General features: G+C 36.8%; 5 protein-coding genes and 1 long non-coding RNA gene across 14 annotated transcripts in view; 2 read left to right on the forward strand and 4 right to left on the reverse strand.

Annotated features, from left to right (window-relative positions):
• The window catches only part of LOC149771049 (glutamate receptor ionotropic, kainate glr-3-like), a 13,499-nt gene extending 4,815 nt beyond the window's left edge, over window positions 1-8,684 (reverse strand). The window contains exons 1-6 of the mRNA XM_089948892.1: window positions 8,654-8,684; window positions 8,092-8,234; window positions 5,486-5,726; window positions 4,648-4,835; window positions 4,045-4,224; window positions 2,132-2,236 (exon numbers count right to left, since the gene is read on the reverse strand). Coding sequence (XP_089805018.1) covers window positions 2,132-2,236; window positions 4,045-4,224; window positions 4,648-4,835; window positions 5,486-5,726; window positions 8,092-8,234; window positions 8,654-8,684 — 888 coding nt within the window. The remainder of the gene's footprint in view (window positions 1-2,131; window positions 2,237-4,044; window positions 4,225-4,647; window positions 4,836-5,485; window positions 5,727-8,091; window positions 8,235-8,653) is intronic.
• Window positions 8,685-39,457: 30,773 nt separating this feature from the next.
• LOC149771050 (voltage-gated potassium channel subunit beta-2-like) lies at window positions 39,458-290,642 on the reverse strand. 2 transcript variants are annotated; one of them, XM_089948905.1, is made up of 19 exons: window positions 290,423-290,642; window positions 284,961-285,111; window positions 189,816-189,859; window positions 175,743-175,780; window positions 165,593-165,672; window positions 150,094-150,123; window positions 118,659-118,703; window positions 112,492-112,536; window positions 105,227-105,270; window positions 103,790-103,876; window positions 93,985-94,070; window positions 88,285-88,405; window positions 87,309-87,403; window positions 85,286-85,406; window positions 81,157-81,245; window positions 77,671-77,759; window positions 47,249-47,293; window positions 45,210-45,251; window positions 39,458-40,967 (listed from the first exon to the last, which is right to left on the reverse strand). In XM_089948905.1, coding segments are annotated over exons 2-19 (1,125 nt in total). In that variant the 5' UTR covers window positions 284,984-285,111; window positions 290,423-290,642; the 3' UTR covers window positions 39,458-40,966. The 2 variants fall into 2 exon arrangements, with proteins under 2 accessions (XP_089805031.1, XP_089805032.1); XM_089948906.1 differs by lacking the exons at window positions 284,961-285,111; window positions 290,423-290,642 and adding an exon at window positions 193,437-193,741.
• On the reverse strand, window positions 128,601-130,823 carry LOC149771051 (uncharacterized). The gene is made up of 2 exons (XR_016418411.1): window positions 129,889-130,823; window positions 128,601-129,072 (listed from the first exon to the last, which is right to left on the reverse strand). It is a non-coding gene; the product is annotated as an uncharacterized LOC149771051 (long non-coding RNA).
• Window positions 290,643-294,874: 4,232 nt separating the features above from the next.
• Window positions 294,875-319,863, forward strand: LOC149771052 (uncharacterized). Of its 4 annotated transcripts, XM_089948896.1 has the most exons (6): window positions 294,879-294,954; window positions 296,726-296,774; window positions 297,221-297,265; window positions 303,251-303,363; window positions 305,649-305,692; window positions 319,610-319,815. In XM_089948896.1, coding segments are annotated over exons 3-6 (270 nt in total). In that variant the 5' UTR covers window positions 294,879-294,954; window positions 296,726-296,774; window positions 297,221-297,263; the 3' UTR covers window positions 319,721-319,815. The 4 variants fall into 4 exon arrangements, with proteins under 4 accessions (XP_089805020.1, XP_089805022.1, XP_089805021.1 ...); XM_089948894.1 differs by lacking the exon at window positions 296,726-296,774 and having other exon boundaries at window positions 294,875-294,954; window positions 319,610-319,769; XM_089948898.1 differs by lacking the exon at window positions 294,879-294,954 and having other exon boundaries at window positions 296,755-296,828; window positions 319,610-319,831.
• Window positions 319,864-428,716: 108,853 nt separating this feature from the next.
• Window positions 428,717-484,746, forward strand: LOC149771053 (cardioacceleratory peptide receptor-like). 3 transcript variants are annotated; one of them, XM_089948900.1, is made up of 8 exons: window positions 428,717-429,128; window positions 438,957-439,082; window positions 453,480-453,624; window positions 458,137-458,337; window positions 458,999-459,144; window positions 460,143-460,257; window positions 478,689-478,814; window positions 479,483-484,746. In XM_089948900.1, exons 1-8 carry the CDS (start codon window positions 429,117-429,119, stop codon window positions 479,740-479,742), a joined length of 1,131 nt encoding a protein of 376 aa, XP_089805026.1. In that variant the 5' UTR covers window positions 428,717-429,116; the 3' UTR covers window positions 479,743-484,746. The 3 variants fall into 3 exon arrangements, with proteins under 3 accessions (XP_089805026.1, XP_089805025.1, XP_089805027.1); XM_089948899.1 differs by lacking the exon at window positions 428,717-429,128 and adding an exon at window positions 433,567-433,654; XM_089948901.1 differs by lacking the exon at window positions 428,717-429,128 and adding an exon at window positions 433,567-433,654 and having other exon boundaries at window positions 478,689-478,791; window positions 479,483-479,681.
• A 48,164-nt stretch (window positions 484,747-532,910) lies between these two features.
• LOC149771054 (uncharacterized) overlaps window positions 532,911-576,716 on the reverse strand; it is a 57,304-nt gene continuing 13,498 nt past the window's right edge. For 2 of the 3 annotated variants that reach the window (XM_089948885.1, XM_089948884.1), the window contains 11 exons: window positions 557,157-557,314; window positions 556,101-556,344; window positions 554,716-554,880; window positions 545,759-545,952; window positions 544,060-544,228; window positions 540,272-540,383; window positions 539,326-539,488; window positions 538,929-539,067; window positions 537,797-537,968; window positions 536,958-537,151; window positions 532,911-533,078 (listed from right to left, as the gene is read on the reverse strand). In XM_089948885.1, the coding sequence (XP_089805011.1) occupies window positions 533,044-533,078; window positions 536,958-537,151; window positions 537,797-537,968; window positions 538,929-539,067; window positions 539,326-539,488; window positions 540,272-540,383; window positions 544,060-544,228; window positions 545,759-545,952; window positions 554,716-554,880; window positions 556,101-556,344; window positions 557,157-557,314 (1,745 nt within the window). In that variant the 3' untranslated portion in view covers window positions 532,911-533,043. Of the gene's footprint in view, window positions 533,079-536,957; window positions 537,152-537,796; window positions 537,969-538,928; window positions 539,068-539,325; window positions 539,489-540,271; window positions 540,384-544,059; window positions 544,229-545,758; window positions 545,953-554,715; window positions 554,881-556,100; window positions 556,345-557,156; window positions 557,315-571,377; window positions 571,536-576,716 lie in introns of those variants that run through there. The other variant, XM_089948887.1, reaches the window with a different exon arrangement.

Here is a 576,716-nt window from a genome sequence, read left to right on the forward strand (position 1 = left end):
ACATTTCAGAATATTCAAGGATATTAGCATATCAGCATATTAGAGACCTGGAATTCATTCAGAGCACTCTATTCTTTTAGACTTGTGATAACTTGATACAATTAGTTTGTATTTAAATTCAAATACTGTAAGTTCATATTAAATGTTCGTTTTATAATTAAGATAATTGAATAAATGTTTGTTACCGTTAGATACTTGTTGGTTTTGATTAGTTACTTAGTTTAAGACCATATAGTCATAAAATAAATTATTTCTAAATCTATTTCAGAGAAATTCAATATATTCCTAAGCCTAAATTTATTTTGCTTTGGTATTTCCTTAGTCCCTGGTATTTAAATGTTACATAATAGAGACATCTTTAGCCAAGCCAGCAAAATTTCACTTTGTCATCTAAAGCGGAACAATTTCTTTCTAATCTGACCCAAGAATGACAAGAGTCTTTAAAGAAATATGAGTTGATGGAGCTTGTCAGACATTATTTTATTTCAGAAGTAAAAGCATCTTTGGTAAAACAAGAAATAAGGAGCAATATAATTGTTCGGTCAAGCAAAATGGAAACCAAATGAGGCCTCGCTGGTGACGAGTGGTCAGTGAGCTATCAAAGTGTTGTTCTTAGTCATGCAGAGAGGAAATGCTTAATTTAGCCGTTGACACTCCCTTGGCTGGTTAAGGACTCAGTTAAACTTATCGGAAGATCTTGCATCATTTTTATTGGACGAAAATTAAGTGTTGTTTCTAAAAACATCTAGATCTTTTCACATTATTTGCAAACAGTAGAAAACTAAATGAGACGATATCTAAGACTCATCTGCAACATATTCCTGAATCTGACGAACGATTTGGAAAACTAATGGTATACTGTATGGGTCCTTTACCAAAACTAAGTCAGGCAACCAATACGTGTTGATCACTATGTGTGCATCCGCAAGATTTCCAGAGGTAATTTCTTTTATGCATGGTTAGACCAAAACCATAGTAACAGTTTAGACCACTTTCCTTTTCAAAAACTATTTAGTTTCCGAAATATGTCCAATCTGATCAAGGGTCGACTTTTATGTTGGAAATTTTCCAACAAGTTATGCACGAGTTAAGTAATCAACAATTTAAATGTGCCTATAACCCTGACTGTCAATGCGCTTTAAAAGACTACATCAGACTTTAAGGAAATTGATTCGATCATGTTCCTTGAAACAGATCTTATTGGGATGAGAGTGTTAAATTGCTGTTATTTGTTGTTATAAGATCAGTTCAAGAATCATTCGGTTTTAGTCCTTTTGAACTAGGTTCCATACGTACTGTTTATAGTTCATTAAAGTTATTAAAATCGAAACTTCTTTGAACCAAAGATTTGGAGGTTAACAGTCTTGTTTATGTCTCTCATTTCAAGCAAACGTTGCCAAAGGCTTGTGAAGTAGAAAGAACTAATATTCAATCTAATCAAACATGATGTTAAGGAATGATAGAACTACAAGCGAAAGGAGCTTTAAAGCTGGTGACTAAGTTTTTGCTCACTTTCCCATACCTCGAAGTCCTCTTCAGGTTAAGTAGTATGGTCCTTGTACAGTTAAGAGGAAATTATGTAACTTAAATTATACAATTAACCATCCTTGGAGGCAAGAATAGAAACGACTTTGCCAAATACATTTGTTAAAGGGTAATCTTAATAGAGATAGCACTCTTAATCGGTCAGTTATGTTTTGTACCTAACCCACATCGTGAGGATTTAATTCACAATATTGTACATTCTTCTAAAAATTTCCTTTTATAACTGAGGGAAAAAAATTAATTCTTATGTTTTAGACATCGTATTATTGTTGCTCTATATGTTACCTTGTTTCAGACAATAGATAAATTGGGGGCTTGTCCTGGGTTTGAATGGCGAAAAAATATGTTATACAACCCTTCAATTTATTACTGCATCATGAAATGTTTAAGATAAAAGGCCCTTCAAAAACCCTATTCCAAATTTTACACCGACTTTGTGACATACCGTCTATACACACGTACAAGTCAGATTCAATTGCAAACTGGGTCTATCCTGTTTCTGAAGAGCATTTGCGACTATATATCAATGTTTATTTTTGGGGGTTCAACGTATAAGTGAGTATGGGTGGTAATTATAAACACAAACCGCTTTCAGATAGTCTACAGCTTGCAATGTAAGACTGTTTCCATTAATGGCACCACCTGGTTTCTGCAAATCGTTCAGCATTTGAAACATTGCCTCCCTTATGTCCTGAAATATTATTATTAAATCTTGTTATCAAATACTCTTTTTAACCTGTATTGTTTTCGAAGCTTTTACATTTTTTGTCCTATTTACTGAGAATATATTTGCAGTCTATTTTCTTCTGGTAATATTTTCAGCCTGCTATCTTAGGGGATGAAAACAGTCTTGCAGAATTGAAAACTACGAACACAATGAGACATTTATTATCTGCCATTTAATAATGTACCAAGATTAGGTATATTAACTCAGGCCATATCAATGTTTTTTTCTTCTGCGACTAATGAGTTAATTTAGATTGTTATACTAAACATAAGGTTTGTACCTGTAACACATAATACCAGCACCACTTTGTTTCGCAGTTGATGTCATGTGGTGTCATTATGAGTGTTACAGGTAGAAAATGTAAGTCGTAGACTGTATACCAAGCTGTGTTTTACATATTCTTGCTTTCGAGTAGTTTAAATGGTCTCCAAAAAGATTTTCAAGAACAAATTTTTCCAAATCAAAGTAATGAAATCTAAGATTGTCTCGGATAACACAATTTAAACAGATAGACGCAACACTGACAGGCTAGAAACTGTGTGATCGTATTGCTATCTAAGGATAACATTTTAATAATAATAAGTGATTTTGTCTAGCTATGTATAATTGCATGCATGACCGTATGTATTGTAGTCCTGCCCACAATGTTTTGAAATAAGATGAGAAATCATTATTACAACATATGTGCTGCCCCTATGTCGCCAATCATTTAGTTTGCTGAATCGCCGACATTGCAAAATCTAAATATATGTCGTATATGATGGTGCAACTGAAGAACAAATTTCAAAAATACTCTCTTACAACAAATTAAATGTCATATAATTGTGTCCGAAACACAATAAGGTACTGCATGTGAAGAGTTGTTGTTTTTAATTCTGGAGTTCATGGATCAAAAGATTTTAAATTAAGTCTCAGTAACAATACGTTTTCTGCTTTACGAAAAATCTTTGACAATGTTATTGTCAACCACGTTAAAAGTACCTAAAAATACTTTGTTAACACTTCTTTATCAGTGAGTGTGGGTGGGTGGTGATTGTTTATTAACTGGAGTTTTACCATAACCACGTTAAAAGTACCTTCCCTAAAAAATACTTTTTTCACACTCATGGGTGTGGGTTAATGGTAATTGTTTATTAGCTGGCTTTTTACCATAACCCTTTAAATTAAATTGGTTTTCTTCCATTAAATATTTGATTGTAATTTGCATATTGCGGCGTAAATACCATAGGCATAAGAATATATTTATAAATCATTTCATTGCAGTTTTGTGCGGTTTTGACAAATGGATTCAGCATGTATCGCCATGTGATAAACTCTTGCTGAATCTAACAATTGTAATCATTGGAAACAAAATGCATATAAATCTTGAAATAATTTAGATATTATGTACACCACAATTCGCAAAAGAAATAAATTATTCAACACGTTTCAAAGATATCATTATGAATGATCACTTATGTTTGATCATCTGTCGACATAATATTAGTTGGGAACAAACACATTGCTTATTCGATCATATTTAGTTTTTACCTTATGAAAATAGGAATGGAATTTATGTAAAATAAAATACTTGAAATTGTCTCATATCTATAAAGGGATATTAGTTCCTCTTTACTTTATTTTAGTGTTAAATGGTGATATCATCCATATGCTAATAATTCAAAACATCACCATGTACATATCATTTTAAAGATGAAATATTATAACAGATAGAGTAAATAGAAACATAATGAATAAAGTGAATTTAAATTGTTGAAACTATTTTTAAGAACCTTGTCATGTTTCTCATGTAGTTCTGGAAAGGAAAATACGGCAACATTATTCAGATCTTCTGCGCAATGTTTCAGTCCTCTGGAAGCGTCCGTTGATATTCCATACGTCGCAATCAGCCACATAGAAATTTCCTTCAATACCGTGTTCTTTGCTTTGTTTTTCACATCATACTCTGCAGCCTTAAGAATTGATATAACAATGTATTTTAATTTTGAAAATACACAAATTGCTCACATTGCTGAATTCATATATTTTTTTCTCAAGACACGTATGAACTTTTAATCTCTTTGAAAACACAGTCCCGTAATTATATAATGACAACAACTTTATTTTCATAATATTAGTTAGCAGAAAGGCTTGATATTTTAGCTTACGTACACAAGACAAGGAGAAAAGAATTTAGAAATAAGAAATACTTTATTAAAATGTTATATGCACGTAATTAATCAATAATAATACCGCTGGTAAAGTGGTAGTTACATAATAGTGATTAGTTTTAACCTTTATTATATTACATATCTAAAGATTTGATACGAAATCCTATTTCTAAATCTTTTATGGAAGAAAGGTATCAAAATATAGACAAAAGTCTTATTACGTACCTGTCTCAATGTTCTCCTTGCACAACTAAGTCTGCAAAATACCAAAAAATTGAGGCGGTCTCCAGTGGTCAATGAAAGTACATATGCTTGCTGTAACCGTTCTTTGAGTTCCTCCATATCGATATTGTACATTATAACTAGTATTCCATTTGCTGACAATACGTCAGTCAGCATATCTGTCTCCTTCTCTGAAGGAAAAAAGTACCAGGCGATCATGCACAGTTTGCTAGATAGAATGGCATGGCTGTTTTAATTATGTAGAATGCATAAAATATGTAATTGTACACCTTGTTTGACTTCACGTTTTTCAGTTTATGCATTAGCATCATGTCCCACCCAATCACATTTTCGTGATACCAGTCCTAACATTAACCTCTGAATACTGAGCTCCAAGCGAGACATGCTAGAACCATTCTATACATTTGAACTGCCACCTCCTGTATCTGAGGTTCTAACCGCTTAGTCCAGCATTAAAGTTTAACACAGGGCTATATTCAATGCATTAAACACATGTGAGGTGTCAGATCTTTACATACGAACCTATTAATTATAGAGACAAGCAGGATGTGGATATTGTATTCTGTATATTCAGTTTATATTCGGTACGTAATTTTTGTACATATTTGTAGGATGGAAACCATTTTGATTTAGACGACATAACCTATTAACCCGCAAGGTGCATTGTTCATTGATGCATTTGTCCATCCCAATGTATCAGTAAATGACATCCAAACAGGTAGTGTATGTAAGCTAATGGTGTAGGTGTTGACGTTGCCGGTCCTGAAAGTTGCACTGACATTCAGATGCAGTAAAATATATAGTTAGGAAAGTCAGTTACCTGTGAAGTTTTCGTAGATGATGATGACATTTGTCCATCCCAATGTATCAATAAGTGACATCAGAACAGGTGGTGTATGTAAGCTAATGGTGTAGGTGTTGACGTTGCTGGTCCTAAAAGTTGCACTGACATTCAGATCTATAAAACAGAACGGATCATCTGCCACAAAGGTGGTGATATTGTCCTCGTTTTTGCAAACTTCCTCTTCCTCTAGTGGCCTCTGACAGCTAACGTTTACATTCTATTAGAAGTAGAAATGACTAGAATATCCAAAACATAAATAAATGACATCAGCAATGTTGGAGTAGAACTATCTACGTATTAGTCGGTAGAAGTTCACGCATCAACAAACCCCTTTCCTCAGCCCAAACAAGATCGCACAGCACCCCAGGCACAGATAAATCATGTAGAGTAAGAAGAAATCTTCCGATTTTACCTTACGGAACTTCACTGTTATTTGTGTGCTCAATACAGTGATGTGACAGTACAAGTTACATCATATTTTTGTGTATTATCGCCACTAATCAACATGTCTTCTATAGCAATGCTAGCACTTCCTGTTGTGGCATTAGAAGAAAACAATTTTCATGCAGCATACAGTGATATTCTGTAATTTCAAAGTAGAATTTTGGTACAACCATAATTAACATAAAGAACACGAACTGGCTGCATACTATTGAGCTTATTTTTAATGAATATTTGTTTATAAATCTGACCTCAGAGATTCATATTTTGAGTTACAACATCAAATTGAAAAGTTGCGCATATAACTTGGTGTCATCTTTTTGCACAAATTACAAGCCGATATAGCTACAAACGATAATGATACTGAATATTTCATCTTACAGCATTTGCAACTGACGCTTGATGTCAAACCTGGCTGCAAGAAGCAGATTGACATATAACGAACATACATAATTGGACAGCGTTATTTGCGGAACATACAGAAGATGAACTTTTACCTACTTAACAATTATGAAAAGATTTTGCTTTTTAATCTGATTTGTATATCTTGTCAGTGGTCAGGTATACACATGTGAAAAAATAATAGTATGTGTTCAATAGCTATCTTTCGTTTATAAATTACATTTGTTGCTCATATAACTTGGACACCAAATCCCAACTACGATGGCAAATGATCCATAAATATTCAAACAAATTTTAAAAGAACATTATATGCGATGTTGGAAAATCAGTAACTTCGTAAAAATGTGAGAAAAAAAAGTGAAAAGGCGCAAATATGTAGTTATGTCAAACGGTTCTGCATTTAACTAGAGATAACAGAGTGATAATTAATTTTCATGTCTTAGTTATGAGCGATATAGAAAACGATAGTCCAGAAGATATGGTTAAAACAGTATAGTATTTCCTGCATATGGACAACGTTTGCTGCAATAAGAACAAGTACAAAAGCCATTATTAAATCCTAACTTAAATACAGCTCTTATAAGGCAAACACAGTATGTTGATTAAGAAATGTTACCTGCCTTGTAATCACTATTTTCACAGATTCAATCAAGCCTACATAAATTTACAGTGAAAGAACACCCCTTCTTCAGAAACACCAATTCCAACATTAAAATTACTAAACCAATGAGCTAATTTATCTATGTTATCTTTGATTTAGACGAAATATCTGCTACCTGAATATACCGGATATAACAACTTCGGAATTCAGTGGACACGAACACTGTGCAAGTGCTTGTAATCAAATGGGAATATGTGCGTATGTTCTAATGATGTAACGCAGTTTCATGAGCTTCAGTCATGATGTTTAGAGAACTATTTGAGCGCCACCATAAAAGGTCCCCATACGCACATATGGATTTCGCATATATCGTTGCGGACACGAAATTCATTATATGGAAATTAAGACTCTAAGTTTCAAAATATGTACCTTTATTACGGACTGTATCTGTATAATAAAAAGGTTTGTGCATTTTTTATTATCTGTGGGCTATCATTTTCTTTATGGTATCTTTGTGTAATTATACAGGACAATAAATAGTACACGGTTTGGTGGAAACGACGAGTTATGTGCGTTACTAATATTTCTGGGTCTTAAAGTTGGTAAACTTTAAGAGCTATATTTGTCTGGCCTTTGCTTATATGTTATTTAGTCTTTAATAATTTCATAATTCTGCATTTTGTTGATATTAACGTTATTAAAATTACATAGAGCTACTTCAAGGAAGGAGATGATGATGTAAACAAATTGGCGGTATAAGATTAGCCTCAATTTTCGAATTATTTTGTTTTCATCAACGATTGCGAAAATTATCATAGTTGATCACGCATGCTGGATGTATTTACAATTACTACTGCATTTATATATCTACATTTGGCTGCTCTAAGATAAACTTTTATAATAAGTATTTCACTATAAAATCACTCAGTAGCAGAAGTACCCATGATCTCGGCCAATCTCATTAGGTTTCAGCCAATCACAACTGCTCTAAGTTCGACATGCAACATGTCTGGTTTAATTTGTATTATGGAATACTAATATAGTAACCACTGCTGGGAATTAGTAAATATCAGACACCATACATGGAAAGGGAAGAGGTGGGAATTAGTAACAATTTAATATACTTAGAAAATAGTACCAGCCTATTTCCTGGTGGTATGTCACTCCATCGGATGACCGATTTCTTCGTACTGGCTGTAATTTGTCCAATGACAGAGTTTGTGTTGTCATAATTGAGTAGTAGCATGGCATCAATGTCAGACTGGGTATCAAACTGTCGAACTGGTATTAAAATAAAAATAAAATGAAACAAAATAAAATTAACCTACCTACCTACCTAGTTACATACATACATACATACATACATACATACATACATACATACATACATACATACATACATACATACATGCATGCATGCATGCATGCATGCATGCATGCATACATACATACATACATACATACATACATACATACATACATACATGTATGCATACATATATTCACAACGGGTCTATATTATACCATTCCAGAGTGTATGCGTTCCATAATCTGAAGCGAAATTCGTTCCTATCACATTATCCTTTCCACACTTTTCTCCTTCACACTAGGCAAAAGCCCTTTATTCTACTTTAAAACTGTGCTCTCTGTTTCAGGAATGTGTTCTGGGATAAGATAAAAGCTTGCTAAAATTATCCTACCTGCTTTGAGAATTTCATAAGGTTCTTTCATGTCAACATAACGCCAGGTTATTTTTGTACTATATATATTGAATGAAAATGTTTCATTGGTGTTCTCCTGTCTTGGGTCACCGTTGGTTATCGCACCTGTACGAAAGATAGATGTTTTTGTAATTTGTTCTATATATACAGAGGTATTAGTAATGCTAATTATCTAATTAATAATTAAGAACATTGGTGTACAGAACAATATGATTCAGAACCTTTTTTTAAAAATTCCCTCAAATTTCAGAAGCACAGCCAGTAAGAAATGAAATTGGAATAATGCAGGAACAGTGAGAAGATATAATTAATAGTAATGAAAGAAAAGTCATGAAATCTGAAGGGTATACAATCGATAAATATGCAGATATGCATGCATTTTCTCTTTTAGATATAGTGAATCGTCTTTCAAGCCGGTATTGAAAAATCACGATTTCGATTAAACAAGATACATTTATTATTGCATGCTATTAATTTGATGTCCATTTCTGTATACGAGTTATGGATACTCAGTATTGTGACTGAAGTGTTCCGATGAAATAACTAAACCAGGTAAAAATTTTAGATTGAGGTCATTATTTTCTTCTTAAAATGAGAATTTAATATCATTCGAAAGATCGCTCTTGCCTTCGTTTACCAGCTTGTGCCTATTTCGATTGCTAGCCAGTTTAGGCATGAAAGACACAGTATTGTATGTGGTGTGACTGTACCATTTAGATTACAGAATTAGTATTTAAAAACCGTTATTAAATTATCATAAAATTTATTTTCACACAAGTTATGTTAAGCTTTCTTGATATGTGTTTCATTATTTTAGGAAAATATATTCTTGCTTCCTTTTTATTTTATTTTAAAGTTTACTATTCATGGCCAAATATAGTATGCATATATTGATACCAAGATGTAAGGGAACGGATATATTGGAATTAATTCTTAACACGTCGTATATCAATTTTTCTCACCCATGAGACGGACAAATTTAGCTTTTTTGCTAACCTTACTTTTCTTATCTCAGTTTGGTCGGCTCAGTCTGGTCATCTCAGTCATGGTGCCCACGTACTAGGAACTACTTTTAAAAAGAAGTCACCCGTAGTGTCTTCTCCTGTGCATGACTGAATTGTTATAAAATAAAACAACAACAAGAACAAGAGATGTGTAGTAAAAGGACATTCACTCATAAAGCAACTTAAGGTCTCTCCAACTTTGATAACACACCATGCAAAACATTTAGAGGGCCAGACACTCTCGAAGTTAAGCTATTTGATATAATGCTAACAACTACATACATCATGGTGAATTTTATCCTATCTGTAACTTCATAGACTTTCAGGTCAGCGTCATTAAATATTACGAAAGGTATCTAATTAGTTACAAATACTTCGTGTGGAACGAATTATGTACTTTTTGCTAGATTCATTGACACTGACCTGAAAATTGACAGAGCTTCAGATAGGATAAAATTTGCTATGCTGTGTGGTGCAAACCATAACCGAAAACCATGTTCTAGACAAACAGGCAATAAACCTTATTACCTACAAAACTCCTAAGGCTCTCAAGAGCATCTGCAAATCCAGCAACAGCCAGAAAAGAAGAATTTCAAGAAATATAGTGAATCAGAAATCTCCTCACCGTCGTTTCACATTTGATTACAACAATATACTTTATCGTACCGTTGCATACCATACGACTTTTTCCAAATTAGAACTGATGAAAGTTAAAAGTTATCCGTATATAGGATACTAATTACTTTTTCTTATTTTCATATGATAGCCGTCGATTAAATGTGACATTGTAGTAATAACAACATATGATTTTATGTTTCTATTTTCTTATGCGTAGAAATTGTGTACATAGAGTCGACTGGGTATGCCATTGACATCATTAACACAATCATATTAATGCTCCCTTAAAAAAAGCACGTGGCTCGAGAAGCTCAAGATTCAATACTTGCAACACGTATCAATTATAACTTTTTCTTGATTTTTTGTTTCTTTTCTATGAGAGGCATATATGGCAGGATTCTATTTAGATAATTAATCAGGTTTTCATAAAAGAGTACACAACCTGATGACCTTTATTTTGAAATTAAATATTGCAAATGCATCGTTTCATATCATGGTCATTGACAGTAAGGTGCGCAAAGTTAGAAAATTCAAGAAACCACGACATTTGTGCAACATAATTTTATACAAGTAAGTCAGATACTTGTAATGAAGTATGCCTTCAATTTACATAATCATGGAGATATTGTCCGTATGTGCCTATGGAAGTCCCACTTTTGGCAGTCTGTCATACGTATATAATCGTTGGTACCCTTATCTGCGTTTATGAAAATGAACTAGCATGCATGATGATGTACGGAGTGAAGAGCAGTAAAAGTATCCCTCATTTAACGGGCTATACAATTAATTCAAAATTGGCTAGGTCACAAAATTCCGAGATGAATGAACACCATAATGTATAATGACATACAAGACTGAAGGGCAACATTGCGGGTGGGCAAAGGAACCATTACCTTCGTCATCAGCATCAACATCATCAGTGACATGGGAAAAGGAAGAGTAAATTTAAATACTAGGTCAGGCAGATAGTGCATGCTAGTTTAATGTTCCTCGAGCACGAATGACATAAGAGAGTTAAATAATCAAAGAAGCACTGTAATACAAAATTAAAAACAAATTCTGTCAACTTTGCCAGGAGCAAACTTGATCAAAATTCTAAAATGTCTGAAGCAGTGGCCTCTAAAAATCTCGCTAAATATTTTCTCCATCGATCAATCAATTTGGATAACTAATTTGCCACTGTGCTAGTTAGATAGCTAGATTAAATTGATTATAATATATGAATTGGTGCTGGAGCTGTACAGAAAGATACCGTATCAGCATCCAATTCAGTCTATGCACAATTTGGAAGTGACCTGTAATGATACCATAATGTATAGTTTCAACTCGTATCATCGGCTGTACATCAAAAGGAGAGATCATAATGTATAATGACATCGTGTTCACAGACAAGCATTTAGCATACCCGATAAAGAAGACATATAGATTATGTTATGGTCCACTTACCGAGTGAGATTACGCGTTGTGTCGTTTCGTTTTGCAAAGACACAGCATGCTTCCAGAACAAAATCAAAGGTACTATCCACATCTTCTTTTTACTGGCATACAGTTTAGGTCTGCAAATGCAAATTCAACAGTGTACTGTAAAAAAAAGAAAAGAAAAGGCGCATCTTCAAATTATGCTAAATTATTCAAATGGTTTATTTCTTAATATTATTTATTCCTTTACATCTTTGAATTTTTCCATTTAGCTTGATTTTTCTCCATTGTTGCTTTCTACTTCTGTTGTGAAAATTATGTTATGATCTTCTAGTTTTTATAGAACCTGTCAATAAACCCATAGCCGATCACAGAAATAAACCCATAGCCGATCATAGAAATAAAGCATTTAAAAGTTTCCGAGCTGCACATGCAATATTCTGAAGACTTGCAAATATATACCTTTAACTGAACTTAGGTACATGACAGTATTTACAATTGTCAAAACCATTTTGTTAACTGAGCAAAGAGCATACTATAACAGCCAAACACTCTTACGTAACTCTCTGAAGGATATCAAAGATGAAGATCCGGTACTTATACTATTTTATAATTGTTTTACAGCTAAGCTAAGTTTTGACATTTTAATTGTATTATCTAACTTAGCAAAATTCGGATCGCTTAAGTACTCAGTTCTACCTATGTCTTGTAGGTTTATACCATGCTCTAACAGAACAGTATGTACTTTGGATAAAATGTTAATAAAAATAACAACAATTATTGGATAAATCTTGGAATTATGGCCCTCTGGGTCTATTTTATACCAATTTACATGCATAACTGAATTTTTTGTATTTGTCTTCTTCAGTATGCAATTATCTCTATTCATATCAGATTTGAAAGAAGTGTTACCAATCAAATCAAATTCATATACTTTCCATTTTTCTGTACATTCACCATCAAGTGAAGGACCAGTATCTTTAACACAAACGATACATTTTCTGCAAATGCCCCTTTTTTCTTTTCAAAAGTATTTGCCTTTATTGGAATAAACAACGTCAGTGACAGCCAAATCATTCTTGCATTTATGAGCGGCTTTCTCCACTCTCCACATCTGTTTTTCATTTCAGATTTCATAAGTTTGATATTAGCGATACGGTATTATTAGCTTATCTGCATAAGAGCAATGATCAAAAGTATTTCATCAGTATTCTCCGTGAATTTAGGTTTTTCATGCTTCCAAATTTCATGCATGTGCATCAAAGGGCCATGGAAACGAGGTCTTCAGACTAGATTAATAATCGATAAACTCTGTCGAAGGGCAATACATTAGCGAATTTTGTTTACTGGACTTTAATTCCAAGAAAATAAACGAATATCATTGTCAGGCACATGGACCATTCTGCTACAACATTAAACCAAAACAGACTCGAATGAATATCTTGTAAACGAGAATTTACTAACTTTTTCTATGTCCGTGATGAAAGTGCTTGAAATCCTTGGTAATGACTTTTATGCAAACATGTAAATGGAAATATGGCAAAATAGGCATATGTAACTCTGACGGAAAACTGTAACGATCCCACAGCAAAATGTCTAACATTTTAGTTTCAACTTGTATTGTCTGATGTAGCATTTCTTTGCTTTGGTGGAAGACGAATAATTTAAACAAAGGGAAAACTGAAGATGTGTCTAAGGTATATATATAAGATTGGATAATGCAAAAATCAAAAGCGTTGTAAATAAATTTGACGACACATACATTTGACTTATTGAAGATTTAATAAACGTTTTACTAGGTATTGATTTTCCTGATTGAAAGATTGTTGATAAAAATGATGCTATGGATTCTTGTTCTATTTAGAGTAGCGACAGACGGAAGTTTTTATTTTTGAGAAAAATCAATTCAAGTTAGAGACACCCAATTATATTGGTTTGGTAAAGACGATTAACCACTTAGTACGAAAATGATAGTCAGGAACTAAAGTATAGCAAGAAAAACATGTGTTACTAATAACCAACATATCAATAAAATTAGGGAAAAACTAAGAACATAAATTAGATATTAGAAAAATACTCTACTGACATTTTTATCCAGACATCAACGTTGATCTATCACGTCTGCTTGTAAAGCTTTGTTCACATGGATTATAAACAAAGATATACTGTAAAAAGCGTAGGGAACTATCCTTTAAAAGAATCATTTTCTTATTCAAGACTGAAGCAAACAATGAATATATCTCCTTTGAATTTGTGGACATTTTAAAACATACCACACAATGAACAAAAATATAAAGGGCATGAGATGCTAATTTTGGTGTTTCTATTCAACGCAATTATTAAAATATAACTGCATCATTTTTTCGCAAGGACTTAATTTGATCCTAGTGGCATTTTGATTTCGAATGAAAATAGATCCGCACATAAACTAAAGCAAAATAAACTCATTTAGGAAAACTGTTTCTTCCAGATAGAAAATATCAATAATATAATATTACCTTTCGAAACATTGATTCCGTACAAGATTCTTACTACAAAGTCTTTCTTGGTTTGCATGATTTACATAGCAAACATTATTTAAAATTATTGCTAGTATATAAAATACAGGGGACATTCACTTAAAATTGATTTGCTTAGAGATACGTGATTAAACGTTACAAAACACAATTACTTCACCTATGTTTAAAGCTAACTTCAATCATATTTGCCACGGCTTTTCTTAATAAAGTACTCTTACCATCAATAGTTTAAATTATTTGTATTACATTTATATTGGAAAATATGTTTGAAGTACTTAGAAACATATGTTGGGATAATAATACATAATCGCTGTGTGACATTCATTATACATAATCATTTCTAATGACCAATATCTAATGCAATTCACTGCAGTTTTCTTCAGCTCTTTTCCTCTAATGTTCCCATCTAATGCCGCGTCAATATTTGCTCATCGTTACACGTTATATAGTATAGAATATCTACTGTACTAATTGGTTAATTTAAAATATGGATATGCACATCTACTTTTGACATAACCGATAACATAACATTGTACCAGATTCACATGTCATCCTTCATTTTTACTAACCGATTTTAACAGGGTGGTTCAAGCTGGTTTCTCTACCGCACTGTCCGTGTTGGAAATACGCTAACGAACAGTTTGGAAAAGTGTCCACTGTAATATCATCATCTGAAAGGTGTAAAATGGTTTGTAAAGAAGTGTGTGGTAAAAACAAAGACTAGCATAAATGTATCAGTTTGTATTTTATCACTTACCTTTTGATTTAATAAAATTAATTCCCTTCAACTGGTATAGTTTTATGTATACATGTAAGAATAATTTCACCTACGTTATTTGCAGCGCTTGTATTCCAGCTACCTATCCATAACAGCTATCAAATCTGAAAGTGATGAGATAATGATTGTAAAGGGCATGAAGATGCTCAATCCCCGGATAATGAAATACAAATTATGTTTATACTCCATTGTCAGTAATTGATTTGGTTCTTCACCGCACGACAGCTGCAGGGGGAACTTATAAAGCAATTATGATTCATTTTAGTTTTCACTTCATTGTTCATTGATGTGTTTCTGAGGAAAAGCATAAACTTACCCATCATTATCATCAAAGGCTGATCCATTATTAATACCTAATGCTGACCCATTACTATTACCAAAAGCCGACTGATCATTATTACTAAAACCTAAAAGCTGACCCATCATTATTACTAAAACCTAAAAGCTGTCCCATCAGTATTACCAAAGAATGACCCATCGTTTACTCTATACATAGAACTATTATTAATTATCCAGCTAATGTTTTCAATAACAAGACTAGGTGGTCACGATTTCGTTTAAAATATTTTAAAATGATTTTATAAATCCATAGGATCATACAAATTTATTTCATGTTTGTCACTCATTACCATGAATCTATAAAATAACACATAAAAGCATTTAATGTTCTTTATGCAATATGGTTAGAGTGTCCGCCTCGGATGCGGGAGGGCGTGGCTTCGATTCTCGTTTGAATATTACCAGAGACTTACAAAAAACGGTACTAACAGCTGCCTCGCTTGGCGCTCAGCATTAAGAGATTAGTGTTAGAACTGGTCGGCCTGGTGTCAGGATAATGATACTTGGTGGGACATCATGCTACATGTCTGCAGCATGATGCCCCAGTGCTAGACAACACTATAAACTGTCACACTGCAGACATCGTAGCGATATGACTGAAATTATTTTAAAGCCACGTTAAAAATCCAAATCTTACACACACACACACACACACACACACACACACACGAATCTGTAGGCTGCCACACAAATCGGGTCGTTCATATTTGTATATAATGCTTCTTGTACAATATTTAGATTCTGAAACATTTTTGTCCCTAGGTTCGCTTGCTTAGATATTTACGTTAAATGAGTGTGCTGCTCCATTCTATATTTTGATTAGTTGTATGTGTTTAGAATTGTCTATAGATTACAAATGGTTTTGAAACACGTCCGACATATCACAACTTCAGCATAAAAATGATATATGTATTACAATGTTTCTAACTGTGACAGACAAGGTTTATATCACATGTACATTGCAATGACTTGGTCCAAAATGAAACTATTAAACATCAATTGTATCAAGTCTAAGATAAGAAATGACTTGTGTAGTAATCGAGTATGAATTAAAAAAAATATCTGTTGCGATAGACTCAAATGTATTGGTGCACAAAAAAGTAGTGGAATAACTGCATGTTTGTCTATGTTTGCAATTTGCGACTCTGAAATCCAAAAAGAATTTCAGTGCCGGAAGTTCAAGTACTCATAAATGACCGTTCTCTTTATCTTCCCACTGACGTGTCGTGAAACCCCATAAACCCCAATACATACATGCATACATACATACATACATACATACATACATGCATACATACATACTGCATCTTGGGAATACATGTACAAACATACAAATTGATAATGTCACAAATTCAATACGGTTTCGGACTAAGCAAGCTCTTAGTCAAGGGAGACAAATAAAATATACCAAACAAACATTTAACACAGAACCTAAGAAAAATGCTGGACTTTTACATGTTAGAATCACTAGGCGCTATTTACAACAAGAGATATAACAACAAAAAGTTGTGTATGAATGATAGATGAACGTATTATTGTGTCTATCACGTAAAGAACCAGGCAGTTTGCTCCGACCTTAGTTACGAACAAAGGACGGAGACAAGGAATGGTGAGAGATCAACAACAGAAATTATGGCCCGGTGGAGTTATGCATTGATTTTATGAGGGATAGATGATAAATAATAGCGTTTGGGGGTAATTGGGAATAATAATAATAATAATAATAATAAAGACAATCAAATCATAAAATATAATTACTTGGGTAGACATTTCCGCAAAGTTTGCGTCCGGTGCAAAATTAATGACTGGCTACTGGCTATAATTTTGACAAGGCTGCAAAGTGAAGCTTAAATATTTTCATTTAGGTCAAATTCACCATCATTGTTTTAATTGTAGTATCCAGTATCGTAACTTACGTGTGCGTTCTGCGTCTGTCTACCTTAGGTAGATTCAGTCGGTCACATCTCGAGCGACTCGACTGAATGCCCGTTCGTGTTGTTGTGGTGAGAGACTTTCACGTTGATTTTGTTGTGAATATAGCTTCTGGGATTATTCATTCGCTTTCCGAAATCAATGGTTTCGCCACCATACTGAATGACGAAGATCTTGCATGTAAGAAGATACATTGTATTACTGGCATCCTAACTTCTGATAGAACATGCAGTCAACTCCTATTGTCGAACTTCTGAACGATTTTATCTCAAGCATATTTTTGCAAATTATGCAACGCTTCTCTTTGCAATGGCATGTGCCTGGATCTGTGATCTCGTTTGAAGTTACCCTGGCACGTACCAGATGGTCCTTGAGATTTTAAACCAAGGTACGAAAGCATTGGAACCTCTTGAAATATATCATTGAGACCTTCTCACGATTCAATATAAGCCATGATATGAAAGGTCTCTTCAGCGTTTTAACTGTTTTATTTTCCATCATGTTTTCAGACATTAATAATTTCATTAAGTTCGAAAAGTATGTTAGTTTCAACTAAAACTCTGGTTTATGCACATAATGTTTATATGGTGTAAGCATTAAATCGGTTTCTCATCTACTTCATGTATAACAAACAAGTGAACATGCCAGCAGTGGACAAGCCGTGTACGTTGGGAGCTAGGCGTTCGAGAGGACTGGATCTGGAATGTTGGAGGTGGGGTAGGATATATTATTTAAAAAATTAAATTTGGCTGTCAGATAAAAACGACAAGTCGAAAAACGTCTCATTGTGGAGTGGTTTCATTGCGGTCGAGGTGAAGGTTTTACTATATTTCGTCTGTGTTATATACTTACTTGCTAAACTAGACCGAAACCAGATTTTAATGAAGTACTCAACGTAATATGTAATAAGAGCTTATTTCTGACTAAAGGATTTGAGTTTTAAAAGTCAAAGCATTATTATTACCGCACACTGAACAATATTACCACGTTTTGACTTAGAAACACTCAAATAAATGCATTTTCATGTATACAAATATGTACCCACTGACTATGTGTAGCATATTGACTTTTATATGACCACATTTTACCGTGAATATAACTATACGTTCTGAAAACATATCATCAAACCTTAATTCAAGCAATTGCATATTTACAGATTTATCCACATGCCGTTCATAATAAATATCGTTCATGAAACAGGTGATGAAACGTATTAGTTTTTGCAAGTGGAGCAAATAATATCATTCCATAATCATCTGCATGCACTAAAGTGTTTATCAGTCGTGCGCTTATTTTGAAACTGGATAATATATTGATTTTAACACAGTTATTATTGGTGCCAAAGTACGCAGCGAAACACAATACACTTCACAGCTGATGGCAAACGCGAGTGTGCGTGCCATGAAACACTGAAGCTAATAAGGTTTGTCACAATGGACTGTCACGGAAACATCCTAATTGTAATAGAGTAGTGTCCGATGGGACAATCGTGGAACTATTATAAAACTCCCTGATTGAAAGAAAATCGGGAAATGTTATATGGAACTGTCATGCAAATACCCTTATTGAAAGTACCTTGCCTCTTCCTGTTAGGGACGGAGTTGTCTTTTCCTGACATTCTTTCTTACAAGAAGCCGATATCAATGTTATGTGTCTAACTGCCTTACGTCCAAAGGAGACAAATATAGAACGTTATTAGTATTTAACATTTTATCGTTCTTTGTTGCCATCGTTTCTCAAATATACACTTATGGGTACTTAAGCACTTCATTTACACGAGCGTAATGTTAAAGGAACTAAACGTGACAAGGCGTACCTTCACAGATTGAAACTAAATTCCTCTAAATCAAATCATATGATTATATGAATCATAAAGGCACAACACATAACAAGTTTGTTATAGCTTTTTTACGATTAAAGTTAGATAATAATAAATCTAGACCAATAAAAAATAAAACAAGTTGCATTAGGAAATTTTGAGCTGGCCATCGTTTATAAATTTGTACAGCTCTGTTTTACGACCGTTATGTTTAACACTGTTCTGGTAGAAAGTTTGCTGTTGTAAAAACGTTTTGTTTTGATTTGATTTATACTCAGTGAAGTTTGTATAACTGTGGGCTTTTTTAAAAATAGAATGGTGAGGTCGGTGTCTGAGCATGGTCGAAAAACTTGTTCGAGGTATCAACCGAGTATATGTTTCGTCCTCTGAGCGATTTGCTCTGACCAACAGCGATTGTGACTGCAGGTTCTACATGTAAAAATGCCTCACAGGACTGGTGGTAGATATCAGCTCTGACCAATAGCGTTTATGACTGCAAGTTCTATATGTAAAAATGCTTCACAGGACTGGTGGTAGATATCAGCTCTGACCAATAGCGTTTATACAAGGACTGGTGGTAGATATTAGCTTTGTTCTATATATAAAAATACCTCAAACTACTGATGGAAAATATTAGATCTGAAAGACTTTTGTTTCCTGAATTTGTAGGTTTAATGGCACTTTAATACAATATTTGCCATATAATGTCGAATAAATGGAAGCAAAGTGTCTTTTTAAAGGACTCACAGTGGTGCCGACCCATGCTGAAAAGGTAGAAATAGAACATGTTGAAGTGTAAACTAATGACAAGTCATTTCAAAATCAATACTAAATCTGTTCTCTCTGCTGATTGTCGCTATACATGCCTTGAGTTTCACTGTTGATGTGACATTGTATGACGTACATACAGATTCCAATTAATATCCACAAGAAAATGGTACGAACTTTTACCTGCTTGTCAACATTGTATCGTCCACTGTAAAAATCGAACGCAAGGTAATTCGATAATCAGATGAGACATTTTGTCGAGGCCTCCAATTTACCCTCGGGTTATTCGATCGACAATGCCGCGGAATTAAAGCAAACAATTCAATTCGTGAAAGGAATCCGCGTACCTCAATCCACACAGGTGTATTTTATGCAATTAACGAGACGTTTTGTCAAACACAAGCATATTAGAAACGCTGTACGTTACCTAAACGTATTTAAATGCTGAAATAAAGGACGCAAATTGTAGCGATTTAACATTAAGGAATTTGCATTACTACCAAAGACGAGGAGTCGCTGTGGCTCAGGGGCCTATAATGTAGGATACGTTACTAAAAGGGCGTGGGTAGATTCAAACTATTGGATAAGCTCGCATCGTCTACCCCAATGTGTGGTTGAGCAAGGCATCATACCTAATTGCAGTTTTGCACAATATCACTTTCACAGTTTTGATCTGCCATAAATACCAATCCAACCTTAGAAAAAATGAGTAAGGCTTGTTGAAGATATGTTCACTACCGCCTTAGCCGTCATCGTGTCTAAAACACTGCTCATTACTGGACATACGCTTTTCTGTGTCTCAGTTATCATGATTGTATATACGAATGTTTATACATGTGATGATCTGAGATTAGTCGACACTTTTTTGTATACTGGATAAAGTAGGGAAAAATGAATGAAACTGAATTATTGCGCTATATATATAACTTCTAATGCACGCAAAATAGGTTTGCATTCTGCGCATATATTTTTAATGCTGAGATCAATAGCAATAATTATATTAAATAGTAGATCATTTACCTCAAAAAAGATATAATGATATATCATAGGCGAGGGACAGGGGGTATAGTTTTTTTCTGCACTTACATTTTTGAAGAAATGTAATTCTATCAAATTTGAAATTTTGAAAATATCAAATATGTCCTATAACTCTTAAGATTACAGACACTAAAATTAGAAGCCATGGTATGAGATGACTATATTTAAAACCATATGACATCAATATATAACGAAATTTTACAAATGTACAGCCTCTTTGTACTTATAAAAGACGATAGTGGTATTCGCAGATTGTACCACGATGAGAATCAGTTAAATAATGTGTTCTTCTTTTGTAAGAATAAATCGTGAAAATTATCCGAGATGATCTTTGTAAGAGGTTGGTAGATTGCAAATCGTTGGCTGATATGGATACTGCCTATGTCGTTTATCCCATTTATTTACAATTTTCAACTAAAAATAAGAAAATCTGGAACTCAGGAACATAATGGCACAGTTATACCTTGCTACAGCTACCGAGGAAATACAAAACACTATTCTTCATTGGTTGCTGTAATGTGAGGGTAATTTACTTTGGCATTAAACACAGACATACAGTTGTGACGTATTGGAGTGAAATTTAATACAGTCGTTAGTAGTGAAGGGGGCACTAAAAGGAAAACGGGACTTAGTGTCCACGATACAGTCCATAAAACTTTTGTCTTACTCGTACTGTTGTGTTGTTGTTGCTGTTGCTAATACTGCTTTATCTGCTGTTTCTGAATTCTGTACTTCTCGGTCCATTCTTCTTGCTCCTATTTTATTTCTTCTTTGAAGACCTCGTCTATCAGGTCTTGTGCCACTTTCAGCATCCTGACTTTTTCAATCTCTTCAGGCTTTAGCATCAGGTTTTGCCTGACACGATGCAAATGGAAGTGTGCTTCGTTCACCTTAACTAGTTTGGAAGATATCTTCACAGGTTGACGCATTAACAATAGATGGTCACACTGGATACCGCGCCGATTTAAGTCTCAAGAGCGGACGCGATAGAAAACATCTCTACGGTGTTTTGGTAGGAACAATATAGCTTATCTCATGGTGAAGGATAGAGAGTCAAAGAGCATATATAGTGATAAGCGGATTTAAAACAAACCACAATCAATATTGTTTGATAATAATTTTATTCAGCCAACAATTAACCAACAAATAATATAACATGAACACATATTTTCAAATAACACAATTTTGACAAAGTTGACAACGTTGTGAAGTCAAGTTAGATTTTCTCTGATGGAGGTCATTGGATCATTGATGTGCATTACGTTTCCTAGATAAAGACAAGAGATTTCCATAATGGTCACAAAACCATCTATCTATAAGTCACTAAATGTTCTAAGGGATATCCTAGACTGCGTTGATGAAGACAATACACATAATGTTGTCCACACACCATGGAATCTGTGCCTTGTAATTTCACATTTCTTCTCATTAAGTTGATGATGTCGTCTTCAAAATACACCACACAGGCATCGTGGGGAAAGTAGACGACTACCCAGTGGCTTCCTGGGAGATGACTGTCTTTCGTGTTGATGACATAAGTTTGATGGTCTTTATGTTTGCGATGAGGAAGTTCATCTTTAGCGCACACGACATGATTCCAAGAAGCGTTGTACGACCTGGTTTTCAAAAGGTAATAAAGTTCTCAGGTATCCAGTTTTTTTTTCTTGTTTCACAGGTAATGATAAATTATCAATTCAATCCTGACCTTTTGCTTGAAAATATCTGTCAGGTAAACGTCTCATCGCTTCGTCTCCGTTCTCTATCCCAATAGAGATTCGATGTGATGGATCTCTAGAGCAGTCAATGGATGAGAGGAATGATCACGCAAGTCTTTATACCACTGATGCAACACTGCTTTTTCCAAGATGAGACACCAAGCATCATCCAAATACTTCTCCAATTTTTATTTTTGACTCTTCATCAGATATTTATCATGTTGAATTTGACTGGGATGATCATTTTGACATTCATAGCAATCTTTCTTGGTCAACCGTGTAATTATTTCCGCCAGCTGTTTGGCAAAGCAGGAGACTAAATATTGTTTTTGTTCTGGACATTGCCATCACCTCTTAGTTTTAGTCTTTTTCGAGGGTGGATCTGCTTCCACGATTTCCTCCCATTCCATTTCCAAAGATACTCCACCGTCCAAAGAGGGATAAGAGTCTTTCATAACTTATAATAGTCTAGAATGACTTCTCTCAAACTGTTGATTTTTAGGGTGTTGTCGATTTCGGCATACAAGATGACGTTCACCTTCTCGGTTAGAGCTCCTGCAAACTGAAGGTCCATACACAGATGACCGGAGTTTAAAGGGTTGAAATGTCCTCGTCGCTACCTTGGTTTGGGGTAAAATCAAAGACCCACAAAGCGTAGCCTCCTGCATAATCGTCGTAGGAAATGCCGTACCTGCTGTTGATCCCTAACTAGCTCGTGGCGTCGTACAAGGACAAGTACGATCTCAAGTAATTCTTCTGGCAAACTTAGGTTCAAAGGGTCTGGTACGCAAGGGTTTGCTATAGCGACTGACTTTGATCTTGTACACTCTGTAGTGTTTAAACTCGAAAAGATTGGCAGTGACGGCTTCCTTGAGCGCTTTGCTGCTGACGACACCACCGATTAAACTTTTTGGTACCTGTTCTTGGAACATATGATCTTCGATCTTGGATCGGAGTCTAGCGGCAATGGTGAAGGTTTTCACTTCCACGCGTCGTATCGGATACTTGGCGGTCATTCTGCTCAAATTGTGACTGATGTAACTTGCCACTTTAGGTAACACGTTCAAAAATCGCACGTAGAGTCTGACTTCTTGGATGATGGTTTTGTAATCGTTGGCATAGGCCATCAAACGGGAAATGGTGCTCCAGCGATTCGGTCTCAGGCGGATATCCACTTCGTTCAGCAAATACTTTTCTTGCAACCACATGCCCAAATGTAAACGATCCATCAGTTCTAAACATTGTCCTTAAGGAATTTTCTTTCGACGGTCGTTAAAGCACACATTGTGAGGATCGTCAGCTGTTTTCAGGACTGTGTCGATAACCTTGTCCTCGCCTGTTGTGTCAGGTTTCAATACGACGCAAGCATCCAGATGCCAAGAAATTTTTCAGGTACGCTTGGTAAGGGTAAGTAACCATGCTGCTTCTGATTAATTTGTTATTCAAGTACAAACCCACTTCGTTGAACAAGGAATGCATGAAATTGTTGATGCAACCTACTCTATCCTCGGCTCTCTGAAAGGTGTCATCCGTTTCGATCACTTTGACTTTCAGGTACAAATAACTGCTATTCAGATCGATGTAATCTTAGGGATGACCTTTGATTTCAAATTCGATGGGGGCCCGGTATGTCAAAGAGAAGATTGGGTGAAATTCTACCCATTTTGATTCTTGCATCCTCACCATAATGGGTGGCTAGGCAATCAGATCCATTTCCGACTTGGAACATTTACAAGAATCTCGGTGCATCAACTTTCTGTTTAATAATCAAAAACATCTAATTCTCGGACAGTTATTCTTTTCTTGGTCTTGTGTGAAGTTCTCTGCAGGGGTGTCTTCGTCTTTTCGTTCTGCCTTGTCCTTGCTGTGGTGTCAGGGAAGCAGGAACGCATGACAATGTAGCGTCCAGGGCATTTATAATCGTTTCTCGTCGGCTCAAACTGTCTTTCCCAGTTTGAAGCAAGACATTTATGCCTCCTCTCAAGAAAGCTTCTTTTGTATTTCATTTGTCGATGATGACATTTTGAAGAAATTTTTTGCCTTGCGTCAAAGCCTCATCTTTTATGGCGTGCAATCCTTGTGTCACCTTCGGTTTCAAAATGGGGGCCACTGATTTCAACATATCTCTTAAACTATGTCCTTGCTGTCGAGCGACTCAACGGTACACATGATGCATGACTTACGAGTCGTTAGAGAATCATTTTCGAAAATGGAGTTTCGCTGTGACTTTCCCGTTGTGTAATGGCATATTTTGTCCCAGACCTCGTTTTTAATACAATTTCTGACAATTTCGAAATACGACTTACTGACGAGCAAATAGTGAAGATATACAAATTCGCGGTGAACGTGATAGGTGTTTCCAAATTCCTCATTATTGGTTGTCGCAGAATCCGCTTTGAAAGCAATTACTTGCAGTAACGGTGCGGATGTGTGTCCCACCACGCTGTACTCTACCACATCAGAGTACACAAAGATCAAATTTAATCCTTGGTTCAGTTCTACAGGGTAATAAAAAATCATCGCAAGATTCCAGTTGTTGGTGATGGGTGGTATAAATGGACCCTTGATCATCTAATGGTATCGACCCAAAATGTCAAACACTTCATGACAAAGTGTAATGGACAATGTTTTGGCATCCGAAAATTTCATCAGTGGACGACGAGACAATTTATGGTACTCGATGGAGACACGTCATTTCGTTTTGTCCTAGGCTTTGCCAAACAGCGCATTCAATTTGGAATCGTGTCCACCAGATGTTGACCGCTAAAATAACAGCCATCAGGAATTTTCAACATATAGATGTTCCGTGGAGTATCAGAGGTCACTGGTCGTTTCATAGAGGCATCAAAAGGTTCGTTTTCATTCGAGATATTGTTGCAGTTGGTCGTTCAGAACTTCGACCTCAAAAGTGGCTTGATTTTCAGTGATGTTTTTGATTTGTGGAGGGTGAATCATTTCGACCAAAGCCACGTCCCAATGGACATCTTGATCCAATTGGTAATTTGTCCTTGAAACAGCACAATGGTTTACGGGGAAACACTTCCATGCAATTGTCACTGATAAACGTTAAGAAAAATTGGTTATTCGTAATTCCACACTTCAGCTGTTCGAGGGGTCACTGGAGGTCAGAAGAGTGTCAAAAAGAAGACTGTTGTTGTTGTGACTGTTGGGAGGGTGGCTGATGTTGCACGCAACACTCCAGTTATTACCGTTACAATATTTCAGGGAAGGATTTGTGAGCAGGTAACCGATGCAACTGCTGGGTACAATTGTAAATTCAGATTGGCATTGGCAGCATCAATGACACAATAAACAACGAAGATTTGGCAGAAAAAGACGATTTGTGTTTTAGGCACACGTTCTGCACACCACACCCACAAGGGGTGCTTTTGTAGATGCTTTTGTAAGCAGTGGTCACTGTGGTAGTTGAGGCTTTGTTGAAGTGCATGATGGTCACTTCTTTTTATAGCCAATGACTTGTGAAGCGTCGATCCAAGAATCAATAATGGGATACTATCCTTTCCAACGTATTTTGACTTCTTTGACACGTCGTTTGCCCACATTTTGGCCTTGATCGATAATGCTTTCGATGTCGTAGACTTCATCTTCATTTTTTGTCACGCGTTGTAACTCGAGCAAGAAAAAAGTTCCTAAAGACACTTCCCCGTTCATGTCTTCCAGCTTATAGACGGCATGATGATGGCCACGCACTCGTCCAGTGACACGAAACAATTCGATGGTCCATTTTGGTAAGTAACCTTTGTCGAAAGTGCGTTTGGTTTTGACAACGAGCACCCAATCTCCCGTCGTCAGTACTTCACCATTCTTGGTGACAGCCATAGTCGGGAATGTACCAAACAGGCTCTCAAATACGGTCATTTCGTTGTCGGGAGTCACCTCTTGGGGACACATCCGATAAGTTTAGTTGCACGCTCGACTAGGTGCGGTAAGACGTGGATTTACTTGAAAGTGAGTTGATGTGCAAAATATTTCCACATGCATTCTGTCAAGGTACGTTGAAAACGTTTCACGATGCAGACTTTGGTTTCTGGATTCATGGTGGTGAAACAAATGAATATCTCTTTTCTTTAATTCTTTTTGAAAAACTTGGTTCAAAATTTCGGTGCCTTTGTCGGTTTGCTATCATAACGTGTGACGACCACTTTGTTTCTACTCCAGTTTTAAGGATCACATTAACTAAGAGCTCGATTTGGAAGTCAATGGCACAACTCAGGCAGTTTGGAAAAGATGTCGATGACACAAAACGAATAGTTGTTGCCACGATTGTAGGTGGCCAAATGAGAGACATATGGTAAATCAGCTTGCCATTGATGATCAATGCCCTCCACTCGAGTGCGATTTTTGGCAACATTTCGTCGAATGGGTTTGTGTAATGTGTACGTAGCTTGTTCTTGTAACCATCGTTGCACTTGAGTTAAAGGGACACTTCTGAGTCGGGTTTTATCAGCACGATACAATTTCGGAATTCCTCCGTATCCCGCACTATGGGATTGATGGTAGTAAATACTGGCTAACAAATTCTCCATCAGAACTCTCTCTCTCTCTTTAATAAAGTTACCCACTCTTCACTGTTGTTACTTTGGATGGGTGCGGTGTGGTGGTTAGGAAGCGGCTTCACGTGACCGACGTGCCACGAGAGTAGACGTCAAGGCTAGTGATGGTAGTTGCGGTAATCGGATGGATTTTTTCTTTCTTTCTTTTTTCACTTCTGGTTTGCATTCTTTGTTTTTCACTTCTGTCGAAAGAGAAGTGGACATCATCTTTTTAACCCAAGCTTTGAAATCTTCTGGTTAGGGTGTGGGAGAAGGGGTCAACAAGGATGCTGCTATCTTAAAAGGAATGGGAGCTGATGCCGGTGTTTGAAAGACTTCTCGTGCCTTTTCTTCCTCAGGCATCCGTGGGGATGAATCTGTCGTGGTCACTGGGGAGGTAGTGGTGGTAGTGGTAATGGACTTTTCATCAGGGTCTTAAAATCTTTTAGAGTCGGTCGAACTGTTTCGTCTAAAGCTTTCTGGTGAAAGAGTTGAAGACGACTTGTCCGTACAGTTGCGATCTTTCCTTTTTCTGACAAATCGCTGAGATCCATCAACCGATACAAATCGTCGTGTAACTGGGACATTTAGGACAAATGAGGATTAGGAGGTAAATTTGATGTCTGTTGCTTTTGTCAACGATATAATTCCATCAATCGTGGGGCCCCGAGTGGCCGAGTGGTCTAAAGAGCTCTCCGTTACGGATCACTGCCATCTCACCTCTGTCTGCGTGGGTTCGAGTCTCGGATTTAGCCGATGTGGGTATGTGAGAAAGCTTGCCAGAAGCTTCTCGTGGGTCGGTGGTTCTTTCTGTGGTTTTCCCGGGTTCTTCCTCCACCATTAATACTGGCCGCCATGTATAGCCTATCGTGTGCTGAAAAATAGCGTTAAACCCTACAACAACAACAACAACCATCCATCGTTTGTAAAGGACTAAAGTCAGTTTTCGTCCTTCCATCAGATTCCAAAGGTCACGTCTGAGATTTTTTTGACCACAGAGGTCCCTTTTATCTTCTTTATCTTTTTTATCTTTGACCTATTCCTTGTAAAGCAGCTCCCGTCATGAGTCATGTAATCATTGTTTCCAATAGTCCTTTCACCAAGGGTGCTAACAACAAGTGCAAAAATCCTCAGCGTTCCACCACCATCATTTGTTACGGTTGGGTATTTTCGTTTGGACCATTTGGCGAAGAACGTGTTGATCGTTAACTAAGCATTCTTTATGGTGTTGAGAAAAAAGTATCGTTCCTTTCAAGACATTCAGACAACATTCGCAGACGGTATCGACAACGTCTTTGTATGCGGTTGCAATCGGTTGTTTTCGCATGGGTGGACGGGCTTTCTACAGGACGGACAACACGTCCCAACGTTTGGCTCAACGAGGAGGAAGTCCTTTCCTTTTATTTCCTTTGGTGGTAGAAGAGGGATGGATCATGTGGGATGACAACTTTGTTTGTTCTGGAGCACACACAAAATGTAGACCTGACGTCGATGACTTGGCACACTCCCTTTCATCTTATTTTTGGGTCAATTAATTTTGAAGTAGGTCAAAGGGGTTTGTAACCAGTCTTTTTGACGAACTCTCTGACTATTGCTTCGTCAAAAATGTGACTTCTTTTTTCTATATAGTCAATACTCCCCTTTGGTTGTTTATCATTTTCTTTGGACGATGCGGGTCTTTTTGGGAGTTTACATAGATGCTTGGCTAAGGTTTTTTTTAGGATGCGGTGTAAAACGACGAGACTGTCCTTTTCTTTTTCCTTTTCCTTTTTGGACAGTAGAACGACAATAGTGGTGGTGTGCACTTCTGGTGGGTGACATATTTGTTTGTTTTTCGGAGCACACACTAGATGCACTGACGTTGATGACTTGGCACACATCCTTTCATCTTATTTATTTTTGAAGTAGTATTTTTGGAGGAGTTGGTTGGATGTGTGACCAGTCTGTTTGACTACCTCTCTGGTTATCGCATTATCACCAAAAAAATATCTTCTTCTTTGGCTGCTCCTCTTTTTCTTTGGACGATGGGGTCTTTTCATGGGTAGATTTCGATGATTGGCTATTCGATGATTGGCTAAGCGTTTCTTCGGATGCGGGGTCAAACGACGAAACTGTCCTATTGTGTTTACTTTTCCTAATTGGACAGGAGATCGACGATAGTGGTGATGTGCACGTATGGTAGGTGACATCTGTTTTCATTCAGGAGCACAAAACTACTGATACCATCGTTTACCCCATGTATTTTTTTATATTTCAATGCGTCGCCATTGATTGAGGTCCGTCGTATCATTTTCATGGCATGCATTACACGATGTTGAGGGGTTCGCAACGGACTAAATGGGGACAATTCTTGCTTGGAAAAATCCGGTAAATTCTGTAACATACCCGATCTCTCTTGGATTCGATTTTTGGGGCAGGTACTTTGTTAGCAGTTGACGCAACAGCTAAATAGGTGGAAGGTGTCACCGCTGTAGGAGAAGTTCCTGAAGACACGGGTTTCCATTTTTTCATCATATTAGGAAAGACGCGTATCAAATTGGGTTTGGCTGTCATACCAATCAACAGAGAAGTGGAAAAACCTGAGGCTACTGGAGACGCGATCACCGTCGCTGCAGGTCGTGGTTTGGGGATGTAAGGTTGTATCCTGACTGCAATGCCTCTCTTCCGGGTAGTAGTTACTTTCTGGGGTCTTTTCTTGGGGCTTTTCTTTTGCTGGGGATTTTTTTCCTGGGGCTGTGACTTGGTCTTGACACCACTGCACTTTTTCTTCTGGGTACGTATGGGTCGTGGAGTGGCTTTTTTCTTGGGGATGACCTTTAGGTCATTGGGATCCCATTCTAAGAGGGAACGAATTATGGCACGTCTTAGAGAACCGAAAACACCTATTTTAAAATGATTTGCCTGTCGATGTGGAGATCTCCCAGTTGCGTCAAGGCTACTTTGTTTCTCAGCAAAAAACATTTGGTTTGATGCGGACTTCACTTTATCGCAAGAGACTGTATGCCGATTTCCAGTATTCGCACAACCACACGATACGTTGAAGTGGGCTATCGATCAAATGATTTTTATGTTTAATCAAACGTTTGACTATTTCGGTTTTGCCTGAACCGCTAGGTCCGGCAAATAACATATTAAAGGGATGACTAAGATACATTGCCCCCCAACTGGTATATCTAACTTTTCGAAGATGACTTTCAAAGTGGATGAAGAGGGAGCAGAAACAACAGAGGTTGCCATAGTGACGGGAATGTCACTTTTAGAACGAGCACAGACAAAACAAGACTTTTTGTACTTTTGTAGGACGTTGTTTATTTCAAAACCAATTTTAAACTTGAACACAAAAGACAAAAATACATAAAGGCCAAATGGTTAAGAACATCAATAATATACACACCAAAACGATCAAAATGGAATATAAACAAGTCACTGTACAACATTTGTTGTGACTCAAGTGTGGTATCTAAGGGACAGTGGGTAATGTTCTTAGAGTCTCTACACTTGGCGCAGTCACAGGACCTCTTCCTCCCGGGATGGCTTTTCCGGGGTGTCCATGTCAATAACAGTCCTGTCCTGAATGGGGTGATTTTCCTCGGTGTCTGGTTCGTCTTCCGACACTGTGGCTAACAGTTCTGAAAGTTACCTTCTTCACTGAACGTTTGAATTTATGATCACAAATCTTTGGCATACTTTTCCGCTTCTTTTCTCCAAGCCACGAAAGTTAAACCTTTCCAGTCACTTTCATCTTGCCAGTGAGGTTGTAAGTCGCAAGCTACACACACATCGTCGTAAACATCTACAGTAGAGGTAGAAAAGTATCGAAATGAAAGTGCAAGGCTTTTAACAGAGTGAGTCTCTTGTTTACATTTAAAGGTATCACCCTCATGTTTTTGGTGGTAGTGTGAGGTACGTAAGGAGCCCACAAGGAATCTACTGGTAAACGAAATACCAGAAAGGAAGCCACTATGATACAGACCACACGACGGCCCAAATTCAGTGGATACAGTTCTCGTAAAAAGCGATGGTAATCCACCACAGTCTGAATACTGTCATTGATTTCTTTTTAGGGCAAGGTTTGTATCACGAATAATAAAGTAAGTGGCATGGATTCAAGTTTTTACATACTATTTGTCGGAGGTAATAATTGTACCTTTTGCACAGAACTGATCGTACTCCGTCTGCTTATCTAAAGAGTTTAGTCACTAGCTCACACACTACTCAACACACGAAATTTTCCTCTACAGATAAAAATTTGATAGCGTAAAAAAGAGCTATGTAAGTAGATTCTGTATCAACCAAAGTCTTCTGGACCTTGGTCAGTTGATCAATATCTGACCATTGGAACGCTTTCAAATGAATCAGTCCTCTTATAGCATTCGCGTACCAGTGGTTAAATTATTGGTGATGTAACGGATGCAATAGTTCTTTGCGTTTGACTTGTGATTTGACAAACTCTCGGTAAATGGGTTCTGTCAACTCCACAGCAAACCACGAATAGATTAATGAGGTCGTCCCACTAAAGGTAGGTAGTGACAGTGCAGAGATTACGAGCATGTTCTAGGTAAGCTGATTCTTTCTGCTTCCACTGGTGAACTGACACAACGCAACTGAAGCACCTTCGCTCAGGTAGATAAATCTGGTTTTGGCTAATTTTTCGGGGGTAGGTCCTCCCAGATATTTAGGTCACTTTCCTTGGAAGGTTTGGAAACGACTTTCAAAGTCCCATTATTCAGACAAAAACACATGGGACGAATATTCTTCTTTCACATTTCGATGAGGTTACGGTGGAACCAGAAGTAGTTTGCTCAGGCATGGATGACATCCGTAGGGTGGTATCCGCATGGTTTCATGTTGAGGATGACATTGACAATGAACACCAGTAAAGAGTCCACGATAGCGAGTGGGATCGCTTTCGCATCCGTCAGGTTTGCAACGCACAGCATTACTTTCCATGGTAGTACTGTATAAGTCATAGCAATGTACACATGATGTTGTGCTGAATCGCTGGGGTCCCAGCGTACGTCATCCCTGCAATCGCAAGGCACAGTATCATACTCATCTTCAGAATCACCGAACATGAATTGTTTCCGTTTGACACTTTTCTTTTTATATGCTGACCAATATCGACGTATATGTAAGGTAAAGAGAAGTGGTTGGGAAACCTAACTCGCTTTCTGGTACACGATTTGATACAGTTTTTCAAAAGGTCGACTGACAATATGGTGTGTGGCTAAACTTGCAATTTGTCAGGCTCGTAGGTGGTCACTTTAAAACGTTGATCCTATCCAGACTGCATGCTTCTTTGAATACTCAAAGTCCACCACTTGATTGGTGCGATAATTGAGAGCCAATCCTTTCACTTTACACATGGTATTCAATTCTCCTTGTTGGTTACGGTATTCGTAGCCGTAAAACTTAGGACCGCCACTAGCAAAACTTAGTCTCGTCGCTGGTGTGCTCGTCCGTCCAGGCTCATAAACGATCTCCTTCGATGTCAGGATACCGATGAAGCAGATGAAACTGTCCTTGTCAAAGTACATCACTGGTGTAACGCTTCGTACAATTTTAAGCAAGCATGGGCTCTCACGTAGGCCACAATAATACAATTTCCAAATTCGTCGACATGTACAAACTCCAGTTCTTCTTCGTCATTGACCAAGATCAAGTCTTCACGAACGTAGTCCACGTGTTTCATGTATTTGGCTTTGTAGTGAATCATCTGGAAGTAGCAGGACGATTCTGGCAAATATTCCATCTTAGGTAAACATGGACGTTGTGTCATTTTGCCCCACAAACAATTTAACCTCACTTTGGCAAACAATCGCCTTCCTTCATTTTTCTCTATGTAATCTAAAGTGATGACTTCTTGCTCCAAGTATTTCTCTTTGCATTTCTTTTGGTATTTGGGAGTGATTGACGCTGGCTTCTTGTTTCAGTTTAAAAAAGGCATCAATGTAGTCTGCGCAAATGCCTTTCTGCGTCTTGTAGCCCTTGTTGTACTATTCTGTCTTGGGAAAGTGGTAAATTTCGTACACTTCTAACATTTGGTATCCCAGGTTCAGAGCTTTAAACAATTCTACGCTGACCCACGTTCTTGTCATGGCGTGTTTTTCATGGGTGTGATGGCATGGATGGTCTTGGTTGCACGTTCCGACACAAGAACGGCACAAGGTAAACGTCAGTTTTCCTTGGCGATAATGATATAAAACGGGATGGCACTAGTCCGTGGGAAGCAAGACTTTACATTTAATCAATCCTTCGTATTGTCAAATGTTGTCCACGTCGATGTGTTCCGTCAGCAATTATGGGTGCCCTGCGGAAAGGTGACAATATTTGCACACAGAATAATACAGCAAACACACGTCCAAATATTTGATTTATTCTCCTTTCTGCTCGTGGAGAACAGGTGGCATTCGTCTGTCCTCCATACAAACTGTCTCTCGGGTTCAGATGGTCGACCAGCTTGTAACTTTTTACGATTCGTTTAAACTCGGAATCGGTTTTCAAACGGTGATCATTCTCGTGTTCCCACATTTCCCCGACTTGGTATCCTTGCTGTTGTAACTTTAAGCGTCGCTGACAAGTGGCCTCGTACAAGTCTTGCATGGTATGTTGTAAAATCTGATTTTTAGTATACCGCTGAGAGTTGCAGATCGGACATCCGTGAAATAAGCAACCGTTAAACTCGTATACGATCTTAGAGTTTTTTAAGTCCCAACCATCCAACGAATACGTTACAACGGTCTTTTCACCTCCTCCGTTTTGGACGTGTTTGATCTATTTGTCCTCCTTGTCGCACAAGTAATGTTCCCAGCGTATAGCTTTGACCGAATATTGACGTTTAACAAAGTTCGTCTTTTGAAGGCGAATGACAGTCATGGTCTTCTCAGGCATGAATCGTTTGCGGTACACTAAGGAACACGCTTTGGTTATGATGCAGGATATTTTCAAAGGATCGATCCATCCGTACTCCATCAACACAATTACGAAATTTTCATCAACATCGCTGTAAAAGGTCCACGTCCGGTCGACAAAGCTTCAACATTTCTTCCTGAAAGTCGAAGGGTTTCGAGGCGTGAGTGTGGTACTAAGCGTATAAATCTTCCCGTTGTTCGGTGCGCATGTTGTCGGGGTCGTTGTAGTTAGCATCAGGTAAATGGGGTAGAATGGCGTGTTGATTGGATTCTGTATTAAAAAAGTGCGGAAAAATAACCTTAGCCATGTGTGTCATTCCAAATGTTTTAGGCATTCGACTCAAAAGCATGGACACGTAACCCATCGGATCTTTAAACTGCACTTGTCCCACTTGCATGGACATGAGCTTGGCTCCGTTCAAAATGACTTTAGGACGTTCGGTACTTTGTTCCGTATAGTATTTCAGAAGAAATTGTCAATCGCTTTCCGAAGAATTGTGAGCAATCAACGAGGCATAACAATGTCAATATCCGTGTCCCCTTGACTCCACGTCTTGTAGACAGGGTCTAAGATCCATTAGGCAAAATAGGTCAGTGTGTTCGGTCCCCGAAAGATTTTTTCACGTCCTCCAGGAATCTTGCTACAGTGGGGGCAATGGCTAAAGATAGGTTCTTGAATGCACTTCTCGCATGCTGGATGAGCCACACATCAGTTAGGAATGTGAATGCCGGTCTCTTGCATGCATTCAAAATAGAGAAAGATGAAATTCCCTTTCTTCTAGTGATCATCTTCCTCCTCCTGTTTGGGCTGGTATTTGTTAATGTAGCATTCGTGCTCCAAGTCTACAATTTGGTGACCAATGTGACATCGTTTCATTCCTGGACAAATGTGTGCCTTGGCATTATTTCTAAGTATAACTTGTCCAAAGTAGGACGCAATCTCAGGAGTTGACAAACACGTTTCTGCTGTGAACCTTGTGTCTTCAGATATTGTTGGTAACAAGATGAGCTGACAGATGTTCGTTGAGAGGTTGAGCAATTCACTCGTTTTTGTCCTTCGTCAAGACAGGGTTTAGAGGCAAAATACCCCTAACATTGTGATCCACAATGTTTGTCTTGTTCTCAATTTGTATACCCATCGTCACATTTCTCACAATAATGATTGTATCCGGGGAATCCAGTGATTCTGGTAAAGACATCGAAATTTTTATCATCATATTAAACGTGGATGCAGTTTCCGTCTTTGAAATCTTTACCTCGAAACAACAGAAGTCCGCGCACTTCTTGAGGTTGTACGTTCAAGGTGTATCGTGGAGCTAAGACGTCTTGCAAATTTTGCATTTCAGGAATGTCGCAGGGTGTATCTTTGAACAGGCCGGCTTGCTATAATAGGAATTCTGCTTCTCTTCGTTGTTTGGCTCGGTTCGAGTTTTGAATAGTTTTCCAGCTTCTTTACCATTCTGCCATGTCATTCTTTACGGCATAGGTTCGTCCCACCACGATGGCACGGCTAATTACATATGGTCTTGAGGGTTATTAGTTTGGACGAGACTCGTTTTGGTGCTACGAAAGTCGTCCACCAATAACAGTTTTGCGTCCGGTCTCTTTGTGAAGACAGACGTGGGCCATGTACAGTGTTGTTTTTCCATCGGTTAAACTTGTAAATGGACTGCTGAACTTATTAAATCTTGTCGATGACTCTGGAACGTGTCAATTATAATGGCCTGCTAAACTCGATCCAAACGGCGGACAGCAGACTGTCGTGATAATGAAAAGTGTTAAGCGATCGTCTTCGTTGGATCTATATTGCCGTTTCAGTGTAGTTAACAAAGAATCCCACAACACGGTGATGAACCCCTTTGTTTTCTCAAGCAGTACGTTTGACTTGAAATCTTTAAATTTCAATGTGTACGTGTATGCCGTGGTTCTTGATTTTCTAGAGGAGCTGACGATGATTCGGTAGAAATATCTGGTGTTGTAATCTCTGGTGTAGTGGGCATGTGGACGGGATTGGTGTGTTTGGCTCGGGAAGGTCTTTTTCTCTTGGGTCCCTAACTCTGTCAAAATATCTAAGAGTACCGACACTGTTTGAATTTCGCTGTCCTACTTCCCTCCTAGGCCTTGTTTCTTCTCTTCTTTTTCTTCCTTTTCGTTTTCTTCTTGCCTCTTCTTCATGCTGTTGCTTTTCAATGAGAATGACTTGTTCTACTTCTTTCTGCAATCGCAAAAATTTATCCAATTCTTATTTCTGACTCTGTTTAAAATCCTCGGCGTACGGTATGAAAGTAGAAAGCGGACAAGGTACTGGTACCAGAACAAGTTCTTGTGAAGAGAGAAAATTCGCTAAATCCCAATTAAAAACGTTTTATTCTGGAAGTAGAACTATGTTTTTTTAGCTCCCGCTACTATGTCATCATCGTCTTCACGGCCGGTCCACCGTAATTCATTGTCTTCGTAGTTTCCATCATGTTCAAACTCTGTCGCATTGATTCACTGCACACAGACGCTAGCGCACCTATATTGGGAATGTGATGTCACAGGTAGCTGTCTTCGGATTGGAAGACAAACTCCGCACTGTGACTGAATGTTAGGATTGGTGAAAGAACTCGATCCGTTTCGATCCGCTCTTCCACCATGAATAACCGCGGTTCACTTCGTTATATTCACCTGTTCTCGTCACAAAATATGGAATAACGTAGAATCATCTACTCTCATAACTTCGATGCTGTTCAATACGGACTATCCCGTGTATGTCAAATCATCATGGGCTATCACCAAGATCACCGATTCGGCCCTTTGGAAACGACGGATCAATGTGTAGATATATGGCTGTTTGAAGAGAGTCTTAATCTATGGTCGGGAGGGCAGACGAAGTATGAGGAAGATAAGAAAACCTGTGAGATGCACTATATGTTAACAGAATGGTGTTAACAAAAGAAAGAAAAATGACCAGAAAAAACAAAGGTCCTTTTCAGTAGGGGTGAGTATTTCCAGGAAAAATGTATTGCAATATATTGCAATATGGCATGTCTGTATTACGATACGTATCAATACGTATTGGTCATTGATATCATTTATGACTTGAATGTTGATTTGGCATATTTTATACTGAAATAATGAACAATTTCCTTGCATTTAATAAAATATGAAGAAGAAAATGAAACCATCTTCTGATCCAGCCAAGAAGTCTGCTAACATCATTGATTTTCAGGCCTTCCTGGACAGCTAAATTTAACGTGTGTGCATTGCAACCAATATGTGGGTTACATCCTGCTTCTGATGCTGCTACAGCCATGTTTGAAGCATTGTCAGTTACCGTTAGAGGATTGGATGGAATTCCCCATTCATTAACAGCTGACAACAGAGTTTCAGCAATATTTGTACCTGTGTGACTCTCAGGTAGAACCCAGGTTTGTAGCACATAACTCCAGTCAAGAGAAATAAAATATACAGTTACTGTAACATATGATTCCGTTGCTTTGGAAGTCCAAATGTCAGTTGTTAATGCAACTTAAGATGCTAAATGCAAGCGTGAGTTTACGTCTTCCTTGACATGTAAATACATATCTGGTATAATTTTCGCAGAGAGGACCTTGTCTTGATGGCACAACATATCGTGGATCAAGCACCGATGTCATGTTTAAAAAGCCTTTACTTGATACAACACTGTACGGCTGCAAATCGTGAACGATGGAACTAGCAATGGCACGAGTGATAGCTGTGGACCTTGATGCTGAAGATCTGTATTTAGTCTGTGCACCTAGCATATCCGCAATATTTGGTTGTCGATCCGAAACAGTGCGTCCACTTTTAATGGAACCTTTGGCTGTTGCGTTAGAGACTGTGTCACTCTGTAGCACATTACTTATGGAAAGTACTGATGGATGGTGACGCCGTATGTAAGTCGAGAGGTTTGTCGTACCGCCTGCGTGCTTGATTTAAGTTTTTAATATACTACACACAGCGACAGTTTTGTCAATTGTATTAGTGCTAAACTACCTTTTTAGTGAAAAATTATTCCAAACAGGACTCTTTGCTCTTGGGTTCTTTACTAGTTCATACAAAGAAGCCGTCGTTTTGGTAACAACATTAATCCTAATAAAAGACATTGGTGTGCTCAAAGCTAGTTCCGGATGGGCTAATGTTGGTGAAGAAAGAAAAAAAAAACGGTATACCGGTATTACTATTCTCGTATCGCAATATACCGTTTCGGGCATTTTGTATCGCAATTTACCGGTAAATCGGTATATCGTTACACCATTACTTTTCAGGGTCCCTCACATGTCTCGAAAACATGCTTATTCTCTCTTGCCTAAAAATTGTTGTAGTTGGTTGTATTGTTATTTGTGTGATAGATTTATGTCTATAAATCTATGTATGTCTATGTCTCTAACCCTGTCTCTAACTACGTCTCTATGTCTATGTCTCTATTGTGCTTGTCCCTTGTCCTTATAGTAGCGCGTATTCAAGTCAGCCATGTGCAACAATGTTCCTCACTGTTCTTCACGATAGAGGTCAGCCACTTACAACATTGTTGCCATTGTTTCTCCAGTGTCCAGTACCCTGAAGTCACCCATGTTAAATTCATATTGTCCGTAGTCAGGCCCAATACCTTGTCACTCTACATTCCCCATGTTAAACTCGTCTCGTCCGTAGACAGGTCTAATAAAGTGTCGCTATACATTCCTTATGTTAAATTTCGCATGATAAATTTCCCTTGTCCGTAGAATGCCAGGACCCTCTTTTAACATAGAAGTCCCATTGCTCGTTGAGTTCCTCTTCACTACTGTCGTTCGGAAAGCATGTAAGCTTCACGAAACTTGTCTCAGATGCATAACTGATATAGAGTATCTCAACAGCTGTGCAGAAATCATCGGCTGTCCTTCAGTGGAGATAATTGGATGACTTCATATTACGCATACTGCCATCAAGTACAAACTGAACTACACGTAGCTGATGGTAGAAACTTTCTCCTCTCTCTCTCTCTCTCTCTCTCTCTCTCATAGTTTTCTATCAGGATGCACCATGATTATAAGTTATCAAAACATTTACAATTGGCTGAGGCTTTGCCTCAGCGCTGTATGATAAGTTACCTGAACGTTTGATAAAGTATATCATTGTATTCAAAATCATATATCTATCCCTCATTGATGTGTTAATACGCGCGTGTGTGTGTGTGTGTGTGTGTGTGTGTGTAATAGCGATAGAGAGCGAAAAAAGAAGCAGAAGGTTCAGTTTTAACGAATAATCATAAATGAAGTTAATAACTGAAAATAAACATTAGTTTCTTCTTCAAAACAATTTATTATCAAAATTCCAAAACATATCACGATGATTGACACGATTGTGTGCAGGTACAACTTACAAAATATCGATAAGCGGAGAGATATAATAGATAAACAGACGTAGTATAAAACGTCATAGACATTTGTGATTACTTCTCTTGTGTAGCACAGCCTGACGCCTTTTGCACCATCCATATATAACAAATATATGGAATTTGATGACAATTCAGAGACAGTGTCTACCTATTTTTAAGGTTTTCATTTCATTTTTGGCGGCGATCCTTGGCTTAAATGTAAGCATTCTTGGTATTGATTTCACGTTTTTATTTTATCTTTCTCTTGAATATAATGTGATTCATTGTGTATATTTTGGCTGCGGTGCACTGAGAGTAATCAGTTACCGACCCAAAGTAAAAACTGTGACCTACAGCTCATTGTTACAGTTTGACTTATCCTAAAAACGTCAGATAACTTACATTCCTCTAACAATGGCAACACTGTAAGTTTGTATCGGAAGATACTTTTGATTATTTGGATTGGAATCTACTTTAAACTTCAGAATGAAAAACAAATTTAGAAAGTATAATTGTGCACTTTGTCCGTACGAGATAAATTGACTCCATCAAATAGAATACCAAAGACCCGACATGTTTTCGGGAAATAATGTTATTTTGGTAAGTGTTTATGTAACTTAGACAACATCAGAAAGAACTATCACTGTCAAACATAATGATACAAAATTTTGATAAAACATAGGCTGATACCTGTTTCTGGGGAAAATAAATCTGACTGGATTTGAGGCCAAACCATACTTCCGATCTTTTCCCTAATCTACCTATTGCAATTAACAAATTCTGTCGGCGGCATTTATTTATATTTCTTGCATGTTATCAGCTGAAATTATCATATATTGTAATCCTTACAATAGACCATTTCCAAATATGTCGACGTTTATCTTGTAGGGTATATCTTCCAGCTGTGCAATTTATTTTCACATATTTCGAACTTTACCTTCAGTTGGACCAAAAAGCAACTAAGGTGACGAGGTGCCGCAAAACTCTACAAACATACATACATTGCATATTTCCTCATTCTTACTGCAGTTAATTCTTATCATAGACTTTCATTAATCACGAGGGAAAATACAAAAAATTTAAAATAATTATCATTCTCTGCAATTTCATTAAAAGTCTAAACTGATAACCTTTACATGTGCATCACACTTAAAGTAAGTTATATGTGTATTACTTGATATTGTTGATCAGAAAGTCACACGCGCACTGAATTGTAAAATAAGAGAACCATTCACTGAATTGTATATTCTATAAAAATTAAAGAGAACAAAACCATTTCTATCATGACTGAATATTGATATCAAACAGAACAGATTTTATCAGACTGTACAACTAAAATATATTGCATCATCATAACTTGATTGTTCATACATGCAGTGTTATCTTCAAAGTATTTTTAATAAACATGATGCACCGTTCAATAAAATGTTTCTGTGGTGCCTTTTCCTAGCCATTCCACGCTAGATTTACCACATGCTGGAATCCCGTTGTTTTGCCAGTTGTCTCTTCCGAATTGAGGACCTGAATATAAAATATTGAAACTATCAAAATATTTGAATGCAACTCAGAAAGTCAGAAAACACTCTAGAGTGTTAAGTACGACGAGTTTTATCATTCACAGCCGAGCCTTCAATTAAGTATTCAAACAAGGCTTCTAATTTATGCAAGTAATGCTTATAACCAATTTATTATTGTTTGACGGTGGGGGGGGGTGCGTTTCCAAATATGTGTGAAATTCCATGCAGGAAATAGCAGTAACCTGGTTTGTGTAATCAATTTACTAGCATTAACCAGCATTATTATATTAAATCGAGGAAAAGAACAACATTAAAAACGAAAATTAAGGAACATAGTTTACTCATTGAAGCAGGCTGCAATCAACGACTCATTCAAGCAGGCTGCACTCAACGACTCATTCAAGCAGGCTGTACTCAACGACTCATTCAAGCAGGCTGCAATCAACGACTCATTGAAGCTTGCAATCAACGACTCACTGAACCAGGCTGCAATCAACGACTCATTGAAGCAGGCTGCAATCAAAGACACATTGAAGCAGGCTGCAATCAACGACTCGTTGAAGCAGGCTGCAATCAAAGACACATTGAAGCAGGCTGCAATCAATGACTCATTGAAGCAGGCTGCAATCAAAGACTCGTTCAAGCCGGCTGCAATCAACGACTGATTCAAGCAGGTTGCAATCAACGACTCATTCAAGCAGGCTGCACTCAACGACTAGACAGATCGCCTCTGCAAGGCTTTAAGTGGTCTCCAGCATCCTCGGTAAAGGTTAATTATCAGGAGGAAAACAAATTAAAAAAATATGATTTTGACGTAAGAAATGTTTGTTCCTGCGGAATGTCGCATAAAGCGATTAAAAAAAGATTTGTTTCCTATGACATCAAAGTAGAGGTACTATACTGGGTTGATAAAATACATATTCTGTTTTCGCTAATCATTGTCGGTAAAAGTTACTATCATTAATCATATCATATATGCCAGATATTACTGGGTGAACGTCACATGTTTTGAGTAATTTCTGTCACTTCAACTGACGTCTCACGCGAGATAGGTCCACTAATTGAATTCATGCTCATTCGTGTGTACAATACACAACTGACATTTTGATAGTATCCTAGTCATTGCTATAGAAAGTTTACAATTGAACAAATAATAAACGTATTCATAATTTCAACTGCACTGGTCAAAGGGACATTCTTTGAAGGTTAGGATGTATACAGCATTGAAGAATCTGTTACTATGAGCTAAGCACAAATACCTAACCTATATTAGTATGATTTAAAGTGTAAGTCACAACGACCTTCTTTGTTTGTAGGGTGTACTAACATAGATGCATCTAATTATCAAGTTTCATTGCTCTAACATGAACAGCATTCAAGAAATGAATATTTGACGTAAACATTAAACAAAGTCATAGGAACATTAAACATAAATGGCAGAGACCTATTTTTGTAAAAGGGTTTCATTATTTGTCAAGATACATCCCCTCACTAATTGTCATGATTTTATAACGTATAGAAGGTATATATCATGTAAGACACACATATGTTCATGGTCAAAATTCAAACACGTACCAGTAAACGATGAAATAGGTCACGGTGAGCATCTTTTGTTGCCAAGATTAACACTAACAGAGATGCATATAATCATCAATGCCATGATTATAGCACAATATTTAACCCAAGCTAGTGATGGTAAACTATAGTCCGTAGTAACCTATTTTTTTTAATGATGGCATTGTGCTCATCGAGATCAAGAAGTCAGGTGATTCTAGATTGGATAGAACGTACACAGCATGCAAAAACGTGCGTGATCATGAACTAAATAATTAAATTTTACAATGTAGGACTTGCATTACTTTGCTACAACAATGGCACTGGATAGCCTTTCAGTTTTTTTTTTATTACTTGAGTTCACATTAAACAAAGTTAAACTCAGAAAGCATTGTCACAAGCAATGAACTTTTCTGAGACCAGAGTTGTCTGTAATGTTCGGTAGGCTACACAATTTCTAGACAGTGTAAAGCTAAAGCGAAGAAATAGACTAAACTTCATTTCACAAGCATTGAGTTACGCGTTAGGGGTTTATGCAAGGCGTACTGTTAACACACAGCGTATTAATTATATTCTAAATATCGTGACTATCTAGGTTACATTTTAAAATAAAAACGTCATGAATTTTAGCTGACACTTGGAACAGGCTAGCAGTATTGTTAATAGCAATTATATTTGTTGAAAAAAAAGTCCATTTCGATCCTAATTAGTTATGTTGATGGTGTACCATTCTTATGATTTTCATTGCTTTTAAGTAACTTGATGTATTCAAACAAATGCCTAAAAAAGCGAGTGGCTATGTGAAGAAGATAAACACTGTAGACAGACAAGCACACGATGAGATTTGTAAACAGTAAATATTGTTATCAACAGACCTTAACAACACGCTCAGTTTCGGGATCATGGGTAGTGTACAAGTTGCACGTGTACTTTCTGAGGTAGAACTATGCACACCTTAAAGCACGGTATAACTGTTTTACATTCCAAAATAAACTCTCAGATCTGTTTATTTAAAACATTTTTGCGTTTGGATGTTTAACTATAAAAATGCAAACATTATAATTTCATAACTGTAGTAGTCAGTCCCAATCTTATTTTGTGCCACATTCAAACGAAACAGTCGATCGTTCAAATGTATTATGAGCGTTCCTTACTGTATTGCTTGTTTAAATGTCTCTTTCTCTATTTAATTTTTTGTTTTTGGGGGGGAGGTGGTCAGATTTTGCGTATTCATCACATCTACCCATCACTCACTTTGCATGTGTAGCCATGTGCTTTGATAGCCGAAATGCTGAGAACAACTTTTCCAAAAAAAGAAAAAGCAAATAAATACATTTTACGATCTTCTGAGCGTTTTTAAAAGAATGTTCACGCGTACCTTTCTTCCAAAAAGGTATTTTTTTTTTAAAATCATTAGAAATGTATAACTTTTGATCCGTGACTGAATGATCAAATGAAAATTCCCTTTTCAGGTGCCATAATCTGCAGTTTGCGAATCTTTAATGTTGTAACTGTAAGAAGTTTACATTGTTGAAGCAAACCGAATTATAGATGTATATCAAGTCTTTGTTGTAAACAGCACCACTGCACATATATTACAGTAGCCCCAGCCATAAAGTCGTTATATAAACGGCACCACTGCTATAATGACTACAGTAGCCCCAGCCATAAAGCCAATGTGTAAACGGCACCACTGCTATAATAATAACAGTAGCCCCAGCCCTAAAGTCATTGTATAAACGGCACCACTGCTATAATGATAACAGTAGCACCAGCCATAAAGTCATTGCGTAAACGGCACCACTGCTATAATGATAACAGTAATCCAAGCCGTAAAGTCATTGTGTAAACGGCACTTTTGCAATAGCTATTACAGTAGTCCAAGTTACAAAGTCATTGTTGTGAACGGCGTAAATCCTGAACATAATCAGATGTACAACATAACCGTCTTATCTTTAACTAACCAAACCACCAAAAATAGAGTTTACGTATTCAAAATTCAATGTCCAGGTGCAAGATGACCATAAGAAACGAAGCATTTAAAGGGAATGGATACTTATAAAAATCAATGAAATAGCAGCACAAGGCATTAATTTTCAAACATACTTAAGGGTAATAACTACAAATCAAATGATCATGGGGACCCTACTTTCTTAAACAAATATTTAAAACATATAATTAAATGATTTAATATTTCTTTTAAATTTCCAAATTACCTTTCAAGCTTGAAATATATAACTAACACTACAAACGTCTACAAAAATTATATGGTATGCCTTGCTTAATAAGGCAAAAGTTGTTTGACCATATTTTTTCCAGTCATTTCTCAATAACAATGTATTTGGCTTTTTGTGCTTTAAAGAAATACATTGATTTTGGAAAATTAGAAAAGGAAAGATTGAAGCAAGAAAACTGTATGAGTGTTAAAACTTTTTCGATTCAAGACTAATCAATGGGTGATACATTCAACTTAACATTTCGACAACGTCTGGGAAAATGTTAGGCAATCTTGCTCTCTGCATTACTTTGTAACACTAGTGTCTTACTTACTGTCTATCTGTAAGAATACACATTCTATTGTTTATCTTTATACATTATAATTTTGAGAGTTTGAGAACAATTTTCCAGCATATATGCATGTCCATAGATTACTACGCATACAAGTACACATATTCATATATAAAATACATACTACATTTTTTCTTCTAGGCTGTCATCCACTTTTTCCCTGCATCTGAAAGAATCTCAGTGAATAAAAGAGACAAATAAAGAATATTAATAAATAAAGGCCACACACATATTTAGAAAATCAGAAACGATAGCAATTCAAAAAAGCCCATGAATTATATACATTCATCATTGAGTCTAAAATTTCAAGCAATAACTCATTACAGTTTTAAATTCATTACAAATTCCCAGTAAGAAATCTGCACAATAAAAGAATTTGCAAGGGTTCTGTTTAAAATTATATGACCTAGAAAATTTCATTTATTCTGGTGTGTAGCTTATTTATCGATAAATATATTCAAATCTTGTGCTTACTTTTTTGAAACGATCAATATGTTACGAATAATGTATTGAATTCAGTTATGGTCCGTTGCTTCCATTACTTTCCAACTGTACATTTCTGACCAAGTATTGTAATGACGTGAGTAAATCCTTTCAGGAAATGCCCAAATTGTGAAAGTTTAAGATTTCTATATTTTTTTTTCATTTGCAAATTTTGGTATTTTAAATAAAAATACGATACGAATAAAAATGAAATAATTTTTGATGATTTTATATTATTTTTTTAATAATTATTTTTTTTAATTTTTACCTGTATCTTTTTATAAGCACTATATATAACTTTAACATCTGTACCTTTCTTTTATTTTATCTTGTAGTACTTCATTTATTGCAAGGGGTTAAATTCTTAATGATTTGCGCACTTCTATATATTTGCATTGTTTCATTTAATTAATTTTTTTCCTTTAAAAAAGGCTATACATACATCGAAGAATAATTTAGTATGCACCTTATACACAATTTGGATATATATATATGTATATCAAATCAATTATACAAATTAAAATTGTTTAAAGAATCATTCGAAAGAATAATAATTTGCATATTTTCGCTTATACAATACAATCAAAACTGTGATTTTAAAAGAAACAAGGTAATGATCTTCACTATCTTGCGCCTGAGTATAACTCTCAATTATTGCCTCTGTGTACTTAATAATTCTACTCTGATCAATCGCAGTAAGATTCCCAGAACAAGACTTTACACTTACGTATAGTTAAGAATCTTATTTGTTGGGTATAAACACGCCAATTTATTACTATTAGCTCATTCGATGAGTGATTTACCCTGTCCATAATTCCATATACAGGAGAGAACTGCAAATATCGAATCCTATTATATATATATATATATATATATATATATATATATATATATATATATATATATATATATATATATATATATGGTGGCAGTAAATAGTATGACATATTAAACGGTTGCAAAGATTGGAAATGTGGAAATGACATAATATTACAGATTATAATAATTGACAGTGTCTGTATTAGTTTTAAAAGCACCATATCAGTGCTGAGACTGTATGATCGAAAATATTATTATTCCTTGATTGAAATTTTAGATCAATATGTGAACTAAATAATTGACATGGCTCAGTGCATAAATTAATGTGCCTGTTCTTTAAAATGAAAATTTGCAGAAGTGGATATAGTTACATGTATTCAAATTACGTGAGAGAAATTATGAAGGGCGACTCAGATCATTGAAGTCACTGAAGCTTAAATATTTAAATTAACTCGCTGATTAAAATAAGATTTGTGGCGAGAAGCAGTGCCTTGGTGCATTTGTATCCACTAAAGATGAAGAAGTTGATTTCCCTCTCTGAAAGAAAATAAGTAAATATTCTTCAAAAAATATAAAACACGTTTTAGTTTATTTGTTTGTTGTTGCTTTTTATGTTCTTAGGATGGGTTAGAAAAATATTATCCAGGTGGTTGGTTGTTCAAGAGCATACCGGTTTTAATTTAAATATGTATATCCATTATTTGTTGTAAGAGCACATAATCATGACCAAGAAAACATTCCTTTTCGAAACAAAGGCAAAATGTACATTAGTGCTTGGACTTTGTGAAGCAGAAGAATAGGCGTGAAAACATACCAAGCATTAAGCGATCACTAATTAAAGTTGTGTGATGAACGATCTACCTTTTATCCTTGGTGTTCATCTGTTTAGGAGTTTGACTGACTGTTCTGGAGAGAAAAAAACATGTTTCGAAAATTATTCAATGAAACCCAAGATGAAACGTAAACGGAAATCAGTTTTCGCTTTGCGTACTAGCAACACTATTACATTGATTGCTTAATATTTTTTCCTTGTATCTTCCACGTGCAGTCTTAAAACATTTCCGCTGTCTTAAATCTTTGATAAGATTGAAGAGAAAATTAAAACAATAATCATGATTACTTGTATCATATATGTTTAACATCCATTTCTTCAGGGTCGTGTACGTCTGCTAATCCAGTTTTATGAGGAAGAAAAAATACTTCAACAAATTAAAATAATAACTGGTGACTGACAACGTTTGGGGTTTGCTATTTGAAAGAAAAACAGATAAAGCAGTGTCAATCTTAACTGAAAGTGTGATTTACAGCAGAGTTCTACTACTACATTGCCATGACATATATCAACACTGTTTTACTGCTTGATGCTTTAGACCTATATCAATGATATGCGCTTGACCACTAAAATCCTAGACCTATTTTATTGATATGCGTTTGACCACTACATTCCTAGACCTATATCAATGATGTGCGTTTGACAATTACACCACCTAGACCAGCAGCAATGATATGCGTTTGACAACTTCGTACCCTAGACCAAAAGCAATGATATGCGTTTGACTACTACATACCCTAGATCAATAGCAATGATATGCATTTGACTAATGCATACCCTAGACCAATAACAATGATATGCGTTTGACTACTGCATACCCTAGACCAATAGCAATGATATGCGTTTGACAACTAAATACCCATGCCTTATAGCAATAATATGCGTTTGACTACTACATACCCTAGACCAATAGCAATTATATGCGTTTGACTACTGCATACCCTAGACCAACAGCAACGATATGCTTTTGACAACTAAATACCCTAGACTGTTAGCAATGATAGGCGTTTTACTGCTACATCCCCATGACCTATAGCAATGTATTGCGTTTAACTGTTATACTACATAGGCCTATAGCAACGATATGCGTTTGACTATTACATACCCTAGACCTACAGCAAAGATATGCGTTTGACTATAACACCCCCAGACCTATAGTAATGATACGTGTTTGACTACTACCCCCACCAGACTTATAGCAATGATATGCCTTCTACTACTACACTCCCTAGACCAATGGCAATGATATGCGTTAGACTATTACACCCCCTAGACCAGAGGTGCAGAACCCCCGGCCCGCGAATGTGTTCTGTCCGGCCCTCAGGGTAAATTAAAACAACACAGAAATCTGGTCAGTGAACGGTAATTATATTAAAGAAATTAGTGTTTGCTGCCCTCGAGTGGTCTTAGAAAATGCAATTTGGCCCTAGGCCTAAAAAGGTTGTGCACCCCTGCCCTAGTCCTGTAGCAATGATATACGTTTGACTACTACATCGTCTGCTATAAACTATACTTCCAACTGAAACCAACATTTCAGCCTTCTAAATATGCATGGACTCTCGTGTTGTCAACGTACAGAGTTATTATTTCTAATTTGGCGAAATATATGTTCTCTTCAGAAACTGGTCGGTTACACTTACTAAACCGTGTAAAAGCAGGCTTGTACCTCTACTGAAAGATGAAATATATGATACTGATTTTCAGATCGAAAAATCAAAGAACCTTCACCCCAAGATTACAAACATATATAATTTAAACCAAAACTTGTCTCAAATAATGAGATGATTGCAAATTTTTTAAAAAATTTTTTTTTACAAGAAATTGAAATTTTGCACCCGAGAACTCTCCATGTGTGGGTTTAGTGGAGTGAAGTGGACATGTTATGCGTTATGCAAGCGTTATCCTCTCAAATTCTAAATTTTACTGACCTCCAACGTAAAACTACCTTGAAGCTATGCCGTCTAAATTGTACAATGATTTGTTCTCTTAACATACGCCAGTATCATTCAGAGTGAGCATGCAAAGTTAAGATTTGGTAACTATTAAAATGTATATATTCTTCGTAAGTGCTACTTCTAAGTAAAACTTTTTAATTCTTTTAAGGTTTGTGTCGATTTGAATTCATTTTCTTGCGATACATCACATATTTCCTTTAAAAAATGCACTACTTCAAAACTTTCCTCAAATGTAAGCCGAGAAACATTTACTAACATTTAAGATAAACCGAAGCTATTTAAACAGTGTAGGAGATTTATAAGACAAAATGTAAAGACACCATTATCAATATCTAAGGGTACAAATTGACGATAATCACTTTTAAAGCTAGCTTTCCAAAGTCAGAGGTATAGGTCTTCAATGCTATTAATTAAATGAGTCTTCCAAGCAAGTCATAGGTCAAAGTTTTCTGTGCGTTCAATGGGTCTTCCAAGCAGGTCATAGGTCAAAGTTTTCTATGCGTTCAATGGGTTTTCCGAACAAGTAATAGGTAAACGTTTTCTATGCCATGTACTCATTTTCCATGCACCTGAATCAAACTTAGTGATATGTGAATATTCAAACACAGAAATAGTTATATTTAGTCAGTTGATAGTTAAATTTAGTAAGTAAATATTTATATTTAGTGAGTAACGCTTGTCCTGTGATAGTTAAAAAGCCTATGTACACTTGAATACACAGTTGTTAAATCTTCAGCTTTACAAATCTCAACCTGATAAATCATCTAGGCAGGTCGATTATATAATTTCGATGCAATTGGAGCAAAGTACATTACCCAAAGTAAACCAAAATATCCCCACACATTGCAGAAGTTCAGTGATACTAATAATTTATTTCGTTACTTTTGGCATGGGCATCATCATCATAAGATGATGATGATGATGATGATGATGATGATGATGATGACGACGATGATAGTAAAAGTAAATAAATATAATTATTTAAAATGATCCACGTTACATACTTGTTACTACCTCACACTCTGTCTATGTCTGAATGTCAAAAGAGATGTAAATAGTCTAAACGGCCTTAACATTGCTCATCTTGCTTACATTTAACTAATCATACGTATGTACGGTTGTAAGAACATGTCCCAACCTTAATATTATGTCATATTGACCTATTCTACTATATTATGATAAATATATTTCCAGAGAAAGGGCGTACTTAACATGCGAAGTCATCCAAGATCTTAAAACATAATTTCACACACGAGACATTAAGATGGATTATACAGCTCAAGCTTGTTTCATGACCATGGATGTCTTTCCTAAATTTGGAAGTAATTCAGAATTTCAGTCTGTTTCCATTTTTTTCCTTTTTTGTTTGAGTGGATCTCGCTCACATTAAATCTACATACGAATCTATATTCCAAATCTGATCAGAACTGATCAGAAATATGACCTCCATAATGGCGCAAGACTAGCATATTGATATGTATGTTCTCTTGTCCGATATATTGATGATGCATGAACACATATTCTACTTTTTATTAAAAAACGGATCAGAAACGAGACCCTTCTCCTAACGGGAATATGCCATCGGCACAGAATTGAGGCTACCCCTACTTGTCTTGGAATGCGAGTCTTGCATTACCAAAGAAAGCCAACTCCAGCAATGCTAAAAACCACATCAGAGCCATACGATATGTAGTGTCCTAAACATGTCATGACGACAGTCTGGGCAGCAGCCATAGGCCCAATAAATGTCGCCTTCTGATTTTGCACATTAAAATCAAGTAAGTAGAATCCTTTAAAAGTCACAATCTCTCGAATCGAAACTACAGGGCCTCAATAGTTCAAAATTGGCCAGTAAGCAGTTTATTCTTCTGACCGATTTATTGTCTTAATTAGTGCCTGGACTTGTGAGAAAATATAAAGCGATGGCCTCTGATGGGAACTAGTTTTTCTCCTTGAACAGCCAATGGAAGAAGTTAACTAATTAAGGAATAGCCGCCAGAAGTGTATTTGCGTCCTTGTTCCGGAAACAATCAACAAAATCAAATCACTTTCCCTCGTATGCTTTTGAAGAGACGGGCCTTCTAGCTGTCGCAATTTCCTCACGATTGAAAGATGACCTCTTTCCAGCAAAAGGCACACCTTACAAAAGCTAGTCGTAAAGAAATAGTTTGACATGTTCAAACACGTGAGGAAAACTGGCAATCTCGGTTGCTTCCTGGGAACATTTGCGACATTATGTTGACATAATAAATGTGCCACGGGAGACATGCGATCAGAACCACTTTGCAATTCTGATTCCCACCCAGCTGATTAACAGGACATTTAAGGCCAAGACCTCTGGGTCTGGAAAGGAGAGACCAAAGGGAGTAGGCTGTGGTTCTCAAACAGTCTTTAATCGATAGGTTGTAGTTCGTAAACAGTCTTTAATCGATCGGTCCCATAGATGACAAATTGTGTTTAGAAGTTATCCTCTCCTTGACAACAGATAGGAGAAGATATACAGTCTTTTCCGGCGTGACTGACCTGCCTTAATCTCCAAAATCTTGACGAGAATACCGTCCTCTAGAGCCCAGTTATCGCTAGCTGTTGTGAATCGGGAGGTAAATGTCCACCTCTATCTCTATAATCTCTATAAATACGTTGACGCAGTCACACTTGACTATTAAGCAACGGGTGGTACGTGGTCAAAGATAAAGTAAAGATGGAAGTGATAGGACAGTCAGAAGAGTAATGATAGGAAAGGCAGAAGTAAGTAAAAGTGTCTCAGTGTACGTTTTCTTCCCTTCATACTCAGACCAATCCGGCTACCGTAGCGGCAATGAGATATGGAACCTCAACCGGCATAGCCCTGAGAATCACTAGGTCTTACTTGTAGCTGACTAGTTCATTAGAATGTGATTTTTGAACGCTCCTGCTTGTGAGATACCAAGTCAGGAGCTTCTACAATTATTGATGGTAATTTGTTCCAAGTCCCTATTGTACATGGGAAGAAGCTGAACTTGAAACAATTTGTCGATGCTGACTTTAATTGGAACTTTTTCCTGTGGTTTGCCCTAGTTTGGCTATATGCCAGGGTCAGGTATTTGTCTGCTGGTATGTCCACTAGGTTGTTCGCAATCTTGTACGTCATGGTTAGCTGAGCCTTGGTCCGCCTGGATTCGAGTGATTCCCACTGGAGATGGTTGAGCATTGCACTGACACTGTTAGTGTTACGATATTCATTTGTGGCAAACCTAGCCGCTCTCATCTGAACCACCTCCTCCACAACGTAACGAACTCGCGCCGCTGCAGGCCTTTAACATAGCTTAGAGAGTTTTCGAAGGATTCCCACACCCGCTAAACCACTTCCTGCCCTTCAACTGGTGTAGATAGAAGCGGATATCAGTTGAGATCATAATCCCTTAATTGTTAGCTACCAGGGCCGGGTAGCAAGTGGACCAGGAGGGTCATCAGAAGGATGCACGTGAAAATATGGCTGGGACAGAGCAAATCCGCTGACGCATTGAGAAGACTAAGGAGGTGAAGGTACTCAAGCGCCGAGACAGATGTTATGGCGAAGACTGGCTCTGAAATTTCGATAAGCCGAGCAATGCACTTGAGTGGATGCGAGTCTAACAGGGCTGAGATGACTCAGGACTTCCATACTAAGATAATGACACGGTGGTTCATGTCCAAAACCAAATCAAAACTTACCATGTTCTAGCAGGACATCTTTTAGATACGGGAAGACGTCCTAAAGAAGGCGATGGCGGAGTCTTGGGAGAAAAGAATGAAAGGCCGATGTTTAGCTGGAACGGAAAACCATTAATCTGATACACCGACACCTGGCAATCAAAAAGAAGATAGTTGCAAGATACAGGATGAAATGTGATTTGAAAGTACACGCACGTCAAGACAATGTTGATCGCATGCTTGTCCCATTTTGTGGAAAGCAATAACGACTGTGCCGCCTCCTTTTTGAACTTTGGTGCTGCAGTTGTATGGCTAAGCCGGCTAGAGTATTGTACGTAAGCATTCAGTACTAAAAGATACTGGAGCAAAAGCCTGGAAAACATCGGTTTGCCAACAATCTATCGCCTGCTCGGAGAGAAACCCAGTCTCTTATAATAAAACATTTATCCTCCTGTGATCGTCCTGGACGTCCGTCATGCAATATAAAGACGAAGGAGCGGGGAATGAAAAAGAATGAGAACTGTAGCCTCTCAGAAATTACTAGGAGCATACATTGTTGGGGGAAAAGCCAATCACTGTCACCGAAACCAAAAGAGTACAGCGCACAACCAGGCTTCCTCTACCTTCTTCCCTCTCCCCAATTGTTTGCAAAACATAGAGGATTACGGTCGCCCTAAGTTTGCATAGGTACGAAAATAAAGCTGGGGCATGATTGCCTTGTACAATCGACAACTTCTCAAAAACTACAGCTAACATGGATGAAAGGTGGAAGTAGCGGACATCGAAAACCGAAGGCTTTAGCTCCTCTGCCACCTGCTTTCTGGTGTCCTAAATGTGTCCAAGGAACATAAGGAGCGATACGAAATTTGAGGAGCTCATCGCCTCTCTGTGATGCGGTTTTAAAAAGGGCGCCTCGTCTCACAATGTCTACATTGCATAAGGTCGTCAGAGCAGTGAGCTCATCATACGATCTGCAGCTCTGTTAGCGGCCTTGGCTATGCGGATATCCGATTCCCACACATGGCCAGTGCTGTTGTTTTCCTCCATGTGGAGATAGAAGAACTGAAAGCAAACATGTGAAGTGACGAAGTTGTAACAATGTTACGGCTTAACTTCGAAGTGGTGTTGAAAACCTACCGACTGATTTTGTTGAAAAGAGGGGCACACATATTCAACTATATTTGTCCTTTTCTAAGGTCAGAACATTGACTTTATACGAATCAGAGTTGGATAGATACAAGTACGATGTAAGAGGACAAGTGATTTCTGCGATTTTCAGAGACTGGTTGAGATACCTGAAAGATGATGTTCATTTTTCTGATCAGCATCAATCAAAGCATTGTGACTCATTTCACTGTAGGGGGTGGAGGTAATAGGGGCTGAAATACCTATTCAGTCGCTGCCTTAAAACTGAACTCAGCTAGTTCCATCATCAATCAATTATCTTCCTTAGCTGGAAGGGTTATACTAATCATTAATGTCGTCCATATTAAAGTAGAGCATCCCTAAAGACCAGGAAGATGAGTAGCCTCCACATTCATGACACTGCCCACTGGATAAACCCTAAAAGTGATACCCGTTGAATGCGGTGGAGAATGAGGTTCAGACAAGGAAGAATGTACCAGAGTGGCCAATCTGTGCATCAGCAATGAAGAGCCGGAACGAGAGATGTGTAACGGATATTACTGTTGCAGTCCCATAATTGGTCACAATAGATGTAGTTGTCAATTGATTTGTGGTTTGACACATCAAAATCATGTATCTTTGGTAATTAAAAACCCCTTCAGTAGGGTTAGTAGGATTGCTGGATAGGCAGATCGGCAGCCAGAATGAAGAGTCAATTGCTGCAGGTCTGGCATTACACAGAGGCCAGAGAAAACGGAGCTTAACTCCATTTGCCCAGTCTTACAGCCAATAAGGTCATGTGCCTGCACGTGGAGGAAATTTACGCCCAAATCACTGCCAAAAAATGGGAATATTTTTGCTCTTATTCTCAAAATCCATTGTTGAGAGGCACTGCGACAGCTCAGAAACAAATTTTCCATATGCCAACACCCAACAATTTTATTTGTTGATCAATCTTCACATCTACGATTTTAGCAATGTGTACAACGGATTCAGCATAATTGCATCTGCAATTCTAGCAATGTGTGCATGAGATTCAGCATCACTGCATGTGCAATTCTAGCAATGTGTGCATGAGATTCACCATCATTGCATCTGCAATTCCAGCAATGTGTGCATGGGATTCAGCATCACTACATGTGTCATTCTATCAATGTGTGCATGGGATTCAGCATAATTGCATCTGCAATTCTAGCAATCTGTGCATGACATTCAGCATAATTGCATCTGCAATTCTAGCAATGTGTGCATGAGATTCACCATCATTGCATCTGCAATTCTAACAATGTGTGCATGGGATTCAGTATCAATGTATCTGCAATGCTAGCAATGTGTGCATGAGATTCACCATCATTGCATCTGCAATTCCAGCAATGTGTGCATGGGATTCAGCATCACTACATGTGTCATTCTATCAATGTGTGCATGGGATTCAGCATAATTGCATCTGCAATTCTAGCAATGTGTGCATGAGATTCACCATCATTGCATCTGCAATTCTAGCAATGTGTGCATGAGATTAACCATCATTGCATTTGCAATTCTATCAATGTGTGCATGGGATTCAGCATCATTGCATCTGCAATTCTAGCAATGTGAGCATGAGATTCACCATCATTGCATGTGCAATTCTAACAATGTGTGCATGGGATTCAGTATCAATGTATCTGCAATGCTAGCAATGTGTGCATGAGATTCACCATCATTGCATCTGCAATTCTAGCAATGTGTGGATGGGATTCAGCATCACTACATGTGTCATTCTATCAATGTGTGCATGGGATTCAGCATAATTGCATCTGCAATTCTAGCAATGTGTGCATGAGATTCACCATCATTGCATTTGCAATTCTATCAATGTGTGCATGGGATTCAGCATCATTGCATCTGCAATTCTAGCAATGTGAGCATGAGATTCACCATCATTGCATGTGCAATTCTAACAATGTGTGCATGGGATTCAGTATCAATGTATCTGCAATGCTAGCAATGTGTGCATGAGATTCACCATCATTGCATCTGCAATTCTAGCAATGTGTGGATGGGATTCAGCATCACTACATGTGTCATTCTATCAATGTGTGCATGGGATTCAGCATAATTGCATCTGCAATTCTAGCAATGTGTGCATGAGATTCACCATCATGGCATCTGCAATTCTAGCAATGTGTGCATGAGATTAACCATCATTGCATTTGCAATTCTATCAATGTGTGCATGGGATTCAGCATCATTGCATCTGCAATTCTAGCAATGTGAGCATGAGATTCACCATCATTGCATGTGCAATTCTAACAATGTGTGCATGGGATTCAGTATCAATGTATCTGCAATGCTAGCAATGTGTGCATGAGATTCACCATCATTGCATCTGCAATTCTAGCAATGTGTGGATGGGATTCAGCATCACTGCATGTGTGATTCTATCAATGTGTGCATGGGATTCAGCATAATTGCATCTGCAATTCTAGCAATGTGTACATGAGATTCACCATCACTGCATCTGCAATTCCAGCAATGTGTGCATGGGATTCAGCATCACTACATGTGTCCTTCTATCAATGTGTGCATGGGATTCAGCATAATTGCATCTGCAATTCTAGCAATGTGTGCATGGGATTCAGCATCATTGCATCTGGAATGCTAGCAATGTCTGCATGGGATTCAGCATCATTGCTACTGCAATTCTAGCAATGTGTGCATGAGATTCACCATCATTGCATCTGCAATTCTAACAATGTGTGCATGAGATTCACCATCATTGCATCTGCAATTCTAGCAATGTGTTCATGGGATTCAGCATCACTGCATGTGTGATTCTATCAATGTGTTCATGGGATTCAGCATCATTGCTACTGCAATTCTAGCAATGTGTGCATGGGATTCAGCATCATTGCTACTGCAATTCTAGCAATGTGTGCATGAGATTCACCATCAATGCATCTGCAATTCTAGCAATGTGTGCATGGGATTCAGCATCATTGCTACTGCAATTCTAGCAATGTGTGCATGAGATTCACCATCATGGCATCTGCAATTCTAGCAATGTGTGCATGAGATTCACCATCATTGCATCTGCAATTCTAGCAATGTGTTCATGGGATTCAGCATCACTGCATGTGTGATTCTATCAATGTGTGCATGAGATTCACCATCAATGCATCTGCAATTCTAGCAATGTGTGCATGGGATTCAGCATCATTGCTACTGCAATTCTAGCAATGTGTGCATGAGATTCACCATCATGGCATCTGCAATTCTAACAATGTGTGCATGAGATTCACCATCATTGCATCTGCAATTCTAGCAATGTGTTCATGGGATTCAGCATCACTGCATGTGTGATTCTATCAATGTGTTCATGGGATTCAGCATCATTGCTACTGCAATTCTAGCAATGTGTGCATGGGATTCAGCATCATTGCTACTGCAATTCTAGCAATGTGTGCATGAGATTCACCATCAATGCATCTGCAATTCTAGCAATGTGTGCATGGGATTCAGCATCATTGCTACTGCAATTCTAGCAATGTGTGCATGAGATTCACCATCATGGCATCTGCAATTCTAGCAATGTGTGCATGAGATTCACCATCATTGCATGTGTGATTCTATCAATGTGTGCATGGGATTCAGCATCATTGCATCTGCAATTCTAGTAATGTGTGCATGGGATTCAGCATCATTGCAGTGCAACTCTAGCAATGTGAGCATGAGATTCACCATCACTGCATCTGCAATTCTTGCAATGTGTGCATGGAATTCACCATCATTGCATCTGCAATTCTAGCAATGTGTGCTTGAGATTCACCATCACTGCATCTGCAATTCAAGCAATGTGTGCATGGGATTCAGCATCAATGCATCTGCAATTCTAGCAATGTGTGCATGGGATTCAGCATCATTGCATGTGCAATTCTAGCAATGTGTGCATGGGATTCAGCATCATTGCATGTGCAATTCTAGCAATGTCTGCATGGGATTCAGCATCAATGCATCTGCAATCCTAGCAATGTGTGCATTAGATTCACCATCACTGCATCTGCAATTCTTGCAATGTGTGCATGGGATTCAGCATCACTGCATCTGCAACTCTAGCAATATGTTCATGGGATTCAGCATCATTGCATGTGCAATTCTAGCAATGTGTGCATTAGATTCACCATCATTGCATCTGCAATTCTAGCAATGTATGCATGGGATTCAGGATAATTGCATCTGCAATTCTAGCAATGTGTGCATGGGATTCACCATTATTGCATGTGCAATTCTAGCAATGTGTGCATGGGATTCAGCATAATTGCATCTGCAATGTTAGCAATATGTGCATGGGATTCAACATCATTGCATGTGCAATTCTAGCAATGTGTGCATTAGATTCACCATCATTGCATCTGCAATTCTAGCAATGTATGCATGGGATTCACCATCATTGCATCTGCAATTCTAGCAATGTGTGCATGGGATTCAGCATAATTGCATCTGCAATTCTAGCAATGTGTGCATGGGATTCAGCATAATTGCATCTGCAATGTTAGCAATATGTGCATGGGATTCAACATCATTGCATCTGCAATTCTAGCAATGTGTGCATGGGATTCAGCATAATTGCATCTGCAATTCTAGCAATGTGTGCATGGGATTCACCATCATTGCATCTGCAATTCTAGCAATGTGTGCATGGGATTCAGCATAATTGCATCTGCAATTCTAGCAATGTGTGCATGGGATTCAGCATAATTGCATCTGCAATGTTAGCAATATGTGCATGGGATTCAACATCATTGCATGTGCAATTCTAGCAATGTGTGCATGAGATTCACCATCATTGCATGTGCAATTCTAGCAATGTGTGCATGGAATTCACCATCATTGCATCTGCAATTCTAGCAATGTGTGCTTGAGATTCACCATCACTGCATGTGCAATTCAAGCAATGTGTGCATGGGATTCAGCATCATGGCATCTGCAATTCTAGCAATGTGTGCATGAGATTCACCATCATTGCATCTGCAATTCTAGCAATGTGTGCATGGGATTCAGCATAATTGCATCTGCAATTCTAGCAATGTGTGCATGGGATTCAGCATAATTGCATCTGCAATTCTAGCAATGTGTGCATGGGATTCACCATCATTGCATCTGCAATTCTAGCAATGTGTGCATGGGATTCAGCATAATTGCATCTGCAATTCTAGCAATGTGTGCATGGGATTCAGCATAATTGCATCTGCAATGTTAGCAATATGTGCATGGGATTCAACATCATTGCATGTGCAATTCTAGCAATGTGTGCATGAGATTCACCATCATTGCATCTGCAATTCTAACAATGTGTGCATGGAATTCACCATCATTGCATCTGCAATTCTAGCAATGTGTGCTTGAGATTCACCATCACTGCATGTGCAATTCAAGCAATGTGTGCATGGGATTCAGCATCATGGCATCTGCAATTCTAGCAATGTGTGCATGAGATTCACCATCATTGCATCTGCAATTCTAGCAATGTGTGCATGGGATTCAGCAACAATGCATCTGTAATTCTAACAATGTGTGCATGGGATTCAGCATCATTGCATGTGTAATTCTAGCAATGTCTGCATGGGATTCAGCATCAATGCATCTGCAATCCTAGCAATGTGTGCATTAGATTCACCATCACTGCATCTGCAATTCTTGCAATGTGTGCATGGGATTCAGCATCACTGCATCTGCAACTCTAGCAATATGTTCATGGGATTCAGCATCATTGCATGTGCAATTCTAGCAATGTGTGCATTAGATTCACCATCATTGCATCTGCAATTCTAGCAATGTATGCATGGGATTCAGGATAATTGCATCTGCAATTCTAGCAATGTGTGCATGGGATTCACCATTATTGCATGTGCAATTCTAGCAATGTGTGCATGGGATTCAGCATAATTGCATCTGCAATGTTAGCAATATGTGCATGGGATTCAACATCATTGCATGTGCAATTCCAGCAATGTGTGCATGAGATTCACCATCATTGCATCTGCAATTCTAACAATGTGTGCATGGGATTCAGCATAATTGCATGTGCAATTCTAGCAATGTGTGCATGAGATTCACCATCATTGCATCTGCAATTCTAGCAATGTATGCATGGGATTCAGCATCATTGCATCTGCAATTCTAGTAATGTGTGCATGGGATTCAGCATCATTGCAGTGCAATTCTAGCAATGTGTGCATGAGATTCACCATCACTGCATCTGCAATTCTAGGAATAAGTGCATGGGATTCAGCATCATTGCATGTGCAATTATTCTAGCAATGTGTGCATGAAATTCAGCATCACTGCATCTGCAATTCTAGCAATGTGTGCATGGGATTCAGCAACATTGCATCTGCAATGCTAGCAATGTGTGCATGGGATTCAGCAACAATGCATCTGTGTTGTTCAAAAGAATGATCATAGTCAGCGTAGTCAAGAGTTGTAAGGAAAGTCCAGAAACAAAGTCTCCATACACCAACATCCAGCAATTTGTTTTGTTGATTAATCATTGCACCTGCAATTCTAGTAATCTGTGTATGGGATCTGGCATCATTGTATCAGCAATGTTCAATGCGTTGGTCACAGTCAGTACAGCACAGAGAATCTAAACTACAGGTGTGTCTGCCACTGTGGAATCTTCCAGAACTCTAGCCATGGTATGTGGATTCATGATGTCTGCTAGACACATTTCACCTTGTCCCTCAACTATTTCCAAAGAATACTGGATCATATCTGTTGGTGCTCACATAGTGGTGTCCTAGGGAACTTTAATAGTATCCTGGAATATCAAGTTTTATAGATATGGGGAAATAAGATTTTTTTTCTGGTCTTTCTGAGATTGTTGGATTTGTTAGGGGACATTATTTCCCAAAATTAACTTCATTAGATAATGTATTTTAATGGGGAAACAAGGACCAATCCTGACACAACATGTTCCACATGTTGTTACCTTTACTTTTGGCATGAAGCTTAAATACTGTCCAGTTCATTGTTTGATCTTTAGCATATGGCTTTAAGCTTTAAGGTTTCCAGATGGAAACTGCTATATAATTTAATTCTTCAGTGGAAACAGGGTAGCATTGACCACTACTTTAACAACCAGAGGAAGGTACATCTACCTTATGGAAGATGTGTTGCCTGAATTGTAAGGCCGATTATGTGTGATGGAAATTATCGATGCCCCTAATTGAAGACTGAAGGCATCATCGCATCTACCGACTTCTTATAAACCATATAAAATGTTTTTAATAAACAAGGTCAATGTGTAAGATGGATATAAAAAAATCTGAAAATATACAAAGTTTTAGGAGGCGATGTTATATGATGTTACAGCAAATGCTTTTGTAAAACTGTGTGCCATTAATTCATTCTGGAAAACGGTGATCCTAGCTTGGTCACCATTGAGAATCAATAGTCTTACAGCAATTAGCGACATCCTAGGATAAAATTATTTGATACTATCCAATAGTTAGGCTGATGAATGTTTTTGTGGGGGGTTTTAAAACCTGGTATAAAAATCACTATTAATGCATATATAAAAATGTGACCAAATATGTCATTATGTCTTGTAGTGTAACTTGGGCAATTCCAAAACTGTAGAAAAATATACTTGCAAGATGACAAGACAGGATATTGACAAAAATGTTGAGCTAAAATCTGAGAGCAATGCTAAATTATTATGCGAAGTTCTAAGTAGTAATGATGCAAGCAGCAAAGAACCCACAACCTTCACCTTTTCATTAATTGTTCTGTTATTTTCGCATCAACTAAACTGGTCACAGTTCTCAGCATGTTTAAGAAGAATCTTATTCATGAAGGGTTATGCAATATTTTGATTAGAGCTTTATCAACAATGGATTGTACTACCTTTTTCACTACATTTGTGTTACTTCTGTTGCTGTCTTTGCAAAGTTTCTAACATTTTACTACATCTGTATTACTTTTGTTCCTATCTTTGCTATGTGTGTATTGCACATTTCCTGATACAACATGCAACATGCTGTTCCACACCTCTTGTATGCAGTGACTGGAATATTTTGGAATACACTTGAAGCTATGTGCTTTCCTTCTCTTCAGTAATTTCTGTGATAAATTATTTTAAGAAAAACTACCTATGTGCTCTGGTGATGTGCACAAAATCATAAAAAGGAATAAAAAGTGCAAAACAGTAAGTGTGAAAGTAACTATTTATTTTCAACATTATGCTCAAGTTGTACATTATTTATCCACTGACACAGAGACATTCCAAATGGCCCACAACATGTGTCAAAAGACATAAATAAACTTCATTTTAAAATAAGTTCCCATATATATACGAAACCTTATCCCAACTAGTGTTAGTAAAATCTAAACATTCATGAAGTTTGTTAGTTACCAGTAAGCATCATTCTTTGGTTTCAGTTTACAAGTTTTAACCGTGTGTTACATTATTCAAACATGTACATGTATAGTTCACTACACATACATGACATTGTATAGTCCGCTACACACACACACACACACACACACACACACACACACACACACACATATTTAGTCTACAAATACATGTTTACTCCACTACACATACATACATGAATGGTCACTATACACCAACACAAACATCAAATACTGAAAATCTGAACTACACTTATTTCTAAAATAACTGTCACATACAAATATCACAGGCATTAATGGGTTTTGTAAAAATAATGGGTCTCTTATATAAACATACATATGACTGAACAAGATGGCTTCTCGATACAATCAAGGCAAACAAGGCAGCAAAGAAATCTGTAGATACGATTCCTAACAGTGCTTAGAGTCATCCAATGCACACCTCCTCCAGGAGAAATAAGATTATAATCAAAGTTCTAAATAAAAGTCTACACTACTATCAGACTCTAAAGATCATGACTAATTACAAAAATCCAGACTTTACTGCTAAGTGTTCCAAATGAGTATTACCAAATTGAGGTGTATGATGCAACAACTAAACACATGAAAATTTGAGACCTATAAAAACATACAAGAAAATTTGGGCTTTTTTCACTTATACCCAATATTTGATTGTAGACAGCAAATGTATTACTTCTACCATCTTCTCAGTTAAATTTATGTTTTTTTTTATGTCCATTGAAAAAAGTACATTCTATATTCCCAATATCCATTTCCTTGTAAAGTCTGTTCTTTTTTCTTAATAAAGTATGCTCCAATGCTTATATATATATATATATATATATATATATATATATATATATATATATATATATATATTTCATTCAGTGGCAGTAAAAGTATATTTATCATGTACTTCATTATAAGGTGATCTCACTATAAGGAATGGCTCTGTCTTATATGGACAGTGTAACAATCACTACAAGGTATGGCTCTATGTCTCACATGGACAGTGTAACAATCACTAAAACTTGAGGTATGGCTGTATGGCTAACATGGACAGTGTAACAATCACTATAAGGTATGGCTCTATGTCTCACATGGGCAGTGTAACAATCACTATAATGTATGGCTCTATGTTTCACATGGACAGCATAACAATAACTATAATGTATGACTATGTTTCACATGGACAGTGTAAACATCACTATAAGATATGGCTCTATGTCTCACATAGTGTAACCATCACTATAAGGTATGGCTTTATATCACACATGGACAGTGTAACAATCACTAATAGGTATGGCTCTATGTCTCACACACACAGTGTAACCATCACTAAAAGGCATGGCCTTATGTGTCACATGGACAGTGTAACAATCACTAACAGGTATAGCTCTATGTCTCACATGGACAGTGTAACAATCACTATCAGGTATGGCTCTGTCTCCCATGGACAGTGTAACCATCACCATACGGTATGGCTTTATGACTCACATGGACAGTGTAACCATCACTACAAGGCATGGCTTTATGTGTCACATGGACAGTGTAACAATCACAAATAGGTATGGCTCTATGTCTCACATGGACAGTGTAACAATCACTATAAGGTATGACTTTATGTCTCACACATATGGTGTAATAACTTTCTTCTTCACTAAATACTAAGAAAATTCTGTCATACACATATGCCAATTCTGCTTGCAACATATTTTCAACTTCCACAAAGAAACATACAAAGTCATGCCTGATTTACCATTATTCAACCACAAACACTTGACAGATGAATAAAACGAATACAACATGCAATATTACCTCTTTTTTACATAACTCCAATCAAAGACAGAATTATTTACAAATACTTTTGCAATATAAAACATTTAGAACCATTAAGAAATAATAAATTTGCTTATTTTACCAAGTATTACTGTCCTGATGTCAATACTAGGTTTATTTCTCTTTGAAATCTGACAAAATCCACTCCTAACAGAACAAAACCAACTTACAACAGATAAACCCCCCTCCCAAAAGAGTAGCAAGTCCAAAACTAAATGTAACCAATGAATTACTATTCCATTTTAAGTCTTTCCTTTACTGACTGATCATGATTTTATCATCATTTATTACCACGTGGCCCTGTGTGATGAAAGGCTTTCCTTTCAATTAATGAAATAATAATTCTTTTTTGCCAAGTTCAGTTATCCATGGAATTAACATTAGTTGACCTGTGGCCACTTTTGTCTCATTGTATCCCACTGTACTGACTCACCTATTCAAAGGTGAACTGTATGCATAGGTTCAAGTCTCAGATTCAGCCAATGTGGGTATGTGAGAAAGCTTGCCAGTAGCTTCTCGTGGGTCGGTGGTTCTTTCCGGGGTTTTCCCGGGTTCTTCCTCCAAAATTAATATTGGCCGCCATGTATAGCCTATCGTGTGCTGAAAAATGGCATTAAACCCTACAACAACAACAACAAAGGTGAACTGTCATGTCCCAGAACTATTTATTCATTTAATTGTTTTGCATACTGTATATACTCACTTATAAGACAAGTCCAACTGCAAACTGCACAGCAACAGATCTGATATCACACAATGCACTGGCAGATCTGGGTCTCTGAAGTTTGTTAGTAGTAATGAGTAGAACAAAAAACAAAGACCCTGATCTGCAGTTGCATGATGCTATTGCAGATCAGGATATTTTTTTCAGTTGGACATGACTTAAAATTGAGTATAAATGGTAATTCCCCTCATAAGCCCTTTTATTCCATTCATGTCAAATTGCCAAATAAAGTGATTTTTCCCAATTTTACAAAAGTACCAGCTAAGAATTTTAGAAGTCCAACAAAGTATTGATATCAGAGTTTAAGCAAGGGCAGGTGAGTAGCAGATATCTTGAATTTGCATTGTTTCAAAGGTTTTCAGGCTTTACATAAATTACATCCATAGAATCAAGCCCTTTAGCAAATATGTTACTTTAACAGTTAAAAATATATTACAATATAACTAATTATAAGGATGGGATCAATTATTCATTAATGCATAAATATATCAAATGCATAAATATATCTTTTACTCGATGATTTCAAGTCTAAGCAATCTTTTTCTTTTTATTGAATTTACAGCAGTTAAACATGCCAGCAGATTTCTGGATGTGTACCATGAAGAGAAAGCCCTTTAAAATGAGGCTCAGGAATACATCTCAAATCTAAGTTAGTAACTTCCTCCTAGTGCTGAACATAGCTTGTAAGGGTACTGGATAGCAGTATCACTAACAGGAAAACTTAAATTGGAACTTCTTTGCATGCTTAGCAGGGTTGTCCTTTCATTACAGTTCTACTGCTGATACAGAGAGGACAATCTTCTTTCTTAGCAAGACACAAAGTGACTCAAGGGGAAATCTGAACCAGACAGCTATTGAAAATATGTTAAGTGTGTGGCATAATGCTCACAATGAAGCTCATAAGTGATCACTAGACAGTGATCTTGTAAAGAAAACTGAAAACGCTCACAATGAAGCTCATAAGTGATCACTAGACAGTGATCTTGTAAAGAAAACTGAAAATGCTCACAATGAAGCTCATAAGTGGTCAATAGACAATGATCATGTAAAGGAAACTGAAAATGCTATTTAATATTTACCACAAAAATCTTTGCAGTGAACTACAAGATAAACAACTCTTTCTTTTTCATTAATTGACAGTATTATATGACTCACATTATATAGTTATTTTGTAACATTTTCCATTAGAATCCAAATCTGATTCGTTTTCAAATCTTGCAGTTTTATGAAGAGAAAATACATATTATGTTGAAGCAAAGCACCTTTATTTGTTTTCAATCCCTTTGAAATGTATAATTTATCCTGATAAAATATCTACCTGTTCGGTAGTCAATTTACTGATCCAAATTTGTAAATCTACTGGTTTGAAATCTTAATTCTGTCACACGAATGCATGTTGCAGTGAATACAGTAATTTGTTCAGCACAACATAAGCCCTCTGTTACCTGTGACCTTGAAAACTCAAACGACCCTAAACCTAAAATAAAACTTCAAGCCTACACTATGATGACTGTTTCAAGTTCTATTCCATGTGACATATTATCAGTCCTTAGCAACTACACACATGGTATATCCCAAAATATTTGAAATGTAATTAAATTTATTGGTATCATAAATTAAACAGTGGCTTAGTGTCAAACGGTTTTTAAAGCCATAAATTAGAGAGTAATAAAGGAACAGATTTACTGCATACATAAATCCCAATCGACCAGCTGAAAGGAATTTCCAGAAATCTGAAACATTATAATTTCTTCTTTATAACTGCTTAGAATGAAACCATCATTGTTATTCTTGTGTGATAACAAGATTTTGAAACTAACTTATCTAGTGGCCATTTTGGCTGTAAGATTTGTATCATTTCGATTATGACATCATTACCAATATTCTGGTTAAAACTTCTTGTCAATAAGACAGCGTTTCAGATGTAGTTGCGACAACAAGATTTTCAAGATGGTCAACATGGCAGCCATACTGGATGCAAGATTGGCACAATTTTTACCATCTAGATATCATAAGAAGTCATCTGGTGGAAACCTCATGTCAGTATGTCTATTCTTTCAGGAGGAGTAGCCATAACAAGATTCTCAAGATGGCTGTCATGGTGCCCATATTGGACGTTACACTGACTTCCAATCAAAGACATGCCCCTGAAACCAATGTCAATATGACCATCCCATTTAGGACTAGCAATAACATGATTTTCAAGATGGTGACTATGGTGGCCATTCTGGACGTCAGATTGGCACTATTTTCATTTAGGTCCAACTAAACCAAACTTTACAAGTTCTGGTGTTTTTCAAAACCAATCACTTCTATTTAGATGCTGTGAGACTGTGGACTACAAGCAGGGTTAAAACAACCTATGAAACTGAAGAACTTGACAATATGCAAATCTACGCACATCCAAAACAATATTTGACACTTGATGTGTATTAATAAACATAAGCTAATTTACATTTTGCAAAAAAAACATGTTAGCACATTTGTTATGAAGAATTTTCCTTACTTTAACCCATAATCAAGACATGTATTATGTTAACTTTAACAAGTGATGAAAATAAACATTGAGCAAGGGCCAAATGTTAGGAACGAATTTGATACTCTTAATATACATATGTGTCAGCATGGAGATAGCTTCTGAAACTGGACTGTAAATAGTCAGATAGCAGTGGCGTTTACTCAGCAGAGATGGTTCAGAGTGCTAGGAGACATCATCATAATTTTCACAGTGAAAAGCTATATGTCTATATGACTTGTCACTCGAGAAGAATAGCAATATGATGGTTTCAATACGGCTGCTGTGGTGGCCATACTGGGTGTCAGATTTTCATGCTGGACAAATAAATCATAATAGGTCTTTGACTGAAACACCCATGTTGATATGACGACCTATTCAGGAGAAACAGCCATAAGGTTTTCACTACTGCAGCTGTAACAGTGATATTGGATGTGCAAGTGGTAATAAGTTAGGACCAGTATAGCTAATAATATGAGACAAGTGTCATCACATGATGGGACCTGTAATAACCTGAAAACTGACACATACTGGTAATAGAAGATAAGACACTGGATTAAGTACTTTAACCCTTTACCTCATAGAGCTTAGTGACAAAGTGCAGCACGCTATAAATAGAACACCTGTTACCTAGCAGACCGCATCCGCATAGGCATGCCTGTGAATTGTTAAGCAATGTAGTGGTGTTACGTTTAACAGCAGTTTTAACCATTTTACGTTTTAAGCAGACATTTATTATATGTGGAAAAATTGAAGAGTAAAGTCCGATTGTTATAGCTGTGTAATTATTTTTCACAGAAGAATATTTTATGTGCTATAAAATCGAGAGAGAACTCGTTCACCGTCATGTCAGTGAGGCCGCGTGACCGACCGTAGCTGCCATTTCCCATACTCGAAATTTACACGTTTTTCGTCTGCGTCTACATCACTAAGTCATCGGAATTTGATAATCAATAAAAAACTAATTGCTGCTTGCATAAATATCATAGCCTTTACCAAGGTTATTGAATCTTTCGTGTTTGTGATTCTACTCGTGAAAACTTCGTAAGTACTGAATGAAATCCTGCCTGTGAACTGTTAAGCAATTTAGTGTATGTTACATTTAACAACAATTTTAACCATTTTACATTTTTGGTACACATATATGTGGAAAAATTTAAGAGTAATGTCTGATTGTTATAGCTGTGTAATTATTTTCCACAGAAGAATTTTTTTATGTGCTTCAAAATCTTGAGAGAACTCGTTCACCGTCATGTCCGTGAGGCCGCGTGACCAACCGTAGCTGCTATTTCCGATACTCAAAATTTACAAGGTTTTCGTGTGCGTCTATATCACTAAGTCATCTGAATTTGATAATTTATAAAAACTAATTGCTGCCTACATCAATATCAGAGACTTTACCTTATTTATTGAATCTTTCGTGGTTGTTATTCTAATCGTGAAAACTTCGTACGTACTGAATGAAATCCGCGGCTGCCAGTTTGGAGAGTGGAGATTACAACCCAGTTACTTTAAATAGCAGATATCGACCAGTGCATGAATAGCGACCACGTGATGTGACGTAATTGTCATTCGCAGAAATGAATGTAGTATGTAATAGGGGGGTTTTCCCCGAAGGTGGCGCTATGAAAACTAGCTCAAAATGGCTGATGTTTACCGCAGGCGTCAAAAGGCGCTTCTATGCGAATCTTGCAGAGGCGTCAAAAGGCGCTTCTATGCGAATGGAGTAGAGGCGTCCAAAGACGCTTGTATGGGGTAAAGGGTTAAAGTATCAACTGAGTCATACTTCAGTATATCAACCCCTACACATACAGGAATATTAGTTTTCCTCCCATTGGCAGATACGAGGTCTACAGTGGTAAGGAGCAACCTTTGATGAATATTTCTACAATCTTAAAATCAATATTTTTTTTGGAGACGTAAGGAGACACTATTATTAAGTTATTATAACATGGTTCTAATATAAGGTAGGTAAGGTAATGAATCCCATTTCATTATATAGAATTATACAGATCATCACAAAGTGAAATAAAATGATAAATCAGGCAAGAAAAAATATAAAAAATTAAAACAAAATAACACTTGCATCCTATCCAAAAATGTCAAACAAAAAGATTTCAATGATCCAGGATACCCTGAAATATAGGTAACCATGCATCTTTAATCAGTACTTATACTTTTATATAGCTTGCAAAACATGCAATTGTAAGAAAACAAGCTATATATAGTTCACTGGAGTTTCATCAGCAAATGTTTGCAAAGACCACAGGCTATTGTTAAAAATTAAATTTAACCCAAGAGCGTTCATCTTTGATTAGCCTCAGTCAGCTATTTCTGGTCAAGGGAGGCAACTTGCTGCAGCAAAGATACAGCAAACATATGCATTCTTAATAAAATAGGACCTCAATTAACCAATGTCACCGGTTCAATTTTATCTGAACCAAACTCCACATTCTAAAAACATTTCTAACATACTATGAAAGGTCTATTTATCATGGAGAGACAATGTAAATTTCATGGTTGATACAAATAAATTTAATGACCCAACAAACTGTAGTTATTCTTCTGCAGAAACAAAACAATCCATTCCCAAATCTGCAAGCCTAAGTCCCAAAGAAACTGTAATGTTTCTTAAATACAGACTCAATGGCAATGAATTCACTATTTTTCATTTGGTACACATTTTTCTCAAGTATGTTGTTGCTACAAACCACACTCTAAATAGCCACCATTGTGACATATATGAAGTGCACTATAAACATTGCCAATACCTGGAGCAACATATCAATAATATCCATATTGATTTAAAAATATTTTGCCATCAGTGTCAAGGAAACATACAAAATGAATGAAGACCTAAATAAACACAAGAGAATACCACTGACAATCTGATGGAGGCATCCATATATGGATCCCAAGGTCAAGTTGTCGGAAACTATGAAGTGTATTTTTTGTTTGTTTAAATGAATAGAGTTAATCCACTTCCACTTCCTCTGATTGTGTCTGATACTTCATATTAGGAATCAAGCAATCTATATATTTTAGTCATGGAATTTCATTTGAAAATATATAAAGTCTAACAATGAATTGGAACTCAATACTAACCGAGTTGAATTCGGCAGATTCAGCAAGATTCACCCCTGAGTAGTTCTGGGAAACAGACACCCATTCATCTGTTGATAACTTACAATCCCACCAAGAATTGTTTTGTATCAATAATACGATACACCAGCAACAAAGAACGTAATATAATACCAAGTCAGTTTTATACTTTCCATTTAAAACATTACCTATTTTTGCTTGCACAAAATTTGATAATAATTCTTATTAATTATTAAATAAACTGTCTGATAGAGATGCCTACCCACTTCTTTTATCCTCCATTTCTAAATAAAGTTACATAAAGGTAAGTTTGCTTTGATGTTTTACTGCACAGCAAAGTAAGTTATTTAGTACCTCTACAACTTGAGTCAAGTGCCTTGTCCAAGGACAGATTATGATAAAAGATCTGGTCTGATCTGAACCTGCAACTTTCAATTGAGAGACACACATACTAACCACTGAATCTAAATGGCTCCTGCAACTATTATTGGCCTCATATTTCATGTCTGCATAGGGGAGGGGTGGTGGTGGAGTATAAAAGAAGTGTGCATTGTTGCATTAATTGTGCTTGATTATGTGAAATGATGTTGCAAAATGTACATCATGTTACAATACTGCAAAATGTACCACATCATGTTACAATACTGCAAAATGTACCACATCATGTTACAATACTGCAAAATGTACCACATCATGTTACAATACTGCCAGAGCAGTAATATCCATGTCTACTTATTAGCATTGCTCACATATAAAATCAAAGTATTGTTTTAGTTTGAAGACTGCCCTAAACTAAATCAATTTTGTTTGTGTTCCCAAATAAAATTGTTATGAAAAATGGTTGAAAAATGTTGACATTTTATGACTTTGAATCTGTACATCATTTATAGTTGTAGTCAGGCCAACAAGATTATAGTGAGAAAGTAATTACAACCTAACACCTCTGCTAGAAATGGTCTTGGTTGGAAGTCTATACTTATCATGTTGGTCTATTGAAAACTATAAAACATACTGCATTTACAATAGTCTGTCATACACTACATACAGATCAAAATTTTAAACAGCAACAGGTTTGTTAAAAAAAATTAAGGAGCATAGAGATTTCTGAATATGGAAGATTATGCCCATAATACATACCAGATGTTTTCCATCAAACACTGTAGAACTAGCTGCATGCACAGATTCTGTAATACACTGCCTTCTGACAAAAAGGGCAATAGCTCTAAAAGAACTGTTGGAGAGGAATTTAGCACATCTTCAACTAATGACAAATACATGTACAAAGTTTCATACCCATCCACCAAAAACTGTCAAAAAGGGCAATAACTCTAACATGTCAAGTAAAAAAGGGCAATAACTCTAACATGAATTGCAGCAGCACAGTGATTTGGCAATATGATCATCTTCAGATGTTGACCATAATAATACCCAAGTTTGATGGTGATCCATTCAAATCCATAAAACAAGATATATCACCCTGCTATGACACTAACACATAATACAATAATATCAAATCTGAAGAAAAAAAACATCAACATACAGCAAATCTGACACTAGAATAACTCCAAGACTGTTACAAGAAAACTAACTAACAGACTTCCAGAGTTTCCACTGATCTTGAAACAAAGCATCATCTTGACATTATTTCTGAAGAAGCATTTTTCTTTTTCAAAACTACACAGAACTAGAAGTATTCATGGCTAATAGAACTATCTGTTGCAAACAAATATAAATTTAAATCATGCAAAATACCCACTGGTTTTATAAAAAATATCTGATATCACAGAAAATAACTTTCAAAATGAAATTCTTTGTGTATTATGGACTTAAACGTATTGTAATAACTATTGTAAAAAGAAAATGTACAGTTGTAAACATGAACATTTAAAAAATCAAAGCTTCAGTAATTAAGGAAAAAACTAATGTTAATTTAGTCAACATCCTTTTAATGATGTGCAGCTACATTAAGTAACCAATGAGAAATGTAATTTTTCAGTAAAAATTGGCTAATTCAAAAATACTGAAAGGGAAACTCTTTGCACAAAAAATATAGACATGAAATAAATTACAATTAAGAATAGTTTCATCCCTTACAATTACAAACCAATGAAAACATGATAAATATTTTGTGCAACTGATAAGTGATGTTCCAAACTATAATGAACAAAGATGTCATAAAGCAATATGTTTAGTGACATAAAATCAAATACTGTTATTCTGTCTCTTTAAACTCCACAACAAACTCAAAAATGAGCCCTTGAAAAGACTGACACTCTACTGTGTGAAACCAATTTCATGTAGTTCAAAACAAAATCATTTCTTCTTTTTAACTGCTGCTTACTGAAACTAAGATATTTTTGAATAATAGGAATTTTTTTCAAATCAGCAGCTGTAACAGCCATATTGGATATAAAACCACCACAAATCAGACATTATTACATGTTTTTTGTTGAAAAGCCCGTGCCAATATGTTCATCCATTTGGAAGAATTGCCGACAGGATTTTCAATATGTTCACTGTGGATGACATATTGGATACATAATTTTCATTAAGGACCAGCTAGATAAGTCTTTTGGTGAGAACCCTAAGTCAATGTGACCATCATTTCTGAAGGAGTAGCCAAATAAAATTTTCAGGAAGGATGCTATGGTGGTCAAATTTTGGGTCAGATTGACACCGATATCATTCAAGAGCAACTTGATATCATAACAGATCTTCTGGTGAAAACTCCAAGTCAAAAGGAATTTCCATTCTGGAGGTGTAGCATTAACAAAATTTTGAAGGTAACTGCCATGGTTGCTGTACTGGAATTCACATGGGCACAATTTTCATTCAATAAAAACTAGACATAAGAAGTCTTCTAGTGAAAACCCAATCTTTATATTTTTTCCATTGGCAAGTAGCAGCAACAAAATTTTCCAAGATGGCCACTCTGGTCACCATATTAGGTATCATATAAGCACCATTTTTATTCAAAACCAGCAAGACAAAAGAAATTAGTGAAAACCCTTTTGAAGTTGGATGTACTGTGGTGGCCATATTTGAAATCTGCGCTTCATCATTTTCATTTACAAACAACAAAACATCACACAAATTCTTCTGGCATACATATGGCAGATATAGGATATCAGATCTGTAGATGTCACAACTTTATCACACGACTCTCTTCATATTATCATTAGAGAACAGCAAGTTTGAGCACGAATCAAACTGTAACAGCAATGTTACGGTAATAATTCATTAATCTGGATCAAAAAATTTTCAATTAAATGAAAGAGAGTTGTATATCTGAGAGTTCACTGCAATGATATTTATTAATAAAATCCACAAGTATTTGCAATTTCCTTCACAATTTACAGCATGGTGTCCACAGATGGCATTCACTGTGATTATTAAGTTTTACACTTGACTGGTTCTCAATAATTTTCTGGTCCAGATTTCCCCTATTGAATGATGCCTGCAAATGTATCATATCATATACTGTCTTAATATCCACTTTGCATGAAACGCACAATGCAAACTTAGTATCTTTACTATTCGAATGTACCAACTCAAACTCAAAATTCCATGTCTGCTGAACTTATAGCATTTGTTAGCTATAAAATGGGAGAATGCATATATTTCTGTATTTTTACATGAACTGAACCAAACACATGAGAGCTTCCCATAAATATTCCTCTTAAAACTTTTTAAAAAACACCATAATAATTAAACAAGACAAAAATTCAAATCCTTATGCAAATGTTTCTGCCAAAATCATTGTTTCAGCCACTCTACCCTTTTTTTCTTACCGATTCCAAAGGTCTGCTGAATTTTAATTAAAAGACTCACAAGCCATGATTGATGGAGCACCTTTTGTCACTTTATTACACATAACACCTCAATAAATATTCCTCTTTTTGGCTTTAAACTGTTCAAATTACAACAATAATATAATTAATTTACAGCTTGTCTTGTATATATCATCTGTCATGAAACAATTCTTAACTGGATTAGCGATGCCTCAGCATGCATCACTACATTAGTTGTTGCACTGGCAGAACAATTCTGATCCCCATTAGACTGCTTATGAATGCGTGAATTTGCCATTTTTGTCTGATTTTTGTTTCTTTTTAAAAAATATCATTCACATTTCAAAGATGATAAATTTCAACAATTGAACAGCATGTGGAGTAGATGGCCTTTAAAACCGTAGTTTTATCTTACTGTAGGTAGATTAAGAAATATCTCTCTGGTGAAAATGCCATGTCAATATGACCTGAGTATAAGAGATAACAAGATTTTCAAAATGACTTCTGCAGCAGCCATACTATATGTCAAATTGGCACCATTTTCACTTAAAACCACTAGACATAAAAGGAAATTGCATGCTAATGTTACCATTAAGTAGCAATAACAAGTCTTTCAAGATGACTGCCATGGTTGCTACCACCATTTTCACTTAGAACCAACTGGACCATGGGATGAATGCATGTGTCAAGTTCCTGAGTAATCCTCTAAGTGCATTAGGAGGAGCGGTGATGAGAAACTTGTGCTAATGGATGAACAAATGATGGCTGATAGACAGCAGGCCCTTCTAGTCTATGACGAACAGCACAAAACAAAAAAATACCAGCTCAGAATTAAAATTTTGGGATAGTATGAAAGAATTGCAATCTAAAAGCTGTTTTATCATAACAAATGATCACAAAGGTAATTTTTGAAACAAATGAATAAATTTTATTTGGCACCTTCTTATCTCTTTAGACATAATCTATATCCAGCCCACAAGCTTTGGTCTGGCATTAATGATTGCACAGTAGTATATATTGCTGGTACACATATGTGGGAGAAAACCTGGCAAGGTCCTACAAAGTAGACTAAAATATAGAAAATACATACTAATTTCTAAACGTTTTACATATCACTTGATTTAGCTCAATTATAAAGTCAGCTTATTGTTGTCATAAACAATTAGTCTGCAACATTTTGTAATATTTGTGCTATCAGTAATGATATTTCTATCAATTATAAATCAACATGATTTTCTCTACATTAATTACCTAAAATAACATTTAAAATGCATAACTAACATAATTTCTGAAAATTGAAAATTATAAATATAAATAACATTTTCCCCAATGAAATGTACATAAAACTCAATTGGAAAGCATGGATAAAAATAATTCTGTTCATGAAAGTAATAACAGAAAAAAAATCTAAGATTCAAGGAAACAAAATTCATAAATCAAATGCCCATCAGAAAAAAAATATTGGGACTAATATTGTAAAAGTATGCACTAGACAGTCATATGTTTATGAGATATCCAACTGTAATGAAAGATATGTTATGAGAAGCCAGCAGGTAAAAAGAAAAGGGGATATAAACATGCCTGTGGTTTGGGTCCAACTGTAAACAGCATAGACCCAGATCTTCCACTGCATTTTGCGCTGACACAACCTGGTCTATATCGATTGTTCCACTGATTACTCCTAAAATCTATATAGACCCAGATCTGATGGTGCATTGTGTGGTGGCAGATCTGGGTCCATGCAGTTTGTAGCTAAACAAGTACAGTAGTTGATCACTAACATCATTTAGACCTCATATGTAACACAACCACAGATATTTCTCAATGATTATGAGAGTTTCTCTCCTGTAACAAAAATGCACAGGAAACAACAGCATGGTATTACATCAATAACACGTGTTCTTATTGGACATGGTCATCCAACTATTTATAAACAATTTCTTCTTCTAGTTAGGTCTGTGGATGTGAATTTATATCTCTGTGCATACATTTGATCATTCTATCAAAAACACATAATGGTATCCCAGGAAATTGTAAACATTTATATTACATCAGCTTTTCTTATACGTGCTACCTGACATATCTCTCTCTTTAGTTTCATCATGCTAATATTTTAAAAGATAAATGTTTATTGTTTTGTCTTCAAACATCTGATAGTTCATAAGATTTGATATTTTAAAACCAAAACTTCTTTTTTCATTCAAACAGCTGGAATCTTTGCATTCATATCGAATAATGCAAATTATACATATATTTCTAAATTTTGAGAGATATTTGACAATTTCAAGTATAAGGGAATATTATAAAGAAGATACTATCATGATAAGCCCAATACAAAAGGTCTAGATTGGAGTTTTATGAGAAACCAATTCATTTTGAATATTTAGTGCCAAAGCATTTTGAGTAATGTGGACTTGCTCAAGGACATACCATGGTAACTGAACCAGCTCAATCGGATGGCAGAATTCAATCCAATAATCTTCTGGTTTTGACTCTGGCATGCTGGTAAAAAGTACATCTATTTAAATTTTCTCCTGCCATTATACCTTTCGTTATTATCAGTTGGACATAAAATGCAGCAGAATTCTGCATTAACTTGAACAACACTGAATTTCAGATGACATATTCAAAATGCATCCTACAAAATATGAGAAAATGATTAAAAGAGACACGTGTTTGATGATGGATAAAAAGCAGGTGCTGATATAAAATTGTATGTGAACAAACCATGAAGCAAGTGTAGTGACAATAAAAGAAGACAATAAATATATGCAAATTTAGTTGTGTAACAGCAGTATTGTTTACTGAACCTCTGATGTGCACTGCATACGATCAAGTACACAAGATCAATCATGCTGCAAGTGAAACATGTTACAGTGTTTGCAACATGCACTAATTATGACATGTAAATTGGCTAGGTACAACTGACAAAACACTTGATGAACAGGTCTGGACCACCACATTTCACTTAATATATTGATGACTGCAACATATCTTCAAAATATAACAATATATAAAATGCTAATTTCACATGACTAATTTTGCAATTGTTGGAAATTTTCACCTATATCCTGATTTTTCTATAGTTTATATTGTGTATGCTTTTGATAATTGTATGCAGTGTCTATTCTTTACTAAGCATTCAAATCAACAAAATATTCTTTTGAGAAAATATTGTTGAACTGGTCAAGTGTACTAGCCAGTTTACTGTATGGTGCATGTTGTGTTGTAGTCTTGGTTGGAGCCAGCTTTCCGCTGCTGGTGGGGACTAGGATCTGTGTGAGAGGTGCTGGGGCGAGGCTCATGGGTCTGCTGGGCCACTAGTCACCTGTTTATTGTGTCTCGCCGTGCCAGTGGCTTGTTGCCCAACATCTTGTCCAGCTCAGTCATTATGGCAGGAGTTAATTTGGATACATACTGAATGGAGAAACAAAAGGTCACAGGCATGCAAATAAATGAATTCACATAAGAAATAAAATCATCTGCATTTTAAGCATATATGAACTACATGGTAACTCTTGTATCAGATTTCTCTAATCATCATCCCCTTTAAATATATTCAACCAAACTGGATGCCTAAGTAGTTAAAGCGTTGGATGCGGGAAGTCATGGGTTCGAATCCTGGCACGATAATACTGAATACTTATAAAAATGCTACATACAACTGCCTCACTAGGAGCTCATCATTAAGAGGTTAGTGTTAGGACTGGTTGACATGGTATCAGGATAATGTGACTGGGTGGGACATGATGCTAATTGTCTTCAGCATGATGCCCCCATGATAGTTATAACTGCTATAAGCTACATTACAGACATCATAGCGATATGACTGGAAAATTGTTAAAGCTATATTACAAATTCAAATCACGCACACACACACACACACACAAATATATTCAAAGTTTATGAAATACACATATGTACCCAAATATATATTGAAAACAACAACCAAAAATTGCCAATTGGCTATTTATTTCAAGGTAGATATATATAGTTACTAAATCACCTTAATAGAAAATTGAAAGATAACGTACAATTATTCTTTATAATTTATAGTGGCCAAGATAATGGACAATTATTCTTTATAATTTATAGTAGTCAAGATAATGTCCAATTATCTGTTATAATTTATAATGGTCAAACATACAAACATTCATTATAATTTACAGTGCTCAAGATAACATAGAATTATTCTTTATAATTTATTGTGGTCAAGATAATATACAATGATTCTTTATAATGTATAGTGGTCAAAATAACGTACAATTATTCTTTATAATTTATATGGTCAACTTGCTGCAATCTGAACGTTTGAATTTGAATTCAGATGAGATACAAGCTGGGATAAAACAACCTTTTCTAAAATTTTTGATGAATGGGAAATTAGAAACTGCGCGGTAGTTCTTTAAATCGTTATGGTCTAGTGTTGGTTTCTTCAGCAGAGGCTTTACAATGGCAGTTTTGAAAAATGATGGGAATTCCCTGGATGAGAGAGAGGTATTAATAACATCAGTTAATTAAGCCAATACTGGATCTAAGCACTCAAGCAGCAGTGATGTTGGAATTGGATCAAGTTCACATGACTTTGGTGCACTCTTCATCACGATTGTACGTACAAAATCCATAGAGACAGGTTCAAATGCTGCTAATGGTTGCCGCTCAAATTCTGTATCCCAACTGTATGGTGACGAGTCAATTGAAATTGTGGTGTCAAGGTTATCTCCAATGGTTTGTACTTTGTCATGGAAGAAATCTGCAAACATGTCTGGAAGTTCGACTGGAGAGAAGGTAGTTGGAAGTGGTGTAGATTTGTTCCTTGACATTAGCTTGTTAGTAATTTCGAAGAGCTCCTTGCAGCTGGAACTTTCCATGACCTTAGTAGTGTAGTGGGCTAATTTCACTGCATGGACTATATTTGTGACATTCTTCTTAGCGGCTTCATAGATTTGCTTATGAATAGTGAGTCTGGTGGAAAGCCAAAGCCTCTCAGCTTTACTGCGGTCACTTTTGGTAGTGCTAAGCTGGTCTCTAACACTGCTATACCATGGAGAACACTTTTGAATTGATACTCTGCACTTGGTAGACGGTGCATGCTTGTCAAGCAATGAATGCAGGTAGTTATCGAGTTGTTCTGCGGTAGGAGGTAAGCAAGTTGTTAGGTTAGCTTGGATGTCATACATTAGTTTGGTTCTATTTATCATACGGAGGTTTCTCTTAGTAGCAGATAAAGGTGGAGGGTTAGGGACTGATACGTCAAGATGGCATATAATGCAGAGGTGATCTGATGCAAGGTCATGGGATACCAGGGAGGACCGTAGAATGTTATCATCAGGTCTATGAAGAATCCAGTCGAAAATGTGACCATGTTTATGGGTGGGTTGGTTAACTGACTGTTTGAGGTTGAAAACATTAATGGAATCTACGAGTTTTGATGTATTTGAGTTTCCGGGACACTCAAAGTGAAAGTTGAAATCTCCAAGAATAATCAGGTTGCCACCTATTGAATTTCCATAGTAAACGAGATTCGGAAACTGCTCCAAAAAGAGAGAGTCAGCCAGCTTTTTTTTTTCTACTAGGAGGTGGGCCGTGAAGACAGAAAAAATGGACTGACCTTTGCTCCAGTGTGAGTGTGTTTTGGACTAGTTCCAACGATGTGTTGTCGAAAATGAATGTTGTGGTGTGGTTAAGATATTTTATCATAGAGTTCTTTGTGATGACAGCAATTCCACCTCCGCAAGAATTAATGGGGGAATGACTTGATGGAGTAACCAGTGGGTGTTGGATCCACACACTTGGGCTCATCGCCTGACTTTTTTAGCCATGTTTCTGTCAGGAAAAAGATGCCAATATTCTGGTCGTTGATAAAATTAACTATTTCTGTGCACTTTTCCGGTGGTTCTACTGACTGGGCATTGAACAATGCAATATGCAGAGGTATCTCCTGGATAGTTGACACAAAGGTTGGCGAATTAATAGGGATTTGAATTAGGTTATCTAAATTAGTGGTCGATTTTTTTTTTAATTGTTGAGCCAAAATAAGGGAGATAACTGGAATCATTCTTCCTGCTCTACGGCGGCCAGCTTTTAAACATTTCTTTTTTCACTACTGTTTACATTTAGGTAATGATGAATGTAGTCCCAGTTCGTTTAGTCTAGAGCACAATGTAGTGTGGAGAGCCAAGGAGTGATCATTTAAAGTAATTAATGAAGGTCCATCGTAGCATAAACGGGTTGACTGGCGAGTATCACGTGATTGCAGTTTGTTCAAAAACAGTGGAGCAAGACAGCTGAGAAAAAGTCTAATAGTTCTCATTTCCAAAACAAGGAGAAGAAGAAACATATGAATTTAACAGCCAATACATAATGAACACAATAACGTAGATGAAAACAGGCAACATGCACAAATATCATGAAAACGGCAATAAAAAATGGAACACCTGCTTCAAGCCGGTTAAGCGATAGCGGCCATCTTGTTTCTTAGTAACGACATCAACCAAAATACAAAACTTGACAAGGAGGCCTCAATTTCTTGTAATTTTCTCGTCCCTTCAAAGTACTCTTGTGTAAAAATTTAGCTCTTTAATGTCCAATGGTAATTGTGTAAAAATATGAAAATACAAATCAAGACTTATTGTATAATTTTCAATGGAATGAGTATTCTCAGAGATCTCACTGCTACTTAATACTGATTTTTGATTCTCCGGCTGGTTTAATTTTTTTTCTTCAGATTATGTAATCTTTTATTTTATGAATGTTTGACCATTCTGAATCAGTACAATTACTTCTGAGTACAAATATTCTTAGTACAATTTACCTGTATTGCTTGAATATTTTCATATAGTTGATCAACAGTTGATGCTCCAAGAAGGACTGAATGGACATTTTCATTCTTTAAACACCAAGCTAAAAAAAAAAAATAATTTCCCAATAGTGTGTGGAGTGGAATATGAATGATAAAAAGATTCCATAACAATCATCAGTATATTTCAAATTAATCTCTGAACAGCAAACTCCACTGGAAAACTGACAATGCTGATTGACCAAGACATTAATGTCATAAAGTGATATAGCTTCAGACATCTCACTGAAGTTTCAAAACTGTACATATAATTATATAAAGCAATGCCCCTTGTGCTACAGCAACATATTCACTAGTGTACCCTTCATTACAACACATTTCCTTTTATAAAGTTGTGTCCCATTCAGGGTCCACAAGTTCAAAAGGGTCCGCTGCAGTTGTCAGTGTGCTGTTGTCACGCAAAAGTAATGCTAGCCCTGGCAACCATGTGTCATACACATCAGGTAAGCTGCAAGATCTGCTGGGTTTAGGTCAGTAGGAACATAGCACCATTGCTCTGACTGTGTTAACGTCCTGATATGTACCAATCTGTTGCTAACATAAACAGAACAAATATACTTTAGACTCCGATGGATATAATGAGTGCTGTATAAGCTATACAAAATGGAACAAAACGGAAATTTGATTAAGTTTATTACAATTGTGGATAAGTAATATTAAAATACAAGCTTGTGACAAATAACAAAAATAATTCATCTAGTATATTTGTGTGAAAAGACAAACAATCCCAGAAATGAGCTGTCCTACCAATGGTAAGCTGAAATTAGAAACCATCCCAGAAGTGATTCATCCTACCTATGGCAAGCTGAAAATATAAACAATCCCAGAAATGAGTAATCCTACCTATGGCAAGCTGAAAGTAGAAACCATTAAATAAATGAGTAATCCTACCTATGGCAAGTTGAAAATAGAAACAATCCCAGAAATGAGTCATCCTACCAATGTCACATTGAAAATAGAAACCATCCCAGAAATAAGTCATCCACCTATGGCATGTTGAACATAGAATCAATAATAGAAATGAGTCATTCTACCTACCATATTTACCGCATATGTTGGGACACGATAAAATAATTATTTTTTTCCCTGTCCCAGAACTTATGGTGAAACATTTTTTTTACTTTGGTCATATGTCCCAAGACTTAAGAAACGAAATAAATTTGTATTGCATTTGTGCTTGCCCCCCCCCCAGCACGCTGCAATAAAATAGATAAATAAAACGCTTATTTGACAATAAAAACAAAGAAATTAACCTTGTGTTGTTATCATTTATTCCTTTTTTCAACATGAGCATTAAAGAATAAAATATTTCCACGAAATCCGTATAAGTGGCATAGGCTTCCATACTTTAGCGTGTATCAATTACGTCCGATACCACACACCACGTTGTTCATTGACATGAATATTGAAAAACAATTATGTGTGGTTGTGCTCAAAGGTTTGAACATGTTATCCGACTGAAAACGAGCCAACAAAATCACGAACAAAAGGAATTTAGTAAACTGATATCTTTAAGATGCCATACACGCATGACATGGTGTTGGGTGGAAAATAATCAAGACTGAATTATATCCAGGTCTACTGTATGACAGTATGTCGCAAATAAAAATCGTCATTTGAAAACACATTCACTTGAGTGCAAGTGATAATCTTTTCACCAGCTTGGGTTACAAAATTATCCTTACTATTTACCGGCAGACATCAATGCTCCTTTGTATTAATTGTAACCACATATGCGAAGCACAAAGAAGCTCTGGTGGTGAATAAACACAACTGGCAGCAAGTAGTTAACTGCTTCTTTGAACCTACCAACAGGACATCAAAGACAAAAGGTTATTTTTATTACAAAGCAAGCCGATCTCAGAAGCCGACTTTGGTTACTTTTTTTTTTGTAAAGGATATCAATACAAAGGTTATTTTATTGCAAAACAAGCCGACATCGGAAGCTGACTATGGATTCTGTGAAGTGAGCCAATTTTTTATTTTTTTTTTGAATATACAAAGATGGCCGAGATATGGAAGTAAACTTGTGTTCATTTTCAACTGTATTCATGGGAATTTTGAAAATTAATTGAAAATAATGGAGCAAATTTTAAAGTGACACAATATAGTGCTTTGTGCACAGATGTCTATGACCCAGAAATATTTGAAGAAAATAAAATCATGTGATGAATTCGTGAAGGCCAGAAGAGAAGCAAACGATTTTGCAAATGAGAGGGAAATAATCAACCAATATATTGAAGGCAACTGCCATTCATGCATGGCACGGTGTTAGGTGCAAAATAGCCAAGATTAATTTATATCCAGGTGTACTGTATGACAGTATCTGGCAAATAAAAATTGTTATTTGAAAACACATTCACTTGAGTGCAAGTGACAATCTTTTCGCCGGATCGGATTACAAAAGTACCACTACTATTTACCCACAGACACCAGTGCACCTTTGTATTAATTATTACTACAGATGCCAAGCATATATAAGCCCTGGTGGTAAATAAACACAACTGGCAGCCAGCAGTAAACTTCTTCTTTGAACTTACCGACAGAACATCAAAGACAAAGGTTATTTTTATTACAAAGCAAGCCGACGTCAGAAGCCGAATTTGGACTCGGAAGCCAATTTCTTTTTAAAGGATATCAATACAAAGGTTATTTTATTGCAAAGCAAGCTGACCTCGGAAGCCAACTATGGATTCTTTTAAGTGTGCCGATTTTGTTATTTTTTAGCTCTGAATATACAAAGACGGCCGAGACATGGAAGCTAACTTTGGTTCCTTTTCAGCACTATTCACGAAAATTTTGAAAATAAAGTGAAACAATGGAACAGTTTTTAAAGTTACACAATAGAGTGCTTCGTGTGCGAACATCGATGAGCCTGCATCATCCAAAAGATGTGGAGAAAATAAAATCACGTGATGAATTCGTGAAGGCTAGAAGAGAACCAGATCATTTCGCTGACAATATGATCATTAACATGGATGAAACTCTAGAATACTTTGATCGCATTCTTGGATGGACTGACAATAAGATGGGCATCAAAAGTGTGAGAATTAGCAAGACTAGTGCAGATTTGAAAAAAATCGGACTTTTGTCCTTGTAGTTTCCGCTTCATGTGGTGTCTGCCTCTAACAATTTTTCACAGTATGAGAAAGCTAAAAAATATATTCATGTACCAAAAGAATAGATCGTACGTGTGCAGGAGAAGGGTTGTGTTGATGAGATTATGCTGCAGTGGATTAAAGAGTTTTATCTCGAGTACACAGTTTTATATTTTTTAAAATAAAATTTCAGCTGGAGTGCAATTTCCGACATTCAATTTTCGAATGATTTAAAAGATGTCCCACAACTTACGACTCGAAAAAAACGATGTGTCCCAGAACATACGGTGGACAAAAAAATTACTTTTAAAATTAATTTATGGTGTCCCAACAAATACGGTGTCCCAACATATACGGTAAATACGGTATGTCAAGTTGAAAATAAAAACCATCCCAGAAAATGGCTCATCCTACCAATGGCAAGTTGAAAATATATACAATCACATAAATGAGCCATCCAACCTATGGCAAGTTGAAAATATGGTACTCCAAGAAATGAGTCATCCTACCTATGGCAAGCTGAAAATAGAAACCATCCCAGAAATGAGTAATCCTACCTATGACAAGTTGAAAATAGAAACCATCCCAGAATGGAGTCATCCTACCAATGTTAAGTTGAAAAAAAGTACTCCCAGAAATGAGTCGTCCTACCTATCACAAGTTGAAATTAGAAACAATCCCAGAAATGAGTAATACCTACCTATGGCAAGCTGAAAATAGAAACCATCCCAGAAATGAGTCATTCTACCTATCACAAGTTGAAAATAGAAACCATCCTAGAAATGAGTCATTCTACCTATGGTAAACAGAAAATATGGTACTCCCAGAAATGAGTCATCCTACCTATGGCAAGTTGAAAATAGAAACCATCCCAGAAATGACTTGTCCTACCTATGGCAAGTTGAAAATTAAAAACATCCCAAAAATGAGTTGTCCTACCTATGGCAAGTTGAAAACAAAGTACTCCCAGAAATGATTTGTCCTACCTATGGCAAGTTGAGCTATGGAGCAGCCTATCCTGTCAGCTATTACAGCCACTTCCCTGAGTTTAGCTTGTTGCCGTCTGCCTTCTTCACCAAGGATTTTGTCCTTCAACCAGTTGTAACCCTGTAAAACAGAATGCTTTTAAAGGCTGATTCCAAGTCCAATTTAACAAAAGGATGAATTTCCATAGATGGGATGATAAATAAGTGGGACGGAAATCCAGTAGGAAATCACTTCTCTTTCACTGGCCATATAACAACTTCCTGGAATTCAAGATATGACTATTTCTTCTTTTCAACACATATCAGACTTAAAACCATCTCTGATATCTTTCAGTAATAACAAGATTTTCAAACTGACTGCTGTTGTGGACATAATGGATTGAAGATAGGCACAGTTAAGACCAACTGGATATCATCAGAAATATTAGCAGACCCAATATCAAAATGACCTTGCACTTCTGTAGATTTGCGGTAACAAGAGATTCACATTGACATCATGGCTGCTGCATCAGTACCATTTTCAGCTAGGACCAAATAAGTTATGAGAAGTCTTCTAAAGTAACCCCATGATCATATTACATTCAGTTTAGAAAGAGTAGCTACAGTACAAAATCATAAAGATGGCTGCCATGATTGTTATATTGGATGTCAGATTAGCACTATTTTCATTGAAGAACAGCTTTACATCATACGAAGTATTTTGGTGAAAATCATGTTAATATGACATCCATTCAAGAAGAGCTGTGATAACATGATTTTCAAGATAGCCAATGTGGTGGCCATACTGAATACTGGAACAGCACCATTATCATTTAGACCCAACTAGACCTTGGGATGAATGTGTGTACAAGTATCAAGGTAATCCTTGTAGTTTACGAGTATTGATAGCAAACTTGTGTTAACAAACAGACAGACAGACAGACAAACATATGACCATCTTATAAGCTCTTCTGGTACAGCTAGAAAACTGAATGACTCTGGTGTGATGTTCTAGAAAAAGTATGATGGATGAATGAATGAACATGTCAAATAGAAACATTACAAATATTGATACTGGAAAATTGTGAATGGCAAAACACACATCAATCCACCAATGTGCTCAAATTTATAGTAATAGGCACATCCAGTTTTATATGTGCACCAAGTGTCAGACAGATATCTTTAATAGTCTTGGAGTATTTCTCTGGAATTAAAAGTGCTATGACAGATGATGGAAACTAGAGCAGACAGCTCAAAATGTTATAAATACTAAAACAGAGAATTACAGATAACAAAGCACAGATCTACACCATTTATCTTATCTATGTACCAAACTTCACTGAGACATTTTCTATAGTTTTGGAGTTTTGATCTGGAAACAAGTGTAGGTAATGGATGGGCAGATGAACAGAAAAACATACTAAAACTTAATTAGTGAAAATTATAAATATCAAAGTGCAATCCGATCAAAAAGTTTTGTAAGTTTGGCAAATGTAGATGGACAACCATTGAAGTTAAAGTGTGAACATGAAACTGGTAACATGACGAATATGCAGACAGGTTGACTGATGGATGGCATTTTAACATCAAAACTTTCTACTTTACAGTGGGTGTTCAAAGGAAAGTGCACATGAAAACATTTAATATATGTACAGTAATTATGGACACAAATCTATTATGGTCTGTATCTCTTTTAAACCACTGGGATTTCTAACTTAAAATGCACAATCAATACTTTCAAAGTAATATCAATGCTCAGGTAAGCTTTTAAAACAAATTAAAAAATAATGACTATAAGAATTTCCGTTAGATTTCTAGCAATGTATGTTTTATTATTTTCAACTGTGATAAAGTTTTATGACTGATCAGTACATATATATATATATATATATATATATATATAATAAGCATATATAGTCAATAAAAGTTGTACAAATTAATATACCCATACTTCAAATATCACATTATTTATGCACTTATCTACTTTTTTTATTGATCGATAAGTTCCTTCCTTCCTTCCTTTCTTTCTTTCTTTCTTTCTTACCTTGAGTGCAGCCCTGGAGTGTATGGGTACACCATCATCATACTTCCCTGTCAGGATACCACTTGCTAGTGGTGACCATATAATTGTGCCAATACCTGATTTAAAAAAATATGTCTACAAAATACAATATGACCTCAACATGACATCACCTGTAACACGATCATGGGGGTCAAGAAAAATTGTGAGACATTCTAACTTCAAATGCACAATCATGTTCCTTTCTTAAACCATAAGCAAATACCAATATTGTCCTAAATACTTGCAATGTGAAATCATTTCTAAGTCTTTTCTTCTCTTCATCTCTTAAACAAATTGGTTTAAAAATCATAAACTTTATCTGAGAAACTACTGAAATAATTAACTTTTATGAGTCATTGCAAACTGACATGATGCATTGGCTGGCTGAGATACTACATAGATTTACTATATAAAGGGGAGTAACCACTCTTAGTATAATATTTCTCTGGTAGGTTTAGAATGAGTTTTGATGTTTGCATTGACTTTTAAAGAAAAATGGCTTTGATTAGAAACACAGTCTATTCTTGGTACAGAAGAGTGGACATCATACCATGTCTATGACAAATCCCTCCAGGGCAAAAGCTACAAATAGATCCTAGTGATTCATTCTGAAAATAAAGATTTCAGCTCATTTTGCTGCATCTTCCGATGTTTTACAGCTATACCAATCATGGTACAAGAGAAATCAAATGTAACACAAATATTTACAAAGGCTACCATAGCAAAAAATGTAGGTCACACTGAATATTTAAGGGGTAACTGACTGGTATACATCCACTGATCCAGCCTTTTGCAATGTGGCATGCCTGGGGGCAGTTAGGCTATATTTATATGAAACAATCTAAGTCTCTTGATCACAGCAGAAACAGTAGAGGTACATTTTGTTCAAGTTTTGAATACAAGTTGGAGGGATTGCTTTTTAAAATGTGATACTTGAAGAAAAGAGAATCACATTTACCTATTTTGTGGTACAATTCTGGCATCTGGAGTTCAACTTTCTCTCGTTGGAACAAATGGTATTCTGTTTGTTCTGCTACTGGCGGGATAAGATTAAACTGTCTGGCAACAGAGTAGGCTTCCTGTTAATCAAAGCATTAACAATATACATGACTGGGAATTCAAGTAAAACTGCATTAAACGGACTCTAAATTTGGGATGAAAATAACTTACAAGATATTAAAAGTCATGTTCCTCTGTTTATTAAAACAAATGCAAATATACCTTTAATTGCATGTTATCTATATTACAAATGCTAAGTTTTTTCTACTCTTTAACTCTTAACAATAGATTGATTAATACATCGGAAAAGTATTTAAGCTATTACTTTTGATAATCATTTTTTATGTACATTTTCTATAAAATGACTATTGTCTGAAGTACTCCAGAGATACAAGGGAGGTAACCACTCTAATTACTTCTTTCAGGTTACGCTAGTTTTCATAAAATTCCATCTCTTCACAGGTGTGTTGTCTGCATATTTGTAGCCAGATCAATAATGTGATCTTTTTGACCTCTTACAATCCAAATAAAATTCGCTGTCTAGCTTATCCTTTGAAGTTTAAAAAGATATTTAGGTAAATACTGTTTATGAAGCTGTTCAATAGCTCTACACCTGCAAACAAAGTGGTATTCCATTTCAATGTCACTTTAGCAAAACAGACTTTCATGGTATGGAGAGTGATTGTATCTACCCAAACTGACCCTAACATTCCGATAACTGCCTCTAAGCTTGCAAAAGAATCTAAGATAAAATGCTGCATTTCAAATGGTGTTTCAGCAAGAATAAATAAATAACAGCATATAACAAAACAAACAGTATTATTATGTCAATATGTACTTTGAAAGACATATCAAAATAATGAAGAGTAATGGTAACAGAAAGGAACCATAACATACATCAAAATAACAGCTGCAGGCATCTGTTTGTCCTTTTATGGTCCTAACACAAGCCTTCATATCTATTTATACTGCTTTAATTTACTGCTCATTTTAAATTTTTGACATTTATGCCATACAACTTATCTATTTAATCTAACAAATGTCTTCTCAAAATATATGAATGTACAATAGAATCCACCATTGCATTTTCAAAGATATTTCCATATGAGTGCATGTTAAAAAAATATCTTATCTATAGTACTATATTCTTCTCTGAAAAACATAGATCACCATGTGCATATTTTGGTTCAGATAATTCTATAATCCTCTTAATTAAGATCAAAAGTGAAAACCTTATTTAGTACAGGTAGCACACTAATCCTTCTATAATTATTTAGGATACATTTGTCTCTACATCTATGCAGAGGTATAAGAGATTGATGTAGAGACCTGTGTCATCTGGACCCCACTGGTCCCTGACAGTGTCAAAGTCTAGTTGCAGACTGGTTGCTCAACCAGGTGTTGGTGTTTGTACACATGGACACATGTGTGTGGCTATTCAAGAGATATTCCATTTGTTGCATCACTGGTCCAGGAATGATACTAACTTTTAACACTTTTCTTGTAATTGAATGGCATGCAAGTGGGATGTCCTTGAGACAGCAAGGTCATCTGCAACAGGCACATATAGAGGCAGACTAGTGGGGTAAGATCCACCACTGTTGCAGGAACCAACTGAAGAGTTGCAGGAACTCCATGATTGTGATCCATTTTGTGTTGGAAATGGATTCTGTGAAGATGATGATTCAGACTGGATGATGGTGGAAAATACATACCAGGGTGAGGTGAGTGAGAAAATTAAATAATAAGACCCTCTAAGACAATATGGATCATCCAGACGAGTCATATTACCAGAGTGTCTTCATGCATAGGATTGGGACTGGGATCACAGCTAGCTTCTGAAATGAGCAGCAAATAATCTTGTTTATTCTTGTCTCCAATCATCACGTCAATGAGGATGAATAGGAGATGACGAATAAGGTGATGCTTGCTGCAAAGAGAGATAAAGGGGCAGTTCTTGGGTTGCCTGCCTTGACAAGTGCTATAACTTGCCAACAAACAGCAGTGGCAATCCAAAGAGAGGTTTGCAGGATCGGGGCAGGATGTGCATTGACTGTCTTGTTAGCAAGCCTGAAAAATCGCCAGATACACCTAGTCTATCAATGAAGACAGGGCAACTGTATTGCAAACGAGCATTGAGGTGGTGTTCAGAATATATCTACCCACTGTATAGAAACAGGCAAAGTAAGACTTACTGCAGTAGTTCTTGTCTAATGCTGGGGGATCTGAGATGAAGGTGTCAGTATGAGTCTCATACCAGTCAGACTGTAATGATCACTGGAAGCTGACTCTCAAAATAAAAAAATGCATTGAAATTGCCACGGTCACTGGTCTTGGCAGACTCTCAGCAAATTCCTAGATTTTTCCCATTTGTGGGAAAGAGAGGAGATGGGGAAAATTTCATCTTTGTCAAAAAACAACCAAGGTCGTAACCCTTTTATGTTGGTGTAGAAGTGGGTGGTGGAAAACAGCAACACACCATAATTTAACTGCCACCTTAAAATTATACTCAGTCTGCCCAATTGTGGGATCAGAGCCTGAACACCAGATTTGTCCCCACATTCACTGTGTGGGTATTCTTCGATGGGATCAAAATTGATAGCCATATAATATATTCCCAGAGGCATTGGCAAAGCATGGTTGACATCTCTAATACTGTATCATCCATGAGGGTAGGACATGATGGCAAGCTGTATCCACAGGATGTAGTCATCAAATCAGTACTGACAACTTGTCAAAAACAAAAACAGCTAGTATGAGGGTTGGGCATATGGATGGCAGTGTAGACGGCTGAACTGCCAGAGAAATGGTAATGTTAGAAAGATGGAAGGATCTATCAATAAAATCCCTGTTAATGTTAACATTCCATGGCTCAACTTGATGAAGCATAGAATATGTAAAGGAAACCATATCATCACTGAACAGTATGGATCAAGAGCCAGACAGCTGGACTGTACAGATGGCAGTCAAGACTGTGGTGCAGCTGAACAGTATGAATCGAGTCAGATGGCGGGATTGTACAGTTGGTAACCAAGAGGCATCTGATCTGAGATGTGGCCGGACAGTATGGATCAAGCACTGGACAGCTGGATGGTACGGTTGGCAGCCAAGTCAGCATCAATACTGAGATGCAGCTAGACAGAATGGCTCATTCAAGTCATTTAAAAGTCCTATATGCCTGGACATACAGGTCCAACAACCATGCTTGGATATGTGGGTAGATTTATGCCACCTGAGCTGCCTAGAATTGGACAGAAACTTCCACAAAGTATCCAAATTTTCCAGAAATAACAGTGTCCCAGAAAAACTGGCCAAAAAACATCAGTACTCTTGGTCCTTTGATTTCTCACTTCATTCTGCTTCTTGCAGTTTTCCTTTGAACTAACAACCATGTTTTCTCCAACCGACTGACACACCTACTGCACACTGCCAATGACGTAAACTTCTGTATATGAGAAACTTGAGGAATGAGAAACCTTGCATTTAGCATACATTTTCATCATTGTTAATTCTGAAAGGACAAAGTAAGAAACAGAAAAAAGTAATGCATAGTTAACTGTGTTACAAATGTCAGAGAGACATGCTATACCAGTGGTGATAAATAAATAGTGTGCACATTAACATAAACTTTAATAAGTTCAAATACAATGTAGCCATGTCATCACAGAAAACAGAAAATAAGTCAAAATAGGTGTACAAAAATCACGTAATTATGGTCAAAATTAAATTTAAAAACAAAAAACAAAAAATGAACAAAATCTTCCATGTATGGAATGAAAAAAGCAGAAATACCCACTTGGTTTTGGGAGTTTTTTTCATTTTACAAACAAAAGCTTAAACTAGCACAACCTTTGGACAGCAAGAGCAGGTAATGGGCAAGAGTTATTGCCCTTGTTCTATATTTTAGGGACAGAAAAGGTGACTTTTGGTTTGGGGGATAGGGATTTGGAAGTAGTAGGGCTTATAATCTTCATATTAATGTGATTTTGGAATGCAATCGAAGGCAACATTAAAGTCTGAACTTCTCTGCATGCTGAGTTTGGTTGTTTCTATCTGTGCCAAATTCTAATGTTGATATAGGGTCCACCTGCCACTAAATATACTAGCCACCATGTATAGCCTATCGTGTACTGAAAAATGGCATTAAACCCATACCAACCATCAGACAGCACAGGATTGTAGTGTTCAATGTTGAGATTCATTGTTCATCAGAAACTGACTCCTATGCAAATAAAAAACTACTAGAATCTTAATTAAGTTACATTCCTTTTCAAATTTTGACTGTCCTTTCAAGGTAAAAAGACATCATGAGCTAAATATATAAATTTTCTTATTATTTGAAGAGGAATAAACGAATATGCTTAGTAACAGACAAAAACCTTATGCCATAGGCTTTGAGGTACTAAAGTTCTCCAAACCAAAATTAATAAGCGGTGAATATTTTTATATTAAACATGGAACGACTATCCTTTTCAATCTGTGTTAAAAATCAATTAAAATTTTAAAAATATACTTTTATAACTCTTTACAAACAGATGATCAGTCATTTAAAACAATGAAATTAACAAATGATGTTTCATTTATTCCAAAGAAAGCTATACAAACTTAAGTTGCAACAGGTTTCAAAAACAAATTCTCCAAAATAAAGCGCAATTGCACAGCCTTTAAAAAACAAGTCACTGAAATATACTGATCAAAGCAGAATGTTATATGTATATGAATGCAGGAGTCACAAAACAGTACAAAGTGGAGATGGGTGCTAAGAAAGACTAGATTATTTGAAACAATCACTTTAAAATATTTCTTTTAATGTTTTGAATGCAATCTACTTTGAATACTACAAGATTTGGGAAGGATAAAGGAACATAAATTGCAATTAGATTAACCTGGTTGGAAATTCTCAGGCAACTCATATTTAGCCCCACCTTCTGTGTGCTGAATTCATTTTGTTGACTTAGCATGTAACTTGGGTCAATTGTTCAATAAGATGGTAGCTGAAAACAAATACTTGGCAGAGATGTTGGAGGCAACTGTGTTGTGTAGAAAAGATGCTGTTCCTTCATTTTATCTAGATCTTCTTTCAATATAATAATTGATATATCATAAAACCGGTTCAGTCAGTATAGATATAAGGTTGTTTTAGTATCTTGAAAACATCTTCAGGATGACCACATCATGTCTGTCAAACATTCACAAGCAGGGAAGTGGAGGGGGAGGAAGTAGATGGGATGACAGTTTTCAATGACCACTTATGTGTAAAATTCACAATTTATCTTTTAAACATTAATTATAATTAATTTTGATATGACAAATATATGAATGTAAGTATTGGTGGAAATAATTTTTAAAAATTGAAACAACATCTAAATGTGCTTCTGAACAATTGTGTTTGGTTGTTGTTGTTGTAGGGTTTAACACCATTTTTCAGCACACAACTATAGACTATATATGGTGGCTAGTATTAATGGTGCAGGAAAAAATTGGGAAAACCCCTGAAAGAACCACCGACCCACACAATTATGTTTGGTGCAAAATACATGATCAGATGCAAGTTTTACTACAAAGCAAAAGTAATAAGAATTCTGTGTTTGGGAAAAAGTTGTCAAAGTGTGGTCAGACTTATTGGTCCCATCCAGTAAAATCAATCTCCAAGATTTACCATGATTTCTGCAGGATTCCATCTGGAGGTTCCCCAATACAATGCCCAACCTTGGTTTATCACATGAGTAAAGGCACGCACGGTCTCTGAAAAGGGTGAAAAATAAATTAAAAGGACTGTTCAGTGTTTTTAAATGTTTGACATAGAAAGTTTAGTGATAAACCCAATTTCATGACATAGGTTGCTAATGAAGAAAATGAAGAATCAACTCACTCAAACCAAAGAAGTTACCTATATTAATCTCAAATGATGGATAACTGAATGTTGATGTACATTTATTAGCTCCGGAAGCATTTTGGAAGGAAGTAAACAAGATCAACATCCAGTATTTGTAGCCTTGACATAAACTAGCATTTACTCTGTACACTGCATATGATCTATATCCTATCTTCATTATTAATATGACACAGTGGTTATGTTTCACACAATATCCATTGAAATTGCTATTTCTCAGGTAATAAAATCTACTTGTAAGTTTGTGATCACAGTTGTAGAATCTAATTTATTTTCTAGGATACAAGTACTGATTTCTTAATTTCCTCACATGGTGCAACCACACATGCAAAAGTAGGCTGTACTTCACTATAGTGTACTTTACAAAATAGTAATTAACCAAAATTACAATAATTTTCTACGATGTATGTAAATATAGGTAAATTTAGGAAAATATAGGTCATCACCTAACTAGAATTCTATGTAAACAATCAATAAAATACATATTCAGTTCATTTAATTAATCATGGTATTTTCCAGCAATTAGTCAAATCTGCACAGTTCAAAATACTCTTATAGCAACCACCTGTTTGTATGTACATTGGGAGTTTGAGAATATATCACCTTCACTATGTATCATCAATACACTCGGCATGACACTGGCAAAACAACATAGATTTGTAATACTGTATGGATTTAAGTATCACCACAATGCACATAAATGCATTCCAATTTACTGCAATAGAAAGCACTAATATAGAGTAGCATGTTTACTATAATCAGCTGTACCCTCAGCATTAGTACACTGTACATTTCAATTGACAAATATATTTGTTAGACATAACAGCAACAGCCTAAAGCCAATAATCAATGTAAAAAAACAACAAACAACTGAATTTCCACAAGCTCTAAACTTGGCCTTGGCACTTACCCAGGCATTTGTCTCCAGTAAGCTTTGTTGAGAAAGATAACAATCACTGTTACCTGTATATTACTGTTATTATTGTGCCAAAATCATACAAAAAAAGGCCATATTGAGAAACAACTTTTTGTTCATGATAACATCACTAGCAGACACTTCCTTACTGAGGAATCCTTTTCATAAACAACAATTAATAAAGTGGTATGACTCTATGGTCGAAAACTAAGTAACAGAAAAAAGAGAAAACTACCAAGTTTTGTAAAATCAAACAAATAATTTATTTCCCAATAATACAAAGTTAAATTTGTTAAAAGTACTTACAGTATTGTGAAATGTGACTGAAATAGTCCTAAAAGTTTTATCACAAGTTGAAAAGTATTGAGTATTCTCAATGATTTTCAGTGGTATTCTGAATGAATTCCAATCTTGAATCTGCTGATGTACCAACAATCTAGAATAGTGTTGATGTGCAAAGGGTCTTTGTCACAGAATAAGGCAAGAAATAACTTGGTTTTGCCTCAGAACGATTTAATAATGCTCATTCTCCTGTAGATTTAAGGCATGTTTCTTCTCTAATTGACACACTTATCTTCTGAATCATATGTATATTTGATTTAATTTAATTGTTTGTAAGTTTTAAAATCTTTTTATATTTAATTTCATTATACGTCAAAGTAATGTAATTTTGTTTACTAGGAATTTGATATTTTCCAGAATTTAGTTTGATCTGATTGTTATTTATAAACACCAAACTTTGTATCTTATGCTGACCTAGTTCCTGGCCTTGACTGAGAATCAAGTAAACAACTTCTTTTTTTTAAAATCATTTTTAATGTGCGAATGATAATAGTGAAATCCAGACTGTACTGGACCACATGCCATTAGACTTGTATACCTTCTAAACCATTCTAGAATGTAATCACGTGACCCTTATCCTGGAATCTGTTTTGCGTGTCAAGTTACTGTAAAACCTTTGTTTATAGAGAAATTAGGCAGTAGGGCTTTTACACTGGAAAGTGTGTGTTTGTGACCAGTTGGAGTTATATTTTAATTTTTATTCAGATTATTTGGATTCTAAAAGATAATTCTTTTTCCTGGAAATATTTGAATGTTCATAAAGAAATCTTGGATAAAAGACATTTATTTAAATTTTATTCAGAAATTCAAACACGATAATATTATTGTTTGTGAATCAGCAAAGAACTGTAGTCACTATAACACCATACTGACTAAAGTATACATCATCAACTTCCATTTTGGATTTTTTGTTGGGACTCGAACTTGAATTAATTAGAATATTTCATTACTAGGACTTCTAAAATTTAATTCATGTATTACTGTTGGATTATTTTTGGATTTGATTCTTAAAACCATATGTTCTTCTTTTTTCATATTTTTACAGAGTTTTCCAGGGAAATAAATTATTTGCTAAATTTTTCAAAGCTTGTTGTTTTCACTCTTTCTTTTGTTACTGTTTATTAGAGCCTAAACACATAAGAATCTTGTCAAGGAGTGTACATTCTCCATCTTTGTTCAGTAGCCATCGGGGTACGTGTTGCATTTTTATTTTATTTGATATGCAAAGCATATTCAGTTTTTAATGTCACAGTGTGAAATGCTGCCTTTACCACTACGTGGATTTGAAATATTGTGAACTTTTGAATTGATACAAGCTGCTATTAAGAGTTTAATTTAGTAGCATGTATCTATGGATTTTAACTCCGTACCGGTTATTATGACCAGTTTCGTTTTATTGTAGCTGTCTGTGCATACATGTGTGCGGGTATATATCATCCTGTCAGTCTGGCCATCTGTATGTCTATATGGGGATGGAAGTAGGTGTGACCATCAAGGCCATACAAGGATGGAACTGCTGATTTGTAAACTTGTGTTCATGCCTACCTGTTTGGGAGAGATTTCGTTCTCGCATTGGACCATCAACCATTGTTGTATCTAAACAAAGCTAAGGTTGCTAATGCTCGGCTGATTGCATTGGGTGCTAACACTTCAACCCTATCGTTTTCGAGTTGAGGTGATCAGATGGGTCGAAAACATAGGAGCAGATTATTTGGGTAGGATGTAAATAGAAAATCCAGACTATGAGTTTAGAAATTGTAAAGCAACATCAGTAGCTATTTTCTTATATTCTGTGAAAGTTAAAAAAATGTGTACAATTTTCTCTTGGGTGGAGGTATTGTCATAGAATAAGGCAAGAAATATCTTAGTTTTGCTTATTTTTGTCGTACATGCATATAATGTTACCTGTGGTGGATAATTGTTTTTCTAGTTAAGCAACTGAGCTAGCATGTATCTCATTGTAGATCGCTTTCGGCAAGAGACACAAACAGAACGGTATGCATGGGTATTTTACCCTTACTATACTCATTATCCTGTAGATTTAAGGCAAGTTTCTTCTCTAATTGACACACTGGTCTTTTGGATCTTGTGAAGTGTTCAACAGCCATAGGGGTAAGTGTTATATATTTTTAAATTTGATATGTGAAGCATAATCAGTTTTTAACGTCATAGCATGAAACTTTGCCTTTACTACTATGCAGATTTTAACTTTTGAACTGTTACAAGTTGCTATTAAGAGTTTAATTTAGCACCATGTAGCTATAGATTTTAATTCCGCACCTGTTATTATGAACAATTTGGTTTTATTGTAGCTGTCTGTCCATATGTGTGTGTGCGGGTGTATCAGGCTGTCGGTTTGTTGTTTCAGTTTAGTACAACTGAGATACTTTCATTACATGAGATTATTTTACCCCTACTTTCATGACATTATTTGAATCTTACCTTCATTTCATGAGATTATTTAAATCTTACCATCATTTTTGAATTTATGAATCCCATTTTAGTTTTCCCATTTGTGAATGTTTGTGTAAAGTAACTGAAAGAGTCATATGTTTAGAGCATGAAAGAATCACTGTATTTGTAGAGTATATACATATTTTATCAATTCATTTCATAAACTTCCATTTTCAGCACACTGTGTTGTGTTGTCATTTAATCAAAGCATCCATTTAGGTCAATCCTCTGATTTTTCTGACAAACATTCCACAGCTTAAAAGGAATGATAATGATAAAATCAATACAGTACTAAATTAAAGAAATTTAACTACATGTATGTTGGAAATAAACTGAAAAACTGTTAAACATTTAATTCTTTTTTGTGTGATTTTCTAATAACCCTCAGCTGACTCAGGTCCCAGAAACTTTTGTTATAGGGCTCAGAGTTAATCGTTCATTTCCAACAAGCTGCTGGCTGCATTTTCTAGTTCATCGTTGTTTTTCTCAATAGCATGCATGTTTCTGGACAATCTATTAGAGTTTACTGAATTTTGAAACAATTTCAAAACCAACTCCTTTGCTATGAGCTACTGGGTGACATAGCAAGCTAATAGCCATCAGTGTTTGTGTGAGAAACAATAGCGGATTGCTGGAGATTTTTGCAACACATTAAACAAGATTCCTATCAAAGGGATCTACATTAGGCTCGATTAAACAGTAACACAACTAAGAGTGAAAACAACAAGCTCTAAAAAATATAAGAAAATAATTTATTTCCACATAAAAATATTGTTAAAATGAAAAAATAAGAACGTACAGTTTTAAGAATCAAATCCAAAAATAATCCAAGAATAATCGACGAATAAAATTTTGGAAGTCCTAATACTGAAATGTTCTGATGAATTCAAGTTCAAGTTCTGATGAAGAATCCAAGATGGAAGACAATGACGTATGCTGTATCCTGTATATATAGTGTGGTTGTCTACAGTTCCTTGTAGAAACACAAGAAATAACACTCCGTCTTTGGAAATCTGAAAAATTCTTTTAAAGAAATGTCTTTGTTCGGGAATTCTGTATGAGCACTCAAAATATTTCCAGAGAAATGAATTAATCTTTTCGAATCGAAATAATCTGAATAAACATTAAAATGTAATTTCCAAAATGACACAACAAAAGAAACACCTTTACATCTCAGTGTTTAGAAGTCCGATTGAGATTATTTCTCTAAACAATGGTTTAAAACTTGAATATCACGCAAAACAGATGCCCAGATAAGGGTCACGTGATCATGTTTACATCATGTACTCTCAGCATGGCCCTGACAGAACCAATCATTTTACTCAAAGAATAAAAAGTTGTTTACTTCAATAAAACTAATTACAAGCCTAGGGTAATGTATTCAGTACAGTCTTGATCTCACTCTTATTATTCCCACAATTAAAAATTAAAAAAAAAACTTGTTGACATGACTTTTACTAATTTTTGAATTATTTGCTTACAAAAATGAACAGTCAAGGTCAAAATATTTTCTGGAAAAAGTATAGAGTTCCTAGTAAACAAAACTACATTATTTTGACATATAATGAAATTAAAAATAAAATGATTTTAGAACTTACAAACAATTAAATCAGATATAAATTGAGTGTGAAACCATCTCTAATATTTTTAAGTGATAAAAATATTTTCAAATTGGTTGTTATGATAGCCATATTGGATCTATGATTGGCTCCATTTTCATTTCAGGTCAAAAGGAAATCATTAGAAGTCATCTGGAAAACCCATGTCAATGTGATAATCCACAGAGAAGGAGTAGTGATAAAAAAATTTTTAAGGTGGCTGTCATGGCAACCATACTGGATGTAAGCTTAGAACCATTATCATTTAGGACTAACCAGAGATCATAACATTTCTTCTGGTAAAATCCCCATGTTGACAAGATTATTCATCAAGGTGGAGTAACAATTGTTATCCATATGCATATTTTGTGTAATTTTTGTTCATAACTTAAATTGTAGTGATTAACTATAAAGATGATATTACATAGCTACTTTTTGTACACAGTTATGCATCTTATTTTATGATATTAATAGTATCTGTAGACTGCATAGGAAGTAGAAACTGGTGTTTATGTTGGTGTTTACAATAGTTAATAATAATATAAAAATAAACTTGTTTACAAGTTTTTTATTTTTCCCAAGATTTTCTATAACTGTTTTAAGTTTGTCATAAATTTTCATTTGTTAAAATCTGATAATGAGATCATTTGTTGACTTTTACAAAACTTGTTGGTTTAGCTTTTTCTGTTGCTTAGTTTACCCCCATAGAGTCATAACGCAATAACAAAATTTTCTTCGTGAATGTGCCATTGGATTGCAGATCAGCAACATATTCCTTTAGGACTAACATGAGATCACAACAAGTCTTCTGGTAAAATTCCCATGTCAAGCAGGAGTAACAATATAAAGATTTCCAAGACGGCTGCCACACTGGATTTGAAATCTGCACCTACTTGATTTATGACCACTATACATATTTTGGTTTATTGATATTGCTATCCATTCAGGAGGAGCAGCTATAAGATTTTCAAGATGGCTACCATGATCGGTATACTGGATGCCAGAATTTTATAATCTATGACCAGCCAGCAGCTTGTAATGAAAATCCCGTATTGATAAGATTTTTCGTTCTGAAGGCATAGCAATAACCATGTTTTCAAAACACTAAAGACTGTAAAGACTATAGTGGATTCCCATTATCATTTAAAACCAACTAGACCACGGGATGAGATGTGTGTATAAAGTTGCATGGCAATCAGCCCAGTAGATTAGGAGAAGTAGAGATAAAAAAGTTGTGTTAAGGTGACAGAAGAATAATGGACAACAGGCCATCCTAAACATTTGTCTGGTCTATGACAGAAGAGCTAACCAAAAGCCCAAATGCCAGTTTGGTAAACTTGTCATAGAATACCCAATGCCAGACTCATTACAGATAGGGTGCAGGGTTTGAATCCTACCATCAGACCAGACTGGGTCAGCTACCATGGTGTGTTACTGGGCAAGGCACATGACTCCAATTGCCTTGGCACTAATAACCTACTTGTGTTGCAGTGCCGTAAAGCACCAAAACACAAATACACTAAGCTGAGCTAAAAATTCTTTTAAAAAAACAGACGTCTATATAACCATGTTAAGATGGAGTGGCTGTAACTTGATTTTCAAAATAACTACCAATGTGGCCATACTGAATGATTACCTGGCACCATTTCCATTAAGGCCCACCTATATATCATAAGATGTAATTTAGTGAAACCACAATGATGCTTTAAATGTACAAAATGAAAATGTTAACTTTTACTATGCTTAATGTTGGTATGACAAATATTTGCCAAATTTTTTAATAGTTTTGACAACCTTGCTAAAGTTACATATCTTTGTATAAAAAGGATTCTTATTTTTCAACCCCACTTATATTTGGTCATTGACAATGGATTTTTAGACAATTCACTGCAAAGGTGAGATGAGTTATGAGTGGTATAAAAGGTTACTATTAATCAGTTTTAACTGTGTTCCTGGTGTAAATTACCAAATGATAAGATTTAACACAATGCATTTTCTTTATCTTTTCATATCAAAAGAAAGATAAGCTTTATATTTTTCTTTTAAAACTTTCACAAAGAACTCTCTCACATGCTGGCACAATCTGAAATTTGACTGGTCTTCATACCTTCATTGCAAAAATAATACTGATATGGAGCTGAATATGGAGTAACCAGTCTGAGCACTAGGATTGAACATACTGTACATATAAAAATTGATGAAGGATGCATGTTTTTGTGGTCGCTGCTAAAGAACAACTTTTGGGGATCAAACAAATGCACATGTTATTCTGGCAGCAACATAAATAACTGTAGAACACTGACTGAGACTGATATTATTAAAGTATTTATAGTGAATGACAAGTGCTTCAAAGGTAATCAGTTTTCTTAGCTATCGTTTGGCTGATTCTAGCCGTTCTTGTTCCTGCCTTGCTATGTTGGTTGATTGTAGCATGACTATTTGAGTGTATCACAGCACAGAGTGCTCTGGCCAGATGTAAGCATAAGCGGATTATGATAAAAACAATGATCTGTTAAGATGGTTTGTCAATATGAAGAAAGGATTTATTTATGTAACAATACATATATTCCAGTACATTTTATATCCAAGTTTGTGGCTTCTGTTCAAGGTGCCTTTGAATTTCTCCACTCCAAACTCAAGACTGTATAGACAAGTTTAAACAGCCAAAAATGTTATCACAAAACAAAATTACCTGATGAATATATTTTGCCACCAATAAGGAAATAAACTGCCATTTGTGACATTGGTGAAGCCCAGTGTAATCACTGAATAAACTTTTTATGTTACTTTTTTCATACCCTCAAGAAGTACCAGAAAAATAAATGCGTATGAAATTTCAGGAGCAATGCCATCATCTTGTGTTAGAATTCATACACAATCTCTTCCTCCAAATAAAGGTAAATTTTTTACAGACCATATTTTGTAATTTTAAAAAGACATTTTTGTTTATGTATGAGAAAATTACTTATTCATCACATTTTGGAAGCCACTCCACAATCGTGTTATATCTGAATTCGCATTATAATGGAGTGTGCAATAGCAGGGTCAAACTGTATTTTCAAGATGGCAATGAGAGCAGGGGCCACCATTTTTATATCAGATGCCCAAGGGATACCATTTTCATTTAGGACCAACTAAACTTTGGAAATAATGTTTTTGGTAACATTTTCATGGCAATCCTCCAGCTAGTTTATTAAGAATAAAGATAACATACTTGTACTGACATACAGATATCTGATTACAGACCATCACATAAATTCTTCTTGGTCGTGACCCAAACATCTAACAGACTGATGTATTCAGGGGCCATTTTTATTATTATTTTTAAATTCAGATTCCTGAATTGTCAGGTGTGTGTGTGTGTGTGTGTGTGTGATTTCAAAAGTCTCACTGTACAGCACTGGGCCTGGGCACTAACATGTATCACTGCACAGGAAAGGGTCTGATGCAGAAAATTACTATTACACAATAAAAGGTTTGACACTGAAAAATATCATTGCACAGTAAAGGTATGACACTTTAAGGTATCATTACACAGTTAAGGGCCTGGTGTAAAAAAAATGCAACATTGTGCAGTCAGTGACCTGGCACTGAAAAGAGTAAGGGATGTGGCATTAAGAAGGCATCATTGTGCAGTATAGGGTCTGACATCCCTACCATTGTTAGGCAATATTGTACCATAAAAGGGCCTCGCTTAAAAAAGTATCACTGCACAGTAAAGGATTAAGAAAGCTCTGTGTCTGTCTGTGTCTGTGATTTGGATTTTTAACATAGCTTTAACAATTTTTCAGTCATATCGTTACGATGTCTGCAGTGTGGCAGTTTATAGTGATGTCTAGCTCTGGGGCATCATGCCACAGACATGTAGCATGATGTCCCACCCAGTCACATTATCCTGACACCAGGCTGACCAGTCCTAACAGTAACCTCTTAATGCTGAGCGCCAAGTGAGGCAGCTGTTAGTACCATTTCTGTAAGTCTTTGGTATGACTCGGCCGGTGATTGAACCCACGACCTCCCGCATCCGTAAGAAAGCTCTACTTAATTATGAACCAGAATATGCTTACAAATAAACAAGTATTTCTGCTCATGGGAAAATGAATTTATGTACACCTAACTTCTCAATGACTTGTCTCTCTGTATAATAATGGCCACTGAAAGGACAAAAGGACATATATAAGATGCTACATGTTGCTTATTCAAAACTATAATAATACCTGAACATTCTAAGTGGCAACCCAAAATATTCTTTAGTATGTACCTTCCATTGGTGTATGAGAATCAGCTTTGTTGGCAAATACAATATCCACATAATCCAACTGCAGTCTCTCCAGTGACCCCTTTAGTCCTGAAAATAATACATTTAATATGGAGAGCATAACATGAGAAAAATACTGAGTATAACATGAGAAATGCAATTTCCAATGGGTGTCATTTCAAAGGGCTCTGTTCATTAAGGTGTAGTCACAAAGGCCCAAATAAACACGTGTCAAAACAAGAGTGGCTGTGTTAGGGTGAACAATCAGGGGGTACAACTTCTACTAAAGCTGATGTAGCATGCTGATAAAGAAGCCCATTAGAACATGTCAATATTCAACTTCAAATAAAATTTCTTTCATATCCAATTGTAAACAAAAAGAACTAATGTACGGAAATAACTCTGTGGGTGTGTGTGTGTGTGTTAGACGAGGGGCCATAACTCTGCTAAATGGTCACAAATTGGAATGGTGCCACAAAACTCATACAAACTTTCATCAATATAAAGCTGCTTAGTAAATCCAGTTAAAAGTTAAAAAAATTCAGTTGAAATTTCTGGTAAAAGAGAGACAAACAGGGGCAACAACTTGACAAAATATAGAACTTTACAAAATATAGACTAATGCTGAGAAATCTAACTCATAACAAATTTAACTAATAGTAAAGCTGCACACTCAGTTTAGTTCTCATTCAATAATACCATATAAAGTTATGGTTCAGTAAATCAAAGCGTGAAAAGACTGGCAATAAGGGGCCATAACTCTGACATCTCAATTCATCCAATATGTGACTGATGCATATCTGTATTTTTCACTTAATTATTTCATCATTATTCTACAAACAAATGAGTTCTTGAGACAAAACATTTTTATATACAAAGTTAAAAATGCACTTGAAATCATTGTTTAATGAAAAATTATACACTAACCATTTAGTGCAAATTTAATCTTTTTAAAAAATTTCTGTTACGTATTCATCATTATGGTAATTTAAAATTTCTGTATTCATATTCATTGGTTAAATCTTCATCATATGTGACCATGAAGCAAAAAGTTAGGAATTAAATCAATATAAGATTTCCCCTAAAATCAAATGGTATATGTCCTTGCAGCTTCTTTATAAATACAGAGTGAAATGAATAAAGCATAAAGGCTAAGGCTGAATGCAGCCATTGGTAAGCTGCATAATATGAAACTGAAAAATAACTCTTTCCTTGAAATTAAATTAGATGTCTTGTTTGATGAAGTTTTTCTGCAACACAAACTTAAACAGCTGTCTTATTTCTGCCCCTCTCCTATTTATTGCTTTATTTTTAGATGCAAATTATTGTCATTGTGAGGAGAAAATATGTATTTAAACATCATTATACTAAACAATTACCAAGATTAGTATTTATTCTGAAAAAAATTACATTCATCATACAAGACCTAGTCTGAAATACCTTCAATGATATGCTTTCTTGACAGACCTTTCTCTGTTTCTGCCCTGGAAAAAAAAAAGGATTCAAAGGAGCAACGTTAATAAACATTCTCCTTTTGAAGGATACTGCTTACATTTCCTACTATAAATAAGACACTAAGGAACTAGAAAATTACTGAATATCAGGCAGTGCCCTCTGTATATTTCTAAATAATGAATTGCGATGAACTTGACCTTTGCAAAAATATGTGGCTTTGAATGAAATTTATTGTTTAGATATCCAAATAGTTATAATCAGACTTACCATGGCCATGATCTTTAGACAACAAAATCAATTGGCTTCTTTCTTGCCATAAGTGTAAGTCATCCATGAGAATGTAATCCAGAACAAAAGTTACCAATGAGTCATAATGATTTCACATTCTGACTCAAAATTAATGGGTGTCCTCTTTATCTTTGGAGCAAACCTTCCATAAACTATGGTCAAAGTTTGTAATCTAGAACTAAAGTATGTAAAGACCTTTTTTCTTCTTTTAGTAACAGTGAGTGACCTTGAGCCCCAACTCCCAAATCAATAGGCTTCTTTGTTATCAAAAGACCCAAACCATCCCTATGTTTTTGTGAACAAACATAGTTGAGAACTGATAACTAAGTTTTAACGAATGTACACATAGTTCTGAACTGAGGTGGAAACCTTTTTCATCTATCGGCCATAGTGAGCTTAATCTCTGACCTTTTGCCACATTACAGTTATCATGACCTTTTCATTTAGACCCCATAATCAACAGGTCCTCTCATGATGTGCAAGCCCCCCACAAACTTTGGTAAAAATATATGGTCAAGAACTAAAGTGTGCAAAAGCCATTTTTCATCTTTCAATAATGGTGACCTTGACTTTTGACCTCAAAATCAATAAGCATCTTTCTTATCCAATGAGTAAACCATCAATAAAATTTTGGTCAATGTGAATGGTTCAGAACTTAAGTTTTGTACAGAAACCAGGTTTTGTTTTCAATTTTAATCCAATGAACTTGACCTTTGATCCATTACAGTTACCATGACCTTGTACAATTTTGATCCCCAAATCAATCTGTCTCCTCCTTACCTTAAGTACTTTCCATAAAATGTAGTCAAGATATGTGGTCTACCACAAAAGGATGGGATATTCGTACGTGGTCTAGAACCAAAGGATGGGATATCCATTTTATTCTTTCGTTCAGTGACACTGACCCCGAAATCATCAATAACTATGGTTATGGTACAGTGAGACCCCACCATAACACGCCCCATGATAACGCGAATTCAGATATAATGCAGCCGTGGCGTGGCTCCCAAACTTTTATATATTCATTCACACATAAAAAAATAGTTTTGGTTCAAAGTATGTGAAATAGTGTATAATAAATTTATTATTATTTTGGGGAAGATATCACATATAAATCTGAATATAATATGATCACGGCATGGTCCCTGAAATTATAAATAAATGTACATGTATTTTTCATGTACTGAAAAAAAATATTTTTTTAATGTGTCAGAAATAGTGTGTAAAACATTTATTAGCATTATGGGGAAGAGTTCGTTTATGAATTTAAATATAATATGATCGTGGCCTAGCTTCTGAAATTTAACAATTTCACCAGGTTCTTGAAGTGTTATGCCAAAATAAATATTATTGGAAATGTTACTTATTACTGATCCATGAGTAAAGCCAGTAAGTCATCTCTGTGATTGTCTTCAATTAATTCTGTAAAGAATCATTGCTGAAACAATAGCTGACATGAGTTTCTCCTTTAAATGCATACACAACCAAGTAGCATACAATGTGATGGTTGATAAAAAGATTCTCACAATTTAATAAACATTAAAAAACTAAAGATGCCGACATGTTTGCTTGGCTTGGTGGTGTTATTAGATGCAATCAGTTGACCAGTAAATAATGTCTGCTCAATTAGCTGAAAATTCAAAATGTATGATATTGTTAATGCATTAAGCTTAAATTTTTGTTATAAAAGTAACTCGTGACCATCGCAGCCCTACTGCACTTAGTTCTTGGGTTTTACATGTGTATGGTGTTTGCTTATGAACTTGTTATTAATTTCCTATTCTTTATAAAAATATTTTACTGTTATGGAAAAGCAAGATCACAAATATATGTCGTTCTCTGCACTTTGCGCAATGATTAGAATAGTAGTCTTCACACGTTTCTTTCAATATTCCCAAAATCTGAAGTAAAGTTATATGCACCACTGAAAGCATGTGTTGATTGTTGATTATTCTTGCTGTAGTTGTTCAAACATATAGGTGTACAAGCGTAAATTATTGGAAATTTATATTGGATAAATGCACATGGAAATGCATATGAGAAAATTTTAGCAGTATGAAATTTATACAGACACCCATTCATAAAGACTAGAACAAAATAAACCATACACATGCTTCGTCTTTCTTAACCTAATTTTGCCGTTTATTTTTTTAATTGAATTCAGACACATAATGATCTGTGACAAAATTATTGAATACTTTAAATATGTATGCAATTGTAGCAATGGAATTACATGTATTATAGATTAATTGCAAGCCCTGATGGTACGATATCAGACAGCAAGTAAATGGTGTTAATACTCTGTTCATGCTATATATTAGATGCTGAATTCAGACACAATGATCTGGCACAAAATTATTGAATATTGTAAATCTGTGTTCAATTTTTCAGTGGAATTAGATGCATTATGGATGAACTGCATGCCATGATGGCACAGTAGTAAACGGTGTTGATACCCTATTCATCATATGCATTAGACATGAACACACGTATATGTTCCAGTGAGTTGTTCTCTGAAAAAAGTAAAATACTGTAAAACCCCACATTAATGCGACCCCGCTATTAATGTGATCCAATTTTTGGGACCCCAATTATCATGTTATAGCGGGCTTCCACTGTACTGGTTGATCTTTGACTTTTTGACCCATTGCAGTTACCATGACCTTTGACCTCTAAATCAATAGGTTTATGCTTTACTTAAAGTGTAAGACATCAGAAACTGGTGAAATTATAAGGTAGAGAAGTGAAGATGTTTGGTCTTTGATCTGATCCCATAATTAATTGTACTCCACCTTACTTAAGTGTAAGCCATCCACAAAGTTAAATTCAGGTCTTTTCTGTAGAAATAAAGTTTTTATGTTGTGATCATTTTTTTTCCTTTGGTCACATTAACCTTAATCTTTGACATCTTCTTGTCCAAATCAAAAGGCTCTTTCCTTACAACTAATGCATTGGCCATCCACAATATTTAGTCCAGGTAATGATTTTTGTGCATAAACCATTTTCCTCCATCTGTCACAGTGACCATGCCCACATATCTTTAATCCCCAAAATCAATGGGCTTCTTCTTTCCTCAAGAGTGAGCCATCCACAAAGTTTGGCAAAGACAGATGGTGTAAAACCCAGAAATGGAAATGGTAACAGACAGGCAGGCAAATGGATAACTTTGTCACACTATGAAACTCTGACTTTAAATGGGTAGGCAAAGAGGAAAGGACCACAACACTATAAAATACTGTAAAAATCTAGATAAAAAGTGCATACACTCAGTATCTAATTCATTATATTTTAGCCAAAATATGACTATGTATATATCATGTTCTGGAATGAAAGACCATAGCAGCTACTACAAAGCAAAGATCTTTGCTCTTTTTTGTAATGGATTTCAAATATTTTACACCAATCAAAATGAATTATGAAAGTGAAAAACTCACAAGGTATATTGTGCAGTCCTATTAAGTTCCTCTGTTGATAACCACATACTGAAACTAAACAGAGGATAGCACGGCAGTGCGCCAATGAATACTGGCTCCAGCTCTATCAGAGCATCCAGTCAGCAACAGATATCGGAAACATCAGAGGCATGTACAGTGGTATAAAGAAAGCAATGGGTCCCACAAAGAAAGTGAGAAGCATCACTGAAGTCTGCCGCAGATGGAGCGTTGGGTAGAGTACTACACTGGACTGTACTCCAGAGAGAACGTGACCAACGATGTCCTCAACGCCATTGAAAACCTCCCTATCATGGCTAAACTGGACAAGAAACCTACTGTGGCCGAACTAAAGAAGGCCTTAGAGAAACTGTCCTTAGGTAAAGCCACAGGGAAGGATGGCATCCAAGCAGAAGTTATCCAGTGTGGATTCAGCGTGTTGCTCATACACCTGCATGACCTCCTCTGCCAGTGCTGGAATGAAGGTGCAGTGCCTCAGAACATGAGAGACACCAACATTGTAACCCTGTAAAAAACAAGGGTGACAGAAATGACTGCAACAACTACAGGGGCATATCCCTTCTCAGCATCGTGGTTCAAGTCTTCACATGCATTATTGTAAACAGACTGCAGATGCTTGCTGACAGGGTATCGAGAGTCGCAGAGAGGTCCACAATGGATGTGATCTACTCCATCAGGAAACTGCAGGAGAAATGCAGGGAACAATACATACCCTTCTAATAGACCTCACCAAGGAGTTCGGTCTGGTCAGCAGAGATGGACTCTTCACAATCCTGGCGAAGATTGGATGACATCCAAAGCTGCTAAGCATGACCCAGTCCTTCAACGATGACATGAAAGGCACAGTGCAGTGCGATGGCTCAATGTCCGACCCCATCAACATCCACGGCGGATGAAACAGGGCTGCATCCTTGCCCCCATGTTCATCATCTTCTTCACTGTCCTGCTCAAGCATGCCTTTGGGACATCTACAGAAGAGATCTACCTGCACATGCAATCAGATTGCAGACTGTTCAACCTGGCATGACTAAAGGCAAAGAGCAAAATGCAAAACCATCAGGGACATGCTATAGTCATTCACACAGAAGCTGGGCTACAGTGCCTGATGGACTGCTTTGCTAAAGCATGTGATGAGTTTGGGTTGATCATAAACCTAAAGAAAACAAACGTGATGGCTCAGGATGCAGACCCCCTAGGCATCATCAACAACTAGGAACTTGAGGTAGTCAGTCATTTCATGTACCTCAGCTCTACCATCACCAACAACCTCCTGCTCGATGCTGAGCTCAACAAGCAGATTAGAAAGGCATCAACAACTCCCTCCAGGCTGTCAAAGAGTGTGGAAAAACAGCATGCTGACCCTGAACACTAAGATCTCCATGTACCGTTCCTGCGTGCCAAGCATTCTCCTGTATGCCAGTGAAACCTGGACCGTGTAGGCCTCACAAGAGAAAAGACTGAGCTCCTTTCACATGCGACATCTCCAACCTATACTCAAGATCAGCTGGAACAATCGATAAACAAACAATGAAGTGTTTGAACGTACCAAGATTCCCAGCATGGTGACACTCCTCTGCCAATGTCCCATTAGATGGCTGGGCCATGTACATCGGATAGATGACGGATGGCTAGCCAAAGACCTTTCTTCTTTGAAACTTGCCTCTGGCAAAAGGTCAATCAGACGGCCACATCTCTAATTCAAGGATGCCTGCAAGCGTAACATGAAAGTCCTTGACATCGATGTCAACACCTGGGAAGAGCTTGCTCTAGACAGGTCCAGCTGGCAACATGCTCTGATCACTGGTCTGAAAGCTGGCCAGGACAAGTTACGCTTGCTAGCTGATGCAAAGCAATCTCAGAGGAAGAAGAAGCAGCAAGGACTGCCACTCCTGTTTTGGGCTCCATAGCCACAGCAGACGCTGCACAACAACCAACCGGGACATATCTCATGGGTGCACTTCCATCGTCTCTCGAGACTAATGGATGACAACCACCACTGAAACTAAAAATGTCTGTATAGGTCACTGATGCCCCACCACTGTGCCCGAAAACTGACCGTAACACAATGCTTATTATTAGATATCCAGTTAGGTGGACAATGGCTGCACTACATGACATGGATGGGCAGAAACAAAAGACATGTATTAATTTAAAAAATAAGTGCCTATGCTTAATATCCAGATTTTAATGCAATAAATAATGGGTAAAAAATTATTTATCATCAACTAAAAAACTTAAACGCTTGCTACAAATATGAAACAACATGGCTATTATTTTGTATACCAAATGTTATTCCAATCACTCCAGTTTTTTCCGATGTTAATGAGCAGAAAGATGATACAGTCATTAATGGCATAAGTCTTATGTTGAAAAGGGGTTACATACATAATTCTGTCAAATAATCAGTTTAATAAATATAAATACTAAGATGAAACAAATATATCAAGATTCAAAGTACATTTAATCCAGATTAAAATGTAGTTTTTCTTTCCATAACTCATCATGAATTTTTAAAGTTAATGAGCATATAAAAATACTGAGACATGCCATATTTTGATGTTTATATGAACTGGATGAAGTAACAACAAAATGTTACCCACATAGTAATACATATGTGTATAGACCGGCAAGTTTAACAATGAATATTACCCACCCACTCCTTCCATATAATACATAATTGTATATGGACAGGGAAGGGGAACAATGAATGTTACCCCCATATCAGATGTGTGTATGGCATTTTACTACCAAAATAATAGATGCATTGACAGTCAATGGCAACAATGAAATGCTATCCTATCAGATGTGTGTTTGAACAGGCAAGAGTAACAATGACAATAAATGTTACTCCCAGACAAACAGACATTTGAATGGACAGATTACAGTAATGATCAAAATCCCCCCACCAGGTAACAGATGTTTGTATGGACAGGTAAGAATAACAATCAATGTAGCCTCCCCTCCCCCAAGCATCAAGTAACAGAAATTTCTATGGACAGGCATAGATAACAATGAATGCTATTTCCATAGTAACTGATGTGTGTTGGGACAGGCAATGGTAAGGATAGCTAAGGGTAATAACCAACATCACCTCCTCCCACAGAGTAACTTATGACTGGACAGCACAGGTAAGGGGTAACAATGTGTGTCCCTATACCCAATTAATAAATGTGTGCATACCCAATTAATAGATATGTGTAATGACAGGCAAGCTGGTAAATAACAATGTATATCCCCATACCCAATTAACATATGTGTGTATGGACTGGCAAGGGATAACAATACCTCATACCCGATTAATAGGTGTGTGTATGGATAGGCAAGGGATAACAATGTATGTCTCCATACCTTATTAATAGATGTGTGTACGGATAGGCAATGGTTTACATGCTAGAGTATCAAATAGACTGTAAATCTTACATTTACATGCTCCACTACAATTACTTCTACTTAAAACAATCTGGAAAAAAAGAGAGAATTCAAGACAAAATAACACAAAATAACACTCACTTTCCACCCCAATATATTTTGGTTGACACAATGTAGCTTGACCTCCTGAAATAAAAAAGAACTATATGCAAGTAATCATTTTTCTTTAAACATAATAAACCTTACCGTGCTTCATTATTCTGCTGTGATGGGATTAAATTAGACTGAGTATAATTTTAGCAAAGTTTGAAGTATGGTTATTTAGCTGAATTTGTCAGTAAGCAGGGTTGGCTGATGCTCCCATTAAAATCATACAGAAACAGAGAAAATGGAAAACACTCACCATTGGTGGAGATGTCCATTTTACAGAAAGTTGGTATTTCTCAGGGCTACATGCCTGCACTTTGTTATGAGAATGAGCAGAGGTAAAAGGCGGAAAAGGAGGAATGAGAATGCCAAAATGCTGCCTTCATGATGTCCTCCAAGGAGGAGGGATCCCTGGTGTTGTGACAGAAGATTCCTCCCGAGAGGAGGAGACCTGGGTCAAACGATCAAAACTACATTTTAATAGCAGCAATACATTACCCATTGCTATTACACATCTGAATTTGCCGGTTAGGTGGGCAGGTTAATGTTTTAATTGAGTAAAAACCAGAAAACTGTAAAATAATCACCATTTGAGGGAGAGATCCACTTTATAGTTTGTTGGTGTCTCTGGGGAACAAGTTGTGCCACAACTTTGGGTGGCAGAGATAAAGTTCCCATGCTTGTTGTGCTAACATGCTGAGGTAGAAGGAGGAGAAGGTAGCATCCAATCACAAAATGCTGCCTTCATGACATCCTCCAATGAAGAATGATTGTGATAGGTCTATGAGACATCAACAGTTTAAAACCTCATAGCTGAATGACAATCATTCAGGGGCTACATTGGGTAATGAGAATGATCTGAGCGGCGGAAAGTTCTGACTCTTGCAGAGCTTGAGGTAGAAGATGGAATGGCGTAAAGTGTATGCAAAATAGTTGATCCCCCTGAAGGCAGCAGCTATCTACTGCCCAAACTCCCTGACCTGGGAAAGGAGATACATACAACGGAAACATGTTGTTGAGCCTCATCACAAACAGGTCTACCAGAAGTGAAAATGGACTATGTTATGGAGTGGTGAAGACACCATTCCATTAAGATGGCTCTATCATTATTGGAAAGGTTTTAGCTATTATGTTCTTCTTCAGGAAGAATGAGGAAAAAGCAAGAGATCTGGTCAGTGGTTGCACCATGCAGAGTTTTATTTTCCAAAATGGAAAGGCTCTTCTTCAACTGTGTGCAAGTCTGTTCAGATAAAAGTCTGGGGTTATGAGGCAGAAGACTATTTATGCCCTGTCAATGGACAAGACCTCAATTTCATCTATACTGCCTGTCATCTTTCATCTATACCTGTCAACTTTGCAAATGTAAAGTAGTGCGACTCAATTAAAAAAAATAGGGACCTAAAATTGGGAAGTTTTTCATGCATTTTTAAAGCATAATGTTCACTAAATTTCGATCGATCTTCTGGCTCCAATACACGTGAAATTCTCTTATTTTGGTCAGCTGTAGCCAAACTGAACAATAGCTAAAGGTTAGTCTTAAGTAAACAAGCAAGAAAGCCAGTGTGACTAATTATCATTGTAATTATCTTCTAAAAAGGACTGGCCCTCCAACACAATTCAAATAAACCATGTTCTCCAGTGTGTCTAAAACACCAGCAACTGATTGGCAAATTTTGTCGTAACTAGTGATGCCGAAATATGCAGTCTCAAGCTAATGTACATGTGGCAACCATTTTTCCTGTGTTTTTTATCCCAACTTATTTTCTTATTCTCAATATGAAAGACATTTAACATCGTTTACTAAATAACATACTTATTCTGAATTAGTTTTGTGAGGGCACACAAGCTGTGTGGTATGTTTCTTCATTCCTTCTTTAATTTAATGATGGTAATTAATGTTTGTATCCATGGCACATTAATGCCAGGTCTTCACTTGTGAAAGTTTCTCTGGTGGGAATGCAGATGCTACAGCATTCACAGTGATCATTCTTGGGATTGAAACTGATCGCTGACAATTTTACTGTTGTGGTTTATTTTGTGCTGTGGGTTATTTTCAGATGTTATCATTCTATTTACTGAACAAAAGAAATTGTTTGTAGTGTGACAATAATTATTTTGACATAACAGTATTGCTGAGTAATACAATAGAACATGGCTTCTGTGGACTGCATAAGATGTATCTATTTAGGATTTTTTAAACTAAAAACGAAAATTGATTGACAAAATGTATTAGGAGTTCACTACAAAAATTGGGAGATATGAACTAATAGGAGGTAGGTACAGTGGAACAACCCCAAAATTCTGGATTTTTTTCTCCTGGCATAAGAGTTGACAGGTATCTTCATCATTCAGCTGAGAGGAAGGCTTAAGTCTGGTAGAAAGTGTCAATGGCACTGACTCTACCTTGAAATAGGAATCAACTAGGATTGAGCGAATGTTATCATTGACTAGCATACTTTCAATCGAGATTGGTTGGGCATGAGAGAGGACATTAGTGTACTCTGTTCCATGTTCTGTAATTCAGAGAGGTTAGTAGTTGGAAGACAGGATTGTCCATCTGCTCTGGATGATGCAAAAACTCTAGCTTTCCAATTTTATGTGACCTGGTGGGGAGATGATGGCAGGACACAAGCTGCATGATCACCTCAACAGACTGTGGGTTGGATCCAGTACAACACACAAGGCATACTGGATCAATGGCCCAGAGGTGGAGCTCCTCCACACACCCCATAAAGATTTGATGGGATAATAGGAAAGAGTAGATATTGATCCATTCTGCTTCCCTAGTCTTAGCTAGGTGGGCAGACTGCCAATCTTTTACAGGTTAGGATAGCAGAAGTAGGGCACACAGTCTGTAACCTACTCCTATTACTGTGAGGCCACTAAATGATAGTCAGAGAATTTATCTTCAGCTGATTCATCACTCAGAAAGTACATTGTTGGTCATGTTGCCATCTGAAGTAAGTTTAACAGTTGAGAGTTGTACACCATCTCTTATGTGGGAAGGGGCAACAAGCTTCGCTGAACATGAGCTGTCCTGAGCGTATCCCTCCATAAAATAGAAGGGAGCAACAAATGTGTGTGGCACTCCAACTCCCTAAATGAAAGGAACCAACATCTCAGTGCTCCACCTCCTTATCTGGAGAGAGCAGCATGTTTATGCAGTGCTCCACCTCCTTATCTGGGGGGAGCAACATGTTGTTTCCCCCCCTGCTTTACCTTACATTGACATTTTAAACATTTGAGTAAGAGTCTGGGTGAGTGCTCAGGGGCCCTCTTGAGGCCACACCTCCCAAGACTGTCCTGACATTGTCCTTCTTCTGAAATAAGTTTTATCTGAAAGAGAACAACAATTTCACTGTATTATTTGATCCACATGAAACTCACCCAACTGAATGTATGTGTGATATATACCCCAGTGTATTTGCAGGTGAAATATTGTTTTCAGTAAAATTCAAAGAAACCAATAATAATACTAAAATAATAATAATGTATTATTATCATCAAATGTGAAACTCACCAATTCATAGTCACCACATGCTCCAAGGTGATGTACCTTACCTGTCTGTATGGTGCTACATATACACCTGTACGCATAATGGTAAACTAAGAATTAATCTGGAATTTACTGTCTTCTAACTCTTCTAACTTTTAATAAGAAAGACATTTGCTTGTTTAACCATTATTATACTCAAGGACAATGAGGAAACATGCAATAACAATGTGATGTGTCAAGTATGGATTACAATAGATCATGTAATAGACCAAAAACCAAAAATGATGTCTGACTTATGTTGGACTGTTGTTGGACTTGTAAGACTAACCTGTAAACCAACTGTATTATTGTGACAAATAAGAATAGTGTACCCTGACACCTAAATGATGAGATACAATGTGATAATCCAAACCCCCATTCCAGAATTAGTTACTGAAAAATGCCAGGGGTAATGCCTACATAAGAACAGAAAACGAGAAGGATGAACGTAACACTAGATGAAATATAGCTGAAAGGAGAACCAAACATGGTAAAACTTGCAACACACAATTTTTCGTTGGTCACAATTTTAAACAACAGAACATCAGCATGGTGTCCCTGGAAAAAAATTACTGTTTCTGCCCAGGTGCAGCAGACATAATAGTGTACTGGTGTTGAAGGACGATTCTCCACTCTAGGAGGATGTATTCATATCAAATCGATGAGAGTTTTTGAAGAAGAAAAAGGGTATGTAAGAGAGATAGGTAGCATATTGCTGCTGTGAAAATTCAAAAACCAGACCGAATAAATATTTGGACATAGATATAATGCTTATATTACATGATTGAATCCAATGTTAATGATTATACATTTTCAAAATTTCACAGAGTCAAGATAACCTGTATCTTCCAATCTTGATAATCCACATATTCCAAAGAGTTCAAATGTTCCATGTTTCTGAGAGATTAAATAATCTGTCTTCCAGATAGTCTAGATAATCCATGTTTTCCAAAGGTCTAGATAATCCATTAGTCCCCAAATCAAGATAATCCATATTTCTTGGACTCTAATTCATGTTTCTCTGAGTTTAGATAATCCATGACTAACAGAGAAATCTTAATCACTGTTTTCACATTTTCATAACCAATTCAAAATGAAAGATATCCCATAGTTTCTTAACAAGAAAAGGGGCTTTTAAAGCCCCCAGGTTGAATGTATTGGACCCTTCTCATTTCTGGTGGTTTTAACAGTGTCTTATCATTGAATTAATTTATTACTTGCTAACTATATCATCATCAATTAAATATTTGCATTTTATTCCTTTTACATTACTTCAATAATCTCAATAATTTTTGCTGAAACTAACTTGTGGCTAAATATTTCACATGTCATGATAATAGTCAATAGATGCATAAATATTTATTTATAGAACAGGGTCAAGTGTGGCTGAGTGGTCTATTGGTACATGCCTTTACAGATCATTCACACATTGCATCTCTGTGAGGTTTTGTCTTGGTCTGACAAATATATATATATATATATATATATATATATATATATATATATATATATATATATATATATATATGTGTGTGTGTGTGTATATATATATATGAAATAATAAGCACTTCAAGTACTGAGCAAAACTGACTCAGATGCACAAAATAAATACCCTGAATTTTATTGGGGGAAAATTGATAGTTTTGGCAACAAAAGACAGGGACAGTCGGCTGACTGGAAAGACACTTAGGAGGGGGGGAGGGCTAAGAAAGCATGCCATTAGCATGCTGTGGGTCAGTTGTTGTTGTTGTTGTGGGGTTTAACGCCATTTTTCAGCACGATAGGCTATACATGGCGGCCAGTATTAATGGTGGAGGAAGAACCCGGAAAACCCCGGAAAGAACCACCGACCCACGAGAAGCTACTGGCAAGCTTTCTCACATGCCCACATTGGCTGAATCTTAGACTCAAACCGCCGCAGAGAGAGGTGAGATGGCAGTGATCCATAACGAAGAGCACTTTAGACCACTCCTGTGGGTCAGTGGAGCAGCTCTTGAATATACTGGCCACCATATTTGGCATGATATAACCAGTGATGTGTTAAAAGCATCATTAAAACCAATAACAACATTTCTTTTCAACTGCTTAAGATTTATAAAAAAATGAAATCTTATATTTCCATTCAGTCATTTTCATTTAGAATCATTAGTACCAGCAGTATGAATATTTTAAATGGCCATTCATTACACCTGACTGGCCATTCATTGCACCTGACTGGCCATTCATTACACTTGATTGGCCATTCATTACACTTTCTTGGCAGAACTGTCACTCCTTGTTATGGTATCTGATGCTGAAGCAATAGCCTCATTGTCATTGTTATTGGTTTTCATTTAATCATTTTCTAGGTCCTCTAATGCATACTATTTGCATTTGTCTTGGACCATCAGTCATTATCATCTTCATTATCTTGTGAATTCAGCCTGAAAATGTCAAACACTTACCTGCAGACCCTTGATGTTAACATTGTCACATACTCTAAACATAAGCATATCATACGCTCAATTGGCTACTCAGTTATGTCGATTAACATTAGTATGTAATTGGAGTAAGACTGTTATAAATAACCATAGTCTGTACATTTTGTATGTTAAAATTCAAAGCAGGGATTAGAAAAAAGACTCACCGCCATGATTTCTTCATTAAGATTTTTCCAAGCACGATTTCTGCCCTGTAAAATACAGATCAGATATATATTATAAAATCATATTAAAACTGAACATTTTGAAGTATAGAATTCAAAATCTTTAAAAACAGGGCTTAACTGTTAATCAAATAATGATTGAAAATTTCTTGTCTTAAATATTGGAATTTAGTGTGAATAATTTGGCCTTTTCTTTTTCTCTTAATTTCTCTGAGAAGGGCGATTTAGTCCATTTTTAAAAAGGAGTTTGTAAATCATTAAAATCATCAGTAAATTTAACTATTCCAATAAGTTAAAATAAACGATATGAACACATCCACTAAGTTTTATCTCTGGCATTCAAAAAAGACCATTTCATAATGGAATAAAATTCTTTCAACACATTTAAGCAAACCCATCTAATATTGAAATCCTTTGACTCCAAACATGTCTAACTGAATAACTAGATAACAAATTGAATTGAGGAAAGATTTGTAATCAGATTGGGGCTCCATAAGTTATAGTTATTAACTCCAAGCACTAAAATGTTTGCTACGTTTTACCATGTTATAAGCCAAGTCGATACTGGAAAGCTTAGATTGTAACCATTTGAAAATTAAGAGATGAGAAAATATCCATTATTAAAAGGAACCCAGATGGTAATTTCATACAGCCTAAATCTATAAAAATCATTTAGTGCAAGTCATTTTGATTCTACGACATCGGATTTAATAGCTATTTTATATCAATCATTACAATCAAAACATCTAATATCAAACTTGCTTTATCTGAAAACAATCTACCTTAAACAATAATAAATAATGAAGTTAATACCTTCAGGCTGTGTCCATGGTAAAATACAAATCAATGGTAGATATAATAATCTTTAAATGAAAGATCCCAAATACTGTAATTTAAAGAAGATATATAAAACTTCTAAAATGTGCAATTTTGGGACTACTGCTACCTCTAAGCCCTACATTGTTTTTTTTAAATTAAATTCCACATAGAAATGTCCACTTCTATTTTCATCAATTTTCATTTCTAGAATAGATTGATAAAAATTATAATAAAGTATATACTTGCTTATAAGTTGAGGCACTCTACAAACAACAAAGACCCTGATCTGCCATAGCATAATGTGTCTGTAGATCAGGGTCTGTGATTTTTATTTAGCTAATTACTCCTTACAAACTGCAGAGACTTAGATCTGCCTGCACATTATGTGATGGCACTGATCTGGGTCTGTGCAGTTTGCAGTTATTCTTGTCTTATAACGGAGCAAACAAGTTAACCTCATTCCACAAACTCTAACATCAAAGAGAAAAATATCTTGGTGCAAGCACAAAATCGACAACTTGAGCAAGAATAGCAAATTACAAAGGCCAATCTGAAGAACACTGCTAAACACTTCTATTTTGTGGCAGTGATGAAGTGCTTTGCATACCCACTTTTAAGTCCATCTGCAAACAATACAGCATAAATGTGCTTGCAGATTAGGGCCCGTGTTGTTTGTTCTACTGAGCACTCCAAACAAAATGCACAGTCTGATCTGCCCACACAGAATGCAACAGCCAATCTAGGTATGTGCAGTTTGCACTTGGACTTGACTTGTACCCAAATGTAAGTGTATGGATTTTCTAACAGCCTTCCAAATTTCATTGGCAAAGCACCAATCTTGCCTTGTACTTCATATATTAAATCACAGCAGCTTAAATGTCAAAGGTATACATTACAAGGCTTTCTCAGCCACAGTTAAAAGCTTTTGCTTACAAGGAAAGCAAACAATTATTCATACAATTACATGTATATTCATTATGGAAAGTATGTCTGGCCCTCAGGATAAATATTTATATTTAGTTTCCCATAATTATGAAAAAAGCCATTATTATTATTTATAAGATTTGTTAGTGAGACAATGGTATGCGATGAGACAAAACAAGTAGGAAAGTTGCTGTATTAAGCACCTGCACCAAGCATTGGGCGCAAGTTTTATATTTACTCAATATCATTCTATAAAGTGACATTAACAAACTGTGCACAAAATTTACGTTATCAATGTCCTTCATTACCTCTTTGTAGATTACTTCTATCAAATGTACGTAGAATGTTGGGCAAAAAACATGAACAACTCTAAGGCAAAATGATGTTATCACCAACAATAAAATAATACGTGTAACAGAGTGAACTTTGCAGATGTCATTGTAACATTGCAATTTTAAGTTGTTGTGTGTAATTTTGCACTGGGCTAAAACTGTGGCATGCTAACCAATGCTAGCTCTTTAGTACATCTGGTTGAAACATTATTACTAATGAGGTTCTATTTCATAACTACTTGTATGCCAGGCAAAACTGGACATGGGAGAAGAACAGGTTTTATTTATCAAACTGCTAAAGGTTGAAATGTTGCTGAAATATTTGCCCTAAGTTGAAACTTTGCAGAGATCAGGGAATCATAATTTTTTTAAATAATTCTCCAACCCTGAAGGGGCGTCTGTTAATAATGGCAGTTAGATAAACATGAATTCTGATAGGGTAGGTTAATAGCTTGAGGTGTGTTTCCTTAGGTGAAGTTTTGTGTTTGAAAAATATCTTGCAATGCAAAATCAGGCAGTCTTAGTTTTGCATGAGGTAAATGGAAGACCAAATCCTCAGAAAGTTTGTCCAAGGGACGTGTAGCTGAGAGTCTATGAGAGACATGTAACCAAGGAAACGATTATGTTAAGGGAAAAAGAGCAACCTCAATTTCAATTTTAATTTCATACATATTATTTCTTGATATGAGTCTTAAGATATGTGTATGAATTTAGTAGTGTTAAATGGTATACGAAAAATGTATGCTAAGAATTGATTATTATTAGGTCTGTGTAAAGCTTTATGCCGATGAATTGTTAGTTAGGATTAGTGTAGTAAAACAAATTAAACCAAGAAGTGATTTTTTATATATCTATTTGTTAAACTATGATGTGAATTCCTTTAAACCAGAAATTGGGTTAAATGTGAGCAATGCTGTGGGCTATATGGTAATTATGGATCAGCTGTATGTGTGCATTTGTCTGATATTTAGTTCAAGACAGTGCTTAACAGTTCACACTGCAGGGGTTAAGAGGAGCAGATTAGGACATTGATCAAATAGTAAAGGTAACTAGTTCTATTGGAAAATTACATTAATTTTGCCTGCACTACATGTGTGTTAATTGTCTTTGAAAAGAGAGAAGTTTAGTCTGTGTATGTAGACAAATATGACATTGTTGGCACTGGATGCAAAGTTATGACCTGAAGCCAATTAGCAGTTATGTTTCTCTTGTGAAGTGTGATAGGATAATCAGAATGTAGTAGAGTGGAATGTCAGTTCATTTCAGGAAATTAGTAACAAGAAAGTATAAGGCTGCATTTATTTATCAGGAAAATAGCTTCCACACCTAATACTTTGGATTCCACACCTAATAAAAGGGAATCTATGATTGATATAAATGCGAATGATGGAAAATAAGTGTGTGTGTGTGTGTGTGTGATTTGGACTTTTAACATATCTTTAACAATTTTTCAGTCATATCTCTACAACGTTTGCAGTGTGGCAGTTTATAGTGATGTCTAGCACTGGGGCATCATTATCTGCAGACATGTAGCATGATGTCCCACCCAGTCACATTATCCTGAAACCAGGCCAACCATTCCTAACACTAACCTCATAATGCTGAGTGCCAAGTGAGGCAGCTGTTACAACCATTTTTGTAAGTCATTGGTATGACTCGGCGGGGGATCTAACCCACGACCTCCCACATCCGAGGTGGATGCTCTTACCACTAGACCACCAGAGCGGTGATGGAAAATAAGAGTGAACAACCAAGATAATAAACAAGATGCTGAGAGATCACTAAAAGCAGTGTTGCAAGAGTAGGCCAGAGGGAACAAAAATATTCCTGTGCAAATCAACCCCAACCAACAAACTATGTGGATTTTGGAGAGTCAACAGCATCAAGTTAAGAGGCTATATAGAAATGCATGAAAAATTAAAGTTTGAAATGCTCGTTCAATTTTGTGGTGAAATTTGCTGTCTCTATGTAAAATGGAACCGCTAATTATCTATGTAAAATGGAACCGCTAATTATCTATGTAAAATGGAATCGCATTTTAGAACTTTATGTTAGTTTATTTTCTGGTAGTTGTGCATCCTACAATTGGTCTTGAACAATTTTTGTTTTGTTTATCTGATTAATTAAATTGGTATATTCCATTCATGTTGTTCTATTTTATGTATGTATGTGTGTGTATATGCATGCATGGAAGCACACACATGGAAGTGCAAATGTATGTATGTATGTATGTATGTATGTATGTATGTTTGGCTAGACTTATAAGCAAGAACATATGGTACATTTAAGTTTATGTGTAAATAAATCTTCATATTTTTCAGCAAACATTAGTCAATCACAATATACTGGTGGGGCCCCGAGTGGCTGATTGGTCTAAAGCGCTCTCCGTTACGGATCACTGCCATCTCACCTCTGTCTGCATGGGTTCGAGTCTCGGATTCAGCCAATGTGGGTATGTGAGAAAGCTTGCCAGTAGCTTCTCGTGGGTCAGTGGTTCTTTCTGGGATTTTCCTGGTTCTTCCTCCACCATTAATACTGGCCGCCATGTATAGCCTATCGTGTGCTGAAAAATGGCGTTAAACACTACAACAACAACAACAACAATATACTGGCTGTAGCTATTATTAGACAAAACATCAGATTATCCATGCTGCCAAGGGGCAGCAGTACTGTTTAATACAGTATCACTGCAGAATTCTGTATCCAAGACAATTTTATCAGTGGTGTTATATTTTATGCAAGACATAACACAAAGTGCAGAAATGTCACTGAATGATTGGCGATCACAGATTGAATAACTGTAATGAACTGTTGCTATATTTCAGTGACAAATGTAAGATGTGATGTACTGATTTAGGGTTTTGAGATGTGAAAAAGTGTCTTTGATAAATGTCTGTGTGACTTGAGAGAGAGAAAGTGATAGAGATAATGTAATCATGAGAATACATCTGTGTACGTGCATGTAGGAGTGCATGAACTAAGAAAGCTGTTGGTGGTTTTGTTTTACATTTAATTAAAACATAGCTGAACAATGTATGTTACTTCCAAAAATCACATCTGGTCACATGAATAAATACAGTTTTTCTGCACATGAATACAGTGCTTGTCTCAATAAACATTTAAGAAACTAAATGTATATACTTTTATAACTTTACTGTAAGTCCATTACAATTACAAATCCACAGTTTGTTTAAGTATTCTGTATAATTCACAACGTTCCTTTGTCAAATTCTTCTCCTGCAAGTCCTATTAACATAGGCTGTGGCACAGATTCATACCCTCTAAACAGAGTAATTTTATACTGTAAGGATAGTTCAATCCCATGGCACTAATAGTTGGTTGTTCTCACATCTTGAGATGCAAATGAAGCATACCATATGTGGTGAGGGATTTTTGAGACTCAAAAACTGTATTTTGAGCTTTTGGAGTGGGTGGGGATGGGTGGTCAGTGCATGTAACCAAAAAAAGGTGAGATCTGTGAGTTGAGAATTAGCTATCTTTTTCATAAACGCCTTTAGAAAATAAGTGGAAATTTAAATGTGAATGAAAGAAAATAACTTGCCTGTGTTCTTCAAAATATTTAATACACTTACAATGAGAAAAAAATAGTTGGTAGACTTGATAATGTCAAATATCATTAATACACATACATGTGTGCCAATACTCACAATCAATCAGCAGTTAGAAAATAGTTACATCAAAACATGTAAAAGTAAACTGGACAGAAAATGGATGTGAGTTCTAACTTAAAGAATGAACATCAAGCAAGAAAGAAGTCTAAAGACAGAGATTTCAATTGAAGCAAGTGGCCAGCAAAATTTCACATTATATTTGTGGAAGAATCAATGCCACAGTCTTAATATCTTGTTAAAAAGTTTTTGTAAAAACCATATTCAATCAGAATTCATCCAGTTAAGATTGACATATTCTTCCATTCCATACTGAGCAGTCTATTAAGCCCTGAACATGCTTGCCTTTTCTAATTCAGTATCATTGTTTAATTTGGCAGTTTTTCTTTTAGTATCAAGGCAATTGGAGGAAAGTCCTCTGACAAGGACACACCATGGCAATTGACCAGACTGACCATCCGTCCGTTGGATTCAAACCCACACTCATTCAATCACAAGTCTGGCACATTAACCACTTGCCAAATGATTAGGATCAGTAAACATTTTCAAGTCATTCATAAGGAAGGTATACACTTAACTTTTGGCTATTTCTAATTTGGCATCATAAAACACTTGCCTCACATGGAATGCAATATTGTTCTGTTATGCAAATTTGATTTAATTTAATTGTTAGTTTAAACTTTTTTATATTCCATTACATTTTATTGTAATGTAATTTTGTTTACTGGATTTGACAAATTTAATTCAATTATAAACAAGTAATAATTGAAACACTATTTCTAGTTTCTGATGTTGATTCAGAACCATTAAAGGTTCTGGTAAACAACTTTTTAAAAAAAATTGATTTTATTCATTCCTAGAGTAAGAACCATCGATTTCAGTCAGGGTCATATCTGGCCTTCATGTCAAATAACATATAGCAATTGTTACAAACTCTGGTTTTTTAAAGAGGAATGACCAACATCCAGGCATCTGTTTTGTGTTGTACACCTCTCCCTCAATAACTCACAAACATAGACTGCACTATAAGCAAGGCATGAGTTGCCAAGGGACCTCCAAAAATCAGAGAAAAATTGCTTTGACGTCGAGAAAACCGTGGGGGAGTGGGAGTGGCACTAGGGAACCGGGCTGTTTATTGACTGAATCCTCATTTTACAATCACGTTCATATTAATTTTTAATAATGCACTTTTTCTAATGAAGTTGTTCATTATTCTGTTTAAATAATATTTATTTTCAAAATGTCCAATGTATGAAAGATTGTTCTAACCAGTTTCAAGAACCATCGCGTGTATGCAAAAAAATCTGTGTATTACATTACTGTTTTTGTTTTTGGGATAAGTCTGGTTCCTGTAGTGGCGTTTAATATCCTGCCAAATTGGGAGTCAACAGAGCAAGGAATTACACTAACTGTTGATACACCAGCAAACAAAATTCCTTTTTTCAAAAACATGTGACATTTATTTTGTGAGACAATCGTCTACGTCAAAACTAAATTTTTGTATTGTTCAATTAGTACAATATTGATGTCGTGATTTCATTGGAAGTAAAAATGAAACTTCTTATCATAAGTGAGGATATCTCTAAGTGCCAGTTCAAGAATTCTCTGAAACTCACTTGCCTACAATGGTCTGTATCTTTGAAATCAAGCTCTTTATTTTATGAAGTATTCATTTCACTTGGCTGCCTTGTTATCTTTGATCACAGTTATGAAAGAGTTGGTTAATTTAAGTTAGCTTTTGTTACATAAACAATAATATTTATAAGTGTTTGATTGATCAAATGAAGTGAGTCCACCCGACATACGACTGGGGCCGCTAGATTTTAAGGTGGTTGGATTTTCGTCCCATTTAACTTTTCTTTTATTCCACCTCCTTTATTTGATTCAAAAGACATAATTAACGTGATAATACAAAGGAGGCCAGCTTTTAATTCAGTGCAACAATACAACAAATATTTCAGGAAGTCAGTTTATAATCAAAACACGGTTGGAACCTAATTAGGTTTTCAGAGAAATGCTTACAGGCATAGCTGTTAGGGTAGGTTGATGCATTTTACGTTTAATTTCAAGAGACCACATTGCATTTATGATGATTACACTTAAAAGGAACTAAAACATAGAACTAGAATTAAAAAAATTTAAATTGATACAAAAATTATATAATTTGTATTTATTTATTAAAGTACTGACTTGTTACTCTGCGTGACATTTTCATTGATCGAAATTTCCTTACATATCATTTGGAAAGAAAATGTAAAATTTGTATGACCTATTATTAAATTTGATTTTTCATAGTGTTGATTAAAATTTCCATTTTCTATCTACCGTTTTTGATGATAAAACAAGCGATACATCAAAGTTTCCGTTACCAATTTTAATTGTGATTTTCTTCAAGTTCAACAAATAGGGATCCACGCCTGACTGTGTTATAAGCGGGTTCATGAGTTATCAGGGTGCAAGTTATCGAAGGAATGGTGTAGTTAGATTTATTATTAATGTTTTGAAAAAGAATAGTCATTCTTGCCTTTACACTTGAGAGGTTAAAGTGTATTATGTTGTGACCAGTTTTGGGCTAATTATTTTGTTTTCTTCAATTTATTTGGATTTCAAGTTTGTTTTCCCTGGAAATACTAGCGCTCTAAATTAATTATTAGACAAAGACATTTATCAAAATTTATACAGAATTAGAAAAAACTGAAATATTATTTTCTGTGATTTAACAAGGAACTGTTGACAAATCAAACGATGCTGACCACAGCTTATGTTATTGCATGTATGTGTGTGTGTGTACGTGATTTGGATTTACAGTTTTAATAATTTTTCAGTCATATCACTTTGATGTCTGCAGTGTGGCAGATTATAGTGATGTCTACCAGCATGGCAGCATCATGCCGCAGACATTTAGCATCATGTCCCACCCTAAGTTACATTATCCTGACACCAGGCTGACCAGTCCTAAACACTAACCTCTTAGTGCTGAGCTCCTAGCGAGGCAGCTGTTAATACCAGTTTTATAAGTCTTTGGTATGACTCAGTCGGGGTGTGAACCCACAATCTACCACATCCAAGGTGGACACTAACCAAAGGGACTGCCCCAAACCAAAATTGCAAGCTTGTTTTAAAGCTTGCAGCAAGCTTGCCACAAGCTTATTTATAAAGCTTGCGGCAAGCTTGTATTTGGAACATTGCAGCAAGCTTGCGCAAGCTTATTTATAAAGCTTGCGGCAAGCTTGTATTTGGAACACTGCAGCAAGCTTGCGGCAAGCTTGTATTTGGAACATTGCAGCAAGCTTGCGCAAGCTTATTTATAAAGCTTGCGGCAAGCTTGTATTTGGAACATTGCAGCAAGCTTGTATTTGGAACATTGCAGCAAGCTTGCGCAAGCTTAAGCTTGCACAAGCATGCGCAAGCTTGTTATTTATTTACCTAGTACAATAAGTATACACAAGCTCGTGCAAGCTTGTTACTAGCTTGCGCAAGCTTGTTACTAGCTTGTTGCAAGCTTGCAGAGATTTCTTGCTACAAGCATCTGGGCTTTCAAAAATCAGACATGATTGTGTTTTTCCCCCTTCCAAAAAACCCCCTGAAAATGTGAAAGGGGGGGGGGGTCTGGGAGTCCGAAGGCCCCTGTCCAAAAATGCATTTTAGACTCAACTGCTCCTGGTGGACCAAATTATCATAATATATTGCAAAGTTTTACTTCATTCCAATGAAGTAATCTGCATATTTAATGATTAAATAATGCAATCTTATAGTTGCAATGCAGTGGAAAACAAATCTGTTCTGCCAAAACATTAAGTTTAATTCCATTGTTCAAGTTTATTCATTTACTGCAAGCTTACCCAAGGCTGCAGAAGCTTTATGTGTTCCCCTAGCTGCAAGTGTCACGCCCCTATGAAATGATTATGAATAATGAATGAACTGTTCATGAACTTGGTTCAAGAACCATTCATGAAAGTTCATCAAAAGGTTCATGAATTATTCTAGAATGTGCATGAATTGAAAACAGTCCACAAATTGGATCATCATCATTCATGAACAAGTGCATGAACATATTCATGAACTATGATGAACAAAGTTTCTCAATGATTCATGACTTCACGAACAGTGCCTATAAAACAAAATATGATAACCTGACAAGTCACAAATACCTATTCATCGTGAATCATACAATAACCTTAGATGGGGGATGGGGTTAATACAGTATAAAATGCAACATATTATCTTAAAAACTGTATTTGATTTCAGATAAATTTAAACTGACAAGTGATATTCTTTTTTTTTTACCCTTAGCAACACTTTTTGTATGTTCTGTAATTTTTCTTTGAAAAATGTTCAAGAGATATTGGGGCAGTTGCCTGCAATCAACTGTTGAAGCATATTTCATCGTCATGGGGCTGTCTTTCAGCTGGGGTTTCTCCTGACCAATCTTCTTCCAGAGACTGACCTGTCTGATAACTCTTTTGTGAAGATGTTCAGGGTCTATAATTTAATCAAATCCTGTCCATTGTCACTACTGAATGTCTCCTTCTGCAACTTAAGCTGTTCCATCTGATTACTGTTTGGATCTTTAACATTGTTGCAGCAGTCACAATTTAATGTCTCTTCCATCTTGAATCCTCCAGTTTTCAAATTTTCATCCTTAACCTACAAACTTCATCCTCTAACAATTTTACTTTTCTGCTGTCTGGTCTGAAAAAAAGGTAAAGTTAGTTAATTACAGATAATCTCTGATCAACATTGTTTTTAGCTTTTAGCACATTATCATTGTACCCCACTTTACTTACTGGAATAATATGATCCAACTCAAAAATGATCTAATCCCTTACACATAATACTGAGCATTTATATTATTGCAGAATTTTGTCACTGTTTTATATTAACTGAATCTGTCTAGCCATAGGTATAGTCACAGGAGACGGATGTTTTATATGTTTTATTCAGTAAAATATGACATTTTTTTTGACAACACCGTTACACTAAATAACCGTATATATTAAAGATAACGGTTATTTCATGCTTTCAAATATTTTCGCCATTTTTTATTAATAAAACGCCAGACTTGTGTGGTATAGGCCCTTAGTATGTCACTAATGCAACCACTCCGACTCCGCATGTTGCGTATAGCTGCTTCCGGTTTCATTACGTTGTTATTTGCACTTTTATTGTGAACAGTTTCACGCATTAACTATTTTCTTAAGGTTTTTTTTTTAAATTACGAAATTACATCAGATTATAGAAATAGTGATGTCATGTAAAAGAAAACGATCTCGAACATCTCAACTCCTATCGATATCGAACCACGTCTGGTATCGAGAACTGGGGGGGTGGGTGGGGGTGATAATGTTTAGTGATTTTCAAAACTTCGATGAGCAAGTTTAAATTAGGTCTGAACAAAATCGTGTCATTAGCTTGGTTATAAATAATATGATGACATATATAAACCAATAAAATATCCATATAACTTCTACTGAAATAATCACGAATGACCAAGAAAAAGATACTCACCGTAATTCTGGTCATCCGGGCTTGGTACGCTTTTCCGCCTAATTTTGCTCTCACCAAATCATTTCCTTCACATTCTTCAAAGTCGCTTCTCTGCACTTCTACTTACTTTAAAAAAATGACATTGAAAATATTCTCATCTGTCCATTCCATGGAGTCCACGGTTTTTGTTCGAGGTTTTTGCCTAACGGTCTGCATGATCTTTGGTTTCTGAGGAAGCTTAACTGTTGAAATCGCGCGCGTATATTAACCAATCATATCACGTCTTTTTTCAAAGTCATCCAATCAGAATAATCGTTGTTAATATATTTCGGTTTTTACTGCAAATTGGCAACCAGTGGCTAAGTCAATAGAATATGCAGTTTATAACAGTAATGGAGAGAAGAAAAAAAACGTTAGGACAAAGTCATTGAAAGCTTTTTAAAGCAAATACATTTTGTTGATGCTGGCCAGAAAATATTTTCCCATATTAATCCAGAAATACTCAGGTTAAGTAAACAAGTATTGAATTAAAGATCTGTATGAACATTTATACAGTATATCATTTTAAAAAAAGAAGAAAAAATTCACCTTTATTTAAATTTCACTAATATTGTGAGAAGTTTGTATGATAAATTTTCATGAACATTTTATGAATATAATGATATAGATATTTAATATACATTTTTTTAAGAAATACCATGGTATTGCATCAAAGTACTTGAATTGTTCATGAACCATTAGTTCATGACATTTCAGGAACTTCAAAGATATTATAATAGTTCATAAAAATTCATCAGTGTGTTCATGAACTTCAAGTACATGATTCATCAAAATTCTTGAAGTTCATGAACTTACTTGAGGAACTTTCATGAACACTTCATGATTGTTCATCAAGTCATGACTTTGTTTTCGTAGGGGCGTGACAGTGATGGTGTCTGCTACTTGGATACATGGTCTCAAACTTTCACAAGCAATGGATATATATATATATATATATATATATATATATATATATATATATATATATATGAAGAAACTTGTTGCAAGCTAGTTTAAATTTACTTTCTGAAACATACAAGAAAGCTTGCGCAAGCTAGTTTTACTTTCTGAAGAAAACAAGCTTGCGCAAGCTAATTTTACTTTCTGAAGAAAACAAGTAAGCTTGCGCAAGCTAGTTTTACTTTATGAAACAAACAAGAAAGCTTGTGCAAGCTAGTTTTAATTTCTGAAGCAAACAAGAAAGCTTGTACAAGCTTGCGCAAGCTTGTGCAAGCTTGCGGTTATATCCAGCTATCTTGCCTAAGCCTGCACTTGCTTGTACAAGCTTGCGCAAGCATCCATGTTAGCTTATAAACATCAAACTAGCTTATCGCAAGCTTACCGCAAGCTTGCCACAAGCTTTCAGCAAGGATGCATTTTGGTTTGGGTCGAGTCAACTGTGTGAAAAGAATTTCAAGGAATTAAAGGTAATATCATTTCCATCCTGTTAACTGTTGAAACCATCACTGATATTCTGCAGCAATAACAGGATTTTCCAATTAACTGCTGTGGTACACATACTGGCCTTCAGCTTAGCAAAGTTTTTCATTCAGACAAAATGGACATCATTAGAAGTCTTTTGGTGAAAGCCCCATGACATAATGATCATCCATGGTAGTAATTGACAAAATTATTAAGACAGTCATTATGGCATTCATATTTGACAGCATCATTTTTACGCAGAAACCACCAAGTATCATAAGTAGTCTAGTGGTGAAAACCCCATGCTGATAAAACCATCCATTTGCAGAGACCGAGAAGAGATATTTTCAAAATATGATCTTCCACTACCAATAACAAGATCTTGAAGAGGGCTGCACCAACAATACGTAAGTTTTTAAGTGAAAACCTGATGCTATGATGACGATCCATTAGGGACAAGTAACAATAAAAAAAATTTATAGATGGCTGCCATGGTGGTTATAGTGATGTCAAATTGGCACCATTTTCATTTAGGACCAACTAAAGGTTATAAAAAGTCTTTTAGTGAAATCCCATGTTGATATGACCATCCATTCAGAAGAAGCAGCAATAAAAAGAATTTCAAAATGGCTGTCATGGTCAACATATTGGAAGTCAGATCAGAACCGTATTCATTTAGGACCAACAGGACATCATTAGATTTCTTTTAGTGAAAACCCTATATTGATGTGACATCCTTTGAGGAGAAGTAGTGATAACAAGATTTTCATCTTGGATTTCCAACTGATATTATTTTCATTTAGGGGCAACAAAACCATGTGTAAAGTTTAGAAGGATTGGCAATACCAAACTTGTGCTAATGAATAGACATTGGATGATGGACAATGGACAACAGACCATCTTAGTCTATGACCAATAGCACTAAAAATTATTTGTAGCTTGTTTTTGTTGTTGTTATTATAGGGTTTATTGCCATTTTTCAGCACAAGATAGACTAAACTTGGTGGCCAGTTTAGATGGTGGAGGAAGAACCCTGGAAAACCCCGGAAAGAACCACCGACCCACGAGAAGCTAATGGCACACTTTCTCACATAACCACCTTGGCCAAGCCTGAGACTCTAACCCATTTGTGGTTTGTAATAAATTGTCACAGATTTGCTTATATTATGCAGTAACAGAGGACAGCATGAAACTGATACAACATATACAATTAGGTAGTGGATGCTTATGTTAACAATACTTGAGTTTTATATGTCATATTGTTCTTAACAATACTTGAGTTTTATGTCATATTGTTCTTAACAATACTTGAGTTTTATATGTCATATTGTTCTTAACAATACTTGAGTTTTATGTCACATAATGTTCTTAACAAACTTGAGTTTTATGTCATATTTTTTTTAACAATACTTGAATTTTATGTCATATTCTTCCTAACAATACTTTAGTTTTATATGTCATTGTTCTTAACAATACTTGAGTTTTATATGTCATATTGTTCTTAACAATACTTGAGTTTATGTCATATTGTTCTTAATACTCAAATTTTATGTCATATTGTTCTTAACAAACTTGAGTTTTATATGTCATATTGTCCTTAACAAACTAGAGTTTTATATGTCATATTGTTCTTAACAATACTTGAGTTTATGTCATATTGTTCTTAATACTGGAGTTCTGTCATATTGTCCTTAACAAACTTGAGTTTTATGTGTCATATTGTCCTTAACAAACTTGAGTTTTATATGTCATATTGTTCTTAACAATACTTGAGTTTTATGTCATAGTGTTCTTACAGTCAACTCTAAATACAACACAAAAAGCACATGATGAACACACATACTGTAAAAATATTAAACATTTGTTATGTGAGTCTAATTCTTTTAAAAACAAATATGTAATTTATTTTTAATTTATTTATTTTTAATTTGTAGCAATACAGTATATTAAAGCATGTATGGCTTATTGAAAGATCTCTGAAGCTGATGAATTTTATTGTTGTTTTTTTTTTTGTGTTATATCTCTAATGGAGGTGGCCATCACCCCCTATGCCATGAGTCATAACTCACAGTGACATGATTTAATGTCCATTAAACATAACTTATTTTCCTGCTTTTTCCAAGAATCTTATGATTACTTTTTCACTTATGTTATGTATATTAATTTATTTATTTTGTGTATCTAACTTTTGTCCATTATTGAGGGTAGACTAAGTTATTGCATACCTGACTTTTCATCTTTTTCTTAAAAGTTATTTATTGATATCTGAGCTGAAGGTCTTGCTTTTTTTTTTTTTACAAACTTAGAATGTTCTGGAAGCAAATATTTGACAAACATCCTGGTCATTTTATTATATCGTAGGATTTCATATAATTTGAGATAAAATAAATTATTTCATTCCTCCTTTGAGTTCAGTCTGTGGAAATATCTACTGTTGTGTTCAGATATAATCTGAGAGGAATCATATATTTGAAAATTATTCATTGGAATTACAAAATGCTAATTGACATTCTGAACAAAAAACATTATTTTTTATTACTGTGAATTCATTCAAAAGACATAATTCTGGTTTAAATCACTATTCAAGTCAACTGGTACATCAGTACATTCAAGACTGTTAGAATTCATTCCTAAATTCTAAGCTTTTGAACATCAAACAAAAACTTAAGATTATTTGGGATTTAATCCACAATACTGAAAATTCCTCTTAAATTTTCACTTAAATTAACTTAGAGAAATATGTTTATTTCTTGATTTTACTTTAAATTTCTTGGTTTTGCTTCTTTCTGTTATATATTTTATGACCACTGAGTCATAACACGATGCAAACTGTCTGAGCCTTTTAAAGAATGATTTTCCCTAACATGAATTTTTTTTGTTGGATATTTGTAGATAATGCTAAAAGCAACAGTTTGATATTGCAGGTGCTTTATATGAAAAACAACAGTATCTGAGGAACATCTCTAAAAATAATTTGTTTCCTGACCTTAGTGAATTCCACTGAATCTAAATTATATGAAATCTTGGATCTTGACTAGACACAGGCAAACCAATGTGTGGATTTGACTACAAGCATTCTATTTTCATTTTATTTGCTACTACATGTACATGTATTCCATAAGGCCATACTTAAGGGTCATTTCAATATGACTTAAGGTAAAATTGTAAGGGTTGGCAGGTCAGATAAGATTATTATAATGTAGTCCTACAGAGTCTAAGTCCCTGGGCATTGCCCACACCACAATACATCTTAAGCTGATTATCTGTACTAGTCATTTTAGTTTGTAGGTTACAAAAAAACATCATGTTTGCTAATTATCCTTTTTATTCAATCACCTCCTTTCTAAAACACTTTTTTAAAAAAACAGCTAAATTATCCAATCATTTTTTGAGAATTATTCATTTCATTCAAAGAACAATAAACTATAGTGGTTCAATATCAACATCAGTGAAATCAAAGATTCTGCATGATGATTTTCCTTTGTATTAACAGGATGGACCCACATGATCATCGGGAAAGAAATATCCCACAGGTATGAATTAGCAATATGTATTTCATAAAAAATTATAAAATACACAATTCACCTTTTAAAAAATAATTTCACACATTGATAAGTTTTGTCCCTAGTCCCCCTACTGCTACTCTATTGCATACTAATATCTGTTATGGTAACCTATGTTAAGACACTAATGCTAAACTTGTTAAAATCATCTATAGTCACCATGGGAACAGCTCAGTTAGTGGAGCACAGGATTTTTAATCCAATGGGGTCCCTGGGTCCAGGCTACCTTGGTGTGTTCTTTAGAGTCTCAAAATAAAAATGGGAAATACCTAGCAACATATTATCCAGCATCACCTAATAGTGTATATTTCCAGTGTTTAATTCTTTTAACATTCCATGCAATGGGAACAAAAATGTTTTAAAAAACTGGCAGATGGACCCAGATTACAAGCAACAACAGTTAGCGTGGAAAAAAAACAACAGCAATAATTACATTTCTGCTATCTGTAACCTTTGGCCTTGTCGGTATTCCAGGCATGTGTCTTGAGTGTACTTTGTAAAGAAATAGCATTTTACATTGTACACTTTGATAGGCTTTTGGCTTGAGTGTACTTTGTAAAGAAATAGTATTTTACATTGCACACATTGCTAGACTTTTGTCTTCTTGAGTGTACTTTATATAGGAATGACCGCTCCGGTGGCCTAGTGGTTAGAGTGTCCGCCTCAGATGAGGAATGTCATGGGTTCGACCCATGGCCAAGTTATACCAAAGACTTATAAAAATGGTACTAACAGCTGCCTCACTTGGTGCTCAGCATTAAGATGCTAGTGTTAGGACTGGTCAGCCTGGTGTTAGGATAATGGGACTGGGTGGGACATCATGCTACATGTCTGCAGCATGATGCCCCCAGTGCTAGACATCACTATAAACTGCCACACTGCAGACATCATAGCGATATGACTGAAAAATTGTTAAAGCTACATTAAAAATCCAAATCACATCACACATTATAAAGAAATAGTATTCTACTACTGTATACTTTTGCCAATTGCCAGGCATTTGTCTTGAGTGTACTTTGTAAGGAAATAATATTTTACATTGTACAATGCATTTGTCTTTAGTGTACCTGCTAAAGAAATGGTAATATAGTACTGTACACTTTGCCAACCATATGTCTCGAGAGTACTTAGTAGAGAAATAGTATTATACTACTGTATACTTTGCCAGGCATTTGTCGTGAGTGTACTTTGTAAGGAAATAGTAATCTACATTGCAAACTTTGCCAGGCATGTCTTGAGTGTACTTTGTAAATAACTAATGCTATACTACAGTACACTTTCTAGGCCTTTGTCTTGAGTGTACTATGTAAAGATATAGTATTATGTACCATACAGGATTCATTTACTAAGGTATAATTGAAATCACAATGGTCTAGTCTGAAATAAAAAACAGCAATTTATGTCTTTACTTCTAATGTACCAAATTATGTTTTGCTTTAATTATGCTTTTTTCATTGCAAGGGAATATAATTGTTAATGTAGTTCAATACTCTAGCCTGTTGACTTTTGCCTGTTTGCAAAATTCTAATAATGAAGCCTTAATTTATTGCAGGTTCAGCCCTAGGATGTGTGGGTCCCAAGGCAGCATGCGATGAGTGAGTCCCCAAGTGAATAAATTGCATTGTGGAGTTGATTTCCTGAAAGTATGGGGTCAAGGTGGTTGCCTCGTTTGCCTTGCCCTAGGGTCAGGCCTGATTCATTGTATGTTTCATGAATTTTCAGATGTGCTAACTGGCTGCAGATCCTCAGTCTCGTATTAATGATTTTGCTTCCAAAAGATATTTTACAGAACAAGTACTACTACTTCTAGAACAGAATAGGCAACTTCTCTACATTACAAACATAAAATAAACAACTAAATTTGGTTTACACTCTACATGAACAAATAAAATATCCATTTTTTAATCTGTTATAAAGTATTAGACTCTATGGTTTTAAACCAGGTAAAAGAAAAGAATGAAAATTGTCGCATAATGTGTATGATACAATAAACAATTTCCTTTCCTAGAATACAAAGTGAAACTTTTAACAAATATACAATATTATGAATTAAATCCCAAATAGTCTAAAACATTCTATCACCAGTGCTAATGAATAAAGTTATAATTAAATTCCAGTGGTGTTCAAAATAAGATCCAGCACTGAAGGAGTTGATGTGCCTGTAGTCTTGAATGTACCAATGTACAAGAAGCCTAAAGTGTGATGATGTACTAAGTCTTCCAATTAACCACAAAAATATAATCCAAGATGTCTGAATTCACTACAATTCCAAGTATATATTTCTGTCCAAGAATATTATTTAAGAGCACTTATTGTTTCCAGTGAAATAATCTGAACATATAATTTCACAAAAATCAAAATCTGAACACAACAATAAGATTAATTCTGCTTAAAAATGTTAAAGCAAGAATGAGAAATTATAATAACAAATGTGGTAAACAGGAGGTACAATAGGTTATTCCACATAGACAACCACTGTCCATGACTCGGACCCAAATAAATATGTCAACTTTTGTTGATAATGATCCTAATATGTGACACACACTCAAAGGAAAATATTAACTATGTTTTATTTAAATACCAAAAGAAAAGTTACTGGTTAGGTAGACAATGAACTTGATTTTCAACAAGGTCAAATCCAAAATGCAATTATGCATACCATACAACCACGGATAGAAAAATCTAACAAACAATACAAACTAAATATTCATAACAAAAGGGACATCTGAAAACATTTGCGACAAAAGTTGCACAAGGGATAAGTGGTTAGACTCCAGAAGCCTAGTGTTACAAAAAATTCCCCCAAATATTCATTTCACACTAAAAATTACCAATTCTAAGGGCTAGAGGCCCCAAAATGTTATTGTTCAAGTTATCCTTAATCTGTCTCTCTATCTACCCTCTCCATTCCTAACTATATATTAACCTAACTGACCATCTAATTAACAGTGTGATGCATAAATGAAATATCATTTTGTATCAGGATAAAATAGGTATTATGATTGGAAAAACTACCATTGGTTCAACTTGAACTATGAGCCTCAGATATTTATGTCTGCATGTACAATTAAGTCATGGCATAAATCCAGTAAAAATGCCCTGGCTTCATATTTATCCCACATCAAAATGATTATGAAATGTTTGCAGAGCTTCACCGATTTCTCATTGCAGAAACTGAAAAAAATGGAAGGAACTCTGAACAAAATGGACTTGTTGTTGTTGTTGTTCTAGGGTTTAATGCCATTTTTCAGCACAAGATAGGCTATACATGGCAGCCAGTATAACTGGTGGAGGAAGAACCCTGGAAAACAGAGGGAAGAACCACCGACTCATGAGAAGCTACTGGCAGGCTTTTCCACATACCCATGCTAGCTGAGCCTTGCACTCGAACCCATTCAGACAGAAGTGAGATGGCAGTGATTCGGGGCCCCAAAAACATGGACTGGCAAACTCACAGAACAAACACTAAAATGCATTAATGATGCAACAATAGATTGAATATACTGTCAAATGCAATGAAAAGTACCTGATACAGTATCTTGCAACACAAGTATAGTAATATTGGTATACCAGGTTTTTTCATAACTACATTCAAGTATCCTGAACTGATATGTCTTCCATGAAGCTCAACATTATATCCAACATGGTGGTTTACTAAATATGAACCAATGATAAACTTGAACAGAATTTAGCTCAATCTGGAATATATTTTTAATTTAAAAAAAAGAAATTAGGACCAATGAAACTAACAAAACTGTCTTCATTGGTAACCTTTGTATAATCAAATTCAAGTAAGTAGTATAACACGTTTGGAAACACATTTATGGCATTGCTATCCATTATCCTACCATCAACAGTACCTTGCAAAGAAGTGACAGTACCCCCAGCCCCGACACCAACAACTGCAGAAAAAAAAATGTATAAAGTTCCCAGAGATTGTCAAACATTTAAAGTTGGCAATCTATGATCACAGGTGTGCCAGGTACACAGTTGATACAAACTGTATTACCAAAGGCCATGTATCAATCATGCCACTGACAGTTTCAATGCCAAAGGCCCAATATTAGTTATAGTTTCATTCCCAAAAGCCCCATATCAGTCATGCGATAGACAGCCCTGTATTAATCATGCCACAGACAGTTTAATTACCAAAGGCCCCATATCAATCATGCGATAGACCTGTATTAATCATGCCACAGACAGTTTAATTACCAAAGGCCCCATATCAATCATGTCAAAGACAGTTCAGTGCCAAAGACCATATATCAATCATGTCAAAGACAGTTTCATTACCAAAGGCCCCATATCAATCATGCTATAAATAGTTAATTGCCACAGGCTCCATATGAATCATGTCATAGACTTCATTGCCAAAGGCCCGATATCAATCACGTCATAGTTTCATTGCCAAAGGCCCCATATCAATCATGCCATAAATAGTTCATTGCCAAAGCCCCATATCAATCATGTCATAGACAATTTATTGCCAAATGCCCCATATCAATCATGTCATAGAAAGTTCACTGCCAAAAGCCAGATATCAATCATGCCCAAAGTTTCATTATTCATGACTTAGTAATTAGAGAACTGTGTACAGTATGAGCTTCTTAAACCTGGTGTCTTTGCTCAACCCATGATACAGTGTAACACTGAGATATTCTATCAGAGACTCACTGCTGATGTCTACTTGAAAGTCAAAGTGGATCTAAAACCCTGCTTGTCCTTTTCCTTGTTTTTGAATTCATAGGATGACATTTGTCAGCATGATACATTTGTTATTTGGTTTTTTGGGCTCCTTTTCATGGTAAAATCACTTAATAATTTTATTTTGCAGAATCTGAATCATTTAATTTTTGTGTGTGCAGAATCTGAATCATTTAAGAATTGTATTATGTATAATCTGAATCATTTAATAATTGTATTATGTATAATCTGAATCATATAATAATTTTGTTATGTATAATCTCATCATCATCATCATCATCTTTATTTCCTTCCATGGAAGATTACATGATATAAGAATAAATCATCTGAATACAATCAATAAATATAAAAAAAAAAAAAAAAAAAAAAAATATTCTATATTGGAATACAAATTCTTACACAATATCAATCAACAAAGTGTTCGTCAACTCATAAGTTGCAAGTTTCAGTACCTTATTTACGGAAGATAGCTGCACACTGCATGACAAAGTATGCTGCATACAGGACGAATAGCTTGGAGTTTTCTTTGTCGATTACTCCTGATGGTAACCTTTTACCTAAAAGATATTGTAGTTGCAGCTCATCTTCTGCATTAAATAACGTAATGTGCAGGCTCAGGGGAAATTTATCAGTAAGGAAATCCCAGAAAGAATTTCGAAAGTTCGACATATAAGGACAACTAACACAACAATGAAGTATCAAGTCTGTATAAACATTCCCACATCTAATACACATATCAAGCTGTGTTTGTGGAACAGTAGCCCATAGTTTAGCTACATATGTAAATACCTTAGTGTGTTGTCTAGTTTTAGCCGACTGCCACACTGAGGCAGGTTGTAAGTATTCGTGTATCGAAGAGAATCTATCAAAATCTGCTTGATTAGACATACGAACTCTCCAGAGGCTATTTTCAAGACCAACAATTTTTGACCTTACAATTTCTTTCCAATTATGTTTATCTGGAATTTCAGAATGATGTAAATAATCAGTTAGATACCCGAGCAAGTCAAACTTCTTTGAGGTATAATATAAATTTGAAATTAACCCGCAGCTTGACATGCATCCGCTCAGAATGAAGTGAAATAACGCAACGTTAAACACACGTTTAGTATGTACATTGTTAGGCATCAAACACAATCTGTGTAAAAACATCAATTTTCTTCTATCAATTTCGGACTGCGCTGGTACAATCACTTAATAATTTTATTTTGCAGAATCTGAATCATTTAATTTTTGTGTGTGCAGAATCTGAATCATTAAAGAATTGTATATTGTATAATCTGAATCATTCAATAATTTTATTATGTATAATCTGAATCATTTAAGAATTGTATTATGTATAATCTGAATCATTTAAAAATTGTATTATGTATAATCTGAATCACATAATTTTATTATGTATAATCTGAATCATTTAAGAATTGTATTATGTATAATCTGAATCATTTAAAAATTGTATTATGTATAATCTGAATCATTAAAGAATTGTATTATGTATAATCTGAATCATTCAATAATTTTATTATGTATAATCTGAATCATTTAAGAATTGTATTATGTATAATCTGAATCATTTAAAAATTGTATTATGTATAATCTGAATCATTTAAAAATTGTATTATGTATAATCTGAATCACATAATTTTATTATGTATAATCTGAATCATTTAAGAATTGTATTATGTATAATCTGAATCATATAATAATTTTATTATGTATAATCTGAATCATTTAATAATTGTATTATGTATAATCTGAATCATATAATAATTTTATTATGTATAATCTGAATCATATAATAATTGTATTATGTATAATCTGAATCATTCAATAATTTTATTATGTATAATCTGAATCATATAATAATTGTATTATGTATAATCTGAATCATTTAAGAATTGTATTATGTATAATCTGAATCATTTAATAATTTTATTATGTATAATCTGAATCATTTAATAATTGTATTATGTATAATCTGAATCATATAATAATTTTATTATGTATAATCTGAATCATTTAAGAATTGTATTATGTATAATCTGAATCATATAATAATTGTATTATGTATAATCTGAATCATATAATAATTTTATTATGTATAATCTGAATCATTCAATAATTTTATTATGTATAATCTGAATCATATAATAATTGTATTATGTATAATCTGAATCATTCAATAATTTTATTATGTATAATCTGAATCATATAATAATTGTATTATGTATAATCTGAATCATTTAAGAATTGTATTATGTATAATCTGAATCATATAATAATTGTATTATGTATAATCTGAATCATATAATAATTGTATTATGTATAATCTGAATCATATAATAATTGTATTATGTATAATCTGAATCATTTAAGAATTGTATTATGTATAATCTGAATCATTCAATAATTTTATTATGTATAATCTGAATCATATAATAATTGTATTATGTATAATCTGAATCATTTAAGAATTGTATTATGTATAATCTGAATCATTTAATAATTTTATTTTGCAGAATCTGAATAATTTAATACATTTTTATTGCAGACCAAAATCTTTTATTATCAGGTAAAATAATATTGTTATTCTTTTCTAAGTTTTTACTTTTTTCCTTGCTGAAATGTTTCCCATTTGTATCAATGTTAAATTAAAAATGAGGTATTATATGAATAAGTCTAATTTTGTCATACAAACAGCAAGATGTTTATATTCTGGTTAAGTTTTTATTACCGTTAAAGAAATTTCCCAATTTGATTTCAGTATATAAAATGCAAAATTACATTTAAAAACTGGATGATGTAAGTGACCAATATGGATTGATACATACTGCAATACAGATATGCACACATTAATGTAGAGCTATGTGTTTCTTTCTGGCTATGTTCACCCCTAAAACACAAATTCACAGTCAGATGGTTTACTGATGGTCACCCCTAAAAACACATCAACTCTGCCAGCTCATTTATAGACACTCAGCCCTAAAACACACATCAACACTGTCAGATGGTTTATAGATGGTCACCCCTAAAACACACATCAACACTGTCAGATGGTTTATAGATGGTCACCCCTAAAACACACATCAACACTGTCAGATGGTTTATAGATGGTCACCCCTAAAACACACATCAACACTGTCAGATGGTTTATAGATGGTCACCCCTAAAACACACATCAACACTGTCAGATGGTTTACAGATGCTCAGCCCTAAAACACACATCAACACTGTCAGATGGTTTATAGATGGTCACCCCTAAAACACACATCAACACTGTCAGATGGTTTATAGATGGTCACCCCTAAAACACACATCAACACTGTCAGATGGTTTATAGATGCTCACCCCTAAAACACACATCAACACTGTCAGATGGTTTATAGATGCTCACCCCTAAAACACACATCAACACTGTCAGATGGTTTACAGATGCTCAGCCCTAAAACACACATCAACACTGTCAGATGGTTTATAGATGCTCACCCCTAAAACACACATCAACACTGTCAGATGGTTTACAGATTCTCAGCCCTAAAACACACATCAACACTGTCAGATGGTTTATAGATGCTCACCCCTAAAACACACATCAACACTGTCAGATGGTTTACAGATGCTCAGCCCTAAAACACACATCAACACTGTCAGATGGTTTATAGATGCTCACCCCTAAAACACACATCAACACTGTCAGATGGTTTATAGATGCTCACCCCTAAAACACACATCAACACTGTCAGATGGTTTATAGATGCTCACCCCTAAAACACACATCAACACTGTCAGATGGTTTATAGATGGTCACCCCTAAAACACACATCAATTGCCTGTTGGGTTTATAGATGGTCACCTCTAAAACACTGTCAGCTGGTTTACAGATGCTCACCCCTAAAACACATCAATTCTGTCAACTGGTTTACACACACTCACCCCTAAAACAATATACCAACTCTGTCAGCTGGTTTACACACACTCACCCCTAAAACAATATACCAACTCTGTCAGCTGGTTTACACACACTCACCCCTAAAACAATATACCAACTCTGTCAGCTGGTTTACATACACTCACCCCTAAAACACATACCAACTCTGTCAGCTGGTTTACAGACCCTCACCCCATAAACACATCAACTGTCTGATGGTTTACTGATGGTCACCCCTAAAAACACATCAACTCTGCCAGCTCATTTATAGACACTCAGCCCTAAAACACATCAACTCTGTCAGCTGGTGTACAGAAGCTCACCCCTAACAACAAATCAACTTTGTCAGCTGGTTCAGAAGCACTCACCCATAAAACACACATCAGCTCAATCAGCTGTTTCACTGACACTCACCCCTAAAACACTCATCAACTCTGTCAGCTGTTTACAGATTCTCACCCATAAAACACACATTAACTCTGTCAGCTGTTTACAGATGCTCACCCCTAAAACACACATCAACTCTGTCAGCTGGTTTAAAGACACTCAATCCAAAGAAAAAACCTGTCAGCTGTTTCACTGATGCTCAAACCCTAAAACACACATCAACTCTGTCAGCTGCTTAATAGATGCTCACCCCCAAAACACAACTTTGTCAGCTGTTTCACAGATGCTCACCCCAAAACAAACCTCTGTCAACTGTTTCACAGATGCTCACCCCCCAAACACAACTCTGTCAGTCGTTTCACAGATACTCACCCCCAAACACAACTTTGTCAGCTGTTTCACAGATGCTCACCCCAAAACACACCTCTGTCAACTGTTTCACAGATGCTCACCCCCAAAACACAACTCTGTTAGCTGTTTCACAGATGCTCACCCCTCAAACACAACACTGTCAGCCGGTTTACAGACAATGCAGTCTAATAAGGAGTTAAATGATTCCTCAGGCATGACAGTTACAAGCTACTACCAGTATGCAAATTTCAAATTTATAAATGAAAGGGCCATAACTCCCAATTAATATTTTCCACACAATAACAATTAAACATGCCTCTGTCAAAGGGAATGACACTCATTTAACTGAAACAAATTTCCATGGATCAATATAAGAACATGTAGGCATATCTGTCCATCTCTCTCTCTCTCCCCCTCTCTCTCTCTCTCACTCTTCAAGCAATATCATGTGTCTATTTTTACCTTTCATAGATGAACAATTTATATTTTTGTTAAAAAAAAAATCAGGGTCAGAGCAAAGAAATAATCTTGAAGGAAAAAATTTATATCTATTATGCTCTTTAAAAAAGGAAAAATCTGATTGAAACTAAATTATATTTTGTTTTCTATTCTGGTTTCTGCAATTCACTAGCAAATTAGAAAAGTAAAATAAAAATGTGAAACTGAGATAGAAATAGAAAGGAGTTAGAGGGACTTAGAAGTTACATTTGTCTACTCTCAAATCATGTTTCCATGTAACAGTAATTCCTAATTTGGGCAGTCTCAACTTGTCTGCTAAATATGAAAACATAATGGCTACCCTCTCTGTATGTACTTTAACATGTGTATTTAACTGTCAGCAGCAACCTTTTCAGTTAAAATTAAAATCTGTTTTTTTTTCTTCAAACTAACTGACCTTGGATTAAATGCAAGGTCAGTCAGTTTTTAAAAAAAATATTTTGGTTTCAACTGAAAAGGTTGCTTCCTAGCTCTGGATAATTCATGGTAATTTAAGATATTTATGCTCTGAGTATGGGAAATTACAAATGATCCTGAAGTTGGTTTAATTTGGTACTTTATGGCACTGAAACAAAAGCAGATTGTTTAGTGTAGAGACAGCTTATTATAAGTACAATTCCATGCAAATTGCTTTTGATATTAGCTGTAACTTAATATTTGATCCAATTAATAGTAAACCAGTTGTCTCCATTAGTTGCCTCAGGTGACATGCATGAGGACACATATACTAGGCTTATTTTACTGGTCTGAATCCACGGGGGTACTTGCTATGTGTATATACAAACTGGGTGCAACCACACAAACCACCGAGTAAAAATGAAGTATAGAAATTACTAGTCAACATGCACTGAATTTACGTTTCAGCCGATATGAAATGGTTGACACCAAATTTTACTTCACATTTTTCAAAATGAATACTTCATAGATTCCAACTGAATAACATAAAGACAAAATTTCCCAAGAAAAATTTTCAATATTTAGCTGTAAAGATATAGATACATGTACAATTTATGCACTATACAATTATCTCAGCCCATAGGAAGGAACTGAACAGTATCTACTCCAAGTGCATTGCAAGAAAGCTTTTCATTTTCAATTCATTTTTTCATGCAGAACTATATATGGTTTAATACCAAGCTTTCTCTCTGAATTAGATTTTAAGTATTTCTCACAAAATTCATGCAAACTGACCCATGCAGTTTAAAAAGTTTATGATGCATATGTTTGAAATGTGAGACCAAAACTACATACCAAGGATTAAAGTACGACAGTATCTTGGTTATAAATATTTGGCTTAAAAATTATGAACCTAATATATATTTCATAATTTTTTCTGTTAAATCATATTTTTAGGCATGAGAAAACATATTTCTTGATAATCATGAACCTAAGTTTACAAGAATGCTTTCTCAGTGAAGTTTGTTATATTAAAGTGTAAGAAATATGGTTTCACAAAACAATTGTCCCTCGAAGAGACAATTGGCTCTTCTTGCTGAAAATAATTAATGGGAATCCATGATAAGACTGTTTCTTCTTTTATTATTTCTAACTGCTGAGTACTACAGAAATTTCTGATACTCTTTATGAATTCCAACATAACATATATGTTCGCTTATAAATCAAGTCCAACTGCAAACTGTACAGACCCAGATCTACTAGTGCATATTGCATTGGCAGATCTGGGTCTGTATAGTTTGTTATGAGTAATCAGTAGAACAAACAGCACAGACACTGATCTGCAGGTGCATTATGCTATTGTAGATCAGGATCTTTGTTTGTTTGCTGTTTGCCTCAACTAATAAGAATGTACAACTGCACCGAATCTGGCCAACTTGCAAGATACTTTGAACCAGAGATCATGGGCAGAAAATCACTGAATTTTTCATGGACAATGTCAATATATATACAAAAGTTGAGCTTGGTTAAATCTTCAACTATGTTGTTATAGCTGGAAAATTTATTTAAGTGGGATTATTCAAAGTCTTCTAGTACTATATTCATAAACTGGGTTTCATCAAAATACGTTCATATTTGTGTTATCATACTCACAAACTGGTACTGCAAAATATCTGAGCCAAGACCTTGACCTTAAAATCAATGCCTGAGTGCCAATCATCCACTTCTTCACTGGTATGCAACAAGGAAATATGAAATCTGATCAAAATTCACTTGTATTTGTGCATGTCCATATGTTCATAAAACCAATAAAGTACAAAAATGCAAGCAATTACTTGACTTGATCCCATGGTCAATTGGGTCTCATTTTCAAAACTATTTCACCAAGAAAAAGTGGGGAAATGTTGGTGGTCAGATTGTTAAGATTGTGTCATTTTACAGGCACCATTTTCATATTCAGGATAATTAATTTTAACATGCCTTGTTAATTCTGGGAGACACAATGACATCATTTTCATTCAGAACCAAACACATTTAGTGAGAAGTACTTTAGAAAATATATGTACAGTATATATAGAGAGATGTAATTTAGAAAATATATCTAGAGGGATGTAATTTAGAAAATATATATAGAGGGATGTAATTTAGAAAATATATATAGAGGGATGCAATTTAGAAAATATATATATTTTTTTCTTTCTTAATGGACCCATCATTTTCATATGGAGACCGCAATTTATTCCAAATGCCCACCTTATCCTAGTTTTTGCAAAGGTTCACCTGTCTGTGTGCAGTTAAGACCGGTATGCCTTAGATCTGACGCCAAAAGGTCTTAAATCCGGACACAAAATCGCATTCTGATCTCGGGCAAAATTTGGATGAAAATAAACCGGGTCCAAAAAATGAGGTTTTTCCCTCTGTATTTTGTAGTGCAACTAAAACTTCCAGATTATTCGGTATCATTTTAGAGCTATATCTGTCTGCTTTTTTTTAATACCACTCATGTTGGTGTATCTTAAATGACCTTGATGCTGCAGAGCACGGAAGTAGGGTACAGCCTCATCACGCCTATAGACTGGATTGGGGCCAAATCGGTTAATCAAGTTTATGGAAATTTCTCAGAAATTGTCAAAGAATGTCTCTTTTTGTAACTTATGTGCAATACTGATGAACAAACGATGAAATAAATAAGTAATATTCAGATTTGGTGATGTCACCAAAATTCTCCCATGTAATGAGATGTAATTTAGAAAATATATAGAGAGTGATGTAATTTTTTGAAAATATATATAGAGGGTTGTAATTTAGAAAATATATATAATGGGATGTAATTTAGAAGAAAACAATTGTCAATATAATTATCTTTAAGTTAAGCATAATGATAAGATTTTCAAAAGGCAACTATTGACTGGCTTTATTTTTAGTCAAGGTCTAAATGCACCATTTTTTATTAAGGACCAACGTGACATATAAAAAGTCTTTAAGTGAAAACTTTTTGTTAGTACCAGTAATTTCCATCCATTCAGGAGGAGAATTGTCAACAATTTTCATGATTGCTGCCATAGTCATTCTGAATGTCAGATCAGCTCCATTTTCATTTAGCCCAATCTTGACAGAATAAGAAGACTTGAAAAGAAAACAAAATGACAATATAACCATACATTTGAGGAGATATGATTACGAGATTCTCATGACGTTCACTGCACGATTCATAGAGGATGTCCAGGAACAACCTCTTTTAATTAGGACCAAATAAACATTGTAGGAAGGTTTCAAATGAAAACAAGAAAACATGTTGATACAACTACCTGCTCTGGAGTGGTGATCATCTTTTCAAGATGGCTGTCTTGATGGCCGTATTAGATGCCTGATTGGCACCATATTCAATTAGTACCAACTTAACATCATGAAAAGTCTTTTCATGAAAACCCTATCCAAACATGCCCATGAAATGTAGCTGTAACAAGATTTTTCTGATGGCGATCAATTGTCAGTTATAATGGATATCTGATCAGCAATGTTTTTATTTAGGACCAATCAAGACATCATAAGAAATCTTTTAGTGAAAAGCCCATGTCAGTACAACCATGCCCTCACAAGAAGTAGTGCCTGCAAGAGTATTTCTAGTATGTCATACAATGTATGCAAGCTGATGTAGTAACAAATTGAAGGAATCAATGAAACCGTCTTTTTTTCTTCATTATGTCCAAATTCATTATTGGAATACAACCGGCCAATAAACTTGAAATGATAAGTAACTGAAACAGGGAAATATGACTATATTCAATGGAAAACAGAACAAATAAAGTCACTTGCCTATTGTTTCTCTCAGTTTGTAAACAATACATGAATTTGGACAAAGACAACTTCTTTTGTTTAATGACAGACAAACATGTCCTAAAGAAAAGTTCAGATAAACAATGAACCAAAATCTATATAGATTCACTTCAATGTATCTTCTTGAAAATTGATACCCATAAAATTTAATGAATTTACACTATTGTGGACTTGAATTTGAAGACAGTGGAAACCCCATGTTGATATGATCATCTACTCCAGAGAAGCAGCAATAAAATGATGACAATACTGGATGTAAGATGAACAACCTTTTCATTTAAGATCAACTTGACATCATGGGAAGTCATTTTCTGAAAACCTCATGTCACTCGAACCATTCATTCAGAAGCAGTAGCAACAAGAAGACTAATAAAGGCCATAATGCTTAATGTATAATGGATGTCATATTAGCACAATGGTTGTTGAGGACCATATTATGCCTTTTGGTGACAAGCCCATGTCACTACAACAATTCATGCAGGAGGAGCAGAAATAAGATTTTTAAAATGGCCATCAAAGCAGCCATATTTAATGTCAGATCAGCACTATTTTCAATGATGAAAGACTGAAAATAGTGACAACTCTTTTCATGAATATCCCATGTCAATAGCACCATCATTTTAGGAGTAGTAATGATAAGAGTTTCAAAATGGATGGCATGGACGACCATTTTCATTAAAGTCCAATTAGACCATAGGATGAATAAGTCCATAATGTTTATGGTAATCCTCCCTGTAGTTTAGGAGGAATAATGATAATAAACATGCACCGTTGTTTTGTTTGTTTGTGGTTTAACATCATTTCCCAGTACAACTTGGCCACCTAAAAGAGCATCACCTAAAGCTCTTCAGATGTATGACCAGTAAAAATATAATTAAATGCTATTCTTCATTCTCCTCCATTACATATCTATTTATTTATTTGTTTACTTGACCTATCTTTTTATTTCTGTAATGATCGCCATCACTAAATTATTGAAACTTGGCATACGTAGTCGGGTCTGTTAAAGTTAACTGAGGTGAGCAGGTCATTAATAGTAATGGTACATGTAGCTGTCTAGCATGCAATAAGTACTTACTCTATCATGCCAAATCAACCTACCTTGCTGCAATCTGGTCATCAAAAATAAACCTGTTTAAAATAATTTGAATACATTTTTTATATGTGTCTTTTTATAATGGTTTGTACATATACATAACAAGTAGATTTAGTGTATTTTCTTGACAACTGGCTTTTATTACTGTAGCTAGAATTAGTTGTATTAATCAGAACTGTGTTTTCTGTTTGCAACATCTGGCATCTTCATATCATTTACATATAACCTAAACTTGACTTCTTGTGTTGAGAGTGACCTGAACTTTCCCTTTGGAGCTCATGGTGCCAATTCAGTTCCCATGAGAAACCTATGCAAACATATGATGGTATTAAAAATGTAATACCTTTAAATTTCTGACTGCTCATGATCAAACCTTTATTTATTCGTATCAATGCATCCTTGATGACAACTTCTGTGCAGACAAAACAAGGTAGAGTTATGTGCTTTCAATTCTGCACAAAAGAGTCAGGTGCTATTATTTCAGTAATGAGTGTTCCAAACACAGGTCTGTTAAAGAACTGAAATTCTATCCAAAAAAAAACCGTCTCTACTTTTTTCAGTTGCAACAAGGATAAGTTCTCAAAAAATTGCTTTTACTAAAATCTAACTTGCATTATCAACCAATTCTCGCCCATTAAACCCTGGAATATACTCTATTTTATCTTCACCAATTTACAGACTGGTTCCCATTTTTCAATACCATTTGTACAGTAAGTTCTTTAGCTGAATGGCTTCAAGACCAAGAATGCACTCTATAGGGGAAAGTATCTTCATCATTTGGGGTCAGTCTAAACTTACCCTTCCATATGATGCTTTAAAGCTAGAGATGGATGGAAGAAACTTTACCATTGAGGGTCAGTATCTTTATCAATTAGGGTCAGTATCTTTATCATTGAGGATCAGTATCTTTATCAACTAGTGTCAGTATCTTTATCAATTAGGGTCAGCATCTTTATCATTGAGGGTCAGTATCTTTATCAATTAGGGTAAAAATCTTTATCAATTTGGGTCAATATCTTTATCAATTAGGGTCAGTATCTTTATCAATTAGGGTCAGCATCTTTATCATTGAGGGTCAGTATCTTTGTATCTTTATCAATTAGGGTCAGTATCTTCATCAATTTGGGTCAATATCTGTATCAATTAGGGTCAATATCTTTATCAACTAGTGTCAGTGTCTTTATGATAAGGGTCAGTATCTTTATCATTTAGGGTCAGTATCTTTATCAACTAGTGTCAGTATCTTTGTCATTTTGGGTCAGTCACTTTATCAACTAGTGTCAGTGTCTTTATCATAAGGGTCAGCCTCAACTTAATCTTTAGCTGAAGATGGCATCTGTCAAGAACTTACACATAAAAGAAGTTCCAAAGAACAGTTAACCAATTTGATCATCATCTGAACTGTTACATAATAGGACAAACATACACAATTCATGTCTTTATAACTTCACCATTTTTCTTCCACTTTTCATGAAATTTCACAAATATCTACAAGTTTTCATTAAATCACAGGGTAAAAAGTTTAAAACAAAGAATGCCAATTTTAAATAAACATATCTGCAAATTCAATTAGGCTGAACACTCTCCAGTTTTCCTTGAGGTCAATTTAGGCACCTTCAAGAAATTTGCACCCTGTTCTGATCTAATTGGTTTGATGGCCTATGTATTGACCTGACACAGTGATCGACAGGTGAAACTTTGCACTGGAATGCAGAATAATAATGCTTGACTAACTGCTGGTTGTGGGTAGCTGGAATCTGGGTGATTTACAAATCATGGAGAAAAAGATTAATTTTGGTAATTTGCTAGTTAAAATGCTTAAAATCACCAAATTTGATGAGATATAGAAAGATGAAATAGGCAGCATATTTATTCAAATTATGATGAAGAAAATACAGGGGTCATACATGCAAAAACTGTGACCACCATCCAAGACAAATCACAAAAATGCCTTACAGAATATCAAGAGATCCTCAAGTGATGGACAGAATACTGCACAGAATTGCACAATAATAAGACCCAAATCGGTCCAGCAGTAGTAAATTACCCTCAGGCATAAGAAATTGATGATAATCTCATTCTTTGGGAAGAAGTAGAAATTGCAGTTAGGTCACTAAATAAAGTCAGCTGACGTTGACAACATACCAGTAGAGCTCATTCAAGCAAGAGAAAAGGTAGTCACAGTCCTGACAACAATCTGCAACAAGATATGGCAGACTGGAGAATGGCCCACCACATGGACTCAATCCTTGGTCATCGTGCTCCCCAAGAAAGGAAACCTACAGCTATCCCAAAACTACAGAACCATCAGTCAGATCAGTCACCCGAGCAAAGTCATGCTGAAGATAATTCTCAATAGACTAAAGCCTCAAGTAGAGAAAATTATTGCTGATGAGCAGGCAGGCTTCTGAGCAGGAAGGAGCACCACAGAACAAAGCTTCAACCCCAGACTCCTTTGCGAGAAATACCCTCAGCATCAGCAGAATCTATACCACATCTGTATAGATTTCAAAAAGGCCTTTGATTGGGTACAGCATGCAGCCTTGTGGGCAACTATGAAGAACAACATCAGCTCAAACTTGGTGCAAGTTAATGAGCACCTCTATAACAAAGCCACCAGTGTTGTACTCATCAATGGCAGCAGAGGTCAGACTGGTTTTGAACAACAGTTGGAGTCAGACAGGGATGTATACTGTCACCTACACTCTTCACCATTTTCCTGTAAAAGGCTCATGAAGGATACCTTACATGACCACAAGGGCACTGTCAGCATCAGAGGAAGAACAATCACAAACCTTTGCTTCGCACATGATATTGATGGTTTAGCAGGAGAGGAAAAAGAACTGGCTGACTTGGTTGAGTGCACTGACACAACCTCCACAGCATATGATTGAGATTAGTGCTAAAAAAAAAAAAACTGATAACAAACAACACCAATGGCATCAGTGCAGAAATAAAGGTCAGTGAACAGAAGTTGGACAGAGTCACAAGCTTCAAGTACTTGGGATGAGTTATAATAATAATAATAATAATAATAATCACAATAATAATGACTTTACTTAAAGAGGGTAACACAATTAGCTAAGGACCGATCTACCTTGAGGCCCTCATACAAAGGAATTTATTTATTTTAGCTGCATCTCTGAAGCCACTGGATATACTGGATTTGGAAGAAGGAAATAGAATGGACATTTCTAATCTCAACTGGAATACTATTCCAGATCAAAGTTCCAGAGTATTGGAAACCTTTTAAAAATGATTCCTTATTTGGTTTGGGAATTTTATACTGTTTGGTAGTCATGGATCGCAGGTGGTGAGTATTGCTAGGTAGCCTATACTGGAATAGTAATTGTAAATATTCAGGAGCACTATTATTGGATATCCTGTACATTAATTTGGTTTTTCTCAAATGGATTCGGTCTTTAACCGACCCCAATCCTGTCTGTAGGTGTGATGAGGCTGTACCCTACTTCCGAGCTCTGCAGCATCAAGGTCATTTAAGATACACCAACATGGGTGGTATTAAAAAAAAGCAAACAGATATAGCTCTAAAATTATACCAAATAATCTGGAAGTTCTAGTTGCACTACAAAATACAGAGGGGAAAACCTCATTTTTTGGACCCGGTTTATTTTCACCCAAAATTCGGCCAAGATCGGAATGCGATTTTGTGTCCGGATTTTAGACCTTTTGGCCTCAAATCTAAGGCATACCGGTCTTAACTGCACACAGGTGAACCTTTGCAAAAACTAGGATAAGGTGGGCATTTGGAATAAATTGCGGTCTCCATACGAAAATGATGGGTCCATTAAGAAAAGAAAAACAAAACAAAAAACAATCCAACTTTTTCTCTTCATCTCATGCGCAATCAAAATAACCAATAGAAAATGATGTTATAATACAACTAGGCATTAGTCTCATGGAAAATCTGTTGAAAGCCAATGTATTACGATGCATTCAGAAATAGCCCCCCAAATGTATTTCCTACACATATTTCAGGCAAAAATGACAAAAACCTCTGGGGCCGAATGAGTTAATAGGTAATACTTTAACTTACTAGCTTGATTTTAATTGCTTAATTTCTGGATTGATACTAGCTCAGATGCTCTTTTTTGAAGATTTGCCAGCTTTGCTGTTTTTATCATTAGTAACTGTTATAAAATAGTTTTCTGTGCCTTTGGGGGAGAAAATGTCTTATCCTACTGAGAAGCCATAAACTTAAATTGACTTTTTTAAAACTGATATGCTTGATATGTTCTGTCCATGATCGGTTCTTATCTACCAAAACACCAAGTAGTCCATGATGACAGACCATTTGCAAATTTGTATCCTTCCATGTCAGACATAGTTCATCACTATCAAGATTTGTCCTTTTTTGTCATGTTGATATAAGTAATATTTTAGTTTTACTAGTATTTACCACCATGCCATTGCATGTGCACCAGTTTTTCAGTTTGTTTACAGCATTCTGTAAAGAAATTTCGAGTTCATGCTTTTTGTTTTGGATGTCTGACAATGTTGTGTCATCTGCATAGAGATCTGTAGATGATATTGAGTCCCTTAGTAAAAGTGGAAGGCTATTAATAAATAAAATAAATAGCAATGGACCTAGAATTGAGGCTTGTGGTATTCTATATCTACCTGTTCCACATTCAGACAGAACATTATTTACATAAACAAGTTGTGTTCTCTCACTTAAGTATGAAGTAAACCATCTAACTGCTTTCACCACACTGGTACATTTTCAGTTTCTTCAAAAGGATTTCATGAACCTTGTCAAAAGCTTTTCTGAAATCTACAAATACAGATCCTATTCTTCTATCTTGGTCAGATGCTTGAAGCCATTTATCAGTTAGGAAGATAAAGGCAGTCTCACATGAATGTTTCTGTCTAAACCTTGATTAGGGGTGTAACAGCAAGCGTTTGGTTAAATATGACATAAATGAGTCATGGACATGTTTTTGAATCAATTTTGACATGTTTGGTAGCATTGAGATTGGTCGGTAGTTATCAGCATCATCCTTAGAACAGATTTGTGAATAGGAGTTACTTTTGCAGTTTTCCATATTTTGGGGACAGATGAGGTTGCAATACTTAAACTGATTATGAATGTTATGCTATCTAAAATAGCAGAGGCAGAAGATTTAATAAGTTGTGGACCAATCTGATTCAGTCCTGTAGCTTTTTTGGATTAAGTTTACTGAGACATTTTTTAGCCAAGTTTTTTGATACTGGTGGAATAGAGAAACATACCTCCTTAGATATTTTAGTTGTTACATGTAGTTGTTTTCTATCACTGGTTCTTTTAATTTTGTGGTAATGTTGGTGATAAAATCATTGAAAAACATTTGCAATGTCAGTATCATCAGTGACTATGGTGTCATTTACCAGAAGTGAGTGAATTTTATTTGTCTGATCTTTGTGTGTTATTCCAGTGAGATCATTGAAGACTTTCCAAATGGGGTTTGTATTGCTCTTTTTGTTTTCAAGCAATGATTGATAATACGGTTTTCTTAAGCATTTTTAATCATACTTGTTATTTTATTTCTCCATACTTTATATTGTTCTCCATACTTTATATTGTGTGTGGTTTCCCATAGCCTTGAATTAGTCTCATGTTTTCATAGCATCTCTCAGTAGTAAGCCAATTAGGTTGGATTTCATTCTTTACTGGATGTACTTTCAGTGGTGCAAGTTTAGAGACTACAGCCATAAATAAGTCAGTCCACACCCTCTGAGCTTCATCTATGTCAATCCACTTTATATAGGTCATTAAAAAATTGCTCTTCTTTAAATTTTTTGAATGATCTGTAAGTGATCCTTTTGTGTGTATTTTTCTTATTTCTCTTGCATTTAACCTTTCTTGTCAAAAAAGTAGGATAGTGGTCACTAAGACCAACATTCATTACATTAACACAAGTCACAGATGTTGGCATGTGAGGGCTCCAAACCAGAATTACTTTGCAGGATTGCCCAGACGAGAGCAGCAATAACAATGTTGAGACCAAAATGTAAAGATACCGAAATTGCTTTTGGTTCCCATATCAGGCTGATGCCCTTGATTGTCATATCCATCGTTCTGTATGCTTGTGAAACATGGATGCTACCGCAAGATCTTGGGCATCTCAGAGATTGACCATGTAACCAACGAAGAAGTCCACAACAGGATCCAATGAGCCATTGGATCCTATAAAGATCACTGTAAAAAAGCATAAACTGAAATGGTACGGTCATGTCTCAAGATCATCTGGACTGGCAAAAACAATCTTGTAAGGCACAGTGCGAGGGTGCAGAAGAAAAGGCTGACAGAAAAAGAGGTGGGAAGACAACATTAAGGAGTGGACAGGTATGGGATTTGGAGATTCCCAATGGGCAGTAGAGAACTGAAGTAAAGATGGAGAAAACTGGTTGTAAAGTCAACTGTGGTGCCCCAACGACCTCTTGGGTTAAGGGTTTGATGATGATGATGATGATGATTATAACAACTGTAAACTGTCTATTATTAATTGCATTGATAGACAGTTTTAACAACTGTAAACCTTCCACTACTTAACTGCACCAAAATGATAATAATAACGAATGTAAACTTTCCACTATTAACTGCAATGAAATGATTATAACAACTGTAAACCATCTATTACTAACTGAAATGAAATGATTATAACAACTGTAAACCTTCCACTACTAACTGCACTAAAATGATAATAACAACTGTAAACCATCTATTACTAACTGCATTGAAATGATTATAACAACTGTAAACCACTATTACTCACTGCTTTGAAGTTATTATAACAATGGTAAACCATCTGTTTACTAACTGGGTTGAAATTGATATAACAACTATAAATCATCTATTACTAACTAGGCTGAAATGATTAAGATGAATGTAAACCATCTACTGTATTACTAATCGGGTTTAAATAATGAATTTAACAACAGTAAACTATCCATTACTATACTGTAGAGCCTATTCTGCTGTAACTGCACTCTTAGGAAATTAGACAAGTGAAAGGGTTCATCTATAACATAATTCATTCAAAATGAAGCCTTATAGTTCTACAAGCTGCCTGTCTGTCTGGATAACTGTCTGACTGCACTATGATTGATTGTAGCTTATCACCTAACCTAGCTGACCTCATAGAATCATTCCCTGAAGACCTTTCTTGTCTAATGCTGAGCTATCTGTTGGCCTAACTGTAATAACTGTGGACATTTACCTACCTCTAGCACACAAAACAGAATTCACAAAAACTAAATTCTATAACCTAATTATTGCTATATATACTCTATCTCCATTCACACTCCTTACCAAGATTTACCAGAAATTCCAAAATGTATATATTAAGTGGAAAATTACTGGTAAAATATTTCCTTATGAGCTAATTAATTCCAAATGACACTATAACTACCTGACTCTAATGTAGGTACTTTAAACTTAAGGAGCTATAATAATTGCAATGCATGATCACAGGGGTACCCATAGAATTACTGTTGGAAAGAGGGCTGGGGGTGGGGCAAGGCAAACATGTAGTGGTCAGCTACTTAATTTTATGGATGTAGGCCAATACATGTTTAGAGTTTAAATCGGGCACCCATGCACAGTGATAAATCTAAATGTTTGGCTATAAAGGGAAACTTGCCATCAGTGATTTATTTTAAGTCTACAAACAAACCATTTCCCAACAATGAAAGGTTACTTTGTCTCAATTGCTTTCCAGCCTGAACTGCTGGATGTAATATCACTTCAATGGGCTACATGTAGTAAACACCATATTTTAACCGGGATTGTTGCTAAAAACAATTACCCCTCTATTTTAAGCAAACAACAATTAATTTTGTCAAGACAACTATATACAATATATAACATCAATACTACCTGAAATAATTAAATCTATATTAATAACAAACTAGGTTATAAAGATTATAACAATAGTAAACCATCTACAACTAACTAGGTTCAAATGATTACTAACTGCACTAAATTGTGCATTTTGTTAATGTTTAGGATTTATTTTGGTAATACTTTTAACAGTTCCATGTAACATGAAGCATGTGTCATTTTCTCAGTGTCTGCTGACTATGCAAATGCGCTAGCTACAAATGGAGTATTCCCCAAACATGTGACCTAATTACAAATGGAATATTCTCCAAACATGTGACCTAATTACAAATGGAGTATTCCCCAAACATGTCACCTAATTACAAATGGAGTATTCCCCAAATATGTGACCTAATTATTATGACTATAGGCATAAACTAAATTACAGAAAAAAGCAAAAACTGACAAGTTTTGTAAAATTCAACAAATAAGTTAGGTGGCACTGTATAGTTTTGCAATTTGCATAGGGTTAGATTTGTAAAGAAAAAGAATTTCCCAGTTTTCCTCACTGGTTATAATGGTTATTTAAAAAAGACCATGTATATCTTACGTGCAGTTAAAAGAACTTACAATTCATATTATTTTAGTGTATGACTGATAGGTGTAGAATGGGTTATATTGTATACAGCCTGGCCTTACTTCAGATGTGCACCTATATAAAAAAAAAAACAATAGCTCCACTTGGTCATTTACACCTCATGGACTTTACAGGCAAATTTTTATTAAAAAAACAGCTGGTAACATTTTTTACATTGTATATATTTGGTCATCATTCATTGCACTTTCAGAGGCTGGTATTGTCTAGTCTGGTTTTAATGGCTATTTAAAAAAAGGTGTATCTTAAATACTGTTAAAAGAACTTATAATTCCCATTATTTTAGTGTATGACTGATAGCTGTAATATGGGGTTGTCACATTTACCCCGACCCAGAGTAGCCCCAGTTTGAAACATGTATAATCAAGGTAATTCTGACAAGCCATTGTCTGATGTCAAACATTGCCGAAGGCTAGCACTAATCCATTATGTAAGATTGCCGTGGCTAGAAGTGGAGAGCCAGACCTAGGAGCTGCAAAGACGCCAGATAGCCAACTATCACCTAGATGTGGAAACATTTGTCCAGATCAAAAGAAGTTGCACAAAGGAGTGGGAGTGTCTTAACTTTTTTCCCTGCAGACAGACAGCCAGGTTGAACTGGCCGCTAAGACGATTGGACAGGGTCACAGTGCCACCCAATCAGAATCATGATAGGGGAGAGACCTTGATTTGGATAGAATGATATCCCCGCGTCTTCTGGCAAGAATTAGTTCGCTAGAAAGTTTGCCCTGAGGAGAGCAGCATAACTCCAAATAGCATTCGTTATTGGCGGGAATATCTTAGAACGGGAAATTCTAAGTACATACAGCTTCAAATAAGGTCAGTGAGCTAATTGTTCAGTCTTTGCAGAATGCGACTGCATTTTTAATTGTAGATCGTATGTATACTTTATTATTACTAGAATCGTAGTACGAAGAATTACTTTGTGGTGTTAATATGTTTGCATATTTTGAAGGGATGAGTTGATATTTGTAAAGAATTATATAGCTTGCTAGCCGTCGTAAGAGTTAATATTGTAATTCGCTATGTGGGTATTTTATAGTAGGCTAACACATGTGTTCATGTGATTATAGATTTTGCCATTGTTGAATATTTGTGTAATGTACAGACATACGTCTGATTGTTGTCAGATTGTAGTACAGTGAGATTAAATATATGTGTATACACTGACGTGACGCAATGTATTGATGTCTGTATGACAATTCGCTGATACCGTGTTATTACGCCATTGTTTACCCTGCATGGAGTGTGTGGGAATTTCAATGTGTACGCATGCGTGACAGAAACCGTGATAGCCTTATCTGATGATTAATTGTTGATCTAGTGTGAGGTGAGATTCGATAAAGCATATGTTAACGCCTTGTGGTTTTTCACAGGAAGCTTTGAGGGACAGACCAGTTACAGTTTGGTCCCGTAGCCTCAGATAGAGAGACGGAGGAGAGGAGAAGAAAGGAGAGAAGTCAGGAGAAGTTGAAGTCTAGGAGGAAAGGGGAGAGAAGGGAGGAAGAGGAAATTGGGAGCGGAATTGGAGGAGGAGATAGTCGAGAGGGAAACGGAGTCGAAGGAGGTGTTGGAGGAACAGAAGGAAGGAAGGAATTAGCGGGAAAGAAAGAGATGAGTAGACGCAAGGACAGGGGGAAAATCGAACTCACACTGTAAATCACAGGATGAATTAGGCTGCCACTTGGTCGAGGGAAAGATGGGTGATTGAGAGTTCATCGTTTTAAATTATCAAATTTATTAAATTGTTATTAATTGAATTCATCTTCATGTTCTCTATAATTTAACCGTCGGCATTCCTGACTGGGGGCTCAGAGCTATAAATCTACCTCGTCACTAATTTAACTTTCTAACCTCATGAGCCAGGGTGGAACTTCCATCATAATTTAATTAATATATTGGGAGAACCCCACCCCAATGCGTGCAAACGTCACAGGGGTATAGGGTATCCAGCCTGGTCTTACTTCATATGTGCACCTAAAAAATGATAGCTCAGAGTCTGGTATTGTCTAGTTTGACAAATTCATTTTCCCGATCTTAATAACTGCCTGTATACTTTACACCAATGCAGGTTGACTTTTTGAGCACATGGGAGAAGTCATTTTAGTTAGCAGTGTGTGCTTATTTACAATTTCCACAAGTACAATATCCAAAGAAATTTCAGCCAAAGTACCTGAAAGTAGCATAGAGGCATGCCAACATTCTCTCCACTGTGCATGTTGCAAATGAAAACATCTTCATCTTACACCTGTCATTCTTTAAAAATGAAAATTGAAGTGGAACTTACAGTTTTATGAATTAAATTCAAAATAATCCTAAAACAGTTCTAAACACATCCAAAAGAACTGAATGTTAATTAATTCCAAATCTTTGAATGCAATGGTCTGCCAACAGTCCTGAATTATCACAGCAGCATTGTCCATAAGTCCTTTGAATAAATACTAATAGTGCCAGAATATTTTAATCCAATTAACACTTTGTAATTCCAATGAATAATACAGACCAATGTTTCTTCTCAGATAATGTTTAAACACAACATTAAAGACATTTGCAAACTTCATATTACAAGGACAGAGGAAATAAGAATGAAATAACTGTCCAGTTCCATGTACTTATATACAAGTATAAGGGGTGAAAACACATTTTGTTCCTACCTGTTACTAAACATTTTCCAAATATCCCACATTGTAAAAGAACCCACCTGGCCTGACCTATATCGTGGGAAATAACTTAATTCTTCTAAGAACCCACTTGACCAACCAATCCAATGGGAAATAACCACAAACTTGTAAACTGGTATTATTGTTAGAAACTTGACATCTCTTCATAGAGCTTACACAATCTACTGGCACTCCTACTATATTAAAATATAATCTTGGCACTCCTAATATATTAAAATATAATCTACAACCGTGTACAAAATTAGCTATATAATATCTTCTTTATAGATAATTACTACAATTTACAGTTAATGAGTGACAAATACAAAAGATATTGATATACATATCATAAATATATTTCATTTTGAGTCGTTGATCTAGCCCATTTAACACAACAAATACTCAGGTCTCCTCAAAGTCCATTACTTGTAATAATACTTTTCTTTTAATGAATGCATGCCTTGAATATATAATATTATATATCATGATTACTCATTTCATCATATTTTATCCAGAATATATAAAAACTAATCTGTAAATTACAACTTTCAAAAGCAGATCAAACTTGCTAAGATAATCTTTATTTTACTTGTATCAGGAGGGGATGAAATTTAAGACAAAAAAAGCCCCACCAGAATGTTAAAAGTTTGATCACATCAAAATAATCATGTCCTGTAGCATTTAATATATATATATATATATATATATATATATATATATATATATATATATATATATATATATATATATTATTGAGAATCTAGTTATTGCAATTCAAACAATAATTGTGTAATGAAGACTACTGTATTCAAGTCATCTGCACAGTGTTTATTGGCCATATAAAAGTTACATATATAGGAGGTGATTAATGCTATCATATAAATGTTATAAATATAATAAATGTTTCTAAAGTGCATCAATACAGTATATCTGCTGAAGGTAATTAAGATTTTGGGAAAAAAAACAGAGTCTAAAATACTAAAAACCCAGAGCACTATTTTTCCTCATGTACATCACAGCCAAAGGAGCTTGTTACCCAGCATAATTAATAAGAAGAGTCCCTCAATGGGCCTGAAACTGGACTGGGTGAAACGAATTTCTAGGAATGCAAAATCGTATTTTACTTTCAAAAGCTGAGAATTGAAACTATGTCTGCTATACTTCATTGATGACACTGTTTTGAACAGTTCATAAATTTGACCATCCATTGTGGAAAAAAAGTACCATTTTCAAGACCTCCATCATGGCACCATTTGTGGCAACCATGACATCCATTTGAAATGTACATGTTAATATGATGTTTCATCAGGAGGTGTAATGATATCAACAATAACAAGGATATATATTGAAGCAATCATGATTATATCGACGAAAATACTAGCCATGACAATAATAATAATCCATCAGGACACAGTGATCACATTCAAGAGGGCTCTCAAAACTCACTTATTTCGACTGCAAGAACAAACTTAAAATCCTAATGTTTCCTACCTGAAATATTCTCAGCATGGTTTTTTTAATAATGTTTTCTAATTTAATGGTGTTTATTTTTGTAATCATATCATGATATGTTTTTTATCTTATAGGTGTTGTCTAATGTTGTAAAGCGCTTAAAGCTTCTAAAGATTAGGTGCTATGCAAAGTCATTATTATTAATATATATATATATATATATATATATATATATATATATATATATATATATATATATATATATCCTACCTGAAATATTCTCAGCATGGTTTTCTAATATTTTTTAACGTTTTTCTAATATCATGGTGTTTGTTTTTTGTAATAATATCATTATATGTTTTTTATCTTATAGGTGTTGTCTAATGTTGTAAAGCACTTAAAGCTTCTAAAGATTAGGCGCTATACAAAGTCCTCACTATTATTATTATTTATTATTCATCTACCATGGCTTTACCCAGTCAGGATGCCAAAGATGACCAAGCTGATAGAAAAAATAAGAATTTGATTTTTGTTGTTGTATGGTTTAACGCCATTTTTCAGCACACGATAGACTATACATGGCGGCCAGTATTAATGGTGGAGGAAGAACCCGCAAAAACCCCGGAAAGAACCACCAACCCACGAGAAGCTACTGGCAAGCTTTCTCACATACCCACATTGGCTGAATCTGAGACTCGAACCCACGCAGACAGAGGTGAGATGGCAGTGATCCATAATGGAGAGCGCCGTAGACCACTCGGCCACTCGAAATAAGATGTTGAGAGGAAAACTTTAATGACAACATTCATTTATGAAGCTGACATAAGACATGGTAGTAACAGAATTTAAATGAAAAAACTGAAAATGTTAAATTAATATAGGTCTTGTATGAAACGTTTTCCTTTAGGTACGATATGTGAATATGCATATATTCATATTAAATGATTGATTGTGATATTAAACCTGCACTGTGTAGCTAAATAGTACCACAAGAATAGGCTATATCCAATATGATTTTTGCATGAAAAGTGGTTCACAATCAACAAGCAATAAAAAATATGAAAAATTTTTTTTGGGGGGGTAATTCTGATCCAAGACTAACATAATTTCCTAAAAGTACAGACATGCCACAGGTTCACTTAATACTGCAATACATAATTTAGCAATACAATCAGGACTAATTTCTTTGTTAAAAGTTCTTAATGAAATAAAAGCTATACTGCCATTATTTCACAGATGATACTAACTGTGATGTGAACACCAGTTTCAAATCTCTTTTCTAAATTAAGACTCCAGAGGGAAGGAAATTTGATAACATCTGCAACTTGACTCAACACGTTTTTTTCTTCATACCATGATACATAATTCAGTAATGCAATCAGGCCCATTTTGTTTGTTACAAGTTCTTATTGGAATATAAGCTATACTTCCATTATTTCACAGCTGATGCTAACAGTGATTTCAACTCCAGCTGTTCTAAGTTGTTTTCTAAATTAAGACTCGAGAGGTGAGGCAATATGATATAATCTGCAACTTGCCTCAACAAGTGTTTATCTTCTTAAAGTAAACTCTATGCTGCCTAAATAAAACTATCCTCAAAGGTTAGCTGCACACAATTTTAAACTCAAGGTGCAACAAATCCACTGCAAATTTTATGTCAACATATTATTCTTCAGTCTCTAAGGCAAGACAAAATGAACATTTCCCAGACTTACAGCTGAAAGCAATGAAAGACTACCAGCAGTTTGAACAGTCATCACGTGATGTAAAAAATGTCAGCTTTATGTGTTTGTGTGACAAACCAAACATAACTGAATTTGCCATTAACTTTATAACTGAATAAAATCCACTGTTACATGAAAATTGTGTAATAATCGAATACACAAACAATCACAATCACATACACATATACAGTAAAACCCCTCAAAACCAAATGCCCTTGGGATAAAATTTATGTTTTTGTTCCAAGAGGTATTCAGTTTACTGAGGTTTCACAGTTGTGAATTAATGTCTTGTTATAAGTACTTATGTGACCTGAGAGAGAGATAGAGAATATAATTATGAGAGAACATCTGTGTATGTATGTGTATAAGTGAAAAAGATTAAGAAAAATGTGTAGTCTGGTTAACAAAGCCAAGGTATCCAATTAAAAAACAAATGTTCTATTGATCAAAATGTATACCAATGAATAGTATCAATCACACACACAAATAGTTAATAAGCAGATAAATGGATAAAACAAGCATTTAGTTATTAATTAATAATCAACCTTACAACCTGGCTGTTTTTATCATACAAGGGCATCAAGATTAACCTAGTGTCAGCCCTAATCTGTACAGAGCATGTGTCAAGTATTGTTTTAACTTCACATGCCCTAAGGACATATTTGCACATTTAAGCCTATTACAGTGTTTGCTAACCATACAAATCTGCTCAAGAATGTTGTCAGGACATTAGCAGCTAAAACAAATTGTTAAGTTTGAATTGAATTTTGTGAGCTTTGGTTTTATGGCACTTAATTTTAATTTAAGAGTGAAATTTAGGATAAAAAATTAATCTGGATTCTGAATTTCAGAGGTTTGGGTTTATTGGAGAAATGATGATATTGAAGATCGAGAAATTTTGGATCAAAACAAACAAATTTTCATATGGAGAGGATTTCAGTAAAAAGAGGGTCTGGCTTCAAGGGGTTTCACTGTACATACATACATACATACACAGACAGACAGACAGACAGATAGATAAATGGACATAAAATAGATAGACCCAGGTTCAAAACATCTGTAGAGATTCCTTTCAAATGTCTCTAAAATTTATGATAATAGTCTTTTTCAATATATATATATATATATATATATATATATATATATATATATATATATATATATATATATATAATATATACACACACTTACTTTCCAGCAGAATACACTTCAGCCGTGTCAAAGAAATTGATTCCACTTTCATATGCCAATGTCAGAATCTCCTCAGCGATCTGAAATCAAAATATTGAAATAATTGATGCTTTGGTGGGTTAAAGTGGTCCCAATTTACCTTAAACAAGATGGAACAATGTAACTCAGTGATTCTTCTATATCATCATAAACAGAGACACTGCTAATCATGCTGTTTTACCATCACTAACAAAGACACTGCTTGTCATGCTGTTTTACCATCATTAACAAAGACACTGCTTATCATGCTGTTTTACCATCATAAAATGAGACTGCTTATCATGCTGTTTTACCATCATAAAATGAGACTGCTTATCATGTTGTTTTACCATCATAAAAAGACACTGCAAAGCATGCTGTTTTACCATCATAAAAAGAGATGGCTTATCATGCTGTTTCACCATCATAAAAAGACACTGCCATCATAAAAAGAGATTGCTTATCATGCTGTTTTACCATCATTAACAAAGACACTGCTTATCATGCTGTTTTACCATCATTAACAAAGACACTGCATATCATGATGTTTTACCATCATAAAAAGAGATTGTTTATCATGATGTTTTACCATCATAAAAAGAGATGGCTTATCATGCTGTTTCACCATCATAAAAAGACACTGCCATCATAAAAAGAGATTGCTTATCATGCTGTTTTACCATCATTAAAAAAGACACTGCCATCATAAAAAGAGATTGCTTATCATGCTGTTTTACCATCATTAACAAAGACACTGCTTATCATGCTGTTTTACCATCATTAACAAAGACACTGCATATCATGATGTTTTACCATCATAAAAAGAGATTGCTTATCATGATGTTTTACCATCATAAAAAGAGACTGCTAATCATGGTGTTTTATACCATTAAGAACAGAGATAATGCTAATTATGTTGCTTTACCATCATAAACAGAGATACTGTTATTCATCCTGTTTTACCATCATAAATAGAGATACTGCTAATAATGCTCTATTTTACTACTATAAAATACTAACTGCTGTAAAAACATTTATATTAACATTATTCTGAATTTTCATTTGTTTGTATGTTAATACAGAATATATATTAACATCTAGATCATAACTGTTAGAAACCTTTTCCAACTATCACTTAGAGAATTACCAAATATCCAAAGGAGGTAACTAGTGTAATTATTTGCCTTAATCTGTGCTGCCTCCCTTTGCAAATAACAACTGATATGAAAGGTCAGTAGGATCAATAAACTGTTACTAATTTTAGGCATACTTAACCATTTGTTAGCATATTAGTAATACAAATTTTACTTGGTAGAATAGCATGGGTATTATGCCAAAGGCATGGGGGGGGGGCAGCATTTCTGGGTTTCCAACATAGATTTGTGGTTCAAAGCAGGACATCTGGCTTTTCAACATAGATTTGTAGTTCAAAGCAGGACACCTGGGTTTTCCAACATAGATTTGTAGTTAAATGCAGGACATCTGGGTTTCCAACATATATTTATAGTTCAAAGCAGGACACCTGGGTTTCCAACATAGATTTGTAGCTCAATGCAGGACATCTTGGTTTCCAACATAAATGATTTGTATTTCAATGCAGGATATATGTAGTTGAATGCAAGACATCTGGTTTTCCAACACAGATTTGTGGTTCAAAGCAGGACATTTGGGTTTCCACATATCTGATTTTGTAGTTCAATGCAGGACATCTCGGTTTCCAACATATATTTGTAGTTCAAAGCAGGACACCTGGGTTTCCAACATAGATTTGTAGCTCAATGCAGGACATCTTGGTTTCCAACATAAATGATTTGTAGTTCAATTCAGGATATCTTTAGCTGAATGCAAAACATCTGGTTTTCCAACACAGATTTGTGGTTCCATGCAGGACATCTGGGTTTCATATATAGATTTGTAGTTCAATGCAGGAGATCTGTAGTTCAATGCAGGACATTTTCGAACATAGATTTATATTTCAATGCAGGAGATTTGCTTTTGACTGACATATCCCTAAAGCATCAAGTGTTTAACTCTCCTGTGTGTGGGTTTACATCATGTGTAGAACTCTCCTATGTGTGGGTCTACATCAAGTGTATAATTCTCCCATGGGTGTGGGTCTACATCAAGTGTAGAACTTTACTGTGTGTGGGTCTACATCAAGAACTCTCATGTGTGGGTCTACATCAAGTGAAGAAATCTTCAGGGTGTGGGTCTACATAAAGTGTATGACTCCAGGGTGTGGATATACATCATGCGTAGATCTCTCCAGGGTGTGGGTCTACATCAAGTGTATAACTCTGCTGGGTTTGGGTCTATATCAAGTGTAAAACTCCTGTGCGTGGGTCTACATCAAGTGTAGAACTCTCCAGGGTTTGGGTCTGTATCAAGCATATAACTCTTCCGTTTGGCTCTACATTAAGTGTATAACTCTCCCATGTGTGGGTCAATATCAAGTGTAAAACTCTCCTGCGTGTGGGTCTATATCAAGTGTATAACTCCAGGGTGTGGGTCTATATCAAGTGTAGAACGTGCCTATGTGTTGGTCTATATCAAGTGTTGAACTCTTCTGTCTGTGTCTACATCAAGTGTATAACTCTCAGGGTTTGGGTCTACATCAAGTGTAGAACTCTCCCATGTGTGGGTCTACATCAAGTGTATAACGCTCCTATGTGTGGGTCAATATCAAGTGTAAAACTCTCCTGTGTGTGGGTCTATATCAAGTGTATAACTCTTCTGTGTGTGGGTCTATATCAAGTGTAGAACTCTTAAGGGTGTGGATCTATATCAAGTGTAGAACTCTTCTGTGTGTTGCTCTACACCAAGTGTAGAACTCTTAAGGGTGTGGATCTATATCAAGTGTATAACTCTTCTGTGTGTGGGTCTACATCAATTGTAGAACTCCAGGGTGTGGGTCTGTATCAGGTGTAGAACTCACCAATGTGAGGGTCTATATCAAGTGTAGAACTCTTCTGTGTATGGTCTACATAAAGTGTATAACTCTCCAGGGTTTGGGTCTACATCAAGTGCAGAACTCTCCTATGTGTGGGTGTACATCGAGTGTAGAACTCTCCCATGTGTGAGTCTATATCAAGTGTATAACTCTCCTGTGTGTGGGTCTATATCAAGTGTAGAACACTCCTATGTGTGGGCCTACATAAGTTTAGAACTCTCCTGTGTGTGGGTCTACATCAAGTGTAGAACGCGACTATGAGTGGGTCTACATCAGGTGTATAACTCTCCAGGGTTTGGGTCTATATCAAGCATAGAACTCTCCTCTGTGTGGCTCTAAATCAAGTGTTTATCTCTCCCACGTGTGGGTCTATATCAAGTGTAAAACTCTCCTGTGTGTGGATCTACATCATGTGTATAACTCTCCTGTCTGGGGGTCTACATCATGTGTATAAATCTCCTGTCTGGGGGTCTACATAAAGTGTAAAACTCTCCTGTGTGTGGGTCTATATCAAGTGTAAAACTCTCCTGTGTGTGGGTCTACATCAAGCATATACCTCCAGGTTGTGGGTCTACATCAAGTGTAGAACTCTACTCTGTGTGGCTCTACATCAAGTGTATAACTCTCCCATGTGTGGGTCTAAATCAAGTGTAGAACTCTCCTCTGTGTGGCTTTAAATCAAGTGTAGAACTCTTCTGTGTGTGGGTCTACATCAAGTGTAGAACTCTCTAGGTTGTGGGTCTATATCAAGTGTAGAACTCCGCTGTGTGTGGGTCTACATTAAGTGTAGAACTCTTATGTGTGTGGGTCTAGATCAGGTGTAAAACTCTCCAGGGTGTGGGTCTATATCAAGTGTATAATTCTCCCATGTGTGGGTCTGCATCAAGTGTAGAACTCTCCTGTGTGTGAGTCTACATCAAGTAAAGAAATCTCCAGGGTGTGGGTCTACATCAAGTGTATAACTTTCCATGTGTGGGTCAATATCAAGTGTAAAACTCTCCTATGTGTGGATCTATATCAAGTGTAGAACTCTCCTATGTGTGGGTATACATCAAGTGTATATCTCTCCTATGTGTGGATCTATATTAAGTGTAAAATTCTCCTGTGTGTGGGTATACATCAAGTGTATATCTCTCCAGGGTGTGAGTCTATATCAAGTTTAGAACTCTCCTGTGTGTGGGTCTATATCAAGTGTTTAACTCCCCTACTTTTGGATCTATATCAAGTGTAAAATTCTCCTGTGTGTGGGTCTATATCAAGTGTACAACTCTCCTATGTGTGGGTATACATCAAGTGAAGAAATCTCCAGGGTGTGGGTCTACATCAAGTGTATAACTTTCCTATGTGTGGGTCAATATCAAGTGTAAAACTCTCCTATGTGTGGATCTATATCAAGTGTAGAACTCTCCTATGTGTGGGTATACGTTGAGTGTAGAACTCTCCTATGTGTGGATCTATATCAAGTGTAAAATTCTCCTGTGGGTGGGTCTATATCAAGTGTAAAACTCTCCTATGTATGGGTCTACATCACGTGTATAATTCTTTTGTCTGGGGGTCTACATCAAGTGTATAACTCTCCAGGTTGTGGGTCTATAATCAAGTGTATAACTCCAGGGTGTGGGTCTATATCAAGTGTAGAACGCGCCTATGTGTTGGTCTATATCAAGTGTTGAACTCTTCTGTCTGGGTCTACATCAAGTGTATAACTCTCAGGGTTTGGGTCTACATCGAGTGTAGAACTCTCCCATGTGTGGGTCTACATCAAGTGTATAACGCTCCTATGTGTGGGTCTATATCAAGTGTAGAACTCTTCTGTGTGTGGGTCTATATCAAGTGTAGAACTCTTAAGGGTGTGGATCTATATCAAGTGTAGAACTCTTCTGTGTGTTGCTCTACACCAAGTGTAGAACTCTTAAGGGTGTGGGTCTATATCAAGTGTAGAACTCTTCTGTGTGTTGCTCTACACCAAGTGTAGAACTCTTAAGGGTGTGGATCTATATCAAGTGTAGAACTCTTCTGTGTGTTGCTCTACACCAAGTGTAGAACTCTTAAGGGTGTGGATCTATATCAAGTGTAGAACTCTTCTGTGTGTTGCTCTACACCAAGTGTAGAACTCTTCTGTGTGTTGCTCTACACCAAGTGTAGAACTCTTAAGGGTGTGGGTCTATATCAAGTGTAGAACTCTTCTGTGTGTGGGTCTACATCAAGTGTATAACTCTCCTGTGTGTGGATCTACATCAAGTGTAGAACTCTTCTGTGTGTTGCTCTACAACAAGTGTAGAACTCTTAAGGGTGTGGATCTATATCAAGTGTATAACTCTCCTGTGTGTGGGTCTACATCAAGTGCAGAACTCTCCTGTGTGTGGGTCTACATCAAGTGTATAACTCTTCTGTGTGTGGGTCTATATCAAGTGTAGAACTCTTCTGTGTGTTGCTCTACACCAAGTGTAGAACTCTTAAGGGTGTGGATCTATATCAAGTGTATAATTCTCCTGTGTGTGGGTCTATATCAAGTGTAGAACTCTTCTGTGTGTTGCTCTACACCAAGTGTATAACTCTCTAGGGTTTGGATCTAAGTGTATAAGTTTCCAGTGTGAGGGTCCTTGTCAAATATACAACTCTGCTGTTGGTGGATCTATATCAACTTTATAATTCTCATGTTTGTGGTTGTACATCAAGTTTCCTACCTTAAATATTCTCAGCATGTTTTTTTATTATTTTATGTTTTCTAATTTCATGGTGTTTGTTTTTGTAATCATATCATTATATGTTTTCGAATCTTATAGCTGTTGTCTAATGTTGTAAAGTGCTTATAGCTTCTAAAGATTAGGTGCTATACAAAGTCCTCATTATTATTATTATTATAATGTCAAGTACATGACTCCCCTGTGTGTGAGTCCACATCAAGTGTATTACTATCCTGTGTGTGGGTTTACATCAAGTGTATAGCTGTGCTGTGTATGGATCGATGTCACGTATATACACTCCCCAGTGTGGAACTAGGTCTAGTGAAAACTCTCTTGTGTTTTAATCTATGGCTAGTGTATAACACTCCTGTGTAGGGGCTTATGCTAGGCATATAACTCTCATATGTGTGGGTCTACATCAAGTGTATTACTCTCTGCTGTGTAGATTTATGTCAAGTGTATTAACTCCCTTGTGTGTGGATCTATTTGAAGCATACAACTCTCGTGTGTGGGTCTGTGTCAAGTGTATAACTCTCCATTGTGTGGGTATACTTTGGAACTCTCCAGTGTGTGTGTGTCCATGTTAAGGGTACAACTCTGCTGTGTGTGAGTCTTTGTCGATTGTATAACCCGCCTTTGTATGGATCTATGTCAAGTGCACTGCTCTCCTGTGTGTGGGTCTATGTAAAGTGTGTAACTCCTGTGTTGATGTCTATGTCAAGTGTATAAATCTCCTTTGTTTGAGTCTGTCAAAAGGATAAATTTCCTGTGTGCAGATTTATGTCAGGTATTTAACTCTTGCATGTGGATATATGTGAAATCTATAACTCGCCTGTGTGTGGGTCTATGCCAAGTGTAGAACTCTCCTGCATGTGGGTCAGTGTCAAGTATAGAATTCTCCTGCATTTGGGTCTATGCAATTATAAGACAAAAGTATATGGAAGTTTTTGCAATATTTGATCCATTGTTTGGTTTGGAAAGAGAATAGCTGCAAAAACAAATATGACTAAGTTGGTCATATAATCAGTTTAAACTCACAAATATTAATGTTAAACATGCAGTCAGAAACTTTAAGTTTGTAAAAAAAAAAAATTCATTGTTGAGTGGAAAAAGATTCAAGGGCCACATAAATCCCTACATTGTGAAATATAAGTACATGTACATGGATTAAATATCACTTCAAAACGAAACATTTGCAAAGTACATGAAGTGTTAATGTGATCACATACATGACCTTTATACAGGAAGCAACTGATGCAATGTGGTTCCCATTAGCCCTCAAAATATGGTTGATACAAAATACATGTAGTACCTACTGGGTTTTCATAAGAATGCAAATAAGCCTGCAGTGATGCTAAATGCATTCAAACTTGTGCATATTGCTTTACTGTGGTACTAGCATCAAACAGGCTATCAAAATAACAGACATGCATTTTACAAGTCAGGTGTACAACAGCAATTCTAGTAACATGCTTGCATGTGTTTTTAACAACAGACCATTCCAGAGACTACAACTTCATTAAATACTGCCTAATATATGTTTTTCTCTTTGCCATTTTGTGTACCTATGAAAAGTGTACAAACTGAGAAATGGGACAAATTTACCACAATTTGCTAATATGAAGTTTATTTTGAATTGGCATCATGACAGATTGTATTCAGACAGTGGTGTGTGGCCTGTAATTGGTTATGATTGTGCTATGGCAAGTTGTGTTTCCTCACTTAAACACACATCACTAGTGACTTGTCATCACAGTTATTATCAAATTCCTTTATACAGATCCTATGTGTTTAACTGAATTAAGCATCATTATACAAAGGACCTTTTAAAATTTCTAAATGGAATAAAGATCAATATTGCTTGATCTTTCTGCATTAAGCATAAAGAGGTACAAAGGACGATTGAAAACTTATAAATGGAATGTAGACTAACTTTGCTGGTCTTTCAAGAATGTCTGCCAGCAAATAAACACTGTTGGAGCATGCAAAAACAGACACGTAATAAGTTGATTCTGTCTATGACTGGCACATTCTTAGACAACATAATGCTGTATTACACCAACACAAGACAATAATTTAGTTCTGCTCTGATATATCAGTGCTTGAATTCTTCAAATCATGTGACATTTCTTACATGGATTTCAGGTTCACTGTTTTCTAACTGACTCAAATAACTTCTAAAATTACAATTCGCTGTGTCTTGGAGCTGAGCAAATTATATTCGTCATTTTACGAACCTAGGAATCTCAGGCACTGTAAGTGTTTCTGTTTGCAAAGCTCTAGTTTTGCCGCAAGCTGTACTGAAACAATTTCCAGACTGTGAAATTATTTCCTCTAGCACTTGTGATATTCAGCTTTAATAATGTGAAGTCTTTGAAATGGCTTTGGACTTGCCATTGTGTGTTGCCAAAAAAGTAAATGACCCACATATATCAACGTATTTCTTAATGGGTAGACAATGATAGAAAGCATGTATTTTGGTTTGACAGAAGATTCATCACTGCACAAATAAATGCATAATAGAAAATTTCACAAGATGATATTATGTGTAGGCAAGATTCTGTCAAAATGATCTGACACTTTACTGGCCGAAAAGAATTTCAAGAATCCAAGATATGATTGTTTCTTCTATTAATCTATATACATGTATTCTCAAGCACTAACAAGATTTTCAAGATGGTTCACTGCTTGAGTTAGAATCAGAACTAATTTCATTTGGGCGGCATATTGCCCCAGTGCTAGACATCACTATAAACTGCCACACTGCAGACATCGTAGCGACATGACTCAAAAATTGTTAAAGCTACGTTAATAATCAAAATCACATCACATCACATCACAATTTCATTTGGGAACAACTAGACATCATAAAGTCTTTAATTTGATGAAGACCTCATTTTGATAAGACCATCCATTTCAGGAGGATTAACAACAAGATTTTCAACATGGCCACAATGGTTGCTATATTGGAAGTTAGATTGACTTCATTTTCAAATCTCATCAAGATGACTTTCACAATAGAAGTAGGAAAATGATTTTCAAAATGGCTGTCATGGTGGCCATAATGAATGTCAAATCAGCATCATTCTCATTAAGGCCAATTAAATATAATAAGAAGTCTCTTAGTGAAAGACCCATATTTAGATGTCAAAATGGTACCATTTCCATAATTAGGACCAACTAAACATTATATGAAGTCTTCTGGTGTCAACATAACCATCCCCTCAGAAAGAGATGCAATAACAAGAATTTTAAGACAGCTACTCTGGTTCCCTATTGGACCAACTAGACCATGGGATGAAAAGTGTGTAATGGTCTCATGGCAATCCTCCAAATAGTTCAGGAGAAGTAGTGATGCCAAACGTTTGCCAGCTGGCAAATGGATCATAATGTATAACAGGCCACCCCATAAACTTCCAGTCAGTAACCAGAAGAGCTAAAAATAAAGGAGTGTAATATTTACACATATAAATAGCTTAGTTTAGTTTACTGCCACAAATTGTTTAGAGATTCATCAACCATGTACATCTGGTGTTAACCAAAGTGCATGTCAAGTCAGTATGCCCAGTTATATGATCATTTTGTAATTTTGGACTTATGTGAATCAGTATGAAATAGTATCATGACAAATCCAAGAGCTGTCTTCCCTAAATTGGTGAATATTTTGAACAAAGATATCAGACAAACTGAATCCTGACTTAATAAGAGGTAAAACATACAACAAATGAAACTATTACAAGTTGATAAAGATATATTAGGTTCACTGACAGCGACTTAGATTTAACGAACTGTCAGCTGTAAGCCGAACATGCAGATTGGTGAAAGTTTGAGTTTCTAATTGGTTCAATTAGTTAAACTGCATAGTTTTGGTTACTATATACCATGTACACATTTAGAAATTTTGACTGCAACATTATAAAAATGGCAGATTTGAATGACTGGGCAGGGACCTGGCAGTTTTACCAAGAGACTCCCAGGAAATCTAGTACGTGTCACGTGTATGGATGAAATGTTGTAGTAACTAAAATATTATGTAAGTTAGAGAGTTGTTGTTGTTGTAGGGTTAAAAGCCATTTTTCAGCACACAATAGGCTATACATGGTGGCCAGTATTAATGGTGGAGGAAGAACCCGGAAAACCCCCGGAAAGAACCACTGACACACGAGAAGCTACTGGCAAGCTTTCTCACATGTCCACATTAGCCGAATCCGAGACTCAAACCCACGCAGACAGAGGTGAGATGGCAGTGATCTGTAACAGAGAGCACTTTAGACCACTCAGCCACTCGGGGTCCCGCAAGTTAGACAGTACATAAAACATCAAGAAAATGACAGTATATAGTGTTAATATAAAAAAATTAATATTTCTGCAAATAAACTTTCGTCTTGTATTCACACGTTATAAAATGTTTAAGTATTGTGAAATTTATTTCCACACTTGTATCACCATATTTAAAAAAAAATAAAAATAAAAGCAAAGAAAAGAACATTATTACCTCATCTGAAACCTGGCCTCCAAATGTTACCCATGTTCCTGCAAAAAAGAGCAAATATTAAATTATTATCATAGTTTCCCCTTATTATAACAGCACTAAATCTAATGACAACTGTTCAGGCGAAAGACGCAGTTACAAACTTCCTTATTGTGCAACATTAATTTCAGTAAATGTTTCTCAGGCAATAAAGAAAACATTCCAATACAAATGAACTTTGGAGCAAATTACACCTGAAAAAGTACCCTCTGAACATTTCCCATGATTCAAGCCTACTGAAATTCTGACACTCATCATATAAAAATAGTCATGATGTCATTTGTTCAGTAACACAGTATCTAAACCTGTGTGTCTGTTGGTTTTTTTTTTTGTATTTGGGGGTGGAGGGTGGGGAGGAGGGGTTTGTTGCTGAACTTTGTGGGCCTACGTGTAATCTTTGTGGCTGAGTTTATAGTATTTTGTTACACTGTGCTATGAATTAAATTTATTTCTATTCATTATGTGACCTTTGCTGTTTCCTTTGCTATAGATTGTCATTGATACTGGAAAAATGTCACACAAATATACCAGAAACAAGAGAATCCAAGTCATACTGGTTATAGTACTGTAAGATGGCTTTGAGAAGAGTGCTACTGCTGTTATGGCAGTCTTTGATTGGTTGAACATGTTCCCAAGTCTAAGACAGCTAGAAGTATTGAATATAATATAAAACCTGGAATTACGAGAATTCTGCAACCTTTCCATGAGATACAATCAAATGTACACTAAAGTCTTCTTTCATCATAATGAAATTGACTGCAGTCATTTTGATGTATCCACCTGGAAGAACAAAGTGTTGAACCATATAACAACAGTATATACTGTATTATAGGTAATAAGGTTTAGTAATACTTGTAATGTTCTAGTCCTAATTTATTGAATATTATCTTTCAATAAGATTTATGTGACATTCTGTAAAATAAACAAAACAAACAAAACAGTCAGTTCAAACTTTCTGTCCAAATATAAGATGTGCAGCCTTATATGCAAATTTTGAATTGAATGCTTAACTTTCTTGCATGATTTTCATTACAAAAGCCTTCTTGAGTTCAGTATCAGGGGTCATTGTTAATGCAACGAATGATTTTCATTTACATTAATTTTGTGCATGGCCAAGCATAGTAAGGGAAGATAGCTCATACATTTGCTAAATCGTCCCTAAAGGACCGCTCCAGTGGCCTAGTGGTTAGAGCATCCGCCCTGGATAGGTGAGGTCATGGGTTCGATCCCCGACCGAGTCATACCAAAGACTTCTAAAATGGTAGTAACAGCTGCCTCACTTGGCGCTCAGCATTAAGAGGTAGGTTAGTGTTATGAATGGCTGGCCTGGTGTCAGGATAATGTGACTGGGTGGGACATCATGCTACATGTCTGTGGCATGATGCCCCAGTGCTAGACATCACTATAAACTGCCACACTGCAGACATTGTAGCGATATGACTGAAAAATTGTTAAAGCTACATTAAAAATCCAAATCGCGCACACACACACACAAAACAAACAGCTGCCTCACTAGGCGCTCAGTGTTAGGACTGGTTGGCCTGGTGTCAGGATAACGTGACTGGGTGGGACATCATGCTACATGTCTGCGGCATGGTGCCCCAGTGCTAGACATCACTTTAAACTGCCACACTGCAGACATCATAGCGATATGACTGAAAAATTAAAGCTATGTTAAAAATCAAAATCACACACACACCGTAAAGGAAATTGTATAATATATACTCGCTTATAAGTAGAATCCCATTTTAAACAACGTAGACCCCAATCTGCCATTGCATAATGCACCGGCAAAGGATCTATTTGGTTTCTTCTACTGGTTACTCTTAACAAACTGTATAGACCAAGATCTGCCAGTTCATTATGCAATGGCAAATCTGGGTCTGTGTAGTTTTCAGTTGGTTTTGATTTAGAAGTACATGGATTAGGGAACCAGAATTTTAATGTAAACTCCAGGGCACAAATATAAATCAAGTTTTACAGCACACATGCAAAATCAGGTGTTGCAAAACACATGCAAAATCAGGTGTTGCAACCCACATGCAAAATAAGGAGTTGCAACCCACTGTTTTCATATATACTTGCTTTTCAAGTCAAGTCTAACTGCAAACTACACAAACTCAGATCTTCCATCACTCATTGCACCAGCAGATCTAGATCTATACAGTTTGTTATAAGTAATAGGTAGAATATAGACCCTGATCTGCTGGTGCATTATGCGATGGCAGATCAGGGTTATATTCTTTGAATCTGAAATTCACTTCTAATTTATAATTGAGAAGATATGGTTCATAAATATATGTTTTGAAATAGACTTAATTCTTGTAACAGAAATTTATTAAAGACATTGTTGGTACATCATTTTTTAAATAAATTGGATTCTTGTAGCAGAAATTTCTTGAAGGCATTGTTAAGTGATAAATAAGTTTTGAAACAGGCTAGATTTCTAAGAGAAAGGTCTTAAAGGAATTGTTAATAATTATAGTGCATCTACTAAATTTTTGTCTGAAAATACAAAACAGCACAAGAAGATGTAAGTACTGCTTAAGAGCTTCTGCCTGAACAATTTTACCAGTTATCTGCAACACCAACTGGAAGGCAAGAAGCAGATGGCTATAACCAAACACCAGGGTAATCGACAGTGATAGTTATATCTGTTTTGGCAAACATTCAGAATTTTTATCTTTTTATTAGCTTACTTTGTGGGAAAAGAAACTGAATATTTTTTGCACATTCGGAATGAAGCTATTATTTGTATCAGTGCCTATATTATTTATACACATAGGATTTCTATACGAATTTTCAGCAAAACAATTTTTACATACAAAAAAACAACACCTTTCCTTGCAATGAATACATTTTTCTCATCAAAAAATTAAATATATCATTATTTACACAATATGTTGCTTGAAATTGTGCTTTTTCTGTCTTAAGTTTAACAAAATATAAAAATATAACTTTTGGAAAATATCGGTACCAAATATAGTACACTACGTGAAATGTAGCTTGAAATAACAGCGTTTAATATTAAATGGGTCATGCGAGAAAGGAGAGAAGTGTCCTCCCTTGTAGTTATTATATAGTACATTATGACAGGTAAATTGTAAGCAATGATACAAGCCCCCATGAACATCGGTACCAAATTTATGATGCTACGCAAAATGTAGCTTGAAATAACAGCATTTATTCTTAAAATGGGTCGCGCGAGAAAGGAGAGAAGTGTTCTCCCTTGTAGTTATTATATAGTAAATGTACACAAGGTCAATTGTAAGCAGCAATATGAGCCCCTGTGATTTGACATTGAGAAAACCATAGGGGTGGGGGGGCATTAAGGAACTGGGCTGTTCCATGACTGAATCCTTATTTTACAATCCTGTCAATAATAATTTTTAATAATGTGCTTTTTCTAATGAAGTTGTTCATTATTCTGTTTAAATAACATTTATTTTCAAAATGTCCAACATGCGAAAGATCGTTCCAACTTGTTTCAACAATCATCACGTGTACATGAAAAAACCTATTCACTGCTTTTTGTTTACTTGATTAGTCTGGTTCCTGTATTGATGTTTAATAGTATCCTGGCAAATCAGGAGTCAACCGAGCAGTGAACTAGACTAACGGTTGATATGCCACCAAACAAGATTCCTTTTTCAAAAACACACAACATTTATTACGTGAGACAATCGTCTATGTAAAAATCTCAAATTTTGTATTGTTCAATTAGTAAAATATTGATGTTGTGATTTCATTGGAAGTAATAATGAAATCCCTTGAGGATATCTCTAAGTGCCAGTTCAAGAATTCTCTGAAACTCACTTGCCCACATTGGTCCGTATCTGTGAAATCAAGCTCTATATTTAACCAAGTATTCATTTCGCTTGGCTGCCTTGTTATCTTTGATCATAGTTATGAAAGAGTCGGTTAATTTAAGGTAGTTTATGTTACATACACGATAACTTTTGTAAGTGTTCGATTGATCAAAATGAAGTGATTTCACCCAACATACGACTAGGGCAGCTAGATTATAAGTTTGTAGGATTTTGGTGCCTTTTAACTTTTATTTTATTCCACCTCCTTTATTTGATTCAAAGAACACAATTAACAAGACAAAAAAGGACAGATTTTAAATCATTGCATTAATACAACAAACACTTCCGGAAGTCAGTTATCAAAACACGATCGGCACTTAATTAGGTTCTCAGAGAACTGCTCGCGAACATAGCAGTTGCGGTAGATTGACGCACTTTACGTTTAATTACAACAGGACACATTGCATTTATGACGACTGCACTGAAAAGGAAACAAAAGATAGAACTAGAACACAAATTTCGATTGATAACTTTTTAAATTTAATTTATATTTATTTATTAAAGTACTGCCTCCACTCGGCGTAAGTGACATTTTCATTAACTGAAAGTTCCTTACATATCGTTAATTGCAGCATACTAGTAATGTTGATTGGAAAGAAAATGTACAACAAATTGTATGACCTATTTTTAAATTTGCTATTTCAAAGTGTTGATTAAAATCCCCAAGTCATATATACCATTTTCGATGATAAAATGAGTGATACATCAAAGTTTCCGTTACCAATTTTGATCGCGATTTTCTTCAAGTTAAAAAATAACGATCAATTTTGGGGGTATTTTCTGGTATCCACACCTGACCCCATATTACAGGTGGCTTTATGTTATCAGGGCACAAGTTATCAAGGGAGTGGTGTAACCTACCTACCTACCTACCTACCTACCCCTACCTACCTACCTACCTACCTTACCTACTTTACCTACCCTACCTACCTACCTACCTACACCCCGAGTGGCCGATTGGTCTAAAGCGCTCACCTTTCTGGATCACTGCCATCTCACCTCTGTATGCATGGGTTCGAGTCAAAGGCTCAGCTAGTGTGGGTACATGGGAAAGCCTGCCAGTAGCCTCTCATGGGTCTGTGGTTCTTCCCTGGGTTTTCCAGGGTTCTTCCTCCACCAGTTATACTGGCCGCCATGTATAGCCTATCTTGTGCTGAAAAATGGTGTTAAACCCTAGAACAATAACATCCATCCATAAATCCATCCATCCATCCATCCACCCACCCACCCACCCATCCATCCATCCATCCATCCATTCATAGTCATGCATACACAAGTTAAATGAAGATGAAGAAATCGATTTAACTGATTTGGAAACAGAACAAATTTATTAAGAGACAGAAGGCAAAGGCTCAATTCCCCAACATCAACTGATTCATTTGACAAAAAATGGACAGAACTTACACTGAAAAGAGAGACATGACCTTCAACAGTGGTACTTTCAGGTAGAAATCTTGACCATGACTATATAATTACACATTCACAAAACAAAAAACATGATCTGTGTTATGTAGATTTGATTTAAGTTTTAAAATCTTTTTATTTTTAATTTCAACATGTCAAAATAATGTAGTTTTGTTTACCTAGGAGCTCAATATTTTTTTCAGAAAATAGTTTCACCTTGACTCTTCAGTTGTAAACACCTAAAACTGACCTAGTTCCCGACCTTGATTTAGAAATCAGTTAGAGAAGTAAACAACTTTATATTTTTTTTATTCTCAGAGTAAATTGATTGGTTTTTATCAAGGTCATACTGGTGCTACGTTATTTTTTATCTGTAAACAGCCACCATTTCGCAATACTAGGAATTCTGAAAATGCACATTAGTGTTAATAGTGATGCTAAGAGAAAGATCTCTCAGTTGGGCTTCTAAACACTGGAACATAAAGGTGTTTCTTTTGTTGTGTCATTTTGGGAATTACATTTTAATGTTTATTCTAATTATTTGGATTCTAAAGGATAATTCTTTTTCCTGGAAATTTTTTAGTGTTTCCATCTTGGATTCTTCGTCTGGACTCAAGCTTGAATTCATTAGAACATTTCATTATTAGGAGTTCTAAAATTAAATTAGTGGATTATTCTTGGATTATTTTCAGATTTGATTCTTAAAACCATAAGTTTTTATTTTTTCATTTTTACAGTCTTTTCCCAGGGAAATAAATTATTTGTTAAATTTTTCAAAGTTTGTTGTTTTCACTCTTTCTTGTGTTACTGTCTATCGGGGCTTAAATATGTAACATCTGCTATGCCCCAGGCATTAGAAGTATGGAACTGATCATGTAATGGGAGAGGGCCTGGGAATTTTTCTCAACCAGGATATAATTTTTTCTTTTATCTCAAGATAATTTTTTTCAATTTACATTTTTATTTAATCTCAAGATAATTGTTTTCAATTTACATTTTCTTTAATCTCAAGATAAATGTTTTCAATTTACATTTTCCTTTACTCTCAAGATAACTGTTATCAACTTACATGTTTGTTTAATCTCAGGATAATTGTTTTCAATTTACATTTTTCTTTAATCTCAAGATAAGTGTTTTCAATTTACATTATCCTTTAATATCATGATAATTGTTTTCAAGTTACATTTTTCTTTAATCTCAAGATAATTGTTTTCAAGCAATGTCATTAAGATAATTGTAATTTGTTTATCACAACATAACTGTTTTCAACCAATCTCATGGATAGAATTGGCATTTTTCTTATACAGATCAGAACAAGAGTATTTTTTCTCGAAGCTATGTGGGTGGGCAACAAGTTTTGGTCAAAATAACTCCCCACCCCACCCCAACTCTTCTGAAAAGTAAATGTTTGGTTCAGTGTGCAGCAGACCCCACAATTTTGGAGGGTGGATGGGTAGCCAGGAGATTTAAAATCCTCATAAAACACCATCATTTAATTGGGAGATGGCACATAATAAAGGAAGGGAGGGCAGAATTTCTTGCTATACCATTGGGCTGGTCCCCTGTAACTCCTGAGACAAATGATGCACTTAATACACTAAAGTGAACACTTATGATATTTCATTATGCCATTATCAGAGTTATGCTAGGTTTTTATAACAGTTAAAGAAGCATTGTATACCTCTGATCAATACATGCTAAATGTAGATCTTAAAAAAACGTAACCATATTCAATTCCTTCTTTTTTTTGTGTTTCATCTGAGTTCATAACAATCTGCAGTGGATCTGCACTGCTTCCTCTGAGATAGTTGTTAAAATGGATTACATAAAAGTCAGATAGTCCTTATATCTGCTTTTGCACAGCAGTCATTCATTGCATAGTTCAAATACATATCTTGGCTAAAAACAATCAGTCACTTATCTTGTCTAGCAGGTGGTCACTAAAGTATTAGTCTGCTATGTAAAATATTAGAGCATACTTTGTACAGTATTACAGTCTGCTATGTATAGTATCAGAGCATGCTTTGTACAGTATTACAGTCTGCTATGTATAGTATTACAGCATACTTTGTACACTATTAGAGTCTGATACGAATAGTATTAGAGCATGCTTTGTACAGTATTACAGTTTGCTATGTATAGTATTACAGAGTGCTATGTATAGTATACTACAGCATACTTTGTACAGTATTAGAGTCTGATATGTATAGTATTTGAGCATGCTTTGAACAGTATTAGTCTGCTAAGAATAGTATTAGAGGATGCTTTGTACAGTATTACAGTCTGCTATGTACAGTATTACAGTCTGATATGTATAGCATTAGAGCATGCTTTGTACAGTAGTACAGTTTGCTATGTATAGTATTACAGAGTGCTACGTATAGTATACTACAGCATACTTTGTACAGTATTAGAGTCTGCTATGTATAGTATTAGAGCATGCTTTGTACAGTATTAGTCTGATATGTATAGTATTAGAGCATGCTTTGTACAGTATTAGACTGCTATGTATAGTATTAGAGGATGCTATGTACAGTATTACAGTCTGCTATGTATAGTATTACAGCATGCTTTGTACAGTATTACAGTCTGCTATGTATAGTATTAGAGCATGCTTTGTACAGTATTACAGTCTGCTATGTATAGTATTTATAGGTTACTGCATTTGTATGGGAAAATATAAACAAGTTTTTGGATGGAATACTGCACAACCTAATGGGAGTGCGGTATATCCTTCCTATAAAACGAGTTCATATTTTCCCATACAAATGCAGTAACCTTTTTATTATATGCTCATTTTTCTATTCTACCTAAGGCTTAATTATATAAACAAAATACACTACAAAAACAATGTAAATGAATGTTTGCCGCATTCCAAACTAAATACACAAATCAACATTATTACTGCACACATAACTCCACCCAGATAAATTTGACCTTAGTCACGTGCTCGACATAATTTTCGAAAGAAAATGGCATGTTTAGTTAAAATTGAAATTTGGAGTCATATTGTGAATGAATATGCATTGCAACAACTTTTCCATTTGATCTGGAATGAATAGATTTTGGTATTTTTCTCAATTCTAAGGAAATTTCGTGATTATGGACTGGATTTGTATGTGACAATTCCACATGAAATACATGAGATTGAAGAAGCTAGGGAAAAGCGTGTTTACACATCTGCAAATGTGTTTCTGTTTCTGTCATTGAATGTTTTAAATCATAATGTGGGAAAAATATGAAGTCCTTCAATTGCAATTATCAAAAAGATGCTATGGAATTTAATGCTTATTTCATTTTGAGTGCAGTAAGGAGGATGCAATTGCACATATCATTGAAATTACAGTACATTTTCAAAATGTGTAATCCAGATTGAGAACCTATGACATGGCTCATGTAATTTGGATTTGCATAATTAAGAAAATACATTTTGAGGAAATTCAGGATGTAAAACTGTAAGTATATTTTATTTTGCCATTATTATCACCAGCTAAAGAAGAGAGTATATGACTTGTCACTTGTATGTTATTTGTAAGGACCTTATCTTGCGTCTGTTATATACTGTAGCTAGCCTAAATCCGAAACATTGTATCAATGCAGAATGTGCCAAAGCAGCTGGTATGTGGCAGTCCATGAAACATCTGTTTTAGTTCATTCAGAAACAAATTTAAACAACCACAGCGTAAAGAGTCTCTTACGCGAGTGTACATGATTTGTGTACAAATCAAAAGTGCTGATGTCTGCGTCCATTGTTTGTTTACAATAGAAAGTAGTTTCTTTATGCATGTGAATGCTATATGTTTATTGGTGCCTGGGTTCAGTATCAGGTAATATTGCCCGATTCTGACAACGTAAAGTTAACAGTGAAAAAAATGAGCATATAATAATATGGCATACTTTGTACAGACTATTAGTCTGCTATGTACAGTATTACAGCATACTTTGTACAGTATTACAGTCTACTATGTATAGTATTACAGCACACTTTGCACGTGAATGCTATATGTGTATTGGCTCGTGGGTTCAGTATCGGGTAATACTGAATGATTCTGAAAATGTAAAGTTAACGGGGGAAAATGATAAGCATATAATAGTACAGTAGTATTACACTACACCATGAATTTATTTACTTTTGTGAATTAAATCTTTGCCATTTTGCAAAACCTAATCAAGTGACCTCTTATATAAAAGTTTGTTCTCTGGGCCTTTAAATTTGCAGCATGCAGCAAATAAGAAACAAAGCAAAAAATTACCCCACACAAAATAGTTCACAGTATTTGATACTATGAGAATAAAACTTGTCTTGTCATTATCACTGTTTCAGTAGATCACCAGCCATTAAAACTTGGTGATACCATGAACCTAAAGCTATATGACAATACTGCCACTTATGTTTTACAGTACTACTGCAATAATATCGTGATGTTGGGAGACATTAGACTACTCTGAGTGCCAAATTTGTGCACTCATTAAATGGCAGGGAGGAATTCTAGTGAAATTTTAAGCCTGGACTGCAAACAAATGCTTACTGAGGTAACTTATCTTTGCCCGAAGTTGTCTCATTTTCCTAACTAGGTGTTGTAAGATCAATGCATTATTATGTACACTTAATTCATTAGAAATGGAATCTTCCATGTATAGCTGAATTATTAACATATCGTAACTTAGCGTATAGCGAATTATTAACCTGCAAGATTGACATATGTAGATTGTTGGTCTGTGTAATTTACAAGGTTGCATTGTAATGCATAACTGAATTTATTAGTGAATTGTGTTAGAACTTGTAGTTGCCTTTAACATGTAGATTGTGAATTATGCAGATTAAGTCATTGTTGGACTTGTGCACATATAATTAGGTATTTGTATATTTGTATGTATCTTTTGTAATTCGTAGGGTAGGAAATTCAAGCATACAATTGTTGTTAATGATGATAGTTTACTTTATCGAGAAGTTAACAATTAGGGATATATATGCATCTATCACAAATCATGAAATAACATTGTTAGTGTTACAGCACAATTATTATAGAACGAAGCATGTATGGTATATTTAGATGGGAATGCATGAGTTGACCTGATAATTTATTCACCCTTATGATGACGAAAGATCTGTGAGAGTGTGATTAATTCTCCTGAGAGACATGATTATACATCCCTTCTAATTCCACAGGAAGCTTTCCGGATGGATGTGACAGGCGACATAAGATGATTGGAGAGAGGGAAGACACGTGAAGAGCAATGGGGAGGTCTATTGTGATGTATGTAAGCAGTTTGTTGTTGTTGTTGTTGTTGTTGTAGGGTTTAACGCCATTTTTCAGCATACAATAGACTATACATGGCGGCCAGTATTAATGGTGGAGGAAGAACCCGGGCAAACCCCGGAAAGAACCACCGACCCTCGAGAATCTACTGGCAAGCTTTCTCACATACCCACATTTGCAGAATCCTAGACTTGAACCCACGCAGACAGAGGTGAGATGGCAGTGATCTGTAACGGAAAGCGCTTTAGACCACTCAGCCACTCGGGGCCCCTAAGCAGTTTGGTGGAGGCACAGTGCTGAAAGGAACATGTGGAAGACTACCAGAAGTGTCAGAAGGAAGGATCCAGATGTGCCAGGCGAGCACGTAGTCAAGGGAACCAGAAGTACCAAAAGAGAAACAAGACGCTGACAGATGAGTAACAGACTCAACACCGAAGGGAAATATTAACACTTAGGACTTTAATTTCATATGATGATAGTTACTGGCAACTGTGAATAGGTCATTGTTTGTATTTGTTCGAAAGATACTGCAATTGAGAAATCTGTAAATGAAATAGTTGAATACATTTCATATATTTTATTAAATTGTTATACCTTTCACCTTGAGATTTTTATACACCAAGACATTTGGCACTGCTGACTGGGGGCTCATGCAGAGCTATTCAAATTTTAATTGTCCACCTTCTCCGGTGTTAGAAATAGTACTGTATGAGGCAAGTGACAGCTGCAGAAACAGCTGAATAACTGCAACAAGCATGCTACTCTGTATTATAGCTCTGAATTGCAGTGAATAGAAAATTTATTTACGAAGGAAGGGGGAGTGATTATCTAAACTGTACATCACTAACCTTTGGGATATGTGATAAAATCACAGTTTAAGACCATATTTTCTAATGCACAAGACTGATTAGTTATATAACATGAGCTCAAATGCAAGACTATCTGGCGTGAAGGATCACTTATCTTATGGAAGATAGTGATATATCAAGAAGTTCTTCACCATAGCATACTGTAGCAAACACAAAACTTTACACTCCGTACTCCCCAATGTACTGATTCATCAATAATTTTGCCATTTCACAAATCAATACTAAAGGTATAATATCAATTCAAAATGAAAATTAAATTTAAAAAGATATTCTAATTTTCACGGTCATGAATTATTCTTTATGCACTTATCTTTTGCTGTATGCTGCAGTACATATCAATATATGGCACAGGTTTACTGTTTCACCCCAAATTACTTTGTGATCTATAACTGCAAATATGATCTACCTTAAAAATTCTGTAATTTTAATTGTATGCATTGTATATGAAATGTCTGTAGCTTTGTAACTGTAACAAATTTCAGAAAGAATAAAAAGTATATTTTTTCTAATTGTTTCGCCCCAAAAACTTTCTTGATGATGAAATCTTGCAAACAATATATACATAACAAAATAATTCCTTGAATATTTTATAACTTTTCTCACTGTAGAAAAATGCACAAAGTATAAAATTTTGAATACTTTGTACTTGTATGTATATATTTGACACATGACAATGCCTGTTGCTTAGAAAGAGTTTCTTGTTGATAGCACCTGCATCCTTAATAATCCACATTTGTCTTGACAATTAATACCATATATACTTGCTTATGAGTCTGGTTTTAACTTTTAACTGCAAACAACACAGACTCTGATCAGCTCTATCATAATGCACTGGCAGATCGAATTCTACATTGCCGTTTTAATGATTAGTTTAAGACTGTATGCACATAAATATCTCAAACTAATTGTACAGCATTTACAGGTATTAACAGTATTAATATTTCATTCAAGTTCAAGCCAATGGCTGATAAACCAAGTAATATACCGTATATACTCACTTATAAGTCAGATCCAGCAGCAAAGTGCAAGGAACCAGATGAGCTTTCGTGAATTCCCAGATTCTGGTCTATGCAGTTTGTTAGGAGCAATATGTATATATGTTGTTTGTATTTTAACTAGACATATAAGTGAGTGTACAATGTAAACAATTAAAAAATGATATATTAAGGGCAATTTACATCCCAGGCACTCCAACCCAACTATAAATAGCACATTATTCTATATCTGATCACATTACACCTAGAACTAATTTACTGAATTATCCTAACAGTGCAAACTTAACACTGGTTTAAAATATTGCCTGAACACACACACATATATATATCCAGTTACCTCAGGCTAGACATAGCAAAGCGAGATACTATATCTAGAGTCATAACATAATACTATATATGAAGTCATAACATAAAACTATATCTGGAGTCATAACATAAAACTATATCTGGAGTCATAACATAATACTATATCGCAAGTCATAATATAATACTATATCTGGAGTCATAATACTATACCTGGAGTCATTAGCAATGCTGTAAGTTCCTTACAAATGTTCACTCTGTACTCTTGGGAAATAAATTACCTGTTGAATTTTACTTAACTTAAATGATTTTGCTTTTGGTTTTGCCTTTTCCTGTTACTTTGTTTAAGACCAAAGAGTCATAACATATCTGATACATATCATACCCAGGTGTTCACATACCAGTGTTTGAACCAGCCTATTATATCTATAGAGTAACTTCTTAATTATAACTTCATTAACGTGCTGTAATTGTGTGTTTTTTATATTTTTAATGTAGCTTTAACAATTTGAATCATAGTGCTATGATGTCTGCAATTTGGCAATTTTTAGTCTAGCACCAGGGACATCATGCCACATACATAAAGCATTATGTCCCACCCAGTCACATTATCCTGACACCAGGCTAGACCAGTCCTAACACTAACCTCTTAATGCTGAGTGTCAAGTGAGGCGGCTGCTAGTAACAATTTTATAAGCTTTTGATTTGACTCGACCGGGGTTCAAACCCATAACCTCCTGCATCTTAGGTGGATGCTCTAACCACTTAGGCCAATGGAGCAGTGATGGCTTCATTAACAACACTTCTCATTTTTATAAATATTTTCTCTAATTTAGGCACAATGTCTTACATAGGATCAGGTATAGTGAAAGCTTTTAGATTACAGCTTACACAACAATTTTCGGGGCCCCGAGTGACCGAGTGGTCTAAAGCGCTCTCCGTTACGGATCACTGCCATCTCACCTCTGTCTGTGTGGGTTCGAGTCTTGGATTCGGTCAATGTGGGTATGTGAGAAAGCTTGCCAGTAGCTTCTCGTGGGTCGGTGGTTCTTTCCGGTGTTTTCCCAGGTTCTTCCTCCACCATTAATACTGGCCGCCATGTATAGCCTATCGTGTGCTGAAAAATGGTGTTAAACCCTACAACAACAACTGCTACAACACAACAATTAACATAAACATAGCAAATTCATCGACTATAAGGTTTCAAATTTTTAATACAAATGTATCTACATAGTTTCAAATTTAAAATAAAAATATATCATTACCACAGTTTCAAACTAGTAATACCATCAAAATTTAAAAGGAAAAAAAAATGATATCAAAACAGCACACTTACCTAGTCCAATATTGGAGACTCTAAGACCTGATTTGCCAAGATTCCTGGAAAATAGAAAGAAAAAGCCATAGAACAATTGCTATGCATTTGTGAACTACTGGTAATAAAGTGATGTGCGAGGGAAAAAATCTGTCTTGTCAAAATTTACCTTCTAACAGATTTGTAAATTTTGCCATGTCCTGAACTGACAATTTTATATTAATTATTTGGGCTTGTGAATATTAGGAAATAGTTATGATCCATCATGCTCTTGTATACACACATCCAGTATACCTTTTTTATATGTTTGTTTACCAGCTGTATTTTATTTGCCTGTATATACGCAGATAATTGAAGGCCACAATGTAAATTAGTTTTGGTACTAATTGTGTCACCTGCATAGACTTTACTATGATGATGATGATGATGATGATGATTGTTGTTATTATTATTATTATTATTATTGGTATGATTTACACTGTTATTCCTAAACACAAGGACTTACCTATACCTTTTCTCACGTTCCACTATATTAATCATTTTTGTTTCCTTTCTTATATACCATGACATATACAATATTGGTATAGCAATACTATTACACGTAAATTAGCAAAGCAAATTGTATCTGAAGTTTAGGTCCAGAACGTGCACAGTGAGAGAGGACACAAATAAAAACATTTCAGTAACTTGCTGTTTGTTAACATTAAGGTAGTTGACATCAAAATGCAATATGGCATAAATGCAGGTAGAGATGTCAAAATTTTTGGAAATTTCTACTGGGTACCTGTCTATCATAATGGTCGGTTACCCGGTTACCCAATCAATGGTAAATAGTATTAAATGTGGACCTGAACTGCTTTGTTATAGGTTCACACATGCCAACCCCCAAGAGAGGTATAAGTGTAATTTATTACTAATATAAGTGGCAAAAAGAGTAATCTGAGCATAAAAAGAACAATCCATATATTACATGCCATAATTACAGAAAACTATGAAAAATGTACATATTTTTGTTTTTTATTGTACTTTTATTTTTGCTACTTAAGGATCTGCAGTTAAATTTTTTGTCACAAATCAGCTAAATCCATGTGGATTAGTTAGTACAAGAGTATAGACACAAAAGATATTGATAAATTATTTATGCATAACACTCACTTTAGCTAGTCTACATGTCTACAGTAACTGTTACGAATAGTCGTAAAGTTCACTGTTGTAGTATCCTTGACCTACCATATTTTGTCCCTTAACGGCGGTTAGGTACAACATGTGTTTTTAAGTTTAACAAAATCCGTCTCCTCTAACATTTTTCAGTCATATAACATCCAATAGTCACATAGATACTGCCTGTTCTTTTATGATATCTGGCGCCATTTATTTTCAATTTAGACTAGTCTGCTACATATGTTGTATCAAAATAGAATGAATCTGACAAGCGGTTTCACATTCAAGAATCCCGTCTGTTTTCTTTCAACTGTTTCAAATAAAATTAATGCACAAATTACCATATTTACACATGTGGTCAATTTTTATTAAATGTATTTACAGTGCTGTTAAATAACAAACATTTCCCTTGTATTTAAATATTTCAGTGAAAAATTTCATTCTTTATTGTTGCTCATTTCGTTCATTTTTTCCTAACATGGTATAAGAAATGCATGTTACTGCAACCCAAGTTTTTGTGTTGCCTTAATGTGTGACGCAAATATCTGCCATGTGTTTCCTGCTAATTAGTAAACAAACATGTGAACAGCAGACCTGCCTTTGCAAAACATAAAATATTCCACTGTATAGCTGCCCTTTTTGGCAACCATGGACACCTTAAAATGTGTTAAGACAAAAGTAAATGTCAGTAGGTTTTGTAACTGCAACTCCCTGTAATATCAAAGGGACTGATACCCTACTGGGTGAAAAGAATTTCCAGGAATTCGTGACAAGACAATTTCTTCCTTTCACCTGTCAATTGTTGAAACCATCTCTGATATTCAGTGATTACATGACTTTCAAATAAGCTGCTCCGGGAGTGAATAACACCATGTTCGATCATCTCCTAGATAACAATAACAAAAACCTTACAGAGTTGGGGGAGATCACACATTTCCAGTCACCCATCCTGAACTTTTGCATCTCCCCCAGAATCATACATATCCTGCACTTCATTATAAAGCAATCTAACTATTAGGGTGGTATACCCTAGGGTTCCCAAAGGCATCATTATAATAAGGGGATATTAAATCATATACTTCATCATATGGTGGTCTCACTGTAGGAATACTCTATGGCTTCCATGGATAGCATTATAATGATATATTACTGTATGAGGTGTATCAGGCAGCATAACTACAAGGTGCTAATATATGGTTCCAGAAGATAGGATAATAAAGAGATATTACTGCATCATGTATTGATCTGTATGACAGTTTTATTGTAAGTTGTCTCCAGTGGACAACATTATAATGAGCGTGTACTGTATAAGGTATTTTATAGTAAGGCACTCTCATTATAAGACAGTTCACTCTATGGCTTTCATGGACAATGTTATGAGAGTACTATATACTGTACATCATTATCTTAACATATGACAGAATATTTTATCACTCCAATGGAGAGTATTATAATGTGGGAGTATTTTACAGGTACATCAATTTCATAATCACAAGAGTTAACTGCCCATAACATAATCCTGTAACTTCTTTAATTTTAATTGGCTATGCAGCTCACAGGAATCACATTATTAAGTCATTAGGAGTAATATGCTGTGCATTTATACAGCCATGTCACTTTTTACCAATATGGTAATTTATGATATTGTTTTTAATTTCACATTTGTTCTGAAATTTTAATTTTTATTTCATTGATAATTTTTCTTAAATTAAGAATTAATAAACAGTTGGATGTTGATTAACAAAATTATTAATAAAATGTGCATGAGGAATTAAATACAATGCAGTAGTGGCAGAAACACATTTCTAGCAATACACAATTGACAGTTTCATGAAAGTAGTACAATCCAACATGTTTTAAATACAACAGATCAAATTACAGAAGCTGGAATTTACAAACATACACAGTCATGCACAACAAAAGTATGCAACAATACAAAATTCATTCCATATGTCATTATTGCTGAAATAAATTTTCCACCCTCTCTTTTGTTTGCATACTGTTGCTCATTCAAAACAACTGCATTATCATGTTATTTCCAACTCCAAAATCATGCAAGCACTGCAAACCAATGAAAATATCAGTTGCATTTAAATTTGCTCCATTATAAAGTCAACAGCCAATTAAAACACTTTTGAATTCTTAGCGCAGTATCTTTTAATATACTGTTATCTTACTCAAATGACTTACTACTTTCAAAAAAATTCCACTGCAAGCCACTGCAATAAATCTCTCCAAAATGTCACTTCCTTGTCATTAGTTCTTTTTGTGCAGATGCTAAGGGATTAACTTTGATCATGTTGGATATTTTTATAATACAGTACTATATTTTACAGGAACTATTCAATTATTTGTACAAATCTCCAATTAAATATGAATACTCAGATACAATCTTCTATTAAACCACTTAAAACTTAGTATATTTGATTAATTAATGAAATTCTTTTCTTTTATTAAAATGTACATGTAATTGCTACAGACCTGTATGTAATTCCTTCCATGAATTAGGAGCACCACAAATTGAGTGAAACTTTTATATCCCTGTAGTAATGTAGAGACAGCTATTATTTCTGTTCTAAAATCTTATCGAACACTCACTAGTCCTTCCAAACAGTAAATCCACACAATATCACTGAAAACAGTGTAGGTCTTGTGTACCAAACTTATATTTTTGTTTGTATGATTCTGTCCTTCTGCTTCCTAAAATACCTGTTGCTTAGATAAAATTCAGAAGCCAGTCTACAGTAGTTAGGCAGTAGTATTCATTACACACAGAGAACATTATAACTCACTGACATACATCAGTATTTTACTGCATGCTTCTGGCTACACCCATGCTATTTTCAACTGCTTCCTGAACCACCTGTTGCTAAGATAAGATTTGGAAACCAGGCTACTGTACTGACATACAGTAGTATTTTACTGCATGCATCTGTATACATCCATCTCATTCTGAACCGTGAAAAGGAATCTTTACGGTTGGGTCAATCAAATTACGTGTCTGGAGTCCTGGGTCTACCAGAAAGCTGGGTCAGTGCTTCAGTAATGTTTGGTGAATTTAGTTAGCCCAATGGTTTACAAAAATAACATAATGACTTGTTCTACATTTTGTTTCAAAACATAGCAATATTGCACAAAGGACAATAATGTATTATTCATTATTGTACAGTATTCAAACACCCTCCCATTTGTTTGTATCCCCTACCAATTTTAAAAGAAAACAATATCAAGGATATAGAAAATGCACAAAACAGTAGACACTGCATTCAATGACTACAAGTTCTAACGTTATGGTCACTGTGTGTCCTTAACAATGTCAATATATTGGCATTTCAAAGCCAACTGAAGCTCCTGATAAAATCAATCAGACATATATGTGTTCAAACAGATTAACTAAAACATTTATGGAATTATTGAGATTAACAAAGATGATGAACTACATGCCATCTGGTGCATGAAAACAGAGACATGCCCATGCAAATATGGTGGACCATGTTACAAAAGAAACTCATTTGATTTGAAACACCAAGCGGACATTGAGTAGGACCAACTGCAAGCAATCAAGTTAGAACTTTTAAATTAATTAAAGAAATTGTTAAGTTTTGTGTTTCTTGGATACATGTATCCTTGATGCTTTTAATTTTAAAATCAGTAAGTTGGTAAAAACAAATGAGAGGGTGTGCAAATACTATAGCCTTCGGAATTGGCTGAAATTTAAAGATCTATGACCGGTTAATTATAACCTTTGATTGATAGTTTCTCTGGGGGGTTTTCATGGACAATGTCATTTATGCATACCTGGTAAACGTTACATTGCTTGTAGTCCATAAAGTAAAATTTGTATCAGCAAATGCATTTAATCTGTCATCATGCTGGCACTTGAGTTCTGCTCTACAAAAGATGGGCTATATATTCTACATTTCTGCAAGATTTCATTTTTAAAACGTCAAACAGATAATGACATGAAAAACTAATAATTTATATTCAAATATGAAAGTCACTGAAGAATATTTGGTCATATGATTTTTCCAACCAATCTTAGATTATTTGGTTTCAACGTCACACCATTAATCACAGTACATGTATTCAGAAAGCTAAGAGTTTTATATCAAAGTATTTTCAATGGGATTCACAATGTATGCGATACAACTGGTATCTTTTCCTTATGCTGCCAGTCTAATATCTTTTTCTGACATTTGTCTAAACCTCACCCTGCACAATATTTAAAGTTTTTTTAAATGTCAGCAATATAATTAAAATCAAGAAACAAATTATGTGAATGATGACCCATATAAAAATCAAGTCTGCATATTGTTTTTATTTGAACATTTTGTACACAGCTGAGTACCATGTTATTTTGAGAATCTTGCTATAATGAAAAAGTTATAATGAAAAATAAGCACTGGGTAAAATTTATTTTGCTTATTTATAGCTATGAAACAGCTAGGCTTCATGGGTAGATGATATGGCAAGTATCCATGGCAGTCATGGCAGTCAATTATTTGAATTCCCAAAATTTCATGCAAAAGTTATCAGTCAGTATATAAAAAAATAATAATGAAATCATCCCATTAAACAACAAAATCATCTTTGTGTGACAAATTAGCCTGTTATTCTCAAATATGCAGCACTCCCAATGAGTGCAACATAAAGAATATAAAATGATGCTAACCCACTCTTGGGAAAATTCTTTATTCATCTAGTACAGAAGAGAAATTGTAGTCTCTCTGCTAAAATCCCACTGGAAAACAGAATAAAAATGTTCAAGTCACACATTGGGAAATTCTTAGTTCTTCTAGTACAAAACAGATGCTGCATTCCTAATAAAACTCTATACTAAATTCCCATTGAGGGTAACATGGAGAATTAAAAAAAAAAATGTTTAAGTCACTTAATTAGAAATTCTTTACTCATCTAGCACTAAACAGATATTGCATTCCTCACAGAATTCTGTCTTCTTAATTCTCATGAAGGTTTCAACAATATCTAGCACATGTTCCTATCACAAATGAGACCTGTCTGAAGAAAATGCATAATTTGCAGTATGTGAACTTCAAGTTTCACATGTCATTCAAATATTCCGTAAAGGGACTTATAGTGCACCATTAAGTTCATTCAACACACGCTGTACTCCCTCACCATAAGGTACCGGTTTAACTTATGATACTTTTAAAATGCAGGTATGGTACTGGAACCCATTTCATTATTTAATATTTATAATTTTTTAAAATAAAAGAACACTCCATATAAGGCACACACACACACACACACACACACACACACACACACACACATATATATATATATATATATATATATATATATATATATATATATATATATATATATATATATATATAAATAAAACTCCTACAAAAAGTGTCATAGTACATGAGTACTAAACAATATGTTTAAGAAAACTTATGAATGGCTTAATATTTATGATTTTCATATGTTATTAATTTGGAGTTGATTTTTGTTCATAAACATCTAAACCACTTAAAATCTCATCCAAAATCTAAGTCTCAGGTCACCTAATTTAATACTGTGAAAAAAGATTTGAAAGACAGCTTTAATCCAATGAAATTCTCACTGGATCATCTACTGTAGATATTAACACAAAATATGGATTCAAAATTGATTTTATCCACCACAAGTGGTTGTTGTTAAATCTAGCTAATTTGGCATTTGTCAAAATATCTCAAATCCCCCCAAAAATCTCCAAAATATCTAAACAAATGTAGCTACCGAATTTAATTTGTCTAACTCTGATGGTTTCTGCTTTATCATGTTGATTTCTATATACATGTAGGAGCATTAGTGAGAAGATTATCAAGATGGCCACTGATGTGGTGGCCATACTGGATATCACAATATTTATTTCATGTCAGGTAGACACCACAAGAATTCTTACATATCATAAGACTTTCTGTTCCAGAGGCATAGCAATAACAAGAGTCTCAAGATGGGTTATGTAGTGGCCATACTTGATGTCAGATCAGCATCATTTTCATTTGGGACCAACTACACCTCATGAGAAGTCTTTTAGTGAAAACACATACTGATATGGCCATCCTTTCAAGTTGAGAAGCTATAACAGGATTTTCAAGATGCTGTATGTTATGTCCAAACAGCACCATTATCATTTATGATAACTATACAAGGTCTTCACATCAAACTGCATGTTGGCATGTGTTTCTGTTCAGGGAAGCATCGTTAACAAAATTATCATTACAAACTGCCATGGCAGCCACACTGGATATAAGATTGGAACATTATGATGATATTGCCATCCATTCAGGAAAAGAAGAGATTTTTAAGATGGCTCATGTGGTTACCATATAGGAGTGCCATTTTATTTTAGGACCTTATGCAGTGCCATTTTCTTTTAGGACCATCTAGACCTTATGGTAAATGTGTCTGTGTGTGTGTAATGTTTCATGGCAATCTTCCAAAAGTTTAGTTGAAGTAATGATAATAAACTTACTGGACAGATGTCAGATGTTGGATAATGGATGACAGATGAGAAACTGCAGGCCATCCCATGTGTTCTTCTGGTCTAAGACTAGTAGAGCTAACATATATATGAACAATATGTAGTACTGTGTTTTTGCAAAAATTGCCACGTTGATATGAAAGATTTTCTAAATGGCCATCAAGGGCTTTTATTTGTTGATAAACATACAAATCTTCCACTCACAAGTATGGTTTTCAATTCACAAGTAATTGTTTGGTCTTCCATTCACAAGTATGGTCTTCCATTCACAAGTATGGTCTTCCATTCACATGTATGGTCTTCCATTCACAAGTATGATCTTCCATTCACAAGTATGGTCTTCCATTCACATGTATGGTCCTCCATTCACAAGTATGGTCTTCCATTCACATGTATGGTCTTCAGCAGCAGAGGGGGAGAACAGACCGAAACTAAATTTAGAAATAACTATTCCACGGAATTACTTCTCGATAGAAACCTATTTCGGTGAAATAAACCCTTTCACGGCCCCATATAAAAACCCCCGCCGACTACATAAAACACGCGCCAAAATAATTTATGCTGCAAAAATTCCGTCGAGGCCGACGCGATATCGTGTTCGCGGGTCATGTAGGTTTATTGTTACAAATCCGTGAGGTTTTCTTTGAGCATGACTGAAGAAATTCTTAAATTTATTTAAATCCATATCGCCACCACACCAGGTTTGATGAATATTTCTCAGCGTATGAACATCAACTCCATTGAATACCGCAAGAAGATTACAATTATCCCTGATTACTTTAGGAATTTGTGTATAACGCTGAGTAACATAAATGACATCGGTGTTTCGATGACGACCTCGGGAAAATATTCTTGCGGGATTTTTTTGTTTATCCAGCATCACATCATCGTACACTACTAGGTTATTTTTTTCCCCATCGAGGTCCTCAACTGATGGAGCTTCCTCGATATCAGTTATAAATTCAACAACATCCTCACCGTCTTCACTCAGCGCGCTTGCACTTTCATTAAAATCTTTTATAACATCATAGCATCGTTGATCATCTACAGATGGAGCTACCAAATACAGCTTATCCCACTTCATCCACTTCATAATCAGGTTCAGCAGCAGTTGCGTTTTACCCGATCCTGACGGTCCTATGATGATCATCCGGATAGAATTTGGCAACACCGAATTATGCTTGACTGGTTCTTTCTTTCGTGTCGCAGAAAAGTCTGTAATTTCCATTTGTATACAAAGAATAATAATTATGGATCTATATTGTGTGAAGTGTCGGGCACGAACTCCCACGAACGACCCAATAACGGTTACAACAAAAAATAACAGACTAGCAACTTCAGGTACGTGTACTCAATGTGGCACAAAAAAATTTAGATTTCAAAAAAAAAAAGTGGAGGTGACATTGCAGCCGCCCTCGGACGACTTCCAGGTACCCCTTGGGCTAAATATCCCGGAGAAAAACATCTTCCAGGATACAATTACTGCGGTCCAGGGACTCGTCTAGATATCAGACTTGACAGCAACGATCAGCCCAAACCCGGCGAGTATCCGATAAACGCTATCGACGCAGCGTGTCACATACATGATGTTGCTTATCGAAGTAAAGATCTACAAGACAGGCATATCGCGGATGTGAAATTAATTCATGCACTCGGCGCTATAAAAAATAAATCATTTAAAGAGTCGCTCGCTAATTGGTTAATAAGATCAGCGATGAAATCTAAATTAGTAATCGGGGCTGGATAATTAATAACCATGCAAGCGATTTATTATTCCCCAATCGGATATTGGAGAGGTAACTCAGCAATTAATAAACTCGCCAACGCGGCATCAGTACCACGCGAGGTTGCCAAAAATTGGCTATCAAAACAAGCAATATGGCAAATCTACTTACCGCCGCCGAGACAAATCAACTTTGCACATTTTGATGTTAGTGTACCCAATGAAGTTCATCAGGCTGACATACTATTCCTGCCTCATGATACTGTCCGTAGAAAAACATACAAATACGCGCTAACAGTAGTTGATGTTGCTAGTAGATACAAAGAAGCAGAGCCGCTAACAACAAAAACAGCGTCCGAAGTCGCCTCTGCGTTTTCGCGAATTTATCAGCGAGGACCTCTGCGATGGCCACGATTATTACAAGTTGATCCTGGCAAGGAATTTCAGGGCGCGGTGTCATCGTTGACAAAGCAGCATAACGTTGTTATACGACGAGGACATACTGAAATTCATCGGGATCAGGCAATTGTTGAGCGATTTAATAGAACACTCGCTGAGAGATTATTCGGATACCAGTACGCGAGGGAATTCATTTACGACACGAGATCTCGTGAATGGGTTGCAAGACTGCCAAACGTGATCCACGCACTGAATAATGAAATTACCAGAACAACAAACATGAGACCTGTAAATGCAATCACAAAAAAATATATACCCCCGATCACTAAAGTGATTCACGGACATGTTTCAACGCTAGCGTCCCCACTGCTGGGTAATGTCACCGTTAGGTATTTATACGAACCAGGCGAACTAGAAGGAGGAAAAAAAAGAGCAACCGATCCCACATGGAGTGTTACTACACATAAGATATCCAGCATAACCAGATCAACCGGCAGACCTCCCATCTACAGATTAGATTCAACTGCTCCTCAGCGTGGATTTACACGCGAGCAACTTCAGGTGATTCCTGAGGATACACAACTGCCACCCCGATCACTAAAGTGATCCACACTTCGGTAGGCAGCACCCTCTGCGTCGGTTACACTCAAGACAGGTCAACATCACATTTTCACGTGTATGACCGCGACTGCTATCTATTCTATCTACGGTGAATTGCCTTGGGTCGTTTTTCGAATACTGCCACAGCAATAAACAATTACAACTTGCACAGTGATTATTCTGCTGTTGTTGTAATTGTATCACAAATTCAACATCCAAACTTGGATCAAATTCTCTACCATTTTTTTTGTCGCTCTGTTTGTAACCGGCTAATTTCTTTCTTATTGTATCCGTGATTGAGCTGTTGATGCTGTCGTTGATAGCACTACCTAATACAATTCTTTGTAACTGACCCATCCTTGTTACTCTAGACACGGCCAAATAAACTAAATTTGACCACTCGATGCGATCATCAACTATCCAAACTGTTGTATCTGAAATGGTTAATCCTTGCGAACTGTGGATGGTCATAGCGTATCCTAGCGTCCACGGGGATTTGCTCATTTTCAGTGCCTGTTCAACAACATCAATATCAACTGTGATGATATCATTTAATACTAAATTCTGTTTTTCTGATGTTCCAGGTATATCAACGTCGGTGTTCTGCAATCGTGTATCAGCTGGTCTATAACACAATGGTACTTTCATCGTTGGAAATTTCTTCTGATGTAACTGAAATAACCGCTGCTGAAGTGTGTCCCTAACTATTTTTCTACTTACCACTATGAGATCATTCGGGTTCCACATTTCTTCGAAGTCGCTCAGCGAAGTCTCTGGAATTATTTCACGCATTATCTCACATTGGACTTTATCGGGTTGTAGCCTGATCAACGCCTTAAACTCTTTCAGCGTTTCATCACGTGCTCGTATATCAGTGGTTATTTCCTCATAATAATCTACAAAAGTTTTCAGCCACGTGTGTGGAGATTCACCTGTAAATGGCGGTGGTTGACCATGATCGCCGCACATAACAACTGCGGTATTTTTCTTTAGCAACCAATCCAGAAACTGTTTTAATGTATCCAACGGCACAGTGTCTATCTCATCCCAGATGATTATTCCAGGGATATATTTCGTTCCCATTCGTTCAGGTGTCCACGTGCCACCGCTGTATTTGAAAAAACTGTGATACGTGCACGCGTTAACACCCCGTTGTCGCATTTCCCTGGCAAGTCTATGTGTGGGAGTCAACACAATCATGTCAGAGTTTCTAAATAATTCTATAGCGCGAGTTGTTTTACCGGAACCACCAGCCCCGTTGAGATAAACTGTTCTATGTCTCACAACAGGATCGTACACTGACGGGAGCAACTTTGTTGCCGACGAAGTTGTCGTCGAAGTTGATAATTCTGCACCGCGATACTCATCCTCGATGACAACATCAGCCGATTCACAGTATCCATGCAACATTTCATTTTTTATTCTCCATGAACCCCATGAAAATCCTTCGGATTTCGGTATAACCTTATTCAACGCCGCTAAGTGTTTTTTGTCGATGTAGAATGAATCCGTTGCAACTCTCACTGCGTCAATGGCAAATCTATTAATCATCGACAATAGGTTTATTGATACATAAGCGAGCATCGAAGATCTCAAATGTGTATACTGAGCTGATTCTCCGTCGATGTAACTAACAACAGTTCCTAATTTTTCCCCGTTTGACAGAAACACATCTTCGCGGGTACAAAACGTATTATTCGTGGCGGCATCAGCGACAATAAGATCCAATTCGGCCTCGTCCATGATTAATCGACTATGATGTAGTTTATGATCATACGCTCCACCTTGAGTAAATTTTCCTATTATTCTTCGTCCTAGATCTTTTGCGGTGCTTTCATCAGTTCGGGAAATTTCAGGATCGATGATAGTGTCGATAAATGATTCTGGATACTCCTGGAAATTATCAGCGACTTGCGGAGTTGGCAACCAAACTTCGGTTTGACGATCATAACATATAATCGCGTTACCGACTGTCAGCGACAGTAGTATTCGACTGTCAAGCATGTATCGCAATAACACTATCGGGGCCCATCGCTTCTCAACGAAATGTCTGCCAAACCAAGCATAACACACAGGATGTAAACGTGTAGCGAATTTAAACGACGATACACAAGCAAACCCCGTCAGGTCAAAATCAGGTAATGGTCCGTCAACAGCTACTCTTGTCATCGAGCTTGTAGGATGACCAAACCGCGCAAAATACTCACTGCATTCTCCACGCCCAAGAAAACTTCCTGGATAACACGCCGTCATGTCCACGGATATCATATCGCGGTGATCATACTTGGTATTCCACAAACCACCGTGTCCGTATTCGACACAGCTTTGTTGAATATCCTCGAGAAAACGCCCCGGGGTTGGTTTCCATGAATTTCGTTCTCGGGCTATATGAGTGACAACACCCGGGACAGTAAAACACTTTGTCAGTAGCGTATCAGTGTCCCGCGCATGATATTTTTCTGCGAGTTTTTTCATTTCGTGATGTAATTCTGCTGTTCTGAATACCTCCCCGCTGGGTCTCACAAACTGATCATACTCACCTTCGAGGTCACTTCGGAATAACCACAACGACACTGGATCGGTTTTACTTATCTGATAAATAAAATCAAACATAGAAATGCTAGCATTTCCAGAACCACTAGTGGTTCCCATGCTTGGACTTTCACTTCGAGTTTCACCATTATCGGTTTCCAACTCGGAAACTCTTTGAGTTTCATAATACTTTACAACACGGTCTCGAGGAAATATTCTAACCGAGTCAGTCCAGGCGTGACTGTTATGATCGATAATAGTTATTGGTGCTCCACGGGAATCGTATTTACTCTTGTATAATACCTCACCGGTCAACGATAAAACCGTTATAGGAAATTTTAGTGATCGTTCGAGCTCGGCAACATCATTTATTGACGCTCCATCGCGTGCTACTTTTGCCGCCCACGCTGCTATTTTAGCCTGTCTTAGCGGTGTTAGGCCATTCCCTCGTGCTGCATTTTTAAAATGTTCCCTTACTCGCTCGGCTACACAATTCAACCCGGAAGTGAGAAGTCCTTGCATTTCCAACTCTGACATTTTCATCGGCGAGAGTTTATCAACGCGTGGTTTCTTCATCGAATAAATTCCGTAAACGACTGCCGTCACGGGATACGCTCTAGCATAATACGGTGCATCAATCCCAACAAGTACTCCCGGGTTTGAGTCTTTGGTTAACAGAATTGTTTTCCTACGGGAATCAAGAACAGGATCTAGTTTGTCTTTGATAATCCACGTTATTTCATCTGTTTCTTCATCGTTGACGCCAACGATAAATTTTATCTGAATGAAATATTTTTTATCATCGAGATAACCAATTATGTTACGCGCGATTGTGTCGTTGATAGTCCCATCAATGATATCTTCGTCGTTTATGATTTTATATGTCGACCACACATATGCGGCACCATCACGACGAAATTCTTCCTTGGCGTTCTTGATAACACCAAGTACTGCTCCGAGTTTTCGTCGTCGTCGATCAAAAGTTAACCGGTCAAGATCGAATCGACCCCGACCGAATTGGAAACTTCTAGGTTTTATCCTAGATAGTTTTGAGAAGCTCATTATTATAATTAAGACAAGTATTTAAATAGGCAAAAAGTGTTATATATAATGAACCAGTGCAAATGGGTCAGACTAAAATCGACCACACCGTGTAACAAATCATGCCGAGGGGAATACTGCGGAATACACGCTCAACAGGTCCGTCGTGGAAGTTCAGGACCAACCTTGTGTATTCGATGTGGTGCTGGAACACGGGGAAAAACGCAATTGTGTTCGCCATGTGGTGGGAAACGCTATCGAGAACTGAAACGTTATTATGATAAAAAAAACTGTGATAACTCTCTGAGTTTCTCCGAGCGTGATTATATAAATAAGTTTTCAGACAAATTATGAATTAGACAATGATTTTGCTTATAATATAATGAATCAAGAATTTGTTGCACAACAAGAATTTGTTGCACATCCAACTATTAAAAATTATGAAGCATCGCGCGATGGCATAGTAAGACACTGCACGCGAAGACAACCAGTTGGTGTTGCAAGTAATACTGGTTATCGTCGGTTTACTGCCGCGCGTGGAAAAAGATATTTATGCCATCGTTTCGTCTATGAATGTTTCCATGGAGTGATCCCGACCGGGTTTGTCATTGATCACATTAACGGCAACATCTTTGATAACTCCATAGACAATCTTCGCATGGTTACCCAGAGCAAGAACTGCCTGTCAGGTAAAACAGGACGTGGTAAAAAAGTTGTAAGACCTGTCCGGGGGCATAATACACAGACCGGTGACGAAATAGTATTCCGGTCGGTATACGCCGCCGGTGGGTATTACGATATTTGTCGACCTTCGGTACGGAGTGTCGCAGATGGGATTATCAAAACCGCATTTTCAAAACGACTAAAACAAAAAATCTCATTTTGTTACGTCGATGACTCGGAAGTGAGAAGTCCCTGAAAATCTCCGATTTCTTTGGACTTCCAAAGACGAGAAATGCTCTGCATTTCCAGAGAAGTCAATGACTTAAAAATGTTTCACATTTTTCATATTAGATAAAAAAAATAGTATAATAATATGAATTACGAAAACATAAATATCGTAATTGATGAAATTCAAAAATTGAAACAGCGGGGTTTTAATATTTTAACAGACCCTGAAACAATTATGTCGGATTTTGAATCCTTGAATGAGCTATCAACGAAGAAGAATACTCTTCCTGCGAGATACAGGTTCATTAAAATGCTGCAAAATTGCATTTATAGATCACTTGCCGAGATCACCAATGAACAAATATCCGAATTTATTCCACTGACGCGTGCAGTTGAAAGTATTCGTTGCACACTATCACACGAGTATGAGACTCGAAAATTAATTAATTCCCGAGTACGACTGCTAAAAAATCAAATAAAGAATTCAGACGCGGCAATCTCAGAAATCAGAGATTTCCACGATTGCTCTGAAATGCAAGCATTTCCAGAAATGCAAGCATTTCCAGAAATGCAAGGACTTCTGGATACATTAAGCATTTCTGAGAAGTCAGAGACTTCCCTGGAAGTCTAACGTAAAAACGCTAGCGTGAGAAATGTTTCACATTTCCGTAGAAACACCATTGTGAGTTTACAAGGGTAAAAAAAAAGTATTATTTTTTTTTTGTCTTTGAAATTCTACTATGGAAACGCTAGCGTTGGAAATGTGAAACATTTCTGAGCAATCGTGGAAATCTCTGATTTCTCAGAACTCTTTGAGTTCCAGGATTTGCTTGAGTGTTTCTGCGGAAATACACGAATGAGAATAGTTCATGATGTGTTCTTGGTCACAAAAAACTGTGATCGTGTGATACTTCTGTAACTGTTCCTGTTGCGGCCGTGTCAACAAGAAGTCTTCGTTAACGACTTGGTCGTTGCCGTGGTCGTCAACGACTATTTCGACAGGGAACTTGACACTGTCGAGTTCTGAATACTGTTCCGGGAAATCAAATGCGGTCCTGATTGCCGCGTTGAGAATTTGTTTGTCATGTATGCGAACTCGGACATGGATATACTCGCGCATTATACACAACTGCAATTTTTTTAAATGAGAAGTCTTAAGACGAAAATCCATTAGGATTTCACCAGCAGGTTTATACTCACAGTCTCGCCACGCAGGTCCAACAAATTTCCTCGTTGGTCAGCAAGTTTAAAATTTATCGTTGACAACCATGGATTATTGCACCGTAGATAGACAACATTGATTGGTTCTTGCACAATCAGAAAACCAGGGGGGTCTTTTGGTGTGAACGTATACAGAATAAACCCTTGTGTCGCCGCAGTATTATCCGATGCGCTGTAACTACCATCAATGACGTCACATACAAGATTGACCGCGACCACATCTGTGATATTTACAATTCCCGGAGATATGTGCCTTCCGTCCGCGGTAGTACTGTTGTCGTGTCCGAGAATTACCGGCGGTGGTTTTACACGCGAGTACGTGTCAATGATATCTTTGTAGGATTCATCGATGAGATCCTTGACTGATTTTCGTAGCGCAGGTGGGTTATATCCGGGAAATTTAAAATCGGGAATATCCTTCACGGGAATACCAAAGTAAGTTGCGAAGTCTAATCTAGTTTTGACCCCATTGTCTCCCTCGAGATCCAGTAAAGCCTGAATTATTTTTAGATTTATGATTTCCATTGTGGCTGCGAGTTTGTTTAGTTTTTCTATGGTTGTAATAATTTTATCGCGAGAAACGCTAGCGTTTTCCCCACTTGCTAAATCGTGAGTATAATTTTGAAAATACTCTCGCAACCGCTGTAGTTGGTATTTGTGTATTTGTTGGAGCGGATCAAATAATTTAATGCTTGTGAAATCTGAATCCCCTTCAAAGAGTATACTATCATAGGTAGATGGTTCTATCCACCACTCCCCCACCCCCCCTCTTATAAAAGGATTCTTTCCTTCCAGTAACTTATCCTCAAGGGAATAATAAAAGTTGTCCTTGAGATCGTGTAGTGCTTGTTTGTCGGTCTCGAAATCCGACTTCGGTGGTAGCGGTGGAAGCGGTTTAACCTTGACGGGAGGATCTCGTGGCCATCCTAATACGGTTCGGATTGAGCTGTTATAAATATCTACCAGGTATCCTTCCGTTGAGATTTCAATGACCGCAGACAGCGTTGGTTCGTGTGCGGATATAGATATTTTGGATTCCTTGCCGGTGATTCCCTTTATTTGGCGTTGTATACCCGCGTTGATTTCATCGATCTGATAACTCCCAGTGGGTAACGTAATTGTGTCCCATTCAGGTTCATTTTGTTCCGGTGGGGGTTTTTTTCTCCACGAGAACACAAATGAATTATTCGGCTGCTGACCGGAAAATGATTCCGACCTGATATTGGGCCAGCTGTGATACACACTGAGCTTCGCCAACGCGATTTCGTTTACACGAATTGGAGTTCGAAAATTAATACCGAATTGGGGATCCGTCGACGATGCTGAGATCATTGTTGTTTTTACCGGTGTTGTGTTTGTGACTATTTGTTGAAGCAGTTCTTGTGGCGTTGCCATCAGCGACATCGTTATTATTTACTGAACTTTTCAAATAGTCATTGTACGCATCTGACATTAGTTTGAATTCAGAATCTGATATCGTTCCGTCGTCAAGACTTGATGATATCAGCGATGACAGTTTCTGATATGCTGTTACCGCGATAGTTAATTTGGTTGTGTAATCGTGCAGTTTTGTATTCGCGCATGATGATATTTTTTTTGCTATTATTCCAAAGACGCCGGCGGTGGTTGTTGTCACAGAAACACAAATTGTTGCAGCGACTACTGCAGTCACGGGAGTTATCGCTGATAGTATTAATCCCGCGGATGCAACAGCGGTAGATACCGAATAAACCATAACATCCAATACTACAACGCGGCGTCGGTACTTCCTTACTTTACGATTAAGCTCGTCGATGACGGTTTTTAATTCTGATTGCCACGTATAGACCTGATTGTATCTGTATTCATCCCCGCGGAAATGCTTCGCATTTTCAGAAACGCTTTTGTGTGAGGACTCGGAAATCGGAGATTTCTCATCGGAGAGTCCTTGCGTTGACATTATTTAAATCGCATGCGATTCAATTATGCAGTGACCAATTGAGGCGTTGCAGCGACGAATTCCAAACACCACCAGTAAGATGTTGCTGTTAAAGTATCGTCGGCGGCTTCAAGCATAAATGTTTCCTCGGCGTTGCTGTTTAGTATTACAGTGCAAACCCCGGAATACTTATCGGTGGAATGTCTCCAAGGATATGTTGTGAAGATTTCAAATTTAGCGGCTGAAAACACAGACAACCTGTAAACACCGGTGGCTGTTGCTGTATATTTGATAGTGTTGTTATTTTGTCGTGACCATGTTGCGAATCCCGATGCGATCGTGAATACGATGTTGGTGATATGCCCGGGAGTAACTCCAGTGGGAACTTTAATCAAACTGGTTTTGTTAACGATCTCAGGAATACCCGATACTATATTCTGCTGTGTTTGTTTGATCGTGTTAATGTTATTTTCTATTATCTGAACTTGATCTGAAAAACTTTTTTCCGTTCTGACTACACCTAACCGGGTATTAATCTTATTGATATCGTTGGCGTTATTAGTAAGATTTGGTATGATTTCAGAAAGTTTCGTGTCGACGACTGGAGGATCCCCAAAGAACTTATCCACGGCCTCATCAGTTTTTGAGAAGTTTCTTCGAAGTCTTGTAAACGCGCCCACGTGAACATCATACTCTGCACGCAGCGTATTTAGTTTACCGTTGACGATGTCCACGTATTGTTTGTTTGACGCATCCTGGTCGGATTCGGGATTTGCTAACGCGGTTATTTTGTTGCCGCTCATGTCAAGTCCGCCGGTCATTACGTCGCCGGCTTTTGTTACTTTGTCGCTGACTAGGTCAACAACGAGTTTGTACTGCGCGTCGACGTATTGTTTGTTTGCTGCATCGTCGTTCGAGGCTGGATCTCTGAGTACGGTTATTTTGTTTCCATTCATGCTGAGTTCGCCTGTCATCGTGTCACCGGCTTTTTTCACACATTTATCAACTCCGCTATCAATACTGTCTTTGATGCTTGCGATTGATATATTCGAGTCCTTGATCCGGCCGCCATCACTAAATGCAACGAAATTATCCTTGGTAGCTCCAAGAACTCTGCGAATTATATCATTCCACTTAATGTTGCTCGTTCTTAGTTTTCCCTGCTTGTCCTGAAAAATAGCAACTTCATCTGGGTCAACTCCAGCTATATTCAAAAGATTATCGACTTCATCTCGGGTCGCATATTTTGAGAGATCAACATCTGTGCCAGGTTTGACTTTTCTTGTGAAAGGTCTTCCGTAAATATCCACCATTATTCTTATTGCTGTTTTTCAAATGCTAGCATGAAAATGCCTAGCATTTCTCGATGCGGTATATTCATACACTACTCGATGCGGAGACGTTGCTGGATTTCTTGAGATCGCATCAAGAACATTTAAAACCTCGTTTCCACAAATGGGCGGATCAATTAATGTTTGTGTTGGTAGCGTCGACTGCCACACTGGTGGTACCGGGTACCCCGGTACTTTGCTGACATACTTGAGAAACTCAACTGGCGGTGCTAATCCGTACGAATCGAAATAGATAATTCCACGAGGATCGATCGCGTAAGCAACCCAGTGAGTTCCGGGACCGGTTTTGTTGTCGAGATTGATAATGCCAGTTTCTGGATTCCGCGGTAGCGTCGGTAATTGATCTCGCATAAATACCCCCCGGAAATGTTTTATACGCAATTTTTTAACAGCATCAAGTAAATCAAAATTGGACGCTGGAAGCGTCAACGCTGGAAGCGTTTTTAAACCCGTTTTGGATACCAAGATGCGGGAGTTCCCGGTAGTCTTAGTCCGCTCCCCTTTTTTTTCTTGTATCCACTCCCCGTTCTACTCCTTAGTGCCGCCGCAAGAGCTAACAAAGGCAAGGGGGCTATACTATTGGGATGTAAAGTCATAACCCTCCTTATCATAGTGGGAGCCGCTGCAGAGATCATTTCTGGAAGAGCCGCAAGTGGGATATTACCACCAGTGGTACCCCGGTTGCGGTATCCATTTCCAGTTGCTTTCTTTAGTGCCAGTCCAGCTGCGGTTCCAACCGCACCTAACGCTGCTGCTTTTGCTACAGCCGGTGCTGCCGCGGCAATTAACGCCGGTATTGCTGCAAGAAGAGGAAATATTCCACCGGTTTTAACCATATCCTTGATCGCGGCCGGAGAGAAATCGAGTCGAACTCCAGTCGTTGCTTGCTTTGCTTTATTAAAATGGTTTAGTTGGGTTTTAGTTAATGACAGTTTGTTCGGACCGCCCACTAGCTGATTGTGTTTTAGCGTTATTGATGTCCCACACGTGCTTGCGTTCTTCGACTGCAATTTCTTTGCCTGACCGGAAGTCAAGGTGACATTAACATGACTGTATGACATTTATATTTCAGAAACTAATCTAATTGTTACATGTTTTCTACTGGAGCGTCAATAACTCTCATTCGTCCGCCAACACCTTCAAGCAGCATTGCTTTATCGGAAAGTATAACCGCGACAGCTCTGAAACCAGCAGGTGGGCCGATGGGAAATACAGCAGTAACATTTGCGCGGAAGTGTATATCAACTACAGATTGTTTGGTTAGATCAAGATGTTCCAGTGAAAAGTAGTAAATGGGATACAACGATATGAAATCCAGTTGTGATATTTGCAAACCAGTATCAACATTCTGATCACGTCCCATAAATGACATCAAACGGTGATATGCCCGTGCGACTTGATTATTTTCATAATTTATCAGTATGTCCTCGGATGGTTCTTGATGTCCGTTTATTCGCAGCGAAACATTAGTGACTCCAAGTTTATCAAATATCATATGCGATTGTAGTTGGGAACCAACTCGTGCATTAGCCTGAAGCGCAACGAAAATATGTCGAGGCGCTGATATTCCCTGTTGTGATGATATATGCCACGTGAATTGACCAGCACCGGCACCCTGAATAGAATCTGTTGTTGTTGTTAACCACGATATCAGTGATTTACCACCTGTGTCCATAAAAGAGAGTAACCGCTGTTCTTCGACGAGTGATGGGGTCATAACTGGCATCCACAACGCAAGCTTAGATAATATTACTTTACCACCAGCAATACCATCTTCGCGCCAGATGGCGTCATTGTCATCACTTTTTCGGTTAAGTACAACTGTATGATTGGCTCCAAAAATAACCTTTCTGACATTTCTGCAAAATCCAAAGATGTGCGACAGTGGAATTGCGCATGAAAATCTCCTATTGTCATCCTTTAACATTGCCTTGCGCGTTGCAAAACCAAGATTGTAATCTGGATTATGATGAACTACCGGCCACACATCAGCATCAGCGTTATTGGCAAAGTTTCTTGGTCGTCTCACAATGCTAGATCTGTGATCGGGACTATCAAAATTATCCTTGGCGAACATGATGGTCGGACCAGCCGATTTTGTGTAATCATCAGAGTATCGTGCTAATCCAAGAATAGTTGTAGCAACGTCAACATTATCCTGAATCGTTTCAATTTCTCTTCCGTCAATGCTGTATGAAGCACTTTTGAATAGTGCCATAATACCATTATTGACAAAACCAACTCGAAGACCAGCTGCGTATGCTGTATTAGCGTCAACATTTGTTACAATTTCACCCGTAACTTCAAGAAATGCTTCCGAGGGCAGAAAATATCTACTTGTGTCCTGAACTCGTAATTCAATTCGTCCGCGTTGATTAGGTACAGTTGCCTCGTACGAATAATACTGAAAATCATGTACAGAATCGTCTTTGAGTATTGGTGCATCCATGTCAAATGCGGGATCGGATATGCGTTTAAACATTTTTATATAATTTATCGCCGTCTAAAACGAAGACCACTTCCTGATATCAAGCTTGTATTTATTTGTTCGGGTGTTTGGGTTATTAATTCCGCGAGTTTTTGATTTGCAGCCTGATTTATTACTTTACTAACATCGGCGGGCATAAGCGCAGTACTCGGTAGTTTCATCGGTGATGGTTTTTCTGGTCTACGAATTAATCGAGCCAATCTATCCCGGACTGACGTGAATGCTTTCGAGGCGAGATCACCAACAGTTCCAAGGGCTTTATCACGAACAACATCAACAGCTTTCATCGACAATTGTTTTGCAATCGGGATCACTTTAGGAGCTATTCTTGAAAACAATCCAGTAATCGTATCACCGAGACCATCTCCGTAAGTTGCTCTGTAGACTGGTAATCGCGAGTTCACTACACGAACCTGTGTCACGCGCGGACGAGAATTGTGTATGATCATTTTATTTAATTATTGTTTCTCTAACTTAGTCGCTGTGGTAATCGTCGACGAGTTCATTAATGAGTCCCCGGTAAGTACCAATATCCATAATTCTACGCTGAAATAATCTTTGACAGATATCTGCGGCTTCATTTATAATTTCCGGAGAGTTGTTTCCGGCACGTCTTCCTCCGATGAGAACTTCCAACCGTGATACGTCATTGATGATATTATCAGGACAAATAATGTGACCACCAAGACCACTACCAGTAGCGGCTGGTGAGTCGTGAAATTCTTCCTCTGGAGATTGCGGCCGAAGTTGTGGCTGCGGTTGTTTTTTCTGCTGCCGAGTTTGTTTCTGCTGCCGAGAAGAAGGTTGCTGTTGTTGCTGTTGTTGCAGAGGTGGAGGAAGTTGATACTCGGCGGGTTGTTTTTGTTTTGCTTGTTCTTCTTTTGCTTGTTTTACTAGTATATTATGAAGGTTTCTTAAATCTTCATTAAGATTTATAAAATCTGGATCATCATCTCTAGCCTGCTTTTTGTTTGTATATATTCGATATATCCATTTGATAATATTAGCATCAGCTGCTTTTTCATAGGCGGGGGTTAAAATTTTAGTTTTATTATATAAACCGCGTAATACTTTTTTAGGTAATTCTTCCCTTTTAGTATTTTTAATGTCTTCGATAAAATCTTCCTTAAATCTTTTAATCAATTCTGCGGTTTCCTTTACTGATTTTGGTTTTTCTTCCCCGGCGGCGACGTCAGTACCCTCAAGTATTTCTTCACCGACAGGTGGAGGTTGAGCCGCAGCGATATCAGCTGGAAGTGTTCGTAAAATCTTCTTTGTCTGTTTAGTTCTTCTTGCTATTTTTTCAGCCTGCGTCGCAGTTTGTTTTGATACCGGAAGAAGATCTTCTTTGATGACAGTTGTAACTTTCTCAGTAGCTTTGGTCACGGGTTTAAATAATTCCTCCGCGGATTCTGCAAAGACTTCCCGTGCTTGTTGTCGTTGTTGTAATTTTTCTCTGACCCGTTCGCGGACAGGAAGAAATTTCTGAATTGCTTCGAGACGTTCTCGAGCTAATCTAGTAGTAAGTGCTTCTCCAATATTTGCCATTATTTATCTGTCAATGATTTAATTTCCCGTGTGACAATAAACCTACATGACCCGCGAACACGATATCGCGTCGGCCTCGACGGAATTTTTGCAGCATAAATTATTTTGGCGCGTGTTTTATGTAGTCGGCGGGGGTTTTTATATGGGGCCGTGAAAGGGTTTATTTCACCGAAATAGGTTTCTATCGAGAAGTAATTCCGTGGAATAGTTATTTCTAAATTTAGTTTCGGTCTGTTCTCCCCCTCTGCTGCTTCTTCCATTCACATGTATGGTCCTCCATTCACAAGTATGGTCTTCCATTCACAAGTATGGTCTTCCATTCACATGTATGGTCCTCCATTCACAAGTATGGTCTTCCATTCACATGTATGGTCTTCCATTCGCATGTATGGTCCTCCATTCACAAGTATGGTCTTCCATTCACAAGTATGGTCTTCCATTCACATGTATGGTCTTCCATTCACAAGTATGGTCTTCCATTCACATGTATGGTCTTCCATTCACAAGTATGGTCTTCCATTCACATGCATGGTCTTCCATTCACATGCATGGTCTTCCATTCGCATGTATGGTCTTCCATTCACATGTATGGTTCTTCCATTCACATGTATGGTCTTCCATTCACATGTATGGTCTTCCATTCACAAGTATGGTCTTCCATTCACATGTATGGTCTTCCATTCACAAGTATGGTCTTCCATTCACAAGTATGGTCTTCCATTCACATGCATGGTCTTCCATTTGCATGTATGGTCTTCCATTCACATGTATGGTTCTTCCATTCACATGTATGGTCTTCCATTCACAAGTATGGTCTTCCATTCACATGTATGGTCTTCCATTCACAAGTATGGTCTTCCATTCACAAGTATGGTCTTCCATTCACATGTATGGTCTTCCATTCACATGTATGGTCTTCCATTCACAAGTATGGTCTTCCATTCACAAGTATGGTCTTCCATTCACATGTATGGTCTTCCATTCACAAGTATGGTCTTCCATTCACAAGTATGGTCTTCCATTCATATGTATGGTCTTCCATTCACAAGTATGGTCTTCCATTCACAAGTAAGAAGCAGCTGTAATGAAACTTTCACATTTTAAGAGGTAACACAAGATCAACTTCATATTGTGAGAAAGGTTTCAGTGAGAAGAAAATATGACCATATCTACAAAATGAATTGTAATAACACAATTTCCACCATAGCCACCACAATGAAAATCTCAAATCAACACCATTTACATTTAGGACTAAATAGGACCAAGATATCAATCTTGTGTAATGGTATACACTTGCTTAAACGATGAGTCCAAATGCAGCTTGTTGGGAGTAATCAGTACAACAAACAACACAGATCCTGATCTATGGGTGCATTATCAGAGGCAGATCAGGATCTGACTTGACTTTATAAGCAAGTACATACGGTATGTATATATATATGACCAACTGCATATCATTAAAAGATTTTCCAGATGTTTGCCAAGGTGGTCACATTTGAGGTGTTGATCAATACAGTAATACCTCGAACATTCGCGAGGATAGGTTCCAGAACAAGTCGCGGATCAGGAGGAATCGCGAATGTTTGGTACGAGTCACTAAAAATGCTAATAAATGCTTATTTCTAGGGTTTAAACCCTAAGTATGACCCAAATCATGCTCCCAAAGCACTTTAATTTCATTTAAAAGTTAGCTTAATACATTACCCTTAAAAAGAGAAATAAATGGTTGACGTAAAAATAGAGTACAGTATCGCCTAATGGGTATTTGCCACACTAGCGCATTTACAGTACAGTACATGTATACTAATATTACCCCTATACTAATTCACTGGCTGCCATTTTCATTTGCACTCACAGTAAGGTAAAACCAAGTAACGAATGGGACTGTAAACTTAATGACTGACGTTTTCTTTGTCATTGTCAGGAAGGTAAACTAGGTAAACTTCATATGTCACAGAAGTCATATAACGAAGGTACAATTCAATAAAATAAAGAAAACATGTACATAGAAGGTACCAATGAAAATTTCGCGAATCCGTGAATTCGCGAATCCAGAAACGCGAATGCATGAGGTATTACTGTACCAATTTCATAACATGTTAAGTAAACCCCATGTCTGTACAGGTGTCTGTTAAGTAGCAAAACCAAGATTTTCAAGATTGCTGACACAGCTAATATAATGAATGTGCAAGAGAAACCATTTTCATTGAGGGCAAACTAGATCTTGCTTGGGATGAATGTATGTGTAAAGTTTCATGGCATTTCTCCCTGTAATTATGGAAGATAACAAACTTACGCTAATAGACTTTTAAATGACATATGACAGACTTTCACATAATCTATTCTGGTCTATGACCAGTAAATTTCATTAGTCTACTGCAAATCACATTTGCTTGATCTTGTTAAAGCCTTTACCCAATGAAAATACATCTCCAAAATTTTTACAAATGTATTAAAACTACTAAAAGAAATGCTGTAGTAATACAAGAATCTAATTTGGGCATCTGCATGGTTACTATAAATATAAAATCATCTCTCTCCAGTGGTTTTTGCTTAGTCGTGTTAACCAAGGTTTAATACAAACAATAAAGTTCAAAAATACATTAATTTATTTAATAATGAAAAAATGAAAAATGACTATAATCATCTCTAATCAAGTTATGCACTTAATAACCAATAACCATGATAAAATGTGTGTGGCTTGAAGTTTAAGAGGTTTTGTGCCATTATGCTAAAAATGTTTTGGGACAGACATATAGACATGGCTGGCAAAGACATTCGGACATATTGCTGGTGAGCAGCTAAATAATATTCCTTTCTACCACTGCAGTGGTGGCATAAACACTAACCTCAAAGCATGCATTCACCTTAATGTAAAACTGCAAATTGAAGAAAATAAAACTGTTGAAACTAATGGAAGAGTTTAGATCTGGCAAGTATTATTGCTACCTATTCTTAGACCTTAGCATGTGCTTGCATGATGTGCCAAAAAGTTCCTTTCGAATCCTGTCAGGATAGTCCTGCCGATTTGTAGTGGTAAAGGTGCATTTAAATCCAGCCTTATCCTAACATCCTGTTGTCAATTATTTGATGTTAGCAGCATGAATAGTTTCCAACTGTAAATTTGCCTGCAAGTCAAACATCAGCAGACTTTTCACTCTGCAGTACATAACAAAACGTTGCCTGATACCATAAAGTTATCTAAAAGGTGAGCTGAATTAATTACAAAGGTAGTGCTATCAATCTATCATCCATCTTAATGAAATATTTTCTAACGATCAATAAATTTTAGATCAATCAAAAACTTGTCTTCGTACATTCAACAGACTTGTCATAATCATTTTTAGTTCAAAAGAACATGAAAAATTGAGACCATCAATATCTTTGTCTGGAAAATATCAATAAATCCTCATTAACTGGAAATTCAGGAAATGATGAACATGTTTTTTAAAAATGCTTAAATGCTAACTGAAAGATCAATAATCCACATAAAATCTGATCAAAGTCAAATAAAAAGTCACTGAAAATTTATTTTTAAAAATCAAGATGCCCATGTGGGCTTCAGATCATTGCTCACCTCGGTGACACAATTCGAATTTCCTAATGCGAAAGCAGTTTGTCAAGGATTGTGGATTAGTAATTGTGCCTCATGTTAAATCTTGTTGAGAAATGTTTAGAAGGTGTCTGAATGTTTTTGTTATTTTTGTAATCACAGCACCAGCCATGTTGACTGCCATTGTTTATCACTCCTTCTACCTTGAAAATATCATTGCCATCAACATATTCCCCAATTTAAGCTGAAAAAATACAAATTTTATGCTGGAAAAAGTTTTATATCCGGGTTTTATGGTTCAGTACAAGACCTCTCACATTATTTTGTCTCAGGGGATTATCTCTTGATTTCTCATTGACATATTACAATTCAATGCCTTTCTTTATGGATTAAAGACTAATTTAATTTTTTTTTACAAATACGTTTGACAATCAAATGACCTCAAATACATTTCTTTCTACCAGACATCATATTGCTTTTACCTTTGGATAAACTTTGGATAAAATCAATTGGCCACAATTAATAATAGAATTCTGATGGATCCATAAATCTGTCTGATACCATAAAGCAAAACAAAAATGTTTAATTGAAAATAAAAGCTGCTATGTTAGAAAGCTTAGATCCTAAACAGTCAATTTTGTTATTGACACAGATGTGTACAAAGATGAATTCTTTCAGCAGTTTCAAATCAAACTATTTGTGACCATTCAGCCAGTTGAAGGATCCAATTATAATACATTAACTATTTAGAACTTCATGCCATCTTTCATGCCTTGCAATCTCTCTGACATCTGACAGAGAATAAACATATTGGTATTCCAATATGACATTCCATGTGCATTTGCCTAAATTAGTTCTTTCACTCTATCCAAAGCAATCAATGATTTTCATAAGTCTACTTGATAATGGATAATAGCTACCTTGAAAGAGATGTACACATTTCAGCCATCTGTTGACCACTGTTTGATTTTGACTTTAGGAATCTTTCAAAACCTACAGAGTGGATCTCTAACAGAGAAATTCTGCTTCTAAATTTTCCAATTGATAAATCAGCCAAGCTAATAAATTGTTGGCTTTAGAGTCAACCCTTTAAATTTGTATCAACAAAATCTAGAATTTCAGCACAGTTACTAGTGTAAGGTTAATCATGATACTTTAGTTACAGTTTGTTGTTGTTGTTGTTGTTGTAGGGTTTAACGCCATTTTTCAGCACAAGATAGGCTATACATGGCGGCCAGTATAATTGGTGGAGGAAGAATCCTGGAAAACCCCGGGAAGAACCACCGACCCACGAGAAGCTACTGGCAGGCTTTCTCACCTCCCATGTTAGCCGAGCCTAAGACTTGAACTCATGCAGACAGAGGTGAGATGGCAGTGATTCGTAATGGTGAGCGCTTTAGACCACTCGGCCACTCGGGGCCCCCAGTTACAGTTTGTAGATTACAACTTGTATAACAACTGGCATACACTTAGCAAATTTGTCTACTATAAGGAACTAACCATTTAATGATGAAGGGGGCTGCAATTTTCTTTTGAGCTGAGATGTTTTATTTTCTTTTATCTCGCTATAAAAAAAATTTAAAAATATTATAATGGATATAATTCTGTTACTTTTTAAGAAATCAGATCAAAATATATTTTCCAGCTATTGCGAGATGAAGTTTTAAAAATGTGTTAAATCCGTCCCAGAACATTAAATTGTTGGTCCCTTGTATAAATGCAGTGTACCAAGGTACATAATATGGTATGTTCCGAAATACTGCAATACAAAATATTTTGTGGCACACAGTTCTAAGCTTGTAGCTGAATCTTGCCAGGCTCAAACTATGATCCAGGTCTGTGCTGTACAATTAATGTTAAGTTTCGTTCAGTTATGTCACATGGAAGTAAAGTTCTTGTGCAGAAACCATTTTTTACTATTTCAGTCACAGTGAACTTGATCTTCTAATCTTTTACTCCAAAATCAGAATGGTTCTTACTTACAGCAAAAGAACACTTATCCATAAAATCTGACTACTATAGATGATGGAGAACTCAAGTTATTGTGCAGAACCCACCCCCCCATACTACTCACTTTACAGTCAGAGTAACCTTGACCATTAATCTTTCAAGCCTTGAATCTTAGGGTTCCTTTACAACCCCAAGTGCAAGCCATCACAATGCAAGCCATCACAACATTTGGTAACTGTGGATGATGGAGAACTAAATGATTTATTGTGGACAGCAATTGAGTTCCCTTTATATAATCATTAGATGCTGCTAAAATTGTACTGATATGCTTTGTAAGTTTGCAGTAAAGTTGAAAATGACACAAAAATCACAGTATTTATATAGGCTGAAATTAATGAAACATACTGATTTTCATGCATGTTACCAATCTGCACAGTACACTGATTCTGTCTCCAGTAAAAGTGTAGATTTGTCTCCACAAATTTCAAAGCTGGCGATAAGGATACTTTTTACTTTTATTTATTTATTAATTATTATTATTATTAGTGACCATTCAATATCTTGCAACTAAGTGCTGATTCAGTGTAGTTTCTTGTTCTATAGTATTATAGTACCTATAACCTTATCCAACCTATTCCAGACTACCTACCTAACACTAGTCCAGATTACCTATCTATTACTTCAGCTTATCTACCTAACACTACTCCAGACTACCTACCAAACACTACTCCCAACTACCTACCTAATACTACTCCAGATTACCTACCAAACACTAACTCCTGACTACCTACCTAATACTATTCCAGACTACCTACCTAATGCTATACAAACTACCAACTTACCTACCTTACTCCTGACTACCTACCTAATACTACCAACTTAATACTAATTCAAACTTCCTGCCTAACACTACTCTAGACTACCTACCTTACTCCTGACTAACTACCTAATACTACTCAGACTACCAACTTAATACTAATTCAAACTTCCTGCCTAACACTACCCTAGACTACCTACCTCACTCCAGATTACCCACCTAATACTATTCCAGACTACCTACATAACACCAAAGATTAACTAACACTAGTCCAACTAGTAACTAACACTGTCCCTGACTACCCACCTAATACTATTCCAGACTACCTACCTAATAATACTCCAGACTACCTACTTAATAATAATTCATACTTCCTGCCTAACACTACTCTGGACTACCTACATCCGGATTACCCACCTAATACTATTTCAGACTACCTACATAACACTACTTGAGAATACCTGCCTACCACTGCCAAGGATTACCTAACACTACTAAAGACTATTAACTAATACTGTTTCTGACTAACTACCTGATACTACTCCAGATTACCTACTAATACTATAATACTATGTCAAATTTCCTAACTAATACTACTCCAAACTGCATAACTAACTCTACGATGGACTACCTAACACTGACCCAGATTATTTGCCTAACACTATTCAAGATTACCTGCATAACACTACTCTAGACTGTGACCTACCCAATACTATTAAAGATTATCAACCTATAGTCATGACTGCCTTTCTAATACTACTACATATAATCTAAATACTACTCCTGAATACACCACTCCCTCGATAACTCGCGCACATCGGGGTCCAGAAACATCGACCGCACTATAAGTGAAGCGCGAGTTATCGAGGGACCTATAAAATAAGCCCAAAACCAATAAAGTGGTTGACAACATAATGGAGAAATAAGGGGGGGGGGGGTAAGGCAGATTATACTGTTGAATACTCACTTTATAATCATTCTGAGATTAAATGTTAAAAAAATCTCTTCATAACCATGTACTTTATTATTTCCTCATAGGACAACATTAATTTCAGGATAAATTACAGTATATTGAGGCGATCATCGAAAACATTATTCCACGTGGTTTCCGTTCGCTTAACATGTGTACCACTTCACACATTGTGTACTACGTCACTAATTTTTATGTTGAATTGGATACATTCTAGTTTTATTGTTTGATCCAAATTAGATGTTTTTTTTCATATACAAAAGATCGACTCTTTTCGAGAAACAGTGTCGATCGAATGATAGATAGATAAATATTTTTGAATGTGATAGAAGTAAAATGGAAAACAAAAAAAACAAGGGTTATTCAGGACAGACGTATTTAATTGGTCTACAAATTTAAAACAACATAAATTAGAAGAAGTTAATACTTGCCGTTTGTGCCACGCTTGACAAATATCAATTCACTTTTTGAAAAAATCAGTTATTTTTTTGTGTGTGTGTTACTCCTTGGTTTCTCTGCCGCCGAGCAAAATCCCTCAGATTTCTCAACTGCATGAGCTTTACATAGTCAACATTTTGGGTCTCCAGCCACCTTATGGCAATATCAAAATATTTGATTGCTTCCTGTGCCGAGGGGTGGGGGGTGCAACATCTGCGTCTGCATCACTTTCAACACTTGTGTTACTCCAGTTAGAATCGTCTTCTGCTGCAAATTTGTTCGCTATAGAAATAATTATAGTTTCATCTGACGTATTCGGCTGTGGGGCAATCATTGTCAGCATAAATCCACTCCTCCATATCATCAAGAGAAACGCCCATCTCAGGACCATGAGTCTGCACGAATTTCTCCCAAAGAGCCTCGGCATTAATGACATCAGTTTCACTGAAACATTCTAAGTCACTATCATTGTCGTTGTCTCTGTTACTGTTTTGCTTTACGTCAAAGGCAGCTCCAAGACCCTTAATCCAGCACCCGAGGTCTCTTGTAATCGATTTTTTTAAAAATGCAACAAACACTTCCCCAAGTAATGTTTATCAAAACAAAGCCGGCATGTACATGTAATTAGGTTCTCACAGAAGTACTCACGGGTTTCGATGTGACGGTCGATTGACTCTTTTCATGTTTTCAATGAACATAATATGTTGTGATTATAATGTTTACACTGAAACGGAATTAAAGGATTAGAACGTGACTTTCACACAGGAAGACGTTTAATTGGTGTTTATTTCATTCTCTGTTGCCACCTGTTAGCATTTACCAGAAGTTTTCATTGATCGCTATTTCACCAGTCTGTTTATTTACAGTATAATGACAACTATTTATCATAAAAACTTACATAATATATGATATCTTTAAACAGAGGTCTCACTAGGATTTTAAAACTGGGTCTTTCTGCCTCTGAAGTCAATCACTAAATATCAGTACATTTTCTCACTCGGCCGCTAGTCAAAGCCTTTGAACTAGCCGCCTAGCTGTTGCATCATGTTCTTTTTTTTTTTTAATGTATTCTTATAAAATGGCAACAGTACATCAAAGAGTCTTTCAGTCACTGAATTCTGTCAATGTAAATATCAGCACAGTTAACTGATCAACACATTTTCCCACAAAGCAGGTGGCTGAAACAGGACCGGCAAATCTTTGAATTTTCCCGCGCACCTATTACATGCATACGGAGGACTCCCGCCTCAGTGATTTTCTGCATCCCAGATCAAAAATTGGCGTCCAAATACGCGTAATTAAGCGTTTCGAGATCTCTGAAATTAATTCTTCTTTAGAACTTGCAAATTTCAAAATATGGATTATATTTTTACGGACATTAATCACCATTTTTGATGATAAAACGAGCAATGTATCAAGGTTTAATTTATCAATTCTTATCATAATTTTTTCATGTTCAGCATATTTTTAAAGATATTTTAAATACATTTTCTCTGGAAAAAATCGGGAGCCAAGACGGACACTGCGTTTTAAGCGGGATCGCGAGTTATCCGGGCGCGAGTTATCGAGGGAGCGGTGTACCTAACTGTGAAGAGGCAAATTTCTGGCGATCCATGAAGAACACATTAGTTGAGACCAGAGAACAATTAATTAGATTTATGGGGACAGGTGTGTATCAAATCACCATACTGTCATGATCGGTAATGTCTTTTCAAGGGGAGAGTTTTATTCTTAATTAAGCATTTGTTTGTACAGCAGCCAGACGGACTATTAGGGACACGGTAAACTTTGATTTTATGGTAAAACTGTCACAAATTGAGAATTTCCAGTGACTAGTAGTTGCAATATAAAAGGTCAAATTGACCCCAGATTTGGTGCCTCTGGAAAAAGGCGGCAAATATATTTAATCCTGATTGGTTATGCTAAATATGGGGCGTGTTTCCCACACTAAATTTCCTAGTTTTAATATCGCCACATTGAAAATTTTAATTAGTCTAAGTTTTTCTGCAAGAGAAAACAAGTCAAAAGGACTCTGACAAAATTTGGAGAGAAATTATATCCTAAAACTGTTGTCGAGAAAAACCCAACGAACAAAATTGGCCATAGAAGTGAGGAATGCAGAAAGCTCAAAGGTATTTGTGACAATTCAATGTAATTTGTTGATGCCATATATAATGCTATGCTGAATTTATTTACTTATATTTGCATGAATTTAATTTCTACATTCATATATCAATTTGCTTTATGAAGTTATAATAACTGTGTTGAGTTTATGCATAGGAAGTCATACATTAATCTTCTTTAGATAAGTTTGACCAATTGTTTGAATTTGTCATCTAGTTTGCATAAGAATTAGGTTCTAAGAATTTCATGCATTACATTAGTTAATATGAGTTATGAGAATCCATGTGAATTAACCGAATTTAGAAGATTTCACATCTGATTAAGGTTAAGTGTGTATTGACTAAAAGGACATAGTAAGTCATGTGATGTATTTCATTTATTCACGTGTGGTGTTAATGTGTGATGTTAATGCCTGATGATTTAGCCAATAAACTAACTAGGGTCATTATAGGACATGTGGAGCCGACTGATAGCCTTAGCATCTGTTTAGCACCAATAGTAAGATCTGATAACGATCTGATGCAAAAAGCCCATTATCATAAACAACAGAAAGTTTAGGTTGTCTCTATTTATATTTCTTTTTAAAGGGAGAAAATAGCTCCTGCGACGTATGGTATGACATATTAATTCTGAGACGGATTCTGAGACGCATCCATAAATCTACGTGCTATGCACAGAGTGAGGACTGAAAGAGACAAGACCAACAGAATCGAAGGAACTGTGAGCTAGTGTGGAAGTGGAGTGAACGAAGAAACAGGTTATGCAACTGCACAAGGCATTGACTTCGACTGTTCACTTGTACTTATGATGAACTAAATCTATCATTAAACAGATTGGCTACTTTATTTAAATATATTTGTGGTTTTTTTTGTTGTTGTAATTTGGTGAAAGTTTTATATCTAAAACAGAGTATATTCCTGACGTAATGAATTCTCACAGTTGTTTTATGTAATTGATTAAATTGTTTATTACATATACGGGAGCTCATGTTGGTTTGTTCTACATATCTGCTCAGATCTCTATCTATTCCACCTATAAGTTTCACCACTTATATTTATATTTACTCAAACCAGGCAATAATATCGAGGGCAGTCAACCTCTAGATAACGCTTACACTAACACTACAACAAAAGACTACCCATCTAATATAGTATTCCAGGTTACTTACCTGATGACTCCAGACTACCTACCTGATACTACTCCAGTCTAACTACCTAACACTACTCCAGACTATTTACTTAACTCAGCTCCAGCTTACCTACCTAATACTACTCCTAACAGCCTAACACTACTCCACACTACATACCTACCATTGCTAACAAATTTAATTTTATCCATTCTGATCAATTTTTCATTGTGATGCTCATAGCACAGTCCATGTTTTATGATGGTGCATTTTATCAATATAAACTATTCTTGTGTGTTTTGAAATGCTATTTTTTCATCACTGTGAGAATACTCACTCAAACAGAGCCATAATTAAACACACCCAGATCTATTCTTGGTAACTACATCACTTTAACACATTTAAGAAAGCATAATTAACATATTAAGACTCCATAGCAACTGTGTTAAAAAATATCCTATCTAATTTCAAACAACGCAATTAGTTCCAAACCAGAAAGTTAAATGCCACATGTATTATTACCAAGTCTGCTCTAATACATAATGGATGACACTACTTAAACAACAACAAGGTTGCTACAAGATCTAGAAAGACTGTGTTTACATGCATTTTAGTCCATGTATGTTGGTCATTTGATGCAACTCCTAATGGCAAATTTAGAAATCCAATTAAATATATTTTAAATACAGGTGAAAATAATGGGAGAAACTTCTTTCTGATTAAGCATGAGACTCTTCAGGAGAGCTAGTACTACTCATGCAAACATCTTAAAAATCAATCACTGCCAATAAAATCCAGCTTCTCATGATCCACTGTATATATTCTCATATAAGTCAAGATCAACGGCAAACAACACACACTCTGATCTGCTGTCACATACTTCCATCAGACTCTATGTTTTCTGTTCTACTGATAACTCCTAACATACTGTATAAACCCCGATCTGCCAGCACATTATGGGAGATCATACCTGGGTCTGTGCAGTTTGCAGCTGGACATGACTTATAAGCAAGCATAGACAGTATGGTAGTTTTCCTTCTTTACTGTTTAAGCCTATATTTATCCTTCAAGAAACACTTGACATCACTGCTATCAGTTTTAGAAGCCAAGGATTACTGGAGACTTTTACTTGACCTAACATTATGAGTGGAGAAATGGCAACAGAAATCAACTGACTGGTTTTGCAAAAATGCTAGCTTTTTTTGGTACATACCATATTCTCCATCCATAATGCCATTCATTGTAACAAAATTTCTGTTATAAAGTGTGTATGGTATAATATAGTCATGGACTACTATAAGGCCATTCATTGTAACAAAAGTTATGTTATAAAGAGTGTATGGTATAATATAGTCACAGACCACTATAAGGCCATTCATTATTAAAAAATTTATGTTATAAAGTGTGTATGGTATAATATAGTCACAGACCACTATAAGGCCATTCATTATTAAAAAATTTATGTTATAAAGTGTGTATGGTATAATATAGTCACAGACCACTATAAGGCCATTCATTGTAACAAAAATGGATTAGTTACTGGGCTGTCAGGCCACCAGTGAACTCTGCCAGGTTTTGGGATACCAAGAATTACAGGTTTATCACACACACAAAAACATTTTAGTTTCGACATTTTTAAGTTCAAGGTTTTCCACAAACACAGAATTAACAAAATCTGGTACCATACAAATGAAAGAAAATTTCACACCAAATTATCTTTCCCCAATGATATGTTGTGGGATATCTTTTTTAAAAGATATCTCTTCAGTGCTGCTTTATTTTTTATTTGATTCAAACATAATATGATCAACATTCACATTAACGTCTACCACTACAGAAGGTTTATTCCTAATAAAGAAAACATTTTACCTGAAAGTATAACCTCAAGACACAAAGTTTAATAGTTAATAGTAAACAACTGAGATTTTTATTTATTTCAGTGCTTAAAGCAAATGCAAATATTTAAAAAGGCAGGCTGAAAATATTAACACTTCATGAAATATATGTAATTACAAAAGTAACCCCACACACTGAAAAATAAGGTTGGTTTTTGTTTTGAATATAGAAGAAATTTACTGAAGACCTAGAGGCAGGACCTGAAACATGATTTGTGTGTCCTAAAACAGACCCTGGAGTTAATCTGGTATTACAAAATAAAAATGTGGAAATAAATCAATGCAAATTTTATGGAGATTTATGGATATTGGTCAGTATTTCTGTATTATTAATATTGCCAAAAATCTGATGGCCGGGTTCTTTGTATGAACAAAGAAAGGCTCTCCTTCTCCTGTAAGTTAATTAGGTCAAAAATTGAGTTTTATTAGCTTTGCATTGAGCCCTTGACATATAAAAAAAGTTTCCAATAATAAATGCCTTAAAAGATGCTTTCTGAGACATAATTTGCATCAGGAAGATATTGAGTTTCTTAAGCTTCCATGCAACTTAATTGGTCAGCAATTATGTATACAACAAAAACACCAATCATAATCTTTTCAAGTTTCTACACTTATCAGTGGCTGTGGCTCTACCTGTCATATTCTCCTATTTTACATTCAATATGCTTTTTCACGTCTCTAAATAAAAGCTGGCACATAAAAGCATCCACAAACAAGAATGATTAACGATACATTATACACCTGCCATATCATTATTCTGCAAAAACTATTTTTATTCTTTTAGCCTGACACCGTCTCTTTCAATTTTGACCTATTAACTTTATGTCTTTAATTTTCATCTCTAATCCAAGGTCATTGTTTGTGGCATAGATCAGAAATTATTTTGTGGAAACAAGTTTTTATGATTGGAGTCCTTATGACCTTGAACTTTAATCTTTAAAATACAAAATCAATAAGTGTCCCACATTGCTCAATGTAAGCCATCTACAAAGTGTAAGTCAGTACATATTCTTTCAGTCCCAGTCTGACTTAACCTTTCACTTTTTGACCCCAAAATAAATAACCACCTTACATGTCTAAAATTTAAGACAAGTTAGTGCCAACACAAAGTCTGTTCAAAGTATATAGACAAAGAACCCAAAACTGTGCAAATGACTTCTTGTAGAGTCACTATGACCAAGTCCTTTTCACCCCAATTCAATAAAAAAAAAAATGCCTTTCTTATCATACATGTAAATGCAAAGTTTGGTCATTTATTCCTTGCCCCAAATATAAGCTACTTACAAAATTTGGAAGTGGAAAATGGCAAAAAGTTCACTTTATGGTGTGGAAGCAAAATAGGGAACGGATACATGGATGGACAGATAAGATCAGGATAGCATGATAAGCCATGTTCTGTGTCATTTGGGCATATTATTGTCCAAGGTACATTCAACTTGTTTCTGGCTAGATTTAAAAGTGGGAACTAATAAATTCCCATGGACATATGATACTTGCAGCCAACCTGAGCTGGATTGGGTTGGATTGAACTTAGTATGCTTGGATTGCATGTCTGGTCCTCTACAAAATGAACTAAAGAGCTAAACAAAAATAATCTCAAATTGTTTGGATTGAACCCCGACCGAATTATACCAAAGACCTGTAAAAAATGGTACCAGCTGCTGCCTCACTGGGAACTCAATATTAGGAAGCTGGTGCTAGGACTGGTCGGCCTGATGTCAGGATAACGGGACGTCAGGTGGGGCATGTTGCTACATATCTGTGGCATGATGCCCCAGTGCATCACTATAAACTTCCACACTGCAGACATCACAACAGTATGACCACAACTGTTAAAGCTACTTTCAAAATCTAAAAACACACCAACACATACACCCAAGTGTATATCAAAAGGTACACAAACAACTGTACTCTTTAATTTTCTGCATAACTGGTACTAATAGCCCAGAGAAGACCACACATGTTCTTTAGGCAAGCTTCCCAAAAGTGCTGCTGATGCTGATGCTAAAATGGGATATTCAACATGTAAGAATATATGTTTCACTGGAGTTCAAGACCCATTATTTGGGAAAAGTATTATACCAGTAGTTATAAGTAAATAGTCATAACAATAAGGGAAAGATGCTGCAATTTTACTGCAGGCTACATGCATTGCAAATAATATCTCTACAGTAAAGGACCACCTGCATAATGGTGGCAATGTGCAATAATCTTTTCACATAAATTATTTTTAGCTTTTAATTGCAGAATAAAAGTATGGTGAAACAGTTTAACTGCTCTTTAGTTGATAAAATCTGACATACATGCAATAGGTAAGTAAAGAACTGGATATACAGATGGAAATAAAGTACACAAGGTGCTTGCAGAAACACTGTAGATCCTTAAATAGATTAGAATAGATCATATGAGACAGATGGACAGACAGACAGACAGACAGATAGACAGACAGACCGACAGATAGACAGACAGACAGACAGATAGATAGACAGATAGATAGATAGATAGATAGATAGATAGATAGATAAATGGCTGGATAAACAAACAGACCACTGATAGATCGGTGGAAGGATGGATGGGTGGATACAACTGGCTGGCTGGACAGACATTATAAGGCAGACATAGAGATTGATAGATGTAATTTATCTTTTGAGCACACTTTAAAGCATTCAGTTGAGCTGATGCAAACAAGATCCAGATGAACTGTAACAGAAAATGATGATTACCATGATGTGCTATCCAAACAAATATGTCCATTACAGTTATTGATCCTAGTGGTTTTGAAGATGAGTGCATATAATTTACCAAAAAACAAGACTTCAGCAAAAACATTTCTTTTCTGCACTGATATAAACAACAAGAGGTCCAAGTGGGCCTGAAAACCCTCATTCACTTATATCTGCATAAAAGTCCATTACAAGAGCAGATGGCCAAGATCTGGGTCAGTTAGATGCTTTCTGCTGAAATTTCTTCTAATGCTACTGACTGCAAATAGTATTGAGGTTTCTCTAGTTTTTATGTCTTCATATCTGATGGCACATCATCATCATTTGTTTAATAATAAATTGCCTCTCAGGACTCAAGGAAAATTCTTCCAAGCACTCAGATGAGTTGCAGAAGATACTTGTCTCTTATCATCCCTTTCATCAACATAATAAACTAGTCTACACTACCGTAATTATGTTCTTAAACAAGGGACACAGACAAGCTTGACACTAAAATGGATCCAGACCATGTACTGAATTATATTCAGAGTGAAGACAGCAAGTTTAAAACCTTTCTAATACAGCACCCAAGAGTAATGTAAAATAAAGGATAAGATTTGCAATTGGAGAAGCTGCAGTTTCACAACTAGCCATAGATTTAATATTTATGGTTGTAGGCGATAACATATCTTTATGATTTAGACATGTGGGAAACTATGAACCAGAAAATGTTCAGATTTTTTATAACAATTGTGATTGTTTTCCGTCTGCCACTATTATTTTAAAGATTGCAGCTTTATTGATACATGGTCAAATCAATGTGAAGACACAACCAGCTATTTTTTAAGCAAGTTATTACTTTTGACACAAACAATGTCCCCAACTTACATCTCAAACAGGAATTCCAAGCATTACTTCACAATTTCCACCAACGTTTGTACTAAGTAATCTATTTTGCTCAAACCTTCATTTCTAGTGAACAACTAAAGAGTAGAACAAGAAGGGATGATTGGTTAAAGAATTAGAAATTTATTACATCAGGACCCCTAATTAAACTGTTATCTAAAAACTGCGTGTAGGGACCTTACATGCTTGATAAATATTTTACAGTGTCATGTATTGTGTTAAAGTTGGTGGGACTTGGCAGAGACACTAAAAAAATGTTCAAACATTAATTTTCCTTTTGAATAGTAGTTAGGTACTAAAAGAAATAACTGTTGATATCTTTGTTTCAGCATAACAATCCATCAGTAAGGCAGCAGACATGAAAATGCCAGTGACTTTCAGGTCAAGTGCAATTCTGTCTGATCCGACTTCAAAAAATCACATCTTTATATTCTCGGTCTTATCGATAATATCGCAGGTCTTGCTCACTCAGAGATGTGTGAAAATTTATCCATATTAAAATGATGCCTAATGATTATTCGCATGTGAACACCCTTAAGAAAGGTCAAAGAGGTACTGTATATACACACTTATGAGTCCAATGCAAACTACACAGACCCAGATATACCATAACAATATGTGCTAGCAGATCTGGGTCATGGCAATTGGTTAGAAGTGATCAGTAGGACAAAAAAACAAAGACCATGATTGGTAGGCACATTATGCTAAGGCAGATCAGGATCTTTGTTGTTTACAGTTTGATGACTTATGTGCAAGTTTTTAACATATGGCATGCATGAAATTGCATTTTCTTGATCTATTTGTATTAAGGGACATGTGTTAGGAGGTTTTTAGATCCCTGCCTTTGCATCTAACACAATATTTTCATGATTTCAACTCAGTACAAAAATAAAAGTCATTTTCCTTTGTCATATACTCTAGACTGTCAACAAGAAGAATAAAATAATAAAATAAAATAGAGACAAACAGTTACACATATAATTATATTGTTATAAAGGATATACAATATATCAATTTAAATTATACAATTTTATATAGTGCATTAGCATTAAGTCCATTAGGATACAGAGGATCTAACTTATGAATCCAATAAGTTTCTTTTATGAGTCTATTCATGTCACCATGCACAATATCTATTGGCATGAAAGAAAAATCAAGTAGAGAGTGATTATTGGTGTTAAGGTGTGTTGAAACATCAGAGGAAAACTGAGGATCTCTATAATTTTTTATATGAAAGCGATGATTATTCATTCTCTTAGAAACTTGTTGTAGTGTTTGTCCAACATATTGCATGCTACATTTTTTACAGGTTATTAAATAAATCACATCAGTTGATATGCAGTTAGTGTTATCGCGTAGAGAAAATACCTCTTTTGTATTAGCACTACTGAAAGAAGTACTTTCCCTTATGTTTGCACATTAAGAGTACCAGTGTCTGTTACATTTAGATGACGAAAAGTGTATTTTTTTATTTTCTGTCTGTTTAGTTCTGATTAAAAAATCTTGCAAATTCTTGGGTCTTCTATAAGCGAGAATTGGTTTAATTTTTAAATAATAAAAGACATCATCCGTTACTTTCAAAACATTTCGTGCCTGAAGAAGCATACATTAAATGCGAAACTAGTTGCACAGAATTTTCGGCGTTTGTGTCGTTTTTTATTACAAAACAAGAAGAATAACAAGTAACCTACACTGAAATGATGTTTGACATCACATGGCACAAAAGCCTAACGAGGAAGCTATATCTAAATGGTATTACTGGTAATCTCCGGCTCCTCCCAGCTGTAGATTTTCCATGGTATTCCAGGAAAGGTGGTAATATGAAGTTTTTATATTAAAGACTATCTGTAGATCAGCACATTCAAGTCTACATTATGATATTTCAAACTCATGGTACATCAGGACAATCCAACTTACTGGAATTCATTTGGAACATTCTATACTTCTGGATGCATGATAGAACATTTAGGATTATTTGCGATTTAATTCAAATTAGTGTAAGTGTCTTTTGAATATTCACTTTGCATCCTAGGGAAATAAACTGACTGTTAAATTTGGTTAACTTGTTAGTTTTACTTCCACTCTGTGATTCATTTTAACAGTATAGTCATTACACCAACAAAGATAAGGAGACAAAACCTACTTCAAAGATGTGATAAAGGAACAAAACTGTTGAATGTCACAATAAAGAGGTACCAGCTAGCCATATGGCATGACGATGGTGGCGTGAAACCTAACAAGTTTAAGATTTCTGAAAAACTTGAATCAGAAATGTCAATGACTCTCAAGAAAGTTCCTAATGAACAATAAAAAAAACAGGACTGAGTGCATAAGTTCAAGGAATACAAAAATATAACTGAATGCAGATTCATGCAGTTCATACAAATGGCAAAGGCAATTTCCTGTAAAACATTATGAACTGAACCACTTGAGAGTGGCAAGTACATCCTGGAAAAGACAAAGGCTACTGTGCATGGGTCTATTGCAACAGGCAACAGACTGTTTAATGTTCCAGAATTATCTGGAAGTGACACTATGGGAGCATGGATTCTATCCATAAGGCAAAGGGTTATTTCCATCCTGGAATGGTAAGCTATGTAATAGCTACAAGTAACTTGTTACTGACGTTAAACAAAATTTTCAAGATGAAAACAAGGATTTAAAAGGTTTTCTCTTAACAAAAAAATTATATGTATAAAAGTTGCATCACTGTAAAAAATCTCATTTTCATTAAATATTTCAACAATTTTCAGCTAAATTTTAGTGTTGTCCAGGGTTTTCCAGCCTACCCTGGATCAAGACTGGAATATCAGTCCAAATGCTCCAGCTTTTCCATGCTAGAATTGTCCAGGGTTTTCCATCGTTTTCCATGCTAGAACTGTCCAGGGTTTTCCAGCCTACCCTGGACATAGCCTGGAATAATAGTCCAAATACTCCAGCATTTTCCATGCTAGAATTTTACGGCATTTTCCATGCAAGAATTGTTCAGGGTTTTCCAGCCTACCCTGGACAGAGGCTGGAATATTAGTCCAAATACTCCAGCATTTTCCATGCTAGAATTTTCCAGCATTTTCCATGCTAGAATTGTCCAGGGTTTTACAGCCTACCCTGGACATAGCCTGGAATAATAGTCCAAATACTCCAGCATTTTCCATGCTAGAATTTTACGGCATTTTCCATGCAAGAATTGTTCAGGGTTTTCCAGCCTACCCTGGACAGAGGCTGGAATATTAGTCCAAATACTCCAGCATTTTCCATGCTAGAATTTTCCAGCATTTTCCATGCTAGAATTGTCCAGGGTTTTACAGCCTACCCTGGACATAGCCTGGAATAATAGTCCAAATACTCCAGCGTTTTCCATGCTAGAATTTTCCAGCATTTTCCATGCAAGAATTGTTCAGGGTTTTCCAGCCTACCCTGGACAGAGGCTGGAATATTAGTCCAAATACTCCAGCATTTTCCATGCTAGAATTTTCCAGTGTTTTCCATCGTTTTTCATGGAATATGATGGAAAATCTACAGCCGGAATATACCCCCCTCCAAAAAAAACCCAAAGAAAACATTGATACATTGTTTTTAAACTTATGGAATAAATATTAAACATTTCTAGATTCTACATGCATAATATCACATCAACTAAGCAGAGTGTAATTTTGTGCGCTAAACAAAATATAAGGAATAGTCACTTTCCTACATACATCCCTCTCTGTGTGTATGTTAAAACATGAATCAAATATAAGAATACTTCATTGGCTTTATTTAATGGGGTGGGGGTAGGGTTGGCAGTTCCCTTGGAATTTTCATCTCAAAATATATATCGGTGATGAAATGCAAGCAATTTGTTTATTATAGTGTTCTAGAAAGATTCATCAAATTTGATTATATGATTTATACAGTCTGCAGGCTTAAGCACCACTGTAACAAGCGCCATTGATTATTGATACTGAACTGGAATTTATAACTGTAATGTTTGCATTTTTCATAAGTTTTTCTAGGATGAAAATAATTACTGGTAAAATAATTAATTATAACTTAACATATAAACAAAATTTTCCTTGTAAAACAAATTGGAGGGATAAAAAACTATTAGTCTGAATGAAAAAATCAGATGGTTTGTAAAGGCTGCAGCCAATGGCCATGGCTATACCTTCATGCTAATGATTAATTTAGACAAAATTGTTATGCCGCTTATTAATAAACTGATATTACAATCTAACCAAAAAAGCTATCCTAATGGATAAAATATAAAACTAGCTTAAAATGGATACAGCTCTGCAGGTTATCATCATTCCTATTTGTTGAACCATCCTGAAACAGGTGGTTCATAGCCTAAAATGATGTAACCCAGCATGCCCCACCCCTAATATATGATAGGCTCATCTTGAGTACCTTGGGGGCTTGGGGGGGGGGTACTGTGGGAAAAAAATTCAGAATGTTGAGATTTTACAGTAAGTTTTCATGAACTGCAACCTGTTTATACTTCTTATTTCTGACAGTTATACCTGGCAGCATGTTAAATCACATTCAAACTGTTTACACTATTTAATTGTGACACCAATGTATGGCAGGGTGTAACACAAGTTGTTTACACTACTTATGGCATTGGTGTATGGCAGGGTGTTAAAACAAAAGCCTTTACACTGTTTACTTGTGACACGGATATCTGGCTGCATGTTACAGCACAAGCTATTTACACTATTTACTTGTGACACTGATATCTAGTTGGGTTTTACAACACAAGCCTTTTGAATTTCTATCACTGTGGCAGAAAATGGCATTTTTTGCTCAGATAGTCTGACATTTTCTTAGTACACTGATAGAGTTTCAAAGGCCTGTGGTTATGTATGCAAATTAAAGCATCTGCAGTATTAAAAGGCATTCTCACTACTATATTTATAGTGTTAATATTGATCAATGATTTCAAGGGGTCAAAACTGTTTGTACAACCACACTTAATACACACCCTGTGATTTGACCTATGCCAATGAGTTTACATAAGATCCAGGCTGTTGTTAGTTTTGTAAATAGGTCAAATTTCTAAAATTAAGGCGATGATGTGACTTTTTCAGACATTATTGTTTAGTAATTAAAGCTATGGATATATTTGTGAATGAATTAGGTATATTTATTATGCTTGTAATGTCCGTGAAAATGATGTGATGCATGAAAACCTCTCTAATGGTGCCAAAGTTTTGGAATAATTCCTGTACACAGAAATTAATATATATATATATATATATATATATATATATATATATATATATATATATATATATAAATTCACAGCACATCCTTTGGTGTGAGCTTGTGTGATTTGGATTTTTGATGTAGCTTTAACAAATTTCAGTCATATACAATGTCTGCAGTGTGACGATGGGGTAAAAGTCCCAGACATGTAGCATGATGTCCCACCCAGTCATATTATCCTGACACGAGACCGACCAATGCTAACTCTAACCTCTTAATGCTGATGCTTTAACCACTAGGCCACATGTAGTAAGATTTTATCCATCTCTTCTGATGCAAACTGTGTGAATATATAAATTATGTCTTAAATGATTTCTATCATTTATGCTGAGGATTGATTATCCTATGTCTGGAAATATAGGTCAAGAAACTGCTAATGAGCAAAGTAACCTAGTTAGGACAAGGACTTAAGTCCATTCATTCATGTTTAATTAAGCTGTGAATTCTCTTCAATCCAGAATTAAGTAAAGGTGTGACTGGTTCAGCTGGGTGTGGCGGTTTATTTAAAGAAGGCTAATCATGAAAGACATAAATTTACAATCAGGAGAATTGTATAACAATAAAATAAGTTGTTTGTATATTAATTGTGAATGGCCTTTCCTAGTTCTGTTGATTTTTTATAGACAAGAACTGATGCAAATGAGTGGGAATATTGGCTGATCCTAGGAGAAGATACATCTGGCATGCATATAGGTTGGTTGCTATATTTTCAAGGAATAAAAAGTAACTCTACCCACCTCCCTGCACAGTAGAAAATAGAGCACAGTCTGCAGCCAAGATTTGCTGACCCAAGACGCTAAAAGGAAAGAGAAGGAAAGAAACACCGACCATCACCAGATTGGGAAAAGACCAGAAGCAACAGGTGATGCAGACTTGCTGGCAATTTGAGTTTGAAAGTGAATCATTCACGTCATTTTTTATTTATATAAGTAATGAAATTGTTGCATTTTATATATAGTGACTTGTGTTTTTCTATTCCATATTTCTGCTCAGTTTTCTGTCATTCGATTCCTTAATTTCATATTTTATGTTATTAATTAATTGTGCAAGCAATAACACCATGGCCATTCATCTCCCAGATACCCTTCAGGTGTGGGAAAACTTACACCTCACACAACCTCCAACAGTTACTTCATAGTACATAGACAGTGAAATACCAACACATGAGTAGTCAGTTAGGAAGAAGAGCTAGCTGCCCATAGCAGTAGATAGTCATGTGGGTTCATGACAAGTAGAACATATAATAAAATGGTTTGAATAGTTAACTATTTTGAACTAAATCATGCTGATTAGTATACAATATTTTTCAAAATTATGAAGTGGGAAATGAGTTTATGTTTGCACTGTGACCATCGCTGGGTGTCAAAAATGACCTTAAGATGGGAAAATACATGTCTAAATATAGGGGTCAGTGTGCATTTCTCAAGCTTTGAACAGCAATTCATTTCTCTGGTCAAGTAAATAATATTGTTATGCTTTCTTTTATTATAGCTATAAACAAATATGGACCTTTTTGACCTCACATTATATTTTGTATGATTTTTTTTTGTATATTAGGCAGGTGAATCTGCACTAAATCCGTCTCTTGCACCAAAAGTCCAAATGTCCTTTCATCTGGAAAGAGAGCTACTGAGAAGGGGAAACAACTCTGCAGGTAATTGTTGATAACTACATTGAGAAACAACAAAACTTTTCCCTGGAGTAAACTGGAAATAGAGTTTTTCTTTTCAATGTGCAGACTAAAAATCCTCTTGTAAATATTGCCTAACACAAGTACAACTAGTTGACAGGTATTGGGCATGTTTATTCATATTATTTATCAGGTACAAATAGCAGACATTAGAGGTGCACAGTATTACCAGTATGCCACAGTACTTTTTTGGTGCTACATACCATGGTAACCTTTTCACTGGACCAGTACATCTGTACCTTCAATCAATAAGGAATGTATGGAAATTCTCTAAGAATCTTGTTGTGACTTAAAGGACATTAACATCATGCTTTCATGATTCAATACAAAATAATTATTTAAAAAAACTTCTTTTCAAAATGGTTGTACCTGTCACAAATTAATGGTGAATTTTACAAAATATAATTTTATTACATACCCATTTTAATCTTACATGGCTGATCTAGCGTGCGATACAAATGGCCAACCAGTCCTAACTCTAACCTCTTAATGCTGAGCACCAAGCGAGGCAGCTGTTAGTACTGTTTTTGTTAAGTCTCTGGTATGACTCAGCCGGGGATCAAACCCACGACCTACTGTAACCAAGGAGGATGCTCTAACCACTAGGCCACCGGAACGGTGTGGCATGCATACTGACGTGATCACCCTGTATAAAGAGTGGACATGTGTCAGACATGATTATCAGGTACAAATAGTGGACATGCGTACTCATAGGATTATCAGGTACAAATAGCAGATCTAACAGATTATGCACTGTATATGACTGAACATAGCTGTTAAAAAAACATGCTGCAGGCATTTATAGTTGAACTTGATTAAGACATTCAGGTGGGTTTAGTTTTTATTTATCTCTGACCTAAAAAGCAATTTCAAAACGTTGTATGTATGTATGTACATAATGAAAACTAAAACACTTCCCAGTTAAATGGTGATTTATATACAATTTGTGCATCTTCAATCAATTACAGTATGTACTGGGATTTTAAAAAAAAGAACTCTGAAGCTAGTTTCATTAATTCCGATGATTCTTTCATGTCATGTATTCAGCTGCAGAACAACATGTGGATTTATTGAAAATGAGACATTTAGTATTCACCAGATTCAGTCATACAGTGCATTTCAGCACGATGTCAAAAAGGGCAAAAACAAAATTTGTTAGGGCAAAGTCAATGATACACTCATCTTCAAGTGATCAACATATTACTTACCAGTTTCATTGTCATCCATCAAAATCTTAATAACATATTAATGGTAAGTCTTAGGACACTCTTAATCTTGGGACACCCTCACATATTTTAAAATAAGTTGTTATGACCCATAAAAGTTGAACACAGTACTACAGCATTCATATGTTTGTGTACACCCTGGACACTCTAGTGACAGACAGAAATACAGACAGAAAGACGGATATGTTCCTATATAAACCTGCCTATATTCAGGAAGGGGTATAATATAATGAAATACGGTCATGACAGAAAGACGACACATTATCCTATATACACCTACCTTAATTCTGTTAGAGGTATAATCTAAAGCAACATGGACATTTCCCTTCATATTTCTCCATTATATGGTGACTGCAAGCATAAACACAAGGTTCCATATGGTTCAACTAATCTAGCATTAAGGTGAAATGACCTTTGTTTGTACCAGGTGTTGTATGACTTGCCAATGGGAAAAATGCCAAATCCTTATCATTCCTTCATCTGGCAAGTGGTTTGAGCAGCAACAGTCTCTGGGCTCACATTTAATTCAAGTTTTATCCAATTATCTGCTTAACAATGTACAAATGTGCAAAAATGCTGGAAATGGAATGCCAGCTATATTATAACTGCTGCCATTTATAAAGGTGTGTAAATTGGTTGTTCGACAAGGAATCTGAATTATTCAGGTTCAGAGTGTATTAGGTTAGGAGGCTAATTGTTGTCCTATGTAAAAATGAGTTCAATCAAATCATGTACCAACATGTTAGATTTATTCCTTTTGTATAGGAAAGGTAATGCATCCACAATGGAAGATTCTGAAATTGCTGAAAAATAATTTAAAAAAAGTAAAGCTGACTTGTTCCAAGTCCCCTTGTCTGTGGTGTTTCACTGCCAATATGCTTGTTTATCAGCTACAACTCCTGGAACTGCCTTAACTGCCTCTTCTGTTGCAACTTTTCTGCAAAGCTGTTGCTGAAGAAACATTTTATTTACAGTAGAAACACAGGCAGAATCTGATAGCAAATGCAAAATTGCATTAGCAGAAAATAGTCTGTTCAGCCACAGGGAGTTGTTTATCAATTACATTTTCATGTGTGAACTTTAACATTTTTTCAAGAAGCATTATTTTCTATTAAAATAACTTTCTCTGTGTTATGTACTTCTGAACTGAAGGGTGATTTAGATTATTTAGTTTCAGTGATGTACATTTTCTTGTGTTAATACCATGACCACCTATATATAAAAACATTTCTGATGTGGCTCCAAGTCATCATTATGCACAGGTTATATGTGGATCCCAGTCATCATTATGCACAGGTTATTATATGTGGATCCCAGTCATCATTATGCACAGGTTATATGTGGATCCCAGTCATCATTACAAAAGAATTTGTTTGGTCTGAAGATCAGTGAGATTTATGCATTCTCTGTGTCAAGTTCACCAAGTTGTCATTATTCAAAGGCTGTGTGTGGTCTCTGAATGGACATTATACACAGGTTTTGTGTGGTTCATTACATTTTCATTATACACATGTTTAATGCAGTCCCCTCTAAGTGTCCATTACACATGGCTTTTGTATGGTTCCATTAGTTGTCATTATGCACAAGTGTTGTGAGGATGCTAAGTGGTTGCCATATACAAATGGTGTGTGGTTGTATGAATGGTTGCTATCAATAAGATTGACTGTACATATTTTGGTGTAGGATGAGGTGGCCCATCATCTGAATTTGGAGCTTGGGATGTTCTAAGTCTCTCATGACCCATATGATGTGTGGTGTGGTGAATCAGTTGGGTGGTGAAGGTTTTAGTTTTAAGGTCACAGTAATGATACTCAAAGGTTATATCCTGCTGAGGCAAGTAAAGACAAGGCCACACCACAGTAGATGATCTGGACTTAACCAATCAAACAAGAACTATTTTGGTCACAATACCTTAATCACTGAGCTAAAAGAGGCAAATTGAGGGAACTGCATCTTTGGGTGAACAAAATAAATTAAGAAATTACAAGTCCATTTTTTTTCTTCTTCTTTACATGTGTCATACACCTAAATGAATGGTTTGTTTCACTAGAACCAGAAAAGAATGTCACAAGAAGAGAACTGAAAAAAATTATAAGAAAAAAGTTACAGGAAAAACTTATAATCATTATGTACATAATTAGATTACTTCAAAATGAATTTGTTCTGATAATTTAGTAGCTTATTTATGAAAAGTAACTGTATCAACTATCAACATGTTGACAAGTTTGCTTAAATCTATATGCTAAATTGAAATCAGGGTTGGACTAAATCCACTTGCCTGATGCCTGGGATAAGCTCAAATCCAGTTCAGGCTAGCTTAAGTTTGCATAGCAATTACCTCTCGGCAAATATAAAACAAACTGTGAGACAGAAACAGAGATAGGCTGTTTTCAGTTATAATGCTTGTATTTTCTGCAGATTTTGTACCCTCAAATCTATTCTTGGCATCCGTCCGTCTACGAGAGACGATGGCATAGCTCCAAAGTACGCTTTTGCTTATCCTTCTTGAACAAATCTATTACCGCAGTGCATTTATCAGCATATCTATTGAGTGTTGATATATACCACATGCTTCTATTACACAAATCCCTCTTGTCTTATTCATCTATCAATCCTCTAAAAGACTATTATAAAGTCATGTACAGTTTTATTTTATCTCATCTACATTTGATTTTGAATTTTTTTCCATTGTTTTTTTCTTGTCACTTTTCTTCTGTGACTTTTGTTTCTATGTAAAAGTCTTACTTTTTCATCCATCATTTTTCTTCCTGTGATCTCCATTTAAACTGCTGTCTGTCATTGTGTAAATAAATCGTGTGACCATACAAATGATTTTTATACCTGAATAATTTTCAAACATCAGAGTGAAACAGAATGCCATTGTTAGTTTAATTTTATGAGATATTGTTTTGAAAGAAAAACACCAAAAAAATAGATTTTTATACATAAATTTAATTGGTTTTACAGGAAACCATCACAGAAGTAATAATACGAACACTAGTGCAGAAGTAACTCCAGAATCAAACATGACACATTTTTCTGTACATGTAAAACTCAAATACATCAATGTTTATCTTTTTAAAAAATTGTTATATCTTTTCTGAGTGTTGCTATAGAAAAGATATATGGCAAGAGCCAATAGAATTTCAGGATCTCGGGTAGAAAATGTACAGTATGTAAAATTTATTATTTTATTGTTTATAGTTGGCAGAAGGGCTCCACAAAAGTAATATTTCTTGCCATGTCCAAATCAAACTATAAAAAAATTTGTTTTTTGGTCAGCTTTTGTGCAAAGATGACATTATAGAAAAAATGGGCACATAAACAAACCAACCCATTTCATCACCTACTCTTTTTTCTACCTTTATCTATTTTCCATACTGTTTTCCACATTATGACCCATGCAGTTCTTTAATGCCAAAAGTACAGTATTTCTCCCATGATAACACCTAGGGCAAGCCCAATAAATTTGTCAAAAAGTATCGGTTGGTCTTATTATCAGACAAAAACAATCGTAAATAGGGAATTACCAACATCTTTTTAATGGGGTAGGCTTAGCATTATCTATGGGCTTAATTTCAGATAAATGTGGTACATGGAAAATTTAATCTAAGATGATGCAAAGTGAAAACTTTCCAAACATATGCTCCTGTTATGCAAGCATAAAATTCCAAAATAAAATCATTGCCTGACTTGAGCCTATACTTATAAATAAGTAAAAGTGGCCTCTGTTTGATAATTTCCCTGAAGCACAGCTGGAAGCATACAAGTGCCATTCAGCATGCAACATTATTGTTTTCATTACTCAGATGGCCAAAGATAACATGCAACTAAATGCAAAATATCATAAACCCAGATCTGCCTTAACATTATGTGCATTGTGATTAATGCACAGTTCAACTGAAATCAAAATATTAATCAACAGGATGATATGCAAATATATACGTATGTGTGATTGTCAGTATGTGTGTGCGTGCATGTGTGTGTGTGTGTGTGTGTGTGTGTGTGTGTGTCACAGTGTACATCAACACAACACTGACTATGTAGTACCAAGTGTAAAGGGTGATGGTTGATTGGCAGACTGTACCTTCTTACAAGGTGTCCACTTTATTCAGTTCTTGTTACCTAGGAGATGATCACCCTTGGTGATAATGCCCGGACTGAGTAAACTTATAAGTAGAATAAATAGAGACATGAGCAGATATATAAATAGAATGACTCAAGCCTCCATACACAGAAAATCAAAACTGAATCAATTACATAAACAATGGTGATAACACAATCCATCAGGAAGATACACTTCTTTTGGAATAAATCTTTCACTGAATTCAAAACACAAATATAAGTATAAAAACAGCCGATCTGTTTCACTGATAGAATTAGTTCATCATATGATCAAGTGAACAATTGAAGTCATCGCCTTGTACAAATGCATAGCTTGCTTAGCTCTGGTTCACTCCAATTTCACTGCAGCTGTTCTCTGTCCTTTCGCCTTATCCTTTTGCTTTTTCTCTCCAACCTTCCTACTGCTTCACTTCCCTTCGGCCCTCCATCTTTGTGTGGGTAGGTGGATATGTAAGCATGAGGATACACAGATACTTGAATACGTCAGTGCATAGGTACACCTGTGGATACGTCTGAAGTGCTATCTTCCCCTTTTAAAAAAGATAACAACCTACATTTTCTGTCGGTTATTCTATTGGGGATAGAACATTACTCCCCTCTCATTACACTGGTCAACAGTGAAATCATTACTGACTTGAAAAGGCCCTAATCTGTAGTATTTTGGTGTGCCGAACACGAATATAACCGTGAAAAATTTGTATTGGCTCTCGTTTTGAAGATATTCATATACCTCATTTTCTATGTTTCACTGTGTAAATTTCTCCAGTAGGACTGCAGCAACATCCGGAATAATGATGTAACATTGCATAATACCATCATGCTCACATCATCCACAGTTGATTGCATCATTTTCTGATGCAATGCAATACTAATGCCATGCGGCTGCTGAAGTAAGTTGACGTCAGCAGTGTACTATACATGTGTAGGCCTATTATACTAATGCCAGGCGGCTGCTGAAGCTGACGTAAGCAGTGTACTATATAAAGCCCAATCAGATAGGTTCAGCATTTAAAATATTTTAGACGTTGTGCGAGACAGTTCAAGCTACTGTTACATAAAATTTATTATTTTATCCATTTACGTACAATAAAGAACAGTAATGCCTCGAAAGTGTGTTAATACCGCGGACAATTTTTGCTATATTTGTGGGGAAGTGACATTTGCCAACCAGAAGAAAAGTATCAATTCTCAAGTGAAGAAGGCATATCATCTTTACTTCGGATGCAAGGTTGGTGACCAAGACAAGCCTTGGGCTCTGCATATATGCTGTGCTACATGTACAACACAGCTTTCACAGTGGTTGAATTGCAAAAGGTCATCAATGCCGTTTGCAGTCCCAATGGTGTGGAGAGAGCCAAGCAACCACCTAAATGACTGTTACTTCTGCTTGGTTCCTCCTCTTTCCGGCGGAATAACGAAGTGAAAGAAGTCGAGAATAGTCTACCCAAACATTCCGTCTGCATTGAGACCAGTTCCACATGATGAGGGACTTCCTATTCCAGAACCTCCAGCAGAATATTCTCTTGATTCATCTGACGAAGACAAAGGTGAGTCGACCTGTTCTTCTCCTGGTCCATCAGCATGCAGTGATCCAGATTTTCACTGTGGTGCATCATCAACCCCACACAGAATAACACAGGAAGAACTAAATGACCTGATTCGTGATTTGGACTTATCAAAGAACAAGGCAGAATTGCTAGGATCAAGACTCCAACAATGGAATCTTCTAGAAGAAGATGTCACAATTACTGCATATCGAAAGTGCCACCAGCAATTGGAGCCTTTCTTCAGAAAGGAAAGTAATCTGATATTCTGTTCCGATATTGAGGGCCTCATGAATGCTTTAAAAATCACTCATGACCCACAAGAATGGAGACTATTTGTGGACTCTTCGAAACTGAGTCTCAAGGCTGTGCTTTTGCACAATGGAAACATTCTTCCATCTATTCCAGTAGCGTATGCTGTCCACATGAAAGAGACATACGATAACTTAAGGCAGCTACTGAATTCCATTGAGTATAACAAGTACAGCTGGCACCTCTGTGGTGATTTGAAGGTAGTTGCCCTTTTAATGGGACTGCAGCAAGGATATACAAAATACATGTGTTTCTTATGCGAGTGGGATAGCCGAGCAAGGGAAATGCACTACATGAGGAAGGAATGGACTCACAGGCAGAATGTAGCCATTGGAGAGAAGAATATCCAACACCCAGCTCTGGTTGAGGCTCAGAAAATCTTGCTACCACCCCTTCACATCAAACTAGGTTTGATGAAGAACTTCGTGAAAGCCATTGACCGGACTTTGCCAGCATTCCGATACCTGCATGAAAAATTCCCTCGACTCAGCGAAGCAAAGATTAAAGAGGGAGTTTTTGTGGGTCCTCAGATTCGAGAGCTTTTCAAAGATGACCGGTTCAACAACTTGCTGGAAGGTGACGCGAAACAAGCATGGAATGCTTTTCGCCTAGTTTCTACAAACTTCCTCGGAAATGTTAGGGCAGAAAACTATAAGGAACTAGTAGAAGACATGTTGATGAAGTATAAGAAACTTGGCTGCAATATGTCTCTAAAGATTCACTTCCTTCATTCCCATTTGGATTTCTTTCCTAGCAACTGTGGTATTGTTAGTGATGAACACGGCGAACGTTTTCATCAAGATATCGCAACAATGGAACAAAGATACCAGGGAAAATGGTCCACTACAATGCTGGCTGACTACTGCTGGACACTCCTCAGAGATGCTCCCGAACAGCTGTACAAGAGACAGGCGAAGAAATCTAAGATGTAGTCAATGACTTGATTTTTTATAGGTAGGCTATTACAGTTGACCTTTTACTATTGGAATGCATTTCGTTATGTAAACATTAATTTCTTGCAGATTACAAAAAAACTAGAGCCAATTTTGCAATTTGACTGTCATATTCGTGTTCAGCACATAAAAATTGATAAGAATTGACTAATTTTATTTCAGTAACATGACTTTTGTAAAAATTTGTTGTCCAGTGTTATCAGATCTTACTATTGGTACTCAAACAGATACCAAAGCTATTAGTCGGCCCTAGCAATGCAGACCGAACAAACCTAGATTCATAAGATTAATGTACTTCCTAATGGATAATTCATCACTTTGCATGAACACACACAAGATATAACAGTTCCACTCTCGTCTCAATTACACAAATAAATTAATGAAATTTACTACATGGCTGAAGTACCTTATGTTCAAAAAATACACACATTCAAGTCTTTAGCATATATGAAATTACCTAAGAACAGTGAATTCACATGGCTTTTCGTAACTCATATTAACTTAAGTAATACATGAAATTCATAGAACCTAATTCCTTTAAAAACAAGATGACTAATTCAAACAATTTGACAACCTTATATAAAGAAGATTGTACGAATTCATATACATGTGTATATATAAACTCAACACAGTTATATTCATATCAAGAGAACTGATTTACGAATTTAAACTAATAAAGTCATGCAAATATTATCAAATAATTCAAGCAAATTATTATATTGGTATCAACAAATCTCATGAATTGACGCAAATACCTTTTGTGCTTTCAAGCATTGTTCGTTTATACCGCCAAAACTGTGTCTGTCGACCTTCCAGATATCTGATCCCTTGGACAAATGTTTTACAAGAGAATTTCTTCCAAATTAACTCTCAAAGTCTCCTGTACCTTTCCTCCAGCAGAAAAGCTTAGACTAATTAGATTTTTTTGATGGGGGGAATATTTACAGCTAGGAAATTTTGTGTGCGAAACACGCCTCTATTTAGCGTAACCAATCAATGAAATATATTTAACGCCTTTTATCTAGGTGCCAAAATTTGGGGTCAACTTTACCTTCTAGGTTTTCGACTAACGGTTTCTGGAATTATTCCATCTCGCGGTTAAGTAAGCAAATGCTTAATTTGAAAATCTCTACATCTACCAACTAGACAAAAGAAATCCTTGCAGTATAGCGATTTAACAAGCACATCTCCATAAATCTAATTAATTGTTCTCTGGCCCATACTAATGTGCTTTTCATAGAGGAACAGAAATTTGCCCCCTCACACCAAGTAAATTATCCTCAGATGTGCATACAAAATAAAATGAAACAAAAGTATCACAAGCAAAACATTATACCCCCACCCTGTATTTAATAATCCTCTGTATAGATTGATCAATTTTCTTTGCAGAAACCATTTTCATTCTGTTATAGACCTTTTAAAATTAAACAACAGGCTTCTTTCTTACTCAAGTGCAAGCTATTCAGTTTGGTCCACATCTGTAATTTACAACAAATGTTACTGTGTCGAAAATAAGTCGTCATAGTAACCTTGACCTCTGACCTCTTGACTCCAAAATCAACAGAGTTCCTCCTCATCAAAGTACAAGCCATCAACAAAGACAGGTAACCAGAGATGACTGATGAAATTATTTTTGGGTTGTTTTTGTACAGTCAATGACATTGATCTTTGACCCTGAGATTAATAGGGTTCTTCCTTACTCCACGTGCCAGCCATCCCGAAAATATGGTAACAGTAGACGGTTGAGAACAGCAGACCAATTTAGCAAGAATACATAACCAAGCTATAAAAAAAATAGAAAAATCTTCAGTGACATTAAAAGTAACTGATAACCACAGGTAGAGAGAGCAGCCTAAAAACACAAGGTTAGGAAAAATATAACCAAGAAATGCCAATAATTTTTGTGACAGCTAACTCAGAACAGTAATAATGCTTGTAATCTAATGGTAAGATCACACTGAAAAAAATGATGCATGTAAGTAAAATGCTAAATTTGTACATCTGTTCATGGAAAGACAACTTTCAATGAAGAGTGATTTAATCCATCCAAAACATGAGGTCAACTAACAAAGAATGACAACTAGTATGGAGGGTCCAGATGCTGCAGGGTCAAGTTCAGACCATTTTCTGAACAATATGGGAGGATGAATTTCCATAATGTGGTCAAGGCTATTTTCTATCTAGAAAGGAGCAAGGTACATAATAGTAACAGATAATGTATTTCTCGTGTCTATGACTCTAATATCTAGCTTAAATAAATAATTTATTTCTCAGAGATGACATGTGAAAATATAAGAGGAACATACAGTACTGTGAATTAAACCCCATATAATCCTAACTGTTGTATCACAAGTCCAAAAGTATAGAGTGTTCCAAATGAATTTCAATACTGAATGTGCTCATAACCAACAGTCTAGAATAGGATGATGTACCAACATATATGATCTAGAATGTCTTAGAATGAATTCACAATAATCCCAAAATAGTGCTTTAGTCCAAAATTTCAATGAGCACTTTTAATTTCAGGAAATAATTTAAATAAATGATTCCTCTCCAATTATATCTGTACACAACAGTAAACGATTAAAAAGATTGGACTCAAAAGAAGAATGAATAATTTTGTTTACCTCATTCTTATACTGTACTAATTTCACTTGACCATAAGACACAATAAACTGTCCAGGATGTGGGTTATGAGTCTGCTTTCATGTTTGTAAATAAGGCTAGACCTTTAACTCAAATATAAGTAAACAACTTATTTATAACTTAAAAGCTCGACAAGAATCAAGTACACACAAAACTATTTTCAACCATGGATGAAAGTCAAGCACACAGTACAAATTAAATATGCATACCATATATTAAAACCATTTTCTTTCAATTACAATGACATTTATCTTCAAGCCATTTTGCTCCTGAAATGAACATGGTTCTTCATTACTCCAAGTCTATGCCTTCCACAAAGTTTGGCAGTTATTTATGGTAGACAACTTGAGGTATTGTGCAAAACAAAATTAGTAACAGATGGATGGAGAGATTGCTGGATGGACAATATCATGAAATAATATGATCCACCTTATGGCATACATATAAAGAAGATAAATTTAAATTCCTAATATAAACTGTTCTCCTTTAAAATGTCCAGGACCTTCTCAGCTGAAACATCATCACTGGACAAATCCCTCAGCTATGAGGTTTCCTCCATTAGTCACCTCTAATAACATGCAAGAGGGTGCACAGCACCTGTTCTACATCTCTAAGGGGAATGAGGAAACAAGTTACTTGCTTTGTAAAAGGCATTTTCATCACTTTATTCGTGTGTTAAATGAACCAGAAACTGTTGCACTACTTGTCCGATACTATCCCCACTGCACTAACATGGCTTTGAGTAATGAACAGAATAGAGACCCGAAACCTGCAGATTTGTATCAATGCTGTTCTCATTCAAAAATGCATCTGATAATGCCAACCTGATATGTCACTGGACTTTATCCTTCAAGGTCCACACCTTTATATGCCAACCTGATCCTTCTTTCCTACCCTCCAGATGAAACAACCAGAATGATATATAAATATGATAAAGCTGACCTGATGACACTCATCGTTTTCCCAATCCTAGTATGTCATTCAGCTTTGCCCTCCTGAGGTCTGTACCATGAACCAAACAAATAAATATGACAATACAAACTGATAAATCACTCAGCCTTATGCTCCTGAGATCTACACCTTCAATGAAACAGATATGTCTTACTCTGCTTTATCCCAATTTGGGTCTGACACTCTACCAACATATGTCTGACATCCTGAACAAGAGTCTGATGCTTTACAAACAAGGGTCTGACATTCTACCAACAAGGGTCTGACACTCTACCAACAAGGGTCTGACAACTCTACCAATGAGGGTCTGACACTCTACCAACAAGGGTCTGACACTCTACTAACAAGGGTCTGACACTCTACCAACTGAGCCATAGTGGCTTCCTTCTTTCTTAAAGATTCCAGTTCCTTGATTCTATAGCAGTGCACAGAACAGGCAAATGAAAGAACTGAAAGAATTAGACGGCTTACTGAGAAATACTCTACAGCTATATTTAAAAGACAAATCTGAAGAACGTCAACAATCATGAGCTTGCTGGTTTTGTCATATGGTCTAAAGAAAAGACCACAGCTGTTCATCTTTGAACCCTATGTACTAATGATATATTGTGAAAAAAGACATCAGAATAGTATTGAATGGGAGACAAATTTATTCTGCAAGTTACTCTTGGATAACAAATAAATCAGCATGCAATGCTGTTTTCAGAAATGAAGGTAAATCTGTTGTGGTAAGGTATTTTGTTATGCCTAAAGAGGACATAAAGAAATTTGTTGATATTGTGCACTGCATTGTATCAGATGTAGCTGGAAAACATCTTGTAGCTGTACAAATGAACTCCAGTCTGTGAATTGATGGCATTGACGAAATTTATGGAATGTGAAAGTCACAGGTGTGCCACAGTTCTTTGCTAGAATGCTTAAGTACTGCAACCTCATCTGTACCCAAAATAAGGAAAACTGCAAAAGTAACTCCTATTCACAAATCTGGTTCTAAGGATGATGCTGATAACTACCGACCAATCTCAATACTACCAAACTTGTCAAAATTGATTGAAAAACATGTCCATGACTCATTCATGACATATTTAACCAAACACTTGCTGTTACACCCTAATCAATCAGGCTTTAGACAGAACCATTCCTGTGAGACTGCCTTGATCTTCCTAACTGATAAATGGCTTCAAGCACTTGACCAAGGTAGAATAACAGGAACTGTGTTTGTAGATTTCAGGAAAGCTTTTGACATGGTGGATCATGAAATCCTTTTGAAGAAACTGAAAATCTACCAGTGTGATGAAAGAACAATTAGATGGTTTACTTCATACTTAAATGAGAGAACACAACATGTTTACATAAATAATGTTCTGTCTGAACCCGAAACAATTAGATATGGAGTACCACAAGGCTCAATTCTAGGTCCATTACTATTCATTTTATTTATTAATGACCTACCACTTTTACTAAGAGACTCAATATCATCTACAGATCTCTATGCAGATGACACAACATTGTCAGACATCCAAAACACAAAGCATGAGCTTGAAATTTCTTTACAGAATGCACTAAACAAACTGGAAAACTGGTGCACATGTAATGGCATGGTGGTAAATACTGGTAAAACTAAAATATTACTTATCTCAACACGGCAATGAAGGACAAATCTTGACAGCGATGAACTATGTCTGACATGGAAGGATATAAATCTGTAAATGGTCTGTCATGATAGACTACTTGGTGTTCTGGTAGATAATAACCTATCATGGACTGAACATATCAAACATATCAGTAAAAAAGTCAATTCAAGTTTATGGCTTCTCAGTAGGATAAGACATTTTCTCCCTGAAAGGCACAGAAAACTATTTTATAACAGTTACATACAACCCTATTTGGACTACTGTAGTACAGTATGGGGTAATTCAAATGATAAAAACATAGCAAAGCTGGCACATCTTCAAAAAAGAGCATTTGGGCTAATATCAATCCAGAAAGAAAGCAAGGAAAGTTTAGCTGGTAGGTTAAAAGTATTACCTATTAAAGACCGAATCTGTTTGAGAAAAGCCAAATTAATGTACAGGATATCTCATAATAGTGCTCCGGAATATTTACAATCACTATTCCAGTATAGGCTACCTGGTAATACTCCCCACCTGCGATCCATGTCTACCAAACAGTATAAAATTCCCAAACCAAATAAGGAGTTATTTAAAAAAAGTTTCCAATACTCTGGAACTCTGCTCTGGAATAGTATTCCAGTTGAGATTATAAATGCCCACTCTATTTCCTTCTTCCAAACCCAATATATCCAGTGGCTTCAGAGATGCAGCTTAAATAAATAAATTCCTTTGTATGAGGGCCTCAAGGTAGATTAGATTTTAGCTAATTGTGTTACCCTCTTTAAATAAGGTCATTATGATTATTATTATTATTATTATTATTATTATTATTATTATTATAATATACATTGAAGTAACTATTGATATAATTTATTTGGAAGGATTACACCTTTCTATGTCCAGCTGTTCATTCAAACCTCTGTAACAAGTACATTTTATTCTTTCTGGCCATAAAATATTTACCCAAATTAGTCCAAATCTACTGAAACTATGGAAACAATTATTGTATATGAATAAAAATCACTATCAACAATACTAATATTATTTTTAAATCTCTCTTTTTAAGCAATGATTTATTTATAACCAAGTCAGCAAGGAAGATTATATAATGAATTTTCATAAGCATTTCATGAATATATTGGTACATAACCATCAATATTATCTTGCATTAAGGTTCTTAACTGAACTAAACTGATGACATTTAAAGAACTTGTAAATGATTATTATGGCTCATAAAAGTCCATCAGTATGTTCAGTATGCGGTGCATCAAAATTCTTGAAAATGTCATGAAATAAGTTTTGGAACTTTCATTACTAGTTCATGAATTAGAACGATGAACTGATAAGGCAAGAAAAATTGTGTTTCCTGTTGGCCGACCATCCCAGTTTTTTGTTGCTGAAGTTAGCACTTCCTATCTGACCCTTTAATAAAAATTTAAAAAATTCAAGCAATTTTTTTTAAAGGAATTTAAAATATATCCGAAATTGAATTGTGCATTTAAGTGACTACTTGAACTAGTTTAACCTAGTACATGAAGTGCTGAGTACATTAATACAAACTAATCATTATATGTTTTTAAAAACAAATAAAATAATATTAAACTTTTTTTTTTTAAACCTACCTACCCGAATTTTAAAATCATGCAATAGGAATTACACATATTTGGGGAAGTTTGGGGCCCTGAGTGGCCAAGTGGCCTAAAGCACTCTCCGTTATGGATCACTGCCATCTCACCTCTGTCTGCGTGGTTCGAGTCTCGGATTCGGCCAATGTGGATATGTGAGAAAGCTTGCCAGTAGCTTCTCGAGGGTCGGTGGTTCTTTATGGGGATTTCCCATGTTCTTCCTCCACCATTAATACTGGCCGCCATGTATAGCCTATCGTGTGCTGAAAAATGGCGTTAAAACAAACAACAACAATAACATATTTGGGGGGAGGGGCCTAATGAGCATTTGAAGAACAGTTCATCAATCTTCAAAAAATCACATAAATGTTGGAGGGGAAGAGGGACAGACAGAAAGGGGGGCATTCCTTTCAGTGTAGTCATTATATAACTGCACACCATTGTTGCATGCTATGTAAGATAGCATATGTGAAGCATACATAGTGAATGCATGGGCTATGTTGAAGAGTTTTTCGTAATGCTCAAATTTCAACTTATCTACTTCCCAGAAACCACTATTCAGTCACTCATTACTTTTTTATTTTCTTTTGCAAACTTCATTTGACATGCATTATATTTCACCCAATGTTTTGGTGTGTTTTTAAAGTTTGATGCGTTCTAAGGTTCAATGTCTGTCAACAGGCTGCTGAAAAATCATGCCAGATGTGTTGTGACTGTTGTCTTGTAACAAAAGAGATACAATCCACACACAACAGTAAGCAATGACCACCACGTTGTCTGCTCTAAACCAGGAAATGCCAGTGAACCCAATTTTGGGGGGAATTTATGCTTTTGTAATTTCCAATACCTAAATTGCTCTTATTCAGAATGTGTTTTTTACGATTTTTAATATCTCATGTAGTGAGTGGAATTTTGTTTGGATCTCAGATAATGAGCACCATTGCAAGCTATGCCCATTAAACGCATCTTGCCAACAATTGTCAACATTCTGGCACCATTAGATGACCTGGATGACAGCTGACCAATACAAAAGGGTTTTACAAATGCTAATCTACTTTTCAAGCTCAATGAAATTCCATCTTGATTAGTTAAGTCAAAGTAATAATGAGAATTTGTTGCTATAAGAAATCATAATTTTTGGGGGAAATATATTCATTAGCTAGAAAAAAACACCAATCAGTTTATAATAAATTAAAGATGCAATTTTCACTGAGAACTAAATTTAACATTTTACTGGTCTGTTAGTTTTACATTCTGGCAAATTAGGCATTGGAAATTTACATACCTCTGCTAACTGTCATTTTAAAACTATTTTGAAAAATTGCACATCATTCCCAATTCCATCTCTCAGCTAGGGACTGACCATTTAATCGGGGCTGGGGCATTGGAGTTACTGACTGCAACCTGGATATTTGTGTTCAATTTGTCTGGAGATCATATTTTTTCAGCTAATATAATGGACTGAGCTTATTCTTTCTGTAACTGAATCAGAGTCAGACATTTTTGAAGCTATCTGAGGCCAGACCTTTATTTAAAAATATCTTAGTCCCTCTCCTCACCCCCAATGAAAATTAAATGGTCAATCCCTTTGTTATAAGTTAAATATACAATATTAATATTATTAAAGGCAAAGAGGGGTGGAACTTGAAAACATGATAACAGCTGACATAATTTCAATCACAAATAGCTGGCATCATTTCAATCACAAATTGAAATAATGTTGAATTAATATTGAATATCTAAGTTTTTGTATGAAGGCACTAAATACGTAAACGAATATTGGTGATAAACAGATCTTTCCCGATGAACTTTCACCCTACATAAAATACAGGTCTACAAAGTAACAGTTTAGTAGCATGTTTGGCTGGTCTGGTATCAGTAGTAATTGTAGAACCATATGTACTTGTAAACAAATCCCAATAAATCAATAATCTGCTAGGAATAATGTCTTCAGCACTAAAGATCAAACCTCTGAGTGCTCAGTTATACACACTGGTCTCTCCAGCACTAGGTTACATTCCATAAACTGTAGAGTAAAACCTCAACAGTTATCTCTTTGTGATGAAAATTATATTTGCTTCCTAAATGAAGAAGATTTTGGAACCAAAAATGGTAAAGTACCATCAATATGCCCCAATTTAAGGGCAATGTTCCAAGTCAAACTTATTATATGCCCTGTCAACTAATATGGCTGGGTAAATAAAAACAGTGGATTATGATGTAGCCTTGTTTTTCTTCCAATACAAAATGATGGAACTACACATCTTTAACTTCAGTGATGACTGATGAATTACTAAAACAGACGACCATATCTACTCATTAGCAAAGTAACAATGATACTCGTTACTTTATTAAATTGGACCATTTGTACTATAAATATATTTTTGTTTTATTGTGAAAAGCACAAGTACATGAAATGAAAGGTAATAGAGTCATTACATACAGATTAAATGTATGCATGTAGGACAGTGGAAAAGTCCAGATGCCGACAGTCACTAAGGCCTGCACACAGCCTCAAAATACTAAGCACAATAGGTGTTGTTACACAATTTTTAAGATTGTCACAGGCACAACAAAATATAGTATTTGACTAAAATGGACCAGTTCAAACAATGTGTGGTTGAAACTGAATGTTGCAGTATACAGTGTACTTAAAACCATAGCATATGGAGTTCTTTGCAATAACAGCAATTCCACCTCCATGGGAGCAGTTGGATAAAGGCTTGATAGAATACCTGCAGGGGTGTGGGGGGGGTGCAGTTGAAGATCCACATACTGTGGCTAATTATCCGATGTTTCTCAGCAAAAAGATGTCGGTATCCTGACCACAATAAAGTTTATGATTTCAGTGTGCTTAATACCAGTCATCCAACTGATAGGGTGTTAAATAATTTTATTTGCAGAGGATGCTCAGACTGAAAAATTGTCTGAGGAGGAATTAAAATTAATTGTTCAAAGTAACAACTGATGCTGAAATACCCCACCCCGACCCCAGAACAATAAGTTTGGAAAAACTCAAAATCCCAAAAATAAATTCATGACACTGGAGATGATGTTCAATTTCTAGAACAAAACACACAATTCAGTATCTTTTTGCACATACAGCTCATTAAAAAAGATAATTATACAAGTACATGTGTCAAGTCACTACACCATCTGATCCATAATATAACAGATGAAATAGTGCTGAAAAACAATAGTGTATTAAGAACTTGGGTTCCTGACTTCTACAATGTGTTCAACAAGTCCTTAAACTGAGGAATTTGTGTTGGTCAACCCAGTTAAGAGAATGGAATGCTCAAAATCCATCAATGTAAAGAAGCACAACTAACTGGGTTGATATAGAACGACCATAGCAAATTACTGCTGCAGAAATCAAATTCATGGGAACAGGCAATAATAGGGAACGAGGCATAACTTTTCTACATGACGTGAAATGCTTCAAAATAAGATTTATAAGGTCTCCTCATTATTTTGCTGAAATCCAATGATCCTTGGTAAAAGTTCTACTCGACAGTTATCTAGTACATCTGAAATATGATCATGAATATTGTGAAGTTGTGCTCATTTGCAAAATACACAATTGAGAGAATGTTGGCACACCTCTATACTACTTTCATATACTGTGATTGAAACTGCTTCATACTGTTTGATGTTAGGAAAACAATGCACTGCCTAAAGCAGGCAGTTGATAAAAAAAAATGGCTACTGACCCTTGTGCCCAAGAATTGAAAAATGGCTACTCAATGTGCTTGAGAAATGAACATGAACGAGTCCAAAAATATAGTAATTTTAGCAGTGATTGCCATTATTAAAATAGGAAACATTAATTTTATCTGAGTAAACACTACCTGCTTCTGAAAGTGCAATAAATAAAATATGATATATAAAAAGTCAAAGTCCTATAAAGAAACTAATGCTCAACTGTACAAAACTTTTATACAGAAATTGAAAATAAGACCATTTCTTCCTTTAACTTCTGACTTTGAAACCAATTTTGATATTTTTGGGTGGTCTGATTTTCAAATTAGCTTCTGTGGCAGCCATACTGGATATAAGTTCATTGCCATTATCAGATGTGACAAACCAAACAAAGTTACAAAACTTTTCCCTGAAAACACCATTAAGATTCTAAGGTTTTAAACTATTAGTAACAAGAGCAAAAACCAACCAGTCTTGTAAAACTCAAAATATAATTTATATCCATATGAAACAAAAAATACAAAAATACCTTACAGTATGGTGAATGCAATCCTAAATAGTCCTAAACATTCTATGAAAAGTTCAAAATTATCAAGTAATGCAAACGAGTTCCAATGGTAATTTAAAATGAAGTTCACTGATAAACCAATGTATCAATAGTCTTGATAAATCACAATGACATAATCCCAAAATGTCTGAATTCACAATAATTCCAAAACAGTTTTTAAATCCAAATATAAAAGCTATTTGTAATTCCAAAGAATAATTGAATAAAATTTTTAAAAATCCTCTCAACTAACCACAACTATGAAACTAACTTCTTAGACAGATGATTATGCTAGGAATAGAATACTTTTAGTAAATCCTCTCTCATCAAAATCTAAAATGTAGTTTCAGAAATAGAAAGAGAGTGGATCACTCATTTACAGTGCACAAAAAACCTGTAAACAAGGTCAAGTACTGTATCACTAACCAATCAGGAACTAGGTCAGCCTGTGCTATTAAGAAATCATGTCCTGAAGTGAAAACACATCTTTTATTGGGTTAAAAGGTATATCTCACTTCTTTGTACTATGTACTGTTCCACAGGGGTCTGTTCTTGGACCTGTTCTCTTCATTCTGTACACTCAGTCGCTCTCAAGTGTCATAGATCATCATCCAGTGTCTCACCAATTGTACGCTGATGACACCCAAATATACAAATCTAGCCACCCAACTGAAGTTGATGCTACCATCCAAGGTGTAGAGAGGTGCATTTCTGATGTGAAATCATAGATGATATGTAACAAGCTGCAGATGAATGATGATAAAACTGAGGCCATTCTGATCACAACAAAAAGATTTTCTCATTCACATCCTTTACCTCAAACAATAAATATCAGCAACACCAACATTAAATTCACACAATCAGGACGAAACTTAGGTGTTACTCTGGACAGTACTCTCACATTGCACCAACATGTAATGAACATATGCAAGGCTGCATATCTTGAGCTGAGACGCATCAGCTCAATTCGCAAATATCATTCAGTTGATGCCACTAAAACAATTGTGTGTTCATTAGTACTTTCAAGACTGGACTATTGTAACTCAATTCTGTCTGGTTCATCTCAATATCTACTCCAGAGACTTCCAAATGTTCAAAACATATTTGCTCAGATCATACTTAAGAGTTGTAACCACGATCAGAGCACACCTCCCCACTGATATGTACCCTACACTGGCTATCCATTCGATCCAGAATCAAACACAAAATTTGCTCTCTGTGCTATTGTTTCACTGTTGGACTCTAGTCCAACATACCTATCCGACCTCACCCATGTGTACACACCAGCAAGATACTTACGCTCCTCCTCTGACAATCGTATACTCATTATTCCCACTATGAAAACAAAGTCATATGGACAGCGTTCTTTTGCATACCAGGGACCAGCAACGTGGAATGAATTGCCCACTGAACTTAGACACAAAGACAGTGATCACATTCAAGAGGGCTCTCAAAACTCACTTATTTCGACTGCAAGAACAAACTTAAAGACCTAATAATGTTTCCTACCTGAAATATTCTCAGCATGTTTATTTTATTTTTTAATGTTTTTCTAATTTCATGGTGTTTGTTTTTGTAATATTATTATATGTTTTTTTATGTTATAGGTGTTGTCTAATGTTGTAAAGCGCTTAGAGATTCTAAAGATTAGGCGCTATACAAAGTCCTCATTATTATTATTATTATTAAGAATGACCTTGACTTGTTGTACAGTTATAAAGAATATTAATATTTCATTAGTAAATGACCCTTACAATCCATAATAATGAACTTAACACATAATATAAATATACATAACACCATATTGATTTAAAAACAAATCATGCAATATGTTCATCGCGCCAGCTACATTTGAGGTCAGGTCAGTATCATTTTCATCCAGGACCAACCAGATATCAAATTAGTTTTCTGGTGAAACCTCATGTCACTATGACTTGGAGTTTTTCGAATGTAAATACTGCATGACCTTGGGAGTGCAATATCCATCTGACAATATAAGTTCATATTTTCCCATACAAATGCAGTAACCTTTTTATTATATGCTCATTTTCTTATTCTACCGAATGCTTAATTATATTAAAAAAATGCACTACATGAAACAAAGTAACTGAATGTGTGCTGTATTCCAAACTAAATACACAAGCTCAGATTCATCATTACACAACAACAACATTACTGCACACATAACTCTGCCCAGATAAATCTGAACTTACTTGCGTACTCGACATAACTTTCGAAAGAAAATGGCATGTCTAGTTAAAACTGAAATTTGGAGTCCTATTGTGAATAAATATGCATTGCAAAAACTTTTCCATTTGATCTGGAATGAATAGATTTTGGTATTTTTTTTATTCATAAAAAATGTTGTGATTATGAACTGGATTTATATGTGACAATTCCACATGAAATACATTGGATTGAAGAAGCGAATGAGAAGCGTGTTGACATCTGCAAATGTGTTTCTGTTTCTGTCATTGAATGTTTGAAATCATAATGCTGGAAAAATATGAAGTTTTTCAGTTGCAATTATTAAAAAGACGCTATGGAATTTTAATGCTTATTTCATCTGAGTGCAGCAAGGATGATGTAATTGCACTTATCATCGAAATTACAGTACAATTTCAAAATGTGTAATCAAGACTGAGTACCTATGACATGGCTCATGTAATTAAGATTTGCAGAACTAAGTACATTTTGGGGAAATACAGGATGTAAAACTATAAGTATATTTTTTTGCCATTCTAATATTACCAGCTAAAGAAGACAGTGTATCCCTTGTCACTTGTATGTTATTTGTAAGGACTCTTTCTGGCATCAATAGCATTGCTAACCTAAATCCGAAACACTGTATCAAAAAAGTTAATGCAGAATGTGCCAAAGCAGCTGGAATGTGGCAGTCCAAGAAACATCCGCTTCACTTCATTTAGAAACAAATTTAATCAACCAAAACATAAAGCGTTTACTACGCGAGTGTACATGATTTGTTTACAAATCAAAAGTTCTGGCGTCTGCGTCTATTGTTTACAATAGAAAGTAGTTCCTTCATGCACATGAATGCAATAAGAATGTGTGCAATATCGTAAAATATTGAACGATTCTGACAATGTAAAGTTAACGTAGAATAAAATGAGCATATAATAAGATTTTCAGTGATAGCTTTACAGTGATTCCAGCCAGAAAAAAACACCAGCAATGCAATAGCAACAGGTAAGATATTACGGATACTTAACTTGAATATTACTGAGAAATCGGAACTATATAATTATGCAGTCATGCTGAGATCCTGTGAATAATAATTATTAAATTATTCTTCATCATGTTTGTACATAATATTTGTCAAAAGTGGTATGTTTCAAAATCAGTAAAACTTTATGCCGATCTGGTAAGTTTCCAACTGAATTTGACCTTACAAGGAAAGTACATGTACTAAAGAATTCACGAAACATGTCAAAGAATGATAACACCAACGAAATATCTGAAACAGGTTTTGGAATTTTATAAATCAGTTTAGAGTTACATATCGGATTCTTATGAAATACTGGCAGTAAATATATATCATGCAGTGTTTAGTTTTGCAAATTCTGCTACCCATTGATAATAGAATCATATCATGCAAAACAAATGCTATTTTGCTGACCAACATTAGAAAGTATGCCTACTTTCTCACCATAGATACATCTGTGTAAATACTGTACCTGTGTATGAAATATCTACTCCATAAAGATGGAAAATAATGTCAATGGTTATAAATTTGCAAACAAGTTGGTTTTCATGGTATCTTGCTTCAGAATTAATTCTGGAATGTTATTAACTTTGAAGCTGATTTTTAGAAAGTTTAGTTATTTATTCCAGACATTGTTCCTGGATAACCTGTTTCATTTCTGTCTATTGTTATGCACTCGTTGGGCCTAGTTTCAATACCACATTTTAATATTGGACTAATGGGATGATTGCATGACTAATTCTTTAACAAGAAAGAAAGAGATTTCACATGCATTGAGCCCAAGAAAAAATACACTGCTAAGGGCATATTACTATCATGTAACATGTACCATCTTGTCCCCGACCATGGATAACAAGTGGGTTTGACATCCTATATCTTCAAAAAAAACATGTGAATGGTAACGATTAACCTCTCTGAATAGCACAAAATGAGCCACCAAATATTAATCTGATGATGTAATTAGACAATGTATGATTCTAACAATAATGAAAAGAAGAATCCTATCATGAAAATAAATGGAGATAACTGCCACTAAACGTATCTTTGAAAATTATCTAATATGAGCAACTGAAAATAGGTATGAAACTTTTTGGAAAAACTTGTTTGAAATGTAATACTTATTTTATGACATCAAATTCTGTAGCATAAACGTTTCGAAAATACCACAAAACATAGGAAGACATTTTCATCAAAAGAATATTAGATGACTCAATCTTTTAATTGGCTGAAAACCTATTTCGATTGTGTAAACCACTGTGGTCTTTCTCTCTGATGAGACACATTATGAATGTGCTCGATGCACGCTGTTTGGAAACCAGTCCTTTACATGTGGTTTAATCAAAATATAAAAAAACACTGAAGGTACACCTTTATGTGTAGTTTTATACACTTATTTGGCATTAAAGGGATGAAAGTATTTTACTATGCTGTTCATTCTTAAGTTGAAAAGATTGACTATTGATAAGATGCCCTGAAATACAACAATCACCTGAGGATTAGCTATCAAAAAGGGTGTTGCATCCCAGAACTCTTACGTTTCTCTCTTTGAAAAAATGGACATATATAGTTAGGCAGATATCCCTAAAAGCCCAAGCTTAATAGGTCAGTCATTATGCCATGCTTCCATAATGTATCATAAGTTTTCTCAAAGTCAAAATAAATGGTCAACTATGTGTTCTTTCTTTATCAAAGCTCAAACAATCGTGTCAAGTCAGAAAAGATGGTCTATTTGGTTTCTCTGACATCAGAATCCACAATGAATGTCTGAGAATATTTTGTTGGATACCTGATACAATAATATTCTGTTATCATATGTTCCACGTTTTTGCAAATACAGCTTGTTAATGATATGGAAAGCACAGTTTGGACCTTTTCAGGTTTGAATTCTATTTATAATCTCCAGTGCTTCTTGTCATGACCCTGAGAAGCTGTCAGTTTTCCAAACTTTTATCGATAATGTTTAGCAGTAATTTTACAACTGTGTCTTGAAGCTAAAATGCTGTAACTCTCTGAGAGTGAAAGGTAATTGTAATCCTCAGCATGTGAATGGTAATGATTAACCTCTCTGAATAACAAAAAATGAGCCATCGAATATTAATTTGATGATGTAATTAGACAATGGATGATTCCAACAATAATGAAAAGAAGAATCCTTTCATGGAGGTATCAAAGGACACAAAAGTTAAATTACCCAAACTAAAAATATTAACCCAGTAAAACTGCAAAACACAGGTGTAAAAAAGATTCTCTCAACAATGATGAATCCAAGCAATGTATGATAGTTCATTTGGAGAGTCCTCAAATGTATTTCATGACCTTTAATAAAAAAGCAAATATGGTGTCCTGTTAAATCAAAAGACAATTAAAAATTATTTTACTGAACTAAATATTCAATTTAGGAAGTAAAATTGGCTCTTTTGTCTTCACTGACACACAATTACAATATCAGTGGGATATGTTCAATGATAATGATACAATGCTATATAAAATGAAGATGCTAACTGGGTTTTATGTCTTTTGCTTAACAAGAAAAAAAGTTAATTTTGTACACAGTACACATCCTTAAGAACATGTCTCCATTCATAATTGTACAGATGTGGCACTTTCATTAGACAAAAGCTTGATAAAACTGCTATTATTTTTGCCAATGAGTTTTCTTGATGTATTCCATACTGATTTAACTGAGGAACTAGATTTCAACCTCAAGAGATATAGGAAATCCAGTCTTTTCCCTTGCTCTCCCTAATGGTATGATGAGCTTTAGCCTGGTATATATTGTCTGTATTCATATTTTCATTTGGTGGTTTTGCACGGAATTGTTAAAATAATCCTTTCCTTGATGGCATCGTTGCATGCATTATTAAACCATGGTTCACTGACATTCAAAAATGACCTAATTTTTTGGCATTGTATCCCCACAACATCCTGGAGTATCTTTCTGTACAGAAGTACTTGACACCATAATGTCAAAATGATCAGATACCAGATATGAATCACAAAGGAAATGAAACAATTCTCAAATCTGCCTTGTCTAATTTCTGACTCTGCCTGAACCCTTGAGATGTGAGAATATTACTTCTCAAATACAAGGTGATAAAGATAGTACCAGCAACTTCCCAAGAGAAGTAACAGAGATGGATTGCAGATAGATTCAATGACAAGAAGGATTCTGCAGGAGGATGTGCTGTTAAGTAGGAATCTCATTTATCATTAAAACGGCAGAGATTGTGTTTTGAAACAATATTTATATTTCTTCTTTCCTCTCTCGTTGATATCTTTACAGCCACAAATTGAATGGTGGCGGTTACGGTCACAATAAAAGTAAAACAATGTATTGGTGTCTGTTCGATAACATGGTCCAGAACCAACTGATTGACCCTAAGTGCTTGGTGGGAAGTATATTGAGCAAAGTGAAATAGTATTTTATAGGGATTCCAGAGCAGTTGTAAGCTGTACAGTATTGACCTGACTGTGAGGAATATTGTTATTTATGATAATGGACATTTAATTTAATACAGCAGCCTTATCATTATTCATTTAACTCCTGGAGGCAAACATTTATAGGATCATGTTCATTTTGTAGAAGACTAATTTTATTATTAAATATATTTGCCATTAAATCCCAGCAATTCCATTGTATAATGGTGTCCGACATATTGTGAAAGTGTTGGAAGTACAGTACTTCTGGGAGCTTTCCTTGGTGTGATGGATATCCAGTTTCCATGCTCTGTAGACTCATAAACGTGTTAAAGAGCCTGAATATCAGATATTTACGGAAGTCTATTGGATTTTTTAGTCAGGTTTTCGTCATGCATTTCTACTGATGCCAGTGGGCCAGAATTAACCAGCTTCTCAGTGCATGAAGTAGAGATTTCTATGCTTGTATAGGGTTTGATTTAAGTTTTCTTTTGTTTCAAGCATTGTTTCTTTTATCTGTTACTCTCACACTACATATCTGCTTTATTTGCTTCATTCGCTATGTGAGGATACAAGTGTTTGTGGGAATCAACTTATTATGGCAAGTAGTAAGTACTGATTCTATTCAACTGCAATATCTTCTGAGAACTAAGATTTTTGTGCATCTCAGTCTCACTTCAGCCATCTAAATCTCAAGATCAGAAGAGTTCAGAGATTTGTGTTGAAATACCTTAATGGGTATCTCAAATAAATCACTTAGAATGAAGGAGATTTTTAATTGAGCTTTGCATCTACGTTCTTCAAGCAGCTGGCCCAACTTAAGTTTGTTGTATACTTGACTCTCCAGCTAAGTCCTGAAGTGCTTTAGCTTTGACAGAAGGTGACAGTCTGATTAACTTCCGACTGTTCATTGGATTAAATGATGAGAAATCTTGCCTGATTTCTCATGACTTGAAAGAGTCTCCCTAGCTGAGTGACTGGTTGGATTATTCCTTGTCCTTTTGAGCTTGTGTCTCACAATACTGGTTGATGTTTTCATGGTTTCCCATAGTTGTGTACCAAAGCTTTCATCACCTGTACTCCAACATGGGGAGAGAGTCTTATGCTAATTTATTATGGTTCTCATATCAGGGTGAAACAAAGTAATATACTCAAGCAAAGAACCAACTTACTCAATTGACCCTTGCTACGACCTTCAGAGGCTATGTTCTTTGTAAGGTTTGAAAAACAAAACTATATTGATTCAATTACAAAGGTGGCCTTAGAACACTGTAAAAATAAGTGAAATTGAAGTATTCAACAAAATCTCTTTGGTTTGGCATGACTGACCAGCCCCTTCTGACCTCTGGTATATATTAAGTTAGGACAAGAAAGATGACAAGTTTTTTTATTGTGAGAGTGACTCAAACTTTTTTATCCACAAGGACAGAGCATTAGTGTGTTTGCATTGCATCAGAGTGGCAATGTTTGGCCTGTCCTCTACTAAACAACCAGAATCTTCTCCTGCAATGACACATTATCGACCCAAGGCAAGCAGGTTGCCTCCCCTAATTTCCTTATTACAACATGCTGCAAGGATGCATTGGGCCCATTCTTGACTTTTGACTCAATAAAAGATTAAAATCTGGTTTTAGAGCAAATTATCGTATAATCTTATAAATGAAATATTATGCAGTGTGGAAGTTATCACATGAAACAGACATAATATGTTAGATGATGCCTACTGATGCAATATACAAATGATACAGGTGATAGGTGACATTTCAAACCTTTTTGTTCACAATTTGACCAAAATATAATAGATAAAAGCACCTGATAAGTATAACATGGATACAACATACATTTTGAGATACATTCAATATTAACTGAAAACGTTATGTCATTCAATTCTTTTAGAAATGAATCTTTAATTTATTTGTAAATTCTAACATTCTCAGCAAAATATAAAGTATTATATAACCAAAACGATCCACTTCCCAGGGATATGCCTGTACCACAACACTATCTCTATTAAGTAGATTATTTTCATTGCGGATTTTAGTTTTGTGTACTATTATAAAACCATATCATTTCTTTTCACATTATTATGCTATCATCTGACAACTTGCATTTTCCAATGTTGATATTTTATCACTTTTTATATAGATTGCAAATAAAAAGATATTCTTATTTCAGTAAAAGAACTATAAACTATCCTATCATTTAATATCAATATCAATGAACTCAATTAGTCTGCATGATTTTTTTAATGTATTAGCAAGATCATAAGGAAAATAACAGATACTGTATATGATATTATCAATAAGAATGTTGTATAAATGGGGTATCTCAGCCAAACCCCACTTTGTATTAGGACAGCATGATTATCCTGTCCCAGAGTCTCCATATTAGTCCACCACTCCCTCGATAACTTGCACCCTGATAACTCACGAACCTGCTCATAACATGGGTTCAGGCATGGATACCATTTTTTAAAACCACAAAATACAAAAAAATTGATTCCTATTTGTTGAATTCGAAAAAAATCACAATCAAACTTGGTAACAGAAATCGATATATCACTCTTTTTATTGTCGAAAATGGTAGATAGGACCTGGAAATTTTAATCAACATTATGAAATATCAACTTTAAAAAGAAGTCATAAAATCTGTTACATTTTCTTTCCAAACAACATTCTTAGTACACCATAATTAACCATAATTAACGATATTCAAGAAAATTTTGATAAATGAAAATGTCAAGCCTTGTGGAGGCAATACTTTATTAAAAATATACCAATTAAATAATTTTTTGTAGCAATTGAAATTTGTTTTCTAGTTCTATATTTTAGTTCCTTTTAAGTGTAATCATCATAAATGCAATGAGTACTCTTGTAATTAAATGTCTATGTGTCAATCTACCATAACAGCTATGTCTGCAAGCACATCTCTGACAGCCTTAAATTAAGTGCCAACCGTGTTTTGATATTGGACTAGGGGAAGGATTTGTTGTATTGTTGCACTAAATAAAGTAACCTACTTAATCATAACTGTGATTAAAGATAGCGAGGCAACCAAGCAAAATGAGTACTTAATAAATTGTGCGGGCTATGTTTCTGGACCTCCACATGAGTGAGTTATCGAGGGGGAGGTGTATAAACAAAATATGAAAATAACTTCTGCTGCAGCAACAATGTTGATTTCATTATTGATAACTTGTGAAGAACCTATCATTGAATCATTCATCATTATCATACAAAATAGGGTTGGTTTAGATATGCCCATCTAAGCTAACTACTACTGGGGGGTTTTTTTTACTTAAAATTGCTGGCAATTTATATTTATATTTTACACAAAATTACCTTACCTAACATTGTCATAAAATTGAACTGCTAGCATTTTGTGCCTTGCACTCTACTATTCCTAACATTCATACAAAATTCCAATCCACTATTAATAACTCCCTGGGATTTGCAGGTCACATGTCTGACCAATAAGATGAATATGCTATTATTAACTCCCTAGGATTTTATCAAAAAATCAATAATTTACACACGCAGCCAAGATATTTTGATATTAAAACAAAATTCACATGAATTGCAAGATATTTATTATAATAACCAATTTAGAAAATCCAAGTTGCTAAAATCAGACTTTTTATATCCTAATGCAAATGTATTGATCCCATCAGAGCAGTATCTTTTATCACCAAAATTACAAAGACCAGATTTTATGATAATATCAGTCTCAGTTTTATGACAATTTGATCTTACTGCCATCATCTACTTTTTTATTACCATCACAGTGGAATCTGCTGTTTTTTTGTGTGGATAATCTGAAAGATCCAACATCTTTCTGATATTGTAAAATTCTTGATAAATATCATCAGATTCTATTTTGTACATTAGCGAGTCAGTATCTATGAATAACAATTCTGCATCAGGTCATTTATCTATAACAAAATCATGATGAAATTGGTACATTAGCCATTTTGATATGTCAAGTACTCCCATACCGACATAAACTGGCTTGTGAATTCAACTTCAGCTTTCTGTCTTCATTGAATGGCTACTAAATTTTCATTAAATATTTTCAAACTGGCAAAATCATCAGATGCTACAAGTTTATTATGATGTTCCACATTATTGATGATCTCAATACAGTATTGACTCACTTTCTACTATTTTCTATTGTCTTGCCAAAGAACCTATTATTCATAAGCTTGAAAAAGTTTTTCTTGAATTCTGTTTTGGCAGCTGCTTGTCATCCTGTGTTTGAGTCTATATAACTCTTCATCCATGGTGACTGATTAAATTTTAGCACATAATGAACTTTTCTGTTTTAGCCCATGATCAACTGCTTGTTTTAAAACTTTATAATGACAAACGTATATCCATTTGTCAAGCAGATTAGAAACTAGTTTTTTAACAACATATTTACCATTAGTGCTAGCACTAGACGAATAATGTTTTTCTGATAATGAAATGTAATCTATCAGCATTGACTCTGTACAGAACGGATAGTCATTATGCGCATCATGCAGCTCAACGGGATAGTCTATATCAACTTCTCTGAGATAACAAACATCATCCAGTATAGTTTTATCAGTTTTTTCAAAAAACTGTTCTTCGCTAATCCATAACCATATATTAATTTTCAGACAGTTGATAATATCTTTATTACTGAATGCTTCAACTATAATACAGCAAATAATAAAATCTGGTGCAGTATATCTTAAATTGCATCTATCATGTGCTGGACCACGATACTTTCCAGTAATATGGCAGCGATCTTTCCTCTATCTTGAGGCAAAAGCGCCTGCTCACAAATATGGCATATTTCTGCTATATTAAATTCAGCTTTTTGTTTTACTGTTAGTGGTTTCATTTTTTTTCTGTCTTAGCAAGTAACATCATGAGGAGATCAATTTCGTCGATAAGGTTCTTTAGCAACCAGACAGCAGGTTCCTTTCCTCGAAAAATCCTTACTTATTTTGATAGCTCTTTATAAGCAGAACGACTTTATACGGCGCTCCACAGGGAATATGCTCATGTATTTTTCTTGTCAAAGATTCATTAGGGTTATTTTCTGCTCCTTACACTGGAAGTAAAATAGTCTGTGTATACTATAAAAGGCACTTTCATCTCGTGTCTCGAATTTGTAAATTGTAATATTTTTGATCTTTGCCAGGCGTAGACATTGTACATTAGAGCTATATTCGAGATGTTATTCAAGTACATGATGGGATATACAGCCATGCAAACACCTGACACAGAAATATTTATTTTGCTTATGCTTGTTATACTGAACTCCGACTAGCTAATTAAAGCTTTTCATCCAAGCATAGCAATTTTTATAAAACAGTAAATTTGCTGTTTTTTGTGATGCTAGATCACTGATATATCTGGGATATATATATTGTTTGACACAGACACCAGATACACTAATACCAACAGCTAATAGGAGATTGTTCTGTTTTTCGAATTTTGGAATTTGGTATTCAAAAACAGGAAAGACAATCCCACTGAAGTTCAGATTATTAACAAGACCAGTATAATTTGATACTCGATAAGGATGACCTCGTGCAGGAAATAATGCTGATAATATTGCCCATTGGAAACAATTTTTATTATAAGTGTTTACAATAATACAACATTTTGAGTTTTTTAACATGTGAGCTACCTCGCAGTGGATTATATTTGATTGTGCAGAATTAAGTATTTCCGCTATCTTATCCAATTTCCAGCCGGAACCAGATGCAATGTACTCATCTATTTTCTTCCATATCTCATGAAATATAATATCTGATGACATTAAATCTGTCCCTGTTAGAATTCAAATTGATTTTAATGTGATATAATGATTGGCAAATTCCTCACGTTGCCTAGCAGCAAGCTGCTCTGCCTCAAATTACTCTGATGTAGGAGTCTGTGGGGATTCCAGAGATATATTTAGCATAGAAAGCCTGACATGTTACTGCACCATTATTTTCAATCCTATGTGCGTGGCAAGCTGGGATTTAATTGTTGACTGAAGCAGATGATATAAGTTTGTGGTAGAGAAATTTGCAAGTAAACGTTTATTATAAAATTGAAAACTTATCAAAACCAGCAAAATGCAGTTGAGATTTTTATGGGCCGATATCTTTATGTCAAGAACAGACTTTTCTTTGCTATATTGGCAAGTTTCAAATTCCTATATCTAGTGTTTTATATTTCTTTAATTGAGTGTGCTGTGAAAATTGTCACTCAAAGAAACAAAATTGCTATTATATAATGAGCACAATTATGCTTAGCAGACTCATACCAACTGTTAATAAACATGAGATATTCTGTGTTTACGAGAAGTACACCTGCTATGCTAGGATATTTTATGAGTGGTTATTAATCTCAAAACTAATGCCTTGTTTGGGATTCTAACCATGGCTAATTATATGATAGAATTATGATAAAGTTACATTTAGGCTCTTAACAAAAGCAAAAAGAAAAGAGTGAAGACAATAAGCTTTGTAAAATTTAACAAATAACTTATTTCCCTAGAATAACAAGGTAAAAATGAGGTAAAGAACTCATGGTTTGAGAATCAAATCCAAAAATATTCCAGGAATAATCCAAGAATTACAAATTATTAGTCCTAGTAATAAAATGTTCTAATAAATTTGTGTTCTAGTCCCGACGAAAATCCAAAATGGAAGACATTACATATACTGTAGCCTGTATAGCAATGAAGTATCAACAGTTCTTTGTTGAACCACGTAAAATAATCCGGTGTTTGAATTCCGAATAAAATTTCAATAAATGTATATGTCCAAGAATTATGTATAAGCATTTAATAATCCTATGGAAAAGAAATTAATCTCTAAGAATCAAAATAATCTGAAGAAAAATCAAAATTTAAATGTAAAATGCCCAACTGGCTGCTTACTTTCAAGAAAACGATTAAACAGTCTACGTAAAACGCAAAACAGATACCTGTATGAGGGTCACATGGTCACTTTCTAGAAGCTAGTTACAGGTCTAAGGTCATGTATTCCAGTACAGCATTGACCTTACTATTGTCAATCCCACATTAAGAATGAACAATAAAAAATTTGTTTACTTGATTCTCAATCAAGGCCAGGAAGTAGGTCAGCTTTTAGATACAAAGTTCTATTATTAGGTATTTAAGAGAAACAGGTCAAACTAATTTCTGGAAAATAATAAATTCCAGTGAACAAAATTATATTCTTATAACACGTACTGTAAAAAAAAAATTAAAATATTAAAACTAACAATTAAATTGAATCAAATATAAATTAAATAAAATATACATAACACTTCCACATAAAGAAAAAGAAAGATTTATAAGATAAAGCTTTCTTTTCACCACAGATTAATTATACATGAGGTTAAAATGAACTCTTATGAATTGTACAGTGTACATGAAATAATGGATTTCTATACATGGGAAAGTGCATCTGCTATTAAATTATCTTTTCCCTTGATGTGCCAGATGTCAATAACATATTCCTGTAATAAACTCCACCTTAGTAGTCTTCGATTTTTATTTTTCATCTTGCTGATGAAAGTATGGGGGTTATGGTCACTAAACACAATAATCAAAGAAGGAGCTGAACTAATGAAAACTTCAAAATGTTGTAATGTCAATATCAAAGCCAAACATTCCTTCTCGATTGTTGAATAATTTCTTTGGTGCTTATTTAATTTCTTAGAAAAATAGAAAACTGGATGTTCAACACCATTTTCATCTTCTTGAATCAATAATGCTCAAATTCCATCACTTGCATCAACAGACAGTTTAAATGATTGGCTGAAATTTGGAGCTGTAAGGCTTTTAACTTGTCAAAAGTCTCTTGACATTTTTCAGTCCAAAGGAACTTGTTGTTCTTGCTCAATAAATTTGTCAGGGGTTCGGCAATTATAGAAAAATTGGAACAATATTTCCAATAGTATCCAGAAATACCGAAAAATCGCATCAATTGCTTTATACTAACAGGCACAGGGAATTCAGAGATAGCCTTGACCCTTAGTATCCATAGGTATTACTTGTCCATGTCTCACAATGTGTCCTAGAAAAGTTACACTAGCATGGTAGAACTCACTTTTGGATAAATTAATTGTCAAACTTGCATCAGTGAGTCTGTCAAAGAATTTCCGAATTGTTGCTAAATGTTCTTTCCAGGTGTCGTTGTAGATGATGACATCATCTGTGTGAGCATCACAATTATCTAGACCAGAGATAATCATATTCATGAGATGACGAAATGTACTTGGCAACCCTTTCATCTCAAAGGGCATCACTTTATATTGATAAAGTACATCTGGAATCACGAATGCTGAAATTTTCATTTGCTCTTTCTGTTAGTGGAATTTTCCAAAATCGTTTCAGACGGTCAAATTTGGTAACATACTTGGCATTCCCGATTTTATCAATATAATCATCGATTCTTGGTAATGGAAATGAATCTGTTTTTGACACACCTTCCTATAATCCATGCACATATGGATTTATTTTCTGGTTTCAGAATAAGTATACATGATAAACTCAAGTCACTTTTAACTGGGCTTTATGAGTCATCATTTGTATTTCCTTGGTCAGGTCAATGTTAGAGACATTTTTTTTATTGTTCAATGGTTTGAGGTTTTAAAAGCAACCCACCATAAGGCCACAATATCTGGTCGAGTGCTAACACTCTGAGGTCGTGTTTTAGTTACCAATTTCCTAATAATTTCTTCACCGGGTGGAATATTTCAGAAATTGCTTCTTTTATATTCTTGTTACTTACAATATGTACATTCGGTGGTCCACCCTTGATTATGTCAACAATCTTCTGTCCAACAGCTGAACCTGCCACAGGTGAGGCTGATGTGGTAATAGCTTTTCATGCATCTAACGCAACAGGAACTACTTTTTTGCAATTCCAGGTACATTTTCAATCATTTTAAAAAATACATTTCCAAAGAAACATCCTACGATATATCTGTGATAAATTTTTCGTTGTTTCATTTTGTTATACAAAACTGTCTGATAAAAGTGACTGCTGTCAGCTACTTGTGGTGAGCAGAGCTCAATGACCTCACATGCAGATATGTTATAATTTCGTTATTGAGATTTAGCTGCCAGCCAGATTCATCAGCCAGTGTCATCATGACAGAAAATATTTGATTTTCATCAACAACAGGATAGTAGATAATCTATCTTGGATTTACTTGCATTAATGAACCAGGTGGTATGTAAGGAGAAAAACTAGATAGTTTGACCTTTGCTGCAATGTGCTGTATATGACCCGCTGGCAATAGAGCAGTTATTGAAATCGAATTTACTTCTGTTATGTCCACAGGTGACTCGTCATCATATGAAATTGAGGCACTATGCGATTCAGAACCATATTGTTTTTGAGCAAATCTTATAATGGCCCAATGCTGTTTGTGGTACTAAAGTCAACAATAAAACCATTTATCAAAGACATTCTGGCATGCAATGTTACAGATTTGGAACGAGCTAAAAATTATCTGATGCAGATTCAACCTGAGTTGTAATCAATAACTTTATTGCTTTATTTAGATCTGTAACGTTATAAGCACCTTGCTGTATCCTGACAGAAATCCAAGCCCAGCCAGCTGGCTGGATCGATTGAAATGTGAAATCATCATTCAAATTGGTTTTGATATTTGCCATAGCATGCCAAGCAGTAGCCGATATTAGTCCTATTTCGTATTGCATCAGGGACGTTTGCGTCTCTGGGCCAAGTTTAATTGGTGGATTATAAATAAGAGAAGTTTGCACCGCAGAAATATCTAGCTTTTTGCCAAGTACTGCTTCAGTCTGTGTTCTAAAAATTCTAGCAGTTTCTTATGCAGTTTGCTGCAGACCCTGATGTTTCTGCTCGACCTCCCTCTTAAACGCTGCTCTGGTTGCAACAAATTTCTTTAGAACCTCTATTTGTTGCCCCTCCATTTTTTAGTTTTATTTATTTTGTAAAACTACATTTAGATTTTTACCTAATAGATTGATTTTCACAGTCCCAAAACCTGTCTATTCCAAATCTGAACATACAATTTCGATCTCTTGTAAACTTATCAACTAAAAAGAAACTGTGTCTGCCGTCACTAGTAGTGTTATGATCAAGTCCGGCAAATTTATCCTTTAATACACCCCTGCACTGTTCTCGGGCTATGTTTTGTACGTTAATATTGTCTAGTCTGGCAAATGCATGTATTATCAAACAACCTGTATTTCACCTGATAAATCTTTCCACATTATAAAATCCTTGAGCTAAGTAGATTGCATTCCATTTCTGTTGCGTGATAAAGAATAATAAGATTTGATTTTATTCATCTCTGCATTGCTCAGCGGAATGTCATCAAACACAATTATTTTATGCTCATCAGAATCTAGCTCAGCAATACCAAATATATCTTCGGGTTGTTTTATGATAAATATATCTTTGCCTACGCTAAGTTAATTTTTCAGTTTTTCTTTATATTTGCTAAACAGCTCATATTTATCCTGCTGAGGATTAATAGTGTAGATATAAACTCAATTGTAGCTGTTGTTCTTGTGTTGTGATTTGGATTTTTAACATAGCTTTAACAATTTTTCAGTCATATCACTATGATGTCTGCAATGTGACAGTTTATAGTGATGTCTAGGACTGGAGCATCATGCCCCAGACATGTAGCATGATGTCCCACCCATTAACATTATCCTGACACCAGGCCGACCAGTCCTAACACTAACCTCTTAATGCTGAACGCCAAGTAAGGCAGCTGTTAGTACCATTTTTATAAGTCTCTGGTATGACTCGGCCGAGGATTGAACCAACGACCTCTAGCATCTGAGGCAGAAGCTCTAACCACTAGGCCACTGGAGCGGTTCGATCATAGCTGAAGATAATAATAATAATAATAATTAATTTATAGAGGGTGACTCATTGTCAAGGACTATTCTCCCTTCAGACCCTGTTAAGGAAAGTAATAAAATTCACATTATATGATGATAGCAATAATTACTGTTTATTGTAACATGTTTAGCATTAAAATACTAAATTCCATTATCTGTTAGAAACACATACATATCTCTTCTTAAATACTCTAATATTTTCAGCAGATTTTACACGTAGTGGAAGTTTGCTCCACAGAACTGTACCAGAGTATTGGAAGCTCTTTTTCAATTGCTCTGTTCTTGGTTTTGGTGCCAGAAGGTTTCAATGTGATATTGATCTCAAATGTGTTGAAAAAGGCGTGAATAAGAAATGAGGATACTCTGGTGCAGTTCAGTGTAGACATTTATATAAAAGAACTGCCTTGTGAAAATCTATCCTGTCATTTACTGTGAACCATTTGAGTTCTGTAAATAATGCCTTTGAGGGATGATCAATAGATGCATCTAAAATTATGCATGCTGCTCATTTCTGAAGTTTATAAATCCTGTCAAGCTTAGATTTAGCACAATTTCCCCATACATCTGAACAATACTCCACTGTTGAAAGAATACATGACTTGTAGTACAGACTGTGAGTTTCCATAGGTAAATATCTCTTTGATTCTGCTGAGTAGCACAATTTTGGATGACAGTGTTTTATAAAGCTTATCAATATGGCCATTCCATAAAAAATTATTATCTAAGGAAACACCTACAAGCTTTTCATGTTTGACATTTTGTAACTGATGATTATTTATTGCAAGAGATAGTTCTGGGATCCCTGACTTATGTAGCTTTTGTGATGTCCCTAAAATCATACATTTTGTTTTACCTACACTGATTACCATCCTATTTTGTTGTGCCCAGTTTTTGATACTTAATACAAAATTACGATTGATATATTAGACACCTGAAGAGCCTCAGAGGGAGAAGTAACTTGATCAGTATCACATAATTGTTTACATGTTAACAAGTTGCACTTTGTACAAAAATCAGATATGCCTGAAACCTGTTTACAGAATTATAATTGTTACATTGGAAAGCATAAACATATTCTAATGCATAAATAATTTTTGTTGCTGGATATGTGTTGCATAGGCCTGTAAAACACTGCCTTCTACTTATTGGCATGAGGACAACTTTTGTGTATGTCCTAGTTCATTACAAACATTGCAATGAATCTGTTTTCCATGCAGACACCACTGTGTTACATGACCGTGCTCTCCATAATACAAGCAGTTTTCTGGCTTATGCTCAACCCTTTAATAAGTCTTATGTACTGGTCTATATTCTAAAGGAGCAAGGCAGTACCTCTGTTTGATAAGTGGATTTGGTCTTGCTGGTATAACTGCTGGTTCACTCGATTGTCTTTGAAGAAGGTCAGTATTGCAGAACAACGAGTACATTGTATTTGGAAATTTTCACACAATGTACTTAGGGTATCATTTAGTGGAGTCATAAGTACCTCCCTTCTTGGTAGACCTGAGATGATTATTTTACACTCTGTGTTTTTGGACCTGATGGCATTACAACAAGCTTTCATACTCATCCTCAATGCCCTTTAAAGATTGGTCATTACTGTAATTATTGCCACCAATGAGAAGAATTGCAGACTATGATATGGTGACATATCCATTTCCAATATTTTTTCTGTAATAGTATTAATAGTTGCACCTCTATGGGTTTTTACGTCAGTTTTATATAATCCTCTTGTTCTTACTCCTTTGATTATTGATAATCATACGAGAAGACATCTGTCTTTAATTATGTTGCTGATTTTGACAAGTGGGGGATTCAGATGCATTGCTTGGACTTCTTGATTTCCATGACTGAGAGCTTGGTGACTGCTGTATTTAGTATTTGTATTTAATTTAGCTTCATGATGTGGGTAATTGGAAGTTGTCTTTAGAGCAGTTCCTGCTGTACCTGGATTTGATGTTGAGTGAGACACATGATGGTCAGTGTTTACCGTATGTGCTTTAACTGATTGTTGGCTCTGCCCATCTAATACCCGTAGAAGCGATTCATCTTGTTTAATTGGTGAGGTAGCCTCTGTTCGTGTGTAATGATTTTTTTCTAATAGCTGGTTTTGGCATAGTCTGAGTGCCCTGACATGCTCTTGTGTTTTGGTCCTTTGACATATTTGTGTATTGTATTTTCTGGGTTTCCTCGCACACTTTTTTGCACCTGGTTTATCCATTTGAACGCTGTGTGGGCTCATTGATTTAAGTGCAGAGTTCCTGTTCTAACCTTACTACTTGGGACTGAAGATTACCTATCATTACTGAGCACTGCATGGAGGTACAAGTCTGATTATGGGTTCCATGGAACTCAAAGGAATTTGATGCACCTATCATAAACTGAATCATTAAGTAATAAATTCATCAGAAGGTTAGTTTTTCCTGATCAAGTTTGTATTACTCGTGGTTATGCTTATGTTTGATTAAGCACTCCATGTCATGGCTGATTGTGCTCATTTTATATTAGGTATTCACCAAATTTTATATCGCAGTAATAATAAGAATGAGCTATTACGCAACATTTGGCATGTTAATCGACAGCTCAACTGACAAAACAGGAACTACAACCACTATGACTGGTGTATATCTAACAAATTATATTAAAAAATCTGGGGATATAATGACAGGTAACTTAAGTATGTCAGGTCAGCGAGTGTTAGATCTTGAGACAATTTATCGACCAGTCAACCCAGATAACTCACAAGCAGTAAGCTTTGCACAACTTTGTTGTTGTTGTTGTTGTTGTTGTGGGGTTTAACGCCATTTTTCAGCACATGATAGGCTATACATGGTGGCCAGTATTAATGGTGGAGGAAGAACCCGGGAAAATCCTGGAAAGAACCACCGACCCACGAGAAGCTACTGGCAAGCTTTCTGACATACACACATTGGTGAGATGACAGTGATCCGTAACGAAGAGCACTTTAGACCACTAGGCGCACAACTTTGTATGATCATTATGGTAAGTTGTCATTGTCATGTGGAAAGATGACCAGAATATCAACATGAGTAAAAGAAGATTGTAAATCTTGAAAATGAATACCCCCCTAACATAAATAACTCACAAGTGGTAAGTTACACACAACTTAGCTTGATAGATAATAATAAGTTGTAATTATCTGGTGGGACGATGGCTGGAAATAGAGATATGGCTGGGAAATTAATATTTAATACTCAACTTGACAAAACAACTTTGACTACTAATGATTCTGTAACAAATGTCAAGTTTGTCAAAGATAACTTTTTAATAAAATCCTGTGATACTATGGTGGGAAATCTTGACATAGGATCGAATAAGATAACTACAGCAATTTCATCAGCGGTATCAGATTTAACAAATAAAATGTATGTCAATGATAACATTACAACGAATACTGCATCACCAGTAGCAAAATCCCATGATACAATGACAGGTATCTTAAGCATGGGCTCAAATAAAATAACAACAACCTATAATCCAGTCACCCCATTCTGCAGATGCCAATTATCTTTAAAAAAATCCATAGGCACAGTTACAGGTGCAATTGATATGGCCGCCAAAAAGATAACTTCTATGTATGAGCCTATATCTACATCCGATCTTACCAATAAACAGTATGTGGATAGTGTTACACAATTGCTTTCAGTTGGTGGTAGTACAAACAAGCTCAAAATAGTGTCGGACACATTCCACATCTATCTTGCTGATACTACAAATAATCGTTGAAGTTTTGTTGCAAGTGAATCAAATTATTATTCAGAAAATAAGCCAAATTATGCATTTGCTTTTTACAGCCCTCTATTGGATGGGTTAGAGTAGGCCACAGACTGAGAAACATCAAACTTTTAGATCAAAATAATGTGTCCAGCAGCCGTATCAATATGGAAATTTTCAACCACGATATCGAATAAAATCTAATTATGGAAAAGCTTATAACTTTGAATTACAGGGATTGAATGACAATTTAAATTTGACTATGCTGAGTAGTGTATTGACTGGTGCTTTTGGTAATTCTGATCACTTTATGGTTTTCAGGGAGAACCACAAACAAGTACTTGTATTTCCAGATCTGTTTTTCAAAAGCAGAGGGGCCATATCCAGGTTTGTTGATGTTATAGATATATACACATAACGGCATAGAATAGGTCTTGTATGCTAGCATGCTGTGATTTTAATCTAATCGTAATATACAATGTATATTGACCTTCCATTGATCAGAGTCACAATAGAATCTTATAATTTTATACTAAACCAGAAAACGAAGATTGAAAAAGCTATGTTGATTCGCTAGACCCAGAGAGTGTTGAGGAAGCAAGAGCGGTTAATTAATTCCTTGAATGAAAAAAATTAACTTTATGTGCCCCCTGTTTAACCAAGAACTGTGACAACATTGCCTGAGTTTCAGGAATGAGAGACCCTCAACTGAGATACACTATTAGCAAATACTGTCCTGTAAATGACTGCGAGTAGTTACGATTAAAAGTTGAAAATTACTTGATAAAGATACTGCTTGAGCTAAATAAAGAAAATGTTTTTACAGATAAGTCTAATCTTGTAAAAACAAAATTTCATGGTGGTAAGAAACCAGAGGAAGAGTGACCAATGAAGATTTACGATGAGCTTGACAAAGCCGAAACAAGGAAACACAAGTTTCTTAAAAAGCATAAGCTCAAAGACACACTTGCTTAACATCTAGCATTTTGTATACTCGGTATGGACCATTATGATAAAAAGACGCTGTTAGAATTAGTAGATAATAGTGCTGACACTGACCTGCTAACAACAGCATATCTAGTTTTGATAGACTCTCTTATCAGCGATAAAGAAAAGTATGACGTATGTCCCATTAACCCTTTACCTCATGCAAGCATCTTTGGATGCCTCTACACCATTCACATGGAAGCGCCTTTTGACGTAGACTGTAAACATCAGCCATTTTAAGCCGGTTTTCATAGCGCCACCTTAGGGGAACACCCCCATTTAGATACTACATTAATTTCGGTGAATAACAATTACGTCAGATCACATGGTCACTGCTATGCACTGGTTGATATCTGCTGTTTAAAGTAACTGGGTTGTAATCTCCACTCTCGAAAATGGCGGTCGCGGATTTCATTCAGTACTTATGAAGCTTTCATGATTAGAATCACAACTATGAAAGATTCAATAACTTAGGTAAAGGCTCTAATATCGAGGTAGGCAGCAATTAGTTTTTATAAATTATCAAATTCAGATGACTTAGTGATGTAGATGCAGATGAAAAGCTTGTAAATTTCAAGTATAAGAAATGTCAGCTATGGTTGGTCAGGTGGCCTCACTGACATAACGGTGAACGAGTTCTCTCAGAATTTTAATGCACATAAAAAATTCTTCTGTGAAAAATAATTACACAGCTATAACAATCGGACTTTACTCTTAAATTTTTCCACATATAATAGATATGTACCAAAAATGTAAAATGGTTAAAACTGCTGTTAAACGTAACATACACTACATTGCTTAACAGTTTACAGGCAGGCGTATGCATATGGAGTCGAATAGGTAATAGGTGTTCTATTTATAGTGCGCTGCACGTTGTAACTATACTCTATGAGGTAAAGGGTTAATGCTGCCCTAAAGACAGTATCAGAAATTGAGTCTACAATTGAGTTATATGATGACGTCAAACGCGACATATTTTATCAATAGGTTGACGATATTACAACTGTGAAAACCATTATTGATAAAGATTATGAGATACATAATAGTTCTAAACAACTGCATTAAAAACTATACAAAAGAAGCTGCAAAGTTACTGACAGAAGCAAAATACAGAAATATCAATGAGCTGAATGTTGGTTACCTAAATATACCCCCCACCTCATAGATATACCGCAAGCTGATACTCATGGTCTTTTAAGTTTTGTAACAGCTTATGCAATTCTCAAGCAGTATCTAGTACTTACTTAAAAATTCTAAACTGGGTAAGTTATCTTATGCTGTTAGTTATATTGACGAAACAGAAGATACTGATCATGATAGAGTCAATGATATTACTGTAATACCAACAAATTTTGACCCTCCATTTTCATCCTCAGTTTTAACACGTATCAGATATGATGATATCTCATCAAAATGTATGATCTGTACAGAGAGCTTCTTGCCGATCCTGTATCAATAAAAAATTTAGTGCACTGATCAATAAGGTTTCATCTTAAAATATTTTACTACAGCGATTAAAATAATTACAGAAACAGTTTCAGAATGATTAAAAAAAAGAAATAATAGACTTCAACCAAATTTCAGCTGGTCTCAAAGACAATGATAGAGACAAGCTGATCAAATACTATAAATATTACCATAAAAAAAATTACTGTGTCAGACAAGCTAGAAAGTTTATAGTAAAATAAAAAGCGTGCTGATTTATATTCCTATGATATTAATAACGAAGGGAATTATTTCAGTGGGGAGGGAGGGGCATTAAATCCAATATTGCTGATAGTACCCGGGGTATGTACATGTATTGTTTCATCAGCAGTAAATAAATATATAAGGACCAAAATATGAGAACAAAAATGTCTTGTAAACAAGCAATAGCGACTTATAATAAACTTCTAAATCAACTTCAAGCTTATCTCAGAGGTGGGAAATTTATAATGTTAGATCTGATACAGGAACTGCAAGTCAAAGACGATTTATTTGTAGATATGATACCGAACAGAGTTGCGAAATACAAAAAACGATAGTAAATTTTAGGTAAAATTGCCAGTGATTTTATTTAAAAAATAAGAATAGTTGTTGTTGTGGGGTTTAACAACATTTTACAGCACATGATAGGCTATGTATGGCGGACAGTATTATTGGTGGAGGAAGAACCAGGGAAAACCCAGGGAAGAACCAACGACCCACGAGAAGCTACTGGCATGCTTTCTCACAATCCTAGACTCAAACCCACGTAGACAGAGGTGAGATGGCAGTGATCCATAATGGACAGCACTTTAGACCACTCGCCCACTCAGGGTCCCAATAAGAATAGTAAAATTTTGTGTGAAATATGAATTAGGGAAGATATTACAGTGGAAGATACCATGTTAAAGATGAAAAGAATTATTTCCTGAGGTATGCATATGACTATTTTCCTTGATAATTAAAAGTACAGCACATATTTAAAAAACAGAAATAAGATAAAGCTGTCTCTGGTTCACACAGAAAATTCAGATTATTTTAGTAAGCTTGCCTGGGTTACAGACTGACTTTTTGTTCCTGTTGATAATCTTTTTAATCCAACACCACAAGACAAATACACAACGATAACAGTGGATGATGAATTGAAAAATTGTTATATCGATAAATCCATAGTCTCACATGGAATTTTTATCAGAATGCTAGAACCTGGCTCTCTCATTAGTGGTAAGATGAATCTGTACTTGGCTCTTCGTGATGATGAAAGCTATATAATAGCAAAAGCTGAAATTCTAAACAATATCTCGACAGATGGCTGTGAAAAAATCATCAGTGCCTCCATTGTGAAATCAGACACTTGCAAATGATCTAAACTGTATTCGAAACCATCCTTGGAGCGCGTGTTGTGAAATATACAATTATTAATTATTTTGCAAAATCCAAGCAAATTATTAATAGCACATTCATTTCAGCAGTCAGATGTATGACCTGCAAATTCCAGTGAGTTATTAATAGCAGACTGGAATTTTATGACAATTATTGTTAAAATGGGTAATAATATTGCTCCGAACTACTTACAAAGATGTAATTCGACCTTCTGTTATTAACAATGAGATGTATATCACTCAATACTTTGGCAACTTTACTGTAGAACTACCTGGTAACAAAATTAATTTCTGCCTTTTACAATTTACCAACTGAAACCAGAAGTAACTCATCTATGCAAGATCTTACAACCTGAACCAGAATAAACATAACCCATTTGTTGTGCTTAAATACTGTACATCAATTATATACCTGTATATTGATACTGCTGTACATCAGTTATATACCTGTATATTGATATCACTGTACATCAGTTTTATATCTGCATACTGATATTGCTGTACATCAGTTACATACCTGTATACTGATATCACTGTACATCAGTTATATACCTGTATATAGATATCACTGTATGTCAGTTATATACCTGTATATTGATATTGCTGTATGTCAGTTATATACCTGTATATTGATATCATTGTACATCAATTTCTATACCTGTATATTGATATCACTGTACATCAGTTACATACCTGTATATTGATATCACTGTATGTCAGTTATATACCTGTATATTGATATCGCTGTACATCAGTTATATACCTGTATATTGATATCACTACATCAGTTATATAATGGTATATTGATATTGCTGTATGTCAGTTATATACCTGTATACTGATATCACTGTACATCAATTTATATACCTGTATATCACTGTACATCAGTTACATACCTGTATATTGATATTGCTGTGTGTCTGTTACATACTTGTATATTGATATTGCTGTGTGTCAGTTATATACTTGTATATTGATATTGCTGTATGTCAGTTACATACCTGTATATTGATATTGCTGTATGTCAGTTATATACCTGTATATTGCTATCACTGTACATCAGTTATATACTGGTATATTGATATCACTATAAATGTTATATACCTGTATATTGACATTGCTGTATGTCAGTTATATTCCTGTATATTGATATCACTGTACATCAGTCATATACTGGTATACTGATATCACTATAAATGTTATATACCTGTATATTGATATTTCTGTATGTCAGTTATATACCTGTATATTGATATCACTGTATGTCAGTTATATACTGGTATACTGATATCGCTATAAATCTTATATACCTGTATATTGATATTGCTGTATATCAATTATATACCTGTATTTTGATATCACTGTACATCAGTTACATACCTGTATATTGATATCACTGCATGTCAGTTAGTACCTACCTGTACATTGATATTGCTGTATGTCAGTTACATACTTGTATATTGATATCACTGTATGTCAGTTACATACCTGTATATTGATATTGCTATATGTCAGTTATATACCTGTATAATGATATTAATGTATGTCAGTTACATACATGTATATTGATATTGCTGTATGTCAGGTATATACCTGTATATTGATATCACTGTAGGTCAGTTACATACCTATATATTGCTATTGCTGTATGTCAGTTATATACATGGTCAGTGATATCGCTGTAGGTCAGTTATATTTCTGTACATTGATAGTGATGTACATCAGTTACATACCTGTATACTGATATCGCTGTATGTCAGTTATATACCAGTATACTGACATCACTGTATGTCATTGTTTGACCTGCAGATTGATATCACTGTACATCAGATATATTCCTGTAAACTGCAGCATGAATTTAACATTTTAAAATTTCTCTTTTTCTGTTGGTTCTGCTATTGCAAACAATGATTATTACTGTTTTTTTAGTTAGGTCCCCACCCCCAAAAAAAATATGGTACTTAAAGTTTGGATGTTGATATGGATCTTAAAGTTTGTCATCACCGAATAAATAAATAAAAACATTGCTCATTGCCTTAAGATATTATGTGTTGGTTTATTGTTGAAGATGGCTGATTCATCAAATGGTATCTGGCTGTAAATCACTCTTGAATTTCGAGTCTTTCCATTGGTGGTCTTCATTCCTTGGCTGTTTAAATGTCAATCATCTCTAAATTTATGGTGGAGTTACAATCGTCATGTGTTTTGAGGCGGAGTGGTGATTTGATGGTATCTATTCCTCCACTTTAGAGCATTATAGCGGAGCTAAAGTGGAAGAGGTTTGAAGTCCCCCAATGTGACACGAGGGGTTTCAAAAAATTGTGTCATCTGTATGGTACTATAATATTAAGCAGTGTTTCAAACAGCATTTGTATTGATTATTTATAGATGTATAGTCAACAAAATAGGATGACCAAGACCTTAAAAATTTTCCATAGCGGCTGTCATTTTAGGCATATATAAGTATGCAAGTGTATGCTACGCACATTAAAACCACAAGCAAAGTTATGTAAATTTGCTAAAATATGTTGCGTTTACTATAAATGTTAAAAATAATTTGATAATTAATGGTTTAAATTCTCAATGATATTAATAAGTACAGGATGATGGTGGATACCTGATCTATAAATGTTGTTTTCACTGGGAATGGAAGCATAAAAGGGAGACCTAGAAAACTGTCCTGGGAATGACCCTACATATACATATTGGTCATTTATTTACAGACTGCAAAGAGGCAGCATTTCACCATAGTATGCCCCAAAGAGATTCTGAAGGGACTGCTTCAGGACTTATAATACAGCCATTCTAACAATCTCAATGTATTTGACAGGGCTTAACACAGCTGGCTAAGATTCTAAAGGGACCGAATAGAGGCTATTTGCAGGATCATTACCATAAAAATCAGAAATTAGGTCACATGATTTGTAACAAGCTCAGTCACACAGACGATTGATGATGTTGTTGTTGTTGTTGGGTTTTAGCGCCATTTATCAGCACACAATTGGCTATACATGGCAGCCAGTATTAATGGTGGAGGAAGAACCCGGGAATACCCTGGAAAGAACCACCGACCCATGAGAAGCTACTGGCAAGCTTTCTCACATACCCATACTGGCTGAATTCGAGACTCGAACCAGCGAAGACAGAGGTGAGATGGCAGTGATCCATAACGGAGAGCGCTTTAGACCACTCAGCCAATCGGAGCCCCCACAGATGATTGATCCCTTCATTACAATGTGTGAATTTCAAACATTATTAAACTTGTCAGAAACTTTAATGATATAAATGATATATTCCAAACATAATATAAAAATCAGACCTGAAATATGACCTCCAGAGTGGCAACTAGGTAAAAGACCACACCATTAATAGGCATGGATCTTGTGATATACACAGCGCCATACCATAAGCTCAAGCAGGGAAATCTGGAAAAATCATATCATAGGTTAGTGACTTAGAATGTTTATTATTCTATGCACTCAAGTAATCTTGGTCAAAGAAATGTCACTGTGGAAATGAGAGTACAAAATGCATTCAAAAAAAATGAACTGTCATCAGCAGTCACATGATCCCATTAAGGATGGACTAGGACCATATGTGATTGGGAGGGTGTCTGATCTAGATTTTGAACGTAGCTTTAACAATTTTAAGTCATATAAAAAAATGTTTGAAGTGTAGCAGTTTAAAGTGATAAGCAGACATGTAGCATGTCGCACCCAGTCATTGTTCTGACACCATGGCAACCAGTCCTAACACTAACCTCTTAACACTGAGTGCCTAGCGAGGCAGCTGTTAACAACATTTAAAAAAGTCTTTGGTATGACTTGACCGAGGTTCAAATCCGTGACCTCCTGCATCCATGGTGAATGCTCTAACCACCTGGCCATGGGAACGGTCTATGTGATTGGTAGATTCACTGTTAAAAATAACCCATAAAAGATGACAAGTGACATTTTTGACAGAAATTAAAAGACAAACAAGTAATGAAGGCCCATTCCATAAACTTTGAATGTTTTAGAATAAAATATTCTCTTGTGGACTTTACCTGAATTGCATCAGAGTACTCATTTTGACCCCTTTGGGTCAAAGCCTCTATATCCTCCTTTCTCCTTCCTGTCAACAAAGTGGTCCAAAACCATCCAAAACTCTACACTTAACAGCCATGGGGTATTCACTCTGAACTGTAATCCTGTGATCTGTGAAACAGACATCAAAATATTAGCTTCATAATAATAATCTCACACTGGTTTACTGCTGCCATATTCCTGTAGCAGATTTCAATTTATTCATATGGTGTGTTTTGTGGTCCTTTGTAAGGTCATTACACAGTAATTTACTCTACATAGTGAATAAAGTATTCATGTGTAGTCCATGAAGTTATTGACAGCTAACACTTTTTTCACAGATTTAATAATTTAAAAAAAAAAGATAAATGTTAATGAAAGAATTATTAACTCAACAAAACAATGTTGCAATTTTTCTATACCACCACCACCACCACCCAAAAACTGTATTAAGAATTTATTTAAGACATTTGGACCCTTCTACCTTTATTTCTAACATAAAAAATATAACTGTTCAAAGACAGCAAAGTTTGCCCCCATATTTTTTTTCAGATACACAAGTTTTATACTAGTATTTGCCAGAACTCACAATGATCAATACCAGGTGATATCAATAGACAAACCAAGTGAATGATCTGAGATCAGTTACTTTTTTCACTGACATCTTAGGATGTATGCTCATATCCACCTTGATGACTATACAAGCAACTGGGTCAAACAAAGCTAAATATCTGAGGTGTACACAGTCACAGAAGTGTAAAAGGTAGTTCATCGTGACCTAATTTTGGTATCATGTGCATGAGAATGTCAGGTAACATGACTGTACAAGCAAATGTGACAGAAAATCAGCTATGTACAATCAGCTGTGTTCAAAACAATGACCTATTCATAAATATAGCTCAAAATGATAGCCAGTTACTGAATTTCTGAGATGTTTGTGATCCTATATTATTGACAACAATCTGATAACACACAAAAATGTGGTTGAGAGCACTCAACTTAGCACAAATATTAATCAAAAATCACATTCGAGCTCCTCAGTTTCAATGTTTGTCGCCTTAATGTTTATTTCTAACTGACAAACAATCTGATAATGTTAAATTCTATTATCCTTGTGTAAATATAAAAAGCTGCATAATCTGCACAAAGCTAGAGAAAATAAAACAAATCTATCTCTGATAACAACCATCTAGCCACAGATACTCCAATTTACCAAACTGCGAGAGAAGAAATGTAGACCACAAACAAGCTGTTGCTTAATTACAGCATGCTATACAAAACATTTATGGCTACAACTATTACTTATTCTCTGCAGTTCTAATCTGTAACAATCTATTTTATACTTATGCCATAATGAGTCACCCTTTACCAATCTGTATTTTATGGTCAAATTTAGAAAGTGACCAAAGCATAACATACCCTTATTGGCACATTATATGTCTGACTCAAGTTTAATAAACATCTATTTAGGCATCATATAATTGACTGAAAAGATTATTTACTGAAAAGCCTCAATGACCTCAAAATCTAGTCATGATAATGAAACTTACAAAGAAAGATCTACTACTACTACTAACCTTATTGTTATTATTATTTTTATTATTGTTATTATTATTATTATTATTTTTTAGATATTTTTTTCTTCTTTTAATGTGGTTGTTGTTACAATTCTGTGCATCAGCATACCCATCTGAATGGTACTTACAACTATAGCATCATATAGCCAAGGTCTTAAAATTGCTATTAAAACCACTAATGACAAAACAAAGATTGGTTTGATTTGCACGTTACATTTTCCAACAATGCTGATTATTTCTTAAATAAATACAAATCTTTTTTATTTCAAAACTGTCCATAACTTAGTTGGGTTTTCCATTTGAAAATACCCTCCCAACATTATCTTGGGGAGTACTTCTGAACATGGTGAACTTAAATAAGGACAATGAGCCAAGAGGCACTATGGATAATTTTACTGAGTGGAGTTTACATAATTTGTTTATTTCAAGAATGACTTGGGGAAATCAACCGTTTCTGCGACTCTACTGGCTTACTCCAAGACACCTTGAAATCAGCAACATGCATCAAAAGTCTTTGACAAGCCGACTTTTACAAAAGGTTTGCTTTAGTCCAATTATTTGCCATACAACTGTTATGTATTGGCATCTCTCGTTATCATGTAAACAACAGGTCATAAACACCACTTGTCGGTGCTGGATTTTCATTTCAAATCATTGGAAATAAGTACTTTTTATAAACAAACATACATGTCAAAGAAATCTCATGAGTTATATTAGTAACAATTATCACCTAGTAACCTTGAAATCGGTGACATGAAAATCAATACAGACAAGTGCTTTTTATAAACAAAAACATGTCAAAGAAATCTCATAAGCTATTAACAATTATCACCTAGTCACACTGAAATAGGTGATATGCATAAAAACAATCTTTGTGAAGCCAATTTTTTTAGCTGGCAAGTAAGGCAAATTTATCAGCTCACAGCCAAATCCTAGGTTTTAAACTGAAAGTCAGGGAATCTTATATACAAAATATTATAATCAAATGATACATTAAATATATTTTTAAGTCAAAAGTAGCTTTGAAAAGTAAATATTCATATTACACCTCTCTCTCTCAATAAGCCATGCACAATGGTGGCCAGAAGCATACATCACACTAAAAAAACATGCATGACAGTTACAGAAGGACCTCAAACAAAATTAAGAGGTTGCCACTACCAAAGGGATATTGAGAAAACTGGGAGGTGGGAAGGAAGGGAGGTAACAGGGTTATTTTCACAGCTGATTACTCATTATATGATCACATTGGGGATAATTGTCAAAAAGAGCCTTTTCTCATTAAGTTATTTGCTTTTCCGAGTAAATTACCTTTATTTTCAAGATCACCAACTTCTCAAAGATTGTTAACAACATTACTCCAAGATGTTTCAACAACCATCACTTGCACTTGAAAAAAAAACATAATACATCACTGTTTTTTGCTGTTGTTAACAACAAAACAAGATTCCTTATTTAAAAAAAGACATTTCCTGAAACAACAGTCAATGTCACAACTTTTTTTTATTGTGATTGTTCTATTAGTAAATACTGATGCCCTAATTTCACTGCAAGCAACAGTGAAATTTCTGCTCATCCCTGGGGAAATGTCTGGGTGCCAAAGAAGGAATTTTAAGCTCACTATGAGCTCTGGACCTTGCTTCTCCACAATGAACCCTATCTATGAAATAAAAGCATTTTATTCACCATGTGCTCATTTTGCTCAGTTGCCTCGTTATCTATGATCACATCTGTGAATGAGTAGGCTAATTTAAGATAGTTTAATTATATTACTTACATAATAATATCTATAAGTGTTAAACTCATCAAATGAAATAAGTATACATGATATACAGCTGTGACCGCAAGCTATGCAGACTGGATTTGGGGGCCTTTTAACTTTTCTTTTAATCCACCTACTTTATTGTATTTTATACAAACAGCATAATGTAAATACAAAACAGCTCTGTGTTTAAGTGAGTGTAACAATACAGTAAATACTTCTGCAAGTTGGAGATCAAAACATTAACAGTCGTCACTTAATTAGGTTCTTACAAAAATTCTTGCAAATGAAGCTGTGATGGTAGAATGGCATTTTGGCATTTGGATACCAGAAGACATATACTGCATTTATGTTTACAATGAATGTACAACTGAAGCACGAATTTCACTTGAAAAAAATCATTTTATTGATACTTATTAATAAACTGAGTGATCTATCTGGCATTTTTTATCAATTTTGATCGTAATTTTCTTAATTTTCAACAAATATATGCCAGATGTGAGGTATTTTCCATTTGAAAAAATGGGAACCGTGCAGAAAATAATGCATTAAGAACTAAGCCTGAAATCATCTACAACCCAGAGATCTCTGAGAAGCGCTTAATTACGCATATCTGGACGCCAATTTTTTTTCTGGGATGCAGAAAATCACAGGCAGGAGTCCTCCATACGCATGTAATAGGTGTGTGGCAAAATTCAAAGACTTGCCAGTCCTGCTTCAGCCACCTGCTTTGTGGGAAAATGTGTTTATCAATTAGCTGTGCTGATATTTACAATGACATAATTCAGTGACTGAAAGACCCCTTGATGTACATACATGTTGCCATTATAAGAGTACATCAAAAAGAACATGATGCAATAGCTGGGCGGTAAGTTCAAAGGCTTTGACTGGCAGCGGGTGGGGAAATGTACTGATATTTACAGTGATTGAATTCAGAGTCAGAAAGACCCAGAGATGTACATGTGGTCATTTATAAAAGTACATCAAATAAACAACTTTAGCTTTCATTATTGTGTTCATTTCCAAATGTATCGCAATAAGTAGTGCACGAGAATCAAGACATGTTGAGACTTAGACAAAATGTCATTCGTAAATTTGGATAAGTATTTTGGGGTTAAACAGCAAACTTACAAATACTGTAACAAGATTCAGAAGAGGGCTAAAGCTACTAGAATTGATAGTCCGGATAGGACACTACCTACATGTAATAAAGTGTATGATGCCTAGCTTAGTGTTTGGAATAAGTCCTTACTTTAATTAACAAAATTCAGTATCACTCTGATGGATGAACAAGAGCTATTTAGGAAGTACATTGACTGACCATACTTTTTTAAAATGCCCCTCACGTTCTAGTGTTGTAGCAAAATGTACTCATCAATAGATCAGTAGCTAGGCCTAGGTTTGATATAAATTACGTTGAAAAACAAACTCTTGCCCATTCACAAGCATATGTTTTGATAGCTGATTGACCATTAACCCTTTTCCGAGTAAGGTAGCATTTATCAATTTCCTGCATGATATCCTTTGATGATAAAACATATAAACATGTGTTTTAAGATCAGAATCGTTGAAATGGATATATATTAACTGACTCTTGTAAACTATTTCGTCATAAAATTAGTTTGAAACTGTAAGTAGGCCTAACAGGAAATAACGACGGACTTCGCTAATTCTGGGATGTACCAGTTTATTAAATTGTCTGTTTTCGTAAATCATACGAAAATATATTCAATCTTTCATTATATATTTCTGTGATGGATTTTTCTATTTTTCTTATGTTTTCCTTATATATTCTCACATTTCTGACCAGTGACAGATATTCAATGGCTTGCAGTTCAACCATGCACAGACGATGCATCCCATCAGACAAACAAATCTACATTCTTCCATTCATCTGCATAAAAATTACAAATCTCTCAGGCAATGAAAGGTAACTAATCAATCAATCGATTAATCGATCGATCAATCAATCATTGTAATCATTAAATATTCAATCATTAAATAAAATTTTAGCTTTATCTAATAACACACGTTTTTGTTTAACAATATATATGACAAACAAGAAACACATATAAAAGAGAACAAACAAATGCAATAGTTTTACCATTAGACCACCGTCTCTTCACACACATTGGAGCTTGCCGAATTCCATTTACTATTTAGCTCGAACAAATTTATAATTCCGTCTGCGAGATTTTCAAATGCACATTTTATAGATAATACATTATAGAAACCTAGATTTTATTTAAGCGCAATAACCAGAAAAGGCAGAAACGATTATACATTATATAACACAGCTGGTAATCTAAAAGAAATCAAGTGAAGTCGCCGTATACAACAGAATCCGCAACCGGCCTAAACGGAAGTTGGGCACATGCTAATTGTAGGTTCTGATCTCTGTGCTGGCATCATGTACATGCGATAGCAAGGGTTTTTATTGTTGTTGTGGTATTGTTTTGTTTTTGTTTCTTCGGGGATGGGTGGGGGATAATTTTAAGAGTAGGTGAGATTTAGTGGCTACCAAATTATTATTGTAAAAAGATTCATAATAAAATAAATACGCAGTAAAGTAATATTCTTACTAATCACAAGTAATATATTTCAGTCATTCTTTTTGATGGAACAGCAAAAATTGCAAACAGGATGTTGGGTTTGTTACAAAGGTACTTACACACGAGCAACCCTCAAGGTATAATGGTACCACACAACCTCAGGTGGGCCGAGCTTAAGGTGTAGGGAACACTGTATTCAGAAATAAACAACAAAACAAGCTGTCATAGATCATCATCCAGTGTCTCACCAATTGTACGCTGATGACACCCAGATATACAAATCTAGCCAGCCGATTGAAGTTGATGCTACCATCCAACGTATAGAGAGGTGCATTTCTGATGTGAAATCATGGATGACATGTAACAAGCTGCAGATGAATGATGATAAAACTGAGGCCATTCCGATCGCAACACAAATACGTTCTCATTCACATTCTTTACCTCAAACAATAAATATCAGCAACACCAACATTAAATTCACAAAACCTACGAAACCTAGGTGTTACTCTGGACAGTACTCTCACATTGCACCAACATGTCATGAACATATGCAAGGCTGCATATCTTGAGCTGAGACGCATCAGCTCAATTCGCAAATATCTTTCACTTGATGCCACTAAGACACTTGTGTGTTCATTAGTACTTTCAAGACTGGACTATTGTAACTCAGATCTGTCTGGTTCATCTCAATATCTACTCCAGAAACTTCAAAAAGTTAAAAACACAACTGCTCGGATCATACTTAGACTACCACGATCAGAGCACACCTCCCCACATATATGTACCCTACACTGGCTATCCATTCGATCCAGAATCAAACACAAAATTTGTTCTTTGTGCTACATTTCACTGTCGGACTCTAGTCCAACATACCTATCCGACCTCACCCGTGTGTACACACCAGCAAGATACTTACGCTCCCCTTCTGACCATCGTATACTCATTATTCCCACTATGAAAACAAAGTCATATGGACAGCGTTCTTTTGCATACCAGGGCCCAGCAAAGTGGAATGAATTGCCCATTGAACTTAGACACAAAGACATGGTGATCACATTCAAGAGGGCTCTCAAAACTCACTTATTTCGACTGCAAGAACAAACTTAAAGACCTAATAATGTTTCCTACCTTAAATATTCTCAGCATGTTTATTTTTATGTTTACTAATTTCATGGTGTTTGTTTTTGTAATCATATCATTATGAGTTTTTTATTTTATAGGTGTTGTCTCATATTGTAAAGCGCTTAGAGCTTCTAAAGATTAGTGGCTGTACAAAGTCCTCGTTATTATTATTATTATTATTATTATTACTATTATTATTAATTGGTGCATTATATAAGAGTTGTACTTTCTGTTATGCATTTTTTAAAATATAAATTGAGTCGCTTGGCAACATGTGAGATTATGTTGATTGATATCCAGATCATATTTCTTTTTATTTTATGATTTTTTAAATGTGGTACACATGGCTGAAAATGTGATGTTGTGACTAGATAACTCTTACCCGTCTGTCGTTCCAGCAGAGTTATCTCCCTTAAATGCCATGGATTACCTGGTTTTGTCCTTGTCAAATTGACAATCTACCATTGTTCTCTATGACAGTGTGTGACATGCATGCTGAGGTAGGATAGAAAGTATATTTATTTCACAAAACATTAACATTGAGGTCTATGGGAAAACAACTGGTACCGTGATACCTCAAACCACACCTCTGCAAATGTCATACCCGACCACTTCATTCTGGAGTTCTACTGTTTGATGACCCTATCTGACAAGTGGTTTAAATATTTACGTCACCAGACTGATAACTCACGCTCGGGTGAATCCATGGTCAATAGTATGCAACTAAAAAAAACTTGCAAGGTTCATTTTTTATGGACATGATCAGTGTTTATCGCTGAAAACAATAATGTACATCCCTCTCTAATAGAGTGTGATTCTCTCTATTCATGTTCTTTGTGGCATGCTGGATTTGATAAAAGAGTCTTAAAAAAATATAAATAGCATAAAATAAAAATAAAAGATTTATTACCAACCTTTAACCCATGTTAAGCAGCGGAGAGTATGAATTTGAGAATGTGGGAATGTTGAAAGTAAAGGATGGAGTAAAGCAGTTAAAAATAACTCATGCTCACAATTATTTTACAAAATTAAAATATTTTAATATGAGAAGATATATCGCTCAGTTTATTAATAAATACCATATTAAAAGAGCCAAAGATTTGTAATGATTAGCGATCATCTCCAGTTTGTCACTAGAAATAGTAAATTTAGTTCATCTGCCGTATTGCGTCAATATTATGTGATTTATTTATATTTTAAATGCAGTCTGCTTGTACATTTTGCTGATCCTATTTAAATAAATGTATTATTATTATTATTATTATTATTATTATTAAGCACTAACTTCGATAAATACAAAGTTAAGATACAGCTATGTTGTGCAGTGAGATAAACTACAAACAGATAGAGGCAGTGTTATTGAGATGACTGAACAACATGGCCGGGAGTGGTCGAAAATAAGGAAAAGCAAACAGCTGGCAATGTTATTCAAAATCATCAATAACTTTTCTATAGTTCATGATCATGCTCAAGTTTAGAACTCTGATGGTGGAAATCTCTTTCACCAGATGACTACTGTCTTTCATAGCATGACCGTCATTCCCGCATCTGTGAAACGCAAGATCAAACCATTCTCTAAAATGTAGCACTTTACAACCGCCACATATGTCTTTAAATCCAGTTTTATTTCCGAATGTCAATTCTGTTTGGAGCTCTTTTTCCAGCTGTTGCAGCAGAGGCTCCCATATGGATCCCTTTCAAGATGATCTCCAAAGATTTTAGGACAAACCAGGGCCAGATTGCAAGTTAGATCGAATATTAGTAATGATGATACACTGTCGACAAAAATGATCATCTGGCCACACATGATTGTTGTTGTTGTTGTGGGGTTTAACGCCATTTTTCAGCACACGATAGGCTATACATGGCAGTGATCCGTAACGAAGAGCGCTTTAGACCACTCGGCCACTCGGGGCCCCCGGCCACACATGAAGAAGTTTGCATATACTATGAGGACGAAAGCAAAGCATATAAAGTAGCGTGTACATCATATAAGTACAAAAGCATATAATATAAAGCGGTTTCCCCATCATATAATACAAATTATCATCTTAAGACATCTCTGGTATTTTATATCGCCACATGCTGAATAGCCAACAGATGGAACAAAAGAGATGCACACAATTTACGCAGACACGATTTTATTTTCTGTGATATTGGTTTATTAGTAGGTGAAACAGTAGCCAAAGTGATAATATAAGGGAGATAAATTAGTTAACTTTACTGATCTATTGAAGAACTTAGTGAAATTACCTCTCTTTTCTCCTCTACGGCCCGTTGATTTGTGTGATTTGGAATTTTAACTTAATTTTAACATTTTTACAGAATATTGCTACGATGTCTGCAGTGTGGCAGTTTATAGTGATGTCTAGCACTAGGGCACCGGAGCGGTTGTTACGGGCCGTTGAACCAGTATTGCAATATTTATCCATAGAAATTTGAAATTTTATCAATAAGCATGAACATATTAGAGTAATTCGAAGTTTAAGCACATACATAAAAAGAAAATACATATAGAGAGATACAAAGTATTGATAAATTGTAAAATGTTAGAGAGAGAGAGAGAGAGAGAGAGAGAGTTTTCTAGGCAAACTTTAGTAAGGTTTTGGCGCTTGCTTTCCTTTCATAAACTAAGTATTTTAAAACTGTGTCCCTTTTTCCGGACTCTATAGTAGCCTATATATGTATCATATATCCTGTATTACTAACTTTCTTTTCAAACTGAAAAAGAAGAGAAGGCTTTGCGTCTGTTCAATTGTTCTTTGAATATGTGAATATTCGAAAAACGACAAATTTCTCGTTATATGCACTGCGTGTCTTCGGAAATGCGCGTGCTTTCAAAAACGCCGTGTAAAGCAAAAATAATGTGACGTCATAAAGCGTCAAGGTCACATCTGAGATTGCTACGAGTTTCACTTCATACGTCTATCCTGTCCTTGGTACAAAATGATATGAACAGCCAGTGAGTATACTAAATTTTGGATGACATTTCCATGTTGATATTGCATTTGCGAGAAGGATCTAAAAATATTCAATAGATTTTAGATACCCTCCTCAGAGACAATGCTTCTATAGGTGGAAATGTATGAAAAAATGTATGTTCTGGAAGTAATTATTATGATACCGTCTTTTTCTTATCCGTACGGGATCTACATATTTGGCCAAATATAAATAGAAGTGCAAACATTGCTTTTTAGTATATCTAGTACAAGAGGTCCTACTGAAGTAAAGCAACCAAATTGGATCAATAATTTGTTTTTCGTTCAAACTCTGCTTATTAGTTTCTTAAATGGTATCTTGTTTATTAGTGGTTACAAGAAATACGGTCATTGGAGTTTATTTTACGATTTAGATTGAACGAATAATTGCGTGCCTGCCCTGGAAGTAACAAGATTCCAAATTCTTTGTCTAAAGAACTTGTATAGGAGGAATACATCTTGAACATTCTGCTTACAGATTATGATAATGTTGACTGTCTTTTATCAATTTATTTATAGATTCATTCCTTGTGCATGTTTTTAATCTTTTCAATTACGTTTTCAACGAATTTATGTTAATGATATAATTTTCAATTATGATTTCAAAATGGCATGAAAATCTTCGTTATTTAGAGAGGAACCCAGATGGATGTAGAACTATAAATAGAGTTTTCATATTTATCATACACATTTTAAAGTCATAGCATGAAATCCTTATTCCTATTACAATTAAATCTGTACTCCAACAAATCATAATACAAATGAAACGTACGTGCAGTATAGCTTTTATAAACGTCAATATTTACTGTCGATAGTGGCAACGGAAAAGCTTTGCGATACGAAGCAGGATCACACTCAAACGTCTTCTTTTGCGCTATTTCCGTTTCGGCACAATACGTGTTGTACGAATAGAAAATAGAATTTCGTGGTTAATCGTGGTCGATTTCTTGGATTAAAGAATTGAAACCAAATGGTGTTTTCTGACCTTGAGTGAACTTGATTACAACTTATGTTGACCTGGTTGCATTATTTTAAATATAGGTTACAGAAATCATCGAGACTTGGGTGCATGAGAACTCTGTGTTGGTGTAGGGTAGTTGCCTTGCATTTCTCTAAACACTTCGATCCTACATCACTGAAAGAGTGTAATTTAAAAACAAATCCTACAACATTTCATAATTTCCTGTGCGAGATTCAATCAGTATGCAGGCGCTTGGTGCCAATGTTCTTCTATGGCGTCAGGGTTTCGATTTTGTTTAGGAGCACCCCTAGTTTGCTAAAAACACAAAGTGTTTTGGTCACCCCCAATATATGTTTTGTGAAGAATCATCCAAGAATAGTTGTTTACGCAAATCAGATTCGTTTAGGCGTTCAGTGTTTACCAGACGCTACGAATAATTAACTCAGTTTGATTACCACAAGGTTTTAATGCAAACTTCGGCTCGGTTTTTATAAGACAACTTGTTGTATCGAATATCTGAGATAAACTTACAAAGGTTTAATCGGTTAGATTTTCTTCACATTTTGTCTTGAGAAAGGAAATTTCAAAACATCAAATCTCCATATGAGTGCTATCTTAGGAAGGTTCCTTTTTCAGAAAAGGGACGCAGCAAAAACCTTAAGAAAATAAAGTAGTTTATCAACTGAATTTAAACTTGTGAGGTATAATTCTGATTTAACAATACTATAATGCCATAAGTTTGATAGACATAATGTTTGGGAGGATTTAAGAGATGAACTTTATTATTTTGACAGTTTTCATCGGAAAGATTGAACCTCATGCAGACGACGTACATGCTAGAAGGTGAAATGATCTGAAAACTGTTGAGCGTAACCTGAACTCTGTGAGAGATTGAATGTAAAATGACATCATTGAGATTTCTATTTCATATAAAAGAAATGGAAAATAAATTTCACTCCAGCTTTTTTGTTTTAACGGCAAAAACAATATTATGAAAGAAAATAGAAAAGCAACGGAATGTGTACAAGAACTCTTTATGAATGATAGCATGAAGTTAATCGGCCGATCATAATGTTTTGCTGATAGCTAAGCTATGTAAAAACTGTGCCTTGCTGGAATAATCATCTCAACGAAATATACCTTTATCTGTGGAATAATAAATTAACTTTTGGTGTATTTTTGTAAGTTGAGTTCATGATCTTCAATATTTGCACATTTTATGTAATATTTTATATTGATGTATTGCAATCGATGAGCCATAACCACGTCTGTTATTTATGTAATTTCAGACATTGCTCACAGGCATTGAACGGCTCCTTTTGTCGGATAGGGATGTAAGTGTTCCTTTTCTTTATGGGTGGTGGTGTCTCATTTATTTTGAGGAGACAAAACAAAATACAACACGGCTAATGAAAAATGCTATATATTATCGTTGTAATGAAGATCGAAATAATCAGTCGTTAGATACAATTAACAATGTCAAGCAAAGTTTGACCATAAGAGATATGATCATCGCTAAAAATGTCCTTGCCTAAAATTTATCTTTTCGTTTTCTTTAGCCAATATACGAAACTATATATATATGAATATGTCAATAAATAGTGCAATACTAGTTTCTAATTAGCCTGAGCGCTTTCGACTCCTAATGAGTCATTTTCAAATGCAAATACAAAACATAGATAAGACAAACAAATGAAACAGAAAAACCGTCAAGTTGGAAAAGCTTTACATGAATTTATAGTACTAATTATAGCTATTTGGTGACTAATAAGCAAATCTAGAGAATTATTTAAAAGAAAATGTGTCGGCTACAAAAAGATAATTTTATTTGTGCATGGCTGTCTTTTTCTAGTCTTTTTGGTTTCAATGTATCCAGTAAGATTCCTTTTCTTTCCTGGTTTCGGAACTCCAGTTGGGTTTGTGAGCAATTGCAATACGTGTTATATCACTCAAAGTGTGGCCACAGGAGGAGAACTGTTCTGCAACTGGGCTTCTGTACAGCTTCTTTGTAATCCAGTCAGATCTATGAAGGTTGATCCTTTTGTATAGCTTTTCATTATCTCTGACATACTGAAGGCTACAGATCTTACATGTGATGAAACAAATTATATTCTGTTTTGCATGTTTTGTTTAAACCATGTCAATCACTGTCACTGTCATAACATCACTGTCAATCACTAACATCAATCACTGACCATGACCACCCTAGTACATCTGGCCCCTGAGGCAATACAAGGTGCAGAATCTGTCAAGAATTGATAGAGACCAGGCCATTTTCTAGCACAATGACTAAGAAGAAACTGAACATATATTGTCCAAACAAAGTGTGCAAAATAGAGAATGTAATTTATCTCTTCACATGTAAAATGCAGTTATCAAAGTACAGTTTTCTCTAGGTAAGTAACCCACTGTAAGGAGTCAGTCTTCGATTGACTGAGGTTACGCTATATGTTTGCTAAAATATAAGTTCTAGCAGTGACCTTGTTTACGAGTTAGTAATTCTTTTTTCCATTTGAAACGAATAGTTGTCTGGAACATTCTGTTGCGTTATATGTCCAGTGACAGTGTGTATATAAAGAAGATTTTAAAAAAATATTCCTGTTTTATGACGATTCTCTGGAGTCAATTGTATGTATGTATGTATGTATGTATCTATGTATCTATGTTATTCAAATTATTCATAGGAATTGCAAAGTGCTCATTAACTTAAACCTTTTATATTAAATCACTACTTTGTGATTATTTAGGACTCCTTTAACAACATTCTGCATTGCGTCACTGTGGTACAGCAAGACATTCAAAACTATTGGATTTTATTCAGAACGTTCTATAGGCTTGCACTTGTGATAGAAGATTTAGGATAATTTGGGATTTGATTCCAAATTCTGTCTTTTGAAATACATTATTTGTTGATTTTTCTCAAATTGCTTGTTATGTTTCATGATGTTGCATAGTTTAAGACCATAGATTCGTAATGAAATTGAGACCTCGACTTGGAACTGAATTTCTTTCAAAAATTTCAGAGAAAGTAAAACTGTCTTTAAAATTTAAATTGGCTTTGTGTCAGAGTTTTCTTTGTTCCTGGTTAACACTTTTAATTTCACATATTTGAGACATCTTTAGTGAAACAAGCCAATATTCAAAATGTCATATAAAGTATAGAGTTTTGTATCAAATCACATCCAGTATTTGTTGGAAAAGAATGTTTTGGATTCTAATGCCTTGCGTTTGATTAGTAACTCTGTATCTGGTTACGATAAGAAATCAAACGAACAAGTTTTGAAAAACCAGATTTAAATAGAGTTAAGAAAGTTTCAATTTCAATGAGAGAGAGAGAGAGAGAGAGAGAGAGAGAGATGTACTTATGGGTAGAACTCGTGAAGTCTACACTTCATTTATCATTACAACAAAAAGCTGATTATGATGTGGTTAAGGACTGTGTCTAAAAGGATTATGAGCTGGCTCCTGGCACATATAGACAAATGTTTAGAAACTGGAAAACAACCATGGACAAACCCATGTCAAATTTGCAAAGCAATGTTCAGCCAAAAAATTAATCAAGATTACGATTACCTCAGACAATGTTCAAGATTTGCATCCACAGTGATGTCTAGACTTACCTTGATGAGAAGAAAGGTCGAAACTTTGGTAAATGATGCTCGAATAGCGGATGATTATTCCTTGACTCACAAAGTTTCAACTGTCATTAAGTTTTTCCCTCAGCAGTTGTTTTGTAAAACAAAAGTCATTTCAGACTCATGCGATTACTTATAATTCTCAATCAGAAACCACGTTTAGAAATCCGTATCTCTTCATATATGTACATGTTTCAAAAGCAAACTCACGTAATTTATAATTACAACAGGTTGAAATATAAGCAGCAGAATAAAGAGAGATAAAGATAAATGTTTCTTTTTCAAAGAGATCGAAAATGTTGCCTTGCATTCAAAGCAATCTATTGCATGAGGCAAAAAAATCCAATCTGATTCTATTACGAAAAATTATGAACCATTCATAGCGATAGGTTCTTCATCACATTTTTTTACATCTTCCAAGCCCATCCCTATTATAATATTAAACAGACACAGCAGCTTCTTATAGTTTCTTTTATATCAGATTCTTTTCCTTTGCCAGAAAAGTCTTCTTATAGCAAAACTGTTCTTAGTCAGGGAGTAGAGTGCGGCGTTGTTAAATTTCCTCTCGAGTGTGTCAATTTGGTATCAGAAATAGTCTCAGGATCCGTGATAGTTCTAGCAGTGACTTCTTTATGTATTGAGGGTATTCATTCATTACTAAGCCTTGACCTACCTGGACATGAGATCGTATTTAATTCACTTGTAACTAACAAGCCTTGTTTGGATCAAAACTTTAATCCTATGAAAATAAAATCCCCGAATTCTGTCTACCCTGTGCATTTATTTGAGCCATGACAAAAAGAGCTCTTGATACTGATGTTGATTAGAAAATCATTCCTTTAGCTGACATATGTTTGGTCAAACCTTAATTGAGGTCATTTTTACTCCTAGTATTCATCAATTAAAAGATAATACTTTTCGTATGTATACCGACTACAGTATAGTCAACACGGTCATTTCTAATGCCAAAATTTGACGATTGCTTCGACAAAATAGCAGATACAAAATAAAACAAGTTTCACATTTTGAAACAATTCTGATGCATTCCACTCACTGAAAAAGTAAAAGTAATTTCGGCATTTGCATAAAGTGATTCCATTCGGAATGAAACATTTTCAGTCAACATTTCAGACTTTAATGAACAGTATTATATCTGGCGTAGAGAGGCCCCAGGTGGCCGAGTGGTCTAAAGCGCTCTCCGTTACGGATCACTGCCATCCCACCTCTGTCTGCGTGGGTTCGAGTCTCGGATTCGCCCAATGTAGGTATGTGAGAAAGTTTGCCAGTAGCTTCTCGTGGGTCGGTTGTTCTTTCCAGGGTTTTCCCGGGTTCTTCCTCCACCATTAATACTGGCCGCCATGTATAGCCTATCGTGTGCTGAAAAATGGCGTTAAACCCCACAACAACAACAACATATATGGCGTAGATAATTGTGATGCTTACATTGGTAACATTGTAGTTTACAGTGTTACCTGGACAAATCACTTCAAAACTATTCAGAAATTCTTTTATCGACCCAGTGATGTAAATCTGACAGTTAATTAAGGTACAAGTTAGTTATGTTTCATTTGTATCATATGTCAATGTGGGAAACGGTTAAGTTAAACCTGTAGAAGTTAAGCTCAGGGTTATCTCTGAATCCGCAATGCATGTTAGCAAAACACAACTAATGCTAATTTTGTGTATGACTGGATATTATCGGAAAGTTTGCTCAGACTTTTTCCATTATTGACGAACCTCGGATAAAATTGATGAGTTAGAAATCAAAATCTCGTTGGTTTGACAAATTTTAGGAATCATTCGACAAATTAAAAGGCCATTCTTAATTGTGCACCAGACCTTTCAGTTCTTTTTCTTAAAAAAATTAAAATGTTTGTTGATGCAAGTAATATAAGGGCTGTTGGATTATTGATTAAAGACGATCATCCAGTGTGCTAAAATAAAATCTAACATTTACAGGAAACATTATTTCCCAATCGAGAAGTAATGCCTTCGTTTCATAGTCCTTTGCAACATTTTGAAATGTATATTAATTCAGCTCCTTTTCCTATTATTGGATTTATTAATCACATCCCTTTCTCTCATTAACAAAATAAAAAATAATAATCTGAGATTGTTTAGTTTGATGCTGCAGGAATAAAACAGTGACATTAGAAACTTCCGAAGAAAAAGAAACGATAATGTGATTCATTATACTCTCCGACCTATAAAAACGTTCTATATCGCTTTATTTGGCGCATTTTGTGTCATTAATAAGATATCTTCCCGTGTAACTTTAATTATTATAGTATAATGACTGATATGTGCAAGAAAGCTTTTTTGTATATACCTTTTTTTTCTCTTTATCATCGGAGATGTTATGTACGCTAATTTATATTGTGTACCTGAGTTTTGTCATGAATAAAGGTTGTGACTATATGATATTTGTCATGAGTATAAGAAGCAAACAAGAAAGTTTATAAATTTTGCGTGTATGATCTGACTTTTTCACGAGTTTGTGAATTTTGTTCCAATATAAATTATTAGGTTTTGAACAACATTCTGTTGTGTTATAGGGCAAGTAAGGGTCTGCATATCGATAAATTTGGTAAACAATTATTTATTCCTTTTTATGTTTAGTCTCTGAAGTTGTGTTCTGTTATAATTCTAGAATAAATTTTTATTTGAATTATTAATTGGAATCACAGTGCTTATTAATATTTTGGACTTAAACTCTGCTTTTGGATTAATGATAACGCATTCAAAGACATCGTGGATTATATCATTTTCATACATCAAGAATTCCAAGACTTTTGGAATTAATTCATAACATTCTATTCTATACATTTGGAATTGTGATAGGACATTTAGGATTAGTTGGGATTTAATTTAGAAAACTGTATGTTCCTTTTGAAATTTCACTTTGTACCTTAAAGAAATAAATTATTGCTTGATTTTAGTCAAATTGTTGGTTTCAAGTCCTTTCTGTTTTATAGTTTAAATGCATTAAGTCGTTACAAATGTTAAAGGTTTCTTTTTAGTCTCAGTTAAATTCTAGTCCGTCTTTGGAATTTTAGTACTACTTTTCGCCTCTGTCATTTTAAGAAAACATTCACGATTTTTTGTGTCCTCCTTTTTATCAGTTTCAGCTCATTTGCCGCCATGTTGAATTAAAAATTAGCGTGGTACATTCAATAGCTAAATCAGTTAATGATCTAGTTTGCTGATACTCGCCCTAAACTGATCAGTTTGTATAATGGAGTGGAAGATGATAAAATATGTTTTGAAATTGATCAGTCAGTGACTTCAGTTCAGAACAGAGACATCATTTCAAAACGTCCCTTGAAATGCGGTGAGTAGTTTAGTAGCTTCACATCGGCGAGGTGGACCATCGGAAAAAGTACAGAGATTCTGTACTGTCACTAAAATAGAGGGTGATAGGGCGAGTTCGGGAAGTTACATGTACGTTACATCCCACTACTCACCAACCTGTTTATAGGTGAACGTCCGTAAGGATCAGTCTTAGTAAAGATGGATTTTGGATTCATGATCAAGATGGCGGCAAGATGGTACAGCCCATTGACCGCTTTAGTAATCCCATAACCACTATCATTTTGCCTCAAGTCTGAGAAATGGAATTGTTTGATACAGGTACACTTAAGTTACGTTACCAAAGTTGACTGTTTGCAGTACGCTTCGTTTCAGGGAGACGGATAGAGGCGATGTTCTCCCTGGGCATGAAGACACGACTATAGAATCGATTGCAACGTGCTGGGACATTATCAGCTGGCCACGTTCGTACATTGTAAATTGTTTACGTAAGTACAGAAAGAAACCAAGTTAAAGAAGATTCCATTGTACTCTGCATGGTAGATGTATGTCTCGATACCGTCTAGTTTGTCTCAGGTCTTCCAGAGTGGGAACTACCATATCTTGTAGATGACTTTTTAGCAGGAGGTGGGGGGTGGTGGTTTAGGGAAATGATGAGATTTTTACCTTTTAGACCATGAAAATGTCATTAAATGGATTATGGAAGAAACTATGTAAATTGCTGGTCCCAGGACTGGAATATAAAAATTAAAAAAACAAATAGTTGGAATGAGCAAGTTTGTAAGAAAGTTTGCAAAGATAGCATTAACAATTGTGATGCCGCCTTTAGTTATGAACTCGCGACCTCTTGTTTGACAGCCGGGACACTCTGAATGAAAGACAAATGAATAAATGACGGCTAAATGAAATTCAATAATTCCACTGAGACGTAGTTAAATATTTCTCTAAGTTGGAGCATGAGCGATTAGTTCGTTAAATCAGAGTCCCTGTTGTTTGATTGTACCTGTTATTTAATCGTGCTATTTAAAGCAGATACATTAGTCTTGAATCATTTTTATACATAAGAAATTCTCGAGTCGATCGGCTAATGTGTCCTGCTGGCGATATGTACAGAATATTTTCGGACCAAGTCCGATGTTTGATGACTTGTAAATCAAAGTGGAATGTCACAGCCTTAAATCCTGTGGCCATTTCTAACTTTGAGCTTATTTTGGACGACAAATTAGAATTAGCCATTTCTTTATATATTTCGCGCATCAACATGGAATTCCAAATTAGTGCGCTATTTCTCGAGAAATTTTATTATGAGGTTATCGTCGTGCATTAAAGAAGCGTTTTCACAATTTTCTTTTCGTGTATAGGAATTTTTTTGTATGCGTAGCACAATATAAATTTATATCAGTAGACGCATGGAAATATTTTTTAATTTCCGACTTTTGAAGGAGGTCCCTACGGTGATCATTTATCATTCTAGAATGCAAAACTTGGCCTGTTACAAAATGGCAACATACTCAACGTGTTTTAAATTGTGGCACGAATTTCATATCATGTGTTTAAAAATGTAGGTCAATAAAGACTGTTTGAATGATATAATGTGTATTTCTTTGTTTCTTTTCTATTTACTTCGTAACCAACATTAAAGTTTATCATTTGTACCTTACGAGTATAGTATGAAGGTGTGAAATGACTATGGGGACTGTTATTATCGACCTGGATAGGCATATTTCATGGTTACAAAGCCTAATCTTGCATGTCAAATTTAGCAACTTTTGGCCTTAAAAAAAAAGCTTATATATGTCTAAGAGTATTTTCCGGTGAAATCGTATTTCCATTCACACCTGTCAGATAACTCCCCGTCCCCGGGACTAGCGGCAAACACAACATTGGGTCGCTTTTTTAATATAATATAATATAATATAATATAATATAATATAATATAATGTAATGTAATATAATATAATATAATATAATATAATATAATATAATATAATATAAGTTGTTCCTCACAAGAGAACTATTTTAGAATGATCAATACAGAAAATTAACACGTAAACACATTTGCTTTGCATGAAATCTGTCAATTCTGAGTATACAGATTCGCTGAAATAACGTAATTAAGCCATAAATAATGTACACAGTATATTTTATCAATTATGACTAAAATTGTTGCAGTTTTGGGTTTAACAACATTTTTCAGCACATGATAGGATATGCATGCCGACAATTATATATGACGGAGGAGGAACCCAGGAAAACTCCGGTTAGAAACACCGACCCCACAGTAAACGTTTCTCACATACCCTCATGGGCTGAGTCCTTGAATGGAACCGATGCGGACAGATGTGATTTGGCAGCAATCTGTAAAGGCAAGCGTTTTAGGCCACTCGTCTAGCAACTAGACGCTTTAGGCCACTCGTCTAACAACTAGACGCTTTAGTCCACTCGTCTAACAACTAGACGCTTTAGTCCACTCGTCTAACAACTAGACGCTTTAGGCCACTCGTCTAGCAGCTAGACGCTTTAGGCCACTCGTCTAGCAACTAGAATTGAAATACTTTCTCTAATTCTTATGAAAATATGTTTCTTTAATTGTATGTGATTCGTTAAAAAATAAACTCAGTCTCTGATCATTCTCCTAATCTAAACTATTTTTATTCTATCAAATTAAAATAAAAGTCATAAATGTACATTGTGACAAATTGAATTTAACAAAGTTAAAAGAGCCCACAGCTTAGAACGTATTTTATAAAGGACAAAATGTTTACTTTTGCAGGGTCGGTATTTTGGAGGCCATACGATCCAAAAATTGAAGATTGGGTAAGTACAATTCTTTTTAAAAGATTCATATTCGTTGTACATCGTGTGTATAATTAAGGTCATACAGATATTATGAGCATCTGTGCATAGTTACAATGACACGAGGGGTATTTGAACAGTTCTGGGAATCTTTGTTAACAGGATTTATCCATCTCTTTTAGCTGATTCAGAGCTGTATGGGGATGTGGCATATTTTGGATGATATGACCTTTTGGATCGCTTAGAACTCTCTTGGCCGTACGATTATATTGATCGATTTGTGATCTCGTCTCGTTATTTACAATCTAAAATTGAGTTGGTTGCAGAAAAGCAAATATACTTCATAATCTGTCAAAATCTCATTCAGAAACCTCTGGTCACTCATTTTATGTTCGGCGAGTCTCTGTTTATCAATTCCAACCCAAGTATAATTTTGAGCAGTCGTCAACAAATGCGAGGTCCATCTTACATGAACCCTTTTGAGCTTCAAACGTTTCTTTAATATATTAAATATAGCTGTCTAATTTTGTAAAGCGCTTACAGCTTCTAAAGATTAGGTGCTATACAAAGTCCTCATTATTATTATTAATTAATGTTCATGGTATTAGAAATATCTTACAATGTTTATCCAGCCTTTCCATTAGTTGTCCTCTTCACATCAACCACTTACCACTCACAGTCGCAGACAATATTCTTCCAGTAAAGGACCATCATCCTTGGCTTCGCGGCCATATTTAACATTATGTCATAACATAAATATACAGGATATGACATAAAATTATATCCGACAACTTCATCCAACTGGGTTTTGACTTTTAATAATACACATGGGTTGTACGTAAATTAGCATTATGCCGTACGATTTTATGAAATGGCAACTGACTGTACTGCGGAAATAAAAGACTGAGGCTATAACGCTGACAGTTACGGCGTCAAAAGCACATTCTGTACATTGTTAGAAGATTGCTCACCTCAACAAAGACTGCACAATGACATTGTTATGAGCCGTTGACCTCAGATATAGGACTCTATGGTCTCTTACGGGAATTTAGCATTGATGCTACAATGTTACATTGTTATTAGTTTTAGACATAAAATACCACACATGACATCCAACACGCCATGTGTAGTAACCAACATCCAAATAGCTGCTATGTAACAATCCATATGGTACAATTAACTCACATGTGTAGTAACCAAGATCTCACAGTCAACAAGCCATGAGTAGTGACCTGCACTCAGGCAAGTACTATCCAACAACCAACACTATTCCATTCGAACACCGTGTGTTATGGCCAGTACCCAACCACAACATATATGTATCTACCAACACCCGGTCATATACTGTCCAAAACCCCACATTATACCGTCAACACGTAGCGTGCAGCCACCTGCTGCATAGTAGCTATATGCATATATCCGAAATTTATATAACAATGATCATGCTGGAGGCGTAGGTAAATCCGTGTATATTGTACTAAAGTTATAATTGGCGTTAAGGGAACAAACTCATACCAACACTAGATAGACGTGACGAAAAGTAGTATTAAACTACGTAAGCTATCACAAACGTTAGCAGAGACCGAAACAAATCCAGCTCATAAAATTAAAATAAACAGATCTAAAAATAGTACGTTTGCGGTGATGGAATAAATCCGGACATTTTTTTAATTGGCCGAAGCGCAAAGTAATGCTATAATTACGGAACCGTCACGTGCTTTAGCAGGGCCAAAAGAAAAATACGGAGAAAAAAATTTGAAATTTATTTGGATAAGATAAAGAGTAGTCCTAAAAACTGTTACGAACTTAAACAGAGACAAAAAAAAAAAAACTAAACGATTCCTAAAAGTACATGACATAGAATTCAGCTGACACTCAAAAGAAATTCCCTACAAAATTTAAAGTTTGGAACGACAAAATCTGAAAAATAAAACTTTAGAAATATAATTTGTTTTTACAGATAAAAATGAACAAATTATACCACATTAAGCAAAGATTGAGATATATCCGGACATAATTAAAAAATGCTAACTTTCGTTAAAAAAGTAAAATAGACTTTAATATTTTAATCAATTTTTTTAATAAATTCTTTTTAAAAAAGTGTAAAACCAAAACTAAAAATCACGCGCATATTTTTACGACCAAAACCCTTCACCTCATTTTTACAATCAAAGTAGAATGCATGTTTCCTGTGGCTTCGTCTGGCAATAGTGAATTCTAAAATTGACTGAAAACTTTTATAAAATACCTCAGCGATCTCGATGGATTACTCATTACCAAATCGTTAGGCCGAACAGGATTTGTCTACTTGGGACGAGAACACCAACTGCGTTGTTTCGTTAGTGATGTGATTAACCACGCGAATGGGAGCATATATTGTTACGACTAAATGGTCATAAACTAAGCAACCGTAAGAAGCAAAACCAACTCGTTTTGTAAAACTTAACAAATAATTTAATTATCAAAGTTACAAATGAAAACGTGAGTGGAACTTACAGTATTAGCAAAGGAATCCAAAATTATCATGATCAAATTCTATGAAAATCCAAAATAATGAAATGTTCCGTATAAATTTCATCACAAGAAATTTACTGGTCGTCCAGGAATCGTGACGTTGTAGTAAATGGCGTTGTCCATAATTACTTTGAATAAGTCAAAGCAGTTCTAGAATAATATTATAGTTAAATAATGAGCATTTTATACTTCCGCTGAAGTGTCTAAACAAATGCTTTACCTCTAGAACATATCTCGGTACAACATAACACACATCTGTAGGCTTACAACAGGAACAGAAGAAATGAGGATGACTCCAAAAGAGGAATGAATCTGATTGCTCAGTTGCCTCCTTATTTTCACTTTATTATTACGAATCTTATTTCACAAGATACCCCACATGACGGGTCTTGCTACTCATTTGGTCTCGAAATCGGCTGTGGCATATCTCAACCTATGGGAAGTTATTAAATTCTTATCGAACCATTATAATCCTATCAAGCAATGAGAAATTAATCCAACTGTGTCATAAAAATCTTATTATTAAGATTATTATTAGTAATTTTCTACACATCTGTAAGCATCTATTTATTGATCCTATGCAATTTTGCCTTCGTAAAATACCCTATGTCACGTAGGCAAAAATCTAACTAAAGATCTTCTGTACAATTTACAACCATGAATAAAAATTACAAAAATTATTATAAAAAATCAAGTACCAGGAGTTACAAGCTTTCATGGAATATGCCAGTTGTTATATCTGCCGTCATTACTTTCCCTTGCTGGCCTTCGTTGTTATTATCATGGATAATTTAGAAGAGAGAATTCGCAGCTTAACTTTGGAGCTGTGAGAACTCATTTACAGAGAACTTGTACATGCAATAAGCAGTCGCATCCGTGATGACGTATACGTTTAAGCTAATGCTATTTGAAAGCTAAAAAGAAGCTTATTGTGACAAAGGATCATATGCCAGACAACTACTTTCCATATCTTTTTGGATTCTGGATGGATGTCGCAACATGTAACTACTATGTTGCAGTATAGCTTATAATTCCGTGGGGAGGGGAGTCCAGACAAGTGTTGAAAACTGCGAAGATTATATAAACCGTTTAAAAGAAGTATCGTATCAAGACGACTAGATTCCTTCAGTATGCTTTACCAGCATGTTCCGGTTGGCAAATGCTTGAATATTTCATCAAAAAGACATTTCTTCAAATGGGTAGTTTAGAAGAGTTCTTTCAGAATCTGCTACTGGAACTGTAAAACGGATTATTAAAGAGCTGGTCAAGATTAAATTGAACGGCAAACTCAAAATCATTTCTCCAACCTATAAATTATTGATATTTACGTTGCATAAAGAGACTGATTCACGAAAAAGGATATGACACACATAAACTCTACTTAGATATAACGCTCTCCATGCCACAACTTATGTCTTAGCTGTGGCACCGAATGGCACCGAATGTCATTAGTTGTAACTGGTCAGTTTATAAGAATACATACAAAATCTACATTACGAAGTACGAGAAGGCATTTACAGAGAGGTTGTGCAAATTCAAATTAAATGCAATAAGTGATTGCATCTTATATCAATTAAAAGCCATATATATATATATATATATATATATATATATATATATATATATATATATATATATATTTATGCTAAGAGTAATAACTGAAAATGCTGTAGAAAGCTGAAAGGAGAGGATTTGTGACAATTACTGGTAAGAATCTTCTGCAAAATATTTATAAAGACTTAATGGATTATGTCATCAGTGCTGCAGCACATTTCGTGGGAAAATGTCAATAGCTGTGTTAAAGACTTAATGCATTACAAGAAATGATTCTACAAAGACACTATTCTTTTCAATTGTGGACGACATCGTGTTTATGTCTGTTAGTGGCTATATTTCTTGGATTTCTCTTGCCAGTAAATTCTGTGTAGTCAATGTATGCATCTTACATGAAAGGACGTGACCGCCAACACTAATAAATGCATTAAAACTATTTGTATTACAAGTGTTCCGAACAGAGATAAACACAACTTGTGTATCCTTGTGTGAAGAAGACATTGGTCTTATTTTATTGACTATTCATATTTGCCAAGAAAATTTATAGTAGGTTGGATACACGAACCGATTTACGACTGACGTATTACATGACTGGTATGACAATTTTAAATAAGAGATGGTTACTTATGCCAAAGACATAAAATATGATTGATGGATGAAAGACAAACAATAACGTTATGTCCTTTTTAAATACAAATATTCTTTGTTGCTGCTGTTACATTATGAAAACGTTAAATATATACAATGTATTAAAGGTCGTGTGTCGTTGATGACATTCCAAAGCACATCTTAAAAGTTATGACTACATACTTCGTTCTCAAAGTGATCGAAGAAATGTCAGCTTGTAAAAGTTATGGAGCACGGTATCGTTCACCATCCCTTTAGCTTGTTGATTACTGGACTTAGTGGTTCAGGCAAAACCGAATTTTTGAAGTGTGATTTAACACAAATTAAAAATGTTCATTCGTTCTCTACAACGTATCCTGTTGTGCCATAGCAAGGAGCAACTGAATTACACGTTACTATAATATGTTCTTTTCATTTCTAAAGGAAATCTTCACGAAGACGATAGTATCATGTATGCGTTTAGTCAAGCATATCTTGTAATGTTCGATCATAAGTTAACAAACAAGAAATTTAGCTTCGGTTTACACAAAAGGGATATCATCACAACGCTAGTATTATTTAAATGTTTCAAAATAATCTATTTTAAGAACGTAAAGAGCATAAACCATCAGTTTCAATCAATGCACATTACGTGATTTGTTTAAAAGCTGGCACGAATTTCAAGCTCAAGTCTGAAAAAACAACTAGGAACATCATGGCTAAAACATGCAAATGACGATGCCACTCAATCACGACACGCGTATTTACCACCACACTTGATTATTCTAGGTGTCATCCCAATTTAGTTTACGAAGGAGCTACTGTCAGCTACATGTCACCTCTCTCCTTGTCATCTCTCTCACAATATATGAAAACATTATTCACTTCTTATTTTCTTACACTATTTAACATGACTTCCTTTCAGTATCAACAACCTATCAAATTGTTGCACGCCGTCAGTTATGAAACACAAACACACAAATATGCTCACACTTGTTAGAAGCTAATCTCAGACATGTGCTATGATCGTTTACCTTGACAGCACGTCAGTTACTACAAGGCATCATTCACATTCCACATAAAATAATTTTGTGTTGGGGTATCAAAATCTAGTTTTGCTACAATTGGGTCATGCAATAATGAACACTCAAATGAAGAAAACCAAATAATTTTGAAACAACCTGGATGTGGATCTTGAGGAACTGTCAGTATTCGTTCAATTCTACTATGGAAAGCTAATGCTGATGCTAAAAGACTACACAACCTTACTCGACAGACTAAAATGAAGAGAGGTGCACACAGTTCATACTCAAAGAAGTAAACTCAAAAGAGAACGCGTGATTCCGTAAAGAGAGAACGCACACGTACTTAAGGCAACTTCGACCGGAAACAGTCATTCCGTGCACTTATTCCTCTACTTCTACACAGTTAATGATGATACCTGCCGGCACGATCTAAGACCTTTGATTTAAAATTTATTGAAAAAAAAAATACATTTCTCAAGAAATTGTTTCTCGTCCACGTTTAATATCGGTCTAACTGCTGCGTTTGCTGTCCGGAATAGGTCTCTCCTAAGACAAAAGTACAAGACAAGCAGGTAAGTTATATAGTTTGTTGGATTGAGGAAAGCAGGAACTGGCACGAGTTAATCCGTTGAGGACGCCAGTAATACCTAAGATCAAGCTGATACGACGTCCCATCAATCGGTGCATACATATTCCAGTATAAAAACGAACTGTGGGATAAGACTTACTTCGGTTATTTTTCTCCTGAAACCTAGATCTCGCAAAGTTTGAACCATCGTCCAAAGAAACCTTTCAAGAAATGAAACAAAGGCAGACTTCCTTGTTTAGTTAACTACTGGGATGCCAGTTCCAATGTTCCAATGCGAAACCAAATACCTCATAAACCAAATACCTCATAAAGTGTGAATGTTGTTTAAACTTTTTAAGGGATGGATTCCTTTGACCAAAATATACAGACAGTGTCATGTTCTATGCTAACTGATGACATCAAAATGTAATCCAGCCATTAGAAAACTAATTTTCACGAGTATACGACTGTCCCTAAAAGTGACTGCTCCTTTCTAAGGGTGAATGTTTAGATTGTTTGAGTGATGTAACGAGGGAAGAGGAGATAAAACGGACACATTGTGCTGGAAATGTATACCATCGGATCTCATGAAAGAGCGAAATCAACTTTACAAATGAATGGCTCTCCAGAGTTGGTACTAACAATGGGAACCGTATTTGCTTCCTTATCCTAATGTCACTGAGATATAAGTTGTGTCAGAAGCGACAATTTAGCAACAGTATGGACCGTTATTGCGATGTCTTCAACTTTTCGCCAGAGAGCCTTAGATCCGACGGTTGAACAAATTCTGACATATTTCAAGAATGTCATGAAAAGTGAAAGTAAACAAAAGAAAAAACTTGATAGAATATGCACAAGGAACAGAACAAGAGAAAGAAAAAAGGATTATTGTTTCCTACACCGTCTGCTCCTTTTTCTTATCTACGTATGGCAACCTAGTTGACACCTACAGCCAGACGAGAAGAAATGAACTATGGGTCATATAGACGATGTTGACACCCTCTTAAGTAAAAGAAATAAAATAACACACACGCACACAGATATATATATATATATATATATATATATATATATATATATATATATATATATATATATATATATATATTCTGTGTATATATATATATACAGAAGTTACAAGATAAATGAAAGCAAACAGTGATCATATAATAGATGACTGCTTTCACTTCTATTGCACGTAGGACACGATAAGCATCGCAATTCAAATTACGACACAACAACCTAAGTTTGGTACCCAAATGAGGCCAAGGTATTGAGGGGTAACATCCACCATATATACACTTCGAGTTTGTGTTTACTGCAGTCCGGCTCATGTAGATATCTTCTGAAGAAATCAAACATTGTATCGTGCAGCTGAAACCAAACTCAGAACTGACAAGAACTATCGACGTAAATGTTACACAAATCTATTGGACGAAAATGTTTGATAAATATAAGGGAAAAAAAGCTGGAGTTATCAATGACAGGCAGATTTAGCCGTTATCTTTGACTTAGCATGGAATATGAAATGGCAAATATTTGTTTCATGTCATTGACGTGTTGTCAAAATCAGCTTTGAAGTTTCTTCGACTACTAAAACAAGTTCATGGTTATTGAAAGCTTTAAACCTCGTCTTGAATGAACGTGGCCTACATCCCCTGCGATCACAGACACAGGCAACAAATTTATTAACCATGATGTACAAACGAATTGAGAGAGAAATATTATTTTTTTCACCACTGAGAGCGTTTACAATGGAACTTGAGTAAATGTCGACGGAAATAGTTTGCACTTCAACATACTCTCAAATTCATCGACATATTACCACATCTTGTCAAAACCTATACATAATCATAGTGTCTTTGAATCTGATATACTACAGAAGAAGAGACGCTTGGAATCAAAGTGATTATGTTTCTCTGGTTGATTGAAACGTCATAATAAGGAAGGAAGTGTTAACGAACGGACAGTGAATTTGCATTAGAAAAACAAAGAGCACTTTCGACAAATTTATTTGTACAACTCGTCTACTGAATTGGCGGTGTCACTGGACAAGTGCATGGACGCTATCCTTCTATCTATAAAGTGGACGATAACAACGGAAAACGTTTAAAAGAAAGTTTTGATTTGCCTTAATTTCAAGGAGTGACTACGAGAGAGAACGTGCATGCTATCAAAAGCATTATCGATCAAGGAACAACCTTTTGAAATTCGACATTGTGACAAGTAGATAAATATATGTAGGATATTTTACTAAACAGTTATATTGGCTAACGTCTTCGGAATCCATGGTTAATATATACAGAAAATACTAATAAAAACAATAGAATCACCAACTCCCGCAGTTTTTACTATTTTTTAACTTCCATAATAGTCTCTCGTCAGCGAGGAGCATAGGTTGAGATATATGTTAAAATCAGCTTTTTGCACAGTATCGCGCATTTTAAACCCGATGGTCACTCAAAGATTACATGCTATGAAATATCGCAACTTAGTCAGAAGGAAGAGAAGAATATCTCCAAAAGGTAATCATGGACAAAGTTATAAAGAAATCTTGATTAAAGAAGGTTCCATGTGTTGATTCAAATAGGAAAATCTCTACTGGGTCTATGAGACACCTCTATAAATTCGTATAACGCTTCTGGCATTAATTACTCAATACCACAAAACAAGGCACACCAATATGTCAAAACCCCTCAGACCTCACACACAGGTGACCACCCAAAAAAGAACATATACAGTCTATAACATCTCTCACGGAATCGGGCACATTTTAATATTATCTTATTGTTATGTATATTTAATTTGTATTGTATACTTGACCTTTGTCTGTAATTGATGGTTGAAGTTTACCAGAGTATTCTAACGTTTCTCTTATTTGTAAGTTATAAATAGGTTGTTTACTTGAATTTTAGTTTCTTCAATTTATACATTGGAATTAAAAGTGCTCATTAACTTTTATACTAAAACGCTATTTCGGGCTTATTGTTAACTCATTCAAAGACAATCTGGATTATATCGTTATGTTACATCAGGACTATTGGTATATCACTACATTCAAGACTATTGGTGCACTAGCACATTACATATTGGAATTAATTCGGAGCATTACTGGAATACATTCGGAACACTATGAGCTTGTAATGGAACTTTTAGACTTTGTCGGGATTTAATTCACAATACAGTATATTCCTTTGATATTTTTGCTTTGTAAGTTAGAAACAAATACTTGTTTTGATTGTAGGAAACTTGGAATTGTTTTTTTTTTCTGTTAGTTAGTTTAAGATCAATGATTCACCGAGACATTTCAATATTAGAGTCGATCAGTTCGCCATGCAACCTACTGTCATAGCAATGCAAGAATCCCAATGGGTAGTAATTCATCCAGTGCTCTCTTTTACCACCTCAGCACCTATCGAAATTTAATTTATAGAACAAACCAACTATTACATCGATCTGAATTAAAGTCAAAGTTCTCAAACGTATAGCATCATTCCAGACGCCGATGTTAGCAATTTCTTACACTCATTGTTCAGCAAAGGTGGTAACAACAAATTAGTTAACAGAATAATGGACATTTACCATTACAGAACTTACCTGGAGAATCTCTTGACGTGCACAAAAGAAGTCAAGAGCACACATTGCGATCACTCATTGGTCTGGAAACCTGACACGTCTGGCAAGTGGAACAAATTTAAGGACATGTAATTGACTTTCAAACACGAGAAACACGCTATTTGATTTAACGGTCGCCAAAAGAAAATCAAACCAGGATGTAGTTTAGGGATGATGGATCGTTTACACTTTCTATGAGTGGTTGCAATACAATTATGTGTTAAATGGGGTGGATGTACTCTTGAAAATAAATCGAATTGGTCCCATATTTCCATCAGATGGCTAACGTTAATAAGTACAAAACGAGAGTCTCACCTAAAGTGGGACAATGCAAGACTGAATTTCCAAAATTCTTTTACCACACCATTGCTTCTGGACTCCAATCTAAGTTTAAAGACCATGTTTTCCAAGGTCAGCTGCCAAAACGCATACTCATCGGCATCGTCCGCAGCGCGGTTCTCAAAATAACTATTAATCAAATTCCTATGAGCTCCGGTGCTTCAGCGTGTCCTAGATTTAAGTCATCTGAGATGGTCAGTTTTGTTGACCAGATGATTTTAACCTATCTGTACCATTAAAAATTACTTAGATCTTACACGTGTTATGTCTATTTAATTTATATTGTGTGCTTGACCTTTGAATGAGGGTAGAGTTCTGGGATACCTGAATATTGTCTTGGTTGTGTCTTCCTGACTTTTGTCATTTCTAAAGCTGTTTAATTTGGTTTGAGTTTAAGGTTTAACCTTATTTATACACTTATATTAAGTGGATGTTTGTGTGTCTTGAAATTAGTACATAAGGATGTGGTAAACAAAATTAAGCATATTTGTTTTAAATTCAGTCTGTGGAATCATTTAATGTTCTGTGTAGGTATAGGTGGCGCTCTACAATTTAATATTTGGCATAGGGTTTGAATTTTTAAAAAAAATGAACATCCCCGTTTTTACGTTTTTGCTTTTGTTGTTCTAATTATATTGGCTTTCTAAAATGAACTTGCGTACCTTCGATAGTGTTAAAATAACTTTTAATTCCTTTGACTTGATGTGCGATTGATCGGTGTAATATGGGATATAGATTATACAGCTTGGCTTAACTTCAAATGTGCATCTATTAAAGAACTTATAGCTCCGCTTGGTCATTTTCACTTCGTGGACCTCAGAGATAAATTGTACACAATATCTGACAAATATCTTGACATTTTGATTTTGTGGTAATTTATTCATTGCTTTTTCAGAAGCTGGTATTGCCTAGTCTGCTAAAATTTCTTTCACAGTTTTGATAACTGCCAAATACAATGTACCTTTGGTACATGCTGATTTTTCGAGCCCAGGGGCGAAGTCATTTCGGTTAGCTAAGTGCTCAGGTCATGTAAAATTTACGCAGGTACAATACCCAAAGAAATTTCGGCCACATTATATGAAAATAAAATAGACGTTAGTCAAGATTCTCTCCATTGCGTATATTGCAAAATATAAATAGCTTCACTGTACACCTGTCACTCTCTCTCTCTCTCTGAAGTCCACAATTATATGCAGAGAACCCTCTATAATTTGAAAGGAATTGTTTATTTCGAAATTATTCATTCGAAACCCAAATTGCTCCTCGACATTATTGTCTAAAAACTACTTTGGGCTTATTGTGGATTCATTCAAAGGCATTCAGGATGATATCAATGTGATACATAAAGACTGTCGATACATCAACATATTCAAGACAATTGGTGTTTAAGCACATTAAAGATTATTGGAATTTATTCGGAATGTTCTTTACCTTGGACTTGTGTGATATAACATTTTAATATTATTTGGGAATCAATCCACAATAATGAAAGCTCCTCTTAAACCTATATTTTATAAGTTAGAAAAATAAAGTATTTGTTAATTTTACTAAGTATATTGTCTTTGCTTCTTTCTTTTACGCATTTGAAGAAGATAAATTCATAACACACTGCTTATCTGAAGGCATGGTATAATCAGGAGACAAAATAGACACGCCATTTTGTATCACTTTTATGCAGGAGGATATGCTTAATAGGATTTAATTTCGCAACAGATGAAAACATCAGCAATGGTCATTTCCATCCCTATAAAGGTTGGACAATATTGTGTGTGGAACTTTCAGGTTCGCGCCTTGGACGTCATCATGCTTACATAATCTGAGAAAATTCTGGAAAGCAACAGCTTGATAATGATCCTAGACTATTAAAATAGATGGAACATGAATCCATGAAGTTAGGCGAAGACGGTGTTTTATATCCAGAATATCAACCATTACACACTACAAGTGAAGAACAAAAGAAGAGAAGCATACAAACATGATATCAAGATTTCCAGAACTAGAATAACTGCTTCAATTAGTGCACAATCATCCTACTTACAAATAACACGACAAATGTTTGATGATAAGTTCAGAAGAAAAGTCGGAAAGTTATCTGGAAGACGCATGGACGTTCACCTCAGAAGAGAGGATTTTGCAAGTGTGTATTAAAACTAAAGTGATAATTACTAACATCCGTAAAAGAAACTCACCGATGCTCTCTTGCAGCTGAGTATCAAGACATGCTGTCCATCGATAAACTTGACAGATGTTTTCAAGGAAACGGTCAAATGTGAGATCATGATTCTTTTCATTACTATTGAAAAATGAATGCATGTGAACTACATTACATTCTGGTTCACATTTCGTACACAGATTCTTATAATCCATATTGAAAACGTAACGACATTCAAGTTTTATTCATCAACATTGCACAGGAACACATGGTGTAGCCGTTTACATTTCCAACGACCACGAAGTGAACTATTTTGGTTATTACGGATTACCTCCTTTGGAAGACGATAACATCAATTTTCTACTAAGATGTGCTGTGTCCACTCAATTAATAATGTGAGAATAACAGAATGAGATCCGATAGTATGTTGAGAATGTTGTGTGGATTTCCATTAGAAGATGTACTGACTTTTGTGTTGCCTGAGTTTTCTAAAAACATTATGGCTATGTGTTTTCGTTACCATATTGACGTATTGTGTCACGATGGCAGAATAACACTGTGTAATCTTATTCCACAACGTTGTCAACTTTGTATACGCTTTCTTGTTTAATGCGTGGTATTTATACATTAACATGATGGACGGGATGTTTGTCATTACGCTTCGGGTCTTGATGTTATAGTGTGTCGTGTTTGATATATAATAAATTGGTATTGATCACTACATTATGTGCGTTGATGATATAATGTAGGGTGTTTGAGACTGGGTGAAGGTAATTACACACATCGTGTGGATGATATAGTGAGGGGTTTTGGTCACTACACAGGGCGTATTGATATTATAATATTGGGTAGTAGTCACTACATGCGGGGTGTTGATGTTGTAGTACGGGTACAGGATTGTAGATGAGTGGGTGTTGCTCACTACAATGTAGTTTATTGGTCGCCACAAACGCGTTGTTAATGGTTTAATCTAATGTGTTCGATAGCAGATGTCTGAATGGTTGTCACCACACAAGGTGTGTTGATGATAAAATTCGGTGTGATGGTTTTTGCTTTTTTATGTTGCTTAGTTTATGACCATAGAGTGGTAACAATCATGCCGTGAAATAAACCAGAGAGGATATAACTGTAACAAGGAGAACCAATCCTTCAACATTAGTTGTATTATGTATAACCCGTCTTGTCACGTGTTCATGAGATGGTATTGCGTTCTACCTCTAGTGCTGGTCCTCAAGTGTTGACATTATTTTTAGGAATGTTGTATACACGGCATGTACACGTTAGTAATGTAGCTGCTGTTGCCTATTGGCGTCCACTTTTACCTTAGTTCATTCTCCTACATCTGTTTCTAATTATGCTTCTCCCACATTGTTTTACACATCCACGTTTAAATTATGAAGTCTGGCTCAACATTGTTGATGGAAGAGATCACCTCATTCGTAATATCTATCAGCAGGAGCAACAACATTTATTGATAATAATGATAATTTCTGCTACTGTTGTTCCTTGCTTTCTTGTCCTCCTCTTTTTCTTCATTTACTTATATTCCTATCTTTCTTTTTCAGGTCTTCGTTGAAGTATTGAAAATCGATCATTTCGACGATGAAACTCAATTGGATACTAATAGAAATGAAGAATGTACGAAAAAAGAAAGCTTTGAAATCTTGAGAGAGTGACTACTGTAATAAATAATATAACTATCTAAAGCATATGTGAGTTAGCATACACGATTTAACGTTCTTTCTTACCAAAGCCCCATTATATACGGACTTCGTTTTCCCGATATGCATGGTAATACAATTGAAAATAATTCATCATATGCCATAGTTACAAAACCATCTGATCACAAAAGTTTAATTCACATAGGATTAAACATCATATCTAGTCCCTCACTGTCTCTGAACTTCATTTCTTGTGCAGATATCGAGAAAATAATAAATCCCAAAAGTTGTTTCTTCTTTTTACTTCACCCTAGCAAGAGTTACGAGACATCTTTTGTGAAATTTAAGTACATGTTTAATGTTTGTCCTTCGATAAGTTTTGTGATAACTTGATCAGGGCTCTTGTTTATCTGAACAGAGGTGCAGCACTCAGAACAACCTTGGTCTTTTCTGTCAACCTAGAAGTAGCGTCGGACGTGTAAGGTGGATTGATTTCTTAATGTAATTCCATAAGTTAAACAAACATTTAGCCAGTAGAAATTCCATGCGCAACAAAGTAGTCGTCAGCCTAACTTCTGTTTCTTGAAGGTATATTGTCTTAAAATAGGTCAACTAAAAGAATAGTTATGAAATATATTGTTAACTTAAAGTAAACTAGAATCTTTGTTTTTAAAAAATAAATGCGTTCGATTTCATCACACAATATTTCATCACGTTATATGTTCTTCGTCATGAGATAATTGAAAATGATTGGCTCTTCAACACATCTGAGATGTTGTCAAACGAAAATATGCTGATTAGAATGTTTGACTTTTCAAAAGTAAATTTTACATTCGGTTGCCTTTGATGAAGACATTTGGTAGATAAAAAGTCAGAATGTTATTTTCCTCCAAGAACACCTTTACAATGGACCCTGAATGTCATTTGCAAACTTTATCTTAAACAATAATAATATTATTACGTTAGAAAAGTCCCAAGAAAGGACACAACTGAAATTATAATAAATGAAAGGGATTTCTTGATTTGTTCCCTATCCACGAAATAAACCCATATTGAAGTATTTTCGTGCTCATAATTGATCGTAAGTTACATTTTATGAGTGCTAACGTAAGTGACAAAGGGAAATTCACCCACCATGTTAACCATTATCAGAGCATCGTGTTATATGACAAAATACGAAACAAAATAACGTAGCACGAAAAGTTATATTCTAAGTTTCCTCTGTCCTCTCCTACCCCACTTTAGATATTTAGACTACTCTGTTTTGTTGGAAGGTCAGAGCGTATTACTATCTTCATCATGGAAGTGGTGTATTGCTAGAAAAGAGATAACTAAGCAATACATATTAGCATGGCACTTCATACAAAATAAAAATATTTTATTTCGACTTTTGTCCCCATTTAAATAAGCGTTTATTCTTCAGTGTAAGTTAAATAATAAAAAGTGTGTCGCAGTTAAGAGTATTTCAATCCATTTTCGTTATATATTGAGAGTGTTATGGGTAACAGGAATTAGGTCAGAATATTTGTCAAGCTTCCAGTACGCCTGTAAATCACATGAAGAACACGCCAGCATCACAGAGGGTGGACATGCCACTTGCTTTAAAGCACATTTAAAACATAGAACCTCATTCGAAAAAAAAACATGAAAATAAAAGTTTAATAACACAAAACCGCTTCTCACTTACAGGGAGTTTGTCTAAATGGGTTATTCTGTCTTTGTCGTTTGTGTTTTTCATAATTTATGTTTACCTGTCGGGACACTTATCTGTGGTCGCACCCTCTCTGCTGTTATAAATGTGTGAGTAATAAAATCATTATTATATCAACAATGGAATCTTACACTAGTAAATTAGCTCGAGAACGATTAGAAGCAATTAGATATCTTCATGTTCTTGATACTCTCAAACCAAAGCTGCAGGACGATAAGAAGCGCAAGTTGAATATGCAGAAGATAAAGAACGATTTTTTAAACCTGTTACAAAGGTAACTGAAAGAGTTGCATAAGCTAATAAAGGTCTTCTTACGGTATTAAAACAAACTGCTGAGCAAACTAGAAAGATTGCATGAAAAACCAAACAGACAAAAACAAAATTAAGAGATCTTCCAGCTATACCTGCTGCTCAACCTCCACCAGAACTTGATGACGCTGTTCGTGAAGAACCATTAACAGAAAAAGAAAGAGCTGAACTGCTTGTTAAAAGTACTGAAAAAGAGAAGAAAAAAAAAACAAGAGGTATCAGATTCAGGTTCATTTGCTGTTGAGAATTATGTTATAGAAATAGATATTTAAAACCTAAACATGCTAAAGATCAGATTTTAAAAGATACTTGGTTTAATTGTATATTTCGAAACAATAAAGACGGTAAGAAACAAGAAAGGTCAAGTGAATTTGATCATATTGTATATATGACTGAAATAAATATTTAGCGATAGGGCGACAATATAGAAAATAACCTAAATTTAAACCCAAAACTGAAGCTTCTCTAGAGATAAATTGACGATTAAACGTTTTAGTACTATTGAGAATGCAGAAGAAGATCAAGTTTATGATATTGCTGCAAAACACGACGAAATGAGAAAATATGTAAGATCTAAATATGTTAAATCTTTCACAAAAGATGATTGGGTCAGAGAAGTTTATCTCATCTTTACTAGTCAAAGTTATCCCAAAGATGATGATCCAAATTTTCAAAGATTTCAAGATGAAGTAAGAAGAAGTGAACAACCACGATCTTCTCAATCTCAATTTGCTCTACCTCCTCCATATTCTCAATCACGATCTCCTCGTCGACAACTTCCTCAAACTCCTCAAACACAACAACCTGAACGTGAACCAAACGTGTGACTGAAGATATCAGTACATTTACACCTGATGGTTTACAAACTCTTTGGGACGCGGATTTTCCTGGAAGACTATATATTACTGCAAAAGATGGTGAAAGAGATAAATATATAAAACCTGCACATGGATCTTTGTCAGAAGATGATCCGATTAGAGATATATTTTTAGCCCTATTTGATTATAGACTTTCAGATAATAGAGGTTTTGTTCACACATATGTGAATAAAGTAAGTGAAAGAAAACGGGAAATGCAAGAAGAAGATAAAGCTTTTATAGTCAACTTGTTGGGCAACTGGATAACAGGAAGTGGATTAGGAACTTGTCATGACAGTGTTCTTGCAGATGTTGATCGCTTTGTAGTTCTGAGCAGAGGAAAACGAGCAGGAAATAATTTTCCAGCAATTATTAATGAAATATCTGATATTTGACGAAGATTATTTACAAGCGGTGTTATGGATCGTAATGTTTATCATTCTTTCGTTAATGAAATTGTTGGTGTTTATTACAGCGACTGAAAACAATTAATTAATCAACATGTAATTTACAAAATAATAAGACACAATGCTCAAGGCGCGTGTGAAATGATCAGAGTAGTAAATACACGATTACCAACGTATAAACTGATTTATGGAGATGGACTTGGTGATGTTGTTCATGGTTTCTTCAAGAGGATAGCTCCAAAGGGTATACTAATTGCAAAACAATTAGATATGAAAGCTATTGACGGTATTCGTGATAAGAGTATCAGTGCTGTTGGAAATTTTGCCGGTAAAGCATTTTCAGCGATCAAAGAAAGATTAGCTCGATTAGTCCGAAGAAAACCACGACCAGTAAAATTACCCAGTACTGAAATTATGATTGCAAATGTTAGAAAAGTTATATCAGGTGTTAATCATACAGTTGTACTGATACGAAAAGCTAGTGACAATGATGCAATCTGGTGTCCTGCTGCTGCTCACAATTGTATTGTACAATATACCTATCGACTAGATTCACAAGAACATTGTCATATGGTATTTGATACACTTGCAGCTAGTGAAGTTTCTTTATGGACAAATGGTCATCAAGAACCATCTGAAGATAGATTGTTAAATTTTGAACAAAATCATGTAGCAGGTGCACATCATCGTTTAATGTCATTTATGGGACGTGATCAAAATATATATACTGTTTTACAAATATCACCGATAGATTTTACAACACTATATCCGATCTGTTACTTTTCATATGGGCATATAGAATTATTTAAACATTCACTTTCGAGCTCGTGTAACCCCCTTTGGTGTTGCTAATTATAAAGCAATAGCAGTTATACTTAGCGATAAAGCAATGTTACTTGAAGGCACTGGCTTGTGAATGCGAGTTATTGACTCACCGATAGAAAACATGTAACATTTTCAGTTGAAAATAACCTTTCACTTATAAAAATGTCATATCACTATGTTTGTGTCAGTCTGACTCCTGGTCAGATTAAAAAGCTTAAATCAAATTCAGCAAAGAACTGTGGATTACAAATATCACTAAATAAATCAGATCACAGATGGTCTAAATAAATTGTCAGAACCTCAATTCAAATATTTCTATAGCGCCAAAACATTATAAAAACAGGCGTTAAACTCAATCTTTCTGCTGGTACAGTTAAAGACTCAATTAAAACGGGCGGTATATTTCCAGTTCTTGCAGCTATAAAAGCGTTCATACCCGCTGCAGACCCAGCTATTGCAAAAGATGCTGCACTTGGTGCTGTTGGAACTGCTGCTAGAATGGCATTAAAGAAAGCAATATGACAAATATTTAAGAAAAGGGTAGGGATCTCAGATTATACGGAACTCTTTATCGATACGGCCGAGGACTGAGACTTCCAGGAACACTTCGTTAATCTTTCCAATGCCAAATTTTGATTTATTTGATGCTGATAAAAATTAAACATAGCACATTTTAGAGGTGTTTTTATGCATGTTCAATTATCAAAACAACAAATGCAATGTTGAAACTGGTATTATTAATCTTGATGATAGATCTGGTCCTGTTACTCATTGGGTGGTATACGCAATTGATCCACGTGGAATTAATCATTTTGGCTCCACCATAAGAATTTATACATTACGTAAGCACAGTAAAAACTCCAGTCTGGTATTCAACATTACCAACACAAACAATAACAGATCCGCCAATATGCGGCCGTGAAGTAATCAAGTGTCATCACCAACACTACCACCTAATAAAGTCATGCAAGATTATACAAGCAGAATCGTCGTTTTAAACAGAACTTAAAGTATAATGGTTGATATTTACGAAAGATCTTCAACTAAACAAAAACAAAAAACCGACGAAATAACTCATGAAAATATAAGTAAACAGATAAGTAATGAAATATCTGAATTATTAAACCTTGCAAATGTAGATCCAAACGAAGTATATGTATTTCAAAAGAAACAAGGACAATTTAAATCAAGCAATCTTTCATTAAAAGATATTATCGTTAAAATTAATGGAGTAACTGAAAATAACATATATGTGCTTGACAGTGATGGACAAATTAAACCCGGTTTTATTATGTCAACGATATCAGACAGTATTCGTGGTCGGGTACAGAAAGCTGGTGATACAATGACTGGTTCTCTCAATATATCGAATAATAAAATTACAGGTCTCGGAGAACCAGAATCAGACAATGACGCTGTAACGAAAAAATATATCCTTCCAATGATGAACTGTTAGCTTCAGTTAATAATGAAATGATTTCATTTAGAACTGATTATATTACACATGTGAAAACATTTTTAGGTTTTCGTAAAAGAATAAATGAGATTGTTGATGAATGTTTTGGAAAACCGCCAGCCATCGATATTAAACTCTCCGATATAAAATAATTACCGACAATGTAGTATATACAGTAGCGTCTGGACAAGCATTATGGTCACCTCTTAATAAATCTATCAAACGTGTCGCTAGGTGTCCGGTATATGCAGGCTCTAAGTACTTGGCGTTATTACCTTTACGATATGTACCACAATTTTACGGGGTTATCCACTCCTGACTTCGTTAAGCGGATCTCCTGGATATACGTTAGTGATATTGGAGAAAAACTACGATTAAACATTAACTATGGAACCCGAAGAAAAAAACCAATTGATTTATTATTGTTTCTTGAATTAATCGCCAAATTTCCACCTAATTAAAATATAATGAATATTCCAATCAACGTGCAACGTGCAGCGCAACATTTCAGATATAACCAAGCCCGTGAATAACCGTTCACGAACCAACTTTATCAGATGCGATAGAAATAAATTCACTAGATTATATTGCAGATATTTATGAATCATCAATCTGATCTGTTTTAAGTTGGCCTGAGATCCATCCAAAAAACCACAAGATCCAACTTTAAACGAATTTCTCACAAATTAATTTTGTTTGTATAACAATTCCAAAATATTGAGAAGAAGAATCTCCATTACATCCTACTCTTAAATATCTCTTTCCTGCTTCTATGGCCAAATTAGTATTAGGATTTTATGATGTTAATGAAGAAAAATTAGAAATGAACACATTTTTATATATGCATCATTGGTAAATCTATTTAAAAATTATATTCTGGAGTATCCTAACGATGATCTAAAAACGAAAATCATTAAAACAATACAACATTTAGATCAAGTTTTGTCAGACCTTGGCTATATTAATCAAAACGGTATTGAGCATATAACTAAGGCAGAGATTGCAATACCACAATATAATAGAAAAGAAACTTATAAAGAAAAAATAATCGATTATTATAGATTAACTGAAGCAGAATTACCAACGTTTGTAATACCAGGATTTGAAACCGACGGACTAAAAAGAAAACTCATCATTATCAGTGAATATTTTCCACAAATTGTTGAGTCATGGAAAAAAAAAACAAACACCTACACCATCAATAATTCTCAAGCAAAGCAATGATCCGTACGGTGACGGCAGATATATTTCACCAGTAATTGTACATATCACGTTAACAATCGCAGTCAATCTTGTATGTCATGTAATTGATGGCAGCTATCAAACAAATCTGGACAAATCAAATCAGGCCCAGCAAGGATATATTCTGTATACATTTACACCTCAAGTACCTCCTGGATATATATATTTCTGCACTTGACAAAGTCAGATTTAAAATACACGTATTTATGTATAATATAGATAAAGAAAATAACTATAGCATTATAAAGCTGGTGATTGATTTTGTCAAGGGAGACGATATTACTTGGGTATAAAATAGAAACGTGTAAATAATTTGAACTATTACAAAACTATATTACTTCACTGATGCTAATTATCAAACATATGGTGAAATTATTGTATATTTGTATGCAATTAGTTTACGGTGACAAAAAAGATAATAAATAATAGCGCTAGTTAGTCACGCAGTAACAAGTGGAGAGAGATTCTCTGCCCAGAGTTATCTCCCATGATCGGGCTAGTTATTTACGCAGTCACAAGCGTGATAACACTTAATTACTAACGGAGAGAGAGTTTTGCTTGACAGAGTTATCTCCCTTGAACAATAATGAAATCGTAATTTTTTATTATATTTCTCAGACAAAGCAGATTGTGTAATATTATTTGCTACACGCTGAACCGAAGGCATGCACATATCAAACTATTTGCCAGCTCCATTCATTGACTGAAATCTTACGTCTTCAACAGTTTCTACATTTGTACATATAACTGCTCTGGCCATCTTACTACTACGGCCAGTTTTTCCAAATTTACAATTTGGAACGGCTCGTAAATTATCTAAAGAATTATTTCGGTTTTTTCCTTTAATATGATGGATCACAAGACAGTGTTGGATTACCAGCCAAAACATTCATAGACAAATTTATGAGAAATATATGTCTTATTCCCCGGATAATGAATTATAATATGGAAGAATTATTATCAGCGATTAAGATTAAGTCTGAATATAGATTCGATCTTGATAGAAGAACCTTTGACCCACGAAGACGAGCTCTGGTTGATCCGGTTGAAACCATGATTAAAAAAAGTATTCGTAATGCTAAAAAGAATTTCGCCTAGATTGCGCAACTTATTTGTGGTCAACATTTAAAATCATACGCAATAACACCAAAGTCATCAATGCTACAATGGACGACCAACGAACGGCGATGATTATTAATTATTTCGATAATCAAAGATAGTTTTTCAAAGTAAAGTTTATCAAAGAATTAGACAATAACTGGATTATCAACGACAAACCTGACCCTGCCCTTCATAATGAAAAAAATCGTCGTATTAAGTAAAAATTCCAAAACCAGGAACGTTGACTGGTACTGAGAAACCGTATTATGAAAGAGAGTATCCTGTAATCGCGCTTATATATGGAATCTATCCGCTGAATGATAAACCCAGCGTTCATGATATAAAACCGACGAAATTTTCGAAAATAAATTGTGTAGCCGAACGAGTAACGGAACATTTGACAAACGCTTTACGTTTTTATGTATATATATATGTATATATATATATATATATATATATATATATATATATATATATATATATATATATATATATATATATATATATATATATATATATATATATATATATATATATATATATATATATATATATATATATTATATTCAAACTATTTCCCAATACATAACGCTATTTTTAACACACGTACCATGTTGCATGAAGCAGTGCAGTATGGAAAGATACTGCACGATTCTGACACTGTAACGTTAATCATGAACATCCCCACGCTTGTGTACACAGTTTCCCCTCTATCGTTTCTCGATGTTTATGTTTCACCCTAATTTTGAAGAGCCCCACATTCGTGTACACAATGCTTCCCGTCTAGTACGTATGTCAGCTTCCCTTTAATCACGCATATCGCTCTACATTCGTGTTCCTATACATCTTTTTGTGACATCCAAATCGAAAGGCATAATAAACTTGGAATAATATTAATGTAACTCATTGTAATTCATTCATATTTGATTTTATTAGTCATAACTAGATGCGATTCTGTATTAAATGCTGTAATAGTAAATATTTATTTAATCTTCGAAAACTTTTCCGCATAAAAGACCACTTAATGTAAACAGCTGACTGTAAGTGGATATTGTTTTTTTTTTTTTCTTCAAAATAGTCAAAATTAATAATGGACTCACAGTCATTGCGTATCAACAATTAATGCTAGCCCCAAGTATATACTAACGTAATATCAAGCCCCCCGCCTCAGTTAATTTTAGCCCAGAGCTTACGTATATAAAATATGATTACTTTTCACTCATCGATATGTGGTTGCTCTGTTCATGACAGTTCATGCTGATTTAAATTCGATGAACCATTTAATCAGTAAAACTGGGGCAGCGAATGTTAATAATAATATTTTCTACTTCCGTGCACACAGTAATGAGTAGGAGTTCAATTTAATTTTTCTTTTACGAAAGATATGTTCGACTTTGATGTTAATGGACACGAATTAGGGCCGACCCCGTGTAAGCCTGTGAAATGGGAAAAATGGGCATCGAAATATAAAAGGGATGTAATGTTGCAAATCATAAGGTGGTTTAGATCGCTGATAATCGTAAAGAAAATTAGTCTTTCAGAGTCATACACAGCGCATGTACACGATAGAAAAAAGTATTCTGTATAGGAATGTGGTGATTTTCATGATTGAGGGGAAACAATTTTGTGATAGATTCAAAAATCGAACATTTCACATCATTTTGAATTAAAGACCAAACTTTTCACATCATTTTGAATTAAGGACCAAACTTTTCACATCGTTTTGAATTAAGACCAACATTTTCACATTATTCATAAAACAGTAAATCTACGCGCTAGGGAAATAAGATATCAACATGAGAAAAAAAAAATCACAAATCTATTCTATTCCATGTCATTCCTTCTCTCATTTTCCCTATACTTTGGAGAAAAAGGTTTTAAAAGTCTAGTCGGGATTAACATATGGTGCATTGCTGTAATGTCTGTGCTCATATAAATATTATATCCTGACAAATCTTGAAAAATTAAATACAAAGAGATAAATACAATTTTATGACGAGATGCAAATAAATGTTCAATGAGTGAAATGTATGCATCATATTATCAAGAAATGGCGAACAAAGAATAACAATAAAAAACTGTGTCCAATTCACAAGTGAAATATTTCTTTTAATAACTAAATTAAAAAGCAACGAGAAACGTAGACTTTCTTTTATTATATACTTTATAGCGGAAATCTTAGATTTGCAATAATATTTAATTATATCTTTGCCAATGTGACGAACACCCGACGAGTAAGCAGCAGTGTAACGGACATAGAAAGAAGTTGCGAAACTTCATAATGTAGATTAGTACCAATTGCAAATTCTTCTCCTTCGTCAAATTCTTTAAAAAATGCATACCCATTTCAATAAATTACTGTCTTCATACGAGAAATGAAACGAATATTTTTGTTGACACATTTCTTGCTCGAATTGATAATGTGAACATAGGATGGCTGAGTTAACATTAAGTGGTCGAAACCAAACCCTTCGGAACAGGGCATTTTTAAATATTATATTCATTGTAAGCTTACCTGTTATGTTTAGCGTCCTTACTTTGTTATTTCTGCACTCGAGCGTGAATTACGTGGGCCATGATAAATATCAAATCTAGTTCCATGACAGACGTTTGACGCACATTTCGATAGTCGATTCATTTCCGTTTACATGATACACTCGTCCATGACCAATTTCTCTAATGTTTACAATGTTGGTAAGAGTGTGGTAGGAGTAAAAGTCGCTAGCTAACGTCATTGTTGGATACTTCACTGGAGAGCCTCGGCTTTGCAATTTTTTATTGTTGGTTGTAGAGAAGATGATGTATTATTCCAATGGCTGACACTAAATAGAATAGAAACAGATAATGGTTCACTCCATTACCATAGCAGTTACTGAATATAGAATAGAAACAGGTGATGGTTCACTCCATGACAACAGTAGTAGTAAACGGGGTCACATTAGGGACAATGGGACTTAGCATTAAAAAGACCCCTGGGTCACTTTAGGGACAATGGAAATTTAACATGGAGAGAAATCGTGGGTCACTTTAGGGACAATGGGAATTTAACATAGAGTTTGGGTCTGTCTAGGGACAAGGGAAATTAACATGGGGGAATAGAGTTTGGGTTTGTCTAGGGACAAGGGGAATTGAATATGGGATTTTTTTTTTTTTTAAATTTAAATTTAAATTTAAATTTAAATTTAAATTTAAAAAAGGGGTAGGCAATGGAAAGGCTATCTCTTTTCGAGAAATATGGCTGGCCCTGAAAAGGGCCTTTGGGTTTATGTTAATGTATCCATTAACATAAAGGGCACCGCATTGGTCTTCTTCTTGTCCTTAGGCTGCGTTTCACTGTAGGACCGTAAATCAGGACTCTTTTGAGGCATCCTTGTCTTTCTACATAGATCCTACGTATCCACAGACTGGTGTTTGTCCTGTGGACAACGGTCCACTTGGATCGGACATACATGGGTATGTCCGTCCGGAACATCATGGAAGACACAAGCGTAGAAGATTGCACATCGGTCCACATCTTGAAGCGACGAGAACAGGTGAATCAATGCACTGAACTGCGCTTATTTATAGGTAGAGGTAGGATTGAAACGGATTGACTTCATTCACCAATCCAAACACGCGTTACAAAATTCAGTCAGCCCGCATCCAATCCGAAGAGATTAGTCTGTGACGTCAGTTGGCCTATATAGATTCGCTAGCGCTTGTGTGCAGTCAATCTATGCGACAGTGATTCAACATGACGGAAATTCAGAAAACGATCCATTGGGGTGCACCAGCAGGGGAGACTGCCCAAGGGAACCCGGACTTACTTTCAGAAGAGGTACATTGGGATTTTGTGGATTTTCTTACCTCGCAAGAATTTGTTCCGGAACCTTCGTCTCATTCTTCATTACCGCAAGTGGAGAATTTTAGACAGAGACAGAAAGAAGAATTGGAGAAATTTATGCAAGGACAAAAGGAAGCGGAACAAGCTTTTCTCCTACAGCAACAGCAACAGCAACAAGAAGAGGTAAGAAAAAAAACAACAGCAACAACAGCAAGAAGAAGTAGCAGCAAAGAAACAAGAGGGTGAAAATCAAACGGCTACGGTACTGTTGGATATTTTAGCAGAGTTAAGAAGTCTGAAACAAATGTATCAGACTTCTTTATCACGACCGAAGAGAATACGACCTTCCCGAGCTAAACACGCCAACCCTGTGACTAAGCCTATCGTACCACCCTTAGTGATTTCAACCCAATCATCAGAAGTAGGCCTTGGCCGTGGCAAAGGCTTAAGGCAGTTAAAGTTGATTGGTTAAACTCACTCCTACACCATAAAGAAAAAAGGCCCTTTTCAGGGCCACCCACATTTCTCGAAAAGAAATACAATTTCAATTTGCCAATAACTCAAAAATAAACCCCACCCATTTTACCCTTATAGTACGTGTCTGTGTATTAGTGCGTGAGTGTAGCTTCTTATTTTAAAATCAAAACTCAAAGACACTTACCTTATATCATTAATGTATTCTTTTATCCATTTTTTACAATCCAATTCACAATTCACAACAGAACACTTCTTCTTTCTCCTTGTTTAGTCTCTCTGTTTTTTGAATTTCTTCACCGTTTTTTCCTCATTTTCTTCCCTTCTTCTTTTCTTCTCCTGTTTCTTTGCCTCTTGTAAATAGAATTGTCTTCTTTCTTCCTCTTCTTCCTCTGAAGAATCCCTCTCTTCTTTCGAAGAATCCCTCTCTTCTTCCGAAGAATCCCTCTCTTCTTCTGAAGAATCCTTCTTTTTTTCTGACTCCTCTTGTTTCTTTTTTGGGCAATCTGGAGACCAATGTCCTTTTTCTTTACAATAATAACAGGTATCTTGACTTTTGTCTTTTTTAGCCCCTGTTTTTTTTTTTTTTTTTTGACGGTCTGGACACTCTGAAGACCAATGCCCTTTCTTCTGACAGATATAGCAAGTATCCTGACTTTTATCTCGAAAGGAAGGAGAGTAGTCCGTAGGCTGGTCTGAAGAGAATTTTCTAATGACCCCTCGCAAAGCTCTGACGAAACGTTCCATCTGGGTAGTCTCTTCCATCGTTGTGCTCGGTTTGAGAGTGAAATGAATAGTGAAAGGACAAGACACACACCCTTTTATATACGCTGGTTTGTCATGACTATAAATTAGTCTATGGTGTTTAAACTTGAGTCATTTGACGTTTTGCACTCAAGATGAAACGATCCTATTCATTCGAGAAGAAAGAAGAAGAAGAAAGTAAGAGGCAGAAACGTGATCTATCGCCTCGTACCAGGGCTGAAATCTTGGCACAAATTCATGCCAGTGATTTTGAAGAGGACATGAGTGAACCAGAATCCGAACCCTCTAAACCAAGTTCACCACCCTTAGTCAACCCTGAAAAGTACTATTCCATTCGAGAGACGGAAAAGCGCTCCTCTAGAAAATTTAGAACCACGGCTTACACCTACACGGTGAAGTTTAAAGATTTCAAGGCCGACGTACCCTTGGAGAAAGTAGAAGGGTTTATCACCGAGATGTGGGATTCTTTGCTCACCTCACTCAAGCGACAATGTCAACCCAAAGAAGACGATCGCTTGACAATATCCATAGATCACGACGGTTTGAAATCCCCTGTTTGGATCGAGTTTAGCAGACCCGCAGAACTAACCCCTTCCAAAGTCATGGACAAGATTCAACACGTACAACAATCTAATGACCAGTTTGACATCACCGATGGTAAAGCCACACTGAAAATGGCTCACGTCTCTCTTCCTCAAGGGACAGGACACAAAAAGGTCCTACTGGTCAACGACCTTCGCAACACCAAAAAGAGTCTCGTCCGAATTAACAACCCTCAAGACCAGATGTGCTTAGCCCGTGCCATCGTGGTGGGACGAACCTATGCCAACAAGAACGACACGGTAGAATGGAAAAGAACCTGGGAGAACATTCGAAAATCGAACCGAACCAAACAACGAAACGAAGCAGAACTCCTGTTGCAACAAGCTGGCCTGTCCAAAGACACCCCCTGTGGCATTCCTGAGATGCAAAAATTGCAAGATGCCCTAGCTCCACGCTACACCTTGAAAGTGCACCCTCAAGAAATGCGCGGGTCTCTGTTGTTTCGAGGCCAGGATTTTAAGGACGGAAAATACATTCATGTTTATCATCACGATGACCATTTCGATACCATTACCAGTATCACTGGATTCCTGGGATATGTTTATTATTGTGAGAAATGTGACTATGGTTATAACAATCGAGAGCAACACAAGCATTGTGGATGGAAATACCCAGGATGTTTGGCCTCTCCACCCTGTCTGAGCGAAGAACCAGTGCCTTGTTCGACTTGTCTGCGCACGTTTGTCAGCCCTACCTGTTACCAACAACATTTGAAAACACAAGGTTCACAGAAGAAATGTGCTTGTCAACTCCTGAGATTGTGCCCTACCTGTGGACAAGGCATACGTACCAATAGTACCAAGGCACACGTATGTCGAGGAAAGAAAAAATGTCACATTTGTCACCACATCGTGGAGTTGGAACACGAATGTTACGTGCAAAAATACCAACCCCCACCAGAGAAAGAGGACGGTCACAAGAAGAAAGGCAATTTCATCTTTTTCGATTTCGAATGCCTGCAAGAGACCGGCATTCACATTCCTAATTTCTGCGTGGCTCATCGAGCGTGCGAGAAGTGCATTCAAGAACCTATCTTCAGTCATTGCCCTCACTGCAGCAAGATTCCTGGAGGGCGTGAAAAAATCTTTCGAGGACCGAACACGTTAGCCGATTTTGCCCAATGGGTTTTAGACCCCATCGACAAGACGTGGAGCAAAGAGGACATCGAACGTTACGGAGATTGTCATCGTCATGCCACAGTGATGGCTCACAATTTCTCCGGATACGATGGACAGTTTCTTCTCAGATACTATACGGAACAAGGCACCGAGCGTCCTAAAGTGACTTTGAACGGAGCCAAAATCATTTTCATGCAAGTGGGACAAGTGCAGTTTAAAGATTCGATGAGTTACTTGGCCATGCCTTTGAGCCGAATGCCTAAAACGTTTGGAATGACAGAAATGGCTAAAGGGTACTTTCCACACTTTTTCAATACGGAAGCCAGTCAACACGCCGTTCTACCCCATTTACCTGAGGATCACTTTTACGACCCCGACAACATGCGTACCGAACAACGAGAAGCTTTCTACGCTTGGTACCAGGCTCACGCCTCGGACCCTTTCGACTTTCAGGAAGAAATGCTAAAGTATTGTCGTTCCGACGTGGACATTTTACGGCGTTGCTGTGGAAAATTTCGAGAACTGTTCATGGAACACGGAGGGGTCGATCCTTTGAAAGAAGCTTGCACCATTGCCAAAGCGTGTTCCTTAGTGTATCGACAACGATTCATGCCTGAAAACACTGTGGCTGTCATCAGTCCTCAAACGACCCACTTTCTCAAACGTCAATACTCGGTCAAAGCCCTACGTTGGTTACATTACTTGTGCGACAAGGAAGACAAATGGATTCAGCATGCCCGCAACGGAGGAGGCGAAAAGACCATCGGAACGTATTCGGTCGATGGCTGGGACTTAGAAAACCCCAAGATCGTGTACGAGTTTAACGGTTGCTTATTTCATGGATGTCCCGTCTGTTACCCTGACCATGACACTAAAAATCAGTTTTTACAACGAACCATGGAAGACTTGTACCAGGACACTTGTCAGCGGCGCCTAAAGTTAGAACAGCAAGGATACCAAGTGGTGGAAATGTGGGAACACGAGTACGATCACCGTTTGAAAACCGATCCCGAGTTTAAACGCCTCGTGGAAAGTTACCAGTTCATGGACCCGTTGAAACCGAGGGATAGTTTGTACGGAGGAAGGACCAATGCCACCTGTTTGCTGTACCAAGCCGACGAAGAGAAAGGAGAAGAAATCAAATACTTGGACGTGTGTTCGCTGTATCCCTACGTGTGCAAATATTGTCGCTATCCCGTAGGGCACCCGCAATTGCTGACGGAACACATCGACCTGAAAAACATTCGACAATACGAAGGCTTGATCAAGTGCAAAGTTTTGCCTCCCACGAACCTATACCATCCCGTCTTACCTCACCATTGTCAAGGCAAACTGATGTTTCCCTTGTGCCGTACTTGTGCCGAAACGTGCAACCAGGACCAACCTTGCCATCACAGCCAGGAAGAACGTGCCTTGACGGGAACCTGGGTCAGCGTAGAATTGTTCAAAGCTCTGGACATGGGATACCAACTGTTAGAAGTGTACGAAATTTGCCACTTTCCCAAGACACAACAGTACCACAAGGGTGACCCTACTCAGAAAGGAATTTTCGCCGACTACGTGGATGCCTTTTTGAAACTGAAACAAGAAGCCAGCGGCTATCCTTCCTGGTTTCACACTCCCGAAGACGAAATACAATTCAAAGAGAAATACTACGAACAAGAAGGCATCTCTTTAGACCACATCGAAAAAAACGAAGGCAGGCGATCGTTTGCCAAAGTGATGTTAAATTGCTTGTGGGGTAAAATGGCACAACGACCGTGTTTACCCAAGACGGAATATTTGACAGAACCTTCCCGCTACTTCCAGATGATTCACGACAAAACCAAATACATGAAACACGTGGACGTCGTTCGAGAGGATTTGATCTTGGTCAATTACGAAGAAGATCTGGACTTTGTACAAGGCGACCCTTTTGGAAATGTCATCATTGCGGCTTACGTGACAGCTCATGCTCGCTTAAAATTGTACGAAGCTTTAGAACTGTTAGAAGAACGCGTCCTGTACTTTGACACGGACAGTTGCATTTACATCCATCACCCGATTCAACAGCACCCTGACATCGAAGGAGACCGTTTAGGAGCCTGGTCAGACGAGCATCCCGACGACAAGATTCTAAGTTTCGTCAGTGGCGGCCCCAAAAATTACGGTTACGAATACCGGGACAAACAAGGAGAAGTGCACACGACGTGCAAAGTGAAAGGACTGACTCTGAATCATCGTACCAGTCGAGTGGTCAACTTTGGGGTATTGAAAGAAGCCTTGCAATCGGGAGAGGATGGAAACTTTAAAGTGACCACCTATCAACCGAACAAGATTGTACGTTTACCCACTCACCACATCGTCAGTCGACCCTTGGAAAAAGTCTATCAAATCGTATACCAGAAGCGAGTGCGACTTCCCAATCACTTTACGTTGCCGTACGGTCACGTCGGTATTGGTCTGTATATAAAAAGGAACCCTAGGCAAGATCGATAGTTCATTGTTCATTGAAGTAACTTACCATGTCGTTGACGAAGAAGAAACTAGATTGGTTTGGCTTGGACAAAAGAGGTGGCCCAGTATGCACGAGAGTTATTCAAGGAAAAAAGTTACTTTTCAACCCGTGTTAGTGCCGGTGCCAGAAGAACCCGTCACCCAGGACGGGACTGTCCTGGACAGGCCTGAAAGACCCTTTCGGGAGGACACTTGTGTGACCTTACCCCCTACTATAGAACTGGTTAGAACTTTACCCAAAACATGTGGTTGTTGTACAGACACTTGTTTTTATTCCACGTTCATGGTTATCATGTGCCTTTTATTCTTGTACTTAAGCCTTTGGCTTTTATGTATTTTTGTCTTTCGTATTCATGTTTGAAAAAAAAAACATTCAATAAACGTGTTCTGAAAAAAGTATATAAACTCTTGTCTTGTCTGTTTTTGTGTCACAAGTGACATTTCTCACACAATGGCTACCTCTGCTGTCTCTGCTCCCTCTTCCTCTACTGTCAAAGTCATCGACGAACACTTAGATCGTGCCAGTTGGAAGGCTTTGTATCTTCGCCATCCCTTTAACATGCTCATTGCTGGACCTAGCGGTTCAGGCAAAACCGAATTCGTCAAACGATTGATCGAACATAAACATCATTTGATCGATCGGCCACCTCAACGGATCGTGTGGTGTTACAAAGAGTGGCAATCGGCGTACAACCTCTTGCGAGAAAGTCAAGGCGATTCCATCGTGTTTGTGGAAGGCATTCCTAAAGAAGACGTCGGCATCGTCTCTGACTCCCGTCAAACCCATTTGGTCATTCTCGACGACATGTTAGGAGAAGACGAAGAAGAAATTAAACTGTGGTTCACGCGCAAAGGGCATCACCGTAATGCCAGTGTCGTTTACATCACCCAAAATTTGTTTCAACAAAGTAAAGCCCATCGCACCATCAGTCTCAATGCGCATTACGTGGTCTTGTTTAAAAGCCCTCGAGATAAATCGCAAGTGCAAGTCTTAGCCAAACAGTTAGGAACGCCTTGGCTGACTCAGGCGTACGACGATGACACTCAAACGCCACACGCCTATTTACTCGTCGATTTGAAACCTACGACTCCCGAGGATTTGCGATTTCGTACCCACTTGTTTCACCACTGGTGCCAAGACGGAGGGCCTGTCCTGTACACGTCTCCGTCCTCGACTTCATTTCACTCCCCATAAAAAAATCTATAAAAACCTCAGACCCTTTTTTGTCTGTCTCACACAGTGCGAACATGACGTCCCTTCAGTCGCAGCTTCCCGTCAAATTGATTCGTGCCTTGTATGGCATCAGTCGAGAAAAAAATCCACAAACACGAGCTCGTGTCTTAGAAGCTAGTCTCAAAGAAGTCTTACGATGGTTCACGGTGACGGCACGTCAATTACTCCAAGGAATCATTCAGATTCCTCATCAAACCAAACGCTTTTTCGATCGAAACAAAGTCGCTTTGGTCCAACTGGCCGATCCCCGCATCGACACTCAAACCAAAAAACAAATCATTTTGAAACCTGGAGGGAGCGGTACTCTAGGAGGGGTCATCATTCGCTCTCTCTTAAGATGGGATCCTAATGCCCCCAAAGTTATCCCCAAGACAAAAGTCCAACGAAGCCCCAAGAAGAAAAAGACCAGGTCCCCAAGGAGAACTTCTCCAGTGGCAGGACCCTCCTCTGACCAGACACCACCACCCCGGAAAAAGAAAAGAAGCCCCCAGAAAAAGAAACAGAGAAAAAGTCCCCAGAAAAAGAAAAGTCCACAGAAGAAAACTAGTCGCAAGAGAGGCACTTCGGCCAGGACGCAACCTTGCACTCGCAAACCACGATCTGCCACGGCAGTGACTGCGTCTCCGGCATCCTCACGTTTGTCCACTTCTCCGTTGATGACACCAGGAACTGAAGAGTACTTGGAGACGTTGATCACACCAAGAACTTCTCCGTTGATGACCCCCAAAAGAACTTCCCCAGTGGCAGGACCCTCCAATTTAGTGGCAGTGGCTGCTGCTCACAAAGTATCTTCTCCCAAAATCAAAGTCCATGAAAGAGCGGGCAGGTTACAAAGTTTACTGGATTTGTCCAAGCAAGAACTGGCTCGATTTAGTCCGTTGCGTACCCCTGCACGACGTGTCATGCCTGTCCTCAAACTGATACGACGTAAAGACAATCAGTGGCGACGCGTTCCAGTATAAAAAAGGCCTGTGACCGAGTAGGGTATCAGTGTTTTTCTGGTGCTCCTGAAGACTCAAAGATGTCACCCTCCAGAAAACCCCAAGGAAAGAAAAGGAAAGGACTGCCACCACGTTTAGCCAAACATGGGGACATGTTATCTGTCCTGTCCAAAGCTTCTCCACCCCTACGAAAAAAACTCATTCAAACAGCCTCCAAAGAGGTCATCGATACCGTGTGCGAATGTTGTTTGAACGTTTTGAAAGGCACGATCCTTTTGTCCAAACACCAGAAACAATGCTTAGGCAAACATCGTCACGTTCCTCGCCAAATGGTTCAAAAGAAAATTCCCATTCGTCAAAAAAAGAAGATGTTGGTCCAACGTGGAGGCATTTTGCCTCTCTTGTTAGGCCCCATACTGAAAGGAGTCTTGGGAACCATGTTGGGAGGACTGGTGGGAGCAAGATAAAAAGGCCCTTGTAAGTCCCAAGATCTCAGAATCGACCCCTGACAACCCCATGGAAGGACGAAAACTAGCTTTAGTGCCTTACAAACGATGGATGGAATACCATCGGTGGCAAGAACAACGCACCCCGCATTTACCTCCCAATCCCAATTTGAGCGAGATGTCCCAGTTACAACACGAATTGCAGTCCTTGATGGATCGCCAAGATTTGTCCGAAACAGAAAAATCGCAAAAGTACGGTCAACTCTTGCAACGACTGCAACTCTTTCACCAGAAAGCTTTAGACGAAACAGCTCTACCCACTCTGAAAGATTTTAAGACCTTGATGAAAAGTCCAGCACCATCACCAGTACCAGTACCAGTACCAGTACCACCAGTACCAGTGACCAAGACAGAAAAAGGAGAAGAAGAAGAAGGGTTTCAAACTCCACCAGAAAAAGTACGCAAGTTAACAACACCACCTACCTCCAGAATTGGATGGATTAAAAAGATGATGGCCACCCCTTCTTCATCACAAGAGAAAAAGAAAGTGAAACAGAAGTGAAGACAGAAGTGAAACAAGAACCGATATCCCCCGCTCAGACATCCTCCTCTTCGACACCTATTGCCGGCCGCACACGCAAAGCATTGCAATCCAAGAAAGTACCCCAAGAGAAAAAGAGTAGCATCCTCCAAGAGTGGGTGTCTTATTAACACACCAACCAACACAAAAAAAAAATAGAAAAAGTCTTAGCCAGCACTTACTACGATCCCTCCCATCCTGCAGGTTACGCAGGAGTTCAAAAATTGTACCGTGCTGCCAAAACTCGACTGAAAAGTCTCCGTTTACCTCAAGTGCAACGATGGTTACAAGAACAAGCTACCTACACTTTACACAAACCCATTCGACGCAAGTTTGCCAGAAGTCGCACCCGAGTGGAAGGCATCGATCATCAATGGCAAGCCGATTTAGCCGATGTCTCTTATTTGGCCAGCTACAATCGTGGCTACAAATATTTGTTTTGTGTCATCGACGTCTTTTCCAAATTTGCCTGGGTCGTGCCCTTGACTTCCAAATCGAGCAGCGAGTTAGTGCGAGCCCTGCAACGGGTGTTGAAACAAAGCGGTCGTCACCCTCTTCGATGGCAAACGGACAAAGGCACCGAATTTCTGAACCAAGCTTTCCAAAAAGAATTAAAGAAACGTGACATTCATTTTTTTACCACCGAGAATCCCGAAACCAAAGCCAGCATCGTGGAACGTTTTCAACGCACTTTGAAAGAACGCATGTGGAAATATTTTACGCATCACCACACTCTGAAGTACATCGACATCTTACCACACCTGGTGCAAGCGTACAACCAATCTTACCATCGAAGCATCGGACGTGCCCCGCAAGACGTGACTCTCGAGAACGAAGTGCTGGTGTTTGAGCGCCTGTTTGGTACGTTCCCGACGAGGGCTGTCCCCGAGAAAAGTGGAATGTTGGCCGTAGGAGATTGGGTGCGCATTGGCAAAACCAAACGCACTTTCGACAAAGGTTACTTACCTAACTGGACGACCGAATTGTTTCGTGTCACTGGACGAGTGCATGGCCGTCATCCTGCCGTCTATAAATTGGAAGACATGAACGGAGACGTGCTCAAAGGAACGTTTTATTTGCTCGAGTTACAACGTGTCACCAAAAAAGAAGACGACGTGTACGACATCGAAAGCATTCTCGAACGCAGAACCCGTAAAGTGGGCAAACGACGTGTCAAAGAAGTCAAAGTACGTTGGAAAGGATATCCACCCAGTTTTGATTCTTGGATCGACGCTTCGCAAGTCATCGACTATAAAAAGAAGTGACCATCATGCTCTTTCACACAGCAGACGCAGCTACGTCGACCACTCCGTCTTCACCTAGTTCTTCTGTGCAAGATTTACAAAAACAACCCTTGTGGGTGTGGTGTGGAGAACGTGTGCCTAAAACGCAAATCGTCTTTTTCTGCCAAATCTTCGTGGTGTATTGTGTCATCGGGGCAGCCATTGCCAATCTGAGTTTGCAACAAGGAGACAAACAATTGTGGACCATTTTATTGAGCAGTTGCATCGGTTACCTGCTTCCTAATCCCTCCCTGAAATTCTCCTCGAACGGGAACCCCGGGAACCTTGTGTCCAGTGCCAGTGCCAGTCACCACTTCAACCACAATCAGAACCCCATTTTAGACGGAGACACGCCTCTGACGTCCAGTAACCCCTCAGACAGCCACAGAACTCTGGAATTATGAGTCACCAAAACCAATTTTACTTAACTTTACCCAGTGACAGTTCCATGGAGGTGTTTCCCCACAACACGTTGTGCTGTTACACGTCCAAATTACCTCAGGCCATCCCCTTAGATCACGAAGCCCATTGGGAAGTGGCTTTAGTAGAAATCATTCACCCGACCCAAGTCCTCAATATCCTTCCAAATCAAATTTTTTTTGATGTGGAAGTTCATGACGAGCAAATGCAACAGTGGATGGATAGTAATGTCAAATATGACAAGAAAACCCGTACACAAAATCAAAAGTACACCACCTATCACTTGTTCATTCCCCCAGGCTATTATTTTAGTGGTCAACATTTGGTCAGCACCATAGCCTCCAGGTTTAATGTCGTGTTTCTGAAAGCTTTGGAGCATGTCAACAAAAGTGTCACCCTGGAGTACCACAAAGCAGCTCGTCGCTTCTTGATGAAATTTCAACGGAGTAAAATCATGTCCATTTTATTTTGTCCTGAATTGTTTGACATGTTGGGCGGAGACATGGACATGAGAAAGGCCATGCTCAAGAAAAACGAATTACCCATCGTTTACGACAACGAGTCTTTTAGCAAGTTATTTCGTGCCCCGGTAGAACTGAACCAAGGACTGAATTTGATGTTCGTGTATTCCGATGTGGTGGAGTACAACGTGGTGGGACACACCTCCGTACCGTTACTGCGTGTCATTCCTTTCAAAGTGGATTCTGCCACGGACGCTGACGAGGAAGGTGGAAACACTTACCACGTTCACCGCGAATTTGTCCATCCTCACTATTTGCCTGTCAGTAAGTCGTATTTGGACACGGTCAACATTGCTATAAAAGGAGATCTGGGACAAAATATTCCATTCACCAAAGGAAAAGTCACGGTGAAACTCCATTTTCGAAAACGGTTCTCTCACGACTCGTAAGTAAGTCATGTATCCAGTGTACCGAGGGGTTGCTCGACAGCGAGGACACGGTTTAGGAGATATGTTAAAATCGGCCTTTCGTTCGGTGGCCCCGGTGTTGAAACCGATGGTGACACGCGGATTGCACGCCTTGAAAGATGCGGCACTGACGCAAGGCAAAGAATTTCTCCAAAATGTCATCATCGACAAACAAAACCCTAAAGAAGCCTTCATGAGGGCAGGCAAAAATGTCTTGCTGCAAACGGGCAAAGACATTTTAGGCCGACGAGACACACCTATAAATGCCCTGCACGCTACCGAGTCAGGCATTCAGCAAGGACAAGGCAGAAAGAGACGACGCAGAAAACACCCTTTCACCAGACTTCAAGCGAGAAAGGCCAAGAAAAGAAGAACCGTTCGAGACTTAGACGTTTTCGATTATTGAGAAAGAACAAAAAATGATGCACCGAGAGTCTTGCGCTTGTTCCAAGACGGAATTGGATCTGTTTGCCATGCCCCCCACCATGATGACCATGCAAGAATCCCAATGGGTGGAATTTCATCCCGTCTCCTCTTTGACAGATTCCGCTCCAATCGAGTTTGAAATCAAAGGACAGCCCGAAGATTACATCGATCTGAATAGCAGTTACTTGTACCTGAAAGTCAAAGTTCTAGATAAGACTGGAGGTGCTATAGACGATGAAGCAGTAGCTCCCGTCAACAATTTCATGCATTCCTTGTTCAGTGGAGTGGACTTGTACTTGAATAACAAACTGGTCAGTAGCAGCATGGATACTTACCCTTATCGTGCCTACCTGGAAAATCTCTTGACGTACGGAATAGATGCCAAGAACACTCATCTCAATGCCTGTGTGCTATGGGAAGCTGACGAACCTACCAAGTTTGAAAATTTGGAAACTGATGAAAAGAAAGACAACAATGACGGATTTGTAGAACGAAGAAAGAGAATCACGGGAGTCAACACAAGTTTAGAACTGATGGATCGTTTGCATTTGGACATGTGGTTGCAAGAAAAGTATTTGCTGAACGGGGTGGATATCCGTCTGAGACTGAATCGTAGCAGTACCGCTTTCCATTTGATGGCTGATAGTGACGGTTACAAAACCAAAATCCTAGAAGCCAGACTCTACGTACGCCGTGTGGAAGTGTTACCTAAAGTGGGAAACGACATCAGTCAGACGTTGAGCAGAACGACCGCCAAGTATCCCATACGACGCGTGGAAGTGAAAACCTTCACCATTCCCAAGGGACAGCGATCCATGATGGAAGATCATCTGTTCCAAGGACAGTTACCCAAACGTTTGATCGTTGGTATCGTCGAGAATACAGCCTTCAACGGAGCTGCCGAAAAAAATCCTTTCTACTTTCAACACTTTGGCGTGTCCAAGATCGAAGTCAGTCGCGATGGCAAGACCTTGTGTACCAGACCTTTCGAACCTGACTTTGCCAAGAAGAATTACTTGAGATCGTACTTGTCCTTGTACGAAGCCACCGGACAGTTAGGAACCAATACCAGTCACGGTATTACGTACGAGGATTATGCAGGAGGCTACGCTTTGTGGGCTTTTGATTTCACTCCAGACCAAGGCAGCGACGAGGGACATTTCCACCCTATAAAATCCGGCCAGATTCGTGTGGAAATTCAGTTTAAAGACCGAGACCCTGATGAAACGGTGAACGTCATCCTGTATGCAGAATTCGATAATACGATAGAAATCAACAGTTTGAGAGAAGTCATCCTAGATTACTAGAAACCATGGAAGACTGTTATCCCTCTTTACCTAGTGGAGAAACTTTGGACATGAAATGTGAGGAGACTGTGGAAGAAGTGATCATGATGAAGTCAAGATGGCCAGAACAAGAAGCCCATTTAGTCTCCTGTTTTGCCAAACACTTGGTCGAAAAAATGACGGAATTGATCAAGAAAAATTGCTACGGATGTCAAAACGCTCATCCCAGTCTAATTCAACACGATAAATGCCTGATGTTAAGTCAAGAAGAAAAATTGGACGAGTATCTGGACGAAGCTTGGAGTCTCATCTCGAACAAAGACGTGTTGCACCAGTGGTATAAAGACTTGCGTGAACATTCTTGTCCACCATTAACCACTCAAGAGATCCATCGTATCGAAGCTCTCCTGAATCAGAGTGAGGAAACAGAACGAATAACCGTTTATTCGTCAGACATTTTCAAGCAAAAAGTCAGGATCGAATTGACGACTTATTATTACCTGTAAAGAAGAAGAAAAAAACAACACAGAAAACAATGGATACCTGGGAACTTTATTACCTTTTGAACCACAGTTCGTATACGGCTTCTTGGAATCCTGTCGTCTGTGCTAAAGATGAACTCCCTCATCGCAAACCTAAAGACCATCAAGCTTACGTGATCAACACGGACGACAGTCATATCCCAGGAACCCACTGGGTAGCCGTTTACTTTCCTCAAGAAGGATGTGTGGAATATTTTGATTCGTACGGATTGCCCCCTTTGGAAGACGATATCATCGACTTTATGAGAAGAAATGCTCAGACTACCCGATTCAATAATGTGAAATTACAAGGCACAGATTCCTTGGTGTATGGACAGTACTGTGTGTATTTTCTGCATCATCGCAGCCTGGGTTATTCCTTAGAACATTTAGTAACTCATTTTGATCCTCGTTCTTCTTCTAGAAACGATGTGAAAGTAGATCGATGGTTTTGTGACCATTATGCTTATCTTTTGTCTCAAGCTAGGAAACGTAGTGTCCATCAATGGCCTAATGATTTCCAACAGTGGAAATCACAATTTCATTCACAACGTTGTCAGCCCTGTTTAAAGTAGACTGTCAATTGAGAAAAAAATGTTTGTGATTTGAAAAAATTGTTTGATGTTATAGTGTTGGATTATTGTTAAAAAATGTTAGAGTTGTTGTTTAGTGTTAAGTGATTTTTGAATAAAAAATGTTGTGTTTTGAAAAAAAATGCCTTTGTCTTTTGTTTAGCTATAAGAATGTTGGATTGATGCTCTTTCATTTCTTACTATCCCTCTCATGACACTCACTGAACGTTGCGGCTCGAAAACCGTGTGGGGGATGTTTTCCTTCACGTCCGCGCTTTGACTTTAAGAACCGGGGTTGTTTCCAGTCTAACCATCCATTGTCGACTCATCCTCCTAAGAAGATGTGCTCCAAACTAGCTAAGCTCAACGAAGCCTACGTGAATTTGCATAGGGTCAGACACAGTCTGATACCGAAGCCAGAAGAAATAGAGAATGTGAGAATGTTAAAAATCACTGACGACCTGATAGAAGAGCTCTTCAGAGAAGAAATGAACAGGGAAAAAGAAGAATGGACAGAGAAGTACAGACTTCAGAGACAGCAACAACAGCAGCAACAGCAGCAACAACAGCAGCAACAACCTGAACCTGACAGAGGCTTTGTCGATTGTCGTATCGACACCAAAGAGTTCTTCTTCTCTTTCCGAAGAAGCAGACCTATCGCCAGAAAGTCTATCCTCAGAGGACATCGCATTCTTAGAAACTAAAAAAGAATGCCATAGCAAACAAAAAAAAACAGCCCTTTTAAGGGCTATCCAATACTCTAGAAAAGAAATAACGATCGATTTGCCAATGTGTGTAGGTAGAGTAGTGTGAATATAAACACTAACTCTTTTTTAAAAATGTGAGGGTATGTGATTGTGTGTTTGTGTTTGTAAGTGCTCAAGTAAGTTGGTATGGATAGTAGATTAAAATGATGTCTTTTTGGTGTTTGAGGTGTATATTTGGGGTTAGATTGGATTGCTTTGCGTATGTTGATAGTCTATTGAAGTGATTTATAAAAAAATTTTTAGAATTGGGATGGGTAGCATAAAAAAGTGATTGAGTGTTTCTTTTAGGTCCGTGCGTTGTTTTCGGTCATGATCTAGGTAAGATCAATTTTATGTTTTTTAGGGGGATGTTTTCCATCACGTCCGCGCTTTCAGTATAAATTAAAAACTAATCGTCAGTTGGGCTACCCATCGTCGACCTGTTAACAGCAAGACAATAAATACAAGGATTGTGAAACTGCTAGAACTCCAGATGCACCTGGAATATGCCAGGCGCATAGTAAATGAACTATCAGCGGAGGCTATCGTAGAAGAAGCAAGAATAAAGAAGGAAGAGGAGGAGAGAAGAGAAAGGGAAGAGGAGGAAAAGAAAATAGGAGAGAGGATGACTTATAAGATACCAGAGACAGAGGATTGGGGTGCTGAAGCGAATCATCCCGCCTCTGCACTCTCAGGACAAAAAGTAAAAAGAGACTGGAGTCGAAGATGTGTGTGTGGCGCCAGGCCTGGAAGGTGCAACCATTAGATAGGTGCATCTGGAGTTCAAAACAAAAAAACAGCCCTTTTCAGGGCTACCCAATACTCTAGAAAAGAAATAACTATTAATTTGCCAATGTGTGCAGGTAGAGTAGTGTGAATATAAACACTAACTCTTTTTTAAAAAATGTGAGGGTATGTGTTTGTGTGTTAGTGTTTGTAAGAGCTAAAGTAAGTTGGTGTGAATAGTAGATTAAAATAATGTTTTTTTGGTGTTTGAGGTGTATATTTGGGGTTAGATTGGATTGCTTTGCGTATGTGGATAGTCTATTGAAGTGATTTATAAAAAATTTTAAAATAGTGATGGGTAGCATAAAAAGTGAGTGAGTGTTTCTTTTAGGTCCGCGCGTTGTTGTTTTTGGTCATGATCTAGGTAAGATGGTAAGATCAATTTTATGTTTTTTAGGGGGATGTTTTCCTTCACGTCCGCGCTTTTAGTATAAGAACCCACAAGGTTTGATGTTCGAACCATTCTAAGGAATAATAAAAAACGAAGATGGTGGTTGCAAGTGACTTGTTCAACAATTTGGTACATATATACAACTGGATAATAGATGGTATCTATGTAGTGGAGAGACTAGAAAAAGAATGGAAGATAGCAGAGTACCTGGACTACGCTAAATGTCTAAACGTAGCAAAAGAAGTGATAGCAGGAATGATAGAAGAGGAGGAAAAGAGATTGAGAGGTATGATAAATCCCACCTATGTCAGAGTGGGAAGCCTAAAGGAAGCACTTGACAATGCAAGCAAAGTCAGGTGCTTTCTTGAAAAAATGTCACATGGGACAGAGTGCTCTTATGTGGAGAGGGGCCAGGAAAGACTGAGAAAAGGAGAGGAGTTGATGAGAAAAGTGATGGAAGTAGAGGTCAAGAAGATTAAAGAGAGATGGTATAAAGAAAGAAAAGATCAGGAAAACAAAAAGAAACAGGCTGATTTTGATAGGCTAAATCAGAATTGGATCAAAGTCCAGGAAAAGTTTAGAGCCTTGGGCCATCCAGACTGGATGCCAGAGGAGAAAAAGAAGAAGAAAGGAATAATGGAAAAAGTGAGGACTTGGTGGAAGAAGTTAAGGAGTTAGAAGAAGAAGAAGAAGAAGAAGAAGAAGAAACCCAAAGGCCCTTTTCAGGGCCAGCCATATTTCTCGAAAAGAGATAGCCTTTCCATTGCCTACCCCTTTTTTAAATTTAAATTTAAATTTAAATTTAAATTTAAATTTAAAAAAAAAAATCCCATATTCAATTCCCTTTGTCCCTAGACAAACCCAAACTCTATTCCCCCATGTTAATTTCCCTTGTCCCTAGACAGACCCAAACTCTATGTTAAATTCCCATTGTCCCTAAAGTGACCCACGATTTCTCTCCATGTTAAATTTCCATTGTCCCTAAAGTGACCCAGGGGTCTTTTTAATGCTAAGTCCCATTGTCCCTAATGTGACCCCATTTACTACTAACAGTTGACAATGAATATAGAATATAAACAGGTGATGATTCACTCCATGACAATAGCTGACAATGAATATAGAATAGAAAAAGGTGATGGTTCACTCCATGACAATAGCTGACAATGAATATATAATAGAAAAAGGTTATGCTAATTGCAATCAAGGAAACTTTGCATGATTAGAGGAACCATGTAGAAAATCATTTAAATAACATGTTTGTTGTTCTGATTTGAAGTATGTTTTTCAGGCTTTTGTTTTACTGACTCATCATCATTACTTTACAATCTACACAAAACTGTACATCGTATACACATATTTTAGGATCAATCCATACTGAAGAGAGAGAGAGAGAGAGAGAGAGAGAGAGAGACAGACAGACAGACAGACAAGACAGGCAGACAGACAGATAAAATTACCCTTTTGAAAATAGGACCGATCTTAATTACGAATAAAATGAACACCTTGGATTTAGTCTCTTCCAAATATAGTAAATATTATATCAAAACGTCTTTAATGAGGTAATAGTTAATAATGTCTGGTGTCTGTGTGTGTGTGTGTGTGTGAGAGAGAGAGAGAGAGAGAGAGAGAGAGAGAGAGAGAGAGAGAGAGAGAGAGAGAGAGAGAGAGAGAGAGATACTACCCGAATGTTAGAATGATAATTTAGAAGTGTTTTCAAAATTGTAATCATAACTTTATTGCGGAACATTATCACAACGTTTATCATCGAAACATACCGGTATGCTTATGACGATTTGTTGTATTCCTTCTAATAAATGAGCCTTTCTATGCCACATAGAAACGTTGCACATAAAGCTAACACATATTTAGATTGTATCGTTAAGTCCATGGTATACGCCAGAACGAATGTCCAGTGAGACCGATGTCAGTTGCAAATGGATTTTCTTCTATTATCAAAGTCATTTATACAATCCCCTGCGAAATCAAAAACTATGATGGAGTTAGTTTATTGGATCTTGGACTACTAAATGTTATGGAGAACTTTGTTATCTGTAAGATAAATCAAACGAAAGTCTTTTTTCCGACCAAGACCTTCAAAGTCAAATGATAACTAGAAAATAAATACTTAGTAAATTTATAATAGCATTATAAATAGTTCCCTTGTTTCCATCAAACGGTATAGATTTTTCAGAATCGATATGAAAGTGCCGACAGAATATCCCTTTGAAGATCGAAACAAATACGAAATTTAATAAGCACGGTTAAATGGATTAGGTGATTAGATTGCATTTAAATCATCTTGGCACTATTGATTTAGAAATAAAATGTAATTCTCAGAAAGATCTCAGCGCAAAAATATTTTGAACTATATACGGATTGACCTATAAATTTAGCACATCTCTTCATGTGCACGTGTAGATGGCATAGTTCGATTTTAATTTAAGATAGTCAACTCTTTTCATGCTTTATTATGTCTTTTGCCATTTTTTACTCTGAGTTTTTAGTGAAACACTAGTATCATAATGACTTAGAAACTGCATGACCTATGACCTATGACCTGCTGAAATGCATATCCTGAACTATCAGATGAATTGCGTGTTCAAGTAAATTTTTCCAGTTTAAATTTTTTATACTTTAAATTTAGCATTTTTTCTTCAAAATTAAACCTCGTCGTTTTGGGGGTTTCAGGGTGGCATAACGTTTAGAAACAAAACTTGGGTCTTAATTTTCGTGTCAGATTTTATTAATTTTATTTCTTCGTTGCATATATACTTTTTAGACAGAAATCAGTTGACAGTGACAATGACAAATTCTTTATTACACTCAGGTTGCAGTACGCAACATTGTTGGCATCCGTTAGTCTCGAGAGACGATGGAAGTCTGCCCATGAGAGATGTCACGATTTGTGTTTGTGCAGCGTGTGCTGTGGCTATGGTGCACAACACGGGAGTGGCAGTCCTTGCGGCACTTGAAGGTTGAGTCTGGTGTGGCTTCTTCTTCCTCTGAGATCGATTTTTATCAGCTAGCAAGCGTAACTTGTCCTCGCCGGTTTTCAGGCCAATGATGAGAGCGTGTCGCCAGCTTGACCCGTCTATGGCAAGCTCTTACCAGGTGTTGTCATTGATGTCAAGGGCTTTCATGTCGCGCTTGCAGACATCCTTGAAGCGGAGATGTGGCCGTCCGATCGATCTTTAGCCAGAGGCAAGTTTCGAATAAAGAAGGTCTTTGGGGAACAGTCCATCTTCCATCCAAAGTACATGGCCCAGCCATCTGATGCGACGTTGGCGGACGAGTGTGACCATGCTGGGAAACTTGGCACGTTCAAGCTCTCCGTTGTTTGCTACTCGATCGCTCCAGTTGATCTCGAGTATGCGTCGGAGGTATTCCATGTGAAAGGCGATCAGACTTTTCTCTTTTGAAGCGTACAGAGTCCAGGTTTCACTGGCGTATTGGAGAGTGCTTAGGACGCAGGCACGGTACACGGATATCTTAGCGCTCAGGGTCAGCATGCTGTTGTTCCACATTCTCTGCGACAAACTAGAGAGAGTTGTTGATGCTTTTCCAATACGCTTGTTGAGCTCAGCATCGAGCGAGAGGTTGTTGGTGATGGTAGAGCCGAGGTACGTGAACTGACTGACTACCTCAAGTTCGTAGTTGTTGATGATGATGCTTGGGGGGGGGGGCGCCCTGAGCCATCACGTTTGTTTTCTTTAGGCTGATGGTCAACCCAAAGTCATCGCATGCATTAGCAAAGCGGTTCATCAGGTGCTGTAGCTCAGCATTTGTGTGAGTGGCTCGAGCATCATCGTCTGCGAAGAACATGTCCCTGATTGTTGATTCACGCACTTTGCTCGTTTCCTTCGGTCGTATCAGGTTGAACAGTCTACCGTCTGATCGCGTGTTCAGGTAGATCCCTTCAGTGGACGTCCAAAAGGCGTGCTTGAGTAGGACAGCAAAGAAGATGCCGAAGATAGTGTGGGCAAGAACGCAGCCCTGTTTCACTGCGCTGCGGATGTCGAAAGGGTTGGACTTTGAGCCATTCGTACTGCACTGTGCCTTTCATGTCATCGTGGAAGGACTGAATCATGCTTAGCAGCTTTGGAGGGCATCTAAACCTCGCCAAGACTGTGAAGAGTCCGTCTCTGCTGACCATATCGAACTCAACATATGAAGTAAAATAGTATCTTACTTCGCATGCGTGTACATCAGCCATTAACGAAAGCTCACTTTTTTTCCATGCGTGCACATTGGCCATGGACGATATCTCACTTTGCATGCGCGTACATCAGCCATGGACGATATCATATTTTTCACAGTGGGTGCATTATTTATCTCAGATTGTCAGCAATAGTAGTATAAGGGGACGATATACGGAAAATGGGAATTAGCATTACAAGACCCCGCTGGGACGATATACGGAAAAGATTTATACGGACAATGGGAATTAACATTATAAGGCCCACCCACACCCACCCCGGACGATATACGGACAATGGGAATTAGCATTCCAAGACACCCTGGGACGATATACGGACAAGGAATATACTGACAAAAGGTTGCGACTGTATACGGACAAGCGAAAGTGGGGTTGTTGTATAGTGACAATAGGAATAGAACAGGTAAGGTTACGTCACAGTATTGAAGATGGGTAACAATGTTGCCAGGAGCTGACCTCAATCGACCAAACAGCGGGGGAAAAAACCTAGAACGCTTGGCGGGAACGGGACTAGCGGGACAGAGACATAGATAACACATACGACAGACAACACACAAACGCAACCAACTATGCAACCGACTAAAAAAAATTAGACAACAGAGCAAATCTTTACGATGCATATGAGTGGCCTGAAAAGGGCCTTTGGATTTATCTTCTATTTTCTCCAGTTCTTCCACCATCTCCTCACTTTCTCAATTATTCCTTTCTTCTTCTTCTCATCCGTCTCTGGCATCCAGTCAGGATGTCCTATTGATCTAACTTCTCTTGCACCTTCATCCAGTTTTCATTCAGTTTTTCGAACTCCTGTTTTTCTTTCTGTTTTCTTTGTCCTTTCTTTCCTTAGACCACCTGTGTTTTATATTCTTCACTTCTTCTTCATCACTTTTCTCATTATTTATTCTCCTTTCTTTAGTTGGTCCAGTCCCCACTTCACAAATGACCACTCTGTCCAGCGCAATGTATTTACTGGAAAGCACCTGACTCTCATGACGCCATCAAGGGCCTCCTTCAAGATGCCCACTCTTACATTTGGAGGTTGAATGAAACCTCTTAACTTTTCTACTTCCTCCACTATCATGCCTTGTACCAGGACCCTGGCTACTTTCAGGCTGGTAACCTGACTTGTCACAAAGTCTTTGGTAACTGGATACCTCCATTCATGTTCTAGCTTTTCTACCACATAGGAGGCTTCCACCATTCAGTAACAACTGTCTTTTAAGTTGTTAAACAACTATATTGCCATCTTCCTTTATTCAATGTTGAATGAAGCGAACGACGAATGCTTTGACTTTATATTTGTCCAGCACGGACGTGAAGGAAAACATCCCATACACTCACTTCACATATTATCTACTATCCACACACGAGAAGGAGTAAACAAACTCAACTTATACTATCAAAAACCCCAATATCTACTACCCACACAGGGGAACGATGACAAACAAACCACAAATATACTATGTAGACAGAAGTGAGGAGAACAAATATATACTATTCACACACGGGAAGAAGAAAAAACAAACGTAAAATATTCTATCAATAACCCCAATATCTACTATCCACACACAGGAAGGAGAAAAAACAAACCAGACATATACTATAAACACCGAGGTGAGGAACAGAAACAAACCAAAATATACTATCCACACACGAGAGGAGAAAAACAAAACCAAATTATACTATCAAAAACCCCAATATCTACTATCCACACAGGGGAACGCGAACAAACAACCACAAATATACTATCAACACAGAGGTAAGGAGAAAAAAAGATCATACATATACTATCCACAAACGGGAATAAGAAAAAACAAACCTAAAATATGCTAGCAATAGCCCCAATATCTACTATCCACTCACGAGAAGGAGAAAAAACAAATCACAATATCTACTATCCACACAAACGTATGCGCACTTATGCAAACACACACTCTACTATTCACACAAACGTACGTGAGCTCATTTAAACACACACACACACACACACACACACACACACACAATCACATCAGTAAAGGAGTGAGTGTTTATAATCACACTACTCCACTTTCACACAAATTGGCAACTTGAATAATGTCTCTTTTCTAGAGCTTTGGTTGGCCCTGAAAAGGGCTGTTTTTTAAACTTCAGATGCACCTCTTAATGTGTACACCTTCGTGGTCTTGCCCCCCACACACATCTCCTACTCTAGTCCTGCTCCCATCCCAATTCAGTCTTGCTCTTGGGAACGCAGAGGGAGCTTGACTGGCTTAGGCACCCCAATCTTCCGTTTGTGGGATTCTGAAGGGTTCTTCTTGCCCGCTTCTCCTATTCCGCACCCGTGGATATCTGGGGGACCGCGGGCCTCTCTGCTGGTGGTAGTGGTTGTGGATGAGGTAGTGGCTGTGTTGATAGCATTAGTGGTGTTACCAGAGGTTTCACCTCACACACAAACCTAAGCATCAGGTGATGCAAGATTCTTTTTTCCTTCTCTATCTTCTTTCTCTTCTCCTCTTTCTTAAGCATGGTTTCGTCCTCAATTGCCTGCTCATCCAGGAGTAACCTGGCATGCTCCAGGTGTATCTGAAGTTCAATCAATTTAGCGATTCACTTGCACGTCTTCTTTAGTTGATGCGATAACGATGGGTAGCCAGACTGACGAGCGTTTCTCTTTATATTTGTCAAGCACGGACGTGAAGGAAAACACTCCCCTGTCACCAAAATGTACAAGACCCATATCATCACAGCAAAAACATGGAATGCGCGGACCTACAAGAAACACTCACTCACTTTTTTACTTACAAACCCTAACTACTATCAAAACCTCACTGACTACTTGACAAGCTACGGAAACGAAGTGCTGATAGACAAACTTCTAACAAAGTCAAACAAACGAAGTGCTTATAGAGTCATTTTTTTAAAACTTAATAAAATATCATTGGGAATTTAATTAGTATCTCTTTTCTAGAGTATTGGGTAGCCATGAAAAGGGCTGTTTTTTGTGGACGAGGAGTTATGGCAATCTTTTATTGTCTAAGCTTGCGTACCCGTCTGGTGACAGGCTTTCCCAGAGGATAGGCTCTGCTTCTTCGGAAAAAGAAGGAGAAGTCTTTGGTGTCTACACGGCAGTCAACAAAACGTCTGTCTGGTTCCTCCTGCTGCTGCTGCTGCTCTCTCCCCCCCCCCCCCTGCTTCTGAAGTCTGTACTTTTCCGTCCATTCTTCTTTCTCTTTCTTGATTTCTTTTTTGAAGAGCTCTTCTATCAGGTCTTTGGTCACTTTAAATTTTCTGACATTCTCTATCTCTTCAGGCTTCGGTATCAGGCTTTGCCTGATACGATGTAAATTCACGTAAGCTTCGTTCAGCTTGGCTAGTCTTGAGCACATCTTCATAGGAGGACGAGTCAACAATGGATGGTTTGACTATCTATGTTAAATTAAAGAGGTTTGCGCTCTTTCGCACATGTACCTCTGCTTTATGCCTACACAAGAGGTCCTAACTGTCTGAATGAAGGGCTTGAAGGCGAGTGGGAATAGACACAGCTCACACTCAACCTATTCAGTCGTCACTACTTAAGCTGCGTTTAGGTATGTATGAGTGGGAATGGACCCATCACACACTCATATGTTTGGTACTGGATTTTCAGTAGTATTAAGGGCGTATACTGTACGCTGTTGCTTTATGTATGGCCGTGGCAAGGGAGGCGAGGGTGGAAAGGCGGCTCCAAGGTCACAGGTCGGTGCTCCTAGACTTCAGGGTATCTGGTCTAGATTGTCGTCCTACACAATTTTGAAGAGTTATCTTAGATGACAGTTTTTGATAAAGTTTGCCACTTTGTGTGGCTGGTCCTGATGGTCTTGGACTTTTGAGAACACCTTATATGAAGGATTCTGTTCTTAGGGTCTTACTTGTCTAATTTATCATTGTTTTGTTTGCAGCCTTGTGGTGCTGAGCTTGATGGTCGTTGGTGTTTAGACCACCTTATAGATGCTAATTTGGGGTCCTTCTTTCCTAGAGTTGTTTAATGTTTTGCTACTTTGTGTAGCGGGCCCTGATGGTCTTGGGTGTTTGACCACCTTATATGCTCTAATTTTGGGGACCTAGAATTTCTCGTGGTATAAATATGACTGTCACCTTCGGCTAGAGAGTTCTAGGAGGAATTAATGGTATTATGTGCATGCTAGAAAGTGGAAACAATTGGTTTAGGTTAAAAGGAGGAATAATAAAGAAGAAAATATTATAAGAATTTTTTTAAAATAAAGAAAAAAAGAGAAAAGAAGACAATGATAGAATAAACTCTCTTCTCCCCTTCCCAATTCTGTTTCCTAGTTGCCTTATTTGTATTTTTTCTGTTTGGATTTCTATGGTGTTATTTACATTTTCATGCTAAATTTATTTAATTAAGACATATATCTTTGCCGAATTACTCGGGTCGCTAGGACGGGCCAAAGACATCTGACCTTATTTTCCCCCTATATTTGAGTTTCTTAGCCTGAATACTAATTATGTGATGTTTATTACCAGGCTATGTCTATATGGATAAGACATACGTCTTTGCCGATCACTCGGGTCACTAGGACGAGTCAAGGACATCTAATCATATTTGTTCCTTATGTTTAGGTTTGTTTGTCTGTACTAGTGTGTTATGTTATTTTCTGGCTAAAATTATTTGGATAAGATAGATTTCTTTGCCGAAGAACTCGGGTCACTTAAGACAGGTCAAAGTCATATGATCTTATTGGTACCAACGTTTGGATTATTAGCCAGTCTCCTAGTTTAAAACAATTTAATTATGTAATTTTCTTTTTATATTTTGTTTTGTAACCCAGATTCATGTATCAAGTTTATTATATTTATTTAGGTGAGATTGAGGTTAGGGTTGTATTCATTAAAAATCCTGGGCATGTTTCCAGGGCTCCAATCTTATTTTGTTCCATTTTTAGTTTAGTTCTTTCATTTTTATAGTTTGTGGCAGGTGTTGAATATATTTGATAGGTCTGCTGGAACCCGGCAGTGGTAGCAATTTGTGTTGTGGAGTTGGGGTCCTATGTATTTCCCGAAGCTGCTGGCCAATTTGGTTTTTCCGGTATAGTTTATATTATTGGGGACTTTACCTTGTTTGGGGATTGGGATTACTATTGCATTTAATGGTTAGACTGGAGAATACCCCGCTTTAAACGGTTCAAGAGCGAACGTGATAGAAAACATCACTACAATGTTTAGAGTCGGAACGCTATGATAGTTTGATTTGAGGGTGAGGAATAGAGTGAAGTCAAAGAGCATAGTTCATCATAAAAATTGCAAACAAACGACAGGCTCATTTTTTCAAAACACAGCATTTTCAAATAACTAATATCTAACAATAAATAATTAACCATAAAACGTTTGTTCAAACAATCAAATAAACTAACAAACATTTTGTTCAAATAACAAACTATTTTGGACAAGGTTGACAACGTTATGAAATGAAGCTAGACTTCCAGGAATGAAAGTCACCGGGCCATTGATGTACACTACGTTTCCTAGCTAAAGACAAAAGATAACCATAATGGTCACAAAACCATCGATCTATTTTTTCATCGTTTCTAGAAGAGTGACGATGAAAATAAGTCACTAAATGTTCTAAAGAATATCCAAAACTGCGTTGATGAAGAAAATACACACAATATTGTCCACACACAATGTAATCTGTGCCTTGTAATTTCATATTATTGAGTCGTGTCGTCTGGGCATTTCTTCTCATAAAGTCGATGATGTCTTCCAAAGGTGGTAATCCATACGAATCAAAATAATCCACAAACCTTCTTCAAGAAAGTAGACGGATATCCAGTGGGTTCCTGGGAGATGACTGTCGTCCGTGTTGATGACATAAGTTTGATGGTCTTGAGGTTTGCGATGAGGAAGTTCATCTTTAGAACACACGACAGGATTCCAAGAAACAGTGTACGAACTATGGTTCAAAAGGTAATAAAGTTCCCAGGTATCCATTTTTGTGTTGTTCTGTTCTTGTTTTTTTTTCCCCACAGGTAATGATAAGTTATCAATTTATCAATTCAATCCTGACTTTTTGCTTGAAAATGTCTGCCAAGTAACCGTTTCTTCGCTTCGTCTCGGCACTCTGAACCAAGAGATCTTCGATGTGATGCATCTCTAGAGTCATCAGTGGAGGAGAGGAATGATCACGAAAGTCTTTATACCACTGATGCAACACGGTTTCTTCCGAGATGAGACTCAAAGCTTCGTACAGATACTCGTCCAATATTTCTTCTTGACGCAGCATCAGACATTTATCGTGTTGAATTCGACTGGGATGATCGTTTTGACATCTATAGCAATCTTTCTTGATCAATTCTGTAATTTTTTTCTGCCAAGTGATTGGCAAAACAGGAGACAAAATGTTGTTCTTGTTCTCGCCATCTGGTATTCATCACTGTGTCCTTTTCGTCTTTGTCTAGGGGTTCTACTTCCACGGTATCCTCTTATTTTATTTCCCTAACTGTGCGGTGGCTTCTTACAGGGAGAAGTACGATCTCAAGTAATTCTTGTCACCAAGCCTAGGTTCGAAGGGTCATTTACACAGCGTCTTGCCATCGCGACTGACTTCTATTTTAGTCACGTTGTAATGTTGAACTGGAAAGTAATTTCATTGTGAAGTCCGCTGAAGTCTGAATTCTTGATGATGCCAATGATCAAACGTTTGGGTAATTGTCCTTGGAATAGATGATCTTCGATCATGGATCGCTGTCCAGCGAGAATAGTGAAAGTTTTCACTTCTACGCGTCGTATCGGATACTTGACGGTCGTTCTGCTCAAAGTGTGACTGATGTCGTTTCCTACTTTAGGTAACACTTCTACTCGACGCACGTAGAACCTGGCTTCTTGGATGATGGTTTTGTATTGGTTGGCGTGGGCCATCAGATTGAAAGTTGCACTACTACGATTCAGTCTCAGGCGAATATCCACCCCGTTCAGCAATACTTTTCTTGCAACTACATGTCCGAATACAAACGATCCAACAGTTCTAAACTACGTCCTTGCAGGATTTTCTTTCGACGGTTATTAAACCCCACATTGTCATGATCATCATCTGCTGTCAGGACTGTGTCGTTAAACGTGTTCTCACCCGCTGTGTCAGGTTTCCATACCACGCAAACATCCATATGAGTGTTCTTGGTCTCTTTACTGTACGTCAAGAGATTTTCCAGGTACGCTCGGTAAGGGTAAGTATCCATGCTACTGCTGTCCAGTTTGTTATTCAAGTACAAATCTACTTCACTGAACAAGGAATGCATGAAATTATTGACGGGAGCTATTCTAGCATCGGCTCCTGAAGTAGTGTTGTCCGTTTTTTTTTTTCACTTGGACCTTCAAGTACAAGTAACTGCCATTCAGATCAATGTAATCTTCGAGCTGTCCTTTGGTTTCAAACTCGATGGGAGCGGAATCAGTCAAAGAGGAGACGGGATGAAATTCGACCCATTGGGATTCTTGCATTGTCATCATAGTGGGTGGCATGGCAAACAGATCTAGTTCCGACTTGAAACAGTCGCAGTACTCTCGGTGCATCATTTTTTTTAATAATCAAAAACGTCTAAGTCTCGGACGGTTTTTCTTTTCTTAGTCTTTCTAGTTTTATGAGTATTAAGGTTTCTCAAGGCGTATTTTATTCGTCGTCTCTTTCTGCATTGTCCTTGCTCTGTGGTGTCAGGGAAGCAGAAATGCCTGACTCGAAATTTCCCTGGGCATTTATAATTGTTTCTCGTCAGCCCAAAATGTCTTTTCCGGTTTGAAGCAACATATTTTTGCATGCTCTCAAGAAATTTTGTGTAGGATTTTGTATGTCGATGATCACATTTTGGAGAAATCATTGCCGTGCGTTAACACGGCAACTTTCAAGGCATGCAATCCTCGTGTCACCATCGGTTTCAAAATGGGAGCAACCGATGAAACGCCGATTTCAGCATATCTCCTAAACCATATCCTCGCTGTAGAGCGATGCATCGGTACACTGGGGTACATAACTTACGAGTAGTTAGAGAATCCTTTTCGAAAATAGAGTTTCACCGTGACTTTCCCTTTGGTGAATGGAATATTTTGTCCCAGATCTCCTTTTATAGCAATGTTGACACTGTCAAAATACAACTTGCTGACGGATAAATTGTGAGGATGTGCAAACTCGTGGTGAACTTAATAGGTGTTTCCACCTTCCTCGTCAGCGTTCCTGGCAGAATATACTTTGAAAGGAATGATACTCAGTAACGGAATGGATGTGTGTCCCACCACGTTGTACTCCACCACATCGGAGTTCACAAACATCAAATTCAGTCCTTGGTTCATTTCTACCGGGGTACGAAACAACTTGGCAAATGAATCATTGTCGGAAATGACAGGTAATTCGTTTTTCCTGATCATTGCCATTCTCATCTCCATGTCTCCCCTCAAATGTCAAACAATTCAGGACAGAATAAAATAAACAACAATTTACCTACGGAAATTACATCAGTAGGCGACGAAGTACTTTATGGAACTCAATCGTGACACTTTTTTTGACACTCTCCAAAGCTTTAAGAAACACGGCATTAAACCTGGTAGCAACTGTGCTCACCAAATGTTGACCGCTAAAATAATTGCCTGGGGGAATTTTCAAGTTATAGGTCCACTTTTGAGTTTGTAAGTTATATGTTTTCATTTTATATTCTACATGGGTATTCAAGTGCTTTTGCGTTTGCTCGTCATGAACTTCGCCCGCAAAATAATTTTGATTTGGAACGACATTTAGGACTTGTGTTTTGTGAATGATTTTCACCAAAGCCACTTCCTTATGGGTCTTATGACCCAATTGGAAGATCTGTGGTAATTTGACCGTGTAACAACATAAAGTGTGATTGGGAAACACCTCCATGGAACTGTCACTGGGTAAGGTTAAGTAAAATTGGTTGTTGTTGTTCATAATTCCAGAGTTTGCTGTCCGAGGGGTCACTGGAAGTCAGACGAGTGTCTCCGCCCAAAATGTTGTTGTTGTTGGGGTGGTGACAGGCGTTGGGCACAAGATTCCCGTTGTTCCCGTTCGATGAGTATTTCAGGGAAGGATTGGGAAGAAGCTAACGGATGCAACTGCTCAATAAAATGGTCAAAAATTGCAAACTTAAATTGGCAATGGCCGCACCGATGACACAATACACCACAAAGATTTGGCAGAAAAATACTATTTGCGTTTGAAGCACACATTCTCCACACTACACCCACAAGATTTGCTTTTGTAGACATTGCAGAGAAGAACTCGGTGAAGGAGTGGTCACTGTGGTAGCTGAGGCTGTGTGGAAGGGTATGATGGTCACTTCTTTTTATAGTCAGTGACTTACGAAGCGTCGATCCAAGAACCAAAACTGGGAGGATATCATTTCCAACGTACTTTGACTTCTTTGCCAAGTCGTTTTTGCACTTGACGGGTTCTTCGTTCGAGAATGCTTTCGACGTCGTACAGTTCGTCTTCTTTTTGGTCGCACGTTGTAACTCGGGCAAGTAAAACGTTCCTTTTAACACTTTCCAATTTTTAGACGGCAGGATGACGGCCACGCAATCGTCCAGTGACACGGAACAATTCGGTGGTCCAGTTGGGTAAGTAACCTTTGTCGAAAGTGCGTTTGTTTTTGCCAATGCGCACCCAATCTCCTGCGGTCAACAATCCACCTTTCTTGGGGACAGCCATTGTTGGGGACGTACCAAACAGGCGCTCAAAAACGGTCACTTCGTTGTCGAGAGTCACTTCTTTCGGGGCACCTTCGATGCTTCAGTGGTAAGATTGGTTGTACGCTTTAACCAAGTATGGTAAGATGTCGATGTACTTGAGAATGTGTTGATGCGCAAAATATTTCCACATGCGTTCTTTCAAAGTGCGGTGAAAACGTTCCACGATGCTGCCTTTGGTTTCGGGATTCTCAGTGGTGAAAAGATGAACGTCACGTATCTTTAATTCTTTTTGGAAATTCGGTGCCTTTGTCGGTTTGTCATCGAAGAGGGTGACGACCGCTTTGTTTCAACACCAGTTGGAGGGCTCGCACTAACTCACTGCTCGATTTGGAAGTCAATGGCACGGCCTACGTAAATTTGAGAAAGACGTTGATGACACAAAATAAATATTTGTAGCCACGATTGTATGTGTCCAAATGAGAGACATAGACTAAATCGGCGTGCCATTGATGATCGATGCCTTCCACTCGAGTGCGACGTCTGGAAAATTTTCCTCGAATGGGTTTATGTAAAGTGTACGTGGCTTGTTCTTGTAACCATCGTTGCACTTGAGGTAAACGGAACCCTCTCAGACGGATTTTATCAGCACGATACAATTTCTGAACTCCTCCGTAACATGCAGGATGGGATGGATCGTATTAAATGTTGCCTAACACTTTCTCCATTTTTAAAAAGTCACCCGGTCTTCGCTGATGGTACTTTGGATGGGGCGAAAGGGTGGTGCGGAAACGGTTTCACATGTGCAATGTGCAACGGGAGTAGAAGTCGAAGTTAGTAGTGGTGGTAATGGGATGGCTTTGGTTTTCTTTTCTTTTTCCACTTCTAGTTTCCCTTCTTTGTTTTTCACCTCTGTCGAAAAAGGAGTGGACATCATCCTTTTTATCCAAGTTTTAAGTTCTTCTCGCGGGGAGTGGGGGAAGGGGTCAACAAAGACGCTGAAATCTTAATAGGTATGGGAGCTGCTGACGGTGTTTGAAATGCTTCGCGTACTTCTTCCTCAGGCATTCGTGGGGCTATGTCTGTCTTGACCGCTGGGTGGTGAGAGCTGTTTCGTCTAAAGCTTTCTGGTGAAAGAGTTGTAGTCCTTGCAAGAGTTGGCCGTACTTTTGCGATTTTTCTGTTTCGGACAAATCGTTGCGATCCATCAACGTCTGCAATTCGTGTTGTAACTGAGACATCTTGGTCAAATGAGCATTGGGAGGCAAATGCGGGATTCATTGTTCTTGCCAACGATGGTATTCCATCCATCGTTTGTAAGGCACTAAAGCCAGTTTTCGTCCTTCCATTCGATTTCAACGGTCCCTTTTATCTTCTTGGTCCTTTTTATCGTTGCATCCACGAGTCCTTCCAGCATTGTTCCCAATACTCCTTTCAGCAGGGGTCCTAACAACAGATGCAAAATTCTTCCGCATTGTAACAACATTTTTTTCTATTGAAGAATGGAGATTGTCTTTTGAAGCATTTGGCGAAGAACATGACGATGTTTGCTTAAGCAATTTTTTCTGGTGTTTAGACAAAGGTATCGTGCCTTTCAAGACGTTCAAACAACATTCGCACACGGTATCAATGACATCCTTGGAGGCGGTTTGAATGCGTTTTGTCGCATGGTGGAGAAGCTTTGGACAGGACGGTCAACATGTCCCCATGTTTGACTAAACGAGGAGGCAGTCCTTTCCTTTTCTTTTCTTTGGGTTTAGAAGAGGAATGGCTACTGGGGGGGGTTTGACATCTTTGGGTATTCAGGAGCACAAAACCACCGATTCTTCACTTCCTCAGGCCTTTTTTATATTGGAACGCGTCGCCACTGATTGCCTTTACGTCGTATAAACTTGATGACAGGAATCAAGCGTCGTGGAGGGGTTCGCATTGGACTAAATCGGGACAGTTCTTGCTTGGACAAATCCAGTAAATTCTGTAACATACCCGATCTCTTTTGGACTTTGATTTTGGGAGCAGGTACTTTGTAAGCAGCTGCCACTGCAACTAAAGGGGAGGAGGGTGTAACCGCTGTAAGGGAAGTTCTTGGAGACGTGGGTTTCCATTGTTTCATCAACTGAGGAAGAATGGGTGTCAAATAGGGTTTGGCAGGCATACCCAACAACGGTGAAGCGGAAGAACCTGAGGCTACTGGAGACGTGGTCACCGTCGCTGCATGTTGTGGTCTGCGCATGTAAGGTTGCGTCCTTGTCGAAGTACCTCTCTTGTTGGTAGAAGCTGTTTTCTGAGGGCTTTTCTTGTTCTGGGGACTTTTCTTTTTCTTTTTCTGTGGGCTATTCTTTTTCTGGGGCTGTGACCTGGTCTTGATCTTGACACCGTTACTCTTTTTCTTCTTTGGGCTTCGTTTGGCTTTTTGGGGAGTGGTTTTTCTTGGGAATGACTTTAGGGGCATTAGGATCCCATTTTAAGAGGGAACGAATGATGACACCTCCTAGAGAACCGCTCCCTCCAGGTTTCAAAATGATTTCCTTTTTGTTATAGTGTTGATGCGGAGATCGGCCAGTTGTGTCAAGGCTACTTTGTTTTTGTCCAACAATACCGTTTGGTTTGATGAGGAATGTGAATGATGCCTTGCAGCAATTGACGTGCTGTCACCTTGAACCATAGTAAGACTTCTTTGAATCTGACTTCTAAGACACGCGCACGTATTTGTGGATTTTTGTCGCGACTGATGCCGTACAAGCTACGAATCAATTTGACGGGAAGATGAGATTGAAGGGACGTCACGCTGAGGTTGTGTGAGACAGACCCAAAGTATCCGAGGTTTTTATAGAATGTTTTTGTTAAGTCGACGACGAGGACGTGCATGCGACAGGCCCTCGTCTTGGCACCGGTGGTGAAACAGACGGGTACGAAATAATCTGGGGTGGTGGGTTTTAAATCTACGAGTAAATAGGCGTGTATGGTTTGAGTGGCATCGTCGTACGCATGAGTCAGCCAAGATGTTCCTAACTGTTCGGCTCAGACTTGCACTTGCGATTTATCTATACGTCTTTTAAACAATACCACCTAATGAGCACTGAGACAGATGGTGCGATGGGCTTTACTTTGTTGAAATAAATTTTGGGTAATGTAAATGACATTGGCATTACGATGATGCCCTTTGCACGTAAACCACAGTTTAATTTCTTCTTCGTCTTCTCCTAACATGTCGTCGAAAATGACCACATGGGTTTGACTGGGGTCAGACACGATTTCATCGTCTTCGCTAGGAATGCCTTTCACAAACACGATGGAATCGCCTCGTCTTTCTCGCAAGAGGCTGTACACCGATTGCCACCCTTTGTAACACCACATGACCCGTTGAAGTGGACGATCGATCAAATGATGTTTATGTCCGATCAATCGTTTGATAAATTCGGTTTTGCCTGAACCACTAGGTCTGGCAATTAACTTGTTAAAGGGATAGCGAAAATACAAGGCCTCCCAACTGGCACGATGTAAGAGTTCGTGGATGACTTTGAAAGTGAAGGAAGAGGGAGCAATACAGCAGAGTAGCCATGTTGCAAGGAATGCCACTTTTGACACGAAGACAAACAAGACAAGAGTTTTTATACTTTTTTCAGGTTACGTTTATTGCAAGTTAAAATGGAACAACACGAAAGACAAAAATACATAAAAGCCAAAGGGTTAAGTACAGCAATAAGAAACACATCAAAACGATCAAAGTGGAATAACAAGTCACTGCACAAAACTTTTCTGATAACCAAGTTGTTCTAGGGATAGTGTGTAATGATCTTAAAGTCTCTACATTGGGTACAGTCACACAGGTGTCCTCCCTGAATGGCCTTTCGGGAATGTCCATGACAGCCCTGTCCTGAAGGGAGTGGTTGTCCTCGGTGACGGGTTCATCTGGTACTGTCACCAACACAGGTTTAAAAGTTACTTTTTTCCCTGGACGTTTGAATTGAGGATCATAACTTTTGCGCACAATTGATCACTTCTTTGGTCCAAGCCTCAAAACCCCAATTTGTCAAGTCACGGACATCTGTCCAATGATGGTGTAAGTCACAAGCTACCCACACATCGTTATACACATCTTCGGTACCTAAAAGTTGACGAATCTTTATTTCCCCTAAAGGTCGAGAAGTATCCAGATGAAAACGCAATGCTTTGAAAAAAATGAGTTTCTCTTGCTCATTTAAAGGGACCACTTTCATGTTTTATTTGGTGGTAAGTTTTGTTCGTAAAGAGTCCACAAGGAATCGGCTGGTAAACGAAATCTCAGAAAGGAAATCACTAACACACACACCATAAGACGACCACAATTCAATGGACACAGTTCTTGTAATATGTGTTCGTAATCCTCCACCGTCTGAATAGTGTCATTGATTTCCTTCCACGGAATTTGTTGTATCACGAGTGATAAAGGGTGTAGCATGGTAGCCCGTTTTTATACCTTCTTATGTGTGAGGTAATAAGCGTACTTTTTTGAACATTGTCGGTTTTGTTTTAGTTCCGTTCCAAAACTGTTTAGTCACTAACTCACACACCACGCGTCATACAGAAGGTTCCTCTTGAACCAAGATTTCTTGGTGTAAAAGATTTTTGGTAATCCTCTAACTCTTTCGTTGCAATTCGATTTATTAGGATCACCTTGTAAGTATAATGAGTGCCATCCAAAACTGTATGAATCTCACGCGATTCATCAATGTCTGATCAATGGAACGCTTTGAAATGAATCAGTGCTCTTATACCCTTCAGGTACCAGTGGTTCCAAAATCAGAGACGTGACGGATGCAATTGTTATTTGCGATGAACTTGTATTTTGATCAGCTCTCGGTAAATGCGTTCTCTCAAGTCCACACGCAAATTACGAATGTTCTCTTGTAAAGTATTAATCCAGAGATTACTGAGGTCGTCCCACTAAAGGTATGTAGTGACAACCCGGAGAACATCGATCATGTTGCGGGTAAGCCGCATCTTTCTGCTCCCACTGTTGTAGTGACACAAGACAACTGAAGCACTTGACTTTGGCTAATTCTTTTGGGATAGGTCGTCCTAGATATTTAGGCCATCTTCCTTGGAATGTTTGGAATCGACTTTCAAAGTTACAGTATTCAGGCAAACACACAGGGAACGAATATTCGTCTTTCACAGGTTCATTTCGATGATGGTAGGGTGAAGTCCGCTGACGTTTGCTCAGTTTTGGATGACATCTGTAGTGTGGTAGCTGCATGGTTTCACGTGAAGGATAGCATTGACCATGCAAACCAGTAAAGAGCCCATGATAACGAGTGGCTTCGCTTTGACATCTGTCAGGATGGACACGGAGAGTATCCCTTTCCATGGTAGGTGTAGTGTTAGTAGTAGTAGTAGTTATAGCAAAGTTCCCATGATGTTTTACTGCATCGCTGGGGTATCAACGTACGGCATCGCTCTCATCGTAAGGTACAGCATCGCACTCTACTTGAGAATTCCCAAACTTGAATGATGTCTGTTTAAAAGCATTCATCTTTCTTGCTTGGTCTTGGTAGTTACAATTAACTATCTGTCTTGGACGTTCCCCCTTTTTATATACTGACCAATATCGACTTGACCGTACAGTAAAGTGAAGTGGTTGGGAAGCCGCACTCGCTTCTGGTACACGATTTGATACAGTTTTTCCAAAGGACGACTGACGATTTGGTGTGTGGGTAAACATACAATCTTGTGCGGTTCGTAGGTGGTCACTTTAAAATTTCCATCCTGTCCAGACTGCAAAGATTCTTTCAATACGCCAAAGTTCACTACTTGACTGGTGCGATAATTGAGAGTCAATCCTTTCACTTTACAGTATGTGTGCACTTCTCCTTGTTTGTTCCGGTATTCATAGCCGTAATTTTTAGGACCGCCACTAGCAAACCTTAGAATCTTCTCGTCGGGGTGTTCGTCTGTCCAGGCTGCTAAACGGTCTCCTTCGATGTCAGGGTGACGTTGACCCCGGCTATAAGATGTAGATGCAACTGTCCGTGTCAAAGTACAGGACGCTATCACCTAACAGTTCGAAAGCTTCGTACGATTTTAAGCGAGCATGGGCTATCACGTAAGCCGCAATGATGACATTTCCAAATTCGTTAGCTTGTACAAAGTCCAATTCTCTTCGTAATTGACCAGGATCAAATCCTCACGATCGACGTCCACATTTTTCATGTATTTGGTTTCGTCGTGAATCATCTGGAAGAAACGGGTAGGTTCTGTCAAATACTCTGTCTTGGGGAAACAAGGTCGTTGTGCCATTTTGCCCCACAAACAATTTAACATCATTTTGGCAAACAATCGCCTTCCTTTGTTTTTCTCCATGTAATCCAAAAGGATGCATTCCTGTTCCCAGTATTTATCTTTGAATTGCTTTTGGTCTTCTGGAGTGTGGCACCAGGAAGGATAGCAGCTGGCTTCTTGATTCAGTTTCAAAAAGGCATCCACGTAGTCCGCGAAAATGCCTTTCTGAGTCTCGTCGCCCTTGTGGTACAGTTCTGTCCTGGGAAAGTGGTAAATTTCGAACACTTCTAACAGTTGGTATCCCAGGTCCAGAGCTTTGAACAATTCCACATTAACCCACCTTCCCGTCAAGACACATTCTTCCTGGGTGTCCTGACAAGGTTGGTCTTGGTTACACGATTCCGCACAAGTACGGCACAAGGGAAATATCAGTTTTCCTTGGCAATGGTGAGGTAAAACGGGATGGTACAAGTCGGTGGGAGGCAAGACTTTACATTTAATCAATCCCTCGTATTGTCGAATGTTGTCCAGGTCGATGTGTTCCGTCAGCAATTGCAGGGGTCCTGCGGAAAAAGGACAATATTTGCACACGTAAGGATACAGCGAACACACATCCAAGTATTTGATTTCTTTTCCTTTCTCCTCGTCGGCTTGTTACAGCAAACAGGTGGCATTTATCCGTCCTCCGTACAAACTGTCTCGTGGGTTCAGTGGGTCCACCAATTTGTAACTTTCCACTATGAGTTTAAACTCGGGATCGGTTTGCAAACGGTGATCGTACTCGTGTTCCCACATTTCAACCACTCGATATCCTTGCTATTCTAACTTCAAGCGCCGCTGACAAGTACCCTCGTACAAGTCGTTCATGGTCCGTTGTAAAAACTGATTTTTAGTGTCACGTTCTGGGTAGCAGACGGGACATCAGTGAAATAAGCAACCGTTAAACTAGTACACGATCTTGGGGTTTTCTAACTCCCAACCATCCACTTTATGCGTTCCGATGGTCTTTTCGCCTCCTCCGTTGCGGAAATGTTGGATCCATTTGTCTCCCTTCTCGCACAAGTAATTTAGCCAGCGTAGGACTTTCACCGAGTCAAAGTTGGTCGTTTGAGGGCTGATGACAGATAGGGTGTTGTCAGGCATGAATCGTTGGTGGTACACGCTTTGGCAATGGTGCAGTCTTCTTTCAAATGATCGATCCCTCTGTGTCTCATGAACAGTTCTCGTAAGTTTCCATAGCAATACCGTAAAATGTCACATTTCTCACAGCAATAACCGTATCCTAGGAACGCAGTGATACTGGTAATGGCATCGAAATGTTCATCGTGATGAGAGACGTGAATGTATTTTCCGTCTTTGAAGTCTTTGCCTCGAAACAATAGATGTCCGCGCGCTTCTTGGTGGACTTTCAAGGTGTAGCGTGGAGTCAAGACGTCTTAAAATTTTTGCATTTCAGAAATGGCACAGTATGTGTCTTTGGTTAGTCCCGCATGCAGTAACAGGAGTTGAATAGTTTGCCAAGCTCTCTTCCATTCTACCGTGTCGTTCTTGTCGGCATCCACATCTGGTCTTGAGGGATGTTCATTTGGACGAGGCTACTCTTGATGCTACAAAGGTCGTCCACCAATAACACTTTTCTGCGTTGTCTGGTCTCTTTTGGGGAGAGACACGTTGGTCATGAATGAGGTCGCTTTTCCATCAGTGATGTGAAACTTGTCGTTGGATTGTTGCACGTGTTGAATCTTGTCAATGGCTTTGGAAGATGTCAATTCTGCTGGGCTCCTAAAATCGATCCAAATGTGGGACTTCAGACTGTCGTGATGAATGGAAAGTCTCAAGCGATCGTCTTCTTTGGCTTCACATTGTTGTTTTAGTGTGGTTAACAAAGAATCCCACACCTCGGTGATGAAGCCATCTGCTTTCTCAAGCGGTACGCCGGACTCGAAATCTTTTAACCTTCAATATGTACGTGTAAGACGTTGTTCTAAATTTACTAGAGGAGCGTTTTTCCGTCTCTCGAATGTGGTAGTACTTTTCAGGGTTTACTGATGTTGGTGAGCTTTGGTTGCTTGTAGACTCTCTGGGCCTGGATTCTGGCTCACTCATGTCATCTTCAAAATCACTGGCATGAATTTGTACCAAGACTTCAGCTAATGAACGAGGCGATAAATCATGTTTCTCCCTCTTACTTTCTTCTCCTTTCTTCGCGACATGATGCGATCGTTTCATCTTTAGTGCAAAAGTCAAATGACTACATTTTAAACGCCATAGGTCCCTTTATACCTATGATAGACCAGTGTATATATAAAGGGCTGGTGTCTTCCCTTTCAGTTTTCATTTCACTCTCAAGCCAAACAGAATTATGTTAGAGCCCACACAGATCGAACTTCTGATCAGAGCTTTGCGAGTTGTCATAAGAAAGTTTTCTCCAGACAAGCCGGTGGATTACTCCCCGACCTTTCGTGATAAAAGTCAAGATACTTGCTATATCTGTGAGAAGAAAGGACATTGGTCTTCTGAGTGTCCAGACCGTCAAAAAAAATTAAAACAGGTGTCAGAAGAGACAAAAGTAAAGATACATGTTATAATTGTCAAGGAAAAGAACATTGGTCTTCAGAATGCCCCAAGAAACAACAGGAGCAAGAGGAAGAGAGGGGTTCCGAACAGGAAGAAGAAGAGGTAAATCCCCAAAGGAAGAACACAGACACGTGCAGAGAGAGGAAAAAAGACGAGGAGAAAATATGGACGAAGAGGAGAAAAACCTGTGAAAATAAAGAAATTGAAAAAACAGAGAGTGTGAACAAGACACAGAAGAAGTCAATGAACTTTTTAAAGTATTGTGTTGCGTTGTGAATTGAAGTGTAAAATTTGTACCAGAATAGACCAGGCAGACAACGTGTCTCTTGGTTTTGATTTTTAGAATATAGACCTCCACTCACGCACTCTCTCTCTCTCTCTCTCTCTCTCTCTCTCTCTCTCTCTCTCACACACACACACACACACACGTACATCATGGGTACAAAAAGGGGTTTTGAGTTTTAATTGAAATAATATCTCTTTTCGAGAGAAGTGGGTGTCCTGAAAAGAACCGTAGGGTATTTGTTTGTTTAAAAAACAAACCCAGAAACGTGACATAGTCAGTTTTAACTGCCTTAAGCCTTTGCCACGGCCAAGGCCTACTTCTGGACTGTCTCCTGTCGATGATAATTTGGTAGAAATCACTAGGAGTGGTATCGGAGACGTAGTAACAGGGTTGGGTTGTTTAGCTCGGGAAGGTCATTTTCTCTTGGATCGCATTAAAGAAGTCTGATACATTTGTTTCAGACTCCTTAACTCTGCCAAAATGTCTAATATTACCGTCACCGTTTGACTTTCACTGTTCTCATTCTCTCCAAGACCTTTTTTCTCTGCTGCTGCTTCTTCTTCTTGTCGCTTAATTCTTCTTGCCTCTTCTTCTTGCTGTTGCTGCAGTTGAAAGAGAAAAGCTTGTTCTGCTTGTTTCTGCTGCTGTAAAAATTTCTCCAATTCGTCTTTCTGTCTCTGTATAAAATCATCGACGTGTGATAAAAAAGGAGAATGTGACGACGGTACTGGTACCGGAACAAATTCCTGCAAAGAAGAAAGAAAAACGACTAAATCCCAATTAAAATCGACCTCTTCTGGAAGTAGGACTTTGTTGACTTTGGTAGCCGCTGCTATGTCATCGCTTCTCGTCTCCACAGCCGGTGCACCCCAAATTCATCGTCTTCTTAGGTTCAGTCATGTATTAAAACTCTGTCGCATAGATTCACTTCGCACAGACGCTAGCGCACCTATATAGGAAATGTGACGTCACAGACCGCTCTCTTCGGATTGGAAGACAGACTCCACACTGTGACTGAATTTTGTAACGCGTGTTAGGATTGGTGAATAAGCTCAATCCGTTTCGATCCGCTCCTCCACTATAAATAACCGCAGTTCACTGGATTCCCTTCACCCTGTTCTCGACACAAGATGTGGACAAATGTAGAATCATCTACTCTCGTATCGTCGATGCTGTTCCGTACGGACTTACCCATGTATGTCAGATCATCATGGACAATTATCCCGATCACCGGTACGAGCTTTTGGAAAAGAAGAATGTATGATGAGAGACAAGGCTGTTTGAAGAGAGCTCTTATCTACGGTCCAGAAGTCAGAAGAAGTTTGAGGAAGAGAAGACCTATACGATGCCCTCTATGTTAACGGAATGATGTTAACAAAAAAGGCCCTTTTCAGGGCCAATCATATACCTCGAAAAGATTTGCTTTCTTGCCCAAAAAACTTTTTAGTCGGTTGTATAGTTGTTTGTGTTTGTATGTTGTCTGTTGTATGAGTTATCTATGTCTCTGTCCCGCTAGTCCCGTTCCTGCCAAGCGTTCTAGGTTTTTTCCCCCGCTGTTTGGTCGATTGAGATCAGCTCCTTGCAACATTATTACCCATCTTCAGTACTGTAACGTAACCTTACCTGTTCCATTCCTATTGTCACTATACAACAACCCCACTTTCCCTTGTCCGTATACAGTCCCAACCTTTTGTCAGTATATTCTTTGTCCGTATATCGTCCCAGGGTGTCTTGGAATGCAAATTACCATTGTCCGTATAAATCTTTTCCGTATATCGTCCCAGGGTGTCTTGGAATGCAAATTCCCATTGTCCGTATAAATCTTGTCCGTATATCGTCCCAGGTGGTCTTGTAATGCTAATTCCCATTATCCGTATAAATCTTGTCCGTATATCGTCCCAGGGGGTCTTGTAATGCTAATTCCCATTGTCCGTATGTCATCCCCTGATACTACTAGCAATATCACAGTCAGTAAGCATTGGTATACGAACAAGTTCCAACTTAAATAAATGGATGTGGACATAATTGAAAAAAAAAGGATAAACATTATGACAAATGGAACACAAATTAATCTGTAGCAAACACTAATTACTTTACAATGTTGTACTTATGATTTTTTTCTCTTCCTGAAAAGAATGTAAAAACCAACAAACATATCCAGTAAAGATTATTAGAAATTAACGAAACTTTAAAATAATATCAATCGTTGAAGAAAGTTTTCTTAAAACGCCAACTTTCTCAGAACTAAATAATTCTTTAAACTTTTATACATTTAGTCTGGTGTGGCAGTTTCTGGGCAGTAGTTGCTTTCTTTGTTCTCTGAAACATTCAAGGAGATAATGAAATTAATCAGCCACACAGTTTTGCATGCAAAGTTTGAACAATCGTTGATATCCAGGCCACATTGTCCTAGCTTCCATACTCTATATGTAAACAATGATTACATGTTTTTAATTTTATTATATTTGCCTTATTTTTTTAATAGTCTTTTAACAAATAATTTTCTAATTTTAATTCCTATATAAAAATTATATATGCATCAGCTTTTCTCGAGATAGTAATTAATGATTTCCATGTATGTTTAACCTGAAAACGAAGCCTATGCTTCACGGATGTATCTAACCACGATTTATTCTGAATATTTTTATTAACCCAAATAAATTGAACCCTAAATTCTGACAACATGTTACGAATGATCTCTATCTCTTTACATCTGCCTAGACCATTATTAAAATCCTCCAATAGCCTCCGATACACGATACAATATAGCCCAATAACCAACCAGATTCCTTGATTCACCAAGTTCACCATAGACCATACACGGGGGAGGGGTGGACAGGAGTGATATTTTAAACTTTCAGCTTATAATATTTTTCAAATTCCTAGATGCGTATCAAAACTATTGTCGTATCAAACAGCTTTAGATGACAGTCAACAAGCAAATTAAGAATTTGTATTGCTTTCTTAAAAAGGTAAATAGCTTCCTTGGTTTGATCAATTAAATTCTAAATTCCCAATAAATATCTACATTTATTAGTTATAATCAGTCCTAAATATATCTAATTTATGACACTTTTAAGTTCCCAATATCCTAATTTGAACATCACATTTTTTTATTATTTCAACATTGTTATAATTGCCACAGTACTGAAACTACTCTTCTAAAAGTAGTTAATGACATTCTCTCTGCGTTGGATAGCGGAAAGATTACAGTCCTCACCCTCCTTGATTTGTCTGCAGCATTTAACACAATAGACCATGATATATTACTTCACCGTCTCCAGCATGTATTTGGCATTCATGATACAGCCTTACTGTGGTTCAAGTCCTACTTGGTCAACAGGACACAAATTTTATCTGCAAATGGAATACACTCCAGCCCAGTTGATCTATGTTTTGGTGTTCCACAGGGGTCTGTTCTTGGACCTGTTCTCTTCACTCAGCCTCTCTCAAGTGTCATAGATCATCATCCAGTGTCTCGCCATTTGTACGCTGATGACACCCAAATATACAAATCTAGCCACCCAAATGAAGTTGATGCTACCATCCAAGGTGTAGAGAGGTGCATTTCTGATGTGAAATCATGGATGACATGTAACAAGCTGCAGATGAATCATGATAAAACTGAGGCCATTTCGATCACAACACAAAGACTTTCTCATTCACATCCTTTACCTCATGCAATAAATATCAGCAACACAAACATTAAATTCACACAATCAGTACGAAACCTAGGTGTTACTCTGGACAGTACTCTCACATTGCACCAACATGTCATGAACATATGCAAGGCTGGATATCTTCAGCTGAGACGCATCAGCTCAATTCGCAAATATCTTTCAGCTGATGCTACTAAAACACGTGTGTGTTCATTAGTACTTTCAAGACTGGACTATTGTAACTCAATTCTGTCAGGTTCATCTCAATATCTGCCCCAGAAACTTCAAAAAGTTTCAAAACACAGCTGCTCGGATCATACTTAGAGTACCACGATCAGAGCACACCTCCCCGCTGCTCTGTACCCTACACTAGCTATCCATTCGATCCAAAATCAAACACAAAATTTGTTCTCTGTGCTACGTTTCACTGTCGGACTCGAGTCCAACATACCTATCCGACCTCACCATTGTGTACACACCAGCAAGATACTTACGCTCCTCTTCTGACAATCGTATACTCATTATTCCCACTATAAAAACAAAGTCATATGTACAGCGTTCATTTGTATACCAGGGCCCAGCAATGTGGAATGAATTGCCCACTGAACTTAGACACAAAGACACAGTGATCCCATTCAAGAGTGCTCTCAAAACTCACTTATTTCGACTGCAAGAGCAAACTTAAAGACCTAATAATGTTTCCTACCTTAAATATTCTCAGCAAGTTATTTTGTGTATGTTTTCTAATTTCATGGTGTTTGTTTTTGTAATCATATCATTATATATTTTTTATCTTATAGATGTTGTCTAATGTTGTAAAGCGCTTACAGCATCTAAAGATTAGACGCTATACAAAGTCCTCATTATTATTATCATTATTATTTTAATTCTTTGGGCAGTAATTAAAGAATACATCATGATTATCTTGCATATCTCTTGGATTATCAGAACAGTATTCTCTGTATGGAGCAAAACAAATCTTTCTAAATATCTTATCTCGTACCAGAAAGTCAACTGAAATGCCATTTTGATTCGATGTCATTGAGATACTGGGTAAATAATACAGGATAACAATTTTCGTCTTGTCTAACTGCTCGATTGCGAGTAAACAGCTCTAATTTATATCCAAGTTATAATTTCATATACATGTTAATTATCACCTCAAGTATTTTCCCATTTACAATGTTAATCAATTTATTCCATAAGTCAATATCCATTTCCTGTCCAAAGTCTGAAAACAGTCCATAAAAGTGCAAAACAATGTTTAATGGCTTTGATTTAAAAGTTCCATTAAAGAATACAATACAAAAGAAAATTATTATCAGTTGTGGACAATCCTTTACAAACACCTGTCTGTGCCTCAGATAGCAAAGTGTTTTCTTTTTGAAAAAGCGGAACTTATTGTTAAGAGTAACCTTACTAAGACATCTCAATAGCGTAAAAGGTCTGTAATTGGAAGAATCAGGTTTACTCCCTTATTTGCATATATCGGTTTCATCAACCCCGTACTGTTAAGTTTTTGAAATTACACCTATAAAGCTTACAAAACAGAAATGAAAACTACACCTGTACATTTCAATTATTCATTCAAGATGGAATCTTCACCGGGTGACTTTTTAAGTTTCAAAATTTCAAATTTCTCAGTACTCTGAGTATTACCTCTGAAGGGATCGGTTCATTTAGTACTGTGTAATGTTCTATATTGAATGGTTTCTGTCTCGTCCTTATTCTTATGGGACGAGTGCATGTTCTCATGGGATGCGTGCATGTTCCTATAAATCTTATTCATGTAATAACAAATATCTGAAACAGAAAACAAGACTAGTATTCTAAGTTCGCAGTTGGTGAAAATTCTGGAGGTCTCAGTGAGATTGGTTGGTGGCATTTACAAATGGAGGCATTATTGTGTGCTGCGCGCAATTAAAACTCATCAGATAAATACTGCATTAAAACTACTGACAACGTGAAATTGGAAAATATTTACTTAATGACATCCGAGATGAATTACAAACCTTTGATTTCAATGTACACCTGAAACCATAATCGAGGTTGCCAAAATAGACATTTTACATCTATAGCCCTGACAAAAACAAGGATTGGAGAATCCGTTTACGGTGCATATGCAAGGTGTTTAAAAAAAAGAATTATTGATATCGTGGAAATAGAAAATGGGGGTATTAATTTTAGGCAGGATTATAGTTAAGCAGACTATACAATCAAGTAAATGCCTCAAATCAAGTATGATGTATTAGAACAAATCTATCGTAACACTCTTTCAATATACGCTTTATCCTTAGAGTTTTTGGTCACTATATATACGTTGATTTTATTCAAAACAATGTTACAAAAAATATGGCAATGAACAAACGAAGAAAAGCCAATTAATAATGTGTAGAATGCCATCAAGACATTCATCTTGTAATGATGCCCACAATGACAAAAATAATTGGGCGACCACTACATTATTTAACTGTCACGTACTTAACAGGACTGAATATTAAAATTGTTTTAATGAGAAAAATATATAATAAAAATACTTTAGAAACAAACTGATGTAAATAAGATCTGTAGACTTCTACATAAAACAGACTACACACATCTTAGTATATAACAACGAAGTAATCCACAAGAATCAAGTAGACTATACCTGTTTAGCACACAACGATAAGGCAGTTCGCAAGAAACAAAAAATATGTGTACAACCAATTGATTGCGGAAACGAAACTCGTTGTATTAGGCTTCAGTGACGAGGTGCGATATGAATGCTTATCGCATAGCAACAATAATCTACACGTTCAACACAATACGACAAAATAATACGACTGAGGCTCAAATCATTAGATATTTCTTTTTATGGATCTTCGGTATTTCATTATAATATTATTTCTATATTAATTCACATTAGAGAGTGGACGTGAAATTTTATATTTGAAAAAGACAAAACAAAACAAACTCGAAAGTGCGTTCACCTTCATTCGATCCATTTTCTTATTTTGTTGCTGTTGGATAATTTCCATGATTGTAGATTGTAAGGGTAATTTATAAACAACATATTACATAGTTATTTTTGTCTATGATTGTAGATTATACTTCAAGGTAATGCTCATTGGAAAACATTATGTTTACTTGGATTTGAGTTTGTGACATTTTTTTCCCCATGGAAAAACTATGGTCTATCCTATTTTTGTCAGGTTGTTTGTTACAATTTAAGTAAAGAGACCTGAACTTGTTTACGGATTTGATGGAAATTTCCACTGGAAATGACCTAAGTCCGGGGGATTTTGTTGTGTTATAAGTCAGGTGACGGTCTGAATATGAGGAACACAGAGTAAATAATTATTCATTCGTATTTTAGTACCAGTCCTTGTGTTCAGTTATAATTTGAGAGGAATTATTTATTTAAATAATTAATTGGAATGACAAAGTGCTCATTGTCATTTTGGACTAAAACAATCTCTTGGGTGTATTGTGAATTCATTCAAAGACATTCTGGAGTATATAATTATGATACATCAAGACTATTGGTTTATCAGCATATTCATGTGTATTGGTAGATCAGCACATTGAAGACAACGAATTCATTCGCAACACTCCATACGTTTGGGCATGTGATATAACTTTTAGGATTAATTTTTTGTTTAAATCTTAAAATGATCTACCCCAGAAATAGAGGTTCCATTCAACGATTAAAGCCTCTTTATAATGTTAATATGGTATTCTGGTTTTAGGTGGTCTTTCATATTCATGGGCAAGGTACTAACAGTTTCCATGCAAGTCTCCTCGCATATTAAACTCTAAATTAATTGCATTCTCTGTCCCAAAAATGGCTTTGCTTCCGCTTGATCACGATTTTTTAATTAATCATTTTCTCCTTTCATTTGGTGGCAGTTTCTGCTCCTTAAACAAAATCTCATTTGTCTGAGGACGATTGCACATAACGAAGGCGTGTTTCCAGGAAGGCACTCTTATTTCCTCTGAAGCGGCCAAGTCTTGTAATGGCATCAAAGTGTGGAGCCTTGTATGAGAGTGATGGATTCCTGAAAGACAGGGTAGGAATGCGAGAAATGATGCCCCTTGTAGTTTTTCAGTTGCTTCCGGGTGCACGCGTGAGGCGGCACAATAACAGAAGAAGGAGGAAGGAGAAGTCAAGAATGGAAGAAAGGAGGAAGGAAAGAAGGATGTAGGAAGACGTTAAAAAAAGGAGGGAAGAGAAAAGAAGACGAGGTGGATACGGAAGAAAGAAGGAAGAAAGGAAGAGAATGATTGAATCAAATGAGTAGACGGGAAAACTTAGAGAATAGACGACACAAAGAATAGTGACTCTCTGACATGTCAATCATAAAATTCCGAATGATGAATTAACTTGCTGAATGGGTCGATTGATATATTTATTATACTTAAAATAAATTGAAATTTTATTTAGAATATATTTTTTAATTTGATTCTTTACGTTTTTTGGTAAGAAAAAAAAAAGAATCTATTGAATCTTGGGTTGTTATTTGTTCGCTGACTGGGGACTTGTTACTTTACATATGAAGTATTATCTGTAATACCGTTGTTGTATCGTGACAGTTGCAAACTATGAGGGTTAATATATCCGAATCCGGACCTAACTCTGCCTAACGGCGCGAAAATGAAGAATGTGGCAAACTATGAGGGTTGATATTTCAGAATCCGGACCTAACTCTGCCCAACGGCGCGAAAATGAGGAATGTTGCAAACTATGAGGGTTGATATTTCAGAATCCGGACCTAACTCTGCCCAACGGCGCGAAAATGAGGAATGTTGCAAACTATGAGGGTTGATATTTCAGAATCCGGACCTAACTCTGCCCAACGGCGCGAAAATGAGGAATGTTGCAAACTATGAGGGTTGATATTTCAGAATCCGGACCTAACTCTGCCCAACGGCGCGAAAATGAAGAATGTTGCAAACTATGAGGGTTGATATTTCAGAATCCGGACCTAACTCTGCCCAACGGCGCGAAAATGAAGAATGTTGCAAACTATGAGGCACATTTTGATACGCTTTGCTACCATATAAAGATCCGACCATCAAGAACGTACTCGTGACCCCGATCTGAGTCGCGACCTGGGGGTTGGGAACCAACGGACTAGAGAGATAAGATTTCTTAAAATCAACTTGCAGTTTTACAGTCATTTTAGCCTGGATCAAAACTCAAAGCTATGCCAAAATCATTTGAATAGTGATTTGAATACATTCAAAAATCCATAAAATTCATTTATAATTCCACCATTTTCATAGATGCTCAAATAGATGTACATGTCCAGCAAAACCTAACACACATTTTAGTTTAAGGGATTTAATATTATCTCATTTTGTTCATCAGTCCATTATGTCTGTAAATATACCTCATTCTCAATTACTAGTTTATTTCATACGTTGTTGGTTGTACAAATATAAGTATAAGAAAGGATTAGGTTTTCTGCCTCAATCCATGGATACTGGAGAACGATTTTATATTTTACCACCCCACCCCCCTCTCTCATGGGTTAGGACATATACATTGATGTCTTGGGGAAAGTATGATACTGTTTCAAATAAAGAACAATTTATAACATTGGTAGCCATATTCAGCTGACAACATGACGAAGACAGGCTAGGATGGCACCTAGATTACTTGAAGCTAATTGTATATTTTTATTAGTTTAATTTTATTTTGTTTAAATTGTATTAAAAATTTCATGTAAATCGAAATATAACCGAAAAAAAGAAGTTTTCATTAGCTGTTGTATTTCGTTATGCATTTTCCTTCTGGCCCCTCCACCCCCATTTTTTAAATTTATTTTATGGAACTCCCTGGTTTTGTGCAAAAAATTGGACCCAACAATTCCGTGATAAATCAGTATTTCGCTCTTGAATTGGATATTTATAATAAATTTCAGCCTAATATGAAACATTTACAACGTCTATATGATTATCGTATTACTGAGGAAGAAGTTCTTTTTCTTTTCTTTTCTTTTCTTTTATATTTATCCGGTGAACAAGGAATGAAAAATATGTGAACAGTACTAGGTTTTCATTTTTGTTCTCAGAAATCAAGTAAACATCCTAGAGTAACAAATAATCCAAATGTTTTTTTTAAATATTTTTTTCTTCTCTTAATTACATGACGCTCTTTTGTAAATTAAACACGCAAACAACCCCACAGGATTCGAGGAATTGTTTGGTTTGAAACAGACAAATTAGAGCATGTACATGAAATCAAATGGATGGATTTTTTTTCCTATGGTAGCACAGTACTATAGAAATAACATCTTATCTTCTAACAAACAAGAGGAATACTCTGATCAGTACTGTTGTCATGGAGACCATCTTGTGTATACCTGAGAGAGAGAGAGAGAGATAAAAAAATTGGCTAAATTTCGCATTTGGAGGACTTTGGACAGTTGTTGGACTTTTTTTATAAAAAAGTCTCCTTTATTTTTAGTTACCCTGATTACTATTTTCAAACATGATCGTCAAATGAAAACAGTGTCACTACAAAATAAAGGAAGAAATCATGACTACTACAAGATTACGTTCTTCACAATTATTCACCTTTAAAAGGAGGATTCATTAAAAAAATATACAAAATAAAAAGATCTGAAAAAATAGAGCTTTTGTTGTCTTGTTATTCATCAAAATGCTATTCAGCCGTTGAGACACTGCATGTCAGATCTGTAGTTCAGTCTACATAGAAACCAGCATTAGAATGCATTATACCTGACTCGTGTCATTGTTTTCATGTAGCTCTCACTGTGCCCTCTGTTGTCATAATGGGGAATCAATCAATTGTATCTTAAGTCATGCATTAGGCAGATTGCAACGTTTCACTGAGCTGCATTGTAATTTTCAGCACGTGCAGTTTTACCAGTGTGACAATGAAATCAGTCAATAACACATGCAGATAGAAATCAATCACATGGAATCTTGAAAGACGAAATTTCATAATTGTAATAACACACCGAACAAATCAAGTCACAACGATTATCAGATATTAATATTCAATCTTGAATGTACATCATACATACACAGACTAAGCTAAATAGAATATAGAGCATATACGAATAGAAAATATTTGCATAGAACTAAAATGAATGCTTTTAATTATTGGCAGACCCCTTCATACCCGTCAGCCTTGTAGGCCTTTGGACAGTTGTTGAACTTTTTTTTTTAAGTCTATTTTACTTTCAGTTATAAATATATAATTTTCTTTAAATCTTTGACAGCTAGGTCAGCATTTTTTAATAGACATTACCCTATTGTCTTCATTAATACTGCTTTCCAAACAATATTTCCTTTTACACAACTCGAATCTTTACAGTGAAAAATTAAAAATAGAAATGAAGATATCATTCCTTTTGTTCATGAATATAATCCAAGTTTGCCTAATATAGGTATGATTATCAATAAATATTGGGATTTATTAAACTTATCATGTACAGCAAATGTTAAATCGCTACACGAAAGCAAACCCACACTTGCCTAGAAAAGGACTAAACATGTTAAAGATTTCCTAATTACTTCTAAACTAGAAAAAAACATCATATAAAAAGGGACCATCAACTAAACGTAATAGACCTAGATATTCGCACTGTTCTTTTACTAATGAAAATACGGCTTTCAATATTAATAATACGAAAGAAAATTATAATTGCACAACATTAAATTTTATTTATTTGATCACATGCAAAAAATGTGGCATCCAATATATTGGACAAACCAGTCAACAACTATCAAAACGTATGAACCAGCATAGATCAGAAATAAAAAAAAATTAAATCGATCAATCATTTTCATCTCATGTTGCCGGTAACTTGTCGCACATTTTAACAAGAGTTCCCATGCTTTGCAAGATTTGTCCTTTCAACCTATTGTTATAGCTGATTCTGAGATGGAACGTCTGCTAAAGGAAACCTATTGGACTCACCGTCTTAATACCAAAAGGTCTAAATTCCAAAATAATGTACGACATTCATTAATCAAATACTTTTTTAATTATGTCCCCTGTTTACAATTAGTTAAGAATATTTTTATATTATTCTAATTTACAGAATAACTTAACTAGTCAAAGTATAAACTAATATCATAAAATAAATATACTAATTATTTAAAAATGAAATGGTATTTTAAAATCTATTCTCAATATATTATAATTATATTATAATTAATTATTTATAAAATACTTGATTATAAGTATTATGTCAACCATAATTTTTTACTATATAAATTGAGTTTTGATTAAATATTGAACCTTTGTCAATAATATATCAATATAGGTTGTTGTTTTTTTTTTTTGAATTTTTAATAAAAAAATATTTTTTTAAAAAACAAAATGTGCTTTATACATAAGCAAATTTTATTAAAAGTATTTATCTCTATTTATTCATAAATTTTATATAATTTAATGCTGTTTTTTATTTAATGCTAGTAGCTTTCTTCACTGCTTAGCAAATCGCCAGGAAAAATAATTACAAAAGTAAAGATTTTCCTTGTCACAAGATAGTGATACTTGAAAGAAACTACACAAGTTGGACAATTTTATTAAAATACTTTCTTTATATGTATTAACGCTGGAGAATAATTCCCAGTTACTTGCATTTGTTTGGGTTACTCCGTAGTATTACGTTATCTTAATTAGCAAGCAGTGGAGGGTCATATCACGAAATAGGTTAAAAACCAACCACAAAGACTCGCTGATCAATCGAAACATCCTTGGTCTTTGCAGTTGTAACATATGTGGTGCACTCCGTCATAGGCGAATCACCAAACACATCAAATTTATGTGTTCTTCAGTAAGGGAGCGCTCATCAGTTATAATGCACTTTTGAGAGAGTGACGTATGTAAGGTGAAGTTGTTTGCTTTTAAAACATGCACAGTAGAGAGAATGTTGGCATAGTACGCTATTTTAATGTAACGTGGCTGTAGTTTCTTTGGATATTGTACTTTAGGAAATTGTACATGATCTAAGCACACTGCTAACTAAAATGACTGCTCCCTTGTGCTCAAATTATCAACCAGAATTAGTCAAAAGTACACTATATATAGCAGCTATTAAAATAGGGAAAATGAATTTTGCAAGACTAGACGATACCAGCTTTTGAAAGTGCAATGAATGAATTACCAAATAAATAAAATGTAAAAAATGTTATCGGACCTGGAAATATAAAATTGCAGACATGTTGGTGGCCTTAACATTGCCGTGCATACTTTAAAATATACTGATTTTCAGTGATAAGATGGCGAAGATTATAATGTGGTGTCGTTAAAACCAAAGCATTTCGATTAGTCATTACAATTGACCACAAGTCTCAACGTGCAGCTTATCACAGCACTCGCTTTTAAATTTAATGGACACATTAAAGCTCTTTTCTTTAGTAAATGAAACGTCTGAGATGATAAAAATTGTGAAACAGACTTAGTATTACTCGAGTTATGGTGCCAGTGCCTAAAATATCGGATTAGCACAAGAGCTCATTTGACTTACTTACATAGTAAACAGTACCCATAGGTGAAGAATATATATGTTTAAAACAATTATGCAGTCACGTTGTGATTGTATTGAAACAAATGGAAGCCCATGTAAACAAGTAACATATTAATGTATGTACATTTGTGATAAAGGATTCTTGTACAAACAAGTAACATATTAATGTATGTACATTTGTGATAAAGGATTCATGTACAAACATGATGCTTCCGACAATGTATAAAGAAACAGCGTTACATTCCTGAAATATGCACCAGCTAATTGATTTATTTACTTATTTATGCTTAGATGCATCTGCAAATTAACTATAAATGTCATTTAGTCTGCCTGTTTTTAAGAATGATGTATTATATATACCCCATTTATAATGTTCAAGGTGTTATTGCAATAACTATGCTCCTTAGATATTTCCGTTATTTTTCGACATTTTGGATGAAATCCAGCACATTAGTTACTTTTCGTTTTGTTTTTGCTGGTTTTAACATCGTTTTTAGCACACCATTTACTATATTCACTTTTTTATTTTAATGCTGCTTTCTTTAAATTGCCAGCAACATTCTTCATTGGTTAGCAAAGACGAATAAAAATCAGAGAAACAACATTTACGACTTTCTTAGGGAATACAACCGGATGCAATAGCAACTGATTGGACTTATTAGTGTAGTTATATCATTAAACATTTTGTCTGCGATTATCCTTCCTGGGGAAATGCAATTTAAACCACATAGCGCTCTTCCATTATAGTGACATCCTTGTTACTATAGGATTCAAATACCATTCTCATTGAATCGATTGAGTGTGTCCTACCTAAATGTAATTTTGTCTGTTTTTACAATCTCTGTTTATTATCAAGAATTGCAATGTTTTCAAATTCTAATTTTTATCTTCGTCATTACAAAGTATGTATACTTTAAAATCGGTGTGGACTGCAATTTTGGAATTTTCTGAAGGACAGTAATGGAACTATTTACTTCTTTCAGTACAAACTAGCTAGTTGCCACTTTAGAACGAATTTTTCCTCTTTCAGAGAAGTTAAAAAGTTAATACACTAATTTATGGTAAACACTATAATCCTCAAAAAATCTGTCATACTTTGTTTATTTGCATTCATTTTCATCAACGCTTACCTTCTTCAACTGACTGTCGACGTAATGTAAAATAATAATCAAATACATTTATAGCAGAGATTCTTAACACCCCAGTGCTATCAGATGCAGATCAGTATGTGTGCGTGTGCGTGTGTGTGTGTTGGAGGGGGAACGACACAGTTTGCTGTCCCTTCTTTAAAAATGAGCGCGAACCAACCAGACGTTTCTGTAGGTTTTTGTTACAGTACGATGGTTACAAATATGCCATTAAAACGCTTAAAATGCAGAAGCATCTAGGGGCTTCCGCACCACATACCCTACGTCTACTTGTCTGCACTATCCCTTCAACCCCTCCACACTCCTACCACATTATCGGTGAGTCTATTATTATGCTTGCACCGTAACAGGCGATTCAGGGATGTGAATATCACTGACTGCATGGTAGTAAACCAGCGGAGACACTTCAGTCGGTTGTCTTGTGCCAAAAATTCGCGATGAGGATATTTGGACAATAACATTAACTCAGGTGATACATATTAGGACCATCACACAACATTGCATGAATCTGATCTTTACAACGAGTCATAAAAGTAACGTTTCATAAAATTTAATGTTAGGCTTTTGAACGACAAGCTTTATAAGGAATTGGTTAAAGTTTTGTCTCAGTTCGGAAATGTCCAGCTGGGAAATTACTACATTCATCTAGTGTTTGCTCCTGGAGCTTGCCGATTGATTCTTTGATGAAAAATTTAATTTTGCATATCAAAAATCAACACAAGAGCAGGTGTGTAAATGAGTAAACAATTTTATTTTATTATGTATCTATGGATATATTATTTATTCTGCAAGCAGGATGTACTTGAAACTTTTCTATGAGTTTATGAGCTTTGAAGTTTAACAAATTGCGATAATTAAGTAACAAAATCTGTATAGAACACTCAAGTTAAGCTCAGTTGTTGCTTCAAAGTTCAAAGGGTAGACTGTCCATACCAGAAATGTACTTACCCCTTAAGTGATATCAGCTATGACTTGATTTAATGGGAAATTAAATACATAAATGGAACAGAGTAACTGGTATGTATGTTATATTTGTAACGGATCAATTATGGATTGGGATTGGATACAATTGCATCATGTGATGCCGAAACACGAGGTTATTGTTTTATAACACCAGAGTTACGTAAGTTTGTTTGATGTTGTATGCTTGATTTTTACCTACATGACTTTGTCACACTTTAAGTAGTAAACAGGATGATTACTAACACTGGAGTTCACGAGTTAATGGTATTTCCATTGGAAGTTCTGGTTTTCCAGTATATGCTGTTGCAACGTAGTTCAAGTGAGAATTTATGCACATTGAGATTTCATAAACAATTATTCATTCCTGTTTCATATCAGTCTCGAGCAATCTAAGAACAGAGTTTGTAGTTGTGTTTATAGATAATGCTGGAAGAATTATTTATTTAAATCAATCATTGAAATTACTAAATTCTTATTGACTGGATTAGCACAATATTTTGAGATATTTTTAAATTCTTTTAAAGACTTCCGGATTGCATCATTATGGTATATCAGAACATCAAAGACTATTGGTACATCAGAACATCCAAGACTATTGGTACATCAAGGCATTCAGTCTATTGGTACATCCGGGCATTCAGACTATTGTTACATCCGGGCATTCAGACTATTGGTACATCAGGGCATTCAGACTACTGGTACATCGGGGCATTCAGGTATATTGTTATGTCAGGACATTGAAAACTATTGGCATTGATTCTGAACATTTTAAACTTTTGGACTTGTGATGGACTTTCAAAATTATTTTAAATCTAATTCATAATACTGTACGTTCTTTTTAAATTTTCACTTTGTATTCTAGTGAAATAAATTGTTTGTTGAATATTACTATACTTGTTCGTTTCGCTTCCCTCTGTTACATATTTTAAGACCATATAGTCTTAACATCAGAGGGAAACTGTTGGTTCATTTATGAGCCCTTTTCGTTGGATTATGAAATGGTGTGCAAGCTAGTTTTAAAATATGGTTTTATTAGCAATTTCTTGAGAGTCATTGTTGTATTTATTACTAGGTGGAAGTATAAGAATTTAATTTAATATTTTACGTCATTCTTGCAGTTATAAATCTTGAAAATCGCGTATAAACCATATATAAACATCCTTCGCTTACTAAATAAATAAAGTTAAAACAATAACAAATTATTTCTTTGCAAATGACATATTTATCAGAACTGGTTAATTGTTATCTTAATAGATATGAATTTAGTAGTTATTAAATTCCGTATTTAAAACTAATTTCATACAGCTTTCATTAGAATGGCCCTTCTGTTTACAACCAATTTCATACAGTTTTCATTAGACTGGCCCTTGTATTTAAGACCAGTTTCATGTAGCTTTCATTAGACTGGCACTTGTATGTAAAACCAATTTCATATAATGTTCATTAGACTGGCTTTTGTATTTATAAGCATTTTCATATACCTTTCATTTAGACTGGCCCTTGTATATTTCATTAGGCCGTCCCTTGTATTTAAAACCAATATCATACAGCTTTCATTAGACTGGCCCTTGTATTTAAAAAAGTAAGGGTCCTACAACTTTATGTAAAATAAAGCTAAAATCTTCACAAATAATAGAAAACCAGTGTTGCTTATACCAAGCCAAGCTAAAATCTGCATACTATATCACTCTGCTCTTGTTTTAAGTAAGAGTTAAAGATAAGGGATCTTAATTTAATTAACATATGTGCCTTTTCCAGGCTCAGTTAGCCATGGGAAAGTAAACAACAGCACTGAACCTGCTGACAGTCTCTGGTATCAAATATCCAGAATGCTGGGAATAATGTTCTGCTGTCACTACTAACAATTAGAATCTGCTAGAATCTGATACAAACACGTATAACATTCATAAAGCTTTCATTTACACTGGCCCTTGTATTTAAACCCAATTTCATGTAGCATTTATTAGACTGGTCCTTGTATTTAAAACTAATTTCATACAGCTTTCATTAGACTGGCCTTTGTATTTAAAAGGTTTCATAAAGCTTTCGTCAGAAAAATCTAAGGTGCTATAGATATTACTCATATCTCATTGCTGTAGATGTAGGTTCTAGTCATGGCTAATTCAAAGTAGGTATGTGAGAAAGCTAGCAGGTAGCTTCCCGTGGGTCGGTGGTTCTTTCCGGATTGTACCTCAGCCAAATATACTGGCTGCAATGTATGCCCCATTCTACCATGTCCTGAAAAATGGCATTAAATCTCACAAAACCTTTCAACAAGAATCAATCATGCAGCATTTGTTTTCGACGATGGAAGTACATTATTGGATATTATGGTTTCTAGAACTCAGGATGATACTATTCACGAAATAAATTCAGGATTTTAAGCATCCAAATACAGTTCCCTTGCTACATGAAATGGCTTGAATATTGTGTGACAAAATGGCTTTCTATGGAACCTATATACAGAATATTCACGTTCATGTGTTAGTAAAATTGCATTTTCATCAATTTATTTGACCATTAAAGCCAGGAGCAATACGTTAAGCCCCTCTTGTCCTAAAATGCCTATAAAATTCGCAATATTTAGCACTTAACAACCCGCATGATACATGAATTCGAACTGTTTCCAGCAAAGTGCATTAATTACATTAAAATTTATATCATTCATCCCTCCCTTCGCAATTCCCTTGCCATTCATAATTATTCACGCAATACACCAAACATCATTATTAGCTGTCTGAGTGAAATTCAAACATTCAACACGCGTCATTTAGTTTTTATCACCGGAAGCCAGGTTTCAGTGTGCGACTCGGTAAAAGGATCAGGTACCAGGGGACATTTTCGCAAATTGGCCCCTGGTAAATTTCTTAAATGAAGGCTATGGAGTGACTTTTCAGCTCTCTTTGTTTACTAATTAAAGATATGGATATATTTGTGAACTAGGTGCTTCGGGCTTGCGCTGTTTTTGAAACTGATATCAGGCATGTAGACCTTCCATAGTTATTCTGCAGTAAGTAGATAGTGAAATACCAAATGTCGGCTAGGGAGAAGAGCTAGACTCCAGTAGAAGTAAGCACGTGGATTCGGGGCAAGTAGAATATATAAGTAACGGATTGGATGACAACTATTTTCATTTATATCAGCCTGTTTAGTACACATTGTTTTGCAGAATTATCATCTAGGACTTGTGTTTGCACTGTGAGCATCACATGGGTTGAAACATTACTTTCAGACGTGAAAATTGCAGGAAAACATTTGGGGTTGGGATGCATAAACTTCTGCTATGAACTGCCATTGATTTCTCTGGTCAAGTGGATAATATTCTTATGCTTTTTTTTAATATAGGTATCCAAATATATTGACCTTTTTCACCTCACTTATGTATTATTTATTGTTTATGATTTTTTATACCGGGCAGGTGATTGCGGCATGAAATTTGAGCATAACAACTGGCCCCTGCACCCTTAAGGAAAACTGATATTTTTATTGGTGTATCAGCCACATCTATTATACTTTTATGTTTTTTTGTATATATTTAAATAATTTTTATGTATTAGCTTCCTTTTTCCATATATCGCTTAGTGTTGTATGTAATGCTCTTTTGAGGGGGAGGTAACTGTGTATTTTATTTATTATGACTTTAAATTGAGAGAGAGAGAGAGAGAGAGAGAGAGAGAGAGATTTGGATTTTTAACGTAGCTTCAACAATTTTCAGTCATATCCCTACCATATCTGCACTGTGGAAGTTTATAGTGATGTCTAGCACTGGGGTATCATGCCGCAGACATGTCGCGTGATGTCCCACCCAGTCACATTATCATGACACCAGGCCGATCAGTCATAACACTAACATCTTAATGTTGAGCGCCAAGCGATGCAGCTGTTAGTACCATTTCTATAAGTCTTTGGTATGACTCGGCCGGGGATCGAACCCACGATGTCCCGCATCCGAGGCGGACGCTCTAACCAGTAGGCCGCCGGAGCGGTCAGCATATTTTTGACAGAACTTACTAAATATGGGAACATAATGGGGACCATAATGTATTTTCTTGCTCTTATGTTTTGTTTTAATATATGTATCCAAAAATATGGACCTTTTTGACCTCACTTGTGTATTTTATTTTTGATTTTTTTATACTAGGCCGGTTGTTGCGGCATTAAATTTGTGCATAAAACCTGGCCCCTGCCTGCTCAACATCGTAACAACGCAAGGGCATCAGTGCCACGTGACACCCAATGATACATGGATACCACCACGCCAAACAGATGCCACGTGCGCGTTTTGTTTTGTAAGAATACTGTTTTACATGTCACATGTATCATCTGTCAATGATTATGAGTCATTTACAAGCAATTAACTTCACGCCTGATTTATTGAAACTCGGGTTAAAATAAAGCTTTTAGAATAAACTACCTTAGTTTAGGAATTAGACCATATTCATGAAATATATTTACTTACATATAGTAAGATAATATAACTTCAAATTGTCCTACTTTCAAAGGATTTATTAAAAAAATGTTTTGCAAGTGTCATGGGGTTTATTCTATCTGTAGAAGATCTATTTTGTTCTGCATTTATAAGAAATCAAGAAACGTCAATGTACTTAAAAGTATCCAATTTCCAATACGCCAAAATATTATCAATTTTAATCCTATATTTTCTTCTCCGGTTTACAAATGTTGGTTTGCGTTTGATAATACCAAATTTTATCACATATTTTACAAAAGAATGCCACTTATTATTATTATTATTATTAGTAGTAGTAGTAGTAGTAGTAGTAGTAGTAGTAGTAGTAGTAGTAGTGGTGGTAGTAGTAGTAGCAGCAGTAGTAGTAGTAGTAATAGTAGTAGTAGTATTGGATGAATACATTATTATATAAAATTAATAAATATCACGGCTTGCGTACTTCTTGCATTTCCTTTTCAATACACCTTGAATGCTGTACGTTGGTAAGGAGTTTAGGGAGGAGATATTGTGTCTCACAGGATTTAACATAACATTACGACTCCATTTGGATTATGTAAACCATTTTGAAATGGGCTGATATGGGATTGAATGGGAATTTTACGTTAATCCATAGCTTTAATATGTGTTGGTGTTGGGCATCTGTGAGCACAAACGGGAATTTAACAACGACACTGTAATTGTTAGGCCCAACGGGCCTCAATGGCCGTAAATGGGAATTTAACACCGAGGCTGTAATTATTGGTGGTGGTGGTGGTGGGGTCTCTCTATGGCCTTAAACGAGAAATGAAAAACATTCTTAGATTTAAGATCATGGACCTAAACGACGACAAGGTGACAAGGGAAAACGTAATATTAAAACGTCCTTCGGTTTAGCATTCACTTTGACCAACAGCCAGACGTGTTCTACCCATTACCACCTCATTTACGATCCATCACTCCACATGTTCTATCCAACACACCGTTTAGACTGACCAGCACCCCATAATGCAATATCCGTAACCAACACATCTGATATTTCAACATGTTGTTGTTGTTGTAGGGTTTAACGCAATATTTCAGCATACGATAGGCTATACATTGCGGCCAGTATTAATGGTGGAGGAAGAACCCGGGAAAACCCCAGAAAGAACCACCGACCCACGAGAAGCTACTGGCAAGCTTTCTCACGTACCCACATTGGCTGAATCCGAGACTCGAACCCACGCAGACAGAGGTGAGATGGCAGTGATCCGTAACGGAGAGCGTTTTAGACCACTTGGCCACTCGGGGCCCCGTTTTTCAACATCGCACATATATTATATAACTGAATCCCTACTTGCCATTTTCCCATCACTTCACTGTCATTCTGTTATAGATCAGACTAAACGGGAGTGAGAGAAGAGGAGACACACCCTTCAGGATAAGCATTAGCTTCATTCTGCAATTCAAACACAAACTTGTCAAATATAGACAATAGTGTTGTATGGAGTCAAGTGGGGATCAAAATTCAGAATTCGAAAAACAGTATTTATATGTTACTACATTTGTATGAAAAAATCGAACGAGTTTTTTTTTCTTCTAAGTAACACTGCACATCAGTAGTATGTGTGTGTATGTGGGGGCGATATACGGACAATGATAAATCCCATACAAAAACCTCGTGGGCCTGTATACTGACAAGATTTATACGGACAAATATGTTGGGCCTATATAAGGACCAGTGAATAGATTGGGCCTGTATACGGACAATATAAATGGAACAGGTCGGGTGATATCACGATACTGGACATTGGCAACAATGTTGCAAGTGGCTGACCTATATTGGGCGGAATAGCGTGGCCAGGGGTTGACCTGAATAGACGTTACTCTAGGGACAAATATAGACACATGCAGAGACATACATACATACATACATACATACATACATACATACATACATACTCAAAGAACGAGTGCACACACACACACACACACAAACGTACGAGCGCACAAAAACACATACACCACACACACGCAGACAAACAAAGACACACATATGGCAGAGAGAATATATATCTTTTCGAGGCAATGGAGTGGCCATGAAAAGGGCATTTGGCTTTATGTTAACACCATTCCGTTAACATAGAGGGCATTGCACATGTCTTCTTCTCTTCTTCAAACGTCATTAGATCTCTGTTTAGTAGATTACGAATCGCTTCAGACAGCCTTGTCTCTACACAGAGATTCTTATTTTTCAAACGGTCGTATCGATAATCCTGATGATTGTCCATGATGATTTGACTTGCATGTCCGTGCGGAAGAGCATCGAGGATACGAGGGTAGATGATGCTATGTTAGTCCACATCTTGTCGTGAGAATAGGTGAATGGAATGAGGTAGACCGCAGATATTTATAGTGGATGAGCGAAACGGATTGAGTTCGTTCGCCAATCCAAATACGCGTTACAAAATTCAGTCGCAGTTCGGAGTCTGTCTTCCAATCCGAAGAGAGCTGACTGTGATGTCATATTCACTACATATATGCGCTAACGTCTGTGTGCAGTTAATCAATGCGACAGACTTAGAACATGACAGAAACTACGAAGACGATGAATTGGGGTTCATCAGAAACAGAGACGAGAAGTGATGATACAGCAGTGGTTACCAAAGTCAACATTCTTACGTCCAAAAGAGACCGATTGTAATTGTGATTTAGTGGATTTTCTCTATTCTTCACAAGAATTTGTTCCAGTACCAGTACCTTTGCCACCTCCTCCTTCCTTACCTTACGTCGAGGATTTTAAACAGAGACAGAAAGAAGAATTGAACAAATTTTTGCAACAGCAGAAAGAAGCAGAACAAGCTTTGCTTCTTCAACAGTTACAGCAAGACGAAGAGGCAAGAAGGAAGAAGAAACAGAGAAGAAACAGGGTCTAGGAGAAAAGGAGGACGATGAAAGTCAAATGATAACGGTACTCTTATACATTTTGGCAGAATTAATGAGTCTGAAACAAAAGTATCAGACTTCTGTAATACGACCTAAGAGAAATAGACCTTCCCAAGCTAAACAAACATACGTCACCTGAGATACTCACCCTAGTGATTTCTACCAAATAATCGACAGAAGCAGGTTAAAAAGTAGGCCTTGGCCGCGAGAAAGGGATAAGACATTTAAATCTGATTACTACGCTTTCCTGGGATTGCTTTTTAAAAACACCTAAGGGCCCTTTTCAGAGCCACTCACTTCTCTCGATAAGAGATAGCATTCATTTTTCCAAAATCAATTAAAACTCATAATCCCTTTTTTTCCTATGATGAACATGTGTGAGTTGGTAAGTGTAGGTCCTTAATCTAAAAAATCAAAACCAAGAGACACTAATGTTTTATTTCTGGTCTATTCTGGTACAAATTTACAATTCAATTCACAAAACAACACTTTAACAAGTTCATTAGCTTCTTCTTCTGTCTCTTTTTTCACTCTCTCCTTTTTTGTAATTTTGTCACGGTCACAGGTTTCTCTTCTTCTTCCTCACTTGTTTCTTGCCGTATTTTCTTTTATTTCTTTTCTTTCTGGACCTGTCGGAGTTCACCTCTTCTTCCTGTTCGGAACCCCTATCTTCCACCTGCTCAAAACCTTCGTATTACACCTCGTTACACTCTGATCAAAAGTTTGATCCGTGTTGGCTCGTCCATCTTTCTGGTAGGCTTAAGAGTGAAATTAATGCTGGGAGGGAAACGCTGACCCTTTATATAGGGAAGACACTGGCCTGACATTGATATAAAGGGACCAATGGTGTTTAACATGTAGTCATTTAACTTTTTGCAGTCAAGATAAAAAGATCGCAGCATTTCGTGTAGAAAGGAGAAGAAAGAAAGAGACGGAAACGTGACATAAAACCTTGCACATTAGCTGAAGTCTTGACTCAAATCCATACCAGCGATTTTGAAGATGACATGAGTGAACCAAAATCAAGACCCAGTGAGTTTACACCAAACCAAAGTTCATTACCAATGACCCATGAAAAGTACTACCACATTCGAGAGACGGAAAAGCGCTCCTCTAGAAAATTTAGAAACACAGCCTACAAGTACATTCTGAAATTTAAAGATTTCAAGTCCGACGTACTGTTGGAAAAAGCAGAGGGGGTCATCACCGATGTTTGGGATTCTTTGGTAACTACACTGAAACGGCAATGTGAAGCCAAAGAAGACGGCCGCTTGATACTTTCCATTTATCACGATGGTTTGAATTCCCATGTTGAGATCGAGTTTAGCAGTCCATCAGAACTGACACGTTCCCAAGTCATCTACAAGATTCAACACGTGCAACAATCCAAGGACAATTTTCACCTCACCGATGGAAAAGTGACATTATACATGACCCACGAACGTATGCCCACAAGAACAATACGGTAGAATGGAAAAGAGCATGGCAAGCTATTCATAAATCGAACCATGCCCAGCAACGCAGAGAAGCAGAACTCCTATTATGGCATTACGGGGTCAGGAGTCTTTCACAATTTTACCAACATGTCTACAACCAATATCCACTCTGGCAGCTGTTGGAAGCTACAGATTACTTATCCGCAATACACGGATATGCATTCCCAGACATCACCGGACAAGACACACGAAGTGCGGAAATGTGTAAGAATGCAGAGGACCGCCGTGGCACTTTCTGTCTATAAAGAAATACAGCCCTTCTACGGGATCTAAACTGCTCTTTATATACGGATTTAATTTTGGCTTCAAATCCCAATATTATAAAAAATAACACTACACTGACTTGATCCGTTCATCACCGCCTCAAAATTAAAACTTATCTTAAGCTAATAGTGGCCACACTTTTCTATGTCGCTTAGATAAATCAGCAATTAGAAATTTGTAGGGCACTTACAATGTACGCTATGTACTAGAATTATTAGATTAGTTAGGACGTAGGACAATTTTAAGACTTGTTTGATTTGATCAAATTACACAGGTGGCTTACACATTATTGACATTCTTTTATTGTCCATTAAAATAACTGGACTAAATTTGATTAAGTACGGGCTGCCGTTTTCAGGGCTGCAGGGTACCTTTACTTCCTTGCCTCTCCCGGACCTTCTGTACCATGATGAAGATTTGGAAGCATTTCCACCCGTTCAAACCAAGGTATCCCCATGTGACGTCATAGAAGCGACCAATCTCAACGGGCGTCACATTCTGCCTTGGTTGACACCTGAACCAGTCGATACCAGACTGAAATTCATATATCTTTAATTTTAACATGAGTGCGTATTGGGTTCATTTCCATTCATGAAAGCCCTATATTCAGGTCGTTAGTGATTTTAATTAGTCCACCGACCTGGCGGCTAAATTAAATAGTGCTCCGTGAGCACATAAACGCCTGGGGGATGTGGCACTAATTCCGCCCCCCCCCCATTAAATAAATAGCCTGCCGTGCAGACATAAACTAGTGATACATGTACATATGTACGAGCACCACTTAAGTCCAACCACTCAGTCAGTCAGTCTGACCTTTAGTTGTTGATTCATCCACCTATGAAGATGTGTTCAAAACTAACCAAGCTGAACGAAGCTTACGTGAATTTATATCATATTAGGCATCACCTGATAACCAGGCCTGCAGAGATATAAAATGCCAGAATGCTGAAAGTGGCCAAAGACCTTATATAAGAGGTGTTCAGAGAGGAGATCAAGAAAGAACAAGAGGAATGGACGGAGAAGTGCCGTCTTCAGAAATAGCAGAGAGAACAGCAACAGCAGCAGCATCGGGTGCCAGACAGAGGTTTTGTAGACTGTCGTGTGGATAAGAAAGAGTTATCCTCTTTCCGAAGAAGCAGACCTTCTCATGTGGGAAAGCCTGCCACCAGAAGGGGACACAATCGTAGGCAATAAAAGACTGCCATAACCCCGTTAACAAAACAGCCCATTTCAGGGCTACCCCAACCATCTAGAAAAGAGATACTAGTCAAATTCCCAAAATATGTGTCTGTCTTTGCTTGTTTGTGTGTACGTTAAAAAAGAAGTGTGTCTACAAGGTCTTCGTTTTTCTCTTTTATGTCGAGAATAGAAGTGTGTATATAAGCACTTCCTTTACCTAGTTTGTAAGATAGCTAGTTTGTAAGATAGTATTTGAAGTTAGTTATAGTAGATAAAAATGTGAGTGAGTGTTTCTTTTAGATCCGCGCGTTCCATGTTATGGATAGTGAAGTGGTATTAAAAGTTTTGGTGTAAAGGGGATGTTTTCCTTTATGTCCGTTCGTCACTCAAGCTACCCCAGTGATCACTCGTTAAAATTAGTAGACTAACAAAATTTCCTGAGCTCCTAATGCATTTGTAATTAGCCACGTGCATCTTAGATCTCTTGGCTATGGCGGCCATAGCAAAATCAGCCAGGATAAAAGAGGAGGAGGATGAGAGCAAAAAGAAGAAAGAGAAGGAAGAAAGAATCCTGGCTCACCTCATTTTAAGGCCTCAGAGTGAGGTCGAGCTTGAGGTGAGGACGCCTCCACAACCAGTACTGGCACCACAGCCAGTACCAGCAGTTGCAGTTGTACGTTTTGTTTGTATTTGCGTGCGCTCGTACGTTTGTGTGTATGTGTGTTTTTGTATATGCGTATATAAGTTTGTGTATGTTTGTTTATTATATTATAGTTTGGCCGTCAAGCTGAGACAAATTTTGTCCCAACCGTCTTGAATGGAGGGCGGTAATGCGTATAAATAGACCCACAACACGCACTCATGAAAAAATCTGTTATACCAATCATTGGGGTGTCAACCAAAGCAATTTGTAACGTCAGTTGCCATTCGTAGGCGGCAAGGACGTCACACTGGGACACCGAATTTAGGCGGGTGGAAAATGTTCCACATCTCCGCCCTGTATGGATGTGCGGGAGAAGAAAGGGAGGGAAGGAATCCGGCAAACTGGCTATCCGCTGACAAGGAACCGAACACCAGCCCATACTTAATCAAATTAAGTCCAGTTATATTAAATGATACTTAACAAACCAATATTGTGTTAGCCACCTGTGCAATTGAGTCAAATTCATTAGAGTCGGATACATTTTCATATTTCCTAACAGAGACAGAAATACTAGTGTACATGTTTTAATTTCTCTAACGATTTCGTTAAACTAGATGTCTTAGCGACATATAAGAGTGTGGTCACTGTTAAGTTAATTTGGTTCAATTTTGATGCAGACAGTCGAAATGATCAAAGTAAGTGCGATATAGTTTAACCAGGACAGCTGTCAAGGAAAAGTGATAGCTGTATATAATATCGATGCAATTTTGGTAGCCCTAAGAAGTGCTGTATGATAGCAGGCCGAAGGTACGCTGGCCGTTCTCAAAGTCCCAGGATTCTGCCGCCGTACGTTTTTCATCATATTTCCGGTCTTGGAGTGCCTCGTGCCCATTTTGTGATAATAAAAAATGACGTAGTCCACTAGTAGACAGAGCGGGATCGTCTCGCAGGCTTTAGGATAGTGTGTGGATAGTATTCGTTGAGCAGACAGCCATTGCTGCGGGGTGGGCTTCTTGTTGACCCTGAGTGAACGCCAGGCCATATACTGTATAGAGCTGATAGTTTTTGGCTTTTGTGTCGTCATCCAGGGTCTCGTGCACATTCAATTCTGCTGCTAGTTGCTCAACTGTGTTTCTTCATCTCCCTTTTGTTCCGCTGCTACTTCCTCATCTTCTACCGGCTGCTCAGTTGAAATATCGGCATTTGTAGTGGTATTTTCCGTTTGGGTTTCAACATCCTTCGTGTTGAAATCCTGCTTATCATTTGTCTGGGTTGATGTTGCAGCTCTGACTGTCGGGGGGGGGGGGGCCTTAGTCGGTACCTGGTTTCTTTTTTTGTTGTCAGAGTTTGAAGTTGTAGTAGTAAAATGGCTAGCCGTCTCTCGTGCGGGTTTCCTCTTCGGTCATGTCCGTGCTTGAGAAATATAAGGGGCAGCGTTTGTCATTCGTGCAAACGCCACGATTCTTTGTTTAAAAGCTAAATTAAATTTGGAAGGTATATTTTGTCCCTTTTTGTTGTATAAATTATTTAGTTCCGCCTTGTGTGTGGGTGGGTGGGCCTGATGACCGGGCTTAGGTCACCTTATAGTCTCAAGATGGTTGGGACCTAAGAATTTTGTGTGTTTATTTATATCTTACCACTCTTGTTGTCGTGTGTATCTGGGCCTGATGACGGGGGTTTGCCACCTTTATAATATGTATACATAGTTATGTGAATATATGTGTTGTTTTTCTCAGACCATAATGTTTAGTATTATCTTATCTGCTTGCATACACGCGGAAGGAAAATAAAAAAAAAAACACACAACAACAATAACAACCATGGGAGTGCGCTTCAGCTAGCAGTCTTACCTTACTGCTTTAGCCCTTCTAGTAATTGTTATTATAATTAATTCTCGAAGGGAAATAAACAATTTAAAGAAGACGAAGGAAAGACCAGTCCCAAACATGAAGATCTAAGGCAATGGAAGTCGAGTCGAAGCAGAACAGCAAACGCTACCAAAACAGCAAAACACGAAGAAGAAAGAAAGAGGGTAGCACAAAATGAAGAAGGAGTAAAGAAGAAAACGGACATCGACTTTCAAATTGCCAATGTATATGAGGTTCTTCCTTTGACTATTGAAGACCTCTTTCGACAGAAGCTTTATTCCCACAACCCTAACTCGATCCTTTGTATACCACCATCAAAAGTGAAACCGAAAGTAAACACAGCGTGACCCAAACATGTATAGGGTGCCTGACACCCAGCTGATTGACAACATTTCTGTAAATCAAAAGTACACCATGTACACCAAATTCCAACTTTAATTTAAAATAGTAATGAAATTACACAGTTCAAAGGATTAGGAAAATTACACGAGTGGCTTACACACCATTGGAATATATTTCTGTCCACTAGTACAACTGGACTTGATTTGATCTTACGCGCTTTTGCCGTTTCTGAGCGTACAGTGTTCCAGTGGCGTTTCGTGTCCTGCCCCCTTGCCTCCTTTCCTCGGCCGGATATGTTCATGAATTAAAAAGTGCGACATTCGCACACAAAAGCGGGACTGTACGGGCTCAATTCCTACAGTCCCGATCATTTGAAAATCTCGACCTTCGAGACTTAACCAGTCGTGAAAGCACTAGCTGCGTGGACAACTTGAACTCTTTAATTGATTGATTCGCGCAATTCTACACGGAATAAAAATGGCTTCTAATCAGCTAGATTAAATAAAGACCTTACAAGAGGAAATTGATGACATTGGGACGGTGGAGGAATTTACAATCAGACTGGAGTATGGTGAATATAATCTTCACCTTTTCAAAGGGAAATAAACAATTTAAAGAAGACGAAGGAAAGACTGAGAGAGTTATTGAAACAGGAAAAGGAGGATAAAGAGGACGAAGAGGATAAACAGAGAATGAGGACCTGGAATATAAAAATAGAAAAAGAAGAGGAGAATTAGAAGAGGAAACAAGAGGAGGAATAGAACGTGAAAGAGGAGAAGAAAAATAAGAAGAGGGCAGTAGGACAGAAAATACGATGTTGGTGGAGGGAAAGAAGAAATTAGAAGACAATGAAAAAGTAACGCAAAGGACCTTTTCACGAACATTCCATTGTCTCGAAAAGATTTACTCTCTAGCCTAAAAGATATTTTAGTCTATTTTATATTTTATGTGTGATAGATTTATGTTCAAAAATCCGTGTATTTGTTATATGTCTATGTCTATGTCACCGCTGTCCTTGTTTTGTTAGATTGAGGTCAGCCACTTGCAACATTGTTGCCAATGTCCAGCATCGTGACATTACCCTACCTGTTCCATTCCTATTGTCCGTATATAGGCCCAACCTTTTTCCCGTATAAGTTTTGTCCGTAACAGTCCCACGAGGTTTTTGTATGGGATTTCCCATTGTCCGTATATCGACCCCTACACTACGCACGACCTTGGGAGTTAAGTAGTAGTCCGAATAAACGAGTTAATATTTTCCCATACAAATATAGCCAACTTTTATTATATGCTCATTTCATTTTCCTACATAAAGCTTAATAATAAAGAAATACACTATCAGAAACAAAGTAATTGAATTTATGTTGTATTTTAAAAAAATACACAAACGTAGATTCAGTAATACACAATAACAATATTAATGCGCACATAAAACCACCAATCGACCTTTGAACTTCGTCTCCCGTTCGACATTAGTTTTATAAAAAATATCGGTTTGGCCTACTTCAAATTGAAATTTAGAGTCATATTTTGAATAAATGCCCATTGAAAGAGAGAAAACGTTTCCAGTTGGTCTGGAGTGGATGGATTTGTTTTCTGCTGATCAAACTATGTTTTACTTTTCTGTCTATGCTGGACTGTATTTATTGGGTCAATTCAGTGAATAAGAAGAATGTGATTTCAGTTGGAAATGTAGTTCAAATTATAGTACAATTTCGGTATGTATCAGGTTTTCTATAACATGGTTCGTATCATTCTGATTTGAATAACTAAGAAAAAATATTTTGATGAAATTCAAGACGCAAAACAGTAAGTACATATATTACCATTCTTATTACCAAGTTTTAAAAAATATTTTATGCCGTGTCACTTGAATGTTCGTTTTTGGAGGAACCCCACCTATGACCTGTATCTTAATGTGTATGTCTTCTATTGCTAGCCTAACGTTGTATCAAAATAGTTAAATAGGCAAAATATGCAAGGCAGCTGTTGTGTCAGCTAAAATAATGCGTTTTCGTCGTCTTAGTTTATTGGTTCTGATGCTCTTAGTTTCATATCAAAACTTTCAGTTTCATTTAATGTTCTGAGTGATTAGTTTAATGGCGCGTATCTGATAGATGTACGATAGCCCATGCCCTCAATATGCTTTAGTGTGCTATTTTTATAGTCCTAAGAGAGCATTAGTCATTGTGTCATCAGAATGGTATTTTCAATTACTAGTCTCTCACGATTGGTGTTGACATTGTGAATATCACTTTCGTTCGTTTGATTGTTCCAACGTTTTGTTTGCAACTTAGTGAACTCTTCCATATCGTTAATTTTATCTTTAAAAAGGACAAAACATCTTGTTTAGTTCATTCACAAAAAAATCTAATCTACCAAAAGCGTCTAAGACATGAATGTACATGACCTGTTTTACAAAGTTATTCCTAATACGCGATACTATTTTCAGACACAGTATAAAGATGTTCATTGTAGAAAAATACTACACAGTTCTGACAATGTAAAGTTAACGGACAAACAAATTAGCTTAAAATAATAGTAATTATATGTCCAACATGGCTCCAACATTATTAATGTCAACGTATGATGTGTTTGTGTTTGAATTGTGAACGTTAGGTAAAGCCTGTCCTTATATAAATGTTTTTCTCTCCTTCGTGTTTACTTTGGGGGTTTTATGGAATGATGGGGAAGCTAAAGGGGGATAGAGATGCTAATCAACAGATGAATAGTAAGTGTGGGTTGATGGATATTAAATGGATAGTACATGGATGAGTGTTGGTCACTTCAAACGGTCTGTTGGATAGTAATTGTGGAGGGATTGCTAGTAAATAGGAAATAGATAATACGAGCGGTGGTGTTGGTCATTCGGAGTATATGATAAACCTATTGTGGTTTTAAATATCACTTGTTCCTTTGTTATCATATAGGCCCATAATTAAACATACGGACGCTTTTGACTTAACATTTCCAGTTAGAGGCTATATAATGCAAAAATATTAAACCTATATTTTATTACATCATAATAGAGGCCACTGAGGGTCCAAACCCCCGAACTATAGCTTACGTGTTAAATGTCCAGAGTCGCCTGCCTGGCCTAAGAATTATAGCCTCAGTGCTACATGGAAAGACCCTCTACCTTCCCAATAAAATTTCCATGTTCACAAATTCATTTTTATTTTTCGTCCAATATACCATAAATGTCAACACATTTCATATTTCTCATTACCGCAAGTATTGATGGGTGATATAGTATTATACCAACTCTAGTGACCTTATTATTTACTCGGATTGTGTACAGAGTATAAATCAGAGCTGTCCAACCCGCGGCACGCGAGCGATTTCAAATGGCCCGCCAGAGGTTGAGCAGCTATATAGTCGTTGCTTTTCAGTTTTCTGCTGCCGCCCTCGGCTTCAAGAAAAAACATTTTTCAGTGGCTCATTGTGTCAAAAAGGTTGGACAGCACTGGTATAAGTGATAAGTGTTTCACACTATCAATACACATACTTATCGGAGTTAGTCAGTTCACGCATACGCAAGGGTTTGTTCATCGGTTGTTGGCTCACACCTTGCTGGAGTTCATGCTGCCATATATAGTTTACTCAGCTATACAAAACTGGATTACTACAGAATACAGTATGTAGGGTTTGGCGTTTAAAAACTAGCCGCGCATGGTTTTATTACAGAATCGTTTATATTACCTATACCTGTACAAATATACTCTCCCTAGAAAGAAAGGAATGACTCTTTCTAAAAACTCTGCTTCATACTTCATACTTTTATCAATGATAAATGCATCTTTTTTCCGGCAATTTTTATTTTATTTGAAGGACATTCATTTTCCTCTTAGAGGTAATTTGGTCTTGCACAATCAAATCGTATTTTAACACTAAATTCAATTTGGCAGAGAAGACACATTTTTAATTTAAAAAAGGATGAGTATCTTTTTCTTTTGGTAATGGGGGTGGCAGTTTACATACCCTCCAGGAATCATGCAGTAATGGGGCGTTTGTCTTCATAATATTGAAACTATTAAGAAACATTGGCTACACTTGGACAAAGATCACCAAGAGCTGACAACAGCAGCCGATGATATCTAGAAAGATTAGGATGCATTGACAACAGTTTGACAACGATCACCAGGATCTGACAAGATCAGCAGATGGTAACTGGAAATATTAGGAAACATTGACTACAGCTGGACAACGATCGCCAGGAGTTGACAACAGCAGCAGATGGTAACTCTGAATCATTAATCTCTAGAAAAGTCGAAAGCGACTGGCCAGGAGACGATTTCAATCCCATAAAGAACACGATTTCAGATGCCAAAAATACGACAGTAGAAAGAAAACGTAGGCAGCTGATAATCAATGAACATAAATTTTCAGTAAAATCCCTGTCATAAAGTGGGAATTATTTTGCCCTCTGTGGTCTTTGCAATTCATAGAGTTTGCTTTCAGTATGATGTAGTTAGATCATTAACACAAGTCAGTGAAAAAATAGATGAATAAATAGTGAAGTAACCATGGATACATAGTGAAGTAACAATGGATACATAATGAAGTAAACAACCATTAAATTAAATTGTAACTAGATACTTTAATAGCGGAAATATGGCGAGTACACCAAATATAGGATCATATACAAATGGGCAATAATTTTGAAACTAGTGAATTCAAAGTTGATTTGTTATGTGTGGGTTTGAATTGTGATCATGTTAATGGCTTTGTGGCGTTATATTTCATTTTATTGTATTCTCTTTGTTCTAACCTGTTAACATGCACATAGTTATTTTTTATTTCAAGCTCGTGGGATATAAACTCACGAACGAATTGTGATAATGTTATGAATTAATACTGCCTTTGTATCGTTAAAATGAATTTTCAATAAGAATAAAAGCTGCTGCATCCCTTGTTGAGGTTATGCAATAAATAAGGTCCCTGAACTTGTGAAGTCACATGAAGTGTGTTTCTGTTTGCTTAAAGATGCAATATACAGGAAAATTTCAAATTTAACCATATGATCTTTTTTATCTACATGTGTTTGAAACGTATTTTCGTTTCCACGCCTAAATAATCAGATGCTATTATCAGTAAGGATTGTCCCAAAGTCAGTAAAAAAAAAAACTGAAACTGCATCAAGATGGAATTAAAATTAACTCTCCTAAGTCCATTGTTACTTAGAGCCGGCCTTAGGCCGATAGGACCGATTTAGCCCAATCCGGCCACGCACTCACAATAAGTTTTTAAAATATATCTATTGAGAGAAAATAAGTTAAATGCGATGGAAGAAAATCTTAAGTTCAATATCATATAAATCTTGTTTAAAAGTTTATTTCCAAATGACTTGCAGAAATCCAGGGGCCGCCAAAATGATCCAAATGGGGTCCGATCTGCAGTCCACCTGTCCAGTCAATAACGAGGTAACGGGACTCGTCAGCAACATATTCCGAACTCACCCCACGAGTGATCGGATGTACATCAAGTCCAATAAATATTTGTGAGACCATGCGCGTGTGAGTATCGTTGTGTTACACATATCTTGTTTGTTATTTTGTGTTCAAATATTAAATTGTCGTTCACAAGCAGGATAATTTTCACTTAGATTAAGTTCGTCAATAGGAGGAGCTTGATCGATCGTGAAAAAGATATTAACGGTTGAAGCATTGCTTCTCGACGACGACTGATGTGCTTCCGTAAAAAACTCGAGTATATCATAATATCGTATTCGTCCGCCAATTACATACATACGATCGCTCATTAACTATCGAGAAAATAGATCAAACCACAGTTCATTTCTCCCAGATCCAGCCGGGCCAATGATTAATGCGCTGAGTTTGGAAACATATCTCAATGTATTGGTTGTCTAGGGATTGCCTGCGAGAAGTCTGTTTTCGTGGTGCCATATTCAATCTCACTTGTATAAAAAAAAAAACATGTCTTCATAATTGTGTGTAATGTCGCAAATAAACAATGTTCGTACTGCAAACTCAGCTCGATTTCAAACACGAAATAGCCAAGCTAGAACGTGTGTCCGATGAGGGGCAAATAAGGTTACGTTTAATAAAAAGTGTTCAAATGTGATTTTATCGCTGGTTTGGCGAAACTACCCGCAATATCATGGAGTAAATATCCTGGTATAAACACATTCCTGGATGAAATTGTGGGCCTGTAACGAGACTGGATGTTCCACGCAATTCTAACAACTAACCTGTGGATGCACCTATCAATCCTGTTGAAGCAGCATGTTACCGACATGATATACTGTATCAGGGTTCAATATATATCCGTACTTCTCAACCTGCGTATCCGATCCTATCCATGAGTGTCATTAATACTATGCTCGGATAAAGATGGATCATCCCAGGATGTATGAAGGACAAGATTGTACTAGGAGGCAAAGCCTCTCGTTGGAGATAAATTATATTGATAAAATATGCACACAAAAGAAGCGTATTTTCGTCTTGGCCCTTGTCTGTAATATACTACAGTACTCACGTCTTTTGATAAGGGGAGCAAAACGTTAGCGAGAATGGCAAAGGCCATCCATGGGTCTGCTCGAGAGTGGTCAGCCACACAAGTGCTTTGGCGTATTTACCTACCCGGGGCCAAATAATACTTTCCAGTAATGATTTGGTGTCAAAACACCGAACGATGTTCTTCAGGCTGATATTTTGTTTCTCCCTCCTGATCGTGTACGTAGACAAACATGCAACTACGTTTTAACCATCGTATATGTTGCAGTAGATTTAAGAAAGCGGAGTCGTATACGTCCAAATAATTAGTAGGTCTCAATGTTACGCATAAATTAGCTGCACAACCACCTTTATTAAACTGATTCGGACGCAATTTGCTTCAGTATGTGTTAAACGGCGGGCAACATCATGCTACTGACCCTGTATGATATATTTATGTATTTGCAATTTCACACAGAACTGATTTTCCAGGACATCCAAGATCTTTTAATTTGACGCAGTTGCCGAGTGGATCCAATACACGTGGACCTTTCCACCGAGTACAGTAACTGTGTGAAAAGAATTTTAAGTCATTCCCACTGATATAGAAACACGACAAAGTTGTATTTTAATGCTCTAGCACGTTATTGGTGATTCCTTTGGTGAAGATCTATTGCATTTTTATCAAACGGAAACAAACAATCCTTGGTGCAGCGATGCACACCCACGCGAGATTTCTTTGATAGAATCAGATTTTATATATATGCAAGATTGCGTCTCTATAGCAAACTTGCCAAATATATGTCATTTTGGAGGTCTTTCGTGACAATAATTATACGAACATTTCTGTCTTTTGGATGTTTTACCACTCTACGGTCCGACCACAATCGAGAAAATGTTAGAACGCAGTCCCACATACTCTCGATGGACTTTCACGCAGATCCATTCTTGAAGATACCAACAACTTTCTTGATATGACGCTTCGTGGTGCATTTCATGTTTTTGAGATTCCTCCCATAACCAAGTGGCCATCTAAATGTAGATTGCATACGCTGTGAGTGATCCCTCAGTAAGAATAAATGAGATGACGGTGATCGCGAAGAAGAGAACCTTTTCATAAATTATGCTGAAAGCGCCATCACAGATGTTCTTTCTTGCATACTTTTTGAATGTCATCGTTGGTCATAATTGTGTCGTCGGGTGAGGGGGGCCGTTGTCGGATCCATTTCGTCGTAACTTTAAATTATATTTGAACCAAATCCTTGCCACGGTGCAAAAATAGTGACGCGTTAACTTCGTCGAATCCGACTTCAGTGTGATAAAACATTCATGGAACTTTTTCAGCAACTGGTGTTGTTGTTTTACTTAACGTAGCTGTTATATCAGGAAGTGAAACAGTCACACATTCAAAGTCAACACAAATCTCATACGGAACTTCCATTTCCCGTTGCACCATGGTAAATGTCTGAATATTCTTGCCAGGTTTTTGGCATTATTGTAGTCTGCAGTTTCTCACTGATTACACCACAATAAAATTCATGATCACCAAGCAGCGGTTGAGTGGTAAATAACTGCAGCCAGCTTCTGCATGGAAACATCTAACCATGATGCTAGCCATATCGGCTAGGGGGAGTGGAAGCGTATTAAACCTTTGTCCCAAGCGTACAAAGTTCGTAAGACTCTTTGAGTCTGGTCTAAGTAACATGCACAGGAAATTCTATATTACCAGAACTGAGTTAACTCAGGCATTGCTGCCATTTCTTAGGCTAGTCTTTGTTGTCATTTGTAGGATGTAACACGGATGCAAGCACCCATATGAAACATTGGTTGCGATAATTTTTAACGTTTATTATTGACCGCTGGCTGAACATACTTTGGCTTTGGAAAGTAAATGAATCCGTGTCATGCATGTTTGATGAACTATTTAATTCCACTTCAATACATCTGTCAAAAGTCCATCCACATCCTACGTTGGTATACTTTTCAAACATATTTAGAATGTTTGCAAAGACTTTGTCAATTTCATCATCTATAGCCTCAGTGACTTTACAATTCACGACTATAAGTGGACCACCATGAATCCACTGGGTTGCGCTTTTAAACCCTACCTTGTCTGAAGGGGTACAATTGACGAGGATAGTCAAATGTACACCAAGAATATCTGCTTTAACTCCAGAGTTGCTAGAGCTATGTAACGTTGATACGATTGACCGGCGCATTTTGATAAAATATGTTATGTCGCTTTTGTTTGGTGCGTATGCGTTCAGAATAAAGGTACGATAATATGTATATATCACCACGACGATTATGTAACCGAAACGCAGGTGCTCTGGCTCATTGCATGTAATAATTCGATAATACGTGAGTGCCTTAGCGGTGAAAGCGACTGAAGTGGGGGGGGGGAACAGTTTGGCAATTGTCAACTATATGTGCAGTTTCCGTCCGTTTGGGCTATGGACAAAATTTAATATTAAATCGTTCTTCCGTTGCAGGAACCTGTCTCACAGTCAGCTTTTCTTGCGCCTCTTGATATTTTATGCTGCGCTGGGGCACGCTTTGTTTCAGTTGTTGTACTGTTAATGTTACCGATACAACCTGAGGTGCTTTAGCCAATAGACAATATACCACCTTTGGCTGTAAAGTACTTTTCACCTCTGATAGTAAATTCCAAACTCTGTGCAGTGAGTTGCAAACAAACTGTTTCACCATCCTGGATTAACGAAACATTACTATTAAATACGTTGCATTTTTGAATATAAGTTTCTTTCTTTCAAATATGTAGCTAAAACAAAGCACGCTGATCTGTGCAAAATTTATACCAACTCGTAAATAACAGCCATTTATACAATGACATGCGATGACATAGAATGTCTTCTCAAAGCTCTTGACGTCTCGTCAATCGCTTAGACTTCATTTAAATATTCCACATTCGTAATATAAAAAGGTCACTGATGTATCAATACATTAAAATGCTGAAGGAATCTCTTTAGAAAACTTTTCATTTGTGATCCTCGCTTTGGCTACTAGATTATCTAATAGTTGCAATATTATCAATGGAGTATTCACTACTCGTGTCACTCTCTGCACTGGGTGACCTAGTCGATGTCAGCGACTTCTTTTTTTAATGACCTTTCATGTTTTTTGGAATAAACTTAACAAAGTCTACGTTGTTTTTATTCGAATAGAATCCCTGAATCAATTAATTTATCAAAACATCTCTGGAAACGTATTTGATAAATCACAAAACATTTTTGAGACTCTTTAGCACATCTGTATTATGCATTTAAACACAAGAGCGATGTAATCTTTACCCTAAGATACAGAAACTCCATTGTTCGGGTAATCTTAATCCAGTATAGGATATATTCCTAAATACTGCACCCATCAATCTGTGAGCGTTTGCCATTTCTATAATATATGCCACGATAACTGCCTAATTTAATATATTGTCACATAATCTCCACCACAGTAAATATACAAAGTAACTACAAAGAGAAACTAATATGAGCAGACAATTGTATACAATGCAGTGGTGATCAATACTACTTTTCCTGCAGTAGTATTTAAGTCTCACAGAAAAGATTCCCTTCACATATGTAATATAGTCACGGTCAGTAATAATATATTGGCCAGACTGTAGCAACTAAGATATTTTACTTCACAAACGTTTACGCAACCAAAGGATGCAGTACTTGTATCTCCAAATCGTTTTAATTGTACTTCCAAAACCATGGTTATGGCCATATAGTTTTATGCTAGCCCATGTTGAATTAGAATTATTTTTACTACCACAGACCTCATATACTCACATGTGTCGGAGGGGTAAAACTTAACAAAGTCATGGGGTATACTAAAACTCAAAAGGCATATTACGAGTTTGCCTCAAGTCGATACTATCGTCTCGTATTTTAGCGGAGTAGAAACATAACCAATGTTATACTCGCAATTTCTGACACTATGAATTATTATCGATGCAAGTGGAAATTAAATTAGTCTTAATCGTAAAAGCGGAAATCAAATTAATCTTAGTAGCAAAAGTGAACATTAAACTAGTCTTAGTTGTAAAAGTGGACATTAAGTTTAGGCTTAGTTGTAAAAAGTGGACATTAAACTAGTCTTAGTTGTAAAAGTGGACATTAAACTAGTCTTAGTTGTAAAAGTGGACATTAAGTTTAGGCTTAGTTGTAAAAGTGGAATCCAAATCAGCCTGATTCGTAAAAGTTAAGATTAAATTAGTCTTAGTCGTAAAAGTGGACATTAATTTAGTCTTAAGGTGGCGCTCTACATTTTCGCATTTTGCATCCAGTTAGAATTTTAAAGAAAAAGAATTTCCCCGGCTTTCCTCACTGGCTATACTGGCTATTTAAAAAAAGACCCTGGATATCTTAGGTATAATTCAAAGAACCTTTAATTCCCTTTATTTTGGTGTATGATTGATGGGTGTAATATGAGTTATAAAGTATCAACTTAGCCTTACACCAGATGTGCACCTTTCAAAAATGTACAAGTTCTACTAGGCCATTTTCACTTTCTGAACTTCAGAGGTAAATTTTATAAAAAGAGCCGATAACTTTTTTTTACATTTTATATATTTGGTAATTCATTTATTGCACTTTCAGAAGCTGGTATTGTCTAGTCTGGAAAAAGTAAGGTTCCCTATTTTAATAGCTGCTATGGATAGTGTACTTTAGACTAATTCAGGCTGACTTTTTTTTTAGCACAATTTAGTTAACAGTGTGCTTAGATCATGTACAATTTCCAAAAGTACAATATCCAAATAAATATCATCCTTATTACATTAATGTAGCATAGAGGTATGCCAAGATTCTCTCCATTGTGCATGTTTTAAATGCAAATAACTTCACCTTACATACGTTACTCTCTCAAAAGTACATAATAACTGATGAGCACCCCCTAAATGAGTGATATATATTATGGGATGTAATTGTTTTACTGTCACATTTATCTTGTATTCCGGGTAATTCCGACTTGCGTCGTAAAATGCAATATTATTGTATGTTTCCTAGTTTACCTGTATGTAACTTAACAGAACAATTATATTCGCAATAATGGTGTATTTATTAAGGAAGAGAACGTGTTGCGTTAAGTACTATAAGATTCTTGTCAGACACAGGTCTCGATTGTGTAATTTGTATAAAATAATCAACGGCATGTGTTGTACCCAATTTACTTTATCTAGTCGGTAAATTCTCTTCACATTTTTCCTACTGTTGGAACAGATCCCGAACTAGATAGTTTCCAAGAGGCGATAAAATCAAAGTCCTCTAAGTCATTGTTCCATTAGATCAAGTTATAGCTCAATTCTACCCACATTTTGCGTGTTTTTCACAGATGGTACCCCCTAAGACAACCCTTATTTCGCTGTTTCGTCACCACGAAATTCGCCAGCACTTCCTTTGCAGGTGGACTATATCTCCTAGAGATAAACTGTATATGGAGGGTTCATGTCAAGACTGTATAAAGAGTGAACGTAGTGGCACACCTGTATATAATCTTACGACGTGTTCTGATCAGCTTTATTTATTCAGTCGCGAGTTTCTCGAAATCGACTCGACGAAGTTTCTTTAAACTTTCTCTGCTGCTAGAAAGGAGCCTTATATCGAAACAGTATAAGAGGCGTTGAAATCAAAATCAGGTAAATAAAGGTCCCATGTGTACACGCTATTGATACAGTTCATTAACATTTGCGTGTTTTTCATACCCGGTACCCCTTAATGCGTACTTATTTTGCTGTTTCGTCTCTACGAAATTTGTCAGGACTTCCTTCGTAGGTGTACTCTATCTCCTAGAGATAAAATATATAATATTCATGTCTAGACTATATAAAAAGTGGACGTAATGGTCCACATGTAAATAATCTTACGGCATGTGTTCTGCTCGACTTCCTTTATTTTGTGGCTAGTTTCTCGAAATCGGCTCGACAAATTTTCTTTAAACTTTTCTGCTGCTAGAAAGGGGCTTATTACGAAACAGTATAAGAGGCACTGAAATCGTGACCCTCTAAATAATGGTCCTATGAGTACAAACTAGTGATTCAGTTTATTAACATTTGCGTGTTTTTCATACCCTGTACTCCTTAAGACGCCCCTTATTTTGCTGTTCAGTCTCCACTAAATTCTTCAGGACATCCTTCGTAGGTGGACTCTGTCTCCTAGAGATAAAATATTACTGAAAGGTCCATGTCAAAACTCTTTAAATGGGGTACGTAATTTCCCAACTGTAAACGTAATGTAAAATCTTCGTACAGCGTGTGTTTACCCGACTTTCTCCAAATTTTCTCTACTGTTGGAACAGATACGTACCGAGGAAACGCCGAGCAAGTGTTGAAATAAAATTCCTCTAAGTAGGTTTTTAATTGGATCAAATTAATGTAGCGGAAACTACCTCGGCTACACCTCTCCGCACTCGGGTTCTTTAGGATAGGTCTTTGTATTTGGAGTGATAACCCGTTGAATCTCTCAGAGGACTGGTACTCCAGAGTACGACATATTTCTACCCATGTGGGAAACCGTCTTAGTTCTGGCTTCTTGTCGCTGACTTTGTCGCTGAGTAGTTGAGTCGCCGACTGGGTGTCTTGTGGTCAGCAACTGCGTCGTCAACTGAGTCGCTGATCGTCGACTGGATCATCGATTGGATCGCCATGTCGCCGACTGAGCCGCTGAATTGGTTGCAGAGCGTGGAAAGGGTCTACGAGTCGGTCGTGGAGTCGTTAACTGGGTCGCAGAGTCACTGGCTGGGTGGATGACAGGGTATCTGAGTCACAGAGTCGCTGATTGTGTCTCCAAGTGAGTCTCAGAATCGTCGACTGTGCTGCTGACAGGGTTGCCGACTTGGTCGCTGAGTGTGTCTCAGAGTCGACGACTGGGTCGTCTGTGAGTTGCGTAGTTGTCGAATGGGTGTCTTGTTTTCGCCAAGTCGCCGATCTAATCTCCGAATGAGTCGCAGAATCGTCAACTGTGTTGCTAACTGCGTTGCAGAGTTGCCGACTGGTTCTCAGATTTGATCGTAGAGTCGCCGACTGTGTCAATGACTTTATTGCAGAGTCACCGCCAAGATCGCCAGCTTGGTCGCAGAGTCACCGACTACGTCTAAAGACTTGGTCGCAGAATCGCCGACTGGGTAACAGAGTCGGTCGGAGAGTCGCTGACTGGGTTGACTATGTCGCTGACTTGGTCGCAGAGTCACTGACTGTGTAACTGACTTTGTCGCCAGCAAGGTCGTGGTATAGCGTCGTTACTCGATCAAGATCGACAAACAGAGAGACTAACAGTCCGAAATGATAAGACAAGAGACATCATCAGTTAAAATGTGTATTGTCGCAAGATTTCTGCGTTTCTTGGACGAGCCTTGTAGCGCATGTATACTGGAGGACGAACATTCTTGACCCTACATTATTTTAATATATGTTGTTGGGTTTAACACCATTTTTCAGCACACGGCCAGTATTAATGGTGGAGAAACAACCCAAGAAAATCCCGGAAAGAACCACCGCCCCACGAGAAGCTACTGGCAAGCTTTCACACGTACCCACATTCGCCGAATCCGAGACTCGAACCCACGCATACAGAGGTGAGATGGCAGTGATCGGTAACGGAGAGCGCTTTAGACCACTCGGCCACTCGGGGCCCCGTATATAAACGTTAACGAAACTAAACTTAGCATATATGAAACAAAAATTACTTCAGAGATCGCCTCTATCATCTCAGTTTAAAAGGTCAAAAAGAGTAAATGTCAAAACTCTTTAGGAGGGTACGAATTATCCCAACGTTACACGTAAGATATAATATGCATACGGCATGTGTGATATCCAACTTCTTTATCTAGCCGAGAAAATCTCGAAACCGGCTTTACGAATTTTCTTTAAACTTTTCCTCCTGTTGGAAACGATACTGGGTTAAATATCACTGAGAAAGCGTTGAAATCAAAATCCTTTTAGAAGAGGTTCAAATAGTAAATATATTGAACCAATCGGTCCACATTGCGCATGTGTTTTCAAGCCCTGTAACCATATGAACTCCTAATTTTGCTGATTCTTGTCGACAAAATTCGTCAGAACTTCCTTCGTATGTCGCCTTTATCCAACAGAGATAATTCTTAAGGAAGAGTCCATTTCAAAGTTCTTCAAAGCGAGAACGTAATGTTCCAGCTGTATACGTAAGATATAATCTTCTTACGGCATGCATTGTACCCAAACCCGTTATACAGCTAAACGTTTCTCGGAATCGGCTCGACTAATTTTCATAAATATTTTCTTACTGTTGGAAAACACACTGATCTAGATATCGCCGACGAAGCGTTGAAAACAAAATCTTCTATGTAGTTGTCAAATTAAATAATAATTGATCCAATCGATCCACATTGTGCGTGCTTTTCATACCTAGTACCCATTTGGTAACCCTTATTTCACTGAATTTTGTAGACGAAATTCGTCAGAACGGACTTTGCAGGCCGATTCTATCCCCTAAAGATAAAATGTCAAAGAAGGATCCATTTCAAAACTCTTTCAAGAAGGTATGTAATGTCTCAGCTGTATTGGTAAGATATTCATTACGGTATGCATTGTACCCAAACCTCTTGATCTAGTCAAAATTTTCTCGAAATCGGCTCGACGAATTTTCTTTACAATTTTCCTACTGTTGGAACATATACTAATCCAGATACTGCCGACGAGGCGTTGGAATCAAAATCCTCTACATATGTGTCATATTAGTACAAATATTGATACAATCGATCCCAAATGTGTGTGTTTTTCATATCCGCTACCTACAGGGTGCCCCTACGATGGTCGATTCTATCCCTTGACATAAATTCTCAAAGAAAGGAACATGTCGAAACTCTTTTAAGACGGGATATAATAGTCATGGGTGTACGCATGATATAATCTCCGTAAAATCTGTGTTGTACTCAAATCCCTTTATATATCAGCGAGATTATCCAAATCGGCTCCAAGAACTTTCTTTAAACTTTCCTGCTGCTGGAATAGATCCCTAGTTAGATACATTCCATGAGGCGTTTCAATCAAAATCCTCTAAGTCTGTATTGAATTCTAATTTATTACCGCCCCTTATTTGGATAACTCCTCTCCTTGACATTCGTCAGGACTTGCTTCCTAGGTCCAACAGAGATGAAATGTCAATGAAGGGTCCATGTCGAAACTCTATAAGGAGGGGAGGTAATATCCCATCATTATATGTAAGATATAATCTTCCTTACGCCATGTGTTTGACCCGAACCCAATTATCTAGCCGCGAATTTCTCAAAATCGGCTAGACGATTATTTATTGAAAATTTTCTTTGTGCTAGGACTGGTCCCTCATTAGATACTGTCCAAAAAAACTCTAAATCAATCATCTGATTGGGAGTATGATTAGTATAAATGATTGATCTATTAACATTTTCGTATTCTTCATACCCGACACCTGTAGTGCGACCTTATTTCGTTTCGCTGTTTTCTCTCGACGAAATGTCAGGACGTCCTTGGTTAGTGGACTTGATACCCTAGGATTAAAATATCATAGAAGGGTCCATGTAAAAACTTAATAAAGAGGGGACATAATGGCTCAAATTGAAACGTAAGATATAATCTTACAGCATGTGTAGAGCTTTAAATGCTTTATCTAGCCGCGATTTCCTAGAAATAGGCTGGAAACAGTCTTCTAATGTTTCAAACTGTAAGAGGGGCCCCGAGTGGCCGAGTGGTCTAAAGCGCTCTCCGTTACGGATCACTGCCATCTCACCTCTATCTGCGTGGGTTCGAGTCTTGGATTCGGCTAATGTTGGTATGTGAGAATGCTTCCAGTAGCTTCTCGTGGGTCGGTGGTTCTTTCTGGGGTTTTCCCGGGTTCTTCCTCCACCATTAATACTGGCCGCCATGTATAGCCTATCGTGTGCTGAAAAATGGCGTTAAACCCCACAACAACAACAACAAACTGTAAGAAGGGATTACTACTCTCGTAATGTTTAAAAGACGTTGAAATCAAAGTCTGCTAAATAGGAGTACAATTGGTACAACCTATTGATACAATCTATTAACATTTGCTTGTTTTTATACCCTGTACCCATAGCGCGCCCCTTACTTCGCTGATTACTGTCGACAAAGTTCGATTGGTCTTCCTTCGTGGGTGGAATCTATACACTAGAGATACAATATCAAAAAATGTTCTATGTCTAAACTCTAGAATGGGTGGACGCATCGGCCAAAATGTAAACGTAAGTTATAATCTTCTTACGGCATGTATTAAATCCGATCTCCTTCACCTAGCCGCTGGTATCTCGAAATCGGCTCGAGGAATCTTAATGTAAGTTCTGATATTGCTAGGACGGGTACCTATTTAGATACTGTGCAAGAAAAGCTGAAAACAAAATCCTCTAAGCAGGAGTACAAATTAGTACAAATTATTTAAACTATATATTTGCTTGTTCGTGTTGATCATACTTGACACTCGTTGGGAGCCCCTTATATCGCGGTTTGCTATCGACGAAATTCGTCAATACTTAATTCGAGAGTTGACTCTATCCCCTAGAGATAAAATATCAAAGACGTTCCATGTTACTACTGTATAAAGATATAGTTCTTACGTCATGTACTTTACTCGACCTCCATTTAGTCGTAGATTTCTCGAAATCGCCTCGACGAATTTTTTAAGAAACTTTTTCTACTGTTAGAACGTGTACCTAGTTAGATAATTTGTAAGAAACGTTGAAATCAAAATAATCGATACAATCTATTTAATCTGCGTGTTGTTGTTTTTGCTGGGGGGGGGGGCGGGATGGGGGCGGTATTACCATATTACCATAGGGCATCCCTTATTTCGTTGTTTCCTCTCGACGAAATTCATCAGGATATTTATCGTGGATGGACCTCTATCCCCTGGAGATAAAATGTCAAAAAAGGGTATATGTTATAATCTTACGGCATGTGTCGTACGAGACCTCCGTCATCTAGCTGATTTCTCGAAATCGGCTCAACGAAATTCCTCAGGACTTCAATAGTGACTACAGTATCCTTAGAGATAGCATGTCAAGAAGTGTCCTTGTCAACTCTCTTTAAAGATGATACTTAACGACCAAGCTGTATAAGTAAGATATGATCTTCTTGCGGCATGTGCTTTACCCGCCCTCCATACTCCTTTATGTAACCCCAATTTCTGGAAATCGGTTATAAGTCTGCTAAGTTCCAAAGTTCCAAGGACTTCAAAACAATATTCAAAGTCAACTGAAGGCTTCTTAAACTCGTAAACAGTCCACATAATTCTCCTTTAAAGACATGACGACCACACAAGAGACTTTTGCAATTTCACACTTTTATGTTTTTTGTGGTTTCCATATTACTTGAGTCATTAGTAAGCTTTTCGAACCCGAATACTAATACTTAACGCCATGCATCACAAGACACGACCCAAATGCCTAACACAACTAATTAATCATACGCCAAATTACTAAACACGTACTCCTATCAATATCCTAAACCATTTAGACATATAGTCCGTGATCTGTCTATATACAGCTTTATATAGCACTCGTTTTTCTCCAATCAGGTTAGAATTGCACCAATGCATGCCCTAAAAAGCTTTCATCTGCATTAACTAAGTGGTAACCAATTACATACTGCATTGGGAATAATGAATAAATTAAAAAAACTCAGTGTGAATAAGGAATAAGTATTCAAATGTATGTGAAAATGTTTGAATCGGGAATAAGTAAATGGTTACTTATTCCGTATTAAATCGGGAAGAAGGAATAAGTAACCAACTCAAATGTGTATCGATGAATCTACGGTTGTGAATTTATTTTGGAATAAAGTATAAATTCAACTACATCGTTTCTTGTAATTTCTTTTATTGTAAAACTTTACGGAGTTAAACCAAATGAGCATTAAGAAAAAGGTTACTGCCTTTGTATGGAAAAACATGAACTCGAATTTTCTGCAAATCATTGCAATCCGCAAGGTCGTGCCGCATTTGGCAGAAAACGCGTTTATATTTTCCCATATAAATGCAGTAACCTATAAATCTTCGATCATATACATGCATTAAGTCTGGCCCTGAAATAATCCTACACGATAGCTTTCAACATACTGCACTGTTTCGTATTAGTGGATTCTGTTTAGATAAAAACGGAACCATATTAAGGTGCAAAATACCATTGAAAAGCTGGACTTGCATGCTGAATTAAGTATTCGGAACATACTGACGTTTACGGAGTCTTGGCAAAGCAAAGACTTTAGTGACTAGATCATTCAGTTTGATCGATACAAGGGACATTGTAGGTGTAATTGACAGTCATGAAGAGGAGTAATGGTCTAGTTTAAAGATTACGAAATTAAACGATCGTAAAGCGTACTCCATAGAGAAAAGAAATTGATACAGTATTAGCTGTCATTATTATAAACAGTGACTGCTACGAAGTTTAATTCGATTTATCAAATTTAAAAAATAAACAAGAACATAGAACCTATTTACTCTTTCTCCAATAATATATTAGACGAAGAATTTTAATAAATATTCAAGTTCTCATACTAGTGAGAAATCATAACTAGATTAAATTTCGTTGTGTAAGAGACCGTTTCCTCAATTACAAGACCCCATTCAACCGTGTCCTAACTAAATTCCTTAACTTTCCTAAGTGCAATGCGTGTTAGAAAGGACACACATGGAAGAATAACAATACGGTCTATAATCTTCTCCGTCTGAAAAATAGAAACTAAATGGGATATTGTTTATGGTAATTGAGATGACAAAACGTTTAATTTCAAGCAAAGTATGTATTCACAATGCATAACTTGTTATCCCATCTAGAGTGGCAAAAAATTAGACGCAAGGACTCTCATGTGCTTAAATACACAAATCCTAACACTTGTTTGACCACGTAGGCCATGATATATAAAAGGCAAAACAAAGTGACAAAATGCAAGGAACCTTCAATAAATTTACAAATCTTGTGCTTTCCACTCTCCGTAAACATAATAAAACTCGCATAACTTAGTTAATGGGAATCTATAACCTAAATATATGTGGAAAATATTAATGTTCTGCTTGAAACTATAATAGAACATCAAATTATCCTCAAGTGTACTACCTTACACAGTGTATTACCTAAGCGTACTACTTTAGACCGTGTATTACAATAGACAGTTCCCTATATGCGAACTTTCGAAAGAATAAGCTTTTAAAGAATATTTTTCAATTCATCCATTCATTCAATCGTCAGTGTTAGCGCACGTCACATTGTAAAGGAAAACTTGCAACCGAATGCTATCCGATTATTAGTCATTTCTATCGTGCATGAAGCCCGAAAGATGCTCAGCAAACTTGAGTCCTTATTTTGTCAGTCCTAAACGATTGAAACAATCAATGGATCATATTGTTGAACCTCGCACACACTTATTTAATTATTCACTAAATATGTGTCAGTTTCCTTGTTAGTGGAATCGTGCCCATGCATAAGATATGCGACAAAAGTAATAGAAGCATTTACCGCCCAGTATCTCTTAGAAGCTGCATCCCAACGGCTTTCGAGAGGATTGTACAGAAAATACGCTTTAGAACGTGTCCTGTCTAATCATCTAACATCCACCTTTTGTCTTTTTTTTAACTGATTGTTAATAAGCTGCTTCCACGTGCATTGTTTATTAAAGCTTAATATGAAGGTAGATGCCAGGGCCGATTACTGGGATATCAGCAAGGCTTCTCTTCGTCTTCGTGCATTAGGTAGGCAGGAATTTCTACAAAACGTCTGGCCGTTTTCATGGCTATCTCAAGGATAGGAAAGAACGAGTAGATATTCATCTTGGTCAGTCTGTTTAGAGAAGCATTAATGCAGAAGTACCACAAGGGTTAATTCTTTGATCTATGCCATTCTTCATCTTCATTAAGGACCGCTCCGGTGGCCTAAGTGGTTAGGGTGTGTCTCAGCTGCCGAAGGTCGGAATGGTGTCAGGGTAATGTGACTGGGTGGGACATAATGATACATGTCTGCAGCACGATGCCCCAGCGCTAGACATCGTAGCGATATGACTCAAATAATCTGCCACACCGCAGACACCGTAGCGATATGACTCAAATTATAATTATTAAAGATACATTAAAATTAAAAATAAAACACATACGACTTCAGTAACGATTTTGTCGCTAAGGACCCGGTCTAACAGGATTATATGAAGTTGTCCTCAGTATCTACAAAACAGTTTACCTAATCAATAAGGAATTTTAGCTGGGCAAACTCTGTGCAATAACTAAAGTTTACAATACGCATTGAAAAATATTGTTTGTTCTCCATTGTTACTACTATATGTCTTAAACAATGTAACACAAAAGAGCGAGAAAAAAATATTTTAATAAAAGCAGCAAATAACTGTTTTCTCCAAGTTAAAAATTGAAAATGTACGACACACTTTCAGTATTGTGAATTAAATTCCAAATAATCCTAATTGCCATATCTAAGTCCAATAATATGGAGTGTTCCAAATGAATTCCAATAAGATTTAGTGTCCTGATATATCAATAGTCTTGAATGCCCTGATGTACTCCATGATGTAATCCAGAATGACTTTCAATGAGTTATCGATAATTCTGAAATAATATGTTAGTCCAAAATATTATTAAGGACTTTTTAATTCCAGCAAACAATTTAAATGCATAAATGTATAAATTTCAGACACAGATCAAAGAACAGGAAAGAATAATTGTTTAACAAACCTCTCTGTCACCCTCTGTCTCTGTAATATATATATATATATATATATATATATATATATATATATATATATATATACACCCACTCGACGTAAAACACAATAGAATCGTCTGTAAAACGAAATATTTCCGACGGAAAATTCTTCAACTCTTAAACTCATATTCTAATAAACATTTTGTTTGCTACTTAAAATCATGAAAGAGGTCAGGTAGTCATTGTACTCATCCAAAACCCTCAATCACGCTCATGATAAATGGCAGGTATACAATATAAATTAAGTATACATACACCTTCCCTGATAAAGAGAAAGACAGATTTATAATCAAGCTTTCTTTTGCATACTAGTCATATATACTTATAGAACTACAATAATTAAAAATACATAGGAATACGTCTTATAAAAGTCACAAACTATGCACAAAATATATCAATATAGTACTTCTATGCGCGTGAGAGTCAATCTGCAATCACTTTATCATATCATGTAATGTGTCAGTATTGTATTCCTGCAGCACCAAACTCAATCTTAGCAATCTTTTTTTTTCTTTTTTTTTTCTTTTTTGTTATCATTATTTTTTTTTTTATTTTTTTTTTTTTTGCTGTTGTTTATTTGTTAATGAACATAAGGGGGTTTTGATCAGTGAATAAGATAATCGGAGCAGGAGCCGAACTAATATCACTTCAAAATGTTGCAAAAATAGTATCAAAGTCAACACTTCTTCCCGATTGCGGAATAATTTATATGATGCTTGTTTAGGTCTTTTTTTATAGAATAATAGCACACTGGATGATCCACACCAGTTTTGTCTTCTTGAATCAATAATTCACCAACCCCTACATCAACTGCATCAAAAGATATTTAAGTAATTAACTGAAATTTGGAGATGAAAGAACTTATGTACTTTTAAGTATGACCCTTTAATTCAACAAAATCTTCCGGACAATTGTCAGACCAATGAAATTTGCATTTCTTACTCAACAAATTTGTCAGAGGGTCGGCAATTATTGAGAAATTTGAACAAAATTTCCGATAATATCCAGCCATACAAAAAACTGGCACCAATTGCTTTTTACTAGTAGATACTGGGAATTCAGAGATAGACTTAAGCTTACTTTAGACAGTTTTAAATTGACCAATCCCACAATATGTCCTAAAAATGTGAGACAAGCATACCAAAGACATCGTTTCATTTGATATAAAAGTCCTTTGCTTTTTCCGTGAGTGGAATTTGTCGGAATCATTTTAGGAGGTCAACATTTTGACATATTTGGAATTTCTAAATTTGACAATGCAGTCATCGATTCTTGGTGTTAGAAATGAATCTGTTTTGGCCACACTGTTCCATTTTCTATAGACAGTACACATGCGGAATGTATTATCTGGCTTAGAAACAAAAATACATGGTGAACTCCAGTTACTTTTACTTTTTTCAATTAAATCATTCTCTAGAAAATATTGAATTTCCTTTTCCAAACATTTCTGCATGCAGCATTCATCCTGTAAAGATCTTGTTTCACGGGTGAAGAATCTACAATTTTAACGTCATTATATATTGTATTATGTTCGTGTTGGAACAATACTCATGTTTTATTTTACTCTTCTTGTGGCTGTAGATGTGAGAGTTTCTGGTCCAGATTGTTTAATGTTTCTGAATTCTGATTGGTTAAATCATAGTCAGTAGAGTCCTAATGGCTTTCATTGTTGACATCCTCACTGTGCGGGACAAGTACAACTAACTTGTTTGAATAATTAACTCCGCTTCATCTATCAGTTACTCCTTTAATATATTTACATTACAAAGTTGTCTCTGTTTCCGCCTACCAGATGTGTCAATAATATAAGTCATTTACTTTGTTTTCAATGGTGTAAGGACCATAAACGGTAGCCTGAAGAAGATTTTCAGTTATGGGCAATGAAGCAAAAACTCTAACAACGTGCTGAAAACTCCTTTCCTTTGTATTTCTGACATGCCTTAATTTAATTTTTGACGTAGGAGAATGACTGTTAGTTCTTGTCATTTTTTAAGACTTTGACAAATTATATTGAGGACAAATACATAGTCAAGAAGATTAAGTTCGGAATCTTCACTTGAAAGAAGTTTTGCTTTTAATCCCTTTAATGGCCCGCTGACAATGTGTTCCTAAACTAGGACTAAAATATCACGATTCTTGAACTGATTCCCTAACAGCAAAGAATAGCAAATGAACACCCTTTTCCCAATTCTTCCCTGCATAACTTGTTGTAAAAGTTCAGACGTGAAATTTGATTCGTGATCGGACTAGACAGGGGTTGGGAAGGCAAACAAGTGTAAAATAACATAATTTAACAGTGGTTTTAAAATTCGCAAAGGGACTGCCTTTGGAAATTTTGTGAACGCACGCACTACGGTCAGCTAGTATTGGTTGCCTGACTTGGTCTTCGTAAGTGACACACAAAGCCTACCGTTATTCTGCTAAATGGTCCGTCAAATAGGTCTCAGCTAAGTCTTGGGTATCTTCTGAGAGGGATTTCATACCATTTGACAACTGTGACAAAATCTACAGTATTTAGAAGTATCACTTTAAATATTCGGCCAATAAAAATGATTCAAGATCTTGTGAAAAGTATTAGTGACTCCTCAATCACTGGCTAATATGTCCACAAGCCTCCATATGATGGTGAGGTGAATTCGAAGTGAGATAAATAAGAAAAAAATTCATATTTGAAACCTTTTAATTAAACTACAAAGAATGTAATAAACTGTCGACCAGCCAGTAGCTTTGTAAATAGCAATTAGCTTGCGTGGATACTTATGGGTCAATGTGTTATGTCTGTCTACACTACAAAAAAGGTAATACCTTACTCCTATTGAGTTTAATGTCACGGGGAGGGAAACTAACAAAGGACCAAAGAAATACAAAGAAAACTTGTACTTTATTTTTTACTTTATTCACACGCTTATAATGCCCAACTATTTGAAAGACATTTCTGTGAGAAATAAAATGAAGATGAGACAGATATTTATGGAAAAGTAGCTTGCATGGGAAGAGTTTTTAGGGTAGCTCACATGCGTACATATGGTAAGGTGAGGGTATAACTTTGCATATGCACTACAAACATCAAATATTTATGTATTTATATGTGAATATTTCTGTCTCTCCATCCTCTTTGTCCTCCTTTATTAACATCTCCATTTTCTGGGTGCGTGTATGTGTGTTTTCATGAATGTATTTCTATGAAATAAAAGTAGATATCTTTCTCTTCACTCTTATACGTGTAACATTATATTAGAAAGTAAGTTTAAGCATATCACTTAATCACCATCCTTTTACATTTGTAATGATACATTGGATAATCACCATCCTTTTACATGTGTAATGATACAGTGGATAATCACCATTCTTTTACATTTGTAATGATACATTAGATAATACCATCCTTCTACATTTGTAATGATGCAATGGATAATCACCATCATTTTACATTTGTAATGATACATTGGATAATCACCATCCTTTCACATTTGTAATGATACAGTGGATAATCACCATCCTTTTACATTTGTAATGATACAGTGGATAATCACCATCCTTTTACATTTGCAATGATACATTGGATAATCACCATCCTTTTACATTTTTAATGATACAGTGGATAATCACCATCCTTTTACATTTGTAATGATACATTGGATAATCACCATCCTTTTACATTTGTAATAATACAGTGGATAATCACCATCCTTTTACATTTGCAATGATACATTGGATAATCACCATCCTTTTACATTTTGAATGATACAATGGATAATCACCATCCTTTTACATTTGTAATGATACATTGGATAATCACCATCCTTTTACATTTTTAATGATACATCGGATAATCACCATCCTTTTACATTTGTAATGATATAGTGGATAATCACCATCCTTTTACATTTGTAATGATACAGTGGATAATCACCATCCTTTCACATTTGTAATGATACAGTGGATAATGACCATCTTTTTACATTTGTAATGATACATTGGATAATCACCATCCTTTTACATTTGTAATGATACATTGGATAATGACCATCCTTTTACATTCTTAATGATACATTGGATAATCACCATCCTTTTACATTTTTAATGATTCAGTGGATAATCACCATCCTTTTACATTTGTAATGATACAGTGGATAATCACCATCCTTTTACATTTTTAATGATACAGTGGATAATCACCATCCTTTTACATTTTTAATGATACAGTGGATAATCACCATCCTTTTACATTTGTAATGATTCAGTGGATAATCACCATCCTTTTACATTTGTAATGATACAGTGGATAATCACCATCCTTTTACATTTGTAATGATACATTGGATAATCACCATCCTTTTACATTTGTAATGATACATTGGATAATCACCATCCTTTTACATTTGTAATGATACATTGGATAATCACCATCCTTTTACATTTGTAATGATACAGTGGATAATCACCATCCTTTTACATTTTTAATGATACAGTGGATAATCACCATCCTTTTACATTTTTAATGATTCAGTGGATAATCACCATCCTTTTACATTTTTAATGATTCAGTGGAAAATCACCATCCTTTTACATTTGTAATGATTCAGTGGATAATCACCATCCTTTTACATTTGTAATGATACAGTGGATAATCACCATCCTGTTACATTTGTAATGATACATTGGATAATCACCATCCTTTTACATTTGTAATGATTCAGTGGATAATCACCATCATTTTACATTTGTAATGATACAGTGGATAATCACCATCCTTTTACATTTGTAATGATACATTGGACAATCACCATCCTTTTACATTTTTAATGATACAGTGGACAATCACCATCCTTTTACATTTTTAATGATACAGTGGATAATCACCATCCTTTTACATTTTTAATGATACAGTAGATAATCACCATCCTTTTACATTTGTAATGATTCAGTGGATAATCACCATTCTTTTACATTTGTAATGATACAGTGGATAATCACCATCCTTTTACATTTGTAATGATACATTGGATAATCACCATCCTTTTACATTTGTAATGATATAGTGGATAATCACCATCCTTTTACATTTGCAATGATATAGTGGATAATCACCATCCTTTTACATTTGTAATGATACATTAGATAATACCATCCTTTTACATTTGTAATGATACAATGGATAATCACCATCCTTTTACATTTGTAATGATACATTAGATAATACCATCCTTTTACATTTGTAATGATACATTGGATAATCACCATCCTTTTACATTTTTAATGATACATTGGATAATCCCCATCCTTTTACATTTGTAATGATACAGTGGATAATCACCATCCTGTTACATTTGTAATGATACATTGGATAATCACCATCCTTTTACATTTGTAATGATACAATGGATAACACTGGACAACAAATTTTTACAAAAGTCATGTTACTGAAATAAAATTAGTCAATTCTTATCAATTTTTATGTGCTGAACACGAATATGACAGTCAAATTGCAAAATTGGCTCTAGTTTTTTTGTAATCTGCAAGAAATTAATGTTTACATAACGAAATGCATTCCAATAGTAAAAGGTCAACTGTAATAGCCTACCTATAAAAAATCAAGTCATTGACTACATCTTAGATTTCTTCGCCTGTCTCTTGTACAGCTGTTCGGGAGCATCTCTGAGGAGTGTCCAGCAGTAGTCAGCCAGCATTGTAGTGGACCATTTTCCCTGGTATCTTTGTTCCATTGTTGCGATATCTTGATGAAAACGTTCGCCGTGTTCATCACTAACAATACCACAGTTGCTAGGAAAGAAATCCAAATGGGAATGAAGGAAGTGAATCTTTAGAGACATATTGCAGCCAAGTTTCTTATACTTCATCAACATGTCTTCTACTAGTTCCTTATAGTTTTCTGCCGTAACATTTCCGAGGAAGTTTGTAGAAACTAGGCGAAAAGCATTCCATGCTTGTTTCGCGTCACCTTCCAGCAAGTTGTTGAACCGGTCATCTTTGAAAAGCTCTCGAATCTGAGGACCCACAAAAACTCCCTCTTTAATCTTTGCTTCGCTGAGTCGAGGGAATTTTTCATGCAGGTATCGGAATGCTGGCAAAGTCCGGTCAATGGCTTTCACGAAGTTCTTCATCAAACCTAGTTTGATGTGAAGGGGTGGTAGCAAGATTTTCTGAGCCTCAACCAGAGCTGGGTGTTGGATATTCTTCTCTCCAATGGCTACATTCTGCCTGTGAGTCCATTCCTTCCTCATGTAGTGCATTTCCCTTGCTCGGCTATCCCACTCGCATAAGAAACACATGTATTTTGTATATCCTTGCTGCAGTCCCATTAAAAGGGCAACTACCTTCAAATCACCACAGAGGTGCCAGCTGTACTTGTTATACTCAATGGAATTCAGTAGCTGCCTTAAGTTATCGTATGTCTCTTTCATGTGGACAGCATACGCTACTGGAATAGATGGAAGAATGTTTCCATTGTGCAAAAGCACAGCCTTGAGACTCAGTTTCGAAGAGTCCACAAATAGTCTCCATTCTTGTGGGTCATGAGTGATTTTTAAAGCATTCATGAGGCCCTCAATATCGGAACAGAATATCAGATTACTTTCCTTTCTGAAGAAAGGCTCCAATTGCTGGTGGCGCTTTCGATATGCAGTAATTGTGACATCTTCTTCTAGAAGATTCCATTGTTGGAGTCTTGATCCTAGCAATTCTGCCTTGTTCTTTGATAAGTCCAAATCACGAATCAGGTCATTTAGTTCTTCCTGTGTTATTCTGTGTGGGGTTGATGATGCACCACAGTGAAAATCTGGATCACTGCATGCTGATGGACCAGGAGAAGAACAGGTCGACTCACCTTTGTCTTCGTCAGATGAATCAAGAGAATATTCTGCTGGAGGTTCTGGAATAGGAAGTCCCTCACCATGTGGAACTGGTCTCAATGCAGACGGAATGTTTGGGTAGACTATTCTCGACTTCTTTCGCTTCGTTATTCCGCCGGAAAGAGGAGGAACCAAGCAGAAGTAACAGTCATTTAGGTGGTTGCTTGGCTCTCTCCACACCATTGGGACTGCAAACGGCATTGATGACCTTTTGCAATTCAACCACTGTGAAAGCTGTGTTGTACATGTAGCACAGCATATATGCGGAGCCCAAGGCTTGTCTTGGTCACCAACCTTGCATCCGAAGTAAAGATGATATGCCTTCTTCACTTGAGAATTGATACTTTTCTTCTGGTTGGCAAATGTCACTTCCCCACAAATATAGCAAAAATTGTCCGCGGTATTAACACACTTTCGAGGCATTACTGTTCTTTATTGTACGTAAATGGATAAAATAATAAGTTTTATGTAACAGTAGCTTGAACTGTCTCGCACAACGTCTAAAATATTTTAAATGCTGAACCTATCTGATTGGGCTTTATATAGTACACTGCTTACGTCAGCTTCAGCAGCCGCCTGGCATTAGTATAATAGGCCTACACATGTATAGTACACTGCTGACGTCAACTTACTTCAGCAGCCGCATGGCATTAGTATTGCATTGCATCAGAAAATGATGCAATCAACTGTGGATGATGTGAGCATGATGGTATTATGCAATGTTACATCATTATTCCGGATGTTGCTGCAGTCCTACTGGAGAAATTTACACAGTGAAACATAGAAAATGAGGTATATGAATATCATCAAAACGAGAGCCAATACAAATTTTTCACGGTTATATTCGTGTTCGGCACACCAAAATACTACAGATTAGGGCCTTTTCAAGTCAGTAATGATTTCACTGTTGACCAGTGATATTTACCTCTTATGACATGAAGGAGAACGTATCGGACCTACTTTACAGTCCAAGCAAGCTGTAATTGTAATGCATGAATAATGGAGAAGCACGAACACACATACTTTCAAGCACATATATATATATATATATATATATATATATATATATATATATATATATATATATATATATAATATGCGCAAAAATCTTTATTTATTCGGCAGATATATCGTCTGCATTTAACGACCTTTTATATAGCTAATCATTACTTACCTGTAAAATACTAGCACACAATCAGCATAGAAAATGCTCATAAATTGGAATCCCCGACACGATTCTCTCTGCAGCGTGCTCTTATTTTTGCTGTTTTAAGAATACGGATGTTTCAGTGACGTCACTAGGATGGTATCACCCAGTGCGGTAACTCATGGTGTCAACCCATTTGACCTACTTCCTGCACAAAAACTCAAAAAATTTCTAGACAGTAATTTTTGTGTCACCCCCTCTGATGGTGTTACCCGGTGCGGTCCGCACCCCCCGCACCTTCTCCCCCAGTGACGCTGCCACTGGTGTGTTTTAAATATGCGTAATAGTAAATATAGATTGAAACAAAAACTGACTGACGTACTTCACATCCTTCATACCTTGAAAGAGTCACCATATATATATATATATATATATAGAGAGAGAGAGAGAGAGAGAGAGAGAGAGAGAGAGAGAGAGAGAGAGAAAGAGCTTGATAGATAGATAGATAATTGATTGGTAGGTACGTAGGTAGGCTGGTAGGTAGGTGGGTGGGTGGGTTTGAGGTGGGTTGGTAGGTAGGCTAGTAGTTGATATTTTGACATCAGCTATTATTTGTTTATAAACCATCATAAAGAATATTATTTAATCTGGCTGAATTAGAGCCTGCTGGTCAGAGTTAACCAGACGCAGAGAACGCTTCAGAACAAACGCAGCTTCTATTATTGCAAAACATGTGGGAGATCACTTTATCATTTACACTCACACACGTGACCAAACTCTTGTCACATGTAATTTAGTAAACATATAAACACGTTTGCTTAGAAGCACTCCAATTAACGCATTTGAGTGGTTGAAACCGGAGCGTTGCATAAAATGAGCCATATGACAAATAGCTGCATATGAAAATACATCCTCTGATCAGAACAGCATGTGCTTTTCCTTGTGAGCCTTTGTAACAACTGAATGATGCGTGAAATGAGTTGTATTACTGAAGCTAACTGAACTGCGCCTATGGATAAAACTGTAAGTACATTATATTTCCAGCGAACATGAATCTTATATATATATATATATATATATATATATATATATATATATATATATATATATATATATATATATCGACAAGCCATTATACATCATTTGTATAGACATTTAAAAATTGTTGTCAGCATAGTCGGACAGGAGAATCTTAAGGTACCTACCACATTCTCGATGGTAAAGGCAATATGAAGGGCACCATCGCTGACGTGCACAAACTAAAGAGTTCGGTGTAGGAAAATGGTATCAAACGGGGTCGGTGAATCGACTGGTTCACTAATTTTTGTTAAACCTGATTGTAAAGTCAATTATTAAGTTCTCGTCCTAAAGTTTAAACATTAGACTGGCGTTCAAAATTCTTCTAGTCTGCATACTGTGAGTAGCCTGTTCCGGAATTATACAAGCGCCTCTCGGAAATAGATTTATAGTTACTCGATATTATTCCTTGTATCACTAAAACAGCGGCAATATAGTGAAGACATTCCCACCCAAGTAAAACGCGGTTGTGAATTCAGCCTTATTTGATTCCGTAATCATTTTAAAATCAAATTCATACGGGTATAAGTGAAAAGAAATTGTAATGTATGTAGAAACAACATGAGAATTATGGAATCAACCTACTGATATTTCCAAACCGCATTATATGGGGTTGGGGACGGCTTCGCGATATTGTCCACCACCCCCACCACCCAAACAACAACAAAAAACAACTATGCAACTATTTTAGGAAAATAACGACTAACTTTTACTTAGTCTTATACATAGTTCTGGTCAATTCGAGAGAAAAAAAAGATCTGAGCAAGTTCTTGACAATTCGTTACGTCACAATTCTCAGACTTGGTAATTTTTCTAATGACCTGAAACACGACAATTTTCATACCAGACCTTAGGGTTATACAAACAGACTTCTACGCAAAAGTGTACTACAAATCAAACTTAAACAATATGAGCTGAGCATGAAGCTGGGCATGAATGTTTTTTATTTATTAAACTTTCATCACATGTGTCCATGTGCCATTAGATTATTGGGTACGTAAGAAACTTGCAAGAAATGAGGTAAAACGAATCTACTCTTCTTTATTAGTCAGCGGAGAAGGTGTCCGACATATCAAATGTGTTTGCTCACCAAATACTGCCATAACAACACGACACAACATACAGCAAATGTATACACCTAAATAACATGTCTACATGCATAGGTATCGACGTACAGAAACTAGACAGGTATAAAGACTGATATCCAAGTACATAAAAAGGGTAGAACGGGTAGATGAGAATGTGCGTGTATAGGAACACGTGTAAGAAACTATATCTAACTTTTATTTTGGAACACGAATCTTTGCTTTTTTATTTATTTTTCTGGACAAAAAAAGTAAAATGCAAATCGAACCTTTTTTCTTTTTTCATAAATTGCATCAGTTTCGTTTAGATGGAATGTTTTATTCAACAATAAATATAAACCCAGCAGGCTACGACTACCTTTGATTGATTATCTGTCAATAGGACAAAGTACATTTGCAGCAAGTGAGATAATTCGTCCGCATTCTTATTAAAAAAAATTTTAACGTGCATGACCGATCATTTAAACTCTTAACTCGTGTAATCGATAATCGTCTGCGTATGTGCAAAACAAATTATAGTATTCACGTATAATGCATGACAAATTACAACATATGGCAAATTCTTCACATGTATAGTGCATGCCAAATCATAACACGTGTAGCCCAGGATAAATGATATCACATCTATGGTGCATAACAAATTATATTACGTGTTATGACATGACAACTATTAATACATATATGAAATGAAAATTGTAAAACATGTTTAATGCATGCCAAATTATTGCACATTTATAGTGCACGATAAATTATAACATACGTAGCGCATAACAAATTATAACACATGTACAGCGCATGAAAATAATATTACACATCCATAGTACATGCAGAAGGTGTTATGCTCTTACTAAGTCCTTGCTTTTCTACTTGAGAAAAATACAGTATGATCAAACTTGCACAAAACTCATTCAGCAATTATTGACGAAGATCGGGGTTGACATAAACATTCAAATTTGTCCCCAGTATCACTTTGAATTGATTCTTTACCCCTTGTACGTAGTCGAAATACTTTCAGTGGTTCTCCAAAGATAATTCTTTTTTATTTTAACAGAATGACATGCAATTTTCGTTTCATTTTAAATTGTTTGTAAAATATATTCGGTTTATTTAAGAACTTAATTTTGTGATTGGAAGACGACGAATAGCTTATAAATCTGTATGCAGTAAGCTACCCAATCACCATGAAAAAGACACATATCGTCACACATACTCGTTGAACTGACCAATCGCCATAAATAAGACACATATCGTAACACATGCTAATTAAAATGATACACCGCCATAAATGAGATACAAGAGCAATAATTGAGATAAACACATACTCGGTTGTTGCGCATATTCCGCATAAGCAAAGTCCTTTTGTTTTTATTTGGCTTTTGGCTGTTGAAAGTAAAATTTTAATACAACAAAAACTAACGCGTGTTACATAGTGCAAACTGTCCAAGTTTCAAAGCACTAGTGCGGCATGGCGTTCTTGAAGCCAGACTGCACACTATGTATCAGGAAAGAACTAACCACATGTTGCCTTTAATAAACGCAACGAAAGTTGATATTCAGCTGGTGGCAGGTAGTTACGATTTGGCTATTCGCCAATTACTACGATGGCGATCCTATCTACAATGTAGAGCGTCAAAATAGAAAAGAGATTTCCATATCAGTCAATTAAGGTTTGGAGATACCTACATCGCTAGAAAATTAAAGCTGTAGTTGCACAATAATGTAAAATAGGTTACAATATCAAAATAGATATCAAAACAATACAAGTCAGGCCACGTGACATGTTGGTGTTAACAGTAATTTCAGGCCTTTTTCAACACAATACAAGTTGAGATCAATATCACATGGAAACCTTCTAGCACCAAAACCAAGAACAGAGCGATTTAAAATGAGCTTCCAATACTGTGGTACAGTTTTGTGGAACAAGCTTTCACTACATGTAAAATATGCTGGAAATATTAGAGTATTTAAGAAGAGATATCATGAGCATGTATGTGCTTCTAATAGATAATGGAATTTAATATTTTAATACTAAACATGTTAAAGTAAACAGTAATTATTGCTATCTTCATATAATGTGCATTGTTATACTCTCCTTAAGAGGGCCTCAAGGGAGAATAGCCCTTGAATAACGAGTCACAGTCTATAAATAAAACATTATTATTATTATTATTATTATTATTATTATTATTAATTAGTCCATCATTACATCATCATCAGTATCAGTCTTGATTTCCTCCTTTCAGAGATAAAGGATTAAAAGAAATCTAATGCATTAGTTGTATACAATTAGCAGAGGTGTAAATGAGAGGAATTTCTTGGAATCGCAGCTCCCCTTTGTGGATTGTCACAAGAGAACAGAGTACTTATTTTAAACTTAGGCTAACTTCTTTGCAATCCTCCCATTCTTGGTTGTTTTAAACATTATTATTATTCGTTGCAATAAATAATATTTTAATGTATTGTTAAAAATATCGAGCAAGAGCACATGACTATGTTGGTTTCTACCATCACATGTATTCCGAACCTTGATAATTTGAAAATCTACCTTATTACTAAGAAAGGAATACACATATTCGAGATGTAGAGATCACTGAAGCAGTGATCATAAACTTGTATGGCATTAATTCTAACCTTTATCAGAACGTTGTTCTTAGCGGTAACTTTCCTGCTGGTTTTGAAATTTGCCAAACATTTGAGGGTCTTTCAGAAGTATGAATATTTTTAATGATTTTGTGGGATATGTAAGTATTGCACAAGTTTGTAAAGTGCTTGTTTTCATACTTGCAAGTATAATCCTTTATAACGTGGTGTTTCCACTGTATTTTTTATGGAACTATTTTGTCTCTAACAAGCATGTCAATACACCTATAAATGTTATATTCGTTCTACGTACCACCTATTTGGGAATAAAACCTTTCTGCTTTACCTCTTCTGTTTTTTTCTTTTTTTTTTTTCTTTTTTTTTGAAAGTTTTATGTGCGATCCAAATACAACGATTAGTTTTGATGCTGCATTCTCTGGAAGATGGAACAATTTATAAAGAACTCCAGTTTCCTATAATGAATTCCTGATACATTTCTCTTTGTCATCATTAAGCTTTTGCTAATTCCAGACAGTGTTGTGTGATGAAAACCATTCAGAATATTTGGTACAATGATGCTCATATACATCGAGTTTTCTTAAGTCGTTGAAGTGATGTTGGACCAAACATCGCACGTATAAACGGCTAATGATTTCCTGTTTTTTGGAACAAGCTGACTGAGGTTTGAGGATTAGATAGATATAGCTTTATTTGGGTCAAATCTTTCAAGAGTATGGTATAATATGGTGCGTTTAGGACAAGCCCTGTCTGCCTACTTTTGAGGAACATTTCATGATGGAATACAAGGTATACCAACCTGTTTGGTTCTCTTCGAATAAGTATCATATGCTTGCTTTATTTTCTGGTTAAACGTATAGCATGTCCTTTGCTGATTAAAAGCTAATACACAGCTTTAACTACAGTTGAATGTGAAGTTCCAATTTAGGACTACCTCTTACATATATCAATCATCTTTTGCAAATAGACTGATGTGCTTGCAACCAGTTATATCATCGGGTAACTCAGTCCTATTCAAACCCCTGCTTTTCGGTATTTTGGAAATTCTGTTTAGTACTATTACAGCATCTTCTTAGTATGTTGAATACGCTCTTTTTAAATAGTTTATATAATACAGACAACAAGGAAATAGATCTATACTTGTCAGGGTCAAATTTATATTTCCCTCAACCATGAAATATATGAACCCAACTTTTCAGTCGCAAGGAAACACTGGTCTATTATACAATTAAAAAGTGTTGTGATGAATTCTGCGAGTTCTTTCTCCCCTGTAACGTAAATATTTATTTTGAATACTACCAATGTCCGAGGATTTCCTAAATCCGATATGTTTTACGTCAGAGGCTATTTCTTCATAATTACATACTGTTTTAAAAATATGTTCATCAATAAAGAGCCCTCTATAGATAGATAGATAGATAGATAGATAGATAGATAGATAGATAGATAAAAATTTAGAACAATGTCTAGCAAACAGCCCGACATATTTCATCCAGAACAGGCGCTAAATCACAGTCATTTTAATTCAAAACAACATTTGGAAGTATTTGTCGTTCATACGTTGTCTGTTATACAGCCTCCGTAAAAACATATGTATAATGCAGCTGCTTCATCTAAATCTAAATCCACACAATCCAGTGTCGCATATTCTTGAGTATTACTAAATGCAGTTGTATTTTGCTAGCAATAATCTCGTTTAAGTCCTATTGGCCTTCGATTTTCAGAAAGTATCAAGCTCTTATTACGAGCATTTTTAACTTCAGGCTACCAGTATGATTTTACGTCAAGACTAAACTTTTAGGACGGCAATACGCGAGAGCTACATCTTTCATTTTTGATATTGTAATCAATTAGTTTATCATTGTTTGATGAGATTTTAAGATCGATTCACAATTTGTTTAATATTCCATCTACTTCAAGTCGATAAGCTACATGTTTCGCATATACTCATTTAGACTGGAACAGAGATAGAAAGATAGGAGAAAGATGGTTTAATGATAAAAATCATGTTCTCAGTCTTGGTTATGCCTATGGTTGCAATGACAAACACCATGGTCGCAGTCGTGGTCATGCCAATTATCGTAATGATAAACATCATAGTCGCAGCCTTGGTCATATCCATGGTCGTAATGACAATAATCATGGTCTCGGTCTTGATGATGCATATGGTTGTAACGATAAACATCATGGTCGCAGTCTCGGTCATATCTATGGTTGTAAAGATAATCATCATCGTCTCAGTCATGCTTGTAGTCGTAATGATAAACATCATGGTTGCAGTCTTGGTCATGCCATTGGTTATAATAGGGATCACCATAGTCGCAGTCTTGGTCACGTCTATGGTCGCAATGATAAACATCATGGTTGCAGTCTTCAACATGCCTATAGTCGTAATGATAAACATCATATTCACAGTCTTGGTCATGCTAATGGTCTTAATGATAAGCTAAATGGTCCCAGTCTTGGCCATGCCTATGATCGTAATGATAAACATCATAGTTGCAGTCTTGGTCATACCTATGGTCGCAATAGTAATCATAATGGTCTCAGTCATGGTCATGGTCGTAATGATAAACGAAATGGTCCCCGTCTTGATCATGCCTATGGTCGTAAGGATAGATATCATGGTCGCAGTCGTGGTCATGCCAATGGTTGTAATGATGAACACCATGGTCTAAGTCTTGGTTATGCCTATGGTGGTCGTAATGATAAACATCATGGTTGCAGCCTTGGTCATGCAAATGGTCGTAATGATACTCATCATGGTCTCAGTCTTGTTAAGCCTATGGTCGTAATGATAAACGTCATGGTAACAGTCTTGGTCATACCAATGGTCGTAATGATAAATTTGCGGTCGCAGTCTTGGTTTTTTCAATGGTCGTAAGATAAACATCATGGTCTCAGTCTCGGTCATGTCTATGGTCGCAAAGATAATAATCATGGTCTCAGTCTTGGTTTGCCTGTGGTCGTAGTGATAAACATCATGGCTGCAGTCTTGGTCATGCCAATGGTTGTAATAGTGATCATCATCGTCGCAGTCTTGGTCACGTCTATGGTCGCAATGATAAGCATCATGGTCGAGGTCTTGTTCATGCCTATAGTCGTAATAATAAGCATCATGTTCGCAGTCTTGGTCATGCCAATGTTCGTCATGATAAACACCATGGTCGCATTTTTAGTCATGTCAATGGTCGTAATGATAAACATCATGGTTGCAGTCTTGGTCATGTCTATCTTCCTAATGATAATCATCATGGTATCAGCCTTGATCATGGCCATGGTCGTAATGATAAACATGGTCGCAGTCTTGGTGATGCATATGGTCGAAATGATAAACATCATGGTCGCAGTCTTGGTTATGCCTATGGTCGTAATGATAAACATTTTGGTCTCAGTCTTGGTGATGCCAATGGTCGTAATGATAAACATCATGGTCTCAGTCTTGGTCATGACGATCACACAAGTCATCATCATGATTATGTTCCACATACATGTTGCTTCTACCACTTTTTAAATTCAAACTTGAATAATGTTCATTGAATTCATTATCGTCGCGTTCATGATTTACTCTGAATAGTTTCGTTTGGTCATATTTTTCTCGCAGTTTCTACACCCTCGGCCAAACAAAGGGTTTTGCTCTCTATTAGCTTTGCTTCGTTCTCGGGAATAGTTACCAGCATTCCTACTATGGAAATAAGAATCATCGTCGGATGCGTCTCCTTTATAAAAAAAATTATGAAATTATCTCCCATCTTGCATTTCGAAAATAAAAATTCCGAGGTAGTTTTTTCCTGCGCGATATTTCTATAAAGACTTTAATCTTTACGTCGTTGACTAGATACCATGATGAATCCTATCTACGTCATCAAAATGATAAAGAGATTTTCGTAGCGGACAAGTAGGGTTCGTAGAAGTCATCATAGCTAGAACACATTTATATTTTGTCTACCTTTACTGCGAGGCGTGGTCTATCTATACTATGCCCATTTTGGACACATGACTAATCTGTGTTGAAGGTGTCTAGTCCATCATAATCACAACATATTGAATTTCCTATTATACTCAACTTCCTATTTTATTGTATTGCATTATGGAAGAGAGCTAATGACACGAGAGCTTTTATATTTTTGCTCTACACAGGTATTATTAAGTTCCACAAAAGGATAACTATTATAGAGTTTAGTCACGTGTTTTCTTTTGACAAATAAAGCATTACTGATGAATGTATGGCGAGAGGAAATTAAACATAACACTAACCCAAACGAATTTACTGTTGCAGTAAGACACTCATTTTGCACACATTTCATGTCGGCGCATAATCAATTTTGCATTGCTAACTGTTCGTGAATGACACAGTCAATGCAAAATTCCTTCTGTATGTTTATATGTGAAACGGTTATTGGAAAAGGCAGAGAATTTGCAAAACTATTATACACAGCGATTCGTTTTGAACTAGGATTATCTACTGATGGAGAAGAACCCGGAAAAATCCCGGTACCGACTCACGCGAAGATGCTGACAAATTTTCCCACATACCGACACTGGCCGAGCCTGATACTCGAATCCACCCGACAGAACTGAGATGGCTGTCATTGGTAAAGACGTGTACCTTAGATCACTCGTTTAACGGAGGCCCCCCCCCCATATATATATATATATATATATATATATATATATATATATATATATATATATATATATATATATATATATATATATATATATATATATAGACACAAACCATATCACTTTGCTTTCTGTACTACTGCACAGAATCAGTTCAGTCAATACCAATTTTCTCACTGTCATCCCAGTCTTGACCGGTTTGAATCATAACATTGATTAATATGTAATGTATTCCTGTTTCAGTGGACACACTTCTTAATTTAATAGTTGTTTCATAACTTTATCACATACATTGGTGCTGTCCACATAATACTGGAGTTAGAAAATTCGACCAATTTCAACTCATGTTAAGCTCGTACTATGTTGTTGAGAACCCTCATGTTCCGCTATGTTCTGACAAATACTTGCTCTGTGTCAAATAGTGACTATCAGCTAGGCATCGTATCTTTTACACAAATTGAGGCATTTAACCCAGAAAGATGTTAATTTTTGTGATCATATTGAACTGACAAGCAGGTCATAAAATATCATTATCCTGGTATTTTTGTTACCTTCCTGTAAATGAATTATACGTATGTTTTGACATTAAGTGTTCCATGGTACTGTTAACTTCATGTAAATGACGTGTTCATTGGTTTGGACTACAAGTGTTCGATGATGTTTTTAACGTCCTGCAAATGACATGTTCGTTGATTTTGACAATCAATCCTCGATGATACTGTGTCTCACAGAGCAATGTATTTTTAAATAGTTTAAAATATATCTAGCATGTGTCTCAGATCAAATTTTCCCGACAAACACTTGAGATTGTTAGACGTATAAAAATGAATGAAAAATACAATAGTTATAGAGAAGGTTGCGCTGGGTTTAGTAGAGTAACACAATCCCCATCTTTTAAATAGCAAACAGTACAATTGATGGTAATGAGAGCAAGACAATCGCTCACTTAATTGTAAGTGATCTGCGCGACTTACGTTTTCTTGTTGTGGTATGCAGGGTTAGGGACATAACACCAGTGTTGACCGAGAACGTACATATACATTCCATGATCTATACGACATGAATCATCCAGAAATAAGACAAAACTTACACACGGGTGGGTGTACATACGGATGGATTGGTATTGCTGGTTTCAACGGATGGTGTATAAACATAGTGGTGAAAAACAATAATAGGTCCAGTAAACCGTAGTTCATCTAATCGAAATTAGGCACATGTAATAGTTCTTGTTGATATCACAATGTGTAGTCTCTTAAATAATGAAAACTCCTAGATAGCTTTGTGTTTATGGAACACAAATGCGCCACCATGGTGCTGGAGAATTGACCTAAACACCAAACGTAAGCCAATGAGACAAAGAGACGGACAGGAAAATTAACTATAAGTTTCCCGCCACTGTCGTGGCATTGCATAATAAATCTACATTTATTAAAGTATGTTATCAGTGTGTGATATTTTATTTCAGTTCATGTTGAGCCTAGCTGCTACAGATTATGCTACACAAGATAATTTGGAATATGCAGAAATAAAAATGACCACACCTGATTTCATGTACACCAATGAATCGGAGCAGAATGAGGACGAGCAAGAGGTACGTAGACATGGTTTCAAATAAGAGGTACGTAGACATGGTTTCAGATAACCCGTGACGACTAGAGTTTCCATGTTCATAGTTTGGTACAAGTGTGGTTTCCGGAAACTTCTTTCATCACACCATGTGAGTACAATCGTATAACTCCTACTCTAAACATAGATCATGGTGTTAAAAAAAAATGTATGCTCGCAACATTGATACAGTTTCAAAGGCTCCACCTTGGATTGTTTGCTCTATATAGTCAATGATGTATTATTTTAGTTTGTTATGATATATGCGTAAGAAGTCCTCATCAAGAAAAACAAAAAAATGAAAAGACGTTTCTAATTCAAATTAACGTTGAAATTAGCTTATGCAACCTACAGAATCCAGACCTATTTATTTCGGTTTCTTTTGGTTTGGTTTTACTATTATTTGAAAATTGTGACTTGATCTGTAATATTTAGCTACATTACTCTCGATGTTTGGCCAATAAAAATGATTCAAGACCTTGTGGTAGGTTTTATTGACAACTAAATGACCAACCAAGGGGCCCCGAGTGGCCGAGTGGTTTAAAGCGATCTCCGTTATGGATCACTGCCATCTCACCTCTGTCTGCGTGGGTTCGAGTCTAGGATTCGACCAATGTGGGTATGTGAGAAAGCTTGCCAGTAGCTTCTCGCGGGTCGGTGGTTCTTCCCGGGGTTTTCCCGGGTTCTTCCTCCACCATTAATACTGGCCGCCATGCATAGCCTATCGTGTGCTGAAAAATGGCGTTAAACCCCACAACAACAACAATGACCAACCAAGGGTGTTTCATGGGTTAACGTAACTAGTATTTAACTCCCCTTACCCCATTAGGTGGAAACCTCAGTAGCCGGATTTCGTTTGTTTTCGTTCGCATGGTCAACCGGTCTCCTAGAAATCCATTGCATCAAAGTTTTTCATCCATCTACTTAATTGGTTGTTGGTACATTAAGTTTAAACTTCGTTAAATATAGCAACGTAGTATATGCTACATTTTTGCATTTTATAGTGCATTTATTGCGATTTGCACTTTTTTCCCTTAGTTGTAAGAAAGGTGACCGTATTTTATTGTATATTGACAGCCCATAAGACGTTTAACACAACAGGATCACATATTTTAAATTTATTTCCAGTAACAATTGTTATTATTATTCATTTTTAGTTGCCGCTTTCTTATTGTCGATCGTATTGCGATCGGTTTTCTTATTTCCTTCAGAGGTGCGTTGACATTTTTGTTTGCCGTGCATATATCATTCATATTTATTTATCTTCGCACTTTTATCTTTTCAGGTATGCAGAAACTTTTAAGCGTGGAAGGATAATCACGCAACGTTTATGTCGGGCTTTAAATATTAGTCTTCAAATACCTGTAAAGCATGATTCTCTTGTTCGGAGTTGGCATGCGTCATAACCCTGGCTAAACAGCTCAAGGTTTTAGTAAAGATATTCAAATTTAAATCTTCCAATCCAGATAACGTAAGCCTACGCCCTGACTCCTGTTCAATAAATTGCTTTGGGGTGCGAAGATGCTTCCCCCACCTGTCAAAAAAATATATGCTATCACACCCACCCGGGAGCCACGAGACCCCTGCATCTGTGGAGACCTTGTCGTGCACCGATGATATAAGTTTCGAAGCACGCATATTCAATAAAATGAATAATGCTCTGTCGACCAGAATGTCGAACATTAGAAAGGACAATTCGGCCTCTATTTAGGCTGTCCTCTGGGTTTAAGTTCGGCTCCCCCTCCCCGATTTATTTCAGTTCGATGATAAGAAAGGGATTTTGGGGGTGTATTCTGACTTTGTCGGCCGACCCAGCTAGTCAAACTTTCCTTTAACAATGCCTAATGTCCAAGTTGCTGACCTAATAATCCAGTCGTCTGGAGATCGATATATGAATCGAAGTTAGCAGACGATGTCATTTAGTGAAAGTATAGGTCAGGCCATCCAGGATAACGGCAGGCTGTCCATCCAGCTGAACCAACTTTATCCATGCCGACTTTATTTAGCAATCCAGAAGCCCATCCGACCAAGATGACAACACAGATTCAGTTAACAGCACCGGCTACATCGTTTTAACTGATCACGAGCGCCGTACCGAGCCAACCAGCCATACTACGCCATCCGTCATTGTCCGCGCGACGACAACTATTAACCCCAAGTAAATTTTGCAATTCTCCTAGACTGCTATTATTGGCCATTGTTGGCACTTTCTACAGACAGGTCATTTTAACACGAGTTGAAGATGCATGCGTGCACTATCCTTGTACTGCGAAGAGGACGCTTCTGTGGAATCCTGCTTTTGCTCGAATATACATGAGAAGTCTGACCCCGCAAAGGAGCGCACCGAATTTAGTTTTCAAACTGCGGTCGATAAATTATAAAGAGTACTGTCTCCTGTCGACTGTCTTACACCCGCAATGGTGAACAACGCTTACAAAATGAGAGATTCCTTGCATATAGAAGAGGCGAATGAACATCCATCATTCCGATATTTGGCAGTCGTCTACGATCGCTCGAATTTATGAAGTCTTTCTGAAAAGATATGCGCTCTAGACAGTAGCGATGCCTCTTTGTTCGGACCGTCATCTACCAGCCGCTTTTCACCCAACTGTTATCAGACCGTCACCATCTGACGGAAGTTCCTACAATGGATAAAGTAAAGATCTGCTGGCTTTTAATATATCCGCACCACTTTTTAATAAGGTGGACCAACACATTTTCACTGCAATTTCGAAATCGGTTAGGAACGTCGTTTTGATCTAATCTCTTCTCACTTTGGCATCCGTAGCCATTTATGGCTTGGCGGAAAAGGCAGCCAATTATCATGCTGCATCTCCAACCTGATGGATTGGGTAGCACACCACGATAACAAATGCTCCTACCAGGACTCTGTGCAGTTTAGACCTGGTTCGAATGAATTATCGTTTGCGGTTGTCATCACTCCGATAGTACCACAACACAATCCCGCGATCTTCCCCTCGTGTTTGGGGGCCGATAATAGGCGGTGCAGGAACTGTCACTCAAGATGTAAATCGATAACCCCTTCTTGACGTGCCCCCGCTAATAGTAGTCTCAGAGAAGGGACGATACACGCCAGTGTAATTATTCTCAAGCAATACCATTCTATAGGGGTCATGCTAGTAGCTGTCAGTCTTATCCATCTATTTCTCGCAGACAATTAGGGGAGGAGAAAGAAGAAAACAAGCCTCCCAATAATACACTGTGGTTTGCCCTCCGCGACAAGTATCCCTCCCGGTGAGCGAAAAGTTCCCACATAAAGACTGATTGATCGAGTTAGTTTTGTAGGGTCGCTGGATCTCGTTTGTGCATCCCCTCCCATTTCGTCCAACCCTTTCATGAGTTACATTCCCATCATGGACGAGAAGACACTAGTCACAACAAAGACATTTTGACCTCCTGAGCGATCGATCCCGACAACGCTTAATGGCCATGTTCCCAAAGTGGAACCTGTTGTGGGTCTTAACAAGGCCCAAATCAAATCAGTTAATGCTTTTATTTAGAATTCCATGAAGCAGCTATCACAAAATGCGTTTCTTTTTTTTAGCTCTCCATTCCGCTTCAAGGCTGAATGACTACAGTCACATTCCACAAATCCTAAATATGTAGAATTTCGATCAGTCACTTGAATGACGCAGCCTCGTTTCATCACATAGAAACGTCCGTCGCCTGCTGTAATCAAAGAGTAACATTACGTCCCGCTCTATCCTGAAAAGAACAGAGTTTATAGGATGCGGTCTGTGCTGTCAGAATATACCTAAAATGCACGAAGAACATACAGTCTGGACGCTAGGGACTCATTCCTTTACTTATGGCAGGAAAACGAGATATTCCCCGTCCTCAATCCGTCGCAGCTTGGCTCAAGAGAGTTATTACTCTGGTCTCTCACAGAATAAGAGGAAAATTAAGAATATTTCAGCCCACGAAATCCGGACCATCTCAGCTAGCATGTCGTTTGAAAGCAATGTATTCCGTTCGACACATAGTTGAATCAGTTTGCTGGCATCCACGGTCCACCTTTCAGGGCTTCATCTTGCGTGACATGACTTCTCAACAAACAGAGTCGGTACTCTGTCCGCGGTCCAAACAATCACCATACAAAGCCAACACCAATCATAGTCGGGTTAGAACCTCAAGCTTTGATGTGTGGTGGAGTCCACAGAGCCCTTTGATGCACACTCATGACCGGAGTGATTCGTTTGTGCTAGTTAAATTTTGAAGAATTTCATCTTTCTAATGGTGTATTTATTACGGCCTACGGGTTTGATCAGGCAAAAGGCGGATACTCAGTATTTCGCCTCCTCTGCTCCAATCGTTACTTTGATCAAGTAACGTGTTTGAAATAGATAGTAACATTTTTAAAGAAAATTATATTTATCCGATAGATCAATTACCGTTAAGCCATCCTGTCATCCCTGGAATGCGAGCATCCTGTTTTATGATTGGCTGAAATTGAAAACGAACGACATCCAGCTTACGAGCCGCCACCTAGCGGGACAAGGAGAGCTAATCTATAAGAGTTACTCCACTCGGTGCATATTATATACAGACAAAAACACATTTTCACGTCTATAGGAAGGTTGGATTCCGGAAGCAGCATAAAGTAATTCCAACGCTAATATGATCGGGTAAGTATATCAGAGAAACATAATTTACTATAAAAAATTTGCTTTTCAAAATTGACCATGATACAATTGAATCTTTCATGTGGTTTTGTTTCCCTTCGATTGGAAAGTTCTGATATTATTACATGCCGGTTACTACTCTATGCAAAACAGGCCGAAAAATTCTGGGAAAAACTATCGTTTATAAAGGAGAGCTATATATATATATATATATATATATATATAATATATATATATATATATATATATATATATATATATATATATATATATATCTTTTTCACTGAATGGCCACGCAAAGCAAACGGAGACAAAGAGGTGCAAAGAGAGCGGAGAACAAATGTGTAATATAAATTATGATATACCCAATGGGTTACCAATATAAAATATAAAAATTGAAATAGTGTACGTAATGGGATGTTCCAATACAACGTCTATGTGCTTTCATTTCTTCGGCGACAATGCTGTATACCCATTCTAGTGTCCTGATAAGGCAGTTCGGTAGATTTAAACTAAACTAGAAGCTTCCACAGCCAGGCAAGTTCCGACATATTGTCAAATAGATGACACCTTTCTGCAAATCTAATACTTTTCTGTCTCATTATTTAAACCTTCTACCTCCACACATGAGGATATAAAATATGTTCTTTCTACTATTTGCAGGCGTTCACAATCAGAGAGAGAGAGAGAGAGAGAGAGAGAGGGAGAGAGAGGGAGGGAGTTTATAACGACAAAGATATTGCCGTTCTCATGCTAATCATTATAACATTTATTATTAATGGTAATTGGATTTGAATGCTTAATAATCCTAGGTCAGAGAGAAGCTTAAAGATATTACTAATTAATTTGTTTACATCGATGGCTGTAGAAAACTCATTGTTATAAGAAAGCTTACATTTTCAGCAGGTATACAGTCCGAAGAAGAAGATTTTATTTTCGAATATTAGATAGATAACTTAAGAATATTGAAAATATATTTTCAATGTATGCAGAATCAATATACATAACTGATCGTTTCTTAAAGGTTTATTGCGAGACAATTTTTTGTTGTTGTTGAAAATACAAAAAAAACGTGTGCTAGAGAACGGTTATATTTTGAGAATATATACGTTTACACCTTCACTACTCAATTTTATGAGCCTTAATATAAAATATAATGATACACAACTATATTTGTTGAAAGCACATACATAAAAATGAACACATAAGTACCGTCTATGTCCATTCTGTTAGGTATTATATGTCCCCATATCCCCTTTCTAATGCACACACACATACCACACACGCGCGATCGCGTATTAAAAAATGAATTCTTACTGCTATAGCATCTTTACAAAATCATAAACTACATATCAAAAATACAAAAACACAAACACAAGAGCACTTATAACATAAGAGACAAGAAGAGAGCCTTGTTGCCAGAACATGCCCAACAGTTGGCAAACGAGATTAAGAACAAGTACACATTACTGATGGTTATGGTATAGTGCATAATGAAAGGCTAGTGTGTGTGTGTGTGTGTGTGTGTGAAAGAGAGAGAAAGAGAGAGAGAGAGAGAGATAATCGGATAAATACTGTGAATATATTGGACAAAATGGTACGAAACGATAATAGTCATAACTAAAACATCCTTTTAGGTATCATAACATAATATAATATACCCAGTAATTGCGTAGGAAAAGAAAATGTTCTTTCTATTATATACCAGTCATGCTTCCTAATCGAAGCTTAGAAGATTAAACTCACTCTTCAACTTAAAACTCTGCCCCTTTTCAGCTTAAAACCCTGCCCCTTTTCAGCTCGAAACCCTGCCCCTTTTCAGCTTAAAACCCTGTTCCTTTTCAGCTTAAAACCCTGCACCTTTTCAGCTTAAAACCCTGCCCCTTTTCAGCTCAAAACCCTGCCCCTTTTCAGCTTAAAACCCTGCCCCTTTTCAACTCAAAACCCTGCCCCTTTCCAGCTTAAATTCACCCAGCATACGCTGATCATATAAATATCATAGACCAAAGAATGCGATAGAACTGGGCTGATCTATTCTGTCACTGTAAATTACATTTTTTGGGCATTTTGTAAACAGTTTACCCTACCCGAACACAAAGCAAGTCCGATTCAGCAATGCATCATAGAGGTTTTATTGATGTTGCTGATGAAATAATCGGAAATAACTTCAGAGATACACAAACGACGTCCGGTTAAATAGCATTGGTATGCATACTATTTAATGCAGTTTAGTTTTTTTGTTCTTGCTTACAAAGTGTTCGATTTTGTTGCTATAGGTATAATTTACACAATCAAGTGTATTATGGCATGATGGATAATATATTTTCACGCGTGGAAATATAAAGATATATATTAACATGTGAAAATATAGGAATGAAAAAAATATAACACTTATTTCACCAGTACGTTTCTACATTTCACAATTAACTATATGATACAATGAATTATTATTTAAACAAAATATTGACTTTTGTGTCAATTTTCTATTCAAAGAGGAGGACGGAAAATTAGGAGATAATATGATCTGTGGTTAAAATTGGTTCTAATTTAACGATCAAATAACATAAACTGCGCTGCTGCTATCTGCGGGACTATCACCAAACGTTCGCACCCGAATCCTGACACTACTAGTAACATGAATCATGTAGTCCAATCAGAAGTGAATTATGGTTCAGTCAAAATTAGAGGTGTGATATTTTAGGCTAAACTTGTTACAGGAAAAGTGCGTAAATTTTCAAATCATTACATGGCATTATGTTACATTCTGCAACTGGTAAACGCAACTTCAAATGGCGTTTTCTTATCAAGACAGGTTTTTACGAATTAAGACCGATTAATTTATAATTATCTTGGTCATTTCATTATCTGTATTTCTAAGAGCTGAATATATGCAAAGTTGTCTTTCTAGTGTTTATGATTCCTATCTAAGTAGAATATCTACAAAGTATTCATTTAGAACATATTGTAAGATGCATACATTAAAAGTATACAATACAGTCAAAACAATGTTCCGTGCAAGGAAACAGGGGTATCCAGTTGGATCTGGCAGGTGGCAAAATTTAGACCTATGTAATATAAATTTTGAATTTCGTGCCTTACAAGATAAACGCAATGAATTTCACTCTCTTTGTCAATCTTAATATTTTCGCTGACACAAGAAATCCATCATAAGCAAGAAATATATTTAAAAAATATTAATGCATATACAATTTAGTGAGTAGCTAAATAAACCAAATATTAATGTACAGATTAGATTAAATAATTTTATAGGACTAATACTTAACTTCGATCATATTATTCCCGTGTGAAGTTCGACTAGCTAGCCTATTTTAATTTCATCCATTTGTTTTGCATATTTAAAATATTGATAAAAATGTACAATCTCTCCCCCCTTTATTTTACCTTTCATTATTTGCTATAACACTATCATCATCCTCTCTCTCTCTCTCTCTCTCTCTCTCCCTCTCTCAGCTGTATCATGCTGAGAATACGGCAGCTAAGTTCCTTTACGAACGACGCAAGTATCAAACTTGCGACTTGAATTACGATCTAAACGGTCTACCATCTACCAGTTAGACTATCGTGGCTCCAAAGGAAGAGCGGAAGCGAAATCTGATCCAGTCTACATGAACGCTACTTGTTTGTTCATTTTTCTGTACGTAATTTTAACCGATGTATGAGAATATATATCCAATCTATGACTAGGGCATTTCATTCGTCTCAGCCTTTCTCAGGTTCTGTTATCGTTACGTTGCTAATCTCAACAGTTTGCTCCATCCAGATTGTAACCAGATATATACGTACATGAGGGTATAAACACTGTGCTTGCAAATAAATTTCAGATATTCAAAAACGGAATTTACAATGAAGACGATATTATTGTCCTTATAATAACAATAATCATTACAAACGTTATTAGTGCTTAATTGATTTGACTTCCTAACAATCGAAAGGCTAGATTCGAGAGACAAGTGTACAGATATTAATTATTAATTAGTTATCGATGAAATAATTAAATAATTGAGAAACACGATTTTTTTTTCTGTTTTTCAGAGGAATCTTAGAGATATCTAAATTACAAATGTTGAATTGGCAAAGGATTTCTTATTGTTTTAATTAAATACAGCTGATAATATATTTAAAAAGGAACCAAAAAGTCTATTCATTCAATAATCATAATATCTTAATATCTTCCATTTACTGTGCATGATATAGTCTGTAATGTGTTGAAAGTGCTTTTATGACGCAAACAACAATAAAACAACAAAAGGCCAACATCATGTATACTGGATTAAGCTTTGTCGGATTCTATCTTTCGCCACCACCCCCACCCCGCATATATTAAGCAATGAAGTCTTACTACAGTATAGTATATCTTAAAAAACCGTAAATCAGTTATATAGATAAAACGCTGGACAAAAAGAACTCTTGCTGGAGAGGGATATTCTGATCAATAGTTTGGATGTACATGACAGATTGGGATGATATGGCAATATACAAGTATTCTGAGTGTTCAAGAAAATAGAATGATATAATCTGCATGCATAACTTTCTGTTATTTAACAACTACATTTGTATGTATTAGCACAATTTAGATACTCCTCTCTTGCATATTGGTTTTATATTTCTGCAAGATATCAGTATTGGAAAAGATAATGAAATTGGTCACCCATATCTTGTGAGACACTAAGTCACAACTCTTTTTCAGATATATTCAAAATCTTCCACTTCCATATCCTGATAGAAGCAAATGGCTCACCATGCTCAACATGTTACAACTTTTACACTTGTGTGACCAAAATGGATGAAATTTAAAGGAATTTAAAAGTATCCATTAAGTTCTACTTTAAGAAAAATCAAGACACTGGTATGTCAAGAGGAGTGGATCAAGTATGAGGAGGGAAGAGGCTGTCAATGAGACAATCAATGATGATTTAGTCCTAAATTGCAAAGAACTAAGCGGTATAGATAAATGGCAGATATTACAATTGCATACACCATCAACAACATACGTTAACATAATATCTGTGCCAAGGATTTGTATGCAGTCAAATCAATAAAAGATTAAAAATAAATTGCACAATGATTATGGTAAGGAAGACTATACCGTCAGCATTAAAAAATCGGTATTTGATTGTCTGAAAATTGTCAATACAAACCTTCTATCCTGATGTGTGGAGCTATCTGGTTACACTACTGATGGAAATACATATGGAATTTAGCAAATGTGTGTAATTGGTTTGCAAAGTAATGATAATAAAACCTGATTCAAGCTGCTAAATTAGAGTCAACTGAACTACATTTTAGTCATTGGACTGTATCACCTGTTGGCACAAATTAGTTAATAATGTTTGTAGCTGGTAACTTGATAATAGATTATTAGGCAGTCAAATTACTAAAACAAAATGCATTTTGTATCGATTATTGTGAGTGCAGTACCGTTGTCATTAATACTCTCTTCCCCCTTCACCCCCCTCCCCTCTCTCTCATGTTAAACTTATTAACAAGTACAGACGTTCTGTCTCCAATATGGGTACAATAACGACAAAGTAAAATGTTTATATCTGCAAGAACTGTGTAATCGACAGGACATCATGATGATACACGAACTGCTTAACTTACTGCATATGACGATGATACGATATCTGTGCAATGCAATGGACATGGTGCTTAGCAGAAATGTGTAATGCACTTGGCAAGGTCATGGTACAAAACTGGTCATGATGATGATGCCAGAACCGTGTAACCTAATGATCATGATGATGATACCAGAATTGTGTAGACTACTGTTCATAATCATGATACCAGAACTGTGTAATCTACTGGTCATGATGATGATGCCAGAACCGTGTAATCTACTGGTCATGATGATGATGCCAGAACCGTGTAATCTACTGGTCATGATGATGATGCCAGAACCGTGTAACCTAATGATCATGATGATGATACCAGAACCGTGTAATCTACTGGTCATGATGATGATACCAGAACCGTGTAGACTACTGGTCATGATGATGATACCAGAACTGTGTAGACTACTGGTCATGATGATGATACCAGAACCGTGTAATCTACTGGTCATGATGATGATACCAGAACCGTGTAATCTACTGGTCATGATGATGATACCAGAACTGTGTAGACTACTGGTCATGATGATGATACCAGAACTGTGTAGACTACTGGTCATGATGATGATACCAGAACTGTGTAGACTACTGGTCATGATGATGATACCAGAACTGTGTAGACTACTGGTCATGATGATGATACCAGAACCGTGTAATCTACTGGTCATGATGATGATACCAGAATTGTGTAATCTGCTGGTCATGATGATGATACCAGAACCGTGTAGACTACTGGTCATGATGATGATACCAGAACCGTGTAGACTACTGGTCATGATGATGATACCAGAACTGTGTAATCTACTGGTCATGATGATGATACCAGAACTGTGTAATCTACTGATCATGATGATGATACCAGAACTGTGTAGACTACTGGTCATGATGATGATACCAGAACCGTGTAGACTACTGGTCATGATGATGATACCAGAACTGTGTAGACTACTGGTCATGATGATGATACCAGAACTGTGTAATCTACTGGTCATGATGATGATACCAGAACTGTGTAGATTACTGGTCATGATGATGATACCAAAACCATGTAGACTACTGGTCATGATGATGATACCAGAACCGTGTAGACTACTGGTCATGATGATGATACCAGAACTGTGTAATCTACTGGTCATGATGATGATACCAGAACCGTGTAATCTACTGGTCATGATGATGATACCAGAACTGTGTAGACTACTGGTCATGATGATGATACCAGAACTGTGTAGACTACTGGTCATGATGATGATACCAAAACCGTGTAGACTACTGTTCATGATGATGATACCAGAACTGTGTAGACTACTGGTCATGATGATGATACCAGAACTGTGTAACCTAATGATCATGATGATGATACCAGAACCGTGTAATCTACTGGTCATGATGATGATGCCAGAACCGTGTAACCTAATGATCATGATGATGATACCAGAACCGTGTAATCTACTGGTCATGATGATGATACCAGAACTGTGTAATCTACTGGTCATGATGATAATACCAGAACCGTGTAGACTACTGGTCATGATGATGATACCAGAACCGTGTAGACTACTGGTCATGATGATGATACCAGAACTGTGTAATCTACTGGTCATGATGATGATACCAGAACCGTGTAATCTACTGGTCATGATGATGATACCAGAACTGTGTAGACTACTGGTCATGATGATGATACCAGAACTGTGTAGACTACTGGTCATGATGATGATACCAGAACTGTGTAGACTACTGGTCATGATGATCATACCAGAACCGTGTAGACTACTGGTCATGATGATGATACCAGAACCGTGTAGACTACTGGTCATGATGATCATACCAGAACCGTGTAGACTACTGGTCATGATGATGATACCAGAACCGTGTAGACTACTGGTCATGATGATGATACCAGAACTGTGTAGACTACTGGTCATGATGATGATACCAGAACTGTGTAATCTACTGGTCATGATGATGATACCAGAACCGTGTAATCTACTGGTCATGATGATCATACCAGAACTGTGTAGACTACTGTTCATGATGATGATACCAGAACCGTGTAGACTACTGGTCATGATGATGATACCAGAACTGTGTAGACTACTGGTCATGATGATGATACCAGAACCGTGTAGACTACTGGTCATGATGATGATACCAGAACTGTGTAGACTACTGTTCATGATGATGATACCAGAACCGTGTAGACTACTGTTCATGATGATGATACCAGAACTGTGTAATCTACTGTTCATGATGATGATACCAGAACTGTGTAATCTACTGGTCATGATGATGATACCAGAACTGTGTAATCTATTGGTCATGATGATGATACCAGAACTGTGTAGACTACTGTTCATGATGATGATACCAGAACCGTGTAGACTACTGGTCATGATGATGATACCAGAACTGTGTAGACTACTGGTCATGATGATGATACCAGAACCGTGTAATCTACTGATCATGATGATGATACCAGAACTGTGTAATTCACTGGACAATCTGATTATACCAGAACTGTGTAACGTACTGGACAAGGTGATGATATCAGAACTGTATAATGCACTCGACAAAGTGATGATACCAGAATTATGTAATGCACTGGACAAGGTGATGATACCAGAATTATGTAATCAACTGGACAAGACGATGAGATCAGAACTGTGTAATGCACTGGACAAGGTGATGATATCAGAACTGTATAATGCACTGGACAAAGTGATGATACCAGAATTATGCAATCAACTGGACAAGGTGATAATATCAGAACTGTGTAATGCACTGGACAAGGTGATGATACCAGAATTATGTAATCAACTGGACAAGGTGATGATATCAGAACTGTGTAATGCACTGGACAAGGTGATGATATCAGAACTGTATAATGCACTGGACAAAGTGATGATACCAGAATTATGCAGTCAACTGGACAAGGTGATAATATCGGAACTGTGTATTGCACTGGACAAGATGATGATACCAGAACTATGTAATCTACTGGCCAAGATGAAGATACCGAAATAAATAATCTAATGGTCAATATGATGATACCAGAACTGTGTAATTTACTGGTCAAGATGATGATACCAGAACCAAGTAGTCTACTGGTCATGATGATGATACCAGAACTGTGTAATCTACTGGTCAAGATGATGATGCACGAACTGTGTAATCTACTGGTCAAGATGATGATACACGAACTGTGTAATCTACTGGTCAAGATGATGATACCCGAACTGTGTAATCTACTGGTCAAGATGATGATACCCGATCTGTGTAATCTACTGGTCAAGTTGATGATACACGAACTGTGTAATCTACTGGTCAAGATGATGATACCCGAACTGTGTAATCTACTGGTCAAGATGATGATACACGAACTGTGTAATCTACTGGTCAAGATGATGATACACGAACTGTGTAATCTACTGGTCAAGATGATGATACACGAACTGTGTAATCTACTGGTCAAGATGATGATACCCGATCCGTGTAATCTTCTGGTCAAGATGATGATACACGAACTGTGTAATCTACTGGTCAAGATGATGATACCATTACTTTGTAATTTACTGGTCAAGGTGTTGATACCATAACTATGTAATCTAGTGGTCAGGGTGGTGATATCTGAACTATGTAAACTTGTTGGTCTAGATAATGATACCAGAACTACATAATTTAATAGACAATGTGATGAGGGAAGGACTAACTTGGCTGTGAAAGCAGCTTGATCCGGTTGGGTCGAGTGAACTTCCATTGTTACAACTGATATCAAACTTGTCCGGTCAATATACTCAGTGTGACTTATGACTTTGGTTGGTAACAATATAATTTCCTGCTTCTCGGCTATACGCGCGTTCTAATGACACTGATTGATTTTCATTCACACTGCACGGCTGTTAACATTGACACTATCACGTGCAACTCGTGAAGGCACAAGATCCAACACATTATGGCAAAACCTAATTGTGTATAAGTTTGAAGAAGTCCACCATTGCTTGCTTACTTACTTATTTACTAAGATAGGATGAATGATTTCTCTCAAATTCATGAAATCAAATTTGCGCAATCAAAGATAATCAGATTATTCATATTTATATATTTCAGGTATATTCCAGAGTTCGTCTAGTATTCGTCTGGGTACTAGCTTTCATGATAATTGTGTTAAACTCACTTGTCATTGGAATTTTGATTAGCGGCAGTAAACAACACTCAAGAATGAATTTCTTCCTATTGAATCTGGCTATTGCGGGTGAGATAAATCTATCTTTTGTTATTTTCCTTTATATTTCCTCGCTTCTTTTAGTTCTTACAGCACACATTGTTTTTCTCGCCATTATGATATATCAACGTCCATTTGTTAGTCGTAACCATTGTTCTATCTTTTGTTATTTTCCTTTATATTTCCTCGCTTCTTTTAGTTCTTACAGCACACATTGTTTTTCTTGCCATTATGATATATCAACGTCTATTTGTTAGTCGTAACCATTGTTACACACACACACACACACACACGTTCACACACAGACAGATATATATATATACAAATCATGCACACTCGCGTATAAGGCGCTTTACGTTGTGGTTGTTTAAATTTGTTTCTGAATGAACTAAAATGGATGTTTCTTGGGCTGCCACATACCAGCCGCTTTGGCACATTCCGCGTTGAAACAATGTTTCGGATTTAGGCTAGCTACAGTCCAAAAAAGGGACCTTACGAATAACATACAAGTGACAAGTCATATACTGTTTTCTTTAGCTGGTGATAAGAATGGCAAAACATATATTTTCAGTTTTACATCATGAATTTCCTCAAAATGTACTTTTTAAGTTCTGCAGATCCGAATTACAAGAGCCATGTCATAGGTTCTCAATCTTTACTGCACATTTCGAAATCGTTCTGTAGTTTCGATGATAAGTGCAATTACATACTCATCACTGCACTCAAAATGAAATAAGCATTAAATTCAATAGCGTCTTTTTGATAATCGCAATTGAAAGACTTCATATTTTCCCCACATTATGATTTCAAACATTTAATGACAGAAACAGAAACACATTTGCAGATGTCAACTCGCTTCTCCCTCGCTTCTTCAATCCCATGTATTTCATGTGGAATCGTCACATATAAATCCAGTCCATAATCACAAAATTTCTTAGAATCGAAAAAAAAAGCCCAAATTATATTCATTACAGATCAAATGAAAAAGTTGTTGCAATGCGCATTCATTCACAGTATGACTCCACATTTCAATTTTCACTAGACACGTCATTTTCTTTCGAAAGTTATGTCGAGTGCTCGACAAAGTTCAAATTTATCTGGGCGGAGTTGTGTGCGCAGTAATAATGTTGTTGTTGTGTAATTATGAATATGCGCTTGTGTATTTAGTTTCGAATGCGGCATACATTCAGTTTGTTTCGTGTAGTGTATTTTGTTAATATAATTAAGCATTAGGTAGAATATTTTTTTTAGCAGATAATTAAAAGGTTACTGCATTTGTATGGGAAAATATGAACTCGTTTTGTCGGATGGATATACTGCACTCCCAAGTTCGTGCAGTATTTCCATTCGAAAAACTCGCTCGTATGTTCCCATACAAATGCAGTAACATATAAAAATGTATGCAGTTCAACTGTTTATACCATTCAGATTCTACAGAAGAAGAAACAAATTCGCGTGAAGCGGAAACATTTTGTATCGTCACTCGTGGCCATGACACTCGTGACAACATCCGTATATAAATAAATATATATATGACCAATCTGTAGGGTTGTTTTATGAAATCACAGCAACACAGAAATTCAGCTTTGTTTGTTTTTTTGTCCCGAGCAGTTGGATGATTGTATCCTGCCAAAGGGACAACAATGTAGCCGAATCGGGCTGATCGGATTCAAATCCGCAACTATTTGATTCTGTGCTCGGTAAGCTAACCACTGAGCCACTAGAGTCCCGTCTTGAGTAGGAGAACGTTGCAAACCAGACTGACCTTCGCATAGCGCATGCCCAGGACGATATTCTGCCTCGGTTCCAAATGAGAAAACATGACCTTACTAGTAATAAGAATAGTATATGTTATTTATATCGATCCAGCATTTACGCCATAGAATCCACACTGGAATAATAATATTAATTCCCTGCAATGTTTATTGTATAAATAATGAATAATTTTGCCTACGAAGTTATGGTGTCATGGTATTATCGATCAACAAGACTTTTCGTTTAGATCTCTCTAAAGTCACGCAAACATCTAATTAAATGTGAATACGCGCACGTGTAAAGTGACAATGTAAAGTGATTTATTGCACTATCAAATGAATATTGTCAGATTGCACGTACCACGCATGCTCTAGGGAACATTCTGGATTATGCATCTTGACACCCCAACCCGAAATATATATATATATATATATATATATATATATATATATATATATATATATATATATATATATATATATATATATATATATATATATATATATATATATATTCTTACTGTGACTATAAAGTGCTAAAGATCAAAAGAATTCGGAAATGATGAAAGAGAACAAATATTTATTGTATCGTAAAGTTTAATATATGTAAGTATTTGTATGCCTTATTATTTTTTTAAAAGCATCTCATCGACAAAGTATAAATTTAAACAATTTTTAATCTGTTGAAGGAAGAACGTTAGGTTAACCGTAAGAGAAACTCACTACTGTCCACAAAAACAAAGGAATAATGGTTTGGAAAAGACTTTGTCCAGATAAAGAATGTAAGTGTGGTTTAGAATAGTCACTCTCCGGGAAAATAATGTAAGTCTTGGTTCCAATATTAATTAAAATTAAATTAATTAAAATCATTTGAAAATTAAATTAAATTACAAATAAAAATTAAAAGTACTGATGCGACGCATTTATCACTGGAGTTTCCAGGAAACACAGTAGTGCGCACTTCAGTATTTTGTTCTCGATACATACTATTTTGCAAATTTCGTTACATCGTTAACATCACGACCATGTAACAAAGGAGTATGATAAAGGACTCACGGTACTAATTCAGTCCCCTTAGTAAACCTACGCAAACACCATCATATTAAAATTCAATAAATTTTAATGTCTGAGTGCTAATGATCAAACCTATATTTATCAGTATAGATGCATCCTGGATGATAGCTTCTTTGCAGAAAAAAATCATATGAGCCGCGACATTTTCTGTATCTGTGTGTGTTTGAAACACGTGCTTTAAATTCCGCAACAAAGATTAAGTAATGAGTGTTCCAAACTCAAGTCTGTTAAAGGACTAAAATTCCATTTATAAAACATCTCTGGTTTTATTTCAGTTACAACTAGAATAAGCTCTCGAAATATTAATTTTACTAAAATCTAACTTTCATTATTATTATTAACCAATCCTATACAGCCAAACAGGTACATGCTCTATTTTTTTCCAGACTGGTTCCCATTTTTCCATACAATTAGTACCATGTGTTCTGGGGCCCGAGTGGCCGAGTGATCTAATGCGCTCTCCGTTACGGATCGTTGCCATTTCACCTCTGACTGCGTTAGTTCGAGTCTCGGATTCGGCTAATGTGGGTGTTTGAGAAAGCTTGCCAGTAGCTTCTCGTGGGTTGGTGGTTCTTTCAGGGGTTTTCCCGGGTTCTTCCTACACCAGTAATACTTGCAGCCATGTATAGCCTATCGTGTGCTGAAAAATGGCGTTAAACCCTACAAAAACAACAACAATCATGTGTTCTAAGCCTCGCATGCTTGTGTGTCTAAATCGATGTTTCTTTTGCGTTTGTGCAGACATGCATACTTCACAGGAAAACCAATTGATAACTGCAGTTGGATTGATAAAAATACATTTGTTCCTACTTATGTATGTATGTATGTATGTATGTATCTATGTATCTATGTATGTATTTAAATTGTTAGAGCGTCCGCGTCGGATACGATTCGAACCATTACCCAGTCTTACCCAAGACTTATAAAAATGGTATTAACAGCTACCTCACTTGGTGTTCAGTATTAACAGATTAGTGTTTGACTGGTTGGCCTGGAGATCACTATAAACTGCCATACTGCAGACATGACTAAAGTTGCTAAAGCTAAAGTTAAAAATCCAAATCACACCCTGACCCCCGCAAGAAAACGAAAAATCATATTCATGATGCAGATATATATAGCGTGGAATAGAAACTAAGCGAAATGACGAACTAGCAAGAAATAATTAAAATATTTTAATACATTTACAGTTCATCTAAGTCAATATTCTGCTTTTTTTTGCATCTCTTAAGATCATAAAATTCTCTCTCTCTCTCTCTCTCTCTCTCATTGGACTAAACTGTATCATCATTCATAGTCCAGAGATATCGTCGTTTGATACAAGCGAAAATCTCCGACGCTCGTATTTTCATGGATTTTTGCCTGTACCTAACTACGATAATCCAGAGAGAGGGGAGGGGCGTTTGAACATTTTTTATATTTATTAATTATTAATCGATTTTATCGAACATTATAATTGGTTTAAGAAACAATGACAAAGCATTAAATACCCTACATTGCGTGTGCCTCGTAACCTACAAGTTTAACATATAGGCCTAGTGTCAACTAGATATTGCAACTATGTATCATTGATATTATGAACATTGTAGATAGATCTCAAGGAAAGCGTCAACATACCGTTCGAAAAACTCGTTCATATTTTCCCATACAAATGCAGTGACCCATAAAATATATATACTTTGTGACTATTCTTTGCGTCGACCTTATTTTGCAGATCTCTGCGTGGGCATATTTGACGTTGCTGTGGATGGATTGCTACAGCTTTCAGATGAAATATGGATGTTAGGAGAACCACTTTGCAAAATGCACATGTTCTTCAAAGATGTTGTACTGTACGCCTCCATTTACATCCTGGCCATGATGAGCATTGATCGAGCCCTGATTGTATCTAAGCCTCTACAGCGTTTGCAGAATGGTATGGGAAGAGAAGAAGTGTGTGTGTGTGTGTGTGTGTGTGTGTGTGTCAACCGATTTGTCGATACGATTAACTGTACCAAATCTTTTAATATAGGTGGTCACATATTGGACTGAAGGAAGAGATATAAACTGAGAGAGAGAGAGAGAGAGAGAGAGAGAGAGACGCGGACTGAACACATAAATGCCATCCAGCAGTGACCAGTTTATTGGGCGGCTCAGTGTCATATCATGCAGATCCAGTTGTAGGAATCGATCCCATACCGTTTTGATCGCGAGTCCATCAAGCTAAGCACTACGGTCGAAGAGACTTTAATTTGTCTATATTTGATGGGTCTTCAAATTAGTGGAATACTTCAACTAGTGAATCCACGCATATTTCTACCTAGCTACAAATGATGAATTTACTATATTTGAAATCATTTCAATGATATCATGTCAAATAAACAAGGCTGATTGTGAGCATTGTATGACTGCGACTGGTTAATAACTTACTTAGGTAATGTTGACACATGTTACGTTACTAAATGACACATACCATTAAAGAAAGGTCTGCATGGCAGCGAAACATGTGAACGGTTCTTCGTTTTAAAAATAAGAAAACTACTACATATTTTAATAATACAGATTTTAGCAACTTATTTCTCATTAATTTATTTCAGGAAGAAGGCTACGCTGGGTGGCGGTGTTCACATCGTGGGGCCTTTCCTCTGTTCTATCAATTCCATCCGCCATATTGTATCAAACTATCGATGTTGGAGAAGCACATATCTGTCATATTGAGTTTGAGGACCCAAAATGGTGGAAGGTTTGCCCATTAAAGTCTATATACAACTTTTATTGTCACATACAAACATATTGTTTGTACACAACATCCAGCCCAACCAATATATCACTGTCCTACGCCACCACACGTGCTTGATACTGTTAAAGTAGTATGGTAGACCATGGACAAAACTTACCGTCACACTAGGTACGGTTACAAGCCTTTCTGGTATATAGCGCAATGCTGTGTTAATAAAATCGTCAGGAAATTGTTGTTGTTTTTGTTACGGGTTTAACGCCTATTTTTCAGCACACGATAGGCTATAAATGGTTGCCAATATACTTGGTGGAGGAAGAACAAGGGGGAAGCCCCAGGAAGAACCAAGTACCCACGGGAAGCTATTGGCATGCTTGTCCACATACCAACGTTGGCAGAGGCCGACACAGAGTTGATATTTCAGTTATCTGTAAAGGCGAGCGCCTTAGCCCACCAGCCCAACCGGGGCCCTTCCCAATAGATGAACATTTCAATTTATGTACGGAAGAAATTAAGAAGTCAGAGGACTAGGTGGGTTGACTGTTTAAGACCAGTAATTCTCTTTAACTGTCTCGATGTGAAAAATCTAAGAATACAATTCTACCACTTCATTCATGTTACTTTTGTTATCGTCACTACAGTCGCAACCATTGCCCCTACATCGCATCATCGACACCACCTTTACAACCACCTTAACCAGAATTACGTTTGCTGCTGCTGCTGATAAGATGAGTACTACTACCACAACTACTGTTGATACTACTACAGGTACTAGCACTACCACCACGGCTGCTACTAAATCTGTCTCTGATAAATGAACGCTGCTTTGTACAGCGTGATATTGACAGTCTACCGTAAACATATATAATTAGAAAGTAGACATGACATGCATATTCCAGCTCTCACATTGTTATTTCAAAGAAAAATTGAGATTTAACGGATTTGTAAAATAATTTTTAAAGATATTTTTAAAAACATTTATATAATTTATTTTTCTTTTCCAGGTTCTACTTATGACTACTTTCTTTTCCGTGTTTCTGATTCCCGTCATCATTATTGTCTCAAGTTATACCATCCTGATATTTGTACTATGCAGGAGGAATACAGATTTACGTTGCAGTAAGAAGAGTTTAGTCATACTAATGCTAAATTAAAACGAGATTCCGTTTCTATAAACAGGAGGATGTATTAATACATGCAACATTAGCAGATGCTGGGTTTGGTTCTGTGAGAGCTCCGGTTAAAAAATGAGTGTTTGTGTGAATAAAACGGTCCTATATTTCAGTGTTTACACCTGAAAGTGTATTGTTATTACTAGAAGGGCCTTTGGGGGTGGGATGGGGTGAGTCAAACCTCCACACTTCTTCTAAACCAAGCCTTGTGCTTATATGACACCATTCTTAAACATTAGTGATTAAATCAAATCTACCTACCTAAGTAGTAAGGTGGGCCACTATACGTACAATGGAAATTAGCATTACGGAGACCCCTGGGCCACTATACGTACAATGGAAATTTAACATGGCGAAAAATCGTGGGTCAATATACGTACAAGGGGATTTAACATGGCGAAAAATCGTGGGTTAATATACGTACAAGTGGAATTAACATGGGAAAAAAATTGTGGGCCGATATACGTACAAGGGTAATTTAACACGGGGGAATAGAGTTTGGGGATTGTTTAGGGACAAAGGGGAATTGAATATGGGATTTTTTTTAATAAATTTTTTTAAAAAAGGGGTAGGCAATGGAAGGCTATCTCTTTTCGAGAAATATGGCTGGCCCTGAAAAGGGCCTTTGGGTTTTCTTCTGCTTCTAGTTTCTTCTTTTTCTCCACCAAGTTCTTATTTTATCTCCAACACTCTTTCTCTTCTTTTCTTTCTTTTTTTTCTCCTGCTCTTCTTTCTTCTTCTCTTCTTCCTCTTCTTTCTTCCTCTTCTCATTTTCTTCTTCTTTTTCAATCTTTTCGTTCCATTTGCTTATTCTTATTCTTTCCTCTTCATCCTCCTTCTCCTCCTTTATCTCTTTCATGACACCACTAATCTTGTCCTTTACCTTTTTTAAGTTATTAATTTCCATCTTTACACGATGGGGACTATAGGAATAATGGTCTTCAACCAGTCTTATCAACATCTGCTCCATCATTCCTAAGTTGTCTAAAACGTCTTGTAATGTTTGTATTTTGTCCATTTGGTTAGAAGCCATCTTCTTCTTTTTATTCTTTGCAGAATGGTTTGAACGACGAATACTGTGGGTTCTTATACTTAAAGCGCGTACGTGAAGGAAAACATCCCCCTAAAACGTAAAATTGATCTTACCTAGATCATGACCAAACAACGCGCGGACGTGAAGGAAAACATCCCCTACTTTTTCATTTCATATAATAAAACCCAAACTATACTCTCCACATACGCTAAGAAACAATAAACAAATCCATAATCTACTATCCACACAATCGTACGTGAGCGGGTACAAACACAAACACACAAACACAAACACACAAACACATACGCTAAGAAACAATAAACAAAATCCATAATCTACTATCCACACAATCGTACGTGAGCGCTTACAAAACCCAAACTATACTCTTCACATACGCTAAGAACAATAAACAAATCCATAATCTACTATTCACACAATCGTACGTGAGCGGGTACAAACACAAACACACAAACACATACCCTCACACTATCTTAAAAAAGAGTTAGTGTTTATATTCACACTACTCTACCTACACATTGGCAAATTGATGGTTATTTCTTTTCTAGAGTATTGGGTAGCCCTGAAAAGGGCTGTTTTTTTTTTTGGAACTTCATGGACACCTGGTTAATGGTGGCACCTTCCAGGCCTGGCGCCACATACACATCTTATCCCCCAGTTACTTTTTACTTTTTTGGGGGAGAGAGCAGAGGCAGGATATGTCGCTTCAGAATCCCAATTTTCGCTCTCTGGGATTCTGAAATTTATTCTTCTTCTCTTCTTTTCCTTCTCCTCCTCCTCTTCTTTGTTTCTTTTCTCCTCCTCTTTGTATCTTCTTTCCTCTTCTTCTTCTTCTTTATATCTTCTCTCCCCCTCTTCTTTTTTTCTTCTTTCCTCCTCCTCTCTTATCCTTCCCTCCTCCACAATGGCTTCCGCGGCCAGTTCATTCAACAGGCGCCTGGCATATTCCAGATGCACATGAAGTTCCAACAGTTTAGACAGTCTCGTGTTCATTTTTGGTGTTGATCAATCAACAAGGGTAGCTAGACTGCCCAGCGAGTTTCAATTTATAGTGAAAGCGCGGACGTGAAGGAAAACATCCCCCTAAAAAACATAAAATTGATGTTACCTACATCATGACCAAAAACAACAACGCGCGGACCTAAAAGAAACACTCACTCACTTTTTTATGCTACCCATCACTATTTTAAATTTTTTTATAAATCACTTCAATAGACTATCCACATACGCAAAGCAATCCAATCTAACCTCAAATCTACACCTCAAACACCAAATAAAGACATAATTTTAATCTACTATCCACACCAATGTACTTGATCACTTACAAACACACAAACTCACAAACACATACCCTCACATTTTTTTAAAAAGAGTTAGTGTTTATTTTCACACTACTCTACCTACACACATTGGCAAATCGATCGTTATTTCTTTTCTAGAGTATTGGGGGGTAGCCCTGAAAAGGGCTGTTTTTTTGTTTGCTATGGCATTTTTTTAGTTTCTAAGAATGCGATGTCCTCTGAGGATAGACTTTCTGGCGATAGGTCTGCTTCTTCGGAAAGAGAAGAAGAACTCTTTGGTGTCGATACGACAATCGACAAAGCCTCTGTCAGCTTCAGGTTGCTGCTGCTGTTGTTGTTGTTGTTGTTGCTGCTGTTGCTGCTGTCTCTGAAGTCTGTACTTCTCTGTCCATTCTTCTTTTTCCCTGTTCATTTCTTCTCTGAAGAGCTCTTCTATCAGGTCTTCAGTGATTTTTAACATTCTCACATTCTCTATTTCTTCTGGCTTCGGTATCAGACTGTGTCTGACCCTATGCAAATTCACGTAGGCTTCGTTGAGTTTAGCTAGTTTGGAGCACATCTTCTTAGGAGGATGAGTCGACAATGGATGGTTAGACTGGAAACAACCCGGTTCTTAAAGTCAAAGCGCGGACGTGAAGGAAAACATCCCCCACACGGTTTTTGAGTCGCAACGTTTAGTGAGTGTCATGAGAGGGATAGTAAGAAATGAAAGAGCATCAATCCAACATTCTTATAGCTAAACAAAAGACAAAGGCATTTTTTTCAAAACACAACATTTTTTATTCAAAAATCACTTAACACTAAACAACAACTCTAACATTTTTAACAATAATCCAACAATATAACATCAAACAATTTTTTCAAAACACAACATTTTTTATTCAAAAATCACTTAACACTAAACAACAACAACTCTAACATTTTTTAACAACAATGCAACACTAAAAGTTTCTCCACTAGGTAAAGAGGGATAACAGTCTTCCATGGTTTCTAGTAATCTAGGATGACTTCTCTCAAACTGTTGATTTCTATGGTATTATCGAATTCTGCATACAGGATGACGTTCACCGTTTCATCAGGGTCTCGGTCTTTAAACTGAATTTCCACACGAATCTGGCCGGATTTTATAGGGTGGAAATGTCCCTCGTCGCTGCCTTGGTCTGGAGTGAAATCGAAAGCCCACAAAGCGTAGCCTCCTGCATAATCCTCGTACGTAATACCGTGACTGGTATTGGTTCCTAACTGTCCGGTGGCTTCGTACAGGGACAAGTACGATCTCAAGTAATTCTTCTTGGTAAAGTCAGGTTCGAAAGGTCGGGTACACAAGGTCTTGCCATCGCGACTGACTTCGATTTTGGACACGCCAAAGTGTTGAAAGTAGAAAGGATTTTTTTCGGCAGCTCCGTTGAAGGCTGTATTCTCGACGATACCAACGATCAAACGTTTGGGTAACTGTCCTTGGAACAGATGATCTTCGATCATGGATCGCTGTCCCTTGGGAATGGTGAAGGTTTTCACTTCCACACGTCGTATGGGATACTTGGCGGTCGTTCTGCTCAACGTCTGACTGATGTCGTTTCCCACTTTAGGTAACACTTCCACACGGCGTACGTAGAGTCTGGCTTCTAGGATTTTGGTTTTGTAACCGTCACTATCAGCCATCAAATGGAAAGCGGCACTGCTACGATTCAGTCTCAGACGGACATCCACCCCGTTCAGCAAATACTTTTCTTGCAACCACATGTCCAAATGCAAACGATCCATCAGTTCTAAACTTGTGTCGGCTCCCGTGATTCTCTTTCTTCGTTCTACAAATCCATCATTGTTGTCTTTCTTTTCATCAGTTTCCAATATTTCAAACTTGGTAGGTTCGTCAGCTTCCCATACCACACAGGCATTGAGATGAGTGTTCTTGGCATCTATTCCGTACGTCAAGAGATTTTCCAGGTAGGCACGATAAGGGTAAGTATCCATGCTGCTACTGACCAGTTTGTTATTCAAGTACAAGTCCACTCCACTGAACAAGGAATGCATGAAATTGTTGACGGGAGCTACTGCTTCATCGTCTATAGCACCTCCAGTCTTATCTAGAATTTTGACTTTCAGGTACAAGTAACTGCTATTCAGATCGATGTAATCTTCGGGCTGTCCTTTGATTTCAAACTCGATGGGAGCGGAATCGGTCAGTGAGGAGACGGGGTGAAATTCCACCCACTGGGATTCTTGCATCGTCATCATCGACGGGGGCATGGCAAACAGGTCCAGTTCCGTCTTGGAACAAGCGCAAGATTCTCGGTGCATCATTTTTTTGTCTCTTTTCTCAATAATCGAAAACGTCTAAGTCTCGAACGGTTCTTCTTTTCTTGGCCTTTCTCGCTTGAAGTCTGGTGAAAGGGTGTTTTCTTCGTCGTCTCTTTCTGCCTTGTCCTTGCTGAATGCCTGACTCGGTAGCGTGCAGGGCATTTATAGGTGTTTCTCGTTGGCCTAAAATGTCTTTGCCCGTTTGCAGCCAGACATTTTTGCCTGCCCTCATGAAGGCTTCTTTAGGGTTTTGTTTGTCGATGATGACATTTTGGAGAAATTCTTTGCCTTGCGTCAGTGCCGCATCTTTCAAGGCGTGCAATCCGCGTGTCACCATCGGTTTCAACACCGGGGCCACCGAACGAAAGGCCGATTTTAACATATCTCCTAAGCCGTGTCCTCGCTGTCGAGCAACCCCTCGGTACACTGGATACATGACTTACTTACGAGTCGTGAGAGAACCGTTTTCGAAAATGGAGTTTCACCGTGACTTTTCCTTTGGTGAATGGAATATTTTGTCCCAGATCTCCTTTTATAGCAATGTTGACCGTGTCCAAATACGACTTACTGACAGGCAAATAGTGAGGATGGACAAATTCGCGGTGGACGTGGTAAGTGTTTCCACCTTCCTCGTCAGCGCCCGTGGCAGAATCTACTTTGAAAGGAATGACACGCAGTAACGGTACGGAGGTGTGTCCCACCACGTTATACTCCACCACATCGGAGTACACAAACATCAAATTCAGTCCTTGGTTCAGTTCTACCGGGGTACGAAATAACTTGCTAAAAGACTCGTTGTCGTAAACGATGGGTAATTCGTTTTTCTTGATCATGGTCTTTCTCATGTCCATGTCTCCGCCCAACATGTCAAACAATTCAGGACAAAATAAAATGGACATGATTTTACTCCGTTCAAATTTCATCAAGAAGCGACGAGCTGCTTTGTGGTACTCCATGGTGACACTTTTGTTGACATGCTCCACAGCTTTCAGAAACACGACATTAAACCTGGAGGTTATGGTGCTGACCAAATGTTGACCACTAAAATAATAGCCTGGGGGAATGAACAAGTGATAGGTGGTGTACTTTTGATTTTGTGTACGGGTTTTCTTGTCATATTTGACATTGCTATCCATACACTGTTGCATTTGCTCGTCATGAACTTCCACATCAAAAAAATTTTGATTGGGAAGGACATTGAGGACTTGGGTCGGGTGAATCATTTCTACTAAAGCCACTTCCCAATGGGCTTCGTGATCTAACTGGATGGCTTGAGGTAATTTGGCCGTGTAACAGCACAACGTGTTCTTGGGAAACACCTCCATGGAACTGTCACTGGGTAAGGTTAAGTAAAATTGGTTTTGGTGACTCATAATTCCAGAGTTCTGTGGCTGTCCGAGGGGATATTACTGGACGTCAGAGGCGTGTCTCCGTCTAAAATGAGGTTCTGGTTGTGGTTGAAGTGGTGACTGGCACTGGCACTGGACACAAGGTTCCCGGGGTTCCCGTTCGAGGTGAATTTCAGGGAGGGATTAGGAAGCAGGTAACCGATGCAACTGCTCAATAAAATGGTCCACAATTGTTTGTCTCCTTGTTGCAAACTCAAATTGGCGATGGCTGCCCCGATGACACAATACACCACGAAGATTTGGCAGAAAAAGACGATTTGCGTTTTAGGCACACGTTCTCCACACCACACCCACAAGGGTTGTTTTTGTAAATCTTGCACAGAAGAACTAGGTGAAGGAGGAGTGGTCGACGTAGCTGCGTCTGCTGTGTGAAAGGGCATGATGGTCACTTCTTTTTATAGTCGATGACTTGCGAAGCGTCGATCCAAGAATCGAAACTGGGTGGATATCCTTTCCAACGTACTTTGACTTCTTTGACACGTAGTTTGCCCACTTTACGGGTTCTGCGTTCGAGAATGCTTTCGATGTCGTACACGTCGTCTTCTTTTTTGGTGACACGTTGTAACTCGGGCAAATAAAACGTTCCTTTCAGCACTTCTCCGTTCATGTCTTCCAATTTATAGACGGCAGGATGACGGCCATGCACTCGTCCAGTGACGCGAAACAATTCGTTCGTCCAGTTAGGTAAGTAACCTTTGTCGAAAATGCGTTTGGTTTTGCCAATGCGCACCCAATCTCCTACGGCCAACATTCCAGTTTTCTCGGGGACAGCCCTCGTCGGGGACGTACCAAACAGACGCTCAAACACCAACACTTCGTTGTCGGGAGTCACGTCTTGCGGGGCACGTCCGATGCTTCGATGGTAGGATTGGTTGTACGCTTGCACCAGGTGCGGTAAGATGTCGATGTACTTCAGAGTGTGGTGATGCGTAAAATATTTCCACATGCGTTCTTTCAAAGTGCGTTGAAAACGTTCCACGATGCTGGCTTTGGTTTCGGGATTCTCGGTGGTAAAAAAATGAATGTCACGTTTCTTTAATTCTTTTTGGAAAGCTTGGTTCAAAAATTCGGTGCCTTTGTCCGTTTGCCATCGAAGAGGGTGACGACCGCTTTGTTTCAACACCCGTTGCAGGGCTCGCACTAACTCGTTGCTCGATTTGGAAGTGAAGGGCACGACCCAGGCAAATTTGGAAAAGACGTCGATGACACAAAACAAATATTTGTAGCCACGATTGTAGCTGGCCAAATGAGAGACATCGGCTAAATCGGCTTACCATTGATGATCGATGCCTTCCACTCGGGTGCGACTTCTGGCAAACTTGCGTCGAATGGGTTTGTGTAAAGTGTAGGTAGCTTGTTCTTGTAACCATCGTTGCACTTGAGGTAAACGGAGACTTTTCAGTCGCGTTTTGGCAACACGATACAATTTTTGAACTCCTGCGTAACCTGCAGGATGGGAGGGATCGTAGTAAATGCTGGCTAAGACTTTTTCCATTTTTTTTTTTGTGTTGATTGGTGTGTTAATAAGACACCCACTCTTGGAGGATGCTACTCTTTTTCTCTTGGGGTATTTTCTTGGATTGCAATGCTTTGCGTGTGCGGCCAGCAATAGGTGTCGAAGAGGAGAAGGATGTCTGAGCGGGGGATATCGGTTCTTGTTTCACTTCTGTCTTCACTTCTGTCTTCACTTTCTTTTTCTCTTGTGAGGAAGAAGGGGTGGCCATCATCTTTTTAATCCATCCAATTCTGGAGGTAGGTGGTGTTGTTAACTTGCGTACTTTTTCTGGTGGAGTTTGAAACCCTTCCTCTTCTTCTCCTTTTTCTGTCTTGGTCACGGGTACTGGTGGTACTGGTACTGGTACTGGTGATGGTGCTGGACTTTTCATCAAGGTCTTAAAATCTTTCAGAGTGGGTAGAGCTGTTTCGTCTAAAGCTTTCTGGTGAAAGAGTTGCAGTCGTTGCAAGAGTTGACCGTACTTTTGCGATTTTTCTGTTTCGGACAAATCTTGGCGATCCATCAAGGACTGCAATTCGTGTTGTAACTGGGACATCTCGCTCAAATGGGGATTGGGAGGTAAATGCGGGGTGTGTTGTTCTTGTCACCGATGGTATTCCATCCATCGTTTGTAAGGTACCAAAGCTAGTTTTCGTCCTTCCATGGGGTTGTCAGGGGTCGATTCTGAGATCTTGGAACTTCCGAGGCCTTTTTATCTTGCTCCCACCAGTCCTCCCAACATGGTTGCCAAGACTCCTTTCAGTATGGGGCCTAACAAGAGAGGTAAAATACCTCCACGTTGCACTAACATCTTCTTTTTTGACGAATGGGAATTTTCTTTTGAACCATTTGGCGAAGAACGTGACGATGTTTGCCTAAGCATTGTTTCTGGTGTTTGGACAAAGGGATCGTGCCTTTCAAAACGTTCAAACAACATTCGCACACGGTATCGATGACCTCTTTGGAGGCTGTTTGAATGAGTTTTTTTCGTAGGGGTGGAGAAGCTTTGGACAGGACAGATAACATGTCCCCATGTTTGGCTAAACGTGGTGGCAGTCCTTTCCTTTTCTTTCCTTGGGGTCTTCTGGAGGGTGACATCTTTGAGTCTTCAGGAGCACCAAAAAAACACTGATACCCGACTTGGTCACAGGCCTTTTTTATACTGGAACGCGTCGCCACTGATTGTCTTTACGTCGTATTAGTTTGAGGACAGGCATGACACGTCGTGCAGGGGTACGTAACGGACTAAATCGAGCCAGTTCTTGCTTGGACAAATCCAGCAAACTTTGTAACATGCCCGATCTTTCTTGAACTTTGATTTTGGGAGAAGGTACTTTGTGAGCAGCAGCCACTGCCACTAAATTGGAAGGTCCTGCCACTGGGGAAGTTCTTTTGGGGGTCATCAACGGAGAAGTTCTTGGTGTGATCAACGTCTCCAAGTACTCTTCAGTTCTGGGTGTCATTAACGGAGAAGTGGACAAACGTGAAGCTGCCGGAGACGCAGTCACCGCCGTGGCAGGTCGTGGTTTGCGAGTGTAAGGTTGCGTCCTGGCCGAAGTGCCTCTCTTGCGACTAGTTTTCTGTGGACTTTTCTTTTTCTGGGGGCTTCTTTTCTTTTTCCGGGGTGGTGGTAGTGTCTGGTCAGAGGAGGGTCCTGCCACTGGAGAAGTTCTCCTTGGGGACCTGGTCTTTTTCTTCTTGGGGCTTCGTTGGACTTTTGTCTTGGGGATAACTTTGGGGGCATTAGGATCCCATCTTAAGAGTGAGCGAATGATGACCCCTCCTAGAGTACCGCTCCCTCCACGTTTCAAAATGATTTGTTTTTTGGTTTGAGTGTCGATGCGGAGATCGGCCAGTTGGACCAAAGCGACTTTGTTTCGATCGAAAAAGCGTTTGGTTTGATGAGGAATCTGAATGATTCCTTGGAGTAATTGACGTTCTGTCACCGTGAACCATCGTAAGACTTCTTTGAGACTAGCTTCTAAGACACGAGCTCGTGTTTATGGATCTTTTTCTCGACTGATGCCATACAAGGCACGAATCAATTTGACGGGAAGATGCGACTGAAGGGACGTCATGTTCGCACTGAGAGTGAGACAGACGAAAAAGGGTCTGAGGTTTTTATAGATTTTTTATGGGGAGTGAAATGAAGTCGAGGACGGAGACGTGTACAGGACAGGCCCTCCGTCTTGGCACCAGTGGTGAAACAAGTGGGTACGAAATCGCAAATCCTCGGGAGTCGTAGGTTTCAAATCGACGAGTAAATAGGCGTGTGGCGTTTGAGTGGCATCGTCGTACGCCTGAGTCAGCCAAGGCGTTCCTAACTGTTTGGCTAAGACTTGCACTTGCGATTTATCTCGAGGGCTTTTAAACAAGATCACGTAATGCGCATTGAGACTGATGGTGCGATGGGCTTTACTTTGTTGAAACAAATTTTGGGTGATGTAAACGACACTGGCATTACGGTGATGCCCTTTGTGCGTGAACCACAGTTTAATTTCTTCTTCGTCTTCTCCTAACATGTCGTCGAAAATGACCAAATGGGTTAGACGGGAGTCAGAGACGATGCCATCGTCTTCTTTAGGAATGCCTTCCACAAACACGATGGAATCGCCTTGACTTTCTCGCAAGAGGCTGTACGCCTATTGCCACTCTTTGTAACACCACACGATTCGTTGAGGGGGTCGATCGATCAAATGATGTTTATGTTCGATCAAACGTTTGACGAATTCGGTTTTGCCTGAACCGCTAGGTCCAGCAATGAGCATGTTAAAGGGATGGCGAAGATACAAAGCCTCCCAACTGGCACGATCTAAGTGTTCGTCGATGACTTTGACAGTAGAGGAAGAGGGAGCAGAGACAGCAGAGGTAGCCATGGTGTGAGAAATGTCACTTGTGACACGAAAAACAAACAAGACAAGAGTTTATATACTTTTTCAGAACACGTTTATTGAATGTTTTTTTCAAACATGAATACGAAAGACAAAAAATACATAAAAGCCAAAGGCTTAAGTACAAGAATAAAAGGCACATGATAACCATGAACGTGGAATAAACACAAGTGTCTGTACAACATGTTTTGGGTAAAGTTCTAACCAGTTCTATAGTAGGGGTAAGGTCACACAAGTGTCCTCCCGAAAGGGTCTTTCAGGCCTGTCCACGACAGTCCTGTCCTGGGTGACGGGTTCTTCTGGCACCGTCACTAACACAGGTTGAAAAGTAACTTTTTTCCTTGAATAACTCTCGTGCATACTAGGCCACCTCTTGTGTCCAAGCCTCAAAACCCTGGTCTCGGTGATGTCCAACATTTGACTCCTAACCAATCTGGTTTCTTCTTCGTCAACGACATGGTAAGTTACTTCAATGAACAATGAACTATCGATCTTGCCTAGGGTTCCTTTTTATATACAGACCAATACCGACGTGACCGTACGGTAAGGTGAAGTGATTGGGAAGTCGCACTCGCTTCTGGTATACAATTTGATAGACTTTTTCCAAGGGTCGACTGACGATGTGGTGAGTGGGTAAACGTACAATCTTGTTCGGTTGATAGGTGGTCACTTTAAAGTTTCCATCCTCTCCCGATTGCAAGGCTTCTTTCAATACCCCAAAGCTGACCACTCGACTGGTACGATGATTCAGAGTCAGTCCTTTCACTTTGCACGTCGTGTGCACTTCTCCTTGTTTGTCCCGGTATTCGTAACCGTAATTTTTGGGACCACCACTGACGAAACTTAGAATCTTGTCGTCGGGATGCTCGTCTGTCCAGGCTCCTAAACGGTCTCCTTCGATGTCAGGGTGCTGTTGAATCGGGTGATGGATGTAAATGCAACTGTCCGTGTCAAAGTACAGGACGCGTTCTTCTAACAGTTCTAAAGCTTCGTACAATTTTAAGCGAGCATGAGCTGTCACGTAAGCCGCAATGATGACATTTCCAAAAGGGTCGTCTTGTACAAAGTCCAGATCTTCTTCGTAATTGACCAAGATCAAATCCTCTCGAACGACGTCCACGTGTTTCATGTATTTGGTTTTGTCGTGAATCATCTGGAAGTAGCGGGAAGGTTCTGTCAAATATTCCGTCTTGGGTAAACACGGTCGTTGTGCCATTTTACCCCACAAGCAATTTAACATCACTTTGGCAAACGATCGCCTGCCTTCGTTTTTTTCGATGTGGTCTAAAGAGATGCCTTCTTGTGCGTAGTATTTCTCTTTGAATTGTATTTGGTCTTCGGGAGTGTGACACCAGGAAGGATAGCCGCTGGCTTCTTGTTTCAGTTTCAAAAAGGCATCCACGTAGTCGGCGAAAATGCCTTTCTGAGTAGGGTCACCCTTGTGGTACTGTTGTGTCTTGGGAAAGTGGCAAATTTCGTACACTTCTAACAGTTGGTATCCCATGTCCAGAGCTTTGAACAATTCCACGCTGACCCAGGTTCCCGTCAAGGCACGTTCTTCCTGGCTGTGATGGCAAGGTTTGTCCTGGTTGCACGTTTCGGCACAAGTACGGCACAAGGGAAACATCAGTTTGCCTTGACAATGGTGAGGTAAGACGGGATGGTATAGGTTCGTGTGAGGCAAAACTTTACACTTGATCAAGCCTTCGTATTGTCGAATGTTTTTCAGGTCGATGTGTTCCGTGAACAATTGCGGGTGCCCTACAGGAAAGCGACAATATTTGCACACGTAGGGATACAGCGAACACACGTCCAAGTATTTGATTTCTTCTCCTTTCTCTTCGTCGGCTTGGTACAGCAAACAGGTGGCATTGGTCCTTCCTCCGTACAAACTATCCCTCGGGTTCAGCGGATCCATGAACTGGTAACTTTCCACGAGGCGTTTAAACTCGGGATCGGTTTTCAAACGGTGATCGTACTCGTGTTCCCACATTTCCACCACTTGGTATCCTTGCTGTTCTAGCTTTAGGTGTCGCTGACAAGTGTCCTGGTACAGGTCTTCCATGGTCCGTTGTAAAAACTGATTTTTAGTGTCACGGTCAGGGTAGCAGACGGGACATCCGTGAAATAAGCAACCGTTAAACTCGTGCACGATCTTGGGGTTTTCTAAGTCCCAGCCATCTACCGAATACGTTCCGATGGTCTTTTCGCCTCCTCCGTTGCGGGCATGCTGAATCCATTTGTCTTCCTTGTCGCAAAAGTAATGTAACCAACATAGGGCTTTGACCGAGTATTGACGTTTGACATAGTGGGTCGTTTGAGGACTGATGACAGCCACGGTGTTTTCAGGCATGAATCGTTGGCGGTACACTAAGGAACACGCTTTGGCAATGGTGCAAGCTTCTTTCAAAGGATCGACCCCTCCGTGTTCCATGAACAGTTCTCGAAATTTTCCACAGCAACGCCGTAAAATGTCCACGTCGGAACGACAATACTTTAGCATTTCTTCCTGAAAGTCGAAAGGGTCCGAGGCGTGAGCTTGGTACCAAGCGTAGAAAGCTTCTCGTTGTTCGGTACGCATGTTGTCGGGGTCGTAATAGTGAGCCTCAGGCAAATGGGGTAGAACAGCATGTTGATTGGCTTCCGTATTGAAAAAGTGTGGAAAGTACCCTTTAGCCATTTCTGTCATTCCAAACGTTTTAGGCATTCGGCTCAAAGGCATGGCCAAGTAACTCATCGAATCTTTAAACTGTACTTGTCCCACTTGCATGAAAATGATTTTGGCTCCGTTCAAAGTCACTTTAGGACGTTCGGTGCCTTGTTCCGCATAGTACCTCAAAAGAAACTGTCCATCGTATCCGGAGAAATTTTGAGCCATCACCGTGGCATGACGATGACAATCTCCGTAACGTTCGATGTCCTCTTGGCTCCACGTCTTGTCGACGGGGTCTAAGACCCATTGGGCAAAATCGGCTAACGTGTTTGGTCCCCGAAAGATTTTTTCACGTCCTCCAGGAATCTTACTGCAGTGAGGGCAATGACTGAAGATAGGTTCTTGAATGCACTTCTCGCACGCTCGATGAGCCACGCAGAAATTAGGAATGTGAATGCCGGTCTCTTGCATGCATTCGAAATCGAAAAAGATGAAATTGCCTTTCTTCTTGTGACCGTCCTCTTTCTCTGGTGGGGGTTGGTATTTTTGCACGTAACATTCGTGTTCCAAGTCCACGATGTGGTGACAAATGTGACATTTTTTCTTTCCTCGACATACGTGTGCCTTGGCATTGTTGGTACGTATGCCTTGTCTACACGTAGGGCACAATCTCAGGAGTTGACAAGCACATTTCTTCTGTGAACCTTGTGTTTTCAAATGTTGTTGGTAACAGGTAGGGCTGACAAACGTGCGCAGACAAGTCGAACAAGGCACTGGTTCTTCGCTCAGACAGGGTGGAGAGGCCAAACATCCTGGGCATTTCCATCCACAATGCTTGTGTTGCTCTCGATTATTATAACCATAGTCACATTTCTCACAGTAATATCTGTATCCCAGGAATCCGGTGATACTGGTAATGGTATCGAAATGGTCATCGTGATGATAAACATGAATGTATTTTCCGTCCTTAAAGTCTTGGCCTCGAAACAACAGAGACCCGCGCATTTCTTGAGGGTGCACTTTCAAGGTGTAGCGTGGAGCTAGGGCATCTTGCAATTTTTGCATCTCAGGAATGCCACAGGGTGTGTTTTTGGACAGGCCAGCTTGTTGCAACAGGAGTTCTGCTTCGTTTCGTTGTTTGGCTCGATCGGATCGTTGAATAGTGTTCCAGGTTCTTTTCCATTCTGTCGTGTCGTTCTTGTTGGCATAGGTTCGTCCCACCACGATGGCACGGGCTAAACACATCTGGTCATGAGGATTGTGAATTTGGACAAGACTACGCTTAATGCTGCGAAGCTCGTTCACCAATAACATCTTTTTGCGTCCTGTCCCTTGAGGAAGAGAGACGTGGGCCATTTTCAGTGTGGCTTTACCATCGGTGATGTCAAACTGGTCATTAGATTGTTGTACGTGTTGAATCTTGTCCATGATTTTGGAAGGGGTTAGTTCTGCAGGTCTGCTAAACTCGATCCAAACAGGGGATTTCAAACCGTCGTGATCTATGGATAGTGTCAATCTATCGTCTTCTTTGGGTTGACATTGTCGCTTGAGTGCGGTGAGCAAAGAATCCCACATCTCGGTGATGAACCCTTCTGCTTTCTCCAAGCGTACGTCGGCCTTGAAATCTTTAAACTTCACCGTGTAGGTGTAAGCCGTGGTTCTAAATTTTCTAGAGGAGCGCTTTTCCGTCTCTCGAATGGAATAGTATTTTTCAGGGTTGACTAAGGGTGACGAACTTGGTTTAGAGGTTTCAAATTCTGGTTCACTCATGTCCTCTTCAAAATCACTGGCATGAATTTGTGCCAAGATTTCAGCCCTGGTACGAGGCGATAGATCACGTTTCTGCCTCTTACTTTCTTCTTCTTCTTTCTTCTCGAATGAATGGGATCGTTTCATCTTGAGTGCAAAACGTCAAATGACTCAAGTTTAAACACCATAGACTAATTTATAGTCTTGGCAAACCAGCGTATATAAAAAGGGTGTGTGTCTTGTCCTTTCACTATTCATTTCACTCTCAAGCCGAGCACAACGATGGAAGAGACTACCCAGATGGAACGTTTCGTCAGAGCTTTGCGAGTGGTCATTAGAAAATTCTCTTCAGACAAGCCGACGGACTACTCTCCTTCCTTTCGAGATAAAAGTCAAGATACTTGCTATATCTGTCAGAAGAAAGGGCACTGGTCTTCAGAGTGTCCAGACCGTCAAAAAAGAACAAAAACAGGGACTAAAAGAGACAAAAGTCAAGATACCTGTTATTATTGTAAAGAAAAAGGACATTGGTCTCCAGATTGCCCAAAAAAGAAACAAGAGGAGTCAGAAGAAAAGAAGGATTCTTCAGAAGAAGAGAGGGATTCTTCGGAAAAAGAGAGGGATTCTTCAGAGGAAGAAGAGGAAGAAAGAAGACAATTCTATTTAAAAGAAGCAAAGAAACAGGAGAAGAAAAGAAGAAGGGAAGAAAATGAGGAAAAAACGGTGAAGAAATTCAAAAAACAGAGAGACTAAACAAGGAGAAAGAAGAAGTCAATGAACTTTTAATTAAAGTGTTCTGTGGTGAATTGTGAATTGGATTGTAAAAAAATGGATAAAAGAATACATGAATGATATAAGGTAAGTGTCTTTGAGTTTTGATTTTAAAATAAGAAGCTACACTCACGCACTCATACACAGACACGTACTATAAGGGTAAAATGGGTGGGGTTTATTTTTGAGTTATTGGCAAATTGAAATTGTATTTCTTTTCGAGAAATGTGGGTGGCCCTGAAAAGGGCCTTTTTATTTTAGTGTAGGGGTGAGTTTAACCAATCAACTTTAACTGCCTTAAGCCTTTGCCACGGCCAAGGCCTACTTCTGATGATTGGGTTGAAATCACTAAGGGTGGTACGACAGGCTTAGTCACAGGGTTGGCGTGTTTAGCTCGGGAAGGTCGTATTCTCTTCGGTCGTGATAAAGAAGTCTGATACATTTGTTTCAGACTTCTTAACTCCGCTAAAATGTCCAACAGTACCGTAGCCGTTTGATTTTCACCCTCTTGTTTCTTTGCTGCTACTTCTTCTTGCTGTTGTTGCTGTTGTTTTTTTCTTACCTCTTCTTGTTGCTGTTGCTGTTGCTGTAGGAGAAAAGCTTGTTCCGCTTCCTTTTGTCGTTGCATAAATTTCTCCAATTCTTCTTTCTGTCTCTGTCTAAAATTCTCCACTTGCGGTAATGAAGAAGGTAACGAAGGTTCCGGAACAAATTCTTGCGAGGTAAGAAAATCCACAAAATCCCAATGTACCTCTTCTGAAAGTAAGTCCGGGTTCCCTTGGGCAGTCTCCCCTGCTGGTGCACCCCAATGGATCGTTTTCTGAGTTTCCGTCATGTTGAATCACTGTCGCATAGATTGACTGTACACAAGCGCTAACGAATCTATATAGACCACGTGACGTCACAGACTGCTCTCTTCGGATTGGATGCGAGCTGACTGAATTTTGTAACGCGTGTTCGGATTGGTGAATGAATTCAATCCGTTTCAATCCTTCCTGTACCTATAAATAAGCGCAGTTCACTGCATTGATTCACTTGTTCTCGTCGCTTCAAGATGTGGACCGATGTGCAATCTTCTACGCTTGTGTCTTCCATGATGTTCCGGACGGACATGCTCATGTATGTCCGATCCAAGTGGACCGTTGTCCACAGGACAAACACCAGCCTGTGGATACGTAGGATCTACGTTGAAAGACAAGGATGCCTGAAAAGAGTGCTGATTTACGGACCAACAGTGAGACGTAGCCTAAGGACACGAAGAAGACCAATGAGGTACCATTTATGTTAATGAATACATTAACATAAACCCAAAGGCCCTTTTCAGGGCCAGCCATATTTCTCGAAAAGAGATAGCCTTTCCATTGCCTACCCCTTTTTTTAAAAAAAATTTAAAAAAAAAAATCCCATATTCAATTCCCCTTTGTCCCTAAACAATCCCCAAACTCTATTCCCCCATGTTAAATTCCCCTTGTACGTATATCGGCCCACAATTTTTTTCCATGTTAATTCCCCTTGTACGTATATTAACCCACGATTTTTCGCCATGTTAAATCCCCTTGTACGTATATTGACCCACGATTTTTCGCCATGTTAAATTTCCATTGTACGTATAGTGGCCCAGGGGTCTCCGTAATGCTAATTTCCATTGTACGTATAGTGGCCCACCTTACTACTTACCTACAACGTGAAGTCTAAAATAGCCCAGTCATTTTTAGGGTGAGCTAGTACATGCTACAGCAGAGAAAAACACACGTGATTATGCTTTTTCTACCGATAATAAAATATAAATCAATTAAGAAAGATACAAATTAAGAAAGTACACAATTTCAAAAATCAAACTGAAAAGAAAACTATGTAAGATCCAATACATTTTTATTAGATCTGTTAAATATGTTAAGGTAACCACTACAGTAAGCAAGCAATCAAGATAATCCGTTACAGTAAGCAAGCAATCAAGATAATCCGTTACAGGAAGCAAACAATCAAGATAATCCACTAAAACAAGTAGGCAATCAAGATAATCCGCTACAGTAAGCAGGCAATCAAGATAATACAATAGAATACCAGTTCAATTTAATTCAATAGTTTATTATCATAATCATGTACATGCTTTTAGAATACATATTACCAACATTACAAATATTGCCAGCTTATCAAACGCTATATGTGCAACTTGAAACATAAGCTCAAAATGGTAATTGCAAAAACTGATAAGGAGAGGATAGACAAATATAAACAATCGATTGAATTAATTACTACGAAAATAATAATCTATTTCCTGTTTAAATCCTTCATAAACAAATAAAGCTAGTTAACGCATTCTTTTCTTATTTCTAAAAATTAAAAAATGTTCTTGTGCACAGGTTTATTGTAGAAGTATTCTTGAATTAGGTTTCTACGCAAGCTATATACGCTAGGCATACTAAAATAAAATGGCGTTCATCTGGAATATCATGGTTGACACAGATCAGCAATATCTTTCACATCTATCGATTACATTGCTTCCAAATCTCCAAGTTTCAATTCTCAGATATAGGATAGTACTCGTAGTTTTGTCAATAGCCATGCAGACATCATGCGCGTATGTTACTGTTTTATATCGCGACAAGCACAGCATACAAACCGTGCACCTTTCCAATAGTACAAAAATCTTTAATTTCTTGATAATCAGAGGTAAATAAAAAATATTCATTAAGTGGTATTTTATAATATTACTGTTTGAAGTTGAAGTGTATCTTTCTATCTACCGTTTTGCAGAAGAGACAAGGAATAGTGCCAGACTGTCCAACAGAACAGTTAGGCAGACGAATTCAGTGATATTCAACAGAGGAATCTCCCGATCGAAGTTCAAGAGCATTCAGTTAAGTTTAGGAATTGTCTCCGGTAAATGAAACTATTACCTCTTGGATAAGAAATAATTTATTTTATCAAATATACCCTCTTATAAGTCAGTTCCAACTGCAACCAACATAGATTCTGATCTCACGTTTCTAACTTGCGTCGGCAGATCAGGGTATATATTCTTTGTTCTTCTGATTACTCCAAAAGAAATGCATTAACAGCAGGTCGATCTGGCTCTGCACCGTTGGACACGGTAACTACGACCTTCTGCACACTAGAATGAATGTATGCCACAACGAAGCGCCAAAAACAAAAGTCAAGCAGTTATATTTCACACTTCTATTTTATATTATTCTGTTGGGTTTTATTTTTTATTCATGGTCTTTGACAATTGAAAAGTGACTTTTTATTGACATTCGCACTAGGTCAATGTGTAAAATTATCATCTGTAAGGAAAATAATAGCTGTATATAATGATCATACATGTATATATATATATATATATATATATATATATATATATATATATATATATATATATATATATATATATATATATATATATATATACATCTGTGTGTGTTTGTGTAGGTTTGTTCAATGCTATTGAACAATCATTATTATTGTTATTATTATTATTATTACGACATTGTTAAATGGCAAATATTTTAGTAACTGTATTTTATAACATATTAACCTTTACATTTCAGGTTTTATAATCTGTTGGAGTCCGTATTTTATATACAACTTGCTGGAAGTTTTTGAAGTAGTAAAACCACATCGAATCAAGATCCCCATAATGATACTAGCGTATCTGAACAATGTTGCGAATCCCATTATATTTTTCATCTACCACCATACACTTGAAACTAGGCGGGAAAGAGCAACATCTTTGGAAACAACCCTCCTTAATAGCTCAACAAGCTCAACGATAAGGCTTCAGAGGTTGACAGAGGAGAAATTTTGTTAGGATGAGTATAACCTTTGTATTATCAAATAAAACTCTAGTTTATGAAAACACAATTAAGCTGTGCCGTAGATGTCGTGTTAGGAAAATTTGTATAGTGGAGGAGAAAGGCTGCCGCCCACGGTAAGGTAATAAAACTGAAATCAAAATTTAGGCATGATCTTGTCAGAATAATCTTAGAGACGTTGCAAAATCTAACGAGCAAACTTGTAAGATCCTATGACAAACAGCGCCATATAACTATTATGTAAATCTTCATAGTTTTATTTAATACTACTACTACTACTACTACTACTATTACTACTACTACTACTACTACTACTACTAATAGTAATAATAATAATAATGAGGACTTTGTATAGCACCTAATCGTTAGAAGCTCTAAGCGCTTTACAACATTAGACGACACCTACAAGATAAAAAACATATAATGATATGATTACAAAAACAAACACCATGAAATTAGAAAACATTTTAAAAAAAAAAAAAAAAGAAAACATGCTGAGAATATTTAAGGTAGGAAACATTATTAGGTCTTTAAGTTTGTTCTTGCAGTCGAAATAAGTGAGTTCTGAGAGCTCTCTTGAATGTAATCACTGTGTCTTTGTGTCTAAGTTCAGTGGGCAATTCATACGTTGCTGGACCCTGGTATGCAAAAGAACACTATCCATATGACTTTGTTTTCATAGTGGAAATATTGAGTATATGATTGTCAGAAGAGGAGCGTAAGTATCTTGCTGGCGTGTACACATGGGTGAGGTCGGATAGGTATGTTGGACTAGAGTCCGACAGTGAAACATAGCACAGAGAACAAATTTTGTGTTTGATTCTGGATCGAATGGATAGCCAGTGTAGGGTACAGAGCAGCGGGGAGGTGTGCTCTGATCGTGATACTCTAAGTATGATCCGAGCAGCTGTGTTTTTAACTTTTTGAAGTTTCTGGAGCAGATATTGAGATGAACCAGACAGAATTGAGTTACAATAGTCCAGTCTTGAAAGTACTAATGAACACACAAGTGTTTTAGTGGCATCAACTGAAAGATATTTGCGAATTGAACTGATGCGTCTCAGCTCAAGATATGCAGCCTTGAATATGTTCATGACATGTTGGTGCAATGTGAGAGTACTGTCCAGAGTAACACCTAGGTTTCGTACTGATTGTGTGAATTTAATGTTGGTGTTGCTGATATTTATTGTTTGAGGTAAAGGATGTGAATTAGAAAGTGTTTTTGTTGTGATCAGAATGGCCTCAGTTTTATCATCATTCATCTGCAGCTTGTTACATGTCATCCATGAATTCACATCAAAAATGCACCTCTGTACACGTTGGATGGTAGCATCAACTTCAGTTGGGTGGCTAGATTTGTATATTTGGGTGTCATCAGCGTACAATTGGTGAGACAATGGATGATGATCTATGACACTTGAGAGCGACTGAGTGTACAGAATGAAGAGAACAGGTCCAAGAATAAACCCCTGTGGAACACCACAACATAGATCAACTGGGTTGGAGTGTATTCCATTTGCAGATACAATTTGTGTCCTGTTGACCAAGTAGGACTTGAACCACAGTAAGGCTGTATCATGAATGCCAAATACATGCTGGAGACGGTGAAGTAATATCTCATGGTCTATTGTGTCAAATGCTGCAGAGAAATCAAGGAGGGTTAGGACTGTAATCTTTCCGCTATCCAACGCAGAGAGAATGTCATTAACTACTTTTAGAAGAGTAGTTTCAGTAGTGTGGCAAGGGCGATGTGCATATTGTACATTGCTAAAAAGACTGTTTGAATTTAGATGAGATACAAGCTGGGATAGAACAACCTTTTCTAAGATGTTTGATATGAATGGGAGATTAGAAACTGGGCAGTAGTTCTTTAAATCGTTATGGTCTAGTGTTGGTTTCTTCAGCAGAGGCTTTACAAGGGCAGTTTTGAAAAATGATGAGAATTCCCCAGATGAGAGAGAGGTATTAATGACATCAGTTAGTGAAGGCAATACTGGATCTAAGCACTCAAGCAGCAGTGATGTTGGAATTGGATCAAGTTCACATGACTTTGGTGCTTTCTTCATCAGGTTTGTACGTACGAAATCCATAGAGACAGGTTCAAATGCTGCTAATGGTTGCCTCTCAAATTCTGTATCCCAACTGTATGGTGACGACGAGTCAATTGAAATTGTGGTGTCAAGCTTATCTCTAATGGTTTGTACTTTGTCACGGAAGACATTTGCAAACATGTCTGGAAGGTCGACTGGAGAGAAGGTAGTTGGAAATGGTGTTGATTTGTTCCTTAACATTAGCTTGTTAGTAATCTCGAAGAGCTCTTTGCAGCTGGAACTTTCCATGAGCTTAGTAGTGTAGTGGGCTGATTTCGATACATGGACTATATTTGTGACATTCTTCTTAGCGGCTTCATAGATTTGCTTACGAATAGTGAATCTGGTGGAAAGCCAAAGCCTCTCAGTTTTACGGCGGTCTCTTTTAGCAGTGCGAAGCTGGTCCCTAACACTGTTATACCATGGATAACACTTTTGAATTGATACTCTGCACTTGGTAGCTGGTGCAAGTTTGTCAAGCAATGAACGCAGGCAGTTATCGAGTTGTTTTGCTGTAGGAGGTAAGCAAGTTGATGGGTTAGCTTGGATATCGTGCATTAGTTTGGTTCTATTTATCATACGGAGGTTTCTCTTAGTAGCAGATAAAGGTGGGGGGTTATGGTCTGATATGTCAAGATGACACATATTGCAGAGATGATCTGATGCAACTTCATGGTATACCAGGGAGGACCGTAGAATGTTATCATCAGGTCTATGAAGAATCCAGTCTAAAATGTGACCATTTTTATGGGTGGGTTGGTTAACTGACTGTTTGAGGTTGAAAACATTAATGGAATCTATGCGTTTTGTTGTATTTGGGTTTCCGAGACAGTCAAAGTGAAAGTTGAAATCTCCAAGAATAATCAGGTTGCCACCTGTCGAATCTCCATATTCCAGGAAATTCGGAAACTGCTCCAAAGAGAGAGAGAGAGAGAGAGAGAGAGAGAGTCAGCCAGCGAAACGAAGACTTCTACAAATCACCATGTTGTTTTAACTTGATTTATTTTGAAAGATGCCAGAACCTACAAAAAGGTCTTTTTTAAGATATGTGACTCATTTCAAAACCATTAGTCAAATTAGTCTAGCAAAATAGAAGCAAGTTTTACCGTATACATGTATGCACAATTGGTCAGGTACTTGATTTTGCTATTATTGACTATATTGAAAAGACACAGAGTAATTGAGCATATAAGGTTTCATTTTCAGTCTGAATATATATATATATATATATATATATATATATATATATATATATATATATATATATATATATATATATATATATATTTATATATATATATATATATATATATATATATATATATACATACATACATACATACATATCATGTTCATTAGCTGCTGCTGTCCATTCATAGACAAATATGTCTTCACTGTACTGTCTTGTAGACATATGATGTACATCAAATTATGTCCTTTCATATACAAATGTGTCTTTATTGTACTGTCTTGTAAATATATGATGTACATTGGCTTCTGTCCATTTCTAGACAAATGTGTCTTCACTGTACTGTTTTGTACGTATCTGATGTGTGTTCTTTCATTGAAAAATCAGTAATTACTGACGGGGTGGTTGTGGAGTGGATGGGGCAGTGGCTTCGGGCGCAAGAAGTCTTGGGGCAGCAAAACGACGGGCGTCAGAGGTCCTGTGGCACCAGAACCCCTGCGCGCCTTCATAGTTGCCCCGTACGCCATTTACCATTAGGACGCAACTGAGACAAATCTGTCTTAACCGTACCGTCGAGTATAGATATCTGATATACTGTAAGCTTATGTCCATGCATACATCAATCTGTCTTCAGTGTACCGTCGTGTATGTATTAATGTGTATTGAATTTACATTGTTTATTAGTGTTTTTTTATTTTATTTATTACATGCTATGTATAATTGTATTAGGACAGAACTTTTTGGTAAAAGTAATAATATTAAAATTTTCTCTAAATTGTATTAAAAGTATTTGTTTTCATTACATTTTATTGAAAGTAATTTTCCATTAAAATATAGTGAGATTAAATTCATTTATTTCCGTATTGCAATTATATACCATTTAATAAAGATTGCGCCCTTGTGAGCAAAAGGCAAAATTCTCTTGTACCATACATTTCCCTTGTATCATAAAGTCAGCAAAAAACTACAGTCGGTAGGTCGTGTAGATAGAGAAACTAAACAAATTCTAAAGATTTTTTCTAAATGGGTAAATGAGCTGATCTGGCAAAATTGTCTATTTAATGACGCACATAGACCCAGACGAAAGTCTTTAAGAAACGATGGAGCCTCACTTTGAGATTCTGGCGATTTACAAGAACAAGACATATGACCATGTTTGGCTACATCCTAAGAAACTGTATATAAAATGCGTCGGACCTGAGGACGCAACAGTCCATTCGTCGGAATCTCAAAGCGGCTTCTATCGTTACAGTTAAGATTATGGTCTATGTACAATTTTTTATATAGTATAAGGATCTTTTGTGTTAAGATGTTAATCTAACATCGGTACGTTGCAACATTGGATTATTTTAATATTTCTTCACTATTCTTTAATATAATGTATTGGAAAATTTAATTGTTTGAAGAACTTATATGTACTTGTAATTATATTATTGATTATAGTTTTTAAAATATACACCTATTAAATGATTGAGGTATTAGTCTGAAATATTGAATTTTAGATTCTTTTGCTATCGTGAATTTATTCGATATTTAGTTATCTGTATTATATTTTAAAAGGTAGAAATTATACAGATGTATGATGTTGGTAAGTGAAGGAATATCGTAGGTTTATATGTATCTCTTATATCATTAATTTAAGTTTATGCAGATTGATATTGGAATGTAATTTTATTTGTTGAGTATTTCAATAAAGTCAGTCCATTCGTCGGAATCTCAAAGAGGCTTGTATCGTTACAGCGATTACCGTACATCCCGCTTGCCATGTTCCCAGATGTAGCCGTATCTACACCGTTATCAGTGACACCCTCTTTCAAGAGAGCCTGGAACTGGATCTCTCTCTCTCTCTCTCTCTCACACACACACGCACACGCACACACACCCACACACACACCCCATGGGCAATAACATTCCTTAACTGATGTGTAATTCCTTCTCATTGCAACAAATGAGAAGAAGGTTATGAGAAAAAAAAATCTTTTCATAACAATTGCATTTTGGACGTGACCTTGTCTAAATTCCCAGTTCATTTTATATCTGACATGAATCATTGTTTCGGTTTTGTCAACATGTTTATCGCAATCTGAGTCCATAACATTATAAATTCTCCATGAAATACCGCGTCTGTCTGTTGTTTGCTATCTTTTTTATTATAATTTTACTAATATATCTTCTAATTAAATCTTAGATTTTATCTTGTAAATATTTGGAACCTTCCAGAAAGGAAATTTTTATTAGATAATAGTTTTCTTTAGGAAATGCTAATTGTGAACTGAGGTCAAATGGAGGACTGTATGAACTTGTTTATCTAGAAATTATTCATTCGCGCTGTAATATCTGAACATAACCAGTTGTTTTATTGATGTGTCAAGTATTTCGTTTATGCTGAAATTTATGTATTCAAATCATTTAATTTAAAGTATTGATCTCTTGAAAAACCAAGTGCAAAAAATATCATTCTTAGAAAAAGAGAATTTGATTTATAGTGGCATTAAAGTAATGGCATATTCTTGGATTGTATTATTGTGATTCAGCAAATTAATGTTGGAATATCAATGCACCACGGGCTTTTGTTACATCAATACTTTCAGCGTTTGATATATTTTTGGAATACCACTAAAGTTTATTCAGAACTTAATCATTAGGACCTGTTTTAGAAATTCTTGAATTAGCTGGGATTTATTTCGCAATACCGTAAGCTTGTTTAAAATTTTTTCTCTTTGTGGTATAGGGAAATAAATTGTTTGTTTAATTTACAAAACTTGATGGTTTCCGTACTTTTATGCTACTATATGTACGACCACAGAGTTGTTGCAATACATTTGATGTAATTTAGCTCTTGTCCATTCAAAACAAACACACACACACACACGCGCGCGATTGTGCTGCCGTCTGCCAAACAGTCACATTTTATTTCTTGTCATGTCGAATTATCTCATCCTGGCTGCATACAATTTCTTTCGCCATAATATCAGTTGTACACATGATACTAATATCATGTTATTTAACTTCTGCCAATAAGATATTCCTTTGCAATAAGTGCTATTCAGGATTGCAAACTTACTTGCAATTTATTCTGGGATGCATCATGGGTTTCTTGAACATAATGGTTGTCGGCAAACTTCAGATTTTACATAGATTTTTTCGATGTTTACACTGTTTACTTCGTTCATGAAGAAACCGAGCCGCACATGCCTAATGTGTATCAAGAAGACGTGATTTGACCGAGTCTTACTTGAATCAGCTGGTTCCCTAGGAAAATGCATTTTCATTGCAACTTTGTATACTTTTCAAAGTACGTACAAATATCGTGTCACTGTTCTGATTATGTTTCAGCCATTCATAAGTCTCATTCCACAAATGCTAAAATGTCATTTTTCTTGCCTTATCATAATATCTCTTGTTTCCACCCAACACAGAGTTTTTCAAATCATCAGCTGCTTTTCTTTTTTCCCCCCTTTTTGCAGGACGTGAATTAATTTCGTTTACTGCACGCTGCAACACACTTTACCAATCACTCGAGCATACGTGTTATTGTGACCAAACAGGACCGTTCACACCGCTCCGGTGGCTTACTGGTTAGAGCGTCCTCCTCGGACGCAGGAAGTCGTGGGTTCGATCCCCGGCTGAGCCATACCAAAGACTTATAAAAATGGTACAAACAGCTGCTTCGTAAGGCGCTCAGTATTAAGAGAATAGTGTTAGGACTGGTCGGCCTGGTGTCAGGATAATAAGACTGGGTGGGACATCATGCTACATGTCTGCGGCATGATGCCTCATTGCTAGTCATCACTATAAACTGCCACACTGCACACATCGTAGCGATATGACTCACACACACACACACACACACACACACACAGAACCGCACACACCTTGTGACTCAGCCAATCAAACTTTCTCTTTCCAACACAGTCACTTCGTGATCAATAAACCGTCCACTGATGCGTTATTGTTGTTGTTGTTGTTGTAGGGTTTAACGCCATCTTTCAGCACAAGATAGACTATACATGGCGGCCACTATTTATAGTGGAGGAAGAACCCGGAAAAAGCTCAGAAAGAACCACCGACCCACGAGAAGCTACTGGAAAGCTTTCTCACATACCCAGAATCTAACCCAAACAGACAGAGGAAAGATGGCAGTGATCCGTAACGGTTAGCACTTTAGACCACTTGGCCACTCGGGGCCCCTCCACCGATGCGAAGAAGATTGTTACATTGCATTTTTGGTGACGTATTTTGTTGTGTACTGAACAAGTAGGAAATTTTAGAGCAGGCTGTCACGGGTGATGAAGGAGCAAAGCGGATTGTTTGCCCATGGTTTGCGGTGAGGCATTTAAATATATTTGGTAATTCTTCATTACATGCTCAGCCGATAACAGATTCATTCCATAAAGAAAAATCGTTTACAAAGATACGATGCATTTTGAAAAAAGAAACAGTAGAATTAAAACTCCATTACTGGTAAATTGCAACACGCTCTTCTGCAGACTAAAGTTACAGTATTCTTATATTAAAAATCTGTCTTCAAAATGTTCAAGCAGTTGGTATTTAATTTGTGTATCTACATGTGTGACTTGTAAAGGAAGAGTGTTTCACGAGAGAGAGAGAGAGAGAGAGAGAGAGAGAGATTTGAATGATACTAATTAATATTAGATATTCAATAATGCGTTGTGTTGTTATCGCTTAATCCTTTTGTTGATGAAAGATAATAACACGTATTTGTTGAATGTGTCAGTGAGAATGGATCGGTGCGATACAAAGCAAATATAGTCCACGATTTGAAAGCTTTGCTAAAAGACGGCAAAGTTAGTAATTTGAGTAAATCTGAAGATAATGCACCAGATAAATAAGAAATCCTGCAATAAAACGACGTTTGAATAATATTTACAATGCAAACAACAAAACAAAAAGAGAATAAATAACAAGCAAAATAAAAACCCTGAAAGAAACGAAACAAAGAAACAATGAAGACAATGACTAGGAATGATTATACAGTACACTGACCATATCGTGGGGAACCTTTTCCTGGTACTTTCATTAATTGACGGAAGAGCTAGATTAAAATCTGTATCATTCTTGTGTGTAATATGTGACAAGAGTAAGATTGGCAATACCAACATGGATTTGTAACTCATTATTGATTGTGACATTGCTCCAATTCTTTTTTTAAGCCAGCCTATTGTTATCATTTGTTCTAAAATGTAAGAAAACAACATGTTTCATATTTCTGGTCTAGCAAATCTTTCCGGGTGCATAAGAGATATCACAAAGAAGTAATTCTAGAAAAAAAAATGTATAACTGACGCTTCACGCGTCGAGATGGCACGATGCCAATAATGTTTTCATAGACCTTAATGTTAACTTATGTTAAATAAATATACTTTCTGTCAAACTTGGGCAGGTACAACGAATAACTTGGTACTGTACCGCACTTAGCAAAGAGGACCACACCATTCTTTAAGCAACGTGAAAAACTTGAATTATCGAGCTACACATTCCCAGCTTAACACATGATATACAAATGCGCAAACATACAAAGGGCTATTGGAGAATAAACAGATATTACTTAGAGATAACTTAAGGAAGGAGTTTTATTCCAATAATGACAACAGGTCTTAATAAATATGCCAAACACGGCCAGCCTTAGCATTTTTTTTTTTAATTTTAGTTCTCACTATACCCCACCCATCTCTGTAAATAATTGGTGCCGTGTATATATTAGCCAACGTTGTTTTTCTTTCAAGACCTTCGCCTACGTGTATCGTTAGTGCAAATATAGTCTACATTGCTTTGCAGGCCAAACATAGCTGTTGTAGATATCGCATGAAATGCGAAATCCACGCTCAGCGATATCTGCAATAAGGCGATTTTGCATCATTCGAGAATTTGAATTTTTTTTTCTTTTATTCAGAAATGTTATTGAAAGAAACCTGCCCACCCAAAAAGTACATTTGATTCTTTTAACCAAATAATCACAGATAAATTTCGACTAAAACCCTGTTTCAAAATATACGTGAAGCCCAGTATGATCATTTCGACGCGAATGCCATGATTGAGCAAAAACAAATATAATATGTTATAAATTATGTAAATTTAAAACCTGTCTGACTGAAAATGAAAGTCGGGTGGTTATGAACTAATTTTCAGTTGTACTGTTTTGTTTCACTTTCCAGCAAATAAATGAGGGTACAAAAGGTAGTCAGCATCGAATATGATGTTGAAGCGATAAATATCAATACCAAGCATGAGTTAAAAAAAGAAAACGAACCAGGATGCATCAAATTTATGACAAATCCCCTCTTGCAAGTGTGAACCGTGTACTAAACAGATTAATTTGGTGTCGACCGTGTTATTTCGTGTTTTGAATAATCAAGCTATAATGGTCAAATCCATATACAGCATCGACTGAAATGCCTTCCATCTATAAAAAGTGTTTATGACTTACTACTAAGCATTCTTGCTGAATTTGACTGAAAATATTCAGGTCTCTTTCTTCAGCCAGTAGTACCATACTATAAGAGACAATTTTACTTAGCTCTTCAAGCCAAATCTTGATGTTATTTATATTTAACACGATAGAAAGATTTTGCAAAGACCTTAATGTTAACTTAAACTCTGTCCAAAGTTGGCAGAAGATACAGCCTCGATCGACGAATTGAAACCTCGAAAATAAGGCAACTATTAACTTCATTATTAATTAGGCAACGTGGACTTAGGTATCGTCATTCAGTTTTGTAACATTCGGAGACTTATATCGGATTTGTAAATAAAACCTGTGTCTACTGCGCACTTCGAGCGAATGTCCAATCAAACGTCACCTCTTGTGATGAAGTAACCTCTCGACAGTCAAATATAGAGTCATTGTGTTACATGAAACACAATTACCATTATGTATATATTTAATCCAAGTGTAATTTGGTACGTGATGCATTCGAATCTATTCAATGAGGTAATTGCATCAACTGAAATATGACTTCATCCTCCAACACTTATTTCCGGCAGTAGCCTTTTATCATACCGAAGTAGTCCACTGAAGACAACCAGAAAAATGAGCCTAACGCAGAAAACGAGTTTTACTAACATTCTGTTAAAATCTTCGTGTCTTTGATTTTGTTTTGGACACATAACATAAAACATGTATAGATATTACAAGTTCTCGCTTCTGCATGAACTCCTTCAGATCCTCAGACTGTGACTGCATGAAAGGAAGGGGAACATATTTTCTTTTTTGGCACCAGTACGTTCTAGCAGCTCTGAATACGTCATACATATGTTTATATTTATCACCTATATGCAGATAGTACTGAATGTACAGATGGTTCATTTATCGGACAGAAGAAAAACAAAGAGACATAAGCGACACGCATCGGTACCAATCAATTGTACTTACTTTTGAACAGGCTTTTTGTCGGCGTAGATTTCTAGGAGTCTAGAGGAAGTCTGGTTGAGTGCTACCACCTATTGTAATGCGCAATTTTCTATGCTTATCTTTGTTGACTTGTAAATCTACGTTCAATAGGACAACCTCTGTCTTGTGGCCATTTGAATTTTGCGCAAGATATGACCATTACCAATTACAGGTATGTGTCTAAAGTGTACGCAGCTTAGTTCCGGAAACGTTTGCATGCAGCAAAATTGAAAATTTAAATGAACAGGTCATATCCGATCTTTGTATCGCCTATCAGCATCAACATATATTTGTGGGGTTGATTTATCGGACTTGGCGTACAACCTATCTAATCACAGCTGTAAAAACACTTTTGGCTCGCTATCAACCAGATTGAAATTTAGGTGTGGAGGACTGTCTTATGTACGAACAAGACTTGTTGAAGGGTTTCTTTATAAGACAAAAAGCAGATCTAGTTGCTTTCTTAATGAATATATCAAGTTTGATTAATTAACAAATATATTGAACGAGTAAAATCGTTTCTATAAGAGAATGTTAAAATAAATTTCTTAAATGTTCTATAGGAGTCTGTTATTTGCAATATAAACATACGAAATGACGAACTGATGCTGTGTGTTTTCTTTGTCATTACTCAAGTTAACATGAAGATGGAAAATATAGTTGATTGCATTTTAGGAATATCATGATGTCGTTTTCTTGTGGGTTTGTTTTGTTGTTGTTGTTGTTGTTTTTAAATAAAAATAAACGACTGTATTACCCGGATTACATTATCGATTAATTTTTCCTTAAGTTTAAATATTTAAATATTATTCATGTGGAATATGTTTTGGTGTGGTATTAGTGTTCGTTAATGTTTTTTTTATTGACACAGAGATAAACATAACATGCATGCATACATATATCTTGACACACCATATAAACAAGAAGACACGCAAGAGGAAACATAAAAGGAAAGAAGGGGGTAAACAAGAAAGAGAGAAACTACTAAATAGAAAAAGAAATAGTTTACATTAATATTTTAACATAACATTTCAACATATATGAAAATATTAGTAATTCGAAAAAATAAAGAGCACGCACAGTCATACTCATGTACAAAAAATATTCATATTCACACGTATTCATATTTATCAATACCCGCAAACACATGCATATATGTGCATCCCAGCTCGCATACAAGATGACCGCTATCGCTTAACCGGCTTGAAGCAGCTGCTCCGTTTTTTAGTGCCGTTTTCATGATATTTGTGCTTGTTGTCTGTTTTCATCTTCGTTATTGTGTTCATTATGTATTGGCTGTTAAATTCGTATGTGTTTCTTCGTCTCCTTGTTTTGAAAACGAGAATAATTAGACTTTTTCTCAGCTGTCTTGCTCCACTGTTTTTGAACAAACCGCCATCACGTGATACTCGCCAGTCAACCCGTTTATGCTACGATGAACCCTCATTAATTGCTTTAAATGATCACTCCTTGGCTCTCCACACTACATTGTGCTCTAGACTAAACGAAATGGGACTACATTCGTCATTACCTAAATGTAAACAATAGCGAAAAAAGAAACGTTGTTTCAAAGCTGGCCGGCGTAGAACAGGAAGAAGAATCCCAGATATCTACCTTATTTCGGCACAACCATTTAAACAAATTCGACCGTCAATTTAGATAACCTAATTCAAATCCCTATTAATTCGTCAACCTTTGTGTCAACTATCCAAGAATTACCTCTGCACATTGCATTATGCAATGCCCAGTCAGTAGGACCACCGGAAAAGCGCACAGAAATAGTTAATTTTATCAACGACCAGAATGTTAACATATTTTTCTTGACAAAAACATGGCTAAAAACATCAGGCGATGAGCCCAAGTGTGCAGATCTAACACCCACTGGTTACTCCATCAAGTCGTTCCCCCGTTAATTCTCGCGGAGGTGGAATTGCTGTCATCACAAAGAACTCCATGATAAAACGTCTTAACTACACCACAGCTCCTAGATTCCATTACTGTTTTCAACCTCAAACAGTCAGTTAACCAACCCACCCATAAACATGGTCACATTTTAGACTGGATTCTTCATAGACCTGATGATAACATTCTACGGTCCTCCCTGGTATACCATGACCTTGCATCAGATCACCTCTGTATTATATGCCATCTTGACTTCTCAGTCCCTAACCCTCCACCTTTATCTGCTACTAAGTGAAACCTCCGTATGATAAATAGAACCAAACTAATGCACGACATCCAAGCTAACCTAACAACTTGCTTACCTCCCACCGCAGAACAACTCGATAACTGTCTGCGTTCATTATTTGACAACATACTCCAGCTACCAAGTGCATAGTATCAATTCAAAAGTGTTCTCCATGGTATAACATTGTTAGGGACCAGCTTCGCACTGCTAAAAGAGACCGCCGTAAAGCTGAGAAGCTCTGGCTTTCCACCAGACTCAATATTCATAAGCAAATATATGAAATCGCTAAGAAGAATGTCACAAATATAGTCCATGCAGCGAAATCAGCCCACTACACTGCTAAGATCGTGGAAAGTTCCAGCTGCAAAGAGCTCTTTGAGATTACTAACAAGCTAATGTCAAGGAACAAATCAACACCACTTCCAACTACCTTCTCTCCAGTCGACCTTCCGGATATGTTTGCAAATTTCTTCCATGAAAAAGTACAAACCATTAGAGATAAACTTGACACCACAATTTCAATTGACTCGTCGTCACCATACAGTTGGGATACAGAATTTGAGAGGCAACCATTAGCAGCATTTGAACCTGTCTCTATGGATTTTGTACGTACAAACCTGATGAAGAATGCACCAAAGTCATGTGAACTTGTTCCAATTCCAACATCACTGCTGCTTGAGTGCTTAGATCCAGTATTGCCTTCACTAACTGATGTCATTAATACCTCTCTCTCATCTGGGGAATTCTCATCATTTTTCAAAACTGCCCTTGTAAAGCCTCTGCTGAAGAAACCAACACTAGACCATAACGATTTAAAGAACTACTGCCCAGTTTCTAATCTCCCATTCATATCAAAAATATTAGGAAAGGTTGTTCTATCCCAGCTTGTATCTCATCTAAATTCAAACAGTCTTTTTAGCAATGTACAATCAGCATATCGCCCTTGCCACACTACTGAAACTACTCTTCTAAAAGTAGTTAATGACATTCTCTCTGCGTTCGATAGCGGAAAGATTACAGTCCTCACCCTCATGGATTTGTCTGCAGCATTTGACACAATAGACCATGAGATATTACTTCACCGTCTCCAGCGTGTATTTGGCATTCATGATACAGCCTTACTGTGGTTCAAGTCCTACTTAGTCAACAGGACACAAATTGTATCTGCAAATGGAATACACTCCAGCCCAGTTGATCTATGTTGTGGTGTTCCGCAGGGGTCTGTTCTTGGACCTGTTCTCTTCATTCTCTACACTCACTCGCTCTCAAGTGTCATACATCATCATCCAGTGTCTCACCAATTGTATGCTGATGACACCCAAATATATAAATCTAGCCACCCAACTGAAGTTGATGCTACCATCCAAGGTGTAGAGAGGTGCATTTCTGATGTGAAATCATGGATGACATGTAACAAGCTGCAGATGAATCATGATAAAACTGAGGCCATTCTGATTACAAAACAAAGACTTTCTCATTCACATCCTTTACCTCAAACAATAAATATCAGCAACATCAACATCAAATTCACACAATCAGTACGAAACCTAGGTGTTACTCTGGACAGTACTCTCACATTGCACCAACATGTCATGAACATATGCAAGGCTGCATATCATGAGCTGAGACGCATCAGCTCAATTCGCAAATATCTTTCAGTTGATGCCACTAAAACACGTGTGTATTCATTAGTACTTTCAAGACTAGACTATTGTAACTCATTTCTCTCTCGTTCTTCTCAATATCTACTCCAAAAACTTCAAAAAGTTCAAAACACAGCTGCTCGGATGATACTAAGAATACCACGATCAGAGCACACCTCCCCGCTGCTCTGTACCCTACACTGGCTATCCATTCGATCCAGAATCAAACACAAAATTTGTTCTCTGTGCTACGTTTCACTGTCGGACTCTAGTCCAACATACCTATCCGACCTCACCATTGTGTACACACCAGCAAGATACTTACGCTCCTCTTCTGACAACCGTATACTCATTATTCAAACTACGAAAACAAAGTCATGTGGACAGCGTTCTTTTGCATACCAGGTCCCAGCAACGTGGAATGAATTGCCCACTGAACTTAAACACAAAGACACAGTGATCACATTCAAGAGGGTCTCAACACTCAGTTATTTCGACTGTGAGAGCAAACTAAAAGACTTAATAATGTTTCCTACCTGAAATATTCTCAGCATGTTTTTAAGTTTTTAATGGTTTTCTAATTTCATGGTGTTTGTTTTTGTAATAATATTATTATATGTTTTTTTATCTTATAGGTGTTGTCTAATGTTGTAAAGCGCTTAGACCTTCTAAAGATTAGGCGCTATACCAAGTCCTCATTATTATTATTATTATTATACACCCACGAGAAAGAAGTGTCAGAAAGAAATGGTTATACGTTCAGTCAACAATTCATTCAGTGACCACCTCATTCCACTGTCATATACATTACTCTATTTCCCAATAGCATGTGTTTTCAGTCTCCGGTAAAATGTTGAAGCAGTTCCACCAGCACAACCCTTCACCCCTACCTCCTGACTCCTACCCAAAACACCATTTGAAGTAATTTGCTTATCAGTCTTTCAGAGTGTGACTACAGGCGAAGTGTATTTTAATTATTCTATGTGTAGTGATACACAAAAGCGAGATTAAATCAAGTGGTTTCGTATTATAAATATTCCCTGTGAACCAGTTGGGATTGCTGCTGATTTCAAAATAAATGATATATGGAGTTACATGAATAACTAATTCGATTTTGCTTCACTGTCAACCTTCTCCGACAGCTTAATGACAGGCTATCACACATTGGGAAACATACTAATGCATTCTTGCTGTCAATACTATTTAGAAAATGTGTGGATGTTGGTATCAATTGTAAAATGAAATCAGCAGCAACATAACGCCTTCTTTAGGAATGAACATTGTTAACACCAGCGGTGTAGACAGCTCGAGTCCGTGAAATGTACTTAAGTCAACAAAATCGTATAATTGTTGACAGATAAATTTGCCTGTATGTACAGGTACAAGCCTGTCACCAGAGGGAACTATTATTCACGTTAGTGTTTTCAACCACTTGATTCAAATGTACACGTTCCTTTTAAACTTGTCATTGATTTCGTATGTTTTTTGCCCTTATAAATATTATACGTCAAGCCATGTTCAAGATGTATCGAATTAAACTCTTCATGAAAAGGTTATCTTCCAGCATTAACCATGACTCTTTAACCTCTATGGAAAAACTTCCTTCTCATAAGGTGGGTAATTCATGAACTCTTGAGACAGAAGACAACGTCAAATGAACATGGACATCAATCAACAGTCAGTATGTTCAGTCATAAGGCTGTGTGAAGGTAAGGACACAAATCAACGTGCATCATGTTCATTCATAATGCCATGTGAATGTATGAACAACAATCAACAGTCAGTGTGTTCTGTCATGACGCTATGTGAACTTATGGACTACAGTCAACAAGCAGCATATTCAACCATAATGCCGTGTAAATGTGTGGACAAAAATCAACTGTCAGTATGTTTAATCACGAGGCTGTGTGAAGGTATGCACAGCAATGAACAAGCAGCATATTTGGCCATAAGGCCGTATAAATGTATAACAACAATCAACAATGAGTATGTTCTGTCAAGAGGATATGTGAATTTATGGACTACATTCAACAAGCAGCAACTTCAACTAGAATGCCATGTAAATGTATCAACTTCAATCAAAAGTCCGTATGTTGAATCACGAGGCTGTGTGAAGTTATGGACAGAAATCAACATGCAGCATATTCAACCATATTGCCCTGTACATGCATGGACAACAATCAACAGTCAGTATGTTCTGCCATGAGGCTGTGTGAAAGTATCAACAACAGTCAACAATCAGTATATTCAACCACGAGGCTGTGTGAAGGTATGTACAACTATAAACAGTCAGTATATTAAGTCATGAGGCTGTGTGAAGGTATCGAGAACAATCAACAATCAGTGTATTCAATCACGAGGCTGTGTGAAGGTATGGACACAAGTCAACAAGCAGCATATTCAACCATAATGCCGTGCAAATGTATGGACAAAAATCAACAATCAGTATAATCAGTAATGAGGCTGTGTGAAGGTATGGACAGCAATCACCATACAGCATATTCAACCATAATGCCGCCTAAATGTATGAACAACAATTAACAGTAAGTATGTCCTTTCATAAGGCTCTGTACATTTACGAACTAGAGTCAACAAGTAGCATATTCAACCATAATGCCGTGTAAATGAATGGACAACAATCAACAGTCAGGGTGTTCAATCATGAGGCTGTGTGAACTTATGGAATACAGTCAACAAGCAGAATATCCAACCATTATGTCGTTTAAATGTATGGACAACAACCAACATGCATCATATTCAACCATATTGCCCTGTACATGCATGGACAGCAATCAACAGTCAGTATGTTCCGCCATGAGGCTGTGTGAAAGTATCAACAACAGTCAACAATCAGTATATTCAAACACGAGGCTGTGTGAAGGTATGGACAAAAATCAAAAGTCAATATGTACAGTCACGAGGCTGTGTGAAGGTAAGGACAACAATCAACAATCAGTATATTCAATCACGATGCTGTGTGTGCAGGCATGGGCACAAATCAACAAGCAGGATATCCAACCATAATGACGTGTAACAGTATGGACAACAATCAACAATCAGTATGTTCAGTCATGAGACTATGTGAATTTATGGAACACAGTCAACAATCATCATATTCAGTGATTGATCTGTGTGAAGGTATAGACAACAATCAACAAACAGCATATTCAACCATAATGCCGTCTAAATGTACGAACAACAATTATAAGTCAGTATGTTCAAGCACGAGGCTGTGTGAAGGTAAGGACAACAATCAACAATCAGTATGTTCAATCACGAGGCTGTGTATGCAGGCATGGACACAAATCAACAAGCAGCATAGCCAACAATAATGACGTGTAACGGTATGCACAACAATCAACAATCAGCATATTCAGTAATGAGTCTGTGTGAAGGTACGAACAGAAATCAACAAGCAGCATATTCAACCATAATGCCTTGCAAATGTATGGACAACAATCAACTGTCAGTATTTTTAATCACGAGGCTATGTGAAGGCAGCAATGAACAAGCAGCATATTCACACATAATGTCGTGTAAATGTATGGACAAAAATCAACAATCCGTATGTTCTGTCCTGATGATATGTGAATTTATGGACAAGCAGCACATTCAACTATAATGACATGTAAATGTAGACTACAATCAACAATCAGTATGTTCATTCACGAGGCTGTGTGAAGACATGGACAGCGATCAACAGTCATTATGTTCAGTCACGAGGTTGTGTGAAGTTATAGACAAGAATCAACTATGAGAATGTGCAGTCACGAGGCTGTGTGAAGGTAAGAACAACAATCAACAATCAGTATGTTCAATCAAAAGGATGTGTGTGTGCAGGTGTGGACACAAATGAACATGCAGCATATTCAACCATAATGACGTGTAACGGTATGGACAACACTTAACAATCATTATGTTCATTCATGAGGCAGTGTGAGGGTATGGACACAAATCAATAAGCAGCATATTCAACCATAATGCCGTGTAAAGGTGTGGATAAAAGTCAACTGTCAGTATGTTTAGTCACGAGGCTGTGTGAAGGTATGCACAGCAATGAACAAGCAGTATATTTGACCATAAGGCCGTATAAATGTATAACAACAATCAACAATCAATATGTTTTGTCAAGAGGATATGTGAATTTATGGACTACAGTCAACAAGCAGCATATTCAACCATAATGACATGTAAATGTATCAATGCAATCGACAGTCAGTATATTCAATCACGAGGCTGTGTGAAGTTATGGACAGAAATCAATATGCTGCATATTCAACCATATTGCCATGTAAATGCATGGACAACAATCAACAGTCAGTATGTTCTGTCATGAAGCTGTGTGAACTATGGACAACAATCAACAGTCAGTGTGTTCCGTCATGAGGCTGTGTGAATTTATGGACTACAGTCAATAAACAGCATATTGATCCATGAAGCCGCGTAAATGTATGAACAACAATCAACTGTCAGTATGTTCTTTCATGAGGCTGTGTGTATTTATTGACTACAGTCAACAAGCAGCATATGCAGTTATTAGGCTGTGTGAATGTATGGACAGCAATCACATGCAGGATATTCAACCATAATGCCGTGTAAATGTATGAACAACAATCAACAATTAGTGTGTTCCGTCATATGAGGCTGTGTGAACTTATGGATTACAGTCAACAAGCAGCATATGCAGTTATTAGGCTGTGTGAATGAATGGACAGCAATCACATGCAGGATATTCAACCGTAATGCCGTGTAAATGTATGAACAACAATCAACAATTAGTGAGTTCCGTCATATGAGGCTGTGTGAACTTATGGATTACAGTCAACAGGCAGCATATTCAACCATAATGCAGTGTAAATGTATGAACAGCAATCAACAGTCAGTATGTTCTTTCATGAGGCTATGTGAATTTATGGACTACAGTCAACAAGCAGTATATTTAAACATAATGTCGTGTAAATGTATGGACAACAATCAACAATAAGTATGTTCTGTAATGAGGCTATGTGAATTTATTGACTCATTAAAATACAGCATTTTCAACTATAATGCCGTGTAAATCTACGGACAACAATCAACAGTCACTATGTTTAATCACAAGGCTGTGTGAAGGTGTGGACAACAATCAACAATCAGTAAGTTCAATCACGAGGCTGTGTGAAGTTATCGACTACAATCAACAGTCAGTATGTTTAGTCACGAGGCTGTGTGAAGGTGCAAATGTATGGACTACAATCAAGATGACAAGATAGGTGGTTGGACAATGCCATATCATGTGATATAAATGGACATATGACTGGACAGTGCCATAACATGAGACCTCAACGGACATATGGTTGTACAGCGTTATAACATGGGATCTAAATGAACAGATGGTTGAACAGTCTGATAACATATAATCTAAATGAACAGATGGTTGAACAGCGCCATAACATGGGAACTAAATGGGGAGATGGTTGGGCAGTGCCATCACAAGTGATCTGAGTAAAGAGATGGTTCGATAGCACCATAACATGTGACCTAAATGGGCAGACAGTTGAACATTTCGATATCATTTGACCTAAATGCACATATGGTTGGACAGTGCCATAATGTGTGACCTAAATGGACAGATATATGGGCAATGCCGTAACATGCTGCTTACTGCCATTCCACATTCTTTACAGATGATAAAAACAATCTTGTTAATGTGGGGACTAATAATGTAATAGCAAAATGTTCAACCTTCACATTGTCAGGCACGGGCAAATTTGTAGTTTTATACTTGAAGCAGCTGTCCTCTTTCCTAACGCTACTTGGACTTATCCAAAGGCAAATATTTCGAGACGATGCTGCAAAATTTATGAAGATTTGGCTTTCTGCCACAAATGTTACACAACTTTTAAGATTTATTCCAGTTCAACAAGTTACGTAAACTGTTGGAGTTTCAACGTTATTTGTGCTTGTTGTTTGATTTGTCTGTGTTTGCCTTTGAAACATGCTAAAATAGAGTCGAAAGCGCTCAGGATAGTGAGAAGCTACTTTTGGACGTTATTTGTCAGTTTAATGCATATATCTTAATCAGAACCTGTCACACGCGATCCATTGCATACATACATTCGTACTCTACTGAGATTCGATCCCAGGACGGCAGGTAACAGTATCACCACAAATAAAGGATTCTGCAAAGTCAGCAGGCATCCGCTTATCAACCCAATAGGTAATTCTGATCTACGTCGCAGTATTCCGGAGTGAATGCGCACTTCATTGCATTCGTATGAGAGTGGAGTGATTGCAGTTTTATGACAATATGAGGGTCGATGCGTCCAGGCACGGATATGGGTGTTGTAACCAGCAGACTTGGATCTACGTAGAGTACAAAATAATGATTATCTAAGCAGTATGATAATCTATCTCTCTGTCTGTCTCTGTTTGTCTCTCTCTCTGTCTCTGTATGTCTGTCTTTCTGTCTCTGTATGTTTGTATGTCTCTCTGTCTGTCTCTGTTTGTCTCTCTATGTCTCTGTATGTCTGTCTTTCTGTCTATGTATGTTTGTCTGTCTCTCTCTGTCTCTGTCTCTTTCTGTCTCTGTATGTCTGTCTTTCTGTCTCTGTATGTTTGTCTATCTCTCTGTCCGTCTCTGTTTCTCTCTCTCTATCTATCTCTCTCTCTCTTTATATATATATATATATATATATATATATATATATATATATATATAGGGTTGAAAGTAGACCATTCATATTTTTAGAGTGTTAGTTTCGAACTCGCAGAGAGATACGAGAACATAAGAGTAACAGTATACAAAATGGTAAGATTTTGGTATTAAATCAACGGAGGGACAATACAAAAGTTGGACTTAGAGGTAGTTTGAAGTTTGTAAATTATGGATCGACAATCATGACAGCAAAATGGTTAAAAACAGTAGAATATCAGGCAGGAAAAAATTAGGTATATTATGTGACTAACTTTAAAAAAAATTATATTTGGCTAAATTTGCCTTACAGCTGAAAGATCCCGTAAATTTATAAAAAGTCAATCAATACCTAGTGACCCTGGAAGAAGTAGTTGTTTTAAAATCTGAAATAGAAATAGTCAAATTTCATAAAAAGACTGAAGAACTAAAAAAACGTTAAGGGTTTGCGAGTAAAAAAATACCTGTTGCATACGATAGTGCTCTTTTCTTGTTGATAACATGTAAAAGCGATTGATCACGCATAAATAAGTATGTGGCTGATTTATTTATTTCGTTTAGACTTTGATGACCAAATCCAATAATAATATTCAAGGTAACTTTACTTCGACCCAATATATCCATATCCTTGCACAGATACAAATCGATTATAAAACAAACATATTAAGCGTGCTAAATAAAAACAAAAATACAATGAACTAAATAAATAAAAAACTGAACCACCTATATACACTTTACACGATCCAGTAAGAAATGATTACCATACAGATGAGTATGATATATTGTTATGTATATTTAATTTGTATTTTATTTTTGGCTGTTATGCTATGTATATCGTTATTTTGTAAATGACCTTTTCCAAAGTCAGCTTATGGTGTACATATAGACAGGCTGTACAAGCAAGAAAGAGAAATACTTGCATGTTGCAATTAGAAAAGAGTTCGACAAGAGAAATCCCAATGAACATACATTTTGATAATGAAAACGAGTCTTACTCCAGGTAATTCATGTGTTGTACGAATCGATATTTTTTTGTAACTCCAGGTGCATGATATTTTTCTAATTGTTGTGATTTGTAATCATGGCTGTAAAGTTTAGTGATAATCAATAAATGGATTTGACATATCACAAAGGTCCTATTTTATGAAATTGGAAAACGTACAATTGCTTAGGATCTATAACTATTAATACTCGAATTATTATTAAAGATGTAGACGAGTTTTGGCCTTTTTCGTTTGAGCAGGTCGATCAGGTGATATCTTAGACGAGCTAAGTTAATTTCTATTGGATGAGTTAGGTAACATGAACAGGTATTTTGAAACATTAAATTGAGTAGTAAGGTCTATCAAGTGGGATACATTGCGAATATAGTTGTAATAGACTCGTAAAGATGCATATAATGAGAGAACTGATAAATCAAATTTAATTCCTATTTTGGAGTCATTTTTATTAGTCAGTAAGTTTTCCTCTAAGTAGATGTTTATTAAGAAACCAATTCAGTATCATGCAAGCATTTACAAATTTCAATTTGGCACAATGTCTTTGAATCAACCGTCTGATAAGACTATCATTTCTGATTACTTTAATTTAAAAATAAGCAGCAGAATACAGAGCTGCTCTTATTTTCCAGAGGTCAAAGTCATGGTTATGCATCGGAAACAAGACATTTGTTATGTCAAACAAATTAAAGTCTGATTATATTATGGAGAATTATGAACCAATCATGTCGAAAGTTTCTATATCACTTAGTTGTGATTCGCCGATCCTATTCTAATTTGAATATTAATGAACACAGGAAGTTCTCAGAGTCTTTAATCATCAGGTACTTTCCCTTTGTTTTAGACGTCCTCTTCTTCTAAAAATGTTCTTATGAAAGTAGTAGAGTGCGATTTTATTCAAATTCCACTCCACAATATTAATTTAACGTCAGAACTAGTTTTTGGTGCTGTGAATTATTTGCTCATTGATAGTGTTCATTTACTGCTGGGCAATGATTGAGATGGAGATAAGGTTGTGGTTAATAAATTTGTAACTCACAAGCCAAGTTTGGTTAAAACAAAATTGATCCATTTCCAAATTAGATCCCTGATTTATACCCTGCTTGTGGAGTTACTAGAATTTGGCAAAAAGAGACCTTGATAATGAAGTTGATCAAATATTATCGCCTTATTTGACATATGTACTGATCAGGCATTTGATGAGGTTACTTTTGCTTCTGTTACAGATACATTAAATTGTACTGATGATTGTGATCCTCTTTTAACTAATCATTCTCCTATTTCTCATCAGGTTGACAAACTTGTCGTCAAGAGGAAAAAGATCTTTAGATCTCCTATTTTTTCAAATGGATATTAGAAAATCTGATTCTGCAGAGGTAAAAACTTGCTATTTTTGGAAAATTGGTGTCCTTATGAGAAAGCAGAGACCACCGGAGATACCCGCTGGTAACGAGTGGTTCCATGTGCTATCAAGTTGTTGTTCCTAAGTCCGATAGACAGAAATTCTTATTATTGCCCGAGGAACTCCCTTGGCTGGTCATTTAGAAGTCATTTTAACATATCACAAGTTCTTACACCATTTGTTATTGGCCAAAAAGTAAATATGACGTTTATAAAGATTGTAGGTTTTGGCACACTTGTCAAAAATCTATAGTGTAGTAGGAAAGCCCAATCAAAGTCACCTAAAGCTATTTTACAGTTTATTCCTACTTTTTACGAACTATTTAGCAGAATAATGGTAGACTGTGTCGGTCCCTGATCTAAGACCAAGTCAGGAAGCCAATACGCGTTGATCATAATGTTTGCGTCGACAATGTTTCAAGAGGAAATTTCTTTACGGAATATTAAGACTAAAACTACAGTGAAAATCTTAATATTGTTATTTACACTTTCCGGCCTTCCCAAATCCATCCAATCGGATCAAGTTTTTAGTTACATGTCAGGGATCTCCCAACAAGTTATGCATGAATTAGGTGTCCGAAAATTTACGCTCTCTGCATAACACCCTAAAAGTCAAGGAGCATTGAAAACAATATTATACGTTAAATATATGATGAGGTCATACTGCTTTTAAACCAGAAAAGATTAGGACAAATATGCTTATTTACTGTTGCTTGCTGTTAAGGAATCCCATGGATTGAGTCCTTTTTGAACTTGCTTTCAGACACCATGTTCTTGGACCACTGAAGTTGTTGAAAGAAAAACTCCTTTTAATAGAGGAATCAGAAATTAATTTACTTGATTATGTCTCTGATATTATATAATACTTGAAATCCTGTGAGGTATAAAGAAATAACCTTACATATTCCTAATCAAAATTGAAAGTAATTTATGTTACAACTTCAAAGGAAGGAACTTTTCAGTCTGTTGATACAGCTGTCTCTCTTGCTAATACTTCAAAGTCATCTTTAGGTTAGATATTATTGTCCTTATAACCAGAACATTCCATCTGTAAGTGTACTGACTACAAAAAAAGTAAATAGTGTCACCACAAGAGACGTATTTTCAATAACAAGAATTGATGACTGTTTTGACAGAATTAGAAATGCAAACTATTTTACCATATTTGACCTGCTAAAAGGCTTCTGGCAAATTCCACTTTAGGATATGGCAAAGGAAATGTGGACCATTGCAACTCCAGATGCACTCTATCAATACAAAAGGATGCCATTTGGTATGTAAAAGTTGCTCTCTGCATTCCAATTACTGTAAGCAAAAGTTTTGCCTAGTCTGTGTCACAATTTTATGACACGTTTGTAACATGGCCAAGTTAAGCCTGTATAATGAAAGGTCAAAGTTATCTCTGAATTCCCTGTGCCTGTCAGTAAAAGAGCAAAAGATGCGATTTGGGATATGACTGAATATTATCGGACAGTTTTCCGACATTGCTAAGCGCTAGAGTAATCTATTGAGACGACCAAGTTTCTCTGGCTGTATTTTAAGATATCAGGGAACATAAGATTGCTTAGGATCTATAAATAGATGCTTATGTACGTGTTGGCAATTATTAATAATTTAATTATTAATAAAAATGTTGTTGAATATCGGCCTTTTTCAAATTTGACAGGTCGTCCCGGTGGTATCGTAGAAGAATTAAATTAACTAATTGGATACGTTAGACCAAATGAATAGATATTTTGAAACATTAGATTGAGTATTAGAATATCTCACATGGGGTATATTGCGACATATAGTCGTAATATCCTCTTAAAGGTGTATATAAAGATAAAACGAAGCGATCAGAGTTCATTCCTACTTCACAGTCATTCCTTTATTCTTGATGTTACATTAAGTTTGCACAATTATTGTATGTTTTCTTTATGTATCATTTGAGAGGAAACACATTTGTGTGAATTATTCACTGGGAACAGAAGTGTTCATTGGACTATAATGTTGTTTCGGAATATTGTGAATGATTCAAATGACTTCTGGACAACGACATTTCGAGAACGTAACAATTATTGCTGGACCAAAACATTTCTGATTCAGAAATTCAGAAATTTATGTGGAGTTTTCGTTTCTTATGGAATTTATTAAAACTTATTCAGGATTATTTTGGTTTGACTTCATACTGCCGTTAGTTCTTTTCACATTTTCATTTTTAACTTTGATAATTATCTATCTATCTATCTATCTATCTATCTATCTATCTATCTATCCATCCATCCATCTATCCATATATCTATCTATATATCTGATATAACCGTAAATTTGCCGAAACTACCGTTAAATTCCAGTTGACCTTCTCTTTCATTTAAACAAGGAAATTTTGAATTATTGTTCACTACCTGTCATTATCATAGTAAATCAAAAGGTAACATTTAACAGCTCTAAAATAGTATAGTGGCTACTCGAATTTTCTGAAAGCATACTTTTTTTAATTAGAAAATAAGTCAAGTGATAACTGTGAAGCATCTTTGATGGAGAATGTGAAATACTTAACTGTACCACCTAATCCTGTGAAGAGGTTAATATTTATAGATTCACTAAAACCAGTTAATACTCCCAAGGCTTCGCTGTCTCTTCTATATAATAAAAGAATAAGACCACCCCATGTTCTGTGTCTGGAGAAAAGGTGCAACAGCGGTATCTCGTACGCTTCAGCTTCTTACGGCGGGACCTATGCAAAACATAATTGCCAAAGATCTTGTTATTAGGTAGAAAACAGTTAACGAAATAAAACTTGCTTGGTCAAATAAATCCAACGCTATTGATTTATCAGAAATAAATACAAAGTACCATGAACAGTTTTGAATTGGGCGAATGCTGCAATAATACAGTTTTGAATAGTGCTATAATAACTGAATCAGAGGTAGAAGGAGTAACTATTGGTGTCGCTTTCGATGTGGCATTTAGTGGGCATAGGACATGATAAGTCAGGAAATCAATAACAATGAAACCATCCATAAGGAATTTATGTTGATTGTCAAAGTGTATAACTGGTAAAATAAAATTCTGAAATATTACCCAGACACGTGATCAATGTCACCAGGCAAATTGAAAACGGAATTTAAAATAGTTCACGGAGATAAAATGCTTAATGTTAAATAGTTATGCATGTTGTCTGTTTTGCTTGGCATTTAAAAATTCGAATTTATGCATTTTTTTTAAAATTATTGCAAGATTCTTTGCTTTTTCCCCACCTTGCAGAAATTTAGACTATGCAGTTTCAACTTCATTTTAGCGTTTTGTTTTAAAAACAATAATTTGCTTTGAATATATAATACCTAGTCTAATGAGAACAACAACACTACAAATCAAGTAAATTGTTCTTTGATATTTTGGTCACAGTGCAGTCAGGCATGATGCCTGTATGACTCTTGACCTTCATTCAATCGATTATGAATCCTTTGTTTGTCTTTAAATTTCTGCTGTGGCATTTCTTAATTCTAGTGAAACTTTTTCCATGTCGTTTATCAAGCTAATTTTTGACGTTTAAAAACTAAAAGTTAGAAAACTAGTTAAAATGCCTTAAAATTAAGTTTGAATAAGAATTTTTAAAAGATCATGAAACATCTGGGGTTTCTTTTAAATTGGGAAAAAATGTTTGGATATTAAGGTAAAAATTTGAACTTTATTCAAAATTTTAAAAAATGTTTCAGCATATATTTTCCGAAATATTATGAAAAGCACTGAATGGATCAAATAATGCGTTAAGTGTCCACTAATTGCACATACAATAACTATGCCAGGTCGAGAATATTAAATAAGCTTCTGACAACCACTAATCATATAAGGGACTTTAAAGTCCCATGTGGGAACGAAAGCACTAACCTATTTGCCAGGAGAGATCATCTGAGTTGTTGGTATTGCTAGGTAACTATGGTGATTATCTTGTGTAGGATAGTGTTACATAGCATATGGTAGTTGATGTGACAAAAAATTGATAAAATATTTACAAATTCCACAACAATATAGAAACATATATCGAGTTTGTGCTTCGATGATTAGTCTGACTCCAATACAATTTTCAAGCTGACTAATTACATTGAGAAACTGTAATTGAATTTTTTTTTTTTTTTTTTATTCTTTTTTGTTGTTGAAGGATACAGCTCTGCAATTGACGCTTGGAGGGGCTAATAGCAAGTAGTCGAATATCAATATGCATTCATTGTCTATCTCTTTCTGACTCTCTCTTAGTATGGAAGACAAAACATTCATGTACAGTTTATCTGGTCTGTCCAACATTATTTTCATTTTTGCTATTTGCAAAATACATTATGTTAGTAAGAAATAATGCCCTATAAAAGGATGATCTTCATCCTGTGATTTTTCAGCCGACTCGGTCAAGGTTAATCAGTATGTTGTTGTAGTGTATATAGTATTGAATTGAGAATTACGATGGAATCGTTTATGTCCATTTTGGGACTTTTAATTTGCTTAAGATTATTATCAGCAGTTTATGATGCTGAAATACAATATGGACCTGGCCAGCTAAGGTTAAACAAGATTTTCTCTTGGTCTTGCTACACACGTTTATATGATACAAGCGTAGAAGTAGTGAATAGGGTCACCGTAGGGTCAAGGGGTCTTTAATGTTAAAAAGGGTATCTCCACTATAGCGTCTATGGGAATGTAACATGGGGGAAATGAACATGGATGGGACAGTGGAGCGTCAAGGGAAAATGAACATGGATGGGCCTGTATAGCGCAAAGGGAAATTAAACACGGGATATGGAGATAACAGACAAGAGACAAACACTGATACAACATGTGAAGAAAAACAAAATGAGTCAAAAAGTCATTTCTTTTCGAGTCCTATGAGGGGCTCTGAAAAGGGCCTTTGGCTTTATGTTAACAACCTTCCGTTAACATAGAGGACACAGCATTGGTCTTCTTCTTTTCCTCAAACTTTGTCTGACTTCTGGTCCGTAAATCATAACTCTCTTCAAACAGCCTTGTCTCTCCACATAAATTCTTCTTTTCCAAATGCTTGGATCTGTCCTAATGACAATGACCCACGATGATCTGACATACATGGGTAAGTCCGTACGGAACAGCATTGACGATACGAGAATAGAGGATTCTACGTCGGTCAACATGTTGGTGAAGAGAACAGACGAAGAAATGCAGCGAACTGCGGTTATTTATAGGGGAAGGGAGGATCGAAACGGACTGAGTTGGTTGACCAATCCAAACACGCGTTATAAAATTTAGTCAACACACGTTTAATCCGAAGAGAGCAGTCTGTGATGTCACATCCCCTATATAAAGGCGCTAGAGTTTGTGTGCAGTCAGTCCATACGACGACGTTTTCAATCATGAAGGAAACTCAGATGACAATGAATGGGGATGCACCGGTCGGTGAGACGAGAAGCGATGAAATAGCAGCGAATACCCAAGTGAACACTGACCTACTTCCAGAAGAGACTACTTTTAATTCCAGTACCTTTGCCAGTACCCTCTCCTTCTTTACCACTCATTGATCATTTCAAACAGAGACAGAAAGAAGAATTTGAGAAATTTATGCAGCAGCAAAAAGAAGCACAACAAGCTTTTCTTCTTCAACAACAGCGAGAAAAAGAGGCAAGAAGGAAACGACAGGAAGAAGAAGCAGCGAAGAAACAAGGGTGTGAAAGTCAAACGGTCACGGTACTCTTAGACATTTTAGCGGAGTTAAGACGTTTGCAACAATATATCTTTACTAGGACCGAAGAAAATAAGACCTTCCTGAGCTAAACAACCCAATCCTGTGACAAAGCCTGTCGTACCACCCTTAGTGATTTCTACTCAATCATCATCCACAGTAGTCAAACCACATGTAGGCCTTGGCCGTGGCAAATGCTTAATGCAGTTAAAGTTGATTTAAACCAACAAATACCCAAAGGCCGTTTTCAGGGCCACCCGTTTCTCTCGAAAAAGATAGTATTTCGATTGACAACATCAACTAAAACTCAAAAAGCCCTCTTTTTACCCCTATGGTATGTGTGAATGTATATATGCGTGAGTGTAGGTTCTTATTCCAAAACAAAACGAACTAAGAGACACTTATGTTTTATGCCTGGTCTATTATGTTCCAGTTTTTTACAATCTTATTCACAGCACAACATAACACTTTAAAATGTTCATAAGCTTCTTCTGTGTCTGTCTTCACTCTCTCTGTTTTTTAAATTTCTTCACTATCACAGTTTGTTTCTCCACTTCTTCCTCACTTTCTCCATTTCTTCTTTTCTTCTTCTGTTTCTCTTTCTGCAGGTGTTTGGGTTCTTCCTTGGGGGAGGATACCTCTTCTTCTTCCTGTTCATAACTCCTCTCTTCTTCTTCTTCTTATTTCAGTTTATATACGCTGGGCTTTCAAGGATATATAGTGACCCATGGTGTTTAACAAGTAGTCATTTTATTTTTTGAAGTCACGATGAAGCGATCACATCGATTCGAGAAGAAAGGAGAAGAAAGTAAGAGGCAGAAACGTGATCTATCGCGTCATTCAATAGCTGATGTCTTGGCACAATTTCATGCCTGTTTGAAGATGACATGAATGAACCAGAATCTAGGCCCAGAGAGTCTGCACCTAGCCAAAGTTCACCAGTAAACCCTGAAAAGTACTATCACATTCGAGAGACGGAAAAGCGCTCCTTTAGAAAATTTAGAACCACGCCTTACAGGACTCACGGTACTAATTCCACTCCAATGGTAAACATATGGAAACACTATCATATTCAAAATTCAATAACTTAAAATTTATGGGTGCTGATAATGACACCTATAATTTTTCGTGCACATCTAACCTTGGTGCAAGCTTATGTGTGGAGAACACCATATGACCCGCGGCAATTTGTTTACATACATGTGCATGAAACACGTGTTATTGATTCTGCACCAAATGAATCAGGTGCTACTTTCAGTATTGAGTACTCCTGAGTCAAGCCTGTAAAAATGCTAAAATTGCATCAGTAGAAATTTGTCAATATTTTTTTTACATTACATATAGGATAAGCTCTCAAAAGATATTTTTCCTAAAATTTTAATTTTCATTATTAACCAATTATGGACCACCAAACCTGTAAATACTCTATTATTTCTTCACCCATTTCTAGACTGGTTCACAGTTCTTCCGTATAATTAGTACCGTGTGTCCTACACATACATGGTGAAGTATAAAGATTTCAAGTCCGACGTATTGTTGGAGAAAGCAGACGGGTTCATCGCCGATATATGGGATTCTTTGTTAACCACACTAAACGACAATGTCAAGCCAACGAAGACGATCGCTTAAGACTTTCCATATAATCACATTTGGATCGAGTTTAACAGCAGTCCAACAGAACTGACACCTTCCAAAGTCATGGACAAGATTCAACAGGTACAATAATCCAATGGCCAGTTTCACATCACCGATGGTAAAACCACACTGTCCATGACCCACGTCTCTCCTCCTCAAGGGACTGAATGCAAAAAAAGTCTTATTGGTGGACGACCTTCACAACACCAAAAGGAGCCTCCTCCGAATTAACAACCCTCAAGACCAGATGTGTTTAGCCAGGGCTATCGTGGTGGGACGAACCTAAGCCAACAAGAACGACACGGTAGAATGGAAAAAAGTCTGGGAGAACATTCGACAATCGGACTGAGCCAACACTAAATAAAGCAGAACTCCTGTTACAACAATCCGACCTGTCCAAAGACACACCCTGTGGCATTCCTGAAATGCAAAAATTGCAAGATGTCCCAACTCCACACTACACCTTGAAAGTGCACTCTCAACAAGTGCGCGGACCTCTGTTGTTTCGAGGCCAAGATTTTAAAGATGGAAAATACATTCAGCATGAACATTTCGATGCCATTACCAGTATCACCGGATTCCTGGGATACAGATATTACTGAGAGAAATGTGACTATGGTTATAACAATCGAGAGCAACACAAACATTCTGGATCGAAATTTTCAGGATGTTTGGCGTCTCAACACTGTCTGGACGAAGGACAAGAACGAGTGCATTGTCCAGCTTGTCAGCGCACTTTTGTCAGACAAGCCTGTTACCAACAACATCTAAAGACACAAGGTTCACAGCATAAATGTGTTTGTCAACTCCTGAGATTGTGCCCTACGAGTGGACAAGGCATACGTACCAATTGTACCAAGGCACACGTATGTCCAGGAAAGAAAAAATGTCACATTTGTCACCAAATCGTGGACTTGGAACACCGATGCTACATTAAAAAATACCAACCCCAGCAAGAGGAGGAAGATGACCACAAGAAAAAAAGCAATTTCATCTTTTTCGATTTCGAATGCATGCAGGAGACTGGCATTCACGTTCAAAATTTCTGCGTGGCTCATCGAGCGTGCGAAAAGTGCATTCAAGAACTTATCTTTAGTTATTGCCCTCACTGCAGTAAGATTCCTGGAGGACGTGACAAAATCTTTCGAGGACCGAACACACTGGCCGATTTTGCCCAGTGGGTCTTAGACCCCATCCACAAGACATGGAGTTAAGAGGACATCGAACCTTACGGAGATTGTCATCGCCATGCCATGGTGATAGCCCACAATTTATCGGGATACGATGGACAGTTTCTATTGAGGTACTATACGGAACAAGGCACCGAACGTCCTAAAGTCACTTTGAACGGATCCAAAATCATTTCCGTGCAAGTGGGACAAGTACAGTTTAAAGATTTGATGAGCTATTTGGCCATGCCTTTGAATCGAATGCCTAAAACGTTTGGAATGACAGAAATGTCCAAAAGGCTACTTTCCACACTTTTTCAATACGGAAGCCAATCAACATGCCGTTCTACCCCAATTATCTGAGGTTGACGATTACGACCCCGACAACATACGTACCGAAATAACGAGAAGCTTTCTACGCTTGGTACCAGACTCACGCTTCGGACCCTTTCGACTTTCAGGAAGAAATGTTAAAGTATTGTCGTTCCGATGTGGACACTTTACGACGTTGCTGTGGGAAATTTCTAGAACTGTTCATGGAACACGGAGGGGTTGATCCTTTCAAAGAAGCCTGCACCATTAGTGTACCGAGAACGATTCATGTCATAAAACACCCTAGATGTCATCAGTCCTCGCGACCAACTTTGTCAAACGTCAATGCTCGGTCAAAGCCCTACGCTGGTTACATTACTTGTGCAGCAAGGAAGACAAATGGATTCAGAATGACCGCAGAGGAGGGGGCGAAAATACCATCGGAACGTATTCTGTGGATGGCTGGGACTTAGAAAACCCCAAGATCGTGTACGAGTTTAATGGCTGCTTTAATCAAGGATGTCCCATCTACTACCGTGAACGTGGCACTGAAAATCAGTTATTACAACGAACCATGGAAGGCTTGTACCAGGCCACTTCTCAGCGACACTTGAAGTTAGAACAGCAAGGATACCAAGTGGTGGAAATGTGGGAACACAGCTACGATCAACGTTTGAAAACCGATCCCTAGTTTAAACGCATCGTGGAAAGTTACAAATTGATGGACCCCCTGAACCCGAGGAACAGTTTGTACGGAGGAAGGACAAATGCCACTTGTTTGCTGTACCACGTCGACGAAGAGAAAGGAGAAGAAATCAAGTACTTGGACGTATGATTGGAGTAGACGTTGTGTCTGTGGTGCCATACCCGGAAGGTGCTGCCATTAGTCAGGTGTCTCTGGATTTAAAATAAAACAGCCCTTTTCAGGGCTAACCAAAAATCTAGAAAAGAAGCACTATTCAATTTGCCAATGTGTGAATGTGGAGAAGTGTGATTATAAATACTTACTCTTTTCCAGATGTGATTTAGAGTGTGTGTGTGTGTGTGTGTGTGTGTGTTGGTGTGTGTTTGTAAGCGCTAACGTATGTTTGTGTGAATTGTAGATTATTAAGTTTTGTAAGTGGTGAAGTAATTTAGTGTAGATAGTAGAGAGTATGTTTTTTTCAGTAAATGATGGGTTTGTTTCTGCTCCTTGGCGTGTGTGGATGGTATAGTTTGGGGTTTCACTTGGCTTCTTAGCTTGTGTGGAAAGTAGATTATGGGTATGTATTTAGCTTCTCTCGTGTGTGGATGGTAGATTTTGGGTTTAATTAGGATTCTTCGCGTATGTGGATAATATATTGTGGGTATTTGTCTCTTCACCTTGGTATTAATAGTAAATAATATGACAAGAGAGTAAATAGGGAATGTTTTCCTTCACGTCCGTACTTTTAAAGATAAAAGCGTTCGTCGTTCACGCCGTTCTACAGAATAAGCAGAGAAGATGGCAGTGTCAGCTTTGTTCAATGATTTAAGAAATACTTACTTTTGGTTTGTGGATGGGGAATATGTTGTTGAAAGAATTGAAACAAACAGTCTTGCCTATGTCAACCAACTGAAATTAGCCAGGGAGATGACAGAGGGGATAATAGAGGAAGAAGTAAAGAAGCTGTTAGGTTTCATTAATCCCCCCTATGTCAGATTGTGGACAATAAAATAGTCTCTGGATAAGGTAATAGAAAGTCAGATGCTATTTGAAAGAGATAGAGCAATGGTCAGAGTGACCCTTTGTCAAAAGGGGTGGTGAACAACTGAAGAAAGCAGAAGAACAGATGGGAAAGGTGATATATGTAGAAGTGAAGAAGATCAAGGAAAGTTGGTTAAAAGAGAGGAACGAAAGAGAAAATATAAAGAAAAGAAGAGTTTGTGAGGCTGAACCATAACTGGATCAAATCCAGAACAAGTTTAGAGCCATGGGCTACCCTAACTGGATGCCAGAGTCCCAGAAGTAGAAGAAGACAGGATTAGTGCAAAAGGTTAGGAGATGGCTGAAGGAGTGGAGGAAATGGAAGAAGTAGCCAAACATCCATTTTCAGGGCCATCATAGGTCTCGAAAAGAAATGACTTTCTGGCCTTAAACATTTTTTTTTCATGTTGTATCAGTGCTTGTCTCTTGTCTGTGTTATCTCCATCTCCCATGTTCAATTTCCCTTGAAACTCTACAGTCCCCTCCATGTTCATTTTCCCCATGTTAGGTTCCCATACACCCTATAGTGGATATACCCTTTTTAACATTAAAGACCCCTTTGACCCTATGGTGGCCCTATTCACTACTCTTGGATAAATGCGCCAAGGAATGTCTTCTCAGGCGCCAGAGGAGCACGTCTTTCAATTACAAGAGGCAAGCACTTAGCTGAGAACTGTGTGAAGCTGATCCACTTGAATCTGACCTTGACGAAAAGCACTATCTCTACATGGAAACGGGTATTTTAGACCCTATTCAAGCAGTCAATATACCTTTCTTCTTCATCTCATTATTATTATTATTAGTAGTAGTAGTAGTAGTAGTAGTAGATGTTGGCCGCCCGGAGATCCTTAACATCAGTTGATACGTTCCGTAACGAAAACGAATTTAAGTGTCAAATTCTGCAAAGTCAGGCTGTTCCCTATTACTAGTTGTGTGTGAACCACATAATATACATATCAATTGCAAATTGTCATAACTATAACATTATAGAACTTTTTTACAGAATGTACATAATAGTCCGAGAGAAAAAAAAGAAGTTCTTTGTGCTCTTTAATAATTTTGCGTACGAAATCCTAGTATATGAGGCAGTTTCATTTGTACCCTTAAAAGGCTATTATGACGTCTGATTAAATGTTCTGCGGAGTTCATCTTCTTCATATTATTTCGCCGCACAGCTGTTCGGTAGAGTGCCTCCAATCCATGTAGCTCAGACACCAGACTTGACAAAGGGTGGTCATGGTACGCATGGTAGAACTGGCTTAGAATGCTAATTCTAAACTGCCATTGACGAGGTCTTGGTTTTTGAATTTTCAATGACCGCCATGCCTTATATTTTATTACATTTATAACGTGGCCGCCATCTTTCGATCGTCTAATGTGGGTTGTAACTCCATATCCAAAAGTCGCTTCTTGTCTTTTTTGCAATCTTGATCTTCCAGCTCCTCTATCTCATTGCCTTAGATTTACTGCTCAGATGTTTCGCAGTTGAAGTCTGTATGTAACGTGGTCATTATCTGGTTCCGGCTTATCGTCTGTTTGGACCTCAGTGTCCATTATTGTAGTATGCCGCTTCCTTGTAGGGTGATAGTGGGGGTATAGGTCCCCATAATGACGACGGATTGATCACTCTGACCTCGGATCTAGTGTTGAGTGGTTCAAGAAAGTTAGACGGACCTCTTGCCTCCTCTTCGTCTGTTTTCTACTCCCCGCACCAGAGCCACCTCCCCCGTCACTGCTGATACATTTTCGTCTATATTATCCCATACCAGTAGATGTAATTTTCATTTTACTCCAGCTTGTAGCTGGAGCATTGCCTGGGGCCTTGAGGGCACGTAGTATTGGAGTTGGCTGGAAGCCTCAAGGGTACATCGTATATTGTCTGTTTACAGACATGCTCTATAACCAATCAAACACGCACTTTTATTAGGAAATATGTTTAAGTTTCATTTTGGTGAGGTTATATGAGATAAAGACACACACACACACACACACACACACACACATGGAACATAAAATAACTTGCAATTGATTAATATCTCCTTTTGATAGAAATATGATTGTCTCTAAAGTAAGTCGTTTTATTGGTGAATGGTCCTGGATGAGATATCTAACAGGACGACCAGGTCTCACGATTGGCCTCATCACAGTATTTTGTCGGCTCTTTCCACAAGAGAATGAAAAGGTCTCCATTTCCATTCTATATTCCCCTCATTCTCCATCATGTTGTTATTGATGTTGCTGTTGTTGCCATGCTGTGGTCTCTGTTTCTTATCCCAAACTTTATTATCTTTGTTATCTCCACTCGAGACCTATTTTAATAGGTCGAGCGCCATTTTTCAAAAGATGTTATTCTTTATGTCAGTGCTAATCTTGAATAGTTGCTGCCTGTCCTGGTGTAATGGCACTGACGAGTAAACAATGGATGGCAAGACTGACAGACTGACATGCATTAAAGTTTCTTTCGGCCATTCGGTTTTTTGTATTGTATGTTAGGCCTTTCTCTATATTTGAGGGGAGGAGTTCGGGCCTACCCAAATAATGCATTTTTGGAAACAATTTCTTACATAGCTAATATTTGTATATGATTGTAGATATTATTTTAAGATAATTATTACTAGTAGGAAAACATATTTACCTGGATTGTAATGTCATCGTGGTATTCATGGTCTACCTTATGATCATGGCTTTCTTTATTAAAATTGAGGTAAATGACCTGATCATATTTATAACGTAGAATGTAAAAGAAATGAACGTTTGACCACCATCTTGGTTCTATTTGTGTGTCTTCGGTTTTAAATTAAGGTTATTTACATCAGAATTATTTATTCCAATCTTAACATCTGAAGTGAATTACAATGCGTTCATCAATACTGTCTGACTAATTCATTTTTGGGAGATTATTGTCAATTCGTTTGTTGACATATTTGGATTATTTATTTGTGATACATCAATAATGTTTTCCCATCAACATTCCTCCAGCCTAATGTTACATCAGCACTCTCAAGAGTGGAATTCATTAGAAGCACCAATTCACAATATCGTACGTTCTTTTTAAATTTACACTTTGTATTTTAGAGAAATAAATCATTTGTTGACTTTTACAAACTTGATGGTTTCGTTCATTTCTGTTACCTAGTATAAAACCTTAAAGTCGTAACAGTCGTTAGCACGAGCCATCTAATGGAACATGGAACGAGTTTTTATTCAGTATCCATTTAACAAAGCAATGTCTTGAAAACACATGTCAGTAGTAAATGGGGGCACCCTAGCGTCAAGGGGAATTAGCATTACAAGACCCCTTGGGCAACTCTTGCGTCAAGGGAAATTAACATGGAGAAAAATCGTGGGTCACTCTAGCGACAAGGGGAATTTAACATGGAACTATAGTGTGGGTCTGTCTAGCGACAAGGGGAAATTAACATGGGAATAGAGTTTGGGTTTGTCTAGGGACAAGGGGAATTGAATATGGGATTTTTTTTTTTAAATTTAAATTTAAATTTAAATTTAAAAAAAGGGGTAGGCAATGGAAAGGCTATCTCTTTTCGAGAAATATGGCTGGCCCTGAAAAGGGCCTTTGGGTTTATGTTAATATTAATATTAACATAGATGGCATCTGTCACATCTTCTTCTTCTTCTTCTTAAACTCCTTCTAACTGCCGGTCCATACACAAGTACCCTCTTGAGACATCCTTGTCTTTCTATGTAAACTCTCCTCATCCATTGACTAGTATCTGTCCTATCAACAACAATCCACTTGGACCTGACATACATGAGCATGTCCGTCCTAAACATCATGGAAGACACAAGGGTGGATGACTCAACTGTGGTCCACATCTTGAAGCGACGAGAATAGGTGAATCAATGCAGTGAACTGCGCTTATTTATAGGTACAGGAAGGATTGAAACGGATTGAATTCATTCACCAATCCGAACACGCGTTACAAAATTCAGTCAGCTCGCATCCAATCCGAAGAGAGCAGTCTGTGACGTCACGTGGTCTATATAGATTCGTTAGCGCTTGTGTGCAGTCAATCTATGCGACAGAGATTCAACATGACGGAAACTCAGAAAACGATCCATTGGGGTGCACCAGCAGGGGAGACTGCCCAAGGGAACCCGGACTTACTTTCAGAAGAGGTACACTGGGATTTTGTGGATTTTCTTACCTCGCAAGAATTTGTTCCGGAACCTTTGTTACCTTCTTCATTACCGCAAGTGGAGAATTTTAGACAGAGACAGAAAGAAGAATTGGAGAAATTTATGCAACGACAAAAGGAAGCGGAACAAGCTTTTCTCCTACAGCAACAGCAACAGCAACAAGAAGAGGTAAGAAAAAAACAACAGCAACAACAGCAAGAAGAAGTAGCAGCAAAGAATCAAGAGGGTGAAAATCAAACGGCTACGGTACTGTTGGACATTTTAGCGGAGTTAAGAAGTCTGAAACAAATGTATCAGACTTCTTTATCACGACCGAAGAGAATACGACCTTCCCGAGCTAAACACGCCAACCCTGTGACTAAGCCTATCTTACCACCCTTAGTGATTTCAACCCAATCATCAGAAGTAGGCCTTGGCCGTGGCAAAGGCTTAAGGCAGTTAAAGTTGATTGGTTAAACTCACCCCTACACCAAAATAAAAAGGCCCTTTTCAGGGCCACCCACATTTCTCGAAAAGAAATACAATTTCAATTTGCCAATAACTCAAAAATAAACCCCACCCATTTTACCCTTATAGTACGTGTCTGTGTATGAGTGCGTGAGTGTAGTTTCTTATTTTAAAATCAAAACTCAAAGACACTTACCTTATATCATTAATTTATTCTTTTCTCCATTTTTTTACAATCCAATTCACAATTCACCACAGAACGCTTTAATTAAAAGTTCATTGACTTCTTCTTTCTCCTTGTTTAGTCTCTCTGTTTTTTGAATTTCTTCGCCGTTTTTTCCTCATTTTCTTCCCTTCTTCTTTTCTTCTCCTGTTTCTTTGCTTCTTTTAAATAGAATTGTCTTCTTTCTTCCTCTTCTTCCTCTGACGAATCCCTCTCTTCTTCCGAAGAATCCCTCTCTTCTTCTGAAGAATCCTTCTTTTCTTCTGACTCCTCTTATTTCTTTTTTGGGCAATCTGGAGACCAATGTCCTTTTTCTTTACAATAATAACAGGTATCTTGACTTTTGTCTTTTTTAGCCCCTGTTTTTTTTTTCTTTTTTGACGGTCTGGACACTCTGAAGACCAATGCCCTTTCTTCTGACAGATATAGCAAGTATCCTGACTCTTATCTCGAAAGGAAGGAGAGTAGTCTGTCGGCTGGTCTGAAGAGAATTTTCTAATGACCCCTCGCAAAGCTCTGACGAAATGTTCGATTTGGCTAGTCTCTTCCATTGTTCTCCTCGGTTTGAGAGTGAAATCAATAGTGAAAGGACAAGACACACCCTTTTTATATACGCTGGTTTGCCATGACTATAAATTAGTCTATGGTGTTTGAACTTGAGTCATTTGACGTTTTGCACTCAAGATGAAACGATCCTATTCATTCGAGAAGAAAGAAGAAGAAGAAAGTAAGAGGCAGAAACGTGATCTATCGCCTCGTACCAGGGCTGAAATCTTGGCACAAATTCATGCCAGTGATTTTGAAGAGGACATGCGTGAACCAGAATCCGAACCCTCTAAACCAAGTTCACCACCCTTAGTCAACCCTGAAAAGTACTATTCCATTCGAGAGACGGAAAAGCGCTCCTCTAGAAAATTTAGAACCACGGCTTACACCTACACGGTGAAGTTTAAAGATTTCAAGGCCGACGTACCCTTGCAGAAAGCAGAAGGGTTTATCACCGAGATGTGGGATTCTTTGCTCACCGCACTCAAGCGACAATGTCAACCCAAAGAAGACGATCGCTTGACACTATCCATAGATCACGACGGTTTGAAATCCCCTGTTTGGATCGAGTTTAGCAGACCCGCAGAACTAACCCCTTCCAAAATCATAGACAAGATTCAACACGTACAACAATCTAATGACCAGTTTGACATCACCGATGGTAAAGCCACACTGAAAATGGCTCACGTCTCTCTTCCTCAAGGGACAGGACGCAAAAAGATGTTATTGGTGGACAACCTTCGCAACACCAAAACAAGTCTCGTCCGAATTCACAACCCTCAAGACCAGATGTGTTTAGCCCGTGCCATCGTGGTGGGACGAACCTATGCCAACAAGAACGACACGGTAGAATGGAAAAGAACCTGGAAAACTATTCAACAATCCGATCGAGCCAAACAACGAAATGAAGCAGAACTCCTGTTACAACAAGCCGGACTGTCCAAAGACACACCCTGTGGCATTCCTGAGATGCAAAAATTGCAAGATGCCCTAGCTCCACGCTACACCTTGAAAGTACACCCTCAAGAAATGCGTGGAACTCTGTTGTTTCGAGGCCAAGATTTTAAGGACGGAAAATACATTCATGTCTATTATCACGATGAACATTTCGATACCATTACCAGTATCACTGGATTCCTGGGATACAGTTATTATTGTGAGAAATGTGATTATGGTTATAACAATCGAGAGCAACACAAGTCTTGTGGATGGAAATGCCCAGGATGTTTGGCCTCTCCACCCTGTCTGAGCGAAGAACCAGTGCCTTGTTCAACTTGTCTGCGCACGTTTGTCAGCCCTACCTGTTACCAGCAACATTTGAAAACACAAGGTTCACAGAAGAAATGTGCTTGTCAACTCCTGAGATTGTGCCCTACGTGTGGACAAGGCATACGTACCAATAGTACCAAGGCACACGTATGTCGAGGAAAGAAAAAATGTCACATTTGTCACCACATCGTGGACTTGGAACACGAATGTTACGTGCAAAAATACCAACCCCCACCAGAGAAAGAGGACGGTCACAAGAAGAAAGGCAATTTCATCTTTTTCGATTTCGAATGCCTGCAAGAGACCGGCATTCACATTCCTAATTTCTGCGTGGCTCATCGAGCGTGCGAGAAGTGCATTCAAGAACCTATCTTCAGTCATTGCCCTCACTGCAGCAAGATTCCTGGAGGGCGTGAAAAAATCTTTCGAGGACCAAACACGTTAGCCGATTTTGCCCAATGGGTCTTAGACCCCATCGACAAGACATGGAGCAAAGAGGACATCGAACGTTACGGAGATTGTCATCGTCATGCCACGGTGATGGCTCACAATTTCTCCAAATACGATGGACAGTTTCTTCTCAGATACTATACGGAACAAGGCACCGAACGTACTAAAGTCACTTTGAACGGAGCCAAAATCATTTTCATGCAAGTGGGACAAGTACAGTTTAAAGATTCGATGAGTTACTTGGCCATGCCTTTGAGTCGAATGCCTAAAACGTTTGGAATGACAGAAATGGCTAAAGGGTACTTTCCACACTTTTTCAATACGGAAGCCAATCAACATGCCGTTCTACCCCATTTGCCTGAGGCTCACTATTACGACCCCGACAACATGCGTACCGAACAACGAGAAGCTTTCTACGCTTGGTACCAGGCTCATGCCTCTGACCCCTTCGACTTCCAGGAAGAAATGCTAAAGTATTGTCGTTCCGACGTGGACATTTTACGACGTTGCTGTGGAAAATTTCGAGAACTGTTCATGGAACACGGAGGGGTCGATCCTTTGAAAGAAGCTTGCACCATTGCCAAAGCGTGTTCCTTAGTGTACCGCCAACGATTCATGCCTGAAAACACCGTGGCTGTCATCAGTCCTCAAACGACCCACTATGTCAAGCGTCAATACTCGGTCAAAGCCCTACGTTGGTTACATTACTTGTGCGACAAGGAAGACAAATGGATTCAGCATGCCCGCAAAGGAGGAGGCGAAAAGACCATCGGAACGTATTCGGTAGATGGCTGGGACTTAGAAAACCCAAAGATCGTGTACGAGTTTAACGGTTGCTTATTTCACGGATGTCCCATCTGTTACCCTGACCGTGACACTAAAAATCAGTTTTTGCAACGAACCATGGAAGACTTGTACCAGGACACTTGTCAGCGACGCCTAAAGTTAGAACAGCAAGGATACCAAGTGGTGGAAATGTGGGAACACGAGTACGATCACCGTTTGAAAACCGATCCCGAGTTTAAACGCCTCGTGGAAAGTTACCAGTTCATGGACCCGCTGAACCCGAGGGATAGTTTGTACGGAGGAAGGACCAGTGCCACCTGTTTGCTGTACCAAGCCGACGAAGAGAAAGGAGAAGAAATCAAATACTTGGACGTGTGTTCGCTGTATCCCTACGTGTGCAAATATTGTCGCTTTCCTCTAGGGCACCCGCAATTGTTCACGGAACACATCGACCTGAAAAACATTCGACAATACGAAGGCTTGATCAAGTGTAAAGTTTTGCCTCCCACGAACCTATACCATCCCGTCTTACCTCACCATTGTCAAGGCAAACTGATGTTTCCTTTGTGCCGTACTTGTGCCGAAACGTGCAACCAGGACCAACCTTGCCATCACAGCCAGGAAGAACGTGCCTTGACGGGAACCTGGGTCAGCGTGGAATTGTTCAAAGCTCTGGACATGGGATACCAACTGTTAGAAGTGTACGAAATTTGCCACTTTCCCAAGACACAACAGTACCACAAGGGTGACCCTACTCAGAAAGGCATTTTCGCCGACTACGTGGATGCCTTTTTGAAACTGAAACAAGAAGCCAGCGGCTATCCTTCCTGGTGTCACACTCCCGAAGACCAAATACAATTCAAAGAGAAATACTACGCACAAGAAGGCATCTCTTTAGACCACATCGAAAACAACGAAGGCAGGCGATCGTTTGCCAAAGTGATGTTAAATTGCTTGTGGGGTAAAATGGCACAACGACCGTGTTTACCCAAGACGGAATATTTGACAGAACCTTCCCGCTACTTCCAGATGATTCACGACAAAACCAAATACATGAAACACGTGGACGTCGTTCGAGAGGATTTGATCTTGGTCAATTACGAAGAAGATCTGGACTTTGTACAAGACGACCCTTTTGGAAATGTCATCATTGCGGCTTACGTGACAGCTCATGCTCGCTTAAAATTGTACGAAGCTTTAGAACTGTTAGAAGAACGCGTCCTGTACTTTGACACGGACAGTTGCATTTACGTCCATCACCCGATTCAACAGCACCCTAACATCGAAGGAGACCGTTTAGGAGCCTGGACAGACGAGCATCCCGACGACAAGATTCTAAGTTTCGTCAGTGGTGGTCCCAAAAATTACGGCTACGAATACCGGGACAAACAAGGAGAAGTGCACACGACGTGCAAAGTGAAAGGACTGACTCTGAATCATCGTACCAGTCGAGTGGTCAACTTTGGGGTATTGAAAGAAGCCTTGCAATCGGGAGAGGATGGAAACTTTAAAGTGACCACTTATCAACCGAACAATGGCAAACGGACAAAGGCACCGAATTTCTGAACCAAGCTTTCCAAAAAGAATTAAAGAAACGTGACATTCATTTTTTTACCACCGAGAATCCCGAAACTAAAGCCAGCATCGTGGAACGTTTTCAACGCACTTTGAAAGAACGCATGTGGAAATATTTTACGCATCACCACACTCTGAAGTACATCGACATCTCACCGCACCTGGTGCAAGCGTACAACCAATCTTACCATCGAAGCATCGGACGTGCCCCGCAAGACGTGACTCCCGACAACGAAGTGCTGGTGTTTGAGCGTCTGTTTGGTACGTACCCGACGAGGGCTGTCCCCGAGAAAACTGGAATGTTGGCCGTAGGAGATTGGGTGCGCATTGGCAAAACCAAACGCACTTTCGACAAAGGTTACTTACCTAACTGGACGACCGAATTGTTTCGCGTCACTGGACGAGTGCATGGCCGTCATCCTGCCGTCTATAAATTGGAAGACATGAACGGAGAAGTGCTCAAAGGAACGTTTTATTTGCCCGAGTTACAACGTGTCACCAAAAAAGAAGACGACGTGTACGACATCGAAAGCATTCTCGAACGCAGAACCCGTAAAGTGGGCAAACGACGTGTCAAAGAAGTCAAAGTACGTTGGAAAGGATATCCACCCAGTTTTGATTCTTGGATCGACGCTTCGCAAGTCATCGACTATAAAAAGAAGTGACCATCATGCCCTTTCACACATCAGACGCAGCTACGTCGACCACTCCTCCTTCACCTAGTTCTTCTGTGCAAGATTTACAAAAACAACCCTTGTGGGTGTGGTGTGGAGAACGTGTGCCTAAAACGCAAATCGTCTTTTTCTGCCAAATCTTCGTGGTGTATTGTGTCATCGGGGCAGCCATCGCCAATTTGAGTTTGCAACAAGGAGACAAACAATTGTGGACCATTTTATTGAACAGTTGCATCGGTTACCTGCTTCCTAATCCCTCCCTGAAATTCACCTCGAACGGGAACCCCGGGAACCTTGTGTCCAGTGCCAGTGCCAGTCACCACTTCAATCACAACCAGAACCCCATTTTAGACGGAGACACGCCTCTGACGTCCAGTAACCCCTCGGACAGCCACAGAACTCTGGAATTATGAGTCACCAAAACCAATTTTACTTAACTTTACCCAGTGACAGTTCCATGGAGGTGTTTCCCAAGAACACGTTGTGCTGTTACACGGCCAAATTACCTCAGGCCATCCAGTTAGATCACGAAGCCCATTGGGAAGTGGCTTTAGTAGAAATGATTCACCCGACCCAAGTCCTCAATGTCCTTCCCAATCAAAATTTTTTTGATGTGGAAGTTCATGACGAGCAAATGCAACAGTGGATGGATAGCAATGTCAAATATGACAAGAAAACCCGTACACAAAAGTACACCACCTATCACTTGTTCATTCCCCCAGGCTATTCTTTTAGTGGTCAACATTTGGTCAGCACCATAACCTCCAGGTTTAATGTCGTGTTTCTGAAAGTTTTGGAGCATGTCAACAAAAATGTCACCATGGAGTACCACAAAACAGCTCGTCGCTTCTTGATGAAATTTGAACGCAGTAAAATCCTGTCCATTTTATTTTGTCCTGAATTGTATGACATGTTGGGCGGAGACATGGACATGAGAAAGACCATGATGAAGAAAAACGAATTACCCATCGTTTACGACAACGAGTCTTTTAGCAAGTTATTTCGTGCCCCGGTAGAACTGAACCAAGGACTGAATTTGATGTTCGTGTATTCCGATGTGGTGGAGTACAACGTGGTGGGACACACCTCCGTACCGTTACTGCGTGTCATTCCTTTCAAAGTGGATTCTGCCACGAACACTGACGAGGAAGGTGGAAACACTTACCACGTCCACCGCGAATTTGTCCATCCTCACTATTTGCCTGTCAGTAAGTCGTATTTGGACACGGTCAACATTGCTATAAAAGGAGATCTGGGACAAAATATTCCATTCACCAAAGGAAAAGTCACGGTGAAACTCCATTTTCGAAAACGGTTCTCTCACGACTCTTAAGTCATGTATCCAGTGTACCGAGGGGTTGCTCGACAGCGAGGACACGGCTTAGGAGATATGTTAAAATCGGCCTTTCGTTCGGTGGCCCCGGTGTTGAAACCGATGGTGACACGCGGATTGCACGCCTTGAAAGATGCGGCACTGACGCAAGGCAAAGAATTTCTCCAAAATGTCGTCATCGACAAACAAAACCCTAAAGAAGCCTTCATGAGGGCAGGCAAAAATGTCTTGCTGCAAACGGGCAAAGACATTTTAGGCCAACGAGAAACACCTATAAATGCCCTGCATGCTACCGAGTCAGGCATTCAGCAAGGACAAGGCAGAAAGAGACGACGAAGAAAACACCCTTTCACCAGACTTCAAGCGAGAAAGGCCAAGAAAAGAAGAACCGTTCGAGACTTAGACGTTTTCGATTATTGAGAAAAGAGACAAAAAAATGATGCACCGAGAATCTTGCGCTTGTTCCAAGACGGAACTGGATCTGTTTGCCATGCCCCCCACGATGATGACGATGCAAGAATCCCAGTGGGTGGAATTTCACCCCGTCTCCTCACTGACCGATTCCGCTCCCATCGAGTTTGAAATCAAAGGACAGCCCGAAGATTACATCGATCTGAATAGCAGTTACTTGTACCTGAAAGTCAAAATTCTAGATAAGACTGGAGGTGCTATAGACGATGAAGCAGTAGCTCCCGTCAACAATTTCATGCATTCCTTGTTCAGTGGAGTGGACTTGTATTTGAATAACAAACTGGTCAGTAGCAGCATGGATACTTACCCTTATCGTGCCTACCTGGAAAATCTCTTGACGTACGGAATAGATGCCAAGAACACTCATCTCAATGCCTGTGTGGTATGGGAAGCTGACGAACCTACCAAGTTTGAAATATTGGAAACTGATGAAAAGAAAGACAACAATGATGGATTTGTAGAACGAAGAAAGAGAATCACGGGAGCCGACACAAGTTTAGAACTGATGGATCGTTTGCATTTGGACATGTGGTGGCAAGAAAAGTATTTGCTGAACGGGGTGGATGTCCGCCTGAGACTGAATCGTAGCAGTGCCGCTTTCCATTTGATGGCTGATAGTGACGGTTACAAAACCAAAATCCTAGAAGCCAGACTCTACGTACGCCGTGTGGAAGTGTTACCTAAAGTGGGAAACGACATCAGTCAGACGTTGAGCAGAACGACCGCCAAGTATCCCATACGACGCGTGGAAGTGAAAACCTTCACCATTCCCAAGGGACAGCGATCCATGATCGAAGATCATCTGTTCCAAGGACAGTTACCCAAACGTTTGATCGTTGGTATCGTCGAGAATACAGCCTTCAACGGAGCTGCCGAAAGAAATCCTTTCTACTTTCAACACTTTGGCGTGTCCAAAATCGAAGTCAGTCGCGATGGCAAGACCTTGTGTACCCGACCTTTCGAACCTGACTTTACCAAGAAGAATTACTCGAGATCGTACTTGTCCTTGTACGAAGCCACCGGACAGTTAGGAACCAATACCAGTCACGGTATTACGTACGAAGATTATGCAGGAGGCTACGCTTTGTGGGCTTTCGATTTCACTCCAGACCAAGGCAGCGACGAGGGACATTTCCACCCTATAAAATCCGGCCAGATTCGTGTGGAAATTCAGTTTAAAGACCGAGACCCTGATGAAACGGTGAACGTCATCCTGTATGCAGAATTCGATAATACCATAGAAATCAACAGTTTGAGAGAAGTCATCCTAGATTACTAGAAACCATGGAAGACTGTTATCCCTCTTTACCTAGTGGAGAAACTTTTAGTGTTGCATTGTTGTTAAAAAATGTTAGAGTTGTTGTTGTTTAGTGTTAAATGATTTTTGAATAAAAAATGTTGTGTTTTGAAAAAATTGTTTGATGTTATATTGTTGGATTATTGTTAAAAATGTTAGAGTTGTTGTTTAGTGTTAAGTGATTTTTGAATAAAAAATGTTGTGTTTTGAAAAAAATGCCTTTGTCTTTTGTTTAGCTATAAGAATGTTGGATTGATGCTCTTTCATTTCTTACTATCCCTCTCATGACACTCACTAAACGTTGCGACTCAAAAATCGTGTGGGGGATGTTTTCCTTCACGTCCGCGCTTTGACTTTAAGAACCGGGTTGTTTCCAGTCTAACCATCCATTGTCGACTCATCCTCCTAAGAAGATGTGCTCCAAACTAGCTAAACTCAACGAAGCCTACGTGAATTTGCATAGGGTCAGACACAGTCTGATACCGAAGCCAGAAGAAATAGAGAATGTGAGAATGTTAAAAATCACTGAAGACCTGATAGAAGAGCTCTTCAGAGAAGAAATGAACAGGGAAAAAGAAGAATGGACAGAGAAGTACAGACTTCAGAGACAGCAGCAACAGCAGCAACAACAACAACAACAACAGCAGCAGCAACCTGAAGCTGACAGAGGCTTTGTCGATTGTCGTATCGACACCAAAGAGTTCTTCTTCTCTTTCCGAAGAGGCAGACCTATCGCCAGAAAGTCTATCCTCAGAGGACATCGCATTCTTAGAAACTAAAAAGAATGCCATACCAAACAAAAAAAACAGCCCTTTTCAGGGCTACCCAATACTCTAGAAAAGAAATAACAATCGATTTGCCAATGTGTGTAGGTAGAGTAGTGTGAAAATAAACACTAACTCTTTTTAAAAAAAAAATGTGAGGGTATGTGTTTGTGTGTTTGTGTTTGTAAGTGGTTAAGTAAGTTGGTATGGATAGTAGATTAAAATGATGTCTTTTTTTTTTTGGTGTTTGAGGTGTAAATTTGGGGTTAGATTGGATTGCTTTGCGTATGTGGATAGTCTATTGAAGTGATTTATAAAAAATTTTAAAATAGTGATGGGTAGCATAAAAAGTGAGTGAGTGTTTCTTTTAGGTCCGCGCGTTGTTGTTTTTTTGGTCATGATGTAGGTAAGATCAATTTTATGTTTTTAGGGGATGTTTTCCTTCACGTCCGCGCTTTCACTATAAACTGAAACTCGTTCGGCAGTCCAGCTACCCTTGTTGATTGATCAACACAAAAAATGAACACGAGACTGGAGAAACTGTTGGAACTTCATGTGCATCTGGAATATGCCAGGCGCATATTAAATGAACTGGCCGCGGAAGCCATTGTGGAGGAGGGAAGGATAAGAGAGGAGGAGGAAAGAAGAAACAAAGAAGAGGAGGAGAGAAGATATAAAGAAGAAGAGGAAAGAAGATGCAAAGAGGAGGAGAGAAGATACAAAGAAGAGGAGGAGGAGGAAAAGGAGAGAAGAAGAAGAAATTTCAGAATCCCAGAGAGCGAAAATTGGGATTCTGAAGCGACATATCCTGCCTCTGCTCTCTCCCCCAAAAAGGTAAAAAGTAACTGGGGGACAAGATGTGTATGTGGCGCTAGGCCTGGAAGGTGCCACCATTAACCAGGTGTCCATGAAGTTCCAAAAAAAAACAAAAACAGCCCTTTTCAGGGCTACCCAATACTCTAGAAAAGAAATAACGATCAATTTGCCAATGTGTGTAGGTAGAGTAGTGTGATTATAAACACTAACTCTTTTTTAAGATAGTGTGAGGGTATGTGTTTGTGTGTTGGTGCTTGTAAGAGCTCAGGTATGTTTGTGGGAATAGTAGATTATGGGTTTCTTTATTGTTTCTTAGCGTAGGTGAAGAGTATAGTTAGGGTTCTGTAAGCGCTCACGTACGATTGTGTGGATAGTAGATTATGGATTAGTTTATTGTTCTTAGCGTATGTGTTTGTGTGTTTGTGTTTGTGTGTTTGTGTTTGTGTTTGTACCCGCTCACGTACGATTGTGTGAATAGTAGATTATGGATTTGTTTATTGTTCTTAGCGTATGTGAAGAGTATAGTTTGGGTTTTGTAAGCGCTCACGTAAGATTGTGTGGATAGTAGATTATGGATTTTGTTTATTGTTTCTTAGCGTATGTGAAGAGTATAGTTTGGGTTTTGTAAGCGCTCACGTACGATTGTGTGGATAGTAGATTATGGATTTTGTTTATTGTTTCTTAGCGTATGTGGAGAGTATAGTTTGGGTTTTGTAAGCGCTCACGTACGATTGTGTGGATAGTAGATTATGGATTTTGTTTATTGTTTCTTAGCGTATGTGAAGAGTATAGTTTGGGTTTTGTAAGCGCTCACGTAAGATTGTGTGGATAGTAGATTATGGATTTTGTTTATTGTTTCTTAGCGTATGTGGAGAGTATAGTTTGGGTTTTTATTATATGAAATGAGAAAGTATAGTTTGGGTTTTATTATATGAAATGAAAAAGTAGGGGGATGTTTTCCTTCACGTTCGCGCGTTGTTTGGTCATGATCTAGGTAAGATCAATTTTACGTTTTAGGGGGATGTTTTCCTTCACGTACGCGCTTTAAGTATAAGAACCCATAGTAATCGTCGTTCAAACCATTCTGCAAAGAATAAAAAAAGAAGATGGCTTCTAACCAAATGGACAAAATACAAACATTACAAGACGTTTTAGACAACTTATGAATGATGGAGCAGATGTTAATAAGACTGGTTGAAGACCATTATTCCTATAGTCCCCATCGTGTAAAGATGGAAATTAATAACTTAAAAAAGGTAAAGGACAAGATTAGTGGTGTCATGAAAGAGATAAAGGAGGAGAAGGAGGATGAACAGGAAAGAATAAGAATAAGCAAATGGAACGAAAAAATTGAAAAAGAAGAAGAAAATGAGAAGAGGAAGAAAGAAGAGGGGGAAGAGAAGAAGAAAGAAGAGCAGGAGAAAAAGAAAGAGAAGAAGAGAAAGAGAGTTGGAGATAAAATAAGAACTTGGTGGAGAAAAAGAAGAAATTAGAAACAGAAGAAGAAGAAAACCCAAAGGCCCTTTTCAGGGCCAGCCATATTTCTCGAAAAGAGATAGCCTTTCCATTGCCTACCCCTTTTTTTAAATTTAAATTTAAATTTAAATTTAAAAAAAAAATCCCATATTCAATTCCCCTTGTCCCTAGACAAACCCAAACTCTATTCCCATGTTAATTTCCCCTTGTCGCTAGACAGACCCACACTATAGTTCCATGTTAAATTCCCCTTGTCGCTAGAGTGACCCACGATTTTTCTCCATGTTAATTTCCCTTGACGCTAATCTGACCCACGATTTTTCTCCATGTTAATTTTCCCTTGACGCTAGATTTGCCCAAGGGGTCTTGTAATGCTAATTCCCCTTGACGCTAGGGTGCCCCCATTTACTACTCATGTCCAAATGACGATGCATAATTCTAATCTGCGTCATTGATTGATTTTCTTTCGAATATCATTAAATTCCAATAGTGTGAGGATTGTCATGATCTGTCAACTCTGTATAGTTGAAAATATCCAATGTGCCAGTTTTACATACCACGGAAGCATCCAGATGTGAGTAATTGGCTTCTTTTCCGTGCGTAAAGAGATTTTCGAGGTACGCTTAGTAGTGATAAGTATCTTTGCTGCTTCTGACAAACGTGTTATTCAAGTACAAATCCACTTTCCTGAATAACCAATGCATGTAATTGTTGACAAGAGCTACCTTGACATCTTCCGCTTTTGAGAACATTGACATTCAGGCACAAGTGACTGTTACTCAGATCGAAGTAATTGTAAACGACACAGGATGAAATTTTACCCATTCTCATTCTTGCATCGTCATCTTCGTGGCATAGCAAACTGATTAAAGGTTCAGTTGGTTGTTGTTGTTGTTGTTGTTGTTCTATGGTTTAACGCCATTTTTTAGCACAAGATAGGCTATACATGGCGGCCAGTATAACTGGTGGAGGAAGAACCCTGGAAAACCCAGAGAAGAACCACTGACTCAAGAGAAGCTACTGGCAGGCTTTCCCACGAAAGGTTCAGTTGGTACATTTGCCTCAATCTCGGTACATCAAGTATTTAAGTTCGTACCGAAAAAACATATTCTCTTCTCGTTCCTTTTATTTTCTTGGTCTTCTTCTGACCGTGTCTATGAAGTCTGACAATACTAATGCCTTGACATTTCTGTCGCGTAGAGGATGAAATAATGTTTTCGCCAGAAGCGTGACGTTAATTTTTATATTTTGTCTTGGTGCTCAAGGGGCCCTTTTCGTGTTTGAATCGACGCAATATTTTCCTGTTTTGATCTAAGATTTTTTGTAATGTTTTGCTATTCAATGAGTACGTTTAACAGCAATTATGTCATTCAGTTAAAACTGTATCGTTTAAAGAGTATGCAGTCTTCGAGTGACCGTAGGCTACATGATAGGTACTATCATATGTTAAGCTGATTTTAACATACCCTCAAAACAATAAACTCGTTGTTAAGCGCTTTTTCGGTACATAGGATACATATGTTTTTGCAAATTGTAGACAATCAGACCCGTTCAGGTGGTCTAGTGGCGAGAGGTTGCATTGTCATCTCAACAATGAATCAATTATCATGGAAGACTTTAATAGGGATATCCTTTACTACACGACCTTACACAGGTAATCAATGTTCCAACAAGAGTAACAACATGTACAATTCGACTCTGATAGATCGCATATACACTAACCGCCCTAACAACCTCTATGAAATAAACGTACGCTGTTTCTTTATTAGTGATCACTATCCCATATGTGCAACGCGTAAGCAAAACAGCGCAAAAAAACAATTTACATTTAAACATGCAATACCGGTGCTTTCAAAATGACTTCTCTCTGAACTGTTAGAAAATATTAGCTCATTAACGTTCCCATGCAAATTAAAAGAATTAAACGATCACACCAATCAGAATGGTAGACAAATCAAAACGCTAAAACGCAACGTAACCAAAACTACAATCATAAACGTAAAGATTGTTACAAATTACCGTTTATTGTGAAAGAAAGTCGAATCATTCATTGCAAAACGCAAAGTACTCCTTTTAAAAGAAGCCATCGTTGAATACATATATCTACAAAAACAATATGCATTACTTGTTGCAGGTTAGCTGTTGTATTTTAGGGTATTCAGGGTAGTTTCAACTCTAAGAACGTCTTGGAATGCGGGAATGGCTAGAACAAAGGAACCCTAATTGATAACTAAAGTAAAAAAGTAAATAAGAAAACATTTGGTCGTTTCGCATTTGTCCTATTAAATTATTATACGGGATGTAATGTTTTGTTGAAACGGTGGTTTCGTAGAACATAATGTTCCAAAGCAAGAGTAGCATTGCAGACCTGACTTGGTACTAAGTAATAGTTCAGAAAACGCTTAAACCTTTTTTTATAACCGACATTTTATTTTAGGAATATTTATTTTACAAGAATATGATAGTAAATGATAGCATTAGATCAACTCCAATATATATATATATATATATATATATATATATATATATATATATATATATATATATATATATATATATATATATATATATGTGTGTGTGTGTGTGTGTGTGTGTGTGTGTGTGTGTGTGTTCATTCACTACCGTCGTTACAGTCGTAGTGTCGAAATGGCAATTTCAATAACAATAGGCTTAATGTAGTAGCTATCTTTAATTGCTCAAAAAATCCTTTATGACAAAATAGAGGAGGTAAAAACAATTTAAAAGAAATTCGAAGAAATCACAGCAAAACTGATTTATTTTAAAAATGAAAACTTGTGTTTATAACGTTTCATTACATTCGTATGACAACTGTTTACGATGCCAGTAATGATTGCTAACTATTGAGAGAAGTCACGTGTAACAGTCAGACTCTATCCCGATTGTCCCATCAAGTAGTCAATAATACCTGAAATGTACAATACAGATTCGAAAACAAATGTAAAGTATTGAAAATATTCTACCCTTTCTTTTTATGTATGGTTTCTAATACAACAATTTACATTATGCATAGCTGAAACTATTATTGTGGTAGTTGTATGCGTTATGAATAATTTTGTCCGTTCGGGCCATGACTTAGTCATCGAGAAACATGATCTAATACAACCGGCATAAACGGCTATAAAGGAACAAAGATAGTCAAATTGTTATGCCAAGTTGTTTCAGTACATAACGTACAACGTTGTATTGTGCCCAACCCCCGTGTCTACCATCTTGCATCTATCGAAGCGATAATGAACATAAGTTATATGTTGGTTGGAACCATTACAATCACAGGATCGGCCGCCAGTACGGTCGACTGAAGACCACAGTTAAACATACGTTTAGGTCACAGTATTGCATATACATAGCGCCACAGAAACATGAAAAGACTTGTACAACAAATATAATGTTTCTGGTTATCATTCATGCATGGAATGTGATCCAAAGTTTTAGAAAGTGTTCAGCTTTCATATATATGAATGATGTCAATAAATGTCATGAATATTACAGTTAGGTACATAAACACCCTAGGGCTAATGAAACAGACTAAAAATAGTTCCCGGAAATTTAGACAAATGGACAGAACCAAACTGTAATATACAGTCTAAGCTTAAAAGAGAAAGAGAAGAAAAAACAACTGGATATGCTATATTGTTCCGTATGTCGAGAAATGATACTGACACAATAAAATATGTATTACCATGTCAGTATTATTCAGTGTTATTTCTAGCCTAAGTATCGCCCTATTTAAATCCACGTCCATCTATGCTGAGCAATTAAAATTCCCATGATAAAAAGTATGTATCTTGACCACACTAATCGAAATAAAGGTAATCTTCGTTTTTCATTAGCTTCTTGTTTATCATTGATGATTGAAATAACAGAGATGAGAATAAAAGTTATAATTAGAAAGAGCATTCTCTTTAAAATTTAGAGGAAAATGCTGCAAAATATCGACACGAACTGCAGAGTATTTTCTCGAACATTTCGAAGCACTGCAAAATATGCTTCAAAATGAATTATTTTTTATCTTTGCAAACAAGCTTTTTCCAGTTTGAGTAACATTCTGCTATAATAAACTCATTTTAGTCATGTGCAATCAACCTCAGACGCTATTACTAAAGCCTCATTTGGGATCCATGGGTGCTTATTACATCTTCCCTAGCCACACACATGCATGCACATCAGCTATTCAATGAATTAGCAAACTGTTGAGAACAATGTATTACAACATTGTGCATCGTGTCTTTCATAATGACTAGATTACTACCTAATAAATATATGTCTTATCTTTAATTATTCTGGTAAAAATTGTCATCATAAACTGTAATGCATGGTATATTTATAGTAGTTTATAGTTTATAGAGTTTATGATAACTTTCGCTGACAAAAATCACTTGTATGTGTATGTTTACTATGTGAAACCTGGTAACTGCTAGCCATATATGGCGTAATAATCAACAACAGAATCTCTTCATTGGCCAGATCGCATATCTGACTGATCTGGTATGTGGATTTACACGTACTTTAAAAAGACGTTTGTTTATTCATTAGCAATTAATCAAACAATGTTTGGTGGAAGCTGGCTAACATGTTTAGGTAACTGGAAACTCTGCTGCGATCCCATCTATCACCAGTGGTCTGCCCAATCAGAAATAGCAAGGATTACCATGACATCTGAATATTTAAGATACCTGCTAGTGTACGGTCTTGAAATCCCTACGATACCGTCTATCACCAGTAGTCTGTCCAATCCAAAAAAAATAGCAGGGATTACCATGTTATCTGAATATTTAAGATACTTGTACAGTCTTGAAATCCCAATGATACCTGTACAGTCTTGAAATCCCTATGATACCATCTACAACCAGTGGTATGTCCAATCCAGAAATAGCCAGGATTACCATGACATCTGAATATTTAAGATACATGTACAGTCTTAAAATCCCTGATACCTGTACAGTCTTGAAATCCCTACGATACCATATGCCACCAGTGGTCTGCCCAATCCAGAAATAGCAATGATTGCCATGACATCTGAATATTTAAGATACATGTACAGTCTTGAAATCCCTTTGATACCTGTACAGTTTTGAAATCCCTACGATACCATATATCACCAATGTTCTACCCAATCCAGAAATAGCAAGAATTACCATGACATCTGAATATTAAGATAGCTGTACAGTCTTGAATTCCCTATGATACCTGTACAGTCTTGAAATCCTTAAGGTACATATACAGTGCTTGAAATCCCTACCGTACCTATACAGTGTTTGAAATCCTTAAGATATCTGTACAGTCTTGAAAACCCTATGATACCTGTACAGTCTTAAAATTCCTACAGTACCTATAAAGTACTTGAAATCCCTACGGTACCATAATTTAAATCTATACGGCACCTTTAAAGTTATTGTAACCCCCATGGTACCTTTAAATTCCTTGAAATCACTACGGTACTTTTGAAGTGCTTGAAATCCCTTAGTTACGATGTCGTAGCCTCAACTTGATTTGTTGTGGTCGAGGCTACGAACCGATCCCATATCATGTAATGGAGCAAAAAAAAAAATCATCACTAAAGTCAGAAAAACAAACAGTGTAGAAATCAACTACATAAGTATAATCATGTTGTGAAAGAAGTTTGGCTTATTTTGAATTTATTAAGCCCTTACACGATAAAATAAATTGGCATAGTTACTCTAACCTTATCCTGTCCGCCATGACAGATAACGCGAGACTTTCGCCGTGACTGCTTTTCTACGTAAGACTTGCCAGACAATATTTTGGATATTCTACGCTATATTATTATCAATTAAGTGGCGAATAATCGCTTCTTGGTGGAATTTCAAAGTTGCCGATAAACCGTATTTACTTTTAATGCGTAAAATTTCTGACCCAAACGGCGCCAAATTTTTACTACGATTTGTTTACATTTCCAAAAAGGCGTCAATGTCCTTATATGGCATACAAACAAACAAGGCTGAGAACGGAAGTAATCATTATTTGAAATAATATGGCGGACGATCTAAACGAAAATATCCGCAAAAAAAGGTAAACGAGATTTTACAACTATTTCTACAATGATTTTCAATAATTCCGGTATTAAATAAGAGGACTACTCAATTTATTGGATTATATGTAAGAAATATGTTTAAAGTGTTATTATTAGGCTAAAAGAGCGCCGGGTGTGAATCACACCCGGCTTGCTCCATTAACACGTATATGCTCATGTTAGTACCCTGTCCACGAGGTACCAGTAAGGGTACTAATATTAGTACTAGAAATCCCTATGATACATGTACAGTCTTTAAATCCCTAAAGTACTTTTAAAGTGCTTGAAATCCCTACAGTACCTTTAAAGTACTCGCAATCCCTACAGTACCTTTAAAATACTTGAAATCCCTATGGTACCTTTAAAATATTTGAAATCCCTATAGTACCTGTGCATTCTTGAAATCCCTATGATACTATTAAAGTGCCTGAAATCCATACAGTATTTGTAAAGTGTTTTAAATCCCTACGGTACCTATAAAGTGCTTGAAATTCCTATGGTGCCTATAAAGTGCTTGAAATCCCCATGATACCTTTAAAGTCCTTGAAGCCCCAACGGTACTTTTAAAGTGCTTGAAATCCCTACGGTACTTTTAAAGTGCTTGAAATCTCAACAATACATTTAAAGTACTTGGCTAAGGAGCGAAACGTACCAAGTAGGAAACTAAAAGATTCATAGTATGTACACGAAATCTGCATAATTAATACGCGTTTGAGTTCATTATAAACAGCTAACATTTATTCTTAAACTCACCAGCTAACGCTCCTTGGAAGCCTGCATTATAATCGCACGTGACTTCATTTTTTACGTAATCGGATCTAACGTCAGCATAATTGTCATTGGCATCCGGTCCACCTACAAGTGCTCCAACAAGTACATTCGGGTTATCATTAGGGTTGTTTAAGTCATTCCATCCACAGGGTTGATTCTTATCCACTGGGCAAGAGCTGAAATGGGAAACAACATTGCACTAAATTTCAGTAGGCAACTAAGTGGGTTATATTCCTAATCCAGACGCTTTCTTTTTGATTATTATATCCATGCCCACTCAACCCTCCCTGACAAAACAAAACCAGATAGAAATAAGACAAAAGCACATACCTAAAACATGAACGTAATTTTAAACTGGATCGTATTCAGCCATACTTTTTATAAAATCAGAATCCTATCACATCATAATCGACAGAATATAAGTAAATCTATATTTATTTAGTATTACCATTAAAGAAGGTGGGTTGATGGTTATTTTCTCTGGTTCTTCCTTTACCAGTTGTACTGACCGCCATGTATAACTAGCCTATCATGCGCTAAAGAATGGCGTTACCCTACCCCGCCCCCCCCCCCCCATCATCATTTAAATTGGCGTTAAGTAGTGACATTCCACCCTATGGCTAGTACTTTGATTCAGCCTTGTGGCTGATACAGAGTTCTGATCATAGAGTAGAATTATTCGATCCATATTAAACAATATGTTATTATTGTATGACTAGATGGCAGTATTGTTTAAGACAGCATGAAATGAACTTAACTGGAACTGCAAATGCATGTGGTGCAAAGAAGATGTTATGCTTTTCCTATTAAGGATCAAGTACCTGGCTTTATGGTGTGGCTTGCGAGGAAAGTTATTGCCAAATCCAACAAGATAACTAAACCTTCTTGAATTTTTCCCCAACATGTAGTCAATCTGTGACATCGCCCATTGTCTATTCCAGGAGGGATTCAAACCTAGGTCTGCAGCCATCATAGCCACAAATGCAGTGTTCGCTGAATAATAATAATAATAATAATAATAATAATACAATACTAGTACTACTGCTGCTGATGTTACTACTAGTACTACTATTATTATTATTACTGCTACTACTACTACTAATAATAATAATAATAATACAATACTAGTACTACTGCTGCTGATGTTACTACTAGTACTACTATTACTACTACTAGTAATAATAATAATACTAATACAAATAATAATAATAATAATAATAATAATATCAATACAATACTAGTACTACTGCTGCTGATGTTACTACTACTACTATTACTACTACTACTAATAATAATAATAATACAATAATAGTACTACTGCTGCTGATGTTACTACTTGTACTACTATTACTACTACTACTACTACTAATAATAATAATAATAATAATAAGACACAAGGTAAGTTATTATTATACCAATAATGATGATAAGGGGAAGAGGAAATTAAGGAAGAAGAAACTGGTGATCATCATCTGATGATATTTATAAACATGAGAAAGAAGGTCTTGTAATTATTCTAAGTATGGCTATTAGTAATGGAGTGAAGCTAAAGAGTAGACGAAGGTATTTGAAAGCTGCATTCCTAGCAGTGTTGAAAACATTGGCACGAGAAGTGTCGCTAGTCCGGCGTTTGGTACAAATGTCATTGTGCAAAGTAACCAAGTATCACGAGCAAGAATTGTTCGTAGCATCAGTCATAACATTTTTTATTGTTCATAAAGTCCCTAAAATATACATATTTTATTAAGCCAATTCATTGAAAAAATAACACATTTAGTTTTCTTAGCAAAATTTATTCCATGCTTATGTGCTTTATAATGAAATATTTGCCTTGGAAAATTCAATTTTGTTCATAAGACACCAATGAGGATCTGAACTACTGGTAAGAGACAGCGCCTGAAAGATATGAATGTTACAAATAATTTGTTCAAAAGGGCAAACGAAGCTACTTACCAGCGTATCTAAGTGATCCCCACTGACTTCTCCATGCCAGTCCATCCGGGGTTTTAGTGACGTCATTTCTCCAGGAACGCATATAGTTTTCAATAGAATCAGCATATGTCTGCTTTCCTGTCGCTTGGTAAAGAAGGAGCTGCAATATTCAAAATGTGTCGTTGTTTTGACATATCACGTGCAACTTAACAAAGATTTGAAAAGAAAAGGTATAGGTGGAAATTTCCTCACTGCAAAATTTAGATTCATTTGAGTTTTAAATGTGTGTGTGTGTGTGTGTGTGTGTGTGTTATTAGTATTATCTCACTTGTTTTGCTTCTTGCGTTAAATCGCCTTCCAAGTTAAGCGAAGTTTGTAAGTTAGTACATACAGTTGTTTTGAAAAGTACAGCTAATACCTGAACGACGGGAAGTTTTTCATCCCATGACTGGGCCCAGGCTACGTAGTTTAATCCGAACTGGCTGTACTTGTTTTCAGCATCGGTAAGGTAACTCTGATCTCCCGTAGCTTTGTACAACATAACTGCGGCTAGTGTGAGTTCATCATTGTACCCGGAAGAACTGTAAAATATAAGACATAGTTTTAAATCATGTATGACGTAAGAGATTTTGTCATACGGAATTTATTTTTAAAAAGTTCCTTTTCAGATCGATTAAGCTATGGAATATTGATCCAATATCTCGCAAAGGAAACGACTTCTTGCAAGATAAGCACGCGATTTATAATTACTGTAATTAAGTACAAACTCTCATTTAAAAACAGAATACCACGGATTCATTAGAACAAGGGTGGGCAAACTACGGCCCGCCAAGGGCTTTCAAGCGGCCCTCCAAGGGTTTTCATGCGGCCTAGGAACAAGTCATCATTCGCACTGACTCTGTTTGTTACTCTGTTTATCAAATAAATATGCTTCTTTTGAAGTTTAAGTTTAAGTTTTCAAAAATGTACAAGATATTAACAACTGAAAATTAATTATGATGTTATTTAGAAAAACCTTTTGTTTTTGCTATTTCAAATATTAATTATTTTACTTAATGAACTATGAGGCCCGCGACAAGGTGTACATTTTTTGTATGCGGCACTTGCACTGGAAAGTTTGCCCACCTCTGCATCAGAGGATGCTGTTCATGTGATATTTACATCAGAGAGAACAGAAAGTGCTATCCCTGGATTCGTATAGAAGAAAGCTTGATAATAGTTGGCAGAATTAATTCCTAAATTGTTATTAAGATTTTGACATGAATATATCATTTACACAAATTACTAATATCGTGCCCTATGAACAATGAAAACCTCTGCAACATATGAGTGTTCTTTAAATTAAACGTGAAGAAGAGTCTCACCTGTAAAATTGCGCAGCATCTTGTATTGCATCGCTGTATTTTCCACGATACGTATCAGCAAATGAATACAGGGTCTTTGCAGCATTGAGTAATGTGATGGAATATTGAAGATCTGTTGAAAAGAGATTAGGATGTATTTATTTCAATTTAATATCTTAATTCAAGTGTATATTTATCTCATATTCACTCTTGTCTTTACACCATCTGTAATTAACTTCAGTCCTTGAGGAGGAATTGATCCGGATCAATGAAACTATTATCCGTCCTGTAGATCATCTGTTACTGATTGGAACTCAGGGAAAGCTGATGAACGTCCTAAAGGAGCAAACATGAGTGGTGTTTGTCTACAAGGCCCATGCCCGGTCCTGTAACTGTAACAATCCCGATCCGATGCGGACAGATTTATATGACTCAGCAGCTATGAATTTTGCGAAAGTAATTTGTAGCTTGTCAGTTAATTACATACTGTATTATTTATGGTACAGATCAAGTAAAAATATAAACTTCCGCATGATTAAAGGGGTGCAAAATTGTTATATAATATTATATGTACGTAAGGCTGAACTTAATTACGATTCATAGATAAATATCGTTAGTAATCCGCGGGTAATCTTCTATTGCAAGCAATTAATATTTTTATTTACCTAAATGTTTCTGTACAATATTCTAAACTTTATGGCCACGAAGCTCTGGATGTATGTCTTTGCCATTAAAAATGTCAAAATTTGGAACGAAGATACCGCAATAAGCGAAATATTTTCGAATACTATAGCAAAACTGCAACGAAACGGGATTTTTAAAATATTTTTCAAAATATTTTGTTTGTTGCTCTTTCATGGTTAAATGATCTAAATCTTAAGCTTATGGTTACATTACCAGTTGAAAATATGCATAGTTTTGATGGCTGTCGTGTGCAAGTAACAACAGTGAGGGTGAACCGATCGATTTTGGAGCAAGTCTTCTTTCAAAATAAACCTTCATACGAACAAATTGAAAATACAATGGATCTGATTGTTTGTCCAGCATCACATCATCATATGCTACGAGATTATTAATAAATCCATCGAGGTCATCTACAGATGGGGCTTCATCAATATCGGTTATAAAATCAATAATATCATTGCCATCCTCGTCCAACAATTTTGCATTTTCATTTAATCTTTAAGTACATCGTAGCATCTCTGCTCATCTACGGATAACTTATCCAACTTGAGCCATCTCATCACCAGATTAAGCAACAGTTGCATTTTACCAGACCCAGATGGACATATGATAATTACTTTCATAGAATGTGGTAGCCCTGGATGGTGTTTGACTGGCTGTTGATTTTGTGTCGCTCATAAATCAATGACATCCATGTTGTACAAATATAATGAATAATATGGATTTATATTGTGTTCGATGCCAGTGGATTAACACCAATAATAACAAAAAAATAAAACGCGTGCTATTACAGGAAAATGTGTACTATGTGGTACCAAACAAAATGAAAATTTATCTCCCTGACATAGTCAGGACACCAAGTGTCTGGTGGTGATATCGCTGCTTCATTAGGAAAATTACCAAGAGACTCATGGGCTAAATACTTAGGAGATAAAGATATTTCTGGATATAATTAGTGTGGTCCTGGAACCCTACTTGATATTCGACTTGACGAGCGAGATCAACCAAGACCTGGACAGGATCCAAAAAGGCGATTGATCAAGCATGTCACGTTCATGATGTAGCGTATACAAATAAGGATTTACACAAATGACATAATGCAGATGTGAAGTTGATTCACTCGTTAAATTCCATAAACAAATAAATCTCTCAGAGTAAAACTAGCTTCCTAGTAAAATTTGCGATGAAAGGTAAACTAGTATTAGGGGCCGGTAATTAATCAACCGATTATTATTATAATGGAGTCGATTGATTATAGCCCCAGAGGATACTGGATGGGTAGAGCAGCGATAGCGATTAGTAAACTTGCTGATGTAGCAAATGTCACACGTTCTGTTGCTGCATAATAGTTAGCACGACAGGCAATATGGCAAATGTACCTACTACCACCTAAACAAATTAAGTACGCACAGTTTAATGTCAGCACTCTAAATAAAGATCATCAAGCAGATATTTGGTTTTACCACACGATACTAATAAAATTGGTACACGTCAACCACGCACATACAAATATGCGTTGACTGTCGTTGACGTTGCAAGTAGATATCAAGATGCAGAACCATTATCAACTAAAGCAACAACTGAAGTTGCATCTGCGTTTGAACGAATTTATCAATGTGGTGTTCTAAGAAGGCCATAGTTGTTGCAGGTTCATCCTGGCAAGGAATTTCTTGGTGCAGTATTATTTCTGATGAAAAATATAACGTCAAAATCAGACGAGGACATACTGCAATTCATCGCGATCAAGCAATTGTTCAACAATTTAATCCAACATTTGCTGAGCGACTGTTTGTATATCAGTATGCGAAGGAAATAATTTAGAAAGACAAGAGATCTCAAGAATGGGTTGCAAGACTACCAAGTGTAACAGCTGCGTTAAATAATGAAATTATTCGTGCGATTTCTATGAAACCTACCAATGCGATTACAAACAAACATATACCAATACAACGACGTGACTTTTCAAAACAACCAGTACTAGGTAATGTGACTGTGAGGTATTTATATGATGCTGGTGATTTTGAAGGCTGTCAAAAAAAGGGCAACTGATCCTATTTGGAGTGTGACGACACATAAAAGTTCCAATGTGGTAAGATTCACAAGCAGACCTGCAAGATACAGCTGCTTCTCAACATGGATTTGTACGTCAAGAATTACAAGTAATTCCTAAAGACACACAATTACCACAAAATTCACTCTTGTGAACTAGCGCCTCGACGTCGATTACATTCAAGATAGGTCAGCATCACATTTTCGCGTGGGTAACCAAGACTACTGTTAATTTTATCAACGGTAAACTGTCTTGGATTATTCTTTGAGTACTGCCACAACATTACTGTTTTACTGTAACAGATTTTTTCTTTGTTGGTTCGTTAATTGGTTTTATTACCTGTTATGTACCTTCTACAAATTCCACCTGAGACTCCTGACAGGCTTGTTGTTTTTGTCTGACTGAATCACGGACTGGAATATATTTTTTAATTGCCTCTGATCGCTTTCGAGCTAATCTAGATTGCCAGATTCCATATTGATATGATAATGATTTAATTATTCACACACTCCATCAGCGGGGAGGGTGCGACCATAAATGAGTGTCCCAAAGGTAAACAAAGCACACATACAAATTAGAAAACATGAGCGATCACGATAAATTAACAAAATGAGCTAACACAATTAGAGGAAATCTCGGTCCGTTGGAAGCTTCAATTTGGCGTTATTGACCTTGCATTTTCAATTTTTTAATGATGTTTTATTTTCAAAGAAGACTTGCACCAAAATTGATCTGGTCAACCTCCCTGCTGCTCAAGTACATTTTGATGGTCGGTACATATTTGCAAAGCCTATTTTTCTCAATGATGATCTATCCGTTCCACGTCTAGCCATATCTAGTTTGACGTCATATGCAGATTAACATATACTAAAAGGCTTCATAGATACTGCTCACATTACGACATTTGGGTTTGTTTTAAGTAACTGATCCATCCTAATCAGTTGAAATGGATTATGTTTCTTTTTTCTTTAAAGTGACTGACTTTACTTGTCTAAAATAGTCTCCTTAGTATCAAATATTTTAGCAAATTTAGTCATCTAAACATTTTGAAAATATATTTATTTGAAGTACTAACCTTTATCCCTAAAAGCAATGGATCCTGCCGCCAGAGCTGCAGAGGTTTCTCCAGCAACGTCACTTCCTGGTTGATTCTTGGTGACTTTGTATGCTGGTCGCAGCATATTAGATGGTGTCATATCTTCCGGTCTCCCCCACCAGGCGTGATCAATGTCCCCGTCTGCTACCTGAAGGTGTAAAGAATATATTAAAATGCAGTTACCTCAATTATTTCGAAAAAGAAAATCCTACCGCACGATTGATGAACCAACACTGATTCACTAAAATCTAGCTGTGTTTTGGATGATAATGGCCACTGAAGTAAACTCCATAGTAACTCATTCCTATATATAATAAAATCATTTCATATATTTTAATCATTAATTAGATACCTTATTTGTAACTTTTGAGGACCCTGAGTGGCCAAGTGGTCTAAAGCAACTCACCTTTACAGATCACAACCGTCTAACCTCTGCGTGGGTTCGAAATCTCAGGCTCTAGCAATGTGGGTACGTGAGAAAGCTTGCCAGTAGCTTCGCGTGGGTCGGTGGTTCATTCCGTGGTTTTCCAGGTTCTTCCTCCACCTTTTATATTGTCCGCCATGTCTTGTGCTGAAAAATTGCTTTAAGCCCTACAACAACAACAGCAATCTTTGTAACCTTAGAAGCGGGGTATGCATAACACTTAATTTTACCTAGGTGAGTATTGCCAGATTGTAATGACACGTCGCTCGTAAGTTACACGATCAAGTTATGCCCCGACTTGAATTATTACATCCCGTAAGAATAATTTTAACATAAATACTGGATTTTAAATCTTGATAACTGACCAATCACATAAATTTAATTTAAGCTGTGTTTATGGCGTAATAAATGTATTCATTTAAGATGTTTTTAATTTAGTTTGCAACAAGTAAGAAAACTTTGTTGAAGTTTATTTACCAAACAACGATTTAAAGCTAAATATATCTTGTTTCTAAGTGTGCGTCTATGTTTGATTTTACCCAACAAGAATTATAATTAAATATAACTCGTTTTTAAATGCGTGAATATTTGTCTTTACCCAATAATGATTTGTAGTTAAACATAACTGATGTCTAAATGTTACTTTGGGATTCAAAGGTTTGCACTGAAACGTTTAGAAAGCGTGCGCATACAAAAACCATATTTAAGCTTTTGCAATGAACATTTACACGATTATGGGGTATTGAAATATACCAGTTAAGAAACACACCATTCCCAATTAGAATATGAATATTTTAAACTGTTTCAAATTCATAAATGGTCTATGGAATTTTCTCCCTGGCCATATGTACGATGTGCAAACAACTTCAATACAATGCTTAATGCACAGGTCACTTTAACATTCTTTATCATTTAATTTAATACATTGCTGATGCACATTGTTCCATAGTAACGTTAGTTGTCTGACTGATGTTAGTCTTAATATTAAAACGACAATTTCTGAACACTAATTTTTGTCCCCGATAAAATAGTCAAAGATCTCATTTCTTTTTCATGCCATTTTACGTTTACTTCACATATTATGACAAAATGTTCTCCGAAATGGTTATGCCGGTTGTAATAGGCGGCGAACCCCAAAATTCTTTCTTCATTGGAATTTATGTGTACCTTTATATAGAGAAAATACATCAATATTTACTTAAAATCGTTCAAAATTATTAATCACAGACTTGTGCAGGAATAACGAGCACATACCTGTGCGTAGTAAACTGGATTATTTGGATCTGATCTCCAGCATTTTAGAAAATAGTCTAGTGGCCATTTTATGCTGTCGTACATATTATCAAGTTGACCAGCTGCTGTGTAAGCCTGCTTCCATTGGATAAAGCCGATCGCCAAGAGTGTAGTCGCCGACGACATCGGAAGGTTGAATTTCACATGGTCGCCAGCTGAAACAAGATGTCAGATGTTCACCAGACTAAGAGATGTTTTGTTGTGATGGCTGGTAGAACAAGTTTGATACGACGTGCATGGAGACCATACTGCCAATATCTGTTCGTATGCAAAGTTAATGTAGTTCTTTTCCCTACCCAGAGGGAAACACAAATACAGTTTTGCATTTAATTACGTACCCCTCTTATACTTTTTCAGAATATGTTTACTGCATGAAACTCAAAAAAAGAAGCAGATTTATTATTCTGGTTTGGTGTATTGAAACATACTGACGCGGACGTCGGCGAAAAACCTTAATTAGTTCCATGGGGTATGTGATACAGTAAAAAGGGTGTGAGATGAAATACTTTACAAAATGGGGGCAGATTTTTATTTCAATACACTGGAATTTATCCCTACATTTTCGCAAACAAGAAACTTCATTTATATTTTCACATTAATTTAATTGTATGTTTTTTTCTCGTTAGCCTTTGAAAAGGAACGATCAATGAACCCATCAACCTTCTTTCCATCATCCAGAATATACATCAAAAAACATTATTCGTCGTATGTTAAAATAACGTTTGAGAATGGCTCACTTACCCACATAAGATAGATATATTTTGGTGATACAACTCATGAAATGTGGGAAAATTAAAAGGCCACATAGTTACATTTTCCCTTGTTTCATTTAAGACCATGGTTTGAGGGTGCTTCTTTGTTACTTCACACACTGTTCTGTCATTATGTATCCGATACATTTTCAAGAAGTATCTTCGATGATTCAGACAATACAACTTTACATTTTCTTGCGCGACTGCGGTACCTAATACACTATCCATTCTCTCTCTCTCTCTCTCTCTCTCTCTCTCTCTCTCTCTCTATATATATATATATATATATATATATATATATATATATATATATATATATATATAATTGCTATACAGTTTCAGGAAATGGCCTATAAAAGTTACATCACGAACAAGGAAACAGGCCTAACAATTATATTTTAATGCGAGGTGATGTTTCGTCTTTAAAGTGGTTGCATGACTGTGGTACGCCTAATGCGTCTGGGTAATGTCTTTCAGGAAACCATTTTTTTCCTAGTTAAATATGTTGATTCGCGAATATTTGCCCAATCATAATACCTAACAGTGAACTACTAATACCTCGCAAATCAATCCCTCCCAGATACTACTTTCAGCTAAAGGAAGCTAATAGAAGTATGCCGACCTATGTGTCGGTCAGGAAGAATGATCTCCCTTGAAATGTATATCGTAGCAGCAAAACCTCTACGAAAGAGAATTCCATTATGGGTAAGACTGATACGTGGTGTCGTAACTGCACGTAATTCGGATCTGCTGGTAGGGCAAGTATTTCGCTAATTCTTCCTGCTGTCGCTAACTCCATGAAGAACCAGGAACGTGAATTACTACTGAAGCGGAATGTACTCGCTCTCTATGGATGTAACTGAGGGGGGTGGGAGGGTGTATCTGTATTATGATTGGTTAAGTATTCTCGAGAAAATAAAACATGTTTTACTAGGAAAGGTTGGTTTCTTCTTTAAATACGTTACTAAATCATTCCTTAGGAGGATAGGTAAGAGAAAGAGGGTAGTACCCCGAAGATAACATCTCCTGTCACCTAACGTATGCGGCACATCTGCTTGGTAAGCCGACTGGAGCGGAAGTCGTGAAGCCACGTCTTAAGAAGCTATCATTCAACCTGGAAGGATGACCTGTTTAGTTGTGGATATTGGTCCTATCAGATTGAATTGGGCCCTTTGGTATGACAGATCCCGGAGATAAACGCGAGAGAATATGGGCTCCGATCTCCATCACATAGCCTAAATAATGTCGGTTAACGAACAATTCCGGACAAATGCTAGGCTGCTGACTACTGCTCTAACCGTGTGCGCCGAAATGCGTGACAAATTCGTTTGAGCTGGGGTTATTTTTCTGTATGCCGAGCGAATAGCCCACTTACTCCAGCACGAGATAGATGGTTTTGATATATCCTGCTGTCATTTTATGATAAGTAGAAAGAGGCATGTTCACCCTCGACGAAATGGCTATGCTCTATCAAGGTACTACTTGAAATACCAAAGTGGGTATTGTAGGTGGCCTTCACCGTATATGTCCTGACTAAACAGAGGTGTTCCGACGAACGTATGGTTACTCGTGGAAGCAAATCGATTCTTTGTTGACGTAAGACTGATAGGTGGTGTCGTGAATGCACGTAATTCGGATCTGCTGGTAGGGTAAGTATTTCGCATTTCTTCCTGCTGTTGCTAACTCCATGAGGAACCAGATCTTGTGACATAGATGCCTTTGACAGAGGTTCATATATGCCATGTTCAGCCAGTTGATACCCAAGATAAGTTTGGGCATAAGGCTAACAATTATGGTCGTGTAAACTCAATGTTGGAGAGCAGGTCCTTATGTCATTCTTTTGTCCGATATTCTCCCTTCTTCGATGACGAAAGGTGTCAGCGATCGTAGAGTGGTACCCTTTTATCGTAATCAGCGCGAAATTTCTTTAAAAGGGAATTTCCAGAGCAAGTTAGCTATTTGTGACATAGATGCATGGAGAGGAATGATACATTCTTTTGTGAATCTCTGGGTGAAAATGTGTCATTTGCCTTCCTATAGTTCAGATTGGAGGACCTTTTTGCTAGAGCGATTCTCTCCACGACTGGTTGCAAAAATTGTTCATTTTTGAGGGCCTGTTTTAACTGTTCCCTACGTGCAGATTACGTAGCTTTAAGTAGAAATGAACCAACTCCGGCCATTGTCATTTGAGTAGCTGAGGGAAAATCCGAAGACTCATCCTAGTGCAATGAGAATAAGGCAACACTCTGCTTCTCTTGCTTCTGTATGCATCCCGACCGTTTCCAATCTATCGATAGAGCGTCAACTGCCCGGGCTTTTAGTCCGGGACTAGATATTATTAAGGCTGGAAGTTGGTATTCCGTCTTCTCGCAAACAGGTTCACCAACGGTCGGTCTCATCGGATTTATTGTTAACAACAGAACTTTATAAAATCTCACACCAGAACACAAAGATCTTGGGACTTGGTTCGTACTTGTCGTTTGAGATACGTCACCACTACAGAGTTGTCAGACAGAATGAGAAATCCACTGTCATGAAGTTTTTCACAATGGCCGTCATCTCCAGAATGTATTGATATGGAGATGTCGTTCCTAGGGAAAGCATGTACAGAAGGCTTCCCAAAACGATTCTATTAGGTGGGCTACCCAGCATGTCGTACTTGCATAGGTACATACTAATTGCTTTTGTGGTTGAGATTTTAGGTGTATAACCTCCGTGAACCAAGTTAGGGAGTCTCAGTTCCCCAGACGATTCCTCAGTTGTGTGCATATGGTGAGAGGGTGTCCTCTGGGCAAACTTGAGGACTCCATTTGGGCAGAACAATCGTTTACAATAGGCGCGTAGTAAAGTGGCCTAAGACCATGAGGTTCGCTGCTGCGTTAAGCCATTCTAGTTGGCAAAGAAATTCCCGTGCAGAAATAATTCCTCGAAATTTAAGATGCTACCATGGTTTGGATTTCAATGCTCGATCTTGAGGTCGACAAAAATCTTGCCTGTGTACTGAACTCCATGCACAGGTGAGCAAATTGCTGAAATGGTACTACGTTGAATCTTTCCTTGCTCACAAGAAATCCGGATTGGTAAGAAGGGTTATCATGTCTTGTTAGATCTAACTCACTGATATTTGTTCTCCAGGTAAGTTAATGTTTCCGCAACAGAAATGGTCCGGACATGCGCAATTACTAGATTTATCAGATGAGTGAAGACCCAGGGGCCGATGTTGAGCCCCAGTGGGAATGCCATAAATCGGTATGCGATGTTGAAGTCGAATAGCAGGAAGCCTTGTGAATATGGACATGAATGTTTGTGCCGTTTAAGACAACACTGATGGCGAAGTCTCCCTCATGGATGTCATTCGAAATGTGCTGTGGTGTTTCGGTTGAAAGCCAAGGGCCGTGGCTCACTTGAATTAGAGCGCTTAAGTCTATGGCCAGAGGCAAAGTGCTGTTTGCCTTTGGGACCTATAAAAGGCTGGAACGAACGATATGATCCTATCAGTGCTGTATCCGCTTTGGTACGCGAGAACTTTGGCTTTCTCTGGGTTGAGCTTCTACTGGATGTTTTTTATAGGTTCGTGTCGAATTAGTGGCTCTTGTGTCCTTTTGTTTATTGTACTAACCCTGTATCGAAGCTGTGGTTGTTGAAGGGAGGGACATTGGCCTTCCAGGTGGCTTGTTGCGGACTTCTTCAACCTGTCCGTTAAACAGAAGGTTAGAGGATGAATGTTGTGCTATTAGCTTGGCCTTATGGTGGTCTTTCAGGAAAGTGTAAGCAGAGAGCACTGAGTCACGTTCCGCAGATTTCTAAATTGGTATATGTGGTTACAACATTTGCCAATGTGTGTAGAGCGGCTCTATTCAGTATTCGGGCCATCCTTGAGACAGACTCCCATGAATTTACTGGGGTATTCAGAGTGGGGGAAGATAAGATATGTTATGTCTGTATGGAAGACAGTCATAGAGACGAAAGTCCAAGATCGAAGCCAGGTCAACGATATTACATACTAACTGCCGTGCATATTCAAAACCCATCCAGTCCATACGTATAGTGTGTCAGTGTGTCATCCCCACAATGGCGATACCACTGTCAACTACTGGGGATTTAAATGAACTACTAGTGTGTGGAAAAGGTAGAACAATCGACGAACTGATGATGTAAGGGGGTCAGAAAGTCTTCAACTCTCCAATTAATTGAAGTTGGACTCATCCGTCCCTTTGGAAGATCAACAGACGCTAGAGCTCCGTTCCATGTTGTTGGTGGAGTGAAGGAGAATAATACAACTCCGAGGGGTAAAAGTTGGAAAACATCCTCAATAGAGGTTCAGCAGGTATAATCTTCCCGTGCCATTGGATAGTGTAAAATATATGACAGCAGTGGAGAACAAGCAACATCATTTTGGTTGTACGACGTGAGGCTAAGGTTCCTGTAATGTTTGAGACTTAGCTGGCGAAGAATGCTAGGTCTTTCACTGATTAAACTCGTAGAATGCCCTGAATTAGAAACCGTGACTTCGAGACAGTCGCTTCGTAAAGAGTCTCTTCTTGTGGATCAAAGTAGAGTAGTTGCTAAACGACATGTATTTGAGGCATGAAGAACTAATAGTGGCCAATGGGTGTCTCGAGGTGGTATTAGGGTTGGAATGGTCCCTGCGCATGTCTGCAAAAGTCGGATTCGATGTACTAGAAGCAGAACTGTTAGTGACTGAGTCGGTAATATTCACGTTTCGGCCCTTTTTGATCCCTAGTATATGGTAAAGGCCGGTTGCAACGGAAATATGCCATCCGTGTGTGGAGGATATCGTTGGGATCATTAGTTGGGACGGGTTATGGGATGTATGATCCATGTACTTTGTCCAAATTGTTGTTTAGTGTGAGGGAATATGGCTGTTTGTTAGCTCTGTTACTCGCTGTTCCGCACTAGTTATAAAGTCGAAACCAGAGGAAGCAAGATAGGGGGAATTTCCAAAAATGTTGAGTCCTGTGGTGGTGACTAGTGTACATGAGATGTTTCAGAACGCGTCAATGTATCGAGCTTCGTAGCTGAATGGTAAGATTTATATCCTTGTCCGCCAGATGTTTTCACACTGAGGAAAGGTCAGCATGCAGACAAATGACGTCTTCATCCTCAGCTGTGTGTTTTTGCGCGTTGCCCATAGTTCTAATCTGTTAGATAAATAGAGCAACACGTATAAACCTGTAACCATGCACCTGTCTTTTAAAATACAATATCCGTGTGGAGCTAAATGTTAAAAAGTTGACACGGGATCTGATAACAGGCATTCTAAAAAAGCAATGAATCATACAGGTAAAACATAATGACAATACCACCTGTAAGGAGGAGAAGTATAAATATCTGGGCCTGCACTTGTGATTTAGGAATACAGGGTGGACGCAGAATTATACCAAATGATGATTACCTGGACAAAAATGATAGCGGACGATTTCAATTACAATGCTACATGTAGGAACGGTAAAGTGCGGTATGTACAGGTAGAATCATTGAAGCATGCCGTTCCAAGGCCTATGAGTGTCGTGGTAAAGGAAACTAGAATGTATGTACCAGAAATTAAGTAATTATACACATACAAAGAGTTTCTTATGGGCACAATGACCTGCACTCACACAAATCTTATAACCCAAACCTTTCTTGTGAAGTCGCATTGGCTACCTGTGCGAGTAACTAAGTGTTCTTAAAATATAATGGAATGGTGTTGCAGGTAAACAGGATTCAAGTGTCGCAATAGAATTATGCATAATCGAAACGCGACTGAGCAAACCATGTATAGAACTCTTAACTGTACTTGTCCAACCAGATCGGAAGCAATACATAAATGTACACAATTGTCTATATTACATACAAAAACCTTCACATAAAAGGAACTGAGGCACTGTTATAGACACTTACAACGTAAGTGCAACATAATCCAAAAATGAGGCAATTAAATGTACGGAAAAAATACAGACTGCATGCACAAGTATGAACACTGAAGTTGGCGTCCGGACGTTGCGAATGCATTGGAACAGAAACTCGCCAAAATGTACACGTTCGTAATGCCACTGCACTTATCGACTAGCACGTACATAAAATAATGGCAACCCGAACTGAATGTGAAGTCGCTTAGGCTCTCCGGGCAAGTACCTAAATGTGTGGCGTCTACAAAGCGATGGCAAATTGTAAAGAGAGAACTTTGTCGGGATAGGGAGAGAAAAACTGGAAATATAGATGCAGTATATTTTCTTTATAATTGAAAAAATCCAACTTGTAACGACAGGGTGCTTCTTGAAACGAGTGGAATCAGTAACTGATGTATTGTTAGGCTTCGCCGTCATGTCTTTTACATCAGGGTAGATCACTTTGCCACGCCGCCACATAGGTGGGCAGACAACTTCTAGCTCCCTTTATATAAATGTTGTATCTGGAAGTGCTGGGTGTGCGAGGTGTTAGTAGTTCTTCCAAAGGTATTACGACAAGATAGCATATTTTAAAGAAGAAATTATATTATATTGTGGATGAGGTCAGGGGCATGCTGGCGGAACATAACACGCCATCTTGACACAATTTAAATCCAAATAATCTTTCACGATAATGTTTAAGAGGTTCAAACGTGGCACTGCAGATAAAATAATGGAATGATAAAAGTTTTCTTTTCCCTTTGCCTGACGGGACAGTGTGGTAGAGACATTATTTGTAATATGCGACTCGCCGTCTAGTTATGCTGTATATCCAAGTATAAGTGGAATATCCTTAGTGATTCAAAAGTACAAAAGTTTGCCGGACAATGAAATGAATAATATGGACCTTCATTCTTCCTTCATAAAATTGACCTTAGCGTTGGGGCATGGCTGTTGTACGCAACACATCGTCCTTGTTATAATTTATGTCAACATAATATTTCATGAAATTGACCTTAGCGTTGGGGCATGGCTGTTGTACGCAACACATCGTCCTTGTTATAATTTATGTCAACATAATATTTCATGAAATTGACCTTGACCTTGGGGCATGGCTGTTGTACGCAACACATCGTCCTTGTCATAATGTATGTCAACATAATATTTCATGAAATTGACCTTGGCGTTGGGGCATGGTTGTTGTACGCAACACATCGTCCTCGTTATAATGTATGTCAACATAATATTTCATGAAATTGACCTTGACGTTGGGGCATGGCTGTTGTACGCAACACATCATCCTCGTTATAATGCATGTCAACATAATATTTCATGAAATTGACCTTGACGTTGGGGCATGGCTGTTGTATGAAACAAGTCGTCCTTGTTATAATGCATGCCAACATAATATTTCATGAAATTGACCTTGACGTTGGGGCATGGCTGTTGTACGCAACACATCGTCCTCGTTATAATGTATGTCAAAATAATATTTCATGACATTATCTTTAGTAGTTCAAAAATTACAGTCAGTGTACTTTAACTGGTCAAACAGTTACAAGTTCGCTTGTCACGGCCTTGATTATGGCACGACCATGACACTGTGGTATCTTGATAGACAGCAAACTAACATTTCTGAATCATTCAAAGAATTGCAATTTTAGAGCAAATGTTAACAGACAGACAAACAAACACAGACAGACCGGAGAACTTCGAGATAGACAATTTTATAATATAATGCCCAGATGTAAGACAAGCACATAAATAAATGAGCAAACAGTTTGTTCCTTATAGTAGTAGTTTGACAGCAACAGCCTATATTCAACAAAATTGAATTCAGATCATTTTACGCGCGCACGTTTAATAGTACAGATTCATGCCAGTGTTTACATACTTTTTAGAACCATTTTCTCTTTTAATAACTGTAGGCCCTTCGGGCGGTTAGACATCGCCTTCAGATGTTGTACGTTTGACAAAGAAAGTCACTGCTATGCTCAATTCAAGTAGAAAATATTTAGATAGTTTGTAGTCTTTCCTGCTCGAAGCCTCTATCTAACATAGAAGCTTACATGTGATCCTATTCAGATGTAAAAGGACATTACTTTCAGAATTTGCTAGTTACAAACAATGCTCTTTTGTTTGTTAAATAGTAGTTGTCTGCACGAAGCTTTAGAATCTTACGGTACAAATCCTTTCGTAAATTCTTTTCACGTAACGTAAGGTCAAAGACAATAATGTAACATATAGATGCAAACGTTGGCGTTTATATACATACCGTCATACCATCCTCCAGTTAGATCTTCCCCATTATTGCCTGCGTCATAAAGAGCGGAATCACCTCTCCACGAAATGGGATTATTCGCCGGAAGTTTGCCGGATCTTTGTGTAGCGTAGAAGCGAATGGACTTTACCAGAGCGTCAGGATAGTTAAAAGAGGCATCTGTAATATTAATATTAATTGTTTTCCATATGAGACAAAAAACTACTTAAAGTCACAATACTTTTACATAGGGAAGACTCTAGTGAAAGACAACAGATGCCATATTTCACTATCATAAATCTTAAGAAAAGTCTAGTCTTGAGACATTAGCTGCTCAATTTTAAGCCAGCTCTAAATTTAGCCTATAAGATCATTGGAATCAAAGCTTATTTTAAGTCCAGATTTAACTTCGCTTTAAAACATCATTGACAGAAACAGAATGTAATTTCAAAAGTAAATTTTCAATAATTGTCAACAAGGTAAATGTGAATACATACAACTTATATAAAGTCAACTGATTTTCAATGTACTGGCAACCTGCTGATTTTAATGGAAATAGTGACTAAGAATTGTCACATTAAACAATATAAAATGGTTAAATTCTCAACAAAAAGATATACGAATCCTAACTTCCGCTGCATAGTGAATAATACAAAGTCAAAATTTAAATCCAAACATTTCTTTAAGAATTATCGCGTGTGAAATGTTAGAGTATTCAATATATATAAACTGACAACCAACAGTGCAAAACTAGTATCTAACAAGATTGAGCGCTTTCGACTCTTAATGGGTCTTTTCCAAAGGCAAATACAAAACATAAAGACAAACAAATAAAACAGAAAAACCGTTGTGTTTGCATTACCTTACTTGACTATTTCTACAGGAATTAAACCTTTAAATTTATTATGTTTAAACTAATTTATTTCAACTTGTTGCGGATGCTTAAAAAAATTATACTGACCTAGAAATCGATGAGCCAAAACGAGATTTATAATTGTATGTAAATTTATGTAAGCGCAAGTTATATCCAGGATATTTCATTGTTATAGTAGTAAGTATATTTAGAGAATAATTGAAAAGAAAATGTGTCGGCTGCAAAAAGATAATTTTATTTAAGACAGACAAGTTAGATACTAGTTTTGCACTCTTCGTTGTCAGTTTATTGCATTTATCTTAATCAATCCATGACGCGCTTGATCCCTTGCTCGCTCCAGTGAACTTGACAGAACTGTTATTTGCCATATGATTAGTATTCTTTATTTGTATGCATACATATTGTGAAAAATAATGAAATTATACATCAGTTACACCAGTGTATGAAGTGGGCGAAGGAAAAATTGAGACTTAATAGTTGGCCTATCCTTTCTAAGGAGAAGAATATTATAGAAGTTGATACTTACTATTGGGCGCAATGGATGTAATTGGGGCAGGCACTGTAGTCGTGGATGATGTCGAGATTGTTGACGTCTTTGACGTTCGAGTGACACCAGGTAATGAACTGTAGCAGTAACCCATTGGAGGTGTCTGGCCGGCATATGTGACTTGAAAAGTGTAGCTCATCACGGGAGGGTACATATTATATATGTTGTGCACGTAATACCAGCTTCCGTCGGCCGCTGCTGATGTAATCTCAGCTATCCAGTGCTAGTTAAAAGTAACACTTCTGATTTAAATCCATCTGACTGCTTAAATCTTGTACATTATTGTGTGAACATGTGTGTTCGCACGTGTTCTAATGCGGGAAAGTGTGATACAGGCTGATCATACTTGCTGAGTTTTCATAGTTTGTGTTAAAAAAATGTATGAATGATTATCATTACCGTATTTTAATTTTGAATGGACATAGCTGGGAATCATGACGTGACTTAAATGCCCATATGCTGGGGATTATCAATGGTTAAATGATCATAGGCTGGGAATTATCACCTATCTTTAATGCTTATAGACTGGAATTATAACCTGGCTTGAATGGTTTTAGGCTGTAATTCCCACCTGGCTTCGATAGTAATAAGATGGGAACAGTCACCTCGTTATAATGGTCATAGGATAGAAATTGCTGTATTATCTATTAAAATGGTCATTAGATGGGAAGTATAGCCTTTTAATTTCGTCATAAGATGGAAACTATTACCTGCTAAAACGGTCATAGGATGGGAACAATCGCCTGGCTAGAATGCCTGTATTCAGGGAGGAATAAGCTCTCATGTGCCGGAAAATGTGCAATGCTTGTCATCATTTACACTCTTAGTACCTACTGTAAAACGTCATTTCTTTGAAACGCCTCTGATTCCTCTCCCAGTATCTCTTTAAAATATACATAACTATCCGTAACTTCGAGAAACAAAACCTGGTTTTTAAAATTGTTTTTTAAGATTATGTTTTTCAATTCATTTACGTGACTTGGGCAATTTTATGAAAGTTTTCCTTGTCATTTTCAAAAACATAACATACTGTACCTGGTAATTTTGTGTGGGTTTACTAAAGGTGACATTGATGTTCAGGGAATTCGCAGGTATCTCGGACTGAAGAGTATAATCGCACTTGCCATTCATTCGGTAATGTACACCATCCCCTGTTGGCCAGCTATCTACATGAACAACTGGTACTGTGTTTGCTGTTACATGAAAATACACATTATTGAATAATCTATTTATTTATCCATCAATCTATCCATCTCTCTAATGTGTGTGTATATATATATATATATATATATATATATATATATATATATATATATATATATATATATATATATATATACTTTGATCTAATGATGTGAGTGAACAATGTTACAATAAAAAGAATATGAGCATGCTAAGTCCGCTTGCAGTTTTAACATTTATTATAAAGTCAATTTACTTAAGTCTGGAAAAGATCATCTTTATAATCAAAATTTGCATGTCAAACAAGTCTTTAAGGCAGATTATATTTCCACTTACATATATTGTTATAAATGCAAACACTTCAATTAAGCCTTGATAAATTCTCTCATGTCATTAATTTGTCATTAATAATTCGAAAACTTGTAAGAAGCACACATTGTTTAAACAAATGATATTTATTATTCTAAAGTTTAACATTAACAAACCCTTTAAAATCTAAGTCGGAGTTTGTTTTGTTTTCATTCTAAATTAAGGGACCGGCTGAAGATTTCTGCAAACATATGTCAGTCATGGCGATACTCTCGAGTCCAAATAAATTGGTGGTATGTCGAAGATAAGGAGGAAATTAAGTACAGCAACAACAACACAATATGTAATCTCGAACCACAGAGAACATTTTTCCCGAATTTTAAATTGAAACACTTCAAGGGCAGGGCAAACTATACCGCAGTGAAAATTTCTTATCAGAGGCAATGCGGAGAAGCTGGATGTCTGCAGCTTGAGTTATGAGGATTTTGTTCTACAAGAAAACCAAATTGCCTTGCCCATGGACACACCTTGGTAGCTGACCCAGACTGGTCTGGGTTTAGGATTCTAACCCACACCCTTTATTGTCGTGACCACTGGTCTGGCATACTAGCCATTGAGGCATCGCAGCCCCTTTATGATTAGAGGCAGACGCCGATGCAGCTGATGAACATGTTTGAAGAGAATCATTGTACATTCCACGTATGTCTCACTTTCTATTTTCTTTAATATCTGTAAGTGATTTTCTTTTATTTTGCGTATATTTTATTCAGATTTCTGGTAACTCGTACGTATTTTCAAAGGCCAAGATAATGGTCTGTGATAGACTTTAACATGGAGGTGAAAATCCCCAAAACAAAATACAAAATCCCAGAAACACGACTAGTTCTTCCATAACTAGGCTACAAGTATCAAACACCAGAAAGTGGACGTAAAGAATGTGCATGTTACCGCTGTTTAATGTCTGAAGGTTAACTCTGGGTATCAACATTTTGTATCTCATCCAGTACATGTTAAATTCTCTATTTCTCTATGTCTGTATGTCTCTCAGTCTATCTATCCTTAAGGTCGAAATGAATTTCCAATAATTCAATATAATTTCTTTCTTACGGATGAAAACTTAACCCATCTCAGATATTATTGAGCAATAACAATAGTTTCAAAGTTGCCACTGTGGTAGCCATATTGGACCAAACACTGACACTTTTTTAATTTAGGACAATTTAAACATCATTAGAGGTTTTTGGTGAAAGCCCCATGTGATAATAACCGTCATTCAAAGGGAAAAGCGACAACATTTTCAAGATTGCTGCTATCGTGGCCGTAATGGACGTCAGATCAGCACCTAATTCGTTTAGGAATAGGAAAACAAGAAGTCACGTGCTGAGAAGCTCATGTGGATATGGCCAGTAGGAGTAGCAATAACTCGATTTTGAAAATGGACAACATGGTGGCCATATTGGAGGTCAGATCGATATCATTTTCTGGTCAGATGGACACCATTTTCAATTGGGATCAACTAAATATTAGATATTCATATGACTTTGTGTAAAGAGAAGTATCAATAAAAATTTTAAGAAAGCTGCAACGGTGGCCATATTGTGTATCGGATTTGGTAAAATATACGGGCGCTCTAAAGCTTTAATATTATAGGTAAGGATGGTGAGGTTTTTTCTTCTTCTCATTTCGTAAATTAAACATATTTTATATGTGAAAGAGTATATACTTCTGAAATAGTAAATTTTAGCATTGTAAAAATATGATCTAAAATGTAGATATCCTGACTTAACCCCTAATCTATATGCAATTGTTCATGTTATGTCAAGTGTGATTGGCGGTCACGTGGTAGCAACTGTACTGTCATTAAGTTCGATCTTGCACATCGTTAAATACTCATACAATTTTCTATACTCTAACTTCATCTGAATTTATCACACCCAGAAATAGGTTTATCGCACCTAAATTCCCGTCCAAATCAACAATAAATAGTACTAAACTTGAATTTATCAGCTGATAGTACCAAATACGCCAGTAGTCATGACGAGCCGACGCTAATCATATGATCGGTTCCACGCACTAAATTTGTCAAAAATTCACAATTTTTTTAATTAAATGCTTCTTGGTTGTAAATGCGGGCTCTCGTTCATACAAGTATGAGTATTATTTCAACTTTGAATATTGTATTGGTTTTTTTCTATGCTACTCAGTGTATTTTCAATGTTGTCAACCTTCACAAATAATTTATTTACACTTCACCCATGCATAGCAGCATTGGTTATGACTTACAAGGATTTGACGTTTGACGGACAAGGTATAATGCAAATTTTGCCATTGTATAAACGGTCATGTGATGCTAATTAAATCGTATGATAAACATCAGTTAGTGTCACTGGCTGTAGAGCATCTACTGGGCACAATCCGATCTGTTCGGCATCCTGGACAAGAAAGGATTGGTAAGAATCACGTCACATGACTATTTGCCGAAGGCTATGCGAAATTTGAATTTCAGCAGATAGCTGTCAGCAGTCATTGCCTTCCATAGGTACAGTTCTCCACCAAAAATGATTACCGTCTTGAGGTAGTTATTATTACAAATTTACTAAATCGCATTTAGCATATAGATAATAATATAAAAAAATAAGACAAGTAAATAAAGGTTTATTTCTTTATTATCAAAATTGACTGAAATTACATGCGTAGTACCATAATCAAAATCAACTCAATTCAATCAAATTTGATTCGCTGCTTTTGATTCCGGCTTGATGCAAAAGTAATTTTGTGCCATACTAAATATAAGTAGTTATATCCCGCCACACTAAAACTTTAAAGTTTTCATAAAAATATACTTACCTTGTAGGCTATCCAATTCTTGCTGTTTGATTAGATTGGGGTTATGAAAACCAGCATATAAAAGCTTCTGTGTCGTTTATTAGCAATTCTATATTCATGTTTTACTCGTATTTTCCTTTTATTCACCATTTATTGTCAATACAGTCAAGCAAACAAACAGTCCTGAACTGAAGCATTTCTTTAATCATATTATTATATTTTAGCACATACCGCCACCCAATCCCTTATAAAACAATTTCCATTTTGAGTATAACGGGATATCACGAGATCTTTAGGAAATATCCTTTGTCGATATGAAGAACCATCTTAGAGAAGTAGTGATATAAATATTTTCAAGGTGACCTTTGTGTCGATCATAACGGATATCATATCGACACCATTGATAATTAGTACCAACGGCACATCATAAAGTCTTTTTGTGAAAACGCCATGTCGATATGACCATCCATTCAGGTGAAGTAGCAATAACAAGGTTTCCAGGATATTGGCTGAGTTGGCCATGTTGGATGTTAAGTGTGAACGTGTCATATAAGTCCAAGTAGACGGTATAATAGGTCTTCCGGTGACAATCCCACATCGATATCACTATCCAATAAAGGAATAGCGATAACAAAATGTTCAAGATCGATGCCATAGCGGCCGTACTGAATATTGGATCGGTACCATTTCACTATCGAAGAACTAGCCATCATAGAACGTATTTTAGTGGAAAAACCATGTTGATATTAATATCTATTCCGGAGGAATAGTGAAAAACAAACTATTTATGACGTTTTCCATTATGACTGCACCAACAGCACATTTTTATTTAGGACCAACAAGATAATAAGATGAATGAGTGCGTGCGTATACGATTTCATGACAGTTTTGCCTGTTGTTTAGGGGAAATAGTGATAATAAACTTGTGAAAATAGACGGTCGGACAACGACAACAGCCCATACCATAAGCTCATCTGGACTGCTGCCAGTAGACCTAACCATGAATCATGACAGAACCTACTGCGAATCTATTAGTTAGTATGGAATCAATGACTCGAATTACAGAAATAAATTTTCAAAAGTATAAAAACTGCTAATATGCAAGGAACGAATGTTACAATTCCTTTATCTCATACGTATAGAATGCCTTCCTTTTAATAAATGGTCAGTGGTAAGCCTTATAAATCAAACTTTGAGTTTCAGTTTCGTCCCGCACATAAATCTCTCTCTCTCTCTCTCTCTCTCTCTCTCTCACACACACACACACACACACACACACACATTCTTGTATTTGGTGGATTTCGAAGACTCAGGTATAGAACCGCGTACGGAGGACATTTGTTCTGGCGATCTTAGAGCGAAACTAAATACAGTTTGAGGCAGTAAATTAATAGCAAATGGTAATGTATCAAGGAGGGAACTGTATTATCAATTCTAAGGAATCTGAAACTAAGCAATGCAAGTGAGGACGCACACGTTTACACAAATATTCTGTATAATCAGTGCAAACTAAGGACACGCATAACTATTAACCACAACATGGAAACTGTAGACAATGTGACGTCATGGCCAGTTGTGACTCCCATTATCTTGCGAAATGAAAATAAAGGGAAACATTATTAAAACGTACATGAACTGTTCAGACTAAGAGGGTTGGTGCACTTAGACGTATTTGTGGTTCGTCTTTTTCATGTCAGAAATATCTTTAACCGTTTCCAGAATAAAAAGCTGATCACAATATGTTTATCCCGTCTCTAATTAAGGCATCAGTCTTTAATTGTTACTTCATTCAACAATGTGACAGGCTGGTGATTCCATAATGTTCATAGATGTGTTTAGACGGAAGCACAGTACTGGGATTGTTAATATGCTGATGTATCAAAACATGTATTGTTATACTGTAATTGTGCATAAATTGAAAATATGAAGAACGATTTATCTATCACATGAACCTATTCTACTAAATCTTAAACCATCACATAATTCATGAAATCTGAAACTGACTTTGATTTAATCTTTTCATAATAGTTAATGTGTATGAAGACTTTTTTGTTAACTTTGACCTACGAATTTAACAAAGGCTTTTATACTGATTGTCTGTACTATTCTTTCACGAAAGAAAACGATGATTTTCAAACATCATGAAGACTATCGACTATGGCGTATCATGGTCAAAGATGATAACTTTAAACATATATAGTCACATATCAATACAAATGATACTCATAATCGTTGACAAAATAGAGATTGCAGACATAATGGACAACGAAGACACGTTTACACAGGCAGAAATAAATATCAATACAAACAAAGGACGCACACAATGAGAAAACATGAAGAATGAGAACATTCGTAAATTCTGGACAAAGAGAACATACTGACACATCTAGTCTAAACGATTAGTACAAATAAGGGACTCACACTACTAACAAAATCACGGAGACTGTGAACATTAGTACATCATGACCAACGAGGACATATTTACAAATCCTGTCTGAACAATCAATACAAATCAAGGACGCACACTACTGACAAAATCATGGAGACCGTGGACATTGGTACATTATGACCAACGAGGACATGTTTGCACATCTAATCCAGTCTTAACAGTCAATACGACCGCTCAGGTGGCCTAGTGGTTAGAGGTTCGAACCAAGACCAAGTCATAAAAATGGTACAAACAGCTGCCTCACTAGGCTCTCATCATTAAGAGGTTAGTGTTAGGACTGGTCGGCTTGGTGTCAGGATAATGTGACCGGGTGGGACATAATGCTACATGTCTGCGGCATGATGCCCCAGTGCTGGAAGTCACTTTCAACTCCAACACTGCATACATCGTAGCGATATGACTGAATTGTTTTAAAGCTACGTTAAAAACCCAAATCACACACATACAAACACACTTAACAATCAATACAAATTAAGGACGCATACTACTGACAAGTCACCGAGACTGTGGACATTGAAGGTCATGGAAAACGAAGACGTGTTTACACATCTAGGCTGAACTGTCATTAGAAAGAAGGAACGCACACTATTGGCGATATCATGGAGACCGTGGACATTGGTACCTCATGAACAACGAAGACTCATCTACACATGTAGCCTGAATTTTCAATACAAACTAAGGACCCACACTATTGACAAAATCACTGAGACTGTGGACATTGGTTACGTTATGGACAACGAAGACTCACTTACACATCTAGTCTGAATTATCAATACAAACTATGGACGCACACCATTAAAAATATCACGGAGACTGTGGACATTGGTAGCTCATCAGCAACGAAGACGCATTCACACATCTAGTCTGAACTATCAATAGAAACTAATGACGCACACATCTATTCTGTACTTTAAATACAAATTTAGGACGCACGTAACTGACAAAATCACGGACACCGTGGACGTTGGTACGTCATGAACAACGAAGACGAATTTACACGTCTAGTCTGAACTCTCAATACAAACTAAGGACGCACACCATTAAAAATATCACGGAGACTGGACATTAGTAGCTCATCAACAACGAAGACGCATTCACACATCTAGTCTGAACTATCAATAGAAACTAATGACGCACACATCTATTCTGTACTTTAAATACAAATTTAGGACGCACATTATTGACAAAATCACGGACACCGTGGACGTTGGTACGTCATGAACAACGAAGACGAATTTACACGTCTAGTCTGAACTCTCAATGCAAATTAAGGACGCACATCATTGACAAAATCACGGAGACCGTGGACATTGGTACATCATGACCAACACGGAAATGTTTACAAATCTAGTCTAGTCTTAACAGTCAATTTAAATTATGGACACACACTATTGACCAAATCAAGGATTCTGTGCACATTGATACATCATGAACAACGAAAACGTATTTATACATCCAGTCTGAACTATCAATACAAACCAAGGACGCACATTACTGACAATAACACAGAGACCGTGGACATCGGTAGATCATGGCCAACGATTACGCATGTACACGTGCAACATCAGTACAAGCTAAGGACGCACACATCTATCTGAACTATCAATGCAAACTAAGGACGCACACTATTTAAAAAATCACGGAGACCATGGATTTTGGTACGTCATGGACAGCGAAGACGTATTAGCACATTTAGTTTGAAACATCAATGAAAAGTATGAAACCACACCATTGACAATATCTCAAATAACGTGAACGTTGGTACCTCATGAACAACGATGTCGCATTGACACATGTAGCATGAACTATCAATATACACTAAGGACGCACACGTCTATTCTGAACTATCAATACAAAACTACGGACGCACACTCTTGACAAAATCACGAGACCGTGGACATCAGTACGTCATGGACAATGAAGACGTATTTACACAACTAGTCTCTACGATCAATACAAACTAATGACGCACACTGCTGATAAAATCATGGAAACCGTGAAAAGTGGAACATCATGGAAAACGAAGACGTATTTACACATTTAGTCTTAACTATCAGTACACAGTAGGAACCCACAGTATTTGCGATATCATGGAGACCGTGGATATTGGTACTTCACGAACAACGATGACTCATCTACACATGTAGCATGAATTTTCAGTACAAACTAAGGACACACACTATTGACAAAATCACGGAGACCGTGGACATTGGTACGTCATGGACAACAAAGACTAACTTACACATCTAGTCTGAACTATCAATACAAACTATGGACGCACATCATTAAAAATATCACGGAGAACGAAGACGTATTTACGCATTTAGTCTGAACTATCAATACAAACCAAGGACGCACGCTATTGACAACGTCACTGAGACAGTGGACATTGGTAGATCATGGCCAACGAGGTCATGTTTTTAAATGATTCAGATTTAGGAAATGTTACCATATAAGGAGAAAAATTATACTGCCAAATAATATTTATTTTCGATTTTCGGAAACTTTGTGCGTTTAAATTTCATGATTTATTCTTTTACAATCATATATTATTTTAAATTCCAAATATCTGCACGAGTTTAAATTTTAGGGATCTCTGGTCCCATTGCTAAAATGGCGCATTATATAATGCTATGAAATTTACCTTTAAATGGAATATTGTGCAGTCAGGAAATTATACAATGGAATAATAGTATCGTTTAAATTCGATTTAAAAGAAATAAAACTACAGATTGACGAACTTATTTATTTCAATTGACTGAAGAATGACAGAATGTTGAAGTCAATTTTCAGAGGTTGGTTTGCGTAGCTTAAAATTACGAGTGACAGTAGAAACAAAGAAACGAATAAACATTAGGTTGTTTAACCAATTGTATAAGAACAACATTTTCCATGACCGGATAATATTCTCTATTTTGTATTTTTGTTTTTAAAATAAATAAAAATACACTCGCTTCGCCAGTTGCTATTTTTAAAAGTCCATATTATGTTGGATTTTTGTTATGATTTTATATTTATATTTTTTATCAGTTATACTGAATGTCAATTTGTTTCCAGTCGCAAAGCGACAAGTGTTCTCGATAATTTGAACTGCTATTTTCCTTTCGCTTTCCTCTTACATGTGTGTGCTTTCAGGAAGTTGTTCGGTTCCTCGCCCAATGCCACTATTTGAAGTTTCCATTGCATTTTTATTCCAGTTTTATTTCATTTTATTCCTTTTATCACATTACACATTTGGCACTTAATATTACACTTGCCTACCTGTCCGTCAGTGATCAATCCATACGACTCGTAATTCGGATCAAAATTATTTTCCCTATATATAGTACCTTCATTTATTTGTTAATACCGAACCTTCTGATGTATACAAATTCAAACAGATCATATGTTAATGCAAAACATCTTCAAATATAAATACACGATGAATATCCTGTCCTAGAACTTATCTCAGCTGTACTTTAAGTAATATACGGGTAACGAGTTTATCTAAAATGATAGAGACACATAGCGGGGATGGTCAGAAAATAGCACAGCCAGCTGCATATTCAGTTTTTTCAACAGTTCTACTTTTTCTTGTATCGATATTGACTGGTGATTACGCTTGACACAACCACTGACATTTGCATCTTTCTTAGAAGGCATAGCTAGGTTTAAATGTAAGTAAAATAAGCTAAGAATCGCACCCAAAAATAATTATCACCACCAACAGCTGCAGTTTAAACAATCCATGCGAGTGCACGCCTAGTAAACTAATTTGGCGGTGTAGGGAATTTTAAGTGCCCTCTCGTACTTTTTTCCGGATTAAAAGAGGTGCCGGACCATCCGTTGCCGGACAATCGGTGGTTTACCTGTACTATTGTCAGTATTATGCAGACAAAATTAATAATATCAGTAATGTGCACTTCAAGTGTAATAGTCATCTCCAATTCACATTGTGTACAACACAAGTTGGAAGGAAAAGAACGAACCGTATGATAATGATATAACAACACATACTTTAGCATGTGAGATGAAACCGGAATACATACACACCTTTTCTTAACTGAATGAACAGGATTAAACAATATACCCCGTGGAGAAATATACAGTATATCCCGTGCGGAAATATACAGTATAACTTCTGGGAAAACATACAATATACCCAGTAGGGAAATATACTATATACCTCGTGGGGAAATTTACAATATACCCCATTGGGAAATATACAATATAATTCGCGGGGAAATATACAATATACCCCATGGGGAAATATACAATATACCCCGTGGGGAAAAAGAACATTTCAAGGGACAGTTATATTGATGACTATGGTGAAAGGGCAAAAATCTACTAGATTCAAAATGGACTACTAGCAAATAAATAAGAAACAAGTCTACAAAATACTTTTAATATCTACATAGAAAATTCACCAGATTCGTATCAGATTATAAACAAATACCTAGCTGAAACTAAAGAATAACTAAGAAATTGCCAAATTTGAGATACATTTATGAAACATTGAAATTACAGTTACTCCCAAATGATATTGAAAACTCAAAAATTGTTTCAAGTGATTAATTCAATGACAATTACGCAGAGCTAAATGAAACCTAATCAGTTTAACGATCTGAAATTTACAACACTAATAAATGCGCTATGAAAACCCACCCACCCACCCAAACACACCCACATACACATGGACACACACACACACACATACACACACACACACACACACACACACACACATATATATATATATATATATATATATATATATATATATATATATATATATATATATATATATATATATATATATATATATATATATATATATATATATATATATATATATATATATATTAACAGACACAAATCCACTCATACTCTGTACATTAAGTGGACATTAAGCAAATGCGTGATAGAGGACACTAAAACGTAACGACCCCCATTTCATAAAGTTCACTGATACCACATGTATAAAACTACAGAATATAGCTCTAAACTACACATGTAAACAGGACGCGAGAAGAGGGATCATTTCCAAACTGAGAGGAAATAACCTCAACATAAACTTATAAACTTGTATTCCTAACACACTATATATATATATATATATATATATATATATATATATATATATATATATATATATATGAAACTGAAAGTAATGCTATCACTACTATGGGATGTGTTAAAACACGACTGAAAGTAATGATATCACTAAGTCATTCCGCCTTTGCATGATTTTTTATGACACGAGAAACATTTAATATTTATAAGTTACTTCATTTGTATGGGAAAATATGAACGAGTTTTGGGATGGAATACTGCACGAACTTGGGAGTGCAGTATATCCCTCCGACAAAACGAGTTCATATTTTCCCATACAAATGCAGTAACCTTTTTATTATATGCTCATTTTTTTTAATTCTACCTAAGGCTTAATTATATAAACAAAATACACTACAAGAAACAACGTAAATGAATGTATGCCGTATTCCAAACTAAATACACAAGCGCATAGTCATCATTACATAGCACGAACATTATTACTGCGCACATAACTCCGTCCAGATAAATTTGAACTTTGTCGCGCGCTCGACGTAACTTTCGAAAGAAAATGGCGTGTCTAGTTAAAATTGAAATTTGGAGTCATATTGTGAATGAATGTGCATTGCAACAACTTTTCATTTGATCTGGAATGAATAGATTTTGCTATTTTTTCGATTCTACGAAATTTCTTTATTGTGGACTGGATTTGTACGTGACAATTCCACATGAAATACAAGGGATTGAATAAGCTAGGGAGAAGCGTGTTGACATCTGCAAATGTGTTTCTATTTCTGTCATTGAATGTTTGAAGTCACAATGTGGGAAAAATATGAAGTCTTTCAATTGCAATTTTAAAAAAGACGCTATCGAATTTAATGCTTATTTCATTTTTAGTGCAGTAAGGAAGATGTAATTGCACTTGGAATATAGTCGAAATTACAGTACAATTTCGAAATGGGTAATCAAGCTTGAGAACTCATGACATGGCTCATGTAATTCGGATTTGCAGAACTAAGAAAGTACATTTTGAGGAAATTCTAGATGTAAAAATGTAAGTATATTTTGTTGCCATTCTTATTACCAGCTAAAGGTGACAGTTTAATCCTTTATAGCTTGCATGTTATTTGTAGGTACCAATCTGGTGTCTATAGCAAAATCTGAAACAATGTATCAAAAAGTTAACGTGTAATGTAGCAAAACAGTTGGTATGTTGCAGTCCACGAACCATCTGCTTTAGTTCATTCAGAAACAAATTTGATCAACCAAAATGTATTGCGCCTACTATGCGAATGTACATGATTTGTTTACAAAGTAGTTCCTAATACACTATTGGGCACACGCGTCCTGCGCGGGGGTGCAATATGAAGGTGTGCAATATGGTAAACTATTGAACGATTCTGATAATGTAACGGAGAAAAAAATGAACATATAAGTATATATATATATATATATATATATATATATATATATATATATATATATATATATATATATATATATATATATATATCAAGTAGGGAAATTTTAAGAAAAGGTAACCCAGGATTATATTTGTTTATTTGTATCCAGACATCGAATCTAATATGTTTCCTTAACAGACGGTCCCTTCCAAATTAACAATATCAGTTGGCTGAAATGAAAACTCTAATAAATTATGGAAAGTGTCATTGAAGTGAAAAAGAAAAGATGGATCAATACAATTATGTATATCAAACTTATTTTTGTTAATGCTTTTAGATACTTGCTGTTTCGTTTGTCCAGTATATTGTATGCCACACGTCTTATATGTGATGAAATAAATAACATTTCATGTTGCAGAATTAGTACATTAATGCATCCTAAATGTTTCTTTGATATTCCTGATACTGAAATATGTATTTTCATAAATGAAATAATACTGCCAGCATCTGGATCTATTACATTTAGTTGATGAACCCTTCGCAAACGATGTCCTTATTTGATTTTTGATGACAAGAGAAACATTTAACATATTGGCAAACATTCGTATTTTAACATGTACCGTAGTAGTGATATCATTACTTTCAGTCGTGTTTTAACATGTACCGTAGTAGTGATATCATTACTTTCAGTCGTGGTTTTACATATACCGTAGTAGTGATATCATTATTTTCAGTCGTGTTGTAACATGTACCGTAGTAGCGATATCATTATTTTCAGTCGTGTTTTAACATGTACCGTAGTAGTGATATCATTACTTTCAGTCGTGGTTTTCCATATACCGTAGTAGTGATATCATTATTTTCAGTCGTGGTTTAACATGTACCGTAGTAGTGATATCATTATTTTCAGTCGTGTTTTAACATGTACCGTAGTAGTGATATCATTACTTTCAGTCGTGGTTTTCCATATACCGTAGTAGTGATATCATTATTTTCAGTCGTGGTTTAACATGTACCGTAGTAGTGATATCATTATTTTCAGTCGTGTTTGTAACATGTACCGTAGTAGTGATACCATTACTTTCAGTCGTATTTTGACATGTACCGTAGTAGTGATATCATTACTTTCAGTCGTGGTTTTCCATATACCGTAGTAGTGATATCATTATTTTCAGTCGTGTTTTAACATGTACCGTAGTAGTGATATCATTACTTTCAGTCGTATTTTACCATGTACCGTAGTAGTGATATCATTACTTTTAGTTTTAGTTTTAGACACATTGAGCATAAATTTAATTGATGGGTGTAATGTATTTAACCCGGTCTATAAAATGAGTAATGGTACTGTTTATTTTGTAATATTTGCACTCAATATATGTATACTAAGTAAGAAAAGTGATACAGTCCACCCACATTGCTCTTATCGAGATAGGTTTACAACCCTTCTATCGGTATATTCTAGTGACATATTGAGGTATGTGACCAATGCCATCACAAATACCCCTCCACTTCATACCATCTGTTATAGATATGTTGCACTATTGCACCTTAGTATTTGTCTAAGTTCAGCGTACGAGGGTCAAATCAAGAGGTGCAAAAGATCAATACATGAATAGTCAAAGGCACACATCAGGAGTGTTTGTAATAATCTGAGATCATTTTCAGAATTTGAAACACTGTGAAGCGAAACATTGCTAAATAGATGCAATTTTTCTATTAAATAATTAAAGTTACGTGTTGAACAATGAATAAATTTGATAGAACAATTTCAGAAATTTCAGACAAGTTTCATATGACACCGCAGAAATATCTTCGTAACGAACTAACCAAACTAAACGCGTAGGTAAAGCTTTGGTTAATGTCAAGAAAAAAATGCAGGCGTGGTCTGTCTCTGCATTGAGAAAATATCACTAGTTTAGCATAATTGCCAATTTGACATCTACTAAGTTCTCCGTTAAGTGTGTACAAGATATAACTCTTCTCTCACATTTCGGACAGATTTAGCCAAGTATGGCACAGACCTGTTATTTAAGTCATAAGACGGTAATCTTACCTGTTGAGACAATCACTAATAGAACCAAAGAAGTAGAACAAAGGAACCTGGTTATGTGCATATCAGCTCTGATAATATGAGACGAGGTATCGAGTATGTAAATAAATACACTCCGTACTCCACCAGGATGTGTTCATTAAATTGAATTGATATCAAACACGAAATTTCACTGTCAATCCCGGATGTGTTCGAGTAATGCAAACCCCTCAAAGATCATAAGTTTGAACTTGTTTCCAACGATAACTTATAATTCCACATTCACTTTAAAATATATTTTTGTGTGAAAGTCATCATTAAATAACAAACTATGTAAATAATTGACATGACTACATCTTAAATGCAAATTTTACTAAAACAATTACTTGATCTTTTGCCAGTCAAATAGTGTTACATTGGGGAAATATGTGCATCCAGACTGAGGCTGTTACTTGGAACCGTTCTAAGTTTAGACTGATGCACTACCATTTGAGTGTCACGTTTGCTCAGCCCCAGTTAGCAAGTCATATATAAACTAAGGTATTATTACAAGCCATGGTTTGATGTCTATACATTGCCGTAGGCTAGAGTCCCCAGAGAATTCAAAAATGGAGTAGCTGAGAAACGTCGCACGCCCCACCACGAAAACTGAGGTGAAGTCATTCCTGGGACTATCCGGGTATTACCTGAGGTATGTGGCCAATTTCAGTGCGAGTGCAGGACCATTGTCTGACCTGACCGGGAAACGCGTCCAAAGAAAAGTTATTTGGACGAATGCGTGTGAGCAGACTTTCCTAACGCTGAAAGATAGGTTGACATCCGACGCTGTTGTCCATCTACCAGATCTGTCCAAAGACTTCGTGCTCCGCACTGACGCATGTGACACGGACCTGGGAGCAGTATTACTGCAAAAGCACGAGGGGGTTGCTTTTTCCTGTCGCGTACGGCAGTCGGAAACTGTCTGCTGCCGAGAAGAACTACTCCGTATCGGAGAGGGAATGCCTCGGAATTGTGCTCGGGATATCACGGTTCGAGCGGTACTTATATGGGCGGAAGTTCATAAGAATTATGAATTATATCATGCAGTCGTAAATAAGATCATGATTGATTAAGTTCCAAACAAAGATATCTTTTCCACTAAACAATCTTTTCCAAATTGTCCAATATAGCATAGGCAATGCTTTTAGTAAGAAATCATAAGACCTTAAGTATATAATTTTGACGTAGTGTTATAAGCAACAGGTAACCGATCTGTATACAATTAGGACACAAATTTGAATTTTTGCAATCAATATCTATATAAGCTTATTATATTGTTTGAAAGCGTAATATTCAAATGGTTTGATACACTTTTAAAATCACTATCATCAAGACCTATACAGAGCTAAAATGACGACAAAAAGATAAAATTGTGTAATGCCGTATTTCACGCATCTGAACATTCATCTGTTATCTAATGTGTAGGATAACGGTGGGAGGGTAATATTAAGAGAAGGTTAGAAGTTCAGTATGGATTTTATGAAACTATGATGCTTGTGGGACTACAGCATACTCATCGTCCAATCCCCATCCGTATTAAAAGACATAAATTATCAAGATCATAAGTCACTCTCTAAGTAAACGTTATTTGCTAACAACGCTAATTATGTGACAATTTTTACATAAATACCATGTTCCCCGACAGTGTTGCAGATAGTGGGGGATGGGAGGCGAGACTCAAAATGTGTGTTTTAAAATCCCAAGGGGGAAGGGTCAGTGTGCGTGCACAAACATGCGACGTCGTCAAAATAAGAATAAGATATCGTGTCAAACCTGCCAACAGAAAATGTTTGGAAAGTCATATCCGAATAACAAAAACAGCAATAAATGATAGGCATAACATTGTCAAATATTATCACGATACACATACACACATGTGCAAACACTCACATAATACTCTCCTGTACATGCAAACCAGGTGCAGCAAGTAATAAATCAAAACTGGCAACTGATACTACAATTACATTTCCTTCAATCTTGTCTTTCCACCATCGAGCACTAGGGCAATAAATTCCATAGTGATTTTTACATAAGCGCTAACTCTTTATACATGTACCTCGATTGAATAATAAGTTTACGCAACTTATATGAAGCATTCCCCACAGATCAAATATTGACGTAGTGTTGTCTTTTACAGTGGGAAAATCGGAGAAAACAGAGACACCCACCAGCCATTGGTGGGCGACTACTTTACCAAAGCATTTGCCTGAGCCGGGGATCCAACACCAGGATACACAATGGTGAGAAAAGGGTGTTTAATTGTGTTGCTACTGCTCTGTCTAGTCCCCGACCTGTCAATAAGACTCGAACGTACACAACTGACAGTAAGAACCCTTACTTTACATCAAGGTTGCGGGGTGCCTCAGTTCTGTACTCGAGATTTAAAGGAGTGGGTTCGAATCTTACCGCCTTATCAAATGGAATGAGTTCGAATCCTACTGCTCTACTCAGGGACACACCTGCTATCGTGGTGTGTCCCTGAGTAGAGCACTTTACTCCAATTGCCTTGGCAATAAATAACCTTCTTGTGTTGCTCTGCCTTAAAAGACCAAAGCAACCAAAAAACCATTTCACTCCGGTGTTACTAGCTACCATGTCACTGAGTTGAAATTGTTGTATTAATGTTGTTCATCAAAACTGAATTTGATAAATTATTCCCAATGGAGAATGACTAACAAAACAGAACTTATAATCAATGCAAGTAATCAAATAGCGTCGGATTCTCTTAGCGAGCAGATTATTTGTATTTAAAAACTAGTAGAAAAGTTCTTCTATTCATATGTTTATGACAGTATTGAAATTTAGCATATATTGAGGCTCCAAATGTATGCCTTTCACTGTATTATTTAGGAAGAACGTGGTAGAGTAAAATTAGACAAAGAAAAGTTATGCTTACAGAAGCGTTATGGTAATTGTCTTTCTCCATAATGATAATAATAATAACAATAACAGGCTGAAATCGGTAAGATGCACAACGATCTATTATAAAAACAGAAACAGATTAAAATAGTTGAAAAGCTAATATCGTCTGGGCCACATATTATTCTTACTTACAGAACAATCTGGTGTGCATCCGTGCTCAGAGGAAAATAGGTTGAATGTAGCAGACACAAACAATGTTTAAGAATAGTACTGGCAGCAAAATATTTGTATTTTAATGTTCAAACCTATTTATTATATTGAAAGTATATTGTCCAGTAAAGTGAGGAAAACGTGGTGGTTTCTATATCTTAACACTGTTTTCTTATTTAGAAATAGAAAAATGCCGTTCTGTTATTTAAAAATCAAACGCACATATATTTGCAGTACTTCAATTTGTCGTACTTTATGTGTTGTTAATTATCTATTAATGGCAGCAGATCTATCAAAAGATGATATGTTTCGGCAGTAAGACAAATGACAGTACTTTCAAACACGGAGACCTGAAACACATCCACTGCTTGATATTGGACAATGACAACTTGGTATTCCATATAAAATGTCCAAAGAATTTGAAAAGTGAATGATTCACAGCTAATATTGTCTTTTCAAGCAAAATGGTAGTTATGGGTTATCATATGTGCATATTCTGATACATTGATTGAATCAGAACGTATTTAATTATTGTACCCTGGGAAAAGCTTGATTAATCACGCGCGTAAAACATCAAATAATCAGCCACAGTTCACTCACATAAATATGTACAGGGTATTCAAAGGATATGCTAGATCTGCATTTTCTGTTTGATGTGTATTGTGTTTTAATAATAAAGTAAACAATACAAATTTGAAACACCGCTGTTCAAAGCTGAAAAGGTTTCGTTTTGCTTCTGGAGTATTGGTTCACATAGATTTAATCTAGAATGAATAACAAACAGATTTTTCATCTTGAAACAAATAACACAGACAAAAGCTATTGCATGCACGTGGAGGTTTAACTCAAAATTATCCCAAGCAATTTCATCACATCCTTCTGATGATTGTATCATTATGGTTAATGTTTGCACCCACCACCGTACCCATTGCGTTATTAATCAAACCGAATAATTGTTAAATCAAATCCGCAAATGGAATCATTGTAGTACGCAACATAAGAAGTGGTCAGTGAGCTATCAAATGGTTGTTCCTAAGCAATATCAACAGGAAATTATTTGTCTAGCTCATGAAACTCCCATGATTCGTCATTTGGAGTCAGCAAGACTTATCACAATATTGTGAATCATTTGTATTGCCCGAAAATTAAAAGTGGTGGTTCTTGATACGGTATATCTTGTCAAATGACAAGAAAACCCAATCAGAATATTCCTGCATCTGGCGAGCCATTTAGCAGAATAATGGTAGACTGCACTGGTTCCTTACCTAAGACCAAGTCACGCAACCAATACTTATTGCCTATGTGTGCGCCCACAAGATTTGTAAAGGCAACTCCTTTGAGGAATATTATAACTAAAACCATACTAAACGCTTTAATAAATTTCTTTCCTTTTTGACCTTACCAAATCTGTTCATTCTGGTCAAGGGTTACATTAGTAGTATAGGAAAATGGGTTCTGGCCCAACTTTATCACCATGTTTTATTGTAATTCCTGTTCGTAAAAAGACCCTTGGATGGGTTCCCCTGGAGAATCTTTGAGTGTGTAGGTAATGGGAATGGTTTTCTGATTGGTATCGATCACAAAGACGTATTCAGTCCAGTTAGGAGTGTATCGTTTTTCGAAGGTATATTTTGTCTACTGTTTCTGACGTGATCCCCTACTTTGAATTTTGATCTAAAAATAAGGCCACTGTGACCTTTTGTTTTTGGTTTATGGAAGAGGCTTCCGCTAGAGTCATTCGGATGCTTTGATGTCAGGTATGATTATATTGGTCGACGATGTCTGGCAAAAATTCTAAGTATCAGTTGGTATTATCGCTGCTGAATTTCTTCTACATGAGATTTTTGAGAGCTCTGATAAATCTTTCAACGACATGGGATTTGAGGGGATTACGTGTCCTGTACAAGATGATGATAATTTTTAAACCAGTCTGCGATGGCACTGTGATAAAATTCACTTCCGTGATCTGCTCAGAGTTAATTCGGCTTTCGTGTGACTATGATGCTATCCAGCGCCTCCACGATGGATGTTCCTTTTTTGTTTTTGAGAGGAATGCATAATTTACTAAAGACATCGATGACTGTCATGATAACGGAAATGATCATTGTACGCGATCTAATCTCTCATATCAACGAGACCTGCTGACCAAATATCGTATATGTCCACGGCGATGACCGCGTCGTGGAAAATGCTTGCTTGCGGATTTTATGCAGTTCCTCTGCCAGCAATTTCATTGCCGGTTCTTCAGACAT

This window comes from Sinohyriopsis cumingii, unplaced genomic scaffold (genome assembly GCF_028554795.1).
Source record: "Sinohyriopsis cumingii isolate HCF-2022 unplaced genomic scaffold, ASM2855479v2 utg002136l, whole genome shotgun sequence".
NCBI classification, from domain to species: Eukaryota; Metazoa; Mollusca; class Bivalvia; order Unionida; family Unionidae; genus Sinohyriopsis; species Sinohyriopsis cumingii.

What these genes read in the sequence shown, in the direction of transcription:
- LOC149771052 (XM_089948894.1), top strand. An exon ending in TCCTTTTGTCGGATAGGGAT is followed by an intron (nt 297,266 to 303,250) that starts GTAAGTGTTCCT and finishes GCTTCGTTTCAG; the next exon opens with GGAGACGGATAGAGGCGATG. An exon ending in ATCCAAAAATTGAAGATTGG is followed by an intron (nt 305,693 to 319,609) that starts GTAAGTACAATT and finishes TTTCTTTTTCAG; the next exon opens with GTCTTCGTTGAAGTATTGAA.
- LOC149771050 (XM_089948905.1), bottom strand. Translation starts at nt 284,983, where the DNA reads ATGAGTACTCTGATGCAATTCAG. An exon ending in AGTACTCTGATGCAATTCAG is followed by an intron (nt 189,860 to 284,960) that starts GTAAAGTCCACA and finishes TCTATTTTCCAG; the next exon opens with GAATCTTGGCAAATCAGGTC. An exon ending in GGAATCCTGCAGAAATCATG is followed by an intron (nt 88,406 to 93,984) that starts GTAAATCTTGGA and finishes TTTGATTAACAG; the next exon opens with GAAGCCTACTCTGTTGCCAG.
- LOC149771053 (XM_089948899.1), top strand. An exon ending in AGAATGAGGACGAGCAAGAG is followed by an intron (nt 439,083 to 453,479) that starts GTACGTAGACAT and finishes TATATATTTCAG; the next exon opens with GTATATTCCAGAGTTCGTCT. An exon ending in GAATACAGATTTACGTTGCA is followed by an intron (nt 460,258 to 478,688) that starts GTAAGAAGAGTT and finishes ACCGTTTTGCAG; the next exon opens with AAGAGACAAGGAATAGTGCC.